The sequence below is a fragment of the Heptranchias perlo genome, chromosome 9 (assembly GCF_035084215.1).
Source record: "Heptranchias perlo isolate sHepPer1 chromosome 9, sHepPer1.hap1, whole genome shotgun sequence".
NCBI classification, from domain to species: Eukaryota; Metazoa; Chordata; class Chondrichthyes; order Hexanchiformes; family Hexanchidae; genus Heptranchias; species Heptranchias perlo.
In genome coordinates, this window is record NC_090333.1 from 65,793,920 (window position 1) to 66,280,852 (window position 486,933).

The window sequence follows — 486,933 nt, forward strand, 5'->3', positions numbered from 1 at the left end:
TCATGCAAATTACCACACTTCTGACTCCTTCAGTATGTCACAGAAGTGTCAGCCTAGATTATGTACTCAAGTCTCTGGAGTGGGGCATGAATGTACAACCTACTGATTATGGGGTGAGTGTGCTACCATTAAGTCAAGGCTGACACCCCAATTGTTGCCTAAGTGGATAACACTCCGGAACTTTTCAACTTTTGCCAAACAAAATTGAACTACCGACTTTAATTTGCCCTTTGCTGTGATCATATTTTGGGAACTACATTGTTCATCTGTGATGGCCCACTTCCACTTACTTAGAATTACATAGAATTTGCAGTACAGAATCAGACCATTTGGTCCAACAGGTCCTTGCCTGTGTTAATGCTCCACCCGAGCCTCCTCCCACCTTTTATCATCTAACCCCACCAACACACCCTTCTATTCCTTTCTCCCTCATGTGTTTATCCAGCTTCCCCTTAAATGCATCTATGCTAGTCACCTCACCTACTCCATGTGGTAGAAAGTTCCACATTCTAACCACTCTCTGGGTAAAAAAGTTTCTCCTGAATTCCCCATTGGATTTATTATTGACAGTCTTATATTTATGGCCTCTACTTCTGGTCTCCCCCGCAAGTGGAAACATCTTCTCTACGTTTACCGCATCAAACCCTTTCATAATCTTAAAGACCTCTATCAGTCTTCTCTTTTCTAGAGAAAAGAGCCCTAGCCTGTTCAATCTTTCCTGATAGGTAGAACCTCTCAATTCTGGTTTCATCCCAGTAAATCTTTTTTGCACCATCTCCAGTGCCTCTACATCCTTTTTCTAATATGGAGACCAGAACTGTTCACAGTACTCCAAGTGTGGTCTAACCAAAGTTCCATGCAAGTTAAACATAATTTCCCTGCTTTTTAATTCTACCCCTCTAGAAATGAACCCCAGTGCTTTGTTTGCTTTTTTATGGCCTTATTAACCTGCGTCGCTACTTTTAGTGATTTTTGTATCTGTACCCCCCCAGATCCCACTGCTCCTCGACCCCATTTCGTCTCTTATTTTCCAAGCAGTATGTGGCCTCTTTATTCTTCCTACCAAAATGTAATATCTCACACTTGTCTACATTGAAATTCATTTGCCAATTACATGCCCATTCTACAAGTTTATCAATGTCTTCCTGTATTTTGTCTCAATCCCCTTCCATATTAACTATACCCCCCAATTTGGTGACGTCCACAAATTTTGAAATTGTACTTCCCATTCCTGAGTCCAAATTGTTAATGTAAATTGTGGCACACCACTTCCCACCTTTTGCCAGTCTGAGTAACTACCTTTAATCCCAACTCTCTGTTTTCTGTTTTGTAGCCAGCTTGCTATCCATTCTGCTACTTGTCCCCCTGACTTCATGTGCTCTGACCTTAGTCATGAGTCTACTATGGGTACCTTATCAAAGGCCTTTTGAAAGTCCAAATATATTGGGCATCAATTTAGCACCCGCTATCGGGTGCGTTCCTGGCTGGGGGACTCCGAAAATCGGGGAGTCCCGGAGCGGGACCAGAGCCCGGCTCCAACCCGCCCACTTCCGGGTTCCCCACTGACGCGCCAGCGTGCGCGCGCAGCCCCCGCTGGTGGGAATCCCGCAGGCAATTAAAGCCAGCGGGATGCCACTTGAAAGTATTTATCTTGCTCGTTCAGGTCGTTTACAGACCTGATTGAGCTGTTTTATTAGGAGGGGTGGGATTTTCCACTGAACTGAGACTGTTTCCCATACTGGGGGAAACACTCCCAGTTCAAACGGAGGTGTTGCAGCCAGCAGCCTGTGGCAGCTGCAAAGGTGCATTCGACAGGTGGCCACACCGTCACGTTGGACAAAGTTTTGCCTCCACCACCCTCCTCCTAACTAGAAAATTCACCGACCTGGAACCGCAACCCCGGTGTGAGGACACACTTACCTACCTTGCGGGCCCCCTCAGATGTACATCTTCCGGATGGGGGCCGCCGTAGCTGCAGTCACGACCTCCTCGGAGGGTGAACAGCATCACAAGCCTCACCAGCCTCGCCGTCCATGCCGTCCACCTCTGACACGTGGAGCTCCACAACAGAGTGCTGTGACACATCCACCTGTACAGCAGGAGGGAGGGCAACCGCAGAGAGAGATGCGTCGCAGAGGGCACTACCCTCGCCACAGGGTCCACAGACCGAGGCTCAGCTTCCTGGACCTCTTTGAGCAGCAGTGCACACGGAGGCTCAGCGTCACTCGACATGCAGACGTGGACATCTGCAGCCTCCTTCATGCCGAGCTGCTCCCCGCTGGCCCGAGCACCATCTTCTTACCTGTCGCTGTCAAAGTCACCACTGCCCTCAACAACTTCTCCTCCGCATCCTTCCAGTGTGCCACCGGGGACACCGCCGATGTCTCTCAGCCATCTGCACAAAAGAGCCCTGCAAATACACCTACACCCACTCTGCAGTGACACAATGGGTGGCATCAGTTGTGGGTCTTCATAGTGATCCTCAGGAAAGGGCATTATTGCACAAACCAGACAAGATTCGCAAAGACGTGGCAGTAGTGGTGCCAATATAATATGTAATGTGAGTTGGTCAGAAATTCAATATAAGTCAAAACCATGACAAACCCTCAAACACCCTTGTGCATCCCCTTCATGCTCACGACATGTTTGCCTTACGCTGCCTACTGCACATATGTGATGCATGCCCTGTGGCTGCAGCACAGGTAGTGGCAGGTTGAGTGAGGCTGACTGTGAAAGAGATGCACAAGAGGGTGAGTATGAGATAGAGCCATGAGATTGTATGAGGATTGGGTTGAGTGGTAGTGGTGGGATGAGTACTGGCGAGGTGAGTAAGTGCAGGTAAGATGAGGATGAGGTTTGAGTGGGTGTGAGGGGTGATGTGACAGAGTAGTGTTGGCAGTGCAGAAGGAGGTGTGGGGTGGGGGCGGTGATGTGGCAGACGGAGTGTAGGGGAATGAGTAAGTGTACTCACTTTGGCTGACCTACTGAGGTCATTGGAGCGCTACCTGCACTGTATGCAGGTGCGCGATATGTTGGTGGTGCTGGTGACCTCCTCTGCCACCTCGAGCCAGGCCATCCTGGTGGCAGAGGCAGGCCACTTCCTCCCGCCCGCCGGGGGGAAGATCTCTGTCCTCCCCCTCCTCCTCACCCCATCCAATGATACCTGGAGTGAAGCATCATTAAACTGGGAGCAGCCTTCCCCCTGGGCTGCTCCATGCTGTAATTTTTTCTATTTGTTGCAGCATCTGTCAGTGGAGGACTGCCTCTTTAAATAGAGCTCCTCCAGCTGACAGATCTTACTGCGCATGCGCAGCCCGCCCGATGCACAGATCAGCAGTGGGGAACCCGGAAGACCAGGTAAGTGGATCCAACTGGGCTGCGATCGAGTGGGTGGCTGACTAATTTCACCGGGCGCGTTACCCACGTGCCCAATAGCCACCCCGCCGCGAACCTGCAGCCCTGCTAACATCGAGCCCATTATCTCTACTACATTACCCTTGTCTACCTTTTCTGTTACTTCTCCAAAGAATTCAATAAGGTTGGTCAAGCATGACCTTCCCTTTTGAAATCCGTGCTGGCTAATCTTTATTATATTTTCATTTTTTCTATTACATCTTTGAGTTACATTATCTTTCCTATCACCGACATTAAGCTAATTGGTCTCTAGTTCCCTGGACTTGTTCTATCTCCCTTTTTAAATATAGGAATCACATTAGCTGTCTGCCAGTCCTCTGGCACTGTTCCCTTTTATATATATGTAATAGTGCCTCTGCTATCTCTTCCCTAACTTCTTTTAACATGCGTGGATGCAATCCATCCGAACCAGGGGTTTTATCCTCTCTAGTTTATTAATTATCTCCCCCCTTTCTATCTTAAATGTCTTTATATCTTTTCTTCTAATGTCATGCGCATGTTAGTCTCCCTGGTAAATATTGAGACAAAGTAATTATTTAATATTTCTGCCATTTTGTTGTCATTACCTGTGAGTTTATCGTGTGTATCCCTTAGTGGCCCTATACCTATCCTGATTTTTCATGTTATTTATGTGATTGTAGAATACTTTACTGTTTCTTTTTATATTCCTTGATGATTTAATTTTGTAGTTTCTCTTTGCCTTCCTAATTGTTTATTTGACTTCTTTCCTAACCTTTTCATATTCCCTTTTGTCACTATCTCCTTTGTTGTCTATATACATAGTGAATGCTTTTTTCTTTAGTTTCCATTTTTGCCCTTATTTCTTTATTCATCCATGGTGTGTCATTACTGGCTAGTTTATTCTTGTTATTTTACTGGGATATATTTCTCCTGGACTCTATTGATCATCGTTTTAAATGTTTCCCACTGCTGTTCTACTTCTTTGTTTATCAGTAATTTTTTCCAGTTTATTTTCCTTAGGTCCATTCTCATCCCCTTAAAATCAACTTTTTTTTCCCAATTTATTACTTTGGTCTTTGTTTTAGTTATGTCCTTCTCAATCTTTATCTTAAACCTTATCATGTTGTGATCGCTATTACCTAGATGTTCCCCCAAGCTTACTTCTCTTATCTGTTCTCATTCATTTCCCATTATTAGATCCAGCAGTGCTTCCTCTCATTAGGCTTTTTACATACCGGGTAAGAAAGGAATCCTGCGCACATTGTAGAAACTCCATTCCCTGTACCCCTTTACCTACCTCTTCTTGCCAGTTTATTTGTGGGTAGTTAAAATCGCCCATGATTATTATTCCATGTCCTTTACTCATTTCACATATTGCTTACATATTTCTTCCTCCACCTCCTTTCCACTATTGTAAACAATTTTACAACACCAAGTTATAGTCCAGCAATTTTATTTTAAATTCACAAGCTTTCGGAGATTTTCTCCTTCCTCAGGCAAATGTTTTCAAATTTAAAATAAAATTGCTGGACTATAACTTGGTGTTGTAAAATTGTTTACAATTGTCAACCCCAGTCCATCACCGGCATCTCCACATCATCCTTTCCACTAGTAGGTGGTCTTTAGTATACCCCTATTAGCATCCCTTCTTATCTTTTATTTCAATTCATATAGATTCTGTTTATATCCTTCTGCTAGTTATGTCCCTCTTTTCCACTGCCATTATGTTATCTCTAATTATTACAGCTACTCCACCCCATTCTTCCTTCTATATCCTTTCGGATAACCTTATAAGCTGTAATATTTAGTTGTCAGTCCTGTTCTTTATGTAGCCATGTTTCAGTTATTCCTACAACATCTGGTTCCTCTCTATGGATTATTGCCTCCAGTTCCCCTGTTTTATTTTGGAGGCTATGTACATTGCTGTACAGGCAGTTTAAATTTGTCTTTAATAGTTGTTCCATTATACTTTATTTTTAACAGTCCTTTTATACTTGTTTTATAACTGTATTTGTTCCTTGACCGTTTGTTATCTTTATTCCTTACCCTGGTCTCACCTTTATACTCATCTCCTGATTATTTTATCTTTAAGCTTTTGTTATTGCTACCAGATCCCTACCCTATCTTGCTGGTTTAAAGCATTATCCACTGCCCTATTTATCCTTTCTGCTAGGTGCCAATGTCCGATGAAATGGAACCCCTCCTTCTACACCACTCTTTCAGCTATGCATTCACCTTTCTGATCTGCCTAACCCTACGCCAATTAGCACGTGGCTCGGTTAGCAATCCTGAGATTACCATCCATGAGGTCCTGCTTTTTAAATTTAGTTTCTAGCTTAATTTAGTTCCTTCTTCTGATTAGGCCTGCACTAATGTCAAGTTGTTGGCTACCATGAGCAGCTTGTCAAACATCCTACTCTAAATCTATGAAGGATTGAGTACTAATCAGCACTAAATTACTCACTGACCTTTTTGCCCCCAAAATAGTCTCTTCAGTTTAAAGTAATTCATTATACATGCAACTCTTTTCAGATGTTTCTAGGGGAGATAAGTGCTGTATAAATGGAAATCTATTTAAGGACAGGCTCCAACATTCACCTTAGAGGTTGAACTTGCCCCCCTCCCCTCTTTATTTTCATTATAGAATCATGCAACGATACAGGACAGAAGGAGGCCATTTGACCCATCGTGCCTGTGCCAGCTCTTTGAAAGAGCTATCCAATTAATCCCACTCCCCTGCTCTTTGCCCATAGCCCTGCAATTTTGTTCCCCTTCATGTATTTATCCAATTGCCTTTCCAAAGTTGCTACTGAACCTGCTCCCACCACCCTTTCAGGCAGTGCATTCCAGACCATCACATCTGGCCCGGGTAAAAAAAAATTAGGACACAAAATATTTGTTCCCGCCAGGCTGGGTGGTGACGTCGAATTTGACAGGCACTGAATTGCCCAATCAGAATCCTTGGATCAGGGTCGCGTCACACTTTTGTTTATTGAACGGAGGACGTCAAAAAAAGGGGGCGGGATCAAACGATGACGTTTTCAACGCGCGCATGCGCGTGGCCCGGCCCGTCAGTTAAACGGCTGCAGAGGAGGAGCCGCGCCGCGCCGAGCCTGCGGCCTTGTTTACGGTCGGGCTGCCTCGCCGAGGCGGGAGTTGGTGATTGCTCCGAGTCGGTCACTGACTGACTGACCGACCTCCTTGCTCCTATCATGGCGACGTACGTCGGCGCGAGGCCGAGGCAGAGATCCCGTGCGGGCGGCTGGTACTCCGAGCCGGGCCGCGTCTGCAATGCTTTCCCCATTTCGGGCGTCTTCCAGGCGAACGGGCGGCTGTGGCGGGCGCAGCGGTGTCTCGGCAAGGGTTCATCGGCCGCTGTCTATCGGGTGACGTCGGGGGCGGCCCGGGCCGCGGTCAAACAGTTCGTCCACGACACCAAATCGGACTACGGCTTCCTGACCGAGAGCGGGGTCCTGGAGGACTTGCAGGGCCACAGGAATATCGGTAAATACAGTGCGCTGGCGGCGAGAGTGTGTTCCCCCGGCCCCCAGGCTGTTGCGGGGGGCTTCGGAACCCGGAGACCAGCGCCGGGGAACTTGTCCTAGTTACTCGGACACCCGCGCACCCCCCTCCCCCCATTTACCGCCTTCGAAACGGTCTGCGGCACAGTGAGGAATCACTGAGTGCTGCGATTTTTTGAGGAAACAAGCCCCGCATGGTGCAACTCCCGCACAGAAATGCACAGGTCAAGACTGCACCCGAGAAGAGAGTTACTACCAGTCTTCCCAAAGTTAACCTGTGTTTTTCCTTTCAGATGCTGACTGATGCATTTCCATCGTCTCTCATTTATCATTGGCACAGTGATGGATGGCAGACCCTCGTGATTGAACCTGAGACATTGAGTGGCATTGCACAGGGACCATGCATTTATGATAGGGCGAGATGTAGGTTGCAGTATGTTACAAAGCAGTAACACAGATGCCACACGAGTGATGTAATGGTGAAACTGGTTTAATTGCAGTCTTCAAGGCCTTTATGATCTAAAAATGTGCTCTAATTGGCAACGGTTTATGGTTCTGTTCAGGTCTATCTACTCTAATGAAAATCATGCTGGAACTATTTAATATGATTTAAATCTCAGTGCTATCATCTGATGGAAGGACAGAACAGGCTTGAATGACTGATTCCTGTTCCTATATTGCACCATGTAATTTTCACATTCTATTGGGTTATTTCACAATGTATGTTATGTCGAATATAAGACCCTCTCGCTGGCGATAGAATCATAGAAAGTTATGGCACAGAAGGAGGCCATTTAGCCCATAGGCTGAAAAAGAGCTATCCAGCTTAATCCCAGTTTCCAGCATTTGGTCCGTAGCCATGTAGGTTACCGCACTTCAAGTGCACATCCAAGTACTTTTTAAATGAGTTGAGGGTTTCCTCTTTCAGGCAGTGACCCCCACTACCCTCTGGGTGAAAAAAATTCTCCTCTGCTCCTGTCTAATCTTTCTATCAATTACTTTAAATTTATGTCTCCTGGTTACTGACTCCTCTAAAGGAAACAGGTCCTCCCTATCCACTCTATTTAATCCTGACATAATTTTATATACCTCAATTAAATCTTCCTTCAGCCTCCTTTGTTCCAAAGAAAACAACCCCAGCCTATCCAATCTTTTCTCATGGCTAAAATTCTCCGGCCTTGGCAACACCCTTGTAAATCTGTACCCGCTCTACCACACTACAGGAAATATGAGATTGCACTAATCAGAACTGTATGCAGTACTCCAGCTGTGGCCTAACCAATGTTTTATACAGTTCTAGCATAACCTCCCTACTCTTGTATTCTATGCCTTGGCTAATAAAGGCAAGTATCCTGTAAGCCTTTTTAACCACCTTATCAACTGTCCTACTACCTTCAGGGATCTGTGGACACTTACTCCAAGGTCCCTTTGTTTGTCTACACCTCTCAGTATCCTCCCATTTATTGTGTACTCCCTTGCCTTGTTTGCCCTCCCCAAATGCATTACCTCACACTTTTCTGGATTGAATTCCATTTGCCACTTTTCTGCCTACCTGACTGGTCCATTAATATCTTTCTGCAGTCTACAGCTTTCCTCCTCGCTATCAACCATATGGCCAATTTTTGTATCATCTGCAAACTTCTTGATCAAGCCCCCCACATTCAATTCCAAACCATTAATGTATACCACAAAAAGCAAGGGACCCCACTGGTTTCCAGTCTCAAAAACACCTGTCATCCTTTGTTTCCTGCCACTGAGCCAATTTTGGATCCCATGGGCTTTTACTTTTTTGACCAGTCTGCCATGTGGGACATTGTGAAAAGCCTTGCTAAAATCCATGTACACTACATCAAACACGATACCCTCACTGACCCTCCTTGTTACCTGCTCAAAAAATTCAATCAAGTCAGACACTATCTTCCCTTAACAAATCCATGCTGACTGTCCTTGATTAACCCGTGCCTTTCTAAATGACCATTTATGCTCTCCCTCCAAATCGATTCCAATAACTTGCCCAGCACCAAGGTTAGACTGACTGGCCTTGAATTACTCTGTCTATCTCTTTTTCTCCCTTTTTAAACAATGAGGGGTTCAGATGGCATGTGGACCATGGAACAAAATTGCTCCCACTGCTTGGCTGTATTCCATTTTGGCCATTGTTATGAGGCAGTTGGCCAGAGTTCATGTATTTGAGGCAGGATGCTGTCTAACCTTTATGTAAATTCTGGGATTACAGTAGTAATTTCACTATTCTGCTAGAATAAGTTGGTAATGAGGAAAGGGTTTGACAGACTCATTGGGCTGGAATTTCCTTGATCCACAGATGCCAAAATTTGCACCTGTTTCTATTCCTATCTTGCCAATTACAATTTGTGCCAAAATATCCTGAGTATCTAATCAGCATATGCTCTAATGTAAAAACATGCAGAAATCAGTGTAAACAGTCAAGTCCCTAAAAGCATAGAACATACTCAATCTATTTTTCAGGTTCTTCATCTTATTGATGTGAAAATTAAAGTTGGGAGCCATCATTTAAGCACATTGAGCACAGCATTTTTAAGAAAATACAATTGGGCAAGCTTTTCTCAATGTAACAGGTTCTGATGCTATTAAAAAGCATTCAAAGATCTAGAAAATAGAGTACAGATCTTAGTAAAGGAAAAATAAATACTATTTATAAAATACCAGAAATGGTGACTTCAGGTCCTGCCACGTCTAACATTTTGAACGTAAATTTACGCTCATTCTGAACTGATGTAAATGGAGGAATTTAGTGTTCGCTTATCTTTTAGAAGGGGCGCTGAGCTAAGTGGGGTTTCAGCAGGCGTAACATTGGATTGGTGCAAGCGATCGAGGAAATTAAGGAGCGGTGTTTTGGCGTAAATTGTTTACATGCTAATTGCCTCGAGGGAAGGCACAACTTTGGTCTTACTGTAGTTACGCCAAAACTTTGCAGGAAATTATAAGCTAATGCTTTATTGGGGCTTAGGAAGGGTTTGTAGCCAATTTCATTAAAGAAAAAGAGAGAACTTTCATTTATATAGCGCCTTTCACAACCTCAAAGTGCTTTACAGCCAATTAAGTACTTCTTGAAGTATCGTCACTTGTAGGAAACCAATAGGCATTTGTCGCACAGCAAGGACCCACGAATAGAGAAATGACCACATACTCTCTTTTAATGATGTTGGTTGAGGGATAACGGGGCTAATGGCCTTGCTCTTCCACTTAAACTCAGGCCCCATCTGCCCTTTCAACGCCTCATCCGAAAGATGGATGTAGGGCAAGAGAAGATTTCAGCCTCAGAACATTCTTGTGCACTAACATTCTAATGTATATGGTATAGTTTCAATAAAAATAAGAGGCTATTGTGATCACTGCAGCACAGTGTTGCATGCCCCTCAGGATTGTATAACACAATGAAAATAAATTGTAGTAATTCAATCAAATGGTCTGATGATTAACATTCTCACCCCAGTGTCCCAGCAATTATTTTGCCTGATAACCATCCTGGTTTCCTATGTGTCTCAATTTTTGTGCAATCATGATTCTTTCTCTTCCTAGTTATACACAAGCCAAAATGCAGCTAGTTTACCCTGTTAAAAATATACATATGTTCAGCATGAAAGACCCCGTTTGACACTTAAATTTGTTTTACAGCTGTACTTTCTATTCCATGCTTCTTGTGACATTGTGCAGTGACGACATGTCCATGGAAGGTCAGGAAAGAGTTTTTTTTTCAGTAAATGTGCTTTGAAAACATAACCAGAATATCCTTAACCCATACTAGTGGTTAAAGACTGTCCAAAAAGGAACTCTCTAGAATAAACTGAATTAAGCTATTACATTGCAAAAGCTGGGGTGGAAACTAAGTATTCCTGCTACTAAATGGTAAACGTGATTGGACTCGCACCTAAATTTATCACAGCCACATGACAGCATTTCTATAAAAATCAAGTTTTTCACCATACTTGTACAAATCCTGTTGTAATTTGGGATTTTTGTTTTTATTTTCCAGTGCATTCTGGTCCCAATATCTACACTTACACCCCGTGGTTCTGCATTCTTAATGAAAGGTGCATTATCTTATTGGTGGACCATAATCGGAGGAAAATCTCCAGTCAGCATATTCTCCTTCCCCATGAGTCTTAAACTTAAAGCCAATTACATAGGTATGAGGGGCAAATAGGTTAAGTTTGATTGGGAAATTAGATTAAAATTTATGACCGTAGAAAAGCAATGGTGAACATTTAAAGATATTTCATAATTCTCAATGAATATACATTCCATTAAGAAATTAAAAACTCCATGGGAGAAGTGATACATCCGTGGCTAACTAAAGTTAAAAGATGGTATTAGGTTAAAAGAAGAGGCTTATACTGTTGCCAAGAAGCCTGAGGATTGGGAGAATTTTAGAAACTAGCAAAGGATAACCAAAAAGTTGATAGAGCGAGTAAATAGAACGCGAGTAAATTAGCAAATATAAAAAGATTGTAACAGCTTCTACAAGTATGTAAAAAGGAAGAGAATAACAGAAGTAAACATGGGCCCCATAGAGGCTGAGACAGGAGAAATTGTAATGGGGAATAAGGAAATGGCAAAGACGTCAAACATATTTTGTATCTGTCTTCACAGTAGAAGACACACAAAACATACCAAAAATAGTAGGGAACCAAGGATTTAATGGGAGTGAGGAACTTAAAGTAAATATTAGTAAGGAAAAAGTACTAGAGAAATTAATGGGACCAAAAGCTTACAAATCCCTTGGACCTGATGGCCTACATTCTAGGGTTCTAAAAGAAGTGGCTGCAGATAGTGTGGTGGCATTGGTTGTGATATTCCAAAATTCCCTAGATTCTAGAACGGTCATAGTGGATTGGAAGATAGCAAATGTAACCCCGCTATTCAAGAAAGGAGGGAGAGAAAACAGTTAGCCTGACATCAGTTGTTGGGAAAATGCTGGAATCTATTATTAAAGGCATGGTAACAGAGCACTTAGAAAATCATAATATGATTAGCCAGAGTCAGTATGGTTTTATGAAGGGGAAATTGTGTTTGACAAATCTGAGTTTTTTGAGGATGTAACTAGCATGGTAGATAAAGGGGAACCAGTGGATGTAGTAAATTTGGATTTTCAAAAGGCATTTGATAAGGTTGCATAAGATAAGGTCTCATGGGGTTGGGGTAAATATATTAGCATAGATAGAGGATTAGTTAATGGACAGAAAACAGAAGGAATAAATGGGTCATTTTCAGGTTAGCAGGTTGTAACTAGCGGGGTGCCGTAAGGATCAGTGCTGGGTCCTCGGCTATTTACAACGTGTATAGTTTTGGTCGTCTTACCTTAGGAATGATATACTTGCCTTAGAGGGAATGCAATGAAGGTTCGTTAAATCGATTCCTGGGATGAGGGGGTTGTCCTGTGAGGAGAAATTGAGTCGAATGGGCCTGTACACATTCGGTTAGATGAACAATAGGAGATGCTGACAGGCTGGAGAGACTACAATGAGGGGGCATAGCCTCAGGCTAAAAGGTCAGCCATTTAGAACTGAGATGAGACATTTATTCACTGAGGGTCGTGAATCTTTGGAATTCTCTACCCCAGAGGGCTGTGGATGCTCAGTTGTTGAGTATATTCAAGGCTGAAAGCGATAGAGTTTTGGACACTAAGGGAATCAAGGGATATGGGGATCGGGCGGGAAAGTGGAGTTGAGGTCGAAGATCAGCCATGATCTTATTGAATGCCGGAGCAGGCTCGAGGGGCTGTATGACCGACTCCTATTTCGTATGTTCCATCCTGGCCCTGACCAAAGCAGGTGCAACAACTTGAGCTGCCTGTACCACCAGTGGCAAACTAAAGACTTGAAATGAAATTTTCCCACGTAGAATGGTAAATTGAGTGAAGGACCTCTGTACATAGTCATAATAATTACACTCTCACATTTACGAAGCTTTGTGTCAGGTTTGTACAAAATCTTTGACACCTGTGGGTATGCTGTACATAAATAGGTTTAGGATCTATTGACAGTAATTTTAGTCTTTATAAGGGGCTTGTCAGCTACTCGTCCTCCAGCCTTCATTGCAGGACTGAATACCAAGCAGATTACACATCATGTCCATTTAGGATTTAGATTCACTGAGAAAAATCCCCAAAATTACAGCAAAATTTGTCCCAAGTATAGCAAGATATTGAGTGAGAAATGCTGCCATGATTATAGCACAATAACTTTCACTAACTTAGCAAACAGCATAGGTACATAATTAAAATGGCAAACTGCAGGGTATGAGTGCTGAGCTTAGTAATAGACTATGGAACAGTGCTCAAAAGTGAGTCTGGCAAGGATAAATTGGTATCCTTCATAAAACACAAGGGATGGAAATGCAGGGCAAGTAAATATCCAAGTGCAGTAGGGAGAAAAATGGATTAATGTAAGTGAAATAGATTTTAAAAAAGGCATTAGATTCACAAAGCTTGGAGAGAAGGTCGCCACTGGACCAAATTTAAGATTAAATACAAGATTTTTTTAAAAAGTGGCAAAGGAGAATGAGGAAAGACTAGCAGCAGGTGCAAAATAAGTGCCAATTTTTTTATCCAATGTTGAAACAGTTTAATATGGAGGGTGTTAAAACTCAAAGGGTTCCATATGGAGTTGACAGTGAGAAAATTGCAGGAGATTGTAAACATGCTAAATGAATACTACATGTTTTTACCAGGAGCACACAAAGTATAACATCCATCATCAAGCATGTTGTGTGCTCTGGGCCTTTGACAGTGAAACAGAGGTTCTAACTAAGTTCAAGGGGCTTAAAAACAATAACTCCCCCAGCAGGGATGAACTATACCCAAGAGAAGAGTTTTCTGGTGTCATTTTGAGAACCACACAACAGAAAGATTCTAACAGACTGCAAACTGGCAAATGTGGTTTCCATATTGAAAAAGGTTAACTGGCCCATACCTGCAACAAAAGAGCTATTAGCCTGACCTCACAAATTGGAAAATGAATGGCGTCAACTATCAGAAGTAAAGTGGAAGAGCCCCTGTATTATGAAAATAACTCAAATAAACTGCTTCAGAAGGAGTTGACCAACCTGATGAAATTTGATTTCTGGAAGTGATATAAAAGTGTAACTAGACTTCCAAAAGTCCTTTGATAAAAGTTGCAAGTTAGATAACCTTTTGCAAACAAATCAGTGGATATCAAAGGCAAGACATGGATTGGTAACTACCTAAAAAGGGAAGGATGCTGAGGTTAGAAGTAAAAGGAACTAGGTTGAAGGGGTGGGGGCTGTTGTGCAGGGATCCTACCTATTCCTGGAATGCATGAGTGATTTGGATTTGTGGTCTTTGCAAAAAGTAGTTAAAATTTGGAGATGGCATCTGGATAATACTGTGGACCCAAAGAAGGGAGCCAAGGTCTTACGAAGAGCTCAAAAGAGTTTAAACTGCAGTTGTAAATAAAATGGGTATAAATACTCAATGGGTAGGATAAAACTGATCAAGGTGAAAGGATTAGTGGTGTTAGTTGACTTGTTCGTATCAATTTCTGAACAGTATGAAGTGGCAATAAAGAGAGTGAATAGGATGCCAGGTTATATTGTCAAATCAGTTAAGCTCAAATACCTAGAAGTTATTGCTGGAGTTCGAAGTGTGCAGGAAAAAGCTGCATTTGAAGGTATGCATATAGGTCTGATGCTGCAGCTAAGGGAGCTTGCTGCTCTTTTTTGGTAAAGGGTATGCTGCAATCCCAACAAAGTGAATATATCTGTTCAGTAACTTTTAAGGATACCAGAATAGATGGATTGCTTACTTTTATTAAAATACCTTCTAATATTGGGTAAAGCAGTTACCTTGCAATCCTACCCACCAACACAGCTCTTATTAACCACTTCATATAAAGCACATTCTATTCTTGGAGACGCAAATCTTTCTAACCATAGAAGGAAATTTCAACAACGTCTAGTGCATGTATTCTTAAGTATTTCCAAACAAAATGAAAATAGGAAATAAGTTGATATGACTTGACTTTTGAATGTTATATAAAATGTAGTTTTCAAAGAACACCATCTAAAGAAAGAACATACATGTATTTAGAGCATTATCGTGTCTTCAGAAAGCCCCAAAAACATTTCACATCTAATAAATTACTTTTTGAAGTGTGGTCAATGGTGTTATGAAGGCAAACATGGCAGCCAATTTGTACATAGTAAGATTCCACAAACAGCAAATGAAATGAATGACTGGTTCATTTGTTTGAGTGGTGGGTGTTGGTTGAGGGAGGAATATCAAGAGAACTGCTCGCTTCCCTTCAGATAATGCCATGGGATCTATTACATCCACCTGAACAAGCTTCAGTTTAATATCGCATCTGAAAGATGGCATTTCCAGCAATGCAGCATTCCTTGGATACTGCAAGTCTTAGCCACTGAGCCATTCTGATACCTAAATGTGAGAAAATAAAAGTTCTAAAAGGGGGTTTTATATGGGGGATCTTTTAGTTGAAAAATTATGACTATACTTGGTTAAGTAGTGACTTCATTTAATATAGATAAACTTCCCAAAAAGAATTGAGTGTCAGCTCAGTAGTAGCACATTTATCTGAGTCAGAAGGTTGAGTTCACGCCTCACTCCAGGAATGACTCCCGAGCAGTACAGAGGGAGTGCTGCACCGTCGAAAGCACCGCCTTTTGGATGAGTCATTAAACAGGCTCTCTGTGGTGGATGGAATAAATCCCAAGGCGCTATTTGAAGAGATGGAGGGGAGTTCTGGTGTGCTAGCCAACATTTCACTCTCACCCAACATTACCAACTGGTTAATTGGTTATTCAGCTCACTGCCTGGTGCAAATTGGCTGCTGTATTTGCCTAGAAAACTAATGCTTTCGGACATCCAGAGAACATGACAGGCACTATGTAAAAGTTTTTTTCCCCCTAGTTCCTCTAGGCCACAGAGGTAGTTTTGCAGCTAAATTCAAGAGCTGTTTAGTAAAAAATCTAAAGTGTCATCTCCAAATGCCAACTTAGCTATGGATTTGAAGCAGCTACTGTGTTGACTATTTCTCTGGTAGGGGAATTGACCTTTGTTAAAGAGGTTCTTTCTACCCAGACTTGGGACCATGAGAACGCGTAGCTAGCCGCCTTTTTCCATCGTTAGCCTCGCTTCAAATGGGGCCAATGCTTTTTTGACAGAGACAATTAGAACGGCCAAGATTGTCGAAGCACCCTGAATCAAACATGGTCTTTTCTGGTTCGTTTACCTCCCCCATGCAATTGGCTCAGTATTTTCTCCAAGCTATTCATCATTGGATATATAGGCCAGCATTCACCGTTAACTTTTCAAAAATAAGTACTAATGGCAGCACTCGCTCTAAGCAATAAAGTTGTGTGCCTTTTTAAAAGCTCATCATTTACTTTAAGATTGACATTTTAATTTACCTATAGAATGCATGACTTCCAAAAGAAAAATATTCACTAGGTAGCCAGTTTATACAAATGACAGCAGGTGTTAGAAAACATACTAACATCAAACACTGGCAAAGTAACAGACCTTCTTTTAGGTGCAGAGACTTAAAAGGTTTACACTTCAACCGGTACGCAGAATAAGTGGCAGTATGTCACTGGAGTTTATTTCAGGTTTCCTGCACTGCATGTTGTGTTACTATGGAGTAGGAAGTTTGTAGAATTAACAAAAGCAGTCACTGTATATCCTGTCATTCCATGTGGTTTAATTTATAATTTCCTCTTTGTACTTTCAGTGACTTTATACGGGAGATTTTCTAACTTATCCTACACAAACCAACGTTGTAACTGCATTTTGCTGGAATTGCTTGATGCCAGTGTCTCAGAGCTGCTGCTACACTCCATTAATCGGGGCCATTCAATGTGGATGATCCAGCACTGTGCGCGGGATGTTCTGAGTGCACTAGCTTTTATTCACCGCGAGGGTTACGTACATGCAGATCTCAAACCATGCAATATCCTCTGGAGTGCGGAGGATGAATGTTTTAAACTCATTGACTTTGGGCTTAGTTTCCAAGAAGGAAATCAGGTAAATTGTGAAGTGAAAGTTCATTATTGTAGGTGTGGAGCATAAATGTTTGAATGTCTGCTAAAAACATATTGATAATAAAATAACACTTGCTCAATGCTCTAAACACATGTAACCAGACTGATTAAATGTAATAGTGTTCATTTCCATCTAGGTCTTAAATGTTTTAAAAAAAGATAATTGCAGGGAAGTTCACCAGATTTGTCATTTCCTTTTCTGCAGCAAGGGAGAGGAGCGTAAACTAACAATGACAAGATGCCAGTGAAGCTGTTACTCCAACCTGCAGAAATCTTGGCAGTTTGAAAATGATTATAAGCAATAATGCATAATAAAAGATTTGCAGAATTGCACTTAAATACACAACTTTATATTTTCCATAACTGCTTAAGCCATATAGAATTCAGCAACCACACTGCAGCTTTAAAAGTGTTTAAACCTATAATTTTAGCACTTTTTGTGTGGGGTAAATGACAGGTTAGAAAACTTATTTCTTCACCATGGGGAGGAGGAGGGTGTTGGGGCTGAAAGTTTTAGAACTTGGCAATTCATTGGGGGAGGGAGTGTGCCGAATCAGTTGCAACAAGAAGATTCAGTGTTCATGTTATTTATTACATGAGATTCAAAGGTTTCTGTTGTTTGTTGCATTAGTCATTTTGAAGAATGAAATTGACATGTCTTCACTTGAAACTTAATCATTTGATATCACTATGAATGAAATGATGAATATGAACTCCTTGGATTCTGCTAACCAGATATTTTAAGTAATATGCAGTAAATGAGACCTAATGTATCCTCCAAATAAAATTGTAACACATCTTGTACAAATGCAGCTTAAACTTTAAATGGTAGATAGTGTCAAAAAGTTAGCACGTGTTATATGATACATTGTTTAAGCAGTTTCTTTGGCACATGGACAGTTGTTTTCTCTGACAAGTGGATTTTCCAATTAAACCCGCTAGCAACAACAACTTGCATTTATATAGTGCCTTTAACGTAGTAAAACGTCCTAAAGGCGCTTCACAGGAGAGTTATTAAACAAAATAACAGGTGCAGAAATACAATAACTGTTGCTTACTGCTTTACTTAATCATAATTCTAAGATATTCTGTCTTTGTTTGCGTACTCCATACAGGATGTAAAATATATTCAGACGGATGGTTACAGAGCTCCTGAAGCAGAGTTTCATAATATCCTAGCACAGATGGGGTTGGAAAGTAATACAGAATGCACAACAGCAGTTGATATTTGGAGTCTTGGAATAATCTTGCTGGAAATGTTCTCAGGAATTAAAATGAAGGAGACCATCAAATCTCCACAATGGAAGGTAAGAATCAACCAATTAGGCCTTGACATTTAAAATGAGCCATACAACACTAATTTACAAGGTAACAAAAATTTAAAATGGAAGTGTTTTTCATGCATTCAGATATAAATATAAATTGAAACTTGAAATAAACCTGCAAAGACCAGTTGGACCGAATGGCCTGTTTCTATGCTGTAAATTCTATGTATGTAAAAGAAGCAAATCCCCCTCCCACCACCATATGTTCAGTTTACAAAGCAGGAGACAAATTAATTGAGAATTTAGGGATTGGGTGGGAGAAAGAAGAAAGTACTTTACTTCCTTCAGCAGCTTCATATTGCCACCAATTTTGTGAATTTGTCCACAAGTTAGCAGATGGGATATAATAGTGAGAGCGGTGGTAATCAGCGGCCTGCAGTTTTAATCTGGAGCCAGGAGGAGCACTTGCGGTCCTTTTAAAAAAAAAACTTACCTTCTAGGTGGCAGCCTCCAACGGTCCCTTTAAAGGTGGCTGCTGTTTTCTTGAGAAAACTGAACGCAGCATGCACGACACATGCAGACCTCAGTCACAATCCAATATTGGAAAGGGGCTTGAAATATGCGTTAGGCCCCCAATTTGCACAAGTAACCTGTCGAGAGAAAATAGCCTTCCATTATGTTAGTGCTTCAAGCCATCCAGGTTCCCACCGACATTACCTGAAGGCTCAGGACATGCATGCATCCATTGAGCCTGCGAAGAGTAAGATACTTGACAAACATCAATAAAATCTGGTGCGCCTTTCTTTCTTCATTGGGTAACTGGTTGAATCCAGTCAGAGGTTTAGCAATTTTTAAAAAATGTACATGTATTATACACATGTGAGTCTGTCAATTTTAAAGATGCAAGGTGTCTACTATGTTTCTTTGCAGCTTTACTTACAAAGTGATTAAGTTCAAGAATACACCCAGAAAATTGTAACAAGAAATACATATTTCAATCTCGAGCCGAGTTGCAGAATTAAAATTTGAGATCCACCAGGCTGAGATGGAATGGAATGTCCCAAGAGTGTGCAGACACAGAGTCCCCAGACTTCAGTTACTTTGTGTTTGTTCAAATCATGGCATTTTAAACCTCGAGATTAGATGTATAAAAATAAATACAAAAGTGTGTCAATTAGTCCTGTCTTGAAATTAGCGATCTACTAAAATATAGCAGTGATACGGGTTTTATTCTGCCATTTTTTGCACCATAGGCCAATGCACCCACTTTTCCTTCCATCTCAAAATATAGTATTTGTACAACTGGAGCTTTGTTAATGCTGAATAAATATTACAAACTTTGTAGCATGCCCTCGTATACTGTACGACAAAGTTGTAGGGCAAGAAGTTTGCATCCTGAATTTACCCCACTACTTGAGCTCAGCCTCATCATCGTGAGGAATTGAAATATTTCTACCCGAAGGAAGAAAGCCCTGTTGCTGCACCCCTTCTGGCACTTGTGTCAACATAATTGTAACAAGCTGTCAGAGCATAAACTACCTGCCCCTTTAGGTTAGAAAATGGTACTGGAAGTGAATTTTTAAAAAGAGAGTATTCTGCTTATCTCTTTCTCGGACCTCTCTGCAGATTCTTTCATATGGCGTATCCAGTTACCTCTCCTGTTGGATGGCCAAGGATCTGATTGTCCCTCATCATAATTCTAAGGATTTGAATGTGGGACTCATGGAGGGGGGAAGACAGGAGGAGAGAGTTGGAATAGAAGCTCTGCAGTCCTGCCACATCCAGTCGTGAATGGTGGTGGACAATTAAACAATTAACAGGAGGAGGAGGCTCTGTAAACATCCACATCCTCAATGATGGCGGAGTCCAGCACGTGAGTGCAAAAGACAAGGCTGAAGTGTTTGCAACCATCTTCAACCAGAAGTGCCGAGTGGATGATCCATCTCGGCCTCCTCCCGATATCCCCACCATCACAGAAGCCAGTCTTCAGCCATTCGATTCACTCACGTGATATCAAGAAACGGCTGAGTGCACTGGATATAGCAAAGGCTATGGGCCCTGACAACATCCTGGCTGTAGTGCTGAAGACTTGTGCTCCAGGTATGTCCTGGCCACAAAAAGCAGGACAAATCCAATCCGCCCAATTACCGCCCCATTAGCCTACTCTCAGTCATCAGCAAAGTGATGGATGGTGTCGTCGACATTGTGATCAAGCAGCACTTACTCACCAATAACCTGCTCACCGATGCTCAGTTTGGGTTCCGCCAGGACCACTCGGCTCCAGACCTCATTACAGACTTGGCCCAAACATGGACAAAAGAGCTGAATTCCAGAGGTGAGGTGAGAGTGACTGCCCTTGACATCAAGGCAGCAAGGCGCCCTAGTAAAACTGAAGTCAATGCGAATCGGGGGAAAATGCTCCAGTGGCTGGAGTCATACCTAGTACAAAGGAAGATGGTAGTGGTTGTTGGAGGCCAATCATCTCCACCCCAGCGCATTGCTGCAGGAGTTCCTTAGGGCAGTGTCCTAGGCCCAACCATCTTCAGCTGCTTCATCAATGACCTTCCCTCCATCATAAGGTCAGAAATGGGGATGTTCGCTGATGATTGCACAGCGTTCCATTTGCAACCCCTCAGATAATGAAGCAGCCCGTGCCCGCATGCAGCAAGACCTGGACCAACATCCAGGATTGAGCTGATAAGTGGCAAGTAACATTCGTGCCAGACAAGTGCCAGGCAATGACTATCTCCAACAAGGTGTGGAGATGCCGGTGATGGACTGGGGTTGACAAATGCAAGGAATCTTACAACACCAGGTTACAGTCCAATTGTTTTATTTGAAAATCACAAGCTTTCGGAGGCTTTCTCCTTCGTCAGGTGAGTGTGGGATTCGGATTCCATGGAAGGTTACCGCATTTATAGTCAGAGAACAATACCTGGTGATTACAGATAATCTTTCCAACTGCCCGTTGTCAAGGCAATCAAAGTGTTCAGACACAGAGATGTTGCCTACAGGACCACCGAATACACAAACGGCCAGAACAAAAGACAGACAGAGAGAGAGAGAGAGAGAGAAACATCCGAAAGGACGAGAAAGACAATGACCCGTTGTATTAAAAACAGATAATTTTTTTTCGCTGGTGGGGTTACGTGTAGCGTGACATGAACCCAAGATCCCGGTTGAGGCCGTCCTCATGGGTGCGGAACTTGGCTATCAATTTCTGCTCGACAATTTTGCATTGTCGTGTGTCTCGATGGCATATAAATACAGTGGCTACATGAGCAGGTCAGAGGCTGGGTATTCTGTGGTTAGTGACTCACCTCCTGACTCCCCAAAGCCTTTCCACCATCTGCAAGGCACAAGTCAGGAGCGTGATGGTATACTCTCCACTTGCCTGGATGAGTGCAGCTCCAACAACACTCAAGAAGCTCGACACCATCCAGAACAAAGCAGCCCGCTTGATTGGCACCCCATCCACTACCCTAAACATTCACTCCTTTCACCACCGGCACACCGTGGCTACAGTGTGTACCATCCACAGGATGCACTGCAGCAATTCGCCAAGGCTTTTTTGACAGCATCTCCCAAACCCGCAACCTTTACCACATAGAAGGACAAGGTCAGCAGGCGCATGAGAACACCACCACCTGCACATTCCCCTCCAAGTCTCACACCATCCCGACTTGGAAATATATCGCCGTTCCCTCATCGGCGCTTGTTCAAAATCCTGGAACTCCCTTCCTAACAGCACTGTGGGAGAACCTTCACCACACGGACTGCAGCGGTTCAATAAGGCGGTTCACCACCACCTTCTCAAGGGCAATTAGGGATGGACAATAAATGCTGGCCTCGCCAGTGACGCCCACATCCCATGAACGAATGAAAAAAGAGGAGAGAGACTCTGGCCACAAGTTAGCAGATGGGATGTATCTGGAGTAAGTTGAAGAGCCCATATCCAAGCAGTAATATGGCAATTTCTCACTTGCAGTTTTGGAATGTAAGGGTTCACAGCTTTGGATTCACTTTTCAGGCCATAAGGGGATTGCCCCAATTTTATGTCGGCCAGTGTTCTGCATTTCCCGCAAACAAGTCCAGGTTTGCCTTTTTCTTACACAGAAGTATACACAAGTAAGGAATTTTCATAGCTCAAAAGATGGGGACATAATACCTGAAAAATGCTTACACAATTTTTTTTAAAGGTTCATAAATCTTGACTGTTAGGATTACACTTGGAACTTTTGCTCTCTGATCTAAATGTTTCCACATTGTTCTGTCTAGGCAAACAGTTGCGGCATCATTGATTCCATTTTTGCAAGTAAAGATATGATATTCCCGGCGATCCCAGTTTACCACCTCAGAGATGTTATCAAAAGGTAAATTATACTAATCCAGCATCTTGAAGCATTACTAACAAGTACCATTTTCTGATAACTGATTACTATTTCTTATCTGGACTTTTACCCTCCACATTGTCTAAATAAGTGCATGCATATGTGTGTCTAAATGGGGACAGGAAAAAAGTCTGTGTAATACATGGCAATAAAAAGGTGAGTAAGAGAGTGCTAAAGTCTAACTGGATGTCTACTGATAGTTCAGCCAGAGTCCTAATGATCACAAGCATTCACTATTGTGCAAAACGTGCCACAGAAATAGGAAAATCTGTAAAAGTTGAAAATATTTATATATTCCCTTTTAAGTCCTCAAAACATCCCAAAATGCTTTGCAACCAGTAACGTATTTTGAAGTGTAGTCATTGTTCAATAAGCAAAAGTGGCAGCCAATTTGGACACAGAAATGTCGCACAAACAACAATGAGATAACTATTAGATAATCTTTTTATCAATGGTGTTGGTTAAGCGATAAATGTTGGGTAGGACACTGAGAGATCTCCCCAACTCTTCTTCAAATAATGCCATGAGATCTTTTACATCTACCCAAGAGGGTATACTTGGTTTAACATCCTATCCAAAAGGTGGAACTTCCAATCGTCCAGCACTTCCTCTGTACTATACTTGTGTGTCAGCCTTGATTATGTGCTGAAGACACTGGAGTGGGGCTTTAACTCACAACCTTCTAACTCCAAGGTGAGAGTGCTACCACTGAGCCAAGGCTGATTCCTTTATTGCACCTCAAACTGATTCACATACATAACTGCACTTCAAGTAATTATTGTATGTGATCATTTTAATTACAAGTGTTACTGTTCTTATGATTAAATAGTTTCTTAATGAAGCAAATGGAGATTTCAAATAGCAAGGACTTTTCAAAATAACTCAATAACTTGTCTTTAAAGTGTCCTGAAAATCTAAACATGGAGTGTGTTTCAAGAATATAGCAGACATTTTATGTGTACTTACCGATGATCAGGAGGAGTTCAATCAATGATCTAAACAGACTTTTTAGGGTGTGTAACAAGTTGCAAGCCTGCTTTTAGATATTCTCTTGGGTATAGCAGTACTGGTCACTCCTACAATAGGTCTGAGCCAGTATAGCCTAATATCTAATTAGACAATAGCACATCCATCAGGTGTAACAATGGCCTTGTAATCTGAACTGGATATTTGTGTTTCACACATGCCATCACAATGCTTCTCCAGTTCTTCCGAAGGCAGACTGAGAAACGCTTGGTCAGACAAGGCCAGATACGAATTGTTCAACTGATCTTATGGACAGAAAATGAACACACAAGAACAGTCAAATCACATTCCATTTACTTCATTCAAATCTCATTTATCTCTTTGAAAAGTAAAAATAAAATAAGCCGCATGCCTGGTCTTTTCTGGGCAGGCTTGCTAGTTTTTGGGATTACCTTTCTTTCTAGGCAACTTCTTAATTGTAAAATCTACATTTTAGCTTCCATCTCCAGCCTTCTGGCCTGTAGCTCGTTGTCTTGTTTTAAAAACCTGCCTGATGTGTCTCCTGAACATAGATTTTCCCTTTGTTAATTCTCACCCCAGGAAGCAAAGAGGCAGTGTCTGACATCTTTCACATGCAGAGATTTAAATCTAATTCAATCCCAAATCCTTTCACTGAAGCAAAAAATGATTTTTAAAATCTCAAAGTATGTAGGTTGTATCAACGATGATTGTAGATTACCAGAAAAGGCCTTTCTGCTCATAAGCAAGACTCTTTCCTTGTTAAAGTAGACGTCATTTCCACATAGATAACTTGAGTAGCAAATCTACACTAGCTGTATGTATTTTAATATTTTTCTTAAAACATTGCTGCGTTTCAATATGGCAACACCCTGTACTGCGTACAGTTCTGATCACCACATTACAGGAAAGATGTGATTGAACTAGAGAGGTTACAGAGAAGATTTACAAGGATGTTGCCAGGACTGGAGAATTTTAGCTATGAGGAAAGATTGGATAGGTTGGAGTTGTTTTCTTTGGAACAGAGGAGGCTGAGGGGTGATTTAGTTGAGGTATATAAAATTATGAGGAGCCTAGATAGAGTGGACAGGAAGGACCTATTTCCCTTAGCAGAGAGGTCAATAACCAGGGGGCATAGATTTAAAGTAATTGGTAGAAGGATTGTAGGGGAGCTGAAGAGAATTTTTTTCACCCAGAGGGTGGTAGGGGTCTGGAACTCAGTACCTGAAAGGGTGGTAGAGGCAGGAACCCTCATCACTTTTAAAAAGTACTTGGATATGCAATTGAAGTCCGTGACCTACAAGGCTATGGACCAAGTGCTGGAAAGTGGGATTAGGCTGGGTAGCTCTTTTTCGACTGGCATGGTCACGATGGGCCGAATGACCTCCTTCTGTGCCATAAATTTTCTATGTTTCTAACACCCCTCCAGTAATTATGCTATATCACAAGATATTTTATATTAAAAAAGCAGTCCTGACATTTGTTCAAAAAGCTCTTACTGTGGACTCTTATTATAGCATTAGACATTCATGAGTACATCACTGGGGATATTAGAAAATAATCGTTTGCAGCTAACTGAAAAAATGTAGATAGTTGTTTATAATGCTTATTTGCTGTTTGTATGAATACTTGACAATTTGTTCCCCTCCCAATATTTAAATTATAGTATGCTTCGTGATGACCCAGCACAAAGAACCACAGCAGAACGTGCTTTATACAACCCTTTCTTTAGCATTCCCTTTGGTAAGTCCAGAAATCTATATGTATTGCATGTTCTTAAGAGTCCAAAACTTTACAATTACAGAGATATATAGCATTACAGTGTTTACATTTTAATATGACTATTCTTATTGCCATTTGTCCTAAAATCTTTGGAATGCACATGTTGAAACCACAGGGAGAGGGGTTGTGAATAGGTTGTAAGTCATGTTTAACTGAAGGCAGTTGGTATTGTACTCCCACTGTTGCCAGTAGGTGATAGTAGCATCTGGTGCCATAAGGGTTATAATTGAACTGCACAATGAAGTGGATCACATCCATTGGATATTGAAGGAAGTGTTTCTGCTAGTACAGACCTCAGACTTCCTGATGCAAAAACATTACAGACTTTGGTTTGTGGGAATCTGATGTATCCAGGTCCTAGAGTGCTTTTGATGAACACCTATTGAGTCATGTTGAGAAAGAACACACAAAGTCAATGTGTACCATGTGTTGAAGACTCTTACAAATTTGTAACTTATGAACATATGAAAAATATTGAATCATAATTTAACTGATAATCAATGATGGTTTATTCATACAGAAGACATATACTTATTCTGAAAATAGAGGGTTTTGTTTAAATTTAAAAAAATGAACACACAATTAAAAGCAAATTCACTAAACCATGAGTGTGAAAAGAACTTTAGGCTATTTACCTGACATTACAGACCTTTATTTATATAACACTATGACTGAATCTAACCTATATGTTCTCTGGTGGAATCACAACTTCCTTTCTGATAGCAGTAATATAAAATACTTGAGGTATTAACAATGCTGCACATTGTGGAGGCATATTTATTGTGCAGTGTATCTTCAATAATAAATATCAGGAATTGCATTTGCTCCTTTGTGTTCCTTTGCATTTTACACAGCTTAGCTATGCTTAGTGAGTACAGATGAAAATATTGAACAACATTGACTAAGTGAAGGAGAAGATCTGTTTGTATTAACAGATGTGAAAATATATCATCTTAGCTTTGCCTATGCTGCTGACTGTGCCAGAAACAAAATAAATAGGGTTGCAGGCTTGAGGATACTGACCTAATTAGCACTTTTAATACATGCTAGTATATATCAGTATGTCTCTGCAAAAAAAAAAATTCTCTATTTCCCATCATACAATAAAAGCCTACATTGGCTTCCCTGGAAGCGCTTGAAATAGTGATCACGTGTTTCTGAGACAGCTTTCTATTCCATTTCTTCCCCATATCTTCTGGGAAAAACCCTTGGGCTGACTTTCATAACACATCCTCAGTCTCTTAGCTCCAGTGCAATTCCATATACACACACACTCACTTTAGAAAAAGTGTTAACCTTTTTTTACTTTTGCATTTTTAAGTAGAACTGTGACAATACCTACAGCTGAAATAAAGTCCTCACCGTGTTAATTTTCTTTACTAGCACCTCATATTGAAGATTTGGTTATGCTTCCAACCCCAGTGCTGAGACTACTCAATGTTATTGATGATAGCCATCTTCGGAGTGAAGAAGAATATGAAGGTCAGTTGGTGTCTCCCTTTTCACTTGTGGGCAGGTATTTTCTAAACAATTAAATAGTGCTAAAATATTGGAAAGGAATGAGGTTTGGTTTGGACAGCTTGAATAGGTTTTATATTCAAGAAGACATTACTGTATTTGAAATTAATTTAAAATCCAGTTTGCTTTTCCAAACAGATGTTGTGGAAGATGTGAGGGAAGAATGTCAGAAGTTTGGACCAGTTATGTCTCTGCTTGTCCCAAAGGAGAATCCTGGTAAAGGCCAGGTAAACATATCTCTTGATTTGTTTTATATTTCTTCTATTTTCAAAGTAAGAGAGGGTTGTTTCCTCGGGGAAAATGTAGTCTGAATGAGATAGCAGAACAGCTAGGACTAGAGACTGATGAAAGCAGTACAAGTATTCGTTGACTAAATGACAGAAGGTGTGTAATGAGCAAACTGGCTATTTTCCCTTCCTGATAGAAATTTGAAACTAAATTTGGAAACTCTTCCTTCCTCTTTAGACAAGTGACTTGTTGAACTCCACACTAGAATGATGGCTATAAAACAAAAATCCTAATGATCCAAAAGCTTTGATCAAATTACCTTTAGCAACCATGAATTCTGTTTTTTGTGCCCTGTGTATTTTTTTTGCTCATCAAGGTCAAGGATATCACTTCTGTAGAATGGAATCCCCAAATAAAAGTAGACCCTTCACTCAAAAGATGAGCCTTAGTACACCAGTATGCATTTTTCCAATCTTCATTCTGGCATCCTTCACATACCATAGGTGTATGTGCAAGCTGACAACAGGAAACAATCCCTATACTGCCATATCAGAATATAGATTGGCAGTAGGGCTGGATGAATGTATTCTGCATTACCACCTAGCTGGTATAAAACTTCAGCAAGATTAGGAGTCTTTCTATTAGTTCTACTTTTCCATCATGGACTAACCTTTTTAGAAATAAAGTGAGCAGCCTACATGTTCTTTTTAATATTCCTTGGATTTAATCAGCAGCTCAGTTCTTGATGCAAGCATTTTATGTAGGCAAAATTACTTTATCTTACATATACCGAGTCTGTCTCCCACAAGATGTGGAGGATGTTGGAAAGAAGTTAAATTATTTATTGTATTGGATGCTTCATTCTCGAAATGGAAGTATTCTCCACGAGCCCTGATTTCACCCAATCAGTCCAGTGATCCTATTTTGTCTGCCTCAGAATCGGATCTTGGGTGTAGAATTTCCATAACCTGGAATGAGGAGGAATTTGGGCCTCTACACCTTTCTCGCCACTCGGCAATTCTGTCAGGGGGATGGGTGCTTCTTATACCCACCTTCCTTCCATTACAACATGTCTGGAGGTTGGACTTGCAGGATGCCAGGCTTCTCTGGAAGTCCTGCCTAGCATACGGCGAATGGAAAGTACACTTGCACGATCTGTAAGTGGGGCCTGCAATGCCATGTCCCAATGGCAAATCGATCAGAGAGAAACGGATTGCCTTTAGGAATTTGAAATGCACGAACAGGTCAGCACAAAAATGTTGATCGTTGGCCAGGCCGACCGCATGCTTCACGGAAGAATGACAATATGTCACTCCAGAAGTCAGGTGCCCCCATTTCTATTAGACAAATGGTCCCATCCCTGGGATTTGGGACAGGGTCTTCGCCAGGATAAAAGGAATAGCAGCAATGCAGTTGTTGAACCAGAATTTCTGGAGTCTGATCTCCATCCACAGAGTTGTTTTTAGAGTGTAGCAAAGAGAACTGACATTGATATTTTGTCAAGATAGGGACCGAGTCGTTAACAATTCTTCTTGTCACCTGAGCTTCTGCAGTATGTGGAGGTGATTCTATTCAAACAAGAAAGGTATTAAGACTTTCGCCCCATTAGACTGGATTGGATTCAGACCCAGAGGCGAAAGATGCAAACCTATTTCCCTCCAATACCTCATATTTTATGATAGTAAAAGTCAAACTTCACCATAATGAACCCTGCTTATAACGAACCCGGTGGCAAGACCTGATTTTTTTTTCCCAATGGAAATTAGCCCTACTACAATGAACACTTAAGCAGGATCTACCCGGACACAACGATGGAATTCAACAGAGACTAATTGAAAAATAACTGTTTTCATTGACAATGCCGCTGCGCGTCCAAAAGTCAATGCTCTGAAAGTAATTACTGTGCACATTCTCCCTCCTAATGCAACAAGTGTTCTACAGCCCTTGGAGCAGGGTGTTATACAGTGCTTCAAAACCTGGTGTGCAAAATTACTAAGGGAGATGACAAGAGTGCATGGACAGCGGTAATAAAAAAAAAATCCAGGTGGACATTCTGTATCATGAATCAGTGACCTTGAGTCGGAGAGAGGTGGTGACGAGGACGTGGAAGGCACAGAACCAGTGATCCCTTCCCTGGATGAGTTCAGAAAGGCAATTAAAACTGTGCGAAACTTCACACAGTCATTACCTGGAACTGAGGATCATTTTGGACCGACTAACAAAATAGAAATGGCATGCATTGAAGAAAAGCACAAATAATATGAGGCAATCCACACTGTATAGTTTTGTTTTAAAACGTAATAAAATGACCAATTTAAAATCATCTGCATTCTGGATTTTCTAAAATGCGATACAAAGTACTTTTTAAACCAGGGCTGTACACGACTTTCAGATCTCGTGGCTTATCAGTAAAAGTTGGATTGAGCAACAGTTTAATGCACATTATAGGAAAAATATGCGGTTTGATATTAATTTAAAGAATGAGAATCAGGATTGGTGTCACTTTAGATAGGTAACACTTACGGGGTTATACCATGCTTCCTCTTCTCCATGGGGTGCAAAAGATTGTATTGGCTTGTAAAGATTTACTGTGATGTTTTACAGTTACCTTACTTAAATGCAAATGGACAAGAGCAATTTACCTCAGTTTTTCAAGCAGTTACTAATAATAGAAAAGGTGAATCCTTAACAAGATTCAGTTTCAATTAAATCACATTTTTTCTCAAGAGGAATTAGCTATTTAGCTGCTTCAAAAGCCTGGCCTGTAAATAATATGGTTTTTAAAAATTAAATGAAATGTCAGACTCTGATTCTCTTTCTTCTTTAAAAACTAGGTTTTTGTTGAATTCAGAAGTGCTGGTGATTGCAAAATAGCCCAGCAGATGCTGACTGGAAGAATGTTCGATGGCAAGTTCGTTGTGGCTACATTCTACCCACTGAGTGCCTATAAGAGAGGATACCTGTATCATACTGTAGTTAATGACACCTAAGTTACAACTGGGCTCACCACCTTTTACAATCACCCAGGTCCCTTTTGAAATATTCTTCAATACAATAGCGTGAAGGTTAAATGTTTTATTCAGTTTCCTTTTGTGTGTAAGCTAGCATCGATTTAAGCAGCTAGTTTAGAGAAGAGGTTTACAAAGTTAGGGATTAATGCACTTAAATCTGCTGACAAGTTATTAACAAAATCTATTTTATTACTAGAAATTATAGCAACCTGCATTTGGTTGGTAAAATGCTAAATTAACATCTTCGCTGGCAGAGCTATCAAATGCATTCTTGTTAACGGGGAGCATGCTGGTGAAAATTGTTAAAAGATTACTATATCTGAACCTAAAGAAATCGCAAAACATTTTTGTAAATGGTGGGAGAAATAAAAAAAATTAGATTGAACTTATGATGGTGAGGTGAAAAATATCACATTGCAGGCATTTAGCCATAACTATTTGAAGTACATCAGATGCAGAAAATGTGTTATTTCTTGAAGGATATTAATGAGTGCATATAGGTATACACACACAAACATTAAACAACAGAAAATCACTCTTTACTGTGGGCAGGAGGGATGCAAACTTGAGGACAACTCTTCCTAAGAATTCCTCAGTAGTGCTTTATTTGGCCTTGGTTTGGCAGCAGCTTGAATGATTTATGTACGTGTGTGGTGTGTTACAGATTTATTTATATTCAGGGAGATGTAAGAGAATGTTTCTTGTATCGTTTCAGAGCTTGAGAGACTGCATTAAGTTGATTTTTTTTGTTTGCCTTGCATGGGGACAGCTTTGCTAATGTTAGTGGCCTGGAGATGCACAAACTGACCAAATCTGGACACAAACACTAACTGAATGCCAACTACTTCAACATATGAACACATTTATTCAGATACATAGGCAAGCAGATCACCCATGCCAACAACTGCATGGTTACTAGTATAGTTAGGGAGGGAAACAGCAGTTACATCTTGACTGCAAGGTACACTTGGCTTTCTCAGACACCTTTTATATACTCAGCAATTCAACAGCCCATACGATAAAAACAAGTAGTTCTAAATTGTGGAGGGTCGCAATCACATAATTATAGCAAAAGGTCAAATGGACTGACAGTTATTGCCCTAATAAAATATCTGGACTGCTCAAATGATCTAACAAATTACAGCCACAATTACATCTACTCAGGTGTCAGAGGAGTAAAAGAGAGCGTGCACTCGTACATACATTATACTCCAGTTAGTACAATTCATACAGCAGATTTTACTGTACTATGAGAGGAAAGTCAACATATACCCAAAGCAAAAAAAGAATCATACCTTCAACAAAAGCATCAATGTTGCCTCTCAATCACTAAAGAAGTCTAACATAATATTGCATAGTTGTTAATTTATCTATCATTTTACCAAGGCAATGTTAACGAAAATACATGGCGTTTTGTATGAAGTGTTAAGATGAGTTGAGCAGGGAAACTTGTCCATACAGCCTCCTACTGGGTCTTCCTTCAGTTGATCAAAAGAGGCAGGTCATCAAAATCCTTCATTTGTTATTGAAGCCAACAATAATCACAGCACTAACAGAATGTCTCCACATACAGCTATTTTAAAAAAAAATTGCTTTAGTTGTGCTTTCCAATTTACTGCACATATACCTAAAATTACTAGAATTAAAAAGGTGCATTATATTTTATAATATTCATTTGACAAGTTAGCTAATAACCAAAGACAACTGGCTCTAATGGAGAAACCTCAGAACCAAAGTTTCTGAAGTATTTCATATGATCCGTACATAACTCAAAAAGGATTTTGATGGCATAAGTTACAAAATGCTTAGGCATGCTTTAGAGATTGATTCTTTTAGAGCTTTTCTCAGGTACGCTTAAGGCAAAATTAATTACAAATCCTAAGCGTTAAAGCCTTGGGTGTATACCTGACACAATTTTCTGTCACTTTCTTGTACTCTGTACAATTTCAAGCCAGTAATCTAGTGAATTCAAGCAATTTATTTGGAAAGTGTGGACTTAAACTCAAATCAAGAAATTTAGAATCAAAACTTACTGAATTTAAATTTAACCAAGTTACATTTACTAAAACTAAATTCCAGTGTGTATTCCAAAATGTTTAAGTTTTGTATCTAGGTTAATTATTTAAAAAACAGAACTGCAGCTTTAAATACCAAAAAGTACCAAAGAAAGAAATGCAGGGAACATAGACAACCCAACATTTAGGAATATGTTCAAGATTGTATGTTTCCGCCACCACATTCTTACTCTGCTACACATTTCACCACTATCTATCATGCCTGCCTGGTGATTTTCTGTACACTCCCATACTGTAAACATTACTCAGCACTTCTGTGTAATCACGATAGCGGGGCCTGCTGTCTTCCAACTCCATTTTAATCAAATAACGACAGACTTCAAGAATATTTCCTGGGTTAACGTCATTGATATTTAGTGAGAAGTCAAGTTTTTCATAACAGAACATTCATTGTCTACTTACAAATAGAACCCATTAGTTTCTAAATTTTCCACGTGACTGACTGACTGCAAAAATGCTTGGTACATTACGAAGATCTCTCTCAGCTATAAGTTGAGCTTTACTGTTCTCCTTGTTTAGAATTCAGAAACTCCTGGATGAAATATTCTGGAATTGTAGTAGCTTTACAGAAAACTACAGTAACAGTTTGCAGCAAGTGTACTTTCCACCTTATTGACATGGCTGTACATACTTGAGGCATTGAACCTTTGGAATTGTGAGGTTGTCCTTTAGCAGGTCTTGAACAAAGCGTTGCTGCTTGCTCACCTAACTTCTCATACAGGTCTGCTTATTTTCTAGGGGTGGGAAGTCATAATGTGTAGCAGGTCACACAGCTAGGCATTTCCCCAATCTCAGACAGCTGTCAAGCACTTCACTTGGTCTACTTTACTCAACTCCACTTCAGACAACCCAAAAGGCCTTGAGGGAGTTGGAATAAGACCCAGACCCGCAAGTAACAAGAATGGAGGCATACCCTTACAATTTCCAGATACTTCAACTTGAGATGGTCAATAACAAACATGTTGCAGCCCCATGTGAATTCCACTCCTCTCCAATAAATAGTGCATGGATTATGACCAGAAGGCCCTACTCCTCAAGCATTCTGATCATGCCCCCTAATTTAATTATTATGGTTTGTAGTCCAGAGGCTAGAAGGACTGTGATCAGAATATTAAATCCCCACAGATCTGACTGACAACCCACTTCAGCCCTAACTTATATATGCCTAGGGAAAGAGCTAGCTAGAAAATGGATTCATGCCCTCGCAAATTGTGTTACATGATGCATTTTGACTGTTGCAGGTTGATCTTGTAGTTAGGTTGAGAATGTTAAAGTCATGTGAAAGCAGTACAGACCAGTGCCCATTGTACTTGCAATCAAAAAACATCAAGTATTCAAAACAAACAAAACTGGAGTAATTCAGTTAAGCCAGTAGTGCACACTCCCGTTTAATTTCTGCACTTCCTTTCAGTTCTTAGGTTACTTTTCTCTTTAGATGATTTCTCAAACTTTAGGAGTGTGATTTGCAGATCTGGCCCAAATTCCCATGTGGTTGCTTTAAATCAATTCTTCCATACGGATGATTTCAAAACCTGCAGCAGTTAAATCTGATCATTGTAGCCCAAGTGCACCCTAGGCCATCAGAAATCTTCAGCTTGATAACCAGATTATTGTGTGACTTAACATGATCACCTCATACTTGTGTGTGCTAATCATGTGCTGGATCAAATCATAGAATCAAGGGCAATTAGGGATGGACAATAACTGTTGGCCTTGCCAGTGACGGCCACATCCCATGAATGAATTTAAAAAATAGAGCACAGAAGGAGGCCATTCGGTCCATCATGTATGCCGGCTCTTTGAAAGAGCTATCCAATTAGTCCCACTCTGCTTTCCCCCCCCATAGGCCTGAAGATTTGTCCTTTTCAAGTATATAGCCAAATCCCTTTTGAAAGTTACCATTGAAACTGCTTCCACCATCTTTTGAAGTAGTGCATTCCAGATCATAACAACTCACTGAATAAAAAAAATTCTCCCTCATTTCCCACCTGGATTTTTTGCCAATTATCTTAAATCAGTGTCCTCTGGTTACTGTCCCTCCTGCCAGTGGAAACTGTTTCCCCCCATCTACTCTATCAAAATCCCTCAATTATGAACACCTCTGTCAAATCTCCCCTTAACCATCTCTGCTGTAAGGAAAACAACCCCAGATTCTCCAGTCTCTCCACATAACTGAAGTCCCTCATCCCTGGTACCATTCTAGTAAATCTCCCCTGCACCCTCTCCAAGGCATTGACATCCTTCCTGAAGTGCGGTGCCCAGAATTGGACACAGTACTCCAGCTGAGGCCTAACCAGTGATTCATAAGGGTTTTCCATACCTTCCTTGCTTTTGTACTCTTATGCCTCTATTTATAAAGCCAAGGATCCTGAATGCTTAAAATAAATTCTTATAAAAGGAGTCAACCATAAGAATTTAGGTAGCCACTACATTATGCATAATGCTGTCACACACAGTTGATGTAGAGTTCTAAATACATGGCACCTTTTCCTAAATCCCTGTACTCAGTTAATCATGTACCAGAATCAAAGTTTTGAGTACTTTCTGAAACAGTTTAAAAGAAAAACGATTTTCAGAATATTGACATTTTAACCACTAGTAATTTTACTGCTCTCATTAGCATTGGTGCAAAGACCAAAAAAAGTGAAATTACATCAAAACATTTCAGTGTACTTCTCGTTCCTCCAGATTTAATGTAAAAGGAACCAGTTGTAGCAAATAATTCTTCTACCACTATGCACAGAAGATTCTTACTGTACAAGCTCAAAGATTACAAATCACACTTTAATCTATTTCTGTAAATCAGAGGACTGACATGACTTCTTTTGAACTGTGGGTGCTTCGACCGAAACTAAGCTCCTAGGCCACAACCTGAGTGTTCGCAGGGGTGTTTTTTTTGTTGCTACTGACTATGATTGAAGGAGCTGTAGTAGATGCAGGACTAGCTCAGTTCAGCATTGCCCATTTTGCTTCTTGCACTTTAGAGCTTTGGCCATTTGTAGAATTGCTTCTTTAGAAAAAGTGTAAACCTTCCTCCAGGGGAGATTGTTATGGATCAAAATAGCATCAACTGTATTTGATTCAAAAAATGTGCTCAAAGCTTTTCTTTATTAGTATAATTACACCCAAGAAGGAGGGTGGTGCTTGGCACAAACATCATGCGATGATTAACATACAAATTTAACTATCTAGGCGTAGCAGTTTCTTTTCTTCTTACTGAGCTTAGGATCATTAAAAGAGTTCATTTAACTCAGGTTACCTGCTTGTCTGGAGTACAGTCTGGCCCTTTATCTGTGGAAAGAGAATGATTGCTCAATATTCATCTTTCCCAGCCTTGCATCTTCATAGGGGTGGATGGAATGTTCACTTAGTCACAGCTTGCTATTAACAGTAACTCTGTTTACTAAATAGCGAGGCAGCTTTCTTTGTCCAGCAATAGATCCACCAGACAGTAAAGGCTGCCATTTAAGCATGCAGTAATCAGGATTACTTTTGCAGCAAAAGCTTGGGAGATAACCATTTGTAGCCATAACTTGCTGCATTTTGATTTTAGGACACCTGCTTGCTAGGCAAGACCGAGATGATCAGACAAAATGGCAAAGCGTCTGCTACACTGATCAAAATAATTGATTATCTGCTATATATGGTCACCATAGTATTACATCACAATTTGTTATGCAAACTTAATTTAGAGAATATAGTGGGATTAGTATATGCAATTTTTATAGAGGGCAAGTGGATGCAAGTTGAATTGCGTGGATTATTTTTTAGAATGCAAGGCTTGGACCTCCAGGCTAAGGGATCTGCCTAGTAATGAGTGTATTTATTTACTGAAGGTAGTGAATGATGTGGTAATGTGCACTGAGCATGCATGCTTTCCCCAGTCTTGGTTTGTGTGCTGTCCTATGCAAAAGACATTTGAGCCAAAAGAGATAAACATGCTGCCTTATAGCATTTGCCACATTCCTCAAACAGTTGCATTGGGAATGGGAATATTTGTGTTTTCATGGATGGCTGGTGGTGTTGAAATGAAACTTTCCAGTTCTTTATCAAAATGTAAGAGGCAGGGGGAGGGGAAGAAATGTGATATTTGCACTGTGAATGTGTGAACAAAGTGTGTCTACGACCATTTCAAAAGGAAAGTAGAGTGCTCTTTTGTTCACCTATTGGTTTTGTTCACATGCCCTTTATTACCTAACTCAAGATTGACAAGGTAACCAGAAAGTTACAAATCTGATTTTAGATACGTTTTATCTGTTTGAGCCTATTGCTGTCTCCAAAAAAGTCTTGATAAGAAAGGATTAAAATCACCCATGCATTGAGATTCTATAGCCAATCATTGCCCAATAGGAATAATTCCAATAGCTTTAAAAAGATATTACAGGATCTTCCCCAAAGCATTTCTCAGGGTCAGTCACCTGCATCCCATCCATGCATGAAATGTACAGTCATAGGCAAAAATCTCATGGCCAAACAAAGATAATTCCTATTTAATGTTTCATGAAAAAAGTCTGAGGTGCTGTTGCTCACAATATAGCTAATATGAACATTTCGATTTAGAGTTTAAACTATCCTTACAACAATTACACACGCTTTACATTTCAGACCACAGTATTCACAATACTATCTGTACTGCTTGTGTGGGTTATTACCTCTAACATTTTTGATGTATTGTTTGTATGCAACTTCTAACTTTCCCTGGGTGAGTGTTCTACTTATGACTGATTTGATCCTTCCTGAAATCAGTTCATCTAAGACAAAAGTTATGGAACAGATTGGTTTGTAAAACAGAAAAAAAAAACCTGGTAGCTGATGGAACTCGTTGATCTCTTGTATTACTGCATTCTATTTTTAAGATTGTATTATTGCAAACTTTCATATACTAGTAAATGAAATGTAAATGCTTTTAATGGAGAAGTCGTTTGTTTTAGCAGCTTGGATTTAATTCTCACAAATTAAGATAGTCTTACTACTACAAAGAAGTATGATGTGCTTTTCTGCTTTGCATTGTATTTCTGGATTTATGTTATTCTGTAATCCTAAAGAGCATAAATGGAAATTAACTGTCCCATAATTTTTGGATTAGAAGCCATGTGGTCAAACTAATTCCATGGCAACTTCTGTAGAAGCCACGGCAGATTAGATTTGTTTGAAGCCTCTGATTGAATCTTTTGAGAGCCAGAAAGTTTGCCACTTGCATGAATAATTGATTGATCATGCCAAAACAGACAATGCACCAACCATAATCTGGCCCTATACCTTTTTGAGTTTAGATGTCTTTCTGTGCACTTCAGCCCTGTGATATAGTGAATCACTACTTCAGCCATTATTTTTCGCTGCTGTGTTAGATTTTATAGATCAGTAATTTTTGTTCTCAGGAAACTTTGGCACATGTAGACAAACTCTTTGCATTATTCTTCCCCAATCGGAGTTCCATTATTAAATGGACTGAAACTTTCTAACTGCAAATTATTGAATGCATTGCTTTATTAGATAGTGCCAGGCATCCTCGCTGCATGTCTATTACCATTATGAAATTTGTGTTATCAAATCAGAATGCTCAACTGTAATTGAAAATCCATTCATTGTCCCAGATGTTCAATAAATTGATGTCTTCTTATAAAGTTTAAGAAAATAGCACAGCTACATGGTATTACAATAATTGTATGGAAGTTTCTTTTTTTTAAAAAGTGTATATAAATGTAATTGTGCCCCGTGGCTGGATCAGACTAAACTGATGAAAATAGAGATGTCGGTCTACGCTGTGTTCATTATAAAATACTGCTGATTGTGACAATTCTTGTTCTAGAATAGCTACTGTGAACATTTGTAAGTCATCCACGTAAGATAACATAGTGGTTGATCTGCATTTCAGCATTTCACAGGGATTGGGAGTTAAAAGTTACTGCACTGAAAAGCTAAGTACCATATAGATGCACGTTTCAAGCACTTGTGCCAAGTAATGAGGCCAAAACTTATTGCAGGGTATTTCCTACTTTGAGAGATGCGGAGAATGTTCGAGAGAGCAGAGTGTAAAATACCAGAAATGTGGAGAAAGGAGAGTGACATAGTGAAGAGCATTGCTGAGGAGTTTCTAGCAGAAACCAGTAGGGAAAGTTGGCCTCCATTTTTTTCTATGCTGTTTGCATTTGGGTGCTTGTTGGGAGTTCTAATTTTACATGTTTGTTTATTTCTACAAGTAATTGCCTTCTACAGACACAGTAATAGTTTCTGATGGAATTTTTTAACTGCTTTCCAAACTAATTTCTATCTTGCAAAAAGTCAAGATTTGACTGTAGATTTAGTGCGTTTCCAGGAATGAAGTCACTAAACAAAGGCGGAGCAATCCTAATTTGTAATTTTGCTTTTGCAATTAGCGCTAGTTTCTTAGTACTACATATTGGGACAGTCCTTCCTGTTCCAGTTAATTCTGCATCACAAGTTCACATTTTTGCCTTTTACAACATGGTTATAGTTACTTTTGTGTCACTGCAAAGTTGCTTCCACTTCTCAACAATGTAAAAGTGACACTACAATGACTTCAGAGGGGAATGGTGCAAGACCCCCTCTTGCAGTGGTTTCACATTTTGGATTCAACTCCAGTGCAGTATCAACTCAAGATTATGAAGTGCTCAGGAGGGAGATTTAGGACAGCCTGGGTATTTTGTAAAGTAGAGGAGCACTTGTTTTTAAGAGCGCGGACGCACCCATCCACGTTCTCAAAAAAACTCATAATTTAACAGTCGGGAGCTGTTGCATACTTATATGTATGTGCAGAGTTCTCTTGGTCCTGAGTGCGTGAATTGCAGCCAGGAATTATAAACAAGGTACTGTTTGATACTGTAGTTACAAATTGGAGATCAATAAAATGTAACATCTTAAAACTTACTAGAAAATAAAGAGTTTTAAAAATAAGACTTTCGAGCGGGGGGAAAATAAGTTTTCTTAATGATTAGTAATTCTGACTATCTGCAGAGCATTAGTGCTGAACAATGGGTTCAATTTCCTCTCTGCGCAACTTTTAGCACAACTATTAATGTGCATAAATCCCTGCCGTGCTATTTTGACTCAGTCGTTCCTCTGTTTAAAATAAACTGCAGACAGAAATTTTCACAAACACATCACAGGTGTCGCAGAAAGAGGAAATTAAACCCACAGCCATTTTTGAATAGACCTTTTATTATACAATAAAAATTTTAAAATATTGGCACTGAAAGATATAATGCTCCCACGTGGTTTCTGCATACCAATATGCAGACAGTAAATGAATCCTGTTCCCCAGGTATGCTATAAAGCAGGTTCATAGTACTGGAGGCTAAACAGTGCTACATCCGCCTACCTTATGCAAGGGTTTAGGTATGTGAACTACTATCATCACCTTGGTTATTCTGCTGCTTTGTATACCAGACTATCTTGAAAGACATGCTACTGTGTCTTGTAGCATTATCTCCTTTTGGTAAAATACTGCCTTATGCTTTAGTGACAATAAAAACTACCTAAATAAAGGAACTTGTGTTTTTGTAAATCTGTTCAAAAAATTGATTTACCATTAAAATATTGCACATTAAAACATTTAATGCACAATACATAATGAAGACTTGAAGCTTCACAGTCTTGGCATGAATGCAAACATCTGAATTGTCATAAATTGTTTCCCCTACATTCTTCCCTGAAAGGATTGACTCCTTGCTGAAGTTTGGTTGCACAGGCACCAATCATCCTCCAGTACCTTGCCCAAGTGGCACTGTTCAACTGTGGGGGACGTCAAAGCTAAGAGACTGATCGTGTCCCTACCCAAAACTCACACAACCAGTGATTAGCACTCAGGACCAGGAAATCTGACTGATTTTCTTCCTCCCTAACTTAGAAGCACTGTGGCCAATTCTCACATCCCAACAGCGGCCCTGGGTAAGATCAGCTAACTTAGCAATCATCCTGTCCTGCTATTAACTCAAAAAAATTTAAATCCTCCTTACAACCACACTATTCCTGCTTTTAAAGATGTAGTTCACATTCTTAACAAATTCTCATTGGAAAAAAGATTAATAAATATGCAATTTGTTCCCAGGCTCTCAAAAAGTTCTTCTGTCAGGAAGGATTTCTAAACCTTTATAAATCACTGGTTAGGCCTCAGCTGAAGGATTGTGTCCAATTCTGAGCACCACACTTTAGGAAGGATGTCAAGAGCTTGGAGAGGGTGCAGAGGAGATTTACCAAAATGATACCAGGGATGAGAGACTTCAGTTATGTGGAGAAACTTGAGAAGCTGGGATTGTTCTCGTTAGAGTAGAGAAGGTTTAAGGAGAAATTTAATTGGATGTGTTCAAAATTATGAGGGGTTTTGATAGAGTAAATAAGGAGAAACTTTGCACTGGTAGGGAGGGTCGGTAACCAGAGGACACAGATTTACGGCAATTGGCAAAGGAACCAGAGGGAAGATGAGATTTTTTAAAAATTAAATGCAGTGAGTTATGATGATTTGAAATGTACTGCCTGGAAGGGCTGTGGAAGTAGATTCAATAGTAACTTTCAAAAGGGAATTGGATATGTACTTGAAAAGGAAAAATGTGCAGGGCTATGGGGAAAGAGCAGGGGAATGGGACTAAATGGATAGCCCTTTCAAAGACCGGACACAGGCACGATTGGCCAAATGGCCTTCTGTGTTCTATGATTTGAGGACTAGGGGACATAATTTAAAGTTGAGTGTTAAAATAGAAAATTGAGGCAACTTTTTCAGTAGGAATGTGATGCAAATGTGGAATACATTACCAGCTCCGGTGGTAGAGCAGAATACCATGGCAATTTTTTTTTTAAAGGGTTGAATTCCGGTTGATAAATAGGATTTAAGGCTATTAGTTCCAGAATTAAAAGTAAGGAATCTGATGAGAAGTTTGGAAGAGTAGATTGGGTAAAAGGCTCAATGGACTTCCGCCCAATATGTTCATATTTAATTACATCACCAAATTGTGTTGCTTGGGATTACACACAACAAATGCAAGATGGTGTTTGACTAGGCATGCCAACAAATTGCACATTTCCCATTTTTTAAACATGCATTGTTTTTGTACAAACTACATAACCATAAGACTGGAGCAAGTCATGCTCAAACTGTACAATATTCTTCAATGATCCGCCTTCAGTGTTCGAATATCTCCCTTTCGTTTCTGTGACCATACCTTGGTATTTGGTTCAGTTCTGGTCACAGAAACGAAAGGGAGATATTCGAACACTGAAGGCGGATCATTGAAGAATATTGATCAGTTCCCTTTCAAAACAACTACAAATGGCATCAATAGTTTGGAATTTGAATTTCTTTGTGGTTTATTAGTTCTCCAAGCTGTTGATCAAGCCCAACTTTTTAAACTCATTCTAATCAATCTGCTCAAAGTTTTGAGGCAGTCTACAAGAAACTGAAGGAATTTACCACACATCTTCATTGTCAAGCAAAAATGTCTCAATGACCATTGGAGATTTGTTTTAAATTTTTCACCAGACGATAAAGCCGGGGTAAGAGGGATGAGAAAGGAGAAGAGGGGTAAAATACACAACATCCATTCCAGATAGTATAACGTGGCAAGAATGACTGCATTTTTATTAGATTTAAAGAAAACAAAGGAGGACCTGGTGAAGCAAAAATTGAATTTAAAATTCAGATGACTATAATAAACTGCTTAACCTGTACTTGTGATTTGAGGTTATCTGAACTTCCATAATGAGATTTTACGGTCATCTCTGCCAACTATCCATTATTCTCTAGGTTCTGCTGAAAACACCACTTATGGTATAAGGTCTGAAAGGTCGGTCTCATTATTCAGGTTTGGAGGAAGTTTCTGAACAAAAAAGTGCTGTATTTAAAATGTGTTACCAAAAGATTTTACTTAATACACTAAGCACAGTTGCAGAAATATTTAGTAGAGAAGGGAAGATGCACAGTGCAGATTAAAGTCTGATCTATTTCTCGGCCTTGGTTATATAAAAAAAACTTTAAACTTAAGGACATAAAAGTAAAAATCTGCTCCGCCATATTACATGCAAGGATTTATTTAATTGGAGTTTATAGTATTGTTTCCATATACCATAAATCAATTAAACAGTCTTCAAAAACATGACCATATCATCGTCAAAATTCCAAAACGTGTTCATCTGCAACATATATTTCACATATAAATGTGACAGTTACAAACTATGTATTCTGAATAGATATTTGCTACAATATATTGTACAGCTTTAAACACATTCAACCCCTCTCTAATATGCTGCCTTAATAAAAAATATGATGAGCACATAAGATTAACAGCAGAGAAATGCAAGTACATTGTTATGTGCCTGACACTCAGGGTCAGACATTCAGCTATTAATTTTGAACTATGATCACAAGATCCTTACAGATGAGGATGGCCATTTGTTCCATCTTAATTCATCTGTCTAAAATCACCCTACAGCCCTCCCTTTGCAGCTTCTAATTGTTTTTTTAAAAAAATGTTTTCAGGAATTTTGCCTCCACCACTCTGCCCAGAAATCTATTCCAAGTGTTCATCTCTCTAATATGTGAAGAACTTCCCTATTGCAGTCTTAAAATTACCTTTTAGTTTGAACCTATGTTCCCTTGTCCTACTCACACAATGTAATTTAAAGTGTATCCCAGATTAACATTTTCCATGTCATTTATTATTTTTATAACTTTTAGAGGACCTTTTACCTCTCGGCTCCCTCCTTCCCAGGCTAAAAAGCCCAAGTCTCTCCAGTCTGTCCTTATAACTCCGACTCTTGATATTAGGGATCAGCCTCATGGCTCTTCTGTGCATTGCGTCCAATGCTGGAGTGTTTCCCTTGTTTCTCTGCAATTCAAACTGGGCGCTGTACTCAAGGTGTGGTCATTTTTTTATTTGTTCATGGGATGTGGGTGTCGCTGGCAAGGCCAGCATTTCTTGCCCATCCCTAATTGCCCTTGAGAAGGTGGTGGTCAGCTGCCTTCTTGAATCGCTGCAGTCCGTGTGGTGAAGGTTCTCCCACAGTGCTGTTAGGAAGAGAGTTCCAGGACTTTGACCCAGCGATGTTATATTTCCAAGTCGGGATGGTGTGTGACTTGGAGGGGAACGTGCAGGTGGTGGTGTTCCCATGTGCCTGCTGCCCTTGTCCTTCTAGGTAGTAGAGGTCGCGGGTTTGGGAGGTGCTGTTGAAGAAGCATTGGCGAGTTGCTGCAGTGTATCCTGTGGATGGTACACACTGCAGCCATGGTGCACCGGTGGTGAAGGGAGTGAATGTTTAAGGTGGTGGATGGGGTGCCAATCAAATGCTGCTTTGTCCTGGATGGTGTCGAGCTTCTTGAGTGTTGTTGGAGCAGTACTCATCCAGGCAAGTGGAGAATATTCCATCACATTCCTGACTTGTGCCTTGTAGATAGTGGAAAGGCTTTGGGGAGTCAGGAGGTGAGTCACTCGCCGCAGAATACCCAGCCTCTGACCTGCTCTTGTAGCCACAGTATTTATGTGGCTGGTCCAGTTAAGTTTCTGGTCAATGGTGACCTTCAGGATGTTGATGGTGGGGGATTCGGCAATGGTAGTGCCGTTGAATGTCCAAGGGAGATGGTTAGACTCTCTCTTGTTGGAGATGGTCATTGCCTGGCACTTATCTGGCGCGAATGTTACTTGCCACTTATCAGCCCAAGCCTGGATGTTGTCCAGGTCTTGCTGCATGCGGGCTCGGACTGCTTCATTATCTGAGGGGTTGCGAATGGAACTGAACACTGTCCAATCATCAGCAAACATCCCCATTTCTGACCTTATGATGAAGCAGCTGAAGATGGTTGGGCCTAGGACACTGCCCTGAGGAACTCCTGCAGCAATGTCCTGGGGCTGAGATGATTGGCCTCCAACAACCACTGCCATCTTCCTTTGTGCTAGGTATGACTCCAGCCCCTGGAGAGTTTCCCCCTGATTCCCATTGACTTCAATTTTACTAGGGCTCCTTGGTGCCACACTCGGTCAAATGCTGCTTTGATGTCAAGGGCAGTCACTCTCACCTCACCTCTGGAATTCAGCTCTTTTGTCCATGTTTGGACCAAGGCTATAATGAGGTCTGGAGCCGAGTGGTCCTGGCGGAACCCAAACTGAGCATCGGTGAGCAGGTTATTAGTGAGTAAGTGCCGCTTGATAGCACTGTCGACGACACCTTCCATCACTTTGCTGATGATTGAGAGCAGACTGATGGGGTGGTAATTGGCCGGATTGGATTTGTCCTGCTTTTTGTGGACAGGACATACCTGGGTAATTTTCCACATTGTCGGGTAGATGCCAGTGTTCTAACTGTACTGGAACAGCTTGGCTAGAGGCGCGGTTAGTTCTGGAGCACAAGTCTTCAGCACTACAGCAGGGATGTTGTCGGGGCCCATAGCCTTTGCTGTAACCAGTGCACTCAGCCGTTTCTTGATATCACGTGGAGTGAATTGAATTGGCTGAAGACTGGCCTCTGTGATGATGGGGATATCGGGAACAGGCCGAGATGGATCATCCGCTCAGCCCTTCTGGCTGAAGATGGTTGCAAACGCTTCAGCCTTGTCTTTTGCACTCACGTGCTGGACTCTGGCGTCATTGAAGATGGGGATGTTTACAGAGCCTCCTCCTCCCGTTGGTTGTTTAATTGCCCACCACTGGATGTGGCAGGACTGCAGAGCTTTGATCTGATCCGTTGGTTGTGGAATCGCTTAGCTCTGTCTATAGCATGTTGCTTCCGCTGTTTAGCATGTATGTAGTCCTGTGTTGTAACTTCACCAGGTTGGCACCTCATTTTTAGGTACGACTGGTGCTGCTCCTGGCATGCTCTTCTACACTCCTCATTGAACCAGGGTTGATCCCCTGGCTTGTTGGTAATGGTAGAGTGAGGAATATGCCGGGCCATGAGGTTACAGATTGTGCTGGAATACAATTCTGCTGCTGCTGATGGCCCACAGCACCTCATGGATGCCCAGTTTTGAGCTGCTAGATCTGTTGTGAAACTATCCCACATAGCACGGTGGTAGTGCTACACAACACGTTGGATGGTGTCCTCAGCGTCGAGACGGGACTTTGTCTCCACAAGGACTGTGCGGTGGTCACTCCTACCAATACTGTCATGGACAGATGCATCTGCGACAGGTAGATTGGTGAGGACGAGGTCAAGTAGATTTTTCCCTGATGTTGGTTCGCTCACCACCTGCTGCAGGCCCAGTCTGGCAGCTATGTCTTTCAGGACTTGGCCAGAGCACTTGCTCTGACTGATATTCTACTGTTATGGTTATGTAGTTCAACTTTCTATTGACTTTGCACTGCTTTGTTTGAACATATTGAGCATAGGGTCTACTAAGACTCCAAGGTCTCTTTCAACTTCATCCATAGCTATTTCAACACCATTCATGGAGTATTTACCCCTATTTCCTTCCTATGTGCAGCTCTTTACATTTGTCTGTATTCATTTTCCTCTGCTATTGTTTGGCCCACTCACACACATCTTTTAACTCATTCTGTATCTTTCACCGATATAGGCAGTCTGTATTTTCATAGCGTAACAATTTGATCCCAAGTTCATTGACTTCCTGGTCCTGGGAAACTCGATAAACACATGAGGGAGAAGGGACTAGAAGGATATATTGATAGGATTAGATGAAGAAGGGTGGAGGAGGCATGGACCTGTTGGGCTGAATGGCTTGTTTCCTTGTAATTTATGCTGCTGTAGGAAGGTGCCAACTGGATACGAGGCATTTCTCTGCAAAGAAAATCATCTCTAGTCAACACGCATACATTCACTTAGAGCCACCACTGACTGTCACCAACAGAGGATTGGGTTTGTACACCTTCTCAGCCCAGTCAGTGTATGGCCCAATGGAAGACATGCAACAAAAGGAAGTATTGGTTGATGCAGCATTGTTACATACACTTGATAAACCATTGCGGTCTAAGCGTGCAGAGATGAATATCGTATTTCAATGTAGCAAGCTGCACAAAAAAACAAAAATTTGTTTCATCACAAATAGAAGTAGTGCAGAATCTCAATAAAAAAATGTATTTCTTCACCATCAAAAAGCAAGAACACCCACCACAACAATCATTAAGATTTATTACCAGCATTCTTAATGACCTTTAAGATGGTTTGCAGAGACTAATTTTATCCTGGGGCACCATAGAATGATTTAAAAAAAGAAACCACATTTTTCTATCTCAGAAATTCACACGTCAATACCAGTTCACACAGTGCAGCATTAGCCCATTCAATCCAGCCTTAATTAAAATACTATGGTCAAGATGGTCTGGACAGTCCTTTTCAGCATACATGACAAATGTTACATTTGACTGAAGAGTTTGATTATCCAACAAGGTGGGAAAAAAAAACTCCTACATCATAAACAGTCTCTCACCATGATATTCCAAAACACTCACTGTTAAGTTGACACATCTAATGGGCATTTGGTTTTTCATGTGATTTTCAAGATTTGGAATAAATAAATCCATCTCCAGTATCAAATTCCCAGCTTCTTCATAGAAGATTGTGAATTCTCATTTCTGCACACTGTCACTATTTGCTGATCCAAGGCTTATTTTGCATTGGACGGATTCAAGCACTAACCTGGCTCTTGTTCCAAGGCAGGCACAATCATTTACATGTGGATTGCTCAAGTGATTACTATAATGTTGCAGACCACAATCTGGTAAGCAGTAATGGTTTCCAAATCAGTGAAGGCCAAACACTTGGTTTCTATATTATCGAACATAACTATGCAACTCTAGGCACAAGTTTAATCTGTTAACAAGTTTGTCATAATTAACAATACAAGATAAACCTATACCTGAAACAATTCCAGGGAATGAATGGTTAGCAATTGATGTCATTGTAGTTACTTTCTGAGCACCTTCTGACAATTACCTAAATCAAATTCCAACATACTTTTCAACACATCTCTAACACACAATCTCAATTAGGTTAACAGGCAGCTAAGCAGCTTAATGAAAAGTAGACCTGAGTTTTAGTACACTAGATCATCGAATAATTAGCCATTGGTAACCATGGTTTCCTGACACATGTAATATTTGATGCCAAAGCAAATTTGATGGCCATTCATGTCATTTTGTTCGTAGCTAGCCTGGAGAGATGCAGTTCTGCCTATTATCTAAATAAGCAGTGCTTTAGGAAAAATAGAAAGGACAAAAAAAGACCTGTATTCCAATTTACATCTTCTGTTGCTATGCAGCACTATGTAAATAAATAAAACTACTCTCTCTTAGAATCCAAAATTAGAGCTGCTCTCTATTATTACCTGTCAGCCTCGTGGATTTGTGGCCATACTTTGACGTATCTGATTCATCCATCCTCATTGGCAAATATCCAGTTTCCCAAAAAATTTATGAAGTAGAAAAAAAATGAGCAATGACCATGTTATCCGTGTAAAACATGTTATGGAATCAGCCATATATAGTGATAATTGAGGATACTCAGTAAGGCACAGTGAAATGGAATTTTGTTTCCCCATGAGGGAGGAACACTGCACTGCGGATGAATTATCTCGCTGAGGTGTAATTTCACTCCTGGTTTCTGATGAAAAGAAATGCTTTAGGAAAGTGTCAGAAGTCGACATGTGGCTGTATTTAAATCTTCATTTCCACTATGAACATTTTAAATATTGTGACCAAAGGGCTGTGAAGGAGAATTGGGGGGGGGTGGGGAGGGTGAAAGAAATCCAGTAATAATATGATTTTATAACCATGAAATTTAAAAATATATATTTAATGGATGTTGAATCACCACAAGAATGGGACAGTACAGTTCCTATAAATCAAGAAACTGCATGCTTGCTTTTTATGTAACCCAGTTTTACAGCTGTTCAGATGCCAGTTTGCTCTTAAGGCGAGACTATTGGACCCAGAAAAATGTCTCAAGGCCACCAGTGATAGACGGATGAGGCTCGGAGTTAAAATCTCTTGGAACTTATGCTGCCCAGGCCGGGACAGTTTGCCTTCTGCCTCGGCCTCCACCTGCACGACTCCTGCCCCAAGTTAAAATCAGGATTTCCATGTTTGCGAGGAGCATTATCTCCATCACTTTTCCTGTGGAATCAGCCATATATAGTGATAATTGAGGATACTCAGTAATGGAATCAGCCATATATAGTGATAATTGAGGATACTCAGTAATGGAATCAGCCATATATAGTGATAATTGAGGATACTCAGTAAGGCACAGTGAAATGGAATTTTGTTTCCCCATGAGGGAGGAACACTGCACTGCGGATGAATTATCTCACTAGCGGGAACCCTGAGACGAGTGAAAGTTGTGAATCAGATCAGGCTGATCCCTCCTTTCCTGTGGAAAGGAGGGATCAGCCTGATCTGATTCACAACTTTCACTCGTCTCAGGGTTCCTTCTAGTGCAAGGCATCAAACTGGCACCCATGTGGGCTCTTTACATTAACTCTAGGGCCTTCGAGATGAGAAAGCGTATGCACTCAATCACTGTTCAGGGGATAACTGAACATGGGAACGTCATTATGCACATCAGTGGCTGTTATCCAGGATGCAGCCACGAGCCCTCCATTGTGTGGAATTCCGCAGTGCTCATATTATTTGAAGGAGAAGAAACAATGGGCAGATGCGTCTTTGGAGAACAAGGCCACTCTCTGCATTCATGGCTATTGACCCCACTGAGAAACACCCCAACTTCGGAGAGGCAGCATGGCCTGGACACCTCAGCGTCTGTTTGTTGTTCCTCAGCTGAAAACTGAGCCTTGAAGCAAAGAGTACCATGCAGTTTAGGCACAGTGAAAGCATCTGCACAAAAGGACACTGTTTGTGCACAAGGCTTCAAATGGACCTCCCATAGGGTGCTGCTGTTACCATCTTAGGTTTGTAGCCGGCTTCATAGGTCCCACAAGAAATGTGTGCAAAGGTCAGGAACATAATATTTTGTTTTGCTTCTAATACCACCAAGTTTCTGCCTCATTTACAGTCAGGTACGAGGGTCCAGTAATTGTATTGGTCCGTGACCACCCTCTATGCAGTTGGCACATGTACTTTTACTGGAGGGTGGCATTCGGCCCCAAATAGAACCACCTTCCTTTTGTGCAGCTCCTGCAGCAGGACCTCCAACTCTTCAGTGGGCAACATTACCTACCTATCTCCACTGTGTCAATGTGAACAATTAGTCCACTTTCCTGCTTCCACCACAACTTCTTTTATTGCAAGCTGTAGACCTGCCACATGTTGTACTGACCAGCCAAGTGTGCCACAGATGTAGCTCTCCGGGCAAGCCTTGCCTGTGTCAATAGCCTGATCCAATTAAGAGGAGGGGGTCCTATTATAAAATTCAGCGTTGGGCACCCCTGCACAACTGCTGCAGGCGAGCCCTTGCTGCAAGCACGCACTACCCCAATTCTGCTGAGATCGCAAAGTCAGGGTTAATAACTATGCTTGAGAAAATAAAAATGGAGACTAAAATTAGACTAAATGGGTAGAAATTTATTTCAGACTTAATGCTACTCTCGAATTCATTACTGCTTTTGTGTTTCATTCGAAGACAAATAAACATGAATCCGTTTCAAGTCACTGACATAAGCTGGAAACGTGTGAAGCAATGAATGTGAGGGGCTGCTTGAGTGAACATCTCATTTCAAGTGACAATTAATTAATAGTCCACTACCTGCGAAAGTCCTGCAGTCATCAAGTGTTTATACAAGAACTACATCTTCTGTGTAGTGAGCTGTCTCAGTCAGTTCAATTCTTGCAGACTGTCCTGTGCTCTGGTTTACAGACAAACACAGCAAAACAAAATAGGAATATTCTTTTGAATGAATGAAACCTCGCACCAATGTCTTCGGGCTCTGTTGATATTAAATTCCAACTCCTTAAAGCAAAAGAGATTATTGTTGTGACCATTGTGCTCCTCTCTGTTGCCTCCTCTCTGCAGGATTATTTTCCGTTTCTTTCCATGGGAGACAAAGACCTGGATGATGCTTAAACACAGAATGATACGATTATTACACATGTGAAAAACAAGATGAAACCAATTGCCAAGGGCACTCTAAAAGACTTAAATTTCCACTCATCCAAACGACACTGTGCTGATAGGACCCATCTTTCATTGGAACCATAGATAAAAGCAGTAATAAAGAAGAACGAACTTGCATTCATTTAGTGCTTTTTACAACCTCAGGACGTCCCAAAGCGCTTTACAGCCAAAGAGGTACTTTATTGAAGTATAGACACTGTTGCAATGTAGGAAATGTGACAGACGATATGGAACCCTAGCGTGCTACTTCATTCAGAGGTTAGTTCTCTTCAACACATCTGTTCCATCATCAAGACCACCATCTTCCACCTTTAAAACATCCCCTCTTCCACCCATACCTGCCCCTCCCTCCTGCTGGCAATTCTTCAATTCAAACCTTTGTCATCTTGAGGCTCAACTTCACGAATGGTCTTCTACCCTGGTCTGCTCACCTTCCACCCTTCATAATTTACAACCCATTCAGAATACCATTGCCCATAACCCTTACAGCACTACACTTTCATCACCCCACTTCTTGCCAGGCTCCACATGCTCCTCTATATCAATTTCAAAATCCTGGCTCGTACCTTCAAATGTCGTCTCAATCTTACCCCATCTTACTTCAGCAGCCCCCTTCAGCCATATGTCCCTGCTTGCACCCTTTACTTCTCTGAAACTTGCCTACTCCTTGTTCCCTATCTTCTAGCCTCCATCATTGGTCTTTTATCCACCATGCCCCTGCCCTCTGGAATTCCCTCCATAAATCTGTTCACTTTACACTCTCCCTTTCTGTTTTCAAAAACCCTCTCAGTCCCATCCTGCAATTCCACCTACCTCTTCTTCACTCCTCCTTGGATCACCTCCAACTCACTGTGAATGTTGCCACAGGAGATCCATTAATTGATAATAGAAAAGGCATTATGGGGCCAATTCTGTGACCCTTCCTACCTAATATCAGGACATTTCATTAAGAAGGGAAGGGACAGGGGAATTGTGGTTTGGAGTAGAGAAAATCAACATTTTGTGTGAAAGTTAAAAAGGACTTTGAGATGGTGAAAGGGAAATTAAAATTGCAGCAGAGACTAATGGATACTATAGGCAAGGGACAGTGTTAAAATAGGAGGTCCAAACAATTCCATTTTTCCATGCATGTTTTGAATATTGTGGATCTGCTTGATGTGTTTTATACTGTGGGGCAGGTGTGGGTGTTTGAAGTTCTGGGACAAGGACCTGTGAATGGAAATACGACAAGATGATTCAAGGACGAGAGTCCTAGACAGAAGTCAATACGGTTATATGGGATGACAGGACGCGGAGATTTTACTGTACCTTTCACTGCATGTAGCTGGGATGGCTAATGTAATACATGAAAAGTGCCAGGGGTGAGGATGAGGGGCTAAAGTCAAAGTTAGAGCTGCTCCCAAATCTCCGTTACTGCAGGCTGACGCTACTCATGAGCAAATTCTAAAATTCTTTATGATCAGGAAACACAGATTTGATGGAGATGGAAATCTCTTCTTGGTTGTCTAGTGGAGCTAATGGTGGGACAGAGCATGGAACGTCTAAGGTCATATGTTAGAATCAGTGAATCAAAAATACGTAAAATAAATGTGGTTAGAGTAGAATAATTTTGGGGTAATTATAATAAAATTGACAATGATTAAGAGTGACTAAAAACATGATCAAAAGGAATGACAGTAAAGCTTACAGGAAATGCACATCATACATGAGGCTCTTAATGTATTACAGGCAGTAAGTCCCTTGGTGGCAGCAACGGACAGTGAAATTTATTCATTTGATGTACGATACTGTCCTTCCTAGACAATATACAACTATGGCATAATCACTGTGTTCTTGACATATCATTGTGGGATCAAAACATACAAATACTTATAATAACATAAGAAATAGAAGCAGGAATAGGCCATACGGCCCCTCGAGCCTGCTCCACCATTCAATAAGATCATGGCTAATCTTCTACCTCAACTCCACTTTCCCACCTGATCCCCATATCCCTTGATTCCCTTAATGTCCAAAAATCTATCGATCTCAGCCTTGAATATAGTCAACGACTGAGCATCCACAGCCCTCTGGGGTTGAGAATTCCAAAGATTCACAACCCTCTGAGCGAAGAAATTTTTCCTCATCTCGGTCCTAAACGGCCGACCCCTTATCTTGAGACTATGACCCGTAGTTCTAGACTCTTCAGCCAGGGGAAACAGCCTCTCAGCATCTACCCTGTTAAGCTCTCTAAGAATTTTATACGTTTCAATGAGATCACCTCTCCTTCTTCTAAACTCCGGAGAATATAGGCCCACTCTACTCAATCGCTCCTCATAGGACGACCCTCTCATCCCAGGAATCAATTTAGTGAACCTTCTTTACACCACCTCTAAGGCGAGTACATCCTTCCTTAGGTAAGGAGACCAAAACTGTACACAGTATTCCAGGTGTGGTCTCACCAGAGCCCTATATAATTGTAGCAAGACCTCCTTACTCTTATAGTCCAACCCCCTTGCAATAAAGGCTAACATACCATTTGCCTTCCTAATGGCTTGTTGTACCTGCATGTTAACTTTCTGTGATCCATGTACAAAGTCACCCAAATCCCTCTAAATACCAACATTTCTTAGTCTCTCACCTTTTAAAAAAATCTGTTTTCTATTCTTCCTACCAAAGTGGATAATTGCACATTTCCCCACATTATACTCCATCTGTCACCTTCTCGCCCACTCACTTAACCTTTCTATATCCCTTTGCAGCCTCTTTACTTCGTCCTCACAGCTTACTTTCCCACGTAGTTTTGTATTGTCAGCAAAATTGGATAGATTGCACTCGGTCCCTTCATCTAAGTCATTGATATGTATTGTAAACAGCTGAGGCCCAAGCACTGATCCTTGTGGCACCCCACTAGTTACAACCTGCCATCCCGAAAATGACCATTTATTCCTACTCTCTGTTTTCTGTCCATTAACCAATCTTCAATCCATGCTAATCTATTACCCCCAATCCCATGAGCCCTAATCTTGTGTAACAACCTCTTGTGTGGTACCTTATCAAATGCCTTTTGAAAATCCAAATATACTACGTCCATTGGTTCCCCCTTACCTACCCTGCTAGTTACACCCTCAAAAAACCCCAATAGATTTGTCAAACACGTGTTGACTCTGCCTAATCATACTATAATTTTCTAAGTGCCCTGTTACTACGTCCTTAATAATAGATTCTAGCATTTTCCCTACTACTGATGTCAGGCTAACTGACCTATAGTTCCCTGTTTTCTCTTTCCCTCCTTTCTTGAATAGCGGGGTTACATTTGCTTCCAATCCATGGGGACTATTCTGGAATCTAGGGAATTCTGGAAGATCAAAACCAATGCATCCTCTATCTCTGCAGCCACCTCTTTTAAAACCCTAGGATGTAGACCATCAGATCCAGGGGATTTGTCAGCTTTTAGTTCCATTAGTTTCTCCAGTACTTTTTCTTTACTAATTTTAATTACTTTAAGTTCCTCACTCTCATTAGACCCTTGATTTCCCACTATTCCTGGTATGTTTTTTGTGTCATCTACTGTGAAGACAGATACAAAAGATTTGTTTAACACCTCTGTCATTTCCTTATTCCCCATTATAATTTCTCCTGTCTCGGCCTCTAAGGGACCCGAGTTTACTTTTGCTAATCTCTTCCTTTTGACATACTTGTCGAAGCTCTTACAATCCATTTTTATATTTCTTGCAAGTTTACTTTCATATTCTATTTGCTCCCTTTATCAATTTTTTGGTCATCCTTTGCTGATTCCTAAAACCCTCCCAATCCTCAGACTTACTACTCTTTTTGGCAACATTGTAAGCCTCTTCTTTTAATCTAATACTATACTTAACTTCTCTAGTTAGCCACGGTTGGACCACTTTTCCCATGGAGTTTTTATTCCTCAAGGGAATGTATATTCATTGAGAATTATGAATTATTTCTTTAAATGTTTGCCATTGCTGATCTACCATCATATCTTTTAATCTAATCTCCGAATGTGCCTTAACCAACTCGCCCCTCATACCTACATAATTGGCTTTCTTTAAATTTAAGACCCAAGTTTCGGACTTAAGTACATCACTCTCAAACTCAATATGAAATTCTAACATATTATCACTCTCCCCCAGAGGATCTTTAACTATAAGATTACTAATTAACCCTGTCTCATTACACAACACTAGACCGAAAATAGAATGTTTCCTAGTTGATTCCTCGACATATTGTAGTAAAAAACTGTCTCAAATGCATTCCATGAACTTGTCCTCCAAACTACTTATGCCATTTTGGTTTGCCCAGTCTATATGAAGATTAAAGTCCCCGACGATTATTGCATTACCCTTGTTACATGCTCCTCTAATTTCCTGATTTATACTCTGTCCAAAACTATAACTATTAATGTTTTCTGTCCTTTGTTACTTCTTAGCTCCACCCATACTGATTCTACATCCTGATTTTCTGAGCTAAGTTCCTTTCTCACTACTGTCCTTCTGTCATCCTTTATTATCAGGGCTACCCCCACTCCTTTTCCATTTTGTACGTCTTTTCTAAAAGTCAAGTACCCGGGAATATTTAGTTCCCAACCTTGGCCACCCTGCAACCATGTCTCAGTAATGGCTACTAGATTAAACCCATTTATCTCTATTCATCTATCTTCTTACAAATGCTTCGGGCATTCAGATATAGCGCCCTTAATTTTAACTTTTTACTATCTTTCCCTGATGTGACCTTAGTCACTAATGCCCTATTACCTTAATTAAACTCTCTATCCCTTCCTGATACACTCTGCTTGTTTTTACCCAAATCGCTACTCTGCTCCACAGCCTTGACTTTTCTCTTTAGACTTATAAATTTAACCTTACCTGAACCCTCCCCCCTTCTTATTAGTTTAAAGTCCTATCTACTGCCCTAGTTAGCCAATTCGCTGAGACACTGGTCCCAGCCCGTTTAAGTGGATCCCATCCCAATGGAACAGCTCCCTTTTTCCCCATTACTGGTTCCAGTGCTCCATGAATTGAAACCCTTGCTTCCTACACCACTCCTTCAGCCACGCATTTAACCATCTAATCTGTTTGTCCCGATGCCAATTTGTGCATGGCTCAGGTAGTAATCCTGAGATTATCACCTTTGAGGTTCTGATTTTTAATTTGGACCCGAGCTCCTCAAACTCCCTCAGCAGAGCCTTATTCTTAGTTCTACCTATGTCATTAGTACGTGAACCACGACAACTGGATCGTCTCCCTCCTTCTCCTCCAGCTGCAAGGAGATGTTCTTAACCCTGGCACCGGGCAGGCAACACAACATTTGGGACTCCGGTCTCGGCTGCAGGGAACGGTATCTATTCCCCTAACACTATTACATTCCTTTTCGCTCCCCCCACTTGAATGGCCTCCTGTACCACGGTGCCTTGGTCAATTTGCCCATCCTCCCTGCAATCTTTGTTCTCATACGCACAGGTAGCAAGTACCTCGTACCTGTTGGACAAGGGCAAAGGCTGAGGCTCCTCCACCACTGCATCTGGGGTCCCCTTACCTGTCTGACTCACAGACACAACCTCCTGTCCCTGACCCCTAACCAAATATAATCCACTACCTAACCTAAGGGGTGTGACTGCCTCCTGGGTCTAAGTGTCCAAGTAACACACCCCCTCCCTGATGCATCGCAATGTCTGCAACTCTGACTCCAGCTCAACAACTCTGAGCCGAAGCTCCTCGAGTTGCAGACATTTAACTGCAGATGTGGTTACCTGGGATCACACTGCTCCCCACAAACTCCCACATGCTGCGTTATGGTGCACCACCTGCACTGCCATCCCTAGCTAATCTTGTTTTATTTATTTAATTAAAGTTTTTACAAAATTAATTCATTTGGTTTATTTTTAGTTATTTTTAAAAAAACTAATTAATTTATCTAGTTTAAATTATTAATTTAATTAAGCATTAGCACGTTATAGGTTCCCAGTTGCTAGTTTAAGCTGCTGCTCTAGCTTAGAGAGCAAAAAAATGTATTACTCACCAACCAGTCATCAACCTGCTGTCCTCTGATGTCACTCTTTCAAATTTCTGCCTGTGTTTGAGTTGGTCTCAGCTTTATGTCCACACCCACCTCTCGGGCCCCCTGCTCCCGCCCCCCTCTCGGGCCCCCTGCTCCCGCCCCCCTCTCGGGCCCCCCGCTCCCGCCCCCCTCTCGGGCCTCCCGCTCCCGCCCCCCTCTCGGGCCCCCCGCTCCCGCCCCCCTCTCGGGCCCCCCGCTCCCGCCCCCCTCTCGGGCCCCCCGCTCCCGCCCCCCTCTCGGGCCCCCCGCTCCCGCCCCCCTCTCGGGCCTCCCGCTCCCGCCCCCCTCTCGGGCCCCCTGCTCCCGTCCCCCTCTCTCTCGGGCCTCCCGCTCCCGCCCCCCTCTCGGGCCTCCCGCTCCTGTCCCCCTCTCTCTTGGGCCTCCCGCTCCCGCCCCTTTATGTCCCCGCTCTGCTCTCGGGCCTCCCGCTCCCGCTCCTTTATGTCCCCGCTCTGCTCTCGGGCCTCCCGCTCCTTTATGTCCCCGCTCTGCTCTCGGGCCTCCCGCTCCCGCTCCTTTATGTCCCCGCTCTGCTCTCGGGCCTCCCGCTCCCACTCCTTTTAGTCCCTGCTCTGCTCTCGGGCCTCCGCTCCCGTCCCCCTCTCGGGCCCACTGCTCCCGTCCCCCTCTCGGGCCCCCTGCTCCCGTCCCGCTCTCGGGCCCCCTGCTCCCGTCCCCCTCTCTCTCGGGCCTCCCGCTCCCGCCCCTTTATGTACCTGTTCTGCTCTCGGGCCTCTCGCTCTCGGGCCTCCCGCTCCCGCTCCTTTATGTCCTCGCTCTGCTCTCGGGCCTCCCGCTCCCGCCCTGCTCTCGGGCCTCCCGCTCCTTTATGTCCCTGCTCTGCTCTCGGGCCTCCCGCTCCTTTATGTCCCCGCTCTGCTCTTGGGCCTCCGCTCCCGCTCCTTTATGTCCCCGCTCTGCTCTCGGGCCTCCTGCTCCTTTATGTCCCCGCTCTGCTCTCGGGCCTCCGCTCCCATTCCTTTATGTCCCCGCTCTGCTCTTGGGCCTCCGCTCCCGCTCCTTTATGTCCCCGCTCTGCTCTCGGGCCTCCCGCTCCTTTATGTCCCCGCTCTGCTCTCGGGCCTCCGCTCCCACTCCTTTATGTCCCCGCTCTGCTCTTGGGCCTCCGCTCCCGCTCCTTTATGTCCCCGCTCTGCTCTTGGGCCTCCGCTCCCGCTCCTTTATGTCCCCGCTCTGCTCTCGGGCCTCCGCTCCCACTCCTTTATGTCCCCGCTCTGCTCTCGGGCCTCCCGCTCCCGCTCCTTTATGTCCCCGCTCTGCTCTCGGGCCTCTGCTCCCGCTCCTTTATGTCCCCGCTCTGCTCTCGGGCCTCTGCTCCCGCTCCTTTATGTCCCCGCTCTGCTCTCGGGCCTCCCGCTCCCACTCCTTTTATCCCCAGTAACCACTAATAATCACAATAACCACTAAAAACACTAACCAATGAACTAAATATTTACTGACTTACCCTTGGCGCTCCTCCTTGCTTTGTTTTGATTCCGTGTCCTGCTCCCTTTCTGCTCCACTCACTCTTTGTCTATAGTTCTTTGGTTTAAATCACTTAGGACCTCCTTTCCCCTCCATGCCTAATTCCCACACTCACCAAATTCCCAGTTGAAAGTCCTCACTCTGTTAGCAATTCACTCCGTTAAAGGTTCACTCTCTACCTTTTCCAACCTCAGTGTTCAAGCTCAGTGCCCAATATTGTGTTCATTTGAAATTTCAGCAGTGTTAACCTGTTTAACAGCTTTGCTAATATAACGGAGAGATGAGCCTCTAGCAAGTGTCAATGCCCACAGATTATCTAATAGTGCACTGCATTTGATTACCAGGAAGCAGCAGCGTCATTTTCATTTGTAAAACTGTTTCTTCCTTGCACTTGTTAGATATGCTGCTGTTCTGAGATGCCAGACTCTCGAGAGCCCTACATCAAGCCACTGTCTGTGCCTGAGGTGGGCTTTGCATGTCACATTGCCAGTGTTAAGCCGTAAAATGTTCCAGTAGCTCTTTAATTATCTTGTAATACTAAACACATTTTTAAACCTCGTATTGAAAGCCTGTAGGCTGCAAAGAATCCGAGTCTAACTTTAGGATCTATTAATTAGTGGGAAGTGTAGGACTTGAAGTCCTTCCAGGAGGAAGTGGAGGAAAGGTTCTTTTGGGCCTCTTTTTCTACTGAGCTGCCCAAACTGCTGATGTTTAGACTATTTGAAGGATATTAGTGAGTCCCCAGTGTTATCACATCCATTTCCACTGTGACAGGTAACAGGTCTGGTGCTCACAAATTCAAGGTGCACCATGAATTATATTTTCTCGAATGATGTTACTCTTTTCTTGTATGGCGTGTTTCATAGCTTGAATGGACAATACAACAGTTGTGCCTAAGATTCTCCACTGACATTTATAATGGAACAGTCCATTTAGAGGCAGGGAACAGCACAAACTTGACAAATCAGGATTTCATCCCATTTCAACCTATTGAGAATTAAGATTTTAACTAGAAATCCATTTACCTGTCAGATTTCTTTTTTAAAGTTATCTGTTAATAAATTAGAAATTTACTGTAACCAAAAGAACAGAGAATGTCTCCAACAAAGTCAGATGGGGACTTTATATCACCAGTCTTGATTTAGAGAGACACTCTTGGCATGTACAGTCTCGGTGCGTACAATCGCAACGTGTATAGACAGCCTCGGTGCGTGCAGACAGACAGTCTCGGTGCGTACAATCGCAACGTGTATAGACAGCCTCGGTGCGTGCAGACAGACAGCCTCGGTGCGTGCAGACAGACAGCCTCGGTGCGTGCAGACAGACAGCCTCGGTTAGGTTTTCTGGAGCAGATGGAGAAAACAAGAACAAGGGCTCGTTCCTCCATTGTTTAAGTGCCCCTTGTTTTGGGCCAGTGAAGCAGCATTGATATTACGTGGACCTGTCTCTTGGCTAAGTTGTTCCACTCTCTCATCTAATGAAGATGGGTAGATAAAAAAATTATCTGCTGCATTGAATTACTACGTGTGACACTCCTTGGCAATTGGGAGCTTGCAAATCCCGGCCAAGCCAAGTGTTCATTTACCAATGGACTGCTGCGCCTGAACTTATTCTTCTAAACTGGATCACAATTTTATTTAAGCTTCAGCCAACAGATATTTTTTCCAGAAAGGGTAGTGGAAATCTGGAACTCTCACCCCCAAAAAACTGTTGAGGCCAGGGGTCAATAGAAAATGTCAAAAAAGAGATTGATAGATTTTTGTTTGGCAAGAATATTAAGGATTACAGAACCAAGGTGGGTAGATGGAGTTAAGATACAGATCAGGCGTGATCTAATTTAATGGCGGAACAGGCTCGAGGAGCTGAATGGCCTACTCCTGTTCCTATATCTATAGCCCTGAATGAAAGGTAGAACAACTCCAAGGTTGAAAAGAGTAGGAGAGAAGAATCATAGCTCAAGAAGTAGTGGTTGGAAGATGCCAGGCTTGGGTTTCAAAAGCCTGTAGGTTGGGCGAGGAAGTGATAATGGGGTTCCACAATTTGGAGGCCGTGGGAGAGAATGAATTACAGCAGGGGGACCGTGCACTGAATCTTGGGCCCTGATTTTAACTTTCTCCTGCCTGGTGGAAACTGGGCAAGGGGGCAGCTAAAATGAGGCCAGTCACTTACCCTCTCTGATCCCGCGGCCGTCCCGCCTTGTCCCGAAGTTAACCTGCTCTTTTGAGCAGTCAAGTGGGAGACCTGCAGACTGGAAGCAGGGCCCTTCTATAAGTATGCTGATCGGGTCCCAATGATGTTGTAGGCCTGTGGGGGGGGGGCAGCAGTGATGGCTTCCCTATCAGGCCAGACCTGTCGGGAGGAGGGATTGTGGGTCAGAAGAGGCCCAGCAAGGTAAGTCTGAACAATTTAATTTTAGGTTTCCTTGTGGACCAGGAGGAGCGGGATTGCTTGTCTGGGCCTCACAATGATACCTTGGGTGAGCCCGCCCCCCAATCCCAGCTATATGCCCCCCCGCCCCTGATCTTGGTTACAAGCCCCCTCTTATCAAGGTTACAAGCTCCCTCTCCCCTCCGATTGCCTCCAGAGCCCCCCATCCCCCTCAACTGATGGCTGGTGACCTTTCCCAGGGGTCCAGGGACCTGGCCCGCCAGCCAGGTAGTGGATCTGGCTGGGTGTCGGATAGGACTCCGGGAGAAATGATGTAAACGCAGCCCAGCCGCTGAGATCGGTCGGGCGTCCGTGTCTCTGGACCCCCCCCCCCACCCGGGCTCCACGTCCACTTCGGGGATCACAGGCTCCGTTCCCGTCCCCACTGTAAAATTGGGGCCTTGGTTTCAGCACAGTGAGGAGGCAAGGTAAAGTAAAAACATACATTGTAGCGTCTATGAATCTAAGGAGGCATAAAAGAGGGAAGTTCAGAGAACCAAAGATTCCAGGAATAGAATAAATCTGAATTTTATTTACAATGGCCAACACACTCTTTATCATTTGCCTCATACTCTTAAATCCTGTATCGCTGAATTGTAGAAAACCCAATATAAACTGTAAACAAATCAGACACGGCATCCTCCATAGCAGACAATGAAGAAAATGGAATCTTCTGATCTTGTCGTAGATCCAGACATGGCACAGAAATAATGATCTGATTCTCAGAATCCGACTCACTAATGTAATTGAAGTTGAGCAGTCGCATAATAAATATATTCATTGATTTTCAAACTCTTATTTCATGCCGTGCTTGATACTAAAGCATACAGGCAGAATAAAAAAAATATTTTAAAAGGGATTATTAGCTGAATGGTAGACAATAAAAAGGGAAATGGAATACCAGCTAGGAAATCTGAGTAGGCAAGTGTGACCCTGACCTGCCGGTCGCTTGCCATTTTAATTCCCCTTCCCACTCCCACTCCCACTCTGACCTCTGTGACCTCGGCCTCCTACACTGCTCCAATGAAGCTCAACAAAAGGTCGAGGAACAGCACCTCATCTTTCAATTAGGCACTTTTCAACCTTCCGGACTCAACATTGATTCCAATAACTTCAGATCATAACCACTGCTCCCTTTTTTTTGGTCAGCAGGCTTTAGCATTTACAGCTCCTCTAGACCCATCTTTTGTTTATTTACTTGTCCCATTACCACCCTCCTTGCCTTGCACCATCATCCCTTTAGTCATTTAATCACTCCTGCCCTCCACCCTATCACAGACCATCCCTTTTGTTCTTTCCTCTCCTCCCCATTTGACCTGAAGTGTTAACTCTGTTTCTTTCTCCACAGATGCTGCCTGACTTGCTGAGTATTTCCAGCATTTTCTGTTTTTTTAGATTTCCAGCATCCGGAATATTTTGCTTTTCATTAAATATGCTGGGCCACTTTGATCGAAGGATCATAGGAACAGGAGTAGGCCATTCAGCCCCTTGAGCCTGTTCCGCCATTCAATTAGATCATGGCTGATCTGTACCTCAACTCCTTTTACCTGCCTTTGAGCCATACCCGTTGATACCCTTACCCAACAAAAATCTATCGATCTCACACTTGAAAATTTCAATTGACCCAGCATCCACAGCCTTTTGGGGGAGAGATTTCCACTACCCTTTGAGTGAAGAAAATGCTTTCTGATTTCACTTCTAACTGGCCTAGCTCTAATTTTAAGATTACTCCCTTTTGTTCTGGATTCCCCCATCAAAAGGAAATAGTTTCTCTGTATCTACCCTATCAAATCCCTTTATTATTTTAAAGTTCTCGATTAGATCACCCTTCAACCTTCTAAACTCAAGGGAATACAAACCAAGTTTATGCAACCTGTCCTCATAATTTAACCTTTTAAGCCATGGTATCTTTCTGGTGAATCTGCGATGTACCTCCTACAAGGCCAATGTACCTTGCCTGAGGTGCGGTGCCCAAAACTGAACGCAGTACTCCAGCTGGGGCCTGACCAAGGCTCTGTACAGCTGAAGCATCACTGCCTCACTCTTGAATGCAGAACCCCTTGAGATAAAGGCCAGCATTCCATTAGCCTTTTTGATTACTTTTTGTAACTGCGCACTTGTTTTTAGTGATTTATGTACACGGATACCAAATCTCTTTGCTCTTCTGCAGTTCCTAGTCTCTCACCATTAAGAAAATATTCTGATTCGTATTCTTGGATCCTAAGTGGATGGCCTCACACTTCCCCACATTGAATTCCATCTGCCATAGTTTTGCCCACTCAATTAATCCATTTGTGTCCCTTTGCAACTTCCTGCTCCCAACCACATAAAGTAACTCCTAACTTAGTGTCATCTGCAAATTTGCATATACCACATTATTGCTTCATCCAAGTCATTGTTATATATAGCGAAATGCTGAAGCCCCAGTTCAGATTCCTGGGGAATGCTACTTATCACATCCTATCAATCAAATATTATTCCCTTTATCCCTGCTCCCTGTCTCCTACCTCCCAACCATTTTCCAACTCATGTCATAAGGTTATCTCCAATTCTGTGCTTTTTCATTTTTGATAATCTCTTGTGCAGAACCTTATCAAATGCCTTCTGAAAGTCCATGTAGACAACATCCATAGATTCTTTCCTATCCACAATGCCAGTGAGCTCTTCAAAAAATTCAACCAGATTAGTCAGACAGGACCTACCCTTCACAAATCCATGCTGAATCTTTGGTCTACTGATACCTGTCCAAATGTGTAATCACTCTGCCTCTGATGATAGATGCCACCTCATTAAGTCCCATTATTTTCTCCATTACCATTTAAAGAAAAACTTACATTGGGCAGAACTTTTAACTTCAATGGGAAGGAAAATTGGGCAGAGTGTACAATGGGAGGTCAATCTGATGTTGCCCATTTTACGTCCTAGTCAAAGTTGAAAGTTCCATCCATTAAATCTGTGATGTTCCTCCCTTTGAACAATTTCAAACAACTTTACACACTGTTATTTGAGGGTAGAGCAATATTTAACAGCAGTTTGTACTATTGGGCAGTTTCTATGATTAGGTTAATTGAGACAGCAGGAAAGATATCATTCAGAATAATGAGAATCACCAGTTAGTAAGCTTCTTATATCAGTCTCGCATTTTACCCCATTTATATAGCAACTATTTGCTCTAAATTTCAGCAGCACATTCAATATGAGCAAACATCAAACAATAACAGATTTCAACCTCTCGCCTCAGATGGTGCTGCCACTTAAAGACTGTGAGCAAAAGGAGAGAAAACAAAGAATTAAAAATATTAATGACACCTCACAACAGATCTAAAAAGTTAAAAGTTACTGCAGATGCTGGAAATCTGAAATAAAAACAGAGAAACTGATGGAAACATTCAGCAGGTCAGGGAGTATCTGTGGAGAGAGAAACAGAGTTAACGTTACAGGTCGATGAAACGTCCAGTTCTGATGAAAGGTCATCGACCTGAAACTTTAACTCTGTTTCTCTCTCCACACATGCTGTCTGACCTGCTGAGTGTTTTCCAGCAGTTTCTGTTTTTATTTCAGGTCCAAAAAGTTAATTATGCTTTCATAAAATTGTCCACGCAACCTAAAATTAGTAGGCAGTCATCCCATTTTTTTTGTATATTCCTCTAACGGAAACCTTTATAAATGTGTATACTGTAACTATATTCTCAATTTTATTAAATACAGTTCAATGTACATGATCCCCTTTCTTGCTGCATAATTTATATTCCCCAAATTTATGTCTCCAGAAGTTAAGCATAACTTAATGGGAATTGTGCATCAAATAAACAAGAGCACGTTTTTTCAAACAGATACTACGTTCAGTAGATAGGATTATGATCATCTTCAGCTACTTGCTGAGCAAGCTCACAGAACTGGATAATAACTTAAGATATTCTTGTACTTAATAGACCAGAGTTGAAAAATAAATCAACGGAGAGTAAAAACAAGCGATTTTCGTATATTTTCCCAAGACGGCATGCATTAACTCAGAATTGCCACAAGGAGGCAGAAGATATACAATCTACTGACATTTTTGTACTGTAAGAGGCAAAAAAGATGTATATGATCTGAAGAGAAACCAGAGTACTGGACAACCTGTAGAATAAAAAGCAGGTGTGTCGAACTATTGACAAATAGTTACATCAATAAATCCTTAATTGACAACACTTGTAAAATAACAGTTCGCAAGATCCCTTTAGCAAGCCTGGTTAAAGATATTCATCTGCGAAATACTTAATTCCCTTTTCCATTACCGTAATAGATTGAATGAACTAGGCTAAGGACTATCCATCAAACTTAATCTGGTGCACGGTGTAAAATAATTCTTTTTGTAAAAATTGTATTGATAAACAAGGATGAAGAGAGAGATTTAAGTCTAAGCTTTTGTCTCATTAAACTCTTGTAAGTGCAGAGGGTTGAGGGTTACAATTAGATTTTCAAGGTAAGGGATGGCTGGTCAATCTACCTCCTCACGTTCACCATCATGTTTGGTTCGGTTATCAGGTTTGGTTGAGATGACACTGCCTGTGGACAGCTCCAGGCATGTTGCCCAATATCAAATCGCCAAAAGACACACTCGAATAGTATAGGCAACCCTCTCCCCACAACTAATTTACCACAGGTGATTGAGAAATCAAGTCGAGACTAATGACCCTTATCTCATAAGTGTGAATATTGGCCAAGAGCAGGATTCAATATTTTTCATGTGTTTCTGCTGTTTTATATTATGGTAACCAAAGTATCTTTTGCCTGTAAAACAAGTGTGAGGGTCTCTGAGGTTCTTTCTCTATCCCCAGATGGCGAAAGCTTGCAGCATTTCTGTGTCCATCTTTAACAGTGTCCATGCTTAAAATCCATAGAAAGTTATTGGCCATATTATAGCTTATAGCAATAGTAGCATTTGCTTAGAAAGCAACAGTGACTACACAAATACTGTAGGGACCAAGATGCCAAATAATTTCTTCAGCATTTCCCCATCACACTAAAATTGCACCAACATAATCATTAGCCTTGATTCTCAATCGTTCAATACCTAGCTAAGGTGCTATGAAACACATGCATATTCAGCACTCCCATCAAAATTAATCTGAAGTCGGAAAAAGTAACTTATTGTTCATCAATTTGCTCATTTGTAAAGTCAATGTGACCAAAATCAATAATTAATAGACAGTTCTAATTAAATTACGTTTTGTATTAAAAGATGTTTGACTATATGAAAGAGGACAGAATGACAGGCTCAATACTGGGTGAATCATAGAATCTGATAGCACAGAAGGAGGCCGTTTGGCCCATCCTGCCTGTGCCGGCTCTTTGAAAGAGCTATTCAATTAGTCCCATTCCTCCTGCTCTTTCCCCATAGCCCTGCTAAATTTTTCCTTTTCAAGTATATATCCAATTCCCTTTAATAATAAACCAGTAACAATTCTGCTGGCTTTGGACCCAGGAATTGTCAGCACTGCTTTTAAAGACATCTTAGAATTGATGGTGATCTTCAGTCTAGAATTAATGTCACAGTTTCACTGACACTTTTTTTTTTAAAAAGTCTTGCCAACAATTCAAGGTAAATTGAATTTTTAATGCAATATAAAATGTCTCATTACAGCAACAAATGTACCACTAAATTAAAAGAAATGTAATGATTAATTTTTAGTACTCACTTCCACAGGTGCCCAGTACAGTCTGTCTAATTATACAATATAAATGTATGAGGCAGTGAATTAAAAAGACCGTGGGCTGCCTAAAAGATTGAAAACATTTAATGGCACACTAATTCTGTGCAAATCAAGGTGGCAGTCAATAAATATTTCAAAGCGATTCAAAGAGAGAGGGAGAGAGACTGCACACGCCAAAATTAAAATTTGAAAGAAAACCACAAAACACTGTGGATTTATTTTTAAGGATTTCAGTTTATAAAATAATGCATAAAAATGCTAAATGATTGAAGTGTTAACATTTGCATTTGAATAAAACAATATCTGAAACCTCAATCAAACTATGAGATCATTTCTACAAATACTAGTAGATCATCGGTTTTCAGTAGGTTGATATGGATTGGCAGATATCTCGACCATCGACAATCCCCAACTCTCCCCCTACCACCATTTCTTTAGGCTGAGAGTAATGAATATACATCACGTCAAAGAAAGAACTTCACCCTGCACTCTCATAGCGATACTCCATACAGTGTGGGTTTTAACATTTAGACTTGTGCGCTGTTGTGCTAAAACTCACAATGAATGTACACGTCCGTCTTCATTCTTGCCGTATTAATGCACAACTATAAAGATGTCTACGAGGTGGATGCAGGGGCGGGGGAGAGGGGTTGTCTCATTCAGCACCTGATACTTTGCTACGTTCTGGGTAACAGAAGTAATTAAAATTAATAAACTGTAAAACAAAAAAAATAATTAAATTAAATACTTCACTGAAATACCTTTGGAAATAATTCCTGTCTAGACTGGAATTCTGGAGAGCAGCACGTTGTGAGTTAGTCTGAATGTAGGCTTTATTAGTACAGGGAGCAGCTATCTGATAAACAGACAATTTGCAAGTAAGCAGATTGTGGTACATTTAAATAATCCATCTCCAAAAATAGGACGAGCTTCTTAAAACAGACTACTATTAAGGCAGTATGACGTCTAGACGTATTAATAAAATGATGCACTTTATAAAGATTTATTTGATTTAGTCAGCGATGTAGTAATATTTATCTAAAATAAATTCTTCTTTCCAAAAACTACATTAACTTTCATTTTAAAACTGCAATACAATTCACTGCATATTCCTTGCATACACTTTCCCTTGTTCTGATTTTAAGATTCCAATACTTTTTCAAATAATCTACTGGAAAACGAAGTTCCACAAGACTGTGATGTTTACTTCATTTTGCAGAAAGTGTTTGTATGAAAGAATATTTAATGAGGTGTTTACACAACAAAATTTTACCGTGGCAATGTTCCAAGTGCACAAGGCATAAATCAGGCACTTAATGTTGTCTTATTACATACAGGCTTTGCATATGGTGGAAGGTTGTTAGTCACTTTGGTGAACAGGTAGAACAGTGTTTGGATTTGTTGACTTTCATAGCTTTAACTACCATTAAAATCTAGGCCTTGAGATTACAACATGGGATCGTAGGTATGAACGGTTGATGTGTTGGTCCAAAATTAGTTTCTGCGCTATTTTAGCAGAGGGTTAACTTGTTTAAAATAAATAGGTTAACTCTGCTGTTGAAAATAGGCGAGAGGAAGTTCAGGCAAATGTGTAAGTCATTCGTACCCTATCATCCCACAGTGTGATTCCAAGGCTCTACTTCTAAAAACTCTCTGTGTTCTACTTTAGCCTTCTCGCAATGTTCCTTGTGTACATTTGACAATTTACACTCTGAACACAGTGCTAGTGAGTGGTGGCCTTCCTAAGATGAGTTCAAAGTTGGCTTTTCAGTCCGCTTAAAACTCAGGTTCAAAGCCAAACCTTTGCCTGGTAAAGGACTCCCACACAAGTAACTGTACCTTTAAACCACGAGACCAAACCCCATGGGACTACAATGCATCGATTTATGAATTTCGTAAGAACAAAGGTCATGAGATTTGGTGTGAAACTCTGGAAAAGGCTAAAGCACATTACAGTGATTTTCCCCCCTTTTGAGACTATTCAAGGAAAAGGGATACTGCAGATCCAGTGTTAAATAGTGAAGCACGTTCTCCACCGCAATCTAGTCGAATGACAACAAGTCTGGATGGTGCTCTTCATTTTCAACACTTGAGCATCTTTGCCTTGGCACTGCAGAGTCCTCAGAGTCATTCCCTAAAATGTCATCTTCGCTAATGCTGATCCGCAAGCAAGCCTTGTCGGGACGCGGGGAGGAGGCCATCCGTTTCTCATGACCAGTTGGCTTGAGTTTGACGTCCACAGGCTCCTTATTTAGAAGATCAGGCACCGAGAGGACAGGCTTGGCTAGGACCTCTACACTCTCCGATGTGCTGCAGAGTTCATTCTCCGATTTGGCCTGGGCGGTGAAGTTGGAAGTTAAATTCTCCACGCTGCTCGTGAGGGCAGTTCCCTCACCGTCGGCCTTACTTTCAGGTGTACCGTTTTTTTGCAGCGCTGTTTCATCAGGAGCGGCTGTGATGGATAGGTCAGAAACATCACTGCTATGAACCACTGGCACGGATGATATCATCATGTCCTGAGTGGTCTTAAGTGCTCGAGGTGTCCTCTTTTTGACCGTTGGTGGAGGTGGGTCTAGCCGAGGGAATGTGTCCACAAAGCTCTGACTACAATTAAAGAGAAGAGGTTAACTTCCGAAATATAAAACATTTCAGGCACAAGCAAAAACGTGAATGAGAGAGAGCACACAGGAAAGATTTTCGGAAATGTACGTAGGTATATTTCTTTCCCCCGTTAAGGAGAGCGCTAATGTTTCCTCTTGCAGCTTACTTAACTCCGCCAGTTGTACAGACCATTTCCCTACCAATTGAGCATCTTGTCCCTTGTGCCAGAGGCAAAGGAACAGAGTAGGACAGAATAGAAAGAAAAACAACTCCAATCACAGGAGAGGCGAAGAATTAGAACAGGGTTGAAAGTTAAATGTTTAAAAAGAATTCCGATATTTGACTTTCACCCCTCCATTAAGTGGATACAACTTACCGAAAAGCAGAGGCCTTTGTAGCCTCGAGTATAAATTAACTCTTTTGGCGGCCGTGCCTTCAGCTGTCTAGGCCCTAATCTCTGGAATTCTCTCCCTAAACCTCTCCGCCCCTTGACCTCTCTCTCCTCCTTTAAGATGCTCCTTAAAACCTCTATCTCTTTGACCAAACTTTTGGTCGCCTGTCCTGAAGTTTCCTTCTTTGGCTCGGTGTCAATTTTTGTCTGAATATGCTCCTGTTAAGCGCCTTGGGACGTTTTACCACATTAAAGGCCCTATATAAATGCAAGTCGTCATTGTTTTGTCAATTTTGTTCAAATCAGATGCAATTCTAAACTTGCCCTGTTGGGACCTGTTCAGATTCACACATGACCGTGACCAGCTGGGGAAAGCACAGCTCAGGTGCAGCTCACACAGAAGTCTGAGAGATAATATTATTTGCATGGGTACTTAAGCCATCACTAAGTGCAATTTTCTGCGTCTGGGTACAAAAAATGTATTATTAAGCAGCACAATGCTGAAGTTAGCGTCAAGTATTCATATATTCATTTAAATACAGTACTTCAGTAGATATAATTAACATGTACTCAGTCACCATAAAACCCAATGCAAAAGTCAAATTTCTATGGAGGTTTATGACTTGCAAACCTAAGGTTGCAGCTTATGAGCAATCATTCACAAGTCATCCAGCACAAAAGTCATACTTCAACATTACTGCAGCCAACACCAGATTTTACAGAACACATTACCCACTGCGACAGCAATGATCTTTTGAAATACTAAAGGATAAACTAAGGAAGAGTGTGCGTGCGAGTATGTATGCTGGGGGCAGGCTAGGCAGAATATTTCCAATACAACGTCTTCCTCCATCTGAGTTATGCAAATGTGTTAAACCTCCTACCCAAAGGAAATGCATGGACTTTAATTTTTCTTTTTGCCTTCTTTTGAGCCCCTTCATTTCAGCAGTACACCACTGTCAGTCACTGCTGACATCAGGAATTGGATCTTTCAGTGCATGGTAGCACCGAAAACCCAGACATCAGTATCGAGGCCAGGTATGGAAGTTATCTGGAGCTTCTGGGAAAATTCTATATGCTTGTGTACTAACTTTGTGGAGGGCTAAAATGGAGGGCTCTTTATAAGTATCTTATATTAAGCAGGGAATTTATCTTTTCTTTGCACTATCTATATATAATGCAGTATGTTTTATTCAAACTCTTTGAAGTGTTTTATTCTACTTTAAATAAGTTTATGAACTATAGTAAAATACAGACCTGGTTTAGAAAATCATCCCCCCATTATATCAGTGTAAATACACTGTCAATATATTATTAAACCCAATATGTTCTGTCATCTATCCATTCAAAAGTCCTACGTCAACAGTCAATATTAATTGTATTCACACCTAGTGATGCCTGCCCTTTTAATGCTTTTAATAGGATTTCCCAATTAATATCACAGTCAGTGACATTAGAATGCACTAACACCTCTGAATCAGAAGGTTGTTGGTTCAAGACTCACTCCAGAGACTTGAGCTCATAATCTAAGCTGACACTCCAGTGCAGTACTGAGGGGGCGCTGCACTGTCGGAGGTGCCGTCTTTCGGATAAGATGTTAAACTGATGTCTGCCCTCTCAGGAGGACGTAAAAGATCCCGTGACACTATTGCGCAGAAAGGCAGGGGAGTTCTCCCTGATGTCCTGGCCAATATTTATCCAACCAACATTACTAAAACAGATTATCTGGTCATTATCACATTGCTGTTTGTGGGACCTTGCTGTGTGCAAATTGGCTGCCTCATTTCCTACATTGTAACAGTGACTACACTTCAAAAGTACTTAATTGGCTGCAATTCGCTTTGGGACATGAAAGGCGCTATATAAATGCAATTTATTTTCTATTTTTTTTCCGAACGGTTCGAGGTCTGCATGCGGTTCCATGCCCTTGCCAGTGGGTGACACTGTGGAGCACATCTGGTTGCCATGCTGGATTTCAATAACTTGCATTTATATAGCGCTTCAATGTAGTAAAACATCCCAAGGTGCTTCACAGGAGTGTTATTAAACAAAACTTGACACCGAGCTACATAACGCATTTGAAGATGTTTGAAGGGTTTGTAGTGAAGAGAAGCCATGGGTTATCTTTGCATACCAGGATGATCCTGGAATAGTGAGCAGTTTTGGCAGAGAAGAGCACGACCCGATAGAGCTTTATATGGTCCAGCCAGATCTGGCGATGAATGGCTAAACCAGTTGTCTGCCATAAACATTCAAGTCTGCGTCCCTTGGACTTAAGGGAGCGGAGATGAGGGCCGTACCAGGGGGAATAACCAGGGTGAGAGAGAGTAATGGTTTTAATGGGGACAAGGTGGAGGTGAGGCTGTGATTGAGCAGATCGGTATCTGCAGAAATGTCGTGTTGAATGGAGGGCCAAAGGCTAGACAGTCGGAATTTGAACGTGCCACTGTGTGCAGTGAGTAACTCGCGAGATCTGTCGTTTACTTAAATGTTAACCACGTAAATTATATTTTCCCTATCCAGGTAACATTTAACCCCAAAATTTACGAATTTGGCTTCAAAAGGCTCTCCCATTCCTTTCCCAGCCCTGAAAATGTTTACACTAATTACATTTTTTAATTGAAATCCCAGTAATCAGTATTTTTATTTCACACACTACGATATCAATATCTTTTAGTAACTTACATTAAATTATTTTTCAACGTCGTGGCCTGGTGACCACAAGACCATAAGAGATAGGAGCAGGAGAAGGCCATTCGGCCCGTCGAGCCTGCTCCGCCATTTAATGAGATCATGGCTGATCTGATTTTTACCTCAACTCCACCTTCCTGCCCTTTCCCCATATCCTTTGACTCCCTTGCTGATCAAAAAATTTGTCTAACTCAGCCTTGAATGTATTCAATGACTCAGCCTCCGCAGCTTTTTGGGGTAAAGAATTCCAAAGATTCACGACCCTCTGGGACCAAGGTTTCTTGTCCTTCCTCCTCCCCCCTCCTTTGGTGGCCTACTCTTGCCCTCTGCTGCTAATCCCCAGCCCCCAGCCCAATATTCTCCCGTCCCCACTGCTGGGAAGAATATATCCTGCAGGTCCATTGTAGGCCAGTGCTCCTGCTGGCTGCTCGCACATTCCAATGTGGCCATTCCCACTCTTTCTTTCCAAACTCTTGGGATGTTATTTTTTCAGCAGAACTATTGCTCCTTGCTACATGAAAAAAAAACACTTTTTTCTAAGCAGAACGTCCTCTCTGCATCATTTTATGTGAAGCTGCAGAAACAAATTATTGGTGATGCCACATGTACAAACTTAAATAACAGAACTCGAGTGGGGGAGCTGATCAATGAAGACAACCGCTGGAATGAGTAATTGGAAAAAGGAATAGAGTGGAGTACGTTGGACTGAATAAGCCATAGTCTTGTAGCTTTAGGATTCACTGGAACTCTTTGATTGTGTTACACTCTCCAAACCATATTTTACTCTCTTTGCAAGTTGTTGTTTGGGATTTAATTTGTCTGTGTGCTACTTTTATTGCACTGGTTAATATGTTCACATTAAATTTCTGTCCCTAAACCTCTCTGCCTCTCTCTCCTCTTTTAAGGTGCTCCTTAAAACCTAACTCTTTGACCGAGCTTTTGGTTATCTGTCCCGATGTCTCCTTCTTTGGCTCGGTGTCAAATTCTATCTGATAACGCTCCTGTGCCTTGGGACGTTTTTACTACATTAAAGGCGCTATATAAATGCAAGTTGTTGTTGTTCAAAACCTACATAACATTGGTCACTGCACTTCAAAAATAAATGTATTACGTGTGACACGCTTTGCCATGTTTTGATGTGAAAGACGCTACATAGATGCAAAGGTTTGAAGCGCTGCTGCATTTCTGTGAACAAAATGGCTTGCAATTTCTGAACTGTGCACCACGCATAGATCATTAACTCTGATGAGCTCTTAATCAAAAGCAAAATACTGCGGATGCTGGAAATCTGAAATAAAAACAGAAAATGCTGGAGAAGCTCAGCAAATCAGGCAGCATCTGTGGAGAAAGAAACAGAGTTAATGTTTCAGGTCGAAGACCTTTCGTCGGACGCTATAAATTCTCATTACATTTATGCAACATGTTGTGAGAGGAATGTATCTTAGCATAACGTCCATGTTCTGAATACTTGTTGTTATTCCTCCATTTGCTGCACAGTGGGATGAATGTCGGAGGAGGAAAAGAGACTGCCTTAGGTTCGTGCCCAGAGGCTGCCAAAGTTACCAGACTCTTCTCAGTGTTTCCTCCATGGTGCATGATTGCTACTAACTGCATCCTGTGACACTCCAGATCAGTACTGAGGGAGTGCTGCCTGGTCAGAGGTGCCATCCTTCAGATGAAACATAAAAGATCTCATGGAACCATTCGAAGAAAAGCAGGGAAGTTCTCCCCAATGTCCTGGCCAATATTTATCCCGCTCTCCTCTGCCAAAACTGCTCACTATTCCAGGATCATCCTGGAATGCAAAGATAACCCACGGCTTCTCTTCTCCACTACAAACCATCTTCTTGAACCCCTCTCCCTGCCTCCTCCACCCTCACCTCCAACAAGTGTGAGGAGCTCATGGTCTACTTTGTCACTAAGATTGAGACCATCCATTCAGCTGCCTCTGCCGCTTCCCTCCCTTCCCCTATCTCATCAAGCCAACCTTCCCCTAGGGTTCCCTCTGCCCTAGCCCTGAACTCACATCTTTCTCTAGTCTCTCTCCTATCTCCCCTCATGCCCACTCTGAGCTCATCTTGACCATGAGACTCACCTCCTGCTCCCTCGACCCTATTCCCACTAAATTGCTGACCACCCAACTTCCCTTCCTGGCCCCCATACTAGCTGATATTGTTAACGGTTCCCTCTCCTCAGGTATTGTCCCCTTCCCCTTCTGCCGTCATCACACCTCTCCTCAAAAAACCCATCCTTGACCCCTCTGTCCTTGCAAACTACCGCCCCATCTCCAACCTCCCTTTCCTCTCCAAAGTCCTTGAACGTGTTGTCACCTCCCAAATCTGTGCCTATCTTTCTTGCAACTCCATGTTTGAATCCCTCCAATCAGGTTTCCGCCCCTGCCACAGTACTGAAACAATCCTTGTCAAAATCACTCTGTGACTGTGACCGTGGTAAACTATCCCCCCTCATCCTTCTTGACCTGTCTGTATCCTTTGACACGGTTTGCCACACCATCCTCCTCCAACACCTCTGCTCTCGTCCAGCTGGGTGAGACTGTGCTCGTCTGGTTCCACTTTTACCTACCCAGTTGTAGCCAGTGAATCACCTGCAGTGGCTCCTCTTCCCACTCCCGCACCGTTACCTCTGGAGTTCCCCAAGGATCTATCCTTGGCCCCTCCTATTTCTCATCTACATGCTGCCCCTTGGTGACATCATCAAAAAACACGTCAGTTTCCACACGTATGTTGCTGACACCCAGCTCTACCTCACAACCACCTCCCTCGACCCCTCCACGGTCTCTCATTCTGGAATTCTCTCCCTAAACCTCTCCGCCTCTCTCTCCCCCTTTAAGACGCTCCTTAAAACCTACCTCTTTGACCAAGCTTTTGGTCATCTGTCCTAATACCTCCTTATGTGGCTCAGTGTGAAATTTTGTTTAATAACGCTGCTATGAAGCGCCTTGGGATTTTTTACTACATAACTAAACATCACTAAAAAACAGATTACTTGGACATTATCTCATTGCTGTTTGTGGGACCTTGCTGTGCGCAAATTGGTTGCCGCGTTTCCTACATTACAACAGTGACTACACTTCAAAAGTCCTTAATTGGCTGTAAAGCGCTTTGGGATGCCCCGAGATCATGAAAAGTGTTATATAAATGCAAGTTCTTTCTTTTTTCTTTTTCTATACTGCTGCTTGCAAATATTAGTGAGAGAGATACAGGGCGCTAAGGTGCCATCTTGTTCTTGGCCATAGGCTGTGCAATCAGTCTGCTCATCCAGGCTGCCAATGATAGGAAAGGGACAATTCTGGCTCCAAGACACACCTTCAAACAGAGCTCTTGTTAGAAAATACTAACTGTGTGTGATGCTTGTGTGTGTGCATGCCCGAATGAGAGCAAGCGAGAAGGGAACCAGGCATAAGAACTGGCTGATTCTAACCCTGAGCTTGGGGGAGCCTTGCAGCTTCACCTTCGCCTAGTCCATCCATAATCTTATATGCAAGAGGGTGGCCTCCTCCAAGGGAACGGAAGATAAGTAATTTCCTTATTCTGTATGATCTTCCCATGCAAGCACGGGAGTAGTCAACAGGGGTTGTAAGTTGAAGCAACACATACACCGCGACGGACACGGGCCCAGCCTGCCGCATGTCCTGTGTGTAAGTGATCACGCATCATGCAGCTAGCTTGTGCTACAATGGTTTTATGTGTGAAGCCCTTTGACGATGCGAGTGTTCCAAGGGTGCTTGTTATAAGTTGCAGCTTTAATGTGTGCTCTGCTGGAGTACGGATCTACACGAGCCTGCAGTAAATGGGAAACAAGTTGACAGGCAACACTTTGTGTTTGCATATTTGAGCTATCGACCTGGGAAATGTTACTGTTGGGTTATTTTAGCTTGGCATTATCCTTAAGGTGTACATCTATTTCTAGGTCCTATGGGCACTGTACACAGCACTGAGGTAGAGACCTGGGAGCCATGATCTGGTATAATGGCGGAACAGGCTCGAGGGACTGAATGGCCTTCTCCTGTTCCTACGATTCAGGTAGGCCTTTTTCTGCCAGGCACACTGCACTGTTGTCCTCTGGGAAAGAGTGCTCCGGAGTGCCAAATGGGACAATCTTTCTCCCACTCCCCTGGCCATCAATCAAGGTTCAGGGGCTCCGTCACTCCATCATTTGCTCACAGACTCTGTTTTCTGCTTCCACATCTATTTTGGCGGACACTGGTTTTTGCCTCCTAAAACCTGTGTGAAGGCTGCAACAATTTTTACTCCCATATGTGTGACCGTTTAGTTTTGCGTGGCTGCATCCCTTTAAAGTTTTTGCAGCAGATCTTTAAAGTATCTAATTTCCACCCTTCCTTTTGGCAAACCCCCAGCACCAGACCCAACATGGACCAGGAGGGCCACCCAGGTCATTAATTAGGGCTGGTCCCAAAAAGTCCCAGGCGGTTAGCTTGGCAGGAAGTCAACGCCTCCTTGACAGGCGGCCTGCGCCGAGTATCCAGCACCCTCATACTCTTCGTCCACCCTCCCAAACTCAAACCTAACACCAGGAGACGCGACCAACACCCCATCGTCCTCAATGAGCCACTACTCCCTATGCTTGGAGAGCCGTGCCAGGAAACCAAACTGCCAGGGAATCCAATGTGTTCTAGCACCGTGCAAATTTGTACTGACATCATAGAATATGGAAAAGTACAACGACGCCCTGAAATATATATATGAAATATAAAATAACTTCCACATTTTGGTTTGATAACACTAAAACCTTTCTGTGGGTCGGGTACCTTGAGGCATATTGTGCACTGTTGCCGATCTGACACACATATCTACAGGATGTAATTAAGGCCTTCATTGATGCATTTAAGGGGAAGCTAGATAAGTACACGAGGGAGAAAGGAATAGAAGGATTTGCTGATAAGGTTAGATGAAGTAGGGTAGGAGGAGGCTCGTGTGGAGCATGGGCCGAATGGCCAGTTTCTGTGCTGTAAATTCTATGTCGTTCTATGTAATTTACAAGGGAAACTGTCTGTAAAGATCATCACAACCCTCACATGCTACGCTACATCAGGATATATCTACATTGTTAGTCATGACTCCAGCCAAACATTCTCCTCCTCATGGTTGGCAAACTACGGCACATTGATCCAGAAGTAGCTCTACTTACATTCCGTTGTTAGCCACCGTTCCTTTCTCATCCCCGCCCGCCATCGAAAGAGCCCCCTCTGCATTCTTGTTGACCTCGGTCACGCCGACGTCCATCGCGGCGCTCTGCTCTTTTCTTCGAAGCAGGTCGTTGACCTTTGCCCCCATGGCCTTCCCCAGGTTGATGGCGCTCTTGAGGTGCTGGCTGTTGATGCCGCCGACGCCACCACTGCCCGATCTCCCACCCGATTCAGCAGCAATGGCCGTCAAGGAGCCGGCCGGGGCCCCTTTAGTGGAGACGGCGGCCCTGGTGTGGTGAAGCTTTGGCGTGGGCGCGGTGTTAGAATTCTCAAACATGCTTTGGTCGACTGCCAAAAAAAAGGAGAAAAAATATCCTAATTAGCATATTTTAATAATTAATTTTTATAATGAATAATAATTCTTTTAATAATTCATTACAATTATCAACTACTTTACAATTGATAGCAAATCATTTGTTGTGACCAGAAATACATTATTTGTAATCGGAGAGACGGGGGAGGGAGGGGCAAGATGAAAAAGAAATTCTCAAATAACTCATGTTATAGAAGCAAACAGCAGAAGTGTCTTACCTTGTAAAATAAGAGCTCAGACAGCATTAAAGCAACAGGGAAAGTAAAGGAGAACAAGACATAGCAAGAAAAGAGTTATTCATCGGCAGTCACAGATTTATACATATTCAGTGATAATAATGGCCCATGTTGCACAGGCCCAATTACAATAGATTGACATTTCACCCCATATTGTGCTGGAAGGGACTGGTATTTTAAGAGAGGCACAATCGAAAAAAATTATCATATTTAATAAGTATTCATCAGCATCAAGAGATCCAATGTTTCAATATTCACATTTTCCAGACATGTCCCCACGTGCAAAATTTGCATCAGTGTATCGGAAACGGGATCGGGATTGCAAAGATACATGGTGAATGTTCATATATATTAGACATTTTAAAATAGCCGTCATATTAAATTAAAAAAGATATATTTGGCATCAATATTATTAATAAGTAAGACCTCCCCCACCCCCAGTGGAAATTAAAAACTAGCTTAATTATGTTTTCCATGTATTTTCATCTTTCTCTACCCATTTATTGGCCTCCTTCAGATGACATTCATGGAGGCAGCCAGACCACAGAGCTCCCTGTTACTCTTTCCCTTGCTGCTTTGCGACTGGTTTACAAGAGAAACCTGTTTCTTGTGCATGAAAACCAAACAGGCCATTCCTTCCTTCCCTATTGTCTGAATGGGCTGCTACTTCCAGGCATTTCATTCAGAGGGTATTACTGCACTCAACCCACTGAGAGCCAGCAGACTGGTATATCAGTACTGGAACCCATCAGTACCTGGCACTACAGTAAAGCATTTCAGCTCAATGGAACAGCGGTGTACAAATGGTAGAATTTTGTCCAAAAATAACTTCCATTCCCTTTCTCTTGGGAGGGGCACTGAGGGGATCTCAAACGATTCAATGGATTTCATTTCACACCTTCCATTACCTTACATCCCGGCCTCAACCGGGATCTTGGGTTCATGTCACGCTACACATAACCCAACCAGCGAAAAAAGAGTTATCTGTTTTTAATACAACTGGTCATTCTCTCTCTTTCTCTTCCTTTCAGATGTTTCTCTCTCTCTCTCTGTCTTTGGGTTCGGACCGTTTGTATATTCAGTAGTCCTGTATGTACTGTCTCTCTGTCTGATTGCCTTGACAACGGGCAGTTGGAAAGATTATCTGTAATCACCAGGCATTGTTCTCTGACTATATATGCGGTAACCTTCAAGGAATCACACACTCACCTGACGAAGGAGAAAGCCTCCGAAAGCTTGTGATTTTCAAATAAAACTGTTGGACTATAACCTGGTGTTGTAAGATTCCTTACACAGCCTAGGAAGTGCCACGAAATGTTCTGTAAAATGTTTTACCACTGTTGTGTATAAGGAACTCATTAGATCTTGCTTTAATGTGGAAGACCTCTGGAGCTCAAACAAACACTATCATAGATACCCTTTGCCTAGTGGACCCTATCAAAATGTATTCACATATTCCTGGTACTTAGGCCCGATGCCTTACTATTCCTCATGTCATGTAAAATTTGAACATTTTAGCCATTCATCAATCACAGCAATAACGGTGCTAAAAATGAAATCAATTGCAGTGTCATTTTACATTCGTAAATGTTGCCATTTCTTTCGGGCCAGGAGTCCACAGCGCCATGGATGGCGCAGCTGTACGGGGGTGAGGAGAAAGGCCAGGAGAGCAATAGTGATAGGGGATTCTATAGTTAGGGGAGCAGACAGGCGTTTCTGTGGCTGCAGACGTGATTCCAGGATGGTATGTTGCCTCCCTGGTGCCAGGGTCAAGTATATCACTGAGCGGCTGCAAAACATTCTGCGGGGGGGTGGGGGGGGATGGAGGTTGAACAGCCAGAGGTCGTGGTCCATATCAGTACCAACAACGTAGGCAGAAAGAGTGATGAGGTCCTGCAGGCAGATTTTAAGGAGTTAGGAAAGAGATTAAGAAGCAGGACCTCAAAGGTAGTAATCTCCGGATTACTCCTGGTGCCATGTGCTAGTGAGTATAGAAATAGGAGGATAGAGCAGATGAATGCGTGGCTAGAGAGATGGTGCAGGAGGGAGGGCTTTAGATTCCTGGGGCATTGGGACCAGTTCTGGGGAAGGTGGGACCTGTACAGGCCGGACAGGTTGCACCTCAACGGAGCTGGCACCAATGTCCTTGCGGGGAGGTTCGCTAGTGCTGTGGGGGGCGGGTGGGTGGGTGGGAGTTTAAATTAATTTGGCAGGGGGATGGGCACCAGGATGTGACAATGGAAAGGAGAAACAAGGGGCACAAAGGATTGGGGGAGAAAGATAGCACTAGAGCAAGTGATAGTACAGTATTAGGTGGGATTAGACAAAGAGAGAATACAAGAAAGTCTAAGACTGGTTTGCAGTGCATGTGTGTAAAAGCATGAAGCGTGGTAAACAAGGTTGGTGAGCTGCAGGCGCAAATAGCCACATGGGAATATGATGTTGTGGTGATAATGGAGACCTGGCTCAAAAAAGGGCAGGATTGGGACTAAATATTCCTGGATACAAGGTGTTCAGGAAATATAGGGAAGGAAAAAAAAGGGGGGGTGGCAGTATTGATTAAGAAGATTATTGTAGTACTGGAGAGAGAGGATGTCCTGGAGGGGTCAAGGACAGAATCTATTTGATAGAGTTAAGAAATAAAACAGGTGCCATTACACTACTGGGTGTATTCTGTAGGCCACCAACTAGTGGGAAGGATATAGAGGAGCAAATTTGCAGGAAAATTACAGAAAGGTGCAGAAGCTATAAAGTAGTGAAATCTGGGGACTTCAACTATCCTAATATAGACTGGGATAACAATAATAATATAAAGGGCAAACGGGGGGAGGAATTTTTTTAATGTGTTCAGGATAACTGTACGTTTCTGGCCCAACCAGGAAGGAGGCATTGCTGGACTTGGTTCTAGGGAATGAGGTGGGCCAAGTGAAGCAAGTGTCAGTGGGGGAGCATTTAGGGAGCAGCGATCATAGTATCAAAAGGTTTAGAATAGCTATGAAAAGGATATGGACCACTCTATAAAGTAAAAATACTCAATTGGAGGAGGGCCAATTTCAATGGGATGAGAACAGATCTGACCCGGGTAAACTGGAATCAAAGATTGGCAGGCAAAACTGTAATCGAATAGTGGGTGGCCTTTAAATAGGAGATGGTTCGGGTACAGTCTAGACACATTCGCACAAGGTAGGGTAACTAAAGCCGGAGCTCCCTGGATGACAAAAGAGATAGTGAGTAAGATGAAACAGAAAAAAGGGGTGTCAGGTTGATAATGCAAGTGAGAACCAGTCAGATTATAGAAAGTTCAGAGGGGGAAGTGAAAAAGGAAATAAGAGGGGCAAAGAGAGAGTATGAGAATAGACTGGCGGCCAACATAAAAGTCTTCGACAGGCATGTAAACGGTAAACGGGCAGTAAGAGGAGGGGTGAGGCCGATTAGGGACCATAAAGGAGATCTATTCATGGAGGCAGAGGGAATGGCTGAGGTACTAAATGAGTACTTTGCATCTGTCTTTACCAAGGAAGAAGATGCTGCCAGAGTCTCAGTAAAGGAAGATATAGTTGAGATAGTGGATGGGCTAAAAATTGATAAAGAGGAGGTACTAGAAAGCTAGCTGTACTTAAAGTAGATAAGTCACCGGGTCCGGATGGGATGCATCCTAGGTTGCTGAGGGAAGGGTGGAAATTGCGGAGGTACTGGCCATAATCTTCCAAACATCCGTGGATACGGTGGGGGTGGTGCCAGAGGATTGGAGAATTGCAAATGTTACACCCTTGTTCAAAAAAGGGTGCAAGATAAACACAGCAACTATAGGCCAGTCAGTTTAACCTCAGTGGTGGGGAAACTTTTCGAAACGATAATCCGGGCAGAATTAACAATCACTTGGACGAGGGTGGGTTGATTAGGGAAAGCCAGCATGGATTTGTTAAAGGCAAATCGTGTTTAACTAACCTGAAAGGTTTTTTTTGATGAGGTAACAGAGAGGGTAGATGAGGGCAATGCAGCTGATGTGGTGAATATGGACTTTCAAAAGGCATTTGATAAAGTGCCGCACAGCAGGCTTATCATCAAGATTGCAGCCCATGGAATAAAGGGGGCAGTAGCAACGTTGGTACAGAATTGGCTAAGGGACAGGAAACAGAGAGTAGTGGTGAACGGTTGTTTTTCAGACTGGAGGAAGGTGTACAGTGGTGTTCCCAGGGGTCAGTGTTGGGACCATTGCTTTTCTTGACTTAATGACTTGGACTTGGGTGTACAGGGCACAATTTCAAAATTTGCAGATGACACAAAACTTGAAAGGGTAGTAAACAGTGAGTTGAATAGTGATAGACTTCAAGAGGATATAGACAGGCTGATGGCATGGGTGGACACGTGGCAGATGAAATTTAGTGCAGAAAAATGCGAAGTGATACATTTTGGTAGGAAGAACAAGGAAAGGCGATATAAACTAGAGGGCACAACTCTAAAAAGGGTACAGGAACAGAGAGATCTGGGGGTATATGTGCACAAATCGTTGAAGGTGGCAGGGCAGGTTGAGAAATTGGTTAAAAAAGCATACAGGATCCTGGGCTTTATAAATAGAAGCATAGAGTACAAAAGTATAGAAGTCATGATGAACCTTTATAAAACACTGGTTCAGCCACAACTGGGGTATTGTGTCCAGTTCTGGGCACCGCACTTCAGGAAAGATGTGAAGGACTTAGAGAGGGTGCAGAAGAGATTTACTAGAATAATTCCAGGGATGAGGGACTTTAGTTACACGGATAGACTGGAGATGCTGGGGTTGTTCTCCTTGGAACAGAGATGGTTGCGAGGAGATTTGATGGACGTATTCAAAATCATGAAGGGTCTAGACAGAGTAGATGGAGAGAAACTGTTCCCATTGGCGGAAGGGTCAAGGACCAGAGGACACAGATTTAAGGTGATTGACAAAAGAACCAAAGGTGACATGAGGAAAAACATTTTTACACAGTGAGTGGTTAGGATCTGGACTGCACTGCCCGAGGGGGTGGTGGAGGCAGATTCAATCATTGCCTTCAAAAGGGAACTGGATAATTACTTGAAAGGAAAAAATTTGTACGGCTACGGGGAAAGGGCGGGAGAGTGGGATTAGCTGGATTGCTCTTGCGTAGAGCCGGCGCGAACTCGATGGGCCGAATGGCCTCCTTCCGTGCTGTAACCTTTCTATGATTCTATTTTTAAAAAAATCTTCGAGACTGCCTGCGGATCTATGTTGTTGCAGACAGCTGTCTCCAGCAGTAGCAGCCATTTCCCTTCCCACTGCTACCCAGCAGAAAGTTCCCAGCACCAGTTGGAATACCACCGGGAGCTAGCCAAATTTAATCAAATGAAACTGACCCCAGGAAATTTGCCAGCCAAATTTAGTCAAATTGGCATGGCGGGTCAGTCGAACTGGTGCAAAGGCTGCATCAGATTTCCAGTGGCATTGCTCCTCCCCCCCTCCCCCCCGCCAAGAGAAGAAAATCCCAGTCCATTTGTTCCTAGAATTCACACAGATTCTATAATCTGCTTTCGCTAAAGAACATGATTCTTTATTTTCTTCCTGAGAACTTCATCTCAAACTTAAATTAAAGGGGCGTGCTTGACTGGTTTGTTTGATTACGCCTTGTGAGCGGTTTCCAGATTCCTAGTAATGCATTGCACTGTTCAATATCTCACCTAAACTCATTGCTTCCACAAATAACTCTGTTCATGAATAAACCGGTTTAGCTTGTTACAGGTACCGTCTTGGTTTACTCATATTATCTATCTCCTGAAGCGGCAGGAGTCATAATGGAATCCTACATACTATCCAGCAGCAAGCTTACAACAATAAAAGGGCAGCATCGTGGGCCCTATGGGACACCATGTCCCACGTGCTATATAACACACAAGGTTAAATTTCAGATCGTGGTGAGTCCGGTCTTACTCTAATAGAAGCTGCTTCTTGTAGTGCCAATCAGAAGAAAAAACTATCGGGAGCAAGCCTCAATCATACTTACCAAACAATAATTTCTCTCACCAGATTCAAGTCAGTTCTTTCCTCATCCCTTTGAAGTTAAGTCACGTTTACATCCAAAACCTTGGTTTGTGACTCTTCTTTCTTCCCTCCAAGCCTGCTAGTGAATCCAATCATATTATGGTCACTATTCTCAAGATCCTCCCTTCATGCCAGAGTGCTAACTATAGTTTGCTACTCATAACTAAATCAAGTGATGTCTACTGCTTTGTTGGGTTGAAGAGGTGCTGCTTTAGGAATCAATCCATCTATTCCCTTCCATACCTGTGCAGCTATTCTTCCCCCCAATCTATATACAAGTTAACAGCTTGCATAATATTACCACAAATCACACAGAATTTACAGCACAGAAACAGGCAATTCAGCCCAACTGGTCTATGCCGGTGTTTATGCTCCACAAGAAACCTTCTCCCACCCCTCTTCATCTAACCCTATCAGCATAACCTTCTATTACTTACTCCCTCATGTACTTAAATGCATCTATGCTATTCGCCTCAACTACTCCATGTGGTAGTGAGTTCCACATTCTCACCACTCTCTGGGTAAAGAAGTTTCTCCTGAATTCTTCATTGGATGTACTGCATTAGTGACTATCTTATATTTATGACCCCTTGTTTTGGATTCTCCACAAGCGGAAACATTTTCTCTATGTCTTACAGATCTCCTGAGCTAGATTCTTCTTCACAACGGTCCTCGGGCTGTGCATTTTCCTGTTAATTAGATTTGGTGATTGCAGCTGCTGAGCGGACTCGTCGAGACTCCTCCTTTCTCACCCCACAATGATGTGCTTCATTAATGCAGTCTATCCCACCCCTTCCCTATCCCTTCTCCGGCCATAACTTTAGCGGGAACTCCGGAGAGCTGATGCAAATGGCTGGTAGATTGGGAGATCGGGAGAATCTCCATGGAAATTCCGGGTGCCTGCATCCTGGTATATTTAATTCCGGGTTTTGCGGGTATTAGTTATTGCTGCCACATCATGCCCCTCTCGCCGGATTTGTACTTCGAGCTCCTTTATTTCCTTGTAATTCTCCTAGCATTGATACACAGACAGCTTGTTCCTTTGATTCCTTTCCCATCATTTGGTCCCCTTCCCCATGTTAATTTACCATGTTGCTTAACATCTGTAAAACTTCTTATCTCCACTACCCCAACATCCCCGCCCCCCCTCCAATCCCACCCTGCTATTGATTTTAAAAAACTGATTTCCTCACTCACCTGGCTAATTTAAATCTCTCTCCCCACCCTATTCCTCCTCTTCAAGAGGTGAAGAATCCTGGTTTTCAACAAAAAAAAACCTCCTTTAGGTCATTGACTGTAATATTCAGCATTCACTGGCTTCAGTCAAGCAAAGCAAAGTTGTGTGTAGCAGTAAATTCAAAATGCTTATTTGCCATATTTACTTTGTCACTGCCTCTCTCACTAAGCATTCTCCCATTACTTTTGTCACCCCAATTATTCACTTGCCTCCTAGTTCCCCTATTCATCATTCTTACCATTCCATTTATCTGCATTATGAATGTGGTTACCCTTTGCAGTGTTATTATTCCTCTGTGCTACCTCATTACTTCAGTGCGCATCTCAAGCATTTTGTTAGATCATATCACTGCTCACCATAAACTTAGTGTAGAGGGAATACTTAGAAACATGTCAAAGTCACACAGTTCAATATGTGCTCTATAATTCCTGACCGTTACTACATCTCCATATAAGCCTCTAAGCAGTTTTTGTTTAAAATTGTAATAAATAGAACAATGGAACAAGTAAAGTGTTGCGAGGACTATACTTGTGATGCTGTTTAATTCCAAACCAGCATTCACCAGTAAACATCTGGTTAATGCGAAAGATAATAATCCTAAATATATCAAATTAACCATCATCCTATAATTGGAACCGGTTCTGGGGGAGGTGGGACCAGTACAAATTGGACGGTCTGCATCTGGGCAGGACTGGAACCAATGTCCTAGGGGGAGTGTTTGCCAGTGCTGTTGGGGAGGGTTTAAACTAATGTGGCAGGGGGATGGGAACCGATGCAGGAAGTCAGTGGGAAATAAAGTGGTGACAGAAACAAAAGGCAGTAAGGGAGAGTGCACAGAACATGACCGGACAGATGGTCTGAGAAAGCAGGGCAAAGACCAAGGGAAGTCTAGATTAAACTGCATTTATTTCAATGCAAGAAGTCTGATGGGCAAAGCAGATGAACTCAGGGCATGGATGGGTACATGGGACTGGGATGTTATAGCTATTACTGAAACATGGATAAGGGAGGGGCAGGACTGGCAGCTCAATGTTCCAGGGTACAGATGCTATAGGAAAGATAGAGCAGGAGGTAAGAGAGGAGGGGGAGTTGCGTTCTTGATTAGGGAGAACATCACGGCAGTAGTGAGAGGGGATATATCCGAGGGTTCGCCCACTGAGTCTATATGGGTAGAACTGAAAAATAAGAAGGGAGAGATCACTTTGATCGGATTGTACTACAGACCCCCAAATAGTCAACGGGAAATTGAGGAGCAAATATGTAAGGAGATTACAGACAGCTGCAAGAAAAATAGGGTGGTAATAGTAGGGGACTTTAACTTTCCCAACATTGACTGGGACAGCCATAGCATTAGGGGCTTGGATGGAGAGAAATTTGTTGAGTGTATTCAGGAGGAATTTCTCATTCAGTATGTGGATGGCCCGACTAGAGAGGGGGCAAAACTTGACCTCCTCTTGGGAAATAAGGAAGGGCAGGTGACAGAAGTGTTAGTGAGGGATCACTTTGGGACCAGTGATCATAATTCCATTAGTTTCAAGATAGCTATGGAGAAGGATAGGTCTGGCCCAAAAGTTAAAATTCTAAATTGGGGAAAGGCCAATTTTGATGGTATTAGACAGGAACTTTCAGAAGTTGATTGGGAGAGTCTGTTGGCAGGCAAAGGGACGTCTGGTAAGTGGGAGGCTTTCAAAAGTGTGTTAACCAGGGTTCAGGGTAAGCACATTCCTTATAAAGTGAAGGGCAAGGCTGGTAGAAGTAGGGAACCTTGGATGACTCGGGAGATTGAGGCACTAGTCAAAAAGAAGAAGGAGGCATATGACATGCATAGGCAGCTGGGATCAAGTGGATACCTTGAAGAGTATAGAGATTGCCGGAGTAGAGTTAAGAGAGAAATCAGGAGGGCAAAAAGGGGATATGAGATTGCTTTGGCAGATCAGGCAAAGGTGAATCCAAAGAGCTTCTACAAATACATAAAGGGCAAAAGGGTAACTAGGGAGAGAGTAGGGCCTCTTAAGGATCAACAAGGTCATCTATGTGCGGAACCACAAGAGATGGGTGAGATCCTGAATGAATATTTCACATCGGTATTTACGGTTGAGAAAGGCATGGATGTTAGGGAACTTGGGGAAATAAATAGTGATGTCTTGAGGAGTGTACATATTACAGAGAGGGAGGTGCTGGAAGTCTTAACGCGCATCAAGGTAGATAAATCTCCGGGACCTGATGAAATGTATCCCAGGACGTTATGGGAGGTTAGGGAGGAAATTGCGGGTCCCCTAGCAGAGATATTTGAATCATCCACCGCTACAGGTGAGGTGCCTGAAGATTGGAGGGTAGCAAATGTTGTGCCTTTGTTTAAGAAGGGCGGCAGGGAAAAGCCTGGGAACTACAGACCAGTGAGCCTGACATCTGTAGTGGGTAAGTTGTTAGAGGGTATTCTGAGGGACAGGATCTACAGGCATTTGGAGAGGCAGGGACTAATTAGGAACAGTCAGCATGGTTTTGTGAGAGGAAAATCATGTCTCACGAATTTGATTGAGTTTTTTGAAGGGGTAACCAAGAAGATAGATGAGGGCTGTGCAGTAGACGTGGTCTACATGGACTTCAGCAAAGCATTTGACAAGGTACCGCAAGGTAGGTTGTTACATAAGGTTAAATCTCATGGGATCCAAGGTGAGGTAGCCAATTGGATACAAAATTGGCTTGACGACAGAAGACAGAGGGTGGTTGTAGAGGGTTGTTTTTCAAACTGGATGCCTGTGTCCAGCGGTGTGCCTCAGGGATCGGTGCTGGGTCCGCTGTTATTTGTTATTTATATTAATGATTTGGATGAGAATTTAGGAGGCATGGTTAGCAAGTTTGCAGATGACACCAAGATTGGTGGCATTGTGGACAGTGAAGAAGGTTATCTAGGATTGCAACGGGATCTTGATAAATTGGGCCAGTGGGCCGATGAATGGCAGATGGAGTTTAATTTAGATAAATGTGAGGTGATGCATTTTGGTAGATCGAATCGGGCCAGGACCTACTCCGTTAATGGTAGGGCATTGGGGAGAGTTATAGAACAAAGAGATCTGGGAGTACAGATTCATAGCTCCTTGAAAGTGGAGTCACAGGTGGATAGGGTGGTGAAGAAGGCATTCAGCATGCTTGGTTTCATTGGTCAGAACATTGAATGCAGGAGTTGGGATGTCTTGTTGAAGTTGTACAGGGCATTGGTGAGGCCACACTTGGAGTACTGTGTACAGTTCTGGTCACCCTATTATAGAAAGGATATTATTAAACTAGAAAGAGTGCAGAAAAGATTTACGAGGATGCTACCGGGACTTGATGGTTTGACTTACAGGGAGAGGTTAGACAGACTGGGACTTTTTTCCCTGGAGAGTAGGAGGTTAAGGGGAGATCTTATAGAAGTCTATAAAATAATGAGGGGCATAGATAAGGTCGATAGTCAAAATCTTTTCCCAAAGGTAGGGGAGTCTATAACGAGGGGGCACAGATTTAAGGTGAGAGGGGAGAGATACAAAAGGGTCCAGAGGGGCAATTTTTTCACTCAAAGGGTGGTGAGTGTCTGGAACGAGCTGCCAGAGGCAGTAGTAGAGGCGGGTACAATTTTGTCTTTTAAAAAGCATTTGGACAGTTACATGGGTAAGATGGGTATCGAGGGATATGGGCCAAGTGCAGGCAATTGGGACTAGCTTAGTGGTATAAACTGGGCGACATGGACATGTTGGGCCGAAGGGCCTGTTTCCATGTTGTAACTTCTATGATTCTATGATTCTATGAATTGGAAATTTAGCTGTATGGAGAGGTCACGAGCCCTTAGATTATGTAGTTTTCAAGTGATTTCAAATTGAATTGTCCCAACGCTTACTGAATTCCCAACAGCTATATCTTCAGGCCACAGAACTAAGGAAAATTTATTCTTCATTCATTCAACTGAAGGTTTGTAAAGATGCCATTGTAATAGGTGACGATATAATAATAGGAACTTGCTACCACATGGAGTAGTTGAGGCGAATAGCATAGATGCCTTTCAGGGAAGCTACATAAGTACATGAGGGAGAAAGGAATAGAAGGATATCCTAATAGGATGAGGCTCGTTTGGAGCATAAACACCAGCATGGACCAGTTGAGCTTGTTTCTGTGCTGTAAATTCTATGTAATTCTATGTAAAAATGATGCTAGCTGATTTGAATTTGAGAGATCTTTTAATAGACCCTTTGTTTAATTGTGAAGTGGAGCAACATTTTCATTATAGGTAAGGGCTAGTTGGGGTCTTTGTACCAAAGTAATTCACAGAAGGCCAATGACCTTCGAAGAATAAAACCAATTAAGGTATGAATGGCAGGTATTGTATTCAATTTGTTTTCCATTGCAGTACAGCAAACATGTACCATATGACCAACTGGAAGACCATGGAGAAAGAGAACAGTTGAGATCAACCAAGAATATCTGAAGTTAAGTCTAAAAGACGATGGCCAACTTATTCACAATAAGAGTTCTGCTCAACATACATTAGTACGCGTACAAATGCTGTAGAAGATTATGATGGGACTCTGCGTGTTTTGGCAGCTCCAGCTATCTCTATATACTGCCATTTAGGAGAACATATTTTCCAAGGGCCTGTATCATTAAAATGGAAACCGTGCTGTTCAATTCTCACAAAACTCTCAGAGATATGGAAGCCCTTTTAACAGTGGAGAATTAAAGCCTTAATCAGGGATGTGCATTGGAAGTGGTCAGGTGCCTCACAGTTTGCAGGATTGGTTTTGCTGGAGTAGAGTAGACCAACAAAATTTTAGAAAGCACCAGACATACTTGGTTGTCAGTGAATGTAGGTACAATCTTTTTTTTTATTCGTTCATGGGATGTGGGCGTCGCTGGCGAGGCCAGCATTTATTGCCCATCCCTAATTGCCCTTGAGAAGGTGGTGGTGAGCCGCCTTCTTGAACCGCTGCAGTCCGTGTGGTGACAGTTCTCCCACAGTGCTGTTAGGAAGGGAGTTCCAGGATTTTGACCCAGTGACGATGAAGGAACGGTGATATATTTCCAAGTCGGGATGGTGTGTGACTTGGAGGGGAATCTGCAGGTGGTGTTGTTCCCATGTACCTGCTGCTCTCGTCCTTCTAGGTGGTAGAGGTCACGGGTTTGGGAGGTGCTGTCGAAGAAGCCTTGGCGAGTTGCTGCAGTGCATCCTGTGGATGGTACACACTGCAGCCACGGTGCGCTGGTGGTGAAGGGAGTGAATGTTTAGGGTGGTGGATGGGGTGCCAATCAAGCGGGCTGCTTTGTCCTGGATGGTGTCGAGCTTCTTGAGTGTTGTTGGAGCTGCACTCATCCAAGCAAGTGGAGAGTATTCCATCACACTCCTGACTTGTGCCTTGTAGATGGTGGAAAGGCTTTGGGGAGTCAGGATGTGAGTCACTCGCCGCAGAATACCCAGCCTCTGACCTGAAAATCTGTGGTCTGTGTTGAATTTGGTGATGTATACCTATCAGCACTGTGGGAGAACCTTCACCATTTCGATTGCAGCGGTTCAAGAAGATCAGCTCACCACCTTCTCAAGGGCAACCAGGGATGGACAATAAATGCAGGCCTTTCTGGCGACACCCATATCTCGAGAATGAATAGTAATTTTTTTAAATCTCAGTCATTGTAGTGGTAGGGATGCTACAACTGGCTTCTGTGTCTCTGGGTTAGAGCAAATCAGCTCGAGTTCCCGATTGTAGTCACTGTTCAGTGACCCTTGCTGAGAAGTGCGAGAGAGGACAGTAATGCTCTTAGCATGGCTATCATGGTTGAATAGCCAGCCCAACACTGTTCAGACTCACACATGAAGAATGGTCAACTAGGCAAGGACCTATCAGAAGCATATCAGGTGAGGAGGGGAGAAAATTGGTTTGGGGAGGGGAGTATTATATGCAGAAAATAATGTGCAACATTATAATCACTTCACAGCAAGAAGAATTGATGATAGGGTGTCTCTGTGATCCCTGGGTTCCTAGTGGGGAGCCATGTTCACAGAAAGCATGGGTTGGAGAATTGGGGCTCAAATCTTGTAGACCCCACCGAACCCCCCCCCCACCCCTGTCCCCACACCAACATCACTGTCTGCAAGCTCGGCTTCCCTTTGGGAGTGCGGAATGGAAGTGATCGCTCACAGTGGGGGAGTTTGTCTTAAAAGCACTGTACAGATGTACACCTCCTGAGTGCTGTACAAGATTTGAGTCCGTGAAATCTTTTGCACATTATTGGGATTTTTAGCTAGATGTCTGAAAGGGAATAAGTTGGGTCTAACATTGCCTTCTGGAAGACCAGAAGAAAAATACAAGATAAACCTGTGAATACAAAAGTAGGTTTATTAAGCAAAAAGCGGATCGAGGACAACAACAGAGTAAGTGCACTTACAATACCAAGAGAACATTGTCAGAGAGAGCCGAGTGTTCGAAGTTAAGATTAGCAGACAGCAATGTGCTCTTACTGGGTTAGTAAGAAAGATTCCAAAGCAAAGGTCACAGCGATAATTAATGCAGGGCTTGATCTCGCTTGCTTCAGTAGAACCAGTCTTTGCCTCAAGTTGGATTTTCACTGTTAGAGCAGACTCTGCAAGGATCACAATCATCAGCACTCAGCCACTCTTAGGAACAAAGGAATAGTGCAGATTCACCAGTATGACGCCGGGGCTTAAAGGGTTAAATTATGAGGACAGGATGCATAAACTTGGCTTGCATTCCCTTGAGTTTAGAAGGTGGAGGGATGATCTAATTGAGGTGTTGAAACTGATAAAGGGATTCAATAGGGTAGATGCAGAAAATCTATTTTCTCTGGTGGGGGAATGCAGAACAAGGGGGTATAATCTTAAAATTAGAGCTAGGCCGTTCAGGAATGAAATCAGGAAACACCATCACGCAAAGGGTAGTGGAAATCTGGAACTCGCTCCCTCAAAAGACTGTGGATGCTGAGTCAATTTTCAAGGCTGTGTTCGATGGATTTATGTTGGGTAAGGGCATCCAGGGATACGGATCAATGGTGGGCAAATGGCTGAGGTACAGATCAGTTATGATCTAACCGAATGGCACAACAGGCTCAAAGGGCTGAAGGCCTACTCATGGTTATTTAACCGTGAGGAAAATAGGAACAACAGTCACTATCTGGCTACTTGAGGTGGTGCCTCAGGAACCAGATCTGAGCGTGCGTTATCACCTTCAGGAGGTGGGGGGAACAGAGAGATTGTAAAATAACGTGTTCGTGTACTGGAATAGTCTGAATGTGACTCTCTCGATTTGAACTCAACAAGACCGTGAGCTTGGAAGCTAACATTCCTGATCGAGGGGGAGGGCTGGCGTAACTATGGCAATTCCCAGTGGGTTCCAAGTAGGCACCAGTCAAGGTCAAAGACGACAATATCAAGTAACAACCGTCTACACTTTTTTTGAAACAGTGTGGAACTTTTCTTACAGAAGAATTAGCATAGCAATGGTTGTATAATAGTGTCTTGCTTTGCCTGGTTTGTCAAGCACATATCTTGAATATGATACACTTGTTCAAACGTTGCTACATTAATTTTAGAATAAATGATATTCCTATTCAAATACTCCTATGACTCAATGCAAATGAGCATTCCTCAGTCCCACTTTGAACAGGTCCATTAAGCTTCTCTAATGGGTAGGTTGGAACTGAGCCACATGAAGCAGGAAGGGTCCAGGTTCGATCCTCGCTGTGTGCCAAGTTAGCTGACCTAAGCTGGAGTGGCAGTAGTGGGTGCTACAGTTTGTGCCTGCATCTCTGGGAAGGAAGCTCCCGGTCATTACTGGAAAGTGTGGACATTGTGCAAGGACAGGATCAGGCTTGACCCTGCACCCCAAGGTTGAATAGCGTGCTGTCACTCAGCACCTAGGCTCATAACATATACTTGGTATCCCAGCACAAAACACTGCCTTCAGAACCACGGCAGCCATGCAGCAAGGACAACAGCCCTGTTATTACTGTAGGATAGTATAAGGTGAAAAGAACAGTTGTAAAATCAAGGTTAAAAATCGAAGGATATGGACCAAAGGCAGGTAAATGGAGTTTAAGTACATCAGCCATGATCCAACTGAGTGGTGGAACAGGGTCGCGGGGCTGAATGGCCTAATTCTGACCCTATGTTCCTCATGGTTACATTTTTGCCTGGCTGGGGCAGCCCCCTGGTGCAGGCCAGCCCTCTGACAGGGCCTTGCACTGGGATTGGGAAAGGCAACACAAATAATGCTGCAGGCCTATGAGGTCTGAGGCTACAGTCCCGGCAATTGACATTGGGGCTTTCTGGTGGTAGAAGGCCCCAAGTTCATCCTGGGGAAGGGCTGGGGGGGGGGGCGCGGTGAAGAGGAATATGTCCCCAGGTTTTGATTACACGAGCACACTTTTGTGCCCTTCTTTCCTTGGGGTGGTCCGGGGATACCCGCAAACCCGCCAAGCCCCACCCCCAAGGTTTTTTTTGGTAGCCCTCCATTTGGGCAGCTACATGTGAAGTCAGAGGGAAGCGAGGCAGGAGGCTGAGAATGTCCCCCTCCACCTCAGTGACATTGTTACCTGGGCCCCAGTTCCTCCTACAGAGGCAGGCCACGTTGGGGAATGCTGGGGCAGTCTTGTGGAGGTGGAGACCCGATCTAATGGACCTCTTCGTTTCCCCCTGGGTACAATGAAGAGGAAAATCCACCCTAAAACCTCATGCCACTGAGCCTCCACTTCCTACGCTGATGGAAAAGCGGCCCTGAGCTGCTCCATAAGCTTCATTTGTACTTTCTGTACCCAGATTGTGCAATCTAAAACTTTACTTTCTCGTTGTTCACATCTAGTTTGGTCTATGACCCTAACTCTTCTCCCTAGTCCTGCCCAGTGTCCAATTTCCTTCTCACCTCCCCCCCCCACCCTTGGTGAAGCATCTTGGTACATTAGTCTTTGTATAAGTGCAAGACATTGTTGTTGTTTCCAATGTTCGAAAACGAAAAATCTAAAAAGAGAGTCAAACTGCTGATGATTGAAATCCTTGCCCTGAACATACAGATTATAAAAATCAGTTTAGGTCACACTGTGTGAGATCTCTTCAGGTCAGTACAAAATATTTTCTGCTTTTCTTGGGCCTTCTTACTGTGTCTCTCTGCTCCCCCTTCGCTACAGATGCAGACTGACTCATAAATTGGGCCAATTCTCACAAAAGCTTAAGTGTGCCAGTGTAATCAAAGCCTGGGCTCATAAGAACAAATCCACAACTAAAAGGACATCTAAGAAATGAATAAGCAGAAAAGCTTTATTAATATGTAATGATTGTAAGGCAATGCCATGAAACAGATTGAGTCTACCACACTTGCCTGTTTTTAGAAAATTAAGTGCTGCTTCTCGGTTACTGATGCAGCGAGAGTCCATTAAAGAGCTGCGTCTAAATGATTTCCTTTAGTTTTACCAAGTGCTTTGTTTCATAATTACTGCATTTGGGTGATCTGTATTGCAAGTGATAGGCTGATATATTTCAGACCGAGTTTTTTATATTCAATTTTAGGTGAGTTCAAGGGAACATTGCCGAGTCTATCAACAGGAAAGAGTAGAGCATGGCCTGCTGCTGATGGTATAACAAGGCTCCACCAGCAACAGATAAGAAACCAGAAGATAGTTTGGCCTGACCGAATGACTACACATAAGCTTCTATTCTCTGCCAGTACAAAAAATACAATTTTTTCATCACAAAATACTTTCTTATTTATATACAGAAAGTGGAAGAGAGCTGAACATGGACATGCATAACCCCTGGACATCCCTGCAACTTCTGGGATGTGTGACTGTGTAATACTTTGATTGGAAAATGGGGAAAATACACTCTCCACACTGCACAGTTCCATCAATGGTATTAGCATATATTACTATGAAACGGAGCTCTGTGTTACATACAGAACAAGGAGAATACAGTCCTTTAAAATCATTGTCACTTATTACCTCCCGGTAACTGAGTGCCCCTCGCAGCTTTCAAAAGTACTCAATGTGATTTACAGGAACATCTGCAGACATGCTCTAGGATATTTTTTTTAACAATATTAAAATAAATGTAGAGAGCCACAGACTACTTCTCAGTCCTCACTGTTCTCAAACAGTTTTGTCGCATTTTGCCTGACTGCAGGTTCCTATTCAAAAGGATGTGAAGATGTCTTGACAATCTCCATTTTCTTGTCTCTGTAAATGTACCCTAACCGATTATGTTGAATCATTCAATAAAACACTCTAACTTGCAGATCCTCTTTTAAGGGTACCAGTAGTAGCTCCCCTAGTGGAGAGCAATGAAAGGACAGCCATCAAATCTATGCCAATGCCAAAATGCTCCTCATCCCCCATTCCACCAATTCAATGGCTTCCATTTTCTATTAATCTTCTGGGATCAAAAGGCGGTTTCAGCTTTCATAACTGAAGTCTCTTCTTTTATACAAAAACTCCATACGTTTCCTTTCCCCATTTGTTTGGGGAACTTCTTGAAAAACTGAACAACTTGAAAATTTTCAGATGATCAGCATGGATTTGTAACGGGTAGGTCATGCCTGATGAACCTGATTGAACCTTTTGAAGAGGTGACTGAAGTAGTGGACAGGGGATGTTGTTTAAATGGACTTCCATAAAGTCCCTCATAAGAGACTGTTAGCCAAAGTTGAAGCTCATGGAATTGAGGGCAAGTTATTGACCTGGTTAGAAAATTGGCTGAGCGGCAGGGGACACAGAGTAGGGATAATGGGCAGGTACTCAAATTGGCAGGATGTGACTAGTGGTGTCCCTACTGTGCAAGTACAGCAACTTCACGCCATTCAAGGCATTTCAATGGTGAGTCAGACAGCGAGATGCCGTTTTTGCGCAGCTAACGGCGGAGTGGCGCATCTCGGATAGCAACTTCCGGATTTTCACGTTTAACTTTCATGTTCTGCCCCCACCTGAAGTTGCTGTGCGATTTGCGCATAAATAACAGTGAGTGCCATTAGCCTCATTGTTATTTTGACAGCAAATTCTGGGCCATTATCCTCAGAAGAATTTTGATTTGTATTTTCTTTATAAAAACATGGTTTCCGCAGCGATCTGCAATTCTGGAGCAGCTCTCAGGCTGGTCTTAAATTGCAATCCGACCGTTTTCACTGGATCTAGTCCAGGACACACAGGGGTGTGCCCAGTCAGTGATGTCACTAGGGTGGGTCTAACAGCAAGGGAAGCTCAATTGGAGGGTCTCCATTTCAGTAAGAAATCTGATATCTTAAAATACACACCAATCAAATTTCTCTGAAATTTTCTTCTATGAAATGAGGAAAGTGCTTTGAGCTAAGTCCTCCTTAACTTCCTTTGCCTATTAAGTGACAAATTTGTGTCCACAGACAGATGGACAATAGTATAGTGTAAACCACATCAGTTTTTACTGGTGTCGAGGTGGGGGGGCGGGGGTAGAGTTCGAAGCATTGTTTTTCACACATACACACAAATGAGCTATTGCTTTATCCCTACGTCACTCTAAAGGGCAGTGTCTTTATGTTTGGGAAGCCTTCTCTGTTTGGAGAAGAATAGAGTCAAAGGAGCTGCAATTCATTTTCACCACAGCGTCAACTGAGATATGTCACTGCTGACATCCTGTAACAGTAAATAAAGTTTTGGCCAAGTATTTTTCATAAAGGCAGTGCTCTTTAAAAACAATCCACTGCCTTTCTAATCCTAGTTTAATGCATGCGCAAGGTAAACAAGTTGTGTTTGATGCTTTCTCTCTGTTTTTTAAAAAAAAACAGAATTAAGAGAGCATCCTTTCTAAAATGTGTTTTGACAAACCTTTTGCTAATTATTTGCAGACGCAGGCCTTCATGTACGAAGTGCATCGCTACGTGTAGAACCACTGTGAGCCAAAGGATGCACAGCTCTCCTTTCACAAACAGCAGTTGCCCGTCTGGCAATGTGGGGGCCTTTCAGGGGGAAAAGTAGCCCAAGAGAAACACTGCAAATAAATCTGTTATAAGCCACAACAAATTGGCAGCTCTTTGCCGTCATCGAAAAAAACACATCTGAAACCCAATTTGTAGAGGACACAGTGCCGGACTGAGGTAATGATGATGGCATTATACGAGACGACCTTCAATCAATCTCCTCTGCAGCATTAGGCCCGGTGAGGCTAATAAATCTTTATTTTACACTCAGCATTATTCATAATCCATGATCAATTCTGAGCGGATGTGGCTGGTTTAAATTATGCAGTGTTCACACAGAGAAACTGAGAGATATATAGATATATATAGTAAAATAAACAAATACTAAGTAAACTTTGCTTATATATAAAAAAAAATCAATTAAAAATAATTATAAACATAGAAGGTAAAATAACACTTTGGTTTAAAAAGAAGCAGTTCAGATTCTACACTGGCTATGTTCACATTGGCTGTCAATAAAAGAACATTGGAACATAAGAATTGGGGCAGGAGTAGGCCATACAGCCCCTCGAGCCTGCTCCGTCATTCAATAAGATCATGGCTGATCTTTGACCTCAACTCCACTTTCCCGCCCAATCCCTATATCCCTTGATTCCCTTAGAGTCCAAAAATCTATCCATCTCATTCTTGAATATATTCAAGGACTGAGCATCCACAGCCCTCCGGGGTAGAGAATTCCAAAGATTCACAACCCTCTGAGTGAAGAAGTTCCTCCTCATCTCAGTCCTAAATGTCCGACCCCTTATCCTGAGACTATGCTCCCTAATTCTAGACTCTCCAGCCAGGGGAAACAACCTCTCAGCATCTACCCTATCAAGCTCCCTCAGAATCTTATATGTTTCAATGAGATCACCTCTCATTCTTCTAAACTCCAGAGAGTATGGGCCCATTCTACTCAATCTCTCGTCATAGGACAATCCTCTCATCCCAAGAAGTTATTAATCAGTCTATAAAAGGAGTTGCTTCTTCTGCAGCAGAACGAATGCAGACAGAATGGGAAGGTGTCTCCATGCAGTCATTTGATGCTCACAGTATGGAGCAAAATAATGGACTTCAATTATTAAACAACCAAGCTTACAGACCTGTCTGACCCCAAAATCACCCTCATTAAATACAGGATTTAAGGGGAAAGAGAAGAATCATTTTAGAGGGACTAATTCTGAATAGACAAGTTTAAAGAGAAATGAATAACAAATGGGAGATACATTGGATGGATATGAAGCAAACCACAGTTCTGAGGTCAGATTTAAAAGCCTAATGTGCCCAATGTTTCAGTACTGAAGTGAAATAAAATCAATTAACCCATTAACGTTTTAATGTGCAACACAACAGCAAGCTGTGTTTGGACTTGTAGAATTTACCAAACGCATTTCACCTACAATATATGATATTGAATCCGTATAATGGCACAAAAGATCAGTACAAGCCTGCAATATAGTCAACAACTTCCTGCTCACATCTCTGATTTCTCATATAGGGGCAAAGTGCAGAATCCCCATCCTAGCATAAAATGCTCCCAACTAGCCTTTTTAAAAAAAAATGCAATCCATTGAGAAATGCCACCTAGATATAGGAGCACAATGGAAGCTCTGGTTCTATACATGGGGCACTCCTGAGAACAGTGTATCTGAACGGGTGCAGTTACTCATTCGACTGTTTGCACCAGTCACAAGTCAGATTAAGCAGAGGTCCAGGAATGCAAGAATGCAGTGCGGCCCATTGGATTATGACTGCCATTAAAAGTTCAGAGGTTAGAAAGGAGTCAGTTCTTTTTTGTTAGAAAATGAGGGAGGGAGGAAAAGGATGGCAACTTGGACCAGGGAATAAGAAGAGGCAGCTTGAATGGGGGAGGGGGGCGGGGGGAATGGCTTAGTACCAGCTTGAACTGAGTTGGAGGGCGAGAAGCTGGCCAAGTTGATAAGAGATGGGAGAGGGAATAGATTGTAGTATGAACTGGGGGTGGGGGGGGGGGATTGTAGAAGGAGTGAGTGCCTTTGTGAAGGAGTGGGGAGATGGGGGTTCAGTGTCTCTGTGGATTGGGCACAGAGGGGTTGGATAGTGAAAAGTGACTGTTGAGATAATTTTGGGGAAGTGACTATAAGAACATTAGAACATAGGAAATAGGAGCAGGAGTAGGCCATACGGCCCCTCGAGCCTGCTCTGCAATTCAATAAGATCATGGCTGATCTTCTGCCTCAACTCCACTTTCCCGCCCTATCCTCATATCCTTTGATTCCCTTAGTGTCCAAATGAACGTACTCAACGACTGAGCATCCACAGTTCTCTGGGTGGAGAATTCCAGAGATTCACAACCCTCTGAGTGAAGACATTTTTCCTCATCTCGGTCCTAAATAGTCAACCCCTTATCTTGAGACTATGCCCCCTAGTCCTAGACTCTCCAGCCAGGGAAAACAGCCTCTCAGCCTCTACCCTGTCAAGCTCTCTAAATATTTTATACATTTCAATGAGATCACCTCTCATTCTTCAAAACTCCAGGGAATTCAGGCCCATTCTACTCAATCTCTCCTCATAGGGCAACCCTCTCATCCCAGGAATCAATCCAGTGAACCTTTGTTGCACCCCCTCGGAGGCAAGTAATAAACAGGGAATAGAGTTGCTATTGCAGCTGGCTCGGGAGGATAGCAAGAAACCACTGCAAGCAAGAGTTTTTCCACAAGGCAAATGGGTCCAGTGACTATGCCCTAAAAGCTGAGTTTTTAAATTATTCTGTGGGATGCTTGCCTGCAAATATCGACCGTCTTTTGCCCAAAACTTAAAAAGGGCGCAATGCAATGTGATTTGTGACCTGGGAATGACATTTTTATTTCTACTGTCAGAGGATTGTTAATGTTTGGAATGGAATACCCAGAGAAGCGATCGGGGATGATGAGATCAGCAATTTTATGAAAGAATTAGCCAGGCATTTGGCGAGGAAATCAATTGAGGAATATAAGTAGTGAACTGTGTGTTCTGATTTTGAACTCTGGGGCTGGCAAGATGGGCTGAAATGGTCTTTTCCTGACCTGTATATTCCTATGTTTCTGCAACAGTGTTAAACAAAACAGCACTGTTTAATTTAATCATTAACATTCATAAAGTTAACAACTCCATGTTGTGTTTTTCTAACGCAACATTCAACAGGATTATCTCCATGACGATCATAGAAATTTCAGCACAGAAAGAGCCCATTCAGCCCATTGTGCCGGTTCTATGTTGGACCTATCTACTCTAATCCTATTTCCATGCTCTTTCCCTGTATACTTTCATATTTTTCTTTGCGTTTATCTAAATCTCTCTTAAAGGTAGTGATCGACTCTGCTTCAATAACCACCTGTGATAGAATGCATTCCATACACTAAGAAATCCTTCCCGGGTCAAAAAAAATATTCTTCTGAGCTTTCCCTTTATGCTTCTGCTACTAATCCGAACTTTGTTACCAATTCAGCAACCCGAAATAATCTTTCACTATTTATCCTTTCAAATGCTTTGAAAACTGCCCGATTCCATTAATCCTTCTCTACTCTACAGTCCTGGCTTTTCAAGTGTCTCATCATAACTATTACCATCTCAACCATGGTATTATCCTACTAAATATACACTGCACTTTTGTCATCGTTTCAATGCCTTTTCTAATGATGGAGGCACAAAACTGCACAAGCAAAATAGTATCCAGATTCATCATCACCTCCTTGCTTTTGGGTTTAGTGTCCCTTTATATAAAACCCTGAATTCTATTCACCTTTGTTATGGATTTCCATTTGCAATCTTTTAACGATCTCTACTCTGAGATCTCCCTGTTGCTCCTCTATATAGAGCACTGGTGGCTGCGGTGGGAAACTGGAGCGACTGTGGCAAGTTGGCTATGGTGGCTGCATGTCCGACTGTCCGTCTGCTCCAGACCCGTTGCCCTGTTCTGATGCTGCAGTCACTGCTTCAGCCCCTGCTTTCTGTCTCCTTTCCTCCTCGACAATGATGATACACTCATTGATCCAAGTACCGATACTTGTGCTGTTTCCCTTAAATCTGAAGAAACTGCTATTACTACACTTTTCTTAAGTCGTAAATATACGTCAACCACTGCCGTAGACATTTTATCATAGAATTACACAGAAACGACAGCACTCCATTCGGCCCAACTGGTCTATGCTCCACACGAGCTTCTTCCCACCTTACTTCATCTCACCCTATCAGTATATCCTTCTATTTCTTTCTCCCTCTTGTACTTATCTAGCTTCCCCTTAAAGGCTATTCCCCTCGCGGCAGAACTTGTCGGGCGTGCCGCAGAAATTGGCTTGAGAGTCTAGGGACCCTGGTTATAATCAGGGCTGCTAGCATCCTGTGCCAATTCAAGGGCAATTGTTTGTGGCAACCACAACAAAATTCTGCAGCAGGAGAAGGTAGATTCAGTGGATAATCGGCCCAAGGTTTGGGGATGCCTCGATTTTCAAAGTAATAAATATTTTTTATGAAGCCGAGCTAAACTGGTGGCTCTTGTTCAGAAAACTTATGCATTTAGAAACAGTTTGAAAGCTGCTTGCTGTACTTAGCTGTTTATAGTAAATGACACCACTTAACAACAAGCCGTCTCCCCTGACCTTTCACCTAGCCGGCTGAGACAACTAGGTGGTAAAGGCAGTCAAGTGTTAAGTTGTAGCTAACCAATAACATATACCTGGTGTACTGAATTGGAATTTATCTGCTAAACTGGACTCAAAAGCTTCTGCAAAGCCCAATTGACTAACAAGCTGAGATCGATGGGCTACATAATCCTCAAGGACTTTGCATCTTGTGTACTTCTACTGAAGTTAAAGTCTGCAAGGTGTGAAAGGAATGCATGTACATTAAGAAGCTACAAATCAATGGCGGTGAGAAAATTGTTGTCACTTTATACCGTTCAGATTCAGGACATCAGGTCTTGGTATTGGTACATTAGGTACTGGCACACCAGGTCCTGGTATTGGCACGCCAGGTCCTGGTATAGGCACGCCAGGTCCTGGTATTGGCTCGCCCGGTCCTGGTATTGGCACGCCAGGTCCTGGTATTGGCTCGCCCGGTCCTGGTATTGACACGCCAGGTCCTGGTATTGGCACGCCAGGTCCTGGTATAGGCACGCCAGGTCCTGGTATAGGCACGCCAGGTCCTGGTATTGGCACGCCAGGTCCTGGTATAGGCACGCCAGGTCCTGGTATAGGCACGCCAGGTCCTGGTATAGGCACGCCAGGTCCTGGTATTGGCACGCCAGGTCCTGGTATTGGCACGCCAGGTCCTGGTATAGGCACGCCAGGTCCTGGTATTGGCACGCCAGGTCCTGGTATAGGCACGCCAGGTCCTGGTATAGGCACGCCAGGTCCTGGTATTGGCACGCCAGGTCCTGGTATTGGCTCGCCAGGTCCTGGTATAGGCACGCCAGGTCCTGGTATAGGCACGCCAGGTCCTGGTATTGGCACGCCAGGTCCTGGTATTGGCTCGCCAGGTCCTGGTATAGGCACGCCAGGTCCTGGTATTGACACGCCAGGTCCTGGTATAGGCACGCCAGGTCCTGGTATTGGCACGCCAGGTCCTGGTATAGGCACGCCAGGTCCTGGTATTGGCACGCCAGGTCCTGGTATAGGCACGCCAGGTCCTGGTATTGGCACGCCAGGTCCTGGTATAGGCACGCCAGGTCCTGGTATTGGCACGCCAGGTCCTGGTATAGGCACGCCAGGTCCTGGTATTGACACGCCAGGTCCTGGTATTGACACGCCAGGTCCTGGTATTGGCTCGCCAGTTCCTGGTATAGGCACGCCAGGTCCTGGTATAGGCACGCCAGGTCCTGGTATTGGCTCGCCAGGTCCTGGTATAGGCACGCCAGGTCCTGGTATTGACACGCCAGGTCCTGGTATAGGCACGCCAGGTCCTGGTATTGGCTCGCCAGGTCCTGGTATAGGCACGCCAGGTCCTGGTATTGACACGCCAGGTCCTGGTATAGGCACGCCAGGTCCTGGTATAGGCACGCCAGGTCCTGGTATTGGCTCGCCAGGTCCTGGTATAGGCACGCCAGGTCCTGGTATAGGCACGCCAGGTCCTGGTATTGGCTCGCCAGGTCCTGGTATTGGCACGCCAGGTCCTGGTATTGGCACGCCAGGTCCTGGTATTGGCACGCCAGGTCCTGGTATTGGCACGCCAGGTCCTGGTATTGGCTCGCCAGGTCCTGGTATAGGCACGCCAGGTCCTGGTATTGACACGCCAGGTCCTGGTATAGGCACGCCAGGTCCTGGTATTGACACGCCAGGTCCTGGTATAGGCACGCCAGGTCCTGGTATTGACACGCCAGGTCCTGGTATAGGCACGCCAGGTCCTGGTATTGACACGCCAGGTCCTGGTATAGGCACGCCAGGTCCTGGTATTGGCACGCCAGGTCCTGGTATTGACACGCCAGGGCCTGGTATTGGCTCGCCAGGTCCTGGTATAGGCACGCCAGGTCCTGGTATAGGCACGCCAGGTCCTGGTATATGCACGCCAGGTCCTGGTATTGGCTCGCCAGGTCCTGGTATTGGCACGCCAGGTCCTGGTATTGGCACGCCAGGTCCTGGTATTGGCACGCCAGGTCCTGGTATTGGCTCGCCAGGTCCTGGTATAGGCACGCCAGGTCCTGGTATTGGCACGCCAGGTCCTGGTATTGGCACGCCAGGTCCTGGTATTGGCACGCCAGGTCCTGGTATTGGCACGCCAGGTCCTGGTATTGGCTCGCCAGGTCCTGGTATTGGCTCGCCAGGTCCTGGTATTGGCTCGCCAGGTCCTGGTATTGGCTCGCCAGGTCCTGGTTCCAATGCAGTTATAATGGCCAAATTTATCAAGCAAGGTAAACAGGGGAAAAAATGGCAGCGGAGAAATTCAGTAGCAAACGTTAAATTCCAATGCGACTTGTACAACCAGAGAGTTGCAGAACACTTGGGGCCCTGGCTATATAATACATGTAATGAATATAATATATAATAATATTAGTATTAATATAGCTCCTCATCATACCAAGATTCTCAAATCATTTCCTTCAACAAATTACTTTTTGAAGTGCAGTAACTGTTCTACTATAATGTATATTAGACAGTACAGTATTGTGAAGGTAAATGCAGAGCACTAATTCAAGGTAAATTGTGATAAGAGAACCAGAGGACATAGGTTCAATTGGGTGAAAGGCAAATCTAGAGCCGATAACAGGAACAACCTTTTCGTGCAAAGTGTGGTCAACATGTAGAGTTATCTTGTAGGTAGGCTAGTGGCAGCAAGACCTTGGAACCATTTAAGTGACAGTCAGATGGTGTGTGTGTGTGTGTGTGTGTGTGTGTGTGTGTGTGTAGGGGCAGGGGGCTGTATGTTTTTCTAGGTCGATGATTGTGATGTGTCTCACCGAGCCTTTGCCAAGCCCATGTAGCCTAAATTCACTTTGCACCGATTCGTATGCATATTTTTGCCGTTACAGAACTGAGCCTATTACTTCTATCTCATGTTTATTTTTGGCCCCTCTTGCGCTCTTCTCTCCTCCTTCCCGGCTCTGCCACCTTTCATCTCTTCCCTCTCAGGAAATTTGCCCCCCAATTCCTACCTCAACCCATCACAACTCCTCCTCATTCCTTCTCCGTTGCTGCTATATTGGATTGGAATCTCCCTATGGCTACCCTGTATGCCTCCCTCGGGATTCTCTGTTGGGCCCATCGCTGTCTTGTCAAGAGCAGTAACGCCATCGGTCATCTCTCGATAACGTTCCCAACCAGCATGGCCCGAGGCCCACCCTCACCAACCTCCTTCACACCCCACTCACACCACCCACTAGTGTCTCCCACCACCCCCCCACCCCCAGATCTGCTGGCAGATCACCAATCATTGCTCCCTCTGGATTTCTCTCCAGAATGTTTGATTACTCATGGACAAGGCACTTTCATCCACAACCTCATTGGACGTGATCACATTGACATCCTGGCTTTGACTGAAACCCAGTTCATGGATGATGACACCTTGTCCTTTAAAGCAACTTCGAAGTACAGTAAGAATTTTCTGGCAGCCCATCTTCATGCCCAAAAGTATCGCAACCAAAAAAGAAAACTTTACAGACTGACACTTGTCTTACATGTCCATGTACGACACACGATAGAAAGAATGGTGCCTAGAGGAATCAGCCCTTAAGCCAATGTAACAGCAAGCGTGCAGAAAAAAATATTTCTTTAGTCTTTTAGTTTGATCTCATTTCTCATTCTCCCTACCAATTAGATAGATTTCTTTCAGAAAATAATGTTTTGGGATACAGTATATGAGTAATTTGAGACGTGACGTGTGGTAGTCAGCATGCTTCTGAACAACAGGTGTCTTTGGACCTCAGTTTCCCAACCACTGGGGTTTTCCTCACATCCTGTCTGGGTCTGTTGTAGACTAATTGATAGAGATTGATTGCTATCATTAGTCAACAACTCCATTATCATTGTATCATGTGACTACCAGGATGGTAGAAGGCGAATTAGATGGGCCGTGGTCTTTTGTCGTCTCGCAATTCCTATGTTCCTACCCTTTCGTTCCCATTCCGACAGGCAGTCATTATACTGCAACATATCCACTCTCCCGGATCCCCAAACCGGATCTGAGAACCCAACGTCAATGCTTGGTCTGTGGAATAATATTCTTCATGGGGTGCAGCAGGAGATATATCCCATTCTTTGCTGGAATGCCCCATGTGATCTGATTGAGAAGCGAGAACACATCCCACACTGTGATTGGTGGGTCACAGAGTTTGTTCCCCTTGAGATTAAAACCCCTAACTAAAGCAGTTTAAAGAGAGCATCTTAGCAGCTACTCTGCAAACCAGCTTCTCTTAATCCGTCTTCTCATTTTCTAAATGTACCATCATATTGGAATATTCAACAGACTATAAATAAAACGGTCGTAAAAATGCAATCAAATATAGAATAATAGATAAGGTGATTACAAGGCACTATTATGAAATCAAGGAGATTTATATAATGTCAGAAACCACAAAAGTGGAGTTGGAGTGATTTGTAACCACGATCTGACTCCTGAAATTAAATTGTAGCCCAGAAATTCCCTGCTGGTATATCTCATGGCTAGAGTTTATTCGTTCTCTGTTTTATGCAAGGTTTTATTCTGCTGCACCAGATGCCATCCATTGATTTGATCTGTGCAAAACAAACGGTCCCAAATACTGGAAATATGAAACATCACTGGTGGCAGCGATGCTTCTATAAGAGGATTAACCCTGGAATAGTGGCACATCCAAGGAATTCTAAATTCTCTGTGCCACCTTTTTAAAAAAAAAGATTTCAGCTGAAATACAGCAATCATGAAAATCTCCTAATATTCCATCAATAAGCTACTGAGATGTTACAGTAATAAAATCTCTGATTACCATATTAAAATATACATTTAGATATTCTAAAGTTATATAAAACCACTATTTCTCCCAGACCTGCCTTTTCTCCGTAATCTCTTGCTTCTACAATTATTTTCTATTATCAATATTCCCTATTTTATTCTATTTCACCCTTTACCTTTCATCTGTTTTGTTTTACGTGTTTAAAATCATTTGCCGATTGGCTGACTACGAGTTCTAAAGTCTGTTTTATTTTCCAGTCAGTTGGAGAGAGATCAATGAAGGCCGCCTTGATTGTGTCAGTTGAATGACAAGTCAAATTTTTGATCCATTTGGAGCTGACATTGCTGACTCCCAACCCATGCAAAACATCGAACAAGATAACCTGTCTCTGTCCATCCAGGAGACGACACAGTGATCAATGTGAGGTCGTTGGCAGTCGATTGCAAAGAGTTTTCCTACTGTCTATTATAAATCAACAGTTGACGCTGCTCAGATTGAAGGGGTTATTTCTCCCTTTCCTTCATCCAACCATTGTGAGGACATGATTTGTAAACTCATGGGAAGTCATGGACACTACCAGTGTCCCTGGCGACCATGTGTGCAGGAAGTGTGTCCAGCTGCAGCTACTGGCTAACCGTCTTTCGGAGCTGGAGCTGCGGGTGGACTCACTGTGGAGCATCCGCGATGCTGAGACTATCGTGGATAGCACGTTCAGTGAGGTGGTCACACCGCAGGTAAAGAATACGCAGGCAGAAAGGAAATGAGTGACCGCCAGGCAGAGTAAAAGGACTAGGCAGGTAGAGCAGGAGTCCCCTGGGGCCATCTCCCTCTCAAACAGATATTCTGCTTTGGATACTGTTTGGGGAGGTGGCTTATCAGGGGAAAGCAGCAAGAGCCAGGTTCGGGGCACCACGGGTGGCTCTGCTGCACAGGAGGGGAGGAATAAGAGTGGCAGGGCTATAGTGATAGGGGATTCGATTGTAAGGGGAACAGATAGGCGTTTCTGCGGCCGCAAACGTGACTCCAGGATGGTATGTTGCCTCCCTGGTGCTCGGGTCAAGGATGTCATGGAGCGGCTGCAGGGCATTCTGGAGGGGGAGGGTGAACAGCCAGTAGTCGTGGTCCATATTGGTACCAACGACATAGGTAAAAGAAGGGATGAGGTCCTGCAAGGTGAATTTAAGGAGTTTGGAGATAAATTAAAAAGCAGGACTTCAAAGGTAGTGATCTCAGGATTACGACCGGTGCCACGTGCTAGTGAGTATAAGAACAGGAGAATAGACAGGATGAATGCGTGGCTGCAGGGATGGTGTAGGAGGGAGGAATTTAGATTCCTGGGACATTGGGACCGGTTCTGAGGAAGGTGGGACCTGTACAAACGTGACGGGTTACACCCGAGCAGGACCGGGACAAATGTCCTCGCGGGGGTGTTTGCTAGTGCTGTTGGGGAAGGTTTAAACTAGAGTGGCAGGGGGATGGGAACCTGAGCGGGGAGTCAGAAGGGAATAAAGTTGAGAGCAGCAAGAGAGGGGAAGACCCAGGGGAAATCTACAATACAAATAGTACAAACAGTTGTTCAAGAACAAGTGAAAGGGAAAAGCGTAGAGCAGCAGAAAGAAAGTGTACTTTAGGCACTTCAGGTAATTTAGGCACGACAGATAAAATGAAAACCAGAAGGCGTAAGGCGATTAACCCAGCATCAAAGCTGTGGCAGGGGGTTGGGAACCTGAGCAGGGAGACAGAGGAAAGCGTATCAGGAAGGGACAGAAGGTATGGAGTAAAAGGTAAAGTGTTAAAAAAGGAATAAGCAGGAACGAAGTGTCACAAAACATATTTGAAAGTTCTTTATCTGAATGCACGTAGCATTCGTAACAAAATGGATGAGTTAACGGCACAAATAATGACGTATGGGTATGATCTTGTGGCCATTACAGAAACATGGCTGCAGGGTGACAACGACTGGGAATTAAATATGCCAGGGTATTTAACAATCAGGAAGGACAGGCAGGAAGGAAGGGGAGGTGGGGTGGCTATGTTAATAAGGGAAGGAATCACTGTAATACAGAGAAAAGATATTGGGACAAAGGATCAGGATAATGAAACAGTTTGGGTAGAGATAAGGAATAATAAGGGGCAAAAAACACTCGTGGGCGTAGTATATGGGCCTCCTAATAGTTGCAACTCTGCTGGAAGAAGTATAAATCAGGAAATAGTCGGGGCATGTAATAAGGGAACAGCTATAATTATGGGGGATTTTAACTATCATATTAACTGGACAAATCAAATTGGGCAGGGTAGCCTTGAGGAAGAGTTTATTGAGTGTATTAGGGATGGATTTCTTGAGCAGTATGTAACTGAACCAACAAGGGGGCAAGCAACCTTGGACCTGGTCCTGTGTAATGAGCCAGGATTAATTAATAATGTCCTAGTTAAGGATCCCCTTGGAATGAGTGACCATAACATGGTTACATTCCATATCCAATTAGAGGGTGAGAAGATTGGTTCTCAAACAAGCGTACTGAGCTTGAATAAAGGAGACTATGATGGTATGAGAGCGGAATTGATTAAAGTGGACTGGGAAAATAGATTAAAGGGTAAGACGGTACATGAGCAATGGTATTCTTTTAAGGAGTTATTTTACAACTTTCAAGAAATATATATTCCACTGAGGAAAAAAGGGTGTAAAAGAAATGACAGCCATCCGTGGCTAAGTAAAGAAATTAAGGATAGTATCCGACTAAAAACAAGGACATAGAAGGTAGCCAAACTTAGGGGGAGGATAGAAGATTGGGAAGTCTTCAAAAGACAGCAAAAAGTAACGAAAGGATTGATTAAGAAAGGGAAGATAGATTATGAAAATAAATTAGCAAAAAATATAAGAACAGATAGCAAGAGTTTCTATCGTTACATAAAAAGAAAAAGGGTGGCTTAGGCAAACGTAGGTCCTTTAGAGGATGAGACCGGAAAATTAATGGTGGGAAACATGGAGATGGCAAAAATGCTGAACAAATATTTTGTTTCAGTCTTTACGGTAGAGGACACTAAGAATATCCCAACACTGGACAAACAGGGGGCTCTTGGGGGGGAGGAGCTAAATACGATTAAAATCACTAAGGAATTGGTACTCAGTAAATTAATGGGACTCAAGGCAGATAAATCCCCTGGACCTGATGGCTTACATCCTAGGGTCTTGAGGGAAGTGGCAGTAGGGATTGTGGATGCTTTGGTAATAATTTTCCAAAATTCTCTGGACTCGGCAAAGGTCCCGGCAGATTGGAAAACTGCCAATGTAACACCCTTATTTAAAAAGGGTAGTAGGCAGAAGGCTTGAAATTATAGACCAGTTAGCTTAACATCTGTGGTGGGTAAAATTTTGGAGTCTATTATTAAGGAGACAGTAGCAGAACATTTGGATAAACATAATTTAATAGGACAAAGTCAGCATGGCTTTACAAAGGGGAAGTCATGTCTGACAAATTTGCTTGAGTTCTTTGAGGATATAACGTACAGGGTGGATAAAGGGGAACCAGTGGACGTAGTGTATTTAGACTTCCAGAAGGCATTCGACAAGGTGCCACATAAAAGATTATTGCTCAAGATAAAGAATCACTGGATTGGGGGTAATATTCTGGCATGGGTGGAGGATTGGTTATCTAACAGGAAGCAGAGAGTTGGGATAAATGATTCATTCTCGGACTGGCAACCTGTAGCCAGTGGTGTTCCGCAGGGGTCGGTGCTGGGTCCCCAACTCTTTACAATCTATATTAACGATTTGGAGGAGGGGACCGAGTGTAACATATCAAAGTTTGCAGATGATACAAAGATGGGAGGGAAAGTAGAGAGTGAGGAGGACATAAAAAACCTACAAGGGGATATAGACAGGCTGGGTGAGTGGGCGAAGATTTGGCAGATGCAATACAATATTGGAAAATGTGAGGTTATGCAGTATGGCAGGAAAAATCGGAGAGCAAGTTATTATCTTAATGGCGAGCAACTGGAAAGTACTGCAGTACAAAGGGATCTGGGGGTCCTAGTGCAAGAAAATCAAAAAGTTAGTTTGCAGGTGCAGCAGGTGACCAAGAAGGCCAACGGAATGTTGGCTTTTATTGCTAGGGGGATAGAATATAAAAACAGGGAGGTATTGCTGCAGTTATATAAGGTATTGGTGAGACCGCACCTGGAATACTGCATACAGTTTTGGTCTCCATAATTAAGACATACTTGCTCTCGAGGCAGTACAAAGAAGGTTCACTCGGTTAATCCCGGGGATCTGGGGGTGGACATATGAGGAGAGGTTGAGTAGATTGGGACTCTACTCATTGGAGTTCAGAAGAAATGAGAGGCGATCTTATTGAAACATATAAGATTGTGAAGGGGCTTGATTGGGTGGATGCGGTAAGGATGTTCCCAAGGATGGGTGAGACTAGAACAAGGGGGCATAATCTTAGAATAAGGGGATACTCTTTCAAAACTGAGATGAGGAGAAACTTCTTCACTCAGAGGGTAGTAGGTCTGTGGAATTTGCTGCCCCAGGAAGCTGTGGAAGCTACATCATTAAATAAATTTAAAACAGAAATAGACAGTTTTCTTGAAGTAAAGGGAATTAGGGGTTACGGGGAGCAGGCAGGAAATTGGACATGAATTTAGATTTGAGGTTAGGATCAGATCAGCCATGATCTTATTGAATGGCGGAGCAGGCTCGAGGGGCCGATTGGCCTACTCCTGCTCCTATTTCTTATGTTCTTATGTCGCACAAACATCCTCACGTCAGAGAAAGTTAATTTTATTGGCTACATGTGATGTCATCACAACTGAAGGGATAAGCAATTCTTGACCTGCCAAAATGATGGTAATTCAAGCCCCTTTAAACCAACAGCGTTTCATAGGTAGCTCAGCTCCTGCGTCCCTCATTTAAGTGAATGACAGTGTTAAAGGGCACTGTGTCTATTTGGCTAATCTTGCTTTGTGGAGGGGGAAGAACCAGCACTGCATTTCATCACCTTGATGTGATGACTGACTGATGGTCATGGTGCAGCCACAATGAAAAAAAAAAGATTAATCAAATACTTTCTCTCAAAGACAAAGCCCAAAATTAAAAATGAATCTACATACAACTAAATGCATACCAGTGAACCTGCTGCCTAGACACTTTGGAATTATTCGGGACCTTTCTGTGCTGTACAATGCTTTCAAAAAAATTACATTATGTTTGACGCAAGAGACAGTCCAGCATAACTGGACTGATGGACGCGAATTCCTACCTGCATTATGTTAGACTAGAAACTTGTGGTAGTTGCGTTTCAAAGAGATGTACAATCTAGAACTACAAGTCCTTTAACGGCCAAGTGACCCTCAAAGTTATTCATGAGATGACTATGACAGGTGAACAGGCATTAGGTACACTTCTCCACTTCCGTCTGTTGCTAACGAACAAAATATACGATTGACACGTATTGGTGTGACCAGCAGATAGGATGGAATGACCTTTAGTTGGGTTTTTCAGCGATTGTGACTTCAACACACAAGTAACCACTTTATCGGTGGTTTGAAGCTTTCAGTTTAAAGAGACAATTCCTCAAGATTCGGTCATTGTTTATAATCATATCTCTGCAGCCTCCTTCTTCATGTATTGCTAAGCTTCCACCATTTCTCAATGTTTAAAGAGTCTGATGATACTTCACTTACAACTTAGGAAACTTGACATTTAAAGAAGTGAACTACAGACTGATTTTAAACAGATTGCACAGTGACCAATATTAAATGGTCACTGTCACTTTAAATCAACAGGGTAATGTCAGGACTGAAAATCTGTAGCCATTATTTACATGTGACAGCTCTGCCTGGTTGAGCATTAGAACAGGTCAGTCCTTCACATCTAAACTTCTTTCGTAAATAGAACCAGGGGTGGTTACACTGCAATTTCATCATCAAGGCAATCCCCCATATCCTGCCTTTTCAGGACATTCATTAAACGAATTGACTCTTCATTTACCCAGCAGTCCCTTTCCTCACTCTCATCTGTATTAGACTCGTACTCAGATGCTATTCCTGACTCTCGGAATTTGATCAGCTCCAGGCTTCCCATGAATTCTTCATGGGACCTCTTTTCATTGTGCAGGAAGTGGAAGCACTCCAGTTTTACCAGACAGTCGTCCATACCTAACGGGCTTCCCAGAGGAAGGGGGAGCTCAGTTCCGTCACTTAGCTGCTGCAGGCAGATGTCCTCTGGTTTGGGAGTTGTGGGGTCACACAGCACTGGCGGCACAGTCGATCGGTAGGTGATTTCCAACAAACTGTCCTGCGAGCCCACTGGAAAGAAAAGAAGAGATCATGTCACTGCAGCCGGCAACAACACTCCCTTAGCTTGACACTCCGCTCCCACGGCCAGCTCCTCAGCACCGGTTGGAGAAGGGGTGGGGTGGAGTGGGGGTAAGGGGGCAACCCAATGGAATGCAGCCAGCGTGAATTCGGACACTAAAGATGGCACCAAACCGTCCCCTCAACCCCATTATTTCACCGGCTCTTATAAACATCGGGTGGGGTCAAATGCTTTGCTTGTAAAAGTTGGCTTGAGACAACTGTCCCATTAAAGAGTCGACGCACCTTAAAAAAAATCAATACTCGTGCTTGGACAAGTTTGGACAACTCTCTGAAAGGAGAGTCCCACCATCAGGACCTCTTTAAAACAGTTGCAAAGAATGATCCTGATGAACGGTCATCAACCTGAAACGTTAACTCTGTTCCTCTCTCCACAGCTGCTGCCTGACCTGTTTCCACCATTTTCTGTTTTTATTACAAAGAATGATGATTTACTTCAATGTCTTTATCTTTTCCTCTCTTTTTGGGGAATATTTGAATTTAAACAAAGTGAGCTGATGACTTCATGAGAACCAACTGGGATGAAACACTAAGTCAGAAGTTGATGCAAGGTCATATTGGACATGAGTGCAGGGTGCAGAATTGGGGCTCTAGTGTTGTCGCCCTATCTCTGACCAACAATCGCATCTGGCAGAGTCTCGAAACGTGTGCTCAATCGAATCCAGCATCGGGAAGAAATAAGTTTAATCAGCTGTAGAAACATCTTTTAAAAAATTCATTCTGGGGATGTGGACATCGCTGGCAAGGCCGGCATTTATCGGCCATTCCTAGTCGCCCTTGAGGTGGTGATGGAAGAGCCACCTTCTTGAACCGCTGCAGTCCGTGTAGTGAAGGTTCTCCCACAGTGCTGTTAGGTAGGGAGTTCCAGGATTTTGACCTAGCGACGATGAAGGAACCCAAAGGTGACTCAATGCAGTTCAATTGCACCTGGCCTTAGTTCCACTCCCTTACACTGGGGCTCAGTAACTACTCCAAGCTACTGCCACAGTGCGATCTTAGCACAACTTCTCTCATAGAAAATCATAACACAACAGGAGTAGACAGAGAAGGCCAGACAAATAGAGGATGTCAGAGTGAATCCTATGCACATAAATGTTTGATTCTTTAAAAGTGAGATTTTGACCAGTAGATACTCTCTAAACTTTCAAAGTTCCCGCAAAACAATCTGTTCAGTCTTTTAATTGTTGCAGTTAACAAGCACAGATATTACAATATAGGGGAAGCTATAAGATAACATTTTGTATAATGTGAAATAGAATTGTACACTGATAATCAGATCTCATCAAATGTAAAATTAGTGCAATTCCATCGTAATAAATGTATTCCTTTATTACACAAAAAAATGATTCAGCATCCTATGAGAACCATGGCAGTAAATCTGCAGAATAATAATAACCCACATCAAAATTACAGGCTTTTTAAAAATATAAACATTTCTCCAAGCTCAGAAATGTTTATGTCGCCATAGATTCATACTTTGTAAAAACAGCATTACAGATGTGCAGAGCATTTGATGTGGATGTATGGCTGAAAACATTGCAAAGCTGCAGAGGACATCAAGTACTCAAATGATTAATTATTAACATGTCCTCTGCTAAATAAACAGAATCTGCACAAATCCCTGGCACAGCAAACAACATAAGAGTGGCATTTTGTGGTCTAATCATCTTCTAAAGTCAAGCAGCTGCTAATAACACTCCAGTGTCATTAGCAGCCCAGTGCTGCCCATTGTTCGAATCATAGAATCGTTACAGCACGGAAAGAGGATATTCGGCCCCTTGAGCCGATGCTGGCTCTTTGTAATAGCAATCCAGTTAGTCCCATTCCCCCGCTCTTTCCCTGTCGCCCTACAAATTTTTCCCTTCAAATATTTATCCAATTCCTCCTTGAAAGCCACGATTGAATCTGCTTCCACCACCCTTTCAAGCAGCGCATTCCAGATCATAACTACTCGATGCGTAAAAAAGTTTTTCCTCACATCGCCTTTGGTTCTTTTGCCCATCACCTCAAATCTGTCTCTCCTGGTTCTCGACCCTTCCGCCAATGGGAACAGTTTCTCGTTATTTACTTCATCTAAACCCATCACAATTTTGAATACCTCCATCAAATCTGCTCTCAACCTTCTCTGCTCTAAGGAGAACAACCCCAGCTTCTCCAGTCTATCCACGTAACTGAAGTCCCCCATCCCTGGAACCATTCTAGTAAATCTTGTCTGCACCCTCTCTAAGGCCTTCACGTCCTTCCTAAAGTGCGGTGCCCAGAATTGGACACAATACTCCAGTGGTGGCCGAACCAGTGTTTTATAAAGGTTGAATGTTCATTGTAGACTGGGTGAAAAGTTACTGATATTTCCTTACTTGAACTGTGGCCAGAAAGTTTGAGCTCCAATTCCTGCACTTGTTTCACGAGCAGCGAGATGTGTTTCAGCAGATCCTTGTTCTGCAGCAGCAGCTGATGGACGCGGGCCTGGGCCTCAATTCGAGCTGCTGCCTCTGCCGCCAACTGGTCCTTCAGTAAATGGACCTGTATCAACACACAAGCACAAAGGAGAGAATTAGACTATGCACAAATTTCAGATCAGTTGCAGGGGGATTGGCGGTCACAACAATGAATGCTGTCAAGTTTGCATGTTACAATTGTTGACTGATAACAGCAACCTCCTTTTACTTAAATCTAGAATCTGCGTTTTTCACTCACATTTAACCAATCGGAGAAGAAAGACTTGCATTTATATAGCGCCTTTCACGACCTCGGGATGTCTCAAAGCGCTTTACAGTCAATTAAGAACTTTTGAAGTGAAGTTGCTGTTGTAATGTAGGAAATGCAGCAGCTACACCAAGGTGCCACAAACAGCAGTGTTACTGACCAGATAATCTGTTTTAAGTGTTGGTCGAGGGATAAATATTGGCCAGGATACCGGGAAGAATTCCTCTGCTCTTCTTCAAATAGTGCCGTGGTATCTTTTACATCCACCTGACAGGGCAGACGGGGCCTCAGTTTAACGTCTCATACAAAGGATGGCACCTCCGACGGTGCAGCACTCCCTCAGTACCGCGCTGGTGTATCGGCCTAGATTTTGTGCTCAAGTCTCTGGAGTTGGACTTGAACCCACAACCTTCTGACTCAGAGGCGAGAGTGCTGAGCCAAGGCTGAGGGTTTGACTGTTGTAATATCTAAATCTGTGGAAATCTCTGATGATATTTAGAAGGCGTTACTTTATATCTAGGGTTGGTAATTCTCGTTGGAGGCATTCCTGCTGGTATGGTCATGTGACATTCTAACCACATGACATCTGACCATGTGACGTCTGCAGCGGTCATTGCACATCAAGGGAGGATATAAAGGGATTTGATGACCCCAAAAGTGCCATAATAGGGACCTGCCCCTTTCCTTCATGAATAGTTCAACCAAGTTGTCACTCACTGCACTCTGTGGCAGTCTATTTAGTATTAATTACTCTTCACGAATAGAGTTAATCCTTAAGCTATGTTAGCTTGTGGTTTCTAAAGCTTTGAATCATTCCATTCAGTTCTCTTGCCCTGATTCAACACATTCCATCCCACATCATTTCTTGATTTTTTACCCTTCAATTTCCCCCCTGCTTTCACCTTGTGTCATCTCCCTGGACTGTGCACTTCCTGCAGCTCTACTAGTGCTTTCCGTCTAGTTTTACCTCTCCCTGTGGGGCAGAAACATAGCCTCCACTTACTGTTTCCTTTATTTTGTTCTCGGGATGTGGGCGATGATGGGTTTGATTGTCCATCCCTAGATTTCCTGAGAAAGTAGAGGTGGGCCTTCTCCTTCAACCCCTGCAGTGCTTATGGTGATGGTGCTCCAATAATGGTATGAGGTAGGGAATTTCAGGATATTGGCCCAGCGATGAGGAAGGAACAGCAATATATGTCCAAGTCAGGATGGTTTGTGACTTGGAGGGGAATTTGGAGGTGATGGTGTCCCCATGGCATTGCACCATCCCACCATGATCCACTTCAGGTGGACATAAAATTTCCCATGGCAGTATTTCGAAGAAGAGTATGGGAGTTCTCCCCTGTGTCCTGGCCAATATTTATCCCTCAACCAACACCTAAAAACAGATTATCTGGTCATTATCACATTGCTGTTTTTGGGATCTTGTGTACGCAAATTGGCTGCTGCATTTCCTAAATTACAACAGTGACTACACTTCAAAAATACTTAATTGGCTGTAAAATGCTTTAGGATGTCCTGAGGTCATGAAAGGCGCTATATAAATGCAAGTTCTTTCTTTAATATTTAAAAATTGCCCTGAAGCTCGATAACAGAAATACAATCAGCCAGACCTCCTGCTCTTAACCAATACTCTCCACTTGCCTGGATGAGCGCAGCTCCAACAACACTCAAGAAGCTCGACACCATCCAGGACAAAGCAGCTCGTTTGATTGGTACCCCATCCACCACCCTAAACATTCACTCCCTTCATCACCGGTGCACCGTAGCTGCAGTGTGTACCATCTACAGGATGCATTGCAGCAACTCGCCAAGGCTTCTTCGATCCGCGACCTCTACCACCTAGAAGGACAAGGGCAGCAGGCACATGGGAACAACACCACCTGCACGTTCCCCTCCAAGTCACACACCATCCCAACTTGGAAATATATCGCCGTTCCTTCATTGTCGCTGGGTTAAAATCCTGGAACTCCCTTCCTAACAGCACTGTGGGAGAACCTTCACCACACAGACTGCAGCGGTTCAAGAAGGCGGCTCACCACCACCTTCTCGAGGGCAATTAGGGATAGGCAATAAATGCCGGCCTTGCCAGCGACGCCACATCCCATGAACGAATACATTTAAAATTATCCAGTGACCCCTGCTGGGGAGGTTGAGTGTGCAGACATGCTAAGTGTGCGATCGGAGTCAGCTCTGATTTCAGGCTCACCCATGAAGAATGTGCATGTGGGCGAGGGACCACAAGGTGGCTAGCACTCATGCAACTATATCCCAGCAGAAGCCAGCACTTTCAGGAGAGAAGGAGAGAAAAAAAGGACACAATTGGAAAAGAAAAAATTTAAACATTTCCCCTCCATGCATTGTAGTCTGAGAACTGATTCCATTCCGTTAATCTTTTTTCATAGCTCACTAATTTAATGTGTCAACGTTAATAATATTGCCTCAAACAATAGATTTTTGCTGCTGGACAGAAGGCTAATCAAATATAGTAATTATCCTATTGCAAACAAGATAATTAGCTACTTGTTCAGTCAATTAATAACGAGCCATTTTAATACATCTATGCATCTTTGTACTAATTCTACAAATATTACAGTCTAATGAGTCTTACAATCTGATTGTTCACAGTATTTTCACACAGAATTCTCTTGAGCTACTAAATAGTGAGGAGGTTGGGGGGTCATGTAAGAGGAGTGTGGGGTATTACAGTGCTAAAGCCTTAAGTATTTGTCTATCACTTGTCTATTGACAGCACTGACCATGTGATTTTGCCCCTCAGGCTCAGAACCTTACTGTTGTCCGTACTCTCAGCCCAGGCCTTTTCAAGATTAATTTGGGATTTTCGTAAGATATACTCAGCCACATTCACGTCTCCCACAACTTTTGCTCTTAGTGCCAAGAACATATGAAGTACAGCAAACAGGCCACCTTGTCCAGTAGCAGCTGGCATTTTATCTTTTGTTTTCTTTGGTAGATTTTGGAGAAAACACTCAAATTAAATCCATATGCATCGATATTCCAAAGTCAATAGGACTATCTATTTCAGCAGCATAGCTATATTCGTGCCACAAATATCATTGGCATATGCAGTGATATATTCCATTTGTATTGTCTGAAAGTATTATTCATGTAAACCGCACCTGATTAGCCCAGAACATCTACTGGATTTAAATTTGGCATCATTAACACTGTCTGACTCATCGTAGTGTGACTAGAGTCACTTTTTATTGGAGAAAATAATGAAAAAGGGACTATGTCTGTATTATACCATATACCGAACAAAGCTTCCCAGACAGTAGAGGATCTGTGAGGTCATCAGATTTCTGACCTTCTGTCCTCATTTGTTGAATTAATAGCACATTATTTCTGTTGCTGTATACTGAAAAAAATATTTTCTGCAATGATAGCACTATTTTCCTCAGGGCAGCAGAATGTATGTTACAGGGAGGGTCAATATTTACTGTGACAGGCAGCATATAAAAATATTTAAAAACCGTGGTTGAATGAGGCACGAACCAGTTAGACGGGTATGAGGAAAAGGATTGTTGCCTTTCAGCTTTTATTTGCAGATGTGGCGTTACCAGTCAGGCACGTAGAAGCCCAAAACCAACCTGGTACTGCATTCAAGTCTAACTCACCTCCTGCCCATCCATTATTCAACATATAATACCTAGCACTGGAGACTGATTACTTGGGTTTAAAGTGATGATGCTTGAATCAGCCAGAACTCACTTCACTTTTGACTTTTACACGCGCTGCCAAACACAAAGAGATTCATTCAGTTACTCAGTTCCATGTCTGGAGGTGGATGATACACCAAAGGTTTGAGTTAATCAATAGCCTTAGGTTCTTTAGAGAATCAAGTCCCTCATTCCCATAGAAGAAGCAGCAGCAGATTGAGGTCACTGGAGATGAAGATTTGGATGAATCTAACGTTGTTTGTGCTGACAGTGTCCACCAAGTTAATCAAAGTCATAAAACGAGCACCATGTAGGGATCTGCAGTGAATGAAACAGACTGTGCACTGCAGCTTTGACTGACACCATTTAAATGGTTGAATTATCAAGAACCTGTTTTCTTTTCCTGATTCTTATTAAAGTGAGGGTTGATAGCACCCGGGAATCAAGCCTCTTTTTTCTATTTGAAAACCGTGGTCACATCAACTACTCCTACATTAAGAATGGAACAGATTAATGACTTTCAAAGCTCACTCCACTTTCTCTTTTGTTATATAAGTTTTTGGGCTCATCAAAGTGAGGGATGTTCGTGCTGGAGAATGGACCAATTTACATTTCAAGCAGCCAGTGTCGGCTCGAAGCACTCCCAGGTCAGGTATAGCACAAACTGGTGCTGAGTTAAAGCTCTCTCTACTCTGTTGCCACAAAGTGCCTCAACCCCAACCTCAGAAGAACACCCCTCCTGCACCAGGGTGACTTTTTTCCATTTCCCACACTACCCATACTGTGACCTCTCCAAGTGAGATATCAATTATGCTGTGGTTCCCTGCACACTAGGAATTGGACTCATTTCACATAGGAATTCTACAGCAAAAGTTTTATAAATACATTAAGAGAAATATATTAAAGGGGAATGTAGGTCCATTAAAGACGGATGCAGGTGAGACTCTAATGGACAAGAAGAAAACGGCAGTCTTGTTAAATGAATACTTTATCTCCATTTTCACAGGGGAGGAAGAGGACAAAATAACAGCAGGACAAGGGAACCTAAAAATACGTCAAAGGTGGAACTTAAATGGATTTAATATAAGCAAGAAAGTGGCAATGAAGAAAATAATGGGACTTAACATGGAAAAATCTCCAGGATCTGATGGTTTCCACCCTAGGGTATTAAAAGAAACAAGTGGGAAAATTGCAGTTGCATTGGTCATAATTTTCCAAAGCTCTCTAGATTCAGGAACTGTGCCTTTGGATTGGAAAATTGCAAACGTCACTGTTATTTAAGGAGGGAGGGAGAAACAGGTAACTACAGATCTGTCAGTTTAACATCAGTTCTGGGGAAGTTACTGAAATCTATCATCAGAGACAGAGTGACTGAGCACTTGTACAAGTAACAGTTGATCAAATAGGGTCAGCATGCTTTCACTTGCCGGGGAGTCCAAAACTAGTGGTCATAAATATAAATTAGTTGCTAATAAATCCAATGGGGAATTATGGAGAAACTTCTTTACTTAAAGACTGGTAAGAATCTGGAATGCGCTACCACAAGGAGTAGTTGAGGCAAATAGCATAGATACATTTAAGAGGAAGCCAGATAGCACATGAGGGAGAAAGGAATAGAAGGATATGCTGATAGGGTGAGATGAAATAAGGAGGGAGGAGGCTCGTGCGGAGCATAAATGCTGGCATAGACCGGTTGGGCCGAATAGCCTGTTTCTGTGCTGTAGTTTCGACATAACTTGATGAATTTGTGAAGGGTAGTTCATGGCTGACTAATCTAGCCAAATTTTTTGAGATCACTAACATGGTGGATAGGAGAGAGTTTATGAATGTTCTCTACATAGACTTCCAGAAAGCATTTGATAAGATTTTGCACAAGAGATTAGCAAAAATGAAAGCGCATGGAATTTAAGGTAACCTCGTGACATGGGTCTGTAATTAGTTTGGTGGTAGGAGACAGAGAAAGGGTTTGTTCTCTGATTGGAGGGATGCGACAAGTGGTGTTCCCCAAGAATCTGAACATCAGCACATCATCCAGTGCCTAAGCCTTATGTTTGTTAAATTCAGGGCACTTTTTATTATTTGGAATCCTGTAGATCTTGTCAATTAGGACCAGGATTATGATAGCCCAAACTCATTGAATTTCAAAGCCTTCAACAAAGCCAACAGGGAAAGGAATCTTTTTGTTCAATATCGGCTTCACAGCACTGCTTCATTGCACAATGCCAACCAACCTGCCTTTAGAAACAATCCTTTCATTTCCTAATACCATCATCTCAGTCGCACATTCAAGTATAAATCACATCACACGAGTGATTAGAAGAGAATGTAGTTCTTTGGTAGCCTACACATATATTATAATATCAAAAGTCAGTGTTGGAGAACATTTCCCACACCGTATGTATTTTACATACGCGCAGTGAGCATTTTGTACTGTACAAAATGAATCGTGTTTCAATACTTTATAATTTTAAACAGTTCTGCAGATCTAATGGAATATTCTACATAATGTTTAAAGCTGTAAAAGGACTCAATAGGATGCTTTCTACATGGACTGTGTATGGAAAAGAAGTTACTACAATGGGGCGCTCAGTTCTTTGGAAACACTAAAATGTGTGGCCCTCGGCTTGGAAGGAGGTAAGAAATTCACCAGGGTTGTTGCTGCTGATTTTTATCTCGGGATGCCTGCACGCATGCCGGACAGTGGGCAGGAAGAGAATGGGGCTTGGCTTCGATGACCCCCACCGCAGTGCTCATGGAACCAATGCCCGTGGGGCCACCAGTGCCTGTGGGACCACACCCCAGGAAGAGTAAGCACTTTCAGAAGTAGTGAGAAAAACATGAGGTGTACTTTGAAAAAAAGTAAGCAATACAAAACATTCAAAAGCAATCTTTGTAAATTCAGTGTCTCTCATAGCACTGCTTTTCTATGTTAACAGTGCTTGTTGCCTTCAGTCTAATTTATGCGTCATTAAGTCAGATCAAAGCACTGAATTCCATTAAGAAAACATTTGAGTGTACATAACACAGTAATGAGCGGCTGGACAGAATGTATCACTGCAAGACTGGAGGGATAAATAGCGCCAACACAGCAGGGCGATATAGAAGACATTTTTTTGTCATAGAATAACTATTTTGGCAGCACTCCTAACACTTGAGAAGACCTGTCAGCCTAAATAAAATTTTAAGTTTATTCTATCCTTTATCAACTTGTTAAACACCAAGGGTATCTCTGAAGGCTGTTGAAGTTTGCCTGAGGCAGACTCGGACTGCGAAGCCAATCCTTGGAATTGCACAAGACGTCAGTATTTCACTACTGATTCTAACCTAATCTAAATTTAATTCCATAGCAGATGGTTCAAACTAGAATTTCAGGCTGATTAAACAGGATCGATCTTATGTGGCACTTTATGGTTTTTCAGGAAATGAACCCAGTATAAATAGGGATGGCAGGTGAAAGTCTCTGAGTGTAATGTCAACAGTAATCAGCTCACCATGGACCCGCTCCAGACCATGGGCCACTGCAGCTTTGCACCAGCCACAGTGTCTCAGTAAAATCTGTGATGGATCCATACAGCTGTGGGGTTACAAGGCTTGCTGACATTAATTTTGAACCATACTATATAAACCATTTACAAATGGGACACTATAATTGAATGAAGTGGGACTTCCTTGTACATTCAGTTCTGATTTCATCCTAATATTTATTACAAACACAGGAACAGGAGTAGGCCATTCAGCCCCTCGAGCCTGCTCCGCCATTCAATTAGATCACGGCTGATCTGTACCTCAACTCCATTTACCCACCTTAGTTTCATTTCCCTTGATAACCTTACCCAACAAAAATCCATCGATCTCGGTCTTGAAAGCTCCAACTGACCCAGCATCCACAGCCTTTTTTTTTGGGGGGGGGGGGGGTGGGGGTGGAGAGAATGCCAGATTTCCACTACCCTTCATGTGAAAAAGTGGCTCCTGATTTCCCTCCTAAATGGCCTAGCTCTAATTTTAAGATTATGTCCCCTCGTTCTTCATTCCCTCATAAGAAGAAATAGTTTCTCTGCATCTACCCTATTGAAACCTTTTAATATTTTAAACACCTTGATCAGATCATCCCTTAAACAATCAGGATTTTTTTCACTGAAGTTCTAGCACTTTTAACACTGATTAGAATCTTCCTAATACAGCTCTAGCGTAAGTACAACCTCTGCACCTTTCAGTGAAATAGCTCTCAGTGTGAACATGTCCATTCTTCTCCGCGAGAGATATCAATTATTGGCAAATTGGCAGCAATGTTATACTCTGGATCCCTGCAGACTGGGAACTAGACTCATTTCACATAGGAAATGTACAGCCAGCAGAATTTCATCCCATCAAATGGTATTAAACATAAATCACTACTTTGCAATATAAAGCCCTTGTTACAAGAGGTCTGAGACACAACACAGACCAATTCCACTAATGTCAAATTTTGTTTGATAATCACGAATGTGAAGTGCCTTGGGTTGTTTTACTACATTAAAGGCACTGTATAAATGCGAGTTGTTGTTGTTATTTATGGTTCGTTGCTGTGTATTTTATAGTGCTAACTTTAGCACAACTGGACCCCAAAAGGTTTAATGTCCTTTCATCCAATCGCAAATAACAGATTCATTGCTAAGCAACTAAGAGCTGCTATAAAGGTGCAGCAGGCCTGTCAAAACTTGACCTGCAAAAAACATTTCAACTTACCCTCCCTGGCTATCATTTCAATATTCCTGGATGTTTGTTTCTCATGGGAAGCCCTTTGGCTTATTGGGCGTCATTTTAGCACCCGCTATCGGGTGCGTTCCTGGCGGGGGGCTCCAAAAATCGGAGAATCCCGGAGCTGGACCGGAGCCCGCCCCGAACTCGCGCACTTCCGGGTTCCCCGCTGACGCGCCAGCGTGCGCGCGCAGCCCCCGCTGGTGGGAATCCTGCAGGCAATTAAAGCCAGCGGGATGCCACTTGAAAGTATTTATTCAGGTATTTCAGGTCATTAACTGACCTGATTAAGGGATTATGTGAGGAGGGGTGGGATTTTAGAGCAAACTGGGACTGTTTCCCAGCTGTCAGCCTGTGGCAGCTGCAAAGGTTCATTTGACAGGTTGGGGGGAGAGACCCTCACCCATTGCAGGAGGCCACTCTGTCACTTAGGACAAAGTTTGGCCTCCACCACCCTCCTCCTGACAGTCAAAGTTACCAACCTGCACACTTACCCCGGGGTCCAGAGACATGTACCTACCTTGCGGACCCCCTCAGATGTACATCTTCCGGATGGGGGCCGCTGTAGCTGCAGTCATGACCTCCTCGGAGGGCGGACAGCATCACCAGCCTCGCCATCCACACCGTCCACCTCTGACACGTGGAGCTCCACAACAGAGTGCTGTGACACATCCACCTGCATAGCAGGAGGGAGGGCTACCGCAGAGAGAGATGCGTTGCAGAGGGCACTACCCTCGCCACAGGGTCCACAGACCGAGGCTCAGCCTCCTGGACCTCTCTGAGCAGCAGTGCACACGGAGGCTCAGAGTCACTCGACATGTGGTCGTGGACATCTGCAGCCTCTTTCATGCCGAGCTGCTCCTGGCTGGCCCGACCACCATCTTCTTACCTGTTGCTGTCAAAGTCACCATTGCCCTCAACAACTTCTCCTCCGCATCCTTCCAGGGTGCAACCGGGGACATCGCCGATGTCTCTCAGTCGTCTGCACAAAAGACCCCTGCAAATACACCTACACCCACTCTGCAGTGACACAATGGGTGGCATCAGTTGTGGGTCTTCATAGTGATCCTCAGGAGAGGGCATTATTGCACAAACCATACAGGATTCGCGAAGACGTGGCAGTAGTGGTGCCAATATAATATGTAATGTGAGTTGGTCAGAAATTCAATATAAGTAACACCTGTGACAAACCCTCATACACCCTTGTGCATCCCCTTCATGCTCACGACACGTTTGCCTTACACTGCCTGCTGCACATATGTGATGCATGCCCTGTGGCTGCAGCACAGGTAGTGGCAGGTTGAATGAGGCTGGCCGTGAAAGAGATGCATGAGAGGGTGAGTATGAGATAGAGCCATGAGATTGTATGAGGATTGGGTTGAGTGGTAGTGGCGGGATGAGTACTGGCGAGGTGAGTATGTGCAGGTAAGATGAGGATGGGGTTTGAGTGGGTGTGAGGGGTGATGTGACAGAGTTGTGTTGGCAGTGCAGAAGGAGATGTGGGGTGGGGGCAGTGATGTGGCAGACGGAGTGTAGGGGAAAGACTACGTGTACTCACTTTGGCTGACCTACTGAGGTCATTGGAGTGCCTCCTGCACTGTATGCAGGTGGGCGATATGTTGGTTGCGCTGGTGACCTCCTCTGCCACCTCGAGCCAGGCATTCCTGGTGGCAGAGGCAGGCCGCTTCCTCCCGCCCGCCGGGAGGAAGATCTCCGTCCTCCCCCTCCTCCTCACCCCATGTATTGATACCTGCAGTGAGGCATCATTAAACTGGGAGCAGCCTTCCCCCTGGGCTGCTCCATGCTGTAATTTTTGCTGTTCGTTGCAGCATCTGTCAGTGGAGGACTGCCCCTTTAAATAGAGCGCCTCCAGCTGATAGATCTTACTGCGCATGCGCAGTCCGCCCGACGCGCAGATCAGCAGTGGGGAACCCGGAGGAGCAGGTAAGTGCATCCAATTAGTGGATTGGATGCTACAATCGCGCGGGAAGCTGACTAATTTCACCGGGCGCGTTACCCACGCGCCCGATAGCCCCCCCGGCAAGAACCCGCAGCCCTGCTAACATCAGGCCCATTGAATTTGTTGAGTACGCCGTAATGGATAGTCAGGTAAAAATCCAGCCCTTATGGACACACAAATGGGCATGCACGGTTTATCAAGTGCAGTGCGAATCACCTAAACACTTGGTGAGAAATGACAATATGCAAGGATGGAGAGTATGGAGCTACACTGTCAGATGCACAGACACCGACTGAAGTCTAAGCAAAAGCTGATTGAATGAGGTCTAATTTAGATCAGTAGAGGGACAGAGAGGACAGTGACTTGCATTCTCTTATCACTGCACTGAACTTATTATGTTATGATGCAGCTAATCAGGCTTCCATTCCTTCTCCTTTATCGTGTGACAATGTCCTGTATGGGCCATAGTATATCTGTATGCATGTTGCAGTGGTGAGGCCATTCACTGCAATCATCTACCAGTGGTAGGGAGGAATCCCTGACGGATTCTCAGGATGTCCTGACCACAGACAGGATCTGAGAGGCCCACTGGTCACAAAATGAGTTGAGGAGCTGGAGTCCGAGCTGCAGACTTTGCGATACATCAGGGAGGGAGAAAGTTACCTGGACACTTTGTTCTAGGAGGCAGTCACACCCCTTAGACTAAATGCTTTAGATTTGGTCTGTGGTCAGGGACAGGAGAGTGTGACTGCGAGTGAGGCAGGTACGGGGATCCAGGAGGTAGCATTGCAGGAGCCTCAGCCCTTGTACTTGTCTAACAGTTACGAGGTTCTTGCAAGCTGTTTGGATGAGAGCAAGGACTGCAGGGAGGATGAGCAAACTGACCATGGCACCATGGTACAGGAGGCCTTCAAGTGGGAGGAATAAAAAGGAAGGTGGTTGTAGTAGGCGACAGTATAGTTAGGGGGATAGACACTGTTCTCTGCAGCCAGGATCATGAGTCCCGAAGGCTGTGTTGCCTACCCGGTGCCAGGGTTAAGGACATCTCCTCAGGGCTGGAGAGGAACTTGGAGTGGGAGGAGGAGGATCCAGTTGTCGTGGTCCATATAGGTACCAACGACATAGGTAAGACTAAGAAAAAGGTTCTGCTGACAGAGTATGAGCAGCTAGGGACAAAATTAAAAAGCAGAACCACAAAGGTAATAATCTCTGGATTATTACCTGAGCCACGAGCAAATTGGCAGAGGGTAAATAAGATTGGAGAGATGAATGCGTGGCTCAAAGATTGGTGTGGGAGAAGTGGGTTTCAATTCATGGGGCACTGGCACCAGTACCAGTGTAAGAGAGAGCTGTTCCGTCAAGACGGGCTTCACCTGAACCATGCTGGGACCAGTGTCCTAGCGAATCGAATAACTCGGGCAGTAAATAGGGCTTTGAACTAAATGGTGGGGGGGAGGGTTCAGATGGGGGGAAATTTAGAATTTTGAAGTGAAAGGACAAGGAAATAGTACAGGGAAGAGATAGGGGTAAGGATGACCAGAGTGTGACAGGAAGGGACAGAGCGAACAAACATAAGAGTGCACCAGCAAATGGGGGTCAGAGTAGGAAAAAATGGTAAAAAGACAAAATGAAAGGTTCTTTATCTGAATGTGCACAGCATTTGTAATAAGATAGATGAATTGACGGCACAAGAAAAACAAATGTGTGTGATCTCGTTGTCATTACAGAGACGTGGTTGCAAGGTGACCAAAGTTGGGAACTGAATATTCAGGGGTATCTGACATTTCGGAAGGATAGGAAGAAAGGTAAAGGTGGTGGGGTAGCTCTGTTAATAAAGGATGAAATTAGTACAATAGTGAGAGATGATCTTGGCTCAGAAGATCAAGATGTCATAGAGTCATAGAGTTATACAGCACGGAGAGAGGCCCTTCGGCCCATCGTGTCTGCGCCGGCCATCAGCCCTGTCTACTCTAATCCCATATTCCAGCATTTGGGTGGAGGTAAGAAATAGCAAGGGAAAGAAATCACTGGTGGGAGTCGTCTATAGGCCCCCTAACAGTAGCTACACTGTAGGGCAAATATAAATCAGGAAATAATAGGGGCTTGTAAAAAAAAGGTAATGCAATAATCATGGGTGATTTTAACTTTCACATAGATTGGACAAATCAAATTGGAAAAGAAGCCCTGTGGATGAGTTCATAGAGCGTGTTCGGGACTGTTTCTTAGAACAATACATTGAGGAATCAAGCAGGGAACAGGCCATTTTAGATCTGGTAAGGAGTAATGAGGCAGGATTAATTCATGACCTCAAAGTAAAAGATCCCTTATCAAAGAGTGATCATAATATGATAGAATTTCATATCCAGTTGGAGAGTGAGGATCCTGGATCTGAAACTACTGTATTAAACCTAAATAAGGGCAATTACAACGGCATGAGGACAGAGTTGGCAAAAGTGGACTGGGAAAACAGATTAGACGGTATGACGGTGGATAAGCAGTGGCAGACATTTAAAAAGATTATGATTCTCAACAAAAATATATCTCAGTAAGGAAGGAAGACACCACGAGAAGTCAATGGGAATCAGGGGGAAAACTCTCCAGTGGCTGGAGTCATACCTAGCACAAAGGAAAGTGGTAGTGGTTGTTGGAGGCCAATCATCTCAGCCCAGGACATTGCTGCAGGAGTTCCTCAGGGCAGAGTCCAAGGCCCAACCATCTTCAGCTGTTTCATCAATGACCTTCCCTCCATCATAACGTCAGAAGTTGGGATGTTGGCTGATGATTGTGCAGGGTTCAGTTCCATTTGCAACCCCTCAAATAATGAAGCAGTCCATGACTTCATGCAGCAAGACCTGGACAACATCCAGGCTTGGGCTGATAAGTGGCAAGTAACATTCGCACCAGACAATTGCCAGGCAATGACCATCTCCAACAAGAGAGAGTCGAACCACCTCCCCTTGAAATTCAACAGCATTACCATTGCCAAATCCCTCACCATCAACATCCTGGGGGTCACCATTGACCAGAAACTTAACTGGACCAGCCACATAAATACTGTGGCTACAAGAGCAGGTCAGAGGCTGGGTATTCTGCGGCGAGTGACTCACCTCCTGACCCCCCAAACCTTTCCACCATCTACAAGGCACAAGTCAGGAGTGTGATGGAATACTCTCCATTTGTCTGGATGAGTGCAGCTCCAACAACACTCAAGAAAACTCGACACCATCCAGGACAAAGCAGCCCGCTTGATTGGCACCCCATCCACCACCCTAAACATTCACTCCCTTCACCACCGGTGCACCGTTACTGCAGTCTGTACCATCCACAGGATGCACTGCAGCAACTCGCCAAGGCTTCTTCAACAGCACCTCCCAAACCCACGACCTAGAAGGACAAGGGCAGCAGGCACATGGGAACAACACCACCTGCACGTTCCCCTCCAAGTCACACACCATCCCGACTTGGAAATATATCGCCGTTCCTTCATCGTCATTGAGTCAAAATCCTGGAACTCCCTACCTAACAGCACTGAGGGAGAACCTTCACCACACGGACTGCAGCAGTTCAAAAAGGCGGCTCACCACCACCTTCTCAAGGGCAATTAGGGATGTGCAATAAATGCTGGCCTTGCCTGCGATGCCCACATCCCATGAACGAATAAAGAAAAACTCTCTCCAAGGCCAATAAATCCTCCCTAAGGTGCAGTGCCCAGAAATGAACACAGTACTTCAGGTGTGGTCTAACCAGGATTTTGTATAGCTGTAGCATAACTTCTACCTACTTGTATTCTAGTCCTTTAGATATAAAGGCCAGCATTCCATTAGCCATTTTCATTATTTTCTGAATCTGTCCATGACATTTTAATGATCTATGTACATGGACCCCTAAGTCTCTTTGGACCTCCACTGTTTCGAGCTTTTCACCATTTAGAAAGTATTCTGATCTATCCTTTTTAGGTCCAAAGTGGATGGCCTCACACTTGCCTACATTGAAATCCATTTGCCACAGTTTTGCCCATTCACTTAATCTATTAATATCTCTCCGTAATTTTATGCTTCCATCTACACTGGTTACAATGCTGCCTATTTTTGTTTCGTCGGCAAACTTAAATATGTGGCTCTCTATCCTGTCATCTAAGTCATTAATAAATACAGTGAATAGTTGAGGCCCCAACACAGATCCCTGTGGGATACCACTGTCACATCCTGCCAATTTGAGTACCTGCCCATTATCCCTACTCTCTGTCTCCTGCCGCTCAGTCAATTTCCTAACCAGGTCAGTAATTTGTCCTCAATTCCATGAGCTTCAACTTTAGTCCATATAAACAACATCCATAGACATTGCCCTGTCAATTACTTTAGTCACCTGTTCAAAAAATTCAATCATGTTCATCAGGCATGACCTACCCTTTACAAATCCAGGCTGGCTCTCCCTGATCAGCTGAAAATTTTCAAGGTGTTCAGTCACTCTATCCTTAATTATAGACTCAATCATTTCCCAACAACAGATGTTAGGCTAACTGGTCTATAATTCCCTGGTTTCCCCCTCTCACCTTTCTTAAAAAGTGGAGTGATATGCAATTTTCCAATCTAAAGGAACGGTTCCTGAATCGAGAGAACTTTGGAAGATTATATTTTGGGCATCTGCAATGTTCTTACCTACTTCCTTTAAAACCCTGGGATGGAAACCATCTGGTTCTTGGGATTTGTCACTCTTTAGTGCCATTATTTTCTTCATTTCTATTAATTTGCTTACGTTAATTATGGTGAGTCCCCGTCCCTGATTCAAAATTAGTCTCCTTGGGGGCATACGGCATGCTATCCTCTTCTTCTACTGTAAATACTGAAGCAAAGTAATTATTTTACATATCTGCTATTTCCTTATTTTCATTTACAATATCATCATTATCAGTTTTTAAGGGCCCCACATTGTTCTTGACCACCCTCTCTTTCTAATATAATTGTAAAAAAATGTGTTGATTTTAATATCCCGTGCGAGTTTCTTTTCAGACTCCCTTTTTGTAGCTCTTACTATCTTATTTGTCACCCTTTGCTGTTCTTTCTATCTCTCAAAGAGAGAGAGAGACAGAGAGTGAGAGGGAGAGTGAGAAACAAAACAAACTTGCATTTCTCTGGTGCTTTGCTACATCTCTCTCTAATGCTCAAAATCATTCACAGATAATTGGTTACTTTGAAGTGCAGTCACTCTTGTTACGTAGACAAATTATGAAAAATGAAATGAATAAATAACTAATTAAGTACAGATCAAAAGGGATGATATGCAATGCTATTCTGTCGGTCTTTAAAGAAAAATGCTCCGTTTGTATTAAACCATAGCAAAGGCAAAGTCATTAGTATCGTACGAGGTGATGTGAAGACATTATATTAATTTGGAAACCAGAAAGCCCATCTGTATAAGGCACAAGAATTGATGTTATGAGATCAGAATGTTGAAGGTTAGCAGAATAAAAGAAAAGCTCTATGTAGTGGAGTTATTACAGTTCAATTGGAAAGTGAGGTCTGAAAATACTGGGAAGTAAATTAGTTCAGATCATGACTCCATGGAGAAGGAAAAAGCCATCGCTATTATTACTCAGCTTGTAATAGACATGTTCCCAGTATGTGACCAGGAAAACATCAGAACGATCTGATTCATGGAAAATGGAAATGGTGACACCAGCTGCTCAGGATAGAGCTCCAAAGTGTGATTGACAGCTTCGATGACATGACCATTTGAAGGGATTAGATTCAGCTGTTGATTGATGGACGTCGGAGGATCCTGGACAGGTAGCCAAAAACAATCTGGTCAAGGAGCCCTCGTAAAGCTGAAGTCAATGGGAATCAGGGGGAAAACTCTCCAGTGGCTGGAATTGCACCTAGCACAAAGGAAGATAATAGTGGTTGTTGGAGGCCAATCATCTCAGCCCCAGGAGTTCCACAGGGCAGTGACCTAGGCCCAACCATCTTCAGCTGCTTCATCAATGACCTTCCCTCCACCGTAAAGTCAGAAGTGGAGATGTTCGCTGATGATTGCACAGTATTCAGTTCCATTTGCAACCCCTCAGATAATGAAGCAGTCTGTGCCCACATGCAGCAAGACCTGGACAACATCCAGGCTTGGGCTGATAAGTGGCAAGTAACATTCGTGCCAGACAAGTGCCAGGCAATGACCATCTCCAACAAGAGAGAGTCTAACCACCTCCTCTTGACATTCAACGGCATTACCATCGCCGAATCCTCCACCATCAACATCCAGGGGGTTACCATTGACCAGAAACTTAACTGTTCCAGCCACATAAATACTGTGGCTACAAGAGCAGGCCAGAGACTGGGTATTCTGCGGCGAGTGACTCACCTCCTGACTCCCCAAAGTCTTTCCACCATCTACAAGGCACAAGTCAGGAGTTTGATGGAATACTCTCCACTTGCCTGGATGAGTGCAGCTCCAACAACACTTATGAAGCTCAATACCATCCAGGACAAAGCAGCCCGCTTGACTGGCACCCCATCCACCACCCTAAACATTCACTACCTTCACCATCAGCGCCCCATGGCTGCAACGTGTACCATCTACGGGATGCACTGTAGCAACTCGCCAAGGCTTCTGCGACAGCACCTCCCAAACCTGTGACCTCTACCACCTAGAAGGACAAGGGCAGCAGGCGCATGGCAACAACACCACCTGCATTTTCCCTCCAAGTCACACATCATCCCGACTTGGAAATATATCGCCGTTCCTTCGTCGTCGCTGGGTCAAAATCCTGGAACTCCCTACCTAACAGCACTGTGGGAGAACCCTCACTCGAAGGACTGGAGCGGTTCAAGGCGGCGGCTCACCACCATGTTCTCAAAGGCAATTAGGGATGGGCAATAAATGCCGGCCTGGCCAGCGACGCCCACATCCCATGAATGAATAAAAAAAATGAGGCAATGTGCTGAATCAGAGCAAAGAGGCCAGTCTTACTGAACGCCAACAACAACTTGGATTTATATGGTGCCTTTACCGTCGTAAAACGTCCCTGCTGGGATATTCATTAGGACAGAAGCTAAAGCCTTTGAAATTATATAAAAGTAACATGGCAACAAGATGAGCTTCAAGGAGAAGCTGCAGCACGACACAGAACCAAACAGATATAGTGATCAACATTTTCATTCTCTGTATTAGCCTCTGTGCCAGCTGGGCATTTATTTCAGATCCATGGAATGAGATGTTGAAGGAACCAAAAATGTATTCGAAGAAGTCTGAGGGTAATTCCAATTTAAGAGGTCCAGCATAAAGAAAGACTTGCATTTATATAGCTTTGCAGCCAATCCAGTACTTCTGAAGTGTAGTCACTGTTGTAATGCAGGAAACACGGCAGCCAATTTGCACACTGCAAGGTCCCACAAACAGCAACGTGATAGTAACCCGATACTCTGTTTTTAGTGGTGTTGGTTGAGGAGTAAATATTATCGAAATAGTGCCGTGGGATCTTTTCTGTCCACCTGAGACGAAGCCTCGGTTTAACGTTTCATCCGAAAGACGGCACCTCCTACTGTGCAGCACACCCTCAGCACTGCAATGTGTCAGCTATAGAAAGTGAACAAATAAATCAACCAACCAACCTATTTGCATCTCCACCCTTTTATTTCCAATGAAGGAGTTGCAGATGGATGTATCCAGCTAACATGAAGTCTGTCCATGCAGAAAGACCATCAGACGTCAGCATGGTTGGGATTTCAAATTGTAAAAGACAAAACCGTTGTAACACTTTGTTTTTTAAAAAAGCAATCAATCATTAATACTAAGTTAAGAGAGTTGCCTGGTTTTACATTTCGAACCCGTGGCCAGATAAACATGCGATAGACGATAAATCTGTTGGGATGAACGAGAAAATGCACAGACAGTGAAGCTTGGAAGGAAGGCGAGTGAGAAAGCCAACAGGGAGCTCTGAAAGTCTGACTCACTCCAGAGCTTAGGGCCCAGACAGCTAAAGGCATGGCTGCCAGTGTGGAGGGGTGAAAGAAGTCGGGGAGAGGCTAGAATTGGAGGAATGCGGAGTTCTCGGAGGACTGTAGGGCCGGAGGAGAATACAGAGATAGGGAGGGGTGAGGCCAGCCTCAAATACGAAGATGGTTACTTGGGGAATGCGTTGGAGGAAGATAAGTGTCTGTAGAACCAGAACTCAGCATGAAGAGCAGGAGAAGGGAGAACATTTGTGCACAAAGTAAAAATAGGTTTTAAGTGAAAGAGAAAAAAAATAGGAATTATTAAATAATTATGTTCACAAGGTCATCGTAGTCTTCAATCATTCACATTTAACTCCGGCAATAAAATAAAATTACCGTGAAACAGACTGCATACTGCTGATTCTGCTCCTGTAGACACCAGCAGGCCAACTTAAATATAGCAAGGTCACAGGGAAAGATGAAGTGATCCTGATTAAGATGCTATCATACCATGCAGTACATTTGTGTAACACTGGAGTGTGACAACACAAATTCAGTCAGTACAAAGTATCTAAACATCAGTTATATAAGTGACAGCACAGAAAGAAGGCATTCGCTCCATCGAGCCCATGCTGCTGTTTCATTCCAATTGAGCCACGTAGTCTCATCCCACTCTCCCGCTCGCTCCCCATGCCCATTGACATTCCTTTTCTTCAAGCAACCATTGAATTATTGCAGCTGAGAAAGGTCGAATTGATAATTCTGGGCAGAGCTAAACCGAGGCCCAGTGTGCTTATTCTTACCTGGGCGACAGCCACCTGCGTCTGCTGCTGCTGCTGCTGCAACTGCTGCTGAAGGAGCTGGATCTGGTGGTGAACGGAGAGCAGGGTGCCTGACGGCAGCTGGCTGGCTGAAGGAAGCAGCATCTTGGGAGTGGCCATCAGAATGGTCGGGCTATGGTCATGGAGCTGAAAGAGAGGGGGAAAAACCAGTGAGAATTCTCGTCAAAAGAGAGGACAGAGATCCATTCATTATCCTCATCCCAGCCCTTTTACATCTGCCAAATGGCGGTGTTAAGAAGCCGTCCTTTTTGTTAGTACAGGCCAGGCTTTCTTTTTTTGAAGAAGGTCAGAATCCAGACCTTACCAGAGGCCATTTCGTGAGGTTAAACATTCCAGAACCCTGTCTACATTTGAGGGATCGGTGATGCAGCAGCTAAGGACATTAACATCTTAATCACTGCCCTTCACTTCTGGATTCAGTAAGGCGATTCCTGGGAATGGAGGAGAGGAAGTGCGCTGAGGTGCTTTTCTGGGCTTTCAATGAAGACCCCTACCAGATCAGACTGGGAAAACGTTAAAGGGACACCATACTCAAGAAAACCTTTCAGTTTGTTTGCAAAACAAGAGGCAAAGATGTAATTTGGGTCAAAGTGCAGCATTGTGTCCCTTGACATCATTGTTACAAGGGACTAATTGGATTTTTTTTCAAAGCTCTAGCAAAGAGCAGACACAGGAAAAGTGAAAAAGAATCTTGAATCTTCAAATGATACAGCACGGAAGGAAGCCATTTGCCAATACATTTTCATGAAGAGTGTCCTTTCATTGGTACCATACATCATGAAAAGAAAGAAAAGTTTCCATTTCTGTACTCTGTCCACCTTACAAACAAAACTTATGTTTTCTCTAAAAACAAAAATTATGTGGTGCATCCTGAGATATCTGAATAGTGAGCTTGGTTTCAGCACACTGTTCATTATCTTCATGCTAGTTTCAACCAGTCTGTTGGTTAGTCATGCAGCATTGAGAAAGCAGAGTGTACAGCTGACCTCAGTCTGAATGTGGTTCTCTAACACTTATAAAATATATTTTGTGCCGTCATCTGATCTGTAAGAAACTGCAAGTATTATTTCTTCCATATAGCTCTGAGCGTCTGAACCTTCTCTGAATTAGTGTTAAAAAATATAGGAATGCAATTCCAAATGCATTTTCATTAAGACAGCATAGCAAAAATAAGAACATAACTACTCAAAGGAAAAAAACAAGACTGGTCTGATGCTCAGCATGATTCCACTTCCAATTTATGATTTAATGAACAATGAACTTGAAGCTGAAGACAACAGCGTGACGTCTCCTAATCTCACTGTTAACCAGAATTCGAGTCACAGGAGCTTTATCTCCAACCAAGTCTGGTAAAAATATTACTCAGATGAACTGACAGTGTGCTTATGATTTAAGACTAGAAATTGCTAATGGTGATACTAATGAATAAACATTTGATGAGTGCATACAAGATACCTCAGTCTGCTACTTTCCCATTTATTTTCTATAATCATCAACTGTAATTTCTAGGCTTTAACATCTCATTGTCTTCTCTTCATTGTCTTTGAATTTCATTCAGATTATCGTAAACTCAAACAAAATATCAATTATTTCAATATTTTTTATTTTATATAAAGTCTCCTGGTAGCCCTACTGAAATGCCACTTCATTAAGGGAAAACGGCATGAGCTTAGCCTGAGGCCTACACTTATTCGGCTCTATTTTTGGCCTGGGCTAGGCAGAGCTGTGGCTTCAATTTTCTAGCTCAAAATGCCTCCTCTGCATTCTTTAGGCCAAACCACATCTGTTTTACCCGAGACTAGATGATTCTCATTTAGCTCCACAGTTGTTCCACTTACACATCTCACAGATTTAACTACACATTTTGTTGCAAGAATTAGCTTTTCATCAGGTCTTAATCCTTTTCAGAAACACTGGCATCACCTTTGGGCAAGGGATGTAGCCCAGTGAGGGAAAGCATTAAATTAAAAAGTCACTGAATACACTGTTCAATTTAGCTTAATAAACGATACTTCACAAACAGTTATGAAGCATTGTACAAAACAATATAAAACTGACTATATTGAAAAAGCACCACAGTTTCAGGCATTGGGATTCATACAGTGAGTGACATGAGTGGTTTTTGTGCCAAGCACAGTCTCATAATAGAATTCTAGCCACTGTTTTACACCTCTTGGCAAAGAAGACGACACTGATTGGTTCGTACATTCAAACAAAAGGGAAAAAAAGAATAGTCTCCTGGTACTGAGTGTAATGAATTCTACAACCTTGGCTTCTCTTATTAAATCTGAGCAAGCCGTTCTGACTCCCTGCCCAGTTAAGCATTCAGAATGTGTGAAAGTACAACACGATACGGGATAAACTCCCAGACACAATTAGCGCCTTGCAAAATTATTATTTCTGAATACAAAAGGTGGGCAAATACAGCTTGGTGACAGTAGGTTATTAACCATGAACTAGGTTCAGTGAATTCTTTTGTGACAATAAGTTGACTGCAGCATTGCCAGCATTTTAAATTTAATTTTTTTTTTAAACTACATCTTACATAAAGAAAACACCGAGTAGAATGTATGTGGAACAATACTGATTGGAAGAGCCATTGGTTCATGGTGGCTGATAAAGCCAAATTCTGTTTTACTGGGATCACATTCCATGATTCCATCAAACTAGCGGCCTTGCAGATCAGGGCAGCGATCGACAGGCTTCACCCATGTACACCCCCTCCCTCCCCCCACACAATCCATTAAAGATCTGGAAAGTGATAAATCTGATGATGTTACAAGGGTGGGTTCTTCAGCCTTGAAAGGAGGGGGCATCTCGTAGAAGATATCAAACCGTATAGAAAAAGTAAATCCAGAGGCCTAGTTCAAGGTAGGCCATGAAAGTAGGGCACGAGGACGCTGTTTAAACTGGTGCAAGTCAAACTTAGCACGGATGTCAGGAAGGCCGTTTTCACGTAAAGAGTGATCACGACTTGGAAACATATCGCCGTTTCTTCATCGTCGCTGGGTCGAAATCCTGGAACTCCCTTCCGAACAGCACTGTGGGAGAACCTTCACCACATGGTCTGCAGCGGTTCAAGAAGGCGGCTCACCACCACCTTCTCGAGGGCAATTGGGGATGGGCAATAAATGCCGGCCTCACCAGCGACGCCCACATCCCATGAACGAATAAAAAAAAAACACATGGGATGGAGGAAATGATCTTGGAATCACAGAGGAGACAGTTAGATGTTGTGATGGGAGGTCTGCAAGCTTTCTTTTATATGGGTGAGCTCATAGAGGCCGAATGGCCTCATTACCTTGTGAACCAAACACGTTCTTCCAAAATGGACATCTGGAACTTTCTACTCAACCCACTGAATTGGGACAGGAAGCTTTCCCTCTACACTCACTCCTCCTTTAAATTCCCAAACCTCAACCGACAATGCTGCAGACAAATTAAAAGGGAGTCATATATGAAACTGCTACAATATGTGCGAAGTCTGTTATTTCCCTGGAGCGATGATTAAAAGTCCAGATCAGCACATTGCGAGTCACATACTACAACACCACATTTCCATCAAACCACAAGCGCTTCTGTGTCTGCACTGCATCTTGTAGGGTGGGGTGACATAATATAGACTAGGATGGTGTCAGCTTTAATGTCAGGCCTGCCGCCCACCCCCCCCAATTAACTGATCTAAGGCAGGGCGGCCTCAGTTTCCCAGGACTATCTGTGGCCTGTGCAGACCAAAAAGGCCAAAAAAAGGGGAAGAAAAAATTGAGAGCAACATGCCTTCCAGAAAATAGCTGTACAAACAGAAATATAAGTGTCAGCAGAACACAGTGGAGTATTGATTCCTCCTTTCACTAATGTTAGTGAAAAGATTGGTGGAAGCATAAAGGCTGTATCCCCACTTTACACTCACACTGACTGGAAATAAGGAGGCAGTTACACCCCGATATAGAGTAGTATCAGTGAAAGGGTTGCAAGGCAGCAACAGCCTTGGGAGTCCAATGAACGTGTTAATTCAAGATTCGTTCTTACAATTTATGTCAACTTGTCAACATTGTTGCTTTTAGATTCAGTTACCTAGGATTTGGGATAGAATCACAAGTTCAGAGCCCATTTAATGGTCCAAATTTGCTCCATGACAATATAATGAAAGAGATATTTGCTGGAATCCAACTTTGAAAATGCATTTTCCATTGGAAAATGTAGCCTCATGCTTAAAAGTATAAACCAGCCTCTCAGTTACACACTCAGTACCAATTTTAACCTGGGAATCATGGAAAATAACACTAGTCTTGTAAAGTAAATAGATTCTCAAAAACACATATGCCGTCGCTGGGGATGAAGTGTGGAAAGCCTTTTCTATTTGAGTAAAGACAAAGAGAAGATACTTTTCAGTTTGTAAGTTAAAATGTGTAGACTGTCAAATGCAGTCCTGATTCTTTGAAGGGAGAGAAAACCATACAGAACCTTCATGTTGAATTGAACTACATTTACACAAGTTAGGGCCTGTGGGCTCAATCTTCTTTGTTTTAAATAATACATTAGTGAGGTTGCGGTGCATTTTATATGCATCACCCCCAGCCGTTGCCTTGTGCTTTGGTCCTCTGGCATGCTCTAGCACTGGGACCCTGGAACTCCAAGGGGCACAAAACAGGAACAATTATGTACATACGCCACAAATCCTGAGGTACTTTCTGCTTCTGGCCTAATGAGAGAGAGAAAGAAAGAGGCACAAAAGAAAAAAAAATGAACTGAAGGGAGATTTAGAAGATAGGAGGGTGAAAGGATGGAAGCATGACAAGAAGCAGCAAAGGAGTAAGAGGCAGAGAAGAAGAACGGAAGTGGTGCAAAGGGAAGACCAGAGAGAAACAGACAATGAAATATTGCAAGTGGACAATGTCGTAATAATGCTATGTACACATGTGAGAAAAGACACAGGGAAAGCATAGAGACCCTCACATTTCTTTGCTTTTTCCTGCTGGGTTCACAATCATGTGCAGGAAGAAAAATATGTAGGAAAGCACATACACAGGGAAAACAGAGAAAAATAATAAGGAACACAGCAGGGGCCATCTGATTACGCTATAAATCATGTATCCAAATTGTTCTAATTAAACACAGCAGCTGAAAACGGTGGCCAGCAAGTAGTAGCTCTATAAATATCATTCCAAGCTGCAGTTTAATTAACTAGCACTTACTCTGGCTTTATATTACTGGAGAGGCACCAATCTCTAACCATAGCAGTTCCCTTAAAGCTGAACCTGCCCTGTTTAACCATTGGACGAATTCAGTAACAGCAGAACGTGATCCTGCGCCATCCCTCTCCCTGGTTACTGCCTGAGGCTGAACCAGACTGTTCGCAATCTTGACGTCCTATTTGACCCTGAGATGAGCTTCTGACCACAAACCCGCTCCATCACCAAGACCGCTTACTTTCACCCCGCCTGTCTCCACCCCTGCCTCAGCTCATGTGAGGCTGAAACACTCATCCATGCCTTTGTTACCACTGGACTGGACTATTCCAATGCTCTCCTGGACGGCCTCCCATCTTCCATCCTCCATAAACTTGAGCTCATCCAAAACTCTGCTGCCCGTATCCTAACCCGCACCAAGTCCCGTTCACCCATCACCCCTGCGCTCGCTGACCTACATTGGCTCCCAGTCCAGCAACGTCTCAATTTTAAAATTCTCATCCTTGTTTACAAATCCCTCCATGGCCTCGCCCCTCCCTATCTCTGTGACCTCCTCCAGCCCTATAACCCTCCGAGATCTTAACCTTTCCACCTCTCTACCTCTCTCTTCTCCTTTAAGGCGCTCCTAAAAACCTACCTCTTTGTCCTAATATCGCCTCATGTGGCTTGGTGTCAAATTTTGTTTGATAATGCTCCTGTGAACCGCCTTGGGACATTTTACTACGTCAAAGGCATTATATAAATGCAAGTTGTTGTTGTTGGTGCAACATTTGCCCCAATGTTGGTGGGGGTGGGGGGGTTAGTTCTGTTCAGGCAAACATTTATGGCTGGCTTGCTTGGGCTCAGCCAGACTCAGCACGGTGGAATTTTGCACCAACAGCCCGCAGCAGCCCTTTAATTCTGCTGCTGGCCACCATGTTGCCATCGAAGACACCCAGCGCAACTGCTGCCTGAAGAGCGATTCTCCCCAATGTTGCTGGTGTTGGGTCATTGATGCTGTAAGCAAGCTTATCGCCATGGGCAACCGTGCGAGGTAAAGGGGGCACCACTTTATTTAAACAAGGATAATTGAGGCGTCCACAGCACACTACATTTCATGTCTTCCACCAACTGCAAGTAGTGTCATCTCATATCTGTTCTAACAACTCAATAAACTGCGTGTGATAAAGCCCCTGCTGATATTGTATATTGTACAGGTTCCGGAGTTCATTTTCAAGACGATGCCCAAAAACTCAACCTCCATTAATGATGCTGGATTTATTGGCCTCAATAATGACGCTCCCATGAAGGGCAGGAGGAGATCAGGGGTTAAACCCTAAAAAAGGGTACGCGCCCATTTGCGTTTTTACGGCTGTGTGTAGCGAGGTGTGCGAGTGTTCCGTCTTGGAAAGGCGGGACACTTCATTATCATATTAACGAAGTCTCCCACAGTGCAACTGGGAGCCTGATTTAAATTGAACCGCTACCCGTGAGTTCCCAGGGCAGTGAAATGGAGTTGGCTCCACACGGACCTCCGGCCTCGCTGAGTTTCTGGCCCCGCTACTGCGCTCCCCTGAACCCTCCTCACCGCCCCGTAAATATCGAGGCCCTTCTCTCCACCCCCAAAAGACTTGCACAAACAACCAAGTACATCATTGCCCAAGTTCTTACTGTTACCATCTGAGGGTGAATACCACCAAGTAACAGGAAACATCAGGAACAGATTAAAACATCACCTGTCTGAGAAGATAACAATATCGGCTGGGAATGGTGCTGCTGTCCAGCCGTGGCTCACTCGTCACTGTGTCCAAGATACAAAATGTTCAGACTACATTATAATAGTGACTACACTTCAAAAAAGTACTTCATTGGCTGTAAAGCGCTTTGGGATGTCCTGAGGTTGTGAAAGGCGCTATATCAATGCAAGTTTTTCTTTCTTTATTAGTTTGATATTGTTAGATACTAACTATATTGTAATATGTAGTCTATGACTATTGGTACAGTGACAGTTCAACTGGCGATAAAAGGGCCGATTTTAATTACCGGTGGACAGCGTCCCCCACCCCACCAAACCCCCCACCTCACCCAGGCAATTAAACGCATGTAGTTCATTTCTGTCAAGTGGAAGTATTGGAAATGTCTGGGCAGCACAGAGTGTACATATTACAAAGACTTCAGTGAATGGAAACAACACCATAATTCTTACATCTACACTCGCACAAATCACCAGCTTGGTCAAAAATGTGGTTTTTAAAGGTGGAGAGAGAAGTAGAGAGACAGAGAGGTTTAGGGAGGGAGTTCCAGACAGCAAGGTCGAGGCAGCTGAAAGCTCTGTCCTACCTTTCCTACCACGGTTTGACATCCATTCCTCATATGAATCTTAGGCCAGCAGGCTTTAGACGTGTTACAGTGCAGTATAGCAATATGCCAACAGAGAAGAGTGGTGGTGGGGGGGGAAAGGCACTCACATGACAACACAAGCAGTGCGGGTTGGAGACAGGGCTACGACACTGTAGCACCGATTCTCCAACCTGCGCTCCCCTGCGAGTGTGGTTCCTTGCTGGGAGTGCGGGATCGGTGAATTTACCCTGCTGTCATCCCCCCAAAGAAACATGGTGCTGTTTTTTGCAAGAACATTTTTTTTTATCAGTATACAGCAACATAAATAACATCCCAGTGAGCCAAAACAATACAGAAATTTCATGACAGATGAACAGAGATATGATGACCTTGCAAATCTATGCAGTACAGCGTGCGACAGACTCATTATCTGAGCACTAAATGAGCATAAGTGGTTAGCTTGCATTCATTTTTACAATTACATTTTTGCCTTTGAGCTTAAAAGAAAGGGAAAAAAAGCAAAAAAGAAAATCTAATTAATCTCATCTGCCGGGAAACTTGCTTCTTGCTTTGCTTTCCACTTTTTCTTTCTCACTAAATTGGTTCCCTTGCCCCCTGAAGCCACTGACTCTTTGTTGGGGTGTGATTCTACGGGCATCGATCTCCCTCTTGTAACTCATCCAAGTGACTGTTCTCCAACAGAGTGAGCTCGACAGTGAGTGACAGTAGGCTATTCAACCTCGGGCCCAGGAGGTATTACTGCCGAGTCCACACATGAGCACTTCCAGCACTGAATAGCAATCAGGGATGGGAACCCTGGCTGATTCACTCCTCCCTAATCTGGGCCACTGAGGCCAATTCCAGGGACACTTATCACCTCCCCAGCAGAGGACATGTAACTCAGCACAGACTGGGGATCAAAACTGGGGCCTTCATCATCTGTTACTCATCGGATAGGAGGACAGGTTGCATACACTAGGCTTGTATTCCCTTGAGTTTAGAAGATTAAGGGGTGATCCAAATTAGGCTTTTAAGATGATCAAAGGAGTTGATAGGGTAGATAGAGAGCAACAATTTCCTCTGGTGGGGGAGTCCAGCATTACGGGGCATAACCTTAAAATTAGAGTTAGGCCATTCTGGGGTGATGTCAGGAAGCACTTCTTCATACAAAGGGTAGTGGAAATCTGGAACTCTCTCCCCCATGAAGCTGTTGAGGCCAGGGGTCAACTGAAAATTTAAAAACTGAGACTGATAGATTTTTGTTCGGTAAGGGTATTAAGGGATATCGAACAAAGGCGGGTAGATGGAGTTAAGATACAGATTAGCCATGATCTTATTGAATGACGGAACAGGCTCAAGGGGCTGAATGGCCTACTCCTGTTCCTATGTTCCTATAAGCTCACTGAACTATGGCAGGGGGAAGGAGCTTGGTTTCCACAATTTTGTGTTTTAATCAGAGGCTTCTAGAAAGGTAAGAAATATTCCTTGTTCCCAGTGGTGGAGCAGTAGGGGGTCGTAGGGTCAAAAATCATTTTGAGGTCCTACGATGTGGCTTTGCAGGACCGCCTCCATTTTGATCCCATCTTTGGCCTCCGTGTTTGTCTTGCATGTCTGTACGGTTCCCGGCTCGGACTGCGGACCAGGTAAGTCGGCATTCCCCACTTCCCAGCTCAGCCGTTTCCTGTCGAGTCGCCCAAATCTCAAGATCGACGATCCCTCTCCCCGCACCCCCCGCACCCCCAAGTCGACCAAACCAACCTCCGCCACTGCTTGTTCCAGGACATTCTACTATCAAGCTAAATTTATAAAAACATGCCTGAAGCTGTGTTAGCGTGGATTTTGGACTGTTGAATTAAAGGCAACGATGAAGTGAAATCCACGCTAACAAGCTGTACTGAGGTAGAGACTGTGTGGCCCTCTCAGCAATCTCAAGACAGTTCAATACACAAAAGGCAAACACTGGGCGCCACTGAGCCTGTCTCGAAGATCTATCACACATGGCTTTGACCTAAGTGACTCAAAAAACATAGGTCTTTTCTCCTGATAGAAATGACAGGACTGGAGAAATGTTCCTGTCAAAGCTGACCTATGTAAAAGAAATGGATATTAATAAATTGAGCCTTAGTGTGGTTTAAAACGTATTCACTGAGATCCTTCCCATTGAACCAGCCCACAGACCTTCCACTTTTACGTGTTAATTTTTACTTTTCCATTATCAGTTCCTATCCAGAGTCAATCTGAATTTATTAATTGAAAGCAAATATTTCTCAGACTGCCTTTGTGCTGAGAAACTGCTACTCACATTTTTAATTAGCCCGTAGCCCCCCCCCGGACGTGCAACAAAACATTTTGCTTGAAAAAAAACGATTTGGATGGAAGCCACAGATTATATAACCAATTTTGAAAATTAATTCTGTAGATGAAGCAATCTGATGAATGATACTTCATCGTGTGCAGATGTAATTGGGTTTCAGCAGCTGTTCAGGTTTCCTCAGGCATTTTATCAGAATTCCAGCCACCAGCCTCCCCCTCTCTCCCAAAGAACTGTTCATCAAATCTACCTACCTGATTTATGCCATTGGGCATCTAAATGGCAGAATCATGCACACAGGAGTTGGGTTGGTATCGAGAGGCAGGTAGAGAACAGAGTAAATGAAATATAGGGTAACTGGGATAGTGGCTGCAAGGGGCCTACAGGCTGGTCCTTTGCCTCCTACATATCCATTATAAACAATGACACAAATGCTTCCAGGCTACAAAGCTGAAAACAGCTGAAAGAAAGGAAACAAAAAAAGGTTTTGCCTGGGATCCCTTGTTGGCAAGTGGGACTGAAAAACAGGTGGGAGAGTGAATCTTTTCTTTGCTGCAGGTCCGAGCTGAGAGAGGGCCATTCTTTTCACCTCATCGATAATGACGTACATATCAACCGTACTCCCAACTCAATGGAAGGGGGAGAAAAACGTAGTGAAAACGTCCCAAGACGCTTCACAGCAGCATGATCAGAAAAAATTTGACACCGAGCTTCATAAAGAGATATTGGGACAGGTGACCAAAAGCTTGGACAAAGAGGTAGGTTTTAAGGAGCAACTTAAAGGAGGTAGAGAGGGTTAGGGAGGGAATTCCAGAGCTTAGGGCCTACGCAGCTGAAGGCACGGCCGCCAATGGTGGAGTAAAGGAGATTGGGGATGCGCAAGAAGCCAGAAACGGAGGAGCGCAGAGATCTCGGAGGGTTGTAGGGCTGGAGGAAGTTATAGAGATAGGGATTTCAACACTGAGGATGAGATTTTTAAATTTGAGGCGTTGCCGGACCGGGAGCCAATGTGGATCAGCGAGCGCAGGGGTGATGGGTGAACAGGACTTGAAAGAGAAACAAACCGTACAGTTTTGGCCTTGTGCACCATCGCCGCTCTATGAGGTGTTAGAGAGATCATCATCATAAGGTAGACAATCCTCACTTGATCCATGCTGTTGGAGGTGAAGCATTCTCTAAATCACCCAATAATGGAGTCTGGCACGGGTCCACTGCAGTATCTGATGCAGTCCAGGCAGATGGCCTGCTGGTGTCAGCTTATGATAATCCTTTTATAGAATCATAGACATTTCAGCACAGAAGAAGGCCCATCAGCCCATCAGTTCCAATGCTGGCTCTCAGTGGGAGCTATCTACTCTATTCCTGTTTTCCTGCCCATCCCTCTATCCTTTTACATTCTTCCTTTTCAAATACGTATGCAATTCCCTTTCAAATGACGTGTAGTCTCTGCCTCAATAGCCACTTTTGCTAAAGCAATCTGTGCTCTAAAAGGCCAGTGTGTTTGTTGACCAGGGGCTGCAGAAGGTAACATGAGACGTCAGCTGCTGATACGCAGGCAGGAACGACTTTTGAACTAAAGTAACCTGAGTTCGGTCACTGACCCAGCTGGCTGGAACCGGTTTGAATTAACCAAGTTTTGTGAAAGACAAAGGAAATGTGATAAGACACAAGTCCTTATTTAGAAAAGGAGTAATGAGGTAATGCTACCTAAGTCCTTGGGACAGAGTCAATGAGGAGAAGACCCAGGCAAAAGCGAGAAGGCCTAAACCAAAGGGAGAGACAGCACAGCTTGAAGAGGTAAGATTCGGAATAAGAATGAAGGATCTGGGGCGTGGAGCCAGACCGAAGACTCCGGAGACCAACCATCGCAGAAGTGGAAGACCCTATGTCAGGGACGTAGAGACGACGTCGAGAGAGAGAACGGAACGCCTGGCCAGCGTCAGCTCTCCTTTTCGGGTATTATCCTTTATATTCTGTGACCACTCAAGGAGTGTCAGATAAACCTAGTGGGTGTGCATTTAGATCTTAGTTTGGGTATAAGACTGTATAACCTGGTGTAAACTGCATGCCTATATCTAACCAGACGTATAAGCTATATGTATATGATCTAACGGCGTGAATAAAGTGAATTGAGAGTTAAGAGAGAATTGACTCTTCTCCTCTTTGTGCTAAGCCAGTAACCGTAACCGGTGACCTCCGGTCAACATGTTCTAAACCCAGTTGTGGTATTTGCTGCACAACTTCTCATTGAAAGATTAGCTTCCAGTCACATCCATGACTTGCTGTTGACTGGCCATCCCTCCTGGTATTAGTGTGACATTGTTCAACGGACCACGAGACATCTAACATTAATTAAAGGCGGAAAGCGTCAGTGGTTAGTAGAGCATGGTTACACAGAAGGCACCGGACCTTTAATTCCACACAGCTTGTATCCATTCCTGCACTATGTCCTCCATCATCCAGCCCTTTACTTGGGACCTAATCTGCATGGCAGGTGGAATTTTGTCCTCAAGTCTTCCATCTTGGCATTACAAACAGGGTAAGTTCCTACCATCTGCTAAGACTGGTAGCTGTATCGCTCTATGCAGCTTGAACCTGTGCTTTTACTTCAGCCCCAAAGAAGAGCCACCCTCCTTTGCCCCCCACCCCCCCACCATTTGCAGCTGGATCTGCACCATTTCAGCATTAAAGGGGCCAGTGTTGTCCACACATGACGTTGTGAACAATGAGTACACTTTTCTGCCGCCACCAATCATTTGCCTTTTACTTGTAAGCTGTAGCTTGGCTGGGTTTTAGCTCCCTGGCCAGTGAGCTGCAGGCCGAGGTCTGTGGGCAAACTTCTCCTGCGCCAGTAACCTTTTCGAGTTGGACAAAGGGACTTCAATCGCAAAACTTGGCACAACTTGCTCCCTGAGATTTTGCCACAAGTGAGCTTGTGCCATGGGCTAGCTCAAATTCATTTCTGCGATTCTCACAAAATTGGGGTTTACAAGTCGGACAGGTCAAAGAAGGTGCCAGGAGATGAGTTCTTGTTTATGGACTGCATCTCCAACTCAAACCAATCTTTTCCTTCAAAATATTGTGTCCAATAAGTGCATCAAGACTCTCCTTTCATGGCATTTAATTGTTTTCTAAATCATCACAATGCTTTGCCTCTACAAACTTAAATGAGTCATTTCCAGCATTTACCCTGTTAGTGCAGTATATCTGAGACTTACTCCTGTTACTCTAAAATGCAGAGATACAAGGTTGGAGCAGTAATAAGGTGACATCATTCTACTGTTAGATCCGCAGGTCTACTTTATAATGAATTAACCAACAAAATTTGCACCAGTGTAGTATTCTGTGACTCCTACATCTGTGAAAAACCAACACATTACGCTATAACTGAGCTGAATCAAAATACCTTGAGGTAATCTTCAGAAAATTTGCATTGGGTAAGCTTAATTTCTATGAGAATTCTCTCAGGAAATCATTGATTATTATTTAGAAAGAAACTGTAGAGAATTCAGCTCCATGTGCTCTGTGAATCAACAGAACAGCAAACAAGCCAGCTAAATTGCTGATTTTGGCTTGATGAAAAATGGTTTTCAACATGCTTTGACACAGAACCAGTAGTATAACTTGTCACCCAAAGGGTCACAGACTTTTGGTTTACGTTACCAGGTAAACCATTGAGGTGGACTGTATTAAAGGGTGCAAGAGACAATTGGATATGTTCGTAGGGAGAGACATGATTAAAGGGTATGTTGAAAAGGCAGGCAGATGGTATTGATCTATCAAAAAGGAACAGGTTAAGCATGTGGATCTAAGACATCTGGTCTAATAGTACTACTCGTGGTTTGGAAGCATTAGGCAAGCAACAGAAGATTCTCATGCTTTGTACGCGAGCTTGAGGAACAACCTGTGAGGTGATTTGTGACCAAAAGGAACTCTGCGCTTCTCAGCCTTCCAATGACCAACCAGTGACCAACAGTGAGGGAGGTCTTCAGCCTTGTGGTGAGCACATCTCTTTGCCAAAGCCCCTCACGAGGGCCTAAATTAAACAGATGGTGATGAGGACGTCTGGTGCACAGCACTGGAGTAGAACATCAATGTAGCTGACATGTCGCAAGCTTCCCTGTGTAGGTCTTACAGAAGAGAAGGCAGAACCAAATCGAGGCCGTGTGGCAGACTTGGTAATCAGATCTCTCTGAGCCAGACAGGTGCAGAGCATTCGCAACATAGTGAGCAAATCTCTGTGCATTTGACTGCGTTTTTGTAGACGATTGATCAGCCAATCTGGTTCAGTAACCTGAAGGGCAAGGCAAGTCTCTGAGGTCTTGGATTCTTCCCACTTAACACCAGATAATCCTGCAAGTCAGTGCTCGAACAGGTAGGGTGGTCCTGCCTGGACGTGTAATGGGAAGCTCTGCACTGGTAGACTGCACAGTTAAATTACAGCAGTAATCCTGTGCACATTTAGGTGCTCTCAAGTCTTGGCTCTGCCTCCTTTATCGAAAGCTCTCTAGACTTAGGTCCCCCTAAGCACTGTCTATGGTGCTGTTAGGTAGGGAGTTCCAGGATTTTGACCCAGCAACGAGGAAGGAACGGCGATATATTTCCAAGTCAGAATGGAGGGGAACGTGCAGGTGGTGTTGTTCCCATGTGCCTGCTGCCCTTGTCCTTCTAGGTGGTAGAGGTCACAGGTTTGGGAGGTGCTGTCGAAGAAGCCTTGGCGAATTGGATGGTACACCCAAATAATGAAGCAGTCCGAGCCCGCATGCAGCAAGACCTAGACAACATCCAGGGCTCATAAGTGGCAAGTAACATTCGCGCCAGATAAGTGCCAGGCAATGACCATCTCCAACAAGAGAGTCTAACCACCTCCCCTTGACATTCAACGGCATTATCATCGCCGAATCCCCACCATCAACATCCTGGGGGTCACCATTGACTAGAAACTTAACTGGACCAGCCATATAAATACTGTGGCTACGAGAGCAGGTCAGAGGCTGGGAATTCTGTGGTGAGTGACTCACCTCCTGACTCCCCAAAGCTTTTCCACCATCTACAAGGCACAAGTCAGGAGTGTGATGGAATACTCTCCACTTGCCTGGATGAGTGCAGCTCCAACAACATTCAAGAAGCTCGATACCATCCAGGACAAAGCAGCCTGCTTGATTGGCACCTCATCCACCATCCTAAACATTCACTCCCTTCACCACCGGTGCACAGTGGCTGCAGTGTGTACCATCCACAGGATGCACTGCAGCAACTCGCCAAAGCTTCTTCGACAGCACCTCCCAAACCCACGACCTCTACCACCTAGAAGGACAAGAGCAGCAGGCACATGGGAACAACACCACCTGCACGTTCCCCTTCACACACCATCCCGACTTGGAAATATATCGCCGTTCCTTTATCGTCGCTGGGTCAAAATCCTGGAACTCCCTTCCGAACAGCACTGTGGGAGAACCATCACCACACGGACTGTAGCGGTTCAAGAAGGCGGCTCACCACCACCTTCTCAAGGGCAATTAGGGATGGGCAATAAATGCCGGCCTCGCCAGCGACGCCCACATCCCATGAACGAATAAAAAAAAACACTGAAGTCACTGTGCGCCAGTGGTGGAGGGAGTAAATGTTTAGGGTGATGGATGGGGTGCCAATCAAGCAGGCGGCTTTGTCCTGGGTGGTGTCGAGCTTCTTGAGTGTTGTTGGAGCTGCACTCATCCAAGCAAGTGGAGAGTATTCCATCACACTCCTGACTTGTGCCTTGTAGATGGTGGAAAGGCTTTGGGGAGTCAGGAGGTGAGTCACTCGCCGCAGAATACCCAGCCTCTGACCTGCTCTCGTAGCCACAGTATTTATATGGCTGGTTCAGTTAAGTTTCTGGTCAATGGTGACCCCCAGGATGTTGATGGTGGGGGATTCAGCGATGGTAATGCTGTTGAATGTCAAGGGGAGGTGGTTAGATTCTCTCTTGTTGGAGATGGTCATTGCCTGGCATTTGTCTGGCGCGAATGTTACTTGCCAATTATCAGTCCAAGCCTGGATGTTGTCCAGGTCTTGCTGCATGCGGGCACGGACTGCTTCATTATCTGAGGGGTTGCGAATGGAACTAAACACTGTGCAATCATCAGCGAACATCCCCATTTCTGACCTTATGATGGAGGGAAGGTCATTGATGAAGCAGCAGAAGATGGTTGGGCCTAGGACACTGCCCTGAGGAACTCCTGCAGCAATGTCCTGGGGCTGAGATGATTGACCTCCAACAACCACTATCATCTTCCTTTGTACTCGGTATGACTCCAGCCACTGGAGAGTTTTCCCCCTGATTCTCATTCACTTCAATTTTACTGGGGCTCCTTGGTGCCACACTCGATCAAATGCTGCCTTGATGTCAAGGGCCGTCACTCTCACCTCACCGCTGGAATTCAGCTCTTTTGTCCATGTTTGGACCAAGGCTGTCATGAGGTCTGGAGCCGAGTGGTCCTGGCGGAACCCAAACTGAGCATCGGTGAGCAGGTTATTGGTGAGTAAGTGCCACTTGATAGCACTGTCGACGACACCTTCCATCACTTTGCTGATGATTGAGAGTAGATTGATGGGACGGTAATTGCCCGGATTGGATTTGTCCTGCTTTTTGTGGACAGGACGTACCTGGGCAATTTTCCACATTGTCGGCTAGATGCCAGTGTTGTAGCTGTACTGGAACAGTTTGCCAAAGGCGCGGCTAGTTCTGGAGCACAAGTCTTCAGCACTGCAGCTGGGATTTTGTTGGGGCCCATAGCCTTTGTTGTATCCAGTGCACTCAGCCCTTCCTTGATATCACGTGGAGTGAATCGAATTGGCTGAAGACTGGCTTCTGTGATGGTGGGGTTATCAGGAGGAGGCAGAGATGGATCATCCGCTCGGCACTTCTGGCTGAAGATGGTTGCAAAAACTTCAGCCTTGTCTTTTGCACTCACATGCTGGACTGTGCCATCATTGAGGATGGGGATGTTTACTGAGCCTCCTCCTCCTCCCATTAGTTGTTCAATTGTCCACCACCATTCACGACTGGATGTGGCAGGACTGCAGAGCTTTGATCTGATCCATTGGTTGTGGAATCGCTTAGCTCTGTCTATAGCATGTTGCTTCCGCTGTTTAGCTTGCATGTAGTCCTGTGTTTTAGCTTCACCAGGTTGGCACCTCATTTTTAGGTATGCCTGGTGCTCCTGGCATGCTCTTCTACACTCCTCATTGAACGAGTGTTGATCCCCTGACTTGTTGGTAATGGTAGAGCGAAGAATATGCCAGGCCATGAGGTCACAGATTGTGCTGGAATACAATTCTGCTGCTATTGATGGCCCACAGCACCTCATGGATGCCCAGTTTTGAGCTGCTAGATCTGTTCTGAATCTATCCAATTTAGCACGGTGATAGTGCCACACAACACGTTGGATGGTGTCCTCAGTGGGAAGACGGGACTTCGTCTCCACAAGGACTTCGTCTCCACGAGGACTGTGCGGTGGTCACTCCTACCAATACTGTCATGGACAGATGCATCTGCGACAGGTAGATTGGTGAGGACGAGGTCAAGTCGGTTTTTCCTTTGTGTTAGTTCGCTCACCACCTGCCGCAGGCCCAGTCTGGCAGCTATGTCCTTTAGGACTTGGCCAGCTCGGTCAGTAGTGGTGCTACCGAGCCACTCTTGGTGATGGACATTGAAGTCCCCCACCCAGAGTACATTCTGTGCCCTTGCTACCCCGAGTGCTTCCTCCAAGTGGTGCTCAACCTGGAGGGGGGACTGATTCATCAGCTGAGGGAGGGCGGTGGGTGGTAATCAGCATGAGGTTTCCTTGCCCATATTTGACCTGATGCCATGAGATTTCAAGTGTGCCTTAAGCCACAGGCCTGATCTATAACTCACTCCAGAATGTTCAGTCCCTTAACAACATTGTCCATGACCATATCTTAGTTGAACCTGTTGTTATTCTGAAACTAATTGAAACCTAACTAAGCAGCAGGTTCTCCTTTACGCTCACAGAAGCCACCCAACCTGGCTACATGGCCCATGATGCCATTCCCTCTGTCCAAATCAGAATGGCTTACCGCCGGGGCCCTTCTTGGTTTCTCCTCACTCTGGTATCTTTTCCTTGAGCACCTCACACCCTTCTACCCCTCCCACCTCTCACCTCCAGCCAACCCTCTCCTATCAATAATGTAACTGGTATTAGGAACCTAGTGAGCAGAGCTCTGTGGATTTGGCAGTGTATTTTGTTGGGTTAAAGTGATGTGAGAACAGGACCTGTAATATAACTGGGCTCGCACGTACATTGTACACTGCTGTGCCTCCAGACCTCAACTAAGCCACCACACTACTTTGCTTCTTTGGTAGCACTCCTGCCTCTGAGTCAGAAGGTTGTGGGTTCAAGTCCCACTCCAGGGATTTGAGCACAAAATCTAGGCTGACACACCAGCGCATTGAGGAAATGCTGCACTGTCGGAGCTGCTGTCTTTCGGATGAAATGTTAAACTGTCCTCTCAGGTGGACGTAAAAGACCACATAGCAATATTTCAAAGAAGAGCAGAGGAGTTCTCTCTGGTGTCCTGGCTAATATTTATCCCTCAACCAAACCACTTAAAAAACAGATGATCAGTCATTATCACACTGATGTTTGTGGGACCTTGCTGTGCGCAAATTGGCTGCCACATTTCCTACACTTCAACAAGTATTTCATTGGCTGTAAAGCACATTGGGATGTCCTGAGTTTGTGAAAGGCGCTACTTAAATGCAAGGTCTTTCCTTCCTCTTCATTTTCCTTGCTGCTGACTCCCTCTGCTGGTTAATGCACAGGAAGTACTCCCATTCAGCCAGAGCTTCCCCACGACATCCTCCACTCATCTCAGGATTTCATTAATAACAATCAGCTCATACATTAAATTACACCCCTTTATTTTGGATATTATTTAGCAGCAATTGTAGCAATTCTTTAAATGTTGATCTACTGTAACCCATAACCAAATAGTCAGTGAACGAAAGATTCGTCTAAACATAAAATCTCGTGCTGAAATTCCTTTGCAGTATTAAACACAGATAGGAACCCATTTCAAACTAGAACCAATGGGACCATTTCACTCCAAGTAAGTGCTTGGCAACACTTAACACAGGGTTGGGAACATTAGCTCTTGACATTCTCCCTTGAGCTAGGATTACACAGTGCCAGCCAAGTACATCGATGTTGCAGTTAAGTCCCCCCCAAGCATCATTAGAAAGGCTCCAAGTGTTAAAAAATGTCACAAATTAAATATAAATGGAGAGTTTCACGATCAGGGGCTGAATTAATAAGATGCCGAATTATCCCAGGGCTTATAACTATAATTCTACTGATGCTCCCGCTCAATCACAGACTAGAAAATTCCTTTAAGCCAGCAGGATAACAGTGTTATCAGCTCTCGTCATTCACCAATAAAAAACAAAGAAAACAAAAAGATGTAATGCACAATTCTTTGTGACCATTTCCATTTTAAAGGGAATTCTTAAAACATTACTTTTTTAAAAAGGATGTTGTTTCTTCAAAAGACTCCAACCACCCCCCACCCCACTCCAGGTCAATTCCCCCAGTAGTTGGTTGTTGCTGTAAGTGGCCAACTGAGTGCACATTCCAGGCATTCCTCAGTCCTTCTGAGCATTTTCTCGGCCCACTCGAGTCATTCCAGGCTGGTCTGGAGTGACAGTGATTTATAAAAGCTTTTCAAGCAAATACAAGAGGCTGGTGATGGGATAATAAACCTGCACACTCTGTGTACACAGATAAGCACTCACCCAGGGCCAATATCCTTTCGAGTTAGGCCAAGAACCTCAAATGCTTCTAAATGTTGTAAGCTCAAATCACTGCAGAAGCCGTTCAATCAGCCTGGTCTATGCCTATTACTGCTAATAATCAATAAGTGCTACAAAGGATCCAGTGCAATGATGCAAAGCTGCTCTTATATTGCAGTAAGGCTCGTGCTACCCGGCCCGAGTGAATCCTGGCAAATTTACTTGTAGGTGGCAGCTGGTTGCTCGAGACCCATGTAACTTGCACTCATTTGCATTCAAGTAAATGGCACAATTTGTAATTTCTATCTGTTTACATCAGAGTAACATAGGTTTGCCAACCCTCCAGGATTGCCCTGGAGTCTCCTGGAATTGGAGATTAACCTCCACGACACTGCTGCGAACAACACAGGAGAAAAGTTACAGTGGCATTAAAAAATGGCTGATCTGCACTTCATCTCCATATCCCTTGACACCCTTACAGAACAAAAATCTATCTACCTCTGTCTTGAAAGCTCCAGTTGACCCAGCATCCACAGCCTCTTGGGGGGGGGGGAGGAGTTCCATATTTCCACTACCCTTTGTGTGAAGACGTGCTTTCTGATTTCGCTCCTGAATAACTTTGCTCTAATTTTAAGATTATGTCCCCTTGCTCTTGGTTCCCCCACCAGAGGAAATATTTTTCCGTATGTACCCTATCAAATCCTTTCATCATTTTCAACACACTGATCAGATCACTCCCTCAACCTCTAAGCCCTGATGTCATTCTGGTGAATTTTAGGTGGATCGACAGCTTAAATTACAAAGCCCGTGTTAACCACTTGTTTTCATGTCATGGTCTTTTAAGTTTTTGGGAGGTTGTTGGTCAGCCTTTGCTAGTTTTCTAGGTTGGCATTTATAAAGATATTCTGGAGCCCTGAATCAATGTTGTGACTGGTTTTAGAAATTCGATTTGTGACTCATTCAGTGCTGTAACTGAATATTCTATTAATAAGAATATAAGAAATAGGAGCAGGAGTGGACCATATGGCCCCTCGCTTCTGCTCTGCCATTTAATAAGATAATGGCTGATCTTCTACCTCAACTCCACTTTCCCGCCTGATCCCCATCTCCTTTGATTCCCTTAGTGTCCAAAAATCTATCGATCTCAGCCTTGAATATACTCAATGATTGAGCATCCACGACCCTCTGGGGTTGAGAATTCCAAAGATTCACAACCCTCTGAGTAAAGAAATTTTTCCTTATCTCGGTCCTAAATGGCCGACCTCTTATCTTGAGATTATGACCCCTAGTTCTAGACTCTCCAGGCTGGGGAAACATCCTCTCAGCATCTACCCTGTCAAGCCCTCTAAGAATTTTATACCTATCAATGAGATCACCTCTCCTTCTTCTAAACTCCAGAGAATATAGCCCCACTCTACTCCATCTCTCCTCAAAAGACAACCCTCTCATCCCAGGAATCAATCTAGTGAACCTTCGTTGCATTCCCTCTAAGGCAAGTATATCCTTCCATGGGTAAGGAAACCAAAACTGTACACAGTATTCCAGGTGTGGTCTCACCAGAGCCCTGTATAATTGCAGCAAGACCTCCTTACTCTTGTATTCCAGTTCCCTTGCAATAAAGGCTAACATACTATTTACCTTCCTAATTGCTTGCTGTACCTGCATGTTAACTTTCTGTGATTCGTGTACAAGGACACCCAAATCCCCCTGAATACCAAAATTTCTTCATCTCTCACCTTTTAAAAAATATTCTGCTTTTCTATTCTTCCTAGCAAAGTGGATAATTTCACATTTCCCCACATTATACTCCATCTGCCACCTTCTTGCCCAATCACTTAACCTGTCTACATCCCTTTGCAGCCTCTTTGCATCCTCCTCACAGCTAACTTTCCCACAAGCTTTGTATCGTCAGCAAACTTAGATATATTACTCTCAGTCCCCTCATCTAAGTCATTGATATAGATTGTAAACAGATCCTTGCAGCACCCCACCAGATACAACTTGCCAACCCAAAAATGACCCGTTTATTCCTACTCTCTGTTTTCTGTCCGTTAATCAATCCTCAATCCATGCTAATAAATTACCCCTAATCTTGGGTAACAACCTCTTGTGCGGCAGCTTATCGAATGCCTTTTGAAAATCCAACTATATGACATCCACTGCTTGTCCTTTATCTACCCTGCTAGTTACACCCTCAAAAAATAGATTTGTGAAACACGATTTCCTTTTCGTAAAACCGTGTTGACTCTGCTTAATCATATTGTGATTTTCTAAGTGCCCTGTTACTACGTCCTTAATAATAGATTCTAGCATTTTTCCTACTACTGATGTCAGGTTAACTGGTCTGTAGTTCCCTGTTTTCTCTCTCTCCTTTCTTGAATAGCGGGGTTACATTTGCTACCTTCCAATCCATGGGGACCGTTATAGAATTTAGGGAATTCTGGAAGATCATAACCAATGCATCCATTATCTCTGCCACCTCTTCTAAAACCCTATGAATCTTAATAACTTTAAATTCCTCATTCTCATTAGCCCCTTGGTTCCCCACTATTTCTGGCATGTTTTTTGTGTCTTCTACTATAAAGACGGATACAAAATATTTGTTTAACGTCTCTGCCATTTCCTTATTCCCCACTATAATTTCTCCTGTCTCAGTCTCTAAGGGACCCATGTTTACTTTCGCTTATCTCTTCCTTTTTACATGCTTGTAGAAGCTCATTCACTTTGTTTTTATATTTCTTGCTAGGTTACACTCACATTCTATTTTCACCCGCTTTATCAATGTGCACTTGAGCTGATCAGTGAGGCTGTTTCTGAGATCCACACAACACATATATATGCAATAGAGTGTATTTTATATGGTTTCTTTGTTAGGAATCAATCCTGAGGTGCCGTCAGTTTAGTGGTGACTGCTATGATATGCAGGCCGAGTGTGAGTGGCAGAGTGTCCAGTGGACCGTGCTGTATAGGATATAAAGGCCTAGCAAAGGCCTTGGCACTGGCAGGAGGTAAGGTTGCCTTGGTGAACAGTGATGGTGGATCTGAGCTGCAGCAAAAGGCGGTCAATGTTGTGCGTTAACGGCAGGCATCTTTTTAATGTTTGTTTTGCTGGGATTGCTTCTGTCCAATTTATGCCCAGCAAGGTCCAGATGATTTAACGGTGATGGCGCGAAGTGTGCAATGTGTGACAACCGTGGCACTGTGATGGCTTCTTCAGAAATACCCAGCCAAGATGGTCCTCTAATGGGCTAACTTTTAGAGTGTGCGCTACTGGCTGGGAGCCTTACCTGCACTCATTAAACTGGCCCTTATGTGTAAGTTTGGCTCAGTTAGTGGATGCTGACTTCCAAGTCAAAAGGTCGGAGGTTCAAGGCCCACTCCATGACTTGAGCACATAATCTTGGCCAGTGTTGTCCAATACATTCGCCACTAGGTAATTGTATATATATATGGTAGCATAGTGGTTATGCTATTGGGATAGTAATCCAGAGGCCTGGATAATAATAGTCATAAGTTCAAACCCTGCCACGGCAGCTAGGGAATTTAAATTCAATTAATTAAATAAAATCTGGAATTAAAAAAACTAGTATCAGTAATGGTGGCCATGAAACAACAGGATTGTTGTAAAAACCCATTTGGTTCACTAATGCCCTTTAGAGAAGGGACCTCGTCCTCAACAATCTACCTGTTGCAGATGCATCTGTCCATGACAGTATTGGTAGGAGTGTCCACTGCACAGTCCCATCTCCACACTGAGGACACCATCCAACGTGTTGTGTAGCACTACCACCGTGCTAAATGGGATAGATTCAGAACAGATCTAGCAGCTCAAAAGTAAGCATCCATGAGGCGTTGTGGGCCATCGGCAGCAGCAGAATTATATTCCAGCACAATCTGTAACCTCATGGCCCGGCATATTCCTCACTCTACCATTACCAACAAGCCAGGGGATCAACCCTGGTTTAATGAGGAGTGTAGAAGAGCATGCAATTCCACAATCAATGGATCAGATCAAAGCTCTACAATCCTGCCACATCCATTCGTGATGGACAATTAAACAACTAACGGGAGGAGGAAGATCTGTGAACATCCCCATCCTCAATGATGGCACAGTCCAGCATGTGAGTGCAAAAGACAAGGCTGAAGCGTTTGCAACCATCTTCAGCCAGAAGTGCCGAGTGGATGATCCATCTCGGCCTCCTCCCGATATCCCCACCATCACAGAAGCCAGTCTTCAGCCAATTCGATTCACTCCACGTGATATCAAGAAACGGCTGAGTGCACTGGATACGTCAAAGGTTATGGGCCTCGACAACATCCTGGCTGCAGTGCTGAAGACTTGTGCTCCAGAACTAGCTGCGCCTCTAGCCAAACTGTTCCAGTACAGCTACAACACTGGCATCTACCCGACAATGTGGAAAATTGCCCAGGTATGTCCTGACCACAAAAAGCAGGACAAATCCAATCCGGCCAATTACCGCCCCAGTCTACTCGCAATCATCAGCAAAGTGATGGAAGGTGTTGTCGACAGTACTATCACAGCGGCACCTGCTCACCGATTCTCAGTTTGGGTTCCGCCAGGACCACTCGGCTCCAGACCTCATTACAGCCTTGGTCCAAACATGGACAAAAGAGCTGAATTCCAGAGGTGAGGTGAGAGTGACCGCCCTTGACATCAAGGCAGCATTTGACTGAGTGTGGCACCAAGAAGCCCTCGTAAAATTAAAGTCAATGGTAATCAGGGGGAAAACTCTCCAGTGGCTGGAGTCATACCGAGCACAAAGGAAGATGGTAGTGGTTGTTGGAGGCCAATCATCTCAGCCCCAGGACATCACTGCAGGAGTTCCTCAGGGCAGTGTCCTAGGCCCAACCATCTTCAGCTGCTTCAATGACCTTCCCTCCATCAGGAGGTCAGAAATGGGGATGTTCGCTGATGATTGCACAGTGTTCAGTTTCATTGGCAACAGATAATGAAGCAGTCCCTGCCCGCATGCAGCAAGACCTGGACAACATCCAGGCTTGGGCTGATAAGTGGCAACTAACATTCGCACCAGATAAGTGTCAGGCAATGACCATCTCCAACAAGAGAGAGTCTAACCACCTCCCCATGACATTCAACGGCATTACCATCGCCAAATCCCCCACCATCAACATCCTGGGGGTCACCGTTTACCAGAAACTTAACTAGACCAGCCACATAAATACTGTGGCTACAAGAGCAGGTCAGAGGCTGGGTATTCTGTGGCGAGTGACTCACCTCCTGACTCCCCAAAGCCTTTCCACCATCTACAAGGCACAAGTCAGGAGTGTGATGGAATATTTTCCACTTGCCTGGATGAGTGCAGCTCCAACAACACTCAAGAAGCTCGACACCATACAGGACAAAGCAGCTCGCTTGATTAGTACCCCATCCACCACCTTAAACATTCACTTCCTTTACCATCAGCGCACCATGGCTGCCATGTGTACCATCCACAGGATGCGCTGCAGCAACTCGTCAAGGCTTCTTCGACAGCACGTCCCAATCCCGCAACCTCTACCACCTAGAAGGATAAGGGCTGCAGGCATATGGGAACAACACCACCTGCACATTCCCCTCCAAGTCACACACCATCCCGATTTGGAAATATATCGTCGTTCCTTCATCGTCATTGAGTCAAAATCCTGGAACTCCCTTCCTAACAGCACTGTGGGAGAACCTTCACCACACGCACTGCAGCGGTTCAAGGAGGCAGCTCACCACCACCTTCTCAAGGGCAATTAGGGATAGGTAATAAATACTGGCCTAGCCAGTGACGCCCAGATCCATGAACGAATAAACAAAAAATTAAAACTTAATAATATATTCACACGGGTGCAGGATGATGTATGAACCAAAGTGCCTTCAGTAAACATGTTAATCAGTTCTGATAAGAATCTTCTGATCTTTGTAACCTGCTGACGGTAATGTCAGAGTACTTTGGCTTCAAACATCATAAGGTTCCACAAATTTTCAAAGCAATAAAATCAGGTAATTTCCTGTTAAGAGGTGTTAATGGGGACCCTGGAGTTCTGAAAATGAAAACTGATCTACCCCAGTGTACTGAACAGAATTTTAAAAAATAAACCTTCTGCTGTGTGACAGCTGCATTAACTGGGTTGGAAATAAAGCAAATAGGATACTTAAGGCAGAATTTCATTCCAGGTGGATTTAAACAACTGGTATTTAATTACGTTTTGCAAAATCAGAATAAGCTGCCTTTCATTTGATGAAGAACACGAGCGATGGACTTTCTTTTAAAAAAAAAGAGAGATTAAAAGTTGTCTTTATTTCATTTTGACATTGTCTGAATCTCCCTTTTATAGTTCAATACGCTGTGCATGTTGAGGTTTGAAAGGTGGAAGCCCTACGTGTTTGAAGTTTCATCACATTGGCAAGCCGATGATCACACCCTCGAGCAGCTCACATCCTGGGGTTAGAATATGTTTCCAATCAATACATTCAGTGATTGGGGGTGGGGTGGGGGGAGGGGAGTGGGATTGGCTCAGCTAAACAGAAAATATCGTTGCTATGAACTCCCACACCAAAGAAGTTTCTCATTCAAGGTGGTAATTTTGATTGGCAGCTCAGCAAGCCAAACCTTGACACAGAGCTGAGGGAGGGGTCAGAGGTCAGCTTCCATCTCTCCCTCTCTCTCTCGCACGGGGGAAGTCAGTTTGGGACAGGCTGACTCTGAAACAGTGAGAGAGGCAGAGAGGTCTTGCTTGCTAGTCTGCCAGAGGAAGGCTAAGAGGAAACAAGCTGAGATATGAACATATATCAGGAAAGGTTACTGCCAGTTAGTTCAGGTACTACTAACCAATGAGTGAGTTTAGTCCATGACAGGGACAGGGTGACATATTTTTATTATTTTTATGGTACGAGTAGCGGTAGGAAATTCATTGAATCTTCCCGTGAAAAGCGTATTCTGTTCATTCATATATTTCATACAAAATTAAACCAGTTTGTAGGTTCACAATTGGTGTGGCTAACTCGGGTACTTTTTAATCCACCTTTCAAAAAGATAGGAGAATGCATGTGTGTGTTAAGACTATAGAATCCGGTAGACACAAGTTTTGATTATGAATCCCTAGTCATGCTATCATATCACTGGATATTGGGAAGTGACGGTGCTCTCTTGATCGTAGGGGACATGAGCTCCATTTATGGGAGTGATGGGTGATGCTGAGCCAGAGAGATTATCTACTGTCGACCCATAAATTTCAGAAGACATGACTCATGCTGGAGTACAGCATCACGGGTGACCCACCCAAGTGACCATTCTCCAAGAGTGAGCCTAGAGAGTGTCTATTCAACCATGAAAGTGTTCGCAGCCAGGCCGAATCCTGTCATCACCCGATGCCCACACATACCACCCTTTCCAACAGAGGCCAGTGAACAGCAACTAGGAGTGCCGTCCTGTTTAATATCTCCCCATCTATTCTAAAGGCAATGAGGCCATTTGTAGCACTCTTTCCTGCTGCCCCTACTAAAAGCACCAGGTGTTTTGCTGTTGGAGGATCACCTCGAGTGGATGGTATTTCAAATATAGCGGTCTTAGTGGAGACAGTACATTTAAATCTACATCAAAGCGGGATTTCATAGTTGTACCCCAAAGTTATGCTGCTGAGTGTTTAAATTCTACACAAAAACAGTATTAAGAAGGAACATTTCATGAGCATTGATCTCTGGCACGTGGCAAAATGCAGATTCTGTTTTCCAGCACACTCATCCTTCACCTTAATGAACACAATAAGACAGCACAAGTCAAAAAAAACCTCATTGACGTCAAAGAGTCTTTTTTAGTGACTAATAATGTTACTGAACAGGTTTACATTGCCTTCAAGAAGGATTTACTGCATCTGACAAGTGGGTTTCCGCAAGTCTTCAGCCTGCTGACCCCAATCAGGGGACTTTGAGACGTTTCCTTTTATCAAAGGATGGCTTTTCAAACAGATGCTTTTATTACGTTTTAAGCTTGAGGCATTTTCTTCCTAAACATCAGCATTACTTAAGTTTAAAAAAAATCAAGGCAAAAGTAATCGATAATAGATTGTCTGATCCATCACGGATCACTCAACAACCTTCTTCCATTTCTCCATATTTCTTCCAATAGCTTAAGATCCTCTGATGCTTAAATCACTCTGGAAATCAGTTATTCTTTGCTACCCAGTCTCCTTCTAAAGTTAGCAGCACACATGACTAAATCTGTTTAGTATTTTAAAAATTCTAAAGATTTGTCCTGATGGGATGTCACGGGCCACAAATTAGTCATGAATCATCACAAAAACCGTAATGTACGGTACAGCATGTTAGACTTAAAACACACAGCACCATGAGTTTGATCCCTCTCAACTTCACCGAGGTCCTTATTGTAGTCACTCACCTTCTTGTAGTAGGGAGAGACTGGTGGGGGAACAAAGACTGTGGGGGTAATTTTAACGCCCCCACGACGGATGGGAGGGGTCAGGGGTGGGGTTAAAATCAGTAAATATGTTAAACCCGACACCAACCCGCCGCAAACGCATTTCTGGGTTTTCCGGCCGCAAACACATGCCCCTGCTCCCTCCCCATAAATATCGGGGCCCGTAATTCAGGCCTTTATTTATTGGATTGGCACACACTACCTGCCCAGAAAGAGGATTGAGGGTTACAGAAATATCAACAGATCCAATTGATTCCAATGGAAGCAAAAAAGTACAGATACATTGGAATGGGGTGCAGGGAAAGAGTCCATGATCGAATTAGTCAAGATGGTCGAAGGAGCTTGCTTGATGGGCCGATTGGCCTTTTCTCCTTCTAAGCTTCGTTATGTTCTTATGTTATAATACACCTTTGTACATTATTGCACAGAATTCATTCCATTTTTCAAACTGTCCTTTCACTTTGACAAAAAAGTGGAGGTGTTTCAGTGAAGTTTAATGTATTTACGCAATAAACACAAGATAATAGACAATTAGGAGTGTGTGAGGGGTTATAACACATTTCAGGGTTTAGAGGATGTCAAACTGTAAGATCTGCGAGAGCCTCAAAACATAAGGTTGTGTGGAATTTAAATACGGTGCAAGTTGTTCGCTTTTGAATCGCTAATAACGGAACAATCAAATATTGAAAAACAAGAAGACATTACACTATTTATATTTTCTTTCTGTGAATTCAGAAATGTTTTGTGGTTCTGTGTACGGCTACAACTCGCACAAAGATTAGGACCCAGAGTGGACATTTCCCCCTGCGCAATTAGAAGATCACTCCATTTATAATGTGGACTCTCAGATGGATGTAAACGATCCCATGGCAATATTCGAATGAGAGCAAGGGAGTTCTCCCCGGTGTCCTGGCCAATATTTATCCCTCAACCAACATCACTAAAACAGAAGATCTGGCCATTATCACATTGCTGTTTGTGGAATCACGTTGTGCGCAAATTGGCTGCTCTACAAAAAAAATACTTCACTGGCTGTAAAGCGCTTTGGGACGTCCGGAGGTCATGAAAGGCGCTATATAAATGCAAGTCTTTTTTCTTTTTATAAAGCAGTAACCTCTCCCATCTATTGTCATAATCTTGTCATCATTCTCCTTCCTGTCACATGATCTAAAGCCAGACTGCAAACCCCAATGATAATGCTTTAATGAATGGTGAATGCTGCTGACGGAAAGTACAAATTGCAACAGCAGAATTCAAATGAGAAAGCTCACAAAAGCAGGTGAGGGGGTGAAGGAGGTGTATGGAAGGCACGATCGAACATATAGTAGGAAAACTTACAGGCGTCTGAGAGAGTCTTCAACGACGTAACACTCAAACTTAGAGTATAAAAAAAATCTGGTTAATACAAGACTGGGGTGAAATTGCGGGGAAAGGCGCGGGGTCTCAGAAGAGGCGGAATCACTTTTGCCGCCTGTTATATCGCACGCCCAATATTCAATTCCACTGCAGTCAATAGAACTGAAGAATCAGGCTGGGCGTGTAACGGGTAAATGATACATTACCGCCTGTTTTGTGTCCCCGCGCATGTCCGATTTCACCCCCAGACATGTTTTTCCAATGCTGCAGGGGAGAAACATGCTCTTTAACTGTTAGCTGTAGTGAGAGGTTAAGAGAAGTTGTTGTTGCAGAGGGTGGTATATGGATTGCCCTACCGGAAACAGAACCAATAATATCTTTTAAAAGGGCTGTGGATAAATAATTGAAAAAGAAACATTTAAAACCGGTACGGGGAAAGGGCAGTGGAGTGTGGAGAGCTCTTTCAGGGAGTCAGCACAAGTGTGATGGGCCAAATGGCCTCCTTCTGTGCTATAAAAATTCTGATTTGAGGATACTATGACTGAGGCTCAGGACTGTAGCAGGGAGAGCACTGAAAGGAGGATACAGGAGTCCCATGGCTTCTGAAAATAGTGCCAGCAGTATTTATGGGTTTTTTAAAAATTCTTTCTTTATTGCCTTTGAGGAGGGTGGATGGAAGGGGGTGACAATTAGATGAAATGGCCACAAACTGGAAAACAACATTCATTACCACAGCAATTTGTGTCCTGTTATACAGCAGGGTTTAATCTTTCAATCAGCGGACAAGCACAGAACTGGTGAAAAAAAAGTGAGTTGTGTACAATGCCGACAGTTCTGCGATGCTCACGCTGGGTGCCAGCTTTAAATGCTATAACTCACGTCGCCACTTCCAGCAATGAATTCCATGCATGGCACACAATACCTCTCAATTCTGACAGCAGCAGAACAACCTGGTCTGCTCAAACCTGGTGGGGGGGGGGGGGGGGGGGGTGGGGTGGGGAAAGAAGCTGCTGGCAATCAGACACGGCAAAGCGTTAATGGTTTTCTCTCTTACGCCTAGAGCTTTCACAACCCAATCTATCAAAAAACTAAAATATAATGGATGTTTTTCTTCCCAACATGAAAGTGCTGCCTTGCCGGCTGGAAAGCATGAAAGAACTCCAGCCATCTCCTCACCCTCTTTCAAACACGGATCTACAGGAGAGAGTCCTTTACATTGTGTCTGCTCGTAAACCTCACAATGGGGGGGGGGTGAAAGCAGAGAGTTACCAAAAATATATTTTGGACACTGGGACATTGTAAGAGTTGTGTTTTTTAATGTGCACATATAAATTAAGATCCCTTGAAGCATTGACCTACGAAGAAACAATAAACTCCTGTGGTTCAGTATTCCAGGGAAAGTGCAATTGTGACTCCCAGTAAATACAGATTCCAAGGCTTCCTTTTCAAGCTGCTCTTGTATGTTGTTTCCTAGGGGGTGATTTGGACTGTTTTGAAATCTTATTCAATGTTCATATTTACAGCTTAATTTATTTCACAATACGTACATTAATCTTTCAGAAACGTAACCAACTAATCTATGATAGCATGAGAAAAATTAAAAGTTGAGCATAATGAATATGTGGGAGTAGTTACAAAGGCAAAAATCTCATTGAAGAGTTCAGATAATATTGCTTTCATTTGATAAGAGTCCTTTCAACATTACCATAGTATCATAGTAGGTACAACACAGGAGGATGCCATTCAGCCCATTATGCCTGTGCCGGCTCTTTGAAAGAGCAATCCAAGTAGTCACATTCCTCGGCACTTTCCCTATAACCCTGTAAACTTTGCCCTTCAAGTATTTATCCAATTCCCTTTTGAAAGTTACTATTCAATCTGCTTCCACTACCCTTTCAGGCAGTGCATTCCAGATCATAACAACTCGCTATGTAAAATAATGTTTCCTCACATCACCTCTGGCTCTTTTGTCGATCACCTTAAATCTGTGCCCTCTAGTTACCGACCCTTCTGCCACTAGAAACAGTTTCTCCTTATTTACTCAGTCAAAACCGTTCATGATTTTGAACACATCTATCAAATCTCCTCTTGACCTTCCCTGCTGTAAGGAGAACAATCCCAGCTTCTCCACATAACTGATGTCCCTCAGCCCTGGTACCATTCTAGTAAATCTCTTCTGCAATCTCTCCGAGGCCTTGATATCCTTCTTAAAGTGTGGTGCCCAGGATTGAACACAATACTCCAGCTGCAGCCTAACCAGTGATTTATAAAGGTTTAGCATTATGATTTGAATATTGGCTTGAAGTTACGGCAAGATGCCAGATAATTTTTATGGGATGGTTGTCTTCAGTTTCAGGCCTGCCCACAGCAGTTGCCAATGCATTTCTCCTCACTGGTTGTGGCATGGCCGATGTCATTGCTGCAAGTTTATCTGCTAATTCTACAACTAGAATACATCATGTATCCGGGAATGCCGCTAGTCTGGTTTTGAACTGGATTTTTAAGCGAGCACTCCAGGCATTATGAAAGGGAAAATGAGAACCAGGGGTGGCACTGACCGCAACTGTCAGCTGCACCCTCAACTCTGCCCCCATCTCCTTTCTTAATCATGGACAAAAACTGACATTCTCCTGTTATTCACTAAAAGTCTGCTCTTGAAAATAAATGCCCATTTTGTTCCTCACTTAGGGCAGCTTTTTCCAAAGCTCAGTCCAGAATAGCTAGGGACTAGGAAAGAAAGAACTTGAATTATATAACACCTTTCACGATCTCAGGATGTCCCAAGAGCTTTACAGCCAATGATGTAATGTAGGAAGCGTGGCAGCCAATTTGCAAACAGCTAGGTCCCACAAACAACAATGAAATAAATGACCAGGTCTTGGGTGTTGGTTGAGGGATAAATATTGCCCAGGACACGTCCGTGAATTCCCCTGCTCTTCTTCAAAATAGTGCCATGGAATCCTTCATGTCCACCTGAGAGGGTGGACGGGGCCTCGGTTTAACGTCTCATCCGAAAGACGGCACCACCGACAGTGCAGCACTCCCTCAGTACTTCACTGGAGTGTCGGCCTGGATTTTGTGCTCAGGTCTCTGGACTGCGACTTGAACCCACAACCTTCTGACTCACAAGCAAGAGTACTACCCACTGAGCCAAGACTGACACCTACAATTGATATCACTGCAAAAAAACCAAAGGCTCTGGACCACGTAAGAGACAACATAAAAGAAAAAAGGTTCAGAAATGGCATGAAACTTTAGGCAGAGCTCTTTAAATCCATCTCAATATCCAGGGCTCTGCCTAGCAATCCTGAATATCCATTGTGAATGGGTAGAAATATGAAATCAGTGATATGAAGATAGGAATGCCGGGAATTGCATGAACATTTAAATCACATCATTGGGACCTCATCAACAGATTAAGATTAAGCTCCCATCTGCTTCAAGTATGCGTCAATCAAATCCATAAAACCAAAGCGAAACACCAATGTGGCAGAGGTTGGGCATCACCGATCTTCGCCCCATGTATTGGCCATTTTATAACCAAATGAAAAAATCTCCCCTGCTGTGCCTCGTGAAGTGGGAGACAATAATCACTGGGGATTATCCATCTTGCCAATGTGTTTTCATCAGAAGCAAAGCAAACCTCAAAGTTCAAACCATGATCCCACCCCCTTCTCTATCCTTATCCAGTTCTGTCCAGGCCCCTGTCCAGTTTGGTTTTTGGCAAAACATTGGAACTCCATCAGTGCAGTAAATGAATTACTACTGAAAAACACACAGGTCTCCTAGCAACAGATGCAAGAAGGATGCAATTGAAACCTTTGTTAGAACTTTCTGGAACTCAGCCTGGAAGACATCGCTCCTATCATTAAAGTAACAAATCACAGTTTGACGAGTCACATCTATCTGCTTCTTACTTTTGTCATTTTGCTGCTCTGTGATTCTTACTTTCCTTGAAAACTGGTCACTGCCTGAATTTAATGTGCTGAATGTGCCTGCCCACACTGAGAAGCACAGCCACAGCTAAATGGTGAGAGGCAGCAGTAATTACATGGATCATGTATCAGGTTCCAGTCTGAAGGGTCATTTTTCATCCCACAGTCGAGAATCCCACCACAGACAAATGTCACCTCCACTTCCTCTTTTCTACGCACGTTATTTACCGATTAAATTGGAAGCTTCTGCCATCCTAACTCATAGCCCTACGCAGAAGGCTCACCACCACCTTCTCAAAGGCAATTAGGGATGGGCAATAAATGCCGGCCTCGCCAGCGACGCCCACATCCCATGAACAAATTTTTAAAAAAGGTATTTGGTTATTGAAGAAAATGAACAGCAGGAAAGGCGGATATTATTCAATTCACTCCTTTCTACATTCCTTTCTCAAAAGATTTTTATTCCACGAAAATGACGAAACTCATTTCTAAAATGCAAACGCCACCACGACCGACACAACAGAAAGAAAAAATGCAAATGATGGAAAAACACAGCAGGTGCGTCAGTACCTGAAGACAAACAAGATGTTGATGGACCTGCTGTGCATTTCTAGAATTTTCTGGTCTTCACCACAACAGATTTTTTAAAAACTACAACAATCCTTTTTGAAAAGAAAAGAAAGACTTGTATTTATATAGCACCTTTCATGGCCGCAGGACGTCCCAAAACGCTTTACAGTCAATGTTGTAACATAGGAAGTAGGGCAGCCAATTTGCACACAGCAAGGTCCCACAAACAGCAATGAAATAAATGACCAGGTCATCTGTTTTAGATGTCAGTTGAGGGATAAATATTGGCCAGGACACTGGGGAGAACTCCCCTGTTCTTCTTCAAAGAGTGTCGTGGTATCTTTTACATCCACCTGAAAGGGTAGACGGGGCCTCAGTTTAACGTCTCATTTGATTCGACGGCACCTCCGACAGTGCAGCACTCCCTCAGTATTGCATTGAGGTGTCAGTCTAGATTAAGTGCTCAAATCTGTGGAGTGGGACTTCAATCCATGACCTTCTGACCCTAAGGCGAGAGTGCTGAGCCAAGACTGACACTGCACAGTGTAACTGGAGACATCAACAAAGTATGATTGGTAAGGGTGTCTCTGGCAACCAGCGAAACATGAAAGGAAAACCTTTGTTAGTGTTGATGGAAGATATGGAGTTCTTTTTCAATCAACCAGATGCAATTCAGTAAAAGGAATACAGATGTTCGCCGTCTCTGATGATTGGCCCTCTTTTCAAATGCTGACTGACCTTACACACATTCCCAGCATTTTCCATTTTGTTTCCTATCTGCAGCAGTCGGCTTGTCTGAATCCAGTTCAATTTATATTCACCACCAACCGAGGAGTCAGTCTTCAGGTACACACCAATGGATCAGAAAGTACTCGCCATTTCTCGATTACTCAGCGGTTGCACAATCGCCTACTACAGCCAGTTTAAAAATGAACATACCTACAAGGAGAGCATTGCATATTTACAATGTGTTGGTCCGGAGTTTCCTCGGAGCTGCTCCTGCTGCACCGTCATAACTTCGTCAGAAGTGTGGCAGAAACCCCGTCTGCACAAACAGAGTTTCCGCCGCACTTCCGGCGAAGTTACGTTGTCAGAGTGGGAGCAGCTCTGTGGAGATTCCGGGCCGTCCTCCAGGAACTTCCTCGGTGACTCTCCCGATCAGCCACCGGAACTGCGGTGGAAGATCAGCAGAAAACCCCGGATAATCTGTGTAGGGCATCAGGGGGCGGGAATGGTAAGAATCATTATCCTGTCACTTGTACATGAAACCATCATGATAAAAATGATGGGTGTCTTTTGTAGCTGTTCCACCACTCTGAAGAGAAAAGGATTTGCTGAATGCTTTTTCTTGCAGGTCCTTTTTGTTTTGGGGGGGGGGGGGGGCCACACATCAAGATTTAGATCCGGCTCAACTGTGAAGCATATACTTTTCATGCTACCCTCTTTCAGAATTGGCATGATGAACAGTTGCACTCGGATGAGATTCAGAAGGCAACGCGAGAAACAATCCTTTCTAATCTGCATTATGATTACATTTCGAAAGCGCCTATTAATGAGTTCCATTAAGTCAATACAACATGCCGACCAGCAACAAAGAAAATTATCTGAGAGATTTCATGCCGTTTCCTAGCACTTAAGGCTAAGTAATAATAATAAAAAATGGAATGTTCAAGTAAATGGGAAGCGTGACATTAAGCCCATCAAATGTTTCAATGGTTCAAACTCGAGTGAAACCCCTGGGGGTCCGGGAAATGAAAGTGTTGACAGTCCCAATTTAGATTCAGTTCGGCCATTTGTGCAGCCACTTTTTCCCAGAGTGTGCAGGACTCAGTGGGGTTGGGAAACACAACGATTGAGCTTCTGTCCTTCTAGTTCTGTTCTACACACTACCCCTTCTCTCCATACTCTAAACAGAAGGTACAATGGCAACCAGGGACCTTAGAAATGCACATCAGGGAGCCAGAAGCACACATCAGGGAGCCATCTAAAGAAAGGTCTCAAAGAGGCACTTGCTTTATCTAGGTTTACCAGAGTCATGGCAATCGTTACAAACCCAGGCAGCGCATGTTTTCAATTTAGTCGCTGAAAACATTTTCGCTGGGGTGAGGGAAAGAAATCACTGCGGGAACTGTCAAAAATTACAATTAAATGCAGACGCAGTACAAAAAGTATCCTCTTTACTTTCCAAAAAGTTTACTACTTTCAGGGTAAGTCGCGAATGCCTCCAGTCACAGCAGATTTCCGATGTTGAGAATGAATGTGTTGAAAAAGCATGGCGTTTTCTGAAAGGCATTTGGCAAAAAAAAATGTTGGTTGGTCAGTATGTGTCCAGATGCATCATTGAATCATACAGAAATATGTCAGGTTAGTTGTGCAAAATGATACAGCTGATGAAAATGCTGCTCAACTGTTCTACCCCTCCCTCAGATACAGGGTCTCTCACTGATGATCTGGGTCGCTTAGCTGCAAGTCATAGTGTCTCAGGGGCTACATAGAAGGGTAAACGCTCTTTCTGTTTCTGCACTTGCTGGGAGCACACCTCTCACCTGTGATTTTCCACCCATTACATTTAATGAGAAATGTGTGTTATAGTTTAAATCAACATTCCAAATCATTTGCATATATCTCGCGTTGCTGCTGGTAACAGATCTTGGTGGTGTGATTAAATTTACCAATGAGGCAGCAGTGCTAAGAACAGGCTATTCCAAACCTCCAGTCCAACAAAATTCAAACAGGACAAAGTAGTGCGTAAGGAACACGACCACAAGTGGAACTCAGTAGCCTGTGCTTTATAGGTTTAATTGTCTGAGTTTGTGGGCTAAATACAACCCAGGGGCCATAGTTTGGACACCTCAGCTTCTAAGTTTTATAGAAATCAGACTGTCAAGTCACAAGAAAAGGAATGAAATGAAGTGAATCTTGTTCTCGCTTTACAAAACGTAATAAGCAGTTAATGGGGGTCAGGTTCCACATGTACACTGAACGACACCCAGCTCTACCTCACCACCACTTCTCTCGACCCCTCCACTGCTTCTGTGTTGTCAGACTGCTTGTCCGACATCCAGCCCTGGATGAGATGCAATTTCCTCCAGTTATACATTGGGAAGACCAAAACCATCGTTGTTGGCCCCTGCTATAAACTCTGTACCATTGCCACCGATTCCATCCCTCTTCCCGGCCATTATCTCAGGCTGAACGAGACTGTTCACAATTTTGGCATCCTATTTGACCCCGAGCTGAGCATCAGACCCCATATCCCCATCATCAAATTCCTGGGCCATTGGAACCGGTTCTGGGGGAGGTGGGACCAGTACAAATTGGACGGTCTGCATCTGGGCAGGACTGGAACCAATGTCCAAGGGGGAGTGTTTGCTAGTGCTGTTGGGGAGGGTTTAAACTAATGTGGCAGGGGGATGGGAACCGATGCAGGAAGTCAGTGGGAAGTAAAGCGGTGACAGAAACAAAAGGCAGTAAGGGAGAGTGTACAAAACATGACCAGACAGATGGTCTGAGAAAGCAGGGCAAAGACCAAGGGAAGTCTAGATTAAACTGCATTTATTTCAATGTAAGAAGTCTGATGGGCAAGGCAGATGAACTCAGGGCATGGATGGGTACATGGGACTGGGATGTTATAGCTATTACTGAAACATGGCTAAGGGAGGGGCAGGACTGGCAGCTCAATGTTCCAGGGTACAGATGCTATAGGAAAGATAGAGCAGGAGGTAAGAGAGGAGGGGGAGTTGCATTCTTGATTAGGGAGAAGATCACGGCAGTAGTGAGAGGGGATATATCCGAGGGTTCGCCCACTGAGTCCATATGGGTAGAACTGAAAAATAAGAAGGGAGAGATCACTTTGATAGGATTGTACTACAGACCCCCAAATAGTCAACGGGAAATTGAGGAGCAAATATGTAAGGAGATTACAGACAGCTGCAAGAAAAATAGGGTGGTAATAGGAGGGGACTTTAACTTTCCCAACATTGACTGGGACAGCCATAGCATTAGGGGCTTGGATGGAGAGAAATTTGTTGAGTGTATTCAGGAGGAATTTCTCATTCAGTATGTGGATGGCCCGACTAGAGAGGGGGCAAAACTTGACCTCCTCTTGGGAAATAAGGAAGGGCAGGTGACAGAAGTGTTAGTGAGGGATCACTTTGGGACCAGTGATCATAATTCCATTAGTTTTAAGATAGCTATGGAGAATGATAGGTCTGGCCCAAAAGTTAAAATTCTAAATTGGGGAAAGGCCAATTTTGATGGTATTAGACAGGAACTTTCAGAAGTTGATTGGGAGAGTCTGTTGGCAGGCAAAGGGACGTCTGGTAAGTGGGAGGCTTTCAAAAGTGTGTTAACCAGGGTTCAGGGTAAGCACATTCCTTATAAAGTGAAGGGCAAGGCTGGTAGAAGTAGGGAACCTTGGATGACTCGGGAGATTGAGGCCCGAGTCAAAAAGAAGAAGGAGGCATATGACATGCATAGGCAGCTAGGATCAAGTGGATCCCTTGAAGAGTATAGAGATTGCCGGAGTAGAGTTAAGAGAGAAATCAGGAGGGCAAAAAGGGGACATGAGATTGCTTTGGCAGATAAGGCAAAGGAGAATCCAAAGAGCTTCTACAAATACATAAAGGGCAAAAGGGTAACTAGGGAGAGAGTAGGGCCTCTTAAGGATCAACAAGGTCATCTATGTGCGGAACCACAAGAGATGGGTGAGATCCTGAATGAATATTTCACATCGGTATTTACGGTTGAGAAAGGCATGGATGTTAGGGAACTTGGGGAAATAAATTGTGATGTCTTGAGGAGTGTACATATTACAGAGAGGGAGGCGCTGGAAGTCTTAACGCGCATCAAGGTAGATAAATCTCCGGGACCTGATGAAATGTATCCCAGGACGTTATGGGAGGTTTGGGAGGAAATTGCGGGTCCCCGAGCAGAGATATTTGAATCATCGACAGCTACAGGTGAGGTGCCTGAAGATTGGAGGGTAGCAAATGTTGTGCCTTTGTTTAAGAAGGGCGGCAGGGAAAAGCCTGGGAACTACAGACCGGTGAGCCTGACATCTGTAGTGGGTAAGTTGTTAGAGGGTATTCTGTGAGACAGGATCTACAGGCATTTGGAGAGGCAGGGACTGATTAGGAACAGTCAGCATGGTTTTGTGAGAGGAAAATCATGTCTCACGAATTTGATTGAGTTTTTTGAAGGGGTAACCAAGAAGATAGATGAGGGCTGTGCAGTAGACGTGGTCTACATGGACTTTAGCAAAGCCTTTGACAAGGTACTGCATGGTAGGTTGTTACATAAGGTTAAATCTCATGGGATCCAAGGTGAGGTAGCCAATTGGATACAAAATTGGATTGACAACAGAAGACAGAGGGTGGTTGTAGAGGGTTGTTTTTCAAACTGGAGGCCTGTGACCAGCGGTGTGCCTCAGGGATCGGTGCTGGGTCCGCTGTTATTTGTTATTTATATTAATGATTTGGATGAGAATTTAGGAGGCATGGTTAGTAAGTTTGCAGATGACACCAAGATTGGTGGCATTGTGGACAGTGAAGAAGGTTATCTAGGATTGCAACAGGATCTTGATAAATTGGGCCAGTGGGCCGATGAATGGCAGATGGAGTTTAATTTAGATAAATGTGAGGTGATGCATTTTGGTAGATCGATGGGGAGGATTAATGGTAGGGCGTTGGGGAGAGTTATAGAACAAAGAGATCTAGGAGTACAGGTTCATAGCTCCTTGAAAGTGGAGTCACAGGTGGATAGGGTGGTGAAGAAGGCATTCAGCATGCTTGGTTTCATTGGTCAGAACATTGAATACAGGAGTTGGGATGTCTTGTTGAAGTTGTACAAGACATTAGTTAGGCCACACTTGGAATACTGTGTACAGTTCTGGTCACCCTACTATAGAAAGGATATTATTAAACTAGAAAGAGTGCAGAAAAGATTTACTAGGATGCTACCGGGACTTGATGGTTTGACTTATAGGGAGAGGGTGGATAGACTGAGACTTTTTTCCCTGGAGAGTTGGAGGTTTAGGGGTGATCTTATAGAAGTCTATAAAATAATGAGGGGCATAGATAAGGTAGATAGTCAAAATCTTTTCCCAAAGGTAGGGGAGTCTATAACGAGGGGGCATAGATTTAAGCTGAGAGGGGAGAGATACAAAAGGGTCCAGAGGGGGCAATTTTTTCACTCAAAGGGTGGTGAGTGTCTGGATCGAGCTGCCAGAGGCAGTAGTAGAGGCGGGTACAATTTTGTCTTTTAAAAAGCATTTGGACAGTTACATGGGTAAGATGGGTATAGAGGGATATGGGCCAAGTGCAGGCAATTGGGACTAACTTAGTGGTATAAACTGGGCGACATGGACATGTTGGGCCGAAGGGCCTGTTTCCATGTTGTAAACTTCTATGATTCTATGATTCTATCACAAAAACCGCCATTGTAACATTGTCCATCTCTGCCACTACCTCAGCCCATCTGCTGTCAGAATCTTCATCCATGTCTTTGTTACCTCCAGACTTGAGTATTCCAATGCTTTCCAGGCTGGCCTTCCATCTTCCAAAAACTTCAGCTAATCGAAAACTCTGCTGTCCGTATCCTATCCTGCACCAAGTCTTGTTCACCCATCACCCCCGTGCTCGCTGACCTACACTGGCTCCTGGTGCCCCAACTCCTCAAGTTTAAAATTCTCAGCCTTGTTTTCAAATCCCTCTGTGGCCTCGCTGTTCACTATCTCTGTAACCTCCTCCAGCCCTACAATCCTCCAACTGCGTTCCTCCAACTCTGGCCTGCTGTGCATCCCCCATTCCCTTCACCCCACCACTGACGGCTGTGCCTACAGCTGTCTAGGCCCTAAACACTGGAATTCACTCCCCTAAACCTCTCCGCCTCCTTTAAAATATCTCCTTAGATCTCACCTCTTTGAGCAAGCTTTTAGTCACTTCTCCTTCTCCTCATATCTCCTTCTTTGGCTCGGTGCCATTTTCAGAGTTTCACCTTCCTGCCCACTTTACAGAGCTGAGAGGTTTTAACAGCTGGTAAGGTGAAAGCTGTAAGAAAAAGCATTGCCCTCACCAGCGTAAGTAGCTGAAGCAGTCCCTTTCTTTCCCCTTTCCTTCTTGTAAAGGCACTAAAGCACTTTCAATACTACTCACCCATACAAAGATTCCCCAGCCATTGGGAAAATTGCTGACACCAAAAAAAGAGCAGTTTGCAAAAGATTTTTTTTTAAAAACAACCGCAAGTGGACGTGGGAAATGACCCACACACGTGCCATTGGTTTGAAGGTTTCAAAACCTCTACCCGTTTCACTCAAATAAATTGCCCAGTTCCTGGAGAAGCTCTGTGTGGGTGTGCAACGGGGAACACTTTGCTGCTTATATAAGGAGGAAAAGGAAGGCTTCAGTCATTAATGCTGTTGGTCTCCACCTTCCCCTTTACTGTTGGTGCCACTCCTGTTGAGAGTGGCACCGTGATAGGAGGTAGGAGCAAGGCTACACTTCCCAAGTCTGGAGACCCACTTCAGTGAGTCAAAGGCAACACAAACTCGACACTTACAGTACAAGCCAAACATTAATGTGCAATTAAGACAGCGGTGGTTTGATACTCTGATGACCCCAAGCCCATGAGGTGAACTCAGGCGAGAAAACAAATGCACTAAATTGGGGGCCCAGCCAATCTTTCAGGTAAACAGAAACTCTGTGGATACCATTGGTGGATGTGGTTCACACAGAGGTTTCATGTACACACAAGTTTGAAGGAATGCTGCAGTAACCCAGTACTGGCTCCGCTGGATGCTTGTGAAAGTAGAATCTATTAGATTGCTGATTTGTGAGTAACACTTCATTGTGAAAACAACTGACCACCCGAGGGAACCCGCAGCTATTTTAACCGGAACAAGTCAATGTATTTTCTCGCTTAAGGATCAAATCTACAACACCAACAACAACTTGCATTTATAGAACGCCGTTAACGTAGTAAAACATCCCAAAGCGCTTCAGAGGAGCGTTATCAAACAAAATTTGACACTGAGCCACATAAGAAGATATTAGGACAGGCTTGGTCAAAGAGGTAGGTTTTAAGGGGCGTCTTAAAGGAGGATAGAGAGGTAGAGAGGAGGAGAGGTTTAGGGAAGAAATTTCAGAGCTTAAGGCCGAGGCAACTGAAGGCTCAGCCACCAATGGTGGAGCGATGACAATTGGGGATGCGCAAGGGGCCAGAATTGGAGGCGAGCAGGGATCTCGAAAAATGGTAGGGCTGGAGGAGGTTACAGAGATTGGGAGGGGCGAGGCCATGGAGGGATTTGAAAACAAGGATAAGAATTTTTAAATCGAAGCATTGCCGGACTGGGAGCCAATGTCGGTCAGCGAGCACAGGGGTGATTGGTGAACAGGACATGGTGCGAGTTAGGATACGGCAGCAGAGTTTTGGATGATTTCAAGTCTATATTTCTATGTTTACAGAGGGTGCAAGATGGGAGGCCGGCCAGGAGAGCGTTGGAATAGTTAAGTTTGGAGGTAACAAAGGCATGGATGAAATAGCAGCTGTGCAAATTAAGAGGATTAGTACTCAGTAGGATATTCTATCTCATCTCTTTAATAATACTGTTAGGTGGGGATCTCCTGATGGCTCTCCGAGTTTATCGAGTGAGTAGCTGAACCATAAAGACAAGGACAGTCTCAGGTTCAATTCTTTAATAAGTTAGTTGATCTCAGCCTGTGCAAGAGTGGCGATCACTACAGGGTATGAATGAACATCTGCAGTAATACCGCCCATTCACTGCCCATTATTTTTGACTGGAGGAAAGTGGAATTGCTGACGTATATTTATAGAGGTTCACTCACCTGTCTCCAATTGCTCCCGAAGGTTTCAATAACTGAAAACAAACGGTGCCTTTCCTAATGGCACCCCTCCTCTTTGAAGATCTGGGGATCTGTATCCCTCAATCTCTTTTCCTCCACACTGTTAAGAGTCCTATCATTTAGGATATACTTCCTTTCACTGCAACTTTTCCAAAAATGTACTACTTCATGTTTCTCTCCATTTGCCACCTGTCTGCCCAATCTGCCAGCCGGTCTCTGTCTCCCTGGAATCTCCTGCAATCTTTCCCATAGTTTATCATGAACCCTATACTGGCATTACTCACAGACCTCCTGGCCGGCATGTAAACCATTTATATAACTGGAAAATAAAATGGCCCCGACATAGATCCCAGGGCACACCATAAATGACATCCTGCCCAATCAAACAACATCCATTTACCCCAACTCTCCCCATGCCATCTATCTATCCATGCAGCTACATTCCCCTCATCACTATATACTTTCAATTTTTTGACAATTCTCTTTTATCAAATGCCTCTGAAAATCCATATGTACAACATCCTCCAAATCCCCCTCATCTGTGATTTCCTCAAAGGGTTAAGTTAACTTATAACCTGCCCTTTATAAATCCATGCCGAATGTCCTTGATTAGCCCCTGCTTTTGTCAGTGCTCACTACTCTCATCCCGTGATATAGACTCCAGAGGTGTCACTTCCCGAGACACCACTCTAACATTCCTAGACATGAGCAGAGATTGGAGATAGGGCTACAACACTAGAGTCTGAATTTCCAGCCTACAGTCACTGCTGGTGAGGGCCACACTGGCAGTGGAGACTCCAAATTTACCCACAACCAAGGTAAAACTAACTAGTTTACAATTTCCTGGTTTATCCCTTTCCCTTTTCTTGAATAGGGACCAACATTTGGCAATCTCCACTGCTCTGCCACGGTTTCTGTTTCCAAGGCCTTGTGGAAAATGATGGGGATATACTTACAACAACTTGCATTTATATAGCACCTTTAACGTAGTAAAACATCCAAAGGTGCTTCACAGGAGCGTAATCAAACAAAATTTGACTTAGTATATACTTAGCTAAATTACGGGTGATCTTTGGATAATAAACCAGGTTCCATTAATGCTGACAGAACTCACGAGTGCTTTCACTGCAGGCGATACTCGGTTGTTTATTGTTCACGTGTATCCTCTTTATTATCCCTGCAGGACAACACTGGCCCATGATTCATGGGCGGTTGAAGGGGATTATTTAGCGGACAGGCAGCGGGATTATGCCGGCCTTCAGAACCTGCAGATGTTATAAGTGACATTCTAATGCCAGCTGTATTTTATCCCATCTGATGGAGCTGACCAACACTGGCAAAGGGGAAGAGCAAATTCTTAGGCTTAGGGTTGTATGAAAGTAAAAAGAAAACATCCATTGCAAAATTTATTACCATCAATTATCCTAATTATGCAAGAGAGTTTTTATCAGTGTGAAAATCTTTTTCTAACTCCTACGCTTTGATTAAAAGATTTTAGTATATTGTACCGACTCTTGGCTAGCTAAGGATCAACTACCACAGCAGGAGCAAGCCTGTCGAACATTATGTGCTACTCTGAAAAGCCTCCTTCCCAGTCATTCCAAAGTACTTGTTTCAGCAGAAATCTTCCAACCCCCACCCCACTAAGCACGGACTCTGCAGTATCGCTGCCAGGGCTGGGGTTAGAATTTACAGTCGCAGAAAGAGAGGCTTTCAAACTGGATATGGTCACATTCTAGCATCTGATCATTTAGTGAGGTCGTATAAAATTGTTCTCTCTGCTATTTTAGAGGAGAGAGCAATTTCAGGTCAGGTGAATTCATTGAGCGTTGGCACATTAATATCCCATGGCATTAGTTTTAGGTCTCTTGTTTTTGAGGGTGTAAGTTATCACAGTTTAACTGATGGGTCGCAGTCAGCGGTTTGTCTGTAGGAGTGGTTCCTTTTCTTGTTGGTCAGCTGGGTGTCTAAAGCCTATCACCATGTTTAAGAGTCACTGGACCAAGCAACTGAAACATTTAGACCTACAGAGTTTCTGTTTGCCCAATATGGAATGTAAACTCTCTCCCCATAGGGACATGTCCTACATACCCTAGTCCAGAGAGCTTAGGTACAGGTTGGTAGAACCAAGGTTTAGTTAACTCTCAAGTGCACACAGAGCTACTGCTGGAGTTTGGCCAACTAAAACCGTGCAGTGTACCAGTACAGAGCGCTGGCAAAGTTCTCACTACTTGACCACCCTATCTGTTCGGGCATTGGTTTATAGGGCGATCTGGAGCAGGATGATAGAAAGTCTCAGCTCCCAATGATGGGTATATCCCTCCAGGTTCTATTAGTGAACCGAGCTTGCTGGTCAATGATCGACAGTAACCTGGAGAGCTGCGGACCTGCCTGCTTCAGGTATCAGGGAGGTCGACTTGCTGCCAAACTTCCAACATGGGGGTTGGAGCCAGCTCGACCGCAAAAAGACCCCGCTTACACGGAGGGCTAGAGACAGGTGACTTGCATCGACGTGCCCTGCCTGTCTGTACTGTTTGATCTGTGAATCACAGGATCAAGATATAACAGTAGCTGGTAATTTACTGAGCCTGAAAAGAAACACACACACCAGCCTGTCATCATACCCCAGACTTCTAATATGGTAACAAAGTACGTTTATTATAAAATGCAAACTATTTCATCCCATTGCTCTCCTTCCCAAGTTAAAAAGTCCTTCATACGGTTGTCATCATCCAGTTTATGGTATTCCAGTGCGGTTATCGACCTCTGCAATGATCACAGCTGGAAAAGTGCACAAGCTACTGTGCTGCTATGGTTACCTTTCCTTATTGAGAGATACACTACACTAGGATGGTCTTTACCACAGACATCACAGGATGCTTTTGTAATCTGACACTAAACAACCACCTGTTGTCAGTCCAATATTCACTTTTTCCCTTCCTGAATTTACCTTAAATGCAGCTTACTGGATACTTACACTGAAATCCAAGTATTATTGAAGCACAAACTTATAGGAGAATAGAACATTTTTAGACCCACAACTTTGCACCAGTGTTGAATTTCCTCTGGTAGCACACTGTTCAATGCATTCATGTAAATTTTGATTGTAAGCTATTTTAATGTGAAAAAAACAGTGCACAAGAGGAGGAAGTTAAACCTCCTGGTGAATTACACAAAATTGGACGCCCATTTCCCACAGATGCTTTCTGTGTCCTTGCCATCTCCCTCCTTACCTCCTACAGGATCGTGCTGTCAGCCAGCTGGTGAGAAATTAGAGTTTTCACATTCCTCTGAACCTGTCACTGTAACTACAGAGGACTGCACTTATGAGAAAGCTGTGCAAATGCATCGCACGGGGCCCCCCTCTAGTAAGTCCGAGGTTTTTGCTGCACAATGTTTCAGAATCTCACCGTCCTTAGTCAGGAGGTCTGTGATCCATTCTCAGGCCCAGAGCAACGTGCTCCGATCCCACTTTCTCAACCTGGAAGTTGCTGGGTACTGACGGACAATCTGAGGCACCCTGGTGCGTGACAATAATCTCCTATCGGAAAAGAACGCTGTCAAGGAGTCGAGAGGCAACTCTCTGCAGCTAATCATGGGCATAATTGAGCAGCAAAGAGCAGGTGGAGCTGAACGTGGAATGTAATTCAAACCCTTTCAAAAGGAAAATTGTCACCTCCATTAGAATGCCGACATTCCATTCAAATTTCTTCCCATTACAAGGGAATCGTGACTCAAGTGTAAGATTTCTCAGCAAATTCATTATGGCATTATGTGGATTCAGTTGCGTGCTGCCTATCTACAGTCCCTTTCATCGTTTCTTCCCCCAGGACAGTTGGTGAAATAATTTTAAACTGTACCCTCCGATGTTGGCTGCACTGACTGGGAAGTAGAAATGTTTAACATTGTAACACGGAGGCTGCTTTTATTAAATTTCCTCACCCCCTAATTTTCTCCCCTCTCCCCAGATGGTGCCGACACATATAGGGGGTCTGCATCTCCCAGAGCTGGCAGCCTCTGGTACCCCACCCGAATGCTTCTTTTCCAAGTACAAGCCTAGGCGTTTGAGCCTAGATTTTCCGATTGGCGTTAACATAGCGCCGATCAGAAAATCTAGGCTTGAGTGAAAGCAGGCTTTTCCGCTACAGCAGCATCACAGCCGAGCCTTACCCTGTCCTCATCCAATATCTACACACACACGTGCGCACACACGCAAGCACACACATGCACGTGCGTGCACACACATACATTCCAGGTTAGCCAATAGAAGTGGGAATCCTTGGTGATAACCCCCTTCCTAATCTGCGCAATGTGGCTGATGGCAGCGCTCCATCACCACAGAATGCAAGGTAATCCTGCCTTCCTCTGAATTTACAATAACTGTTGTCTTGGCCGTGGTATCTGTGAGTTTGAGTCGTAATACACACCCACACCAACTGGGCCCCGCACAGAGAGTGGGCCCAGTCTCCCTGGATAAACACAATGCCAGGAGTGCCTACCAAGTGTCTCTACCTTGTAACTAAGAATCAGCAGCTCTGTGAATTTTGCAAATTAACTGGATTAGATGTGCTCGTCGTTTTGTAGACATGAAGCAGAAAGCCGGCCCCTTCGACATGGCAGCAAAATGCGTTATAAAAGGATTAGCACCAGAAATGCTCTCCCAAGTGTGGTGTGGTTTCTATGGACCCGGGCATCAACAGAGTCACATGGGAAAAACTGGGTGTCTGAAAGGACGGTTTTACGGTTACCTTTTTGTCTTTGTGAAGATCGTGTTCTTTTCGCACTGCGTCCAAGTCAGTCACGCCTCGGCTGAAGTCAGCCTCTGTACCGTCCTGCAGAGGTGCCTCGACAGCGTCTATATCGGTCTCTTCCGAAGCCTCTTTCTCTGCGCCAGTCAGCTGTTGCACTGGTACAGATCACAAAACAAGGCAAGGGATGAATCACTGTGAGACACAGAAATAAATGTACAACATACACCTAGCAAGAATAGCATTCAATTGAAAAACAGGCCAAGAAAATATGTTTGGAGACAAGTGACTGCCTGACTAAAGAAGAAATGTTGGGGTAGAAACTGGTCTTCTCTGCGCCTGTGCTACAGGTGTAAAATGGGTGCAGCAAGGGCCAACTTCGGGGACTGCGCCCGATTTTCGGATGGGCTTGATTTAGGCGGCCAGCGTTCCTGCTAGAAACAAACGGGGGGCTGATTAAAATATCGAAACGTGGGTCAAGTGACGCAGTTAAGGTCCCAGCGCAAAATTCGTATCAATCAGCGCTACTGCCTCAAACCGCCCACAAAGCACGGGCACTACAGGACAGGAGCTGGCCATTAAAGAGATCAGGAGCTGCGAGTGAGGGGAAGCTAGAAACATGCCTGGCGCTCATATTTCTTTGATATGTTCAAGAGTTTTGCGCGGTCCGGCTTTATTAACCTCAGCTCCTCGCGGCTGGGCGTTCTCTTTAAATTTCTCCGTGAGTGAAGTAAGTTGCTTGGTCAACCCTCTTCCCTCGTCCCCAATCTTTCCAGCCCTCCCCTTTAATGTCCTGCTATAGGCCCAAGATCAGTGCCACCCTGGCAGATTTCCTGCCCTCCCAAAGAGCGAGCTTTTTTTTTTATTCGTTCATGGGATGTGGGCGTCGCTGGCGAGGCCGGCATTTATTGCCCATCCCTAATTGCCCTCGAGAAGGTGGTGGAGAGCCGCCTTCTTGAACGAGATTTTACAACTGAGTGGCTTGCTAGGCCATTTCAGAGGGCAATTAAGAATCAACCACATTGCTGTGGGTCTGGAGTCACATATAGGCCAGACCAGGTAAGGACGGCAGGTTTCCTTCCCTAAAGGACATTAGTGAACCAGATGGGTTTTTACGACAATCCGGCAGTTTCACCATTACTGATACTAGCATTTTAATTCCAGATTTTTTTTAAATTTAATTAATTGAATTTAAATTCCCCAGCTGCCGTGGCGGGATTTGAACTCATAACTCTGGATTTTAGTCCAGGTCTCTGGATTACTAGTCCAGTAACATAACCACTATGCTACCTATTAGCAGTGTGATTAGTGCTGGCTATTCGCCTCTTCAATGATAATGACAACCGACAATGAGAACTGATTGAGCCTCCCCCTCCGATGTCATAGGGGGAGCCCCACACGCCCGATCTACATGACTCGAGAATCACCCCAGTGTGATAGGAACACAGATAGACTGTGGTGTAGCATAATCGCTTAATTCAGATTAATGATCTTGTGCATTAACTGTAATAGTACAGTTTATAGCAACTGAAATAGGATATTTACACTGGCTGGTGTCCAGCGGTCAGTGAACACCTAGGTATTAGCCTGTCCTATTCGGATGAACAAACAGATAAGTGCCTGCAAAGGTAAGAATTAGGGCATTAATCAACTGCTTAAGTGTACACAACGTAAATGGACATTTAAACAGAAACTGCCCTTATTACAATGGCGCCTTAAGAGCTGTAAATAAAACTGTCTTTTGATTTCCACAAGCTCAGTCTGAGCTGTTCTGTTAATAGATGAAAATACAATCTTGCAATGTACACATATACAGAGATTTAAGTCCCACCACAAATATTTTTTCTATTCTTGTGAATGAAGTATATCCGTCACACCCCGTCTGAGTACAAGCCAGGATGGATGGCATGTGGCTTTCACAAACACGAGCACATGTGTAACAATGTAAGGCCATTGCATATAGGCATTGCTGTGCATGGCCTCCTGCTCCTGCCTCTTATTAAAGAAACCCTAGGACCTGTGCCATTCCTCCAGTTCATTTGGTCGGAAGCTAGACTGAAACTGACCAACCACTTAACCCTAATCCCCTCCCCAAAAAACCTGTGGTGACAATCGGCGGGCTTGTGATGTGTGCAGGATTCATGTAATTTGAAGAATAAAGATCCTACAAGAAAGGTAATCTATCGTGTTCTTGACTTCAAACCCTCCACACACTGCAGAGCAATACCAAAGGAGCACAGATTTAGAAGCAACATTTCCACTTGTATTGTCTGCTGTTAACTGCCTGCTAATGGCCTCAAGATAGGAACGGTAGCCTTATCGCCCCCGTTAACACCGATGAAGAGGTGGCCGGCATTTTGAAAGGGGCCTATCCCTGGGCGCCCAGAGAGCCAGCCTGTATCGACAGGAATGCTCCTCCAAGCCCCACAAAAATAATCTGGGCCGCTGCCATCTGGGATGCCCACCCTCTTCAAGCACCATCCACCCCCCCTCCACCCTTACTTTGCTGGTGGCCAGGGGATGGCCCGATACTGGTAGGCCTCAATCTGGTGAGCTGCATCGAGCGCCCGTTTGGTGCCCCGCAGCTCACCAGCCCGATGTTAACGAGGCCACAAAATCACAGAAGGTCGGTCACCCAAAGGTCAAAATCAACCCCAATTACTTCAGCTGTCTGACGTGTAAATGTGTTACGAATGCCCCATGTGGCAAACATACATATCCCATCAATGGGAACCAGGAAGCAGCAGTGAAATGGCCAGAAAGGAGTGATGGGAGTGGCCCCCTTCCCCTGCAATCTTCTTCTCCTTAAGATGGTAGCAACGTAGGATACGCTGCCCCAGTCCATTTGGCTACCCAGTTGTTGGTTATTGGTTTACCTTGGATCCTACACAATAGGAAACTAAGAACTGTTGAGGCTGCCTAATTTGCTCAGTGCGGGAAACATAACTCAGGCTCTCTGAACATGTACACAGCGGAGATGATGTTTCAGTTCTGACTTGTAAGCTGGCGGATAAAATAGTGGGACAACAACTTTTCATCCCAAACTAAACTGAGAAGTGACCTTAGGTTAAAAACTCCAAGTGAATCGTAAGGGCTGCTCTGTCAGAATGCCAAAGCATTGGTCTACAATAGAGGCTTGCAGTTCACTATCTCAGCAAGTCAAAACCAATACTAATAGTGCAGTTCTCTATGTAAGAAACATAAACTAACCTTGAATGTTGTATTTTTTAAACATGTGAAGAAATAATTTACGGTCCCAAATGGGGACCAAAGAAAGCATAATGCCACAATTTTTAAACAAATTAAATAAAATGCAAAGCCAACTTCTGATTCTCTAATGGTCAAAACACAAATGCATCATGAATGATTGAAACTGCCAAACATGAACCCAAATAGAGCTAGGTTTTAAACCAAAACTCAGCAAATGCTAGAGAATATATGAATATATGAATATATAAGGCATCGATGAGATAGACTAACTGGCTTAGTAGAGGACCATTGGGCATTTTCTTCCCACTGGTGGATGTGCTGCAGGAACTAATAAAGGTAAATAGATATCCCAACACAATACAGTGTCAGTGTTTCCTTGGCCCCAATCAGTGCCAATGTGTGTGTTCAACAATGCCCAGCTGGCCAAAACTGGATTTCTTAAACTTAATGTATCTTGTTATGAATGCTACAGGAAACTAATACAGGCATTTCTTATGGTTACATTTCATGAACCAATTGCAAATTCAGCAGGTTGTGATAGTATGAATTGAAAAGCATGATTTTATGCATTACTCCAGAGAGCAGTGTTAGTGAATGGATTTCACTTAGTATTTAAAGCCATCAGCAGATATTGGTACAGACGTACTGACCCTCACAGGAAGGCACTTAGTCTGTTATTGATAATGTAATGTATTGCATGGGTCAGTATCCAAGGAGGTACTCTACAACCAAAGCCCAGCTGGGTACATCCTCTGTGCTGACTACAATATTCCAACTTGTCCCTCAGTTTGTGCTATCCTAATGCTCTTGTTTGCTTATTCTTGCCTGCTTTACTTGCTCTCCAAATGGCCATCTGTACCTATAGATATATAGTGGCATTTGAATGAGAAGAAAATGCATCCAGGTTGGTTTAAGGGCTTAGATACTTGAGTAAGGAGAGGAGGACAAGACAGCGGACTTTCTTCTCATTAAAAAAAGGGTCCAGTTAAATTTAGACGTTTGTAAAGTCAAGAAGCCAAGTTTTTGTGCAGAACCAGGAGTCATAATTACAAAATTAGGAAACAACCTGCGCTTATGTAGCACCACTAACATAGAAAAACATCCCAAGGTGACATTAGATAGTAACCATCAACTTTGTCAAAAGAGGAGGGTCTTAATGGAGGAAAGGGGTGCGGAGACTTAGGGAAGAATTCCAAAGCACCAGCCCTAGGCAGCTGAAGACATGGCTGCCAATAATAGGGTGAAGAAAGGGGTGTACATCAGGCGGAAGTCAGAGGGATGGAGAGTTCGGGATGAGGGAGGGAGAGGGTTACGGCTGGAGTAGGTTACAGAGATAGGGAGAGGTGATGTCATGGAGGTATTAAACACAAGGATGAGATTTTTAAATTTGAGGCATTGGGTGAACAGGAGCCAAACCAGGACAGGGATGGCAGGGGCGGTGAGTGGGTGGAACTTGTTGTGGCATAGGGTAGGAGCAGTAGTTTTCGATGAGCTGCCGTTTACGGAGGGGAGAGGACAGGAGGCTGGCCAAAAGAACAATGGAGTAATGGAGTCAGGAGATCACAAAGGCATGACTTAGCGTTTCAGCAGCAGATGGGCTGATATATGGGGAAAATGTTACAGAAATGGAAGTTTGCAGTCTTTGTGATGGAGGGAATGTGAGGTCAGAAACTCCGCTCAGGGTAAAACAGGATATTGAGATTGCAATCAGCCTGAGACCGTGGCCAGGGAGGAGATGGATTCAGTGGTAAGGGTATGAAGCTTGTGACTGGGGCCGAGATGACAGCATTGGTCCTCCCAAAGGAGATTTGTAAACTTTAAAGCTATGCAATAAAATAGAAAAAACCACCACCATCTCAACGAGTGCTGAACCTGTGGGATGTTTAAAGAAGAAAATGGACTTTTTCCATTAAAAAAACAAGTTACAGGGTTGCTAAAATTCCCATTTGGATACTCAGTCTCGCTGTAGAAAATGGACTGGGTTGCTATGGTTGCCTAAAGCCCAGAGGTCCGTCAGTTGTTTTTCTGACAGTAAGATTGAAAAGACTGATCCAGTGCTTATAAAACAAGGCGCTGAACATAATTAAAAAGTCATACCTGGGACGTTGGTGTTTTCAGCGCTCTCCTCACTTTCTTGGTCCTCCTCTCCATCCGCACTTTGCTCAGTGTGCTGCAGACTCAACTTGTGGCACACCTCAAAGGCTTGCCCTATAGTCCGCACTATCCTCATCGCTTGACTCTGGGACGGAGAGCAGGAAAAGAAAGACTATTACCTCAGTGTAATTCACTGAGACAGAGCTGGCCTTGTCAGAATGAATACTGCCAGATTTTATTTACTTAACAAGGCCATTTAACAGAACAGAGCTCCACTTTAACAGCAGGATAATACATTGTGCAATATATGGTGTGAGACCTGATGAGAGAGTGAGTCATCTGACAGACCATGAGCAATGCCACGGGAGGTCCATCTTGCAAAGTGCGTGTCAGAGGTGGTTTACAGAGTGTTCACGGTCCCACTGGACTCTCCCCAGACATGTTTCAAACCTACCTGACATCAATTTCCATGTTCAGAAAGCAGTGCCCTTTCTAAATATTTCCTGCTGGGAGAGGAGCTTTGCACCAAGTGTGTGACCAAGCATGCACAGAGTTCTCTCCTGGGCAGGATATTTGGCATTCCCAGCCAGGCAGTGTAAACAGGGCACTTACTGCCTGGCTGGAACCCATACTGCAGTTATACCAGTCCGAGATGAGGAGCTGCAGTAAAATGCAGCGTTTCAAACAAACAGCCTTACATTTTGATTACTTTTCCAACAAGTTCGCCACTGTTGAAAGCCTGAATCTCCGAGAGTGACATGTCCTGAGTCAGGGTACCAAAGAGGATCCCCTTCTACAGGGTCGCACTGAGTGTATTCTGTGCCCTTATTCCTGCCTACAGGAAATGGATATTTCCTCATTTCAGTCACGGTGTCTGAACTGTACTGGATCACGTGCAACTTTTCAACATTTATACGGCAAGGGGCATTCAGCTCAAAGTTATTTTTTTTTAAAGCCACGACAACCGTTTGTTACAAATGGACATGTAATGGCAATCCCGAGCAAAATCTGACGACAATAAAAGCTACCGTTCAGCGGTGAGCGATTACGAATTATGCTGCGGTGAGTGATTACAAACCAGCCCTGGCCCATGTCTTACACACACCAGCAGTAACGAGGAGAATTAATCTGCAGCCTGATTTCCAGTTGATTTATTTTTCTCCCCCTATTTACCTTCCTTTTTTATTATTACAGCCACGTGCTAGGAAACTGAGCCAGTATTTAACGGTCCAACTCTACCTCTCTCAACGCTTCAGAAAGAGCAGTTCCCAAATTAGTCATCTAATTCAGTTGAGATCCATAAAAGCCTACATTAACACATACTTGATGCAATCATTATGCACTCCAAACACATGCCATCAGATTTAGGAAATATCAGGACAAAATTAATAATCAGAGAGGTACTTCCTGCTGCTTAGAAAATTAAAATTAATTTCAGCGACTGGTATCCATATGTCACCGTGGCAACAACGAATGAGCTGATGTGGGTGCTCGTACACCAGGTAGCCCTTTCGTAGAAGGTGAAAGCAAATGCTAAAAGCAGAGCTCGCTGTTACAAGCTTGGTAAATCAGTACCTGGTAGATGATGACTGACATTAGACTGTAGATATGGATATGTTTCAGTTACTGGACGTCAAAAGCAATTCAGTGTGTGAATGGCGTGATGACATACTACACGCATGCGAGTCCCATTTGATACCAGTATGTTGTCATTTCAATTAAAAAAAAAATTATCGCCCTTGATTTAAAGGAGCTGTTCTCACCCAGAGCAAAGAGAAGTCCTGTTCTAGAATAGAACGTCAGTGTTTGGCTTTAATCTATTAACTAGTACATTGCTCCCACAACACATACACACACAAAAACACACGCTTTATATAATATATATATATACACACACACATACATATTATATATATATTTATATATAAAGAGCAGTAACCTATACATGTTCAGCTAAAGTGGAATTTGCTACCTTTTTTTTATTCGTTCATGGGATGTGGGCGTCACTGGTGAGGCCAGCATTTATTGCCCACCCCTAATTGCCCTTGAGAAGGTGGTGGTGAGCCGCCTTCTTGAACCGCTGCAGTCCGTGTGGTGAAGGTTCTCCCACAGTGCTGTAAGGAAGGGAGTTCCAGGATTTTGACCCAGTGACGATGAAGGAACGGCGATATATTTCCAAGTCAGGATGGTGTGTGACTTGGAGGGGAACGTGCAGGTGGTGTTGTTCCCATGTACCTGCTGCTCTTGTCCTTCTAGGTGGTAGAGGTCGCGGATTTGGGAGGTGCTGTCGAAGAAGTCTTGGCGAGTTGCTGCAGTGCATCCTGTGGATGGTACACACTGCAGCCACTGTGCACCGGTGGTGAAGGGAGTGAATGTTTAGGATGGTGGATGGGGTGCCAATCAAGCAGGCTGCTTTGTCCTGGATGGTGTCGAGCTTCTTGAGTGTTGTTGGAGCTGCACTCATCCAGGAAAGTGGAGAGTATTCCATCACACTCCTGACTTGTGCCTTGTAGATAGTGGAAAGGCTTTGGGGACTCAGGAGGTGAGTCAGTCGCCGCAGAATACCCAGCCTCTGACCTGCTCTTGTAGCCACAGTATTTATATGGCTGGTCCAGTTAAGTTTCTGGTCAATGGTGACCCCCAGGATGTTGATGGTGGGGGATTCGGTGACGGTAATGCTAATCAACCATGTGAAGTAACTAATTTTGTTGCAAGAAATGCACTGGATTCAGAGTTTAATGATGCAAATATAAAGTCTTCTTTTCTATATACACAATACGTGGCTCCAATTCCCTTTGATCCACACTGAAAATGCTTGACACCGTGTGCTGTATTTTCCTGCGTATGCCTATGTGCTCGCGTGTGTATGAAAGGCTAGTGACTGATATAAACCTGTGCCCTGTCACGGTGCATCAACGTACTGCACCCCAGGGCTCAAGTTAACCATGGGGTGTTTTTTTTTTTTAAGGTTAGTACCAGAATTAATTCATTACATTTATGCAAAGTTGGAGCGGAGAGGAAATGTAACCTATAAAATTAATCCGAATGGCATCTTTCTGTGCTGTATCATTCGATGAAATGTATTGGACACAGCAAAAAATGTTCTCTGAACTAAGACGCAGCAAACAAAATGCTATGAGTAGTGTGGTATGCAGAATGGAAACAATTAATTCAATTAACTGTAAGTGTTTCAATGATGATGAATATGAAACAAGCAGCCATCAAGAGCATGATTATGTAGAGTCGTCTGTTATTGCCAAACTTCAGCATGTACAACAGCGATGGCAATTTGCATTTAAATTGCGTCTTTAACGTAGAAAAATATCCCAAGGCACTTCATAGAACAGTAATCAGATATAAATGGATGCTGAGCCAAAATAGGAGACATTAAGAGGGGGCGACTAAATGCTTGGTCAAAATGTGTTTTTAAGGAGAATGTCAAAAGGTGGAGAGGGAGGTGGAGAGATAGAGAGATTTAGGGGGCGAATTCCAGAGTATAGAGTCTTGTTCCTGCAGAAACCTTCTATTTAAACCTCAGCTCAGTTGTGTGGTATTGGATTTTTTTTTTCTCCTCTCGACTTCTGAAGGCTCCGACTCTTGCTGGTATGAAGCCCCACTGGCCCTGTCAGCCCTCCGTGTGCGAGCCCAGAGAGTGAGAGCTGGCAGACTATTGGACTACAGAGGACTTAACGGCCAAGCCCAATCCTGTCCTCTCTCAATGTCCAGATGTGCATGTTTTCCGGCAAAGCTCACTGGTTTTCAACAAGGCAGCGAACCCTTCCTGATCTTCTGCCTTCCTTAGCCCAGGGGTTCCGAGACTGACTGCATCATCCTGACCACTCAGCACGGACTGGAAATCGAACCTGATGTCTCCCTGGTTTATGGCTCGTCTCATTTTCCATACCAGGCAAATGTATTTACCCACCAGGCCACTAGTGGCGATGTGATGTAGGATTGAGCATGGTTGCCTGATTCACACAGCTGTATCACTGCAGGGTCACCTCGAGAGACGTGCACACTAAAATGCATCTTATTTTTGTTGCATTTCCTCCACGTTCCTTCTCTCCATCTTTCCTCATACCATGAACATTTCCAGGTAAGTGGGTGGACAGAAGCCACCTGCATCCAATCATGTTCCCACAGAAATAGACCAGAAACTTATCTGGACCAGCCACATAAATACTGTGGCTACAAGAGCAGGTCAGAGGCTGGGTATTCTGCGGTCAGTGATTCACCTCCTGACTCCCCAAAGCCTTTCCATCATCTACAAGGCACAAGTCAGGAGTGTGATGGAATACTCTCCACTTGCCTGGATGAGAACAGCTCCAACAACACTCAAGAAGCTTGACACCATCCAGAACAAAGCAGCCCGCTTGATTGGCACCCCATCCACCACCCTAAACATTCACTCCCTCCACCACCGGTGCACAGTGGCTGCAGTGTGTACCATCTACAAGATGCACTGCAGCAACTCGCCAAGGCATCTTCGACGGCACCTCCCAAACCTGCGACCCCTACCACCCAGAAGGACAAGGGCGGCAGGCACATGGGAACACCACCACCTGCACGTTCCCCTCCAAGTCACACACCATCCCGACTTGGAAATATATCGCCGTTCCTTCATCGTCGTTGGGTCAAAATCCTGGAACTCCCTACCTAACAGCACTGTGGGAGAACCTTCACCACACGGACTGCAGCGGTTCAAGAAGGCGGCTCACCACCACCTTCTCAAGGGCAATTAGGGGTGGGCAATAAATGCTGGCCTCGCCAGCGACGCCCACATCCCATGAATGAATAAAAAAAATTGCTACTGTGACTAGCCACTAGGAAGTTCCAGGTTAGAGCTGTTCCCCCCGATTTTGTTTTCCATTTTGCTTCCAGCCTCTGTAGAGCCATCTGTCCTCTGCTTTGCACCTGCCCAGGTATTTCCACCGAGATCAGGACCCACGGAGTCATAGCTGCAAAACAATGTCCTGTCAATCGATCCATTGCACAGCACAATTGAGCACATTCTCAGTTTTTAAACGCTTATCATGTTTAGAAAGTAGACAAGTGAAAACCAGAGGATGGAGTTAAGCAAGTGCTGAACATCTGCATTACACTGCCTTCAAATCAGTCCCAGGACGAAGACTCGACCCAGTGTTGGGTTTACTTAGATGCTGACAGAGGTTTGGTGTGCACAATCTGCCAAATTTACACTGGCGATTGGAAATCAGATCAGGCTGCTCTGAGCAACGCAAAATATAATTTACCACCCCCCCACCCCCATCCCGAATTCGATGTCTGTTTTGTAGCACTAGCTTGCACAAGGGCAGTGAAGGCATGTACACCAGGACAGAGAGGAAAACCATGAGGACCAGTGATGAATTAAAGTGCGAGTGTGGAAGGGATGGAGAATAGACTCAAAATGACAGAGACGTCAATGCATCATCAAGTGTTGCTGTAACTTTGATGGACTATAGACTTCAGTTGGAATATGATTATAATTTTTTTTTGAAGAACAGCTGTGTAAACAGATGTTGGGGCATGCTTTTCTTCTGAGAGGGGCATTGGGTCTTTGTGGACTATTTTAACACAGTCATTAACCCATTTAAAATAAAGCCAGTGATTTGGTGACAATGCTGAGAGTACGAGAAGGAAATTATACATGTATTACGGAACAGAAGAGGGAGCAATAAGAAAGCAATTTATTTGCCAGACTCTTAGGGTTTGTAAGTTGTACACTTCACAGTATAAATGCATTCCTACATCAACTTTCTCATGAATTTAAATTTTTCCATTCCTTACCTGCTGCAGATTTCGTCAGATATGTTTCATAAAGAAAGAGAAAAAGAAAAAAGAGAAGAAGGAAGAGAGAGAAAGAACAAACTTGCATTTATATATTGCCTTTTATGACCTCAAGATGCCCCTAAGCACTTTGCAGCCAATTGATTATTTTGAAATGTAGTCACTGTTGGGTAATTTAGGAAATGCAGCAACCAATTTTCACACGAGTTCCCACAAACAGCAGTGAGATTAATGACCAATTAAACGGTGTTGTTTGAGGGATAAATGTTGACCAGGACACCGGAGAGAACTCCCCTGCTCTTCTTTGAAAAGCTCCATGGGATCTTTTACGTCCACCTGAGAGGGCAGACTGGACCTCAATTTAATATCTCATCCGAAAGATGGAACCTCTGACAGTGCAGCACTCCCTCAGTACTGCGCTGGACTGTTAGCCAGGTTAATGTGCTCAGGTCTCTGGAGTGGGACTTGAACCCACTACCTTCTAACGGAGAGAGGAATTCTGTCTCCCATTTACTGCCTGAATCGGTCCCATGGTCCTCAAGGTGAAAGCCAATTACAGTGAAACCTGTACAAACGGACACCCCCAGGAAAGACACCTGCAAAAAACAGGCACTTACTGACCGTCCCAAATAACTTACATTGTAATAGATACAAGCTGCACCTTGAAACCACGGACACTCGCAAATTACGAACTAGGGACAGCCTTCAATGCACCAAGCTGGTTTAAACAAAGGACACGCAGGTCAGCCTGAGGTGGCAGCAGGTGGAAGAAACTGTCTTTCTGTAATGGAGATCTCTTTACCCAGTATGCATAGCGGCAGAGAAACTGCTCTATCTCTGGGATTGAATGCTTGCACCGCTCTGTCCCAGGGATAGTGCAGTTTCTCTGCCGCTATGGATGCTGAGTAAAGAACTCCCCATTCAACAAAAGCAACCTCACATCTGACTACATCACAGGGTTCCCAACCTTACCAGAATGACCTGGAGTTTCCCGGAATTGAGGGTTCCTATCCCGAGCGCTGCCTCCAGTAGCCTGGGAGATGGGTGATTTAAATTCCCCATGGCAGTGCGCCCACATGAAAAACAGACACTTATTTGAGGTACCCTAAGTAATGGCTAACTGTTAGCCTGGTATCGGGAGTCAGAACAAGGTTAAACTGCATTAATTTTAAACAGAATCATTTCCCGCCTTTTCCAAGGAGCTCATCACTGGCTACTGCTCGGTGCAGAGAGCCGCGTCCGCCCGGGGAGGGGGGTGAAGGCAGGGAGTCGGGGGCCTTGAAATCACGGGGTGGGGGGGACTGAAATCGCAGAGGGCTCAAGAGTTGGGTGGCGGGGGGGGGGGGAAGAGAGGGAGACTAGGGAATGGGGACCCAAGGGAAGAAATGGAGACGGGGAATGTAGGCTCGAGGGGAGATGGAGACGGGGAATGGGGGCTCAGGGGAGATGGAGACGGGAACAGGGGCTCAGGGGAGAGATGGAGACTGGGGAATGTGGGCTTGGGGGAGAGATGGAGATGGGGAAAGGGGGCTGGGAGGAGAGAGAGAGAGACTGGGGAATGGGGGCTTGGGGGAGAGATGGAGATGGGGAAAGGGGGCTGGGAGGAGAGAGAGAGAGACTGGGGAATGGGGGCTTGGGAGGAGTTGGAGAATGGAGAATGGGGAATGGGAGCTCGGGGGGGAAGAGAGGGAGGCTGGGGAATGGGGGGGGGGGGGGGGGAGTTGGGGAATGGGGGCTCGGGGGAAGAGAGACTGGAGAATGGGGGCTCAGGGGGGGGAGACAGGGGAATGGGGGTCGAGAGATGGAGAGAATGGTTTCCCCTCTTTGCCTGCTCAGGGGGGGGCCTCCTGGTTCTTGGAACTTCTCACATAACAGCTGCTGGCGCGAAACCACAAATAAAGATTCACAACTACCGGGGACCCAAACTTTATAAGGTAAATCATAGAAAATTTATGGCACAGAAGGTGGCCATTTGGCCCATCATGTCCGCGCCGGGCCTATCAGATGTCATATGATCAGATGTCATGTGATCAATCTCCAGGAACACCTCCAATTGGAGTTGGCAACCCTGCTCCACCAGTGCATCAGGTATTAATGAGCTGTTACCAACCCACTACCCACCCCCCAGCACTTCAAACATTAGCAGCTGCAGCACATGGAGGGACAGGGTCCCAGACAGGGGACTGCAGGATATTAATCCCCCCCCCCACCCACCCCAAATTGGCTAGGATTTCCCAGGCACTCCAGCTCTACAGCAGCCAACGTAGGAGATCCCAGGATCAGGACATTCCTCCCTCAATGGAAAAAGATCCCTGGATGGCAATGAACTGGTAAAACCAACAAATAGAAAATGAACTGAAATCACATCCCACTGGCAGGGCTCCAGAATTAGGCACAATCCCAGGTGAGGATGAAAAAAAGAAGGAACGCTGCAGGAGATACAGCCAATCCTGGGATATTTGGCTCATCTGGTTTGCAATAACCATTTTGAAAATAAAGGAAACCTGTGCGAGTCCCTTAGATGTCCCTAATTTATAGGTGTCACTGTAATTGAATTAGTTGCTTTAGCTAGCTGTCGTATCCATCCATTTCTTCTCAATGAATGCCAAAGAAACTTCTCTCCATGATTTACCAGTCCATTGGGAAGACTGCTCAAATTAATAAAGGTAAGTATGCAGTACAGTTTATTTATGTTACAGATAGTTTGAAAAGAATGCCAGTAGATTAGGTGGAGTCCAATAATTACCATTATAATAAATGCTTTAAATACCAAAGTGATAGATGACGCTGCACTTAGAAAAGAAAACTTTTGAGAATTTGAAAATAAATAAAATCTAATTATATAAATAAAAGCTGCATGCTCTGAGCACCACTGCGTGTACTTTATATGGACAAGAGAATGACTTTCCACTGAACTGCAGCCAAATCAGAACCATTTCAACTTGTCACATCTCCATGAGATCAACAGCATAGTGACAACTTCAGCCAGCTCCCAATTCCAATTCCGCTGAGAAAAATGAAGTTGTTTATACGAGCCTGATCCTGAGCGATGGTCAGGCTCACCTCGGCCTTACTGAACCACCCACAGATAGATAAACTCGGACTCGAGGCCTGGATTTACGCTCCTCCTTAACACAACATTCTACAATGTCATCCACAGTGGGAATCCTTGCAGACAGAAATGCAAGGTAAGGGTGTGGACCTCTACAGTGGAAGGCTTCAATCGTGGGCTAGCAGCGCTCCAAGCTTGGGTTGCCAACCCTCCAGGATTGGCCTGGAGTCTCCAGGAAATTAAGATTAATCTCTGGGACACTGCTGTGAGCAACCCGGGAGAAAAATCATAGGGGCATTAAAAAAATAAAAACTTTTTTTTTCATTTGCTTTGAACACTTCTGTTTATTAGTCATAAAAATATTGGAGACGGGGGAAAAAAAGGATGTTTGTCTGGCAGTCATGCATCATCCAATTGGCTAATGAAGAGTCTTTTTGCTTTCCAATTGGCTGTGGGAAGATGGCGCTCTGTGAGGGCCAGGTCATGTGATCAAACCTCCAGGAATACATTCAACCAAAGTTGGCAACCCTACTCCAAGTACTTTCAGAGCACAGATCATTTGACAAACCACACAGCAATCCTGAAGAAAATGAGCAGTACCATCACTTACAGATTAAAAACACACACACACACACACACACACACACTTAATATCTGCCCTGAATGTTGAAAATTTTGCAATGGGCCTATGAAAAAAGCAGTGAGGGGTCACAAATTGGTGTCTGCAGGCTCCGGTCCTTGGGAGGCAGACCCAAGTTATACTGTCAGAGCATCACGCTGTGACTGCATCAGAGTTCAGTGATACAGGAGCACTGCACATACATGCTTGGATTATTTTGGGCAGGATCATTTTTCATGCTACGGGAGTGTTACAACAGCAGCCATTTTCTCCTAAAATTACAACAATTCAAAAATACATTTATAATATTCTCAATAGGTGCAGCATCTGTGCAGTTTTAAAACCAGCTTTAGAATCATAGAATTTTACAGAACAGAAGGAGGCCATTTGGCCCATCATGCCTGTGCTGCCTCTTTGAAAGAGCTATTCAATTAGTCCTACTCCCCTGCTCTTTCCCCAGAGCAATTGTTTCCCCCTCAATTATTTATTCAATTCCCTTTTGAAAGTTAGTGTTGAATCTGCTTCCACCACCCTTTCAGGCTTTGTCGGCTGGAGTTTGAGACTACCTCCGACAGGTGGTCTGGTGCCTTTTGCTTCAGTAAGCTCATGAGTGACATTATTAACCCGAAATATACTGTCACTGAAACAATGATGTGCACACAAGGCTTCACATAGGCATGAAAGCAGCAGTACAATTGTACCCCAAGTAGGACAATTTACAGATCACTGGAGTAAAAACAGAAAATGCTGGAGAAGCTCAGCAAGTCAGGCAGCATCTGTGAAGAAAGAAACAGAGTTAACGCCTCAGGTCGATGACCTTTCTTATTAGGAACTGTTCTTTAAAAGTCAATATATACAAGGTCATCGACCTGAAACGTTAACTCTGTTTCTTTCTCCACAGATGCTGCCTGACTTGCTGAGTATTTCCAGCATTTTCTGTTTTTATTTCAGATTTCCAGCATCCATAGTATTTGGCTTTTGATCACTGGATGCTGGCTGGGTAGCTTTGGGGAATATTATACAACGGATAGCTAAGAAAGAAAGAAGTTTTCTGTTCTTCACAAATGTGCTTCGGTCTGTGTTCACTTTGTTGGAAGTTTTACCAACAATGCTTGCAGATTCTTCAAAGACTGAGAGCAGAGATAGTTTTAGTTATTCTTTTTGAAGCTGTGTGACCTGTCTGATCAAATCAGCACTGACGGCAGCACAGATCCTCAGAGCAAATAGCATTTTCTTATTAGGAACTGTTCTTTAAAAGACAATATGTACAAGGTTAAGCAGCATTCCGACTGTAACTGAACAGGGTATGCACAATATAGTAACAGTTTCAGGCAGGAGAAGACCTTCGGTCCATGTAGCCCACCTATCCACGTTCTTCCTTGATGCATTTCTAACAAATCTGAAACCGAGTTGTTGACAAGAACCCATCTCTTTCCTTCTTGAAACCCATTAAGGTTTCTTTTGTTCCACTGTCCGTGCCAGTAATCCGTTCCACATAACTTACCACCCTGTTAATAAAAAAGCTCCTCCTGCATTTCCTATTGTCTTTTTTGTCCTTAATTTGTAAATATGACCCCACGTGTTTAAATTCTATACACGACAGAAAAGTTTACTTGGATCCAATTTGTCCAAACCTTTCATAATTTTAAACACTATCATATCCCCTCAGTCTTCTCTTTTCAAGAGAGAAAGGACTCAGGTTAGTCCATCTTTCCTCATTCGTCATTCCCCTACGTTCTGGGATCAACTGTGCTGCCATTCTCTGCACCCCCTCCAATAACTGAATATCCTTTTTGAAATAATGTGGAGATGCCGGTGATGGACTGGGGTTGACAATTGTAAACAATTTTACAACACCAAGTTATAGTCCAGCAATTTTATTTTAAATTCACAAGCTTTCGGAGGCTACCTCCTTCCTCAGGTGAACGATGTGAAAATGAAATCCTCGAAATGAAATCGCATTTATAATTCACAGAACAATGCTTGGTGATTACAGACAGGTGTTACCTGCCAGGTCTCAGAATATACAAATCACCAAAAAAAACAACAAACAAAAAAAAACAGAGATAGAGAGGTAGAAACATAGAAAAGACAGCAACTGACCCGTTATATTAAAGACAGATAACATTTGTTCGCTGGTGGGGTAACGTGTAGCGTGACATGAACCCAAGATCCCGGTTGAGGCCGTCCTCATGGGTGCGGAACTTGGCTATCAATTTCTGTTCGACGATTTTGCGTTGTCGTGTGTCTCGAAGGCCGCCTTGGAGTACGCTTACCCGCCTTGGAGTACGCTTACTTTTTGAAATAGGGAGATCAAAATTGCACGCAGTACTCCAGGTGGGACCACCATCACCTCCAAGTCACACACCACCCCGACTTGCACATGTATCGGCGGTCTTCCACCGTCACTGGATCAAAATCGTGGAACTCCACATCTAGCAACAGTGTGGAAGCATTTTTACCACACGGATTGCAGCAGTTCAAGAAGGCGGCTCACCATCATGTTCTCAAGGGCAGCTAAGGATGGGCAATTAGTACCAGCTTTGCTAACGACGCTCATATCCAGAGAATGAATAAAAAAGAAAGGTGTGGTCTCATCCGGGCCAAATCCAGTTTTAAAACGAACTCTCTGGATTTATATGTTATACTCCATGCTATGCATCCCAACATGCTCTTTGCTTCTTTAACAACCTGGGAACAGTCTGCTGATGGTTTTAATGACTAGTCCATTAAAAGCCCAACATCTCCTTCCTGCTCCGATACCTTTTGGCACATAATACACATCAATCAACAAAGAAAAAAATTAAGATAGAGAAATGAAAATAAATGTTATTTAAAGGAGGAGGAAGGGAGGGGGGGGAATAGGAAGGGGAGGAGGCAATGTTTATTCTTAACAACACTCCAATTGGGCCACTTCAGCATAAGGAGAGGGGAAGCTCCAACATTTAATTATTTGCAAAAACTTAGAAATCCAGGTGTTTTTCAACAGCTGTCACTGGGACACCTCAGGATGCAGCAGAGGACAGTAAAAACACAGAGAGTGGAATGCTTCAATCAGCTCAAATTCCTTGTACTGCGGAGTGGGTGCTACTCAATCATGCACCATCACCACTGCTGATAGTTCAAGGTGAACCATCTTTACATATATTTCAGATAAATAATTCAGCTCCTTTGTTCTTGCCTTTTCTTCCCAGTTTTGTTTTGTTTTTAAGCATTCTGAATTCGTTCTTCGCATAATCCTGTTACTTTGAATTGATGGATGCTGGCCAGCCAATCAGAATTAATTACTTTGTTGACGCGTCTGCTAACAGACTTGGGGAGGGGTGGGGTCGAGACGGTCTCTCATGAAAGGCGCTGTTTTAAATTATTAAGAGGTCATCAGAGATGGAAAATCCCCTCCAGCAATTGTCTGTAGGAATGGATCTTTATGTGAAATGGACAATTTATATGCAGATTACTATCTTTTGCCATCAATCTTAACTGGCTAATTCCATTAGAATCTGCTTAGTTTTCACATAAGTAAAAGCTTTAGTGTTGTGGTCTTGTGTTACTAGTCCAATAAATTTGCAATTTCCACTGTTACAGGAAAGGTTTACTGATTTATAGCGGGGGCCTGTACCCACGATCTGCAGTGTAGTAACACAAAGAGACAGCGATATCTCTATGAGATCAGCTAGTTGTGACACAATTTGTCCCCATTCCTTTCTAAATGATCCACATTGTTCCATTGGGCAATGGACATTCCACACATTTCCAAAATAGGGATGGAAATGTCATTATCTGAACCTGTCAGCCATGGCTCTGTTGGTAGCATAATCGCCTCTGAATCAGAAGATTGTGGATTCAAGTCCCACCCCACAAAATCTAGGCTGACACTCCAGTGCAGTACCGAGGGAGTGCTGCACTGTCGGAGATGCTATCTTTCGGATGAGATGTTAAATCGAGGCCCCGTCTGCCCTCTCAGGTGGATGTAAAAGATTCCCTGGCACTATTTTGAAGAAAAGCAGGGAAGTTCATCCCGGTGTCCTGGCCAATCCCTCAACTAACATCTAAAAACAGATTACCTAGTCATTTCTCATTGCTGTTTGTGGGACCTTGCTGTGCGCAAATTCGATGCCCTGTTTCCTGCATTACAACAGTGACTACGTTTCCAAAGTACTTAATTGACTATAAAACGCTTTGGGACATCCTGAGGTTGTGAAAGCCACTATATAAATGCAAGTTCTTTCTCTCACCTACCATTTAATAAGCGTTGTTTTAGGAGTAGCATACTAAGGAAGGTATGGTTCTTCCATCATATACCTTAACTGCTACACTGAGAGTGCGAGTAGCTATCAGTAATTTATCCCCCTATTATTAAATAACGTTAGCCCAGTCACAGCAGCCAAGTTATATTGGCCACATCAAATGGGTGCACTGTGATTTGGAACAAGCTGGCACACCACTGTGTACGAGCAGGCAATTTCACGCTGAGTTAAGTCTCATGCACCTATCCATTGACATGCAAAGCTGCTTCGCGTTTGCTACTGCTCTAAGGTATTGAATTTCCCCAACTAGGAAGTTAGAATGTGATATCAATGCGAGCTGTGGCACTGAATCCTGGGTGTCACTCTGGGCCTAACAGCATGTGAACTCTATTACCAGACCACCTTGGGCAGTGCACAGTACACCTCGTGCAGCCACAACACATCTAGGTTTGGGAGGTCTGTACAATTAGTTTCTGCCGTGTTTATGTCATTGCAGTGCTACAAAGGGAATCTGCATCTAAACACAGCGCAAATTGTCAAGAAAACATGTCAATCTGCGGCAAAGGTTTCATTGTGAAGAGTAGGGGGTAGATTTTGACTTTGTGCGATAGTGTAAAACGGGCGATAGCAAGACGGCAGACCATTTTACATCTCTCCCCATTTTTATTGGCTTCAGTGGAAGAGTGGGCATGTGGAGGATTGGATGGAGGGTTCAGGGTGAGGTTGGGGTTGTGATGAGAGTGAGGGGGTGATACAAAGGGGAATGAGGAGTGGAAAGGTGAAGGGGACTAGATGGGAGTGAGGGGGCGGGGATGGGTAAGAAGCCACTGAACGTTACTGTTTCCTGCAGCCCCACCCTAAACACAGTCTTGAGCATGTGGTGGTTGCTTTTCCCATCGCACCATGCCATACTACTCACCCAAAAGGAAAAGGAAAGACAGAGAGAGAAGCAAAAAGAATTAAGGGGACAGAAGAGAAGAAAGAAACAGAAGCAGAAGAGGAGAAACATCAACACAAAGACATCAGAGACAGGTAAGAGTGACCATATTCTCCGACTTACCCTGCATCTAGCTACACCTCGGCTGTCACACTTTGTATAAAACACGAAAAAAATCACAACTGTGAATCTTAAAATAAAATTAAGTATATAAAACTTCTGACACCACAGCCACGAGCCCCAGGGTAAGAGATACAATGGAGAGGTTTTGAGTATGTGCTGAATCCCGAGCTTGCCTGTTGGCCTTGCTCTCTTGTCCTGCTACGTGCTGGGCCAAAAACCAAAACTGAACAACTTGAAAAAAACACCATTTTATGTGACCACTTCTCCCCAGCACCAAGCTGATGGGGCTCAGCAGAAAGGCTTTTTTTTGGACGTCAGTCCTATTTTCTCAGCTGGAAGGAAAGGCTTTTCCACAGGCAGAAAGAAACGTGCGAGCCCCATGGCACGTTTTTTTCTATTGGCATTGCCCCTCACCCCGCTCTGCAGCTTCTGTCTCTCGCCACTATTAAATTTTCCATTTTTCAGTCCTTGGGTCGTCTCGGAATGCATGCTTTCATCTCCCATTCACGATACCTCGCCCTGCCACCTGCATTTCTGCTGCCCTCTCCGTTTCTAGAGTTCCTTCTGAGTCTACTGGTGGCCTCCTCCAATTCTGCAGCCGTTGCACTTCATGTACAGAGCCTTCCCTGACCCAGCAGCTGCAATCCTTCCCATTCCTGGGCCTTCCCGATCCTGGAGCCATCGTGGCAGCCCTGCTCCCAATTCCTCAAGCAGCTGGCAATTGCCAGAAACGTCTAATATCAACATCAGTTAATGTCCAAATGATCTATTTAGACCACTTTCCCACAGTGAGTATTTAACCAGTGGCCTTAAAGGGGACAGGCCTTATTTAGCAGCTAACCATCACAGCTGTGATCCAGACCTCAAACAATCCATGAGCAATAGCAAGGGAGATCAGTTAGTGTTAGATACAACCTGCAGCAGTATAATATTTGACAGCAAACGAGCTGTGATATTTAGGAACTGGTTCAGTATTCCCTTCCCCCTGAAGTTTGAATGAGTCTGGATTTTGGAATTGACTCGAGGTTTAAATACCTTTTGCAACTAAAAGATTTCCGTCTAGCTTTTCTTCCTTCTTCCCATTCTCTCTTACTTGTACTTTTATCAGTTACATGATGAATGGGGTTTTGCCTGGTACATCTCATTCAGAAACAGTACCCACCACGCATCAACCCCAAGCCAAATGCTGTAAACTCTGAAATAAAATGCAAAATACTATGGGAGAGTGGAGAGAGACCTTGCTCTTTACAGCAATAGCTTGAAATGGCCTAAGTTAGCAGAACAACAGTGCTGGGATGATATCTGGCAAAGCACAAGAGTTAAACTATTCCATCAAATCAAAAGGTAGTACTGGTAAACACAATTTTAGTTAGTTAGATTTTATTTTTGGACAACTCCAAATGCATGATTACTGCAAAAACGTTTAGAAACAAAAACCATGCATTTAACGCAAGAAAACCCGTAAGAAGTTAAATATTCCCATTAAGTGCATGAATGTTCATACAAAGAACATTCCATTATTCACATGGAAAACCCCGGGTATATGTTTTGAGTTCGGCAGATTCTGTTTTCAGACACTAGCTGACTTGCTGTGTAAATGGTGTGATGTCACGATGCTATCGTCATTGGCTGACTTGTTCATGGGAGGGTGGCACACCTTCTTTCTGGAGTTCCAGCCCAATCCTTCCGAGCAGAGAGGAAAAGGCAAATGCACTCAGGAAAACAAATTAAAATGATGGCATTACAATGATACTCTGTTGGAGCACCACAAATATCACACCACAGAATGGTAGTAGGCAACTTTGATCTTGCTGCCGTACTGAGTTCTCGATCTTGGCCACTCCGTTGTGGGGACAGGGACACCGAGTAGAGGCTGGGGACAGACCCCCATAGGGGCAGGAGGAGGAGGAGGAGGTGGCAGAGTGGGGAGAAGGAAAGAGCAGCTGAAAAGTATGGAGATCTTTCTTTTGAGCTGCTCTTGGTATGTCTCTTTTGGCCAACCGAGACTGACATTGACAGTGGTCTGGGGGCAGGTCACTGTCAATGTCTCGGAGATACAGATGGTCCATGTCCCATAAAGGACTAGGAAGGGGAGAAAAACAGAGGTGGGGTTATAAAATTAAAATGCCCTATAAAATGGAAAAAGAAAGGTACAAAGATATAATTGAACAGGCTGGGCTGTTTTCTCTAGGAAAGAAAAGGTTAAGGGGTGACCTGATAGAAGTCTTTAAGATAATGAAAGAGTTTGATAGGGTAGATGTAGAGAAGATGTTTCCACTTGTGGGGGAGACCAAAACTAAGGGCCATAAATATAAGATAGTCACTAATAAATCCAATAGGAAATTTCAGGAGAAACTTCTTTACCCAGAGAGTGGTTGGAATGTGGAACTTGCTACCACAAGGAGTAGTTGAGGCGAATAACATAGATGCATTTAAGGGGAAGCCAGATAAACACATGAGAGAGAAAGAAATAGAAGGATATGTTGACACGGTTAGATGAAGTAGGGTGGGAGGAAACTCGAGTGGAGCATAAATACCGGCAGGGACCAGTTGGGCCAAATGGCCTGTTTCTGTGCTGTACATTCTATGTAATTCTATTGTAAACAATTTTACAACACCAAGTTATAGTCCAGCAATTTTATTTTAAATTCACAAGCTTTCGGAGGCTTCCTCCTTCCTCAGGTAAATGTTCAGGAGCTCCTCGAAGCCTACGCATTTATACATATAGAACAATACATGGTGTTTACAGAATGCCCCTGCAACTGCCCATTGCCAAGGCAATCACCGTGTTCAGACAGAGAGGTGTCACCTGCAGAACCCCCGAATACACATTCAACAAAAAAACAAACAGGAAAAAAAAACAGAGAGAGGCAGAAACATCCGGAAGGCAGAGAAAGCCACGTCAAAGAGGCCATCCCCTATGGACAGGACCTGCGAATACACAGGGTCTGCTCAGACGAGGAGGAACGCGATGGACACCTACAGACGCTGAAAGACGCCCTAGTAAGAACGGGATATGACGCTCGACTCATCGATCGACAGTTCCGACGGGCCACAGCAAAAAATCGCATAGACCTCCTCAGGAGACTAACACGGGACGCAACCAACAGAGTACCCTTTGTCGTCCAGTACTTCCCCGGAGCGGAGAAACTACGCCATGTTCTCCGCAGCCTTCAACATGTCATCAATGAGGACAAACACCTCGCTATGGCCATCCCCACACCTCCACTACTCGCCTTTAAACAGCCACCCAACCTCAAACAGACCATCGTTCGCAGCAAATTACCTAGCTTTCAAGAGAACAGCGTCCACGACGCCACACAACCCTGCCACGGTAAGCTCTGCAAGACATGCCAGATCATCGACACAGATACCACCATCACACGAGAGGACACCACCCACCAGGTGCATGGTTCATACTCCTGTGACTCGGCCAACGTTGTCTACCTCATACGTTGCAGGAAAGGATGCCCCAGAGCATGGTACATTGGCGAGACCATGCAGACGCTGCGACAACGGATGAACGGACACCGCGCAACAATCGCCAAACAGGAGGGTTCCCTCCCAGTCGGGGAACACTTCAGCAGTCATGGACATTCATCCACCGACCTTCGGGTAAGCGTACTCCAAGGCGGCCTTCGAGACACACGACAACGCAAAATCGTCGAGCAGAAATTGATAGCCAAGTTCCGCACCCATGAGGACGGCCTCAACCGGGATCTTGGGTTCATGTCACGCTACACGTTACCCCACCAGCGAACAAATGTTATCTGTTTTTAATATAATGGGTCATTTGCTGGCTTTCTCTGCCTTCCGGATGTTTCTGCCTCTCTCTGTTTTTTTTTCCTGTTTGTTTTTTTGTTGAATGTGTATTCGGGGGTTCTGCAGGTGACACCTCTCTGTCTGAACACGGTGATTGCCTTGGCAACGGGCAGTTGCAGGGGCATTCTGTAAACACCATGTATTGTTCTATATGTATAAATGCGTAGGCTTCGAGGAGCTCCTGAACATTTACCTGAGGAAGGAGGAAGCCTCCGAAAGCTTGTGAATTTAAAATAAAATTGCTGGACTATAACTTGGTGTTGTAAAATTGTTTACAATTGTCAACCCCAGTCCATCACCGGCATCTCCACATCATGTAATTCTATGTAAGTGTAAAAGTGTGTATCCAATACTCGTTCTATAAGCTGTTACCTTCTTTTTAGATTTGAAGACGTTGCATCTGAAAACGTTGCTGGAACCATCCCTGGCAATGTAACTGAATATCTTGAGGTCTTGGGAGTCATGCGACACATAGAATATCCTGTGAGGAATGAGTGTAAAGAAAGCTGGTTAGGATGATTGCAGGCTATGTCAAGTGCCAAGTCACGAAGATTAATAGCAGAGATCGTCAGCACCCTCGGAGGCTCACCTTATAAATACTTGAGACCAGTAATAATGAGCCAAAAAAGCACAAGTTGTTGAAATCCATGCGACACTTTCAGCCCTCATACATTATTGAGGGACTGTGGTCCAAATGTCAGGCAATACTGCATGATTGTTAATGCACCCTGTGACCTGGGGACTGAAACCAATCTCAGGAATTCTGATGAAAAGTCATCGACCTGAATCGTTAACCCTAAGTTTGTCTCTCCACAGATGCTGCTTGGCCTGCTGAGTATATCTGGCAGCTTCCTGTCTTTATTTCAGATTTCCAGCACCTACAGTATTTTGCCTTTTCGCCAAATCTCGGAGGGGGTCGTTGGTCCTCCTGTCATCACTGGACTATCTTCACTTTTCCACCGGTGCAAAGCCAACAGGTTAAAATGAATACTCAAAAGAAATAACACAACTTCGCACAAAAATTAAAGAATATGCTTTTAAAAGAAGTTTGTAGAAAGGTACTGAAAAGCCCAGCTGCCTCAGACTGATAGCAAGCTCCATCCGTTTTCCAAAATGATCATTTCCTTTTATTAGCCCGATACGTGACATCTATCATAATATATTCATGCATATCCTTTTGAATTTATTCTTTGAAAGAATCTGATATCTTTTCCTCAGAAACACCAAGTTCTCTTCCCAACAGCCCCCAAAATAAGTGTAGCAGTGCTCACTGGGTCAAGGCTAAAGTGTTGGAAATAACTTGAAACACGTTAAATTACAACCAAATAAATAGATGTTGAATTGCTTTAAATTCTGATTTGTCTCCAAACTAAATTCCTGTAGATTATTTAAAAGGGATACTGGCATTTAAAAGTCTCCATTGATATTGCATTGCTCTGGTGGGGAGCGTGAGCACGGGTTGTCTGTAATCTGTAATTGTAACTTCAATTTCAATGTGGCCGATTAGACTGAAAAATGATTCTGCGTCTATTGTGCTTTTAATTTGGAGTACACACAGGGCACTTCCCCTCGTTAGTTAGTGTTTTACATGCCAGCTTTTACACCAACATGTCTATGTGTTTATATAAATCCATGACGGTAGGTGCATACATGCACATATGCGAACATGGATGTAGTGCGCATGTGTGTGAGAGAGTCTGATGGGAACAGGTATGGGAATGCGAGCTTTGAAAACCTTCAAAAACGTACGGTTAGATTTGAACTCCCACCGTTCCCCCCTCCCCCCACCCAAGCAGAAATGGGTGGTAGCCGAGTTAAAATGGAGGTGATAGACTCGCCACTCCACCGAGCGGCCGAGGTCTCCGCAAAATCAGGAGGTGGGGGGTTCTATGCAGATCAAGGGTCCCATGGCGTCCGTAGAACCACGATGCCATTTTAACTGCCTGCTGGGTGAAGCATTCTGCTGCGGATGCTCTGTTCAGTGAGTCCTGGTGGAACAAAGGAGGCCCATCCGGGTAAGTCTAAAATTATCGTGTCGGGCCCCAGCAGGAGCAGGAGTGCTGAAAGCTCAATTTCAATGTGGCCGATTCAAGTGAAAAATTATTTTGCGTATATTATGCTTTTAATTCGGAGAACACGTGCACATTTCTGGGTCGGCAGCTAGGTGGCCCGATATTGCAATATGCCTGTTTGCCGCTTGGTACCCGTGTTAATATGGAGCGGGCCTCCTGCTGGCACTAATTGGGCAGCAGGCTGGCACGCTCTGCCAAACCGACGTCCGATAGTTAAAATCGAACCCGTTATATTTCACGTGTTTGGATTAAATTTGTGAACGTCTCAGAGCAACACCCGTCACAGATTTTAAGTTCAGGGAAAGATTTAATAACTTTCAAAAACACCGTTTGTCCTTTATTCGTGGTGGGCTGTGGGACATAAACATCGAGACCGTGCGTGCTGGCATTTAGAGGCTCTGTTCCAAGAGGTCTTTATCCACAGGATATCCATTATGTCTTGAGAACTGGATTGGATTAATGTCAAGTGACATGGTCAAATTACAGGGGTCTAATGAAACATGCAGAACTGTCCAAACGTATGTACTACTGACAAAAGAGGCTGAGGGGGTATAAACAGGCATTGGGGCAAAATTCTTCATTTGAACATGTCCTCAGGAAATGATTACAGTATTTTTAACCTGTTTTGATACATTAGTGGACACGAGGTGAAAACAGTGATTGAACAGGCCACGTTTTAGGCCCTCCGAATCTATAGTTCGCATAACTCCCAATATTTGCCCTCAAATCATTTACCATCCATGGCAAAGGCACAGAATGTGCACAGCATTATTTGAAATAGAGTGGTGAATTCTGAGGGATCCCGCCCAGTGAAAATGGGGCAGAAGCACCCGGAAGATCTCGGGAGAATGACTCTCCACCCTAAGAATCTCGGGAGAATGACTCACCACCCCAAGAATCTCGGGAGATTGACTCACCACCCCAAAGATCTCGGGAGAATGACTCACCGCCCCAAGAATCTCGGGAGAATGACTCACCACCCCAAGAATCTCGGGAGAATGACTCACCACCCCAAGAATCTCGGGAGATTGACTCACCACCCCAAAGATCTCGGGAGAATGACTCTCCACCCCAAAGATCTCGGGAGAATGACTCACCACCCCAACGATCTCGGGAGAATGACTCACCACCCCAACGATCTCGGGAGATTGACTCTCCACCCCAAAGATCTCGGGAGAATGACTCACCACCCCAAGAATCTCAGGAGAATGAGTCACCACCCCAAAGATCTCGGGAGAATGACTCACCACCCCAAAGATCTCGGGAGAATGACTCTCCACCCCAAAGATCTCGGGAGAATGACTCTCCACCCCAAAGATCTCGGGAGAATGACTCTCCACCCCAAAGATCTCGGGAGAATGACTCTCCACCCCAAAGATCTCGGGAGAATGACTCTCCACCCCAAAGATCTCGGGAGAATGACTCACCACCCCAAAGATCTCGGGAGAATGACTCACCACCCCAAGGATCTCGGGAGAATGACTCACCACCCCAAAGATCTCGGGAGAATGACTCACCACCCCAAGGATCTCGGGAGAATGACTCACCACCCCAAGGATCTCGGGAGAATGACTCACCACCCCAAAGATCTCGGGAGATTGACTCTCCACCCCAAAGATCTCGGGAGAATGACTCACCACCCCAAGGATCTCGGGAGAATGACTCACCACCCCAAAGATCTCGGGAGAATGACTCACCACCCCAAGGATCTCGGGAGAATGACTCACCACCCTAAAGATCTCGGGAGGAAGACTCACCACCCCAAAGATCTCGGGAGGAAGACTCACCACCCCAAAGATCTCGGGAGATTGACTCTCCACCCCAAAGATCTTGGGAGAATGACTCACCACCCCAAAGATCTCGGGAGAATGACTCACCACCCCAAGGATCTCGGGAGAATGACTCACCACCCTAAAGATCTCGGGAGAATGACTCAACACCCCAAAGATCTCGGGAGATTGACTCTCCACCCCAAAGATCTCGGGAGAATGACTCACCACCCCAAGGATCTCGGGAGAATGACTCACCACCCTAAAGATCTCGGGAGAATGACTCAACACCCCAAAGATCTCGGGAGATTGACTCACCACCCCAAAGATCTCGGGAGAATGACTCACCACCCCAAAGATCTCGGGAGAATGACTCTCCACCCCAAAGATCTCGGGAGAATGACTCTCCACCCCAAAGATCTCGGGAGAATGACTCAACACCCCAAGAATCTCAGGAGAATGACTCACCACCCCAAGGATCTCGGGAGAATGACTCTCCACCCCAAGGATCTCGGGAGAATGACTCACCACCCCAAAGATCTCGGGAGATTGACTCACCACCCCAAAGATCTCGGGAGAATGACTCACCACCCCAAGAATCTCGGGAGAATGACTCACCACCCCAAGAATCTCAGGAGAATGACTCTCCACCCCAAGGATCTCGGGAGAATGACTCACCACCCCAAAGATCTCGGGAGAATGACTCTCCACCCCAAAGATCTCGGGAGAATGACTCACACCCCAAGGATCTCGGGAGAATGACTCACCACCCCAAAGATCTCGGGAGATTGACTCACCACCCCAAAGATCTCGGGAGAATGACTCTCCACCCCAAAGATCTCGGGGCAGCCGGCGGCAATATTCCGGGGTCCTCACCTTAGGCAGCCTGGGTGCTGCCTGAATGCAGCGCTAGGCTCGTCAACATATGCAGATCGGGGTCCTATGACGTAAATGGGACCCTATTTTAGTTTCCTAAAACAGAAGTAGCGTCGAGGGGGAAGAGGCCCCCACCCAGTAATCTTTGGCGGAAAAGGCCGGAATGGTCAATTAAGCCTGAATTAAAGGGGCAAGCACCTAGCATCATACAATCTTACAGTACAGAAGGAGGCCGTTCGGCCCGTTGCGCCTGTGCCGGCTCTTTGAAAGAGCTGACCAATTTAATCCCACACCCCAGCTTTTTCCCCATAACCCTACAAATTAGTTCTCTTCAAGTACATGTCCAATTGCCTTTTGAAAGTTCCTATGGAATCTGCTTCCACCATCCTTTCAGGTAGTACGTTCCAGATCTTAACAAGCCTCTGTGTGAAAACATTTCTTCTCATTTCCCCTCTAGTTCTTTTGGCAATTATTTTAAATCTATGACCTCTGGTTACTGACCCACTTGCCAGGAAACAGTTTCTCCCTGTTTGCTCCATCAAACCCCTCATAATCTTGAATACCTCTATTAGGTCTCCCCTTAACCTTCTCTGCTCTAAGGAGAACAATCCCAGCTTCTCCAATCTCTACACATAACTGAAGTCCCTCATCCCTGGTATCATCCTGGTAAACCTCCTCTGTACCCTCTCCAAGGCCTTTTGGGTTCCCTTTTATGTTACCTGCTAATCTTTTTTCATATTCTCTCTGCCCTTCATATATCCTTTTTCAATTTCCCCCTGCACTCTCTGTATTCTGCCTGGTTTTCTGCTGTATTCTGTACCTGACATTTATCATAAATCTCCTTTTTCTGTTTTATTTTAATCTCTACTTCCTTTGTCATCCAGGAAGCTCTAGCTTTGGATGCTCTAGCTTTTCTCCTTATGTGAATATGCTTGGTTTGTACCCAAACTATCCCCACCTTGAAGGCCTGCCACTGCTCATTTACTGTTTTCTTGGCCACTCTTTGTTTCCAGTCCACCTGTGCAAGATCCCTTCTCAAATCCCAGACAACAAAAAATTGTGAGCACTTTCTCTAAAAGGCTTAGTTGAGTGATGTGGAACCTTGTGTGACTGAATATAACAGACAGGGTATTTGAAAATCCTTCCCAGAATTTATGCTTTGCATTCAGGGTGGGCGAGCGAGGAGACGAGGCATTGGGGGGGGGGGGAGGGGAATACTTGCAACCCCCAATTGTGGGCAGAGAAGGAGGAAGAGGTGCAGCAGTGAGAAGAGCATGTTGGAGCTGTACTAGGTGCTGTCAGAGCAGCTCCTAGGAGGGGGTTTGCCCGCATAAGGTCTATAGACCCAGAATCAGTTGCCAGGAGCTCACCGAGGAGCAATGTGTACGGAAGCTCAGGTTTTCCCGGCAGACAGTGGTATACCTGTGCAGCCTCCTGCAGGAGAACCTGCGGCCTTCTCTGCCATCTGGTCACTCTCTGCCATTGGCAGTCAAAGTAATGGTTGCCCTCAATCTTTATTTGCTTCAGAGTCCTTCTAGGTTGCAGCAGAGGACATGGCACATGCTAGCCGGTTGGCTGCACGTGCCTGCATCAAGCAAGTGACCAATGCTCTGAGCGCTAAGGTGAACTAGTACATCAAGTTGCCCCTGGACTCTGCCAGTCAACATGACAGAGCAGTGGAGTTTGCAACAACTGCCGGTTTCCCACAAGTCATAGACATGGACAGACTGGTGAAATGAGCAGACATGTGGCAGATTAAATTTAACGCAGAGAAGTGTGAAGTGATACATTTTAGTGGGAACAATGAAGAGAGGCAATATAAACTAAATGGTACAATTTTAAAGGGGGTGCAGGAACACAGAGACCTGGGGGTGTACGTACACAAATTTTTGAAAGTGGCAGGACAGGTTGAGAAGGCTGTTACAAAAGCACATGGGATCGTGGACTTTATAAACAGCGACATAGAGTACAAAAGCAAGGAAGCTATGCTAAACCTTTATAAATCACTTGTTAGGCCCTTTAGGAGGGATTTCAAGGCCATGGAGAGGGTGCAGAGGAGATTTACTAGAATGGTACCAGGGATGAAAGACTTCAGTTATGTGGAGAGACTAGAGAAACTGGGTTTGTTCTCCTTACAGCAGAGAAAGTTAAGGGGAGATTTAATAGAGGTGTCCAAAATCATGAAGGGTTTTGATAGAGTAAATAAGGAGAAACTGTTTTCACTGGCAGAAAGGTCAGTAACCAGAGGTCACAGAGTTAATGTAATCGGCAAAAGAACCAGAGGCGACATGAGGAAAATTTTTTTTAGAGTGAGTTGTTATGATCTGGAATGCACTGCCTGAAAGGGTGGTGGAAGGAGATTTAATAATAACTTTCAAAAGGGAATTGGATAAATACTTGAAGTGGAAAAATTTACAGGGGTATGGGGAAAGAGCAATTGGGACTAATTGGACAGCTCTTTCAAACAGCCGACACAGGCACGAGGGGCCAGATGGCCTCCTTCTGTGCTGTGATCATTCTATGATGATATGATTCTATGAATTCCAGGCTGCTGTTGACTGTACTCATGTGGATTGGGGCACCACCACATGAGCCAGGATCTTCAATGGACAGGAAGGGGTACCACTCTCCCTGTGTGCGCTGGCATGTGACCATAGTCTACAAAGTATGCAGGTGCGCGCACGGTACCCTGGGAGCAGCCATGTAGCGTTCATCCTGCGTTCAGTCCAACATCGCCGCAATTTTTGACCAAGAGCAGCAGGTCCAAGGACGGCTATCAGGGGGCCAAGGGCCACCCGTTATTGCCATGGTTGATGATATCTGCCTGGTACGCACAAATCCCCAGCTGAAGGGCATTACACTATTAGCCTGTACGCTATTGTAAGAGCAAGCTCAGGATTACGGCTTACCAAAAAATGAAAATAAAAAGGTTGGAGGAAGTGAAGGAGGTGGTAAAAATAACTGAAGCGGAATTCTCCTTGTCTGAGACAAGTACTAACAGACAGTTTGAGAGTAACTTGACGGTCTGATTGCTGGATACCTTTGGTGCTGGAACAGCAGAGGCTTTTAGTAGGAGATTGTCTTCTCCTCTAATTATCTGTTCCGTTTCTCTGATGATAGTGTGCCTTCAACAAGGCTCTCTGTGAACAAAGACAAGGCAGAGGCGGGCTGTGTGTCATGAAGGTTATTTACTGCCTTTTCTAAGAAAGGTTGTAATTCTTCCTACTCAGCTATTGAGAACATCAAGAACACAAATAAATCAGATTAAATATATAAATGTTTTACAAGCTCCAGCCTTTCCTCCACGCTAATATTGTTCCTTCTCAATCTTCCTACACATCTCCTGAAGGTGCCAATTCCTGCTGGGGTACAGTTTCCATAGGTGCCAACTGCAACCAGTACCTCTCCCAAATGGCCATTCTTCACGTGTGCCCCTATGGAGTGAGTGCCAGCTAGCTGTGCTGTAGTAGAGGCACAGAGCTGATTACGTCCCTGTCCGATATCTACAAGCAACAGTTTCCAGCAATAGTCAATGGATATCGATTAGGAGCTGGTTGGTTTCTTCTTCCCCTTCCCCCTCCCTCCCGAGCCCGGGGAATAACGCTGCCAACTGAAGACCCCCTATCGTCATCTCATTCAGCTGAGATCAGCTAAATTGCCACAGACTAGGGCTCAAAGTTGGAACCTTACCAGAGTGAAAAGCGTTCCTTCTGAGAAATGAACAATTCCCCATGTTGGGCAGCCAGACTCTTTGACCGGTGTTTGGTCGCCTGTCCTAATGTCTCTCCTTTGGCTTGACGCCAATTTTTTTTTAAACTGCGGAGCCCAGCTGCTCACAACTTTTACCAAGCGAGCCAGCAGGAAAGCTAGCACTGTTTCTTAAAACAGGTAACATTATTCATTTATAACATGGGGATCACTGAAATGTGAATGCACAATATAATCTCGTTTATTTGTTACTTTGAGACAGAGGAAGAAGAGCTGCACACAATCTTAAAAGCATTGCAGGGGCACCTTCACCACATGATTGCAGCGGTTAAAGAAGATCGGCCCACTACCACCTCCTTGAGGGCAACGAGCGATGGACAATAAATGACGGCCTTGCCAGCGAATGAGAAAAAAAGTCGAAACAAGCATCTGACTACAATATGTGGATTTCAGTAAGTTATAACTTAGGAGATCTCGAGAAAAAAATACAGGCAATACAGCAGGATGTCCCACAGGGGAGGAGGACAAACGGTACATTTTCTGAATCGAGGGGTAATTGCAAGACTAATATGAGACCACAGACAATACAGCACTCATTTTAGAACATGTGCAGAGTATTTAGCTGTCACCATTGCTCATGTGGAATATAACCATCAACAGAGGGCTGAGTGGCCTGTCTCCCTGTTGTAATTTCTGTGTAATTGTATGCAATTTCATTAACGTTTACCACACTAATTGGTGATCAGAGAAACTTCCTCTTGTCTGCTCGGAACGAAATCCTTGGGAATTACTTCACTAAATAGTCAACAGTGGGGCATTACATAGTATGTTATCGCCCATCGACTCAGTGCGGAGTAGGTTGTGGGCTAGAATGTTATGCCCGCTAATCTAAATGCAGCTACATGGTGCCAAGTGCCTACAGCAGGGCCATAGGGGAAGGAAAGTAAAAGGTACAACCACAGTGCTGTTGTTACTTTCGCCCCTCCCCCCTTTCTCTGTAACCTTCTCCAGTGCTACAACCTTTCAACAGCTCTGCGTTCCTCCAATTCTGGCATCTTGCACATTCCCAATTTTCTTTGTCCCACCAACGTCGTGCCTTAGGCCCTAAACTCTGGAATTCCCTCCATAAACCCCTTCGCCTCGCCAACTCCTCCTTTAAGGCATTCCTTAAAACCCATCTCTTTGACCAAGATTTTCGTCACCTGTCCTGGTATCTCCTTCTTTGACTCGATGTCAATTTCTTTTTCTGATTACGTTCCTATGAAGTGCCTTGAGACATTTTACTATGGTAAAGGTGGTTTATAAATGCAAGTTGTTGTTGTAGTAGTAGTAGTAGTAGTTCGTAGTAGTACATGTTTGTCCAGAATGATACCAGAGACATTAATCTTCATTGACAAATACAGTTGAAGATTTATTTCATTTTACAGAAGAAATTTTGGCTGTTCTCTCCTCACTCTCGCTGCTCCCCTGCATAACAGTTAGTCCTTTCTCGAAGTCCATTCAAAGCTGTGTCGTGTCACCAAAGTCTCACCGGGTGCCCACAATTGTCTGGCCTACAGACTTCTCCATGGTCCCACTAATACTGCTACATGACTATCCAAGATGTACCATGAACCATCATCAATTCCATCCATTCTTCCTTACCATGCAAGACATTCTGGATGGATAGAGGCCCAAAGGCTGGGATTCTACCCAACTAAGCTGCTTATACAAATGCTTGGCCTGGGATCAAACCCTGGCCATCAGACCCCTACCATCTTTCCGCAGCCTCAACCCAGCTCCTGGTACAAAACCGCTGCTAATTGGCACTAAATTGGACGTAAAAGATCCCACAAGCACTATTTCGAAGTAGAGCAGGGGAGGTCGCCCCGGTGTCCTGGTCAATATTTATCCCTCAACAAACATCACTAAAACAGATTATCTGGTCATTATCTCATTGCTGTTTTTGGGGCCTTGCCACCCGCAAAATGGCTGTCGCATTACCTACATTACAACCGTGACTACACTTCAAAAGTACTTCAGTGGCTTTAAAGCGCTTTGGGACGTCCTGGGGTCGTGAAAGGCGCTATATAAATGCAAGTTCTTTCTTTTAAATTTGGCATAGGGACGACTGGCGTAGAAAATAGAAAAAATGTGACACTGGTGAAGCAGGAAGAGCTCTTCTGAAATTGGGACTGAGGCACGTTGTTGGGACACTTAGAGGGAGCTTCACAACACATCTAACTGCGCCATACCTAACCTGGAAGTGCTTGATGCCACGTGCTCTGTTTCCTAGTATGGTTGAAGCCACACTTTGTGCGTTGAGAAAGGAACACAAAATTCACACACACACACAAAAAAAAAGTCAGAGAAAAAGGATTACAGATGAAAACAACAAAGACGACTGAATACAACTTGTGCATACAGAGTATCCCATCACTGACATTTACTGACGATCCTTTATTAAAAACAAAAGAAAAAAAAATGCTTTTATAAAAGTGTTATCAAAATGGCTTCAGATATTAATTTTTTCTAGGTGGATTGCATTAGGGTCACACTCAATTAATCAAAATGGGCAAGTGACTGCTGTAGCATATCACAAGGAGAATTTTGTGAATACCTGCACTTGCCTTCTCTCCCTTATCATTCAGAAACAGAGCCTTTATATCATCAATCCAATTCAATGACAAAAGAAATGCATAATCCAGCGTACAGAAATCACAGCTCCACAAAGGTTAGCCTGGAATCACCACAGCCCATACCACACTTGCTGAATCGGCAATTTTCACCTGTCACTTTGACAGAAAAAAGTTTGGGGATATGTGTGACTCTAATTCTTATCAAGCCTGTGCAGATTTGTATCACTAAAATTTAATTTATCTCAAATAGAACATTTCATTTTATTTTTCTCTCCTATGACATTACTGAAGGATGCCTTGCCACTCTTTACAAATAGCAAATGGACTAAACTGCCATGATTCAGAATTAGGAAAGGAAGTCTCTTGGTTACCCTAGGGAAGGGTTGTGCACTGTTGGACATTTTTATGGTTGAATTCACATCACAGGGCGTTGCCAGGAATACCACAATGCACCGGGTTTCCAATTGCTGTCCCTCACTGGTAAATCTCCGTGCATTTTATATCTGTGAACTCTTCTTTTAATCTTCTTAACGAGGTAAAAAAAATGCTGAATAAGAGAGCCTGCTTTTAACCCTTTAAGGTCTGAAGCAGTAGAGCGACATAAAATTCTAACCCAACATACTACTCATAGAAATTATGCGAAAGGTCAAATCATTGCAAAGAACTGTGATTATTGTCGACACCCTTCAGTTCCTCCACAAGAAGTTTGGGTGAAGATGACCCTTTGGTCCATTTGATCTCATCCCAACAGAATACCAGCTCTCCCATCTTCCCATTACAATTTCTGGCTGTTTCTTAAACAATTCCACACTCCTGGCTTCCATTCTCTTCCTGCCAACCCATTCCAGCTGTTCTTTACCCTTTGTGCAAAGAAATTCTTCCTGACCTCTGTCCTATTTTGGTTTTGTGTACTGTTGTGGGTTTATTTCCCAGACCCTGTTAAATATATTTTCCCTCTATTTTTGTTGGCACTTTTAGCTAGTAAGACTAGATGATCAAGGCGACTGACTTAGGTTTCATGAAAAAATGGTGGAATCAGGGAATTCGATCTCCAATATGCCAGTAAAAATCCCAACAATAAAAACAGAAATGGAATTATGCAGTCACCATAAGTCAGCAGTCCAAATTGTAAACAATCCCCCAAAAAATGGTAAAAATCGTGGAATCCAGTGAAATGAAAACAGGAATAAAAACAGAAAATGCTGGAGAAGCTCAGCAAGTCAGGCAGCATCTGTGGAGAAAGAAACAGAGTTAACCTTCATCAGAACGAAAGGTCTTCGACCTGAAACGTTAACTCTGTTTCTTTCTCCACAGATGCTGCCTGACTTGCTGAGCTTCTCCAGCATTTTCTGTTTTTATTTCAGATTTCCAGCATCCGCAGTATTTTGCTTTTGAAGTGAAAACAGGAGTTGATTTATTCAGTCACTGTAAATCAGTGCCCCTGCTGATATCAACTGGGGAGCTACTCATTCTGACATGTGAGGGAGATGTACATCTATTCTCACCATCCCTTCAGAGAGCATGATTGCTTTCATCACAACTGAGGCAAGAATGCAAATCTCCGATCCAGCTAAAAGCAGCTACTGCTACAGGGTTGTCCTGAGGCAACATAAAGCAGGAAGAACCCCAAGCTTGATTCTTGGTCAGTGCTGAGTGGATTCAGCAATGAGCGATCCGGCTTACATTACAGAATCAATTCCACGGAAAGCAGTTGTTTAGGTTGACGAGGAGAAAAGGCCATCGGGCTAGGGTTGCCAACTCTCCCTGGTTGCCCTGGAGTCTCCAGGCATTAAAGATCAATCTTCAGGACACTGCTGCGAGCAGCCCAGGAGAATAATCATAGGGGCATTAATGTTTTAAAAAAAAAATTCATTGAACACTCTGGTTGTTAGTTATTAAAAGATCTGAGATGGGGGAAAAGGCTGTTTGAGTGAAAAATCATCCAATAGGGTAATGAAGAGTCTACTCGCTGTCCGATTGGCCGCGGGAAGGCGGAGCACCGCAAGTCTGAGCGCGTTGGGCCGCCAGCGGCGGGTGTGTGGGGGAGGGGCGTTTGGAGGTCAACTACCTCTCCCCCCTTCCCCACCTCCTGGGAGTAGCAACAAAAAAAAATCAACAGAAAATGCTGGAGAAGCTCAGCAAGTGAGGCAGCATCTGTGGAGAAAGAAACAGAGTTAACGTTTCAGGTCGATGACCTTTCGTCAGAACTGGAAGATTTCTTTAACGTCTTCCAGTCCTGACGAAAGGTCATCGACCTGAAACATTAACTCTGTTCCTTTCTCCACAGATGCTGCGTGACTTGTTGAGTTTTTCCAGCATTTTCTGTTTTTATTTCAGATTTCCAGCATCCGCAGGATTTTGCTTTTGTAAAAATAACAGAGACCAGTTCCAGAATACGAATGGGGCCTGAGCTGATTTCACCTGGGGCAGAAGTGAGTTTGCTACAGTTGACCATAAATTCGGCTAGGGTTCCTGCTTCCGATTGCTATCGCTGCTGGAAATGCATGTGTAGCAGGGCTTAACGGGCAATAGAAAAGGGGGTTGATACATGTTGAACACGCTACTAGATGTCTGGTTTCCTAATGAGTTAAAAGACATTTTAAAAATTTGGTCGGAGGCGGACGACTGAAATCAATTATCAAAGGCAGGTTGAAAAATTCCCCTTGATTAGTGGCCCAGGTTCCTAATAAGAGTTCATCAAGCTTCCCGTCCAGACTCAGCCACCTTTCATATGTAAATGAAGTAGCAAAGTGAAATGTGACTGAATGATCCCAGCGAGAAATTAAGGGAATGTGAACTGACCCCAACCACAGTGCTGGAAATTGAACAATTTTAATAGGCTGGAGTGCAAGAGAGCAACACATATTTACTCATTATCAGTATATAAATAAGGGCTGCCAATTAATCAGAGTTAATTTCTGCAGGTAAGTCGTTAATTTTTTTGGCAATTACTTCTTTTAATGCGCTCATAGTGAGGTGACCACACAAAGCCAGTGATTGACAGGCAGGTAAGGGGTGCAGTAGCGTAGTGTTTATGTGCCTGGATTAGTAATCCAGAGAATGTCAGTTCAAATCCCACCGTGGCAGCTTGAAAATTTGAATTCAATTACGTTTTTTTTTAAATCTCGAAATAAAAAGCTGGTACCAGTAAAAGTGGCCACGAAGCTGTCAGTTTGTCGTAAGAACTAATGTCCTTTAGGGAAGGAAACTTGCCGTCCATACCCAGTCTGACCTATGCGTGAATCCAGTCATATGCCAATGTGGATGACACTCAACTGCCCTCTGCAGTGGCCTAGCGAGCCACTCGGTTGTATTAAACCGCTAGAACGGAACAAATGAATAAAACCGGATGGACCTCTCGGCTGGGGTACATTGAAGCCACTATGATGGGACTGGGAACCGGGCTGAAGGGGAGACAGAGCTGGGGGCAGCTTCACTTCCTTCCAGTTTGTTTTCTCTCACTTCTTTAAGCAACCTGCTCCATTAGAAGCTCTTTCCTTCCAGCTTTTCTTTCCCCTTGCTGTCACCGGCCCACATTGTAGTGGGCCAGGCACCTCCTTCTGGTTACAAGGAGAACGCTGCTGGACGCCAGGGAGTCACTGAGGTTTGTGGGCGGGAGAGTTGGGGGGAAAACTCCCCCGGTTGAATAGTCACCTTCGGACCTCTTCAGATCCAGAACCGGACTGGATGCATTTAAGGGGAAGCTCCATACGGACATGAGGGAGAAAGGAATGGAAAAGTTACATTGATAGGGTGAGATGAAGTAAGGTGGGAGGATGCTCATGCGGAGCATAAACACCAGTATAGACCAGTTGGGCCGAATGGCCTGTTTCTGTGCTGTACATTCTATGTAATTCTACGTGCTCTTTTATAGAACTTTAAACTGCAGATGAAAATAACCCATTGATAGCTTAATTGTGCATATATCTCGTTCTCTATACAGTAGTGATAATGGGGGACTTCAACTAGTCCAATATGGACTGGGATGGTAATAGTGTAAAGGGCAAAGAGGGGGAGGAATTTCTGAAGTGTGTTCAGGAGAACTTTCTTGATCAGTATGTTGCCTGCCCAAAGAGGAAGGCGGCATTGCTGGATCTGGTTCTGGAGAATGAAATGGAGCAAGTGTCAGTGTGAGGTACATTTAGGGAACAGTGATCATAGTATCATAAGATTTAGATTAGTTATGGAAAAGGACAAGGAGCAATCAGTTTAATCTTGGTGGTGGGAAAGCTTTTAGAAACGATAATCCAGGACAGAATTAACAGTCATTTGGACAAATGTGGATGAATAAAGGAAAGCCAGCACGGATTTGTTAAAGGCAAATCGTGTTTAACTAGTTTGATCGAGCTTTTTGATGAGGGAACAGAGAGGGTTGATGAGGGCAATGCGGTTGATGTTGTGTATATGGACTTTCAAAAGGTGTTTGATTCTGGACTCTGGACCCCATGAAATCTCATGGCATCAGGTCAAACATGGGCAAGGAAACCTCCTGCTGATTACCACCTACCGCCCTCCCTCAGCTGATGAATCAGTCCTCCTCCATGTTGAGCACCACTTGGAGGAAGCACTGAGGGTAGCAAGGGCACAAAATGTACTCTGGGTGGGGGACTTCAATGTCCATCACCAAGAGTGGCTCGGTAGCACCACTACTGACCGAGCTGGCCTAGTCCTGAAGGACATAGCTGCTGGCCTGTGGCAGGTGGTGAGCGAACCAACACGAGGGAAAAACTTACTTGACCTCGTCCTCACCAATCCACCTGTCGCAAATGCATCTGTCCATGACAGTATTGGTAGGAGTGACCACCGCACAGTCCTCGTGGAGATGAAGTCCCGTCTTCGCACTGAGGACACCATCCAACGTGTTGTGTGGCACTACCACCGTGCTAAATGGGATAGATTCAGAACAGATCTAGCAGCTCAAAACTGGGCATCCATGAGGTGCTGTGGGCCATCAGCAGCAACAGAATTGTATTCCAGCACAATCTGTAACCTCATGGCCCGGCATATTCCTCACTCTACCATTACCAACAAACCAGGGGATCAACCCTGGTTCAATGAGGAGTGTAGAAGAGCATGCCAGGAGCAGCACCAGGCGTACCTAAAAATGAGGTGCCAACCTGGTGAAGCTACAACTCAGGACGACATGCATGCTAAACAGCGGAAGCAGCATGCTACAGACAGAGCTAAGCGATTCCACAACCAATGGATCAGATCAAAGCTCTGCAGTCCTGCCACATCCAGTCGTGAATGGTGGTGGACAATTAAACAACTAACGGGAGGAGGAGGCTCTGCAAACATCCCCATCCTCAATGACGGCGGAGTCCAGCACGTGAGTGCAAAAGACAAGGCTGAAGCGTTTGCAACCATCTTCAGCCAGAAGTGTCGAGTGGATGATCCATCTCGGCCTCCTCCTGATATCCCCACCATCACGGAAGCCAGTCTTCAGCCAATTCGATTCACTCCACGTGATATCAAGAAACGGCTGAGTGCACTGGATACAGCAAAGGCTATGGGCCCCGACAACATCCCAGCTGTAGTGCTGAAGACTTGTGCTCCAGAACTAGCTGCGCCTCTAGCCAAGCTGTTCCAGTACAGCTACAACACTGGCATCTATCCGACAATGTGGAAAATTGCCCAGGTATGTCCTGTCCACAAAAAGCAGGACAAATCCAATCCGGCCAATTACCGCCCCATCAGCCTACTCTCAATGATCGGCAAAGTGATGGAAGGTGTCATTGAGAGTGCTATCAAGCGGCACATACTCACCAATAACCTGCTCACCGATGCTCAGTTTGGGTTCCGCCAGGACCACTCGGATCCAGATCTCATTACAGCCTTGATCCAAACATGGACATAAGAGCTGTATTCCAGAGGTGAGGTGAGAGTGACTGCCCTTGACATCAAGGCAGCAATCGACCAAGTGTGGCACCAAGGAGCCCTAGTAAAATTGAAGTCAATGGGAATCAGGGGGAAAACTCTCCAGTGGCTGGAGTCATACCTAGCACAAAGGAAGATGGTAGTGGTTGTTGGAGGCCAATCACCTCAGCCTCAGGACATTGCTGCAGGAGTTCCTCAGGGCAGTGTCCTAGGCCCAACCATCTTCAGCTGCTTCATCAATGACCTTCCCTCCATCATAAGGTCAGAAATGGGGATGTTCGCTGATGACTGCACAGTGTTCAGTTCCATTCGCAACCCTTCAAATAATGAAGCAGTCCGAGCCCGCATGCAGCAAGACCTGGACAACATCCAGGCTTGGGCTCATAAGTGGCAAGTAACATTCGCGCCAGATAAGTGCCAGGCAATGACCATCTCCAACAAGAGAGAGTCTAACCACCTCCCCTTGACATTCAACGGCATTACCATCACCGAATCCCCCACCATCAACATCCTGGGGGTCACCATTGACTAGAAACTTAACTGGACCAGCCATATAAATACTGTGGCTATGAGAGCAGGTCAGAGGCTGGGTATTCTGCGGCGACTGACTCACCTCCTGACTCCCCAAAGCCTTTCCACCATCTACAAGGCACAAGTCAGGAGTGTGATGGAATTCTTTGCACTTGCCTGGATGAGTGCAGCTCCAACAACACTCAAGAAGCTCGACACCATCCAAGATAAAGCAGCCCGCTTGATTGGCACCCCATCCACCACCCTAAACATTCACTCCCGTCACCACCGGCGCACTGTGGCTGCAGTGTCTACCATCCACAGGATGCACTGCAGCAACTCGCCAAGGCTTCTTCGACAGCACCTCCCAAACCCGCGATCTCTACCAACTAGAAGGACAAGAGCAGCAGGCATGTGGGAACAACACCACCTGCACGTTCCCCTCCAAGTCACACACCATCCCGACTTAGAAATATATCGCTGTTCCTTCATTGTCGCTGGGTCAAAATCCTGGAACTCCCTTCCTAACAGCACTGTGGGAGAACCGTCACCACACGGACTGCAGTGGTTCAAGAAGTCGGCTCACCACCACCTTCTCGAGGGCAATTAGGGATGGGCAATAAATGCCGGCCTCGCCAGCGACGCCCACATCCTGTAAACGAATTTTAAAAAAAGTGCTACATAATAGGCTTGTCAGCAAAATTGAAGCCCATGGAATAAAAGGGGCAGTGGCAGCATGGATACGAAATTGGCTAAGTGACAGGAAACAGAGTAGTGGTGAACGGTTATTTTTCGGACTGGAGGAATGTATACAGTGGTGTTCCCCAGGGGTCGGTACTGGGACCACTGCTTTTTTTGATATACATTAATGACTTGGACTCGGGTGTACAGGGCACAATTTCAAAATTTGCAGATGACACAACATTTGGATGTGTAGTTAACATTGAGGAGGATAGTGATAGACTTCAAGAGGACATAGACAGGCTGATGGAATGGGTGGACACATGGCAGATGAAATTTAATGCAGAGAATTGAGAAGTGATACATTTTGGCAGGAAAAATGAGGAGAGGCAATATAAACTAAATGGTACAATTCTAAAGTGGGTGCAGGATCAGAGAGATCTTGGGGTATATGTGCACAAATCTTTGAAGGTGGCAGGAGAGGTTGAGAAAGCGGTTAAAAAAGAATACGGGATCCTGGGCTTTTTCAATAGAGGCACAGAGTACAAAGGCAAGGAAGTTATGTTGAACCTTTATAAAACACTGCTTCGGCCTCAGCTAGAATATTGTGACCAATTCTGGGCACCGCACTTTAGGAAGGATGTGATGGCGTGAGAGAGGGTGCAGAAGAGATTTACTAGGATGGTTCCAGGGATGGGGGACTTCAGTTACGAGGACTGACCAGGGAAGCTGGGGTTCTCCTTTGAGCAAAGAAGGTTAAGAGGAAATTTGATAAAAGCGTTCAAAATCATGAAGGGTTTCGATAAAGTGAATAAAGAGAAACTGTTCCCAATGGCGGAAGGGTCAAGACCCAGAGGACACAGATTTAAGGTGACTGGCAAAAGAACCAAAGGCGACATGAGGAAAAGCTTTTTTACGCAGTGAGTAGTTATGATCTGCAATGCACTGCCTGAAAGGGTGGTGGAAGCAGATTCAATCATGGCTTTCAAAAAGGAATTGGATAAATACTTGAAAGGGAAAAAATTTGCAGGTCTATGGGGAAAGAGCAGGGGAATGGGACTATCTGGATTGTTGTTACAAAGAGCCAGCACGGGCTCGATGGGCTTAATGGCCCCCTTCTGCGCTCTAACCATTCCATGATTCTTGTAGTAAAAGTTGCCAAATCAGATATTAAGATGGGGAGGAGCTGTCGGAGCTTTGAAGATGCTTGTGTTGTATAGACAGTCCTCCCAGATCCTTGCTTTCCTCACTGTTCTTCTGGTCTCTTCTAATAACCTAGTATCTTGCAAGTTAAGATTTGCATCTGAATCTTCTCAGTTATAAGCTTTATTTTTGCTATGCCAAGATTTTAAAATATTATTTGCTGATATGATGCACAGATATATCTTTTGGTCTGTTTTGTGGACGGAGATGTATTTTTCTCCTGATTGATCAAGTTCCCAGAGTACCTATTTCAACAGAGATTGTAACACCCATGAGATTTGATATCTTGTATACCAAGCAATTGATCCAGGCTTCCACAGACTGTTTAGATAAACTTACTGTACAGGGGAGTCTTGTGGTATTAAGGAGCATTCAGGTAAATTTGTATCCCCATCTCCAAAAAAAAAATCATTGACTGAATTTGTGGTGTGAATACCAATGTACCCCATCTTATGCAAAGAATTATACTGGGCATCAGTGTTGAAACAAACTGTAATGAGATGGATGCAGTAAATGTATTAATTAAAAATGCAATTAAAACCAAGATTAATTGAGATTTAAATTTTTGATCACCAGATTAATTGATTTAATCGCTTGACAGTATTATATATAAAATATATATTCGACTCCAGTAATTCCTTCCACGAGCTGAACTCTGTTGAGTTCTGGTGCTTTTGAACAGCGTCCAACATTTGTTATTTGATTTGCACTTTGGAGGATTTCAAACTTCAGATAATACATGCTGATAGGTTCAGGTACGTTTTTATTGATAGACCTAGGTGAAGCAGCAGCAATTACTGGCACCTAGAATATCAGGACAACAGCCTGCTAATGGTCTTGTTGGCTATACGGTTTGATTGAAATTACTTAATTTAATATTTTAAAATCCTGATAACTAAAGGACAGTCACAGGCACAATGGCCTGTAGTTAGATGGGACCATGACACAATTTAAAGTTCATCTGTTGACCCTCTCGTCTGACTGAGGATCTGACTCAGAGGAAGATTCTGGGTGTTACCTTGCTCACACTTGCCATGCATGCTGCTCTGAGAGTGTCTGGCGTGAGACAATGATTTTGGGCTCCGTGAGTGTCAGATACGAGAATGATATGCTACCCCTTAAGTGCCCAATATGAGACAATGATATTCAGAATGGGGCTCCCTTTCTCCCAACATAACATCCCTCTCTTCCACCTGACACTCCGGGGGCAGTGAACTCCATTGGATTCCTTGAGCACTTGTGAACTAGCTGTTACACTGCACTGGATTTATACTCCGTATGGTGTCAAACTGAAGCAAGGTGAGACTATCGCCTCCAGGGAATGTCGTTCCATTTTGCTTAGGAGTCAGGCTGGGCCCTGATGCTGGATTTACACGCCAACAACAAAGTGCAACTACACTCTTAATAACATCAGTATAAATACAGTCATAAAATTCAAAGTTATCGATACACAGTAAGGATAAGCACAATCCTGGTATTCATAAAATTGTTCAACAAAGGGAGTAAGGATAAAGGCAAATCATGTTTAACCAACTTGATTGAGTTTTTTGATGAGGTAACAGAGAGGGTCGATGAGGTAACAGAGAGGGTCGATGAGGGCAATGCGGTTGATGTTGTGTATATGGACTTCCAAAAGGCGTTTGATAAAGTGCCGCATAATAGGCTTGTCATCAAAATTCAAGCCCATGGAATAAAGGGGGCAGTGGCAGCACGGATACGAAATTTGGTAAGTAATAGGAAACAGAGAGTGGTGGTGAACGGTTGTTTTTCGGACTGGAGGGAGATATACAAGTGGTGTTCCCCAGGGTACTAGGACCATTGTTTTTTTTGATATGTGTTAATGACTTGGACTTGGGTATACAGGACACAATTTCACAAAACTTGAAAGGGTGGTAAACAGTGAGGAGGATAGTAATAGACGTCAAGAGGACACAGACAGGCTGGTGGCATGGGCAGACACGTGGCAGATGAAATTTAATGCAGAAAAATGCGAAGTGATACATTTCGGTAGGAAGAACGAGGAGAGGCAATATAAACTAGAGGGCACAATTCCAAAAGTGGTACAGGAACAGAGAGATTTGGAGGTACATGTGCACAAATTGTTGAAGGTGGCAGGGCAGGTTCAGAAAGCGGTTAAAAAAGCATAAGGGATCCTGGGCTTTATAAATAGAGACATAGAGTACAAAAGCAAGGAGGTTATGATGAACCTTTATAAAACACTGGTTCAGCCACAACTGGGGTATTGTGTCCAGTTCTGGGCACCGCACTTCAGGAAAGATGTGAAGGCCTTAGAGAGGGTGCAGAAAAGATTTACTAGAATGATTCCAGGGATGAGGGACTTTAGTTACGTGGATAGATTGGAGAAGCTGGGGTTTTTCTCCTTGGAACAGAGAAGGTTGAGAGGCGATTTGATAGAGGTATTCAAAATCATGAAGGGTCTGGACAGAGTAGATAGAGAGAAACTGTTCCCATTGGAGGAAGGGTCAAGAACCAGAGGACATAGATTTAAGGTGATTGGCAAAAGAACCAAAGGCGACATGAGAAAAAACTTTTTTACACAGCGAGTGGTTAGGATCTGGAATGCACCGCCCGAGGGGGTGGTGAAGGCAGATTCAATCGTGGCCTTCAAAAGGGAATGTGATAAGTACTTGAAGGGAAAAAATTTGCAGGGCTACGGGGATCGGGCGGGGGAGTGGGGCGAGCTGGATCGCTCTTGCTGAGAGCCAGAACAGACTCGATGTGTCGAATGGCTTCCTTCCATGCTGTAACCACTCTTATGATTCCATGAATCATCATCATCTTGATTTCAGATATCTGGCTCTGCTCTGTGGATCAGATTCCTTCATATTGCAATTCTAAAATTGCTTTATTCAAGCCATTTCAACTGATGTTGCTGTATCAATACCAGACACTGCACATGCCTGACCAGAGGCCGCTACAGGTGTCTGGACCAGACGCTGCGTGTGCCTGAATCGGTCAGTGCCGGTATCCCAAGTGTGAGGGGCTCTGTGTGGGCATTCTTGGAATCTGTACGTCTGATTTATCAGGTTTTTATGTTTTCTTAGGTTTGCTGAATTTGTAACACATTGACTTTTGTTACTCCATATACCAATGAAAATATTTTCAGTGAACAGTAGCACTGGTTGGGGGGCATAATCTTAGAATAAGGGGCTGCTCTTTCAAAACTGAGATGAGGAGAAACTTCTTCACTCAGAGGGTAGTAGGTCTGTGGAATTTGCTGCCCCAGGAAGCTGTGGAAGCTACATCATTAAATAAATTTAAAACAGAAATAGACAGTTTCCTGGAAGTAAAGGGAATTTGGGGTTACGGGGAGCGGGCAGGAAATTGGACATGATTTTAGATTTGAGGTTAGGACCAGATCAGCCATGATCTTATTGAATGGCGGAGCAGGCTCGAGGGGCCGATTGGCCGACTCCTGCTCCTATTTCTTATGTTCTTATGTTCTTAAATACCTTTGAAAAGACAATGCTCTTTGCCTGTGAAACAAAAGCACTGGTTAAGAATGGGTGCCTGGGAGTGTATCAACATTTTGGGGGGGAAAACTGCTCACAGAAAAGTCTGAAATCCAGTAATCTAAACCGCTGGACCTGAAACTTCCTCCGTGGGCGCAACCCGGGGGTTATACTTGAAAATGGGCCCATTCTGCCGTTATGCTCAAAATTTCCTGCCAATCTCATTAGAATACGCCTGATCGTAAATCAGCGTAAACAAGTGGGGCCCAAGCAAAGCGACGAACTCACATCATATATTACTTCTCTTCTTTAAGAAAATTCAAGTTTCAACTCATTTAACCATCATTCATGCACATCAGGCACAGCATGTTTCAGAAACTGCAATTGGAGAAGCCTTTCAATTTTTAATGTGACTTATACTGGTGCCATAAAAATCCATTCATCGAGACAGAAAATACAGAGCAGGTCTCAGTGAAGATAAATTAATAAAAATTTCTCCAAAAATTGCAATGAAACTCCAGGAAAATGACTTTGTTCCCTGCTGTGCCTCAATATCTGGTCGTAATTTGAAGAGAGGCTCTGAGCAAACGCAATTGCAGGAAATTCATGTAAGGCTCCATGACGTGGGGGCAGGGCCAGTCTTCTGGGTGGAGGGATCGATAAAAGATCGCGGAGATTTGGGCGTATTGTACTTGCTCACCTGCGCCCAAAATTCTGCGATCTTTTAGGCAGCATATTTGCTTTGTGCACTTCTTTAGGCGTAAATATGCAGGAAATCGCAGGCCCACTGGACTGTATTGCAGCCTTGAAGAGGTAGGAGGAATTTATAAGTCAAAAGGTACCTCCATTCATCCAAACCACAGGGTTATGCAAACGCAAGGGGTTAAATTCAGCAGGGCATAAAATTCTGTCATTGTTCACTTAATTCATATTGAATTATTAATTGTATAGTTTGTAAGCCACGGGCTGGTTAAAACCATGTCGCTAAGCAGCAAACGACATGAATCGCAATATTTTATAAGGTCATCTACAGGGCTGAAGTGGTAATTTCTCTGAAGCAGGAAGGGTGAAGAGATAACCAATTGGACCTGCTTCATCCCCCTGGGGAGGAGGCTCTGTAGAGACCACCCACAGAGAGACACAAAATTACTCACTGCACTGAAAAGCTCAAGGTCATCATCGCACAGTCACGTTGCCAAAACCATTTACTTTAAACCAATAAATCACACACTGGCCAATTTGGAATGGCAAGCAAAATTGACCAGAATTTTTTTTTAAATCCATTTTTCCCAATGAAGCTAATTAAAAACGTCAAACATCTACACATAGTTGGCTCAAAGTTATTTGTTGGAACTGTAAGATCACAGATAAACCGACAGGTTCACACTGGAGGCATTTCACCCATGTTTACTGAGAAATCAGGCAGCTGCGTTATTCATCTCTCCATTAGTTTTGAACTAGCATTTTAGCCAACAGGCAATACTTTCCTTTAATATGCTGGTTTTTAATCTAAGTGTAAATGTTTATCAATCAATCAATGCTGTTAAAAGCAAGCCACATTTCATCAGTTGCATATTCTCCCCAGGACTCCCCCCCGCCCCCGCCAACTATATCACACGGTGTCGTTCCAACCAAGACCAACTCCAGGCCTCAGTCAATGTTACTCCACTCAATGTTTACCAGCAGGTGGTAGAAATATTCAGGGTGACTCTCCCTCTAATTCCCTCCCCTCCCAATTTCTTCCCTCTTTCTCATGAGGATACTGATTCCTACTAGGGTACGACTCCATGGGCAGCTCTTGGGTAATTCATCCACTGGCCATTCTTTGTGAGCCGAGAGGTGAGGATTGGCAGTCGACCTGATCATGGAGGGTACCATGGCCTTTTCCGGTCCTGTTCTCATCTTAAGTATACGCATCATGTCTTAAATAGGGAAAACAATTCTGTATTTCCTATTATACTATTTTCAACGACTAGATTTAAGATGGAAGCTGATTTCCCTCAACCAAACGTTAAAATGGAGACCAGAGGCACAGCTGTCTGCGAGAATTCCAGCAGGTTCTTCAGCCTCTAAATGAGCCAGGGACAGAAACCTGGGTTTTCGGTGCTAATCAAATTACTGGCCCTTTGAAGGTCAATAAATAATTGATATCTAGACTTCAATTCATGCCAAAGGTAGGAATTATTTCAATTGCTGGCAAGTATTTAATATGCAAACTTACAGATGAATGCATTGCAACAACTTGCATTTATATAAGCACCTTTAAAATAGTAAAACTTCCTCAGGCACTTCACAGAATGTTATCAAATAAAATCTGACACCGAGCCACATAAGGAGATATTAGGACAGGTGACCAAAAGCTTAGTCAAAGAGGTAGGTTTTAAAGGAGGAGAGAGAAGTAGAAAGGCGGAGAAGTTTAGGGAGGGAATTCCAGAGCTTAGGGTCTAAGCAGCTGAAGGTAGGGCTATCAACGGTGGAGTGATGAAAATCGGGGATGTGCAAGAGGCCAGAATTGGAGGAGCGCAGAGATCTGAGAGAATATTACATCTACATAGTGAGGAGGATAGTGATAGACTTCAAAGAGGACATAGACAAGCTGGTGGCATGGGCAGACACGTGGCAGATTAAATTTAATGCAGAAAAATGCGAAGTGATACATTTCGGTAGGAAGAACGAGGAGAGGCAATATAAACTAGAGGGCACAATTCTAAAAGGGGTACTAGAACAGAGAGATCTGGGGGTATATCGTTCAATGTGGTAGGGCAGGTTGAGAAAGTGGTTAAAAAAGCAAACAGGATCCTGGGCTTTATAAATAGAGCATAGAGTACAAAAGCAAGGACCAAAGGTGACATGAGGAAAAACTTTTTTTTACACAGCCCGTGGATAGGATTTGGAATGCACTGCCCGAGGGGGTGGTGGAGAGAAAATCAATTGTGGCTTTCAAAAGGGAACTAGATAAGTACTTGAAAGGAAAAAATTTGCAGGGCTACGGGGATAGGGCGGGGGAGTGGGACTAGCTGGATTGCTCTTGCATAGAGTCGACATGGACACGATGGGCCGAATGGCCTCCCTCTGCGCTGTAACCTTTATGATTCTACATGACTGAACCATTGAGGGAGCTTTCTTCCAGGAGGAGTTCAGATTGTACATAGTTTAAAAGCAACGACAGGTGTGTGAGAACAGGACACGACATGATTTCAATGGCTGGCAGGTGACAACAACAGATGCAGTGTGAGGGGGCCTGTCTTTACAGCAAAGACACAGCACCCTTAATGATTTACAGTTAGTCTTGAACTTTTCACTTCCCTGCTCACACTACATGGGGTGGCTAAGAGCAGCTCTGTGCAAGTCCTCTCCCACACAATATCCATCAGGAACTCAGTCAGGTGCTAGTGAAAAGAACAAGGATTTCAGACGACCTTTCTCTCTTTGTTTTGGAATAGTTTACATATTGAATAAATCAAATATTGTGCAACTAACTTCGTGTTATGTCTTTCTGCTTCTGTGTATAATCTTACTGGCAAATAACTTTGACTAGTAGTTTTAGTCTTATGCACTGGTATTTACCATCTTTCAGAGGAGACAGGGAAATATGCTGGGCATCCCACGGGGTGTCCAGTATAATATATCATGATTAAGGGGTGATAGTTTAGTCCAGTGACATGCTATCCCATTCATGGCACACATAAGGCCATAGGGCCTTGGTTCATAGGAGATTTTGGTCTGCTTATACAAACTGTCCTTTTGCTCTGAACACAAGTTAAAAGTGTTGGGAAAAAACATGAATGGTAACAGTAACATCCTTCCACTCCACCACCCTCAATTACAGTGTTTTGCACTGTTACACAGAGGACACCACCACCCCGCCCCCCCCCACTGCTCCACCACTGTCAGCTATTGTGTGCCTTATCTCCATACAGTGTCCACACATAGGATCAGGAGTAGGCCATTCAGCCCCTCGTGCCGGCTCCGCCATTTGATAAGATCATGGCTGATCTGTGATCTAACTCCATATATCTGCCTTTGGCCCATATCCCTTAATACTTTTGGTTGCCAAAAAGCTATCTATCAGATTTAAATTTAGCAATTGAGCTAGCATCAATTGCCGTTTGCGGAAGAGAGTTCCAAACTTCTACCACCCTTTGTGTGTAGAAATGTTTTCTAATCTCACTCCTGAAAGGTCTGGTTCTAATTTTTAGACTGTGCCCCTACTCCTAAAATCCCCAACCAGCGGAAATAGTTTCTCTCTATCCACCCTATCTGTTCCCCTTAATATCTTATAAACTTCGATCAGATCATCCCTTAACCTTCTAAACTCCAGAGAATACAACCCCAATTTGTGTAATCTCTCCTCGTAACTTAACCCTTGAAGTCCGGGCATCATTCTAGTAAACCTACGCTGCACTCCCTCCAAGGCCAATATGTCCTTCCGAAGGTGCAGTGCCCAGAACTGCTCACAGTACTCCAGGTGCGGTCTAACCAGGGTTTTGTATAGCTGCAGCATAACTTCTGCTCCCTTGTACTCTAGTCCTCTAGATATAAAGGCCAGCATTCCATTAGCCTTATTGATTATTTTCTGCACCTGTTCATGACACTTCAATGATCTATGTACCTGAACCCCTATGACCTCACATATGTCTCCATTGAATTCCATTTGCCAAAGTTTTGCCCATTCATCTAATCTATCAATATCCCTTTGTAATTTTATGTTTTCATCTACACTGCTTACAATGCCACCAATCTTTGTGTCATCGGCAAACTTAGATATGAGACTTTCTCTGCCTTCATCTAAGTCGTTAATAAATATTGTGAATAATTGAGGCCCCAAGACAGATCCCTGCGGGACTCCACTAGTCACATCCTGCCAATGTGAGTACCTACCCATTATCCCTACTCTCTGTCGCCTTTCGCTCAGCCAATTTCCTAACCAAGTCCGTACTTTTCCCTCGATTCCATGGGCTTCTAACTTAGCTAACAGTCTCTTATGTGGGACCTTATCAAATGCCTTCTGGAAGTCCATATAAATAACATCCATTGACATTCCCCTGTCCACTACTTTGGTCACCTCTTCAAAAAATTCAATCAGGTTTGTCAGGCACGACCTACCTTTCACAAATCCATGCTGGCTCTCCCTGATTAACTGAAAATTCTCGAGGTGTTCAGTCACCCTATCCTTGATTATAGACTCCAGCAATTTCCCCACAACAGATGTTAGGCTAACTGGTCTATAATTCCCCGGTTTCCCTCTCTCTCCTTTCTTAAAAAGCGGAGTGACATGTGCAATTTTCCAATCTCGAGGGACAGTTCCTGAATCTAGAGAACTTTGAAAGATTATAGTTAGGGCATCCGCAATGTGCTCACCTACTTCCTTTAAAATCCTGGGATGGAAACCATCTGGTCCTGGGGATTTGTCACTGTATAGTGCTATTATTTTCTTCATTACTGTTGTTTTACTTATGTTAATTTTATCGAGACCCTGTCCCCGATTCAATATTAGTTTTCTTGGGATTTCCGGCATGCTTTCTTCTTTTTCTACTGTAAATACTGACGCAAAGTAATTATTCAACATGTCCGCCATTTCCCCATTGTCAATGACAGTTTCAGTTTTTAAGGGGCCAACACTGCTCCTGACCACCCTCGTTTTCCTAATATAACTATAAAAGTTCTTCGTATTGGTTTTGATATCCCTTGCAAGTTTCTTTTCATACTCTCTTTTTGTAGCTCTTACTATCTGTTTTGTGACCCTTTGTTGATCTTTGTATCTTTCCCATTCGCCAGGATCTGTGCCATTTTTTGCCTTTTTGTATGCCCTTTCCTTATGTCTTATACTGTCCCTTATCTCTTTAGTTGTCCATGGCTGTTTTTTTTTGGCAAGTAGAGTTCTTGCCCCTCAGGGGTATAAACCGGTTCTGTATCACGTTAAATGTTTCTTTAAACATTTCCCACTGATCATCAGTCGTTTTACCCATTAACAGATTTGCCCAGTTTACTGTGGACAGTCTCTGTCTCATCCCATTGAAGTCGGCCTTATCCAAGTCTAGAATCTTAGCAGCTGACTCACTTTTTTCCCTTTCAAACACTACCTTGAACTCGATCATGTTATGATCGCTATTGGATAGATGTTCACGCACAGTTAAGCTGTTAACTAAATCTGGTTCATTACTCATTACTAAATCTAGTATGGCTTGCCCCCTTGTTGCCTCTAGGACATACTGCTGTAGAAAGCTATCCCGGACACACTCAAGAAATTCACTACCTTTCTGACAATTGCTGGTCTGCTTTCCCCAATCTATAAACCACACTGGTTTATAAAACCATTTTTGTATACACCAGCACTATATCACACCGGGCGCTGCACCAGCGCGAGACTGCACACCGGGCGCTGCACCAGCGCGAGACTGCACACCGGGCGCTGCACCAGCGCCAGAATGCACACCGGGCGCTGCACCAGCGCCAGAATGCACACCGGGCGCTGCACCAGCGCCAGAATGCACACCGGGCGCTGCACCAGCGCCAGAATGCACACCGGGCGCTGCACCAGCGCCAGAATGCACACCGGGCGCTGCACCAGCGCCAGAATGCACACCGGGCGCTGCACCAGCGCGACAATGCACACCGGGCGCTGCACCAGCGCGAGAATGCACACCGGGCGCTGCACCAGCGCGAGAATGCACACCGGGCGCTGCACCAGCGCGAGAATGCACACAGAGCGCTGCACCAGCGCCAGAATGCACACAGAGCGCTGCACCAGCGCCAGAATGCACACAGAGCGCTGCACCAGCGCCAGAATGCACACAGAGCGCTGCACCAGCGCCAGAATGCACACAGAGCGCTGCACCAGCGCCAGAATGCACACAGAGCGCTGCACCAGCGCCAGAATGCACACAGAGCGCTGCACCAGCGCCAGAATGCTCACCGGGCGCTGCACCAGCGCCAGAATGCAAACCGGGCGCTGCACCAGCGCCAGAATGCACACCGGGCGCTGCACCAGCGCCAGAATGCACACCGGGCGCTGCACCAGCGCCAGAATGCACACCGGGCGCTGCACCAGCGCCAGAATGCACACCGGGCGCTGCACCAGCGCCAGAATGCACACCGGGCGCTGCACCAGCGCCAGAATGCACACCGGGCGCTGCACCAGCGCCAGAATGCACACCGGGCACTGCACCAGCGCCAGAATGCACACCGGGCACTGCACCAGCGCCAGAATGCACACCGGGCGCTGCACCAGCGCCAGAATACACACCGAGCGCTGCACCAGCCCCAGAATGCACACCGGGCGCTGCACCAGCGCCAGAATACACACCGAGCGCTGCACCAGCGCCAGAATGCACACCGGGCGCTGCACCAGCGCCAGAATGCACACCGGGCGCTGCACCAGCGCCAGAATACACACCGAGCGCTGCACCAGCGCCAGAATGCACACCGGGCGCTGCACCAGCGCCAGAATGCACACCGAGCGCTGCACCAGCGCCAGAATGCACACCGAGCGCTGCACCAGCGCCAGAATGCACACCGGGCGCTGCACCAGCGCCAGAATACACACCGAGCGCTGCACCAGCGCCAGAATGCACACCGGGTGCTGCACCAGCGCCAGAATGCACACCGGGCGCTGCACCAGCGCCAGAATACACACCGAGCGCTGCACCAGCGCCAGAATGCACACCGGGCGCTGCACCAGCGCCAGAATGCACACCGGGCGCTGCACCAGCGCCAGAATGCACACCGGGCGCTGCACCAGCGCCAGAATGCACACCGGGCGCTGCACCAGCGCCAGAATGCACACCGGGCGCTGCACCAGCGCCAGAATGCACACCGGGCGCTGCACCAGCGCCAGAATGCACACCGGGCGCTGCACCAGCGCCAGAATGCACACCGGGCGCTGCACCAGCGCCAGAATGCACACCGGGCGCTGCACCAGCGCCAGAATGCACACCGGGCGCTGCACCAGCGCCAGAATGCACACCGGGCGCTGCACCAGCGCCAGAATGCACACCGGGCGCTGCACCAGCGCCAGAATGCACACCGGGCGCTGCACCAGCGCCAGAATGCACACCGGGCGCTGCACCAGCGCCAGAATACACACCGAGCGCTGCACCAGCGCCAGAATACACACCGAGCGCTGCACCAGCGCCAGAATGCACACCAGGCACTGCACCAGCGCCAGAATGCACACCGGGTGCTGCACCAGCGCCAGAATACACACCAAGCACTGCACCAGCGCCAGACTGCACACCGGGCACTGCACCAGCGCCAGAATTCACACCGGGTGCTGCACCAGCGTGAGAATACACACCAGGCACTGCACCAGCGCCAGAATGCACACCAGGCACTGCACCAGCGCCAGAATACACACCAGGCACTGCACCAGCGCCAGAATGCACACCAGGCACTGCACCAGCGCCAGAATACACACCAGGCACTGCACCAGCGCCAGAATACACACCAGGCACTGCACCAGCGCAAGAATGCACACCGGGCACTGCACCAGCGCCAGAATGCACACCGGGCACTGCACCAGCGCCAGAATACACACCGGGCACTGCACCAGCGTGAGAATGCACACCGGGCGCTGCACCAGCGTGAGAATACACACCGGGCGCTGCACCAGCGTGAAAGCCCAATGCACAACTTCTGAATTAAAATTTTGTTACACCTGGATCATTAATTGATAAAATGTTTATCAGTTTTCCTCTTTCACGATGTAATCTTTTTGTTTGTAATGTTTGGTTTCTTGACATAAAATTGTGTATGGGGGAATTGTCGGTGCCCACAATAGTGAATGGTTCTAAAGGTTTTGTTAAATATTTAATAGAACTAACGTTCTCAACCTTTGATAAAACTCATTAAAACGTTAATTAAATTCTCTTCAAAATATGCACAGAAATACAAACAACTTGAGTACCTCAGAAACCCTCAGACGCCCTCTCAATGTCGAGGCCTTTCCCACAACGAGTGCTACTTGGTGACAGACAGCCTGCAGAATTCTGGGGTCATTTACAAACCGAGCTCCGGAAAAAAACAATGGGGTTGAGTTTCTACTGGTTATATCATTGCAGTCCAGGTGGAATCGGCCAAAACAGCGCAAAAGATCAGGGAATTTTAAACCTGAAGTGAGTTATACCCAAAATCACATGTGTTCGTGTTTTCTGCCATCTTTTGTACTGGTTTAAGATTCAATTGCCTGAATCAGGCCCCGCCCTCAAATTGGGCCCCGCCCCCCCCCGGTCAAAATTACGAGATTCGGCCGATTGTGCTGATTAGGGAAGGCTCTTCATATTGTGCTTGTTTTCTTAGGCGCACAGGCATTAGTAGGCATGTTTTAAAAGCTTTTCGTATCAAAAAATATTTAATTTTCTAAGAAACTGACTAGTGTACACCAATGAAACTAGTAAACATTTAATCAAAAGCAAAGTACTGCGGATGCTGGAAATCTGAAATAAAAACAGAAAATGCTGGAGAAGCTCAGCAAGTCAGGCAGCATCTGTGGAGAAAGAAACAGAGTTAACGTTTCAGGTCGAAGACCTTTCATCAGAACCAGAAGATGTTAAAGAGTTAAAGTTTTTAAGCAAGTCGAGAGCCACGGGAAGTTGGGGGGGAGGGAGTGAAGGGGAGGAAAGAACAAAAGGGAAGGTCTGTGATAGAGTGGAGGGCAGGAGTGATTAAATGACAAAAGGGACGTGATGGTGCAAGGCAAGGACGGCGGTAATGGGACAGGTTAAGAAACTAAAGATGGGTCTAGAGGGGCTGTAAATGGCAACAGCAGAACCATAACCAGCATCTGCTATCTGAAAAAAAATGGGAGCAGTGGTTATGATCTGAAGTTGTTGAAATCAACATTGAGTCCAGAAGGTTGTAAAGTGCCTAAAAAGATGAGGTGCTGTTCCTTGAGCTTCCTTGGAGCAGTGTAAGAGGCCAAGGACAGAGAGGTCAGAGTAGGAGTGGGATGGGGAATTAAAATGCCACGGTCAGGGTCACACTGTGGACAGAGTGAAGGTGTTCAGCAAAGCGATCACCCAATCTGCGTTTGGTCTCCCCAGTGTAGAGGGTGCTGCATCATTTAACATTTAAGTGATTTTAAATCAGGTTACTCACAGATGAAGGACTGGCTCCCCTGATTAAAAATGCATATTAATACTTTTTAATGGAAAAAAAGAAACAATTACCTTCTATTACGCTGCCCGATTGCACCAATTCATGGAAGATTTTATGTTTGTGATTGTGCAAATGAATTTTAGCAAACTTGAAGCCTAACCTAACCAGCGGAATTTCGGGCGCATTTTCCTGATTGAGCCCACAAAGGAAACTCTACCCTCATACATTCAAATGCTGCATTTTCAAACCACTGACATTCAGAGAGGCTACAATTACTCATAAACACACTAAATGTAGAAAGATTCCCAAAGCTGGTTATGTGAAAATAAACAGCTCAAAGATGGTTTTGTAAAAACATTGATATCATCTCCCAAGAGGCTTCTCCACAGAAAATCTCAGAACAAAGCCACAGGGACATGTCTGGTAAAAAGCCAATCAGCTATCAAAGAGGTTAACATAGTCAGGCGTAGAAAAATCTTAGCTCAGCCATACTCCCGATGGGTGTATGGAGCTAACTTCAATTTTGATCTCATAAATATATATGCGGAGATAAGAACCTCACGTGGGAGTATAACAGACACTTGTTCCAATTCTATTCTAAAGCACAATTGTGATAAATCCGAACCTGACACTTTATGGGTGGTGAAGAGTTCTTTATTGAGGTGATAAAATCAAGCACAAATTAAAACAATTACACGCTCAAGCCATAGTTATAAGAACAGAAGAAATTACTCGTTCCCTTCTGAGTAGAGATGCTCGACCTGCTCAGGTGTTTCCTCCTTCTTTGTAGTGTCTTTCTCTCCTCCTGACCTTTTACAATCACCTGTACTTATACTGGTCTTGTAATCAGTACCTGCTCGACCCTTGCACCTGGAGCCTCCAAATATGACGTCGTTTATCCAACATAACAAGGTCAGGGAAGATAAGGTTGGTTATTATTAGCTGGATGAGTTGGACGAGGCTGATCAGCCATGAGTGGCTTATCTCAACCGACTAATTTCTTTAAGAGACAGGTATTGTCCAGAGTTACAGTGATTAAGATAAGGCTGGTCGACCATGTGTAGCTTATCTCAACAAAGCAGTCTTACTAATTTCTTTTAAAGGCATTACCTAGGATTACAGTAGCTAAGCTAAGCACAGGTTATTTCAGCATTTTAGTTTTAACTGTTTCATTGCCAGGCAGCATAATTAAAATTATATATACACCGTATCTTCGTGGGCTCTTGCTCGAATCTTCCTTAACCTGTCCATTCTTACACAATGACATTACTTAATGGAACTTACTGAGAGCTATCCTATGAATTGAAACAGCACTATACACTCAGTGGCAGCACTCACACCCCTGAGTCAGAAGGTCGTGGGTTCAAGTCCCACTCCGGAGACTTGAGCACAAAATTTAGGCCGACACTCCAGTGCAGTACTGAGGGAGTGCTGCACTGTCGCAGGTGCCGCCTTTCGGATGAGATGTTAAACCGAGGCCCCGTCTGCCCTCTCAGGTGGACGTAAAAGGTCCCATGCAACTATTTCGAAGAAGAGCAGGGAAGTTCTCCCTGGTGTTCTGGCCAATATTTAACCCTGAACCAACACCTAAAAACAGATTATCTGGTCATTATCACCTTGCTGGGCACTTATTTCTGCTGCATTTCCTACATTACACTTCAAAAAGTACTTAATTGGCTGTAAAGTGCCTTGGGGGCATAGTATGGTTGTGAAAGGCGCTGTATAAATGCAAGTCTTTCTTTTTTACACAAAGGTACTTAGCTATAGCCAGAAATGGGAGTGAAACTCCTAGCCATGTGTCTACAGCATTGCCCTCTCCCCCAGCCTGGTCTGTTGAGGCTACAGCAGAAGATCGGGAAAACTCCAATGCAAATTCACCCCTATGGGTGGAAAACCCCTCCCCCCCACTCCTCATCAGGAGCAGAGGCCTACAATACACCCAAGATGCCCAGACAGAGGAGACTGGGAGCCTGCATCCAAGCTGCCCACTAGGGTCATTAGGAATTCTGACTTTGATGGAAATTAGGCGGCCAGCCCATAATATGACCGGAGCAACTCAGCAGTGCTCTAGCCATGCAGTGCCCATCTGGAATGGACGCTGACCAGGGCAAAAAAAAAATCCCAACAACGGTCTCCCAGTCAACCCCCTGGCTCCTTTTCTCCCCCCTCCCCTCTGCCCCCGCCCAAACTCACCCCCACACTAGAAAATTGCTCAGCTCACAATGGGCAGCCTGACATTGAAGTGTGATCCATGCTCTAATGAAGGACCTCACCAAAACGCTAGGTGCCTTTCCACTTCAGATCTCGATCTGTGGGACGCTGCACTTCCAGTTTTTATTGCAAACCTTTACAATCGGCTCCCAATCCGGGAGGGTCAGTCGGGACGCCAGAAAATGATGCAAATAAGCTGGCGAGGTCAGGTCATTTGTACGCAGTTGCATGCAGAGCCTCCATTGCTGAGCATTGGGTGCATTTTGGCTCCCATCTCACTTGGGAGCCAGTCTAATAAAAGGCAAGTTTTACCTCATGTCCGAGGGTCTACTTTAGGGCAGCAGTGTTTCCTACATTACAACAGTGACTACACTTCACAAGTACTTCATTGGCCATGAAGCGCTTTGAGACGTCCTGAGGTTGTGAAGGGCACTATAGAAAAGCAAGTCTTTCTTTCTTTTATATACGTGCGCCAATAAAATATAGAAACGTTTGCAATAAAATATAGAAACATTTGCAATAAAATCGGGAAGTGCTGGAAAGTGTGCAGTCCCGCTTGTCAGCATCTGTGACAGAAAGAAACTGAGCATTTCAGTGAGACCCTTCATCATGGCAAGGATCAGACCGGAATTATTTACCGCTTTCCTTCCAATGATTGACCTGTTGTCCATTCCCAGCACCTTTCGATTTAATTTGAGAGTTTCCAGCCTTTAAATCTCTTGTGTAAAGATACAGATTCAGAGCTCTGCCTTTCATTCCACTTGGGAGAAATCCTGGAGATTATACATGAGGTGCTCAGCAGCTGTGGAATCTTCCCACTGGTGAAATGAAATCTGATCCTGATCATCTATTATTCCTTCTAATTCTGAAAGTTGAAAGCAAGCATTGAATCCCAGTCTATCCTCCAAAAGAGTACTGAGTCAAGCTCCCGACAGGCCATTCATTTTAACCCATGGGTAAAGAACATTCAACTAATAATTATACGAACCAGCCAGGATCGGTGGCAGAAATTTTCCAGCGTGCGTTGCAGAAAAGAAAGCTCCACAATTTATCATCACTTCATTAAACACTGAAGTGCTTTTCCTCTTCGTTACTGAGCTGAAACTTACTTTGGCAAAGCTCTGCATTTTAATTTCGCAAAATATGTTTAACAAAGGTATTAATATCATTTCTCATCACACTCAAACCCAACCTGTCAGAGTGAGTGCCTGACATGATAGAGTATAATAGGATTACGGGTCCTGTGATATTCAAATCAGATTAGTACTACTTACAAGCAGCTTTCTTAAAAAAAAACAATTTGATTTCTCTTCTTCCTCCCCCAATTTAAAGTAATCTACCTTTCCTTTTTAAGCCACGCACAGTACTTCCTCATCCCCTGGGCCAACAAGGTTGCTCCCAGATCTCTGACCCTTGAGGATGGCATGAGGAGATATGCAAGATCAAGTCCAGCTGCTTGCTTTGTCACCATGATCTTCAATCACTTCTCCCCAGAAATGCATCCAGTCGGCTCATGAATCCGGTTATAATGGTGGAATTCCCCTTTCAGCATTCCAAAGGGACCGCTCCCTCCGTGACACCCTGGTCCACTCTTCCATCACCCCCAACACCTGCTCTCCTCCCCACGGCACCTTCTCGTGTAAGCACAGGAGATGCAACACCTGCCCTTCCACATCCTCCTTTCCCACCGTCCAGGGCTCCAAACACTCCTTCCAAGTGAAACTTCTTTCAATTCAATATACCGTATTCGCTGCTCACGATGCGGTCTCCTCGACATCGGGGAGACCAAACGCAGACTGGGGGATTGGTTTGTTGAACAGCTCCCCTCTGTCCGCAAGTGTGACCCTGACCTGCCGGTTGCTTGTCATTTTAATTCTCCATCCCACTCCCACTCTGACCTCACTGTTTTCAGCCTCTTCCAATGAAGCTCAATGTAAACTCGAGGATCAGCACCTCATCTTTCGATTAGGCACTTTATAACCTTCCGGACTCAACACTGATTTCGATAACTTCAGATCATAACCACTGCTCCCATTTTTTCCAGACAGCAGGTGCTAGTAATGGTTCTGCTGTTGCCATTTACAGCTCCTCTAGACCCAGCTTTTGTTTCTTTACTTGTCCCATTACCACCTTCTTTGCCTTGCACCATCATCCCTTTTGTTATTTAATCACTCTTGCCCTATCAGAGACCTTCCCTTTTATTCTTTCCTCCCCTCCCCTTCCCCCTCCCTTTCCCTGGCTCTGTAGTTGCTTAAAAACGGTTTAATCTTCAACGTCTTCCAGTTCTGATGAAGGGTCATCGGCCTGAAAAGTTAACTCTGTTTCTTTCTCCACAGATGCTGCCTGACCTGCTGAGTATTTGCAGCATTTTCTGTTTTTATTTCAGATTTCCAGCATCCACAGTATTTTGCTTTTGAGTTGCTGTGGATTTTGAATCCTTATCCACAAGTTACGAGTTATAAAATCATGGGCACACTGAAAGCAACGGATGGAAAATAGCTGGCAGTGTCCCTCCCTCCCTCCCCCACCATAAGATTTTCCAGTGCACACTGGTAGCGGCCAGGACTCTGAAAATCTACCCTACAACATCTGCTCCAGTGGTCCTCCCTGGTAACTTCCTTCACAATAGTTAACAATTTGGTCAGTTCCCTTCATGATCTTGTACACGTACAATTGGATCATCTTGAAATGTCCTCGTTTCTGACGAAAACCAGACCGATTTCCTAAACCTTTCCATTCCCGGCACTTGAAATCATTAGGACGTAAACGAGGCTACAATTCTCCCTTCCGGCCTGCGGGAAGTGACCGAACTTCACCTACTCTCCGATATCATGGCCGGGTTTGGGAACTCACTGTGTGGCGAATCTAATAACGTGAACACCTGTAATCTCCTGCGGGCTCCGTTCCTGATCTCAGCTGCAATGTCATGGTAATCCACTGGAAGAATGGAAAAAGTGAAAAGAGGAGGGTCATTCTTGCACACCTGCTCAAAAATTCCACAGACTGAGGCCTGGGAGGTCATCCATCCACTCTCTCTGCCAGGGAATGCTACATGGAATGGGAAAGCCATTGTCTCAAAGGGAGGGAGTAATGCAGAACACTGCACCACCATTCCCTCTATGGCTAATTTTGACCTCTGTAAGGAATCTTACAACACCAAGTTATGGTCCAACAGTTTTAAATAAAACTGTTGGACTATAACCTGGTGGTGTAAGATTCCTTACATTTGTACACCCCAGTCCTTCACCGGCATCTCCACACAATTTTGACCTCGGCCAGGCCTTTAGAAGGAGCCTACCAGAGGCAAGGCCTTTGCTTAGAAAGGGCAGGCAAACCAGAAGGTGAGAATGCCTGCAGCACTCTTATGCACTTCCCAGTAGCCAGTTCCATTGGCACACTAAGAATATAAGGGCTTTTGATAAGGTAAATAGGAAAAAACTATGTGAGTCAGTCAGTAATTAGAGGGCATAAATTTAAGATCACCTCCAAATGAATGGAGAGGGGCGAGGAGAACTGAAGGGAGAGTCTAGGTATGTGGAGAAAAAGAGCTGGGAATGGGACTAAATGGACAACTCTTTAGAGAGCTGGCATAGGCATGATGGGGCAAATGTCTTCTCTATGCATTGAAATTCAATGATTCTAACATTGTGACAGGTTGCTAGCCTGCCTTTAGTCTGAAAACGATTTCTGATTCAACAGATCAGGACAGAGAATGTGCTGAATCATCCAAAGACCCAAATAGCAAATTTTTCAGTTTGAATACTGAAGTTACCTCTGTTTCCACTAGCTGGACAGTGGGTAGCTAGAGGGCACAGATTTAAGAAAACTGGCAAAAGAACCAGAGGTGAGATGAGGAGAATCGTTTTTTACGCAGCGAGTTGTTATAATCTGGAATGTGCTGCCTGAAAGGGTGGTGGAGGCAGATTCAATAGTAACTTTCAAAAGGGAATTGGATAAATATTTCAACAGGAAAAGTTTGCAGGGCTGTGGGGAAAGAGCAGGGGAGTGGGAGTGGATTCTAATTGGATAGTTCTTTCATGAGCCGGCTGCATGATGGGCCAAATGGCCTCCTTCTGTGCTGTATGATTCTATGAATAATAAGGAACAGCCCAGGACCTAAGTTATCATTGCTGTAAACCTGTTCCCATCATAGCATAGAATCAAAGAATGACACAGCACAGAAGGAGGCCATTTGGCCCATTGTGCCTGTGCTGGCTCTTTGAAAGAGTTATCCAATTAGTCCCATCCCCCTGCTCTTCCCCAATAGCCCTGCAAATCTTTTCCCTTCAAACATTTATCCGTTTCCCCTTTGAAAGTTATTATTGAATCTGCTTCCTCCACCCTTTCTGGCAGTGCATTCCAGATCATAACAATTCACCGTGTAAGCAATTTCTCCTCATCTCGCCTTTTTGCCAACTATTTTAAAGCTGTGTCCTCTGGCTACCGACCCTTCTGCCACTAGAAACAGTTTCTCCTTATTTACTATCAAAACCTTTCCTGATTTTGAACACCTCCATCAAATCTCCCCTTCAATTTCTCTGCTCGAAGGAGAACAACCCCAGCTTCCCCACATAACTGAAGTCCCTCATCCCTGGTACTATTCTAGTAAATCTCCTCTGCACTCTCTCTAAGGGTGTACTCTATGCCTCTATTAATAAAGCCAAGGGCCCTGTATGCTTTTTTTAAAACAGCCTTCTCAACTTGTCCAGCCACCTTCAAAGATTTGTGTATGTGCACTCCCAGGTCTCTGTTCCTGCACCTCCTTTAAAATTGTACAGTTTACTTTATATTGTCTCTCCTCATTCTTCCTACCAAAATGCATTACTTCACACTTCTCTGTGTTAAATTTCATCTGCCTTGTGACTGCCCATTTCACCAGTCTGTCCAAGTCCTCCTGAAGTCTGTTACTGTCCTCCACATTGTTTACTATATTTCTGAGTTTTGTGTCATCTGCAATTATGCCCTGTATAGCCAAGTCCAGGTCTTTCATGTTTTAAAGCAAATGTAGTTGCACAAGCTCAACCTTGTTGTCAATGTTTAGTTCCACTACAAAAAGCATTAAACTTAAAACTGCCTTGAGCCAGGGAATGTACAGAAAGGGTTAAGTCAACTCTACAGTGAAGAATATTCAGCACAATTTGAACTCGCTACCTACCACATGGAGTAGTTGAGGCGAATAGCACAGTTGCATTTCAGGGGAAGCTAGATAAGTACATGAGGGAGAAAGAGATGGAAGGATATTTTGATAGGGTTAGATGAAGTAAACAGAGTGGGAGGAGGCTCGTGTGGAACATAAACACCAGCATAACTGAGCCGAATGGCCTGTTTCTATGCTGTAAATTATATGTAATATATTAACACTCACAGATAGAACTCCAGGACTTTCCAGAGAGGTCCTACTGAACATATGTGTCCTTTCTGCAAAATGGACAATTTCTCTGAGAGTAAAGGCTAGAATTTCTGCAGGGGGTTCCCCACCTCTCATCGTAGCTTTGGCGGAAACCTCGGAGAAACAGCGGAAACGGCCGAAGTGACGCCGGGAGATCGCAAGAACCCCCGCGGAAATTACCGGCGTTACTATCTTTTGTGCGGCCAAGTAAAGGCCAGCCCAAATGGCTGATTGAGATCCCAGCTCTGACATGAAGTGACTGCACCAGGTCGATGCACCAGCAAGAGCAGCTGAGAGCTCTGAGGAAAGATAAAAAGACTACTTGGCCAGAACTATCACCTTAACAGTTGTTGCAAGTTTTTAATTAGTTTAACTTATATGATTGTAAACAATTTTACAACACCAAGTTATAGTCCAGCAATTTTATTTTAAATTCACAAGCTTTCGGAGGCTTCCCCCTTCGTCAGGTGAACGATGTGACGTTCACCTGACGAAGGGGGAAGCCTCCGAAAGCTTGTGAATTTAAAATAAAATTGCTGGACTATAACTTGGTGTTGTAAAATTGTTTACAATTGTCAACCCCAGTCCATCACCGGCATCTCCACATCATAACTTATATGAAGTAGTTCCCCCGATGACTTTGTGGATAAATGCACTGAACAGTATGGTACTAAGCCATGTAGGCCTGTTGCCTGGATCTTGACCACTGGTCTGTCTTAAGTTAGCCAGTGTCAGTCAGGTAGCAAGTTGCCCTCACAGCCCTTCAGTGAGAGGGGTGGGAAAAAAAAAATCATCAGCCAGAGTTCCTACTCTTGATCACCATCCAGTGACCCCTGCAGCCACGGATGTGCGCTCGAATTATCAACAGAGGACAGGATTGGGCTTGGCTGTAATGTCGCCATGAAATAACCTGCTGACGCCAGTCACTGTCTAGGTTTACATATAATAAATGGAACCTCAAGGTGGCCAGAGGGTTATCTTCAGGAGAAAAAAAAGAGTAAAAATTGGAAAACAATAAATTAAATACTATTTTCTGTGCGCCTTAGCTGTCCCTATGGTCCATTGACTGTTCAAGATGTGTGAAGCAGGAGAGGAAATTTAGCGCTGAAAAGATTTAATTGCAAGATTAATTCGGATAAAGGCGGCCATTCGGTCCATCAATATTCATCCACCCAGAGAGATCCTAAAATTTCCCTTTGTGTCACTTCACTGGAAACGAACAAAACCATCAGCAAGTTTAAAAAGAAGAGATTTATGATCTTGTTACACATATCCCATTGTTCCTTTCCCCCCCCCCCCGAGGCCTCTGCCCCACCTCGTATTTGTAACTTCTGACACACAGGCTGGGACTTTCTGCTTCAGCACTCCTGGTGCGGAGTTTCCTGATGCGTGTTCCTGGCATGTAGCAGGAGCGTGAAGCAGAAGATTCGAGCCATGGTATCGGCTTCATTTGATTAATGCCTTACATCCTATCACGCCGTGTCTGTGGTATCAGTAGTGATGCTGCAACATTCTTATTTGCATAGAATTAAATAGAAATTACAGCACAGAAGCAGTCAGTGTTTATGCTCCACACGAGCCTCCTCCCACCTTACTTTGTCTCACCCTATCAGCATATCCTTCTATTACTTTCTCCCTCATGTATTTATCAAGCTTCCCCTTAAATGTATCGATGCTATTTGCCTCAACTACTCTTTGTGGTAGCGAATTCCACATTCTAACCACTCTCTGGGTAAAGAAGTTTCTCCTGAATTCCCTATTGGATTCATTAGTGACTATCTTATATTTATGACCTCTAGTGTTGGACTCCCCCACAAGTGGAAGTATCTTCTCTACATCTGCCCTATCAAACTCTTTCATGATCTTAAAGACCTCTATCAGGTTATCCCTCAGCCTTCTCTTTTCTAGAGAAAAGCACCCCAGCCTGTTCAGTCTTTCCTGATAGATATAACCTCTCAGTTCTGGTATCATCCTTGTAAATCTTTTTTACACCTTCTCCAGTGCCTCTATATCCTTTTTGTAATAAGGAGACCAGAACTGCGCACAGTACTCCAAGTATGGTCTAACCGAGATTCTATACAAGTTTAATATAACTTCCCTGCTTTTCAATTCTATGCTATTTATCAGTGCTACTCATACTCAGCAAATGAGCCGTGATAAACGGCAATGGAGCTGACTGCTTGCATGTATGCAACGACTGCCATTTCCACAGAGAAGCACACACAAATCCTCATTGAGCATTCAGCCAACTCCACAATGCAGCTATGACGTAAACCAAGTGCATGAAACACAAACTAGCCCCACGGAGCTCAATCATCATTCATCTTCGACATAAGTTTGTTAGTAGACTAAAACTGTCTTATTTTAAACTTGTACAAAATTTTACAAAAAAAAAAATCCACCCTCAATACAATTCATACTTTGTATAACCACAAAATCCAAGCCTAATCGCTGATCAATGTCCTCCCCTCACTAGACCAGCTTGGCTCCTCTATCTGCCTGAATGAATCATGCTTTATGCTTTCCCCACTAATGCTGGGAATGACCCCTCTGCAATTTCTCATCCAGATACCATCACATTACCTTAGGGGAACTAACCTGCCCTCCGTGGAAAACCATTTCTGGCCATTTCCTCATTAATAAAGTCCAAATCTCCTTAAAGCTATTGGAGATGATTGCTAAGATCGGGGATGGTACAAACTTCACATCCAACTCACAGGACTGGTACTATTGGTAAACCTACCCAGTATAACAAACGAAAGAACTAAGTGACACCAAGTTCATTTGTGCTATGAACATCACAACCCACCCAGCACAAGTCCTCTATACAAGATATCTTAAAGCACGTGAATATAGAATGCCCTTAAAACAGGGCTCCATGAGTAGGTGCTCACATATCCCCGATGGCCACATAGGGCAGCCTGGAACATGTAGTGCTTGAAGAACTTGTCTGAGAAGGAAGCCTTATTGGCCCCAACCCCAAGTTTTGTTCCTCGAAAGAGAAAAAGATCGAACTTGCATTTATATAGAGCCTTTCACGACCTCAGGATGTCCCAAAGCGCTTAACAGCCAATGAAGTACTTTTGAAATGTAATTATGAAACGCAGCAGTCAATTTGCGCACAGCAAGGTCCCACAAACAGTAATGAGATAATTATCAGATAATCTGTTTTAGTGATGTTGGTTGAGGGATAAATATTGGCCAGGACAACCGGGGAGAACTCCCCTGCTCTTTGAATAGCCCCATGGGATCTTTAACGTCTCCCTGTGAAGTTTAATTGGTTTAATGTCTCATTCAAAAGATGTCACCCCCTCAGCAGCCTAGATTATGTGCTTAAATCTTTGCAGTGGGACTTGAACCCGCAACCTTCTGAATTGGGGGCAAGAGTATTACCACCGAGCCAAGGCTGACACCAAAGTTCTGGAGGTTTAGTTAAATACAATGCTGTTTCCTCTTGCCCTCATTAAAAAAGCAACAAAGATTTAAGAAGTGCTACTAGGAGCAAAGATTATATTTTATTTATTGAGGTGACAGGCCAGTTTCAGACGGTAAATGAGGCTGGCATTTGATAGAGTGACTCACCAATACTTTTCAAAAGCACATCAATTGGTCAGGAGAACTCAGATACGTTGGCAAAGGAGCTTATGATTTGGGGCATATCAAGGCAGAGGCATAACGTGACACCAATGGGATCAGACACAACTGGGAAAGGAAGGAGGATTGGAGGCTGAAGTTAGACCTCAGCGAAGATGAGGGGGGGGAGGGGTGCGAGGAGGGAAGATGAAAGGGGAGGGGTGCGAGGAGGGAAGATGAAAGGGGAGGGGTGCGAGGAGGGAAGATGAAGGGGGAGGGATGCGAGGAGGGAAGATGAAGGGGGGAGGGGTGCGAGGAGGTAAGATGAAGGGGGGAGGGGTGCGAGGAGGTAAGATGAAGGGGGGAGGGGTGCGAGGAGGGAAGATGAAGGGGGGAGGGGTGCGAGGAGGGAAGATGAAGGGGGGAGGGGTGCGAGGAGGGAAGATGAAGGGGGGAGGGGTGCGAGGAGGGAAGATGAAGGGGGGAGGGGTGCGAGGAGGGAAGATGAAGGGGGGAGGGGTGCGAGGAGGGAAGATGAAGGGGGGAGGGGTGCGAGGAGGGAAGATGAAGGGGGGAGGGGTGCGAGGAGGGAAGATGAAGGGGGGAGGGGTGCGAGGAGGGAAGATGAAGGGGGGAGGGGTGCGAGGAGGGAAGATGAAAGGGGGGAGAAAGAGGTAAGATGAAGGCAGGGGGGAAAGGGAGAGGAGATTTGCAGCAGGTCAGATGAGAAGCTACACATGAAATCAATTCCACTGTCTATTGTTGTTCCTAATTGAACAAAATGGCCATTACTATGCCACCTGGGACACACTCTACACGTTCTGTAATAGGAGGCTGCATTTCAACTCTCGGAGTTAATTAAAGGGCAGAAATTAAAAATAGGCGAATCATTTGGGCAGGTAAGGTAGGCATTTAGGTTCGAGCACTTGCTCACTGGCCACAAATTTGGACACCACAAGCAGTAGATGCTCAATCAATAACTTTAAATCTGAGATCGATAGATTTTTGCGGCCAAGGGTATTAAGAGATATGGAGCAATGGAGAATGGAAGGAGTTAGGATACAGATCAGCTACGATCTCATTGAATGGTGGAACAGGCTCGAGGGACTGAATGGCCTATTCCTGTTCCTATGAATCCTAAAAGAATGTCCTTTTGTCAAAACTGACTTATCTAAAATAAACGTGGATTCCTTCACAGTCCAGAAGTCAGCACACCACTTCAGTCAGTAGATAGGGGCATTCAATTAACAACAGTTAAAGGAATGATCTAAATCACACACTGAGCAGAGAGCAGGGATAGAATTTGGCTGTAATTCAATCCACGACAATCTGATACAGCTGACAGCATAAAGCAGTAACTGGTGTAATGATATGGTACGAGCATCTGGAGAGTTCCTTTACTTAAATTAGTGTTCTCTGTTGCCTGACCCAAACTTGAACAGCACTAACAACTGCAGTTGCTGCTCCCCTCCACCCCAGAGGGAGAAGAACGGGGGGGGGGGGAGGGGAAAGAGAGAGAGAGAGCTGGTAGAAACTAAAACTCGGTGCTTTTGAGTTCACATTATGTACAAGTACATGTCCTCTTTTGTCCGAGTGGCCTTCAGTGGAATCCAGGAAGGGCACACATAGGTAGAGAATGGACAGTCCCATACCAACTACAATAGTGTGTGTTAGTGCAGTCAAATTACATTTGAGTATGCGTTGATGCTTTGTTTCAGTTTGAGTATGAAAATCAGGCATAGTCTTAACAATCTGGTAATCTAGCAATTAAAGAACCAGTTTGAATATGGAGTCGAGTTAACAGAGGCTGAGCTAATGTTGTATATAAATATCTTTTAAACATTACTTTTCATTCAGATTTGGATTATAGAGAATCCCAAATCAGATTCCGAATAAGAACTTGACGCCCTGAGCAGATTACAGCATTGTATCACCCCCTCTCCCACCCTCCGATGTTACTGTTGTTGGGAATTGAGAAAGAGAATCAGTAAAAAAAAACAAAGACAGCATTTTGATGGTCTGTAAAATATCACGAAAATAACCTTACGGGAAGCTGTACAGATTCTGAAAATAAATAAATATATATATATATATATATAGTTACCTGGATGAGTTTGAGATCATCATGAGTAGATAAGGCCCAGAGCGGGAGTTGGAGAAGGCAACTCTAATTTAATTTTAAAAGTTGCTCATTTAGTGGGTAATATCAGGAAGATAAATGATGTTAGAGAGAGGATGTAGTCATTTATGAGAGCAATAATCACATGATTAATGCTTCGGTATCAACACTTAATATTCTTAAACAAATTATAGGATGATATCCTCTAAGTAAATACTAAACTTTTAATCTAATGCAAAATTTGACATTGGAACTTGAATTACACCAGTATTTATTACCTGTAATACAGCCTCTTTATTTGAGGCTCTATAATTAAACACCTGAACTGTAACTTGACAAGCCCTGTTCATTAACAGAAGGACAACAGATGTGTGTGACTGTGATAGAGAGAGAGAGAGAGCGCAAGAAAGTGGGAGAGAGAGAGAACAAGAAAGTGGGAGAGAGAGAGAGAAAGAAAAAGAGAGCTAAAGAGAGAAAAAGAGGGAGTGTGCGTGAATGGGGTGGGGAGGGGATTGCGTGCGTGAAGAAAGCTAACACTCCAAGGTCTCTCGTCTTACTTTCGCTTTTGTTTGACAGGAAGATTCTATAGGGTCTGGAAATAAAAGCAGCTAGTTATTACTACCCCAATTTGAGTGTTTATTCGGACGTAACAGGTGTCATAGTGTCGTAGCACTGCCTCCGTCCCATGCTCTCTTCAAGCATGGGGTCAGTGAGTTTTACCCTTCTATTCTGTACAGCTGTACTATGTGTATTCCATATAAATTGCACAAAACATGGGCAAGGCCACGGGCTTGCAGTTTGCACAGAATAAGATCACAAAATACAGGTAAATAATCCCAAGAATAAAAAACAGACATTGATTTTTTCAGTTACCATAAACCTGAGGACCTAATTATAAACGGACAGTATCATGGAAAGTAATCGCCAGGGAAAAGTTCTGCAGAAATACTCTCTGGCCCCTAACCAAGCAAAACTCCAGAATATACATCTTCTTTAAAATTATGAATGACTTTGACAGGGTAGACGTCCTGAAGAAAAGATGTCTCCACCTGTGGGGGAATCCAAAACTAGGGGTCATAAATATAAGATCAAATAAGGAATTCAGGAGAAACTTCTTTACCTAAAGAGTGGTTAGAATGTGGAACTTGCTACCACAAGGAGTAGTTGAGGCGAATAACATAGATGCATTTAAGGGGAAGCTAGATAAACACATGAGGGAGAAAGAAACAGAAGGATATGCTGATAGCGTGAGATGAAGTAAGGTGGGAGGAGGCTCATGTGGAGCATAAACACCGGCGTAGACCAGTTGGGCCGAATGGCCTGTTTCTGTGCTGTAAATTCGATGTAATTCTATGTAACCGTGGCCTGCTGACTTCCAGACGACCACCATCTTCCACAGCAGAACTGGAATCACTGTGTCCTGTGGAATATTTGATCACCTCGGTCTATACTAATCCCTATATCCTAGGATCCAGAAGGATAATCTTGAAATAAAAAGAAAGCTGTGCAATGATGAAGGATTTGTTTGGCTCTCCAGTGTTGCTGCTTATAATGGGCAATAGCTCTGAGCTCCTGACTGGTTAGTCATTGTCATAATGTGGGCACTCAAGTGCAAAGTGTCTGTCCTTGCAGAAGCCAATTAAACCGATGGCACACGGTGGTGAAGTTATCAGTGCCCACCGGTTCAGTTCCATTTAGGCCCTCGGCCCCAGCACGATACATTCACGTAGCCAATTATCCGCGGTCCAAAAAGAGCCACTTTTACATTTATTTCAAGCAAACTTTATATTTATTTCCCCCAACAGTTCAGAAATCTAAGCTTTTTTTAAAAAAAAATACTTTTTTTTAAAAACTCATTTCTATGGACAAGTTTTTAACTTGGAGCGTATCCGTTAGAGTGTTTCTGTCAGGTTGGACCCTCTCGATGTGTTCTGAGATTTAAATGTACTTATGAGAAATTGTTGAGTGGTGGCCAGTCATATTCTTTGATCTTACTCGACCGTGCACTGATCTGGTGATAATGGCCATTGCAGCGTGTTTTATTTTAACAGTGACAGAGAGCTGATTAAAGGGCGATGCACAGCTGAATGCTTTAATCAACTCAAGGTCTCTGACTCAACCATAAAGCTCATTGAAACGTGCATTACCATTCGTGGATAATCCCTGTTTTAGAAACCCAAGCTTCGGCCGTACATTAACCCTTCCCATTCCAGCCCACTGGGGTTAGTCATTTTGTGCAATCTATCTACAAATGCAGATTAAAGTGCAGGAGTGACCCAATAGTACAAGAAGGTGGATATACAGCAAGTTTGACCATGTAGGGTCCTGATGTTAGGGCATTACATTCCAGAATTATCCAATTATGCCATAATGATATGACCTTAAAGGTCAAGCTCTGCCCCTCTGTTCGATGATTTAATCGACATATTGGGCATAGTGTTAACCAAGCTCCACAACTGGCATCGCCAGAGTTGACATGAGCTGGTGACAGAATAAATGGTGATTGATTTACTTGCCAAGTCAACGGGATCTACCCAGACAACCATGGAGCATTTGTGAAATCTTGCCATGGTTTCCAAGACCCTAAGAGGCAGCAATGAATTAAACCATAGAACCTATAACCTGAAATGCAATGATTGTCCTGCATCATAAGTAAATAAGTCAAATCTCGTACAATCGTGTAGTCATGTGAAACATCAGGGCTGTTAATCCTAAACTATAGACACGGGCAAAATGTGCACTGCACTATGCGAGGACAGTATACAACCGCTGTGAATCCAACGTTCCAGATTCACGGTAACAGCCAAAAGGAGCTTGGTTTACAAATCCCATGGTCTCAGTATAATCAAGGCACGAGAAATGAGTGGTCTTCACCAGATGGCCGTCTTCGCATCCTGTATCGGAGGCTACATCATCAATCATATATTAATTAACAACAGTCACATCAAATAAAGCTGCAGAACGTGTTAACGGTCTATTCTCAACAGGCGAGGAGAAGCTGATGTGACCTGAAATTGAACAGCAGACATGACAGTGACAGAACTTTCTCAGCGACGCATCTGTCAGCTAAGGAGCATACAAGGTGCTTTTGGTTTGTAAATATGCCGCGCTGCACTTGTTGTTTGCTTCAACGTAAAGCAGGTTGTGATTTCTCTATAATGATGCTGCATCTATATTTCAGTGCTGCAAACAGAGGCAGCCCCAACTCTGCCGACAGTGTTGTAACACAAAGGCGGCAGCACTAGTGCCTAAGCCTGCATGAAGACCTAGTGCAGGAGGTTGCTTTTCCATACGCGCACACTGCAGGAAGTGACGCATGTCCAGCGGTGAGAGGAATTGGCCTTTGCCGGTAGCCGCGGGCTACCCGATTTTCTCGGCTGGGGCCGGGCTGACAAGTTTGCAGTTTTACAAACCTTCATGGACCTTCCGCCCATGTTAGTCACGCTTGCAGCTTCACACGACGGCACGCGTCAAATGTAAACAGGGCAGATCGCAGAGCACCGGGCAGCTCAGCTGAATGCTTCAAGTGGAAAGGGTTCCGCAATATTAAAAAAAAGGTGCAATTAAAGCAATTTCATAACAACATCCCTATTGATAGTTTAAGATTGGAGAGGACCAGGGGACACGAGTTTAAACCATGGAAGAGTAGGAATAGACTGAATGTTAGGCGGTTCTTCTTTTCCCAGAGAGTAGTGAGCCTCTGGAATACATCGCCAGCTGGTGTGATGGGTGCTGATTCTCTGTTTGCCTTCAAGAGGGAGCTGGGCAGATTCATGACTGGAGCAGAGACTGCATCATATAGAAGGTAAGTGTCTTTATCGATAACATCTGTTCCATATGATCTCCTAAGGGGGTCGGAGAGGAATTTTACAGAGCATTTTTTTCCTTAATGGCGCTGGTTTTTTTCTGGTTTTTTTTGCCTCTCCCAGGTGTGTGTGTGTGTGTGTGTGTTGTCTAGTCTAGATGTTCTGGCTCTCATGGTGTGGGACAGGCTTGATGGATCAGCTGGTCTTTTCCTGCCCGTCAATTTCGTATGTTCGGAACTTAACTCCCATGCACTCAGCCAGAATAGGAAGGTGATTTTCTGAATGTAACAGTATTAGTTAAGTGTGACTGTCGTGTTTGAATGGTCTGATGCAGTTTGAAGAGGAACTAACTGTACAGCAGTGAAACAGTTTGCTTCAGACACTGAGATACTGGTCACAGTGCAGCCAGGCACTCAAGCCATGACAAGATGTTTTTACAATGGTGCCCATTTAGTTTGGACTCTGGGAGATTGTCATTCCTGCATCAGCTGCCTACATTTACAGTGCTAAAGTTGGTCCCTAATTCTGATGGTTGTACACCCATATCTTCATCCTTCCCCATGGACTGCGCCTTGTCCTGGTGGGAAAGATTACATGATCCGATGACCCCAAGAGCGATGATGGCGGGAGTAGAACTCCTGGTAGGGCCAACCAAGCCAGAAAGGTAGGAGTCAGACTAAAGGCCAGTCCATCGGTCCTCCTGGTCGTGGATTGTGAGTCAGACTAAAGGCCAGTCCATCGGTCCTCCTGGTCAGGGATTGAGAGTCAGACTAAAGGCCAGTCCATCGGTTCTCCTGGTCGGGGATTTTGAGTCAGACTAAAGGCCAGTCCATTGGTAACTTCTGGTCAGGGATTGGGAGACAAACTAAAGGCCAGTTCACGCAAAAATGTCTTTTGTCAAGAAAATAACACAGTGACAAGACAAGTCTGTCTTAGACTCACAAATATAAACAGCAACTGTGGAGAATCACGATCTGCTGGATGTAAGGCAAAATAATTCTCCGATTGGAGTCAAATATCGTGCTCATGTACTAGGCACAGAAGACTTACTAAGTAACTAAATCTTCCTGGGCCTACAATTCTGCCACTGGAATAAGGCAGCTGACTCTAGCAATATAAATGGAGAGAGGCAATGAGCGAGCATTGCTCTCATGGTTCATACTAAACCAGTGCCAATGTAAAACTGCTTACCGTTATCCACAAGAGTTTCATTTTTAGAAAAACAGATGTCTAAACTGGTTACATATTTCACCACCAGAGACCATTAAAGGACCAGTTTTATTAATGTAAAAGGTTTGTAAAATGTCCAGTAAAGTTTTCAAATTAAAATTCCAATTAATTTCTGCTCATTAAATTTGATCATTAAAAAGGTGATGAAGTGATTTTCCAGATGTCCCAATTTTGAAAAAGTTTCATTAACAAAAAGAAAACTGGAAGAGGTTTAGTTTTCATCTCGTTTCTTGTGCTGTGATTTTTTTGTTTTTTAAAGTTTTTTTTAAATATATGTAATGCAACCTGGGAACTCGCACTTCATGTCATGTGACAAATCTCGGGTTCAGATTGTACAGTATGATTGGGTCATATTGTCATGTGACATTATGGTGTTGTCGGCCTTCTCTTTAGAACAAAGATGTCTTTCAACCTTTACTACTCTCACGTTTCAACTGGTGAATGGTAATCGGATGTAAAACCAGGGATATCAAGTCACCGGTCCACACCTGTACTTTCACATCTGTCATCAGATTCAATGCCAGTGTGCTCACTAACAACAACAACAATTTGCATTTATATAGCGCCATTAACATCGTAAAATGTCCCAAGGCGCTTCACAGGAGTGTTATCAGACAAAATTTGACACCGAGCCACATAAAGAGATATTAGGACAGGCGGCCAAAAGCTTGGTCAAAGAGGTAGGATTTAAGGAGCATCTTAAAGCAGGAAAGAGAGGTAGAGAGGCAGGGAGGGAATTCTAGAGCTTAGGGCCTAGGCAGCTGAAGGCAAGGCTGCCAATGGTGGCATGAAGAAAATCAAGGCATGCACAAGAGGCCAGAATTGGAGGTGTGCAGAGATCTCGGAGGGTTGTAGGGCTGGAGGAGGTTACAGAGATTGGAGGGGGGGGGGGTAGTGGTGGTGGCAGGGAGTCCATGGAGGGATTTGAAAACAAGAATGAGAATTTTAAAATCGAGGTGTTGCTGGACAGGTTACATCATGCACTACAGGAGCCCAATAGAATTAAAACGCACTCCTTATGGAATTTCAAGCAGTGGGGTTTTAAGTCTGGAATACTTTATTTCCCCAGGGCAAACTCCCTTGTAACTATTCAAAAGCAAGATGCTGGAAATCTGAAACAAAAACAGAAAATGCAGGAAACACTCAGCAGGTCAGGTAGCATCTGTGGAGAGAGGACGTCCACTTAAATACCCTCACAAAAGAAAGGTCTTTAAAGACAATAACACATGGTGCAATGTTTACTTTTAAAGAGTTGGGTGAAGCAGCCCAAAATCGGATGGTTTTGCTCGGTTTCATCTAAGCCAGTTGCAGCTCAATGACTTTGGCACAGCAATAGCAGAATTCAGATCTAGGCATAAAGACATTAAAAAAACAAACTCATTTAATTCATATATTGAGCTTAAAATTCCTAGTTGACACAGACATCTGCTTTTACTCCAACAAAAATCCAATTAAAGCTCGGTTGCCAAATGGCCCAGCAGACATTTGCACAAGTTTGAACTTTTCCACTTGGTACTACATGCACTCTTTTTTAAAAAAATAATTCTTAAAACATTTTCCTAGCAAAAGACAATTGGTTTCATGTTGTCTCAATCTCACTGTACCTCATAGCAGTCTTAGTCAGCGCCATCAAAAATAAATTAACTGGTTAGTCAGCTGATGGCTATTTGTGAGATCTTACTGTGCACACAATGGCTACCATATTTACCAATGTAACAGCATTTCAAAATAATTAATTGTACGTGAAGCACTTTGGGACATTTCTGAGACTTGACAAGGCACTATCATTATCACTGAGTTTTTTCCAAGCACTTTTCTCTCAATGTCCAATAAAAAAGCCAGCTAGCATAGACAAGCATACTTGTTCCCCTATGAACTGAGGCGTAACTGTATGCAGAGTAATGTGTAATAATGTGCCCTGATAACAGACATGCTTATTTTCTCTGCATTTCATGTAGGATTTCCATTGCGTGCCCTGTCACTTAAGAAGACAACAAATGCCAGTCATGCCAGGCAGTAAACTATCAAACATGATTATTTACAGAAATAAGCAATTACAGCCAGTTGTTGAAGTCTGTTCAAATAACAAAACAGCTTTGAACCAGTTAATGACAGGGTTAAACAGACAAACCAATCAGTCCAGTTCTTTTGAATAGGTTTCTTTGCAGTCCTTTCAAACAACAACTTGCAATTATGTGGCAACTTTAACATAGTAATACGTCCCAAGGCGCTGCACAGGAGCTTAATTAGACAAAACTTGACACTGAGCCAAAGGAGACGACATCAGGACAGGTGACCAAAAGCTTGGTCAAAGAGGTAGGTTTTAAGGAACGTCCAGCTTCCACCCTAACCACGTCAAAGAGGCCATCCCCTATGGACAGGCCCTGCGAATACACAGGGTCTGCTCAGACGAGGAGGAACGCGATGGACACCTACAGACACTGAAAGACGCCCTAGTAAGAACGGGATATGACGCTCGACTCATCGATTGACAGTTCCGACGGGCCACAGCAAAAAATCGCATAGACCTCCTCAGGAGACTAACACGGGACGCAACCAACAGAGTACCCTTTGTCGTCCAGTACTTCCCCGGAGCGGAGAAACTACGCCATGTTCTCCGCAGCCTTCAACATGTCATCAATGAGGACAAACACATCGCTATGGCCATCCCCACACCTCCACTACTCGCCTTTAAACAGCCACCCAACCTCAAACAGACCATCGTTCGCAGCAAATTACCTAGCTTTCAAGAGAACAGCGTCCACGACACCACACAACCCTGCCACGGTAACCTCTGCAAGACATGCCAGATCATCGACACAGATGCCACCATCACACGAGAGGACACCAACCACCAGGTGCATGGTTCATACTCCTGTGACTCGGCCAACGTTGTCTACCTCATACGTTGCAGGAAAGGATGCCCCAGAGCATGGTACATTGGCGAGACCATGCAGACGCTGCGACAACGGATGAACGGACACCGCGCAACAATCGCCAAACAGGAGGGTTCCCTCCCAGTCGGGGAACACTTCAGCAGTCATGGACATTCATCCACCGACCTTCGGGTAAGCGTACTCCAAGGCGGCCTTCGAGACACACGACAACGCAAAATCGTCGAGCAGAAATTGATAGCCAAGTTCCGCACCCATGAGGACGGCCTCAACCGGGATCTTGGGTTCATGTCACGCTACACGTTACCCCACCAGCGAACAAATGTTATCTGTTTTTAATATAATGGGTCATTTGCTGGCTTTCTCTGCCTTCCGGATGTTTCTGCCTCTCTCTGTTTTTTTTTCCTGTTTGTTTTTTTGTTGAATGTGTATTCGGGGGTTCTGCAGGTGACACCTCTCTGTCTGAACACGGTGATTGCCTTGGCAACGGGCAGTTGCAGGGGCATTCTGTAAACACCATGTATTGTTCTATATGTATAAATGCGTAGGCTTCGAGGAGCTCCTGAACATTTACCTGAGGAAGGAGGAAGCCTCCGAAAGCTTGTGAATTTAAAATAAAATTGCTGGACTATAACTTGGTGTTGTAAAATTGTTTACAATTAAAAAAGGAGAGAGAGGAAGAGCGAATTCAAGAGCTTGGGGCCCAGACGGCTGCCAATGGTGGGGCAGACAGCCATTTGTTGGAAAGGGAGTAGTAACCCGATCCCTACTGATTAGTCTTTCTTGGAATTATGTAGACGTTCCTACCTTCACAGTTATGTCTTGCCTTCATGTCTTTTGCAAACAAGTCACAACCATAACAAACTGGTAAAACCAATAGTCTGATTTCTATGCCTATAAAATCCTTTGAAATAAAGTCTCACTTTGGAGAAGATAATCGGCAAGATTGAGACTTCACTCAAACAACGAACAGCATGCTGTTTATTAATTTATTTTCGTCCCTGTTCCTGTCCTGGACATGGTGCTCAATGTCATGCTAAGGTGCCACCGGTGGCTGCAGCCCTGTGGTATCTTCCCCGAGTACCCATTCTCCCCGGCTAAACCTAGACGATGAACACGGACAGGCTATTTGGCCATGGGAATACAGCTGAGCCTGATCCCATCATTGTTCAACTTCTGCACATCGCCATTACCGAATAGTGATTAGTAATGGAAACCCTCACTGACTTTTCTTTCCCTCTCCCCAGCCAAAGGATACTGAGGCCAATTGTAGTGCCTCATTACCTCCCTGAGATCAGGTAACAGCATAGACTAGGGCTCAAAACCCAGATCTTCCTGATCTGCAGGACTAAGTTACTTGTGGGTGGTATGTTTTCCCAGCAACCAATGGGGGAAGATGTTAAGTAGTTTTTAATGCAAGCTATCAGCGACAAATTATGGGGTTTCTACAATGCATCATGAAATGTGACAGGTCAATGCGCTAACCCTCTGTGGCACTTCCTAGTAGGATGTGGGTTTGATCTGGCCATTACCTGATCTTGTCCAGGTATGCATGGGAAGGCAGAGAATAGAAACTGGCCACTGTGGAACAGGAGGGGAGGAGAACCGTTGCGAGTCAGACTCCGAGGCCAGGATTTTAACCCCCACCGCCCCCAGCAAGAATGTTGCGTGGGAGGGGTTAAAATTTGAAAAATCTACCTCCCGGCTCCAACTCGCCGTGTTCCCGGCCACCCCCTGTTAGAACTCCTTGTGGGCCAGGAGGAGCAGGAGTGCTCCCCCCAGGCTCCACAAGGAATCCTTGGGCCTCCTCTGACCCAGCCTCCCCTCGATCGTGCTGGCACCGCCCCCCCACCCCCCCAACCCAAACCCAGAATCGCCTTCAAAGCCCTTCTCCCACTGACTGCCGGGGACCGTTCTTGCCGCCAAATTCCCACTACCGCCAGGTAGTGTCGGGCGGGACTCCGGGAACTTTTATTTAAATGAGGACTGGCCGTTAAAATCGGCCGGGCTTCCACGTCCTGCTACCGGGCTTGTGCGCATCGTTCCCATCCCTCCGTAAAAATCGAGGCCCTAGTGTCAGATTATGGAGCAGCATTGATATAGGCCTCTCAGTGAATGGAGGTGGTGGTAGGGGGAAAACTGTAAAATAAGTGTGAACTGGGGTGGGAGAAGGCAGGCTTCTCTACTAGTATTCCCATGTTGGGCCGAATGGCCTGTTTCTGTGCTGTAAATTCCATGTACATAGGTGAAAGTTCAAATACCTCAAACAAACATGCAGATATCCACATATTTCCAAGGTTTTTAGGTCTTGGAAGACGAGTCTTCTGTAGCTATTTATTGCCATTACAGGCTGATTCCATTAAATAGAGTCTAGATCGGAATCATTTTTTTTAATAAAAGGGATTTCCCTAAACAACTTACAACTAAGGAACATTTCTAATCTTTACATGCATCACTGGAGCATTTTGTCGGTTCCCATGGCAACTATAACACAGAGAGCACACTTACGGGAATTATCGATACCTCCACAAAAACATGAACTTACTGAGCTGTACAATCTCTCAACGGATAAAACCGCCAGAGAGCTCTTCAAGCGTATTTTTTTGTGTTTTCATGAATGACAGAGGAATTCCTAGCTGTGATAATAAGCCAGCTGTTGCCTTATCATACAGTGGGGTGCAGCTTTGTGTATGTAAACAGATGTTTATTGGCTGCTCGTGAGCTTTGAACTCTCGGGAAAGATTGGAGCGACGACAAGTTGCTCGTTCACAGCATGCACGCTTATAACACTGTTACTTTTTGGGAGAACATCAACTCACCTGTAGATAGGATCCTGCATTATGAGCATCTTGCTCTCATCCCAGGTCCATTCTTTTTTCTGAAGAAAACAAAAAAAAAGGGAAAAATTATTTAGCAGATATCAGTAATAAATTGTCAACTAACCTGAAAGTGAAAGCACTGCAGTGGTACAATGCTGATAGTCTGTGGGGAATGGCTGGACAACAAGTCCAGTTTATCGCAGCAATTGGAGCTTTCAAGACTGAGATCGATAGATTTTTGTTCGGTAAGGGTAACAAGGGATATGGAGCAAAGGTGGGAAAATGGAGTTGAGGTACAGATCAGCCACAATCTAACTGAATGGCAGATCAGGCCCGAGTGGCTGAATGGCCTACTCCTGTTCCTATGTTACGATGCCATCTTTCCCTATCGCTCAGTTTAAACATAATAAAGTGGTGCAGAAGTCTCAGCAATCAAGAACTTGAGGACTTAATACATGGCAGAAGTAGCAGAAAGTACACAAGCTGCAAAATGTGTCCTCAAAAGGAGAAATGAGCCATTGACACTGCTCAACATACTCACAAGTCGTTATTGTTACAGGCAGGAGTGATCATGCCCAATTGAAGTGTATTTTTTGTGTTGCTTGCTTTTACTCAACACTAACAGATTTTTCTATAGAATTATTAAGTTTGCCAAGTTTCATGGAGCTGATTCTGAATGTTGATATCACACTGGGTCCCAGTGAATTCAGAAGCAGAAGTCTCGTAACTCAGGAACCGTGAATGGCTCCTCCTTGGAGTGCCTTACATTATTGTTACACAGCAATGAAATATGTTTTTATTATAGCAGTATTGTATGGGCAGAGGATGAAAGTTGCAGTGAAGTTTGATGGTCAGGATTTAACCATAAACTGAAACTATTTTTTTTTGTAACCACCGTCTCCAATGATTTCAGCTCCACTTTTTAAAAAAAACTAGTCTTGGGTGAGAAAATGGCATAATATAATTGTGAATCAACACAGCATATGTGCTACGTACGGCGGTGCGGTCATGCTGGTGATTCTCCCGATGGGAATTCACTCCTATATATATTCTCCTGGCCGGCCTCCCATCTTCCACCCTCTGTCAACATGGGCTCATTCAATGCTCTGCTGCCTGTATCTTGACTTGCACCGAGTCCCGTTCACCCATCACACCTGTGCTCACTGACCGACATTGGTTCCTGGTCTGGCAACGCCTCGATTTTAAAATCATCATGCTCGTTGTTCAAATCCCTCCATGGCCTCGCCCCTCCCTATCTCTGTAACCTCCTCCAGCCCTACAACCCTCCGAGATCTCTGCACTCCTCCAAATATGGCCTATTGTGTATCCCCGATTTCCTTCGCAACTCCATTGGCGGCCGTGCCTTCAGCTGCCTAGGCCCTAAGCTCTGGAATTCTCTCTCTCCTCTAAGACACTCCTTAAAATCTACCTCTTTGACCAAGCTTTTGGTTACCTGTCCCAATATCTCGTTACGTGGCTCAGTGTCAAATTTTGTCTGATGACGCTCCTGTGAAGCATCTTGGGATGTTTTACTACATTAAAGGCGCTATATGAATGCAAGTAGTTGTTGTTGGGAAATTCCAGTCTCAGTAAAGCTGCAGACGGGAGTCCCTGAGTAGAAGATGGTCACAGTTTCCCAACGAGGATGAGGGAGTCTTTTCCGTTCCTCTCATGCTCAGCTAAATAAAAGGCACCATTCCAAACCTGGGAATAGGTTACCTTGGACAAGCAAGTGGGTTGTGGTTGAGGGGCCCATGAGTATGGCAGCCTATAGAGGGAGAAGAATAAAGAAAACATATGGAGAGAGGGGGGGGGCGGGAGAAATTTTTTTTTGAAGTGTTCTTTTCTTCTTTTACTTACAGCTTACCAGACATCATAGGATCACTGATCTTTTAGGAATTACATAGCATAGAGTTTTACCGAATTTTAGATTTAATGGGTGGAAGGTTTCATCTATTCACTATAACTGCCCTTTCTAATATAAGGAGTCTTACAACACCAGGTTATAGTCCAACAGCTTTATTTGAAATCACAAGCTTTCGGAGCTTTCCTCCTTCCTCACCTGACGAAGGAGGAAAACTCCGAAAGCTTGTGATTTCAAATAAAGCTGTTGGACTATAACCTGGTGTTGTAAGACTCCTTACATTTGTCCACCCCAGTCCATCACCGGCATCTCCACATCATTTCAATTGGACTAACAACAGGTCGATCAGCATTTGAAAGATGAGTTCTGGTGAAAGGTCATGCCTGAAACATTGTTATCTTTTGACTTCAGGTGCTGGTACCTTCTGCTTCTGGTCCAGATTTGCAGCATTCGCAATATTTAAACAAAATTTCTATATTTTTTTAAAATGTTGATAGCACAAATGATTTTTTCTGTAAAAGTTCAATGAAAAATCCACACAGATCTACTATTGTGCTCTAGCAGATAAAAAGACAAAGCAATGCTTTACACCAGCTTTGTTTTTAAAAGTCGAATTTTATTTTTCATTAGCATTATACTAACCTTGGAGACATTGCCCAATGTGAAAATGCTGATGAGCAAAAAAGATATCACGGAGGGCAGAACTGAAACAGACAGAACTTCTAAGGCATCTGTTTGTATAGAACATCAAATACCGAAACCCAGCTTAGCTTCTGGGGAATGTGTCCATTCCAACCTTTTGCTTGGAATTCCTCAACCAGGATTATATGAGCATTCTGCCCACGTGCTGAGCCATTCAAAGTCTATAGCCTCTGTCAGGTAGGCAGGTTACTGAACAGTCCCCCAGCATTCACCTTCTGGTAGTGCCTTCGACAAGCTTATTGCGGGGAGGGTGGTTAACTTTAACCTAATCTGCCCGGCGGGAAATTGATGGGGTTGGATCAGCCGCTCGTTTTACACCCCGTCCGATTTTACTTTCCATTGAATTTATACCTTTATTATAAAACTATGATCAAAACAAAGGAAGTCATCACTTTCTCTTCAGCGTAGCCTTCCATTAGCACTTTCTTTACTGCAGTGAAACAAAAACAGTCTCAGGGGCACACGCAAACAAAAACCAACTTGCGTTGGCCTCGAAATTCAATCCCTGTGCCGGAACGGTGAGGCCTGAGGCACCCCAGATATTGGGCCTCAGGCCTCATTTCCATGAAACGGGAGAACTACGGAGGGTGAGACGCAGCTTGCCCGGCAAAGCGTCGTTGACTATTGGGTCGTTGTGACACTAGCATCGGCTCTCAGGGGAGTTAGTAAGGGGGGCAACTGGGGAAAGAGAGGGGGAAATCGCTGGCTGGGGTGAAGCGATCGGGCCTCAAGCCGAAGGGGGGGAAAATGAAATCGGTAGTGAGGTGGGGAACGGCCTGCGTTTTTTTAAAAAACGTGGGGTCCTGCTCCTCCCGGTTCCACATTCAGGCAAGTATATTTTAAAAACTTGCCTTGTGGGTTGCGGCCTTAAAGTGGCCCCTGTAAGGACCGCCCGTTAGGCCGCATGTAAGCCTGGTATTTCAGAGTCAGCTGGCTGCCAACTTTCCCCCTCAAACAGGCCTGTTTCAGGCGTGGGCACTGCATGTCAATTTTTTGCCTTTTACCAATATGGCGGGCAGAACACTTCTAGCTTGTAACGAGCGTGCGCTTGCTGCCTGCCATTTTGGAGGCTTAAGAAGCCGTTTAGCACCCGCACAGCTGAATTTCTAGGCCATTTTGTTTTCTGTTTTAATTTCAGATTCCCAGTACTCACAGCTTTTACTTTTTTTAAATCTCTGGTATGTGTTTTGTCAGTCTCACTCATGGCCAGCTTTACATCAATTCACTGGGGCAAAAGTGCGTTCACCTCACCTCCTTCTCACCACTGCTCCGCATCTCTCCAGCCAGACAAGGAGCATCTCAAAGATCGAGCCCCACCATTGGTACCTCATTGGTTCTCAACCACAACTCCCAAATCCATGGTCAAAGGCTCAGAATATGTGCAGTATTCTTTTAACAAACTGAAAATCTGCATTCTCTCCTAAAATCATGTTAATGAAAATATTACAAAGCTACAAGCATTACTGTTTTACTGGCCAATATTTATCCCTCAGTCAAAACATCACTCAAAAAGATGATCTGGTCATTATCTCATTACTGTTTGTGGGAGTTTGCTGTGTGCAAATTGGCTGTTGCACTTCCTACATTACAACAGAGACTACAGCTCAAAAGTATTTCATTGACTGTAAAGCACTTTGGGACATCCTGAGGTTGTGAAAGGCGCTATATAAATGCAAGTTCTTTTCTTATTGTGTGTATTGAAATTACAAACCGATAATTAAAAATTTATGCTTTTTAAAAATGTATTCAAAAATATCACACATTCAAAAGTGTAAAGCGTAACATGAGGAAACAATGTTATAATATACAAAGATTTAATATTCCAAAACGACTTACAAGGAGAGTCATCCAGAATGAAGTCGGGGTTACTCTCCTGTCCTCGTCCTTTGCTTCTAGACTCTTGACCATCTAAAGTATGCAATAATCAATAACACAATTAATAATCCAAAATACTAAAGCACCAATAAATCACCACAACAAAAATCCTCCCTCCTATCGCAGACAACCAACGCACTACAAGAAAACCGGTACAAAATATACTTGCTGCATTAATGAATCAAATCGGGAAAACCTCAAGTGATGAACAACAGAAGCAGCAAGCCAGCAATACATTAATTTATGCATTACTTACAATAAAATATCTCAACGCTCGGAGAGAAACCCACTTTATAACAATGACATTCTCAAAAAAAAAGTAGGAACAGCACCCCTCTCTTAACTTTAAAAAAAAACTCAATGATGTATTAATAATGAGAAAAAATAATTTGCATTAATTACTACAGGGAAGTGAATTAAGATCCTAACATAGTGTTTTTCTTTTTCAGATAAGAAATAAACCAACTCCCCCACAAGCCCTCCTCCTTCAGAAAACAGCAAGACCCAAATGTCTGCAAAAGCTCTGATTTAGAGCTTTAAAAATTGCATCAGGAAACAGCTGACAGAATGAAGGGGAAACCAAGCCTCAGTCAACTCATCATCTCTGTAAATTAGTCCTGAACAGCAGCCATCCCATCGTATCAGAGGTGTTTTGCAGTCAGGTGACTGTAATGTGTGATCCAGTGTCTGGTCAATTCCTTCTCATGGTATTTGTAATGCGAAGTGAAATCCTTACACAACCAAGGCACAATCTGAATCAGCATTACTTTACTTATCTGTATTTCTGACAATCAGATTTCATTCAAGCCGTTGTGTTCCTTCTGAGCAACACCTCATTCACAAAATCTACCCTAAAATGGTACGTCTTCAAGTGTTTGGAAAGCAAACAAGGTTGCCAAAATCTTTTCGATGAAGAATGTGTCCCTTTTAAAAAAAAATGTGCCGCTCGGGGCCAGTGGGCACAATTGATAGCAACCGTGAAATGGATAATTTTTCCACAATGTTTTGAAAATTAGCCGTGAATTTGGTACAATTTTTGATTCACTACTTGATGAAGTGCAGAATGCAATACAAATGCATGAAAACATCCTGAATAATAAAAAAAACACCATGTAATTTCTGGGATGAAAAGTATTACTGAATATTTCTAACTCCTTCACCTCGGTTTACCCCAGGTATTTTCTCTCAGGGTCTGTTTACATATCGGCTGTGTGCCTGTTGTCGGTGTAAAACTACCAGCTTCAATTTATTAGCACAAATTCAGTGTGAAAAGGCAGCAGTCAAACTACACATAGTCCAATTCAGCTGCGATGACTCCACTGGGGCCCTGTTGTGGAGCTGCACTATGTCAGATCCAACATCACAATCTTCAAGTCCAACTATCTCAAAACAGGCTGATAGATTTGTGTCAATAAATAGCTTCACGGAGTTTGCAGCTGAATGTGACAAGCCCTCTGAGGGTCCCGCTGGCTTCCTGGCAGTTTTACCTGGTGATTGCGGCCGTCCCCACTTAGAAGCGGGTTAAAAATCCGTCGGGGTCCCATGTGCGTCCTGGTACCCTGTTTCGCACTGATTACTGAGGCTTCTGCCAGCGTCCAGCGGGAATCTTAATCAGCTAAAAACTGGTGGCATTAAAATTGGGAAACAGTGGGAGCGGAGCAGGAAATGGAACAGCTCAATTTGAACTGCTCCCCCCCACTCCTTTCCTGCCAATTGGCGAAGAGTTAAAATTCCCCCCATATTATCTCTGCAGTTTGTACATTTGGTTCTGGGCCTACCGTAGCTAGAGACTATTAAATTAAAGGGCAGGGTAACTGGAGGGGCAGGTCAAATTCTGGTTTGCCTATAGGTTGCACATTCTTTTTGTATAAATCACATGGGACTGTGGGTTGGAACAGCACCACATGGTGTAAGGGTGGTGGCATCTCAATCTCAACATACTCGTCTGCTCGGAGAAACACGACACCTCTCCGCATGGGAAAGGGGAGAGAACTGAATGAAGTGTTCACTGAGTCCATCCGTATGCAACTCCCAGCATCTGACTAAGAGGTTGTCAGCCATGGCTCAGTGGTAGTACTCTGGCTGTCGCGTTTTCTACATTACAACAGTGACTACCCTTCAGCAGAGCCTATAAGCTGACAGCCATTCTGTTATTCTCTATGAAGAAGTCCTTAGAGGAGACCTTTTCTTGGTCTCCTCTAAGGATTATTTTATAAAACACAACTGACACATAAGGAGGTTCGTATGCTTACACTAACTACTTTCCCTTATTTTTTTGAATGCCATTTTGTGCTTGGGACATTAACACACAGGGTGTGGGGAAGTCTGAAAAATAAATAGACACCGACTCAGAGGCAACCGAAGCATCATCACTCCGACAAGGATAATGGAGTTCCCTTCTGCAGTTATTAAAACTCTTCCTGTAAGGATACAGTGACTGTGCTGCTTGCCAACATACTGAGGCAGGTAGCCCAGAAACGACTGGACTAATGTATGCAGTATTGGGTTAGAAGATTGAAATTGACCATTGCCAACATTCATTACAATAAGAAAAAATGAGATGGACACAAGGACATCAGCTTCTTGCTTTCTCATATCCTCGTATAGATAACATGAGCATGAAAGCATAGAACATGATTAACCTAGACACTGCTTTTTAATTAGACTTGCAGTGTGATGGCTCCCTGTGGTAGCTCCTGGCTGTTGCATCAAATGACTGCTCTTGGATAATGAATAATTTGGAGGGACAACAGGGTTGACAAGTCTTAACTGATTACAAACTTTTACTTATCTTTGAACTGCCTTTTACACAGAAAGCAATAGATCTGCAAGGTCATTCTGCTCAATAACTGGTACATTGCTTAGCTTTGCAGGTTTAAAATCCGGATCAACCATTCAGAAAAAAACTTGCAGATTGCAGTTAATAAGAACAGTGTTTGAATGCACCAATGTGCCTCTCTTACATCAATGACTTAAAGGAGCATTATAACCTTAATAGGCCATCTTTGGGCTCGTTTAGTGGCAGAAACAGCCTGCTTTGCAAGCGTTACTGTGACGCTGCCTTTAAGGGTCAGAATTTGCTGTCAAAATAACGGTGAGGCTAATGGCGCTCTGTGTTATTTATGTGCAAATGGTACAGTAACTTCAGGCGAGGGGCAGATGCGCGGTTTAACTCAAATATCCAAAAGCTGCTGTCCGAGTTGAGCTGATGCGCCATTAGCTTTGTGAAAGCGGCATCTCTCTGTCTGCCTCACCATTGAAATGCATTGAACGGTGTGAAGTTGCTGTATTTGCGCAGTAGATACGAACTAAACTCACCACAGAAAGTTAGGGCTTGTCCATTTCAGTCTAAGTATCCTTTTAACGACATGATGAGTGTTAATCACTGCCAGTTCTCTGGCACTGAAAAGTAACTATTACAAGTGTCGAGTCTCATTCCTTCAAATTTTAATAGTTGTTGGATATTTTAAAAATGCAAAAAAATGTTTACTTTTCCTTTCTGTCTCTTTTTTCTCTCTTAATCCAATCTTTCTTTCCTTCTCTTTCTGTACCTGATTTGACATTGAATTCACCCAGTCTAATTCACCCTCCTTCTCAGTCCTTGCACTGTTAATTTCACAATCCTTCAATCTGATTGATTAAGGAGATACACAGTTACTTGCCCTGTTCACTCAGGTCTCTGTTTCCCTCACTGAGACGTTATCAGCTTGCACTTTCAGAAACTTGCCACGCAAAAAATTTAAAAAGCTAAAAGCGCAGGGGCAAGTCTAACTAATGGCAGACTCCGATAGATGCCCTGCCACTGCAAAATTATGGCCCATTGACGTCCAGCGTGAGTTGGCACTGCACCTTCTGCAATGTGAATTCTCACAGCACAATTCTTAAAAGGTCTAAGTTTCAATAGAAACAGAAATAAAAATAATGGGGCTTATTTTCCTGACTCTTTGCCCCCAAGGAATGCCTGTTCCCTGGTGCATAGTTCAGGAAAAAGCGGGCAGAGATTCTTTACCCCTGTCTCCAGCCCCTTTACATTGCATCAGGCTTTCCAGGTCCCCGCAGGTGAGTGGGTGCTGTGGGGGAAGGGTGGGGATGGAGCTGGGCCTGCAACTGCAATAGGCAGAGACCCAGGGTTGCTTGAGTAATGAGGCGGGAGGGGGCATTCCTGGCTTTTCATCTCTATTTCCTACAGCATCATCAGTGGGCACCCAGACGGAAGAGCAGCTGAAGAAGGTGTTGATAGGCTTGCACTGGGACCCTTCTCAGATCGGAAGGTCCGAGAGATCTGGCAGTCAGCTGAAGAGGGCCAAAAACTGGGAAGTTGGAATAGTTTTACAACTTTCTCAATTGGAGTTGCAGGCTTATAGGCAGAGAGGAGGCCAAACTGCATTTTATTGGAGTCACCAACACAACCACATTCCCCTTTTTCCTGAACAATGCACCAGGGAACAGGCATTCCTTGGGGGCAAAGGTCAGGAAAATAAGCCCCATTATTTTTATTTCTGTTTCTATTGAAACTTAAACCTTTTAAGAATTGTGCTGTGAGAATTCACATTGCAGAAAGTGCAGTGCCAACTCACGCTGGATGTCAATGGGCCATAATTTGCTGTGGCAGGGCATCTAACAGCATCTGGCCATCAGGCTGGCTTTTTTTTTTGCAGAGTGTAAAAACTTCACATGCAGATTTTTAAAAAAAAAATCAGGCTTGGTACAGAACGCCTGAAGTCTCCACTTTCCAACCACATCTCGTAATTATTAACAGTTGCATCTGAACCGCGGCCACCAACAGTAACCAGCTCATCACTTCACAGACATACAATATAGGTAGTGGCGTGCGTAAACAGATGTCACATTCAATCAACACCACAGCCGAGGACCAAGACCTTTACAAGGTCTGTCAGGGACCAAAGCCGAGTCCTATAAATACTCTGGGGGTCAAACATCTGAGCAGCCGTAGGAGTCGTAAATGAATAAACTTCACAGCAAATTGCTTCTAGCTGCACACAATGAATCAAGAGAACCGCAAAGCATGAACCTTCAGCAGTGGATGATGATTGAACGCTCCATATTGGCAGCATGTAGACTTTGCTGTTAATCACTACTTCAAAGCCCGTCAAGGTCAACCCACCTTCTTCTTCTTCCTGAGGAGGACTTTGACCCCATCCACTGACACCATTATATTCACTTTCTTCTTCTTGATGTTCTTGGCTTTGAATTCATACTGAAATAAAAGGGATGGAAGAGCTCTGTTAATATACTAATAAGTGATGCCATCCTTATCCATCAGAAAAAGGTATATGGAGAACATTATCCGCCATTTTACTTGAAGGTTTAAATGAACCTCCGAAGCCCCCCCACCCCACCCCACCACCTTTCATATTAAAATAGCAAGGGCACAGTGTGTTTCAGCTGTGCTGCAGGATCGTAGGTCACAAACTTTTACCCATGATTTCTCTATGTGGCAAGTGCCACTGGGCGAAGACATTTGCCCCATGGATGGAGGGAGGGAAACATTGACTTATCCTGAGTCATTTATCACTTGTTCTCAGCAGCCAGCTCAGAATCAAAACTGGCAGACGTCAACTGGGCACTTCAACCCAGAAACTATATGTAGAAGATTTTAAAAAGAGTACAACTTGAAAAAAGGTTAGAAACAAATGGATGCATATATGCAGACCATGATTTTGCTCTTTTCCTGATAAATGATAAATGACAATGGCCTTTACAATGGTCGCATATGACAGAGCAGTGAGTCATGATAAGATTACAGACGGGGAATTGCTTTGCACTGTTGTGGTAGCTTTGTTGAGGCTAGTGAATCTTCTGCAGCACAAAACAATGTAAATGTTAAAAACAGAAACAAAGCTCCTTGCCAGTGAATACCTGACCCATACTGACCGATAAGGTCCCAGGTTCCATCCCAATCTTTGCTACAGCAGTAAGGATGCTACAAGGCGGCTCACCACCACCTTCTCAAGGGCAATTAGGGATGGGCAATAAATGCTGGCCTTGCCAGCAACGCCCACATCCCATGAATGAATAAAAAAATAAATTTGGGCTCAGTGCCGCTAAATTGGTGAGGGGAAGATTGACCAGAGTTCCTGTTTCTGATCGTTAGCCATTAAACCCTGCCAGAAGTGGGGTTGCCAAACAATGGAATTCAAAAATTGGTGAGCATGGGGGAGGGGAGAGGAGGGAAGTAGTGAGCAGAGCGGCCAGCAGGGACAAGGTCAGAAAGATTAGGCGGTACATTCATGGTCATAATGGCAGAAGCAACAACTTCCATTTGTGCACAGCTTTAATGTAAAAAAATGTCCCAAGGGCTTCACTGAAGGCGCAAGGAAAAATGGACACTGAGCCAGGAAAGGAGAGATTAGGCAGAATGACTAAAGGTTTGATTAAAGAGATGGATTATCAGGAGATTTCTTTTTAAAAAGGAGAGTGATGCAGTGGAAGAAGCGTTTACAAAAAGAATTCCAGCGAGTAGGACCCAAGCATCTGAAGGCTCTGCCACCAACGACTGAGCAACGGGAGGGTGGTAGATAACAACGGCATACACAAATTCTGTCGGGGAGCAGGGTGGGTGAAGGGTATTTGGGTGAGAGGAGGATGAAGAAATAGAGGGGCAAGGCGATGGAAAGATAAGGACAAGGATTTTAAACTTGAGGCATTGCAGCTAATGTATATCAACAAGAAGTGGGGTGATGGGTTAGGGGGTACAAGACACATGCAGCAGAGTTAACAAGTTGTAGTTTATAGAGTTTAGAGCGTGGGAGGCCAGTTGAAAAGTGGGAAAAAGTTGAGTCAGGTCTCAACCAGTGGGAAGAAACGGTCATAAGCACCAATTGGTACGGACAGGTCTAGAAGTATCAGCAAGTACAAGTAAGGTCATAAATAGCGGCCAGTAGGGACAGTCATATGTACCAGCTGGTAGGAACAAAAGTTCCAAGTGTCAGCCAGTAGCGACATGGTGAGAAGCAATAGCCACTATAGACATGATTGAAGTGTCAGTTGCTATAGACTGGGCTTAAATATTGTCTAGTTTGAAGCATCATTGTATCTGAATGTGCCTGAACTGTCACTGACACTTGCACATTTAGGTGGTTTGATTGGAGAATGACTGCAGCAACATCGACCACCATTGTAACCAAAAATGCACCGGGCGTTTATTGAAATTAGTCTTAAATTAGAAATTCACTTCAAATAAAACAGCACCGCATCATCATATTTCCATTAGCATCATTTAAAATAATTGAGAAGATTGTGACTGTAAAGTTGAGCCTGCCATCTCTCCAGCTGAACAGATCTTGTAGCACTCGGAGATGTCAATATGCACCAGTCTGACACAAATTAGTTAATTCAGGCCCCATGTTACCACAAGTTGACATGTTAATTTCCCCTCTTTGGTTTCTTCTTCCCCCCCCCCCCCCCCCCTCCAAAACCTTCCACTTTCAGAGCCTGAATCCTTTGCATGTCTTAATGAGTTGACAGCACTTATAAAATAAGTAAGCACTGATAATCTACTGGTGACAAGCTCTGTTTGAAAACTCTGCAGAGAGATGGGTCAATATTACGTAATTTCCACACAATCATCATTAACTATGAATTGGGACCGTCAGTCCAGTCAAGCCACGTCAATGAAAGACAAATTAAGTCCTGCATTGTTGTAGATCAATGTACAGACATTTGGAAAACTTCTAGGAACATTTCAGCCATTTAAACATGTTCTGTTCATGGCATGAATAGTAATAGAGGCTTCTGAAAGTGTCTGGTTTTAAAAGAAAACTATCATGCTGAGAGTTTACTCCGATTATTTATTCCAAGGCTTTTGAAACCTTCTGCTGTCACCATTACTTCTGAGTGTTGTTTTTTTTAAAATCAGTACTGCACCAATGCACGTTTCTGCAGAAAGAATGGATTGTCATGTTTCGTAGTCATATCCCTTGGCTATAATCTTATACTGAATCATCTGTAATACTGTAGTTTACTTCAAGAAAACTAGTAATTGCTTAGCCGCCCCCCACCCAGTCTCAACCTTGGACCATCGATTGAAGCTTCAACTAATGAGCTATAGCAGACAACATAATCAGCTGCTCCCTCCACCAGCAGAGTAATTAATTCCAAACTGAACCTCCTTGGCATGACACTAAGTAGTTGGTACATTTTAAATGTTCTATGCACAACTCACACATCGTCCATTTATATGGGGTTAGTGCCAAATCCAAACTGGTCTTCCGATTGTTTTGGGAAAGTTACAAACTTGGATCGGTCAGGTTCAGAAGCACAGACTCTTTAAAATAAAATGACAAAAGTACTGAGGGAGTGCCACACTGTCGGAGGCGCAGTCTTTTGGATGAGACATTAAACCAAAGTCCTTTCTCCCTCTCAGGAGAACATAAAAGATCCCATGTCACTATTTTGAAGAGCAGGGGTGTAACTCCCTGGTGTCCTGACCAATATTTATCCCTCAACCAACATCACAAACAGATTATCTGGTCATTATCACATTGCTGTTTGTGGGATCTTGCTGTTTGTAAATTGACTGTCGCGTTTCCTACAGTGACTACACTTCAAAACTACTTTATTGACTGTAAAGCGCTTTAGGATGTCCTGAGGTCATGAAAGGCGCTCTATAAATGCAAGTCTTTCTATCTTTCAGTGTGCATACAATGAGGAGCAAATGATGTTTTCACTTTCCCAAAGGTTTCTGTAAGGATGCAAGAAAGAAAAAGTCCACCTGCTCATGCAGTCAATATTTGGCTGAGTTTCCCATCATTTATAGCAGCAAGAAAGTCTGATCCCTGGCAGTCCATTGGGAATGAATAGGTGTTCATCTGACCACTGATGGTCCAGTGGAGAGCAGGGGTACATATGGACACTGTGGCCGTTTATTGGGGCAGGGAAGCGGATACAAGTCTATCTGTTCCCCAGTAGGCCTGTGGGAAGGATGTGTGTCAGTCTAACCCAGTGGGGAGCAGGAACCAATCTGCAGTAGTCTCCGTGTGGGAAATGGAGAGGAATGGGACGGTATGGATCCATCAGATCCCTGGCAATAGCCCAATGGGGAAGGAGTTTGAATCCATCAATCTAAATCCTTGAATGAATAGAGCCTAAAAGTGCTACGGGTGGCTGTACTAGGAGTATGGAAAGGTCACTGGGCCTCCTTAAAACAGACCAAAACTCTTCCCAATGCAACTCTTTTTTTTAACCTTTGTACGTAAATCCACAAGGTTACAGAAGGAATATGACTGCCCTTGCTGATAGTTTTCAACCGTAACAGTAACTCACTAGCTCATAGCACACAACTTATAAAAGGGCAAGCAGCATCTGTCTTGCACCTGAGGCAATAGAAAAATGGGGCTCAGGCCACCATGACTTCATCTGGACCACACTGACATGGGAGTTGAACACGTAAGGCACCTAGCGACGCTAAAAAGTGCAGGTGCTAAACAGCATAGTGGGATAGCACCCAATTGTCCTTTACATTGCACCCAACAAATAGATGTTATTTAGGTGCTAAACCCAAGAAAATCGACCTTTTGGTTTAATTCCATTGTGTAGATTTTGACCCAATTAGTAACAAATCCACTTGACTCATACTGATTTTTTTTTTGTATCTTGGCAGACAGAATCATATATTGGTGGACACAGTATTGTTTGGTTTGTTACAGCAGTTATAAAATTGCAGGAGATATCATTTGATATGGGAAAGGAAGATCTGAGAGCTGGCCAAACGTGTCGGTTTTGACACCATCAGCAGGACTTTAGAGACAGCAGAAGAAATCTTCATGGACGCTGGTGGTCCAAACGGATTGCGAAGTAGTCTTCTTCAATAAGTTTGCGTTGTCGTGGAGATGGCCAACATCAAGAGCTTTGTTCATCAATGGACAGAGACAGTCAAACCAAATTAAAAGCTGAGTTGACTGAAGGCAAATAGCGACATTAGAGACAGATATTCTCGCTTGTTTAGATTATATATTTAGGTTGTGTTTTTGGTATTGACCTTTTTTTGTGCTTCATATTGCTGTTTGTAAATAAAATTAGTAGGTGCTTTAGCCTTCAAATCACCAGCCTTCTTGGTAATATCCACTATTTCGAAGAGTACTCAGTAACATGGTGGAAGATTATGTTAAATCCATTAAGCACTTTAATAAACATGGGGTCATCTTTGGCTCTTGGGTGCAACACTTCTGCAAAGCCGGAGAGTATAGAAAAGGTACAGCCTCAGTCTGCAGGGAACAACGGTCCGTTTATAGAAACCGTTCGATGGTTCAGAAAAGAGGTAACACACAAAACACTGAATCTGTAATAATCTTCTGAAGCCAATGCAGAACAAAAAACAACCAGAAAAAGCCCACACTTAAATCACGGTTAATGTTGCTCATTAAGTCTGCTCATGTAGTATGAATCTCCATTTTCCTTCCTGCAGGTACTGGAAGCCTTTTTCAGTGCCTGTATGATGCAGGTACGCTCACAAAATCCAAACTCGCTGTCCATCAACTTAACCTACTATAAATTTATGGCAGGGAACTAAATTAGTAGCAGCACATCATCATATTCACATGTCTGGCTGCAGAACCTCATATTACTTATCATTTTTCAGCTTTACTTACAGTAAGAGTTCTCCGTTACAGAGAAACTAAATTCCGGTGGGATAATCATTCTTTTCATCTCATTAATGCCTCTTCTTTGTTTAAGCACAAGTGTTGTGCAGTCATTTCTTATTCCTCGAGTCAGAGGACTCTGTTCACATTTATTTAAGACGGCTAAGTGACACCTGCCACTTGCTAAACATTAGAGCTAGACTTTGTGATTAGGAATTAATAGGAGTGATTCGCCATTGAGCAGCTGGTAGCAGATTTACTAATGCTTTGGTCAATGGCAAATCCCTTTTTGTGCACAGTGTCCATTGACACCACTGTGTCAGCCAATTAGTTGGAGGCGTGGTGGGACTTACGGCAGGACTTACAGCAAACAGTCTATTTTAAAGCAAAACAAAGTCTATTTACTCAGCAAACAGTGTCTATTTAAACAGAGAACTACAACAAACAGAGTCTATTTAAACAAAGTCTCTACAAACTACAGCAAACAGAACTCATGATTGAAACTACAGCAAAGTCTCCCAATAAAAGCAGGATTATTTCTCCTGCAAAATGCAGTGAGCGGAGGATAGTTACAGAATACAGATTATGTGCGTAAAATCAATCCCAGTCACTTAGAGCAGTGCTGTCTCCAGGTGTGATTAACGGGGGAATTACCCAATCATTCCGACCGGGACTTGTGGTGTCACGATATGCAGCCTTTTTTCTTGTGTCAGGTAGCAAGCTGTCACAGTATATGGTGAATTTGCTGCATCCTCACAAATGCAAGGTTTTTTTACATTTTTTTTTGAAAAGCAGCAGTGGCAAAGACTTAGGATTGGGTCACTTGGCTTTTTTTTTAATCTGCAAGATGTGTGGTCCACTGAGATCAAATACAATTTTAAGCAAAAGATTGGTTTGAGAAGACTGCAAGAATCCATTAGGCTGTGGTTGTACTTGTGGCTCATTGAACATTTTGGGGTAGGTCTTGACTTTGGGCGATAGTGTAAAACGCGTGATAGCAAGTCCAATGAAGTCAAGATAAAGAAAAATGGGGAGAGATATAAAACGGGCTGCCAACTCGCTATCACCCATTTTACACTATCACACAAAGTCAAGATCTACCCCTATTGGTGCAGTGAAGACGCACGGGGTGGGGGGTTGGGGGGGCAGCAGGGGGAGGGAGGAAAGAAGCAGAAGTGACAGTCTAGTCCTTCTCCTCTTCTCCTCCTTCCCACCTTTTTAGATCCCGACCTCATGGATCATTTTGATTAGCTAGCTGTCCACAAAGGCGGCCATGCAGCTTGCTGCTCCTCCTATGTTTACACTATTGTTGATCAAAGGCACACAGCGGAGGGCTGAGAAAAGGGTATTGGCTACAGATTTTCCCCTCCTTCCTGTGGGGAAGCAGCCAACCTCCACTCATCACCTACCTCATGGCATGACTGAGATCAAGGAAGTGCAGCCAAGTGAGCATTGTTAGTTGAGAACAGCATCGAGCTTGGTGCAATGCCTCCCAAAGCCAAATAGCTGATTAGCGTTAACAGTCTACGTTCACACATGATGAAAAGCCACTCGGTGAGGCACTGGAGAATGGCTGGCACCCTGGTTAACCCTACCCCAGTACAAATCTGTATTTCCAGAACCGGATGGGGAGAAAACTAGAGGAAAGAAAAATAGGGTATAATGACAGAAGGGAATCTGAACGACAAATCTGAAAAAGTGGACAGAAATCCACCTCACCAAAACTTTTTAAAAAAAAGTCTTCATTGGTAGGAAATTGCTGAAGCAAGTCATTCCATCTGCACTTCTGGGTGACTGGGCTTTACAGCCAATGAAGTGAGGAGCAGCTATTTCCAGTCAGTAGACTAGACAAACATGCACTGCTCATTCAAAATGCATAAACAGTTCAGATCCCGAAGGTCTGACTCACACGTTGCAATGTTGACACAATGCTCCTTCACAGAATTCACTTGGCACTAAAAAAAAACACAATTTCTCATCAAACATCTACTAGTAGCATAACATTGTAAATAACGCAAATGTGGAGGATTCCATTCATGTACAGCAGCATCTGCAACACCAGAACGGTGAAAACACCATGACTGCACTGATTATTCAGGCTTGGGGATTCGTAAGAGGGATATATAATCAAAAGAAGGTTTGGTTTAAAATCAATCCAACAACAACAGCTTGCATTTATATAGCGCCTTTAACACAGTAAGTTCATTACATTTACCACCACTCTTTCCTGATTAACAAAACAGGCAAAGGGGGAGGGGGAAGGTGAAAAGGAACTATAGAGCAAATATCTCTGTCATATACCAAGTACTCAAATGCGGGCCTTGGAATCCGATGATTTGGCTGTGTCTGTTCATCCTGGTTGAGTTGGTGATCTAATTAGTAATTGGAGGGGGTGGGGGGAAATGTGCCTGTATCTGATGCCCGTTAGTGTGGTGACAAGAACAGGTCTGCATTTTCCAATCATCCAAGGTGGGGGAAGATGGAGGATGTGCCCACATTCCCTGGCCAGGCTTTTATACCAACCTGAGGTATCGGGGATCAGGGTTTGACTTCTCAAATACCTAAATTTAGAATAAAGTGAAAGCCTGAAACAAACTCACATGTCCATTATTTTCACAAATCGGTGGGTCCTGTTGATGTTTGAGACTGGTTGAAGTGCTATCTTGAAGATGCCAAATAAAAATAGGATCATGTGGAAAAATGACTCATAGCAGCCAAGGGTCATTTCCATTACGTTTGTATTAGAGTCTTACTTCTGGCAGTGCTGGTATTTTTGATTGTATCATTTGGATATATATTTGTCAAATTGATTATACAGCCCTGTAGCATAAAATGGGTTCTTTCATTTCTGCTGCCAAAGGCAAATTCCCTAGAGAGCTTTAAAAAAGATGCCACTCCACAAGTTCGACCTTATATATCGCAGGCATTAAACAGCAGTTCCTCTGCTCTTTAAGGCATGTAACTAGTGTCAGATGTAAAATCCCTGGGGTTCACTGTCTTAGAGCAATCCATATTATTCCAGTCAATGGAATTGCTTTGACAAATGGGAAATTTGAATGAAAGGCTGTTGGTGGGAAATCACATATTAATTGACAAATAAATAAAAAGTTACTTTATTAAATGGATGCATTGTTAACAGGAAATTCCTGTCCGTACCCACAGCTACATCACTGCATATAAAAGTAAAACTCTATCACCTGCCTTCAAATATATCACAGCAGCCTTAAAGCAACTTGTATTTATATAGCACCTTTAACGTAGTAAAACGCCCCAAGGCACTTCACAGGAGTGTAATCAGACAAAATAATTGACACCGAGCCAAAGAAGAAGATATTAGGACACGCTAAGTCAAAGAGGTAGGTTTTAAGGAGCGTCTTAAAGGAGAATGGAGAGGTAGAGAGGCACAGAGGTTTAGGGAGGGAATTCCAGAGCCTAGGGCCTAAACGGCTGAAGGCAAGGCTGCCAATGGTGGAGCAAAAGAAGTGGGGGATGCATAAGAGGCCAGAATTGGAGAAAAGCAGAGTTCTCGGATGGTTGTAGGGCTGGAGAAGGGGGTTACAGAGATAGAGAGGGGCTAGGCCATGGAGCACAGCTAGGCTTATGGGCTTGGGCACTAGTTTGCAGTTTTCACAGGAAAAATGAGTTAAATTGCTGAATATAATTGTCAAAGCGTCAATATAAAATTCCAGAATCCCAGGCAACAAAAATGGACAGTGGCTTTTCCCTAACAGTGATCTTAATTAAATTGGCAGGGTTGTGGAGTTCAATCCACAAAACAATGGTAAGCATCTTGGAATCCCATGTAATTAATAAAGAATTTGACTTATTCAGTCACTGAAAAACTGTATCCCTGCCAATGGGTTAAAGACCCACAGTTGCCTGGCATTGAACTCCACCCATTTTATGCTCCATTTCCTCTTCCCATCAGATTTCATTGCTGTATGTTTTGTCAGGCAACTCGCACATAGCCAATAAATGCATGTATATCAAAGCGAGTATGGATTATTACACTGAGCTAGTTTCAAGACAGTGGATTTACAATGCTCTCAAAGTATAATTTATAGACTTACAAAGCAATAAAGCTTATAAAGTTTTTTTTAAAAATTACTCTCTCAAGAGAACTTATCTTCATCCCCAACTGCATGTCACAAACTTCATGATGTTATCTGATTACTCATTGGTAAGGCAGTTAACTGTGACTAACAAATGTCCTACTAACAGCCATCGAAACCCTGACTGGAAGTTATGTACTGTAACAGATTGTCAGTTTTTACAACTGACTTTAGGACTCCACTGGTATAAAACACAATGTCCAGGGAAGCCCCAAGCACGTGGGGTGTGTTCGAACCTCGTCACAGGGTGGGGCTTGTCATAGGGCGGGATGGCCTCTCGAGGGCCTTGATAAGAAAAGGAAAACAGAGACACAAGCGTAAAACATACCGGCGAATCTTTCATCCGTTCAAGCACCAGAATTTTGGGAGAAACTTTACAGCAGTCACAAACTTTAGTTTTTAAGCCTATTGGGTGTCAATCACTTTCCCTCGCTACCAACACAAAAACAACAATTGGCATTTATATAGTGCCTTTAACATAGTAAAACGTATCAGGGTGCCTAAGCACTGGAGCACTGAAGCAAACAGTGGCACCCTTACCTCAGCTCTGTCCAAGATCAGCGAACTCAGCACAGATAGAGCAAACTTGGAATTTTTCTGGGCTGTATGGCTCAGTACTACATCAGGCGGCACGTTTACAGGAACATAGGAATTACTAGATGGAAAATGACCACGGTCCATCTAATATGCCTTCGACCATCCTGGTAGTCACATGATACAATGATGAGAGTTGTTCACTAATTATAGCGATCAGTCTATCAATTAGTCTGCAACAGACCCAGACATGACACGAAGAAAACCTCAGTGGTCGAGAGCTTTGGGAACCAAAGGCCTGTACCGTTCCTCCATACTTACCACATGTCATGTCTCAAATTACTCATTTACTGTATCCCAAAATGTTATTTTCTGAAAGAAATGTATCTAATTTGCATTTGAATGAATTAATACTAATTGCTTCCACCATCTCCCTAGGGAGTCTACGGAGATATATGGGAGCTACTTCTTTATTTATGAACAACACAACATACAATATTGTTTACTTCAAAGATCTTGCCAATTTCAACCAGTCAAACAAATGCAGGGAGCATCGATATTAAGGATAAAAGTGCTCAAACCAGTCTTCCCATACTTGCGCTGTTCAGTTTATGAGTATCAGGCTCTATTTAAGCCTTTAGGTCATGTGGCTTGATGGGGTTGGGCGGGGGAGGGAGGAGGTAGGAGGAGAAGTGTGATGGTGGATAATCTGGCCAAGTGAGATATTTTAACTGAGATCAGTTCAGGTTGCCAGTCACTCATTCAACACTCCAACCCATTTAGTATGAGCTATTAGTTCCTGTCATTTTCAATTTACAAACATGGCTGTTGCACACATGACTGCTGACAAAATGTTCCCATGTTTCTATGCCAACATCCAGATCTGAACTCCCCTACTGAGTCATCCATGCAATTTAAGATTGAAAATTTATGATTATTTATGGAATTTTCTGCACAATTTATTTTCCCAGCTGTCACCATTGTTCAACCTTTAGTCAATATTACAGGCAGAGAAAAAAACCCCCACTTGATCCCTGTATAAGCTCTGTGACATGAATGTGATGGCATGGTAAATTATTGAATTTTATTCCCTACTGTGACCAGCAGCAACTGCCACTCAGTTTTCCTGTAACCAGCCATATTAATACAACTACCACTGCATCATCCTCTTCCAATAACGATGTGGAGATGCCGGTGATGGACTGGGGTTGACAATTGTAAACAATTTTACAACACCAAGTTATAGTCCAGCAATTTTATTTTAAATTCATAAGCTTTCGGAGGCTTCCCCCTTCGTCAGGTGAACGATGTGAAAAATAACATCCAATAACAGTAGAAGTAGTGGTGATATTTTAGCTGGGGTTTTTCTTGCATCTAACATCTATGAAATGTAGTCAACTTCTTAAGCCAGGAGGTCAAAGGTCCTGGAGCTGATATTATTCTGTTTAGTGCCAGTACCATTATCTGACTGTGGTAGTGGTCAAGTAACAAACAAACAACATCATCAAATTTGCTGCTCTTCTCCAATCAATAAGCTAAAGTTAGTTTTCCATAACTAAATCTGTACAGCAAACAATTTCGTCCCATCCCTAAAGGGTTGTGCAATAAATGTTACAATCTTGTTTTTCAAATCAATATAAAAACACACATCAAAAGTTCGCCCAGCTGAACAGTGCTGTGTCTCAGTTTGGCCCTAGGACTTCAGTACTTTCAAAAGTGATTTATTCTGAAATCTATTTTGGAAGTTATTTTTGGAGATCAACATGTTGACGGTAAAAGTTCCCAGACCACCTGGATAAACCAGGCAAGATCACTCTTCAGGCTTGTTCCCTCGGCCCACACTGTTATCCTGAGGTGTTTTCAGATTTTTTTTCCTGCCAAGTGGGTTTGTGAGAGCAGTTGACATTGGCAGCATCAGTTAAAGGCAAGTTTCAGCAGATAATTTGCCACCAGATCAGGCTTGATTAACATCATTGGATTTTGGCATGACACTGAGAAAACCACATTCAGACACTGATTTTGATTCAAGATTGCAGGATGTTCAAGTAGGGAAATAAAAAACTAATGACATGACTTAACTGAAGACATATATATCTGTGTACGTCAAATTTCAAAAAGCCCAGACTCCACAGACCCATGCCATGTTATGTCTCATTTTATTCAGCCTCCACCTCTCTACAATCCAGAAAATTCTCTTGTTTTGGTTTAGGTGATGCCTAGAGGTTATTTCAAATTTTCCCTCATATGGTGCCCTATTATGGGAAGCCAGCCATTGACAAGCAGAACATTAGACCACACAAGTGAAGTTTCAGATGAGACATTAAACTGAGGCCCCGTTTGCCCTCTCAAGTAGACGCAAAAGGATCCACGGCACTATTTCGATGAAGAGCAGGGGAGTTCTCCCCGGTGTCCTGGCCAATATTTATCCCTCAACCAACATTACTAAAAATAGATTATATGGTCATTTATGTTTGTGGGAGCTTGCTGTGTGCAAATTGGCTGCCACATTTCCTACATTACAAGCGACCACACTTCAAAGAGTAATTAATTGGCTGCAAAGCACTTTGGCGCTGAGGTTGTGAGAGGTGCTATATATAACCAAGTTCTTTCTTTTATTTATCAAAAATCTATCAAAAGAGTGGCAGCGAACCTACTATGCTCGAGTTGGGGCATGGGAATAATCAAAGACAAAAATAACGATACAGGCATCACAACGGTCGAGGTTTCAGAATAAAAAACAGGAGAACTTACCATGAGAGCTGCCATCTTCCTATCTCCTTTAATAGACAATAGGGGTGTAATTTTAACCTAACTCACCAGAGGGGAAGTCCATGGGATTGGGTGGAAGGCTGATTTTACACCCCGCCCAATATTACTCTCCTTTGATAGTAAAATCAGGCAGGGTAAAACCAGCATTGCACCCAATCCCATCAGTTTCCAGACGGGCAGGTTAGGTTAATATTGCTCCCTAAATGTCAGATGGATTGAAATGGAAAAATTGCTGAGAACTACATTTGATCAGAAAATCACAGAAGTGGAAAACAGAACAGAATTAAGAGGCAAGAAAAGACTATTTGGCCAACTGATACTGCTGTTTCCAACAGACCATGGACAATTTGCATTCTTATGGGCAATCTCAATCTTAATTTACTCTCCTGGGGGAGCTGAACAATCAGAAATGCAACTTTCAGAAAGATGAAGCTGTGTGAAATTTCTCCCTGACCCTGAAGGTAATCAGGCAGGAACTCCAGGATATCAGTCTAACGTAACAATTTATATTATTCAACCCTGACTGGGTATGTTGAATAGATGGCATTTCCACGGAGTAATTGATCACCCGTATATATACTTATCCTTTTAACCCTCAATCCAATATTTAACCAAAATTCATCGAGCTCCTCTTTTAATCAATGTAGTATGAACTGCTTTTGCGGCTCTGCCTATTGCATATATCCATTATACTGTGGGGGACAGGGCGAGGCTATTCTTTTCACTGTCCAGCCTCACTGCAAGCCCATTAATTTTGTGCTTGTTTCCTCTAGTTCAGTGATAGTCAAGTTAAATGATCTGCTTTCATGGATGTTATCCACACATTCCAATGTTTTAAAAACCTGGATTATGTCCCTCTCAATCTTCTTCAATCAGATTAACTTCAGTTTTAAGTCTCTTAAGTTATTTTTACGCAGAAATCACAACATTATATTTCTTTCACTAGAACATTGATTTCTTGTGCTCAGGATCTATGTGTAGCCATGGATCAAATCCAGGAACAAACCTTATGATGGTCAAGATTTGAAATTTCCTGTTGCTGATTCCCTGGATTCCACTTCGAACTCCCAGGAGTTAAATTAAACATTTCCGGCACCTGTACGTTTCTCAAGTTGTTGGAAAGTAAAGACGTGTTCTTTTGCATTCAGGAAATCTCATTTTTGTGAGCCCTCATACATTACTTTTAAAATATCAAGAATCCATGTTGGACAAAATAAATTAATATTGAAAGGTCACTGGGTGAAGAGGAGCTCTGCATAATGCAATTTTCACAATAAAAATAAACTAAATAGAAACCAAAATTACTAATAATCAATTTTAGCAAAAAGTAAGCGGGTGTAAATAAAAGTGATAGGAACATAGGAACAGCAGTCGGCCATTCAGTCCCTCGAGCCTGTTCCGCCATTCAATTAGGTCATGGCTGATATGTATCTTAACTCCATCTACCCGTCTTGGTTCCGTAACCCTTAATACCCTTGCCTGAAAATAATGGAGTGGAGGTAGAAATTGTTAATGGGCTATTGGTCCTCAGCTGTCTGCTTAACAAGCAACACGTGCATCATTCCACAGATGCACAATCAAATCGAAGAGTGAGTATTTTACCGCAGTCAGGCTGGAAGCTTGTGAGCTTTTAATCAACAAGAACCTTTTCAAGTCTTGTTACAGCAGTGATTGAAGTGAAAGTATACAGGCGCATTCTGTCCAAGAGCAGTCGTTGGCAGATAAAGCACAGCAGTGGAGCAGGAAGAAATGGGGGTAGCCAGGGATTGCAGAGGACACACAATTTACAGCCAGTACTGTAACAGAGTGGTGTGGGAGAGAAGCATCAAATAAGTTCAGGCTCCTCACAGATGTGCCACCCAGTCTATGAGGACCTTCAAGGAGAATTAGCCATCTGCGATATACTACCATTGGCAGTGAACGTCACCACTGCCGTCAACTTTAACCCCACGTGGCTGTTTCAGGTACCCTTCAGGAGTCAGCAATTTTACTAATTTGCCTCTAAATAGCTCATTAGCTGCTTGAGAAGTGTTCATAGGTTAATGGTATAAGCACACTGTGATTGGGTCTATTTCCCCCCTCCCCCCATTACCTGTTATCTCAGGATATGCACATTTTAAAACATGCACTCCCACGATTTCACCAGTTCATCTCAACAGAAGCATGCATTTCCCCCATTTTTGCGCAGAATATCGATATTCAGGTCCTTACACAAGGGTTTCCTCACTAGAATATTTGGTATCAGTACAAGGGAAAGATAAGGCTCTGTTACATTATGTAGTCATGATGTGGAGATGCCGGTGATGGACTGGGGTTGACAATTGTAAACAATTTTACAACACCAAGTTATAGTCCAGCAATTTTATTTTAAATTCACAAGCTTTCGGAGATTTTCTCCTTCCTCAGGCAAACATTTGCCTGAGGAAGGAGAAAATCTCCGAAAGCTTGTGAATTTAAAATAAAATTGCTGGACTATAACTTGGTGTTGTAAAATTGTTTACATTATGTAGTGGTTGCAGAAGTGCTTCACCAAAATGACCTCCAAATGTCACTTGCCCCGTGTTTATATTGTCCTTTGCCTTAGTTATTCTGTTAGTCCCTTGGAGCCCAATTGGGAAAATGGAGACTCAGTTTCCTTCACATTTAGAGGAAAAGGACAATGTAAAGCAGGGCTATTATCCTTAGAATTTAGGGGAAAAAATCAGAGCCATGGCTCAATGCATGATGCACACTCATATCGTGATATCATTTTACATCACAAAACAAACTCCCTGATGCTCTGCTGGTTGTTTTTTTTTTACTGGCGGCAGAAGGCAAGAGCAACAAATATGACCATCAGTTTTACTATGTATTTACCATCAGGTGTCAGCCGTGGCTCAGTTGGTAGCACTCTCGCCTCTGAGTTAGTCCCACTCCAGAAACATGAGCACAAAATCTAGGATGGCGCTCCAGTGCAGTCCTGAAGGACTGTTGTACTGTCAGAAGTGCCGCCTTTCAGATGAGACGTTAAACCCGTCTGCGCTCTCAGGTGGACGTAAAACACCTCGTGGCATTATTTTCGAAGAGGAGCAGGGGTGTTCCCTGGTGTTCTGGCCAACAGTCATCCCTCAACCAACATCACTAAAACAGATATCTGGTCATTTATCATATGTTTGTGGGACCTTGCTGTGCACAAATTGGCTGCCATGTTTCCTAAATTACAACAGTAACTACACTTCATTGGCTGTAAAGCGCTTCAGGATATCTTCAGGTTGTGAAAGGCTCGATATGAATAAGTTCTTTCTTTCTATCATGGACTGTGGGCAAACTCATGCATTGGCAGTCAGTGACACTCATAGCACAAACGCAGCTATAGGCAACCTTAGATGGGAATTAAAATCACGGGACAATATACAATTGGCGGATGCTTTTAGTGTGGCAGATGGCGATACCCAAAATGTAAATTATTGATCCTGGCTGGATTTTCAGGCACAGAGTATGGAGGGAGCTAAAGGAGGGCAGGGATTGGGGGAGAGAAAACAGCATAAGTTCACCACGAAGTCATACTTCAGTCCCTCCCCCCACCCCACCCATCAGCTAGTCTCTCAGAGACACTGGTTGAGATCTCGAGATTTCTGTACTCCCCTGATATCCTCTCAACCACAGTTCAGGATGTGTGGCTACAAGAGAGAACACACACACACACACACACACACACAGCTTTAGATAGAGCTTTAAATTAAGGGAAAAACAGAATTTCATTTTTAAGACCTTTTTGAAGTCCTACAATTTCTTTTCAATGTCCTGCTGAGAACACAATATGCAATGGCCAAAACTAGCAGTGGCTATCTTTAGAGTCAATACTCCCCACTTTCTGTCCCAATGAACAGCAGCGTGCTGGGGTGCAGCCCTCGCTGGCACACAAAGGGCACCTTGGCACCACTGCTCTTACCAAGCTCTTTACAGAAGGTCTGTCTGAAAGGAAGGGCTCAGCTTATTCCTCTATATGGAAACATGCATTAGCGTTAAAAATCTTACATTAAATATAACAAATATACAAATATGACACGTGTTGATATTCAGAATTCAGCCGATGAGATTTGCATCCATTCAGATTATCACCAATATTTCCTGTAGTCAGTTAAAATATCAGAAAACACTGCTGCGAGATATCAACATCTTAAAATGTGGTGATAATCGTCAAGAGAATTTTGGTATGTCATGATGAGTAGTAAATGAGTGATCATCAAAGGTTGAATAAGGGATTGTGATGAGAACAATTACATTCAGGGTTTCTGATTGTCCTCAAGGAAGATCAATGATTAGTTTCAGGAACAAAAAAAAACCTCAAAGGATCTGCCATAAAAAGAAATAATATTAAATATAATATACTTCACTTATAATGAGAATGGAATGATTTCAATGTCTCTTTTTGTGCAGTGAATGGAATAGCACTATTAGAATGAAATTACTGTTCACTTCTAGTGAAATTCTGAGTGCTAGCCAACAAGAAACAACAAAGTGGACCCCACTGGTCAATGGATACCAGCCAAAGTCTTAACCTCGTCCTTGGAACTGAACTGGATCTTTTCGATTACACTGAAAAAGCATTTGTTTCAGTTCAGTTCCAGGAACGTGTCTCAGGTTTTTGCTAGTCATGCAGCTTATTTCAGGTGAGGCTTACAGCCCGATATAAACGGAGCCTGAACTGCTAGCCTTCCCCATTGCAGCCAATTGTCAGTCAGTGGCAATCCAATCAACCAGCTCTCGGTCATGACATATTATCACAGCAAAGCAGATTTAATTCTAAAACGGGCATTACCATATTGCACGTTGTAGAGCTAAACTTAAAGGTGTCAGTCTTTTGGAGTAATATTTTATATTACTTAGCACTTTCTAAAAAGCAGTACTGATCAGTCAGCCATAGTGCAAAGTTGTTCAGCACCAAGGACTTTGTAGTTAATAGATCTTTTGTAACATTCAGACGAAAAGACGATAATTACTGTCGATGTATTTGGGACATGTAATTACTTTTGCCTGGAAAATAGTGACGCAGTAAAGCATTAAAGGGACAATTAGCAATATAAATGCATGACACCAACTGTTTATCTGCTTCCCCCCCCCCACCTCCCGACACTCGTTACTATTCTGGCTTCTTTTAAAACAGCGCTGCTGAATACTGCACAGATACACCGTATTGATCCAAGTCACCTAGATGGGACAAAGCTGACAAGTAAGATCGGGTTTTACTTTACTTTATATCCAAAGTCATTTCATGTCTGCAAGCTACAGCTTACTTAAACATTTATCATCTCGGGTTTAGGCTACATTATATCCAAGTAAGTACAAGGATTGTGCAAGTGTAAGTTTCTATCACTCATTAGCAAATCCCAATCAAAACACTGATATTTTTTTTTAATCAAAGTGAATCTGGAGTGCGTTCTATTTAATGAATAACTATTTTCCATGAAATTAAGTTCACCTCCCTGGCTGGGGGATTGAAGTCCAATACCACGCTCAAGTGGTGATTCCACTCAGTTTAGCTGATAGGCGTTTGATGTCTGATCATAACCCGTGCAGTGCCCAGGGTTGTGGTGGTGGGACACTGTAGAAAGCCAGCAGTGAAATTAAATTGTTCCAGAGATATCTTCCACTTGACTGTTCCTAGGCACAGTCTGGGATTGCGGCCTTGACTCAGATTCGCTGTGCTGTGAGTGGGGGAAGATAATTAACTAGCAGCACCACAGGGTAATGCAACAAATGCATCTCATCCAAACTGGGATTTATTCTCGGGCGCGGAACAATTCCCTTCTTCCATCAAAAGCAAAAAAAAATTCGGTTAAACTATAATAAAACTGGGAATCAGAATACTACCGAAGTAGAGATTGAGATGTGATGAAATTGTACTGGCACTCTGTGCAGAGGCAAGACAGAAAATTGTGGGCAATGCACCAGTTATTTTCCAGGGAGAGACTCCCCACTGACAATGCAAAATGGGTAAATTACTCAGATTGTGACACTTCAAACACCCATCAAGCAGAATCTCTGTTTAGTCAAAAACCCAGTCAGTTTGCCCACATACCAGCACTGGCATTTACACTTCAAACACAGTTTTCTTTTCCCATTCAAAAAAAAGTTTGGCAAACCCTTAGCACCATTCGATAAGGAGCAGGGCAGTTCTCCTGGTGTCCTGGCCTATATTTATCCCTCAACCAACATCACTTAAAAAAAACCTGATTATCCATTCATGTATCTCATTGCTGATTGTGGGACCTTGCTGTGTCCAAATTGTCTACTGCATTTCCTACATTACAACAGTGACTACACATCAAAAGTGCTTCATTGGCTGTAAAGCGCTTTGGAACGTCCTGAGGTCGTGAAAGGCAGTGTGTAAATGTTAGTCCTTTCTTTCTGATGTCTCCCTTAGCTGGCAGTTTCCTAATTATGAAAACGAGTCCCATTTTTCTTAGCTCTTTTTTAAAAAAGAAACACTAGTTTGGTGGTGATCTTTTGCACTCAATATCAGGGATGTCAGTGCGTACTACTTTGTGCATCCTGCACCAATATCAAGTTCTTTCAGGTCAGGTACAGCGCAGATCAGATGCAGGAGTAAAATTCCCTCCATTCTGCCTCAGAAAGTGCCTTTATGCCTTGGAACTCCGCCACACCAATTTATTTTTACTTCTCTCCAGAGTCTTGCTGGTAAATGGTTGCAGAGCTAGAAACCAAATTTAATTACTCAAGTTAGTGAACCAGATGTGTTTTTAAAAAAAAAATGAAGATCCAGTCTTTTTCATGGTCATTTAATTTATGGTTCCAGCCCACAAATTACCAGATTTATTGAATTCAATTTCACAACTAGCCATAATGGGATTTGAACTCATTTCTGAGCTCGAGTCCAGTGCCCGAACTATTTCACTGCCCACCCTGTAACTCAATCATTTGTCTTTATTTTCATGTGAAACCAGGCTTATTTTATGATCAATTACTACTCAAGAATTAAGATATTAATTATTTCTATCTTTTAAACAGATGAAGGGTGTAAAGAGTAGTCTGTCAGCCATCTATTTGGTCTATTTGCATTCGAACAAAGCTCTCGACAGTGCAGCCATTTGGGATCATGAATTTAATCTGTAAATTTGAAGCCTACGATACATATCGGCAACAGAAATCATTCTTATGTCTGGGATTAGCACCTGCCATTGAGCTTCCGCCTCCAGACTGATTAACATATAAACTGCCCTACCTGGGTTTTCACAGACAGCTCCTTTCTTAAGGAAAATACAAATGAATCAGGACAGTTGTGTGTATTGGCCACCAAGACAGAAGAACTACTTTTAAAAAAAGTCAATTGTTAATTCACCTTCACTCTGTTTCCAAAGTCCCGTTAAATAAAACGTGATTTTCCCTATTTGACACAGGATGAAAACTCTGTTTTATAGGAACAGAACAGGAGTTGGCCATTTAGCCCCTCGAGCCTGTTCTGCCATTTAATGAGATCATGGCTTATCTGTGACCTAACTCCATATAACGCCATAGCCCCATATCCCTTAATATCTTTGGTTAACAAAAATCTATCAATCTCAGATTTAAAATTAACAATTGAGCTAACATCAACTACCGTTTGCAGAAGAGAGTTCCAAACTTCTACCACCCTTTGCGTGTAGAAGTGTTTCCTAACTTCACTCCTGAAAGTCCTGGCTCTAATTTTTAGACTATGTCCCCTAGTCCGAGACTCCCCAACCAGCGGAAATAATTTCTCTCTATCTACACTATCAGTTCCCCTTAATATCTTGAAAACTTCAATCAAATCACCCCTTAATCTTCTAAATTCCAGGGACTACAACCCTAGTTTTTGTAATCTCTCTAATTTAACCCTTGGAGTCCAGGTATCATTCTAGTAAATCTACGCTGCACTCCCTCCAAAGCCAAGGTGCTTCCTAAGATGCAGTGCCCAGAACTGAACACAGTACTCCAGGTGTGGTCTAACCAGGGCTTTGTATAGCTGGAGCACAACTTCTACCCCCTTGTATTCTAGTCCTCTAGATATAAATGCCAGCATTCCATTAGCCTTAATCATTATTTTCTGTACCTGTCAATGACATTTTAATAATCTATGTACATAGACCCCTAAGTCTCTTTGGACCCCCACTGTTTTGAGCTTTTCACCATTTAGAAATTATTCTTATCTATCCTTTTTAGATCCAAAGTGGATGACCTCACACTTGTCTACATTGAAATCCATTTGCCACAGTTTTGTCCATTCACCCAATCTATTAATATCTCTCCATAATTTTATGCTTCCACCTACACTGCATACAATGCTGCCTATCTTTGTTTCCTCGGCAAACTCGGATATGTGGCTCTCTATCCCGTCATCTAAGTCATTAATAAATACAGTGAATAGTTGAGGCCCCAACACAGATCCCTGTGGGACACCACTCGTCACATCTTGCCAATTTGATTACCTGCCCATTATCCCTACTCTCTGTCTCCTGCCGCTCAGCCAATTTCCTAACCAGGTCAATAATTTGCCCTCAATTCCATGAGCTTCAACTTTAGCTAACAGTCTCTTATGAGGGACTCTATGGAATGCTTTCTGGAAGTCCATATAAATAACATCCATAGACATTGCCCTGTCCACTACTTTAGTCACCTCTTCAAAAAATTCAATCAGGTTCACCAGGCATGACCTACCCTTTACAAATCCATGCTGGCTCTCTCTGATCAGCTGAAAGTTTGAGGTGTTCAGTCACTCTACCCTTAATTATAGACTCTAGAAATTTCCCCGACAACAGATGTTAGGCTAACTGGTATGTTCAGACAAGACATTTTCTAACGTTCTTTTATCTTCTAATATCCTCAATTCAATCTTTCCCAGTTCCTTCATAGCCCTGGTTTTTTGAATTGCAGTTTTCTAGTTCTATTGTTCTTGCCACTAACCATCAAATGTCAAACAGGCGATTACTTTTGCTAAAATGTTTCTCCATCTCAAAATGATGGGCTATTTTCAATTCGCTGCTGAATCGAACATCACGTCTTCCCTGGTATCTTGATGCACACGATCTCCACCTCAGTAAATTCATTCGCTTCCCCAGCAGTGACCCGTGCTCTGCCCAATTTATTACTGGATAATTAAAGTCACCCTGGATTACAGTTCCTTTTCCAGCAGCCTCCTTTCTCAACATGTGACTCCCTACAGCCTTATTAAAAGTGGCTGCTAACAGCAAGTGAGGGACGTGGGCACACACCTTCCTCCTCACTGGAACATTCAATTCTCTTGCTTAGTGAGTTTGATATTCCCGGTCACCGTGCGCTTCTTTGTAATTAAATAAATCACTGTACATTGAAGCAAAGCACTCCAATTTTTGTACTGATGATGTCCTTTGTGTTGTGCATTAAAGATTTCGTCAGTGCCGAGAGCAAGCAAAATCAACCACCTCTTCAGAACATTGGTCATCATGCGATTTTTAGGACAAGAAATCAATACAGGGGATGGCAACAAAGTAAACCCTTTCTATCTGGCTCCATCATACAGTAGCATCTCTTCCATACACGTCTTCAGTTAGCCATCCAATTCTCAACTATCCAGACAAAATGCACATGACAGCTGTAACAACGTGTAATTTGGCAAGTGTCCTATCTCGAAAGCCCTCAATGCCTATTACTGGGGGACCCTCAGAGAAACAAATGGAATTAAGTGTCTCATGTCCAACACTGTAATTTCTCATGTGGCCGGTGCAATCGTCAGGGCAACTTTATGGCAGGGAATATGATGGAAGTAAATTCATCCACAACAAAGGTACGAGAGGCAGAATCACCCTATCCCATGGCTTAGAAACACTAGCCATACACATTGAAAAATCAAACCACACACAAAACCCCAACACTTCACAACTGCAGTAGATCGAGAGTTTCGACCCATTTCTTTAAGCAAACCAACCCCAACTCAGTTACTTGCATGAACAGGTGGCCTGCACATCAATTCACTGCCCAGCTATATGTATCATGTGTTACCAATCTCCAGCACTGAGTCATTGTTTGCTGTAGTGTACTCTGTACCGCACAGTACACTGAACTTGTATGAGCTTCAGTGTTGAAAATAGAAATGGACCTTTACATTTAATTTTTTCCCTCGACAATTATCTTCCCTCTTCTCCCAGATATGTTGATTCCTTGGTGGGGTAAGATTCCACGATTGCAATCTGGTACCTTGCCTAATCAGCCATTATCCATGGCGAGTGTCAGCAGGCCACTTGACTACTGAAGGAGTCATAGCCAAGCTTGATGCTGTCCTCACTAGATCTCTACACATGTCTACTTCCAACAGGAGTCGCTAGACCACGATCGGGAGAAGAAACCCAGGTCGATTTTGCTTACTCCAAGGGCGTGGAGGCTCTGGCTGAGAACAGCAACTTACATAGGCCAAGCACTGAACCTGGGCTGGATGGCTCAGTCATTAAGGAAGGTGCTAACAGCTAATCCTACTTGGTCCAGACGACAACATCTTCCTTTGCAGCTCTATTCTCTTTGTCTCGTGCAGGCACACATGCATATACCTTACATGCACACATATTATACTTACACTCTTACTGAGTAGAGATGAAGATCTCTACTCTTTTTATTTTGTGTTTTTTTAAAAAAGCTATTTATATTTTTACATAATTTAACTAGTTCAGTCACGCGAGTTGATTCGATATCTACCTCAGTTTACAGTTAATATTTACAATGTGGAGATGCCGGTGATGGACTGGGGTTGACAATTGTAAACAATTTTACAACACCAAGTTATAGTCCAGCAATTTTATTTTAAATTCACAAGCTTTCGGAGGCTATCTCCTTCCTCAGGTGAACGATGTCATTTTCACATCGTTCACCTGACGAAGGAGGAAGCCTCCGAAAGCTTGTGAATTTAAAATAAAATTGCTGGACTATAACTTGGTGTTGTAAAATTGTTTACAATTAATATTTACAGTTAGAGAAAGCATGAGTAATAAACCATTAAATGACAAAACATACAAAAATAAATCCGATTCCTGAAAAACTCGGTGCTACATATTTAATGAAAAAAAGTACAGAGAAAGAGCACAGAAATCTCTCTCTCTTTCATTGTGTGTTTTATTTTTTAAGATCTCAGCTATTAAATATCCTTCATGGGGAATACTTCTTTTGGTGGAGGTGTGAATCATCGGCATCGAGAAAGTTGTGGGAAAGGCCAATGGTTTCCCATCAACTCCAATGCGTCTTGAGGTCCTATTCCTGCCTCTGTTTGTCTGTGATTTTCCTTCCCTCTCCCCATGCCTATGAAGTATCCCTTGCACTCCCACCATCTCTGACCTCCCCATCGACATGCTTCTGCCTCAAATCCCTGTATCCGCTTACCAGATGCTAGCTTCACCATCCCCCTTCCCTGTCGCATCATCATCGCTGCTCTCTTTGTTTTGCTCTTACATTGAGACAGAAGTGCTACATTTATGGGGCTATCTCGGCAGCTGGTGAAAGTATATGTCAACCGTGCCTCAGTTGGTAACACTCTCACTTCTGAGTCAGAAGGTCATGGGTTCAAGTCCTACTCCAGAGATTTGAGCATATAATCCTGGTGGACACTACAGTGCAGTCCTGACGGAGTGCTGCACTGTTGGAGGTGCCATATTTCAGATGAGAAGTCTGCGCTCTCAGGTGGATGTAAAAGATTCCATGGCACTATTTGAAGAGGAGCAGGGGTGTTCTCCCTGGTATCCTGGCCAATATTTAGCCCTCAAGAAACAAATTATTCAGTAATTACCTCATTGCTGTTTGTGGGACCTTGCTGTGCACGAATTGCCTGTTGCATTTCCTACATCACAACAATGACCACACTTCAAAAGTACTGTAGAGAGCTTTGGGATGTTCTAAGGTCGTGACAGGCACTATAGAAATGCAAGCTCTTCCTTACTCTGTTTGCTTCACTCACTGATGACATCAGATTAAGCCCCCAACTCTCCCACATTGCTCCCTGTCGCTGTATCAGCAAAAGAATGAATAGCGCAACTGATAGGGAGTGATGGTGGCAGCAGTTAGAGACTTGGGTGGGGGGAGGAAAGTAAGGGCGAATTTGAATGACAGCAGCCAGGAGCAGATTCAGGAACGGCAGCACAATATTTACATTCAAGATGGTTGTGGCTGGTAACAGATGGCTGAGTATCAGTAAGTGCATCACAGGCATTACTACTCCCTTGTGTCCATGATCTTCCTGGCTCTACCCGCTGAAGCTTCAAAAGATAATAGTTATTTTTACATTAATTTATAGCACCTTTTATTTTCAGTTGATAATCACAGACTGATGTTTCTAGGAAGGGGCAGCAGTGTGAGAATGGGAGCTCAGTGGATGTGGCTTAATCACACAACTATTAAATTGTATACTAACTGTTTGACCCAATATTATGTAAACCAAGCAGGAGGTTTTCTATTAAAAATATTGGTGGCACCAAAGCAACAAGCAAATACAAACACAGCCAGTTCCATCAACCTGGATGTAGGCATAGTATTTTAATTCAGACAAGATTGTGAATCTCAATCTGAAGTAATTGATTTCAATCGTAAATTAATTACTTTAAATGCGTGCTAATGCCACTTAAATTGGACAATCATCAGCCACTGTAAGCATTTCATTTACTGTGGAACTCAACTCACTTTGGTTTGGGATTTGCAATTTCATTTTGATCTCCCTTTACATGCCGAGCATCGCAGGACCAGCACAGTTGCTGGGGTGCTACAGCCGGTATCACAGAATCATACAGTGGTGTGGAGATGCCGGTGATGGACTGGGGTTGACAATTGTAAACAATTTTACAACACCAAGTTATAGTCCAGCAATTTTATTTTAAATTCACAAGCTTTCAGAGGCTTCCTCCTTCCTCAGGTGAACGAAATGAAATCCTCGAAATGAAATCGCATTTATAATTCACAGAACAATGCTTGGTGATTACAGACAGTTTTTTCAACTGCCCGTTGCCAAGGCAATCAGTGTGCAGACAGACAGGTGTTACCTGCCAGGTCTCCGAATATACAAATCACCAAAAAAAAACAACAAACAAAAAAAACAGAGATAGAGAGGTAGAAACATAGAAAAGACAGCAACTGACCAGTTATATTAAAAACAGATAACATTTGTTCGCTGGTGGGGTAACGTGTAGCGTGACATGAATCCAAGATCCCGGTTGAGGCCGTCCTCATCGGTGCGGAACTTGGCTATCAATTTCTGCTCGACGATTTTGCGTTGTCGTGTGTCTCGAAGGCCGCCTTGGAGAACGCTCACCCGAAGGTCGGTGGATGAATGTCCGTGACTGCTGAAGTGTTCCCCGACTGGGAGGGAACCCTCCTGTTTGGCGATTGTTGCGCGGTGTCGTTTCATCCGTTGTCGCAGCGTCTGCATGGTCTCGCCAATGTACCATGCTCTGGGGCATCCTTTCCTGCAACGTATGAGGTAGACAACGTTGGCCGAGTCACAGGAGTATGAACCATGCACCTGGTGGGTGGTGTCCTCTCGTGTGATGGTGGTATCTGTGTCGATGATCTGGCATGTCTTGCAGAGGTTACCGTGGCAGGGTTGTGTGGTGTCGTGGACGCTGTTCTCTTGAAAGCTAGGTAATTTGCTGCGAACGATGGTCTGTTTGAGGTTGGGTGGCTGTTTAAAGGCGAGTAGTGGAGGTGTGGGGATGGCCATAGCGAGGTGTTCGTCGTCATTGATGACATGTTGAAGGCTGCGGAGAACATGGCGTAGTTTCTCCGCTCCGGGGAAGTACTGGACGACAAAGGGTACTCTGTTGGTTGCGTCCCGTGTTAGTCTCCTGAGGAGGTCTATGCGATTTTTTGCTGTGGCCCGTCGGAACTGTCGATCGATGAGTCGAGCGTCATATCCCGTTCTTACTAGGGCGTCTTTCAGCGTCTGTAGGTGTCCATCGCGTTCCTCCTCGTCTGAGCAGACCCTGTGTATTCGCAGGGCCTGTCCATAGGGGATGGCCTCTTTGACGTGGTTAGGGTGGAAGCTGGAAAAGTGGAGCATCGTGAGGTTGTCTGTGGGCTTGCGGTAGAGTGAGGTGCTGAGGTGCCCGTCTTTGATGGAGAGTCGTGTGTCCAAGAAAGAAACTGATTCTGAGGAGTAGTCCATGGTGAGCTTGATGGTGGGATGGAACTTGTTGATATTATCGTGTAGTCTCTTTAGTGATTCCTTGCCGTGGGTCCATAGAAAGAAAATGTCGTCGATGTATCTGGTGTATAGTGTTGGTTGGAGGTCTTGTGCAGTGAAGAAGTCCTGCTCGAACTTGTGCATGAAAATGTTGGCGTATTGGGGTGCGAATTTGGTCCCCATGGCTGTTCCGTGGGTCTGCTCAGACGAGGAGGAACGCGATGGACACCTACAGACGCTGAAAGACGCCCTAGTAAGAACGGGATATGACGCTCGACTCATCGATCGACAGTTCCGACGGGCCACAGCAAAAAATCGCATAGACCTCCTCAGGAGACTAACACGGGACGCAACCAACAGAGTATCCTTTGTCGTCCAGTACTTCCCCGGAGCGGAGAAACTACGCCATGTTCTCCGCAGCCTTCAACATGTCATCAATGACGACGAACACCTCGCTATGGCCATCCCCACACCTCCACTACTCGCCTTTAAACAGCCACCCAACCTCAAACAGACCATCGTTCGCAGCAAATTACCTAGCTTTCAAGAGAACAGCGTCCACGACACCACACAACCCTGCCATGGTAACCTCTGCAAGACATGCCAGATCATCGACACAGATACCACCATCACACGAGAGGACACCACCCACCAGGTGCATGGTTCATACTCCTGTGACTCGGCCAACGTTGTCTACCTCATACGTTGCAGGAAAGGATGCCCCAGAGCATGGTACATTGGCGAGACCATGCAGACGCTGCGACAACGGATGAACGGACACCGCGCAACAATCGCCAAACAGGAGGGTTCCCTCCCAGTCGGGGAACACTTCAGCAGTCACGGACATTCATCCACCGACCTTCGGGTAAGCGTACTCCAAGGCGGCCTTCGAGACACACGACAACGCAAAATCGCCGAGCAGAAATTGATAGCCAAGTTTCGCACCCATGAGGACGGCCTCAACCGGGATCTTGGGTTCATGTCACGCTACACGTTACCCCACCAGCGAACAAATGTTATCTGTTTTTAATATAACTGGTCAGTTGCTGTCTTTTCTATGTTTCTACCTCTCTATCTCTGTTTTTTTTGTTTGTTGTTTTTTTTGGTGATTTGTATATTCTGAGAGCTTGCAGGTAACACCTGTCTGTCTGCACACTGATTGCCTTGGCAACGGGCAGTTGAAAAAACTGTCTGTACTCACCAAGCATTGTTCTGTGAATTATAAATGCGATTTCATTTCGAGGATTTCATTTCGTTCACCTGAGGAAGGAGGAAGCCTCCGAAAGCTTGTGAATTTAAAATAAAATTGCTGGACTATAACTTGGTGTTGTAAAATTGTTTACAAGAATCATACAGCACAGGAGGAGGTCATTTGGCCCATGCCAGCTCTTTGAAGGAGCTGTCCAATTAGTCCGACTCCCCCGCTCTTTCCCCATAGTCCTGCAAATTTTTTCTCCTTCAAGTATTTAACCAATTCCCTTTCTAAGTTACTATTGAATCTGCTTCCACCACCCTTTCAGGCAATGAATTCCAGATCATAACAACTTGCTGTGTTAAAAAAAAAATTCTCACCTCCCCTCTCGTTCTTTTGTCAATTACCTTAATTGACAATTAGTACATAAGTATATAGCACTACCCTGTACCAAGAAAAGACCCAAAAACCAAGAAAACAACTGTACCAAGAAAAGTTGCCCACTGTGAGAACAGCTGATCTTTCCAGCACCAGAAAAAGTTAAAAATCATTGCTGGGTATAACAGACAAAATCAGTCAATTATAAAGCAGCTTGCACTCCGCTTCAAACCTCTTCCTCAAATACAATGGTCTCTGCTTCTGCATCTACAGCTTGATATTTTTTAAATTAGTGATTTAAAGGATAGATCGAAGTGCAGGAAAGTGAGATTTTGTACCTTTTTAAAAATAATTTTCAGATGAGAAGCTTTCGCGATGTGGGGATGGGGAGGAATGGAAGGCTTTCCATTTTGTGTACCCAGTGTCAGCACCAGGCGTTCCAAGGCCGGTACAGCGCGTTAAGATGGAGAATAAAGTTCACTTTACCATATCCCGACAGTGTGCCTCAGCACCAACTGTAAAACACACCTCTTACTGCACCAATCTGGCATCCTGCACTATCTACAGGATACTCGCCAAGGCTTCTTCGGCAGCACCTTCACCACCCAGAAGAACAAGAGCAGCAGGTGCATGGGAACACCATCACCTCCAGGTTCCCTGCCAAGTCACACACCATCCCGACTTGGAAATATATCGCCGTTCATTTGTCGTCACTGGGTCAAAATCCTGGAACTCCCTTCCTAACAGCACTGTGGGAGAACCTTCACCACACGGACTGCAGCGGTTCAAGGCGGCTCACCACCACCTTCTCAAGGGCAACCAGGAACGGGCACATCCAGAGAAAGTGTACGTGTGTGTGTAGTGGGAGAATAAACAAGTTGAGCTATGTGCACGATTATGCAGCCATGGAAGCAACTTTTTAAAATTAGACTTCTGTATATAGTTCCACAACAGCTAGATGAACAAAAGAAGTTACATTTTTAAGATGTGAAAATGCTGATGTTGGTGAAATTAGCACACATCGTTTCTGATATCCTGAACAATGGAATCCTTTATATTTTTGTTCTTATAGAAAGCACAGAGAATCCAAAATAAAAATGATACTACCTTAAGACAGTAGATAGTAAAATGTGCTGCCCTCTGTAAAGAGATTGTTACAGACCAAAAACACACAAACAGCCACCATTCTTTCTTAGACCTTTACAAGACCAAGAACCGCATCAACCACGCAGCCAATCGTCCTGTCGCAAAGATGAGAGATTCCTTGTGCGTTATGTACAGCAGAACAGTTCATAAACAAAAAATGGCTTTCTAATTTCCTTATACTAATGTACTCATGAAATCCCCCCCCAACCAACGCATTTAAAAAAGAAACCCAATGGTAGCTAAATATAAATACTGGCATCTTAACATATAATAAATGTTTCAAGGAAAAATGTGCTTTACTAAAAGGTGGAAAATATACAATGCAAGTGTAGAGTGGCTGGAATTATTTCTGAGAGATACCCAGGTTCATACAAACAGCCTTAAAGCATCATCATAAAAAGAGCCATGCCAAAGAAAGTTAAATTATAACAAAATAAATCGTTCTATGTTGGACTTTCAAAAGACATTACATTCGAATGCAAGGGCATTATTATTTGGTCAAGTCTAGAAAAGCAAAGCCGCACTAATAGATTACCTCCAGAACATTTAGATAGATTTGAAAAATGGCCTGAGAAAAAAGACAACTGTGTTGACTACGAACGCCAGGAAAATAAAATGACCCTTTATCAACATGGTTTAACCTCCAACCAGCAGTTTTAGTTTCACTGCTAAGCTTTAATGATCTCATTCACAAACAATTGAGATCGGAATTTTCCACGTGGTGGGATTCATCTTGGGGGGGTATTAATGTGTGTAGACTGCCTGCTAAACGTCCTCCAGCGGGATTCTTGGCAACCTCTTACTGAGAGCCATATTATCATTGTCATGCAGTTCACCCGGGGGCTGCACTCTCAGATCTACAGGCAAGAGACAACACCTAATTTGCACACAGCAAGGTCCCACAAACAGCAAGATACTGACCAGATAATCTGTTTTTTTAGTGATGCTGGTTGAGGGATAAACATTGGCTAGGACACTGGGGAGAACGCCCCTGCACTTCTTCAAATAGTGTGATGGGATCTTTTATGTCCACTGGAGAGGGCAGACGGAGCCTCGGTCTTATCTGGAAGGCCAAACCTTCGACAATGCAGCACTCCCTCAGTACTGCACTGGGGTGTCAGCCTAGATTATGTACTCAGAAGCGAGAGTGTTACCACTGAGCCATGGCTAACAATTTAATACATTTGCTGTATATGATCTTAATATCACTTGAAAACAACACTGCAAAAAGTAGCGGATCTGGCAAATGCCAAGATGCGCAGTATCGGCCGTGGTATCTGCTGTGGTGGGCATGGGAGCTACCATGGTGGGCGCGGTGTCTGCCACGGTGGGCGTGGTGGTTGCTGCGGCAGAATCCTTCTCCTACAATCAAGCGGGGCACTGGCTAATTAATGGCTGTTCCAGGAACTGAACCTGCCAGGAAACTCACCAATATGGTGACACCCTCTCTTCGAGGGTCATCTTGTTATACTGATGCTTTTCTTTTGGTTTTCCGTGTTGACTAATTGTACGTGCACCATTGGGGGAAAAACGTAACACTATCAAAACAGTAACGAGACCTTCCTTCATCCAGTCGAGATGCCCAAGGAGGGTGCTCACACCAAACATCTATTGACACCCGTGACAAGCTTAATCATTGAGCTAAACTGACAATGATTTACTGTGCAAACAGTAGTAAATGAAGGACCTTCTCCTCCTTCCCCCAAGTATCTCACTCCACAAGAGTCTCACTTTCATCCTGCCATCCAAGGTTTAGGTTCCCTCAAGCTTTTTACCCATTATATTGGACAGAAGGAAAATATGACCACCACCTTAAAAAGCAATATTAACAAATCCCAGGGCATTTTTGTGATCATTTCAAATTAAGGATCTGATCATATTCTACAGCAATGCACTTCCACAATTTAAAGATCAACCTTTGGATAAAAAGTCAAACAGTTCATTCATTAGGATAATCGGAGAAGCTTTGTTTCAACTTCATTGCTTCATTCAAGGTGTACTTTTTTTTTGATAAGAACAGCAATGCAATTGCTCCTTTAAATCACTTTCAATATTTCAGTCTCTTCCATGCAAAATAGAATCATCTGGATCTTACTGAAAGCTGCCCTTGTGCAGCTCATTGGCCACTGCACAGATCTGACAGCTCTGCTCAGTGCCGTAGCTAGGAATGGAAATTTGGCTAGGCCCCAACATTTGGTGGACAAGCAAGGACCAAAGGTCTGATGTCTACCACATATCATGTATATTATATTGTACAAATAATTCAAGTCGCCGCTTTGTTTTAAATGCTGCATCCTCTCAGTTACCCCACTGACGCAGTATTGAAACACAGGCCGGTACATTTACAACACCACCAACAATTTGCATTTATATAGCGCCTATAACGTAGTAAAACGTCCCAAGGCACTTCACGGGACAAAAATTGACATCAAGCCAAAGAAGGAGACCAAATGCTTGGTCAGACAGGCAGGTTTTAAGCCGAGTCTTAAAGGAGGAGCGGGAGGTGGAGAGGCGAAGAGGTTTGGGGGGAGAATTTGAGAGCTTTGGGGCTAAATGGTGGGGTGAAGGATGCGGGGGATGCAAAAGAGGCCAGAGTTGGAGGAACGTAGAGTTCTCGTACGGTTGTAGGAGGTTAAAGAGATAGGGAGGGGCGAGGATGAGAATTTTAAAATCAAGGCGTTGGTGGACCGGGAGCCAATGGAGGTCAGCAAACACAGGGGTGATGAGAATGGGACTTGGTGCAAGTCAGGATATACACAACAGAGTTTTTTTGAGCTCAAGTTTATGGAGGGTGGAGGCCTACCAGCAAAGCATTGGAATAGTCGAGTCTGGAGGTAAAAAAAAGCATGAATGAGGATTTCAGCAGCAGATGAGCTGAGGCAAGGACGGAGGTGGAGGTAGGCGGTCTTGCCGATGGAGAGGATATGGGGGTCAGAAGCTCAGCTCAGGGTCAAATAGGACACTGAGGTTGCGAACAGTCTAGTTCAGCCTGAGACAGTGGCCAGGGAGAGGGATGAAATCGGTGGCTAGGGAACTGAGTTTTTGGCGGGGGCTGAAGACAATGGATCCAGTCTTCCCAGTTAGAGGTTCACCTCCCTTCTGCATTATTCCGAGCACCTTTTCTCGTGACTGGTCTCCCTAGTGGTAAATTCCTTACAATTGCTGATTTCCAGTATTAAAAATAAAAATAGAATTGCAAGAGCAGGACAAGATTCTACCTGGACCAGGATAATGCTTTAGATGCATGAGGGTGCTTACAAGATTTTTAGCCTTCAGAGAGTAAAAAAAAGTAGCAGTGAGAAATTTTATAGCACAAGAACTTAAGACATCCACGACTAAGGCACCCTACCATAAAAGGCTTTCGACTAATAACCTTTATAAAGAGAATAAAATAGAAATGGAAAACTTAAAAAAAGGAATAAAATTAATTTGGCAACAAGATCACCCTTTGAAGTTTCAAAGGAACAACCACTTGTCCTCAGATTAGAAGAAGTTCTTTGATAAAATGTTCACAATTTACACAGGCCATAACCCAAATAGCAGCACCTTCACACTTGGCCATCTAATTCATCTCTGAAGAACTGAGCCTAGCAGCGCACCATCACATTTCATGCAAATAATTAGGGCAGAACATCACCAAGATTTAGTCCAGATCCTAAACAGATGGTTATCATTTATGTTATAATTGTAGTTAATGACAGCCCACTTCTGCACCTCATACAAAGTGTCTATTCAAAATATTTACATCCACTGGTAGGTGTGAGGTCCAGGACAGCATCTTCATTCGCTCGGTACGGTCAGAGAAAGAGACCTTACATTTCTGATTATATCAATTAGTTCCGGTCCCTTAAGCCAGCATTAAATTTAGTGCTTTAAGCTTCACTTGAGGTTTGGATCATTGTCATCGGATTGCTGTGATGAATGCAGAGTAGATAACAATTAAACGAACAAGCTTTTCAAGTCAGCACAGTGAAGTAAAGAAAGAACTTACACGTATACAGCATCTTTCATATACAGCACCTCTGGACGTCCCAAAGCACTTTACAGCCAATGAAGTACTTTTGAAGTGTAGTCACTGCTGTAATGTAAGAAATGTGGTAGCCAATTTGCGCACAGCAAGGTCCCGCAATCATCAATGTGATAATGGCAAGATAATCTGTTTTTTAGTGATGTTGGTTGAGGGATAAATATTGACCAGGAAACCGTGAAGAACTACCCTGCTCAATAGTGCCATAGGATCTATTACGTCCACCTGAGAGGGAAGACAGGGCCTCGGTTTAATGGCTCATCCGAAAGACAGAAGTAACATGTGAAATGCAGGCACTGAACCCTTTGTGGAGTCAATTCCTATTACAATGGCGTTTCGCTATAAAGCAAAGATGAGATGAGAGAGTCAGCTTCTATCACTCAGATTCCACCGTGAGTCAGTAATTCCAAAGTACCTCACAGCCCATCCCCTTGGTTTCAGAAGGACAGATAACAAAGGAAAACCTGATATAGGAAAAGAATTCTTAATAATATATAGAGAAATCACACATTAACTTCCTCCTCCAACCTCAACACATTTATTAGGACAGACGCATAGAAATGAAGGCAGCTGTACGGGTTGACATTGTGGCAATGTTGGGAAGGAGATTTAAACGATTAACAGAACTGACTGAATTTTATGAATCCATTTAAAAGTGGAGAGTAATTTCAGTTTAAAAGACCAAGATGCGTCAAAACAACTGCAATTTGGAATCAAAAGTTGCGAGTCTCACTGCAAATGAGCAAGACTGAACAGATCGAATTGCTCACAATTCTAAATGTAGTTATGACCCACATGCTAGACATTTCTGAAAATTCCCCTTTAACCCTTTGAGACTGAACAGTTTTTGAAGCTTTAAAAACTGTGCATGTACTTCTGACCTAAGAACAAGCTACCTTGACCGTTTATAACACTGGACCACACAGGTGAGATCCTTCATCAACTCGATATACAGCACAATGTTGTTTGCCAGCAAATTTGCTGTCAACCACTTTTCCTATTTTAACATCCGTTCACTGGATTGTTCAATGGCTTTATTTGTTCAGGCCGTCAAAAAATTACCTTTTAAAAAGTCAGATTTGGTGTGGGGTAGGAGTTGCTCATTGGGTTTTCTGGCCTTGTAAATACACTGAACAGGTGAATTCTCAGATGAGTTGGTATTTCAAGACCTGTTAATACTGGCACCAGTACTGGGACTGGAAGAAGTACTGCTGGGACAGGCCCCACCTGAACTGGAATGGGACCAGGTTCCTAGTGGAAAGAATAAATAGGGCGGTGGATAAGGCTTTAAACTAGATTGGGGGAGGGATCTGGTAGCAATAACAAAAGCTTAACGATAAAAGAGATGAGTGTAAAGGTCAGACCGGGGTAAGGAATAAAGATAACAGTCAAGGAACAAATACAGTTATAAAACAGAACTATAAAAGGACTATTACAAATAAAGTAAAAGGAACAACTGTTAAAGATGAATTAAACTGCCTTTACAGCAATGTACATAGCGTCCAAAATAAAATGGGGAACTGGAGGCAACAATCCGTAGTGACAAACCAGGTAGTAGGAATAACAAACATGGCTACATAAAGATCAGGACTGGCAACTAAATATTGCAGGCTATAACATAATCAAAAAGGATAGGGAAGGAAGAAGGAAGTGAGGGTGGAGTAGCTGTACTAAATAGAGATAACATAATGGCAGTAGAAACATGGGACATAACTAACAGAAGGATAGAAACAGAATCTATATGTAAAGAAATAAAAGATAAGAAGGGATCGATCACCTTTAATAGAGGTATACTACAGACCACCTAATACGGGAAAGGAGGTGGAGGAAGAAATATGTAAGCAAATATGTGAAATGAGTAAAGGACATAGAATAATAATCATGGGTGATTTTAACTATCCTCAAATAAATTGGCAAGAAGAGGTAGGTAAAGGGGTACAGGGAATGGAGTTTTTACAATGTGTGCAGGATTCCTTTCTTACCCGGTATGTAAAAAGTCCAAGAAAGGAAGCACTGCTGGATCTAATAATGGGAAATGAACTAGAACAGATAAGAGAAGTAAGCTTAGGGGAACATCTAGGCAATAGCGATCACAACATAATAAGATTTAAGATAAAGATTAAGAAGGATATAAGTAAGACAAGGACCAATGTAATAAATTGGAAAAAAGCTGATTTTGATGAGAATGGAACTATGGAAAATAAACTGGAAACATTTACTGACAAACAAAGAAATAGAACAGCAGCGGGAAACATTTTAAATGGTGATCAAGAGAGTCCAGGATAAAAATATCCCACTAAAAAGCAAGAACAAACTAGCCAGTAATGACACATCATGAATGAATAAAGAAAAAAAAGCATACACTAAGTACATAGATAACAAAGGAGAAGATGACAAAAGGGAATACGAAAAGGTTAGGAAAGAAGTAAAAGAAAAACAATTAGGAAAGCAAAGAGAAACTAAGAAATTTAACTATCCAGGAATATATAAAGAAACAGTAAAGTATTCTGCAGACACATAAATAACAAAAGAAAATCAGGATAGGGATAGGGCCACTAAGGGATACACACAATAATAGCAGAAATATTAAATAATTACTTTGGCTCAGTATTTACCAGAGAGACTAACATGGTGGGCATGACATTAGAAGAAAAGATCAAGAAAGATAGAAAGACATTTAAGATAGAAAGGGAGGAGATAATTGATAAACTGATCAAACTTAGAGAGGATAAAATCCCCTGGTCCAGATGGGTTACGTCCACGCATGTCAAAAGAAGTTAGGGAAATTCATTAGAAAAGGGACTGGTGGACAGCTAATGTGATTCCTATATTTAAAAAGGGAGATAGAACCAGTTCAGGGAACTATAGACCAATTAGTTTAACATCAGTGGTAGGAAAGATAATAGAATCCTTACTCAAAGATGTAATAGAACGACATTTAGAAACCGAAAATATAATAAATAGTCAGCACGGATTTCAAAAGGGAAGGTCAATACTTGACCAACCTTATTGAATTCTTTGAAGAAGCAACAGAAAGGGTGGACAAGGGCAATGCAGTAGATGTAATATATTTAGATTTTCAAAAGGCCTTCGATAAGGTGCCACATAGTAGATTCATGACTAAAGTCAGCATGTGGAGTCAGGGGACAAGTAGCAGAACGGATAGCAAGCTGGCTACAAAATAGAAAACAGAGAGTAGGGGTTAAAGGTAGTTACTCAGACTGGCAAAAGGTGGGAAGTGGTGTTCCACAAGGATCGGTGCTGGGACCAATGTTGTTCACCATTTACATAAGCGATTTTTCTCGGGAATTGGAAGTACAATTTCAAAATTTGCATACGACACCAAATTGGGGGGGGGGGGGTATAGTTAATATCGAGGAGGACTGCGGCAAAATATAGGAAGACATTAATAAACTTGCAGAATGGGCGACTAATTGGCAAATGAATTTCAATATAGATAAGTGTGAGGTATTCATTTTGGCAAGATGATTTAGGGAGCCACATACTGCTTGGATAATAAGAGTCTAAATGGGGTAGAGGAGCAGTGGGATCTGGGGGTACAGATACAAAAATCACTAAAAAGTAGTGGCGCAGATTAATAAGGCCATAAAAAAAGCAAACCAAGCACGTGTTCATTTCTAGAGGAATAGAATTGAAAAGCAGAGAAGTTATGTTAAACTTGTACAGAACTTTGGTTAGACCACACTTGGAGTACTGTGAACAGTTCCAGCCTCCATATTATAAAAAGGATACAAAGGCACTAGAGAAGGTGCAAAAAGGATTTACTAGGATGATACCAGAACTGAGCGGTTATACCTATCAGGAAAGATTGAGCAGGCTGGGGCTCTTTTCTCTAAAGAGAAGATTGAGGGGTGACCTGATAGAAGTCTTTAAGATGGTGAAAGGCTAGATGTAGAAAAGATGTTTCCACTTGTGGGGGAGACCAGAATTAGAGGCAATAAATATAAGATAGTCACTAATAAATCCAATAGGGAATTCAGGAGAAACATCTTTACCAAGAGAGAGGTTGGAATGTAGAACTTACTATCACAAGGAGTAGTTGAGGCAATTAACATAGATGCATTTAAGAGGAAGCTAGATAAGCACGAGGGAGAAAGGAATAGAAGGATATGCTGACGGGGTGGGTGAGATAGGGAGGGAGGAGGCTTGTGTGGAGCATAAAAACGGGCATGGACCTGTTGGGCTGAATGGCCTGTTTCTGTGCTGTACATTCTATGTAATTCTATGTGAATGCTAATGAATTCTTTGACGATACCAAACTAGTCAGACTAACAAAGACATTGGAAATGCTCAAACAACAGTTCAATGCTGTTGATTAAGAAACAGAAATTGCTGGCTTTAGGTACAGGGTCTTTGTTTATAATTTACAAAAATAGACTGTAAAGTCTGCCTATCAAATCATACTTGCTGTCACATTTCCTGCAGCCGATTCCTTCCAACTATTTTTTTTTTTAAAAAGACCGTCACTCAATCCTTATGACGTGGGTTGGTAATTGATTGGGAGATGGAGACAAAGAGTAGGGGTAAAGGGAATGTACTCGGATTAGCGGGATGTGACAAGTGGTGTTCCCTGGGGATCTGTACCGGGGCCTCAGCTTTTCACCATTTATATCAATGACTTGGATGAAGGAATCCAAGTTTGCAGATGACACTAAGTTTGGAGGCACAGTAAGTTGTGTAGATGAGAGCAGGAAGTTACAAAGGGACACAGACAGATTAAGTGAGTGGGCAAAACCATGACAGATGGAGTTCAATGTGGGGAAGTGTGAGGTCATCCACTTTAGATCCAAGAAAGACAAATCGGATCTTAATAGTGAGGGACTAGGAACTGTGGAGAAGCGAAAGGATTTGGGTGTCCATGTACGCAAATCACTAAAAGCTAGTGCACAGGTGCAAAAAGGCTAATGGAATCTTGGCCCTTACAAAAGGGAAAGAAGCTATGCTGCATTTAGTTTTTAGTACTGCACTTCAGGAAGAATATATTGGCCTTGGGAGGGGGTACAGCACAGATTCACCAGAATGATACCACGCCCTAAAGGGTTAAATTACAAGGTCAGGTTGCATAAACTTGGCTTGTATTCCCTTGAGTTGAGAAGGTTGAGGGTTGATCTAATTGAGGTATTTAAAATTAGAAAAGGATTCGATAGGGTAGACACAGAGAATCTACTTCCTTTGGTCGGGGCATCCAGAACGAGGGGGCACAATCTTAAAATTAGAGCTAGGCCATTTAAGAATAAAATCAGGAAGCACTTTTTCACACAAAGGGTAGTGGAAATCTGGAATTCCCTCCCCAAAAAGGCTGTGGATGCTGGGTCAACTGAAATTTGCAAGACTGAAGTCAACAGATTTTTTTTTTATTAGTTATGGGTATCAAGGGATATGGATTAAAGGCAGGTAAGAGGAGTTAGGACACAGATCAGCCGTAATCTAATCGAATGGTAGAACAGACTCAAGGGGCTGAATGGCCTACTCCTGTTCCTATGTGTGTATAGAGAAGCCCTCCCACTGACAGAAAATACCTCATTTACACAGCAGTCAGAATGTCTGCAACTTAAGACTTAAAAAAAAACCTTATCAATCACATTTAAATAAAGAAAGCCTGACATTTTATCCTGGGTTCAATATACAGCCTGAAGAGTAATGAAATTCTGATTGATGTCACCCTATACAATTCCCTCACTAAATAATAAAACTCGGACTAGCTTGAGGTTCCCTTTACTGAACAATTAAACTTTGTGGGCCTAAAGGGAGCAGCAAAATATCACATTATACGACGTAACGCACAGTGTTCATGTTCTTATAAAACAAGGGAGCTACTGACTTAGTCTGAGATCCGAAATAGATAGATAGATAGATAGATAGATAGATAGATAGATAGATAGATAGATAGATAGATAGATAGATAGATAGATAGATAGTTAATCACTCTCACTCACACAAAAATTGGTTCACTAGTGTCCTTTAGGGAGAGGAGCCTGCCACCTCTACTCAGCCTGGTCTACATGTGGCTCCAGTCCCACACTATGTGGTTGATCCAATGCCCTCAGGGAAACCAGCGATGGGCAATAAATGCTGCCTTGCCAGTGTTGCCTACAACCCAAGAACAAATTAAAAAATATATATAAACACAGAAATTAGTCCAACTGAGAAATTTAATATCAATAGAATGCTGTTGACAGTACACAGAGTTCTCCCACCATTGACAGCCAATATGAAGTAAAGGAACTCCAGACACCTCACAGTTTTGGAGACCCGCAGATTTATGGGACCCACGAGTGGTTACCCATCTGCACTTACCTTTTAGAATTAAGATTTTTCTTTTTGAGCAGCATTGGCACCGACCAATATACATAGGGAGTAAAGACTCCCAGAGGTCACGGGTCTTTGATCACTGTTTCCCCAGGGCCATGTATATAAACATCAAAAGCATATTTCTTTGCATTACCACAATGTTTGCTTCATCCAACAGGTTACTCCTCCTAAGTCCACATTACTCAGCTGATATCAACACCGGGTATAATGGTCGACACAATACCCAAGGTCCTACACATAGAACTGTGCGAGTTACACTCGACAAGCTACAGTTATGATGTTGAAATTCCTCTGATGGAAGGAATGCCTCCCAGACTTACTTGCTCTTTTCTCATTCGTTTGTAAGCCATCTGTGTAGCTCTTTCTCAGCTGCTGTTACCGTGAACCCTGCCGTGATAATCTCACAATCCTGCCGAGTGTGAGAATAGCATGTAAACACGCAGCTGAAAACTAAACATAGAACCATAGAAGTGTGTGGCTCAGGAGGAGGCCCTGCTCGCTACATCTGTGCCTGTCCTTTTCTAGAGCAATCCAAAATTGATCCCAGTGTTCTGCGTGCTCCCTGCAGAGCCCTGTGTCATGCTCTGCTTCAAGTATTTATCCAATTTTCTCTTTAAAATGGAATGTTCTCTGTTTCAACCACTCCTTGTGGCAAAACATTCCATGCTCCAACAACTGTCTGCTCAAAGGAATTTCTCCTAACCTCTCTCCTCACTCTCGGTATTAATTCAAAATTGATGAGCCCTCGTTACTGACTTTCCAACCAGAGGCAATGGTCTTTCCAATTCACTCTATCAAAACACTTCACAATTGAAAATCACTATTAAATCTCCTCCTGGCCTTCTCTGTTCCAGTGAAAGTAGCCCAGCACATCTCAAGTCTCTATCTTAACTATAGCTTCCCAATCTTGGCAGTTTCTTGGTGATTTTTTTCTCATGTGTTCCATAGCATTAACTTCTTTTCTATAATGGGGGGGGGGGATCAAAACGGCATACAGTACTCAAACTACAATGTTTTCTACAAATGGATCATTCACTCTTGTACACGATGTCCCTATTCCTAAAATTCTAAATGCTGTTGGCCTTTATGCTTTAACTACCTGCACTTGCACATAATCATAAACTGACTGTTAATTAAAATGTAATGCATAGCCATTTTGGCTCCCCTGTGGCTGGTTGTCAACTCACTGTATTAAATTGAGCTATTCAGAACAAGAAAGTCCCAGGTGCAATTACCTTGGTTACACAATGCCATCACCTCCATGTTCATGGACGGGAGTGAGTTACCTTAAGAGATGTTTCCCCTTCAAATGTCAAGGTTACTTAGGGGAAGAGGCATGTACTTTAAAATTATAGTACCTTCCCAATAGATGTGCTCCATTTCTCTGCTGCGTTAGCTGATATCAGTCTGAAGTAATAGGCTTCAGTACTCCACCAATGGGGGTTTTGTCTCGTGTTGTAGACTAATTAATGGAGATTGATTGCTATGATTAGTCAATAACTCCAGTATCGTTGTATCATGTGACTACCAGGATGGTAGAAGGCAAACTAAATGGACCTTGGTCTTTTTTAGTCTTGCAATTCCTACGTTCCTGGGATAGGGAATGGAAAATCAGTCGTGTTTCCCCACTCGTAGTCACTAGCCAGGCCTCCTGCTGGAAAGTGCATGTGTGGACATGCAGTGAGGACAGGATCCAATTCGACTTGGATGTTGTCCAAAGTTGAATATCCTACCAAAGCTCACTGTCCAAGCTCAGCCATTATGAACGGACACTTAGATAAGATGTGGATGGCTGCCCAGTCGGTGCCTGTGAAGCTAAATCCCAACATGAGTCATCAACTTGGATGGGAGGGGTGACAAATAATAAAAACAGGCATGTCTTTGAAACCAGACAATTCATTAACTATAATCTGTTGAGGACTTCTATACTTCAGCAAGTGGAAAAGACTGAATAGTGGTGGGCCCTACAGCTTTATAAAGTAGAATTCAAATTTTAAAAAGATCAGAAACCTTTTCTCTGATATTGCTGCAATATTGCTACTGTAATTCTCAAAGGGTTAATGGCATATACCACGCTGCATCTACACAGTCTCTAGTTTCAAGTATGTGGTGGCCATAATAAGCAAACACTGACTGGATGTTGACTGTACTTACAACTGAACTGGGAATACAACATTTATTCTCTGCTTTTTGTTTTGAACGAGAGATTGAGTTAAGTCAGGAAAAGATGCAAATGAAGATCTGCCTTGTGATCCCGTACATTTTTACAGTTCTACTTCTACAAATTCCCAGTGCTGGCTATTTGTTTTAATCCTCTCCCCCAGCAATAGACAGGGCAGCAAGCAGTCAATCTAGTTAGACAGGGAGGTAACTTGAGACATAATGTTTGAAGGGAAAGTTATCTCTCGGGGTAAGTACTCTGAAGATTTAAGTATTTAACTACAGATGTGTTCCACATCCTTGTTCTTTCTTTTCCTACAAATTAAAACGAGGTCTTCTCCCATTTACTGCATTAAAAAGTCAAGTGGATGCACTCCAGTGATTGGTTGCCATGCCTGCAAGGATCTCTTGACTGACATTATTGGATGCCAATGATTACATGGAGCACAGCTCTGGTGTAAGTACCAAACCTTCAAAGTATTTACCCATCCCCCAAATTTCATTGATATTTAATGGAGCAGCCTCTTTTAAGGAACCATTTGTAAAAACCAGAGCTGGGGGAGTGGGGGCAAAGGATTGCAATGTTGCAGATTCTGCAACTGTTCCCACCAGAGCGGACAATCTGCCTACTCCAGAAAAAGAGGCTCCCTGAAAACGCTGAACAAGAGGATTTACTCCTTTTAAACCTCTACTATCCATGGGCCATTGATTCACTATCTACTTTGGGTCTCATCAAAAGTTTGAAAGAAAAGAAAGACTTGCACTTATGTAGCACCTTTCACAGCCTCAGGATCTCCCAAAGCGCTTTACAGCCAATTAAGTACTATTTGAAGTGTAGTCACAGTTATAATATAGGAAATGCGGCAGCCAATTTGCACACAGCAAGGTCCCACAAACAGCAATGTAATAATTATACTTTTTTAGTGATAATGGTTAAGGGATAAATGTTGGTGAGGGAAGAACTCCCCTGCTCTTCTTCAAAATAGTGCTATGGGATATTTTATGTGACTGATACCCGGACTTCAGGGGTTAAGTTACGAGGAGAAATTACACAAATTGGGGTTGTATTCTCTAGAGTTTAGAAGGTTAAGGGGTGATCTGATCGAAGTTTATAAGATATTAAGGGGAACAGACAGGGTGGATAGAGAGAAACTATTTCCGCTGGTTGGGGATTCTAGGAGTAGGGGGCACAGTCTAAAAATTAGAGCCAAACCTTTCAGGAGTGAGATTAGAAAACATTTCTACACACAAAGGGTGGTAGAAGTTTGGAACTCTCTTCCGCAAACAGCAATTGATACTAGCTCAATTGCTAATTTTAAATGTGAGATAGATAGCTTTTTGCCAACCAAAGGTATTAAGGGATATGGGCCAAAGGCAGGTATATGGAGTTAGATCACAGATCAGTCATGATCTTACCAAATGGCGGAGTGGGCTCGAGGGGCTGAATGGCCTACTCCTGTTCCTATGCCCACCTGATAGGGCAGATGGAAAAGACGACACCTCCAACAGTGCAGTACTCCATCAGTACCGTACTGGGGTGTCAGCGTAGATTTTGTGCTCAAGTCTCTGGAGTGGGTCTTGAACCCATGACCTTCTGACTCAGAGACGAGAGTGCTACCACTGAGCCACAGCTGACACACATTGAAGGATCAATTAACCCCTGCTACGTGTGCTGCCACTGAAGTCCACCACCCTGAAGTATCCAAGCGGAGTCTGTTAACTTCAAAAATAATTCTACATGCATCAGAAATAGTTATTTTCATTCAGATTTGCTTATCATGCTCTGTACATTAAAACATATGCTGAACCTAACTGGAATAACACCAAGAAAAAGGATTCCAAAAGAAAATAGTGTTGAGGAAAATTATTTATCTAGAAAGAGCCCCCCCAAAAAATCCTGGTCACTGAAAAAGATGCAAGGACTAAGTGGAAACTAAAAGATGATGTGAACAAAACATTCTCCACAGCAGTATTTATAGCGCATGAGTTTAGTTATGAGGTAGGTCACAGAAAACATCTAATATGCAAAAATGAGTTTGACAGCTGACCAGAAAGTCAGGAGTTCAAGTTGCCGGGCTGCCTATGGAATGTCAGTCTGTCAGAATGCACTTGTCTAGTTGGGGCCAATTTCATCAGTTTCCAGCTGGGCAGCCAGATGGGGAGCAGAACACGAGAAGGGAATTTTAGTCCAGGCCTGGAGGGCGAGTGGAGAGGGAAGAGGAGAATGGAGATAAAGTAACTACTGTGATAGCTGCGGATTAGATTTAAATTAAATTGTCATTATTAAATGTCCATGCTTCACTCTGTCATGACATGGAATGGGCGTGGACCTCAGGCATACTCTTCTCCCAGTCGGAATAAGTGGAGCAGCCGAAGAGGGGAAATAAGACAGCAACAGAAACCCATCGATAGACAGAATGAGACAGCAACAGAAACCCATCGATAGACAGAACGAGACAGCAACAGAAACCCATCGATAGACAGAACGAGACAGCAACAGAAACCCATCGATAGACAGAACGAGACGGCAACAGAAACCCATCGATAGACAGAATGAGACAACAACAGAAACCCATCGATAGACAGAACGAGACAGCAACAGAAACCCATCGATAGACAGAATGAGACGGCAACAGAAACCCATCCACAGACAGAACGAGACGGCAACAGAAACCCATCGATAGACAGAACGAGACGGCAACAGAAACCCATCCACAGACAGAACGAGACGGCAACAGAAACCCATCGATAGACAGAATGAGACGGCAACAGAAACCCATCGATAGACAGAATGAGACGGCAACAGAAACCCATCGATAGACAGAATGAGACGGCAACAGAAACCCATCGATAGACAGAATGAGACGGCAACAGAAACCCATCGATAGACAGAACGAGACGGCAACAGAAACCCATCGATAGACAGAATGAGACAGCAACAGAAACCCATCGATAGACAGAACGAGACGGCAACAGAAACCCATCGATAGACAGAACGAGACGGCAACAGAAACCCATCAATAGACAGAACGAGACGGCAACAGAAACCCATCGATAGACAGAACGAGACAGCAACAGAAACCCATCCATAGACAGAACGAGACAGCAACAGATACCCATCGATAGAATGAGACAGCAACAGAAACCCATCCATAGACAGAACGAGACAGCAACAGAAACCCATCGATAGACAGAACGAGACGGCAACAGAAACCCATCGATAGACAGAATGAGACAGCAACAGAAACCCATCGATAGACAGAACGAGACAGCAACAGAAACCCATCGATAGACAGAACGAGACGGCAACAGAAACCCATCGATAGACAGAACGAGACGGCAACAGAAACCCATCGATAGACAGAACGAGACGGCAACAGAAACCCATCGATAGACAGAACGAGACGGCAACAGAAACCCATCGATAGACAGAACGAGACAGCAACAGAAACCCATCCATAGACAGAACGAGACGGCAACAGAAACCCATCGATAGAATGAGACAGCAACAGAAACCCATCGATAGACAGAACGAGACAGCAACAGAAACCCATCGATAGACAGAACGAGACGGCAACAGAAACCCATCGATAGACAGAATGAGACAGCAACAGAAACCCATCGATAGACAGAACGAGACAGCAACAGAAACCCATCGATAGACAGAACGAGACAGCAACAGAAACCCATCGATAGACAGAACGAGACGGCAACAGAAACCCATCGATAGACAGAATGAGACAACAACAGAAACCCATCGATAGACAGAACGAGACAGCAACAGAAACCCATCGATAGACAGAATGAGACGGCAACAGAAACCCATCCACAGACAGAACGAGACGGCAACAGAAACCCATCCATAGACAGAACGAGACGGCAACAGAAACCCATCGATAGACAGAACGAGACGGCAACAGAAACCCATCGATAGACAGAACGAGACGGCAACAGAAACCCATCGATAGACAGAATGAGACGGCAACAGAAACCCATCGATAGACAGAATGAGACGGCAACAGAAACCCATCGATAGACAGAACGAGACGGCAACAGAAACCCATCCATAGACAGAACGAGACAGCAACAGAAACCCATCGATAGAATGAGACAGCAACAGAAACCCATCCATAGACAGAACGAGACAGCAACAGAAACCCATCGATAGACAGAACGAGACGGCAACAGAAACCCATCGATAGACAGAATGAGACGGCAACAGAAACCCATCGATAGACAGAACGAGACGGCAACAGAAACCCATCGATAGACAGAACGAGACAGCAACAGAAACCCATCGATAGACAGAACGAGACAGCAACAGAAACCCATCGATAGACAGAACGAGACGGCAACAGAAACCCATCGATAGACAGAAGGAGACGGCAACAGAAACCCATCGATAGACAGAACGAGACGGCAACAGAAACCCATCGATAGACAGAAGGAGACGGCAACGGAAACCCATCCACAGACAGAATGAGACGGCAACAGAAACCCATCGATAGACAGAATGAGACGGCAACAGAAACCCATCCATAGACAGAATGAGACAGCAACAGAAACCCATCGATAGACAGAATGAGACAGCAACAGAAACCCATCGATAGACAGAATGAGACAGCAACAGAAACCCATCGATAGACAGAACGAGACAGCAACAGAAACCCATCCATAGACAGAACGAGACGGCAACAGAAACCCATCCACAGACAGAACGAGACGGCAACAGAAACCCATCGATAGACAGAACGAGACAGCAACAGAAACCCATCGATAGACAGAACAAGACGGCAACAGAAACCCATCCATAGACAGAATGAGAAGGCAACAGAAACCCATCCATAGACTGAACAGCAACAGCAATCAATCCAGGGACGGGCTTCATCTGAACCGTGCTGGGGCCAGTGTTCTGGCGAATCGTACAACTAGGGCAGTAGAGAAGGCTTTAAACTAAATAATGGGGGCGAGGTATCAAGTAAGGGAAGATGTGAAATTAAAGAAAGAAGACGAGGCAGGAAAGCAAGGTAGCATAAGGGAAATGATAATCAGAGAGTGGCAGGAAGGGACAGAGCATGCAAACTTAAGAGTGCGCCAGCAGATAAGGCTTGAGATTGCAAAAATAGTAAAAAGACAGCACTAAAGGCTTTGTATCTGAATGCACGTAGCATTCGTAACAAAATGGATGAATTGACAGCTCAAATTGAAATAAATATGTACGATCTGATAGCCATTATAGAGACATGGCTGCAAGATGGCAAAGGCTGGAACCTGAATATTCAAGGGTACTTGACATTTCGGAAGGACAGGAAGCTAGGAAAAGGTGGAGGGGTAGCTCTGTTAATTAAGGATGACATGAGTATAATAGAGAGAAATTACCTTAGTTCTAAAGACCAAGATGTACAATCAGTTTTGGTAGAGATAAGAAATAGTAAAGGCAAGAAGTCATCTGTGGGAGTAGTTTATAGGCCTAACAGTAACCACACTGTAGGACAGGGTGTACAGGAAGAAATAATGGGGGCTTATGAGAAAGGAACAGCAATAATCATGGATGATTTTAATCTACATGTAGATTGAAAGAATCTGATTGGCAAAGGTAGCCTGGAAGATGAATTCATAGAGTGCTTTTGGGACAGTTTCTTAGAGCAGCACATTCTAGAGCCAACCAGAAAGCAGGCTATTTTAGATCTGGTAACGTGTAATGGGACAGGATTAATTAATGACCTCATTGTAAAGGAGCCTCTAGGTAGCAGTGATCACAATATGATTGAATTTCGTATTCAGTTTGAGGGAGAGAAGAGTAAGTCTAAGACTACTGTTTTAAACTTAAAAATTCTTACTGCATTTATACAGGGCCTTGGTGAGACCACACCTGGAGTATTGTGTGCAGTTTTGGTCTCCTTACCCAAGAAAGGATATACTCGCCAGAGAGGGAGTGCAGCGAAGATTCACCAGACTGATCCCTGGGATGGCAGGACTGTCATATGAGGAGAGATTGGGTCGACTCGCCCTGTATTCACTCGAGTTTAGAAGAATGAGAGGGGATCTCATTGAAACATATAAAATTCTGACAGGGCTAGACAGATTGGATGCAGGAAGGATGTTTCCCCTGGCTGGGGTGTCCAGAACGAGGGGTCACAGTCTCAGGATATGGGGCAGGACATTTAGGACTGAGATGAGGAGAAATGTCTTCACTTAGAGGGTGGTGAACCTGTGGAATTCTCCAGCACAGAAGGCTGTGAAGGCCAAGTCACTGAATATATTTAAGGAGATAGATAGATTCCTCGACACAAAAGGCATTAAGGGGTATGGGGAGAGAGCAGGAATATGGTATTGAGATAGAGGATCAGCCATGCTCATATTGAATGGCGGAGCAGGCTCGAAGGGCCAAATGGCCTACACCTCCTCCTATTTTCTATGTTTCTGTATTCTATAAGGGCAATTATGAGGGCATGAAGACAGAGCTGGCTAAAGTGAACTGGGAAATTAGGTTAAGGGATATGTCAGTAGAGATGCAGGGGCAGACATTTAATGAGATATTTCATACTACTCAGCAAAGATACATTCCAGTGAGAAAGAAAGACTCTAGGGGAAGGACGTACCATCTGTGGTTAACTAAGGAATTTAAAGATAGTATCAAATTGAAAGAAAAAGCATACAATTCCACGAAGATTAGTGGCGGGTCAGAAGATTGGACAGAATATAAAAAAACAGCAAAGAATGACGAAAAGAATAATAAGGAGGGAGAAATTAGAGTACGAGAGAAAGCTAGCTAGAAATATAAAAACAGATAGTAAGAGTTCCTGCAGGTATTTAAAAAGTAAAAAAGTAAAGTGAGCGTTGGTCCTCCAGAGAGCGAGTCTGGGGAATTAATAACGGAGAATAAGGAAATGGCGAATGAATTGAACAGATATTTTGCGTCCGTCTTCACTGTAGAGGATACAGATAACACGCCAGAAATAATTGTGAATCAAGAAGTGAAAGGGAGGGAGGAACATAAAACATTTACAATCACCAGGGAAAGGGTTCTGAAAAAAATATTAGAACTAAAAGCTGACAAATCCCTAGGTCCTGACGGACTTCATCCTAGGGTCTTAAAAGAAGTGGCTGCAGAGATAGTAGATGCATTGGTGTTAATTTTCCAAAATTCCCTAGATTCTGGAAGGGTCCCGTCAGATTGGAAAATAGCGAATGTAACTCCTCTATTCAAGAGAGGAGGGAGAAAGAAAGCAGGAAACCACAGGCCAGTTAACATAAGAACATAAGAAATAGGAGCAGGAGTAGGCCAATCGGCCCCTCGAGCCTGCTCCGCCATTCAATAAGATCATGGCTGATCTGATCCTAACCTCAAATCTAAATTCATGTCCAATTTCCTGCCCGCTCCCCGTAACCCCTAATTCCCTTTACTTCTAGGAAACTGTCTATTTCTGTTTTAAATTTATTTAATGATGCAGCTTCCACAGCTTCCTGGGGCAGCAAATTCCACAGACCTACTACCCTCTGAGTGAAGATGTTTCTCCTCATCTCAGTTTTGAAAGAGCAGCCCCTTATTCTAAGATTATGCCCCCTAGTTCTAGTTTCACCCATCCTTGGGAACATCCTTACCGCATCCACCCGATCAAGCCCCTTCACAATCTTATATGTTCCAATAAGATCGCCTCTCATTCTTCTGAACTCCAATGAGTAGAGTCCCAATCTACTCAACCTCTCCTCATATGTCCGCCCCCTCATCCCCAGGATTAACCGAGTGAACCTTCTTTGTACTGCCTCGAGAGCAAGTATGTCTTTTCTTAAGTATGGACACCAAAACTGTATCCAGTATTCCAGGTGCGGTCTCACCAATACCTTATATAACTGCAGCAATACCTCCCTGTTTTTATATTCTATCCCCCTAGCAATAAAAGCCAACATTCCGTTGGCCTTCTTGATCACCTGCTGCACCTGCATACTAACCTTTTGATTTTCTTGCACTAGGACCCCCAGATCCCTTTGTACTGCAGTTAGCTTAACATCGTAGGGAAAATGCTAGAATCTATTATTAAGGTAGTTATAGCAGGGCACTTAGAAAATCTCAATGCAATCAGGCAGAGTCAACATGGCTTTGTGAAAGGGAGATTGTGTTTGACTAATTTATTAGAGTTCTTTGAGGAAGTAACAAGCAACGTGGATAAAGGGGATCCTGTGGATGTGGTGTACTTGGATTTCCAGAAGGCTTTTGACAAGGTGTCACATCAAAGGCTACGACACAAAATAAGAGCTCATGGTGTAGGGGGTATCATATTAGCATGGATAAAGGATTGGTTAGCTAACAGGAAACAGAGAGTAGGCATAAATGGGTCATTTTCAGGTTGGCAAGATGTAACGAGTGGAGTGCCACAGGGATCAGTGCTTGGGCCTCAACTATTTACAATCTATATCAATGACTTGGATGAAGGGACCAAATGTATGGTTGCTAAATTTGCTGATGACGCAAAGGTAGGTAGGAAAGTAAGCTGTGAAGAGGACATAAGGAGTCTGCAAAGGGATATAGACAGGTTAAGTGAGTGGGCAAAAATTTGGCAGATGGAGTATAACGTGGGAAAATGTGAACTTGTCCACTTTGGCAGGAGGAATAGAAAAGCAGTATATTATTTAAATGGAGAGAGATTGCAGAACTCTGAGGTACAGAGAGATCTGGGTGTTCTAGTACATGAATCACAAAAAGTTAGTATGCAGATACAGCAAGTGATTAAGAATGTAAATGGAATGTTGTCATTTATTGCAAGGGGAATGGAATATAAAAGTAGAGATGTTTTGCTACAGTTGTACAGGGCATTGGTGAGACTGCATCTAGAACACTGTGTGCAGTTTTGGTCTCCTTATTTAAGGAAAGGACATAATTGCTTTCGAGGCAGTTCAGAGAAGGTTCATTCGACTGATTCCTGGGATGAGGAAAGGTTGGACAAGTTGGGCCTGTATACATTTGAGTTGAGAAGAATGAGAGATGATCTTATTGAAACATATGAGATCCTGAGGGGACTGGAAGGGGTAGATGCTGAGAGGATGTTTCCCCTTGTGGGAGAGTCTAGAACTAGGGGCCACAGTTTAAAAATAAAGGGTCTCCCATTTAAGAGAGAGATGAGGAGAAATTTTTTCTCTCAGACGGTCGTCAGTCTATGGAACTCCCTTCCCCAGAGAGCGGTGGAGGCAGGGTCATTGAATATTTTTAAGGCTGAGTTAGATAGATTCCTGATTAACAAGGGAGTCAAAGGTTATAGTAGGTAGACAGGAAAGTAGGGTTGAGGTCACAATCAGATCAGCCATGATCTTATCAAATGGCAGAGCAGGCTCGAGGGGGCCGAATGGCCTACTCTGCTCTTAATTCATATGTTTGTATGTTTGTATCCATAGACAGGACAGCAACAGCAACCCTAACCAACAGGACGACGAGTAGGCAAGATGAAATCAACTGCTTCAGCCTCTAAATCTGCATTGCTCCCAGCAACAGGCAAGTGCACGTGGAAAGAAATGGAATGCATCAATGTATTTCCTCCTACATGAACTGTGCAATTATAATCTGCAATGGCTTCACAAAACGTCTGTAGATGTCAACCCTCAGAAATACTATTTGAAAAGTGTATTCGGCCCTACCATTACTGTACAGATAGTGGACCTTATAGCGCATTTATATTGCCGACACAGTCCTGTGATGTGCTGGGAGGGCGGTTGTTGTGGAATCTGCTCAAATTATACCGTGGGACAGATTCCACAGCAGAAGCAACACAAAAAACAACTGTCTGAACAATCTGTTTGAAAAGTGACCAATAAACAGAATAATGAAAATGCTGGAAATCTGAAACAAAGACAGAAAATGCTGGGAACACTCAGCCAGTCTGGCCACATCTGTAGAGAGAACTCAGGTCGGCATTTCAGGTGCTCAACCCTTCTTTGGAACTGGAAGATATTACAGATGGACAGCATTTAAAAAGAAACAGAAGAAGGGAAAGGGGAAGGAGGAAAAGAAACAACTTGCATTTATATAGCGCCATTCATGACCTCAGGTCGTCTGAAAGCGCTTTACAGCCAATGAAGTACTTTTTGAAGCATAGGCACTGTCGTAATGTAGGAAACGCAGCAGCCAATTGGCGCACAGCAAGGTCCCACAAACAGCAATGTGGTAATAACCAGATAATCTAATGAATGACCTGTAAGGTGCTTATGCGGAGAACAGGAGATGGTTAAATGGGAAAAGGGATACGAGTATGAAACAAAAGGAGGCACAATGAGAGCACAGTGGGAGCGTATCCAGTGTTTTCCGTCCTTGTTTGAAAGTGACAATTCTTGTGTCTTGCCACACATACTCAAACAATTGCTCTGCGCCTGACGCCATGGGCTGGAGTTGTTGGTCACCTCCCCACGGATGCAGACTCACTCAGGTGTAGCAGGCAAAGTGATAGCCACAGCAACGGTCAGGATGCTCCACTCAAGACGGCAGTTGAATGTGGGAGTCTGTGGATAAATAAGGAAAGTCCAGCACTGAATGGAGCACAACTGGCGCCAGCTTCAAGGACATTTTTCACAGATTTCTGCGTGAACTTCAATGACCTTTGGGTGCATGATCCTGGAAATGAACTGGATCATGTTATTGGCATATTTTGGACTGTTAACCTACAAAACTGCATGCATATAGATGGCCCAATTTAAATCTCCAAAATACCACATATCATTAGGACTGGCAAACTAAACACTTACAGAACGGTTTGATTATGTTTTCTGCATGGAATGTGCTTTAATAGCTATCAATTCTGTTATTAACCTACCACAGAGATTACCTTTACATGAATTTTTACCAAAGACACTCATTGTCCTATGTTGAATAACACTTCAGAATCACATTAACTGCCTGTTTGATGGCACTAAATTTGTGCTACGTGCTGAAAGGTGTTGGAGCTAACTCTGAAAAGTGTCGCAGCTAATTAGCAATGCAGCAGTAAATAACCACTTATGCAGTGGCAGTTAAAGGGGCAGCAATTGGTTCTTACAAAATTATAAAAATGTAATGCACCCACCAAAAGGGTGATGTCTTCAGTACAAAGCTGCTGGACAGAAATTTGTCAGAACAGAAAGGCTCTTCCTGGAGAAGCTGCAAACAGCCGCCGTTAAACCAATGGAGCAAGGAAGGAAAATAATCCAAACAGAAGCACACAAATAGCAAAATAAACTGCACTGTACAAAATGTGCTGTGATTACTTGAAATGAATATACGAGCATAATGAACAACGAGGGACAGAAGACCCTCTTGTCCAGCCAGCCTGTCCTATGCAACTGCCTTGTGTATCACAATACATACACTCCCTGCCCCACCCAGAAGCCATGCAATCTCCTTGGAGAGGCGAAAAACCAGATAAAAACCCAGGCCACCACTCTGGCCCTGATCAATGTCACTGTTATATTTACTGTACTAGAATCAGTGTTATTTTCACAGTTCTCTCCCCTCTCCCAAATACCATGAGCAATTTGCTTCAGTGGAGATGAAACAGGAGATTTGGAATAACAGGTCAGTCATCTTCCCGATAGGGAAAGATGGGTTTACAGTGGAACCCTCCATTGGAACTGAAAACAAACAAAAAAAAAATCACACAGTACAACCTGTACTTAAAAGTTAACCTCTGGAGAGTGGTCAACCTCTCTACCACAGCCAGTTTTCACAGTCCTGACGATTCAAGTCAATTCAAAATTTTCTCCATTCACTGAACTATATTATATCCACTTTCTTCAGCCATTTTGTATTGGATTCTGCTATACTGCAGCTGGCTTACATCTAGAGAGGCAAGTGGAGCCTCACAGTTGAGTATTAAAACAAACCAGTGGTTCATACGCCCTCTCCCAGATACCAGATTTCAAATCTGAAACAAAAAACAGAGAATGATGGAAACACTCAGAAGATCAGGCAGCAGCTGTGGAGAGAGCAAGTTGAGGATTTAAGTGTGGACCCTTCAACGGGACCCCGAAGATTGGCCCACACCTGAAGCGCTAACTTGTGAGTCCTCTCACCAAATGAATATGTTTGAGTGTAATTATGGCCACACTGAATGGTTTTACAACAGTAGAAATAACGCTCCCACAGATGAATGTAATGAGTAGATCTGCCTTCTACATCACCACATGTTTGGGGAGGCAACAACCCTTCAGCAGCACACGATTCGCGAGTAATACACATTCCCTCGCTGGCTGGGTACCTCATGGCGGCAGCTGCACAAGCATTTCAACTGCTCGCAGGGTTCACTTTGTGTGTTCATACTTAGCAACAGGAGCTTGATGAGTCACTGAAGAGTCCTGCTATCCCTGAACTTTTTCAATACAGTATGCAACACAGTGCAGACACCTGTGTATTACAGACCATTAGCTCAGACCCATGGGAAGATAGAATTGACTCTTTTGCACTTGAAAATATCCACCAACCCCAGCAAATTGGCACAGTGCTCTACTGACACCATGGCAACGAGCCTGGGCCAAGGCCTTTCACTAACCAATAAAGACCAGTGCTTTTAATTAAGATGTCTAGCCTTACCACATTCTTAAAAACATAATCCTCTTCCTGCAAACATCGCTGCGCTTTATAAATATTTCACTATGTGACACGAAATGTTGCACAGTCAAAACCACTCGCACAATTTACAAATCTCAAATCCTTCGGACCTATCGACCAAATAAAAATGCAGCAATTCTCTTTGGTCCCAGAAGGGGTTACAGGCGCTAAATTTTTCAAGTGAATTACTGTAGAGATTAAAAATCTTTTTTAAAAATCCAACAGTGAATAAATAGGATTTCTTTTTCTCATGGCCACTGGTGCAATTACAATTTCCTAATGATCGGAATTGATTCCTAAATTAAAAAAAAAACTTTTGTATCACATAAAAAGTAAAATTTATTGCCAAATTTGATTAAATGGTCTGAGAGAGAAAAAAAGCTATGTGTGAGAAATCTAGTATCAAAATACATCCTGGCTTTTTAACATAAATGAACTTTCAAAAAAAAAGTGAGAAGAAAGGTCTTTAAATATGAATATTAGACTTTTAGAAACATAGGAACAGGAATAGGCCCTGGAGCCTGTTCCACCATTTAATTGGATCATGGCTGATCTGTATCTCAACTCCATTTACCCGCCTTTGATCCGTATCCCTTGATACCCTGGCCTAATAAAAATCTGTCAATCTCAGTCTTGAACATTTTAATTGACCTCCGGCCTCAACAGCCTTTTGGTGAAGAGAGTTCCAGATTTCCACTACCCTTTGTGTGAAGAAGTGCTTCCTGACATTACCCTGAATGGCCCAGCTCTAATTTTAAGGTTATGCCCCTTTGTTCTGGACTCTCCTTCCACAGGAAATAGTATCTCTCTATCTACCTTATCAACTACTTTAAACACCTCAATTGGATCACCCCTTTATCTTCTATACTCAAGGGAATACAAGCCAAGTCTATGCAACCGACCCATATAATTTAACCCTTTTAGCCCCAAGGGAGGAAGAATATTCCCTCAGCCGTACACACTCCTCACTGGTGCTGAGATAAAAGGCGGCATCATTAGTAGCAGCAGTGTGACTGGAGTAATGTCACACAGTGAAATATTTATAAAGTGCAGCAATTCACCAAGGCACAAGAGGTTACGATAGCAAAATAACATTGCAGCAACACATGGTGTATGGAACAGCACCACAAAGAAAGTGCAAGTCATCTTATATAGAAGAGTGTTACAACTGGATCTGTATTTGGGCAAGTCACCTGGACTGAGCCCTCACTCTCCGCTTATGTTCTGAGACATACCTGCTGATAATCCTAGGGCAAACACGGCCATTAACATACTGAAGGGGCTCAATTTTAAAAGGTCGGTGGGAAGAAAAGGCCTCCAAGTCACACACCATCCCGACTTGGAAATATATCGCCGTTCCTTCATTGTCGCTGGGTCAAAATCCTGGAACTCCCTTCCTAACAGCACTGTGGGAGAACCGTCACCACACGGACTGCAGCGGTTCAAGGCGGCGGCTCACCACCACCTTCTCAAGGGCAATTAGGGATGGGCAATAAATGCCGGCCTTGCCAGCGACGCCCACATCCCGTGAACGAATAAAAAGAGTGAGGCGGGAGTGATTTGCTGGCGCCAAACCCAGAAGGGAAGTAGGCGGGTTGCAATCGCAACCCTAATGAGGCCAATTAAAGCCTCTTCCGGGTTTGGCGCCCGGCTGCCTGCCTGATTGATAGACTGGCTACCGACAGGAGCTGCACATCCAAGGTGGGGGGGGGGGGGGGGCGGGGAGGGGGGAGAAGTAAGGGGAAGAGAGAGACCTCATCAGCCGTTGGGAGAGAGATTGGGGGGGGGGTGTGGTGGGGGAAGAGTCAAAGATTGGTTGTGGGTGGGGGGGAACATCGGAGGGGAGTGCAAGTGACAATGAACATCGGAGGGGCCTGGTGAAACCAGGCGTGAATCAGAAACCGTGGGATAGCCGCCCAGGTAAGTTCAAAATCATTTTAACTGCCCAAAAGGCAAAAAATAAACCAACTTAAGTACCTCGATAAGGTACATTTGCTGTTTTAAATATCGTCCCACCGGCTTTAATTGCTGGTGGGACTTCCGGGTTTGGGAACGGCATGCGGAACCAGATGACTCTGGGTCGTGGGCGTTCTTTAGCGGTTTGGAGCCGGGAATCCTGCTCGCTCTGGATTTCTCCGATTTTCTTTGCCCCCCAACCCAGCCGCCCCCCAAAGTGGCACACCAATCAGTAAGGTTAGCTGCAATCTAAAGTCGGGAAGATTGAAGAGCTTTAATTATAGTGTTCCTATATGTAAGATTTTGTCTGAAATACTATGTTTATTTAATATGAACTATTTAATTGCAAACATTAATGTAAAACATTTTAATAAGTCTTTCTGTAAATACTCACAGGCTTTCATTTTAAAATTGAGCCCATGGTGTCAAATCACATTCCCTTCAACCAAGTCCCGCAGCCATCCCTCAACTCCATGAAACATTCAAGTTGTCTCATGTCAAGTATTTATTGCCTCAAGATATTAAATTCAAATATTACAATTAAATATTAAACATTTCTACATATATCTGCAAAAAGCTTTCGCAGGCCTTGTGTAATTTCAGCGATAAGTCAATCCAAGACATTCCAATAATAAAGGCTTCATAGATTTCCTCAGGGTGCACTTTCACTATTAAAGGGATTGGGGGAGGGGATTATATTGGGCGAGACTTGGAAACACTGGGTCTCTGCCCCCTCAAGAGCAACAGAGGGGAATTCCCACTCGGGAAGGTGGGGCTAACAGAATGGTATTCCCTCGTTGGATTGCCTAAGGCTCCCGTCTCCTGCATGCCCAGCAGTCTGGTTGGCAAAAAGATACCAGCCTCCAGTTCAATGCAGGCGCACAGGACGATTTCCAACCATTGTGTAAACTTCTGCCGGGCATGCTAGCTTGGTCCCCACTTCCCCCCTCCCCCTCCCTCCCCACCAGCAGCTGCAAAGTGCCACGTTATCTTCCTGGCCCCCACTTCTCAAGTGGGCACCCAAGATGTGCCCATACCAGCGGATTTATTAAAATGAACTGACCTCACTCAGACCCCGGATACTCCTGCAGGGCCAAGAGTGGAGGCCAGTGGCGCACTGGGATTCCTGCTCTGCCATACTTGACAGGGCGTGATCAAGGAATTTCAGCCTCAAAGTATTTTGCAGCACTTTACCCTTTTTTTACTACTATAAGCTGACTGAAGCAACGCAACGGGCAAGGATATGAACGGAGCGGCTTTGCCTCATGTTAGAGTCCAAGTGACAGTAGCAGAAGGCACTCGAGGCTATCGCTCTGCCACCCTAGACCTTCCTGCTGGGTGAGACATCCTACCAAGAGATGGGATGTCAAACTCAATTGTTTACCTGCGTACCTCTGACAGACCGCCACAGATGTTAAAGCGCATCACAATCAGCTTCTCGCATGAAGCATAGCATCTTGATGCTGAGACGTCGTAAAAAAAAAGAGATTTGGAAGGAAAATGAGCAACTTTATTTTTAGCTTCGAAACATCTGCCGAATGTCATTAATTTATACACTGTGTGGGAGGGAGAAGGGGGTCTGAAAATAAGGGTTCAGTAAATGTGAAAGAAAAGACTCAGCAAATGCAGTAAACGTTGCAAAATCGCTGTGACTGGAAGTAGAACGCAGCACTAAAAGAGGTGGTTTATGGAACCCTTCCCCCAGCAGCAAAATAAACACAAAGGGCATTCTTTCACAAGCAGCCATTTTCTTTGGCTCCCAGCAGGCTGTGCGGCTGAAGCGCGATAGAAGCTGGGGTTGTTCTCCTTGGAGCAGAGACGGTTATGAGGAGATTTGATAGAGGTGCTCAAACTCATGAATGGTTTTTGATAAGAGTAAATAAGGAGAAACTGTTTCCTGTGGCAGAAGGGTCGGTAACCAGAGGACACACAGATTTAAAGTAATTGGCAAAAGAGCCAGAGGTGACACGAGGAAAAAAGATTTTGCCCAGTGAATTATGATCTGGAATGTGCTGCCTGAAAGGGTGGTCATGATGTGGAGATGCCGGTGATGGACTGGGGTGGACAAATGTAAGGAATCTTACAACACCAGGTTATAGTCCAACAGGTGAGTAGTCACTCACTCACCTGACGAAGGAGGAAAGCTCCGAAAGCTTGTGATTTTAAAATAAAATTGTTGGACTATAACCTGGTGTTGTAAGATTCCTTACATTTGAAAGGGTGGTGGAAGCAGATTCAATAGTATCTTTCAAAAGGGAATTGGATAAATACTTGAAGGGGAAAAATCTGCAGGGCTATGGAGAAGGAGCGGGACGAATTGGATAGCTCTTTCAAAAGAGCCGGCACAGGCACAATAGGCCGAATGGCCTCCTTCTGTGCTGTACCATACTACGATTCAGCCCTGTGAAGCCCACTTTTGAGGTTGCTGCCCTGTACAAAGTGCACCAGGTCATCTGGGGAAGTGAAGCCAGCAACTAAACAGTCAACGTACAACATATAGCACATACAAGCTCGTGCATGTGAAAACCGCTCCACAACACCTGCAGGGCGACACCCGCAAGACTGGGGTGCCCGAGAGTCACCTCAGGAAGTCACCCACTGAACCGTGGAGATAACGTAGAGCACCCCCTGGATGGCCAGCAATTCTGTTAGAATTAAAATGGTAAATTGAGTTCTGGCGGAAAAGAAAGAAAAAAAAATGAAGAAAATCTTGAACATGCGCATGTGCAAGCTTCGTCCGCGAGAAGCATGTACTGGGGAGATTGCTGTTGGATATCTGGTAGCTCCTGTCCTCATAGAACCAGTGTAAGGAGCAAGGGGACTCCGGGCAATGGTGGACCCATTGCGCATGGTGTGCACGTTCGCACGTCACTTCTCTGGAATCGTTCTAAACCTGCCATCAGCAAATGCTTCCAAGTTGCTGTCACCTAGCCGTGTCCCAGGCCTAATTGGGTTCGTTTACATCTTGGTACTTGGCACACAAGAGTCCTCGTGATTCAGTGGCCATCAGGAGAATGTTGAATAAGAAATAAAGTTCTCGTTTTATTTGTAAGCCAAAATTCTTTGGAAATTTTCACAGCGCAGCTGTAGAATACACGCTGCCTTTAGCAGTACAATTCTTCACACAAAACGCACCTCAAGGAAAAGTAATGGCCTTGTCGAGTTGCTGCACTATTGTAGGTTCCTGCATAAAACAGCAGGTCATGGTTCGGGACACTTGGCAGAGAACTGGTTTATGAGTAAGCTATTCATTTACCACTGAAGTGTGTAGCAGCAGCGGAATTGCTGCAGAAATCAAAAAGGAGGAATTCTTTACCAATTGGATAAATAGACTCCATGGTGACCTGATAATGCAGTGATATACTGGTGGTCTAAACAGTGCAGTACAGATTAGTATTGGCGACACAGAACATGGTGAATTCCCAATCTCTACCAGTGAAAGAGTCACTCCATCCCACATTTATGCACCCAATAGTGAGCGATATTGGTAGATGATTGTCATGGGATAATCAGCAGGTTGTCCTCCTCAGTTAGGGAATGATGTGGAGATGCCGGTGATGGACTGGGGTTGACAATTGTAAACAATTTTACAACACCAAGTTATAGTCCAGCAATTTTATTTTAAATTCACAAGCTTTCGGAGGCTTCCTCCTTCGTCAGGTGAACGATGTGAAAAAATTTTCACATCGTTCACCTGACGAAGGAGGAAGCCTCCGAAAGCTTGTGAATTTAAAATAAAATTGCTGGACTATAACTTGGTGTTGTAAAATTGTTTTCAGTTGGGGAAAGCAGCGTTACATTAAAATGGCCAAAACAGAATTAAAAGTAGAGAGGCAGAGAGAAATTAAATCAGGAAACCAAGGCCCTTTATTTTTAATGTAATCGCACATTTTGTGCAGGTTCAACTTGTAATATTTTGATTGTGGAATCACTTACCGCAAAGAGTGCAGTGCAGAGGTTAAAAAGAAATGGCGGCATCGGCAACAGATTACACCACAAGTAGACTTTAATAGGCGGTCTCCCGGGAGGGAACGAAAGTAATTAATCCCCGCAGCAAGTGCTGGGGTCAGAAAGTGGTTGCCATGTTTGGGAAAAAGATACGATTGCACCCGAATTTATTCTTGTCCTGTTTTTAATTCCATTAAGTCATCCTGAGAAACAGGGTGATCTGGCAATGATTAGCACGTGGTGTCTAAACTGCTTCTTTACATATTTGTGAGCCAAAACAACCGAGCTCCAGCTTTTGTTGGTGAGGTTTCACTGAATCTATTCCATTCACCATCAAGAATGGTCTTTTTGTGTGGTCGGTTTGTTCTTTTGATGGTAAAATAAAGGCCAGCACAACCTCTTAACGTGCTGTAAAGCCAGCTGGAACTGAAAACAAAAGGCGCTGGATCAAGATTGGCGTGATGCCAACGACTTGGCTTAAATATGCCCCCTACACGTCACAAAAAAACCCCAATATAATTGAAGTACGAATTCCAACAGAATTTTCGTTTGAACCATTATATTAAAAGGACAACAGTCTTAAAAATAACACTAACAGCTGTTTTCACTATTCCAAATTATATACAGAAGTGCAAGTGCTTTCCAATAACCTCTTCGCTTTGGGTGTGATTGTCCTGCGTACAGCCAAGCCTGAAGTCAACAAAAGTTGAGTTTTTGTTTGTATCTTTGGTCTTGGTGATATTGAGGGAGGACACCAGGACTACATCCCGTTTCCCTTCAAATAGTGCCATGGGATCTTTTGAGTCCACCTGAGGGGGCAGACGGTGCACCAGTTTAACATCTTATCCAAAAGATGGCACCTCCAACAGTGCAGTACTCCACTGGAGTGTCAGCCTGGATTATGTACTCAAGTCTCTGGAGTGGGACTGGAACACACCACCTTCTGACTCACAAAGAGCGCTAGCACTGAGCCACGGCCACCACTGTTAACACACCTATATCCTACTTGTAACTAGTAGTAATCCTAGAACTTGCTGATTTTCACCTGGAACTACAAGGTGCTGTCAGGCTCCCCAGTCGATGCCACTTTCAATAGGCCCCATCTCTCTCCCTATCTCCTTGGACTCTGGTTTGGACTCAGGTTCTGTGTGAAGGTGACAGCTCTGAACTGGGGGCCTCAGTGAGAGCTGATCCGTACTTGGACAACACGTCAAAACTGGCCGGTACAGGCCGACCTGAACCAAATCGAGAGATCGCGCAAAAGGCAGCGGGCTCAGTGTTTGGGGCATTGCTCACAGGGCACAACATCCTAAACCCAGCTCAGCACCAACATTTCTAAACCTCTCCCTGGGCTCGGACTCAATAAAGGAGAGTTTTCAGAGAATGATAGAAATTACAGCACAGGAGGAGGCCAGTCGGCCCCTGGTGCCTGTGGCGGTCTCTCCTGTAACCCCACTCCCCTCAGATCCTTTTATATTCTTCCTTTTCAAATACTATCCTATTCCATTCCCTCTGAAATGATGTTCTGGTCCCTGCCACTTGACGTGAAGATCCCACGGTCTAATAGGCCTCAGTTCAAGAACCTTCCTTCTCCCTTGCCCCTTGGTTCTTCCAGTGAGAATCCTTGGTCTCCGTCCACTTGTTCCTCATTCGCCCACCTGTGGAAACAATCTTTCACCGTTTACCCACAGTAAGATTCCCAGGTTTCATTCAACCCTTTACTGGCTGCTCCCCTCTCTCACCACCTTATTGCTGCTGCTCCAGGCCCTGCAGGAAATGTTGGTTCCCAAGCCCAGACCATTTCTCAGTCCCCCTCTCCACATCATGCTCGAGCCCCGATCCCCAGTCCCCAGTCTCCTCCTGGTAGAAACTATTCCTCTGGCAGGGGAATCAAGAGCAAGGGGACATAATCTTAAAAATTAGAGCTAGGCCGTTCAAGGGTGGAATCAGGAAGCACTTTTTTCACACCAAAGTCAGTAGAAATCTGGAACACTCTCCCCCAAAAGGCTGTGAATGCTGGGACAATTGAAATTTTCAAGATTGAGATTGGTAGATCTTGGGAATTGAGGTACAAATCAGCCATGATTTTATTGAATGGTGGAACAGGTTTGAGGGGCTGAATGACCTACTCCTGTTCTTATGAAAGGTGCTACTTAAGTACATTCTTTCGTTCTTCCTTTCTCCAGAACACAACTGACCTTTCACCTGAGCTTAATGAACACACGGCAGGGCCTACGAACAGAAAGCAACGCTCCCTGATTGACCGTCCTCTATGAATGTTGTCAATCTTAAAAAAAAAACACTTGGTGCTGTAATGATCTTTGAGTTATAAAACATATTTTGGAGGGAAGGGAGGAAATAAAACTCCAGAATTTGTTTTGCTGTTATGAAGTCCCAGCACACTATGAATGACCAGTCATCATTTGTAAGGCACCCTAACCCATCCAGCGGTGATAAAGAACTGACAGTATTTAAATCTAGGGAAGACAATTAGTAAGTGAATATTTTGAAAGGGGCTGTCAATTATTTTTGTGTGTGTATAAGGTGCAAGAGTACCAGGTGAACTTTTGAACCCGAATCAAGGTACCTTTAACAGGAAAAACAACGTAATTACTTAACAGTGGTTTGTAATATTTACTGATACAATGATAATGAAAACATGGTAAATGTTATGTAGAACTGACCTTGTCACTCTCATCAGCCTTTGTACCAGCCTCCACTCCCGATGTCAATCCCAAAAATACCTACTCACTCTTTGCCTCAGTCCCAATAATACCTCCACCACACCCCTAGACGTTGATGCTCCCAGTTGCTGGGTAACCGAATGTACCCCTGCTGCAGCTCAGGTCTCACTTCCTGTTGTTCCCTGACCCCCATCCCGTCCCACTACTCCACTCCCCGACCTGTACCCTGGCCGTGGGAAGATTATTAAAATTTCTCCTGGAGGTGCTGGCCAATGCCGGGGAAAGGGTTCCCAAGAGCACCAGTTACGCTCTGGCACCTCGCCTTCATCTGCAAGCTGAGGCGGTGAGTGCCAACAGGCTATTCAACTCTGGGGGCATCACAGAAGCGCCAAACCCTGCCCCTCACACGGCATCCGCACCCATGCCTTTCCAACAAGAATCAACGGAAAGCACATCAGAAGCAGGAACGCTGCCTGATGTTTTTGCTCCTTCCAGTCCAGGCGATCGGGCCACGTGTCACACCTGTACTGGCTCCTTGCGTGAGTGAAGTTAATTTGGCAGAAATCGGAACCTTTCTGGTTTGCACGGCTCAGTCCCACACTGGGGAGAGCATTTGCTAACACCTCCCGACAGCATCGCCTGGACCTTAACTAGGGCAAGGGTGGCAGATGCATGGGAACATAAGAACATAAGAAATAGGAGCAGGAGTCGGCCAATCGGCCCCTCGAGCCTGCTCCGCCATTCAATAAGACCATGGCTGATCTGATCCTAACCTCAAATCTAAATTCATGTCCAATTTCCTGCCCGCTCCCCGTAACCCCTAATTCCCGTTACTTCTAGGAAACTGTCGATTTCTGTTTCAAATTTATTTAATGATGTAGCTTCCACAGCTTCCTGGGGCAGCAAATTCCACAGACCTACTACCCTCTGAGTGATGAAGTTTCTCCTCATCTCAGTTTTGAAAGAGCAGCCCCTTATTCTAAGATCATGCCCCCTAGTTCTCATTTCACCCATCCTTGGGAACATCCTTACCGCATCCACCCGATCAAGCCCCTTCACAATCTTGTATGTTTCAATAAGATCGCCTCTCATTCTTCTGAACTCCAATGAGTAGAGTCCCAATCTACTCAACCTCTCCTCATATATCCACCCCCTCATCCCCGGGATTAGCCGAGTGAACCTTCTTTGTACTGCCTCGAGAGCAAGTATGTCTTTTCTTAAGTATGGACACCAAAACTGTATGCAGTATTCCAGGTGCGGTCTCACCAATACCTTATATTACGGGGAGCGGGCAGGAAATTGGACATGAATTTAGATTTGAGGTTAGGATCAGATCAGCCATGATCTTATTAAATGGCGGAACAGGCTCAAAGGGCCGATTGGCCTACTCCTGCTCCTATTTCTTATGTTCTTATGTTCTTATATAACTGCAGCAATACCTCCCTGTTTTTATATTCTATCCCCCGAGCAATAAAAGCCAACATTCCGTTGGCCTTCTTGATCACCTGCTGCACCTGCATACTAACTTTTTGATCTTCTTGCACTAGGACCCCCAGATCCCTTTGTACTGCAGTACTTTCCAGTTTCTCGCCATTAAGATAATAACTTGCTCTCTGATTTTTCCTGTCAAAGTGCATAACCTCACATTTTCCAATATTGTATTGCATCTGCCAAATCTCTGCCCACTCACCCAGCCTGTCTATATCCCCCTGTAGGTTTTTTATGTCCTCCTCACTCTCCACTTTCCCTCCCATCTTTGTATCATCTGCAATCTGATATGTTGCACTCGGTCCCCTCCTCCAAATCGTTAATATAGATTGTAAAGAGTTGGGGACCCAGCACCGACCCCTGCGGAACACCACTGGCTACTGGTTGCCAGTCCGAGAATGAACCATTTATCCCAACTCTCTGCTTCCTGTTAGATAACCAATCCTCCACCCATGCCAGAATATTACCCCCAATCCAGTGATTCTTTATCTTGAGCAATAATCTTTTACGTGGCACCTTGTCAAATGCCTTCTGGAAGTCCAAATACACTACGTCCACTGGTTCCCCTTTATCCACCCTGTACGTTATGTCCTCAAAGAACTCAAGCAAATTTGTCAGACATGACTTCCCCTTCGTAAAGCCATGCTGACTTTGTCCTATTAAATTATGTTTATCCAAATTTTCTGCTACTGTCTCCTCCATGTTCCCCTCCAAGTCACACACCATCCTGACTTGGAAATATATCGCCGTTCCTTCATCGTCGCTGGGCCAAAATCCTGGAACTCCCTTCCTAATAGCACTGTGGGAGAACCTTCACCACACGGACTGCAGCGGTTCAAGAAGGCGGCTCACCACCACCTTCTCGAGGGCAATTAGGGATGGGCAATAAAGGCCGGCCTTCCCAGTGACGCCCACATCCAGAGAATGAAGAATAAAAATAGACAGAACAAGAGAAAAACAGGATTTTTTTTAAATAGTGAAGTTTGGCAATGAATTTATATGTTTCCTTTATCCAATTGAACCTTCCAAAGCGAATTTCAATGTATTCACGACTTGAAGAAATCATCATGTATTTTTTTAAACTGAGGTTTGATTTACAGTGCAGCTGAATGTGCACAAAACTTGCATCAATCTCACTCATTATATATATATCGGTTATGTAATTAGTACAGTTTCAACATCAGATCCATCATTCAATGCAGAGCTAAATTAAATCAAAGCTGTTCATTTTGTAGATATCACAGAGAGAGAAATGTGCTGAACAAAATGGATCTGACACTTCGCACTGTTTTGAAATTGGGCTTCATAAGGCTTCGCTGAAATGGTCAAGTTGATGCCATTTACTCATCGTTACTTCATCAGCATTTAGCATTAAGATCTTATAAATCTCAGATTTAAAATGAGTCAAAAGAGGTTTTCCTAACACTAAATCCAATATTCAGACAGCAACAGATTTATTTTTGCAGGATTTATATACCTGCTCACATTAATGGCATCTCCAATTCAGTAGCAACAAAGTAAAGTGAACAATACAATGCTGCTGCCTCCAAAGGATCTAAGAGGCTATTGCCATGGAAACCTCTGGAGGCAGACATGTTTGGAGCACTGTTGAGCTGGGCAGCTCCCTCCATCCATACTGGTGAAGTATCTTTTTTTTCCCCCACTTGTTGGCCTGCATGGACCTTCCTTGTCCATTGAGAAAGTGGCAAAACACAACTGTACACGTGCAAGCATGGTCATTGTCCTGTTGTTCCGACTGCTGTGGACAAGGTAAAAATCCAAGTGTATCCAAAAGTCTCAGGAACCTGAGAGGCGGGTACAATTTTGTCTTTTAAAAAGCATTTGGACAGTTACATGGGTAAGATGGGTATAGAGGGATATGGGCCAAGTGCAGGCAATTGGGACTAGCTTAGTGGTATAAACTGGGCGACATGGACATGTTGGGCCGAAGGGCCTGTTTCCATGTTGTAACTTCTATGATTCTACCTGAAGCAATTCCATTAAAAGCCCAACATTTTACACGCTGCAAGAACGCTGGAGAGAAGGAACGAGTTTAAAAAGCAAAGTCATTAAAGGGCAATTTTTCCATCCCTGGGTGAGCAAGTAGCAGTCATCAGATTGGCGTCTGATGTAATTTCACAAAAAGGAAAAAAGGCTCCATAAAGGGGAAATTTAGACATCGGTGCCACGCATGTAGAATTCTAATGAGATGCAGTGCTACAGTCCTTCAAAAGGGCCTCAGCAGATAACTGCTACAATCCCTCTTTATTTTAAACCCAGGACTGATATTGTCAGGTGAATCTCTCAATATAGAAATGGTTTAAGTGATTTTCTTGTGTCTGCAAATCAGAACAGCACAGAAATTGGTTTTGCAGAGGATGTATATGGGCTCAGTGAAAGGGTCTCTTTGTAATCATCATTTTATTAAATCTCTCCATAACCGGTTATTTCAGAGCCATTCAGCAACTGGGTCAAACAGCAATAGATCCTGCACCGTTATTGAAGACTCAAAAGGCAAAAACAGAGATAAAGGCATTTGTCTTTCTGAATTTCTGCATCTAATAGACTTATATCCCACTTACGTTTGGCACTGGACTGAACTGAGCTCACGAGAGACTTTTAGATAGGCCACAATGCTGTCGAAGCCCAATAAACGCACTGAACTCCATCAAATCAGTCCAGTGTATGTAGGAGGTGAAGGTGCAGGTTGGAAATAGGATGTTCAGGGTCGAATGCAGCCAGTTCCAACTGAATCAGCATCCACTGTAAAGGTTCTGATCTCGATTACGCCGATATCTGAATCTAAATTCCAATACCCCATTAATACAACTGGTTCATAACAGAGGGTGGAGGGTGTATGAAAGGGATTGCTAAGAAACAGACTGTATCAGCAAATTCAGAGAGTTGGATAAGTATCTGGTGAAAATTTGATAGAGCGGAATGAAAGGCACTGTGGAATAAATTTCCAAGATACTGGGACCAGCCAAATGGACCGCAGTAGTTCCCCCATCAACATTTAAACAAAGAGATCGACTTCCCCCATCCCAGCAATCAAACAGATTAGCAGAGATAGGAGTTCTTTCACTTTATACTCAGAGGACTTTCAAAACGATCCCTTGTCTGATGAATCCAGTGAGAGGTTCTGTCGACAAACTGTTAGAACATGATGGAAAGTGGGTCCGATTTTTAAAATGTTAATAGGACAAAATTAATTGTTTCCACAAATAAGCTCCATTTCCATTATATCTCAAAAGAAGTGGAAAAGTTTAAACTCACCCCCATTGAACAAACCTCTGGGTCAAAGGGAAAACCCACCAACAGTTAAGAGTCATACCTGACATAAGAGGAAGATGGTTTTGGTTGTTGGAGGCCAGTCGTCACAGCCCAAGGACATCACTGCAGGCCCAATTGTTGGCCCAATTATCTTCAGCTGCTTCATCAATGATCAATGACCTTCCCTCCGTCATAAGATCATAGAATCATAGAAAAGTTACAGCACTGAAGGAGGCCATTTGGCCCATCAAGTCCGCACTGGCTCTATGCAAGAGCAATCCAGCTAGTCCCACTCCCAGTCCGTTCCCAGTAGCCCTGCAAATTTTTTTCTTTCAAGTACTTATCCAGTTCCCTTTTGAAGGCCATGATTGAATCTGCCTCCACCACCCTCTCGGCCAGTGCATTCCAGATCCTAACCACTCGTTGTGTAAAAAAAGTTTTTCCTCTTGGCATCTTTGGTTCTTTTGCCAATCACCTTAAATCTATGTCCTCTGGTTCTTGACCCTTCGCCAAAGAAACAATTTCTCTCTATCTACTCTGTCTAGACCTTTCATGATTTTGAACACCTCTATCAAATCTCCTCGCAACCGTCTCTGTTCCAAGGAGAACAACCCCAGCTTCTCCAGTCTATCCGCGTAACTAAAATCCCTCATCCCTGGAATCATTCTACTAAATCTCTTCTGCACCTTCTCTAAGGCCTTCACATCTTTCCTAAAGTGCGGTGCCCACAACTGGACATGAGTGGGGTTATCACTGACCTCAGTTTTGTTAGGGCTTCTTGGTGCCATACTTGGTCAAATGCTGCTTTGATGTGGAGGGCAGCTACTTTCGCCTCTCCCTTCACGTTCAGCTCTTGCATCCATATCTGGAACAGGACTGCAATGAAGTCTTCTGCTGAGTGGCTCTGGTGGAACCTAAACTAAGCACCAGTGAGTAGGTGTCACTTGATAGCTCCACTGACTACTCCTTCCATCACTTTACTAATGATTGGGAAGCAGCTGATAGGGTGGTAATTGGCCCGGTTAGATTTTTTCCTGTGTGGATGGGACATACTTGGACAGTGTTCAGCACTTCGATCCTACCCCCTCTCAGTTGTCTCGTGTCGAGAGAGTTAAGACCCAGGATGGTCAATCTTTCTCCATAAGTCATTCCCTTAAATTCTGGGATCACCCGTGTAGTTGTTAGAAAAGTCAGCATCAGGCAAACGATGTACATTCAGAAACAGAAAGAGATAAGACATCAAGATGCTGCAACACTTACCCCTCCCAGGAGGGAATACCCAACTTAAACTACTGAAGCAGATGAAGCGCTGAAGTTGATGACAATGATAAGAAAGGCAGCCTGATACAAGGGATGATGTGCACCCCTGTTTACTTGATATATCAGCATTAGAAATGTGGATCGATATTCAAGGGAGATTGAGTTTTTATACCACTGCATGCATGAGGGAAACGATGATATGCAGAGTTCACTCAAACCGCATTTAAAATCACAAGGATGTCTTTGGAGAACTAGTGATGTGATTCACTGGTCTCTGACAAACAAGGACGTTGGGACATTAATATCTAGGTGTGATTTATGCAAGCAGTTTGAAGCTAAATAAAAAGGAATTGGTTATTAGCCACCAAATACCAAAAAGGCCCTGGCAGAAAATAAGGCGTGATCTGATGGAAAGGATTTTCTGGCTATTGCACTGATTTCTTTGAAATTGACTTGACAGATTAAAAATAAAGAGAAATAGCTCACAGCCCAGATGAAAGCTCATTTTGCGCATCGTAGTATTGCAAATGAGGTTATATCAGATAACGAACCTGCATTTAACTCGAGGGAAGAGCTCGAGTTTGATTTCACCAGCTCACCAAACTAGTAACAGAGAACGCTGTTAAAATTACAGACATCCCTGGTTAAAAAAAAAAGGCTGCCACTGATCTTTTTCTCACCATATGTGCCAAACATCTAGGTTTAATGTCGAGTGTCAGTCAGTGTCTTGGGGGCTCGATCTCCATTTGTGGGTGAAAATCAGCACAGACTGTGCCCTTCATCCCTCAATGCTGCTCCTAACACAGTCCAGCAACTACATGAGTGATTCCAGCTGCTGCATACTGTGGGCAGAAATTGCTGTTCTCATGGGAATTCCCTCCGATGGTATGCAACAGCCAGAATTACTTCAGCTAGCAAGGCGTAGGTAGGTACGGGGTTGAGGGAAGCGGAGAGGGTAGGAAGGGGGAAAAGGTGATGAGGGAAAAAGTCAGAATCAGTGCTGGGGGGTGGGGGAAACAGAAGAGGAAGGAAATGATTAGTAATAACTGAGGGTGTGGAGTGCCAATTTGAACAGCTGGGTAGGAGAGTGCTATATTGACGAGGGAGGCTTCATAGAATCTTACAGCACAGAAGGAGGACATTCAGCCCATCGTGCCTGTGCTGCCTCTTTGAAAGAGCTGTCCAATCAGTCCCGCTCCCCTGCTGTTTCCCCATAGTCCTGCAATTTTTCCCTCTTCAAATATTTATCCAATTCCTTTTTGAAAGTTACCATTGAATCTGCTTCCACCACGCTTTCAGGCAATGCATTCCTGATCATCATAACTTGGACTTGGAAAGGAAGAAGCTTGAACAGGGGAAGAGAAAGGGAAAGAAGATTGTCAGCTTGAACGGGGTTGGAGGGGAAGAAGAATGCCAGGTTCAATGGGGAGTTGGGGCGGGGGGGAAATAGAGTGTACTGTGGGGGTGGGGAGAAGAGCAGAGTGCCAGGTTAAGTTGAGGGAGGAGAGGGAAAGGAATGCCAGCATAAACACTTGCACAAGGTACAAGAGTGTGTCTGGTACCTATGGCCCGTACCCCACCAAAGACACAAAAGGGGTCATTTTCAGCATCGCTGCCTGGGCCCGGAAGCCGGCGGAGCAGATTGCCCGCCCATTGTGGAGCCCAGCAGATTGTCATTCCAATGGACCAAAAGTGGGATGGATTCTACAAGAAGCAGGCAACCCGCTCCGCCAGCTTACTGCCCACAGGGCGTAGTTGAAAGTTATCCCACAACGTCTTCGGGGGGAGAGAAAGGGAGAGAAAAAAGTTTCACCGTACTTTCAAAGTGGGATCCAAATAAAGAACATTACTTTATATTGTTTCAGTCACCAAACTTTGAATTGAAACAATGGCTTTTATCTGCCTCAGCTCTTTGAAAGTTAAATCTATGTCCACTTTCACTGTCAGTGTTCCCCACAAGAAAAGGTACATCATGAAAGAAATGCCAAAATCCTTTTTCATTGATTCGGAAACAAGGTGGTACAGTGATGTAAATGATGGCAAAACACTTTCTTATAAAGGTAGAGGATTCCATGGAGATAGTTTACCTATGAACAACTGAAAATCAATGGCTGTACGGGTAAATGAACTACCTTGTGTGGTACTGAGCCAGGTCCGATTCCCGTTCTGTGCTCAGTTAGCTGATCTAAACTTAGGCCACAGTAGAGGCCTAATAACTGGCCTCAGCACCCCTCATTCTGGTAAGGGTAAGACAAAAACAGACAAGATGCCTGCTCCTGTTTCGTTATCCCGTGACTTACTGAAAAGTGTGAAAGTACTGATGCCGGGTAAAGATAGGATTGGCTCTGCTGTGATGCCATCCACAGTTCAATAGCCAGGCAACATTCACTGTGCCATCTCACACATGAAGAACTGCTACTGGAGAGCTGCTGCCACCTTGGAACAGCACCCCTGCATGAGTAAGGGCGGGAGAGGAGGAGGAAGTAAACAGGGGAATGAGCAGGGTAGGAGGTGTAATTCCCTCTCAATTTTAGGATATTCGATTTGGCTTCCAAAATTTTCTAATATTGCCCCTAACCAGAGTCACCACTGAGGCTGCGGCTATGCATCAAATTACAGCTAAGAATTGATTTTTTTACAGAACGCACAAAATGAAGAATTCTCCCAGCTCTGTGGGTTCTGACCTCTAAATATTCCACGACACCAAGCTCATCAGACAATACCAGCAGCAATCTACAGCTTCATTCACACACTGCCTTTTCCTCTGAATTCAATCAGATTTCCCAGCTCATCTGGATCAAAAAACATGCTACGTAAACAATCCGCTGCCTCAATTTATTGTAATGATGTGGAGATGCCGGTGATGGACTGGGGTTGACAATTGTAAACAATTTTACAACACCAAGTTATAGTCCAGCAATTTTATTTTAAATTCACAAGCGTTCGGAGACTTCCTCCTTCCTCAGGTAAATGTTTTGATAATTAATAATTAATTTTGATAATTAATAGTTTTCACGACACCTCTCCCTACAATTTATTGTAGGGAGAGGTGTCGTGAAAACTATTAATTATCTCCCTTCTGCATTTCTTTGACTTTTTAAAAGCAGTAATCGCTCTTTGGCAGGTCTGAAAATTGGTAAAGCTACGAAGCACAAAGCTGCTGGTTAAATGAAATTATCCGAGAGGAAGAGAAAGAGACAGGGATAAGGGTTTCGTCCAAGAAAAACAAATAATCTCAATATGGTCCAAGCCAGTGCCTGCGACGGTCAACAAAGCAATGTTCCCAGGATTTCTTTTGGACGAGATGTTAATATTCGGTGGTGTGTCACTACGATTAATGCTGGCAATGCAAACATTCCCAGTATCTTCCTCCCTAACTCCCCCTTTTATTAAACGCAGAGAATCTTCCACGTAGCTATGCTAATGGAATATTATTTTTTACATGAGCTGCCATAGAATTCACACTCAGTCGTGCTCAATGCAGTGAACCCAAACTGTAGAGTGTGGGGGTTTAACTACTAAATTAAGCATTTTATTTTTAAAAATTTTTTTCTGCAGCAGACAGTCACTTCGGCAGGGAATCGGAGGATGACCAGCGCTGGTGGAACTATTATTCATACAAGGGGCTCAAAACAGAGCTTTGACAAGGTATTTGACCACAGGGATGGTGGTAACAAGGCCCAATCTTGTTTTAATCAAAATCCACATGAGAGGGGGTGGGGGGTTACTGGATGGCGATCAGAAGCTGGGATGACTGTCCCCTAACTCAGGAACACCGAGGCCAACTGTCAGATCCTTACCACTGTCCTGGCTGAGCTCAACTAACTCAGCGAGCCTGGGACTTTTAGGGGAGTTCTAATAAATAATCCTTCCGATTGCTCAGTAATTCTGGACTTTTAAAGAACAAAATCTTCCAGTTGTGTATTGCAGTGTGTTGGACAGCTCTGCTATTTACTAACATGCTGCTAAACTTTGACCAACTCCATAAATGTGTCCAGGTATACAAGTCTAGTTTGCTTGAGTTTTTGCTTTGTATTGCACCTGTATAAAGTGAAATCTGCAAATCGTGAGTTTGGTCCTGTGCCTTTGTTTTCTCCCCACTGTGTAAGCATGTGTTTGGTGTGTGCGGCCTTCCGCTGCCTAGGCCTTAGGCTCTGGAATTCTATCCTTAAACCTCTCCATTTCTCTCCTCCTTTAAGTCGCTACTTAAAATCTATGCGGCTCGGTGTCAAATTTTGTTTGATAACACTCCTGTGAAGCACCTCGGGACGTTTTAACTACGTTAAAGGCGCTATATAAATGCAAGTTGTTGTTGTAGAACTGTTAGGAGCCTGACACAGATTGTTGCAGTCCAAGAGAATCTCCAATCAGAACAGCAGCTTATCTGAGCTCCTTCCTCAACCCACAAATAGTCCGTAACACCTACCCTTGCGGTAAGTATGATGGACTATTTGTCAGTAGGCAAGGTATTGGGAGTGCAACTGGTGCCTGTAGAACCATTTCCCCAGGAAAACATGGTAGAAAATTGGGTGGGAAGGTTGGTGATGAAATAAAAAGCACCCAACACATGGGAACAGGTTTTCCTGGGCATACTGGATTACGAACATGAGAAATATAAGAGTAGGCCATACAGCCCCTCGAGCCTGTTCCACCATTCAATAAGATCATGGCTGATCTTTTACCTCCGCTCCACTTTCCCGCCCGATCCCCATATCCCTTAGTGTCCAAAAATCTATTGATCTCAATCTTCCAAAGATTCACAACCCTCTGAGTGAAGAAATTTCTCCTCATCTCAGTCATAAACAGCCGACCCCTTAGCCTGAGACTATGCCCCCTGGTTCTAGACTCTCCAGCGAGGAGGAACAGCCTCTCGGCATCTCCCCTGTCAAGCCCTCTTAGAATTTTATATGTTTCAATGAGATCACCTTTCATTCCTCTAAACTCCAGAGAATATAGGCCCACTCTACTCAATCGCTCCTCAAAGGACAACCCTCTTATCCCAAGAATCAATCTAGTGAACCTTTGTTGCACCGCCTATAAGGCAAGTATATCCTTCCTTAGGTAAGGAGACCAAAACTGTACAAGGTACTCCAGCTGTGGTCTCACCAGAGGGACCCTCCTTACTCTTATAATCCAACCCTCTTGCAATAAAGGCTAACATACCATTTGCCTTCCCAATTGCTTGCTGTACCTGCATGTTAATTTTCTGTGATTAGTGTACAAGGACATCCAAATCCCCCTGAATACCAACATTTCTTAGTCTCTCACCTTTTAAAAAAATATTCTGCTTTTCTATTCTTCCTACCAAGGTGGATAATTTTATATTTCCCCACATTGTATTCCATCTGCCACCTTCTCGCCCACTCACTTAACCTGTTTATATTCCTTTCCAGTCTCTGTGTCGTCCTCACAGCTTACTTTCCCACCTAGCTTTGTATTGTCAGCAAACTTGGATACATTACACTGGGTCCCTTCATCTAAGTCATTGATATAGATTGTAAACAGCTGAGGCCCAAGCCCCGATCCTTGCAGCACCTCACTAGTTATAACTCGCCAACCCGAAAATGACCCATCTACTCCTACTCTCTGGGCAGGAGGACTTGGAGCCGGGAAAGGGCGGGGGGGGGGGGGGGGGGTGTCGAATCGCAGACGAGAAACCCGGAAATGTAGTGTTTTTTTTTGTTGGTTTGTCGTCTGGCCGGCCTGATTGACAGGCTGGTCTCAGTCAGACGGGAGCAGAGCAAAGCAAGGAAGAGGACGTAAAAAGCTAAGTCTTCAAGTAAGTCTTAGATTGTATGGACTGGGGGGGGGAATGGGTGGGCACTGTGGTGGGGGGGGGGGGGGGGGGAGCATGGGGGTTACGGGTGCAGTTAGTCAGTGGAGGCCAGTCACCGGAGGAGTCAGCCATTGGGGGGTGGGGATCGGGGATCAGTCACCGGGGGGGGGTCGAGATCATATTTTGGTGGGGGGAGGTCTCTGAAAGTAACCTTGTTGGGCTTGGGGGAAGCACTCCTGCACCTCTGGGCCCACAAGCTGTGCCAGAAAGGCACTTACACTGCAGTTTTGGGCCTTCTCGCCTCCTCTCAGGTGGCGTGAAGGTGAAGGCCCAGGAATCCCGGCCCCCTAGAGGCTAAAATCGCAAAACCTTTCAAAATGGAGGCCTGCAGCCTTCTTGAATGGTTTTAGTGACCATCCCTCCACCTGGGAGCTGAAATTGTTGCAATTCTCAATGCCTCCCTCCCCCACCCACCCGTTTTTCACAGTTGAAATCTTGCCTCTGTTTTCTGTCAATTAAGCAATCCTCAATCCATGCTAATATATTACTCCCAATCCCATGAGCCCTAATCAAATGCCTTTTGAAAATCCAAATCTACTGGTTTCCCCGTTATCTATCCTGCTAGTTACATCCTCGAAAAACTCTAATAAATTTCTCAAACACGATTTCCCTTTCATAAAACCCTGTTGATAAAACCCTGTTGACTCTGCCTAATCATATTATGATTTTCTAAGTGCCCTGTTAATACGTCCTTAATAATAGAGGATTGCCTGTGCATCGTGTATTTAGGAAAACTGGTTGGGGAGGAGTGCATGTAAGGGAGTCTATCCAATTTTCCGCCCATTCATGGAGGGACGAAGTGGACGGGCTCCTTCAGGCAATCCAGTACGCCCGGACTGAGGAGCAGGAAAGTCTGCCCCATGGGCCCCACATCATGGCCAAGTGCCATTAATGTGGTGTTCTTCTTTCCTAGGATTTATGCTACAACTGTAAATTGCATTAAATAGCATCTTCAAATGTACAAAAAGTCTCATGGTGCTTAAAGCACCATCTTATAAACATCTTTTCTAGCCTTCTCTGACTAGAACACAGATCTAAATTTTGCCCGAAATGTCGATCTGAAACGATAAAAGGCAAAACGTATATTTGCCAGATTTTTTTTCTTAAGATAAGTACTGGGATGTTTTACAGGAGGTGCAGTTCCTGGAACAGCCAGCCCTGAAACTTCCTGCGTAGCCACCAAGGAAGGTGTGCACATCATCTGCTACACTGTCATCTTTCCTTTCACAATGCATTACTTTTCCATTTGTAATACTGGTAGCTCAGTTGGGTTGAGTGCTGGAATAGGGACCAGAGGGCTCAGGGTCCAAATCATGGAAGGGGTTTACACAGCTTTGCTTCTTCCTGAGCTGCATAAAACGAGTCCCACTTCTTACGACGTGGAGAGAGACGGGGAGGAATGTGTGCCATGCTTGTCATAATATCGTAAGTACGGTCTTCATACACTCCTGGCGGTGAGTAATTGAAACTGAAATCAGAACCGCCCTCATGCTGATATCTAGGAACACAGGAATAGAAGTAGGCCATTCTGCCCCACAAGCCTGTTCCATCATTCAGTTAGATCATGGCTGATCTGTATCTTAACTCCAACTACCTGCCTTGGTTCCATAACCCTTAATACCCTTGCATAACAAAAATCTATCAATCTCAGTTTTGAAATTCTCAATTGACCCCTGGCCTCAACAGCTTTTTGGGGGGGGGGGGGGGGAAAAAGAGTTTTCCAGATTTCCACTTGGATCCTTTCTTAGAGGGCCACGCTCCTTCAGACCAACAGATTGCTTCACAACAGTGCTTCCTGACATTAGCCCTGAATGGATGTAGACAGCTCAAGTCTCTCTCTCTCGCTTACTTACTTTTCTTTTAGGTTTTACTAATACCATAATTAAAAATAAAACTGGTAAAGATAGACTTGAACCAAGACTTAATGACATCGATTTGTACTTGTCCAGATACAAGCATATTAAATGAGTTTGCAAAGACTCTTATTACAGCAGCATTGCTCTTTATAAGTGACCAATTCAGACATCTTCACAACTGACATGTTCAAGAAATTGCACAAAATCTTGGTATAGGTTTGCCAACTCTGGTTGGATGTATTCCTGGAGATTTCATCACATGACTTCTTGCCTCTAACCACCCCATCCCCCACACTCTGGCCATTGGTCACCAGACATCCATCCTCACGTCCATTGGAAAGCAAACAGATTCTTCAGTGGATGACTGTTGACTAAAGTCAAACAGATTTTTTCCACCATCTCCAATATTTTTATAAATAATAAATGAAAGTGATCAATAAAATGAAAATAAACACAATGCCCCCATGGTTTTTCTCCCGGGTTGATCGCTGTGGGGTCCAGGAGATTTATCTGTAATGCCTGGAGACTCCAGGGCAATTGTGGAGGGTTAGCAACCTTACCTGGGCACAAGATCATTTGGTTATATTTGCACCATCTGAATGAAAAGTTTTGAGGACATCAAATTAATGCACAAGGTATTTTTAGACATGAAAGCTCTTCAAGCTTTGAAGCTCGCAGCACCAGGTTTTTCTGTGAATGTTTCATTCAATATTAAAATTAAACGATGCAAGTCCCTTTGAATATAGATTCAGAAATGACAACCCAAGAGGGCACAGTGTGCAGAGCACAGTCAAAGCACATCCAGCCCTCCTCCACTCTGCAGCTCTTCTGTTATAAGAACATAAGAAATAGGAGCAAGAGTAGGACATACGGCCCCTCGAGCCTGCTCCGCCATTCAATAAGATCATGGCTGATCTTCAACCTCAACTCCACTTTCCTGCCCGATCCCCATATCCCTTGATTCCCCTAGAGTCCAAAAATCTATCTATCTCAGCCTTGAATATATTCAAACAACTCAGAATCCACAACCCTGGGGTAGAGAATTTTAAAGATTCACAACCTCAAGTGAAGAAATTCCTCCTCATCTCAGTCTTAAATGACCAAAACCTTATCCTGAGACTATGCCCCCTAGTTCTAGACTCTCCAGCCCTGGAAACAGCCTCTCAGCATCTACCCCATCAAGCCCCCTCATAATTTTATATGTTTCAATCAGATCACCTCTCAGTCTTCTAAAATCCAGAGAGTATAGGCCCATATAGGCCTGTTCTCAGTCAGCATAGCGAGTGGAAAGAAAAATACAATGCATCAGGTAAGAGGTTAGAAGATGTGGTTGACCTCGTTAATTCAATAGGTGTAAAACAGTGCAATTCCTCGGCCATTTTGGGTGAATTGCAACTTCACTAGGATGCTGCCTTGCATGAGGAAATACAAATATAAAGAAAGACTTGAAAATTTAGCATTGTTTTTGTTGGTACAGAGGAGATTATGAGATGACTTGATTGAGGTGTTTAGAATTAAAATGGGATGGGATAGAGTAGATAGAAATGGACTATTTCAAGAGCAGGAGGGGTCTAGAACAAGGGGACACAGATAGAAGGTTCTAAATGCCATACATTTAATCAAGAGCAGGAGAAAGTTTTATTGACAGAGTGGGTCGTGAGGCTGTGGAATGCTCAACCAGAGTTACTGATTGAAACAGAAACCATATCAACATTGAAAAATTCGTTAGATAGGTGGTCGAAGGAAACAGGATAAAGGGATATGGAAATAAAACAGGCATATAGTATTAATGTCAAAATGGTTGGGCTTAACAGCTCGTTTCAGTGCTGTAATTTGTAACTAATTCTCATCTCCAAGTCAGAAGTTCATGGGTTCAAGTCCCACTCCAGGACTTGAGCACATTATCTAGGCTGACACTCCAGTGCATTGCTGAGGGAGTGCTGCACTGACGGAGGTGCCGTCCTTTGGATGTTACATTAAACCGAAGCTCCATCTGCCCTTTCAGATGGATGTCGAAAATCCCAGGGCACTAATTGAAGAAGAGCAGGGGAGTTCTCCGGCTGTCCTGGCCAACATTTATCTCCTAAAACAGATCAGCTGGGACCTGTTTGTGAGACCTTACTGTGTGCAAATTGGTTGCTGCATTTGCTGACATTACAACAGTGACTACACTTCAAAAGGTATTTCATTGGCTGTAAAGCATTTTGGGACATCCTGAGGTCGTGAAAGGCACTATATAAATGCAAGTCTTTATTTCTCTTCTAAAACAGAGCCATTTCCCAAGTGATGTAATAGGTTTGGTTAGAAATGAATAAACCTCAAGATTAAACAAGATAGCCACTATTTTCTGACATGTGTTCCTTATGATCAATTTCAGGAGTGACAGGTCTTAGCAATTCAAACCATTGTGACATGAATATGCATTTAGCTAAAAAGTATATTTAAATAACAAGGTTTTTAAGGTACAATCTCCTCATCCTCCCATTAATATAATGAGTTGAATGTAGATTACTAACCCCCACTCCCCCCACCCTCCCCTCCCCAGCCATGTAATCGCCTCGGAGAGCTTAAAAAAATATCCAGGGCCATTAAGGGGGGAAAAAAATCTGGGAAATTCCTCTTTGACCAACCCCACCCACCCCACTCTCCCCCTCAGGTGATCGAAACTAGTCCAGGAGATCACATTGACCATGTGTGCGTTAACTGTTAACCCACTTACCTTCTATATAAAGCGATCTCTGCCCCAGCCAAGAACCAGTCCAGCTCCCTCTTGAAGACACGCAGAGAGTCAGCACGCACTGCACAAACCTGCAATGCATTCCAGAGGTTCACTACTCTCTGGGAAAAGAACATCTTAACATCTAGCCTATTCCTACTTTTGTGTAGTTTAAATGCACGACTCCCCAATTTGTCAAATTGAAATAATCAATCAATAGGTACACAATCCAGAGGTATATTATTTTATATACCACTATCAGGTACCCTTCTAAGTCTACGCTGCTCTAAAGTAAATAGACACAGCTCTTTAAGCCTGAATAACCCTGGTTTTTTAAGCTAGGAATCACCACTGAACCTTTCCCCACCATGTGAGGGACCAAAACTATTCGCAGTATTACAGATGCAGTCTAACCTAGGAAAGAAAGACCTACATTTAAATAGCGCCTTTCATGATCTCAGAATGTCTCAAAGCACTTCATAACCAATGAAGAACTTTTTGAAGTGTAATCACAGTTGTAATGTAGGAAACGCGGTCGCCAATTTGCGCACAGCAAGGTCCCACAAACAGCAATGAGATAAATGACCAGATGATCTGTTTAAGCATAAATATTGGCCAGAACACCGAGGAAAACTTCCCTACTCTTTTTCGAAATAGTGCCTTGGGATCTTTTACGTCCATCTGATAGGGCAGATGGGGCCTCGGTTTAATGTCTCATCCGAAAGACAGCAGTGCAGCACTCCCTCAAGATTGCACTGGAGTGTCACGTTGGTTTTATGCTCAAGTCCCTGGAGTGGGGCTTGAACCTGCAACCTTCTGACTCAGAAGCGAGAGTGCTACCAACTGAGCCACAGCTGACATTAGGACCTGTATTAGGACCTCAGTGGCTCACCGACGAATCCATTCTTCATGCCTAAACCCAGACAGAGTTTCTGTGGACTATTCAATGGTGGAATACATCACAGTCAAGGCTGATCCTGTCCAAGACACTTTTATAATCATTGAGCTGCATACATTTAGCTGTGGAAAGAGCACTGCCTGCGATATCTGGACGAAGAATTACTTCAGACGATCAATACAAATACAATTTTTTTTTAAAAAAGGCAACTCCAATAGGTTTTTGAATGGAGGATTGCTGACAGCGATATCCATCTACTTTCTAATATAGTTTATATTGCACCAATTGCCATGGAAATCAGTAGCTTAATTACTCAGAGGAGAAATCCAAAATGGTACATTTGGAGTCAGATTTCTTTATACTCACAGAAATTATTTCAAAAACATTTTGCCAAGATTGTCCCCATTTCAGAATTTGTACTGGGTTTTGTACCTCTTCGGAACATGAGATGGTCATTCAGCCCCTCGAGCCTGTTCCGCCTTTCAATTAGATCATGGTTGATCTGTAACTCAATTCCATTTGCCCACCTTTACTCTCTATCCCTTGATACCCTTACCTAATTCGCAAACAATTAATAAGTCCCTTGACACCCAGCCATATAAGCAGGTATTAAGACAGCAGGTGAATTCATGGGTGTGATTTGATAGAACAATGCAGTCCTTGGAAATGCCTATTTTGCCTCTTTTATATGGAAGGATTTTCTTGGATGGCAAGAGTGCTATTGGCGGGAACGTTATCGTGCACCCTTGTTCTTGGAGGCAGTAAAACTCTCACGCAGGGGTTTAGCTGCTTACATCCCATCAAAGGATGCTGCAGGTAGCACAGCTAATTGGCCCCCGCCGACGGCACTTACCGTTAAATCTGCCATCATGGGTCCGGCTGATAATGACAGACCTTTGTGGCCATTTGTGCAGGCCAACAATGGGCTTCTAACATTGCTGGTTTGCACAAATCTTCCCTGTGATACTGGAGAAAGTCTTGTCCAGACTGGCAATGTGTAGTTTTCCTGTTGTTGCAGAATTCACCTCACCGTATAAATTGGGTAGATTCAGCAGCCAGGGAGGGAATCAACTCCGTTCCACTGGAAAACCAAAGCAGCTCTGCCCAAGGGAAGAGATGGTTGTGGTAAAGTTTCTAAAAACATGGAAACAGGAAGTCATGGTAAACCTTTATAAATTACTGGTTAGGCCTCAGCTGGAGTATTGTGTCCAATTCTGGGCACCGCACTTTAGGAAGGACGTCAAGGCCTTTGGAGAGGGTGCAGAGGAGATTTACCATAACGGTACCAGGGATGAGGGACTTCAGTTATGTGGAGAGACTAGAGAAGCTTGGATTGTTTTCCTTAGGGCAGAGAAGGTTAAGGAGAGATTTAATAGAAGTGTTCAAAATTATGAGGGTGTTTTGATAGAGTAGATGGGGAGAATCTGTTTCTACTGGCAGGAGGGTCAGTAACCAGAGGACACAGATTTAAGATAATTGTCTATAAATCCAGGGGGAAAATGAGGAGAATTTTTTTGTGATCTGGAATGCACTACCTGAACGGGTGACGGAAGCAGATTCAATAGCAACTTTCAAAAGGGAATTGGATATATACTTGAAAAGGAGACATTTGCTGGACTAAAGAGCAGGGGAGTGGGACTAATTGGATAGCACAGACGTGATGGGCTGAATGGCCTCCTTTGTGCTATAGGATTCAATGATTTTCATGAGCTGGCTTGCTAGAATTAACAAAGCAATCAAATGTTCCTTTATGTTAATATACCTAATTCTCTAAATTTTTAATTTTGAAATTCAATTGGAGGGGGAGGATAAGCTGAAGTAAATGCTTGCCATTCTCAGGCTTTAGAATACAGGCTCTCCCGACTCACTTCATGTACCGAAAGGCACTACGTTATCTGCTAGATACAAGTACTTGCTGTTCAGTTTCAAATTAAATTCACAGGAGATTGATATTAGACATTTATACTATACTGATAAAAGTCTCCTGCTTCACTTCACAACCTCAGGCAAAACCAAGGTGAAGCAATAAGGAGAAATCTCTCCAAAATCAAATCAGAAAATGGCTTGCAATGATTTATTATCAAGCCGCTTGGCTGGGACTGTGTTGTAAATTCTCTCTGGGTAGGAATCTGCAACACAAGCTAAATGGAGTTCAAGTTCTCAGACGCAGAAGTGATGTAGGTTACCTTTTCTACTGGGCCATGTCATAGAATTACACAGAATTTACAGCATAGAAACAGGTCATTCGACCTAACAGGTCTATGCCTGTGTTTATGCTCCATATGAGCCTCCTCCCACCCTACTTCATCTCACCTTATCAGCATTCCTTTCTCCCTCATGTACTTATCTAGCTTCCCCTTAAATGCACCTAAGCTCATCGCCTCAACTACTCCTTGTGGTAGTGAGTTTCACATTCTAACCACTCTCTGGGTAAAGAAGTTTCTCCTGAATTTCTTATTGGATTTATTAGCGACTATCTTATAATTATGACCCTAGTTTTGGACTCCCCCACAAGTGAATGCCTGGAGCGTGTTGTGCTTTTTATTGTACAATACAATCTTTCTCCAGCTCAAAATTGGCAAAAAAGGCCATGGTTGTTTGGAACACTAGCAGGACAGGTTTTATTAAAGAATCCATTTCATGTTTAGGACTCCATTTCATGGTTAAAATAGACAGTTTTTATAGAATCAGTTGAAACAGGCGATATCTATAAAATGCCATGATAGCTAAAATTACCAAGGCCCCTTTGGAAAGCTGTACCAACTGACGTAATTCTGACCTTTTAGTAGATATGTCTGTCTGTTTGACCATTATATGTTTACCTTTCCTGTATATGCAAGGACGGTTTTTGTTATGAGGCAAAGTAACAAAATTATTGTTTTGTAAGTTAGTGTAAACCAAGAGCGAAGGTCACGGAGAAGGTCTGCTGTAATGGCCTTTTCACTGTAGGACCATCGTGAAAGAATTAGGGAAGACCCAGGGAATGATCTCCCCATGACTGAGCTCAGCAACTGTAACGCGAAGTCTCCCGCTGCCTCTGCATCGCCATGTGTGTTGTCTGTGACTACCATTCCCTCCAATAAAATCTACAAACCTACACGGCTCCCTGCTCTCCAACGTATTAATTTCAAAATCCTTGTGTTCACCTCAAATCCCGCCATGGCTCACACCAGCCTATCTTTGTGTTCTCCTTCAGCCTATATAACCCCCCACCCCCCTCCCCAAACAGAAATGCTTTGTACCTCTGACTCTAGCCTCCCGTGCACCTCCTCCGCCCCCTGCCCCACCTCGGTCCCACTCTCTGGAACTCTCTCCCCAAACCTCTCCACCTCTCACTCCAGACCCATCGCTTTGAGCCCTCCTAATCCCTGACGTCCTGACTCAGCTTCCATTTTCCTTACCTTTACGAAGTACCATGTGATGTTTCTTTACATTAAAAGTTGCTATATGAATGCAAATTTATTGTTTTATCAGGTGATACATGAAACTCACACAGTGTAGGCAGAGATTTTAAATTAACCCAGAATTATTCCAATTTTGACACTGATCATTATAATAATGGGGCCCAAGGGCTGAGTGGGGAGACCTGGTCTTATATGGTGTGATGAATCTACACAAAGGCTTCTCAAGTTACTGAGAATATACTGGAAAACAACAACAAGACTTGCATTTATATAGCGCCTTTCACGACCTCAGGGCGTCCCAAAGCGTTTTATAGTTAGTTAATCAAGTACTTTTGAAGCGTAGCCACTGTTGTAAGGCGACCATTTTAATTTTTAAAGGAGCAGTTGCAATTTTTTTATTAAACATAAATAGCTAGAATCAGTCTTCAAGGTGGCATGAAATTCCAACATTGTAGAGACAGTCATCTTGAATTCGATGGAAGCCAAACAATTTTCTCCAGGACTCTGCAAGATGATTTATCCCCATATAAAAAAAATTCCACGAGGCTCTTAAAAGATTTGTCAAGTTATTGGAAAGTGACATTAAAAAGATGCATGTTGCCGAATGCGATTCTGCTCTTCCCCAAATCAATCTTTTTGATCAAGCCTCCATGCAACGCGAGGGGAATGCATTCAATTCCGTGAAACAGCAGAAAAGCCGTCTTGAATATCCCCAGAGTTTGAACAATCCATTTTCAAAAGAACTTGCCACAGCAATGAAGGAAACTAGTAAATTAGGTTTGGTCAAAGTCTATTAATGGACTATTAAGTTATCAAGGTAACCAGCAATAGACAAACGGAGCCATAACAAATCTTTCCTGACCCACTGCAGCAGCACACGATTCATGAGACTGATTCAACAGGAAACCACGATACATGTAATTTCATTAACTTAATTGCAATTGCATAATTCTTGGCAATTTGGGCAAATTTTGTACGGCAGCCCATTTCAGAAAGAGTCATAACTAACAACGCGAGACAAGCAACAGAGGGTTCCAATAACAGGGAAATACTGAAAGAAAAAAAGCTGCAGGATGTGAATAGTAAAATCTTCAATCTTTTTCTCTCCCCCTTTTCTACTGAAGTAAGAAAATAACAACTTTAAAATATAATAGCTTTGACAGTCACTGTATGCAAAAAAATTCCTTGTGTGAAGCGTTTTAAGACATTTCATTAATGTAATACGGTACTATATAAATGCAAGTGCCTCTTTCCTATGTCTATGTAAAGAACTCTGGTACTTTTCAGACAGATTCATAACAGATTGAAATATTTATTACAAGAAAAATTGCAGTTTAACTGCCAATACTTGATTCATCGTTACAAATGAATTGAAATCAACCTGTTTATTATTTGTCATAAAATTTCACTGTGTATTAAAAAGAGACATCTGGCTGAGATCGCATTTAGTTGTGACATAAGCAATTCTATTATAGTTTGAGATAGCTCAGGATGATGGAAAGACTCCAAGAAAGCAATCCTTATAATGCCCCATCAACTTGCTCCAACCAGTCCTCACCACCCTGTTCCAATGCTCCCATATTTGGCAAACAATAGGCACACATAATTGTCACAATATGGAAACAATCAGACTGTTATTGTACGTTACTGAATTGTGAACGGTACTAAAGTTCCACTAAAGGTAAGTGACACCCATTATTATGCTTATTCACTTGCTTAGTGCAATGTCCCATCGTAATGGTTGTCTGTTTAGATACAATTCTACTCCTCAGAGATGTCAGCATTGATGGATGACGTGGTCAATTTAAAAATTTTTGCTCAAGACACCAATTTAAATTTTCTCCAACGGACGTACGTCTACTTGGCAACTGCTACTGCACCTTAACCATAAAAATCATGGGAGTATTTCATAATATTGCAAAATGTTGTTGCCATTTAAGACACACCAAAGTAATTAGACCAAAATAGGAGAGCAACTTTTTTGTGAGTAAATTGTACATTTATATATGCATCACAGCTTCCAGCACCAATACTGCTATGTGGACTGCATCATAAGGAGATGGGCATCCATAAAAAACAAGGCCTCAAATACCATCTTGAAGTAATAACTTTGCTGGTTTAATGTCTTTGCCACTCTTCCTCCTATTGATTCTTTAGCTCCCATATTTCACAGAATCATAAAATGGTTACAGCACAGAAGGAGGCCATTCGGCCCACTGAGCCCATGCCGGCTCTTTGTAAGAGCAATCCAATTAGTCCCATTCCCCTGCTGTTTCTCCGCAACCATGAAAATGTTTTCCCTTCAAGTATTTATCCAATTCCCTTTTTAAAGCCATGATTGAATCTGCTTCTACCAGCCTTTCAAGCAGCACATTCCAGATCATAATTACTCGCTGCGTAAAAACATTTTTCCTCATGACATCTTTGGTTCTTTTGCCAATCACCTTAAATCTGTGTCCTCTGGTTCTTGACCCTTCTGCCAATGGGAACAGTTTCTCTGTATTTACTTTATCAAAACCCTGCTTGATTTTGAACACTTCTATCAAATCTCCTCTCAACTTCTCTGTTCCAAGGAGAACAACCCCAGCTTCTCCAGTCTATCCATGTAACTGAAGTCCTTCATCCCTGGAACCATTCTAGTAAATCTCTTCTGCACCCTCTCTAAGGCCTTCACATCCTTTCTAAAGTGCAGTGATCAGAATTGGACACAATACTCCAGTTGTGGCCAAACCAGTGTTTTATAAAGGTTCAACATAACTTCCTTGCTTTTGTACCTTGTGCCTCCATTTATAAAGCCCAGAATCACATATGCTTTTTAATTGCTTTCTCAACCTGCTCTGCCACCCTCAAAGATTTGTACACATACCCCAGGTCTCTCTGTTCCTGCACCCACCTTAGAATTGTACCATTTAGTTTATATTGCTTCTCCTCGTTCCTCCTGTCAAAACATATCACTTCGCACTTCTCTGCATTAAATTTCATGTCACATGTCCATCCATTCCACCAGCCTGTCTATGTCCTCTTGAAGTCTATCATTATCCTCCTCACTGTTTACTACACTTCCAAGTTTTGTGTCATCTGCAAATTTTGAAATTTTGCCCTGTACACCCAAGTCCAAGTCGTTGACATGCATCAAAAAAAGTGGTCCTAATACCGACCCCTGGGGAACACCACTGTCTCCCTTCCTTCAGTCCAAGAAACAACCATTCACCACTACTCTCTGTTTCCTGTCACTAAATCAATTTCTTATCCATGCTGCCACTTCCCCTTTTATTCCATGGGCTTCAATTTTGCTGATAAGCCTGTTATGTGGCACTTTATCAAACGCCTTTTGAAAGTCGATATACACAACATCAACCCTCTCTGTTACCTCATCAAAAAACTCAAAAAAAGTTAGATAAACACGATTTGCCTTTAACCAATCCATGCTAGCTTTCCTTTATTAATCTACACTTGTCCAAGTGACTGTTAATTCTGTCCCAGATTATCGTTTCTAAAAGCTTTCCCACCACCGAGGTTAAACCGACTGACCTGTAGTTGCCGGGTTTATGAACAAGGGTGTAACATTTGCAAGTCTCCAGTCCTCTAGAACCACCCCCGTATCTAAGAAGGATTAGAAGATTATGGCCAGCACCTCTGCAATTTCCACCTTTACTTCCCTCAGCAACCTAGGATGCATCCCAACCGGACCGGGTGACTTATCTACTTTAAGTGCAGCCAGCCTGTCTAGTACCTCCTCTTTATCAATTTTTAGCCCATGCACTATCTCAACTACCTCCTCTTTTTCTGTGACTTTGGCAGCATCTTCTTCCTTGGTAAAGACAGATGAAAAGTATTCATTTAGTACCTCAGCCATGTCCTCTGCCTCCATGTGTAGATCTCCTTTTTGGTCTCTAATTGACCCCAACCCTCTTCTTACTACCCGTTTACTATTTATATGCCTATAGAAGACTTTTGGATTCCCTTCTATGTTAGCTGCCAGTCTATTCTTATACTCTCTCTTTGCCCCTCTGATTTGCTTTTTCACTTCTCCTCTGTACTTTCTATATTCAGCCTGCTTCTCACTTGTATTATCTACCTGACATCTGTCGTATGCCTCCTTTTTCTGCTTCATCTTACTCTCTCTCGTTCGTCATCCAGAGAGTTCTGGCTTTGGTTGCCTTACTTTTCCCCCTCGTGGGAATGTGTCTAGACACTACCCAAACCATCTCCTCTTTAAAGGCTGCCCATTGTTTGATTACAGTTTTGCCTGCCAATCTTTGATTCCAATTTACCCGGGCCAGAGCCGTTCTCAACCCACTGAAATTGGCCCTCCTCCAATTAAGTATTTCTACTCTAGATTGCTCCTTGACCCTTACCATAACTAATCTAAACCTTATGATACTATGATCACTATTCCCTAAATGTTTCCCCACTGACAACTGCTCCATTTGACCCACCTCATTCCCCAGAACCAGAAACAGCAATACCTCCTTCCTCGTTGGGTTGGAAACATACTGATCAAGAAAGTTCTCCTGAACACACTTCAGAAATTCCTCCCCCTCTTTGCCCCATACACTATTACTATCCCAGTCTATATTAGGATAGTTGAAGTCCCCCATTATCACTACCTATAGTTCTTGCACCTCTCTGTAATTTCCCTGCTAATTTGCTCCTCTATATCTTTCCCACTGGTTGGTGGCCTATAGAATACATCCAGTAGTGTAATGGCACCTCTATTGTTTCTTAATTCTAACCAAATAGAGTCTGTCCTTGACCCCTCTAGGACATCCTCTCTCTCCAGTACTGCAATATTCTCCTTAATCAATACTGCCACCACCCCCACCTCCTTTCTTTCCTGCCCTATCTTTCCTGAACACCTTGTATCCAGGAATATTTAGTACCCAATCCTGCCCTTTTTTGAGCCGGGTCTCCGTTATTGCCACAACATCATATCCCCATGTGACTATTTGCGCCTGCAGCTCACCAACCTTATTTACCATACTTCATGCGTTTACACACATGAACTCTAAATCCATCTTAGACCTTATTGTATTCTCTCTTTGTCTGATCCCACCTAATATTGTACTATTTCATACTCTGGTGCTATCTGTCTCTCCCAACCCTGTGTGCATCTTGTTTCTCCTTTCTAATGCTACATCCTGATGCCCATCCCCCTGCCAAATTAGTTTAAACCTTCCCCCACATCACTAGTGAACCTCCCCACGAGGGCATTGGTCCCAGCTCTGTTGAGGTGTAACCCGTCCGTCTTGAACAGGTCCCTCCTGCCCCAGAACTGGTCCCAACGCCCCAAGAATCTGAAGCCCTCCCTCTTGCACTGTCTCTAGCCACGCATTATCCTGCCTTTTCTTCCTATTTCTGTACTCACTAGTGCGTGGCACTGGGAGTAATCCAGATATCACTACCTTTGAGGTCCTGCTTTTAAACTTCCTCCCTACCCCCCGAAACTCTATAACCACATCCCTTTTCTTTCCTATGTCGTTGGTACCCACATGGACCATGACTTCTGGCTGTTCCCCTACCCCCTGCAGAATGTTCTGCACCCTCTCCAAGATGTCCTTTACCGTGGCACCAGGGAGGCAACACACCATGTGGGACTCACGTCGATGGTCACAGAAACGCCTTTCTGTCCCCCTGACTATTGAATCCCCTATGACTACTGCATTTCTACACTTCACTGTGCCCTCCCCCCATGCAGTCCTTAGCCCCATGATGCCATACTCAGAACTGCACTCCTTCGAGGTGTCGTCACCCTCACTGGTATTCAGAAGATTCCTGCACTGCCCGCCTCTTCCTACTCTTTCAGATGGCCACCCATTTGCTATCCAGAACTCTGTGACTGTGGGGTGACCACCTCCTGGGACGTTCGATCCAGGAAACCTTCAGCCTCCCTTATGCTCTGCAGTGACTCCAGCAGCCCCTTAAGATCAGAAACCCTCAGCTTGAGCTCGAGCAACTGGGGGCATTTCATAATAAAATCTCTTTGGTAGATATGGTTTCTTTTCTTATCACTGTGGGAGCAGTGCTAGCCTTTACTATATCTCTTGGAAGTAGATTCACTGCTACAAGGCCGCCATCATTTATCATGAGCTTTGTAACAAGCTGTTTAACAACCATAATATATCTCGTCGACATGAATGAAATTGGTTCATGTCAGCTCTTCATAAAATTTCACCTGGTACTGAAGAGGTATTGCTGTCAAAGCAGCAATACAGGATGTAAACAATCAACATGCAATATTAATACGAGACAAAACCCAACACTGCTTTCAATGGTTCAAACATTGTACTCCTCATATAGAACGTTCTGGCAAAAACTCTGGAATCATTCAAGAGGCAGTTAATAGTGGGTGGGAAGGTTAATGTGGAAGGATGTGGAAATTATGAAGGGTCTAAACAGAGTAGATAGAGAGAAACTGTCCCCTTGGCAGAAGGGTCAAGAACCAGAGAACATAGATTTAAGGTGATCGGCAAAAGAACAAAAGGTGACTTGAGGAAAAAATTTTTTACACAGCAACTGGTTAGGATCTGGAATGCACTGCCCGAGGGGGTGGTGGAGGCAGATTCATTCGTGGCCTTCAAAAGGGAACTGGATAAGTACTTGAAAGGAAAAAATTTGTAGGGCTACGGGGATATGACGGAGGAGTGGGACTAGTTGGATTGCTCTTGCGTAGAGCCGGCGCGGACTCGATGGGCTGAATGGCCTCCTTCCGTGCTGTAACCTTTCAATGATTCTACGATGAACTAGATGGGATAAACAGTCTCCCACATCTTTTCTTCACTTTGTGAAGAGAGTCAGATCATTAAATCACACCAAGTAAAATTTTCAGCAGGTAAGCAGTACAGTACCAGATGTACTGAAAACTGCCAAGAATGTTTTAAACTGTTAACTCCTCTCTTCCTCTACGGGATAGTCGTATACTCCTCCAATTATGGCAGCACTCTGATGTTGGAAGCTTAAGAAAATGGCCCTGTGGAAAAAACACTGGCTGTGGATTGAAGATTCGCAAGCAGTTAATGCACACAATCTGTGCGTTTAAACCCTGCCAACAGTGCAAGAGGACATAGCACATTCTGCAGACCTGACTAGGGTCTGGATCCAGTCCAGGTTCAGAACCATTTCACTGAGCAGTTGAGCGCAACAATTTGCAACTATTTTTCTCTTGCAACTAGCGGCCCGCCTGAATAAACAGTGAGCATCTGCAACAGTGGCCTGAGACTTTGCGACTACCAGTCCGGCAACGCCTCAATTTTAAAATTCTCATCCTGGTTTCCAAATCCCTCCATGGCCTCGCCTTGTCCCTATCTCTGTAACCTCCTCTGGCCCTACAACACTCGAGATCTCTCCCTCTTTAACCACCTGTCCTAATATCTCCTTATGTGGCTCGATAACGCGCCTTGGGACATTTTAGAACGTTAAGGGCATTATATAAATGCTTGTTGTTGTTGTCGTACCAGGAACTTAAAATCTGCCGCTGCAACGTAACCATTCATCTGCACTCGGGCTGTCAATAGGCCCAAGTGATGCAGATCTCATTTTGCTGAAGAACAGGAGTGATCGCCACTTCCAGCAAGATGTAGTAGTACTTCCATTTGCACAGTACCTTTACCACGTTGAAACATTTCAAAGTGGTTCACAATAAATTGCTGCTTGGAGTGCATTTAGTGTAAGTAGGTGAATGCACCTAAATTCCCTCAGAACTGCTGTTTTCTCCCCAGTTTCCAGCACGTTTAAAATCAGACAGCGAGTGTTTAGTGGACTTCACATGTGAGCCACACCCTCCCATTGCTCAGTCGCTACAATCTACTCCTGGGAATCCAATCATTTTTGGCGCTGCAAAAATTCAAATCATGCAATCGTTTGAATTAAGCAACATAACACAGCAAATTGAGACTCTAAAATATTAAAATAAATCAAATTATTAGATACTGTAATTCAAACTAAGTGACTTCAAATTAAGAAGAGTAAACTGTGAACGCATTACCCAGTGGGGAACTGAGCCAAACAGGTCACACTCCAACTTCTACATGGAAGTGGGAGCACCTCAATTGTCCTCCGCATTCTGGAGCTAGGGAGAGTAAAAATCAACCAGGTTTCCCACTGCTGGTTGTAATCCAGTAACTTCTACTGAGTGGACATCTCACAAGGGCAGGGTTGCATTTGGATGTGATGTCCCAAACACCCAGCTGACGTTCGCTGTCTAGGTTCACAAACAACGGTTACTTAGGTCAACTACAGCCTGTGTCCACATTGTAATTCAATCAAAGAATGTGGAATTGTACGGAAGCTTAAGTTTCCTACATCATAACGGTGGCTGCACTTCAAAAGTACTTCATTGGCTGTACTGTGCTTTGGGACGTCCTGAGGTCGTAAAAGGTGCTATGTAGATGTGAGTCTTTCTTTTGCATCCACAGGAGGGGAGAAGGAAACTTAAAGGTGCCACTTATACACACGGCCTTTGTAACTGTCCCATTAGGGGCTCTTTGCAATGTGGATGAACTGCTGTTTGATCTATTTTTACAGTTTACTGTTTTCAGTCTGTTTTGATTTGTCAATCCCATTGCCAGAAGCAGTCTGAAACTGGGTATAATTATGGTATGCTTTTCCTTGTTTACTGGTCTACTTCTAAGCGTACTGCTAAATGGGCGAAGGTTAATTAAGGACTCCATGGGAGCTCAGTCTCACGTGGATGCTTAGTCCAAATTACAAGTGTTACGTTTCATTATGATCACCGGGCCCAAACTACATTTCTTACTACTGAAAACTGCTAGAGCTTCCATTGCGCTGAAAAAGACTTCAAGTTAAATTGCAACATTGTAAACTAACCAATCTCTCATTTTCTTCCCTCTTTTACTCTTACATCTTAATAAAATTTGAATCCTAGTTTTTAGCTAAAGATGTATGGTCTGTCAGTGTTATTTTGTCAGTTGGAGATCAGGAGCACACAGCAAGATCCCGTACCGTTACCAATGAGATCCTATGTTAGTTTCTGCACATATCTTACTGGTAAAAAGGGTCCACCGTTCACAAGGTGGCCTGCTATACCATTTACTTCATGGATAAAGTTGAGTCTATCTCCCCTAGAGTTGTGGGTTTACCAATGGAAGCTGACTTTTATGCTAGGCACAAGCAAGAAAGTAAGTGGAAGAAGCTCGAGTTATAACAGTACCATCTTCTGGATTAAACGGAGACCCTGTGAGTCTGATCAGGTGGGCGTTACAGATCTCACTGCACTATTTAAAAAAGAGCAGGGAGCTCTCCCAACCAACAACAACTTGTATTTATACAGCGCCTTTAATGTAGTAAAATGTCCTAAGGCGCTTCGCAGGAACGTTATCAAACAAAATTTGACACAGAGCTATATAAGGTGATATTAGGACAGGTGAGATGAGTTTTAAGGAGCATCTTAAAAGGAGAGAGAGGTGGAGAGGTTTATGGAGGGAATTCCAGCAGAGGGCCTAGGCAGCTGAAGGCAAGGTTGCCAGTGGTGGAGAGAGTAAAATCTGGGATGCACAAGAGGTCAGAATCGGAGGAGCGCAGAGATCTTGGAGGGTTATAGGGCTGGAGGAGGTTTCATAGACAGGGAGGGGCAAGGCCATGGAGGGATTTGAAAACAAGGATGAGAATTTTAAAATCAAGGCGCTGCTGACCGGGAACCAATGTAGATCAGCGAGCACAGGAGTGATGGGTGAACGGGACTTGGTGCAAGTTAAGATACAGGCAGCAGAGTTTTGAATGAGCTCAAGTTTATGGAGGGTGGATGATGGGAGGCCGGCCAGGAGAGGTATGGAGTAGTCAAGTATAGAGGTAACAAAAGGCAACATTCCTCCCTCAAACGCCACCACCAAAACCAGATTTATTGGCCATTACTGGTGACCTTGAAGCACAAAATGGCTGCTGCATTTACCTACATTGTAACAGTTACTGGATTTCAAATGAATTATTTGTATATGAAGCACCTTGGACCATTTCCAAGTGAAATGATAAAGGACTGTATTAATGCTAGTCTTTCCTTTCTTCCAGATTTTACAGTTGTTCAAAATGAAGGGGAAGAGAGGGAGAAAAAAAAATCAGAGCAAAACTCCATCCAAAATATGTCATTTAGGCTTGGGTTTAGTGACCGTGCACATCTAACCAGCCATTAATGGGACCTGTTGTATAACAAAGGTATAGAAAAACAGTAAGTAATGTGTGGTACAGAATATAGCAAATGTGGACGGTGGTGTTTGCTGTGTAAACCAGAATTTAATCCTTGTGCTGGCAGGCTGTACTTTTTAATATCCTGTACTATAAAGCATGTGGGAAACAGTGAGACGCGATTTAAAACACTTGCGCAACTTCTGTTAAACTCGGATGTCTGAGCTGCATTCGCATGCGTACATACCTGCATGTGCATGGAAGTGATCCAAGTAACTGCAGGAACCAAAGGTGCCCAGCAAGTGCAGTCAGTATAACCTGGCAGTCACAACTGAAGAGCCCTGAAGACTCTCAACAAAAAAAAATTGTATTTTATAGCACCTTTCAAGACTTCAGAACATCTCAACAACCAATGAAGTACTTTTTGAAGTGTAGTCACTGTTGTAATGTAGGAGATGCAGCAGCCAATTTGCGCACAGCAAGGTCCCACAAACAGCAATGTGATCATAAGCAGATAATCCGTTTTAGTGATGTTGGTTGAGAGATAAATATTGGCCCAGGACACTGGGGAGAACTCCCCTGCTTTTCTTCGAAATAGTACAGTGGGATCTTTTACGCCAATCTGCGGGGGCAGGCAGGGCCTCGGTTTAACATCTCATTCGAAAGACGGCACCTCCGACAGTGCAGCACTCTCTCGGTACTGCGCGGTCAGCCAAGATTTTGAACTGTTTTAATTTCTAAGTTTCTAAAGCGTGGTTTTTTTGTGCTTTGATAAAAGTTTAAAAGTTCACCTCGCATCTTGGTTTGGTTTCAGTGATCTGCAGTGAAGTGCTAATTTGGGTTTCCTTGGGGCTTAGACTCAACAGCCGTAAATTTGAGTATTCACAAAGCTAAACAAGAAGATCTGAACCCAAAGATCAATATATGAGCAATCTCCAGCTATGAGAGGAACATTAACGCCCCTTCACTATACAAGGGAAAAAAGACCCCTAATTGGAAACCCTGTGTGTGTAAATAGATGGCTGATGAGAACAGGATCAGCCTTGCTTTGATGCTCTCAGTCAAACAACGAATGATGCACATTGGGCCACAGAAGTCTTAGTTCTTAGTCACAAGAAGATGTTTGCATGCAGTAGTGGATTTGAGGGGTTATTGGGGTAAAAACATGAATTGGACATAATGAGCTATTGAGTAATGTCTGTTTGAAATGCCTTTGAGTTGGAAGGCCTGTTAATGATTAACGTTTACATGGACCCCACGGAATGTATTGTTGGGTTTGTAAGTTGACTCCAATCGTAAATAGTTGTTATAGAAATAACTGTTCCTTTTATAAACAAGTTCCAGAATATGTTACACTCATGAAGAAAAATGAATGAAACTGGACCCATTAGCCTAGAATTTTCTGAAGACTTGCACCAAAACAACGACACAATGCTGATTTCTGATGTAAAAGATTGAGAAAAGTCAGGAGTAGGTGACTTGAGTACTGAGGGAGTGCTGCACAGTCTGAGGTGCTGTCTTTTGAAAGAGATGTTAAAACGAGGCCCCATCTGCCCCATAAACTATCACTAAAAAACAGATTATCTGGTCATTATCAAATTGTTGTTGGTGGGATCTTGCTGTGCACAAATTCGTTCCCGCGTTTCCTACATTACAACTGTGACTACACTTCATAAGTACTTCATTGGCTGTAAGGCCTTTGTTTTTCTTTCTTTCTAAAGAAACAGTTGCAAACTAAACATGTGCTACTTAGGCATTTCAGCACTGAACAAGTTGAGTAGGTTTGAAACAGTCCAAGAGAACCCAGTTACAGATCCTTTTGCTTTAAATCCTCACCATAGCAGAAACAGATAATCTGGATTCTGTATCCCATGGTAACAATCCCTACTTGAAATGTTTTAAAGCCTGATTAATATTATTCGGTGCCAGGTCATGAAACGACTGTGCTGTAAATCCCTGTGCCGTCTGGGATAAGGCTAGGTCAAAACTCCATACGTGACTTTTGTTCAGAGAGAGACAAAATGATTACTCGTAACCAGCACTGTGAATGTTCAGGAAGCCTGGAGTAAAAAGCAACAAGTAACTGGCACATACCGGCACAGGGAGGGAAAAAAAAAAATCAGAAAACCAGTTGGTGATTTGAATGAGTGGAGGTTGAGCACGATTCTTCCTGAAGTGTAACTAATACTTTCCAGAAGAGTACGCACTCTTAGAACCAAGAGAAAGGGCATTTAGCTCGTTTATTACAATTAATGAATCGTTACATGTAGTGCACAACAAAAGAATACATGGGACTTGAAAGTCATTGGTAAGGGAAGAGGGTCCTGAAAAAATGACAGAGCACAATTGCTGGGATGGGCGAGCATCCTATTTCCTGGTGCGGTGCTTTGGAATTTTTACAGCTGCAATTACTCTTCACCTTGCAATTTTCTTCCGATTGTGCGGTGCTTTGCCAGGCTGTATTATTATTTAATTTGCTCGCGTTCACTCGAGCTTGGCAGATACAATCTTGTGGGTGCAAAGGAATATATGTGGGGCTAAAAATATCATACTATTTTAAAAGGAAGGAACCAATTAGCTCTCGCTGCTAATAGCATCATTTCAAATGTTTTCATTTATTGCCGGTGGCTGTCTAATTTGTCATTTTTCAAAAAACAGAGCTCCATGCCAGCAAAATACCCTCAAAGCTAAATCCTGTAGTGTTTGAAATGATGATTAGTAGATAAGATATGCCATTAACCTTTTTCAATGCCTCAGGCATATTGTCCCTGTATTAGCATCAGGCATTACAAATCTAGAGTCCGTAAGTTAAACCTTAAGAGGCATTAATCAGTCCCATCTACACCGGACTCGTCTTCACCTTAGCCTCCTCAAGCAATAGGACTATTTGAAACATAGAAAATAGGAGCAAGAGTCGGCCATTTGGCCCTTTGGGCCTGCTCCGCCATTCAAAATGATCATGGCTGATCGTCTAACTCAGTACCCTGTTCCTGCTTTTTCCCCATATCCCTTGATCCCTTTAGCTTGAACTTTTAATGGCACAGGAATGAGCACTGCTAATGGCATTCAATGTGCAACAACCACATAGAAGAGTCACCGGAGATGATAATGGTCTCAAAAACATCTCCAAGTATCAGCGCATGTGCGCAGATCAAAGATTTGATATCGCTGCACCCTTCAGAGCTTTAGTACTGATCTTACAACGATTGAAGGGGAGAACGCCAGTGCCACATGTTAAGATTACCCTTCTAATATCACTGTTTCCATAGTCATAGCGTGTGAGGCTGAGAAGGGCACAGTGGTATCAGCAGGCTGTCACAGAGGTGAGCACCAGATTGTGCTTGTAACAGAGAGCACAGGTTTGATGAGTGTAGTTTTGTGGGACTCTATTTCTAGAGGTATTGTTACTAACATCATAATTAAGCTGATAGTTACTGACAAAAAAAGGACATTGTTAGCAGGATAAAGTGCCTGAGGACGTTCGTAGAAAAAGGAGTGCAGTGAGTCAGGAAGCAATGTCACCGTGTCCCAATCTTCTCTACTAGTAAGAAGAATGAGACTGCATTTATATAGCACCTTTCATGTCCTCAAGACATCCCAAAGCAATTCACAGCCAATGAATTACTTTTGAAGTATGACCATTGTTGTTTTTGTAGGAAAACATGGCAAATAATTTGCGCAGAGCAAGATCCCACAAACAGCATTGAGATGAATGACCAGTTAGTTGATCCGTGGTGTTGGTTAAGGGATGAACATTGGCCAAGACACCAGGAGAAACCCCCTGCTCTTCTTTGGAAAAAGTGCCACAGGATGTTTTACACCCACCTAAATGGGCAGACAAGACCTTAGTTTAACATTACATCCGAAAGATGGCACCTCCGACAATGCATAGTTTGTTTTTAAGATTTTAGTTATTCTTACTGGCTGGGAAGGACACAATATTCACTTGATGAGCTTTGAGTTTGAGCTTTGGATCGAAAATTGAGCTAATTAAGAAAACCCAAATTTCAGCTTAGAATGTGGCTTCCCAGCATCCACCCTGCACCAAGCTAAACCTGAAATTGAACTTTGAGCCTTCCTCTCTACTCCATTAAGTTATTTTTTAAAAATTGCTCCTAATTTCTAGTCAGTAAATAATTAACGTAAATAGATTACTAATACGCACTATCATAGCTTGATCATTCAATGCATTTGCCAAGTAGATATCTGGACTTGGTCACTAAATTTTATGCGACAGAGTCTCAAATAAAAAAATTAGAAATAAGAGTCCCAGGGCTGCCCAACATTTCAACTTGCCCACTGCAGCAGGCAATTGGAGTCAACTTCTAGCCAAGCCACTAGATGAAATATATTAGGAGAGGTTATCTAAAGTATTGCCAAACTGGCCACACATTCAACTCGCCACTGCTCGAACCACAACTCAACTTGCTAAAATAGGCATGAAATAGCAGAGATAGTCATCCAAGAGAAGGCTGGAGCCCAATCTATCGCACCAGGAATAAAAATGTAGGGGAACAGCAGGAAGAAGGGAAAATTTAAAATGGACAATGGCAGGTACATGGCCGTAAGCTTCCGCTACAACCTCACCTGTCTGGCTTCTGTCCACTGCTCTTTCTCCTCTTCTCAGAGAGGCATTCTCACGGACTATCCATGGTATAAATCTTAAAATAATCCTTGGCTGAAACACTTCAAAGTAAGGAGTGCGCTCTCAAAAAGGAAAAAAAAATCTGAACTCAAACCAAAATAAACCAAAGAAATCTTATTCTTGTTAAGTATCTGGCTGACTAATCAACTTTAAAATGTATTGTAAAGTCGTAAAAGCAGATGTCAGATTGCACGTTCTGTTTCACATTCAGACTCTGTGCGCGACTATTATTTTGAAATTAAAATGTCCTCACTTTGCCCGAACAGTTGATCAAAGATGGAAACTTCCAACACTGTACCGCAGGCCACAGTAAACGACTGGTGAGCCAGGATAACCAGTCATCATCCAGTTAGAGGTGTGTTATGACGACACAGGTAATCTTCCAGAAATGGGCGTTATTATACTGAAGAGCAGGGCAGGATTAAAGTCTGTTGTGAAGTTGGCCAACTTTTTAAAACTGTGAGCTGTACGGTTCATTGCGGAAAGACCTGATTACAGGGAGGTCTCCATTAGTGACTCATATGAAAAGAACAGTGCTGGTATGGGAGTGTTACAGTCAGAGTGACCTTTTAGCTGCCTTAGTACATTAATGGACTGCTTCAAATTATCAGTTCCTGATTGACTATTCATTAATACAATATTTTTAACAATCCTTTCTGCTCAGTAATCATGCATTATTTGAATCATACTGATGGAGAGGAATTGTCTATCTAGGTTATTTGTCTGTTAATCACTCTCTGTGCCACTATTCCAGGGTTTGCTTTTTTTATATAGCATTCCTATAGATGAACATAAGAACATATGAAATAGGAGCAGGAGTAGGCCAATCGGCCCCTCGAGCCTGCTCCGCCATTCAATAAGATTATGGCTGATCTGATCCTAACCTCAAATCTAAATTCATGTCCGATTTCCTGCCCGCTCCCCGTAACCCCTAATTCCCTTTACTTCTAGGAAACCGTCTATTTCTGTTTTAAATTTATTCAATGATGTAGCTTCCACAGCTTCCTGGGGCAGCAAATTCCACAGACCTACTACCCTCTGAGTGAAGAAGTTTCTCCTCATGTCAGTTTTGAAAGAGCAGCCCCTTATTCTAAGATTATGCCCCCTAGTTCTAGTTTCACCCATCCTTGGGAACATCCTCACCGCATCCACCCGATCAAGCCCCTTCACAATCTTTTTTGTTTCAATAAGATCGCCTCTCATTCTTCTGAACTCCAATGAGTAGAGTCCCAATCTACTCAACCTCTCCTCATATGTCCGCCCCCTCATCCCCGGGATTAACCGAGTGAACCTTCTTTGTACTGCCTCGAGAGCAAGTATGTCTTTTCATAGATGGGTCTTTTATTCCCCCCTAAAAAAGCTGCAATCAGCTTTTAAAAACATCCATACTGGTGTCAGCTCTGACTCTGAGTCAGAAGGTTGTGGGTTAAAGTCCCACTCCAGTGACTTGAGCACAAAATCTAGGTTGCCACTTAAGCGCACTACTGAAGGAGCACTGCACTGTCAGAGGTGCGGTTGTTGGCTGAGATGTTAAACCAAGGCTCCGTCTGCCCTCTCAGGTGGGCCTACAAAAATCCCATGGCACTACTTGAAGAGCAGGGGAGTTCTCCCCAGTGTCCTGGCCAATATTTATCCCTAAACCAACATCACTAAAACAGATGATCTCGTCATTTATATCATTGCTGTTTGTGGAACCTTGCTGTGCACAAATTGGCCACTGCATTTCCTACTTTACAACAGTGACTACACTTCAAAAAGTACTTCTTTAGCTGTAAAGCACTTTGGGATATCCGGAGGTTAGGAAGAGCGTTATATAAATGCAAGTTCTACTTTTCTTTCTTAGATCAAAAAAAAATCAGATCAAAATACATTATGACATTAAACTATTCAGTGTTTCGAATTATTTATCCAGATGAAACAAAAACCATTGACTGGCATTGATTTCTTTGTGCTGTCCATTCTGAATGAGGTTTTTTTTTTGGGAGATTCTCTTCACACTTTAACAATCCCCAGGTTTCATCAATGAATCCAGTGTGACAAACAGATGCATGACAAAGAACTAAAAGTGACAGGTATTTAGGCACAAATTACAGGTTCAGGATATGGGCATTTGGTCATGATCCTAACTGCTTACTCCTTTTGCTGGTCTGGTTGGTATAAACAGGACACATGGCTGTCAGCTCTGGTAAGCAATTCAACATTGGTAGAAACAGGACACATGGCTGTCGGCTCTGGTACGCACTTTGACATTGCTTTGAAACCTGACCACCAGAACTAATTTCTAACTTGTTAGTTATGTTGTCAAGATCACCCAATGAAAAATTTTTACATACCACAGTTGACAGCCGTGTAACTTCAATTTACGTTAATACTGCCAGACTCAGAGGAAGTACTTTTCGAATGGAGGGCGTGTGCTCTATGATGGCCCAGCACCTTGACCAGCATGACTGTGTTGCTTGATTCAACGTTTTAAACCTTGATTGTGAGAAATACATGACTACTGAACCGTAACACCTGATAATCTAATCAGAAACAGGAAATTAAAATAGGAAAATTAATGGATCGAGACTGGTTAAATCATCTTGGTTTATTAAACACAAGCCCTCAGCAGTTCTCCCCCCCCCGCTCCCCCTCTAATATTTTTGGTAAATCTCTTACTGAATTATAGGAATACTTAGAATGAAATGGCAGATCCCTTGTGATCTAAACTATGTTATATTATGAACTCAAGGTAAACAGCTAATCATCTCCCAGAGCCCAGAAAAGTAAATTGGTTTGCCGCCATACATAACACTGCTCAGAGAGGATGCACCCAGCTATCACCAAAGGGTTGGTAAGATGATCAGAGGAGCTCTGGTTATGGGCAGTGCTCAAGGGTGCCAACCAAGTATGAAGCCTTATGGGTCGGAATGGACTTGTATTTCTTGATGGCCATTAATGTAGAGTGGGCCCCAAGTCCATTTTACTTAAGTGTTAAACAGGTTCTTGCCAAGATCATTAGCCCTCAGATAACAAGGGCAGTTTACTTGGGCCTGCCTTCTATCTGGCCTTTACAGAGCAACTCACGACCTATAAATCATCTTGGCTTGCCAGGGTTGGCTGGTGATTACAAGCGTAACATCCACTTTAAGTTTCAAAATGACCAAGGAGGTCATAATGAGCAAGAAACAGTCAGAAGTCTAGCAGAAGTCACCTCATCTACACTGGAACACAGTTACGTGCCAACAACTTAGTATCACAAAGTTTTGAACCAGAATCTTATACTTTAAATTCATAGTCATGAAAACCCATCCCATCACCAGTTGTATTACTATATCCAAATTATACATTACAACAGTAGTCAGTGCAGCGATCCTATGTACTGTACATTTATCAAAGTCAATCATTGGACCCACTGTGTCAGTTCAGACAACAGGTTTCAAACATGCTATTCACCACCTCCTTTGAACCAAATGAACTGCTTGACAATTTTGACAGATTTTACGGCAGACTTTTGTTTTGTTATTACTGCTTGCTCATACATAATATAATTGTCATAGCTTGCACATTATCCATCCAACACAGACCCATCATGTAAGCACTAACAAATCTTCATTCACACAACCATCAGTCAACCTGAAAATGTAACGGCTAGATTTGAAGTTTGTTAGTTGATCCACTAAATCCTGAAATGTTTAACTCTTTCTATCTCTCCCTAAAAATTTTTTTTGAAACTTAGATTGTAATAAAGGAACAATGAAACGAATACCAGAAGATGTGCTGCTTAGGGGTAAAAATGAATACAGCTGGAACAAGTTAGTTACTTCCCAGACCGGGCAAACTAGGGAGCAAAGCAACCTGCCAGTTTGCGATTGACACCAGTAATATCATTTCCATTCCTTTGTTTCCCCTTCTGACGACTTGAAAAGCAGCAACATTGATTCATTCCTCATCCGTACCAAAAAATGTATCTTATTCCTTTTTTAAAAAAAATCATTTAGGAGAACACAAAATCAATGGCAAACACACCAGCACATGTAAACAATGTGCACATTTTATTCCAAATGCTTAGGATATATTTGAGACAAAAAATAAAGCCAGGCTCTAAAATAAGCAGCACCATGAATCTGAAAAGACCAAAGTAGTTCAGCTTTGGTATAAAAGCACAATGAAGCTTCCAAACTTCCACCCCAACACACTTTGCAACTGCAGTGACAGAGCATCAGTGACTATATCCATCTTAGATCTGCTCACTCTCACCTGCCGTTGGGCCTAATTCACTTGTTTTAGTTTTCAGATATCCAAGTACAAGTGCTCACACATGTAAATGTCAGGAAAGGTTATTTACAGTTCAACATTTCCAATACATCTGTCATACCCACTCACTGTAATCTGTTCATCCCCAGCTTCACACAATTTTGCTACGGTCAAAATCTTTGATCTTCCCTGCCTCCTGCTTCAAAATTATAGTCAGGCAAATACTTATTAATTGGAAATAAGTGAATTACATCAACTGATGAATGATTAAGCTCAGGTGCGTGAGCAATTGGGAACTCTTTGGCTCCCTTTTATAAGGGCTTGGGGAGAGGTTGTGGCTTTTGGTGTAATATGAATCCCTACAAATAAAGTTTACAAGCAACTAAAAGTATTCAGTCCTTCACGGCCTGGCCGTCCGTTTGAAACAATACTTACTATTAACTAAAATAAAAGCAGAAACTGCTGGAAACACTCAGCAGGTGCGGAGAGAGAAACAGAGTTAACATTTCAGGTCGATTAACTTCTTCCAGTTCTGGTGAAAGGTTGAGGTTTAACAGTTTCTAAGCAAGTTAGGGGTGACCTGATAGAGGTCTTTAAGATTATGAAAGGGTTTGATAGGGTAGACATGGAGAAGATGTTTCCACTTGTGGGGGAGACCAGTACTAGGGTTTTTTTTAAAAAAAACACAAGGGTGTTTAAAAAAAGACAACAGGATCTACTCATGAAAGAGAAAGGACACAACAGAAGGATCAAGGCCAAAAATCTACTATTGCAGTAAACTGTCTGGAGCAAACACACAATCAGTACACCGGGCACAACAATGGAATATAGAGAGAGGCATTAGTCTGCTAAAGAGAGGCTTACAAACAGATAAAAAGAGATGCAGTGCTGAAGTGAAAGGGGAGGGGACGAAGCAGGGGTGAACGGGTGAACTGCCCACTTTTCCTGCTGAAACCCTGCTCTGATGCTAAAGCAGAAAGCACCACAATTTTAAAGTAACATCCAACTCAAAGGAACAACTGATGAAACGTTAACTCTGTTTCTCTCTCCACAGATGCTGCCTGACCTGCTGAGTGTTTTCCAGCAGTTTCTGTTATTTCAAATTTCCAGCATCTGCTGTATTTTGCTTTTTTTAAAGAAAAAAGGACCAACTGGTCTGAGTACTCTATTCAAGTGATGGCGCCTCAATCACTTAATACTTTCTCATGATTTATTTTTGCTGATTTCCAATTGTAAAAATTCCCATCATATTTCACTTGGTAAATCATTGCTGAATTTATGCTTCAAGTGCAGCCAGTTACAGTTTAGTACGTGCTGCAGTAAATAATTGGAACGCACTGAAAAATTATAAGCATACCTCACAGGCAGTGTAAATCTCAGGCTGGAATTTGTGCTGTATTTATACAGCACTCCCACACTGTATGCTACACCTTCTCTTCAATTTTATTCTGCTTTCCTGGTATAATTTTCCGAAATGACTGTGGACAGAGCAAGAAACAGAAGAAAGTGTGCGAACAGTTTCCATACTTTGGTTTGTGTGTAGTCACCCGGTTTTTTAATTCTAAGCTCAATAGCTATAGCTGTTCATTGTCATTGTGCTTCTCTCAATCTTCGTTTCGCCTTGCTGCCAATTTTTTTTTTCTTTCTGACGTACTTTATTTGCTTTCTCTGCTACCTCAGTTGCATTACTGGTCTTCCTGCTGCAACATGAAGATGCCTCTAACTCCCTATCTCCAGACAAGTGTCTAACTCCCTCCCTCCACTTCAGTTCAAGAAGAAAATGGATTGAGAGCTGACATTGCATTACGTTCCAGAAGCAATATCAGCTGTTTTCATTTGCTGACCAAATTTCTGCAAGACATGCCTCATTTAATTGCTGACGAGGTCAGTGGGTCCCACTGCTTCTTGAACTTGAGACTTTTTCAAACAGATTTATATAGGCAGCACTGGCAAGGCCACATTTCATACCCACCCCTGGTTACCCTGAGGGCATTAAGAGTCACATGTAGGCCAGACCGAGTAGAGTTGGCAGGTTCTCTTCCCCGAAGGAAATTAGTGAACCTGTTGGGTTCCTACAATAATCCAACTGCTTTAATGGTTATTTTATCCAGTGCCAGCCCACAAATCACCAGATTTTAATGAATGGTGGGATTTGAACTCTCAACCTCTGAATTGCTAGTCCAGTACCATAACCGCAAGGCTATCATATCCAGACATACTGGATCCCTTTCAAATGAGCAGTGTTCAGAGTGCGCGAGACCCCAGTGACAAATGGGAAAAGCACAGTCTTCATTTAAAGGCAGTTATTACATATTAAAATGTAACAGAACAAATTTCTGTCCTCACACATGTATAATGGGATATGATTTCATAATTAGATGTGGGCCAAGCAAGTTGCTGTTATAAATATCCCAGCAATATTTATTAATTTGAAAAGATGTTTTTCCCCCCTCATTTGCAAGTTTTGAAATGTTATTTGTGGATTGGGCACTGGGGAGAAGGAATGGCCGGGGTTCAGCACCCAGAACAGATGAAGCAACATTCAAGGTAAAGTAGTTAACAAGCAGAACTTTATTTCTGGTCTAAACTGACTATGGGGGGAGAAAAAAAAAACTTCAAGGTTTACTGGCAAACTTGAAGGAGGGCAAGGTTATTTTAATTGACTAACTAGATCATTAATAAAATTCGATACTTGCAAATTAGCAGCATTTACGATATGACAGGCAGGAAAAAAACCAGCTGGTCCATCAAGCCTGCTCCACCCTCATGATACCAGGAGCATCTTAACTAAACACCTCCTACCTAACTCCCACTTCCCATGCAGGTATGTAATCACCCGGGAGATGCAAAAAAAACAAAAAGGGCTAATAAAGGGGGAAAATTTCTGTAAAATTCCTCTCCGACCCATTCAGGCGATCAAAACCAGTCCAGAGATCACATGGCCATGCGTACGTTAACTGTTAAATCATTTACCTTCGTTATGAGGAGATCTCAGCCCAATTTGCAGACAAAATTGCTTCAAGAGAAAGAGGGTGTTTATGTGACACTTTTTTATGCTTACATGCAGCTGTCTCAGTGGGTGAATTAATCCTCTCAAGTGAGTTTAAATATAAAAGCAAAATACAACACGGCTTATAGCACTAGAATGCAACTAGATTAAGGTCTCAGAACTACAACAGCAGAACCAATTTGGACTCTGAATGCCTAGGGCTATTTGACTCAGGTAATAACAGTTTTGTAGCAAAGGAATTGACTGCTACTCGGGAGTTGGATAAAAGGTGCATTCAGAATAGAGCCTGCCAGCAAATAGAAAAAGAATGGTTATGGGTGAAAGATATTTCAGATAAATGGTAGGCACAGAGGATGCGTTTTCTAAATTTAACAAAAACTTCAATCTTCGAAGAAATATTTACAGTCTATAGGTAGTACAGATTAGGATTTTGTCACAAGACATTTTTGTGCCCTCCATTGTACATGGAACTAGAGGTGGACTGTGCAGCCTACAGGTTGAGCGTGGTCGTGAATTAGAAGAATTTTCAAGTTGGTAAAGGTTATTAGAGTCAAAGATTTTAAATTTAACAATAAACTTGTCTTGTGCATTAAGGTGCTGCACTTGACCCAGTCATATTCTGTAACAGCATCTGCTACACATCACTGGTACCAAGTATTTTGTATAATAGCAACATTGTCATCACATTGACTCCACTGAAAAAGGGATATATGTGAAAGGAGCTTACACATTACCTATATCCAACCGATGCAGAGCAACAATCAACAAAGCCAAGAGAATGTCGAACCATATCGAACTAACAGTAGACTACAAGTCAGAAGAAGTCATGGTCAAGCTGCACAGTGCTCTGATCAGATTGCACCTTTAGTACTGTGACCAGAACTGGACACGGAGACACAAGGGAGACACTGGAGGCGGTGTAGTGAAGAGCCACAAGACTGATCCCTAGTGTGAGGTCTGAAGCATAAGGAAAGACTGAAAATAAAAAATGGACTTTTCACCCTTGAAAGGAGACATCGTGAGGTTATCGTAAAGAAGTACATAAAATAGTAATGGTAATTCCAGAATGTTACCTTAAATTAAACTGTGAGTAAGACAAGGAGCCGCAGGTTTGAACTAGTAAAAGTCAAATTTAGCACTGATATCAGGACCTTCCACTTCCTTGTATAGATCACTCCCTTTTCGTGTGAATAGACTCCCAGATATAGCAGTGAAGGCAAAAACTATGAGATCAATTTAAGAACCAGTTAGATGCTGCAACGGAAGCATTTTAGGGACATTTTGGTTGGATGAACTAAGATGGGCCGAATAGCTTTCTTCATTCATAATTCTCTTGAAAAGAAAACACACAGGGAGAAAGAGGGAACAAACAATGCATCATGGGATTTGTGGTTCTTGCAGTTCCACATAGGGAAAACTATTGAAGTAAACTGGAAGTTTAAAGATATTATGGAGGATGTCAGTGATATGATGGGGGAGGGTGTATACAATTTTACTGCATATCTCCAGTTTAGAACCATTAAATGTTTAAGGAAGCCTCAATAGCAAAATATAACATTAATGTACAATATCAATGCACGTTTCAGAGAACTTAAATGATCTTTTCTGGAGCATTGTGAGGCGCTTACAAAACAAATACCCTATGTACGTTGTTCATTCTTATCTCCACTGATGTCACTACAGTTAATGAGAGAGTGATGCTGCCAACAATAAGGATCTGAATAATATGGAAATGTAAGTATTGCCAGATCCAGACATAACGTGCAAAAACACCAGTGGTGGAGAGCTTTGGGAACCATAGGTCCAAGTCACCAGTTCCTCCCAGTACGCTACACTTATCACGTCATGTCTCAAATTACCCATATACTGTATCTTAAAATATTATTTTCTGAAAGAAATCTATCTAATTTGCATTTGAATGAATCAATACTAACTGCTTCCACCTTCTCCCCAGGGAGCCTGTTCCATAGATTGACCACTCGCTCACTGAAATAATGTTTCCGCAGATTAGATTTGAAATTACCCCCCCACTTCAAACGCAGGCCATGTCCTCTGGTTCCACTGTTCACAAGGTGAAATAGCTTGTCATGGTCTACATTATATAGTCCCTTTAGACTCCTCTCAACCTTCTCTTTTCCAGTGAGAACGTGCCCTATCTGCATAATCAGTCCTCATAATTCAATCCCTCCACCCCCCTCAGTTATTTTGGTTGCTTTCTTACATAGAATTTTACAGCACAGAAACAGGCCATTCAGCCCAACAGGGGTCTGTGTTGTATTTATGCTCCACACGAGCCCTCCTCCCATCATCTCACCCTCCCCAGCCTACTCCCACCTTAGTTCATCTCACCCTATCAACATTTCCTTCTATTCCTTTCCCCTTCATGAAATTATCTAGCTTCCTCTTAAATGCATCTGTGCTATTCGCCTCAACTACTCCTTGTGGTAGCGAGCTCCACATTCTCTGAGTAAAGAAGTTTTTCCTGAATTCCCTATTGGATTTATTAGTGACTATCTTATATTTATGGCCCCTACTTTTGGACATCCCCACAAATGGAAACATCTTCTCTATGTCTACCCGATAGAACCCCATCATAATATTAAAGACCTCTATCAGATCACCGCTCAGTCTTCCCTTTTCTAGAGAAAAGAACCCAGCCTGTTCAGTCTTTCCTGATAATTGTACCCGCTCAGTTCTGGTATCATCCTTGTAAATCTTTTTTGCACCTTCTCCAGTGCTTCTATATCGTTTTGTAATATGGAGACCAGAACTATGCACAGTACTCTAGTGTGGTCCAACCAAGGTTCTATATAACCAAGGGTCTTCTGTATCTTTCAATCGCTGCAATATCCTTTTTGTACTGTGGCGACTAAAACTATACACAATATTCTAAGTGCGGTCGCACCAATGGTTTATTAAGTGGCAGGATTACCTCACCATTTCGCTCAATACTGACCTTTGAATACATATGATTTGCTTTACTCACTGCCACTGAGCACTGTTGTTATAGCTTCAATTTACTGTCCATTTCATTTTCCATACCCATTATTTTCTTTCCATTTAAGTAGATCGTGCCTTTCTAGATTTTTTTTTGAGGGGGGGGATATCATTTTGTCACCATAGGTGAACTGTAGCAACTGTCACACAGCAACAGGTCAGTTCTGTGGCTTGAGGCAAATAAAAGGACTAATCAAAAATTGGTCCCTTTAGGGGTTTTCACAAGTTAGATCCATTGCAGCATTAAACAGCAAATTAAGAAAACCAGGTTGTGCAGAGGAATTCAAACTTTTTCCAATGCTTGACCTTTAATCTTGAGCAAAACATCATATACGGCAAGATCTCCCTGTTCCACAATCTGCCCATATGATGTCAAGATGGACTTCAACCATAGCTTTCCTGTAGGACCAAGATCAATTACCCAGTCAGGCAACTTGACAGGAAGTTAAACATTATTGTATTGATATTTGGGGAGAGGTTCACGTGATCAATTCCTACACTTCACCCTGAACCGATAACTTTTAGCCCTGGCTCTCTACAACTCGACCTTGCTACATTGCATCAAGAGATTGATTATGTTTTTACTGCACATTTTACCTTCTCTTGACAAGAGTCATTGTGCTTAAATGGACCATGAAGCATTTCCTCACGAATTGTTTGTCCATAAACTCCAGCTGCACTGTATAAACACACATTACCACTTACATTTAAAGAAAAATCAACAATGACCTACAGCCCAGTAGCAGAAGGAATCACTGGCTCAAAATCATATAGGGACAAATTCATCCCAAAGCTCAAGCTTGTTTGGCATTACACACCAGTTGTCAGCCACATCACTAAAGGGTATCACTTGTCAGCAAGGTTAGAATGACATCCAGGTCCAATGGAGCTCCAACAAGGTAATTACACACAGTCCCATCACTATCATAACCATCCACAGTTAGTATGACAACAAAGTACCTTGCCTGTCCAAATGTGCTCTACTCAAAATGGCATTTCCCAAACCATGCTAAATCTGTGCAAGTCAAACGGATGGCATTGTTGTTGGATGGCAAACGTAGTTTCAAAAACAGATGTCAGATGCTTCAATTGCTGCAAACATTCCTTCATGAAATTAAGAGTACAACTGTGGACATGGTAGCAGATTTACGTGGTGTGCAGAAGGAGAGAGCTTGATAAACTGATTGGCCTTTTCTTGTCCTGTGCTTTCTATGCCAAAACTTGCATCCTCCATTCTATAGCTGAGTCAAACAACTTTTCATAATAAAAAATAACGAGAGAGTGCGCAACAGAATCCACATTGAAAATGTACAGATGTAAAAGAAAAAGACTTGCATTTATATAGTGCCTTTCACGACCTCAGGACATACCAAGGCACTTTGCAGCCAATGAAGTACTTTTGAAGTGTAGTCACTTCAAGACTCAAGAATTAAACTTAGAAAACATCACATGGGATCTAACAACATGCTTATTGTTAAGAGCAGGGTGCAGTTATCCAAAATGGGAGAGTTTGGTGGCAAATACCCTTATAGTTTTTTTTTAAACAGGGTAATTTCCAAATCCCATTTGCTGCTGTTTGCTTGCTAAACATTCTATCTCAGGGGGAAGACTGGCTGTTGACTTGCCTGCTGCTAACATCTATCATCAATTGACCATGGAGGGTCACTGGTAGTGCTACAGCACAGACCACCCGCCAAACTGAAGCAGACTGTGGAGGGCCCAGCTCACAAGTATGAAGGCAAAAATGAACAAGCTGGGAAACTTATATCACAAAACAGACACGCTGGAGTAGAAATGGGTCTTGGGCGGTATCGCATCGGCCCACCCGATACACACCCCGTGCGACACACGGTTGCATGGAAGTAGAAGTGAAAAGTGAATGGGCAGCCAAGAGATACCGCCCATTTTGCACTACTGCCCAAAACGCACTTCTGCCCTACTGGGATCTGTGCAGGACAATGTATTTACATTAGTTGTGGGCAGATACTGAAAACAGCAATGTAATAAAAAGATTTAGCAAACCAATATACCAGCTGCAATTCTCCTGTAAATATGACCACTGATCTTCCTGCATTTTGAAAAATGTAGAGGGTAAAATCATTGAATGTGACAGCTCAAATAGACCATTCAGCCCAACAAGCCTGTGTTGTCATCTTTCTCCACATGATCTACCAACTCTGATCTCCAGTTTCAAAGATGATCTGTTTATCTGACCTAGATAAAACCTGAATCTTTCAATTGGTAGATGAATTGCTACCCTAAAGGTAGCAATTTTATTTCCCAGACTATTCCCTATAGCTCAGATATCTAGCCAAACCAACTAGTGCATCAAATGCTTTCAGATGATCTAGAGGGTTGATAGATGTTAGATCCAAGTATACATTACCTCTAGTGAAGAATGAACTAACTGAGTTAAACTATCAGAGACTGTAAAGGACAGCAAGGCTTAGCGACATCAATTTTTGCTTCCTTTGTAATTCAGGCACACAAAGTTGTTGATCAGAACAGAAGACTTTCCAGCAGATTACTGAATTCTGCAAATGGTATCTGACAGATCAAAGCAAGTGGGCAAGCAATTATCAAAAGTCCCTTTCTTTCCTCTTCAGTACTTCAGTCCAAAGGATGTTGAACATAATCGACTGCAAACTTGCTACAGTTGCCAACACATGCTTTGAACATAGCGCAATCTCAGAACAATCTGCTCAAAACTTTGTTTTGGATACAGTCTCATTTATTACCTGGTCCATCGATAATGATTCACAGATACCACGTTATCAGAAGCTGTAACACCAAAGAGAGATATGACAGAATTGTCCAAAAATATGTGAGGTATATGCAGAACATTTTTGAAAATTATTATTTCTTAAACCAAAAGTAAAAAGGACCAAGGCCCAGAGTACAAGACAATAATGTTGAAAAAAAGTGAGAATCAAAAAGGTAAAAATCAAATTGTTGTGATTAAGTAATGGTGAAAAGCAGATTGAAGGGAGATAAAGATTAGATTTTCACTCAGGATTGTCATTCCGTCTGCTTGCCTTGCAGTTTTCTACTTCAGTCCATTCTGAGCTTTAATTCTAACTCGTCCCTTCTCGTCATCAACTACAATCTTTCTTTATTGTCTTGTCTGTCCTTTTATCTTTGTCCTTTCTGGATCACCTTGATCATTGTGGTTGCTTCTGTCTGGCTTTTTCGCTGTAGGGGTGACTCAAGCTGCGACTAACTGAAGAGGGAGGGGGGTGGGGAGTGGCGGGGAAGGTACCAACCAAAAGCCAGAAAAGTGACAGCATCACAAGGCCAGGCTGAGGTTGCATCAGACTCCAAAAGAGCCCCGTTGCTGACATTTTTTTAGCCCCCTACATTTCACAACCTCTAACTAGCTTTGGAATACAAGGATAAAAAACAAAATCAGTGGGGCAATCTTCCCCAGGTAACTGGAATCGGAAACAAAAATACACGTGTGATTTGACTCAATGCCGTAGAAATTCAGCCGCCCAGCACACTTTTTGCTTCGGGCGTTAAACGGCCTCCTAAGGCTACAATATGGCGGGCAGGGAGCGCACACTCATTAGGAGCCAGAAGTGCGTCGCCCGCCATCTTAATAAAGCCAAATTCGGCGTGCTGTGCCCATGCCTGATACATGCATTAGGCCTTTTGCATATGCAAATAAAGGGCTTAATGCCTGTTTGAGGCCCCCACTGGAAAATTGCATTGCCCGGAGACAGCCAGCACCAGGAAAGCAGGTCTACATGCAGTTCTTAAAGGGATCGCTGCAGCCCACCAAAGAGGTAAGATTTCAAAATATACTAATCTGAATGTCAAGCCGGGAGGAGCAGCCCGACCCCAGGGTCAAAAAAAGCAGGCCGCTCTCCTCCCCCGAACATTGCCACTCCCTCCTGACCCGGTCACCCCCATTCCTCTCTTACTTGAGGGCCACTGCGACGGCAGCAGCGGCCCAATCTCCAATGATGTTTTGTGGGGAACTGCCCCCAGGCCCAATATCAGGGCCACATCAGAAACAGGGATTATTCCTGTGCCACCCACGCATCCAAATATGGGCGTGCCTGAATTTCTCGGTCAAAATGTTTATAGGTTCAACCAATTCAAACTGTACTATATTATAAATTATATCTTTGGGAACTTTTTTTTTTTAAAAAAGCTACTGTCCTGCTCCCTTTCAAATCTGCCGTCATCTGCCCAATCCCTCAAAAAACCCACCCTTGACCCCTCTGTCCTTGCAAACTACCGCCCCATCTCCAATCTTCCTTTCCTCTCCAAAGTCCTTGAACGTGTTGTTGCCTCCCAAATCTGAGCCCAACTTTCCCGCAAGTCCATGTTTGAACCTCTCCAATCAGGTTTCTGCCCCTGCCACAGCACTGAAACGGCCCTAATCAAAGTCACCAATAACATCCTCTCGACTGTGACCGTGGTAAACTAACCCTCCTTATCCTCTCTCCAGCCTTGGATACGGTTGACCACACCATCCTCCTCCAACGCCTCTCCTTTGTTGTCCAGCTGAATGGGACTGTGCTCGCCTGGTTCCACTTTTACCGACCCAGTCGTTGCCAGCGAATCTCCTGCAGTGGCTTCACTTCCCGCTCCCGCACTGTTACCTCTGAAATCCCCCAAAGATCTATCCTTGGCCCCCTCCTATTTCTCAGCTACATGCTGCCCCTCAGCAACATCATCCAAAGACATGGGGCCCGATTTTAGCAGGCCTGCGGGTTCTCGGCGGATGGGCTAGCGGGCGCGTGGGTAACGCGCCCGGTGAAATTAGTGGGTTTCCCGCGCGATCGTAGCAGGCACACCACTAATTGGAGCCACTTACCTGCTCCTCCGGGTTCCCCGCTGCTGATCTGCACGTCGGGCGGGCTGCGCATACGCAGTAAGATCTGTCAGCTGGAGGCGCTCTATTTAAAGGGGCAGTCCTCCACTGACAGATGCTGCAACCAATAGCAAAGATGACTGCATGGAGCAGCCCAGGGGGAAGGCTGCTCCCAGTTTAATGATCCCTCACCCCAGGTATCAATACATGGGGTGAGGAGGAGGGGGAGGACAGAGATCTTCCACCCGGCGGACGGGAGGAAGCGGCCCGCCTCCGCCACCAGGAAGGCCTGGCTCGAGGTGGCAGAGGGGGTCACCAGCACCACCAACATATCGTCCACCTGCACGCAGTGCAGGAGGCGGTCCAATGACCTCAGTAGGTCAGCCACAGTGAGTACGCGTAGTCTTTCCCCTACACTCCGTCTGCCACATCACTGCCCCCACCCCACATCTCCTTCGGCACTGCCAACACTACTCTGTCACATCACCCCTCATACCCACTCAAACCCCATCCTCATCTTACCTGCACCTACTCACCTCGCCAGTACTCATCCCGCCACTACCACTCAACCCAATCCTCATACAATCTCATGGCTCTATCCCATACTCACCCTCTCGTGCATCTCTCCCACGGCCAGCCTCACTCAACCTGCCACCACCTGTGCTGCAGCCACAGGGCATGCATCACATATGTGCAGTAGGCAGCGTAAGGCAAACGTGTCGTGAGCATGAAGGGGATGCACAAGGGTGTTTGAGGGTTTGTCATGGTTGTTACTTATATTGAATTTCAGAACAACTCACATCACACATTATATTGGCACCACTACTGCCATGTCTTCGCGAATCCTGTCCGGTTTGTGCAATAATGCCCGCTCCTGGGTATCACTGTGAGGGCCCACCACTGATGCCACCCATTGTGTCACTGCAGAGTGGGTGTAGGTGTATTCGCAGGGCTCTTCTGCGCAGACGACTGAGAGACATCGGCGATGTCCCCGGTTGCACCCTGGAAGGCTGCGGAGGAGAAGTTCGGGAGGGCAGTGGTGACTTTGACAGCGACAGGTAAGAAGATGGTGCTCGGGCCAGCCAGGAGCAGCTCGGCATGAAAGAGGCTGCAGATGTCCACGGCTACATGTCGAGTGACTCTGAGCCTCCGTGTGCTGCTCAGAGAGGTCCAGGAGGCTGAGCCTCGGTCTGTGGAACCTGTGGCGAGGGTAGTGCCTTCTGCGACGCATCTCTCTCTGCGGTAACCCTCCCTCCTGCTGTACAGGTGGATGTGTCACAGCACTCTGTTGTGGAGCTCCACGTGTCAGAGGTGGACGGCGTGGATGGCGAGGCTGGTGATGCTGTTCGCCCTCCGAGGAGGTCATGAGTGCAGCTACGGCAGCCCCCATCCGCAAGATGTACATCTGAGGGGGTCCGCAAGGTAGGTACATGTCTCTGGACCCCGGGGTAAGTGTGCAGGTTGGTGACTTTGACCGTCAGGAGGAGGGTGGTGGAGGCCAAACTTTGTCCCAAGTGACAGAGTGGCCTCCTGCAATGGGTGAGGGTCTCCCCCCCCCACCTGTCAAATGGACCTTTGCAGCTGCCACAGGCTGACAGCTGCAACACGTCCATTCGAGCTGGGAGTGTTTCCCCCAGTGTGGGAAACAGTCCCATGTTGTTCCAAAATCCCACATAGTCCCTTAATCGGGTCAGTTAATGACCTGAAATACCGAACTAAATATTGTCAAGTGGCATCCCGCTGGCTTTAATTGCCTGCGGGATTCCCACCAGCGGGGGCTGCGCGCACACGCCGGCGCGTCAGCGGGGAACCCGGAAGTGGGCGGGATCGAGGCGGGATCCGGTCCCGCTCCTGGATTTCCCGATTTTCGTCGCCCCCCCCGCCGAGAACGCACCCGATAGCGGGTGGTAAAATCGAGCCCATGATGTCAGGTTCCACATGTATGCTGACGACACCCAGATCTACCTCATCACCACCTCTCTCGACCCCGGCACTGCTTCGCTGTTGTAATATACAGAACATAGTACACGTGAGACACTGTACTCAGGACACTGTACTCCCAGATACAGACAGATATCTGATGGTATCACAGACTCGCTGGAATTACCTCACAGGCCTGCTAGGATCCATGCAGTTCTATAGAGGTGACTGAGTCTAAAAGAGCGAGTCAATTTCCTCTTATACAGTATTCCAGGGTGTAAAAGAACCTGCTAAACTTACTGCAGGTTGACAGGACTATATCATTCAGAGGGTTAAAATAAAATCCCACATTCCCCAGGATGAACTTGCCACCTTCAATGCTGTATTCCCATTTGGGAACGCAAAGAACTAGCCTCTTCTTTTTGCGATAGTTGCAGGCAAACCTTCATTTTCTTTTTCGCCATTACCTTTACTAGATTTCCGCTAACCCAAAAAAGATAGCCATTTCTAATCAGTGAATTTAGAAAAAGAAATGAAGATTTATCAGCTTTTCATCCCGCGCGGGTGATCGGTCTAGTGCGTGCGATCATAATGATCTCACTCATATTTTTAATTGGAATATGCTTTTTATCCACAACTCTTCCTCTGCTGTGAATGACAAAGTCTCCAGTTCTGAACAGCAGTTTTGATTAAATCAGCCAAGCAACAAAAAAAAACCACATCTGTTCTTTGGTGCTGACATGCAAACAAATGGATGAATGGTATTGTACAGCGAGACACAGGGCACGCGGAGGAAGCCAAGCAAAGCCACCTACCTATTTTTTTTTAAAACCATCACTACTGGTAACAGTGCTCTTTTTCAAAATAGCAATAGCCGGCCAGAACAAAGAGTAAATTAGGTGAACAAATACAGTAAAACCCAACAGGTGAAGTGACAGTTATTAAAATGACCTTCATCACTTTCCTGAAGCCAGGGGTTGGCAGATTAAATATACATTTATCTTCCATTTTCCTTCATAATACTTAAATCTCTACTTATTAACTGTCTCCTGGAGGACACAATTAGCCGCTGAAGATCATTCATCAAAACCACCGGCTGATGAGATGCCAACAATATGATAAAGTGAAGCAATTTTACTACCCTTACAAAACAAAATAAACCACACACATTTCATTAACAACTGCTGTAGAAGGGTAGACACTCTACAAGCAAAGCCTCCCTCCAGTGACCCACTCTAATGCAGCCCACTTTTGCTTCAGGCAGGATTTAAAAAGACAAAAAAAAATCTCATCTTATTAAAGACACCTATTCCTGCTGGGACACAGTTCCAGAGGTGCTGGAACTTACATTTACTGGAGTACAGCTTCATGGGTGCAGGTAATTCAACAGTGCAACCATAAGCCAAACCTGATCTTGTCCTTCCCCCAATCTTTACATGGGTATGTTCCAGCAGTAATCACTGGCAGGACTGGCTGATTTTCTCTTCTTAGCCCAATGGCGCGGACGCCAAATGTAGTGCCCCTCCTCCAAGCTGGGATCGGTTGCCTCAGCACAGACTGCCGATCGAACAGAGATTTTCCAGATCCGTTTGGTGCAGTGTTAATTTTAACCTAACCCACCCATCGGGAAACCGATAGGATCGGGTACAACAGTGGTTTTACACTCTGCCCAATTTTACTCTCCACTGGGGTGTAAAACCGGCCTTCCACCCAATCCCATGGGTTTCCCGCCTGGCAATTTAGGCTAAAATTACCCCCCCCACTAAGACAACAGGTGAAATGCCAATGGGATTCTGTTGAAGTTTTCAGTTCAGTATCTCTGAAAATTATTTCTAATTAGTTCACTACAGGAAGTGCTTTTGGAATCTTGATCAAATTTAACATTGCCATGCAAGGCAGCGGGTCAGTGATATATATTACATGGGATGAATGATTAGATGTGGGGGGGTTGCTGGTTGGAAAGAAACTTTACAAACACTTGAGTAAGTAGATTATACACGAGCCTCCGTTCTAACCTAACCGGTGGGAATAGGGCAGGCTCAGATCAGTCACAATTTTACACCCTGTGCAATTTTACTTTCCATTGAAATCAATGGAGCGTAAAATCAGGCTGGATGTAACTGGGCGTTCGACCTGAACCTGCCTCGTTCCCAACAGGAGGGGTGGGGAAGGTTAAAACCGGGGCCATGGTCTCCAGGAGGAATGGGTTTAAAAATGGGACAAAATCGCTTTTTCTCATTCTATGCTTCCTTGCGCTCTTTTGTTGCCCACTAATTAACACACTCATACCACAGTATTAACTTTTGAGAGCAGCTTTTAGTTTTTTTTTGTTACTGTTGCAAGATGCAATAACAATCATGTGATCAAGTGCATCATTATACTATTCTGATATCAGGACACAAGGCTGCTACAAGACCATTTACCCAACAGCCCTGGCCTATCTCTCTCCACCCTTCTCCCCCCCCCCCCCCTCCACTGCACCATATGTCTTCATTCATTTAGTCAGGATGGTGGGACAATCGCCATGACTGCAGTCAATGCACTCCAACTGGCCAAAATAAGGTGCACAGCCATGCAAGGCAGGGGAGGCTCAAGACAGTTTTTTTCTCTTCTGGGAGATACAATTAAAAACTGAGGAAACTCACCAATGACAGCAGCCAACTTTGAAAGACTTGGTTGGTGATTTTCCAACATTCTACTGCTAAGAGGTGCTTAAGTCCCCCAGTATTCATGGAATCTTAAAAGCTTGATGGAATATGCTGTGCATCATCACTCTTTTTGAAAGTGTCAGAAAACCCTCAATAGTAACAGACTTACAGCAATAGGCCTGGAAGTGTCAACCAGGCCGAGGTGATCCTATGAACCCCTGTAATGTTTGTCTCATCATAAATTCTAAAAGAATCCCTTGGTTTCAAACCCTGTTTGCATTAGGAAACCATGTTTAACAGAAGAAGAATACTTAGTAGTATTTAAAATGACTTCAATCCAAATCAATACCTAAACCAGAAAGTTTTAATGACCTCTTCAAATGTGCACTAGAACATCAACCAGAACAGAGAGAGAACAGAAGTTGGAATGAAGCCAGCTCCAAAGCATTGGAATTGCAATCAGGTTTGTGTACCCTGTGAGCAGTTTAAACCAATCAGAAGTGGGAGTTTCTACTCTAAATCAAACATGTGACATGTTTACACAGTGCAGTTTGATTTAACATAGCTTTAAATCTGGAACCAATCCAAATTTAAGGGTATTGTTTATACAGGAATTCAGAGGCAGCAAAATGGCATAGCAGATTGCTAGATACTGTGAATGGCTGGCAGTGATTTGCTTGGAATAACTTTCTAGCCTTAAAAGGGTCAAACATTTTCTCCATCTACTTGATTGCCCCTTTATGGCCCGTGAGAACACAATAGAGATCTTATAAAAAGGTGGCTAGAGAGTCAACCTGCTGAAATTATAGTGCCATCAATCTTACTACATGCCAGCACAGGTCATTGTCCTGAATTTGTGAAGCAAAGTTAAAACATTTGATAAAACATCAGAGAAATGTGCAATCAGAATATTAGCAGAACACTGAGGCCGGGGAGTGTTAAAACACACACACACACACACACCTTTTGCCGTAAACTATGATATGCTGACGTAGGGTACACCTTACAATTTGTAGTTTAAAATATTTCCATTGATTTTTAAAATCTTTACAACTTTAGCAGTGTAATCTGCTGCAGCATCAGCAACTACATTCACCTGTGATGATGCATTGCCTTGCTGAATGACGAGTTATGAGTTTGGCATCTCTACAGCATGGATAGTCCAGGGAGTCGTCATGGTTATTGGATTTCTGTATTTGTTGAGTTGTTACACAATTTCAGTTGCTGTACACCAATAAACCAATAATAAAGAAAGAACTTGCATTTATTTAGCACTTTTCACAACCTCAGGCTGTCCCAAAACGCTTTACAGCCAATGAAGTAGTTTTGAAGTGTAGTCACTGTTGTAATGTAGGAAACGTGGTAACCAATTTGTGCACAGCAAGCTGCCGCAAACAGCAATGTGATAATGACCAGATAATCTGTTTTTAGTGATGTTGGTTGAGGAATAAATAATGGCCGGCACACCAGGGAGAACTCCCTGCTCTTCTTCGAATAGTGTCATGGGATCTTTTCCATCCACTCGAGAGGGTAGATGGGGCCTCGGTTTAAAGTATCATCCGAAAGATAATTAGTATATAGCAATGTTAAGGTACTAGTAAAAACCCTGTCTTCAATGGTAGAGACTTTCCTTAGAATAGCTGGCACGAGAACTTGAGGTTAGGGCGCAGGTTCCCCGTAAGTGTGACCATATTTATAGGGGTCCTCCCATTACAATTTGAGCTCCAACACCACCCCCACCCCCCTGAATCTTTATTTGTGCAAACAACTTGATGACCCGTTTCTTAAAAACTGGCACAGGGTCTAACAATTAACCTTGATCTCAATGAATTACTTACTGGAGATTAGGCATAATGTCCACAACTCTTAATTTTCCATCATCAGTCTGTTAGACCACTTTTATGTAGGCTAAACTACTGTATAAACATATTAAAGAGTTCCATACTTCAGTTAGAGAACAGAAATATGTCCACCAATGTCAATGTGCCTTTTCGTGTTAGGAAGCTACCATTTTAGAGTTTCTCAAGGTGATGCAGATCCTTTTGGTGAATCAGCCCAGTCAGTTTCTCTGGCACACATCCCGTAGTCTTGAAATGCATCTTTTGGAATGTTACAGGTTGAATACACATGAGCTACAAACCTATAGAATCTGTCGTGTAGTCACCAGAATTAAAGAGTAACAGAGCTGGCACATTTACCCTGTAAAACTTAATTAACCCATTTCTTTTGAAGCAGTGAAGTAAAGAAATAGAATGAACTTGCACTGTTATAGTAAACAAAATGTTAGTTCTTGAACCTTGGTAAACAATGGCACCATCACCTGCCACAGTTATATTTTCTTTTAAGCACATTTCCAGACTATTTTCACATATGAATCACAACTAGAAATTACATATCTGTCAGTCAACGCTGCATACATTAATACTTTAAATATGCTGTCCCAACAAAGGGAATCCTTACTCAAGTTCATGCTCAGTGTCTCTGGTCTACCATGTCGTTGTTAAATGAAAAAAGCAGCTACCATTTTAAATCCTAGCTGCTCAAAGCTGTCACACTAAAGACAGAAATTCCTACTCTTGTCAAACAAACAACTACTTGACAGCAAGTATTGATAGCCAAACAAAGTCATCCTGTTAGCTCTAGAAATACCTAAACTAAGCCATTAAAGATGCATATTCACCATTAAATAAAATGGTGAAAGGAAAGAAGAAATAAAGAACTTGCATTTATATAGTGCCTTTCATGACCTCAAAACGTCCCAAAGCACTTTACAGCCAATGAAGTACTTTTGAAGTGTAATCACCATTGTAATGGAGGAAAAGGAAAAAAAAAAGTGTTTCAGAAAAGCATCTGGCCCACCACCAGGAAATAGCTGTCTTCAGCAGAGTCGCCACATTCTTGACAGCAGTTTATTGGAACATCCCATCTCCCGAAGAAGTAGAAACAGTAGAAGCCGAAACAGCGGCAGCCTGTCAACCGCAGATAGGCTGTTTGGCTCGAAGAGAGCGCTTGCCTCTCTTGCAGTGACCTCGATAGTGATCAGGGCAGTCATCAAGATTGATGATCCTTGTTTGAAAGACAATCACCTTCAAACATGACGGTCTACCCTCAATCCACTGTAGTAATAACAATAAGACTGAACTCAAGTTACGGCTTTTGAAAGGAGGAGATAAAATCTGGCAATCTTGAACTTGGATTTTTTTTTGTTTGTTTTTTATTTTTTGCGTTTGGAGCTTTGATGCCTACGAGCTGACAAATGACTGTCCTCTGTATTTATTCCAGCTATACCTTTTAATCATTAAGCCCTAATTGTTCTCAAATAGCATATTTATGTATGGTTAGGTGATAAATGCGGTTTTACCTTTGTAGGACTTCCTCTAAATCACGTTGATGTGGTTGATGGTTGGCTTGGTCTAAACCGATGTTAATGTCAACTCTGAAGGAATGAATGAGGCAGACACAATAGCAGCAGCCGAGCTGCAGAAAGACTTGCAGTCCCCAGCGTAAGAGCCGTCACTCAGCCTGGGCTAAAACAATAAGAGTTGGCTGGTGCCAGATGGACGTACACTTGGACCTGCTGGCAAGAGACTTTGGTGGGCATAGAAGTGGGTGAGTAGAGCTGGCATGAAAGTCCTGGTAGTGCTATCGTGTACATTCCCACTTCAACAATAACAACTTGCATTTATATAGTGCCTTTAACGTAGTAAAACGTCTCAAGGCGCTTCACAGGAGGGCTATCAAACAAAATTTGACACCGAGCCACGTAAGGAGATATTAGGACAGGTGACCAAAAGCTTGGTCAAAGAGGTAGGTTTTAAGGAGCGTCTTAAAGGAGGAGAGGTAGAGAGGCGGAGAGGTTTAGGGAGAGAATTCCAGAGCTTAGGGCCTATGGAGCTGAAGGCATGGCCGCCAATGGAGGAGCAATTAAAATAGAGGATGCGCAAGAGGCAAGAATTGGAGGAGCGCAGAGATCTCGGAGGGTTGTAGGGCTGGGGAGGGGCGAGGCCATGGAAGGATTTGAAAAGAAGAATGAAAATTTTTAATCGAGGCATTGCCGGACCAGGAGCCAATGTAGGTCAGCGAGCACAGGGGTGATGAGAGAACGGGACTTGGTGCAAGTTAGGATAAGGGCAGCAGAGTTTTGGATGGGCTCAGGTTTATGGAGGGTGGAAGATGGGAACCCGGCCAGGCGAGCAATGGAATATTCGAGTTTAGAAGTAACAAAGACATGGATGAGGGTATCAGCAGCAGATGAGCTGAGGCAGGGGCGGAGACGGGCGATGTTACGGAGGTGGAAGTGGGCAGTCTTGGTGATGGATATGGGGTCGGACGCTCATCTCAAGGTCAAATAGGACGACAAGGTTGCGAATGGTCTGGTTCAGCCTCAGACGGTGGCCAGGGAGAGGGATGGAATCAGTGGATAGGGAATGGAGTTTGTGGTGGGGACCGAAGGCAATTGCTTCGGTCTTCCCAATATTTAGTTGGAGGAAATTTTTGCTCATCAGGACAAACAGTACGACAAATGAGAGACAGTGGAGGGGTTGAGAGAGGTGGTGGTCAGTTAGAGCTGGGTATCATCAGTTGACATGTGGAATCTGACGCATGTTTTCGGATGATGTCACCGAGGGGCAGCACATAGATGAGAAATAGGAGGGGGCAAAGGATAAATCCTTGGGAGACTCCAGAGGTAAAAGTGCGGGAGCGGGAAGAGAAGCCATTGCAGGTAATTCTCTGGCTATGACCGGATTGATAAGATTGGAATCAAGCGAGCGCAGTCTCACCCAGCTGGATGACAGAGGAGAGGTGCTGTTGGAGGATGGTGTGATCAACCATGTCAAAGGCTACAGACAGGTCGCGAAAGATGAGGAAGGATAGTTTACCATGGTCACAGTCACATAGGATGTCATTTGTGACTTTGATAAGGGTCGTTTCAGTACTGTGGCAGGAGCGGAAACCTGATTTGAGGTATGGTTGGGTAGGTATAACAGTAAAAACCAATACGCCACCCGAGAAACACTCTGAACAAATCCTTTTCATGTGTTGGGAAAGTACAGCTGTACAGAGAAATGGATTAACTGGGCCAATGGAAAGATCCTGCTCCAATATCCACATTGCATTGATCCACATCCAGGTATTTCTGGGCACTAGCACAACACAGAGTTTGAACAGTCCTGCAACTCTCAACAAAGCACTTGATTTGAATCGGTTGCCGGTGACACCAATCAGCAGTTAAAATCACAGCTTTAAAGAAGGGCACCATGCATTGTAGATAAACTAGCCAAAAAAAACAAACGGTACTTTTATGGGAGTAGCAGAAGGACTAGTTGGATGTTTCAAAGTGAAATGAGATTTGAATTTCATATACGATGGGTGCCTGTAATGCATCAATCGCAAAGGAGCAGTGTAAAATTAGTTGGCAGTCATAAACTGCCAATAATCTCTCAAATGTACCTGCTGTCAGCAAACAGATGTTAAACACTTTGAAAATGTAGAGGAGAACAAATTAGTAGTCAAGACTAGATACTGATACTTAACAAATATTATGCATTATTATGTACATTGGAGAGACTAGTCAAGTCTCAATTTTTGGAGTGCGAAGCAGTCATGTTGGTTTTAAAATATAATCTGATGGCTCAGCTGATTAAAGCAAGGAAAAGCTGGGCCATACAGACTAGGAAGTTCTCAGGTTTGACCCCCGCAATATAGGGAGTTAGCTGATCTCACCCAGGGTAGCAGTGGGGAGTGCTACAACTTGTCTCATTCCCCTGGATTAGGGAGCAGAACATCAGCCAGGGTTTTCACTCCTGCTCGCTATGCAATGATCCCTGCTGAACGATTGGGTGTGCCGATGTTGGCTGAGGACAGGAAATGGGTTGAGCTGCCATGCCCCATATGATTGAATAGTATCTGCCAACGCTCATGGTCTTTTTTTTAAATTCATTCTCGGGATGTGGGAGTCACTAGCAAGGCCAGCATTTATTGCCCGTCCCTAGTTGCCCTGAGAAAGTAGCGGTTTGATACAATGACTTGCTATGGCCACTTCAGAAAGCAGTTAAGGGTCAACCACGTTGGTGTAGGACTGGAGTCACAAAGGCCAGACCGGGTAAGGATGCCAGGCTTCCTTCTCTGAAAGGACATTAGCAAATCGGTCGGGTTTCGTGGTCGCTTTTTACTGATTTTATGTCCAGATTTTTTTTGAAAACTAAATTCAAATTCTCAAACTATGATGAGATTTGAACTCACATTTTCTAGATTACGAGTCCAGCCCTCTGGACTATTGGTCCAGAAACGTAAACCACCTTGCTACTTACTCTCGGCTCACAAATAAAAACAGCTACTTGGGCAAGGTACTGGAGAGTGACGAACTGTTGTTCAGCAAGGCCACAACACCTTCAGAAGAGGCAGGAACACTGGCAGGAACAGGAGAGAAAAAAAAAAGTGACCTATTTTGATGAATCATGCTCTGGAAAAATAAATGCAACACTACATATTTAAATGGGTTTGCAATTGGTCTTGTTCATTGTCATCATAAATCTCACTCCTAGCGTTTGTCTGATGTTGACGGCTGTGGTTGTGCGAAAGCTGCATCTTTCATTTAGCCACGAGGTGAAATTGTTTCAAGCGTTGATCCGCAGAATGCATTGGATTCTCGTGCAGATTACTTTTGTTATAGAGATGTAGTACCACTCAGGGCAGGGGGAATGAGAAGCCTTGTGCTACAGTATGTATTTTAATTACATTTATGAGATAAATAGGGCAATCCATGTTCATTTATATTCCATCTAAAAATGTCTCACGCTAAGTTTGATTTGAGATTGTTTTCCTTCACCCACATCGTGTAAACCAGCTGAGGAACCTGCCAAACCAAAGTGACTTTATTTAGATTACTGATAGTTGTCCATTTCTAATTAATCTGCCCAGTCGCACACCTGTTTCTTGCGCTGGGGTCTGCAGCATTAAGCTGCCAGGGTGCTTGCATTTTCAACACTTGCATTTAACACTACCCTCAAACTGCGTTACTTAGTCATCAAAATTAAAAAGAGTCAATTTATTACTGCATTTTATGATGAAAATCATTGGCTCATTCCTCTCCCACACACCCACCCCCTCAAAAAAAGGGCAAACTTAGCTAAAAGAAAGGAGGCCATTGGGGAAAGCCTGCATTTGGATAGTGACCTCACACTCACACTCAAACACATAGACCAACTATACAATGAGTACACAGTTGAGTGTGTACACAACTATCCCACACACAGATATGTGCAACATACTCCATAAATGCATTGCACTGCACATACATTATACCTCCACATTGCGAAGACCCACGTACACCACAGGATAACCAGTCTTCAACTTCTTTGGATGTGGAACAGTGTGTTTAATAACAAACAATATCTATTCTACAAGTCAGAACACCGCAGCATTTCACCTTTCATCACTCGCTCTTCTCCCACATAGAAACTTCCGGGTCTTGCCTTTATGTATCCAACTGCCCCTTCCCTTCCCCCAGGGGTGAGAGGGGCTACAACTCTGTTTTCCCACTGCCCAGCCCCCTCAGGATTGCTACAACTTGCACTGCACCCCAAGGTCACACATGCCATGTCCCAGAGGTACACTGTACAACACTTGCACCCTTATAACCCAAAGATTGCACAAATATGCACTTCTCAACAGACATATTCACACACATACTGTATCTTTACATGTACAATGTACACTCCCTATATTTTATACATAGTTTATTCTTCAATTTGCCAAAGTCTCATCACAGAGAGAACAGGAGCATGACCTGCTTTAGCCTCTGTGAATGTCACTCTTGAACAGGCTGCAATCTGTATAAATTGTCAGCACAGATTATGGCTCCTCTCACTCGTGACTTTGCCGGTTAGTTGACTTGTAGCATCTCTCCAGAGCTGAATGCACACAGGTAATCTCCAAACAGCTTTAAAGGATTATTTTCAATTACAGTAAAAACTTTGTGGGTGCAATAGGTCAGGAAGAGGTGGACACACACACTACATTAAGCCAGATTTACATATAACTGGGCAGCCATTCGGATTTGCCATTAGGTATTACTGAAAGAGGAAAACAAAACTTTCCCCGATCAGATCATTTCCATGAATTAATTGGTTTCAAATCAAAATTAGGTTTACCTGCATACAAATTAATCTCACAGTGGTGGGCACAATTTTACCTGAAAAAACACTGAGATTATTCAGGCAAGAATAAAATGTAGTGCATTTTTGTCTGAAGGAAAATGATAGGCTCCAGAGATAAGCAGCAACGTTTAAAACCTTGGTCTTAATCCATTACGCCCCCTGCCATTTCCACAGCACAGGGCAGGTCAGGTAAAATATGTATTTAAACCTGTTTGGGGAGGGGAAGGAAAATGGGGGTGATGAATGGTACGCCAGAGTCAGAAAAGCAGAAGCTGCGAAATGGGCCACAGGATTAGAGTTTACAGAGATAGGGTGGGGCAGGCCATGAAAGGATTTAGAAACAAGGAGCATGAATTACAAATTGGAAACATGCTATTGCAAGAGCCCTATACAATCACAGTAACCACTTACCACAAAGTAATTCTGACAAACTTGAGGTAGAAACAAAATAATTACATAGAGTTGACAGGTTGTGGAAACAAAAATCAGACAGTGCTTCACTGTGTAGTTTGCACAACGGCTTTGGAGCACTCTGCTTAGCAATAGCGACTGTGGAATGTTAAGTAAAGAGACACAGACAGCTTTTATCCATTACATGACATACAGAGGAATTTGAAATAAATGTCAATCAACTGGACTTGAAAATTACTGATCCCATCAGGCTTTCCCTTGGTAATTAAATATATCCCATCACAAGTCAAAACATCTGATTGGAGTGAGAAATGATTTTTGGTGAAGGATTTGCATGCTGGTACATTAGCACCATATTTAGTGAGCACATAGTTCATTTATTGAAATAGCTTAGCAACAGATAAACAGAAACTACAGAAAAAGATAAAAAGAAACATCAATTCTGAAAATCTAAAATAAGAAAACATAAAATACTAGAACTGCATTGCAGATCAGTCAGCATCTGTAAAGGGAAAGTTAGGTCAATGTTTCTGGTGTGGCTCTTAATCAGAAAGCATTCGGATGCTGACCAGACAGTTTTATATTGCCTGGGTTTTAATTCGATATCAAAACATTACCAAAATCCAAGCGGTAATTATATTACTTCTTCTTATACCACTTCTGCCCCAATGTGAAGTGTTTTTGGGCGCACATCAAAACACAGCAGTGGAAGTATAACTCAGAAGACTGCCAAACTCACTAAAACCCTGAGACACTCTCCAGGAGGCCATATCACAGTGGTTTGATTTTGTTCCAATACAGTACAACTCCAGCCTAAAAGACTGAGAGGGTGTGAGAGGGAGGAGAAAATGTTCCCTCTTTCCAACCCCCCCCACCGCCCCCCCACACACACACACACACACACACACACACACTCGCTCTCAAGTGCATAAACGTTTATGTTTCATATTCAAACTAGTTAACGCCAAGGCAAGGTGACTCACCAATATGACAAATAACTCAGAATGCCTGCTTGGCTCCTTGGTAGTACTCTTACCTCAGAGTTGGGAGGTTGTCAGATCAAGCCCCACTCCAGGATTTGAGCATGTAATCTATATACTGTTGGAGAACTGCACTGTTGGAGATACTATCTTTCGATTGAGATGTTAGATTGAGTTTCTGTCTGCCAGTTTAGCTGGATATAAACGATCCCACGGCACAGTTTGAAGAAAAGCAAGAAGTTCTGCAGGTGTCCTGGTCAATATTTCTCCCTCAACCCACACCACGAAAACAAATTCATTGGTTATTCCTCTCATTTGCTATTTGTGGCATCTCACTATGAAAGAAAGAAGAACGAACTTGCATTTATAGCATCTTTCATACCCTCAGCCAATGAAGCATTTTTTTTTTGAAGTGTAGTCACTGATGTAATGTGGGGAAATGCGGCAGCCAATTTGTGCACAGCAAGGTCCCACAAACAGCAAAGAGATAGTGACCAGATATTCAGTTTTCTTCGCTGTTGGTTGAGGGATAAATATCAACAGGACACTGGGAACACCCCTGCACGTCTTTGAATGGGATCTTTTATGTCCACCTGAGAGGCAAACAGGGCCTCAGTTTTAGGTCTCATTTGTAAGACAGTACCTCCGACGGTGCAGCACTCCCTCAGTACTGCACTGGAGTGTCAGCCTTGATTTTGTGCTCAAGTCTCTGGAGTGGGCCTTGAACACAGAAACGAGAGTGCTACCAACTGAGCCACGGCTCACACTTGTGCAAATTGGCTGCCACATTTGCTTACATAACAGCAACTACACTTGAAAAGTAATTCATAGGATGTAAAGTGTTTTAGCACATCTGCAGGAGATGATAAAATACTGTACAAATTTCTAAATGCCAGCAATAGTGCTTTAAGAACAGGATCACAAATGTTACAAGTAACAGTTGAATCCAGGCGTGTTCTGTCATCTCACAGTGGGATTGCTGGAGACTATGGTGGCTTTGTTCAAATGCAGGACGAGTTAAATCGAAGGTTGGTAGCTTGACCAAGGTGAGATGCAGAGATGCTCCTTTGTGGGCCATCTGAACTTGACTCAATCAATAAATAGATAAAGGGAAAATATGCAGGAGGTCAGAGTGCAATAGCACATAGTGTCCCACAGTAAAGTAGAGAAAAAAAATACTCAAATCTTTTGTGCAATTCAATTTTTGCCAGACATGAATTTTTAAAAACTAGCATCAATAATTTTGGGCTACGATTAAAAATAAATCAGCTAAGGGCTACTGTTGTTTTAAGCAACAAGGAGGGAAAAAAGTCATTTTCTTGCAAGTTAGAAATTGTTATTCAATTACAAAAAAACTTGAACTACCAGATAAAACTGCAAAAGTCTGTTCAGTCACTGATGATTTTTATTGTGTGCATGATCTATATGCCAACTGTAGTCGTTTGTAAATTTTACTTCCAAAAGATCTTGCAGGTTTGAAAGTCAAAGAACAAAATCAATAAAAAGGAATCAATGCTGATACAGTACTTCAGTCAGACTGAGACCGGACGTTGTAAACCAAACTCTTAGCAGGGAACTGCTGAGTGCACATCTGCTGTACTCAGTAAAGTACTTCAGTGCTGAAAAGGTGAGGGGCCAGGGGCCTGTGGGGGGGGTGGGTGGAATTCCTTCCCAAAATCTACGTGGTCAAACAAGCCAGCAGGAAACAGGCGCAAGCTGCAGCAATCAGTAATCAGTACAGGGAGGCCCCGTAGTGATAGGGATGAAGAGAGATACAGTGTTAATGTATTTGGGTTATGGTGACTAGCATCCAAATTCGTGCCAGGGTCAAACCAGCTCTGCAGGTACATTTTGCTCATGTATGATTTGTGTTTTGGGTGGTTTCTCCAGAGACATTCAGATTGAGGTCAGTTATGGAGCTGAACTGACCTCATCTGCATGGCTAGTCCAGGGTTCATTGTTATTCCAAGATAACATTCAAACAGCTTTTTGTGCTTCTAGAAACTTAATTAACTGTTATTTTCATGGCACTTTGTGTTAACAGGCAAATGCATGTGCAGTAAACACAAGACAAATGGGAGAGGGGGGGAAGCAGAATTGACAAGGGGGAAATGAGCGAGTTCAACTGAAGCAAATTTATTTTCCTTGTGCCTTTTAACATTTATGGAGCTGTGCGAGAGGGGGAAAAATTGTTCAACTCAAATTGGTGTATCACAGTTCTACTCATAGCAGCCCAAACTAACTCAGTGACACATATACTTATAGAGAACATTAATCATGACAAGAATCCATGGTGACATACCAGGACAGAAGCTGTAAATCGTGGGATTTATTGACACAAGTTAAGCATTGCAACATGGCCACTGGGCAAGCAATTCAACTCCTGGAACAAACTATGCAGCCAACGACAATCTAAATTCCATTTGTTTTCCCCCCAAGAATGTTGAGCCGCTCTTTGTCTGTAACAATTCAGTCTCAAGCTTGACAGGTGGCAAACTTCGAATAGCAGCCAACCGAGAAAAGCTTATGTTTTAGGAATCCAGTGACTGTCACTGAAAAGAGGGGAAAAAAACCTCGAAGTAGAGGCTTCTGTTAAATTGTTGGGAATTCAAAACATTACTACAACTTAGATCAACAGCCTAGAAACATCCATTACATAGAATGTACAGCACAGAAACAGGCCACTCAGCCCAACTGGTCCATGGTGGTGTTTATGCTCCACACGAGCCTTCTCCCACCCCTCTCTATCTAATCCCTTCAACATATCCTTCTATTCCTTTCTCCCTCATGTGTTTATCTCGCTTCCCCTTAAATGCATCTATGCTATTTGCCTCAACTACTCCTTGTGGTAGTGAGTTCCACATCTGTGCAGCCTACCAACCTACCAACCTACCCCTGGGAAGAGGTATCAAGGAGGGCTAAGTTCATCTACCCCAATCACATCTCAGAGGCAATATGTGAAGACACATCAGAGCAAAAGTTAGAAGTCTTAACAATCACATAGGACAGGATGAATTATTTTTTGGGGGAGTGATTCATCAGCAAATGGTGATATTTCATGAGCGTTAAATATGGTAATGTGGCAGCACATGTTGGGAGCCATCTGTTCCCAGAAACCAGCCTACCCCATAAAACAGAAGCCCTAATGAGGCACTGACATCCTTTTAAATGATGATTTGAAGTAAAAACTCGAAAGCACACTCTTCCTCCTCTCCCCATCTCCATTTGCTTCCATCTTGTGTGGTGTCTCTGAAATGAAACTCAATGTTGAAATCATTGCCTATCACCTCTGCTTTGAGCACTTTGAAATGGGCTAGCAACACAGACACTATAGAAATGCAAGTAAATCTTTATTTCTGCCTCAGTGCAGGCTTTTAATGAGGTTTTAATAAATATGTGCCAAAACTGATTGATAACCTAGTAAGATCACTGCACTGATAATTGTGCCTTCTTCGGTTTCACTATACATTGAATCATAGAATCATACAGCACAAAAGGAAGCCATTCGGCCCATCAGGTCTGTGCCAGCTCTTTGAAAGAGCTATCCAATTAATCCCACTCCCTGCTCTTTCCACATAGCCCTGCAAATTTCTCCTTTTCAAATATGTATCCAATTCCCTTTTGAAAGTTACTATTGAATCTGCTTCCATGACTTTTTCAAGGAGAGCATTCCAGATCATAAGAACTAGTTGCGTTAAAAAAAAATTCTCATTTTCTCCTTGGATTTTTTGCCAATTATCTTAAATTTGTGCCCTCTGGTGACTGACCGTCTTGCCAGTGGAAACAGTTTCTCCCTATCTAGTCTATCAAAACCCCTCATAATTTTGAGCACCTCTATTAAATCTCCCCTTAATCTTCTCTGCTCTGAGATCAACCCAGCTTCTCTAGTCTCTCCACCTAACTGAAGTTCCTCATCCATGGTATCATTCCAGTAAATCTCCTCTGCACCCACTCCAAAGCCTTGACATCTTTCCCTAAAGTGCAGTGCCCAGAATTAGGCACAATACTCCTGATGAAATCCAAGCAGTGATTTATAAAAGGTTTACCGTGACTTCCTGTTTCCAGACACTTTACCACAACCGCCTCTTCCCTTGGGCAGAGTTGCTTTGGTTTTCCAGTGGAACGGAGTTGATTCCCTCCCTGGCTGCTGAATCTATCCAATTTATACTGTGGGGTGAATTCTGCAACCACAGGAAAACTACACATTGCCAGTCTGGACAAGACTTTCTCCAGTATCACAGGGAAGATTTGTGCAAACCAGCAATGTTAGAAGCCCATTGTTGGCCTGCACAAATGGTCAGAAAGGTCTGTCATTATCAGCCAGACCCAAGTCAGCAGATTTAACGGTAAGTGCCGTCAGCGGGGGCCAATTAGCCGTGCTACCTGCAGCATCCTTTGATGGGATGTAAGCAGCTAAACCCCTGCGTGAGAGTTTTACTGCCTCCAAGAACAAGGGTGCACGATAACGTTCCCGCCAATAGCACTCTTGCCATCCAAGAAAATCCTTCCATATAAAAGAGGCAAAATAGGCATTTCCAAGGACTGTATTGTTCTATCAAATCACACCCATGAATTCACCTTACTGTCCTAATACCTGCTTATGTGGCTGGGTGTCAAATTTTGTTTGATAACATTCCTGTGAAGTGCCTTGGGATGTTTCACTATGTTAAAGGTGCTGTATAAATGCAAGTTATTGTTGCACATTTTAACCAACAGATTTTAAGTAATGGATAAGAAATAATATCGTACTGTGTTGATTAATTAACTGCATTAAATCAACAGGCTGACTTTTCACTGTCAGAACATATGATACTGGTGCAGCATATTATACATGCTTTCAGACCCTATTCTACAGACATTCAAGTCCTATTCTGCGAACACATAAAAATATTCTACAAATATTGCCACAATCTGACCGAAATAAAATGCAGATCTCCTGTTAATCTTACATTTTTAGCTGGAAAGCAGACATGTACTGGCTGAAAAAATGCAATGTTTTACATCTCTCCTAAGAGACTGACTTCAATGGAAATAAAAATCAGGAGAGATGTAAAACAGGCTGCTGATTCGCTATCACCCCATTTTACGCTATCGCACACAGTCAAAATTACCCCACTGTCTCCTTAACATTAAGTTCTGGTGCTGTCAGTCTAAATGTTCACTGCAGGTTATTGCCAGCACGTGACATGGATTTGATAAATGTCCAGCATTGTTGCTTTGCATTTAAGAAGTTCCTGATACTAGGGTTCAATTCATATCCTACCAGATATCAATATATATTTTATATTATATATAAAAACTTGACCAGAGACGATACTCCTCTCAATCGCTTGGACAATACCAGCTCTGTAATGATGATACTGGCATGGCATAGAGTTTTAAGAATAGTTTTCATGAGATGGTCTTCGTACACAAGCCAATTTTAATTTAAGCAACTAAGACAGTAAACGGACAACAAACTGAGAACAGATGGGCACTGCAATATTTGTAAATAGTATTAACTGGTTTATAAAGGGATGTAAACAGCAAAGCCCTCAAGTGAAGCCAAGCGTGTGGTTGCAAAGTCTGGGTCCCAGATGCTGGTCGAGAGTGCTTACAACATTTCACAATTATAATTCAAGTGGAAAAGTCGCAGGCCTCTTGTGAACTTCTTGACATGAATAATATTCCAGACTGCATTGGAAAGCTCACCTTCAGTAAATATTGCGAGGTGCATTGGGTCATTATATTGAGAATTCAAAACCCAGTAATACTGCAGATGGATTTGACCTACTGCTTCTCCCTCCAGTCCCTGTTGTGTACAGAGCTCTACAAAAGCCAATCATTTCCTAACCAGTTTCATTTTTTAAAAAAAACAAGATTCAAAAATACCTGCCTGTGCCCAGTTTAATATGTCTGGCATTCATCTATTTAAGAGCCTTTGTAAAGATTGTGTGTCTCAGAGATAGTTCACATAATGTAATTTCAGATACATTTCTCAGCTGGAATTATACCCATCAATCACTGTATCCAATTTGTCTTTAAAATGTTGTTAACATGCAAAACAATCTGGTAATTGAACAATTGGGCATTACTGCATTGGACTAGTGGTCATGAAGATGACTACTTAAATGGCAAGAGCAGATCAATGTTTAATTGTTTGTGAGCAATCTCTCCACTGCAGGACGATATAAATTCAAGGCAGCACATCTGAATTACACTTAATGAAATGCTGAATAAATTATAGAGCTATATTATTCCAAAAATCCACTTGGCTCTCCCCTGGCAGTTTACTTCCCATTAATCATCCTTGCTTATTTCAGGCTAGTTTATAAGACATTGTTGCTGTATATACAGTGTGGCCTTGTTAAAATTTTAAAACAAACTGTTCTTGAAAGGCATTATATTTCACTCTCCACACGCCCTGATTTTGCCCCTCTCTCAGCTCTCACTGAGGTACAGTTCCTCTCACAAGCCAACACCCTCCAGTGCCTCACTCAAGCAGCCAGCCCTGACGAGTATCAGCAGGTTAGCTGATTGTGACAAATAGCGCAGTCAAGCCTGATCTTGTCCTCACCCCAATATCCCACTTTCTGGCAGCAGCCATGAGACACTGGTCACAGGCAGGCTGCTTTACGTTTCCCCTACCTAGCCCAGAGAGGCCGACGCTGATCGCAGCTCGCCCTTTTGCTGCAATCAACTAACTCGGCACAGATCAGAGAACAAACGTGCGCTCTTCCTGATATAAACGACTCATAACCACACCGGGAAGTCTACTTACCAATCGAGCCACTGAAGCCCAGGAAATTTCTTAAAGACACCAGTGTTTTGTGTGATACCACCAATAAGTGAGTTAACACATCCGTACAAAATTCCATGCTCCCCTATTTAAACAGAGAGGAATGCGACACCAGTGTAATCATTATTAATAGCGCACAGCATGATTTCCAATTTGACCTTGCACTCATTCCACAAAGGAGACAAGTGATTTCCTGCAATGGTGTAGCTCCATATGGACTACGACGAATGATATTACAGAGGGTTTGGGAAGCTTATGAGTAAAATATTAACTGGCATTTAAAATAGGCCATCCTAATGTGATTTGGATCTCCCTCGAGGCAATAATGATCTTTGCTGTACAGAGCTCGGGCTGTCAGGTGATTATGCATTATTACTTTCCTGTAAATTAAACTATTTCTAATTTTACCGAAAAAAATAACATGATAAATAACAAAACAACATTCCAACCTCAAGAATGCGGTGCTCAGAACCCAAATATTTTGTGTGTTATAGTGAGATCTGTGCTTTATTGACAACATAAGAACTTGCATTTACATAATCCCTTTCACCTCCTCAGGATGTCCCAAAGCATTTAACAACCAAGGAATTACTTTTGAAGTGTAGCTTGGTCCATTAAGTGCACCCATGAATGTGGCACTCAATTTGCACACAGCATGGTCCCACAAACAGCAATGAGATAAATGACCAATAAACTATGTTGGTGATGTTGCCCAATAAATATACAGTGGCCAAGGCACAGGAGAACTTCTTTGCTCTTCTTTGAAATAGCGTCATAGGATCTTTTACATCTGCCTGGACAGCTAGACGGAGCCTTGGTTCAACATCTCATCTGAAAGACGGCACATCTGACAATGCAGCAATGCCTCAGCACTGCACTTAAAACGTCAGTCTAGATTACGTGCTGCATCCTGGGGTGGTGCTTCAACCCACCACATAGCACAAATCGTAACATGAAAGCCGATACAGTAATCTTGTAACTGTGGGTCAGATATTTCAACTGAAGTTCAATAGACTTTGAAACATCTGATCTAAAACTTCTTTTTTGGACAACACTAAGCGTATACAGCCCCTTGCCAAGATCCTCATAATTGATAGTAAGAAAAAATGCATTTGCATTTATATCACACTTGGTCACATCGTCAGGATGTCCCAAATTGCTTCACATCCAATTAAATACTTTTGAAAGGTCGTTAATGAGGCTAACGCAGCAATTCTTCACACAGCAAGATCCTACAAACAGCAAATTAAATTGATAACCAGTTAATCATTTTTTAGTGGTATTGGTTGGTGTTATTTAGCCAAGGCAATAGGAGAATTTTCTGCTATTTGTCATGATAACATCACGTGATTTTGTACGTCCACCTCCACAGGCAGGCAGAGCCTTGGTTTAATGTCTTATCTGGAAAACAACTGCTCCAACAATGCAGCACTCTCTTAATACTGCACTGAAGTGTTAGCTTAGATAGCGTGTTCAAGGTATAATGTGGGGCTTGAACTCGCAACCTTATGACTAGAGTGAAGTGTCCTACTGAATGAGCCAAGCTGACACTTGTCCCTCAATGACTCAGTGTTGCTTTTCTGTCCTTCACTAAAGAAATACATCTCAGCATTTTCTTTATGCTTAGTACTTCTTTGAAGAAGAATACAACATTGTTTATTAAGTATAGAAGTACAGAGAATGCTAGGTAATTAAATATACTAACTCTGGCAGGAATATTACTAATAGAAAATTGGGAGTAAACTCATTACAACTAATCCTTACATTAACAAGCTAAATAAAGAGATTTTGAAATTCCCTATTTCAGTTCTTGATATCTAGCAGAGGCAGAATATACCCATCCAGTACAGAATGACGTTGGCTGTGTAACCCAATGCAGTAAACAGAACTGGAAGAGGCCACTTCAGTCTTTCTGGCCAGTTGCAAAAAGAAACACAAATCATCTCTCATACCAGACAATTGTTTTCTCTTCCTATTATCTATCCTGTACTCTCCTGAATTAGCTACTTATCTTTCGGTACTGCCTCACCAAGCAGACTGCCGCATAAAATGGCAAACAATGGCATACAAAGTGAGTATAATGGCAACCCAACATCAGGGAATTCATAGATCTATACTTTTGTTAGGCAAGGGTATTAAGGGAAATGGAACCAAGGCAGGTAAATGGAGTTAAGATAAACATCAGTCTTGATCTGCCATTCAATTAGAACAAGCTCGAGGGGCTGAATGGCCTACTCCTCTTCCTACAAGTGTTGCCTCACTAGCAAAGCATGTTACAGAGTTCAACTTGAAAAGATATCACTTCCATGTACAAGTGCCCTCTGCACCACGATGAAGAGGAACGGACCCTGAAAAGCTCCAAAGTACAGTTGCAAACAGGAGACAATAATGGTATTCTAAAAAGTGCCTAAAATACAGTACAGGTTTACTATTTTGCAGTCAGGTAAAGAGATAAGCATTGAGGGACATAAATCTAGCTTCCAAAAATTATTTTGAGTTGAACAGACAGACATGTACTGTACAACTTACACTACACCCTTCCCCCCCGATCCCCCCCGCCACCGCCCTTTACTGGTAAAAGTACTGGTAACTAAATTTAGGCTTCATAAATAAACCACTCATTATTAGCAGTCTCCTTTGGAAGCTTAGTGCATTTCCAACATTTCAACGTCCGTGTAACAAGGCTTGCAACTCTTCTCCGTTATGTTTAAATATCTCCCCCTCCACCTCCCCCCACTTCACACACAGCTGTTGTATTGGTTCTCAAACTGGATTTCCACCAGCTCATAGAGGGCATGGCCTGGATAGAACTGTACGAGGGTGTGAGACACTCGAGCTCAGACTGTTCCCTCGTGTATACAGTAAAAGTGTAACATAGGAGTTTCAATTTACATTCAGACACTCTGCTTACTCTAAACACAAATTACTGGATGTGACAACTGCCAGCTCAAATATTCAACACACATCACAACACGGATTGAAGCCGCAGTCTCTAATGATTATTATAGAATCATGGAAAGCTTACAGCATGGAAGGAGGCCATTTGGCCCATCGAGTCCGTGCCGGCTCTATGCAGGAGCAATCCAGCTGGTCCCACTCCCCCGCCCTATCCCCGTAGCCCTGCAAATTTTTTCCTTTCAAGTACTTATCCAGTTCCCTTTTGAAGGCCATGATTGAATCTGCCTCTACCACCTCCTTGGGCAGTGCATTCCAGATCCTAACCACTCGCTGTGTAAAAAAGTTTTTCCTCATGTCACCTTTGGTTCTTTTGCCAATCACCTTAAATCTATGTCCTCTGGTTCTTGACCCCTCCGCCAATCGGTACAGTTTCTCTCCATCTACTCTGTCTAGACCCTTCATGATTTTAAATACCTCTATCAAATCTCCTCTCAATATTCTCTGTTCCAAGAACCACCCCAGCTTCTCCAGTCTATCCACGTAACTAAAATTCCTCATTCCTGGAATCATTCTAGTAAATCTTTTCTGCACCCTCTCTAAGGCCTTCAAATCTTTCCTAAAGTGCGGTGCCCAGAACTGGACACAATACTCCAGTTCTGGTTGAACCAGTGTTTTATAAAGGTTCATCATTACTTCCTTGCTTTGTACTCTATGCCTCTATTTATAAAGCCCAAGATCCTGTATGCTTTTTTAACCGCTTTCTCAACCTGCCCTGCCACCTTCAATGATTTGTGCAGATATAACCCAGATCTCTCTGTTCGTGTACCCCTTTTATAGAGTTGTGCCCTCTAGTTTATATTGCCTCTCCTCGTTCTTCCTACTGAAATGTATCACTTCGCATTTTTCTGCGTTAAATTTCATCTGCCATGTGTCCGCCCATGCCACAGCCTGTCTATATCCTCTTGAAGTCTATCACTATCCTCCTCACTCTTTACTACCCTTCCAAGTTTTGCGTCATCTGCAAATTTTGAAATTGTGCCCTGTACACCCAAGTCCAAGTCATTAATATATAATCAAGAAAAGCAGTGGTCCCAGCACTGACCCCAGGGGAACACCACCGTACACCTCCCTCCAGTCCAAAAAACAACTGTTCACCACTACTCTCTGTTTCCTGTCCCTTAGCCAATTCTGTATGCCTGTTGCTACTGCCCCCTTTATTCCATTGGCCGCAAACTTGATGATAAGCCTACCATGCGGCACTTTATCAAATGACTTTTGAAAGTCCATATGCGCTACATCAACTGCATTGCCCTCATCTACCATCTCTGTTACCTCATCAAAAAAACTATCAGGTTAATTAAACATGATTTGCCTTTAACAAATCCGTGCTGGCTTTCACTAATCAATCCACACTCGTCCAAGTGACAATAATTCGGGGCAGAATTAACAGCTTCTAAAAGTTTCCCCACCACCCTGAGGTTAAACTGACTGGCCTATAGTTGCTGGGTTTATCCTTACACCCTTTTTTGAACAAGGGTGTAACATTTGCAATTCTCCAGTCCTCTGGCACTATCCGTTATCTACGGATGTTTGCAAGATTATGGCCAGTATCTCCGCAATTTCCACCCTTACTTCCCTCTGCAACCTAGGAAGCATCCCATCCGGACCAGGTGACTTATCTACTTTAAGTACAGCTAGCCTTTCTAGTGCCTCTATCAATTTTTAGCCCATCCAGTATCTCAACTATATCTTCCTTTACTGAGACTCTGGCAGCATCTTCTTCCTTGGTAAAGACAGATGCAAAGTACTCATTTAGTAGCTCAGCCATCCCCTCTGCCTCCATGAGTAGATCTCCTTTTTGGTCCCTGATCGGCCCCACCCCTCCTCTTACTGCCCGTTTACTGTTTACATGCCTGTAGAAGATTTTTGGATTCCCTTTTATGTTGGCTGCCAGTCTATTCTCAAACTCTCTCTTTGTCCCTCTTATTTCCTTTTTCACTTCGCCACTGAACTTTCTATATTCTGCCTGGTTCTCAATTGTGATATTAACCTGACATCTGTCATACGCCCCTTTTTTCCATTTCACCTGACTCACTATCTCTTTTGTCATCCAGGGAGCTCTGGCTTTAGTTGCCCTACCTTTCTGCCTCGTGGGAATGTGCCGAGACTGTACCCGAACCATCTCCTTCTTAAAGGCCACCCACTGTTCAATTTCAGTTTTGCCTGCCAATCTTTGATTCCAGTTTACCCGGGCCAGATCTGTTCTCATCCCATTGAAATTGGCCCTCCTCCAATTGAGTATTTTTACTTTAGAGTGGTCCATATCCTTTTCATAGCTATTCTAAACCTTTTGATACTATGATCGCTGCTCCCTAAATGCTCCCCCACTGCCACTTACTCCACTTGGCCTGTCTCATTCCCTGGAACAAAGTCCAGCAATGCCTCCTTCCTCATTGGGCCAGAAACGTACTCGTCACAGTTATCCTGAACACATTTCAAAAATTCCTCCCCCTCTTTGCCCTTTATATTATTATTGTTATCCCAGTCTATATTAGGATAGTTGATGTCCCCAGTTATCACTATTCTATAGCTTTTGCACCTCTCTAATTTCCTTGCAAATTTGCTCCTTTCTATCCTTCCCACCAGTTGGTGGCCTATAGAATACACTCAGTGTTGCAATGGCACCACTTTCATTTCTTAACTCTAACCAATTAGATTCTGTCCTTGACCCCTCCAGGACATCCTCTCTCTCCAGTACTGCAATATTCTCCTTAATCAATACTGCCAACCCTCTCCTTTCTTTCCTTCCCTATCTTTCCTGACCACCTTGTATCCAGGAATATTTAGTACCTAATCCTGCCTTTTTTGAGTCAGGTCTATTGAATCATAAAAAGGATTATTTTCTTAATTACTTACCAAGGAGTGATCTAATTGAGGCATTGAAGATGATTAAAGGATTTGCCAGGGTAGATAGAGAGAAACTATTTCCTCTGATGAATGAACCCACAACAAGGGGGCATAACCTTAAATTTAGAGCTTGGCTGTTCAGGGGTGATGTCAGGAAGCACTTTTTCATACAAAGGGTAGTGGAAATCTGGAACTCTCTCCCTCAAAAAGCTGTTGAGGCCAGGGGTCAATTGAAAATTTAAAAACTGAGATTGATAGATTTTTGTTAGGCAAGGGTATTAAGGGATATCGAACAAAGGCGGGTAGATGGAGTTAAGATACAGATTAGCCATGATCTTATTGAATGACGGAACAGGCTCGAGGGGCCGAATGGCCTATACCTGTTCCCATGTTCCAAGTACTTGTGATATATTTGAAATACCACAATCATTGCATTTGTAAAAATTAAACATGTCTAATTGGCAGTACGGAACATCATGGAACATCTTAGAGGGCTCCCCTGGAAGGTCTCCAATCGGGTTGCAAACTACAGTGCGGCCATTATGGGGCAGAAGCCCAGTGGAAACCGGTTCTGTCCAAGAATCCACCCACAAAATTACCGTGCTATGATTTTACTGCAGAAAACGCAAGTAAATTCAGGGCCAATGGGAACAAAATTGTGTGCACATTGTTAATTGTATCCATGTGATTTATATCAATTCATGTTAATTGTATTCAGGTGATGCGTATCAATTGGGAACTTCCTTATATCCATTTAGGAGAGCTGATCTAGGCTGTGGTGGTGGTAATGTGAATCTCTGTGAAGAAAGACTTGAAGCAACTGAAGACTAGGCTCTAGTGTTCTATCCTTCACCACCTGGCTATCTAGTTTGTAACACACATCGTGCTCAAATTTGCAATAAGCGTATATACCTCACAGAGCTCATTTGCTTGAGTCCTGAAGAGGAAAGTCCAGTCCACTAGATTTTTTAAAAAAGTATTGAAATGTATGTAAAAGACTGTACAAACTGAACAATTCTGGAAAAGCTATTGATAGTTTGTCACCATTTCCAAAAACTAAAATTTTACCTCTGCTGATCAAATAAGGATCCTGAAAGGCTCCAACTGTGATCTGTAGGACTTGATTATAACATTTTACACAGATGTACTTTTTAAAATATTTATCGGCAGATTCTATAATCAGCACAATGAAATTTGTTGCTGCATTTGGCCTCAGGCATGCTCAAAATAATCACAGAGCTGTAACGTGCAGACAGAGCATTATATTTGTGTGGGTATAGAACAAACCAAACTGGTGAAAACATTTAAGAGTTCAAGACACTGCTAAGCAACATCTCTCCTGAATTAAAGCATGCACATACTGACCCCCAGATGTTTTAAATCCGGGTCAGAAGAACACTTGGCATTAGGCCACGAGCCCAACCTCAGCAGCATTGTGAAGCTGCGGCGGTGGCCTGGCCATTGTGACTGCACGGAAGTGCATTGATTTGAAGTGTTAGCTTTACTGGTGGCTGTGGGCACAACAGCAGGAGGTTGCTCAGTCTCCTGAGGTGTGGGTATTATTAAATATAGGAACACCTGGGTTTACGATTGTGGTAAATTAAAAACCTTGTGGGAACATCCAAAACTAGGGGCCATAATTATAAGATAGTCACTAATAAATCCAATAAAGAATTCAAGAGAAACTTCTTTACCCAGAGAGTGGTTAGAATGTGGAACTTGCTACCAAAAGGATATGGCGAATAGAATAGATGCATTTAATGCATCAGTGGTAGGGGAAAATGCTAGAATCTATTATTAAGGACGTAGTAACAGGGCACTTAGAAAATCATAATATGATTAGGCAGAGTCAACACGGTTTATGAAAGGGAAATCGAGTTTGACAAATCTATTCGTTTTTTTTGAGGGTGTAAATAGGAGGGTAGATAAGGGGGAACCAGTGGATGTAGTATATTTAGATTTTCAAAAGGCATTCGATAAGGTGCCACACAAGAGGTTGTTACACAAAATTAGGGTTCGTGGGATTAGGGGTAATATATTAGCATGGATAGAGAATTGGTTAACGGTCAGAAAACGGAGAGTAGGAATAAACGGGTCATTTTCAGGTTGGCAAGTTGTAACTAGTGGGATGCCGCAAGGATCAGTGCTTGGGCCTCAGCTGTTTACAATATATATCAATAACTTAAGAGACTGAGTATAACGTATCCAAGTTTGCTGACGATACAAAGCTTGGTGGGAAAGAAAGCTGTGAGGAGAACGTAAAGAAACTGCAAAGGGATATAGACAGGTTAAGTGAGTGGGAGAGAAGGTGGCAGATGGAGTATAATGTGGGGAAATATGAAAATATCCACTTTGGTAGGAAGAATAGAAAAGCAGATTTTTTTTTAAATGGTAAGAGACTAAGAAATATTGGTATTCAGAGGGATTTGGGTGTCCTTGTACACAAATCACAGCAAGTTAACATGCAGGTACAGCAAGCAATTAGGAAGGCAAATGGCATGTTAGCCTTTATTGCAAGGGGGTTGGAGTATAATAGTAAGGAGGTCTTGCTGCAATTATATAGGGGTCTGGTGAGACCTCACCCGGAGTACTGTGTACAGTTTTAGTCTCCTTACCTAAGGAAGGATATACTTGCATTAGAGGGTGCAATGAAGGTTCACTAGATTGATTCCTGGGATGAGAGGGTTGTCCTATGAGGAGAGATTGAATAGAATGGGCCAATACTCTCTGGAGTTTTGAAGAATGAGAGGTGATCTCATTGAAACGTATAAAATTCTTACAGGGCTTGACAGGGTAGATGCTGAAAGGCTGTTTTCCCTTGGCTGGAGAGTCTAGAACTAGAGGTCATAGTCTCAAGATAAGGGGTCGGCCATTTAGGACAGATATGAGGAAAAATTCCTTCAGTCAGAGGGTTGTGAATCTTTGGAATTCTCTACCCCAGAGAGTGATTTTGCTCAGTCGTTGTGTACATTCAAGACTGAGATCGATAGATTTTTGGACACAAAGGGAATCAAGGGAGATGGGGATAGGGCGGGAAAGTGGAGCTGAGGTAGAAGATCAGCCATGATCTTATTGAATGGCAGAGCAGGCTCGAGGGGCTGTATGGCCTACTCCTGCTCCTATTTTCTATGTTCTTAAGGGAAAGCTAAATAAGTGCATGAGGGAGAAAGGAATAGAAGGATATGCAGATAGGGTGAGAGGAAGTAGAGTGGGAGGAGGCTCGTGTGGAGCATAAATACTGGCATAGACCAGTTGGGCCGAATGGCCTGTGTCTGTGCTGTAAATTCTATGTAATTCAATGTAAAAAGAAACAGTTGCTTAAGACCATTAAGACTAGACCAGTGCAGATAAAATCTTTCTCTTCACCGACTCCCAGACAGCAGCATCAATCACTCCTGGGCGCTTGTAAACATTTTACTATTAATAATATATTGAGAGAAATGTGAATCAAATGAAACTTCTGATTTATTGTGGTAGTGATTCGTTCCTATTGACGTGTAATTTGCATTTTATTTTAAATGTATGACTGTGTATGTGATCAGACATAATACCCAGCTGTGTTAAAATCACAATACCATTGGGACATTTATTTTCTTGTTCAGGTGTCTGGTTTTCAAGGTAACTTAAACAGCTGAGCATTAGCAAGTTACTGGAAAAGGCACAGTTGTCGGTCTGACATGGGGACTGGGTCAGTGATATGGTTGCCACCCATCTGGCTTTTGACCAAACAGTCCCTTTTTTGAACTGTTTTTTTTAACACATAAACTGAACAGCAAAAGTCCAGATTTGTGGCAGACTTTTCCTATTAAGCCCATATTGTAGGCTTGCAGTAGAATATCAAGATTTGAGCTGTTCCTGCACCTCAGATTGAAGTTCAACACCAGAGAACGTGGCAGGAAGAGCGCGTGTATGTGAGAGAGGAAGAGCAAGAAGATAGCGAGAAAGAGAGAGAGAAAGAAAGTTGAATGCCAAGGCCACAAGTGTTGAAATACTGTGCCTTAATGCAATATTTTTTTTTAAATTCCCCTTCTCCCCAGTATCTAGTTTTGGATATGCCAACCCTACCCAATGAGATAACCTAGTGGTATACAGGAAAAAGCACAACAAAGCATTAGGATGCATCCATCATTCTGATTATTGCAATTCAACATGTAACTCCCCTTCATCTCAGCTTTGTGTTGTCCGATAGCTTAACTCAGATAGTTTAATGGAGGCCTTAAATTTCACTGGCCCTGGACTGAAGGGCAGTTGCTTTAAGATTGGACTTGTGCTATCCAACAAGCAGATGGAAACATTAATGTAGAACACAAACAGGGCACAACCACAACACCCACTCAGTTCAAACTCAGGTAGTTTCTCAATATTCTTTGGGCTTTCTATGACTGAACCATTCACTCTCAGGAGGTGCCCACACAACCTCTGCCAACATTGCAGCTACCATTTCTCCCTCTTTATGAGAAAGCACATAGGCTGCACCTGGCATCTCCTCTTCAAGTCACAGCCAAGATCATAGAGAAACTCTTGAGTGCGAAGGCACATCACGCCAGTCTATAATACATGTGTTAGTGCACCATGTTTTGGGTCACTGTGGCTGATAACTTCTGTTTATTAATTGTTAATTCATTGTATGCAAAATGTTTTGGGATGTTAGCTGTGGCTCAGTAGCAGCGCTCTTGCCTCTTGAGTCAGAAGGTCATGGGTTCAAGTCCCACTCCAGGGACTTGAGCACAAAATCTAGGCTAACACTCCTACAGCGTACTGAGGGAGTGCGACACAGTCGGAGGTGCCATCTTTCGGATGAGATGTTAAACCTGTCTGCCCGCTCAGGTAGACGTAAAAGGCACTATTTCGAAGAAGAGCAGGGAAGTGCACTCTGGTGGCCTGGCCAACATTTATCCCTCAACCAACATCAATAAAACAGATTTTCTAGTCATTATCTCATCGCTGTTTGTGGGACCTTGCTGTGTGCACATTGGTTGCCGTGTTTCCTGCATTACAACAGTGACTACACTTCAAAAGTACTTCTTTGGTTGTAAAGTGCTATGGGACGTCCTGAGGTCATGAAAGGCGCCATATAAATGCAAGTTCTTTCTTTCTTCTTTCTGAGGTAAGGCATTATATAAATGAAAGCTTCGTTTCCAACCCAAACATTTGAAATTTTTAAAAATCTATTTTCTTGATATTTTTGAAATCCTAGATTAAACATGAATGTTTCAACATTAGAGAAATTGTGCAAAAAAGGTTTTTTAAAAAAAATTCTGTACTCATTTCAATCAGAAACAAATAGACCCAGATCATGGGTATTTCTGCACTGATGCTCTATACACAGCAACAGCTCAGCCAGCTAGCTTGTGTCAAAATGTTCTTGGGTCAACTTGGCTTCACAAAGCATAGATTCATACCCATTTGTTCTTGAAAGAAAGAGACTATAAATCATTTTCAATTAAGTCAACGACTTTTCTTGGGGAAATTTTTTTTTAAAGTGCTACAGACCAGGACGTGAAAACTGCGACATGTACAACATGTATTAGTGTGATTTATGCTCTGCCTTATCATCCAAATTTTTGCTGCTCAAACATCACTTCACATATATGCCATCCTATAATTGCTTATCCTTTTCCCCAGCATCCTCGGTGTTAAAATCCCTGCACTATCTTCTACTCCAACCCACTCTTTCCCAGGACCTCAGGCTGTCGGCCCCTTGCCCCCATAGTCTTCCCTTCCTTATACAATACAATAAAAAGTTAAGCTTAGCATCACCTAAACTCGCGTTCTCCTCTGCTCTTCTCCGACCCTGGCGAGTTTTGTGATCATCAGCCTTGGTCCTGATGTCCTTGTCTTCGCTGCCAGCTCTTTATAGAACCCACCTGATTTTCATTTAATTGATTGCAATGAAACAAGAATCAGATTGGTTCTATAAATAACATGCGATCCACCCCCCAGATCACCGCCCAGGTGATGAAGGTGAAAATCTAACCCCAGGTTTCTCAATTTAATAAAATCATAGGCCTTGAAATTAATATGTGCAAAGACGGTCAGAATATATTCAATTGCAATTCCTTTGGCTGTTATTTAAACTCAGATGTCAATGCCTTTGTTAAAATAACAGACTAAAAAATTGCCAATCTTTACAGTGTCATTTCAGCATAGGGTTAAGATATCCTCAGTTCACCATTTGTTAAAAAAGTTTAAACATGTTCAGGAATATTTCAGTATTTAATTTCCATTACAGTAAACATATTCTTTAGTCTAGAGTTCATAACTTCACTACAAATAGTGAACAGTGAAAATCATAGAATCATAGAGTCATAGAAAGGTTACAGCTCGGAAGGAGGCCATTTGGCCCATCGAGTCCCAGACAGCTCTATGCAAGAGCAATCCAGTTAGTCCCACTCCCCCGCCCTATCCCCGTAGCCCTGCAAATTTTTTCCCCAAGTACTTATCCAGTTCCCTTTTGAAAGCCACGATTGAATCTGCTTCCACCACACCCCCAGCAGTCCATTCCAGATCCCAACCACCCGCTGCGTAAAAAAGTTTTTCCTCATGTCACCTTTGGTTCTTTTGCCAATCACCTTAAATCTATGTCCTCTGGTTCTTGACCCTTCCGCCAATCAATACAGTTTCTCTCTATCTACTCTGTCACGACCCTTCATGATTTTAAATACCTCTATCAAATCTCCTCTCAATATTCTCTGTTGCAAAGAGAACAACCCCAGCTTCTCCAGTCTATCCACGTAACTAAAGTCCCTCATTCCTGGAATAATTCTAGTAAATCTTTTCTGCACCCTCTCGAAGGCCTTCAAATCTTTCCTAAAGTGCGGTGCCCAGAACTGGACACAATACTCCAGTTCTGGTTGAACCAGTGTTTTATAAAGGTTCATCATGACTTCCTTGCTTTTGTACTCTATGCCTCTATTTATAAATGATGTGGAGATGCCGGTGATGGACTGGGGTGGACAAATGTTATAACCTGGTGTTGTAAGACTCCTTACAACTATTTATAAAACCCAGGATCCCGAATGCTTTTTTAACCACTTTCTCAACCTGCTCTGCCACCTTCAACGATTTGTACACATATACCCCTAGATCTCACTGTTCCTGTACCCCTTTTAGAGTTGGTGCCCTGTAGTTTATATTGCCTCTCCTTGTTCTTCCTACCGAAATGTTTCACTTCGCATTTTTCTGCGTTAAATTTCATCTGCCATGTGTCTGCACATTTCACCAGCCTGTCTATATCCTCTTGAAGTCTATCGCTATCCTCCTCACTGTTCACTACACTTCTAAGTTTTGTATCAACTGCAAATTTTGAAATTGTGCCCCGTACACCCAAATCCAAGTCATTAATATATATCACAAAATCAGTGGTCCTACTACCGATCCCTGGGGACCACCAATGTACACTTCCCTCCAGCCTGAAAAACAACTGTTCACCACTACTCTCTGCTTCCTGTTACTTAGCCAATTTAGTATCTATGCTGCTACTGCCCCCTTTATTCCATGGGCTTCAATCTTGATGATAAGCCTATTGTACGGCACTTTATCAAACGCCTTTTGAAAGTCCATATATACCTCATCTACCCTCTCTGTTACCTCATCAAAAAACTATCAGATTAGTTAAACACAATTTGCCTTTAACAGATCCGTGCTGGCTTTCACTAATCAATCCACACTTGTCCAAGTAACTGCTAATTCTGCCCCGGATTATAATTTCTAAAAGTTTCCCCACCACCAAGGTTAAACTGACTGACCTGTAGTTGCTGGGTTTATCCTTACACCCTTTTTTGAACAAGGGTGTAACATTTGCAATTCTCCAGTCCTCTGACACCACCTCCGTATCTACGGATGTTTGGAAGATTATGGCCAGTGCCTCCGCAATTTCCACCCTTACTTCCCTCAGCAGCCTAGAATGCATCCCTTTCGGACTGGGTGACTTATCTACTTTAAGTACAGCTACCCTTTCTAGTACCTCCTCCATCATTTTTTAGCCCATCCAGTATTTCAACTACATCTTCCTTTACTGAGACTCTGGCAGCATCTTCTTCCTTGGTAAAGACAGATGCAAAGTACTCATTTAGTAGCTCGGCCATCCTCTCTGCCTCCATGAGCAGATCCCCTTTATGGTCCCTGATCGGCCCGACCCCTCCTCTTACCACCTGCTTACTGTTTACATTCCCATGGAAGACATTTGGATTCCCTTTTATGTTGGCCGCCAGTCTATTCTCATACTCTCTCTTTGCCCCTCTTATTTCCTTTTTCACTTCCCCTCTGAACTTTCTATATTCAGCCTGGTTCTCACTTGTGTTATCAACCTGACATCTGTCATACGCCCCTTTTTTTTGCTTCATCTTACTTTCTATCTTTTTTGTCATCCAGGGAACTCTGGCTTTAGTTGCCCTACCTTTTCCCGGTAATTTCATTACAGTCAGTAATCCACAGTTACACATGAAAATCTCTTTTTATACCCCTCCTTCCAGCTTCTCTGTAATCGAGTTCATAATAGTGACTCGGCAGGATAAATTCTCTCACCATGCTAAATCTGTCTCCCCCCCCCCCGAGCCTAATTCCCATACAGCTCCTTATACATACGGTCCTCTGACAAGATGTCTCCGTTAGCTATATAGTAGCGAGAAGTAGCAGTGAGAGTGGGAAGTGTACTGTTAGGAATGTAGTATTTAAGAACTCCATCTGGATAGGCTAAAAGGGGCAGAATCACTACTGAAAAGTAATAAGGCAAGCTTTGAGTGTTTTTTTGGATAGGTGTAACACAAATATCATCGTCTGCTGATGACACCATTGATCTCGGTGCAACAAAATTTGCAAGTAGTGAACTTTAAAAAGACATGCTACGCTGCCGAAATAAACAAAACTCCACACAGCAGCAGACATCACATCTGCTGCAACATGAACTTTCTTGGCAGCTGGTGAAAGGTCAACAAATACTTTTCAAAACAGGCTATTCCACATAGTAAGTCTGATCAGGAAACTCCTCAAAAGTTTCAACGACGCTCCTTTAAAAGACAAGAGGTTAAAAACAAGGATTGGCCACGGCTACCAGCAAGAAGATGGATGTATCCCCCCAGCTACATCAAAATGAGACCACCACATTGCACAGATTGAGCATATGTGGGATGAAGGCCAACTGAATCACATGACATACGACCCCCCTCTCCACGCCCCCCCCCCCCACCAAAGAACAGGAAAAGTACTGATCAATCTGGACCATCTTGGGTTAGATGAAGTAGGGTGGGAGGAGGCTCGTGTGGAGCATGAACACCGGCATAGACCAGTTGTGCTGAATGGCCTGTTTCTTTGCTATAAATTCCATGTAATCTTCCAGGAGGCCTGCTCAAGTCCCCCTCCCTAGCCCCACAAAGTATCCTTGTAGAGAAGCAGGTGAGTTAATGCAATTACAAGCTGCACAAGGAAAGTGACCCAACCCGACATCCCAGCTTGGAAAGGTAGGATAGACCTATGCATCTATATTCAAACATAGAGTCATAGAGTTATACAGCACGGATAGAGGCCCTTCGGCCCATCGTGTCCTCGCCGGCCATCAAGCCCTGTCTAATCTAATCCCATATTCCAGCATTTGGTCCGTAGCCTTGTATGCTATGGCATTTCAAGTGCTCATCCAAATGCTTCTTGAATGTTGAGGGTTCCTGCCTCCACAACCCTTTCAGGCAGTGAGTTCCAGACTCCAACCACCCTCTGGGTGAAAAAGTTCTTTCTCAAATCCCCTCTAAACCTCCCGCCTTTTACCTTGAATCTATGCCCCCTTGTTATAGAACCCTCAACGAAGGGAAAAAGCTCCTTAGTATCCATCCTATCTATGCCCCTCATAATTTTGTACACCTCAATCATGTCCCCCCTCAGCCTCCTCTGCTCCAAGGAAAACAAACCCAATCTTCCCAGTCTCTCTTCATGTCACTCTCCACCTCCCCTCTCCCACCCCATGGGGCACCCTCATCCAGAAGTGTTCAGAACTACCGAATCCATACATACTACTATGCTGTCAGCGTGCCCTCCTGTAAATGCCACGTTAAGAAAATGTACAATTTCACCAATACAGGAAGCAGTCTTATTTCAAAAAAAAGTCCCTCGATTGTTAATCATTAAATATTTCACTGTTTGCCTATTTGAATTTGTAACTTATTTGTAATGATTGGCTGCTTGACATCTGCAGCTGATGCGGTTTCATTTCTTCTAATAATAATTAAAATAAAGACATTTGTATTCATCTCATGAACCCATTCTCTCGATTCCCTGATGAACCATTTCACCGGAATTGGATTTGATATAAAACAGCACTGCACAGAGCTGGCAATCTGCTTCTTTTCTTCCCAGATCTGCTGTCCGCTTCAGTTTTCCACTTAATCATCTCAGATGTGCAGAAGAGGATGTTTTGCTGATGCACTGGGTCCAAGTGCAGCAAGTGATGCGCTCGCCAGAATCAGGAACCATTAATCCCTGCGCAACCTCCCAAGATTTGGCCTAATGAAACATCGGGGCAGAAATTGCCCTGAGCGACAAACCAACAGTGCTTGCCCTTCCATAAGTTGTATACTAACCCACTAACTTACGGTGGTCTTTACTTCAGGCACTTCCTCGAATAGGAAGCGGAGAAGAGCCCAGCATCAGTTCAAGCAAACTAGGACCCATGAGAGAGGATCACTCTCACCCCTCGATCAATCTGATTGCGGCATTTTTGACAAGCTGCGAAACTGTCTCCGCAGGCTTCCAAAGTGAAAACCAGGAAGTGAAAGGTACGACATTAAAATCATTGTAAAAACAGTTATAGACAGTGGGAAAAAAAAAGAAATAATTGAATTAAATAAAAGCGACAGAAGGGAAAAGTAAAAAAAAAAACATTTTTTAATGACCAAAAACTATTAAAATAAGGAGTAATGAGACTCCACATTTTTAAAAGTTCATTTTTAGTTGTTTGGCAGTCATTAAGACTTACCGCACTGTTAACACTATTTTTAAGCGTACTTGCTTTGTGACGATATTAGTTACTTTCCAGCTGGGCAGATGAGCAAGTTGGCGCTTTTTCAATGATTTCACTGATTGCAGCGTGATATCCCTTTAATTCGAAGCGGTCATATCGGCGGCAAACCACTAGGAGCAATTTCTGGATTTCCGCGTTTCACTGAGCATGTGCAAACCCAGGGACTTGCTCCTCCATTCACCACTAACAACGGTGGGCACCGTTATTTTGCAAGCAATTTCTGCCCTAATGATTGTGTGCTCCCAGCCCGGATTGGGCCTGCTCACAGAAGCTTGCCATCAGGATCAGGAAATTGTGTGCAGCTCTTAAAAAAGGTCATAACTGTTATTTATTAAAAGGGGCCACATTTCTTGCTGGCCTGTGAGAAAATCTCAGGCTAGAAAGTTTGCCTGGAGAAAACTACAGACGGCTATTGGACAACTCCCCCCGCCCCACCTCCCTCCCCTCCACCTCCCCTCTCCCAGATTGGAGGTATTTCTGTGGGGAGTCCTGCTCAAGTCTCCAGGCAACTCATTCTGCTTGGGAGAAACTAATTCAAAGAGTTCATACTGTATCCAATATCCAAAAGGGCAACAAAACATGACTGAAAAGTTTAATAGCCTCAGAAAGTCTGCCTTGGTAAACTTTGCCAGTCTATCAAAGTAGATGAGCAACATATGCACATCGTAGAATTTCTCTCACCCTATTACACCACAACTAAGGCTTCATGCCAGGCCCTCAGGAAACATTACAACTCTTCGAAAATGTTGTTGCACCGACGAGATTACTGATGTCATCAGCACTTGATGACATGTGTACAACTATCCAAAAAAGCACTCAAGCTTTTGGCCATACTGCAGGGTACACTTCACCACTTATACATTGGGTTTGGTAGAAGGGGAAATCCCAGTTAAGACATATCTTCCCAGCCACCGGATTTAGCGAAGCCGGCAAGTTTGAGAGGTTGCTGTCAGCTGCACAGGACCAGTATGTCGAGAGTCGATAGCACCATCGGCCCATTAAGCAGCTTTCATTTCTGCCATTTCCATAGAATTTACAGCACAGAAACTGGACATTCGGCCCAACTGGTCTATGCCGGTGTTTATGCTCCACACGAGCCTCCTCCCACCCTATCAGTATATCCTTCTATTCCTTTTACAACAGTGAGCGGATCCCGCCCGGCCAGTGGCTCGACCACCAGATCCTCCCCATTTGCAGATTCCGCAGTGTCAACACTAAAATTCTCAGGTGAATCAGCTGCCATTTCCGCAGATTCAGAATCCTCCCCCAATCTCTACATGCTAGTAAATTGCCACGCTAAGGGAATTCCCATCTAACACGAGCACTCCCATGTGCTAAAGGGTTCTTTCACACCAGCTGGTTGAGAACCAACGCTAGTCAATGAATTAGATCGAAGCCGGGAACAACTTTCCTTTTAATAAATCAAGACTTTGAAATATTATTGGAGTCAGAGGTTAGGGATGCCAGAGGGTGTAAAATACCTCCTGTAACTGGTTGATAATAACAACAAGTCCCGATCTGGGTCAGACAGCGCACCAAGCTTTTGCTCAGCCTCATTCAGCTTGAGTGAGTGGCCAGAAAGGGAATGAAATCAGTGACAAGGGAGCGGAGTGAAGGCAATGCATCGGCCTTCCCTTGATCACTTGGAGGAATACTTCAACCTAATGACAATCAGGTAGCATGACAGGAGTGAACAAAACACACGCAGTTACCAAGGAGAAGCACCAAAATAAAAACACCAACTACAAGCAGTAATTCACTTTTTTGGAATTACATTTGGTTGCACTTTATTTCAATTGTGTCCAGAGAGGTTTGTTCTGAGTGCAGAAATCCGTGGTAGTTGATTTAGCAGAAAAGGACAATGTTGGGGACTCTACGTTTGGGAATGTTGGAGTCGGTATATTGGGCCACTGCATTTTGTAGATGTAGAGAGGACTGTTCATGTGTTGGGCAATGTGACGCTTAGCTGAACATGTCTTCTCTGACAGCCTGGCATATGGCCTTTGCTGCCCGCAATGACATTTCAGCAGGGATATCTTCTGGCTCGTTGCCAGTGTCGTGCAGCCCAAGAGGCTCCTTCTCTTTCACCTGCTCCATCGCTAAGCCTCTCTGGATGGTGAGGTATTGCTATATGCAGCAGACTAGAAGACCCTGGTGCCATTTAGGAACCATTGCTGTGGTCTGCCCTTTCCTCTAAATAGCCTTGGCATGGAGGATTATCTTGAAATGAAGGCGTGACTTTATCTGGAAGCAGGCATTGACATTCAATACCCTCTTGTTTCTGCTGATAATGGAATGGAACCCCATGTGGTTCAGGAAAGCCATAGGATTTTGTGTAGGGGAACACAGTCATATGGGGTTACATAGAGTCTACGGTACAGTAACAGGCCATTCGGCCCAACTGGTCTGTACCAGCATTTATGCTCCACGCGAGCCTCCTCGTACCCCTCTTCATCTCACCCGATCAGCATATCCTTCTATTCCTTTCTCCCTCATGTACTTATCTAGCTTCCCCTTAAATGCATCTATGCTATTTGCCTCAACTTTGCCTTGTGGTAGCACTTTCCACATTCTTACCACTCTTTGGGTAAAGTGGTTTCTCCTGAATTCCCTATTGGATTTATTAGTGACTATCTTATATTTATGACCTCTATGACACTTTTTTCTATGTCTACCCAATCAAACCCTTTCATTATCTTAAAGACCTCTATTAGGTTGCCCCCTCAGTCTTCTCTTTTCTAGAGAAAAGAGCCCCAGCCCGTTAAGTCTTTCCTGATAAGGATATCCTCTCAGTTCTAGTATCATCCTTGTGAATCTTTTTTGCACCTTCTCCAATGCCTCTATATCCTTTTTGTAACATGGAGACCAGAACTGTGCACAATACTCCAAGTGTGGTCTAACCAAAGTTCTATACAAGTTTATCATAACTTCTCTGCTTTTCAATTCTATCCCTCTAGAAATGAACCCCTGTGCTTGGTTTGCTTTTTTTAAAATGGCCTTATTAACCTGCCTTGCTACTATTAGTGATTTGTGTATCTGTACCCCAAGATCCCTCTGCTCCTCTACCCCATTTAGACTATTATCCAAGCAGTATCTGGCCTCCTTATTCTTCCTACCAAAATGCACCACCTCACTTATCGATATTGAAATTCATTTGTCAATTACAGGCCAATTCTACAAGTTTATTAATGTTTTCTTGTATTTTGTCCCATTCTTCCTCAGTATTAACTACACCCCCCAATTTTGAGTTGTCCAGAAATTGTGAAATTTTACTTCAGATTCCAAATCATTAATGCAAATTGTGAACAACAGTGGTCCCAGCACCAATCCCTGTGGAACACCATTTCCCACCTTTTGCCAGTCTGAGTAGCTACCCTTAACCTCTACTCTCTGTTTTCTGTTTTGTAGCCAGCTTGTTATCCATTCTCCTCTGAGCTTTGGAGAATCTTGCCATGAAGAAAAAAATGGGCCAAAAAAAGGAAATAAAAACTTAAAATCCAGCTGATTGAACCAGCTCGTTAAGCACGCTTGGATAAAAAGGTCCTGTGGCACAATTTGGAGAAGAGCAGAAAATACTTCTGGTGCCCTGAATAACATTTGTCACTGAACCAACATTAACAAAAAGTGACTAACTGGTCAATCATCTTATTGTTCTTGGTGGGACCTTGCTGTGTACAAATTGGCTGCTGTGTTTGCCTACAAAACAACAGACCACACTTTAAAAGTGCTTCATTGGTTGTGAAGCACGTTGGCACGTCCTGAGGACACGAAAGGCACTATAGAATTGCAAATTCTTTCTTTCTTTGCTAATGATCTCCGTTACATACAAAACTGCTGCAACATTTTGGTTGATTGCTACTGTGGAAGAAATACAAACAAAAAAGATTTGACCTCCACTGTGAGCAAAGATAAGTTTTCACATAACCGTGATAATCAATAAGAACAACAAATGTGATGCCAAATGCTTTGGGAGTTATGTACCGTACTGGAAATAATTTTCTATCAGCTCTGCTTATCTCAGCTGAATACCAAACCTGAAATTCTGGATGACCCTCTCAACTTTCAGGATAGTCACTCCTTTCAAGTAATAGCTGCAAAACTGGCTTTTCTACAACTTCCTAATGACGAGGATGGTATTACAAAGCAGTATTGTGCAAGCATAAACATCCATAGGTCATAATTCACTTTATTTTTTTTGAATAGACCAACACAAAAATGCTGTTATTTTTAACAACAGCGCACAGTCCTGGTCTCACTATCACAGAAAATACTGCCACAGGCAGTAGATTTAAAGTTCGGGCAAGAGTCTATCATTTATGTCACTGATATACAGGGCCATTGTTGTGCGATTAAGTGGCCATTAAACAAAACCACCTCACTTGTGATCTGTGTTCTATATACTCACACACGCCAGGTTCCCAAGAAACTCAGGTCATTTCACACACAGGCACTAGTTAAAAACCACACACTTTGGATAAAATTCCTATTTTTTTCTTTCCATAATTGAAGGACTAACTACCACAAATTGTATTCTTGGGTTTCAAAGCCATGCATTACTGCAATATCGTTTATGGATCAATTGATGTGAAGAAAAACAGGTATTCCATTTTTTGGTTATAGGGCCATAGTGCAAAATAAAACTAAGATGACTAGCAATCTTAAAAAGACAAGTCTAAAGGCATTGTGTCTTAATGCGCGGAGCATTTGCAATAAGGTAGATGAATTAACAGCACAGATAGATATTAACGGTTATGATATAGTTGCGATTACGGAGACATGGCTGCAGGGTGACCAAGGATGGGAACGGAACATCCAGGGGTATTCAATATTTAGGAAGGACAGGCAAAAAGGGAAAGGAGGTGGGGTAGCGTTGTTCGTAAAGGAGGAAATCAATGCAATTGTGAGGAAGGATATTGGCTCGGAAAATCACGATGTGCAATCTGTATGGGTGGAGCTAAGAAACACCAAGGGGCAGAAAACGTTGGTGAGGGTTGTCTATAGGCCCCCAAACAGTAGTGGAGATGTAGGGGAGGGCATTAAACAGGAAAGTGGAGACGCATGCAAGAAGGGTACAACTATAATCATGGGTGACTTTAATCTACATATAGATTGGTCAAACCAAATTAGCAATAATACTGTGGGGGAGGAATTCCTGGAGTGTGTACTTGATGGTTTTCTAGACCAATACGTTGAGGAATCAATTAGAGAACAAGCGATCCTAGACTGGGTATTGTGCAATGAGAAAGGATTAATTAACAATCTTGTTGTGCGGGGTCCCTTAGGGAAGAGTGACCATAACATGATGGAATTCCTCATTAAGATGGAGAGTGAAGTAGTTGAGTCCGAAACTAGGGTCCTGAATCTAAATAAAGGAAATTATGAAAGTACGAGGTGCGAGTTGGCTATGACAGAATGGGGAACTTTACTTAAAGGGATGATGGTGGATAGACAATGGCTAATATTTAAAGAACGTGTGCAGAAATTACAACAATTATTCCTTCCTGTCTGGTGCAAAAATAAAGCAGGAAAGGTGGCTCAACCATGGCTTACAAAAGAAATTAGAGATAGTATTAGATCCAAAGAGGAGACATATAAGATTGCCAGAAAAAGCAGCAAGCCTGAGGATTGGGAGCAGTTCAGAATTCAGCAAAGGAGGACAAAGAGATTGATTAAGAGGGGAAAAAGAGAATATGAGTGTAAACTAGCAGGGAACATAAAAACTGACTGTAAAAGCTTCTATAAATATGCTAAGAGAAAAAGATTAGTGAAGACAAATGTAGGTCCCTTACAGTAGGAAATGGGGGAAATTATAATGGGGAACAAAGAAATGACAGAACAATTAAACACATACTTTGGTTCTGTCTTCACAAAGGAGGACACAAATAACCTGCCAGAAATGTTAGGGAACCAAGGGTCTAGTGAGAGGGAGGAACTGAAGGAAACCAGTGTTTGTAAAAAAAAAAGTCCTAGGGAAATTAATGGGGCTAAAGGCTGACAAATCCCCAGGGCCTGATAATCTACATCCCAGAGTAAGAAAGGAAGTGGCCCTGGAAATGGTGGATGCATTGGTGATCATCTTCCAAAATTCTATAATTCTGGAACAGTTCCTACAGATTGGAAGGTGGCAAATATAACCCCACTATTTAAAAAAGGAGGGAGAGAAAAATCAGGGAATTACAGACCAGTTAGCCTAACATCAGTAGTGGGGAAAATGCTAGAGTCTATTTTAAAAGATGTGATAACAGAACACTTGGAGGGCATTAACAGGATTGGACAAAGTCAGCATGGGTTTATGAAAGAGAAATCATGCTTAACAAATCTACTGGAGTTTTTTGAGGATGTAACTAGTAGAATAGATAGCGGAGAACCAGTGGATGCGGGGTATTTGGATTTGCACAAGGCTTTTAATAAGGTCCCACACAAGAGGTTAGTGTGCAAAATTAAAGCACATGGAATTGGGGGGGAATATACTGGCATGGATTGAGAACAGACAGGAAACAGAGATTAGGAATAAACAGGTCTTTTTCTGGGTGGCAGGCAGTGACTAGTGGGGTACCGCAGGGATCAGTGCTTGGGCCCCAGCTATTCACAATATATATCAATGATTTGGATGAGGGAACTGAATGTAACATTTCCAAGTTTGCAGACGACACAAAGCTGGGGTGGAATGTGTGCTGTGAGGAGGATGCAAAGAGGCTCCAATGTGATTTAGACAAGTTGAGTGAGTGGACAAGAACATGGCAGATGCAGTATAACGTGGATAAATGTGAGGTTATCCACTTTGGTTGTAAAAACAGAAAAGCAGATTTTTAAAAATTCGTTCACGGGATGTGGGCGTCGCTGGCGAGGCCAGCATTTATTGCCCATTCCTAATTGCCCTTGAGAAGATGGTGGTGAGCCGCCTTCTTGAACCGCTGCAGTCCGTGTGGTGACGGTTCTCCCACAGTGCTGTTAGGAAGGGAGTTCCAGGATTTTGACCCAGCGACAATGAAGGAACGGCGATATATTTCCAAGTCGGGATGGTGTGTGACTTGGAGGGGAACGTGCAGGCGGTGTTGTTCCCATGTGCCTGCTGCTCTTGTCCTTCTAGGTGGTAGAGGTGGTATCTGAATGGTGATAGACTGGGAAAAGGGGAGGTGCAGCGAGACCTGGGTGTCCTTGTACACCAGTCGCTGAAAGCGAGCATTCAGGTGCAGCAAGCAGTTAGGAAGGCGAATGGTATGTTTGGCGTTCATTGCAAGAGGATTTGAGTACAGGAGCAGGGACATCTTACTGCAGTTATACAGGGCCTTGGTGAGATCACATCTGGAGTATTGTGTGCAGTTTTGGTCTCCTTATCTGAGGAAAGATGTCCTTGCCATGGAGGGAGTGCAACGATGGTTTACCAGACTGATTCCTGGGATGGCAGGACTGACGTACGAGGAGAGATTGGGTCAACTAGGCTTATATTCACTAGAGTTTAGAAGAATGAGAGGTGATCTCATCGAAACATATAAAATTCTAACAGGACTAGACATACTAGATGCAGGGAGGATGTTCACGATGGCTGGGGAGTCCAGAACCAGGGGTCACAGTCTCAGGATACGGGGTATGCCATTTAGAACAGAGAAGAGGAGAAATTTCTTCACGCAGAGGGTGTGAACCTGTGGAATTCTCTACCACAGAAGGCAGTGGAGGCCAAGATGTATTCAAGAAGGAGATAGATATATTTCTTAATGCTAAAGGGATCAAGGGATATGGGGAAAAAGCGGGAACAGGGTACTGAGTTAGACGATCAGCCACGATCATTTTGATTGGCGGAGCAGGCCTGAAGGGCCGAATGGCCTACTCTTGCTCCTATTTTCTATGTAAGAGAAAATATACAACCCAGTGTACATGCATCTCTTTTCCCCAGTTTTTTTGTGGGTTGACGATTTTGGGCAAGGGACCTGGATTTAGTAGTTTAAATTTGTTGAGTCAGTTCATGGATCTGGGTGTCTGGGAATCCAAATTAAACAAGCTCCTGTGTATAAAAAAAACTTTTAGTTATAGGTGTGAATTCATTAGCCTGAGCAGGGGGTTGGGGGAGGGAAGAGAAATCTAGTCGGACTCATGCTAATGAACATGAGGGCCATTCATGTGCTGGCTTCAGTTTATATCAGAGCTGATACAAGATGAATATCAGCAGGCAGACCAATGAATCTGTCAAACTGATAGTCAAACAGATGTACTTTCTGCATTTCCGTAATGTTGGTCATTAACTTAAAAGCTGTACTCTTTGAAAATCAGTAACAGCGTTAGAGGCTGGGTATTCTGCGGCGACTGACTCACCTCCTGACTCCCCAAAGCCTTTCCACCACCTACAAGGCACAAGTCAGGAGTGTGATGGAATACTCTCCATTCACCTGGATGAGTGCAGCTCCAACAACACTCAAGAAGCTCGACACCATCCAGGACAAAGCAGCCCACTTGAATGGCACCCCATCCACCATCCTAAACATTTTTTCTTTTTTTTTAATCCATCCTAAACATTCACTCCCTTCACCACCGGCGCACAGTGGCTGCAGTGTGTACCATCCACAGGATGCACTGCTGCAACTCGCCAAGGCTTCTTCGACAGCACCTCCCAAACCCGCGACCTCTACCACCTAGAAGGACAAGAGCAGCAGGTACATGCGAACAACACCACCTGCACGTTCCCCTCCAAGTCACACACCATCCTGACTTGGAAATATATCGCCGTTCCTTCATTGTTGCTGGGTCAAAATCCTGGAACTCCCTTCCTAACAGCACTGTGGGAGAACCTTCACCACACAGACTGCAGTGGTTCAAGAAGGCGGCTCACCACCACCTTCTCAAGGGCAATTAGGGATGGGCAATAAATGCTGGCCTCGCCAGCGACGCCCACATCCCATGAACGAATAAAAAAAATATATACTGACAGAATTCTATTGAAACGTTTGCAAAGTGTTCAAATGCAGCATCACAAACTACAGGAACAGCACCTATATGGATTAAGGGGTTCAAACAGCAGAAGCCATAATATGAATGAAGAAAGCATACAGCACTGGATCAGTTAGATAACAAGGGTCGTAACTGCTAAATAATCTATCTGCACAGTAACTTTATCTCCTTCTGTGAAAGCTGCTGTTAAATGATAGGATCAGACACAGTCCATCTCCTCATACCCAACAAATACTTCCAATGTTTCTGAAAATGAAGAAATCATTTTCAGAACAATACAAGCATCACAAAGTCAGAACCTGACCAGTTAATAGATTTACATTGGTTTGCCTGCAGATATTCATCTTGTGGAGGCTCCGATATAACCCTGCTCAGGCTAATAAATTCACACCTGTAACTTTTTTGAAAAACACAGAAACTTGTTTAATTTAGATTCCCGGAGACCAGGGTCTGTCAACTGATGCCCCAAATTTAAATAACCCTAAATCCAGGTCCCTTATTTCAAATTTATTTCAGTTGGTTGTAATAAAATCCCTTAAGCAACAAATAATTCATTTTGTAACAGTTTTAAAACGCTAAAGTATTCTGGGAGTGCAAGCTGATTACAATGCTTTGAGCAATACATATATGCCTTAAAATTATGCTTTTTGAATATTAGCATATGAATATTTCATGCATTCACATAAAATTCCTCCATCCATTAATTTAACAGAAATGCCAACACATTTAAAGTAAACAAGCTAATGCCTCTGTTAAAATATGAGGCAAAGGAAACTCATATCAATGTGTTAAACACTCGTACATACGCCAACACACAGCTTAATTTCAAGGCAAGATTCGTTTTAAAAATATAATTGGTTTACGTCACATTATCAGTTTAGACCCAAGTTACAATCACGCATTAATTCATCATTCTTTAACCAGACATTGTTTTTTTCTTGTTTTAATTTAATTTTAAGCTGTATTTTTGATTAACCTATACATAGAGAACATTGAACACAGCAAACCCCAGTGAATAATGTGCACAGAGGCTGATTCCACTCTTTTTGTAAATACCAATGTGTTTTCCATTTATATATTAGAAATACAAATAGGAAAGTGCGAGATATTATACATAAAACAAAATGTGTCTCAGAGGACATCTTTCACAACATCACAATATTAAGATTTCCTTACATATTGTTTATCTCTATTCACAAACACGTGAATTTTATAGATCGCATAAAATGCACTGCAGTACCCAGTATCAATTTTATTACTGTACACTGATTAAATATGTACAAAAACAATTATAAACACAGAAGAAAACAGTTAAGAAAGCAAAAGCGCAAGTCTCTTTAATGGAGTTAGAAGCCTTATTAACACCAAAACCCAATGGCATTGCAACGCTCATACACACAGAGTCCAAGCATTGCCTAACACTCTGTTGTACTTACTGATGATAGGGTCAATGTTTTTGCTTTTTAACTAATTTCTATATCAGCAGATAAGTGGGAAGGCTCCACCACATGACGGGAGGCACAGATACCCTTCATCTTGCTTCAAGGTATATTGCCTTCTATTTATCCATCTGTAATACAGGTAAGAAAAGGAAAGAAAGGTAAAAAAGAAAGACTTGCATATAGTTCCTTTCACGTCCCAAAGCGCTTTACAGCCAATTAAGTACTTTTGAAGTGTAGTCACTGTTGTAATGCAAGAAATTTGCACACAGCAAGGTCCCACAAACAGCAATGAGATAATGACCAGATAATCTCTTCTCTCCAACGGGATTCCGTATGTCTCTTTTACCTTGTTCACCTTCATTGCTTTCTATTTCTCGTCTCGTGTTTGATCAGGTTTCTTCTAAAACTCGCTTTCATCTTAACCTGTCCCAATACCACCTTCCCTGCCTTGCACCATCATCCCTTTTGTCATTTAATCACTCGTGCCCACTAGAATCATAGAATCATAGAATCATAGAAGTTTACAACATGGAAACAGGCCCTTCGGCCCAACATGTCCATGTCGCCCAGTTTATACCACTAAGCTAGTCCCAATTGCCTGCACTTGGCCCATATCCCTCTATACCCATCTTACCCATGTAACTGTCCAAATGCTTTTTAAAAGACAAAATTGTACCCGCCTCTACTACTGCCTCTGGCAGCTCGTTCCAGACACTCACCACCCTTTGAGTGAAAAAATTGCCCCTCTGGACCCTTTTGTATCTCTCCCCTCTCACCTTAAATCTATGCCCCCTCGTTTATAGACTCCCCTACCTTTGGGAAAAGATTTTGACTATCGACCTTATCTATGCCCCTCATTATTTTATAGACTTCGATAAGATCACCCCTTAACCTCCTACTCTCCAGGGAAAAAAGTCCCAGTCTGTCTAACCTCTCCCTGTAAGTCAAACCATCAAGTCCCGGTAGCATCCTAGTAAATCTTTTCTGCACTCTTTCTAGTTTAATAATATCCTTTCTATAATAGGGTGACCAGAACTGTACACAGTACTCCAAGTGTGGCCTCACCAATGCCCTGTACAACTTCAACAAGACATCCCAACTCCTGCATTCAATGTTCTTACCCTATCACAGACCTTCCCTTTTGTTCTTTCCTCCCTCCCCTTCTTTCCCTGGCTCTGTACTTGCTCAAATACTTCAACTCTTAACATCTTCCAGTTCTGATGAAAGGTCTTCGACCTGAAACATGAACTCTGTTTCTTTCTCCACAGATGCTGCCTGACTTGCTGAGCTTCTCCAGCATTTTCTGTTTTTATTTCAGATTTCCAGGATCGGCAGTATTTTGCTTTTGGACCAGATAATCTGTTTTAGTGATGTTGGTTGAGGGATAAATATTGGCCAAGACACCAGGAAGAACTCCCCTGCTCTTCTTCGAATAGTGCCATTGGACCTTTTATGTCCACCCAAGGTTTAACGGCTCATCTGAAAAATTCAGAGGCGAAAGACCTAATACCTGGGCCACAGCTGACACCAGAACATTGGCAGAAATCTCTGAACTCTTGCAGTAGGATCGGTTAGCACAGGTAAAGTAGTACAAGGGAGGGAACAATTTCATGAAAATTCCTAATGGGTTCAAAGGCTGTTCCAAATAGTAAAACATGATATGCAAATATTCATCTGATCTCATTGATCAAATGTCTGACCTAGTATTACTCACAGAGTTCGGCACAGACCAACTCAGCCTTTGGAATTAAAGGGAATGATTCATACACAGATCCAAGATATGATTGCAAAACATTTATAAAAGCTCATAGCTGATATTATTGCATATCCAAAATGTTGAATAGTAAATAAAATTAAATAAAAACACACTTAGACATTGATCACGCACTTAAACGGGCAAGTATTCTGTGATAAACCCCATGGATTACAAGTCTGTTGATGTTCCCTATTCTCACTAAGACTTTTAACTTTTGTAATAAAAAAAATCATTCTCATGACTTTAGGTTCAATCAGAATACCTCAGATTTGGGCACCTTCACATTTTTAGAAATATAAAAATGTCATTTTTCAAGGCTTTTACTGGAATGTAGATATTTCTCAGACAGAACAGACAGTAAGACATATAGAATTAGTCACAATCACACCGGGTCACTTAAAGATGCGTTGAACTCAAAATGCCCTAATAGACAAATGAGGTTTTGAAATGTTCCAAAGTTTCAATTAACCCAGTTGGAACAATTTCACTCGACTCTCGTCTTTGACTCATTCAGTCAAAATAATCCTTAGCACTCACTGCAACTTGGCTCCAAATAAATTTAAATTGGATGCCTTTATTATTTAAACTTTGTGATTTATCCCATCTTCTTTGCTGGTTGGTGTATTCCACTATAGTCCATGCACCTCACCAGAATTTCCTAATTTTTCTTTAAATGATATCAATGGATATATCCTTTCAATTATATTGCCAATCAATAAGTGCATGCATAAAGCACAGAGCACTTTTTAAATTGCCACTCAATTTTAGTCTCAAAGCTTAGTACTGTTGCACTGAGGTAGAGAATTTAAAAATATCTACCCAAACTTCACAGGAAAATAAATTCTTATTCGAAATTCAAGTATTTGAAATGTTTATATCAATTTGCTTTACATTTCTAACCAGGCATTTTATAAAAACTGGAGAGATTAAAATGTCAGCATTTTTCTCTCCTGCTAAAGCCCAAGTACCATCATGTAACAGTATGTTTCTTTGCACTATGACATAGTCCAGCACAGAAGGACCAGCCTAAACGTTCTAATGTACAGTCCAGTCCCTACCACTTAAAACATCCACATTTAAAATATCCCCTTTAAAACCTGCGGGAATATGAATTGGGCAAGATGATCAGAGTGCAATACTCAAGTATGCTAAACTAGAAGAAAGGACTGGATATGATGGTGGTTTTAATGAAAGAGAAACCTTAATGAGGTGCGCACTGGTGAGCAAGCACAGCTTTTCTGCCCTAAATAAATGGAGCACTTAAGATGCTATAACCGGCAACTTTGAAATTGATGTTAATGCAACTGAATAACGATTATCGCTTTTTGGCCGCTATAAGTGACTGCCCATTTTAAACGTGAACGCTTTATGTGGTGGGAACAGTACTAAATACCCAAAGGAAAACAGAAACGCCATCACACAGACAGCTCATTCTGGTTCCCCACCCACTATGGTTCACAGTGATAATGGAAACAAGAAAACGTAATAGAACAATATAGTATCAGTATTACCACACCTTCATTACAACACATGCTTCTCTTTGGGACTTGTATGATTTCTGTCCCCTTTGTAAATAACGGCAGAAACAGCAATAGCACGCACATACTCAAGGCACAGACAACCAAGTCTGCCTATGGAAAATATTTCACTTGCACTCCAACACCGAAACTACTGTAACAGCTTTTTATTTACAAAGAATTTGCTTCTAGCAATTATGCGTAAAAGTTTTTAAAATATATTTGCTCCTAATCTGCGATTTTAAATTATCAAAATGAACCAATGAGTGAGCATAGTCACCTCTTTGGGGAGTCATACTTTGCACTTCAATCTTGAACACTTTCAAAAAAGAAATGCAGCTTTTCAGAACTGACATGCAGCAAGATCTAAACAAGGAGAAAGAACGCCCGCAATTCCTTCAATTCAGGATTTACTATCATTTGAATTTTCGTCTTGAATCCCAAATATAATTGTAAATGAAGTTTTACCAGAGATGCACATCCTCATTTGTATACAGACTTCATTCTGCCAAACAGAAGACAACCTGTGCAATCCATTCTGGCAAAGCTGTTTCACAGCCCACTCCGTAGATTTCATTAATCTTTGGATGGCACTCTAAAATAATGATACATTTTTGTCTCACATAAGATGTGGAGGGGGGGGGGGGTACCATTTATTTAATGCTAGAGAACATTATTGCTCTGACAGCACAGGTACATCATAAAATACAACACAGTTATCAGCAAAAAAAAATGAAAAAAATTGATGAGCTGGATTAAATAAATCAATGTTTACTATTGGTAAAGCAATTTTTTTTAATAAGCTATTCACAGAAAACCCCAGGGGACTCTACACAAAAAAAGTACCTGTGGCCCAAAGCACTACCACGGCATGTACTTAGTAAAACCTTTCTATTCTTCCAACAGCTTTTCCCTGTCCTAACCAGTACCAAATTTGGTCATATTTTCCTCTGTGCACCAGTGTTAGCCGAAACAACTGGCAGAGTATAAAGCAGGTTTCCTCGCTTGATATTCATGCTGACTTTATTCGCTAATGTTAGCGAATGCAGGAAGATATACCCCAAATGTCTCTTCCTGCCCTGATACTCTGTGTGCTCCAGTGCTTAATTGCCCTGTCGCCAATAACTACCACTTTATGGCCCTGCCTGGTCCTTTTAATTGAAAGCTTCACCTTCCAAACGACGTCAGCTTTGATCAAATAGATGGCCTGCATCATTTTAAAGATTTGAACTGTCCACCTAACACATCAGTAACTGCAATGTCTAACAGGGAAGAGGGGCAGCAATGAAGAGGAAGGAGTGGAGACACGGTCCTTATGCACTGACACTGCCAAAGTGCTCCAAAAAGTAACAGCACAGATAGGAACATAAAATACAATGTTTAAGTTTTCTCTTATGACTCTCAGTCCCTGCAAGTATTGTTCCTACAGTACACATCCCTACAACTTGGGAAATGACCAATGTAAACAGTTACACAGGAGCCTCCCATTTATCATGGGCCACGCTATAACCATCATTCCAAGGTTAAAAGGCCAGGGTTGTGGGTGAAAACCTCAATGGCAGGGTCAGCAAATGATCTTCTCAAGCCAAGTGTGAAAAAAAAAGGAAATGCAAACAGTGATGATGTCACTAACCAAGAAATGCCATCAGCTAAGGTTACAAATCGGAAGAGCTTTTTGGCATTTGGAAACCTCGTGGATCAGCTGGCACATTAACCAGCCAACGGCAATCCGCTGCGGTCAATCCTTTCACCAGTTGGAATGCACTTCATCGTCTCACTGGCAGATGAGGACATGGAAGTAGAGAAGACCCTACATGTCGTATCCCCCGTGTACAAATCACCAAATAAAACAAACACATCTTCAAACAAGTCCTATGGAGCCAGTCAAGGAGCAAAAGCAGCAGGTGAACATGTCAATGGAAACCATAATCACAGGTCTATGGTTCAGGATAGTGATTGCTCATTTACCATTTTGAAGCAGTGTTAAAGTTCAATGGATCAGGTTGTCCAAACTCTTGGGAGTGGGGCCAGATCCCTGCACTATAACTCGAGAGAGGGCCGCTCATGTTTAAAATTTATTTTTCACCAGAAGGAATCATGAGGTAAACACCATGTCCAACATAATCACTATTTTCTAATAAAGAATTCCAAATTTATTGAAGCATTCTAAATTATTCCAAACATCCCAAGATTTGAGAGTGTTGGCAACATTATGTGCACTGTTCCCTTGTGACACTCATTAAAAAAGTCAGAACGTCTGTACACAAAAATTCAATATCCAAAACCTCTGGACACCAAAAATAAAACCCCATGTGATAAAATTATAAAATTGACCCCCCCACTTCCCCCCAAAAAATGGCTAGTTGCTCATCTCTTCCTGTTCTGGTCCTGGCACTGCATCTGCATTGCTGCCACATTTGGTCTGCTCCCACCATGATCTTCTCCTTCTCCACTGCCCACTTTCTGAAGTTGTATTTTATAGAATCATAGAAGGTTAAAGCATGGAGGGAGGCCATTCGGCCCATCGAGTCCATGCCGGCTCTATGCACGAGCAATCTAGCTAGTCCCACTGTCCTATCACCGTAGCCCTGCACATTTTTTCGTTTCAAGTACTTATCCAGTTCCCTTTTGAAGGCCATGATTGAATCTGCCTCCACCAATCCATTGGGCAGTGCATTCCAGATCCTAACCACTTATTTCTTCTTCGTTTGGTTGTAGCATTTAGAATTTCCCAGGGTGGGATCTTGGTGAAAAAAAAGAGTGCCCCTTCATTATTATAGACCCGCCGCCAAAGAGAACAGAGTTTTTTCCAATCCTCCAAACCCATGAAGTTCAAAATGCTGCAACCAACTGGAGAAACTTAGGTTAGAATAGAAAACGACTAGTCCAGAGTTTGGAGGGCTGGATAACGGGGTTCACAGGCTATGTCATTCACCCAGTCATTGGTTAACCCAGGTAGCCCTAATTAGGGACAGTACTGCTTGTCTCCACTTTGAGTAGCCTGGATAAAAGTGGCCTAAAACATCGCCTGTTTCACAAAAAAAAAGCAGGCTTGCCTGCCACAACTGGCACACTTCCCCAAATATGGTCAAAGTTACAAAATGGCCTAAACAAGCACTAATTCTCAGAGCCTGGAATGTCAGAATATTGCTAGATGGGAGTCAAAAAGATCTGAAAGCACCAAAAGACAAAATGCTCAGATCACGAGAAGTCTGTCCATGCAAATTAGAAGTTGTGGCCTTTGGTACAACGATTAGCAGAAAAGGGTCAGCCGACTGAGGTTTAAGGAGGCGACACATTCTTCTGGAAAGACAAGAATATAATTGAACAGAACAAAACAGGCATCAGTTCTGCCATTCACAAGAACTTGTGCAACAATTGGACTTATCCTTGGGCATCAACGATTGATCGATGACTCAGCATCTTCTGCTTGCAAAGCAGCATTTCGTCCTTCTTGGTCAAATCACCTCCTGACGCTCACTTTATAGGCTCACACATGACCGAAGGACACCATCTTCAATCCTCCACCTTTCCCAAAATAACTGCATTTTCTTAGCCCATTCAAGACAACATGCCTGATTTTCCAGGCTCTCGTCATGGCTTCTTGGATTTTGCACGAGCAACCTCCTTGAAGCATTAATTGAAAATATCCCTGTATTATTGCAATCACAATGTTTGACAATAGACTATTATATGTCCTTTGCTTGCAAAATCGATTTGAACACACAGGTACAAACAGTGACACAGATCTATCTTTCCTTTAAGGCAAGCTCAGACAGGTGGCTGCAGACATTTAATTACTGGATGCAATCTGAATTAATAAACCTTGGGCTTAAGATTTATGAGAGATAAGCTGCGGGCTGGAAGAGATTGCAGCAAGTGCAACATGATCAAATATTGCAAGGATCAGGGTCTGCAGGATATGATACAATCGCAAAAATAAGAACAGCTGTATCCAACAGTAAGAAGCCGACATTCTGGCTTCAGCTAACCACAACAGAAAAAATCTTTTCCTATATCTGTAATGATATTCAGTTTAACTGATAGACAAGAATGTAAACAAAAGAGGCATTACTGAACAGAAGCAGATTTACTGAACAGATTATAGCAGTTGCTTGACATGAATCCACTTTACTTAATTCCACTTGAGGTCCAAGGTCTGCTATGTTTACATTACAGCAAAGATGGTTTGTGACCACCGTGACTTTGCACAGTTCAAAGTCATATTTCACAGCAACTGTGGTTTCAGGCTGACACAGGGCCGCCAATTTAAAAATTTAAACTCCTGGCTGGGCAAGGGATTTTCAGCTCCCTTTTAAAATCTGAAATTCACACGTACAGTTTATGTTACTTTATGCCAGTTGAATCCAGAACAGGATTCATTCCACAATATATGCTTTCGTAGGAGGTAGAGTGGGAATGGGTCCACTATCATGCAATTCCTTATTTCCTGACAAGCCATCTTTAATGGAATGTTTCCTCGACCAGTGGGTGGACAACCCGAGGTGTAGTAACGAGCGTACCAGTCAGAAAGCATACAGATTCAATTATTGTGCTGTAATCACTAAGTTGATTTCAGCTGGGACAACACAGCCAGGATGGGAGGGTGAGAGGCAAAATGCTTTCATTGGTCTCATGGGAACAGGAGTAGGCCATTCAGCCCCTCGTGCCTGCTCCGCCATTTGATAAGATCATGGCTGATCTGTGATCTAACTCCATATACCTGCCTTTGGCCCATATCCCTTAATACCTTTGGTTGCCGAAAAGCTATCTATCTCAGATTTAAAATTTGCAATTGAGCTAGTATCAATTGCTGTTTGCGGAAGAGAGTTCCAAACTTCTACCACCCTTTGTGTGTAGAAGTGTTTTCTAATCTCACTCCTGAAAGGTCTGGCTCTAATTTTTAGACTGTGCCCCCTACTCCTAGAATCCCCAACCAGTGGAAATAGTTTCTCTCTATCCACCCAACCCTTTCCCCTTAATATCTTATAAACTTCGATCAGATCATCCCTTAACCCTCTAAACTCTAGAGAATACAACCCCAATTTGTGTAATCTCCCCTCGTAACTTAACCCTTGAAGTCCGGGTATCATTCTAGTAAACCTACGCTGCACTCCCTCCAAGGCCAATATGTCCTTCCGAAGATGCGGTGCCCAGAACTGCTCACAGTACTCCAGGTACGGTCTAACTAGGGTTTTGTATAGCTGCAGCATAACTTCTGCCCCCTTGTACTCTAGTCCTCTAGATATAAAGGCCAGCATTCAATTAGCCTTATTGATTATTGCCAATGCCAAACTGGACAAGCTGCCCGAGGCTACCACCTTTAGAACCATACCCAACATGACTCGAGGCTTTTAGGAGGAGAGGATGAGAGAAAAGGGAAGAAAATTGGGGGAGAAAAAGACCATCACCCAGATGGAAGGCCCTCCTTGCATTTTTGATAATTGCATGTTGAAGAAAGAATCTCAACATATACAGTCCTTTCAAAATGAAAGGCAGTTTCTGTTTAAACATTGAGTGTTGATAACATTTTAAGCTTGGGTGGGGGGTGGTGGATGTTAGTGAATCCAACAGTGTGGGAGATTGGAACTAACAGCAGCAGGTACCGTCATGAACCCAATGTTCTTCAGTGATCAGGGCACTTCAACCACATGGATTAATTTAGCCTCCTTGCATTGTTGGGCTCAGTGACATCTCTGAACCTGTTTCATCATTTAAGCAAAAGCATTCAAAGTCAATAGATAAAGCCAGAGAATCATAAAATGATGTTAAAGTTCATCACTATTATTGGGAAACAATTTTTTTTAAATGAAAGTAATAATGGTGAAATTCCCTCTTTAACATGTTACACCAGCTAAATGACAGTGCTCACAGAGCTGATTTACATGGTATGATTTCTTGTATTTAACAGGTAACTCATAATAAATATGGGCATGAGATGGTAAATATACCACTGAATGTGAACTGGGGCATACAGACTAGGAACATCCCAGGTTGGATCCTTGATCTGTGCTGAGTTAGCTAGGCTAAGCCATCATATTTATAAAGGCATAACCTCACGGTTCGGGAGGGTGAGGAAAAAAGCCAATATTCCTAGTCGCTGGAAGTTGTGAATGTGGGGGTGTCAGGTGGAAAATATATGGGTGGGTAAACAGCAAACTCAGTTTTCTGTGGATTTTGAGCTCCTCGTCAGTGGCATTTTCAGTGAAAATATGCGATGGTCACAGATGGAGGTCATGTGGCTGCTTACCACCAGACCAGGGTGTAGAGAGACCAAGAAGTACAAAGACAAACAACATTTCTAAATGTTTTAGCATAACTGTAGATCAATACATGTTTGCATTTTCATTGTTCCCACACTTTTCTTGGCGCCTCTCCAACTGGAAAATACTCAGGGGAATACAGGATAGAGTATGCTATGAACGCGATCTCACACCACTAGCTCTAGAAACAATAGGATTAAGAGATCAGCTTTCGTAGTAGGGCTTTTGAGTACAAGACAGCAAGCAAAACCTCTGGAATGACTAACTTCCCCACTTACATAAAAAAGCAATGTTCCCAAGTACACAGAGAATGCAAACATTAATTATCTAGCATCAATTATTCAGGAATTAGCAGGTTCAAATCTGAACTGAATATAACATTCAGAAACAAATTATTGCCTAGTCCAAAAGTATAATATTTCTCTCATAAAGCAAAATAGACCAATACTCAATATCTTGCTACCTCCCTGCAGCATAAGGAGATATGATGGGAGCTAACCTTCAGGGTAATCGTCTATGCAGCCATTTGTCCATTGTTATCCCCCACCACCACAAGAAGTTCCAAACAGCCTTTTGTATGGTTGGCTTTAAGTAATGTTTTGTCATACAGGACTGTATTGCATATGTAATAGGTTGCACAGACAGTTTAAGCAGTTAAATATCAGCCTTGGCCCAGTGGTAGCACTCGTAACCTGCAAGCCAGAAGGCTGTGTCCAAGCCCCACTCGCAAAACGTGAGCACATAATCTAGGCTGACACTACAGTGCAGAACTGAGGGTGGGCTGTAGTGTCAAAAGAAAGAAAAACTTGCATTCATAAAGTGTCTTACATGACCTCAGGATGTCCCAAAGCGCATTACAGCCAATTAAGTGCTTTTGAAGTGTAGTCACTGTCGTAAAGTAGGAAATGCGGCAACCAAATTGCACACAGCAAGATCCCACAAACAGCAATGAGATAATGACCAGATAATCTGTTTTAGTGATGTTGGTTGAGGGATAAATATTGGCCAAGACACCAGGAGAACTCCCCTGCTCTTCTTCGAATGGTGTCATGGGATCTTTTACGTCCACCTGAGAGGGCAGATGGAACCCCGGTTTAACGTCTCATCCGAAGGACGGCACCTCCGATAGTGCAGCACTTCCTCCGATTGGACTGAAGTGTCAGCCTGGATTACGTGCTGAAGTCTCTGCTCAAGCTAAGGCTGACACATTTTGGTGTCGAAGTGCCACCTCTCGGATGAGATTTAAACCGAGGCCCTGTCTGCTGTCTCGGGTGGACATAAAAGATCCCATGCCATTATTAGAAGAAAAGCAGGGAGCTCTCTAAATGTCCTGGCCAATATTTATCCCTCAACCAACACCACCAAAAACAGATTGTTTGGTCATTTATCTCATTGTTGATTGTGGGACCATGCTGTACGCTACTGGCTGCTGCATTTCCCCATAATTATACAACAATGACTACACTTCAAAAATACTTCATGGGTTTATGAAGAGCTTTGGGAAGTCCTGAGGTCGTGAAAGGCACTTTAGAAATGCAAGTTCTTTCTTGCTTCCTTCTTAAATAACTACACTTCACTCAGTCAACAAAGGAAAGGTCAGTCATGACTTTAAGACTGTCAGCTCAGCAAGAGTAACATCGACCCAGAAAATCTGATCAATAAATTCCTAAATATCATTCACATTCATTTATTTTATCTATAAATACAATACATAACCTGAATGTTGAATGGGCAATAGATGTCAGTACAACAGATGCATTGTCCTTAGCTCCCCTGTACAGAAAATTGTTTTAAATCATTCTTGCAAACAAGACTAGATTTATAGCTGACTACAAACTGTTACACTTTGGGGTGTTTCTTGCATTAAAGGTGCTATATAAATGCAAGCTGTTGCTTGGTGGTAGTCACGTGAGTTATGTAGCTGACACATGTAACTCAAATGAATGGACCTGTTCAGGGTTACCTCAGTTGGTTCTGCTCCCGCTGGCTACTGTACACTTAAAAAAACAATATCTACACAGCAAAGAACAAATAAAGCTTTGTACAGATTGAAGTCTCATTAAGTAGACAGAAAACATTTGCTATAAATCAGACCCACAGGACAACAGACAAGCAATTCCTGAGATCGGTGAGGATTCCCTCCGTGAACCATATACATGTATTAAAATAAGGCATTAACTGGGCTCCTGGTGTCTAACATGTAGAGGTCCAAGTAACCCAAGCTCATCGGATTATTGTGAATTTCTGCTGCTGGATTTATACTTTGTTTCTGTCGGTTAATGTTAAGATGCCCCTTCGCTTCATACTAACATTTCTCCGAAGGCATGGGTTCACGGCTCATTCATAATTCTGAACTCGGGAGTTGGATGGCGGAGACTAAAGGCTAATCATTCATCGCACAATTCCAGTCATGATCCCGCTTCTTTCTGGTACATTAACACACGCTTGACTGCAATCAGAAAAGTAATGAATGCTTCTAAAATACATCCAGTTAACACTGGGCTTCACTTTGACTCTCCAGCACTCACGTGTACTGCAATTACAATACTCAACCGCTTCAGATCTCAATTCTTTACACTACAAGCATTTAACTTTGTGCATCTGATGAATGTAATCCATGGGAAGTGACACACAAATATAGTACACGGTGAATGAATGCATGGATCCAGATCGATTATCCATTAGGTGTCATTCACTGATAAAAAAAACTCACTCACCCTGATCCTTCTCATAGCAGCAACAATCTCCACCCTGCTGTTTGGTCTGGGTACATCCAAAGTCCCGATGTACTGCAAAAAAAATAAATAGGGGGGGGGGGGAAACTTTATAAAAACCAGGGTCTCCTTCGATACACAAGTCACAAACTCTCGCCGCGCTTTTATCGAAGTGGTAAAAAGTTACAAACCTTCGCCTCGAAACTGATCCCATGCTGGAAAGCCTCTTCGTTGTGCAAAGGAATCCGCAAATCGTGCCCGTCATCCACTAAGTTGTATTTGGTTTTGCTTGGCATGTTGGTTCACAATTGTAACTAGAAAATAACTAGGGCAAAACAAAAAGCCCTAAGCTGGCTTGCAGTCTGCAGAAGGTGTCTTTTTAAAATTAAAACAGTGGCAGCACTATATATATAATATATATATATATACACACAAAGTAACTGGGGGAACTTCAGCGATTCCTCGGTGTGTGTTGCAACCAGCCCCAATGCCACACCATGCAGCTAAAGCAGGTTGCGAGTCGCTGATCCTCTTAGGATGCCCGGGGATTGATGTGAATTCAGAGCCCTGCTACACACATACACATACATACATACATACATACATACACAGAGAGCGAACGGTGCGAGGGTCCCGGTGCTGCAGGCTGGGGAGGGCGGGCGGGCGGGCGGGCGAGCGGGTGCCTGCGCTGCCCTTGGCCGGCTCCTAGCGCTCAGCTGCCGGTGCTGCTGCTGATCCCTCTCCCTCCCTCTCCCTCTCTCTCTCTCCTCTCACAGCAGCGCCATGTCGACACTTTCCAATCAGCCGACACACAAAAGCCCAACTGCCCTCCCATTGGACGGCGCCGGGAATTCCGCCCGATTTTTATTGGCGTAAAGTTACATCACTGCGCTCCGTGTGGCTGGAGAACGGAACAAGCTTCCTGGATTCCCCGGGGGAGGGGGTGCTGCAAACGGCGGCGGTGGAGTGGGATCTGAAGGTGCTGCCACTGTAAAGTGTTTGTAATGAATGTGCACTCACCCTGATGCAGCAATGTCCTGGCAGCTTGTCCAAGGGGCTGAGTGAACGGTAGGTGTGCATATATATTTTAATGTGATTATTGTGCACCTAACTTACTTGTTGCAATACAGAGCCATCCCACTCAAATCTGCTACCCACTCTTCATTCTGTGTAATCGTAGTATTGTAGTCTTTACAGTTGGAAGATGCCATTCAGCCCATCGTGCCTGTGCCGGCTCTTTGAAAGAGCTATCCAATTAGTCCCATTCCCCTGCTCTCCCCATAGCCCTGTAAATTTTTTCCCTTCAAGTATTTATCCAATTCCCCTTTAAAAACTACTATTGAACCTGCTTCCAACAGCCTTTCAGGCAGTGCATTCCAGATCATTACAACTCACTGCACAAAAAAATGTTTCCTCATGTCACCTCTGGCTCTTTTGCCACTTACCTTAAATCTGTGTCCTCTGGAAACAGTTTCTTCTTATTTACTCTGTCAAAACCGTTCATGATTTTGAACACCTCTATTAAACCTCCCCTAAACCTTCTCTGCTGTAAGGAGAACAACCCCAGCTTCTCCAGCCTATCCACACAACTGAAGTCCCTCAACCCTGGCACACTCTAGTAAATCTCTTCTGCACCCTCTCTAAGGCTTTGACATCCTTCCTAAAGTGTGCACACCCAGAACTGAACACAATACTCCAGCTGAGGTCCTTTTATAAAGATTTAGCATAACTTCCTTGATTTTATACTCTTTGCCTCCATTAATAAAGCCCAGGATCCCATATGTTTTTTTTAACAGCCCTCTCAACTTATCCTGCCACCTTCAAAGATTTGTGTATGTGCACCCCCAGGTCTCTTTGTTCCTGCACCCCCTTTAAAATTGTACTGGGTTTATCCCTCTTCCCCTTTTTTGAACACTGGTGTAACTTTGTAATCCTCCAGTCCTCCAGCACCATCCTCACACCTAAGGAGGATTGGAAGATTGTGGCCAGAACCTCTGCAATTTCCACCCTTACTTCCCTCAGTAATCTAGGATGTATCCCATCTGGACCGGGTGACTTTTCTATTTTGAGTACTGCCAATCTTTAAAGTACCTCCTCTTTATCTATTTTTATATTTATATATTTAGAAATAGACAGTTTCCTAGAAGTAAAGGGAATTAGGGGTTATGGGGAGCGGGCAGGAAATTGGACATGAAGCTGAGTTCGGATCGGTCAATGCCCTGTGGGTGGCGGAGAGGGCCCAGGGGCTATGTGGCCGGGTCCTGCTCCGACTTCTTGTGTTTGGCCGGGTCCTGCTCCGACTTCTTGTGTTCTTTAGATTTGTGGTTGGGATCAGATCAGCCATGATCTTATTGAATGGCGGAGCAGACTCGAGGGGCCGATTGGCCTACTCCTGCTCCAATTTCTTATGTTCTTATGTTCTTATGTTCTTATCCTATCCAATATCGCTCCTACCTCCTCCTTTACTGCTACAATGGCAGCATCCTCTTCTCTAGTGAAGACGGATGCGAAGTATTCATTTAGTACCTCAGCCATGCTCTTTGCTTCCTTTTTATTCCCTCGTCGGTACCACCCTTCCTTTGACTATCCTTTTACTATTGAAATGTTTATAAAAGACTTTTGGGTTCCCTTTTATGTTAGCTGCTAATCTATTCTCATACTCCCTCTTTGACCCTCTTATTCCCTTTCTTTTTAAGATCTCCTCTGTACTTCCTGTATTCAGCCTGGTTCTCTACTCTTATATGAACATTACATTCGTCATAAGCCTCCTTTTTTCTGTTTCTTTTTGATCTCTATATATCTTCAGTCATCCAGGGAGCCCTAGCTTTGGATCCCTTTCCTTTCCCCCTCATAGGGATGTGATTACTTTGTATCCAAACCAACTCTTTCTTGAAGGCCTCCCATTGCTCAATTACTGTTTTGACTACCAATTTTTGATTCCAATCCACCTGGGCAAGATCCCTTTTTAACTCACTGAAATTTCCCCTCCTCCAGTTAAGCATTTTCACATTTGATTGTTTCTTGTCCTTTTCCATAACTATTCTAAACCTAATGATATTATGATCACAGTTCCCAAAATGCTCCCCTACTGAAACATGCTCCACTGCCCCACTTCATTCCCCAGAACTAGATCCAGTACTGTTTCCTCCTTGGTTGGGCTGGAAACACACTGTTCCAGAAAGTTCTCTTGAACACATTTCAGGAATTCCTCCCCCTGTTTGTCCTTTACACTGTTCCTGGCTCAGTCTATATTGGGATAATTGAAGTCCCCCATTATCACTACTCTATAGTTCTTGAATCTTTCTGTAATTTGCTTGCAAATATTCTCCTCTATCTCCTTCCCACTATTTGGTGGCCTATAGTGTACACCCAGTAGCGTAATAACTCCTCTATTGTTCCTTAATTCTAACCAAATAGATTCTGTCTTTGACCCCTCAACTGCATCATCCCTTTCCAGTGCTATAATAGTTTCTTTGATCAATACTGCCACCCCCTCCTTTCTCTTCTTCCCTATCTTTCCCGAATACCTTGTAGCCAGGAATATTAAGTACCCAATCCTCCCCTTCTTTGAGCCAGGTCTCTGATATTGCCATTATATCATAGTCCCATGCGACGACTTGAGTCCGCAGATCACCAACCTTATTTAAAACACTACGACCATTTACGCACATGCACTCCAAACTCATCTTAGACTGCCTCGCATTTGCCCCCTCCTTTTCTGAACTGTTCTTTACTCAAGTGCTGCTTGTCTCTCCCAGTCCTCTGTGCACCTTGTTTCTCCTCTCTAATGTTTCATCCTGGTGCCCATCCCCCTGCCAAATTAGTTTAAACCCTCCCCCACAGCACTAGTTAACCTTCCCGCAAGGACATTGGTCCCAGCTCTGTTGTGGTGCAACCTGTCCATCTTGAACCGATCCCTTCTGCCCCAGAATTGGTCCCATTGCCCCAAGAATCTGAAGCCCTCCCTCCTGCACCATTGCTCCAGCCACGCATCAACCTATCTTATCCCACTATTCCTATACTCACTAGCACGTGGCACTGGGAGTAATCCAGAGATTACTACCTTTTGAGGTCCTGCTTTTTAACTTCCTCCCTAGCTCCTGAAACTCTGACTGCAGGACCTCGTCCCTTTTCCTTCCTATGTCATTGGTTTCCACATGGACCACGACTTCTGGTTCTTCCCCATCCTCCTCAAAATGTTCTGCACCTTCTCCGTGATGTCCTTTATCCTGGCACCAGGGAGGCAACACACCATGCGGGACTCACGTCTGTGTTTGCAGAAATGCCTGTCTATCAACCTGACTATCTAATCCCCTATAGCAACTGCATTGCTTTTGCCCCCCCCCCCCATGCAGCCGAGTCTCCCATGGTGCCGTGGATTTGCTCCTGACTGCACTCTCCTGAGGTGTCAACGCCCTCACTGGTATTCAACACTGAATACTAGTTTGTGAGTGCCCCACTCCCTGGGGACTCCTGCACTGCCTGCCTGTTCCTCCGAGTCTGCCTAGTGGTCACCCACTCCCTCTCCACCTGAACTCTCTGTAGCTGTGGGGTGACCACCTCCTGAAATGTGCTGTTCACAAAACTTTCAGCTTCCCGTATGCACTGTAGTGACGCCAGCCGCCCTTCAAGCTCAGAAACTCTGAGCTTGTGCTCGAGCAATTGGCGGCACTTCCTGCACATGTGGTTTTCGAGGATACCCTATAGTTTCAATGCTATGCTAAAGTTGTAAAATATATATACTCCCAGTATTGGAACTAGCTACCAAGAACCCCCCATAATTTCAATGCTCTGCTAAAGGAGTAAAATGCCACCATAATGCACAGAAATAGCATTTCTAGCAGCTAAATGCTGTGCAATAAGTTATATAATATTGTGATAGTTAAAACAAACCTAATTGGACTGCAGTGATTGCTCATGGTGACATAAAAGGGAGATTTTCCTTTTGAATATGATGGATAATATCCGAGATAGCAATAACAAGAGGAGATGTCTCACAACATTGCCCCTGCTTGTTGCTGAGAGGCAAGATAATTTGCGCTGGGGCCAGTGAAAGCTGATCCTCGACACTGAATCCATAATATTCAATTTTCTTGGTTGCTGATCGTCATGCATTGTTTCTTTATAACACAAATTTTAAAGGCAATTTCCCCAATGGTTTAATGGGTAAATGAACCATGTAGTGTGAGTTAGCCCATGCAGAAAAGATCCCAGGTTTGAAAATTACGCTGAATTAACTGACCTGAGTAAGGTCAGTGGTGGGGTACTGTACCGCAATGGTCCTTAGCATTCCAAGTCAGGAGACACTCCTAATGTCTTGTGACATCTGCTAGAAAGGGCAACAGAGTTGACCACCAACATCACTGAAAAAAAGAAACGATTATCTGGTCATTTATCTCAATGCCATTTGTGGGACCTTGCTTTGGGCCGCGTTTCCCTACTTCAAAAGCACTTCATTGGCTGCGTAAGATGCTTTGGGACATCCTGAGGTCGTGAAACACACTATATAAATGCAAACAATTTTACAACACCAAGTTATAGTCCAGCAATTTTATTTTAAATTCACAAGCTTTCGGAGATTTCCTCCTTCCTCAGGCAAATTTGCCTGAGGAAGGAGGAAATCTCCGAAAGCTTGTGAATTTAAAATAAAATTGCTGGACTATAACTTGGTGTTGTAAAATTGTTTACAATTGTCAACCCCAGTCCATCACCGGCATCTCCACATCATATATAAATGCAAGTTCTTCTTCAACATTGGAAAAGATTTCCTCTGTGCTCCATATGTTATAGCTTATTCATTATAAATAGGTTTATGATTTTGTTACACAGATGACTTAGAGGAAATCTCCCCCCTCCCCTCATGTGAGAAAAGGATCAGCTTGACTTGGAAAACCCAGTGATTGAATAGCCCACTGACGTTCACTATCCATGCCCGTACATCAAGGTGGTCACCAGGACGTAGTGCCAAAGGGCTGTTATGCCCATGGAACTGTATCACAGCGCACAGGAGATGTGGAATAAAGGGAGAAAGCTTGAGGTAAGAAAATGGAATTCAGATTTTGGTAATTCAATCTTTGGGTGGAGTGGGGAACAAATTTGAAACCAATTTAATTCAAATGTATAACTCTGAAATTGGTCTAAAATTGTGATTAATGTATTCTTTTAAAATGAAGCTTAAATGAGCTCTTATAAGAACATAAGAAATAGGAGCAGGAGTAGGCCATACGGCCCCTGGAGCCTGCTCTGCCATTCAATAAGATCATGGCTGATCTTCAACCTTAACTTCACTTTCCTGCCTGATCCCCATAACCCATGATTCCCCTAGAGTCCAAAAATCTATCGATCTCAGCCTTGAATATACTCAATGACTGAGCATCCACAGCCCTCTGGGGTAGAGAATTCCAAAGATTCTCAACCCTCTGAGTGAAGAAATTCCTCCTCATCTCAGTCTTAAATGGCCGACCCCTTATCCTGTGACTATGCCCTCTAGTTTTAGACTCTCCAGCCAGGGGAAACTACCTCTCAGCATCTACCCTGTCAAACTCCCTCATAATCTTATATGTTTCAATGAGATCAATTCTCATTCTTCTAAACTCCAGAGAGTATAGGCCCAATCTACCCAATCTCTCCTTATAGGACAACCCTCTCATCCCAGGAATTAATCTAGTGAACCTTCACTGCACCACCTCTAATCATATTATGAAGTTCTAAGTGCCCTGTTACCAATTCCTTAATAACGGATTCCAGCATTTTCCTGACCACTGATGTCAGGCTAATTGGCCTGTAGTTCCCTGTTTTCTCTCTCCTTTCTTGAAAAGCGGGGTAACATTTGCTGCCTTCCAATCTGCTGGGACCGTTCTAGAATTTAGGGAATTTTGGAAGATCATAAGCAATGCGTCCACTATTTTTGCAGCCACCTCTTTTAGAACCCTTGGATGTAGGTAATTAGGTCTGGGGATTTATTGGCTTTTAGTCCCATTAGTTTTTCAAGAACTTTTTCTCTACTGATATTAATTACTTTAAGTTCCTCACTCTCATTAGCTTCTTGGTTCCCCACTATTTTTGGTATTTTTTTGTGTCTTCTACTGTGAAGACAGATACAAAATATTCGTTTAACACATCTGCCATTTCCTGATTCCCCATTATAATTTCTCCTGTCTCAGCCTCTCAGGGACCAACGTTTACTTTTGCTACTCTCTTCCTTTTTACATACTTGTAGAAGCTCTTACAATCTGTTTTTATATTTCTTGCTAGTTTACTATCATATTCTATTTTCTCCCTTTTTATCAATTTCTTGGTCATCCTTTGCTGGTTTCTAAAACTCTCCCAATCCTCAGGCTTACTACTCTTCTTGGCAGCGTTATAGGCCTCTTCTTTTAATCTAATACTATCCTTAACTTCTTTACAGTATTTCAACAGCAATCTGCTAAAAACAAATTAACACAAAAAGGAACAAGGTCAGATGCGACCCTTAACCGTGTTGGAAACCTTAACCTTATAGGCAGCGCACTAACCTTAAATGTAGACCTTGCTCTCCAAGCAAGTAGACATCAAATAGTTTTACCTGTAACAAACTGCTGAAAACATAAACCTATATGTAGGGTTTCTGATTTTCAGTTATAACGGGTAAAACCTCAATGGACAAAAAATGCATTTGGTGTTTATTTGGGTAACATGGTAAAGAAAAGGCAGATGATAATGTCATCTTTGGCTGGATTTGGACAATATCTTGGCAGCACAAGCTGGTTCTTATTAAATTGAAGAAAATTTCAGGATGCCTGATTGGACCAGTAAAGCAATCGTGAACAAAAGGCTCACTTTCAAATCTTCCTCTCCAGCTGAATTTAACTTTTCTAATATAGACAACTGAAACCAGCACTAAAACTCCAGATTTGGGGAAAATTAAAATGGCTGAAAAATAATAGTTGGAAATTGCAAAAAATATAAGCACCATAAACTGAAAACCTCATTGCACCCTGAGCTAAATATTGTTAACTTTAAATTGCCATATTGCCATTGGTTAGCATTTGGAGAGATTACCTTTGGGTTTTGTCCACTACTGACACACATTCAGGTTCTCAAACATTTTTCAGGCTTTTTTCCCTCATGAATTAATAATTACCCCCCTAGTACATCTACCATAAATCACTGTACACGTGCAACCTCAAATGTACATGGTTGGTTACTGATTGTGCACGCAGATGTATTGGAGGGACATATGAGTTATTCACTCTGCACAGGGTAATGGCAATCTGCTTTGCAAATCAAGTTGCAAATGCATGAGAGCATTCTGGGTAGTTATGTCAAGATGATGTATCTAAATTAAGAAAGAAAGAATTTGCATTTAGGTCGCATCTTTCACAACCTCATGACATACTGTGGCTACAAGAGCAGGTCAGAGGCTGGGTATTCTGCGGCGAGTGACTCACCTCCTGACTCCTCAAAGCCTTTCCACCATCTACAAGGCACAAGTCAGAAGTGTGATGGAATATTCTCCATTTGCTTGGATGAGTGCAGCTCCAACAGCACTCAAGAAGCTCGATACCATCCAGGACAAAGCAGCCCGCTTGATTGGCACCCTATCCACCACCCTAAACATTCACTCCCTCCACCACCGGCGCACTATGGCTGCAGTGTGTACCATCCACAGGATCCACTGCAGCAACTCGCCAAGGCTTCTTCGACAGCACCTCCCAAACCCGCAACCTCTACCACCTAGAAGGACAAGGGCAGCAGGTACATGGGAACAACACCACCTGCACGTTCCTCTCCAAGTCACACAACATCCCGACTTGGAAATATATCGCCGTTCCTTCATCGTCGCTGGGTCAAAATCCTGGAACTCCCTTCCTAACAGCACTGTGGGAGAACCGTCACCACACGGACTGGTGCGGTTCAAGAAGGCGGCTCACCACCACCTTCTCCAGGGCAATTAGGGATGGGCAATCAATGCCGGCCTCGCCAGTGACGCCCACATCCCATGAATGAATAAAAAAAAACATCCCAAAGGAGTCCATAGCCAATGAGTTGCATCTTAAATGTAGTTACTGTTGTTGAGGAGACAAACAGGCCAACGATGGCACAGCAAGATCCCACAAACAGCAAATGAGAGAAATGACTAGCTAATCTGTTCTTAGTGGCATTTGGTTGTGCATTGAATGTTGGCCAGGACACTGGGAGAACTCTCCTGCTCTTCTTCAAACAGTGCTATGGCACCTTTGATGTCTCAGTTTAACACGGTTTAACCCTGCGAATACACAGGGTCTGCTCAGACGAGGAGGAACGCGATGGACACCTACAGACGCTGAAAGACGCCTTCGTAAGAACGGGATATGACGCTCGACTCATCGATCGACAGTTCCGACGGGCTACAGCGAAAAATCGCATAGACCTCCTCAGGAGACCAACACAGGACGCAACCAACAGAGTACCCTTTGTCGTCCAGTACTTCCCTGGAGCGGAGAAACTACGCCATGTTCTCCGCAGCCTTCAACATGTCATCAATGATGACGAACACCTCGCTATGGCCATCCCCACACCTCCACTACTCACCTTTAAACAGCCACCCAACCTCAAACAGACCATCATTCGCAGCAAATTACCTAGCTTTCAGGAGAACAGCGTCCACGACACCACACAACCCTGCCACGGCAACCTCTGCAAGACATGCCAGATCATCGACACAGATACCACCATCACACGAGACGACACCACCCACCAGGTACATGGTTCATACTCCTGTGACTCGGCCAACGTTGTCTACCTCATACGTTGCAGGAAAGGATGCCCCGGAGCATGGTACATTGGCGAGACCACGCAGACACTGCGACAACGGATGAACGGACACCGCGCAACAATCACCAGACAGGAGGGTTCCCTCCCAGTCGGGGAACACTTCAGCAGTCAGGGACATTCAGCCACCGACCTTCGGGTAAGCATACTCCAAGGCAGCCTTCGAGACACACGACAACGCAAAATTGTCGAGCAGAAATTGATAGCCAAGTTCCGCACCCATGAGGACGGCCTCAACCGGGATCTTGGGTTCATGTCACGCTACACGTTACCCCACCAGCGAACAAATGTTATCTGTTTTTAATATAACTGGTCATTTGCTGTCTTTTCGATGTTTCTGGCTCTCTTTTTTTTTTGGTGGTTTGTATATTCGGGGGATCTGTAGGTAACACCTGTCTGTCTGCACACTGATTGCCTTGGCAACGGGCAGTTGAAAACACTGTCTGTAATCACCAAGTATTGTTCTGTGATTTATAAATGCGAAGGGTTCGAGGATTTCATTTCCACATTCACCTGAGGAAGCTTGTGAATTTCAAATAAAATTGCTGGACTATAACTTGGTGTTGTAAAATTTTTTACAATTGTCAACCCCAGTCCATCACCGGCATCTCCACATCAGTTTAACACCTCATTCGAAAGAGAGCACCTTTGACAATGCAGCACTCTTAGCATTGCATTGAAGTGTCAGTTTAGATTATGGGCTGGAGTGCATCTTGACCCCACAATCAGCTAACTCAGATTCAAGAGTGCAACCTCTGAGGCACGTTGACACAATTTAGTCTGAATTATCAGAAGTGGACAAATGTAAGGAATCTTACAACACCAGGTTATAGTCCAACAGTTTTATTTGAAAATCACAAGCTTTCGGAGATTATCTCCTTCGTCAGGTGAGTGAGTGAAAGGTTCTCAAATCACATATCTTATATTAGGCTGGGACACGATCACACCAATCAAAGGTGTCGTTGGTGTTCAGACAGGTTAGCCACGGAAAACAGTACATCCCAGTATACTGAATACACATTGGGTCAGATTACAAAGCCAGAGAAAGAGACCCGAAAGGCAGAGAGAGAGAGAATGTCCAGTTGTATTAAAAACAGATACTATTCTATTCCACATCAGAAGTGGAATAGAAACCTGAATTGTAATTCAATTTTCAATGTATACTATTAAATGCAAAATAGTTCAAAGGACTCGGTAATAAAACAGGTCGATTGGAACTTGAGATCTTATTTATAATAGAATTGTTTTTATTAAATAGTTAACTAATGAAGCAGAGATGGTGATTGATATAGATTTAAAGTGATTGGTAGAAAGATTAGAGTGGAAATGAGGAAATTTTTTTTCACCCAGATGGTGGTGGGGGTCTGGAACTCACTGCCTGCGAGGGTGGTAGAGGCAGAAACACTCAACTCATTAAAATTACCTGGATGTGCACCTGGAGAGCCGTGACCTGCAGGGCTACAGACCAAATGCGGGAAAGTGGGATTAGACTGGGTGGCTCGTTTCTCAGCTGGCGCGGACATAATGGGCCGAATGGCCTCCTTCTGTGCCGTAAATTTTCTATGATTCTATGACTAGATATTAAGAAATAACACAGTAACAGTGCAATCAATGTTACTATTTAAAATGGTCTTTAAATAAAACTTCACAGATCTGTACAGTAAGTCAACCCTATCCTGGGTATATTGTCCTGACATAATTGACCATTGTTTATGTATATTTGTAGGGGAAAAATCATACACACATTAATTGGAAATTGTGTCAGGCAGAACTCTGGATAGCACACAAGGATGAATCAATAATACACTGTCCTCATTATACACTGGTTGTTAAATGGAACAGTCAAGTTAAATAACTTATTTTAAAATTATATCAAGCTACTGATAGCTTATTAAAGTTATAATAACATTTGATCTAAATGCCCAGAACTTTCCTGTGCATTTGTAAGCTTCCAATTTGATTTACCAACCAGAATCCAGCCAGCCCCTGCAGAATGAATAATTTGTCAGTAGGTCCAATACATTTGTCAGTATTCCACACACATGTAAGATCATGGGCATGTGCAGTTTAAATATTAAGATTAGATTTTATAACACACTTATGTACCACCTTGTCTAAAAGCTTCACAAAATAAATGACTTTAGAATCACAGTAACTGTTAGGCATCAGTCGTGGCTCAGTGGTAGCACACTTGCCTTGGAGTCAGAAGGTTGTGGGCTCAAGCCCCACTCCAGAGACTTGGGTACATAATCTAGTCTGGCGCTCTACTGAAGACATTAAACTGAGGCTCCGTCTGCCCTCTCAAATGGACATAAAAGATCCCACGGCACTTTTCGAAGAACAGTGGGGAGTTGTCCTGGCCAACATTTATCCCTCAATCAGCATCACTAAAACTGTTTATCTGGTCATTTATCCCCTTGTTGTTTGTGGGATCTTGTGTGCAAATTGACTGCTGCATATTGAGTAGAATGGGCCTATACCCTCTGGAGATTTTTTTTTATTCGTTCATGGGATGTGGGCGTCGCTGGCATGGCCAGCATTTATTACCCATCCCTAATTGCCCTTGAGAAGGCGGTGGTGAGCCGCCTTCTTGAACCGCTGCAGTCCGGGTGGTGAAGGTTCTCCCACAGTGCTGGTAGGTAGGGAGTTTCAGGATTTTGACCCAGCGACGTTGAAGGAACGGCGATATATTTCCAAGTCGGGATGGTGTGTGACTTGGAGGGGAACGTGCAGGTGGTGTTGTTCCCATGTGCCTGCTGCCCTTGTCCTTCGGGTCGCAGGTTTGGGAGGTGCTGTCGAAGAAGCCTTGGCGAGTTGCTGCAGTGCATCCTGTGGATGGTACACACTGCAGCCACAGTGCACCAATGGTAAAGGGAGTGAATGTTTAGGGTGGTGGATGGGGTGCCAATCAAGCAGGCTGCTTTGTCCTGGATGGTTTCGAGCTTCTTGAGTGTTGTTGGAGCTGCATTGATCCAGGCAAGTGGAGAGTATTCCATCACACTCCTGACTTGTGTCTTGTAGATGGTGGAAAGGCTTTGGGGAGTCAGGAGGTGACTCACTCGCCGCAGAATACCCAGCCTCTGACCTGCTCTTGTAGCCACAGTATTTATGTGGCTGGTCCAGTTAAGTTTCTGGTCAATGGTGACCCCCAGTCTGTTGATTGTGGGGGATTCGGCGATGGTAATGCCATTGAATTCAAGGGGAGGTGGTTAGACTCCCTCTTGTTGGAGATGGTCATTGCCTGGCACTTGTCTGGCGCAAAGAAGTTTAGAAGAATGAGAGGTGATCTCATTGAAACATATAAGATTGTGAGGGGGCTTGACAGGGTAGATGCTGAGACAATGGGGGAAAAATTGGATAAGGTTCCGTTCTGGGCAATGGTGGCGTGATGCGCTGTCACCCCGCGCCAAATGGACCCTGGACAAACAAGACGCAAGTTTGGTCCCAAGGGAGCACTTACCTGCAATCGGCGTTCCTTTCCAGGCCTTGCACGTGGAATCAATGCAATTCACACTTTCCACCACCAGAGGGTGCTCCATCTCTTAAAGGGAAGATGTTTCTGAGAAATCTCTTAAAGGTAGCTGGTACCTGTTATTTGATGAAAATAACAGTCTACTATCTGCATAGAGTCTGAACAGAAATCAGACATCACACACATAAAACACAGATGCGGATCCCATCCCTATATTTACACACTGATGAGTTATGTTAAAATATTGAATAAAAGTTGCGCATTACTAAATCCCACACCCTCCAATCTGCACACCAGACCTCACCGATCTGAGTTGGTACCAGACCTGCAAGAGTGCATGCACCGAGGTTCTCTGCTGATACACTAGAGAACTTGGGTGCAAGAGGTGGACAGAAGGAGGGACATCCTATATCCGCAGTGGGGGGGGGGGGGGGGGGGGGGCAAGAGGCCCTCTAGACATATACTCAAAAGACAGTGGGAGGCAGCGGGGGATGAAGTCAATGTCAGGCGCACAGCATCATGAACATTGATGCAGTGCAGGAAGAAGTTCAATGCTTTGACATGAGTGGGCAAGGTGAGTGAGGTCAACTGTCAAGTGGCGTCTCTTACCAACTGCTCCACACACTACAACCCCCATCCCCCACATACCAATAAACTCTTTCCATCAGTACTCAACTCTTCCCATCAGATGCTTCTTCCCGCACTTACACATTACCACTGTTTCAAGCCGCCCACCCACAACTCACAGGCCACACACACTGGCAGCTATTCAACCATGACAGGCACATCACCCAGACACATGTCCCGCTTTCTTGCAGGAGACGATGGCGCATATCAAGAGGCAGCAAGTGGCAGTGGCATTTAGCCCCTCGAGCCTGTTCCACCATTCAGTGGGATCATGGTGGACCTGTGACCTAACTCCATATACCCGCCTTAGCCCCATATGCCTTAATACCCTTGGTTCACAGAAATCTATCAATCTCGGATTTAACATTCACAAGTGAGCTAGCATCAACTGCCGTCTGTAGAAGAGTATTCCAAACATCTCCCACCCTTTGCGTGTACAAGTCTTTACTAACTTCACTTCTGCACGTCCTGGCTTTAAATGTTAGGCTATGTCCCCGCGTCCTAGTATTGAAGTCTAGGAAACCTCCAAAAACAGTTACAAATGTCTCGGCAGCCAGAGGCAATAATCCAGCCACTAACCTGTAAATCCTGCATGGTCCCTTGAAATAGCGCTGATGGGGGGGTCCTTCAGGCACTCTAAGACACATTCAGATGGTCGGGGTTAAGACAGTGCATTGAGTTGAGCGTTAAGTCCCAAAATGGTGTCTATTACTTTAATCAGTATTGCACACTGAAGCCATTTTCTTCCTACTTTACATGATTCTAGCGTTCGGGGTTAGCGCATGCGCTAACTCCTATACCAATATGGCGTCTGGCGCACTTCACGCACAGGAAATGTGCGTGCACGTCCAAGACGCCATCTTGGATGTCGGAGGGACCGTGTAGTGCCGAAACAATGGGCGCTACACGGCCCAATTTAGCGCCCATTGTTTCCCCGGCTAGAGAGTCTAGAACTAAGGGGCGTAGTCGCAGGATAAGGGGTTAGCCGTTGAAGACTGAGATGAGGAGGGATTTCTTCACTCAGCAGGTTGTGAATCTTTGGAATTCTCTACCCAGAGGGCTGTGAATGCTCAGTCGTTGAATATATTCAAGACTGAGATTGATAGATTTTTGGACTCTAGGGAATCAAGGGATATGGAGATCAGGCGGGAAAGTGGAGTAGTAGTTGAAGATCAGCCATGATCTGATTGAATGGCGGAGCAGGCTCGAGGGGCCGGAAGGCCGACTCCTGCTCCTATTTCTTATGTTCTTATGTAAAGCGCTTTGGGACATTCTGAGGTTGTGAAAGGCGCGATATAAATGCAAGTTCTTTCTTCCTTATTAAGACAAGCACGGCAGTCATTGTGCATCAGCAACATCACATGAACAGCAATGAGATGAATGACCAGTTGATCAAATTTTTTTGGTGGTATTATTTGAGGAAAGAATGTTGCCTAGAGCGCCAGGGAGGGGAGCCTCCTTCCTCTTCTTTAAATAGTGGCATAGGATCGATAATGTCCACCTGAATTATTGGAATAGTCAGACAGGACCTCAGTTTAGCTTTTCATTGTGAAGCATAGTCCCTCCTGAAATGCAACACTTTTTCAATACCACAATAAAGTATCAACTTAGATTATGCACTGAAGTTCTGATGTGTAGGTCAAAGCCAGAGGGCAAGAGCATCATTTAAGGTAAATAAATATGAAGAACACGAAATAATCATCAATTGCTGTTTTCTCGTGATAAATTGTTCTATCTTTGGGAGCAATGTTTTCGTTACACAGATTAGAAAACGAACAAAGATGATTTATATTCTTACCGTTAACAGTTTTAAAATTCGGCAGCTAACTCCAGTACAAAATATTCATGCACGCGTATTATCAAAAAATCTGGGGTAAAGGAACGGTCAAGGATAAAGTGGAATCACATCTGAAAGTGCAGCGTATACTAGCCACTTCAATCATTGGAAAATCCCAGTGTAATAATTCAATCACTCAGGAGTTATGTTCTCCCACATCAATCTCCAGCAAGATGTTTTTTGATTATATTGCAAAGTTACTTCTGATGCTAACAGATCATATTTAGCATGTGCAACCATTTAAAAATAATAAATACATGTTTAAAATGGCTTTAGTATTTTTGGGTCTGGTTTTGTTCATTACTAACTTTTATCACTGCCAGCAATTGTCAGAGAGCTGCATGTTGTTGATGAATGAAGACATTCACAATGGAAGTTTAATAATTATGATGCTATTACTGTGTTTGTCAAGAAATAATTTTCAGATGATTGCCAGGAAACTGTATATCTCGCTCCTATCATGTCACATTACCATTATACTGCACTACTTCATGAGGTTCATTTCTTTCGTTTATATAGATTCGCAGATACGTATGCTGCTATTGACTTTTTCCCACGTATTCATTATTATTTAACATTTCTGGACTTATAAAATGTTCTTTTGTGAGCAGCAAGACTGGCTTTCACAGACACAGATTAGCTGACTGCCAGCGAAACCTAACCATCAAAGCAAGATCAAATGTGAATAAATCAGATGAGACTTAAAACCGAAGCCCCGTCTGCCCTTTCAGGTGGATGTGAAAGATTCCATGGCATTAGTCGAAGTAGAGCAGCAGTGTCCTGGTCAATATTTATCCCTCTACCAACACCAAAACCAGATGATCTGGTCAATAACACATTGTTGTTTGTGGGACCTTGCTGTGCACAAATTGGCTGTCATGTTTCCCTACATTACAACAGTGACTATACTGCAAAAAAAAAGTACTTAATTGGCTGTAAAGCGCCTTGGAACATCCTGAGGTTGTGAAAGGTGCTATATGAATGCAAGTTCTTCTTTGTTTAGAACTAAAGGATCAAAGTCTCTATGGTGCACGAGTGATACTACTTGAAGGGTAAGGAAGACTTGGATTTCAAGTCTGGTTTTGTGAATGGAAACCAGGTGCCCTACTATCTGTATCACCCTACTATCTGTATTTAGGATAATTAGGATGCATCACGACCAGCCAATGTGCTAAAACTGAAATAGATTTCTTCCACTGGTTTAATTAAGAAACAGAAAGTGGTCCGATTTGGAATGCATCCACTGTCAGCTACACTTTGGATACCACATAAGGCAGGAATGTGTTACAAGGTAGTAACACACTAAGAGGGTGCAGATGATATTAAGCCACGAGGGGAAGCTTGAAGACTTCATCAACATTATGTAAACCCTGAGACATATTGCATCATTGAAGCACACTCTACTCTGTGCTACACTATGTACTGTACGGCACCATGGGTGGCTCAGCAATACAGGGGGGAGGAGGAAGATCAGGAGAGCAATAGTGATAGGGGATTCAATAGTTAGGGAAGCAGACAGGCGTTTCTGCGGCCGCAGACATGATTCCAGGCTGGTATATTGCCTCCCTGGTGCCAGGGTCAAGGATGTCACTGAGCGGCTGCAGAACATTCTGAGGGGGGAGGGTGAACAGCCAGAGGTCGTTACCAATGACATAGGTAGAAAAGGGGATGAGGTCCTGGAGGCAGAGTTTAAGGAGCTAGGAAAGAGATTTAAAAAGCAGGACCTCAAAGGTAGTAATCTCCGGATTACTCCCGGTGCCACACGCTAGTGAGTATAGAAATAGGACGATTGAGCAGATGAATGCGTGGCTGGAGAGATGGTGTTGGAGGGAGAGCTTTAGATTCTTGGGGCATTGGGACTGGGGGAGGTGGGACCTGTACAAGCCAGACGGGTTGCACCCCAACAGGGCCGGGATCAATATCCTCACTGGGTGGTTTGCTAGTGCTGTTGGGAAGGGTTTAAACTAACTTGGCAGAGGGATGGGAATCTGAGCGTAGATTCAAAAAGGAGAGAAACAGAGCTGGAAATGGAAGGCAGAAAATTAATAAGCGAGTTTGGAAGGCAGAGGAAACAAAGGTCAGATAACAGACAACAAAAGAGTTTGGCAGTGCCTAATGGTATATAATTCAATGCAAGGAGTCTGGTGAATAAGGCAGTTGACCTGAGGGCACAGATAGACACGTGGAAGTATGATATCATAGTTATTACTGAAACATGGCTTAACGAGGGGCTGGAATGGCAGCTCAACATTCCTGGTTACAGGGTTTTCAGTCGAGATAGAGAGGAGGATATAAAAGGAGGGGGTGGCAATATTGGTTAAAGAAACAATTACGGCAGTGAGGAGGGATGATATGTTAGAAGGATCATCAAATGAGGCCATGTCATAGAGTCATAGAGTTATACAGCACGGATAGAGGCCCTTCGGCCCATCGTGTCCGCGCCGGCCATCAAGCCCAGTCTAATCTAATCCCATATTCCAGCATTTGGTCCGTAGCCTTGTATGCTATGGCATTTCAAGTGCTCATCCAAATGCTTCTTGAATGTTGTGAGGGTTCCTGCCTCCACAACCCTCTCAGGCAGTGAGTTCCAGACTCCAACCACCCTCTGGGTGAAAAAGTTCTTTCTCAAATCCCCTCTAAACCTCTCGCCTTTTACCTTGAATCTATGCCCCCTTGTTATAGAACCCTCAACGAAGGGAAAAAGCTCCTTACTATCCATCCTATCTATGCCCCTCATAATTTTGTACACCTCAATCATGTCCCCCCTCAGCCTCCTCTGCTCCAAGGAAAACAAACCCAATCTTCCCAGTCTCTCTTCATAGCTGAAGCGCTCCAGCCCTGGTAACATCCTGGTGAATCTCCTCTGCACCCTCTCCAAAGCGATCACATCCTTCCTGTAGTGCGGCGACCAGAACTGCACACAGTACTCCAGCTGTGGCCTAACCAGTGTTTTATACAGCTCCATCATAACCTCCTTGCTCTTATATTCTATGCCTCGGCTAATAAAGGCAAGTATCCCATATGCCTTCTTTACCACCTTATCTACCTGTTCCGCCGCCTTCAGGGATCTGTGAACTTGCACACCAAGATCCCTCTGACCCTCTGTCTTGCCTAGGGTCTTCCCATTCATTGTGTATTCCCTTGCCTTGTTAGTCCCTCCAAAGTGCATCACCTCGCACTTTTCCGGGTTAAATTCCATTTGCCACTGTTCCGCCCATCTGACCAACCCATCTATATCATCCTGCAGACTGAGGCTATCCTCCTCGCTATTTACCACCCTACCAATTTTTGTATCATCAGCGAACTTACTGATCATACCTTTTACATTCATATCCAAGTCGTTAATGTAGACCACAAACAGCAAGGGCCCCAGCACAGATCCCTGTGGTACCCCACTGGCCACAGGCTTCCAGTCACAAAAACAACCTTCGACCATCACCCTCTGCCTTCTGCCACTAAGCCAGTTTTGTATCCAAAGTGCCAAGGCACCCTGGACTCCATGGGCTCGTACCTTCTTGACCAGTCTCCTGTGGGGGACTTTATCGAAGGCCTTACTGAAATCCATGTATACCACATCTACTGCGTTACCCTCATCCACACGCCTAGTCACCCCCTCAAAAAATTCAATCAAATTAGTCAGACATGATCTTCCCTTGACAAAGCCATGTTGACTATCCCTGATTAATCCTTGCTTCTCCAAGTGGAGACTAATTTTGTCCTTCAGAATTTTTTCCAATAATTTTCCTACCACTGATGTTAGGCTCACTGGCCTGTAGTTCCCCGGTTTTTCCCTACTCCCCTTCTTGAATAATGGTACTACATTAGCGGTTCTCCTGTCCTCTGGCACATCCCCTGTGGCCAGAGAGGTTCTGAATATATGTGTTAGAGCCCCCGCAATCTCCTCCTTTGCCTCACACAGTAGCCTGGGATACATTTCGTCCGGGCCTGGGGATTTATCCATTTTTAGGCCTGCTAAAACCGCCAATACCTCCTCCCGCTCGATGTTAATATGTTCGAGTATATCACAGTCCCCCTGTCGTATTTCTCTGTCTACGTCGTCCTTCTCCATAGTGAAAACAGATGCAAAAAATTCATTTAGAACCCCTCCTACATCTTCCGGCTCCACACACAGATTGCCATTTTTGTCCCTAATGGGCCCTATTTTTTCCCTAGTTATCCTCTTACCCTTAATATACTTATAAAACATCTTAGGATTTTTCTTTATTTTGCTCGCCAGAGTTTTTTCATGGCCCCTCCTTGATCTCCTAATTTCCTTTTTAAGTATCCCCCTGCACTTTTTGTACTCCTCTAGGGCTTCCTCCGTCCTTAGCCTTTTGTATCTGCCAAAAGCCCTCCTTTTTTTCCTAATCCATTTTCGTATATCCCCTGACATCCAAGGTTCCCTGGAGTTCTTGGAACCACCCTTGACCTTTACGGGAACATGTTGCCATTGTATGGTCTCAATCTCCCTTCTGAAAGACTCCCATTGCTCTGATGCGGATTTTCCTACAAGCAGCTGATCCCAGTCCATTTTGGCCAGATCCTGCCTTATCCTATTAAAATCGGCCTTCCCCCAATTTAGAACCTTTATTTCCGGCCCCTCCCTGTCCTTTTCCATGACCACCTTAAATCTCACTGAATTATGGTCACTGTCACCAAAGTGCTCACCTACTAGCACTTCTTCCACTTGGCCGGACTCATTCCCTAGAATTAGGTCCAGTACCGCCCCCTCTCTTGTAGGACTTTCTACATGCTGGCTCAAAAAGCTCTCCTGGATGCACGTTAAGAATTTTGTACCCTCTAAGCCTTTTACACTCTGAGTATCCCAGTTAATATTGGGGAAGTTGAAATCCCTCACTATTATTACCCTATTATTTGCACAATTTTCTGAGATTTGCCTACATATCTGTTCCTCTATCTCCCCCTGACTGTTTGGGGGTCTATAGTACACTCCCATCAAAGTGCTTGCCCCCTTTTTGTTTTTAAGCTCCACCCATATGGCCTCATTTGAGGAACCTGCTAATATATCATCCCTCCTTATGGCAGTAATTGATTCTTTAATTAATATTGCGACCCCCCCTCCTCTTATACCTCCCCCTCTGTCTCGCCTGAAGATTCTGTACCCCGGAATATTGAGCTGCCAGTCTTGCCCCTCCCTCAACCATGTCTCTGTGACAGCAACAATGTCATACTCCCATGTGTTTATCAACACCTTCAGTTCATCCACCTTATTTGCAAGACTCCTTGCATTAAAATAGATGCCATCCAGCCTTGCTCTTACATATTTGCCCTGTCTTCCAAGCTGACTTGTTTTTTTCTCAATATTTGGCTGCACATCACCCCCTATTGTAGCTCCACTCTGTATCCCATCCCCCTGCCAAGTTAGTTTAAACCCCCCCCAACAGTGCTAGCAAACCTCCCCGCAAGGATATTTGTCCCGCTCTGGTTCAGATGCAACCCGTCCGACTTGTACAAGTCCCACCTTCCCCAGAAGCAGGCCCAGTGATCCAGGAAACCGAAACCCTCCCTCCTGCACCAACTCTTTAGCCACGCATTCATCTGTTCTATCCTCCTATTTCTATACTCACTAGCCCGTGGCACTGGGAGTAATCCAGAGATTACAACCTATGTGGGTTGAGCTGAAGAACAAAATAGTGGCAGTCACACTGCTGGGAGTGTACTATAGAACCCCAAACAGTCAGAGGGAGATAGAAGAGCAAATATGTAGGCAAATTTCTGAAGTGCAAAAAACTTAGAGCAGTAATAGTGGGGGATTTCAACTACCCTAATATTAACTGGGATAGAATCAGTGTAAAAGGTATAGATGGTGCAGAATTCTTAAAATGCATTCAGGACAACTTTTTTAGCCAGTACGTAGCAAGCCCAACAAGAAAAGGGGCAGTTCTGGACTTAGTTTTAGGGAATGAAGCTGGGCAGGTGGAAGGAGTATCAGTGGGAGAGCATTTTGGTGGTAGTGATCATAATTCAGTTAGATTTAGAGTAGTTATGGAAAAAGACAAAGATAGAAAACAGGAGTAAAAGTTTTCAATTGGGGAAAAGCCAATTTTACTAAGCTGAAAAGTGATTTAGCAAAAGTGGACTGGAAACAGCTACTTGAAAGTAAATCAGTGTCAGAGCAGTCGGAGGCATTCAAGGGGGAGAGTCAAGGGGTTCAGAGCAAACATGTTCCCACAAAGAAAAAGGGACTGCCAAATCTAGAGCCCTCTAGATGTCAAGGAGCATACAGGGTGGATAAAGCAAAAAAGGGAAGCTTATGTCAGATATTGAGAGCTTAATACTGCAGAAAGCCTAGAGGAGTATAGAAAATGTAGGGGTGAAATTAAAAAGGAAATTAGGAAAGCAGAGAGGGCAGGAAAAAATATTGGCAAGTAAAATCAAGGAAAACCCAAAGATGTTTTATAAATACACAAAGAGCAAGAGGATAACTAGGGAAAGAGTAGGGCCTATTAGAGACCAAAAAGGTAACCTATGTGTGGAGCCGGAAGATGTGGGTATGGTTCTTACTGAATACTTTGCATCTGTCTTCACAAAAGAGGGGGACAATGCAGACACTGTAGTTAAGGAGGAGGAGTGTGAAATATTGGATGGGATAAACATAGCGAGGGAAGAAATATTAAGGGGTTTAGCATCTTTGAAAGTAGATAAATCGCCAGGCCCGGATGAAATTTATCCCAGGCTGTTAAGAGAAGCAAGGGGGAAAATATCGGAGGCTCAGACCATCATTTTCCAATCCTCTCTGGCTACAGGCGTGATGCGACTGGAGGACTGCTAACATTGTACCATTGTTTAAAAAGGGAGAATGGGATATAGAGCGAGTAATGCACTGCAGGAACTTGCCAAGGCTTCTTCGACAGCACCTCCCAAACCCACGACCTCTACCATCTAGAAGGACAAGAGCAGCAGACACATGGGAACACCACCACCTGCACATTCCCCTCTAAGTCACACACCATCCCGACTTGGAAATATATCGCCGTTCCTTCATCGTCGCCGGGTCAAAATCCTGGAACTCCCTACCTACCAGCACTGTGGGATAACCTTCACCATACGAGCTGCAGCGGTTCTAGAAGGCGGCTGACCACCACCTTCTCAAGGGCAATTAGGGACGGGCAATAAATGCTGGCCCAGCCAGCGAAACCCACATCCCATGAACGAATAAAAAAAAAAATTACAGGCTAGTCAGCCTAATCGCGGTGGTCGGCAAATTATTGGAAACAATTCTGAGGGACAGTATTAATCATCATTTGGAAAGGCATGGATTAACCAAGGACAGTCAGCATGGATTTGTTAAGGGAAGGTCGTGTCTGACTAACTTGATTGAATTTTTTGAGGAGGTAACAAGGAGGGTCGATGAGGGTAGCGCGTTTGATGTAGACGACATGGATTTTAGCAAGGCTTTTGACAAGGTCCCACATGGCGGACTGGTCAGAAAAGTAAAAGCCCATGGGATCCAAGGGAAAGTGGAAAGTTGGATCCAAAATTGGTTTAGTGGTTGGAAGCAAAGGGTAATGGTCGACGGGTGTTTTTGTGACTGGAAGGCTGTTTCCAGTGGGGTGCCGCAGGGCACAGTACTAGGTTTCTTGCTCTTTGTGGAATATATCAATGATTTACACTTAAATGTAGGGGGCATGATTAAGAAGTTTGCAGATGATACAAAAGTTGGTCATGTGGTTGATAGTGAGGAGGAAAGCTGTGGACTGCAGGAAGATATCAATGGACTGGTCAGGTGGGCAGAAAAGCCGCAAATGGAATTCATTCCAGAAAAGTGTGAGGTAATACATTTGGGGAGGGCAAACAAGGCAAAGGAGTACACAATAAATGGGAGGATACTGAGAGGTGTAGAGGAAAAGAGGGACCTTGGAGTGCATGTCCACAGATCCCTGAAGGTAGCAAGACAGGTAGATAAGGTGGTTAAGAAGGCATACGGAATACTTTCCTTTATTAGCAGAGGCATAGTATATAGGAGCAGGGAGGTTTTGCTAGAACTGTACAAAACACTAGTTAGGCCACAGCTTGAGTACTGCATACAGTTCTGGTCACTACATTACAGGAAAGGTGTGATTGCATTAGAGAGGGTACAGAGGAGATTTATGAGGTTGTTGCCAGGACTGGAGAATTTTAGCTATGAGGAAAGATTTGATAGGCTGCGATTGTTTTCTTTGGAACAGAGGAGGCTGAGGGGAGATTTAATTGAGGTTTATAAAATTATGAGGGGCCGTGATAGAGTGGATAGGAAGGACCTATTTCCCTTAGCAGAGGGGACAATAACCAGGGGACATAGATTTAAAGTAATTGGTAGAAGGATTAGAGGGGAGCTGAGGAAAACCTTTTCACCCTGAGGGTGGTAGGGGTCTGAAACTGAAAGGGTGGTAGAGGCAGAAACCCTCATCACATTTAAAAGGTGCTTGGATGTGCACTTGAAGTGCCATAACCTACAAGACTACGGACCAAGAGCTGGAAAGTGGAACTAGGCTGGATGGCTCTTTTTCGACTGGCACAGACACGATGGGCCGTAAATTTCTATGATTCTAAAATAGGTAGAGATTGGATAGTCAGTTTCCTTTCACTTTTGATCACTTACTTTTGCAAGCAGCAGTTCATATGTCAACATGGAGGAACTATCAGGAGTGACATTTATGATCAGCAAGAGTGACACATTTACAAATATGGTGCTGTCTTTATTTTTAGACATGATGTGGAGATGCCGGTGATGGACTGGGGTTGACAAATGTAAAGAACCTTACAACACCAGGTTATAGACCAACAATTTTATTTGAAAATCACAAGCTTTCGGAGATTACCTCCTTCGTCAGGTGACTGAGTGTGGGACTCCTTGAACATTTCGCATTTATAGTCAGAGAACAATACCTGGTGATTACAGATAATCTTTCCAACTGCCCGTTGTCAAGGCAATCAAAGTGTTCAGACAGAGAGGTGTTACCTACAGGACCACCGAATACACAAACGGCCAGAACACAAGACAGAGAGAGAGAGGGAGAAACATCCGAAAGGAAGAGAAAGACAGAGAATGACCCATTGTATTAAAAACAGATAACCTTTATTCGCTGGTGGGGTTACGTGTAGCGTGACATGAACCCAAGATCCCGGTTGAGGCCGTCCTCATGGGTGCGGAACTTGGCTATCAATTTCTGCTCGACGATTTTGCGTTGTCGTGTGTCTCGAAGGCCGCCTTGGAGATCGGTGGCTGAATGTCCTTGACTGCTGAAGTGTTCCCCGACTGGGAGGGAACCCTCCTGTCTGGCGATTGTTGCGCGGTGTCCGTTCATCCATTGTCGCAGTGTCTGCATGGTCTCGCCAATGTACCATGCTCCGGGCCATCCTTTCCTGCAACGTATGAGGTAGACAACGTTTGCCGAGTCACAGGAGTATGAACCATGTACCTGGTGGGTGGTGTCCTCTCGTGTGATGGTGGTATCTGTGTCGATGATCTGGCATGTCTTGCAGAGGTTGCTGTGGCAGGGTTGTGTGGTGTCGTGGACGCTGTTCTCCTGAAAGCTGGGTAATTTGCTGCGAACGATGGTCTGTTTGAGGTTGGGTGGCTGTTTGAAGGCGAGTAGTGGAGGCGTGGGGATGGCCTTAGCGAGGTGTTCGTCGTCATCGATGACATGTTGAAGGCTGCAGAGAACATGGCGTAGTTTCTCCGCTCCGGGGAAGTACTGGACGACGAAGGGTACTCTGTTGGTTGCGTCCCGTGTTAGTCTTCTGAGGAGGTCTATGCGATTTTTCGCTGTGGCCCGTCAGAACTGTCGATCGACGAGTCGAGCGTCATATCCCGTTCTTACGAGGGCGTCTTTCACCGTCTGTAGGTGTCCATCGCGTTCCTCCTCGTCTGAGCAGATCCTGTGTATTCGCAGGGCCTGTCCATAGGAGATGGCCTCTTTGACGTGGTTAGGGTGGAAGCTGGAAAAGTGGAGCATCGTGAGGTTGTCCGTGGGCTTGCAGTAGAGTGAGGTGCTGAGGTGCCCATCTTTGATGGAGATTCGTGTGTCCAAGAAAGAAACCGATTCTGAGGAGTAGTCCATGGTGAGTTTGATGGTGGGATGGAACTTGTTGATGTTATCGTGTAGTCTCTTCAGTGATTCTTCGCCGTAGGTCCATAGAAAGAAAATGTCATCGATGTATCTGGTGTATAGCGTTGGTTGGAGGTCCTGTGCAGTGAAGAAGTCCTGCTCGAACTTGTGCATGAAAATGTTGGCGTATAGGGGTGCGAATTTGGTCCCCATGGCTGTTCCGTGTGTTTGGGTAAAGAACTGGTTATCGAAGGTGAAGACATTGTGATCCAGGATGAAGCGGATGAGTTGTAAGATGGCGTCTGGAGATTGGCTGTTGTTGGTGTTGAGTATTGATGCTGTCGCAGTGATGCCGTCATCGTGGGGGATACTGGTGTAGAATGTTGAGACGTCCATCGTGGTGAGAAGTGTTCCTGGTTCAACTGGTCCGTGGGTACTGAGTTTTTGTAGGAAGTCTGTAGTGTCGCAACAGAAGCTGGGGGTTCCCTGTACGATGGGTTTCAGGATGCCCTCGACGTATCCAGAGAGGTTCTCACACAGGGTTCCGTTGCCTGATACGATAGGACGTCCGGGATCTTGGGTTCATGTCACGCTACACGTAACCCCACCAGCGAATAAAGGTTATCTGTTTTTAATACAACGGGTCATTCTCTGTCTTTCTCTTCCTTTCGGATGTTTCTCCCTCTCTCTCTCTGACTTGTGTTCTGGCCGTTTGTGTATTCGGTGGCACTGTAGGTAACACCTCTCTGTCTGAACACTTTGATTGCCTTGACAACGGGCAGTTGGAAAGATTATCTGTAATCACCAGGTATTGCTCTCTGACTATAAATGCGAAACGTTCAAGGAGTCCCACACTCAGTCACCTGACGAAGGAGGTAATCTCCGAAAGCTTGTGATTTTCAAATAAAATTGTTGGACTGTAACCTGGTGTTGTAAGATTCTTTACATTTATTTTTAGAAGTGACATCACATTTTTAACCACAATGAGTAACTAGCTCCTAATGAATAGCACATGGCAGGCCCTTAAGTTTTATGATGAACTGCAAAAGACAACAGATATCCTCCAACAAAGCATGTGATTTGAACTTAAATGTTACTGTATCATATGATTTGAACTTTACTACGTTACAGGAAGAGTTCAAATCATGTACAAATCACAGCGTAAATTAACATTTACTTGGGTGACACACCCAGGTAATATGCCACCCAGAGAATGGCAGCTACCTGGGAATGTGTCACACAGAGATTAGAATGGTGTACAGTGCATTATTGCAAAGGGGCAGGCAAAAGACATCATGAATTATAAGAGGGAGCTTCAGTGATCTATCAATGGCCTCTGAATCCCAAAATGGGTTACTTCCCAGACTCACATTCCAGCAACTATCATCTTTTGTAACAATCTGTACTAGTAGATCTTCCATGGTGTTGCTTGTAGGTAGCCACTTCTTAGATATTCCCTGTGGCAAAGTGGTATGAACAGGCAAATCGAGGTAATTGTAGCTGCTTTAGAATCTTGAGATTAATCACAAGGCATCTGGAGCTGCCTGTAAGATTTTGGCTCCAGGTCAGAAGCCCCATCTTGAAATGATTGGCTTCCTTCCTCTCTTTTATTTTGAAAAGATTGATTTGCCTCTATTAAACAGTGACATTTTGAAGTGTAATGTCTGGAGTCTAGACACATGCTAGACTTGTATAACTACAAGTTATAACTACTAAGGCAAACCAAGCCCAGTCGACCCTGCAAAGTCCTCCTCACTAACATCTGGGGACTTGTGCCAAAATTGGGAGAGCTGTCCCACAGACTAGTCAAGCAACAGCCTGACACAGCCATACTCACAGAATCATACCTTTCAGCCAACGTCCCAGACTCTTCCATCACCAGCCATGTCCCACCGCAGGACAGACCTACCAGAGGTGGCGGTACAGTGATATACAGTCAGGAGGGAGTGGCCCTGGGAGTCCTCAACATTGACTCTGGACCCCATGAAATCTCATGGCATCAGGTCAAACATGGGCAAGGAAACCTCCTGCTGATTACCACCTACTGCCCTCCCTCAGCTGATGAATCAGTCCTCCTCCATGTTGAACACCACTTGGAGGAAGCACTGAGGGTAGCAAGGGCACAGAATGTACTCTGGGTGGGGGACTTCAATGTCCATCACCAAGAGTGGCTTGGTAACACCACTACTGACCGAGCTGGCCAAGTCCTAAAGGACATAGCTGCCAGACTGGGCCTGCGGCAGGTGGTGAGTGAACCAACACAAGGGAAAAACCTACTTGACCTCGTCCTCGCCAATCTACCTGTTGCAAATGCATCTGTCCATGACAGTATTGGTAGGAGTGACCACCGCACAGTCCTTGTGGAGACAAAGTTCCATCTTCACGCTGAGGACACCATCCAACGTGTTGTGTGGCACTACCACCGTGCTAAATGGGATAGATTCAGAACAGATCTAGCAGCTCAAAACTGGGCATTCATGAGGCGCTGTGGGCCATCAGCAGTAGCAGATTTGTATTCCAGCACAATCTGTAACCTCATGGCCCTGCATATTCCTCACTCTACCGTTACTAACAAGCCAGGAGATCAACACTGGTTCAGTGAGGATTGTAGAAGAACATGCCAGGAGCAGCACCAGGCATACCTAAAAAAAATGAGGTGCCAACCTGGTGAAGCTACAACACAGGACTACATGCATGCTAAACAGCGGAAGCAACATGCTATGGACAGAGCTAAGTGATTCCACAACCAACGGATCAGATCAAAGCTCTGCAGTCCTGCCACATCCAGTCGTGAATGGTGGTGGACAATTAAACAACTAACGGGAGGAGGAGGCTCTGTAAATATCCCCATCCTCAATGATGGCGGAGTCCATGGATGATCCATCTCGGCCTCCTCCCGATATCCCCAATATCACAGAAGCCAGTCTTCAGCCAATTCAATTCACTCCTCGTGATATCAAGAAACGGCTGAGTGCACTGGATACGGCAAAGGCTATGGGCCCCGACAACATCCCGGCTGTAGTGCTGAAGACTTGTGCTCCAAAACTAGCCCCGTCTCTAGGCAAATTGTTCCAGTACAGCTACAACACCGGCATCTACCCGACAATGTGGAAAATTGCCCAGGTATGTCCTGAATACAAAAAGCAGGACAAATCCAATCTGGCCAATTACCACCCCGTCAGTCTACTCTCAATCATCAGCAAAGTGATAGAAGGTGACATCGACAGTGCTATCAAGCGGCACTTACTCACCAATAACCTGCTCACCGATGCTCAGTTTGGGTTCCGCCAGGACCACTTGGCTCCAGACCTCATTACAGCCTTGGTCCAAACATGGACAAAAGAGCTGAATTCCAGAGGTGAGGTGAGAATATCTGCCCTTGGCATCAAGGCAGCATTTGACATAGTGTGGCACCAAGGAGCCTAGTAAAATTGAAGTCAATGGGAATCAGGGGGAAAACTCTCCAGCGGCTGGAGTCCTACCTAAGGAAGATGGTAGTGGTTGTTGGAGGCCAATCATCTCAGCCACAGGACATTGCTGCAGGAGTTCCTCAGGGCAGTGTTCTAGGCCTAACCATCTTCAGCTGATTCATCAATGACCTTCCCTCCATCATAAGGTCAGAAATGGGAATGTTCGTTGATGATTGCATTCGCAACCACTCAGATAACGAAGCAGTCCATGCCCGCATGCAGCAAGCCCTGGACAACATCCAGGCTTGGGCTGATAAGTGGCAAGTAACATTCACGCCAGACAAATGCCAGGCAATGACCATCTCCAACAAGAGAGAATCTAACCACCTCCCCTTGACATTCAACGGCATTACCATCGCCAAATCCCACCACCATCAACGTCCTGGGGGTCACCATTGACCAGAAACTTAACTGGACCAGCCACATAAATACTGTGGCTACAACAGCAGGTTAGGGCCTGGGTATTCTGCGGCGAGTGACTCACCTCCTGACTCCCCAAAGCCTTTCCACCATTTACAAGACACAAGTCAGGAGTGTGATGGAATACTCTCCACTTGCCTGGATGAATGCAGCTCCAACAATGCTCAAGAAGTTCGACATCATCCAAGATAAAGCAGCCCGCTTGATTGGCACCCCATCCGCCACCGTAAGCATTCATTCTCTCCACCACCGGCGCATCGTGGCTGCAGTGTGTACCATCCACAGGATGCACTGCTGCAACCTGCCAAGGCTTCTTCGGCAGCACCTCCCAAACCCGCGACCTCTACCACCTAGAAGGACAAGGGCAGCAGGCACATGGGAACAAAACCACCTGCACGTTCCCCTCCAAGTCACACTCCATCCCGACTTGGAAATATATCGCCGTTCCTTCATCGTCGCTGGGTCAAAATCCTGGAATTCCCTACCTAACAGCACTGTGGGAGAACCTTCACCACATGGACTGCAGCGGTTCAAGAAGTTGGCTCACCAGCACCTTCTCAAGGGCAATTAGGGATGGGCAATAAATGCTGGCCTCGCCAGCGATGCCCACATCCCATGAACGAATAAAAAAAACCTAGCAGATTTCCCATAGCATTGCTCACTAAGCCTGATGCTATGTTCTTTTATAAGGACAGTTGTATTATACCATACGGTGAATAAAGTATTTTTCTGCTGCCACGATGCGGCCGTGTCCCTTTAAGAACACAAAGTTTAATTTCTGTTGCTTAAACTCTGGGTGAGATCAGAGTATCACTGCTGACTGGAGTCATACCTAGGCTTTCTCTCTTTTCAGGTTAAGTCAGGCATGCTCCTGATGTTCTGGCTCCTGTCTCAATTAAAATATCTTCTGTGGCTGGTTGACTTTGCATAATCCAAATAGAATCATAGAAAGTTACGGCACAGAAGGAGGCCATTTGGCCCATTGTGTCCATGCCAGCCGAAAGAGAGCTATCCAGCTTAATCCCACTTTCCAGCACTTGGTCCGTAGCTCTGTAGGTTACGGCACTTCAGGTGCACATCCAAGTACTTTTTCAATGAGTTGAGTGTTTCTGCCTCTACCATCCTTTCAGGCAGTGAGTTCCAGGCCCCCACCATCCTCTGCTCCCCTCTAATCCTTCTACCAAATACTTTGAATCTATGCCCCTTGGTCACTGACCCCTCTGCTAAGGGAACGGGACCTTCCTATCCACTCTATCTAGTCCTGTCATAATTTTATATACCACAATTAAATCTCCCCTCAGCCTCCTCTGTTCCAAAGAAAACAACCCCAGCCTATCCAAACTTTTCTCATAACTAAAATTCTCCTGCCCTGGCAACATCCTCGTAAATCTCCTCTGTACCCTCTCTAGTGCATTCACATCTTTCCTGTAATGTGGTGACCAGAACTGTACGCAGTACTCAAGCTGTGGCCTAACCAATGTTTAATACAGTTCTAGCATAACCTCCCTGCTCTTATATTCTATGTTTCAGCTAATAAAGTATCCCATATGCCTTTTTAACCACCTTATCTACCTGTCCTGCTACCTTCAGGGATCTGTGGACATGACTAACTTTGTATATCATTTCCTTTAATGTTCTACACTTAAATTTGCAGTGTGATGGAGAAGTGTAACACACAATTTTTATTATATCATTAGACAATCTGCTGTTGCATTGCACATGGGGAGTCAGAACCAAGTGTAGTCATCAGGTGAAGTGGGGTTAGAGGGCAGTGGATAATTGGACCATAGTGTGCAGACCTAATTCAGTGCCCATTTTAAAGTTATACATTCTGGTTTTTTTTATTCCTATTATAAATTCCTATGTCCACATTTGTAATGGAAACTGTCTATGTAAACGTATCTCACTGTAATTACGGTCTCTTGGGGTTCAATTCCTATTTTACAGTTTTATGAAAATGTAGAAATTTGCATATAAGCCAATCAGCTGGAAAAAATTGCATATAACCAAATCAGCCTGTGAGAAGAAATTGCCTAGGATTTTACTTATGACTAAGTGTAACAGATAGTGTGAAATGGGAAGTGTGACATGCAGGATACGCATGCTAGATGTACTGTTTTTATCCACATCTATTCTATTTCATCAAATTTGTTGTGCTTATTTTGACCCTTCAGGATGTCAGGGTAGACAGCAGCAGGCTGTTGTGATCAAATGACACAATTTGAATTGACTGGTATTTTACTACTGCAGTGCAGTAATATTGGAATTTATTCCAGGGCACATTTTAGACAGGTGATTAATTTAGCCCCAGTGTCCATTATTGGTTATTATTGTTAGTAAGTGTCCATGGGGAGCTTCCCAGTCAAGGCCAATCCTGCCCGGAGCTGATGTCCACTTACATGCACTTCCAGTAAAGGTGTTGGTTAGCTATGAGGTACCCTGGGTAATTTATCCCTACCTAACCTGGGGCACTAAGATTGGATGTTGCACCCTTACCATTAATAATAAAAACAGAAAATGCTGGAGAAGCTCAGCAAGTGAGGCAGCACCTGTCGAGAAAGAAACAGAGTTAACGTTTCAGGTCGAAGGCCTTTTGTCAGAACTGGAAAATGTTGAAGAGTTAAAGTTTTTAAGCAAGTACAAAGCAGTGAATACAGTATACTATATTGAAAGAAGTACAAGTGAATCTCTGTCTCACCTGGATGGAGTGTTTGGGGCCCTGGACGATGGGAAGGGAGGAGGTGAAGGGGCAGGTGTTGCATCTCCTGCGCTCGCATGGGGAGGACAGCGGGTGTTGGGAGTGATGGAAGAGTGGACCAGGAGAAGGTCTGGATTAGGGTGGAGGGCAGGAGTGATGGTGCAAGGCAAGGAAGATGGTAATGGAACAGGTAAAGAAACAAAAGATCGGCCTAGAGTAGCAGTAAATAGCAACAGCAGAATCATAACAAGCAGTTGCAGTCTAATAAATAAAAAAAAATACATTTTTTTTAAATGGGAGCAGTAGTTATGATCCGAAGTTATTGAAATCATTGTTGAGTCCGGAAGGTTGTAAAGTACTTAATCGAAAGATGAGGTGCTGTTCCTCAAGCTTACATTGAGCTTCATTGGAAGAGTGTAAGAGGCCGAGGACAGAGAGGTCGGAGTGGGAGTGGGAAGGGGAATTAAAATTGCAAGCGACCGGCAGATCAGGGTCACGCTTGCAGACAGAGCGTAGGTGTTCAGCAAAGCAGTCACCTTGCATTTGGTCTCCCCAATGTAGAGGAGGCCACATTGTGAGCAGTGAATACAGTGCACTAAATTGAAAGAAGTACAAGTAAATCACTGTTTCACCTGGAAGGAGTGTTTGGGGCCCTGGACGATGGGAAGGGAGGAGATGAAAGGGCAGCTGTTACATTTCCTGCGCTCATATGGGGAGTGGAGCGGGTGTTGGGAGTGATGGAAGAGTGGACCAGGGTGTCACGGAGGGAGCGGTCCCTTTGGAATGCTGAAAGGGAAGGGGAGGGGAAGAGGGCAAGTGTTTGGTGGTGGGATCGCGCTGGAGATGGTGGAAATGGCGGAGGATGATACATTGAATGTGGAGGCTGGTGGGATGGAAGGTGAGGGACAAGGGGGATCCTATCACGGTTCTGCGAGGAAAGGGAAGGGGTGAGGGCAGAAGTGCGGGAAATGGGACGGATTCGGTCAAGGGCCCTGTCAAATACAGTGGAGGGGAATCATTGGTTGAGGAAAAAGGAAGACATATTGGAAGCACTGGTGTGGAAGGTGACATCGTCAGAACAGATGCGACAGAGACAGAGAAAATGGGAGAAGGGAATAGAGTCCTTACAGGAAGCGGGGTGGGAGGAAGTGTAATCAAGGTAGCTGTGGGAGGAGCTGGGCTTATAATAGATATTGGTTGACAGCCTATCCCCAGAAATGGAGATAGAGAAGTCAAGGAAGGAGAGGGACAAGTCGGACCGGAAGGGCCATGTGAAGGCGAGGGAAAGGTGGAAATTGGAAGCAAAGTAGATGACATTTTCCAGTTTGGGGTGAGAGCAGGAAACGGTACTGATACAATCATCAATGTACCGGAAAAAGAGGTGAGGGAGGAGACCTGAGTAGGACTGGAACAAGGGAAGTTTCACGTATCCCACAAAATCCCATAGGAATAGCTGGGACCCAAACGGGTTCCCATAGTGACACCTTTTATTTGGAGGAAGTGAATGGAGTCAAGGGAGAAGTTGTTCAACCGAAGAACAAGTTCAGTCAGGCGGAGGAGGATGATGGTGGATGGAGACTGGTTGGGCCTCCATTCGAGGGCCCGCAGGTTGACCTGGTGGGGGACGGAGGTGTAGAGGAACTGGACGTCCATGGTGAAAAGGAGACGGCTAGGGCCAGGGAACTAGAAACTAAAGTGGCAGAGGGCATCGGAACAGTCAGAGATATAGGTCGGAAGACACTAGACAAGGGAAAAATAAGTCGAGATAGGAGGAAATAAGTTCTGTGGAGCAAGAACAGGCTGAAACGATGGATCTCCCAGGGCAGTCCTGTTTTTGGATCTTGGGAAGTCGGTAGAAATGAGCTGTGAGGTTGGAGACCTTGTGGGGGATGATCTCCAGAGGAGATGAAGTCAGTGACGGTCTGGGAAACTAGGGCTTGATGTTAGACGGTGGGTTATGGTCCGGGGGAGGTAGGAGGAGGTGTCAGAGAGTTGCCGTTCAGTCTCCGCAAGGTAGAGGTCTGTTCGCCACACAACGGCACCGCCCTTGTCAGCAGGTTTAATGACAATGTCAGGGTTGGACCTGAGAGAACGGAGTGCTGCAAGTTCAGAGGGCGGTAGGTTCGAGTAAGTGAGGGGAGTAGAGAAATTGAGACGGTGAATGTCACGCCGGCAGTTCACAATAAAAAGATCAAGAGAGGGTAAGAGGCCAGCGGGCGGGGTCCTGGTCGAATGAGAATTCTGAAGATGGGAGAAAGGGTCGGCTGTGCAGGGGGGGGTGGAGACTCCTGGCCAGAGAGGTGGGCGTGGAGGCGAAGGCGACAGAAGAGGAGCTCAGCATCGTGTCGAGCTGGAAATTCATTGAGGTGGGGGCGTAAGGGGATGAAGCTAAGGCCTTTGCTGAGGACTGATCGTTCGGGGGCAGAGTGGGGAAGATCAGAGGGAATAGTGAAAACATGACAAACGGTGAGATTGGATGGAGGGATGGGGTCAGAGGGAAGTGAAGGGGAAGAAGGATCAGGAGGGGCGTTCTTGGCTAAGATCAGCTACCATCACAGTCTGGGGACTGAATGCAAGACGTTCCTCAGATGCTCACTCGGACAATAGATCCCTGAGATTATCAAGAGTTCTTTCTGATAACCTAATACAGACTTCCCTCCAAGTCTGAGAACTGATATAACTGTTACCTTCAACAACAGTGCCCTCTTGTGTCTATCAGCCTAACTACAAATTGTAACACCTTCTTGGATCAGGGCTATTTATCTTAATGCAAGTCAGCCTCCTATATTTCCAATCAAAAGTACTCACAATTGAAGTTTTAATTGCTATCTAATAAGAGGTCATAATATACCAAAAAAAACTAAACCTTGTCTCACCTCAAGCTGATATGTCAGTACAGCATGCAGCCCATAATACCACTTGACAAAACTACAATACATGCATATATTCCCAGGTTGATTTACTATTTTATGCAGAGCCGTGTATCAACAATTGTCCATAAATAAAAGTAATAAATGTATCTCATGTTCCTTCTCCTGTCCTGAGTTAAACAAAATAGCATCAACATAACTTCCATATGGCAATAAACATCTGTTGCCTTTTTTATTGCCCTATAGAAGCGTTTCCTTCAGTTTAAAATACAATTCAATGCACATTAGTCTTCAAAATATATACAATAAAGAATAAAATGTTTGTTTAGGAATCATGCTGGAGGTATTCCCCAGGAATTATTTGAAGAACACATGAATTTATGTCGCTGTGTTTCAGAAGTGAATTGGAATGAAATCATAGAATCATAGAAGTTTACAACATGGAAACAGGCCCTTCGGCCCAACATGTCCATGTCGCCCAGTTTATACCACTAAGCTAGTCCCAATTGCCTGCACTTGGCCCATATCCCTCTATACCCATCTGACCCATGTAACTGTCCAAATGCTTTTTAAAAGACAAAATTGTACCCGCCTCTACTACTGCCTCTGGCAGCTCGTTCCAGACACTCACCACCCTTTGAGTGAAAAAATTGCCCCTCTGGACCCTTTTGTATCTCTCCCCTCGCACCTTAAATCTATGTCCCCTCGTTATAGACTCCCCTACCTTTGGGAAAAGATTTTGACTATCTACCTTATCTATGCCCCTCATTATTTTATAGACTTCTATAAGATCACCCCGAAACCTCCTACTCTCCAGGGAAAAAAGTCTCAGTCTATCCAACCTCTCCCTATAAGTCAAACCATCAAGTCCCGGTAGCATCCTAGTAAATCTTTCCTGCACTCTTTCTAGTTTAATAATATCCTTTCTATAATAGGGTGACCAGAACTGTACACAGTATTCCAAGTGTGGCCTTACTAATGTCTTGTACAACTTCAACAAGACATCCCAACTCTGATGTCACAGTGAACCTATGCCACCAACACAGTCTCACAATATGTTTCTCCAGCTACTGGGTGTTTAAATTACATTCTGTGTATTTTCAGAGTAATTTCGGTAATGAAGTTGATTCAATAAGGATTTGCAACAGAAAATGCAAAACGTTAACATAAAGCTGCAAGCACATTAAGGATGGTTCATTTATAACTTTTGGATCATTTCAATAAATTTGTGGGAATAGCTCCAAAAACAATGACTCACCCAAAATCAGCCAAGTGCCAGAGGAGGGGTTAGGCACTTGTACTATGAATCCAGCCCATTCTAATGGATATTCGGCATTGTTTTTCTACATTCATTACCTTTCCTTCTTCTTCAACCTCTTTTCTCTCTCTGTCTCTCTCGACCTCAATCAGAAACGAGAGTCAGTCAAGTGTGGTTCAAAGCAACTTTTATTCACCACTGAAGTGATTTCATCAACACTTCAGTCATTGAAGGAGCAGAGCGATGGAAAACAGACATTTTCTCCGCAAACCAAGAGTCACAGATATTAAATAATCTACTTTACAATTCCAGTCATGATTCCTGCATGTTTAGAGATACAAAATACAAATACTTGGAACAAAATTATTACAAATTATTTCAATACCTTTAGAGAGAGAAGCAATAAAGGGGCCTTATCTGCAATTATCCAATAAGCAAACTGTTCCAATATACTCGAGGGTACGGTCTTATAACAAGAACCAGAAACCCAAAACTTAAGACAATATTGATTTAACTTGTATCTTTCCTTCTTCATGTAACATTTTATTATTAAAGAGCTGTTTATATATTGACGAGGGCTATCCATAAAGATAAGATCCTTGTGGATCTTACACCTGTCAAACGTGTGCATTACTGTGTTTTCTGGGATCGGCTAAATTTGTGTAGCAATTGACGAACTCCTGTCGGAGATCTGACAGAATGGGGAGTGGGAATTCACATTCAAGCATATTTAGAAGAATGAAAACAGAAGAGCAACAGCAGCCAAAGGAGCCAGATGGAGAGGATGGCCAACCAAAAGAAAGATAGAGGTGGGGGGGGATGGTCTGCAAATTTCACCACGGGTGAACTGGAAGTATTACTGGTAGAAGTGAGGAGAAGGAGTATAACAGTAAGTAGGTCTTGCTGCAATTATATAGGGCTCTGGTGAAACTATTAAATGTTGGTGTTCAGAGAGATCTGGGTGTCTCGTACAAGAAACACAGAAAGTTAGCATGCAGGTACAGCAAGCAATTAGGAAGACAAATGGCATGTTGGCCTTTATTGCAAAGGGGGTTGGAGTACAAGAGTAAGGAAGTCTTGCTACAATTGTACAGGACTTTGGTGAGACCTCACCTGGAGTACTGTGTACAGTTTTGGTCTCCTTATCTAAGGAAGGATATACTTGCCTTAGAGGCGGTCCAACGAAGGTTCACTAGATTGATTCCTGGGATAAGAGGGTTGTCCTATGAGGAGAGATTGAGCAGAATGGGCCTATACTCTGGAGTTTAGAAGAATGAGAGGTGATCTCATTGAAACGTATTAAATTTTAGGGGGCTTGACAGGGTAGATGCTGAGGGGCTGTTTCCCCGGCCTGGAGAGTCTAGAATAGGGGGGCATAGTCTCAAGAGAAGGGGTCGGCCATTTAGGACCGAGATGAGGAAAAATTTCTTCACTCGGAGGGTTGTGAATCTTTGGAATTCTCAACCCCAGAGGGCTGTGGATGCTCAATCGTTGAATACATTCTATTTCTTATGTCCTTAAGGAGGGAGAAATTGTTTGGAGGAAAGGGGGAAGCCGCAATTCCGCAACAAAATGGAAAGAGGTGGCACTGGGTTTTAGCGCTGCCTCCTCCAACCCTGCACAGCACTTCACCGAAAGAAGAAATTTAATAAACTGACAAGAATGGGCAAGGTAGGTCTCAACATCTGCTTTTGCTGGGAGACACCTGAGCACCATTGTACTTATTATAGCTGACACAGTGGGGGTCATTTTCACTTTGAGCCCAAGTGGAAGCTAACAGTTGCGGGCGGGCCTCCAGTTATACACTGCACCCAATTTTCCTGTCCATTAACGGGCTGGGGTGTGTAACAGGCAGCCGATCCACTTACATCTGTTTTCTGCCTATGCCCAAAGTGAACATTACCCCCCGGCCATTATCACAGAACAACTGAATGCAGTAAGTGGTGTCTCCACTGTTCCCACACATACATCACACCATCCCTTCACACAGGAACATGGGTGCGATTAGTCTCACTGGAATGTCCACAAGCTGTGGATGCATAGAGGATGCTATTGGTCACTGACTGAAACACCCAAACCATTCTTGTCACCACATCAGCCTGTCCATCACTGTCAATGTCTGCCCCAAGAAGTTTTTTTGTTGCCTCTCACAATACTTGCTTTCTCCCATTAGGAGATGAGCACTCACAATGCACGAGAACAAAAGGCTGTAGGTGTGACCAGATTTCATTCGGCCTTTGACACCCCCCTCCATTGAAGCGGAAGCAATTTGGATCCTGAGGACAGTGCAGTTCTGAGGGAGTGCTGCACTGTCGGAGGTGCCATTTTTTGGATGAGATGTTAAACTGAGACCCCATCTGCCCTCCCAGGTGGATGTAAAAGATCCCGTGGCACGATTCGAAGAAGAGCAGGGGAGTTCTCCACAGTGTCAAAAGTACTTTATTGGCTGTAAAGCACTTTGGGATGTCATGAGGTGAAAGTTCTTTCTTTCTTTCTTTGTGACAGAGAAGTAGGAGGGTCAATGATAGCAGAGGGTTAACCATCCTATTCCAAATGAACAGACCTGCTCATCGGAAAGTCCAATGACGAAGAAGCCCTCACTGTAACTCTGAGAAAGAATCATCATGAAGTGAGTAATTATATTTCTCGTGCCCATGCAGTACATTCATTTCAGTCTCGTATTCTAATGCTATGGTCTCTTCACCTGCCAAGAAAATGCAATTAGGGTGACTATCAAGCTGGTCCTTCAGACACACAAACCCCTTTCACCGATGCAGCGAACATAGCAGGCTTCAGCACAGATCAAATCACACCGGGGCCTGCAGATGGCTCTAGTCAGAGGATTTCGTAGGATGTATCACAGAGCACTAGACGTCAAGGTGAGGAAGTTCTGGAAGAGGAGGAGACTTTGGTTGAGGGCCAGAGGATCAGTAATTTCCACTTATGGCTGAGGAATCAGTGGACCCTTACATGTGGGCTGCCTCCCATAATGTACGAGAAATATCAAGGCGAGTGGGAGTTCACCACTGACGTTTGCTCTGTTATTAAGGATGGTTTCCAGTCACTGTTGCCATTTTGTGAGGAGTGGTAGTCACAAATAGGCCGGGGGGGTGGGGGGTGGTGGAGGGGGCTGGTCACAGAGGAACAGGAGTAGACCATTCAGCCCCTCAAGCCTGTTCCGCCATTCAATTAGATCATGGCTGATTGGTATCTTAACTCCATCTACCCGCCTTGGTTCCGTAACCCTTAATACCCTTGCCTAACAAAAATCTATCAATCTCAGTTTTGAAATTTTTCAATTGACCCCTGGTCTCAACAGCTTTTTGGCGGATAGAGTTCCAGATTTCTACTACCCTTTGTGTGAAGAAGTGCTTCCTGACATTACCCTGAATGGCCTGGTTCTAATTTTAAAGTTATGCCCCCTCTCCCACCAGAGGAAATACTTTCTCTCTATCTACCCTATCAAATCCATAAATAATCTTAAACCCCTCAATTAGATCACCCCTTAATCTTCTATACTCGAGGGAATACAAGCCTAGTCTATGCAACACTCTCCTCAATGTTGTCCCTTAGAAAGTGCACAGAGGTCACTAGCACAGCTTAAGAGGGTATCCCTGGTTCCCCAACAACCAACCAGATATACAGACTGGACCCTAAACCTCCTACTCTCCAGGGAAAAAAGTCTCAGTCTATCCATTAGAACACTAGAGTGCATAGAACAAAGACATCATGGAAGCTGCCAATGTCACCAGCCATTTACATGCATGATGCAGTGCTGCTGATCACAGATAAGCTGAATATTGATGGGAGGTAGAACCCCTTTCAAATCGTATATAACACTGCATCAATGAAATGTGCACTTACAGCAATGTGGAGGATTCCATCAATGGTGCTCTGGGAAAGCCAACCATCCTGTGGCCACCAGCCCTCTCACTCTGTAATTCCAAGTCCATTTGGCATCTTCCTGTATTCTGATGCT

At 43.6% G+C, this 486,933-nt stretch overlaps 2 protein-coding genes and 1 long non-coding RNA gene across 9 annotated transcripts; 2 read left to right on the forward strand and 1 right to left on the reverse strand.

Moving 5' to 3' along the window:
* Positions 1 to 6,427: 6,427 nt before the first annotated feature.
* uhmk1 (U2AF homology motif (UHM) kinase 1) lies at positions 6,428 to 39,718 on the forward strand. 2 transcript variants are annotated; one of them, XM_067990656.1, is made up of 8 exons: positions 6,428 to 6,879; positions 16,646 to 16,938; positions 18,071 to 18,262; positions 22,499 to 22,593; positions 25,262 to 25,338; positions 26,761 to 26,859; positions 27,034 to 27,122; positions 29,958 to 39,718. In XM_067990656.1, the coding sequence occupies exons 1-8, from the start codon at positions 6,588 to 6,590 to the stop codon at positions 30,111 to 30,113; spliced, it is 1,293 nt and encodes a 430-aa protein (XP_067846757.1). In that variant the 5' UTR covers positions 6,428 to 6,587; the 3' UTR covers positions 30,114 to 39,718. The 2 variants fall into 2 exon arrangements, with proteins under 2 accessions (XP_067846757.1, XP_067846759.1); XM_067990658.1 differs by lacking the exon at positions 6,428 to 6,879 and adding an exon at positions 10,541 to 10,612.
* Positions 39,719 to 66,086: 26,368 nt separating this feature from the next.
* nos1apa (nitric oxide synthase 1 (neuronal) adaptor protein a) lies at positions 66,087 to 447,259 on the reverse strand. 6 transcript variants are annotated; one of them, XM_067990661.1, is made up of 14 exons: positions 447,067 to 447,259; positions 446,650 to 446,783; positions 446,462 to 446,533; positions 272,108 to 272,200; positions 266,944 to 267,015; positions 262,542 to 262,600; positions 205,991 to 206,099; positions 187,035 to 187,176; positions 181,728 to 181,885; positions 134,166 to 134,330; positions 114,709 to 114,874; positions 112,133 to 112,282; positions 76,760 to 77,105; positions 66,087 to 68,511 (listed from the first exon to the last, which is right to left on the reverse strand). In XM_067990661.1, the coding sequence occupies exons 2-14, from the start codon at positions 446,752 to 446,754 to the stop codon at positions 67,950 to 67,952; spliced, it is 2,199 nt and encodes a 732-aa protein (XP_067846762.1). In that variant the 5' UTR covers positions 446,755 to 446,783; positions 447,067 to 447,259; the 3' UTR covers positions 66,087 to 67,949. The 6 variants fall into 6 exon arrangements, with proteins under 6 accessions (XP_067846762.1, XP_067846761.1, XP_067846760.1 ...); XM_067990660.1 differs by having other exon boundaries at positions 446,892 to 447,259; XM_067990659.1 differs by having other exon boundaries at positions 446,650 to 447,259.
* Positions 447,260 to 447,398: 139 nt separating this feature from the next.
* On the forward strand, positions 447,399 to 457,452 carry LOC137325053 (uncharacterized). The gene is made up of 3 exons (XR_010963793.1): positions 447,399 to 447,526; positions 452,288 to 452,495; positions 455,720 to 457,452. It is a non-coding gene; the product is annotated as an uncharacterized lncRNA (long non-coding RNA).
* The last annotated feature ends 29,481 nt before the right edge of the window (positions 457,453 to 486,933 follow it).

Bases quoted from the DNA above. Each gene is read 5' to 3' on its own strand.
- nos1apa (XM_067990661.1), bottom strand. From the start codon at position 446,754: ATGCCAAGCAAAACCAAATACAACTTAGTGGATGACGGGCACGATTTG. The intron at 267,016-272,107 runs GTGGGTTGACCT...TGCATACTTTAG, and splicing joins TCCTCAGGAAGAAGAAGAAG to ATGGTCAAGAGTCTAGAAGC. The intron at 187,177-205,990 runs GTAACAGCTTAT...TCTCCGTCCCAG, and splicing joins TCTTCAAATCTAAAAAGAAG to AGTCAAGCGATGAGGATAGT.
- uhmk1 (XM_067990656.1), top strand. From the start codon at position 6,588: ATGGCGACGTACGTCGGCGCGAGGCCGAGGCAGAGATCCCGTGCGGGC. The intron at 16,939-18,070 runs GTAAATTGTGAA...TACTCCATACAG, and splicing joins GTTTCCAAGAAGGAAATCAG to GATGTAAAATATATTCAGAC. The intron at 22,594-25,261 runs GTAAATTATACT...TTTAAATTATAG, and splicing joins CTCAGAGATGTTATCAAAAG to TATGCTTCGTGATGACCCAG.